Source organism: Ruditapes philippinarum, unplaced genomic scaffold (genome assembly GCF_026571515.1).
Source record: "Ruditapes philippinarum isolate M1 unplaced genomic scaffold, ASM2657151v2 ctg1047_1_1_1_1, whole genome shotgun sequence".
NCBI classification, from domain to species: domain Eukaryota; kingdom Metazoa; phylum Mollusca; class Bivalvia; order Venerida; family Veneridae; genus Ruditapes; species Ruditapes philippinarum.
In genome coordinates, this window is record NW_026859122.1 from 1 (window position 1) to 432,288 (window position 432,288).

General features: G+C 32.3%; 22 protein-coding genes and 1 long non-coding RNA gene across 42 annotated transcripts; 8 read left to right on the plus strand and 15 right to left on the minus strand.

The window, feature by feature from the left end:
- Positions 1-25,363: 25,363 nt before the first annotated feature.
- Positions 25,364-85,320, plus strand: LOC132755317 (neurexin-3a-like). Of its 3 annotated transcripts, XM_060746171.1 has the most exons (19): positions 25,364-25,530; positions 27,279-27,439; positions 33,137-33,163; positions 42,501-42,659; positions 46,596-47,397; positions 47,775-47,992; positions 56,441-56,549; positions 57,145-57,219; positions 57,799-57,991; positions 58,614-59,200; positions 65,950-66,075; positions 66,808-66,989; positions 70,025-70,193; positions 78,363-78,464; positions 78,951-79,047; positions 79,513-79,579; positions 80,455-81,168; positions 82,604-82,782; positions 83,356-85,320. In XM_060746171.1, exons 1-19 carry the CDS (start codon positions 25,395-25,397, stop codon positions 83,771-83,773), a joined length of 4,521 nt encoding a protein of 1,506 aa, XP_060602154.1. In that variant the 5' UTR covers positions 25,364-25,394; the 3' UTR covers positions 83,774-85,320. The 3 variants fall into 3 exon arrangements, with proteins under 3 accessions (XP_060602154.1, XP_060602156.1, XP_060602155.1); XM_060746173.1 differs by lacking the exon at positions 80,455-81,168; XM_060746172.1 differs by lacking the exon at positions 33,137-33,163.
- LOC132755318 (neuronal acetylcholine receptor subunit alpha-9-II-like) lies at positions 60,494-62,359 on the minus strand. Its single transcript, XM_060746174.1, has one exon. The coding sequence runs from the start codon at positions 62,353-62,355 to the stop codon at positions 61,003-61,005; it is 1,353 nt and encodes a 450-aa protein (XP_060602157.1). The 5' UTR covers positions 62,356-62,359; the 3' UTR covers positions 60,494-61,002.
- An 11,149-nt stretch (positions 85,321-96,469) lies between the features above and the next one.
- Positions 96,470-99,682, minus strand: LOC132755320 (uncharacterized). Its single transcript, XM_060746175.1, has 2 exons — positions 99,421-99,682; positions 96,470-98,797 (listed from the first exon to the last, which is right to left on the minus strand). Exon 2 carries the CDS (start codon positions 98,794-98,796, stop codon positions 96,685-96,687), a length of 2,112 nt encoding a protein of 703 aa, XP_060602158.1. The 5' UTR covers position 98,797; positions 99,421-99,682; the 3' UTR covers positions 96,470-96,684.
- A 2,199-nt stretch (positions 99,683-101,881) lies between these two features.
- Positions 101,882-106,174, minus strand: LOC132755340 (troponin C, slow skeletal and cardiac muscles-like). The gene is made up of 6 exons (XM_060746211.1): positions 105,725-106,174; positions 104,606-104,639; positions 104,012-104,155; positions 103,330-103,465; positions 102,285-102,400; positions 101,882-102,054 (listed from the first exon to the last, which is right to left on the minus strand). Exons 1-6 carry the CDS (start codon positions 105,725-105,727, stop codon positions 102,011-102,013), a joined length of 477 nt encoding a protein of 158 aa, XP_060602194.1. The 5' UTR covers positions 105,728-106,174; the 3' UTR covers positions 101,882-102,010.
- A 7,522-nt stretch (positions 106,175-113,696) lies between these two features.
- Positions 113,697-129,612, minus strand: LOC132755321 (DNA replication licensing factor mcm5-like). Its single transcript, XM_060746176.1, has 15 exons — positions 129,394-129,612; positions 128,511-128,637; positions 127,692-127,820; positions 127,284-127,456; positions 123,899-124,054; positions 123,199-123,283; positions 122,733-122,989; positions 121,919-122,099; positions 121,525-121,665; positions 119,668-119,844; positions 118,845-118,960; positions 118,374-118,502; positions 117,854-117,996; positions 116,348-116,475; positions 113,697-115,852 (listed from the first exon to the last, which is right to left on the minus strand). Exons 1-15 carry the CDS (start codon positions 129,549-129,551, stop codon positions 115,751-115,753), a joined length of 2,202 nt encoding a protein of 733 aa, XP_060602159.1. The 5' UTR covers positions 129,552-129,612; the 3' UTR covers positions 113,697-115,750.
- Positions 129,613-129,646: 34 nt separating this feature from the next.
- On the plus strand, positions 129,647-136,160 carry LOC132755322 (uncharacterized). 2 transcript variants are annotated; one of them, XM_060746178.1, is made up of 6 exons: positions 129,647-129,694; positions 131,090-131,328; positions 131,971-132,190; positions 132,745-132,879; positions 134,498-134,589; positions 135,401-136,160. In XM_060746178.1, exons 2-6 carry the CDS (start codon positions 131,095-131,097, stop codon positions 135,947-135,949), a joined length of 1,230 nt encoding a protein of 409 aa, XP_060602161.1. In that variant the 5' UTR covers positions 129,647-129,694; positions 131,090-131,094; the 3' UTR covers positions 135,950-136,160. The 2 variants fall into 2 exon arrangements, with proteins under 2 accessions (XP_060602161.1, XP_060602160.1); XM_060746177.1 differs by having other exon boundaries at positions 129,650-129,757.
- Positions 136,161-139,963: 3,803 nt separating this feature from the next.
- On the plus strand, positions 139,964-142,144 carry LOC132755341 (uncharacterized). Its single transcript, XM_060746212.1, has 3 exons — positions 139,964-140,110; positions 140,768-140,830; positions 141,322-142,144. Exons 2-3 carry the CDS (start codon positions 140,768-140,770, stop codon positions 141,859-141,861), a joined length of 603 nt encoding a protein of 200 aa, XP_060602195.1. The 5' UTR covers positions 139,964-140,110; the 3' UTR covers positions 141,862-142,144.
- Positions 142,145-145,846: 3,702 nt separating this feature from the next.
- On the minus strand, positions 145,847-158,085 carry LOC132755323 (proton-coupled folate transporter-like). The gene is made up of 6 exons (XM_060746180.1): positions 158,036-158,085; positions 153,417-154,359; positions 152,645-152,887; positions 148,018-148,101; positions 147,452-147,608; positions 145,847-146,916 (listed from the first exon to the last, which is right to left on the minus strand). The coding sequence occupies exons 2-6, from the start codon at positions 154,270-154,272 to the stop codon at positions 146,808-146,810; spliced, it is 1,449 nt and encodes a 482-aa protein (XP_060602163.1). The 5' UTR covers positions 154,273-154,359; positions 158,036-158,085; the 3' UTR covers positions 145,847-146,807.
- A 938-nt stretch (positions 158,086-159,023) lies between these two features.
- Positions 159,024-175,717, minus strand: LOC132755325 (tubulin-specific chaperone E-like). The gene is made up of 14 exons (XM_060746182.1): positions 175,594-175,717; positions 172,394-172,510; positions 171,328-171,412; positions 170,384-170,584; positions 169,605-169,793; positions 169,170-169,272; positions 168,627-168,799; positions 168,014-168,140; positions 166,907-167,056; positions 165,103-165,256; positions 164,272-164,337; positions 163,554-163,613; positions 162,608-162,699; positions 159,024-161,081 (listed from the first exon to the last, which is right to left on the minus strand). Coding segments are annotated over exons 1-14 (1,611 nt in total). The 5' UTR covers positions 175,595-175,717; the 3' UTR covers positions 159,024-160,988.
- Positions 175,718-175,778: 61 nt separating this feature from the next.
- On the plus strand, positions 175,779-233,909 carry LOC132755324 (apoptosis-resistant E3 ubiquitin protein ligase 1-like). The gene is made up of 19 exons (XM_060746181.1): positions 175,779-175,950; positions 177,907-178,081; positions 178,822-179,054; positions 189,783-190,012; positions 199,962-200,199; positions 211,020-211,183; positions 212,805-212,973; positions 213,731-213,861; positions 216,698-216,775; positions 217,376-217,517; positions 220,691-220,812; positions 221,502-221,577; positions 224,468-224,580; positions 225,920-226,108; positions 227,311-227,448; positions 228,179-228,367; positions 229,824-229,910; positions 232,016-232,191; positions 233,492-233,909. Exons 1-19 carry the CDS (start codon positions 175,779-175,781, stop codon positions 233,592-233,594), a joined length of 2,925 nt encoding a protein of 974 aa, XP_060602164.1. The 3' UTR covers positions 233,595-233,909.
- Positions 204,134-206,796, minus strand: LOC132755326 (tigger transposable element-derived protein 4-like). Its single transcript, XM_060746183.1, has one exon. It carries the CDS (start codon positions 206,609-206,611, stop codon positions 205,964-205,966), a length of 648 nt encoding a protein of 215 aa, XP_060602166.1. The 5' UTR covers positions 206,612-206,796; the 3' UTR covers positions 204,134-205,963.
- Positions 233,910-243,062: 9,153 nt separating the features above from the next.
- Positions 243,063-269,798, minus strand: LOC132755327 (uncharacterized). 2 transcript variants are annotated; one of them, XM_060746184.1, is made up of 9 exons: positions 269,421-269,798; positions 257,822-257,909; positions 248,800-249,017; positions 246,391-246,518; positions 245,896-246,077; positions 245,425-245,520; positions 245,069-245,220; positions 243,691-244,751; positions 243,063-243,459 (listed from the first exon to the last, which is right to left on the minus strand). In XM_060746184.1, the coding sequence occupies exons 1-9, from the start codon at positions 269,542-269,544 to the stop codon at positions 243,238-243,240; spliced, it is 2,271 nt and encodes a 756-aa protein (XP_060602167.1). In that variant the 5' UTR covers positions 269,545-269,798; the 3' UTR covers positions 243,063-243,237. The 2 variants fall into 2 exon arrangements, with proteins under 2 accessions (XP_060602167.1, XP_060602168.1); XM_060746185.1 differs by lacking the exons at positions 257,822-257,909; positions 269,421-269,798 and adding an exon at positions 253,522-253,949.
- Positions 269,799-272,143: 2,345 nt separating this feature from the next.
- Positions 272,144-289,285, minus strand: LOC132755328 (uncharacterized). 4 transcript variants are annotated; one of them, XM_060746188.1, is made up of 5 exons: positions 289,092-289,278; positions 288,188-288,336; positions 285,725-285,867; positions 274,160-274,293; positions 272,144-272,620 (listed from the first exon to the last, which is right to left on the minus strand). In XM_060746188.1, the coding sequence occupies exons 1-5, from the start codon at positions 289,153-289,155 to the stop codon at positions 272,232-272,234; spliced, it is 879 nt and encodes a 292-aa protein (XP_060602171.1). In that variant the 5' UTR covers positions 289,156-289,278; the 3' UTR covers positions 272,144-272,231. The 4 variants fall into 4 exon arrangements, with proteins under 4 accessions (XP_060602171.1, XP_060602170.1, XP_060602169.1 ...); XM_060746187.1 differs by lacking the exons at positions 285,725-285,867; positions 288,188-288,336 and adding exons at positions 274,660-274,802; positions 275,570-275,718 and having other exon boundaries at positions 289,092-289,274; XM_060746186.1 differs by lacking the exons at positions 285,725-285,867; positions 288,188-288,336; positions 289,092-289,278 and adding exons at positions 274,660-274,802; positions 275,570-275,718; positions 276,948-277,108.
- Positions 279,676-281,339, minus strand: LOC132755342 (uncharacterized). Its single transcript, XR_009629189.1, has 3 exons — positions 280,964-281,339; positions 280,588-280,664; positions 279,676-280,374 (listed from the first exon to the last, which is right to left on the minus strand). It is a non-coding gene; the product is annotated as an uncharacterized LOC132755342 (long non-coding RNA).
- Positions 289,286-290,958: 1,673 nt separating the features above from the next.
- LOC132755330 (neo-calmodulin-like) lies at positions 290,959-295,826 on the minus strand. Its single transcript, XM_060746190.1, has 6 exons — positions 295,699-295,826; positions 295,393-295,420; positions 294,923-295,066; positions 294,595-294,689; positions 293,952-294,099; positions 290,959-292,560 (listed from the first exon to the last, which is right to left on the minus strand). The coding sequence occupies exons 1-6, from the start codon at positions 295,699-295,701 to the stop codon at positions 292,532-292,534; spliced, it is 447 nt and encodes a 148-aa protein (XP_060602173.1). The 5' UTR covers positions 295,702-295,826; the 3' UTR covers positions 290,959-292,531.
- A 4,346-nt stretch (positions 295,827-300,172) lies between these two features.
- On the plus strand, positions 300,173-325,371 carry LOC132755333 (calmodulin-A-like). 3 transcript variants are annotated; one of them, XM_060746199.1, is made up of 7 exons: positions 300,173-300,415; positions 305,059-305,127; positions 305,859-305,895; positions 306,402-306,545; positions 307,479-307,613; positions 323,474-323,581; positions 324,935-325,371. In XM_060746199.1, the coding sequence occupies exons 1-7, from the start codon at positions 300,413-300,415 to the stop codon at positions 324,958-324,960; spliced, it is 522 nt and encodes a 173-aa protein (XP_060602182.1). In that variant the 5' UTR covers positions 300,173-300,412; the 3' UTR covers positions 324,961-325,371. The 3 variants fall into 3 exon arrangements, with proteins under 3 accessions (XP_060602182.1, XP_060602184.1, XP_060602181.1); XM_060746201.1 differs by lacking the exon at positions 324,935-325,371 and adding an exon at positions 323,920-324,443 and having other exon boundaries at positions 300,177-300,415; positions 305,062-305,127; XM_060746198.1 differs by lacking the exon at positions 324,935-325,371 and adding an exon at positions 323,920-324,443 and having other exon boundaries at positions 300,180-300,415.
- Positions 325,372-327,253: 1,882 nt separating this feature from the next.
- Positions 327,254-336,072, minus strand: LOC132755331 (patched domain-containing protein 3-like). 7 transcript variants are annotated; one of them, XM_060746194.1, is made up of 10 exons: positions 336,029-336,072; positions 335,801-335,903; positions 335,028-335,260; positions 334,500-334,723; positions 334,048-334,207; positions 333,475-333,587; positions 330,010-330,188; positions 329,688-329,836; positions 329,221-329,421; positions 327,254-328,999 (listed from the first exon to the last, which is right to left on the minus strand). In XM_060746194.1, the coding sequence occupies exons 3-10, from the start codon at positions 335,215-335,217 to the stop codon at positions 327,621-327,623; spliced, it is 2,595 nt and encodes an 864-aa protein (XP_060602177.1). In that variant the 5' UTR covers positions 335,218-335,260; positions 335,801-335,903; positions 336,029-336,072; the 3' UTR covers positions 327,254-327,620. The 7 variants fall into 7 exon arrangements, with proteins under 7 accessions (XP_060602177.1, XP_060602174.1, XP_060602178.1 ...); XM_060746191.1 differs by having other exon boundaries at positions 335,028-335,268; positions 336,029-336,064; XM_060746195.1 differs by having other exon boundaries at positions 335,028-335,255; positions 336,029-336,046.
- Positions 336,073-341,162: 5,090 nt separating this feature from the next.
- LOC132755334 (phthioceranic/hydroxyphthioceranic acid synthase-like) lies at positions 341,163-354,917 on the minus strand. The gene is made up of 8 exons (XM_060746202.1): positions 354,649-354,917; positions 352,332-352,492; positions 351,974-352,177; positions 351,475-351,656; positions 351,086-351,260; positions 343,134-350,051; positions 342,714-342,887; positions 341,163-342,470 (listed from the first exon to the last, which is right to left on the minus strand). The coding sequence occupies exons 1-8, from the start codon at positions 354,846-354,848 to the stop codon at positions 342,337-342,339; spliced, it is 8,148 nt and encodes a 2,715-aa protein (XP_060602185.1). The 5' UTR covers positions 354,849-354,917; the 3' UTR covers positions 341,163-342,336.
- Positions 354,918-356,562: 1,645 nt separating this feature from the next.
- On the plus strand, positions 356,563-364,370 carry LOC132755335 (patched domain-containing protein 4-like). 4 transcript variants are annotated; one of them, XM_060746204.1, is made up of 4 exons: positions 356,563-357,516; positions 360,222-361,243; positions 361,675-361,875; positions 362,034-364,370. In XM_060746204.1, the coding sequence occupies exons 2-4, from the start codon at positions 360,241-360,243 to the stop codon at positions 363,518-363,520; spliced, it is 2,691 nt and encodes an 896-aa protein (XP_060602187.1). In that variant the 5' UTR covers positions 356,563-357,516; positions 360,222-360,240; the 3' UTR covers positions 363,521-364,370. The 4 variants fall into 4 exon arrangements, with proteins under 4 accessions (XP_060602187.1, XP_060602189.1, XP_060602188.1 ...); XM_060746206.1 differs by lacking the exon at positions 356,563-357,516 and adding an exon at positions 358,698-358,853; XM_060746205.1 differs by lacking the exon at positions 356,563-357,516 and adding an exon at positions 359,501-359,639.
- Positions 364,371-399,004: 34,634 nt separating this feature from the next.
- Positions 399,005-415,534, minus strand: LOC132755336 (sphingolipid delta(4)-desaturase DES1-like). Its single transcript, XM_060746207.1, has 3 exons — positions 415,396-415,534; positions 401,332-402,074; positions 399,005-400,940 (listed from the first exon to the last, which is right to left on the minus strand). Exons 1-3 carry the CDS (start codon positions 415,475-415,477, stop codon positions 400,656-400,658), a joined length of 1,110 nt encoding a protein of 369 aa, XP_060602190.1. The 5' UTR covers positions 415,478-415,534; the 3' UTR covers positions 399,005-400,655.
- Positions 405,965-413,155, minus strand: LOC132755339 (uncharacterized). The gene is made up of 4 exons (XM_060746210.1): positions 412,789-413,155; positions 411,885-412,108; positions 410,849-411,008; positions 405,965-407,635 (listed from the first exon to the last, which is right to left on the minus strand). Exons 1-4 carry the CDS (start codon positions 412,955-412,957, stop codon positions 407,490-407,492), a joined length of 699 nt encoding a protein of 232 aa, XP_060602193.1. The 5' UTR covers positions 412,958-413,155; the 3' UTR covers positions 405,965-407,489.
- A 113-nt stretch (positions 415,535-415,647) lies between the features above and the next one.
- On the plus strand, positions 415,648-427,257 carry LOC132755337 (transcriptional repressor protein YY1-like). 2 transcript variants are annotated; one of them, XM_060746208.1, is made up of 8 exons: positions 415,648-416,113; positions 416,854-417,001; positions 417,389-417,605; positions 418,006-418,178; positions 419,364-419,426; positions 423,421-423,450; positions 424,120-424,197; positions 424,710-427,257. In XM_060746208.1, exons 1-7 carry the CDS (start codon positions 415,681-415,683, stop codon positions 424,157-424,159), a joined length of 1,104 nt encoding a protein of 367 aa, XP_060602191.1. In that variant the 5' UTR covers positions 415,648-415,680; the 3' UTR covers positions 424,160-424,197; positions 424,710-427,257. The 2 variants fall into 2 exon arrangements, with proteins under 2 accessions (XP_060602191.1, XP_060602192.1); XM_060746209.1 differs by lacking the exon at positions 419,364-419,426.
- A 1,570-nt stretch (positions 427,258-428,827) lies between these two features.
- LOC132755343 (D-beta-hydroxybutyrate dehydrogenase, mitochondrial-like) lies at positions 428,828-431,269 on the plus strand. Its single transcript, XM_060746213.1, has 4 exons — positions 428,828-429,405; positions 429,704-429,923; positions 430,465-430,665; positions 431,082-431,269. The coding sequence occupies exons 2-4, from the start codon at positions 429,710-429,712 to the stop codon at positions 431,252-431,254; spliced, it is 588 nt and encodes a 195-aa protein (XP_060602196.1). The 5' UTR covers positions 428,828-429,405; positions 429,704-429,709; the 3' UTR covers positions 431,255-431,269.
- Positions 431,270-432,288: the final 1,019 nt, after the last annotated feature.

Consider the following 432,288-nt stretch of genomic DNA (forward strand, 5'->3'; position numbering starts at 1 on the left):
AAGGTATCTTCACTATAATAGCAACAATGAAATATATTGAGTTTTAGATACAGAATAATGATATATTATTGGTAGATAACTACATTATGTTAATGTTAAAAACCTTAGTCATTTGTTGACAACAGATTATACCTATACGACCAGTGCAGACCAAGGTAAGCAAAGCACATCCCTGTCTGATCTTGGTCTGCTCTGTTAGCTTTTCAGTCAGTACATATCTCAAAATGGTAGAATGTTTTGTCCAGTTTTTTACTGGGACATAAATCATCTCCGGGACACCTCTAGGACAGACACCTTATTTCCGGGACTTTCCCAGACGTTCAGGACGTTATGGCATGTATGGCTTTTCAGTCAGTACATATCTCAAAATGGTAGAATGTTTTGTCCAGATTGAAAGATGAACAAGTGCATTTAAGATATATAGTATGGTAAGGGTTAATTTGCCTTACCCTGAACTAACCGTGATCTGATAGAGATGTTACAAATGTAGAGCTATACAATCATATATATGTACTTAAATGCAAATTTTGATGAGACACAATTTAATTAGGTTTATACTGAAATCCTAGACATTTTTAAATTCAACACAGAGCATTAGATCAGATGAATTTGCATAATTTAATTTTTATACTGTTGGTTTTTTCCTAAAAAGCATGTTTCAAAAATGTTTTTCGGTTTCTGTATATTCACAACAATATTATAGTTTTATTTATGACTAGGAGAAAATGTTAGACTCCCTAGAGTTCATATTAATGTTTAAGTTTGCATCAACCTAGAGTATTCAAAATTTGATATAAAAAAAGAAGATTTATTTATTTATTTTTCACAAGTTTTTAGATAGTATAAGAATATATCCAAAGAAATATGTATACTAGATTAAATTACTTACTGTGAGTGAGGTTTCAGGTTTAATGGTGAGTTTTTGATGTTTTACTAAGCCAGCAAAATTTTCAATGTTGCCTCAGGTCTCTATTTTAACTATTTATTTCTAGAAGTCATTCAAAATCATTACCATGTTACAAAGCATTTAGCTGATTGTTAATGAAATATTTAGATTTGAGTTGTTGTAGGCTGCATCAATTTTAAACAGTGTGTCTTTAGTGATTTTTTGTCTCAAGTTTCAATCAAATTATTAAATATTTTCTCACCCAGTGGCTTTCTTCAGATGGCATTTAGAGGGAGTCACCAGTTTTTGTTAAAATTTGATCAGATAACTGGAAAGATTCTCACAATAAATGTGCAAAAAATGAATCAATTTTCTCATTTTGTTAATTAATCATACTCGATTTGATCTTAAAGTGTAATTTTTAATTCAGAAATGCATTCATAATTTGAGTGATTTATGCCCCTTATCTTGAGAATAAAGTACTTTCGGAAATGCCTGAGCTGAAAGTTAAAATTAAGGAATGAAATATTCTTTCTAAGAAATGTTTGTTTTTTATTGGTCCAGACTTTGTGGCAGGTATGTTCAACTTGAGAGTCCTTTTATTCAAGATAAAAGCTTCAAACAGCCACATGGATCACTGCAAAATATTCTTTTTGATAAGAAACAAAAATCATGTTAGTAACTGAGATTTTATGAATGGAAGCGTGATATACAGGGTGTATACAGATCTAAATTTACTCACTTGGAACATTGCAATGCCCTACTGTGATAACCTTCTATGTCTGTTATAATAACTTTAGGCAAATGGTTTTAATTGTTATATGTTCTTAAAATAAAACACATAAACTGTTGATATGAACATAAAAGCTCAGCATGTGACTTGTTGTGTTAGAATTCAGAGAGCTAGTCTCAGGTGCAGAGACATGGCTTTGTGCAGCAATTTGTAATGTAAGTAAATAAGTAAATTTTACCCTCCAGCCTATTGCACTGATACTCTGCATGTTAAATGTATATATTATCACTGATTTAAAACATTAATATTTAACACCTATATATGATAAAAGGTTCACCTATACTTTTTAGCTCGACTATTCGATAAGAATAAGTAGAGCTATTGCAGTCACCCGAGCGTCGGCGTCGGCGTAACCACTTATGTTAAAGTTTTTGTAATAGTTCAAATATTTTCAAAGTCCATAGACATATGGCTTTGAAACTTTGCACACTTGTTCACCATCATGACCCCAACCTGTAGACAGGAGGAGGTAACTCTATCAAGCATTTTGACAGAATTATGCCCCTTTTTCGACTTAGAATTTACGTTAAAGTTTTTGTAATAGTTCAAATATTTTCAAAGTCCATTGACATATGGCTTTGAAACTTTGCACACTTGTTCACCATCATGACCCCAACCTGGAAACAGGAGGAGGTAACTCTATCAAGCATTTTGACAGAATTATGCCCCTTTTTCGACTTAGAATTTACGTTAAAGTTTTTGTAATAGTTCAAATATTTTCAAAGTCCATTGACATATGGCTTTGAAACTTTGCACACTTGTTCACCATCATGACCCCAACCTGTAAACAGGAGGAGGTAACTCTATCAAGCATTTTGACAGAATTATGCCCCTTTTACGACTTAGAATTTACGTTAAAGTTTTTGTAATAGTTCAAATATTTTCAAAGTCCATTGACATATGGCTTTGAAACTTTGCACACTTGTTCAACATCATGACCCCAACCTGTAAACAGGAGGAGGTAACTCTATCAAGCATTTTGACAGAATTATGCCCCTTTTTCGACTTAGAATTTACGTTAAAGTTTTTGTAATAGTTCAAATATTTTCAAAGTCCATTGACATATGGCTTTGAAACTTTGCACACTTGTTCACCATCATGACCCCAACCTGTAAACAGGAGGAGGTAACTCTATCAAGCATTTTGACAGAATTATGCCCCTTTTTCGACTTAGAATTTATGTTAAAGTTTTTGTAATAGTTCAAATATTTTCAAAGTCCATTGACATATGGCTTTGAAACTTTGCACACTTGTTCACCATCATGACCCCAACCTGTAAACAGGAGGAGGTAACTCTATCAAGCATTTTTTTTACTATCAAGCACTAAGAATAGTCGAGCGTTGCTGTCCTACCGACAGCTCTTGTTAAGTTCTCTAGTTATCTAAGGGAACAAAATGTGCCTTAAGTCGGTATTCAGTAAGTCCAACATTTAAAAAATAAAACAACAACAAAATAGGCTGTCAGTATGAGTTTGATAAAAAATATGGCATGATTAAGTTTCAGCTATTGTTTTTTATTGTGGAACTTGTGATTGTGTATGTGATATATACAAGTACTTTGATCAATTAATTTTTAGCTCGACTTTTTTTTTTTTGAAAAAAAAAGTAGAGGTATTGTTATAGTCAGGTCGGCGTTGCCGTTGCCGTACCCATTGCTGTTGCCGTTGCCGTCCGAAAACTTGTACCTGGATCATAACTTTTTTATTTCTTGGTGTATTGTCTTCATACTTGGCCACAACAACCCTTGGGACAAGACCTTTCAGTAGACCACACTAACCTTGACCTTCATCCATAAATGACCTTGACCTTCAAGGTTAAAAGTCCAATTTTTGCTTGTTCATGCTGTTATTGGCTGTTACTTTGTTATTTTTGAATGGATTGTCTTCAAACTTGAACATAATAATCTTCAAGGATATCCCTTAAAAATAACCAGTCAGACCTTGACATTCACTCATCAATGACCTTGACTTTGAAGGTCAAATTATTGAAATTTTCATTTTTTTGGTTATTATTGCTGTAACTTTGTTATTTTTGAATGGATCGTCTTCAAACTTGAACATAATAATCTTCAAAGATAACTGTTAAAAATATTCCGAAAGACCTTGACCTTCACTCATTAATGACATTGCCTTTGAAGGTCAAATTATTGAAATTTTCATTGTTTTGGCAGTAACTGACTGTAACTTTGCTATTTTTGAAGGGATAAACTTCATATTATAACAGAACATTCTTAAGGACCAGACCTTGTTGTTTATCAAACCCAAATTTGCTTGGGCTCTTTAATGACCTTGACCTTGAAGGTTATATTACTGAATTTTCTCAGATTGTGCATTTATTGGTGTGTGTGTATGTATAGTATATATATATATATATATATATATATATATATATATATATATATATATATACATATATATATATATATATATATATATAAATGTGTGTTTGTATATATATACATATATGCAGGTATATATCTATATAAATATATATATATATGCATATATATATATAATATATATATATATATATATAATATATATATATATATATATATATATATATATATAAATTGCGTCATTTTTTCTATTTTTAGAAATTGCATCATGTTTTTCTATTTTTAGAAATTGCGTCATTTTTTTCTATTTTTAGAAATTGCCTCATTGTTTCTATTTTTAGAAATTGCGTCATTTTTGTTCTATTTTAAGAAATTGCGTCATTGTTTCTATTTTTAGAAATTGCGTCATTTTTCTATTTTTAGAAATTGCGTCATGTTTTTCTATTTTTAGAAATTGCGTCATTGTTGCTATTTTTAGAAATTGCGTCATTGTTGCTATTTTTAGAAATTGCGTCATTTTTTTCTAATTTTAGAAATTGCGTCCTTTTTTTTCTATTTTTAGAAATTGCGTCATTGTTTCATTTTTTAGAAATTGCGTCATTTTTTCTATTTTTAGAAATTGCGTCATTTTTTTCTATTTTTAGAAATTGCGTCATTGTTGCTATTTTTAGAAATTGCGTCATTGTTGTTATTTTTAGAAATTGCATCAATTTTTCTATTTTTAGAAATTGCATCATTGTAGCTATTTTTAGAAATTGCGTCATTTTTTATTTTTAGAAATTATGTCATTTCTTTTTATTTTATAGAAATTGCGACATTTTTTCGATTTTTAGAAATTGCGTCATGTTGCTATTTTAAGAAATTGTGTAACAAAACTAATGTGACAAGACAGACCAACTAAATTTATAAAAAGGAAACGTCAATATATGTTCAAACCTTTCTATGTTTGCGTTTAGAAAAAGTAAAAAGTCGAGCGTTGCCCCCGCCCGGCGGTGGCTCTTGTTTAACCAGACTATCAAATAGAAATGGCAATTATAAAAATATAATTACATATTCATTTATACTTTTACTGGGTTTTTTTTTTGTGATCTTTGTATGATTTGGAGTTACGATATATGACCATTACATATAAAAATGACTGTCACATAACTTAAGGTAAGGCTTGGTTTAAACCGTTACCATGGTAACAGATTTTAGCCATGGGACATAAGTGCTGATCAGCCAGCACTTCCATGGTCAGCACTGTTTACTATTCAGTCAGTAAATATTTTGAAATTTTTTTCTTAAAATGATGAATGGTTTTGTCCAGATTGAAAGATATTCTAAGCATGTTACCCATGTAATTACAGGTTAAAACAAGTTAATTATATCTTATGGTAGACATTATTAAGGATAATATGAGTTTTTTCATACATTTTGGTATTAATATACAATGTATTAAAACTTTTTGACTTAAGTGTATAAAACTGTATATCTCCTGCAAAAATTATTATTTGAATTTTAAAAAAGAAAACTTCCAAAATGCTTGTATGAAATAGATATGGTAGTAAATAGACCTAAAAGCTAATGACACAATTGCACAAAAAACAAGAGTTGCTAACCGGATAAAACCATAGTTAAAATAGCAGAATAATATTTTGTTACAGAACAATATACATGTGTTTAAAACAGGGACTTTTCTTTTTTTTAAACTCTTTAAATTTATAAAACCTTTAAAATTAAGAACAAATATAATTTTTTTTGTTGTTATTTTTTATAAAAATTTTAAAAAGACTTTAAAGCTTTATCCCCTTTTGGGAGATTTTTACAATTTTGGAATGTTTGCCGTTTTTAACCAATTTAAATCTTTATACCAAGGAAAATTTTTTGTTGTAAGGGAATTAACACCAGATGTTTTGTTTAAAGTCACTTTTTTCCAAAACTTTTAAATTCACTATTAAAACCTTCACCCCACGTACTTGAAGTAATTTAATTCAAGTTTGTCTTTTAAAGGGAATAAACTAATTCTGTTTTTAAACTTTTCCGGGGAAAATCTGTTTAAATTTTTAAAAAAAATGAAAGCAAAAAGTTTTGGGTGTTTTTTTGGGAAAGGCATTTAAAATTTTCACTTTTATTTTTAAATGAATTTTTTAAAGATCTTGCATTTACTTTAATTTGCAATTAAATTTCAAATGGTGTAGTTTCAGGCTTTTTTAAATTGTCATTGTCTAGAGGTAAAATAAACAAACTGAAAAACATTAAGAAACCTTTCTGTTTTACTCTTCATTAAGATATAAACCTTTTAATTGTCATGAAGGCCTAAACCTTTTAATTGTCAGTAAGACATAAACCTCTTACTTGTCATTAAGACCTACACTTTTTACTTGTCATTAAGACCTAAACCTTTTACTTGCCATTAAGACATAAACCTTTTACTTGTCATGAGGGCCTAAACCTTTTACTTGTCAATAAGACATAAACCTTTTACTTGTCATTAAGACCTATACTTTTTACTTGTCAATAAGACATAAACCTTTTACTTGTCATTAAGACCTATACTTTTTACTTGTCATTAAGACCTAAACCTTTTACTTGTCATTAAGACACATTATTATCTATAATACCCTCGGAAACAATATGGATTGAAAGTAGTTCTACCACGTGGTTTCAGATGTAACTTGTCATAAAGACCTAAACCATTTCCTTGTCATGAAGACCTAAACTTTTTACTTGTAATTAAGACATAAACCTTTTACTTGTCAATAAGACATAAACCTTTTACTTGTCATTAAGACCTAACTTTTTTACTTGTCATTAAGACCTTAACCTTTTACTTGTAATTAAGAGATAAACCTTTTACTTGTCATTGAGACCTAAATCATTTACTTGTCATTAAGACCTAAATCATTTGCCTGTCATTAAGACCTAAACCATTTGGTTGTCGTTAAAACCTAAACCATTTTACTTGACATGAATACCTAAACCCTTAACTTGTTATTAAGACCTTACCCTTTTTCTTGTCATTAAGACCTTAACCTTTTACTTGTCATAAAGACCAAAACCATTTACTTGCCATTTAGACATAAATAGTTTACTTGTCCTTAAGACCTAAACCTTTTTCTTGTCCTTAAGACCTAAACCTTTTACTTACCATGAAGATATAAACCTTTCACTTTTCATGAAAATCTAAACCTTTTACTTCGTGTCATTAAGACATATCTTTTAGATTTGCCAGTAATGATCATGTTTCTGGTGCACATCACTTTCATCTTACAGCAGATTTACTTTAGTTGTTATTAGGTGATAATTATATCAAAGCATGTATTATATACTTCCCAGTACTCCTGGTTCATTCTTGGTGCAAATTTAGCTGATTCATTTAAATTTATTCACAGCACTCAGGTGTGGTGTGTAAGGTACAGGAAAGGTTGAAATAAGATCTTCCTATTCTCTTATATATAGCTTATATATAGCAACTAGTATCTCTATTATATCAGACCTTTTGACCCTTCCTTTGGAGGCAGAAGCTTCCACCCTTGATGGAATTTAGAAGTGATAAAACCATTCATAAACTTTATTAACCAGAATTATTTATCTTTTTACAGATGATATTTTTGTGAATGAAAGTTTGATAAGCATTTGAGAAGGTTGTTGAGGTAGTTCTGACAACAATTTATTGTTGTTGTGATAAAACATGGTTGTAGGTACTGGTTCACCTACATTTAATCATCATTCTGTTTGTCTGTAAAACATGATTTTGACATTTAAAGAAACCAGTTAAAAGCGCTAACCACCATTGTATTATTAGGTACAAAGATTTTTGACAGGCTATATAACCCTATATTAATGGTTATATTGCAAACAACCATTTATGTAGGTTCATATAACCTGTCAGGAATCTTTATAACAAATTTATGATACAACAAAATTCAATAATTAAGGGAAATAAAGTGCTTATTAAATTGACAGCAGTCTTGTATATAGTTTATATAAATGTCATGATTATCCAGTGAAGAGTGTAATTGGCTATAAGCACTAAAATATAAACATTAAACACCTGAGTTAATAGCACTGGTTAACTTTATATAACCAGATATCAACACTGATGAAAATTATATAACCTTATATCAGCAAATTTATTTACCCCCTTATATAACCCGAATACCAGTCTAATAATATAAATAACCAGATATCAAACTTTTTTACTATTTTATAATCAGAAATCAACACTGGGGGCTATAATATAACCCAAAATAGCCCCAATGGGGGTATTTCATAACCAGAAACAGCATAAAAGAATTTTTAAAATAAACCCAAAAACAGCACTGGGTAAAAAATAATAAACCAAAAACAACACAAAAGATAATTAAAATAACCAGATATTTAAAACTAAAGAATTAAAATAATATAAAAAAGAAAATTAGCACTGTGACTATAAATTTAATGGGTATTTTTCACTTTAAAAGACTAAATTTGATAACCAGATATCAGAACTGGTAACTATAATATAACCAGATATCAGCACAAATGATTATTATTTAACCAGATATCAGCACTGGTAACTATAATATAACCAGAAAACAGCACTTATGATTATTATATAACCATATATCAGCACTGATGACCATTATGTAACAAGATATCAGCACTTATGACTATTATATTACCAGATATCAATACCCGTGACTATAATATAGCCAGATATCAGCACCAATGAGTATTATATAACCAGAAAACAGCACTCATTAATGAACATTATATTTTTGCCTGGTTAAAGGTATTTCATTCCTCTAAGTAGCTAATGTCCATACACTTATTAAGGTGCAATAAATCTTTATTCTTTTGATTGGCTTAAATCTTTTAATTCGGTTAAGAAATAGCTAAATAAACAAAAAGCGAAAACATTTATCCGGCTACGTGTAAAATTGGAAATCAGGATGTTTATTAAAGAAATGTACTTTGATTCAGAAACATAAATATCCTTATATCTTGTTTGTAAGATATTATTTTTTGTGTATGTGAAGACATGCACATCATCACTGTAACATAGAGGTGAAGCTGATGTCTGTTATAATGTTCCTAAATAGACACCATCCTGAATAAACTAGTCTATTGTTTGTGAAACCAGGTTCATAAATATTTTGTCAGATTTTCCTGAGCATGAAAGATAGCAGATAAGCCTTTAGGCTTCTTGAATCCTTGAAAAATACAACAAAATGTCTATGTTTTAAGAACTTCTTGTGAAATGAATTATCAAATGAAGAATTATCAGCACATGTTATAAAGTGTTTAAATACAGTTGTTTATATAGTTAAGTATTTTAAGCACCAACATTACTAGCTTAATAATATATGTTTATTATCAATATATATCCGGCTGAATTGTTTCCTGCAGATTTAAAGTAATTAAACATTATATTATGCAGCTCTCTTTGTTAATTACAGAATTACAGACATTTACACGTGCAACTGTGATATTTGTTACCTAAGTCTCTCGTGCAAAACTAATTATCATCATGAGCAGCATGTGAATGGTCCATATATCACAACTCACTAATTAACACATTACATGCTAGTACTTTTACAAGCATTTGCCCAGCTTCTCATTCTTGTTTTATTGAAATTGTACAAATGATTGAAATGATTAATTGACAAGAAGCTTTAGATGCAGCCTTATGACTCAGCCACCGGAAGAGATTTCCCCTACAGTATGTATAGGTTAGAGTGCATATTGGGTGTTCTTCGTAAATAAGAAAGCTAAAAAGGAGCGGAGCTTGCGAAGCGACTGTAGCTTTCTTATTTACGAAGAACATCCAATATGCACTCTAACCGGCTTAGTGCTCCGCCCATTTTTTTCCGCCCAACACACTGCGTGACGTCACACGAATAGCCTAAATGTGTATAACCATATCTGGAAGAGGTAGCGGTACACATTTACGGGTCACGTGTTTTGCATAGCTTATCTAGGTAAATCAGACAATATCACGGTGCATATCCATATCGGTACCCTCTTTGCGAAATATTGTCAAACGGTACCCTCTTTGAACATACACAGGTCATTCTCTGCTAAAAACCAAAGGGACCTGGCACAGTGTTGGGATAGTGTAAAAAAAGTAATTCTAGAAAAAAAATTATACTTTATATATAATATATAGACTATATATTATATATACAGTATATATTTTTTTTAGAATTACTTTTTTTACACTATCCCAAAAACTATCCTAAAACTTAACTGTTATAAATACTTGTATTGGACTGATTTTAACTCATTCTTTATGTTAATAATATTGGACTGCCATTATTTATGTTAACTCAGTCAGTAAATTGGTCATATTGGACTATTATTAATGATCTTAACTCAGTCGTTATGTTGGTCATATTGGACTGTCATTAATAATCTAAACTCAGTCTTTATGTTGGTCATATTGGACTGTCATTAATAATCTAAACTCAGTCTTTATGTTGGTCATATTGGGCTGTCATCAATAATCTTAACTCAGTTTTTATGTTGGTCATATTAGACTGTCTTTAATAATCTTAACTCAGTCTTTATGTTGGTCATATTAGACTGTCATTAATAATCTTAACTCAGTCTTTATGTTGGTCATATTAGACTGTCTTTAATAATCTTAACTCAGTCTTTATGTTGGTCATATTAGACTGTCTTTAATAATCTTAACTCAGTTTTTATGTTGGTCATATTAGACTGTCTTTAATAATCTTAACTCAGTCTTTATGTTGGTCATATTAGACTGTCTTTAATAATCTTAACTCAGTCTTTATGTTGGTCATATTAGACTGTCTTTAATAATCTTAACTCAGTCTTTATGTTGGTTATATTGGACTGTCATTACTGATTTCAAATCAGACATTATGTTGATTATAATTGGACTGTCATTTATAATCTTAAGTCAGGCTTTATATTGGTCATTTTGGTATGTCATTAATAATCTTAACTTAGTCTTTATGTTGGTCATATTAGACTGTCATTTAATAATGTAACTTAGTCTTTATGTTGATCATATTGGACTGTTATTAATGATGTTAACTCTGGCATTATAGTGGTCATATTGGACTATCATTAATGATCTTAACTCAGTCTTTATGTAGGTCATATTGGACTGACATTAATGACTTTATATTGGATAAATATTATATTGTATGTGGGATATGATATTTTGTGAATTCTAACAGTGTACTTTCATTTCTCAATCTATATTAATATATTTCCCTTTATAATTGTCTTGCTGGCATGAAGAAATTCCCTTGAAGTTAGATTAAAAATTTTCTTTATAGTGAGAAAAAGTAATAATATAGAAATCAAAGGATGCAACCCACTGCAGAAATTACAGATCAAGTGTTGAAATTATATACACAAACATTTAACCTGATTCAGATAAAAATATCATCGCATTTACTATAGTTTTATATCTATACTTTTTATGTTTACTATTTGGCTTTTTGCGACGGACGCGCCCTCAGGCGCGTTCAGAGCTAAGTCATCTACACATGGGATTTCGTCGGCTACAATCGCGCAAAGTGTCCTAAACCGATTAACAGCCCAAGAAATAGTACATGAATTTGATCCTTCAAAACTCCCATACTTTGTCGGGATATCTTAAAATCTCCCATATTTAGCCTTTTCAATTTAAAATTAAGTTATCCAAGTTAAAATATGAACGTATATTTTTGATAAAAACGTTGTAGTCCCGTAGTATTATTGCGCAATATGCAAATTACTGCCGAAACGATTTACCGCTGTCGAAAAAGTAGGACAGCAAATTATACTACAATAAAGATGTAAGCTCTGAGATCCAAGACATTATTAGTAGGAAATAAATATTTCTACATTATACATGTACAAAACATTATTATTAACAAATCAAAAGTTTTTCGTGACTCTAGGATAACTCGCGCATTAATAAAAGAAGAATTATTTTCGTGACTCATACCGCGGGTTTTTTGAAAATGCATGTCAACACTTTACCACCATGTAGTCTTTCGTGGTAAGGAAGTTATATCACTTCTACTTCCGATTCTTGTGGTTTGTTTACATATTTTTCTAGGTCACGATATGAGTTAACCTTCGCTATTCTAAAAATAGATTCTGCTTCACTGTGCTGATTTTTGGACAGGCGATTAGGGAGTTCAATTTATACATGTAATAAACCAGCGGATTTCATGCAATACTTTTAGAAATTCTATACAATTGTAAGAAGCAAACAAGTTGAAAATGGAATTTAGTGTGAAATTGAAAAGGACAACTAAACACTGTAGTGCTTAAGTGACATTTAAATTAAAATGAAAACGATGTGCTCTGGTGTCTACAACTTTACCTTGTAAATAAAACAATCTAAAAAATACACTATTATTAATTGCTGATGATTTTAACCAAATCTTTTTTTAATGAGACATATCCAAGAGAAATAAAAATACAAATGACTTAAATTTTATTGTCTATATGCCCACTATGATATAACACGAAGCAATTCTAAATAGCATTCTCAAATGTATAATGTATTATGCTTGAAGTTTATTTGCATGGTTTTATTTTAGAAATATTTCTTTGACAGTATTTTATTTCTATTTACATATCATTTCTTGGAATAAATCGATAAGGACACTGATTTACAAGTTTGACCAAAGTTTTTAGGCATAAATTTCATTCTGTATAGGTCTATATGACATCACATGTGACAAAATTAAAATTTTACGGATCTTTTTAACATGTATGATTTTTTTCTCAAGTTAAATTTATTAATTTTTTAACACCTGAAACCATTGTCAATGGCGTAGCCAGACCTGTTTTGACCGTGGCAAATTAGGTGCTTGAAAGTAGAAAATCTGAATTATATCAGTTTGGGACACAAAATATATTAATTGCTCTACAAATCTCGAACTTGTATGGAACAAATTTTCTCTGTTATATATATATGTTGTGTTTTGTTTTGTTTTTTCTAAAAAAGAAAGCCTTAATGTCTCTCCGGTTGCATGTCCGTCGCATTCAGTGCTGCAGCACTTTGATTCTTGATGTCTGTGCCAGTGTTTCTGATGTCTGTGATTATATTACCTTCTTTATTCCTTTCTTTATTTCCTATATGTTATGAATGGAATATTTGTTGAATGAAAAGGCTTATCAGTAAAACGCTTCTTGATTACAGACATCATGCACATACCTATAAACAAGTAATATCTCACAGAAAATAAGACAGCTTTTGTTACCCAATCGGAACTTTCCATCGGGATTTGATTCAATTTTTGTTCCATAAATTTTGCCGGCGGTTACAACATCACATAAATACATTTTAGTTTAGAAAATGTTAAAAGGGGGATTATAAATTATGTGCGATATGAATCTTACTCAGGCAGAATTGAATAAGACTAAACGAAATAGAAAGCATGAGTACTGTAATAGATTTTAATTCTATTCTTCAATATTTAAACATATGTCGGTTCTTTATATACAATAGGGAATTATCAGAATGACGTCAAATCATTTAATTGTCAAGAAAAATCTAGTTTGCGTAATGAAAATATACTGAATAAAGGGTTAGAAAATGAAGTTGGTATAAATTTAAAGGAGTGATTTAACATTTTAGCTGACTTTAATTTACCTTGAATGCAAAATTGACTCGCCAGTCCCTTTTTTAATTATATTTTATAAGATAGATTTATTTAAAACTAATTGATTTACTATAATGTTATCCTACATTAAGAAAACGTTTTTTAACTTATTATTGTATGCTTAAATAACTAAGAGAAACATTGATTGTAAGATTTATCTAAATAGCAAGTATAATGGTTCAACTCCGAATACAGAAGATAGATAAAAAACATTTACTGTAGGTGTTAAGAAATTTCCTGACGTAAAATTACTCAACTATCCTAGCAGCCTATTAACCGACTTTGATACAGGTTTAGAAACATTCTAAGACAAATTGCTTCCTGGGAAAAAAGGAAGTTAGGGAGGAGAAAGAGAGAGAGTAAATTGTGAAAATGAGGTCCTCTGAGGTTTGAGTGATTGTTTGAGATACTGTCACATGGTGTCTCCATTATGAAGAGTAATTTGAGCCGCGTCATGACAAAACCAACATAATGCGTTTGCGACCAGCATGGATCCAGACCAGCCTGCGCATCCGCGCAGTCTGATCAGGATCCATGCTGTTCGCTATCAGTTTCTCTACTTGTAATACCCAGGGTAGGTAAGCGAACAGCATGGATTCTGATCAGACTGGGCAGATGCGCAGTCTGGTCTGGATCCATGCTTGTTCGCAAACCCATTATGTTGGTTTTGTCATGGCACGGCTCATTTCAACTGTGAACTATGCACGCCTATGATGATTTTAACTATAAAAAACAGTTTTCCTAATATCTATAGTTTGATAATATTTATATATCTTCAGTTTGATAATATTTATGTAAGAAAGAAACAACAAATCCATTATCATGGGGTGGAAGATTCCTCTAATAAAATCTATCAGTATCTATAATGTGCTTTAATTTCTCCAGCAAAATTCTTATTATTCTGCAGATAAACAGAGTTTTACAAAGAGTTTTTTGTTTAGAAAAAATGTTACATTTTTGTCATTTCTAAATAAAAATTGGGACACATTTGTATAAATTTATAATACACCCACAAACAAGTTTAGGGGTTATTTAGGAGTCAGTCCTTGTTGGTTAAGTCCTTTGGTCAGTTGGACTCCTTGGTTTCCAGATGATAACTAGAGTTTGGAATGAGTTATTAAGATCAAACCTTGTACATAGCAATCTTATGTAGATACTTCAGTTGGTATTGCTTTTGGATCCCCTTAGGTCAAGGTCACTGTTACTAATAATTGAAAAACCATTTCCAGACAATTACTACAGTTATGAATTAGATATTGTAATCAAACTTGGTATATAGCAAGGTTATATGAAGAACCTGATTGGGTGTTTGGACCCCCTGGGGTGAAAATCAAGGTCACTGTTGCTAAAATTAGAAAAATGGTTATCTAGAGTTAGGAATGAGATGTTGTAATCAAACTTGGTATGTAATTTTAGCATTATACCAAATTTTTATTCTAAGACTTCTACATCATTTAATGCAAAACCTCAGTGAGCACCTCCTGTTGTATACTATAGTCTAGGGCCATTAATATATTCTATATTATCCTATGGGCAATTAAGCTTAGCAATACTGCATTTTGTAATTATGTTGTAATTTCATTTGGATAACTGTGATGTTTATTAATAATAGAATTTATATAAACAGCTGCTGTCAAATTATGAAGTTAATTTTCATTTTCCTAAAATAAAATAATTTTGCTGTGATAAAAGTTTGTTATGAAGATTTCTGAAAGGTTATATGGCTGTGGTTTAAATATGTTGCTTTGGTTATATGAACTTGTAACCATATATTCTTTATAGTGCTTAATATGAGATTTTGGCTGATGATGTGTCTCTAGACCACAGTAGCTGTTTTTTTGCAAGATCGTGCAGTGTTCTCTGTTTGCCATTTCCAAGGCAACCTGCCGGAAACCTAAAATCATTCATGTCAGCATACCCATTGGCAACTAATAGTTCCAGTAGGCCTTCTTTTACAAAACTATAAGCTTTTTGTTACTGCACTGAGCAGGGGAAGTTATATTTTATATAGGCTGAGGCTATCACATTTTAATAGAATTGGAATGACATAACATTCTGTGTCTCTGGCTTTTTCAATACATGTACTTTCCATGTAAATTGTTGAACTATAATGTGTTGTCTAGATAATAATGTAGTCTCATTTATTTATTATCCCCCACCGAAAAATTTCGGCGGAGGATATAGAAATAGTCTCCGTCCGTCCGACCTTCCGTCCGTCCGTCCTTCCGTCCGACATTTTTGTCCGGAGCATATCTCTAAAAGTATTTGAGGTATCAACTTGAAACTTCATAGGTGGATAGACCTCATTGAGGAGGAGTGCAGTGCACAAGAATGATAACTCTACCTTGCATGATTTTTGAGTTATTGCCCTTTGTTATTTTTCAAAATTGATTTTTGTCCAGAGCATAACTCCAAAAGCTTATGAGATATTAACATGAAACTTCATAGGTGCATAGATCTCACTCAGGAGGTGTGCAGTGCACAAGAATGATAACTCTACCTTTCATATTTTTTGAGTTATTGCCCTTTGTTATTTTCATACTAATTTTTTCACCTGAGTGGAGCATAACTCAAAAAGTGTTTGAGATATCAACATGAAATGTCATAGGTGGATAGATCTTATTGAGGAGGAATGTTGTGTGCAAGAATGATAACTCTTCCCTATACAATTTTTGAGTTATTGCCCTTTGTTTTTTTTTATGTTATTTGTCCAGAGCTTATCTCAAAAAGTATTTGAGGTATCAACTTGAAACTTCAAAGGTGGATGGATCTCATTGAGGAGGAGTGCAGTGCTTAAGAATGATAACTCTACCCTGCATTATTTTTGAGTTATTGCCCTTTGTTATTTTCAAAATTAATTTTTGTCCAGAGCATAACTCAAAAAGCTTGAGATATCAAAAATGAAACTTCATAGGTGCAAAGATCTCACTCAGGAGGTGTGCACTGCACAAGAATGATAACCTACCTTTTATAATTTTTGAGTTATTGCCCTTTGTTCTTTTTCATACTTAAATTTTTTCAATTCAATTTTTTTCTCAAAAAGTATTTTGAGGTATCAACTTTGAAACTTCATAGGTGGATAGATTTTTTACTAAGGAGGGAATGCAGCACACAAGAATGATAACCTACCCTGCATTATTTTTTCAGTAATTGCCCTTTGTTATTTTCAGCCATCAGTATTCACATAGGTTTCAAATCTGTAATCATTATAGCCATCAGTTTTCATTACCAAAAGACCTCTTAAAATGGAATTATTCCGCTCTACTACATATACATTCTTCCAATGAGCAAACACATTCGGCGGGGGATGGCCATGTTGACATGGCTCTTGTTACACTTTATATACAACAGAGTTTAAAATGTGCCAATCTTGCTATTTGATTAAACGCATAACCTGACAAAAAAATGAATGAATGATGATCAAGATAGGTCATTTTAATGATTGAATTTATGATAATTTCACAATATTTTCCTACATTTACTTTCATCCTAAAGCAATGCAAACTGTTTAACTGTCTATGAGTATCAGAATGATAAAAGACATATTTACATTATGTAATGTGCTGAAAGAAACATAAAGTAAAAGATAGCCAGCCCATCTGTACAGTGCATTTTGATTATTATTAATAATTATTGTAAGAATATGTTTAATACATAATCATCATCTCTAATAAGACATAAAATTGCTGTTGGAAAACTTTCTCAAGTTATTTACATATAATGGAAATACTTGTGTATGTAATTTGTCTATTAGGAATCTTCTGGCATGCTATAATTACATAGCAATTACTTTTTTTGCAGGTTTATGTAATTTCCACATGATATTGTAATTTGAAACATGCACGATTTAGCAACAGAAATTCAGAAATAAGTACAACTATTAGGGGTATAAATTTGTTGTGTTTTCTTTCTGTCTTTATGACCATGTTGCATGCTATTTGTATGAAGTCTGACATAGAAACTTAGGGGTAAGTAACCAGTCCCCAAGGCTTATTGGCAAACAACCCACACTATCATAATCAAAACCTCACTCACAAGTTTGTAACCACACACCTGAAATGAATGCCTTTCATAATTATACCTAATTTGAAAATTTAACTAGTGCCATTCCAAATACACAAAAGCTGTTATGAAATTCTAAGCTGTTATAAACTGTTTTGTTGCTATGTTGAAGGCAAAATTCAAATTTCATGATTATCTCTGATTTGAACAGGGCAGTTCAAAACTAATACACCAATACCCTTAAGCCATTTACTGCTTCCTTTAAATCTAAATTAAGTCTTATAAACTGATTTGTGGTTATGTTGAAGGTGTTTATGGGAAATAAACAGAAACTTTCAAATCAAGGCCTTAATTTTCATTGGACGAAGAAGTCAGTATCAGTACTAACTAACTTTTCCTACTTCCGTGTATTGACTTGAATCACCACACTGATTTTGTTAGTCTTTATATATTGAATTTCAATCTAAAAACAATTTGATTACATCTCCTCACCTTAGTGCAAAAACTCAATAACTGCATATAGATAAAGAAGCAGATATTGAGTTCTTGCATTAAGGTGCATTAAGGTGACGGACTAAAATTTTTTTTTTTTTTTCTGTTCATCCTCTACTACAAACAAAATGTGATAAGAATTTAATAGCTTCTTGTGCAAAACTAGATAAGATAGAAGAGAAGGTGAGAACTACATGTCCAAACACTATATGATGTTACTTACATATTTCATCTGAAATACCAGTTTCAGTATTTAAATCAAGTTCATCTGCAGAACGTTTAAGGATCAAGTTATATTGGTTTATACAGATTTATTTTAGTTTGATTGTGTTGGAAGTTATAAGCTTATACACTTACACACTTTCGAATCCGTTCCTGGAACCAACCAGTACTGAGCAATGAGTGTAAAGTCTTTTGCCCAAGGAAACATAATGACTTGCCCCTGATGGGGTATGAACCCATTCGGCTAGCGATCATTAGATTACTAGTCTGATGCGTTAACCACTCGGTCATGTCAAGTTATATTTAATTGGTCAGTTACAAACAACCCTGTATAGCACGGCATTTAAGATTTGTCTTCTTTTGGAGGGTTTGGTTTACCAATGATATACAGTGTCTATAACACGCCAGTTTTTATCCATGTAGAATTCTAGATTGACTCACAATGTATGTTGATGATGCCTCAGTGTTGCTTATGCTAGAGTTCTGATATGATTTAATGACAATTCACCACGGTAACTGAACTATAAATTTCATATGTTGAATATTTCTTATTGAGCTGTTGCTCAATTGGCATATTAGCCCATTTACCATTATGATAACCTTCGAAGATTCAATTGCATGTTGTATGAAGGAAAGTGGTGAATTAAAATGCATATAATATATCATGACTTATTGTCACCTATGAAAGGTTATTGTAGGTCAGTGCTTGACCTCCTATATTGAGTTCAATGATTGGACTTAATAGATATTAAATAGAAAGGAGAATAGATATTGAATAGAAAGGAGAAGAAAATCAATGTGTTCTTGATGCTAATGATGAGCTGGGGGCAATAAAATAAGCATTTATGGTAGCTGGACACAGAAGTACGTCCATTAGGTGATAAAGTGTGTGATGTTACACCCATATATCATAACGATAGATGGATATGCCAATAGAGAACAATAGCGTGTGAATATTGGCAGGAGAAGGTAAGATTGTGGACTGCTAGAGGGAGATATACCAAATGACTGAGGACATTAGTTGGTTATTGGAGATAGAGGTGAAGATTGGCCTGTCAATAAGAGAAACTACAGTACTGGAGAGTTTAGTTGAGCAAACATTTTAGCTTTAAAATTGAACTATGAGAAAATTATATTTCTATTCAAATTCCATGCACTGGTTATTTTAAACTTTCCTTCTTAAACCCTTAACCTGCTGAATTTCTTAAAGGAATATAATCAGCTTCCATAATACTGGTTGCAAAATGTTTTGGTTCCTGCAGCATAAATATAAAGATGAATCACTGCCACATATCAAAACTGAAAAAAGTATACTTGTAAATCTCCCTCTTTTTGAAGAAAAATCTCCCACTTGATCATCGAAAAAAGTTCACGTGTATGTGGGGGAGCAAATGTCCATGTATCTTTTATATCATATAATATACTGGATTACAATCAACTGTGATTTCTCTAAGATGTATCCATAAGATTTTGTATCTTAATAAATGTTTTATTGTTAAAAGTGAAGTTTTTTCTTGATATCTTTACTAAAGTTTTCATCTAAGCACTAAAATCAGTGGCATTTATTGCTATTTGAACAAGTTTTTCTGTTACTCTTTCAAAATTTGTAATATTTCAGGTCATAGTTCCATCTTAAATATTCAAAAACATTCATAAAAGCATTCCATTTTCTCAAAGTTTTTTTTTGATGAGAAAAAAAGAGAAGAGAATCTGCAAAGTGTATGCATGAAACCTGACAGGTTTACTAGATTTTCAATATAAACAGTGTATTTTATAGCTATTAAGAAGGTATATTACTTGATATGCATCCGTCTGTAATAAACAAACTTATTTATGACATTACTAAAATCATATTCTAGTTATGTGTCAAGAATCATTTCTGTAATCTTTGAAATATGTTTGACCTGCTGAGAAAGGTTGAAGCTACTGCAACATGCGCTCAAATTGCTGTATTTTTCTACATGCTCTATCTTATGTCTTACTTTTACTGTGGCTTATAATTAGGTATGTTTTATATCTTCCAGCAAACAAAAGGCCTAATGCCACCAAGTCATAACCAGACTGATTTATAAGGGTAAAACAATACGCTCACCTCACAATACGATATGTATCATAGCATAGGGCCCATGATACGATACGAATCACGATAAGGATTTACTAAGAAAAATTGTCTGTATTCCATTTGAATTTTTTAACTTCACAGTCACAGATATATTATGCAATGCTTAAAATTAATTTAAAGTGTAGAAGTAACAACAATACTATTATTTTATTTTATTAGTGCCGCTAATGTTATTAACTTGTTCTAATTTAGTAAATATTTTTATATTGAAATTCCTTTAATAATAATTTATGTGAACTGTGGTACTCTCACAAAGTCAAGTTAGGAAAAGACTTGATTACATAAAGGGAAGGAATTTTAGGAAATCAAAATAAACATGGGAGCAGAACGTAAGAATCACAATACAATTGTATGACACTTGACAATATCTTTGTAGCAGAAGTTATTTGTTATAGTGTGTTATATATTTTATTCAAATATTGCCTTCAATATAAACTGAATTTTTTATGCATTTGTTTGAAGCATTGACAGAAAGACAAATGTATATTCTGTCAATAAAGAACATATCCCATGCAATATGGAAATATGTGCAATAAGTTGACGCAATTGTGGCTGATAATTGAAGAGTGATTTATTTATAGCTACTTGAATTCTATATGACTATCAAGTACTTGACAAATGTGAATTTCAAATATGCATTTTATGAGATTTTGTATACAAATTTGCCTGTAAAAATAAGCAGCTTTATATCGTCAATGGTATTTTCTATTTTCTGTTCCTCTGTTAGACAACATTGTTGTTATTTTTAAAAGTTGAAAGTTGAATACCTGCATGTACAGTCAAATGCTTACAGAATTTTCTGATATATATAAGTATTTATTTTGTTATAATAAAGCCTTTTTATAGTGCCATATGTAAAATTACTAGATTAGTCAATGGAATTGAAAATGTCATGACAAGTCTTAGAATGGTTGTCTTGTGTGACAGTTTTTCTCATTCTGAGATTGTCATAATTATGCAAAAATTGAACTGTTTTTACAGCACCTTACAATTATTCTTATTTTGTATAGGCAATGTCATGGAATATATTTTGTAAAAAAAACACGCAAAAAAAACAAAAACAAAAAACTCTTGTTGTCAGTAAATATGCATTTTCTTGAAATATTTGGATCAAACAAAAGTTAAGGTGTTAAAGTTTATATTGCGACATAACAACTGTATATATATATATAAATGGTCCGACGTCAGCTAAATTTGTATGCAGCATTCTATGTAATACCAAACTTTCTGTTGTCTGATGTATTATGACAATGTGCCTTGTTAAACATTTCATTGTGTTTTCATATGAATAATAAAATACTGTTTACTTTTACTTTACTTTTTTTACAATAACAAAAAGAAAGGAGTGTTTGTAATAGCATTAGATAACCTTCTATCATCATGGAGGGCGCCACTTGTTGCCATAGACGATGATATGATTTATATTTTATATTATGGGCAAATAAATGTGGAGATAAATTGCCCAAATATTTTACACCCATCCAGGACCTATTGAATTAGTCTTCGGATGACAAAATTTCTGATGTAAACCAAATGTTATCTGGACAATACAGGATCACGGTGCCATCGCGGTTTGACTGATCAATACACAAGATATTTTGACAAGGGAAGAGATTGGGCAGAATTGTTGCCGTTTTTCATTTACTATATTATTGATCAGGCTGTTCAGTCAAACATTGATTTTTCCTTTTACAATCTTTGATGTCTGAGAAATGATGCAAAATTTGATGTGCTGCTGTGTATAGGGAAAAAAATGATGTTGTATAAGATAGACAGAGAGGCTCGTGATCAAAATAAAACATTTGATTTAAAACTGTCTAGAGTAGAATTGAATTTCTTTATATGGTGCCTAGCTTATTTCATACAATACCATATATTTTTTATTTATTTGTTTACTAGTTTTAAGTTTTCAGAAAATTGGTAATAAGAAACATTATCATGCTCCATGAATGCTTCCCCCCCCCCCCCAAAAAAAAAAAAACAACTTCACAGACCATAATTTATAGACTGCTTCATCGTTCTGTAACAGTTCGGTTGAGCTTTCCTACAGTTTCTCCCAGCAATTGAATTTATTGACTGATATCTTCCATATTTGGTAGATACATATTGGGTAGTCCCCTAACTTCAAGTAGAGTTAAGGGTTACTGGGATAACGGTCAAGATCATGGTCGCTGTTACTAAAAATCGCTCTTCATTTACTGACCAAATCGTCTTTCATACTTAGCAAGCATAAACCTTGAGTAATCCTCTAACTCAATACTATTATCAGAGTAAAGGTCATCAATGCTTAAAATAGATTTTTTATACTTTTGCTCATGCAGCCTTTTACTCAGGCAAACAATTCTTGCCTCAAAAGATATGTCTTGTTTTTTAGATATCATCTGTGTTGTTTTTGTTTTTTTTGGTGAATTTAGCTATGCTTGGGTTAATTACATTAAAGCTGCTAATCAAATGTTATTTTGAAAGAATTAAATTTTAGTAATTTTTTAACTGAAAACGTTTAATTTTCAAAATTTCGCCAAGATTGTAAATATAAGTGTTACATCTCTGCAATAAAATTGCACAATTTTGTATGATATAAGTGTGTATAGCATGCTTCTGCACATTATATGGGAAATTATCTTTTATCAATTTTCGGATCATTAAATTTTATATCATTGAAAACAATTTAATGTGAAAATTGTATTAGTAGCAACTTTGTTTTTGAGGATTATTCTGTAAGATGCGTGAGGAAAACACTCAATATTAACTACGTAAAAAAATTAGAGAGATGATTAATTTGAATATTTTCTCAATGCTATTACTGTAGACAGATAACTCAGCAAATTATTGGCAGAAAAAATATGTTTTATCACGAGAAAATATTCAAAATATTGAGATACATGCAAGATTATCACTAATTCGCCATCGACTGCAAGCTTGGATAGCGTGTGATTTATTCCCACTTTATAATACAAAATGAAATAGGATATGATGAAATCATACAAAACGCGGTTTAATATTAGCAGATATAACAAAGTGGATCCTGATTTCTGAGATAAAAGCCATGTTGTGTTACATCAGTGATGAAAGGATCTTTCAGAGGAGGCAAAAAATGCAACAATATCACAAACATAAGTTTTCAATGATGCTTTTATGACTGATCTACTTTCAGTTTAATCTGTTTGATATACACACTTCTACTGTCAAGTTTTGTTGTGCTATCGTGCTATCGTGCACAATTAATTCATTTTGAATGTATGAGTAATCACGTGGTGGGGTAATGTCAGAGGTTTAGTCTGTGTGTGGTGCCAGTGGGAGAGAAGCTCTATTCTTTACTGGATGGATGAATGGTGAAATGACAAGAATATGGTCCAAACATTACCTTTTTGTTAAATGTTACTTTTTCTTTACCCTACATAGTACATTCAGCTTTGAATCTAGCATAAATGGGATTTTATTATCTCTTACTTGGGCTAAATATCTTAAATGGAATTTGTACATCTATCAATCTTGATCAAACCATTCATCATTTTCAGGAAAAATTTGAAATATAAAATGACTGAATAGTGAAAAGTGCACACTATGATGATATGGCAAAGATGTGCTGGCTCACAGATCTTGTCGTCTGCACTAGCTAGTCTGCACTGGTTGCAGAGGTAGATTGAGATGCCACTAGTTGGCTAAGAATTTTTATGATTCTTAAACTACAGCCATTAGGATTGTAAAAGTCTTGTAAAATTCAAGTTAAAACTGACTCACTCTGGTTACATCAACAAGTCTTTATAGCAACTATTGTTTTAAGTAGCTTTAGATAGGGGACTAATTTCTTGGAACAACACATTTCCTTAATTTGTTTCCAAATTTATGTAGCCGTGTGGGGCAGATAATCAGCTTTAAGAAAATGTCACTGGTAAATTGTTTGTGCTTAGCTGTGAAGTAACCTACAAAAATAGAATATAAAAATTATATAAAACCATTTAAAGAGTTTCATTTCGAAACTTGAAAAAACAATTTAAAAAAAATTGTGACATGTGAAGGCTGTGATAAGTAGGTCGAACTAATGAATATGTCTTGCAGAATGGATAAGCATAATTATGTATACATGTATGTTTGGTATTTTGAAACTGTGTTTCTTATGTTGCCATCCATCTTAAATCATCTGAAGAAATGTACATTGTCATATTTTTTTTAATTTACTTGCTATTTTCATACATTTATGTCATGTACTGTCTTAGTATAATGGAAGGGTAATGCGGAAATGTTAATGTGTTGGTTCTCATACAAATGTATATCCTATATAACCACAATGGTTTTTCTCACTTAATTGGGAAGAGGCCTTAGCCTCTTGATTTTGGAAAAAAAATATTGCTAAAATTGCTAATTTGGGAAGTAAAAAAGCTGGATTAAGTTCAGATTTTTGAGAAAACTGCATGATTTAAAAGAAACTTCTGATTTGAAAGAGACTTTTTATAGGCCTCTGTTATACTGTATAAGGTGAAAAATCACTGAACCAAATCTTAGGACTGTGGAAAAAAACAGTCTCAAATCCGGACCAAGCATTTTGCGAATATGAGATATATTTTTAGAGGGACAGTTGAAGTGAGATATGGCTCACCCAGCACATTACGAAGAGTTTCTAGACTAATGCAAATTTTGATGCCCCCATGAATATATCTATGTGATTATAAGAATAAAAAATGTGAAATTTATCAGAAACAAAGATGCTTTAAATCAGTAAATGATGTATCCATGGAGACAGTTCCGTCAGAAATTAATAGATGTTCGATGCAAATTGTATATACATCTTTTTCTTACAAAAATATTATTTCAGTCTTGTAGACAGCCCAACGACCATGGCTGGCTGATTATTTCAAAGAAAACTGCATAATTTTTGTTTTTATTTGTACAAAATTAAACAATATTTGATATTTCTATTTTTAGAACGTCAGCCTATGGAAGCAATGTTCCAGGGAACACAGTTTTTAACCTATGACCTCACACGACGTGGTGACTCATTCTTCAGTAGTAATGATGAGCTGAGTATGCACTTTAAGACAACAGAGATGAATGGACTCCTCTTCTATACAGGTAACATTCATGTTGGTTACAGGTAACATTCAAGTTGGTTACAGGTAACATTCAAGTTGGTTACAGGTAACATTCAAGTTGGTTACATTAGTAACATTCAAGTTGGTTACAGGTAACATTCAAGTTGGTTACAGGTAACATTCAAGTTGGTTAACAGGTAACATTCAAGTTGGTTACAGGTAAACATTCAAGTTGGTTTACAGGTAACTTTCAAGTTGGTTACAGGTAACGTTCAAGTTGGTTACAGTAACTTTCAAGTTGGTTACAGGTAACATTCAAGTTGGTTACAGGTAACATTCAAGTTTGGTTACACGGTAACTTTCAAGTTGGTTACAGGTAACATTCAAGTTGGTTACAGTAAACGTTCAAGTTTGGTTACAGGTAACATTCAAGTTGGTTACAGGGTAACGTTCAAGTTGGTTACAGGTAACATTCAAGTTGGTTACAGGGTAACGTTCAAGTTGTTACAGGTAAAATTCAAGTTGGTTACAGGTAACTTTCAAGTTGGTTACAGGTAACACTTCAAGTTGGTTACAGGTAAACATTCAAGTTGGTTAACGGTAGCATTTATGTTGGTTACATGTAACATTCAAGTTTGTTACAGGTAACATTCAAGTTGGTTACAGGTAACATTCAAGTTGGTTACAGGTAACATTCAAGTTGGTTACAGAAAACATTCAAGTTTGTTTGCATTTCTGTCACACCAACACTATCCAGCTTTACTAATGGAGGTACAGTCTGGTAGAGCTGAGGTGTCCTTTTGGGATTATTTCAGGTATCATGTTATCCATTAGTCAAATGGAGCATTTTGATCTGGATAATTATCGTTCTTTCAATTTTCAATGAATGTCTATTAAATAAGGGGATGAGATTCGCCTAGATTTATCAAAATCCACCCTTTTTTAAATCAAAATTCACACTTTTTTAGTTAGAGAACCTAGTTATTAAGAATAAAGGCATTTTTAAAGATAAGTTGACATTTTGAGCCATACATTTTTATTTTTTAGTCTCATTGACACAGTAAAGGTCTTAGAGCAACTTTTGGCTTTCAAATGAGTGAGAGATCATTCATTGTTTCTTTTGTTAAATTTTCAAAAAAAGAAACCTTGACAGAACTATTGACCTTCCCTGAGCCATCTGGATGAATTCTTTTTGGAAAGGATTTATTGTCCAGCACTGTAACTATAAGATATTCATAAAGAAGTCGCAATCTCGAAAGCTTGTCATAGGGGACCTGTTTTTATACTGATGTTAATGTTTGACATAGGTAGATCTTACAGAAACATAACCTGTATAAATTTCAGTTCTCTTTCTGACAGAGTTGTCTGTTATAAATTTTACTGCTGAGAGAAACATTTCCTGTAGGAATTATTATTTTATAATTACCTCATTATTTCAAAAGCAATATCAGTATTCATTAATTGGTACTCTTTAAATCGTTAAGATTATTAAAACTGAATTCTATGTAAATTTGAATGCTAATTTAATATCAGAAATATTTTCTATGGTATTTTGTATGGTTTAACAAATGTCCCAATTTTGACAAATATAGCTCATATGTTTTTATTTTACATATTTTAGATGACTGTTTTAACAGAGTGTTTTTTTATTTTGGTTGAAGGGCATGTGGATGGTAGCTTGCATTTACCAGCACTGTCCATGAACAAGCTCAATCAAAGCAAGCCTGCAACATTTTCAATTTTGCTGTTTCGGACATTTTTTAGGGATTCCCTTTTTCACTATTTTAGGTGAAGACAATGATTACATGAAGGTGTCACTGTTGAACGGAGCTATACATGTAGATATAAGCCTGGGGTCTGGACCTTTCAACAAGAGGGTAGACATGGGCGGGTACAAACTAGATGATGGTCAGTGGCACGAGATTGTTGTGTCCAGAAACTCTAGACAGGTAAGGTTGCCATGGAAACTTATTATTTATATATTTGCTGTTGTGACAGTTATATAAGTGATGTATAGAAATTTAAAAAAACTTATGTTTTTCTGTGTTATAAAACAGGTGAACCTTGTATTACAGAATACAATTAATAAAAACTAATATATTATAATAGCTGGAGCAGGTGTCCTCATCAGCATGATATTATTATATAAAGAAAATTAACAAGTAATTGATACTTCAAGCTTACATAACAGGGTATCAGTTTTCCCTCTCATAGTGATGTAGGTTTAGTGCAAATGCTTTCAAAACTAGTGCAGATATCTTATTTTTGACTAAACTCAGCTGTAGGAATGTTGTAGATTACACTTTATTCTGCCCTTGTTCTGACCATACCTTTCCCTGCCTTAGGTTTTTTTTGTCCTCCTGACCTGTTTCTTTTAATACTTTATTTTGTTTCAAACTTAAGTAGCGACTGTCCTTAGTTCCTAGTATTTCAAATGTAGTATTCTGTTGATTGCCTTAACTCTCTGTTGATTATGATAGAATATTAGATAATACTACACTTCACACTCTTAGACCTCTCATAAATCTGCCAAATGCTTCATTTAAATTTGCGTATTAAATTTTCTAAGTCAAACAAATATAAAACAAACAACGAAAAAAAAATCTTAAATAAATAGAGAATATTGAATAAGTGTAGATTAAATACCAATTTACATTGTTTTATTCAGTAAGTTCAATAGAATTAGTATTGAATCTACCTGAATATAATATTCTTTTTATCACATACTGTTTAAAGTAAAAAAGAAACACTTTTTCATTAACGCGCCTATAATGTAAAGCTAACATTTAGCACATCTTTAAGCCTTAATTTAATAATAATATTATATAACACAAATGAAATTACATCAAAATATATGCACTACTGTGCAATACTGTTTTTAGGGAGTCGCAAATGTGATTATTACCTTTACTCAATCCTTATTCCGACTATGCACAGCAGTTTAAGCCTTAACATACTGAAGTTGTGTAATTGATTTGCCCTGCTTTGAATTTAGATCAATCAATTATAATTTCAAGGGATTTCAATGAGAAAATATAAAAATTGAACTACCAACAGTATAGTGAGGTCAAAATGCACTGATGTACTAGAAATCTATACTGATAATAAAGGGCTTAACACTTTCAATACCAGCAGATAGAAGGTTGAATGGCAGAGAACCTTACAAGACAAATTTTCTGTTATGATAAATTTTACAGAGCTTGAATATTGATTTTAACAGAATAAAATAGTTTTAAATATTAACCATATATAAATAAATCTCCTGCAAAACAAAAGAGTTTTCCTACAAAATCAATGAACTTGTGATTCAGATTTCTGGCAGTTCTTCAATTTTTAGAAATCACTATTTTGTTCTTCTTTATGCTGTAATTATGATATAAATGGCAGATATTTTTTCCTCCAAGCAATGTTTCAATCTTTTTCACTAAAAATATAATCTCATATTTGACATAAGATGCTATCATACGATAAATAACAAGTGAGAAAGTACCTCCTAAAGGAAGAGTATTTTCTGCTTTAAGAAGAGTATTCTAACACTGTCTTCATAAACTGCCCTAATAATACCCTCAAATGTCAGCAAAGCAGTATATAAACTGCCAGTTTGCCATTATTCATGGGAAGACTGTGTTTTTTATGAAAATTTAGTATGAGGATATGCATCAGAATGTCTGCTATATTGACTCGGAGGGTGTTAAAGTATCTGTTTTTTATTGCAATAAATACCATTGAATCAATGAGGGGAAATTATTACGAGATTAACATTATAATAAAATAATGAATTACAGATTGAATACAGATTTTTTTTATTTCCCATTATGTAGTAAAATACTCATGGGTGGTCAGTACATAAAATTCAGTTTTGGAATAGTTTTAAGTGAAAACTTTCGGTATGAAATAATATTGATGGCAGATGCCAATTTTCATAGAAGTAACAAGTTTAAATGATTATCAAAGAAATCTGCATACAATTGAATTGATTAAACCATCTTCCCAGTCTTTTCTTATTCCCTTCTTATGTTTTTTCCAGCTGACTTCTCAATATTAAAAGTCCCCAGCTAAAGATAGGCATCGGTTTTTACATCCCAGCTCTGCTTGATTCCTGTTTCCAAATTTTTTTTTTAATTATTCTGACTACAATATTGGATGTGTTTTAAATTTTTAAATTAATTTGGATGCTAATGGTCTTTGCATGACAAATTCAACTTAAAATTGCACAATTTTTTAATGCTGTTATAGAAATGATTTTTGCTGAGTTGGCATTTTATTAGGTTAGCATGAAACAGTTTAAGACAATTTTCAGTTTCTTTTTTCAGTCCTAGAATGCACATTTTTTCCTAGACAAGAATGTAACACATTTATTATAGAGGATAAATTTGATTGTATATGTATTCTCATATATCAAAATGTATGCCAAATTTGATGTGAAACACTGTTTTTGACACAGTATATATATCTATGATATAATATATTTGCTCATGTGATATGCTAAACACTCACGCAGTGCCATAAATTTACTAAGTTTCTCATAATGGTGGCTTTATAGGCCAATATTGTAATATACTTGCATTACTGAGTGATGTTGCAACCATAAAAGTTTTAAAAAATGAACACTATTGTATATTTGTCACCATGACAGTGAAAACAAAGCCATTATATGTTTTTTTACTAAAAACTCATACATCATACTACAAAATTTTATTATATCAAAGTTATATATCCATAAAAGCAAAAAAGAAAAATATATGTCGAGGAAAGTTTAATTGATATGTTTATTTAGAAAATTGGAAATTATAACTACATTGTATTATTAAATTGAACTTAGAAACATGTTGTATGAAGATTAAAGGTCAACACAACCTAGAAATAGTATCATTTTATTCATTTATTGATAATTAAAACCTTTAATCAAAAGTGATTAGCCTTTGCAACTAGTATACAGCCAGTTGCTAGACTTAACCAGTGTCTGACAAGTCTCTATACTATTTGTTGACTTTCCTTTTCATTTTGATATCCTGCAAGTTGTTAATAAGCAGTTCCAAAGATGGAAACTACACCAAAGTCCATTTTGTAAATTCAGCCAGTTAACAGTTAAAAGTTGACATAAGAGCACAGTGTAACAGTCTTTATTTTTCTCATCTAGCACCATTGTCTCCTTTGGTTTATAATGTGATATTTTTTACACAATTCTTTCAAAAGATACAATAACATCTGCCTAAATTTTGTCAATATAATAAGTCTTAAAGAGGCAAAAAATGGGTTACTTAGGTGGCATTGAATACAAAGGCTGGTAAAACACAAGCTTTTAGTCTCCATGAAGGAGATTTCTTGAAGGCAAATGTTTCTTTGTAACCTTAATGCAGATGAAAGTGATGGAAACTTTATGACACTTAAGTGGTATATTTTGTTACTTTTCTGATTGCAACAGTCCAGAATCAATGATGTAAATATAGTAACACAGAATTGCTGTATCTACCACTGTCATAGTTCTGAGATACAGTAGTTTTGTTCTGCCGTGATGACATTATACTCTCCTAAGTGTCATAATGGTTGGACAATGCTGGTTATTAATACAGTTATACAAATAACGGTTTCCTATAATGGTTAAAGTGCATGTATAGAATGAGAACACTCCTGTATTGGAACTGTAAGGAAGTAAAGGCTTTACTCTCATTTTATGGTTCTCAAAGTACATTTTTAGATGAAATTGCTTCACTTGTCTTGACATGTCATTTTATTATGCCCATTGCGATTTGTTATTATGTAATGCTAGCAATTTTGCGTCTGCTGTATATTTTTTTAACCTTTTGAGGGATGTTCATGAAACTTAAGTAAAATGTTTATCAGACTGAAACAGGGTGCAGAACCCAGGATTCATATATACCAACTTCAAGGTCAAGGTTACAGCTAAAGAAGAAAGTTTTAAAAGAATTTTCATGTCTGCTCTTTACCTTTAGCAGTTTTATAGAAATATTGATGAATTTTTGGTCAATTGTTAACTCATTGAGACATTTAAAAAAAAAATGCAGACCCCAAATTACAGACACCCCAGTTTGAAGCTAAGGTTTTACACCCCAGTTTGAAGTTCAAGTTCCATTTTAAGGTCAAAGTTTTGAGCCAACAAATCAGTGTCTGCTGTCTATCTTTTAGTCATTTAGAAGAATGTTCATGATACTGGCCTAAGTCTGTGTTATTGAGATGTCATGCATCATCAACATTTTGGAGACCCATTTCAGGGTCAAGGTTACTAATAAAGGTCAAAGGATTGAGGTGTCATATTTGTGGCTACTGTTTTAATTTTGAAGCAAATGATACTTTGGATGTGGAGAACTCGGGTTTTAGGGGTAAAAGTCACAGCTCAATGTTTAATCTTTTTGTATCAGCTTCATATCTTTTGAACTAGTTGAGGGATATAAATGGTACTTTAGTAATAAGTTCATCTCATTAAGACATCATGAAGAACCCACTCATGAAGAACCCACTCATGAAGAACCCACTCATGAAGAACCCATTTGAAATGGTTGCTTTTCCCTACAACCATCCATCTTCTCATAATTTTCATGACTGTTCTATAAACCAATAGATGTTCATGATACTTTGGTCAAATATTTATCTCACAGTGTTGATGTGCAGAGCTCTAACTTCATATCCACCGCTTGCAGGTCAAGATCACCATTAAAGTTCAAAAATTTGAGCCAGCAATTCTGTTTCAATTGTTTCTTTTGAATTGCTAAAGAGATTATAGTTAAGATGCTTGTTTCACGGGCAGCATGCAGAACTCACATTCAAGGCAAATTGAAGTTGCACAGTTTCAGAGAATTCATGTTTCAGACAAATTGATTGTTTTGGCCTAAAAACCCCAATTGAAATGATTTTTCAGTTTTGTTTTCTCAAACAAAAATCCATTCAGGTATTTATTTGACATCACTTTTTTGTACTTTTGAAAAATTAGTGATAAAGAAGCAAATTCAAAATGAAGACAAAAAATAATGATTTTTTCCCATCTTTCAGTTTGGAAAAAAATATATCTAGCTTTTGGCATGTCTCTTTTTTGCAGAAGTAACTTTATAGATGACAAAAACCTGTATTTATATGCTTTTGACTTTTTAAAAGTAGTTTCTAAGTATACCTAAGTGGCTTTGAGAACTATATTATGTTGAAGTTTAGCCTTATGGCACTGGTACTGTTATATATTGAACAATTAAACACTATGAAGCAAAGATCTAGTTCTGGCAAGTGCTTGCTTTCTAAAGCTTTGCAGATCTTTTCTTCAGTTGTGCAGTGCTGAAATTATTTTGAATATTCTTAACTTTATGGTCTTTTATTTTCACTGAAAACTTCACAATTCCTTTTGCTTATTTTTCTAGTTTACATATATATATACAGTATATTATGCATGAAATTACTATAAAATTATTTTTTTACTGCATTTTTGTACAAAGAAAATACAAGACAAGTTTGCAGTTCAAAAGCTCTCAGTCCCCAAGAATATTCAAACTGATTTCAAGTTTTAGTTTTAGACAATACATTCTAAATTAGGCATTAAGTGAAATATAGTCTGGAATGCCGAATGAAACAAGAGAATGCCACACTAGATGAGAGCATATTTTACAAAGTTTCTGTGTGTTTTTCTATATTTTTCACACTAGCTGACCTACGGCCGTACATTTTGTGATGTAAGTAATAGGTATGATAAGCATGTGGCTTTGATCCCAGGCATGTTTTGCATGTACATGCATGTTCACACAGACAAAAATGCATGATTTTTTTTTATCTTTATATTTTTCACATTTATCATTTTCACATTCTGGTTTGGCTTATATTTTTTAATTTAAAATAAGATAAAAACTTTCTCTTTAGTTATCAGTGGTTTATTAATGGACAGTGGATTATCTCCCTGTAAACATGAAGAGACATCATATGCAGACAACAGTTCTTAATTTAAAATATTTTAGTTCAAATTATGTATGATATTTAGTCAGATTTTCCAGACAAGTAATATAAGATTTTTATTAAAATAAATTTCTATTTTATTAGTTATATATTAGATATTTATATAAATTCTTTATATACATATTTATATCAGATTCTTTATATACAATTTATATCAGATTCTTTATATACATATTTATGTCAGATTCTTTATATTATATATTTATGTCAGATTCTTTATATACATATTTATGTCAGATTCTTTATATACATATTTATGTCAGATTTTTTATTTGCATATTTATGTCAGATTGTTTATATACATATTTATGTCAGATTCTTTATATACATATTGATATCAGATTCTTTATATGCATATTTATGTCAGATTGTTTATATACATATTTATGTCAGATTCTTTATATATATATTTATATCAGATTCTTTATATACATATTTATGTCAGATTCTTTATATACTTATTTATGTCAGATTCTTCATATAAATATATCTGTTTTATTTTTAAATCAATATATCAGTTTCTTTATATCAGTATATCATATATTTTATATTAGTATATCAGATTCTTTATATCAGTACTTTAAATGATATAAAATGTATATCGGATTCTTTGTAACAATAAATCAGATTCTTTATCATTATATAAACTTATCTATTAACGCTTAAAGCAGTCCTATACTTTGGCAACAAAATTTCTGTCAGCTGTCTTTTTAGATAGTTGCGTAAGTTTTAGTTGACTTTGTTTTATTAGTACCTTCTCCTTTCCAACTTCATCTATTCAATGCTTTATTTCTTTTGAATTATAAAAAATTATATCTCAAAAGCAGCTGGCATCTGTTATTTCAAGTGTTTTCTTGTTCTTGTTCATGTTTTGTGTAAAACAAAATTATATACTACATCCCAATCTATTATATAACATCCCAAAATAAGCCTGTTTTCCTTGTCAAAAATCTTCTTTACATTATTCTTAATATTCAATACAGTTTAACTTTTATCAATATTGTAGCTGAAAATTATTCTGTTTCACAGAATAAAGGATTATCTTGGATATTGTTGTGTGCGCTTTTACAATAACCAGCTGATTGTGTAAGATTGTGTGTCTGTTTCCCCCCTAAAGGACATGTCTTAATATCAAAATATCATTTGTTTGTGGGTTTGTATGATTGTATCTTATAATTCAAACTAAAATTGTATGAAACCTTACAAAACAATAGACAGGTGCTTAATATTGGATACAATATTTTTATTTTTATTTAGCTCAACTTTTTTCCCCAAAGAATAGAGAGAGCTATTGTACTCATCCGGGCATTGGTGTTGGGTTGGTATCACAATCATACTAAATTGATTAAGTTTTTTTTGTGCAAGTTGGTACCTCAAAATCTACTGTATATAATGGGTTGAAACTCCACATAGTTATTTTCTCTGATTATCATATTTTATGGGCACAGGTTCCATTACCCTAAGTTATATTTGCCAGAGTTATGCCCCTTTTCATACTGACAAGTACTGAGAGCTGTATTATGGACAGCTCTTGTTTGTTTATCCATAAAAGCAAGCCTTGTCAGAGGTGAATAGATCTGCCTTTTGCCCTTATGATAAACGCAGTTATGGCTCTTGTTTGCCATAAATTGTGTATAGTCATTGTGTATGTTTACTTTATTTCTAGTATTCAATGTTAAGAATCATTGAGACACATAATTATTCTCAATAGATTTACATGAAATTAGTTCCAACACAGTTAACTTAAGACCCTTTTTTTAGAGGATCTTTGTCAATGGACAGAAATATTGTCATACTGTAAACAGTAAAGCTTTATTTTTGGTGTTTCTTTCCTATTATAACAATGTTTCCTATTTTTCAATAAAATAAAGTGTTTATATTAGTTCATGTGACTATTAATAGCTTTTACAATGTAGTTTGTCTGGGTCTAAATGAGATTTTCTAGTTTACTTTACTCTAGCTTATTTCTTTACTCTAGTTAACTTATCTACTGACTTAAAAGTTTCTTTGTTGATTTTGACTATTGCTTATTGCTTTTAGTTTACTTGACTCTTGCTTCTAGTTTACATTATTATTGACTTTTCAATGAAACTCCTAGTTTACCTGACTATTTAATTTAGCATCTTATAAATAAGCACTTGGCAAAACATATAAAATATAGCTTTTAGTATATTTGACTATTAAAATCGAAAAATGCCATTATTTTCCTTGTCTGTGAAGACAGCTTTTAGCTTTAAAAGCTATTAGCCTATAAATAAAAGTTTCTTGTAGACTGAACTATTGAATTAAGCTTTTTGTTTATATGATAAAGTTGATAAAGTTTGGTTAGCTACACTTTTCAAACAACAGAGCTAGTGTCATGACCCACTTCTTGGAATTACCTTTTATATGCCTGTTTAAAAAAACTTGACATATAAAAGGATTGTCTCTGTTTTTGAGGTCATTGATTTGTGGTCACTAGGTCAAGGTCAAAGTGACACATGAAAATACTTGTCCAATTATATAAAAGCATATAACCAGTCCTAGGTTCATTATTTTGTTGTTATTATTTATTTTGTTGTTATTATGTATGATAAGTATTTATATTACACATGACTATTATAAAATGTTTTTATGTAGGTGCATATTATGCCACTGTGACAGCAAATTAAGTGGAGGCATATCAGTAACCTATATGGACACTTTTTTGTGAAAAGTTCATTCTTTTTCCAAGAGTATCTGATTTAATATACTATTCAGTAAATAATATTTGTTTAAGTGATTGTTGAATAAAACCTCTTAGTGGATCTGATGGTTGAATAAAACCTCTTAGTGGATCTGATGGTTGAATAAAACCTCTTAGTGGATCTGATGGTTGAATAAAACCTTTTAGTGGATCTGATGGTTGAATAAAACCTCTTAGTGGATCTGATGGTTGAATAAAACCTCTTAGTGGATCTGATGGTTGAATAAAACCTCTTAGTGGATCTGATAGTTGAATAAAACCTCTAAGTGGATCTGATGGTTGAATAAAACCTCTTAGTGGATCTGATGGTTGAATAAAACCTCTTAGTGGATCTGATGGTTGAATAAAACCTCTTAGTGGATCTGATGGTTGAATAAAACCTCTTAGTGGATCTGATGGTTGGATAAAACCTCTAAGTGGATCTGATGGTTGAATAAAACCTCTTAGTGGATCTGATGGTTGAATAAAACCTCTTAGTGGATCTGATGGTTGAATAAAATCTCTAAGTGGATTTGATGGTTGAATAAAACCTTAGTGGATCTGATGGTTGAATAAAACCTCAAAGTGGATTTGATGTTTGAATAAAAACTCGAAGAATGTCTGATTGCTGAATGAAACTTATTGTTAATAAAGCACATAGTTTAATTGTAGTGAAATTTTATTAAAACTTAAGGACAACCAAAATAATGTTTAAAGATTTTCCATTTTACCTTTATTCAGTGGGTCACTTGTATTCCTAAAGTTGATGAGCAAGGAAAGTAAAGAGATGTCTTCATTACCAATCTGGCTTCTGTTTGTATTTATTGCCTTCTTTGGTAGTCTATCATTTTGTTGTTTTATGTATTTTCTATTTGATGTATTGGGGTAAACAGACCTATAGAGAATAATTGTCTATTGCCAGACTCTTGGTTTTTCTGAACTGGGAATTCAGAGAGAAAAAAATTAATTTGACTACGAAGACACTGGTATTATGTTGATATTTCCATTTTATTGCATATATAATCTTAGATTACCTTTTGGGGTTATTTAGAGGATTACATGTGTATGTAACTATATGGTTCTCAGATATGATTGACTATTAAACAATTAATGTTATATATGGTACAATTTGGCTATCCAGGCATATAATTATCTAAACTCAGTAGCTGAAATAAGCATTCTAGTCACCAAGTAAGCCTTTAATCATAGTTTGGTTTAAACTTTTAGTTAATATTTTGATTTCTAGTTCTTTGGCATTTATTTAACTGCTTTGGCTTTTACTTTGCTGCTTTAAGTCTTTGCCACTAGTATAGAGCCTGAGGCCAACTGCATAGATCCTTCACATCCATGCAGTCTGACCATGCTGTAACATTAGATTTCCCCAAAATTGATAATGAACAGTGCCAAAAATGAAAACTGGACATGTCCATTTAAAATTCATCAGGTTTAAGGAAAATCATTGGAGAACTGCTTACTTTAATAGTGGTTTTGGGAACAGTATTTGTGCTGGACAGTGATGAAGAGTTTTCTCTTTAATTGCACTACATTAAAAGATCAGTGGCATGGCTCCCTGTATGTCATGTAAGCCATAGCCAACACAATTTTCAGCAAAGTTGAAAAATATAAGTCATTTATTTGTTAAACCTGCAATTTCTCAAAATCTCTTGAACATTATGTTGTAATAAAGATATGCCAAAATGTATTTTTGACAATCAAGAGCAAGACAAAATTATTGAAGATGTATGATCCATTACCTCTCCCCTCCACCCCTCCCCCCTCTCACATAGAGGTAATTCAAATTTCACCCTTATAATTTTAAAGAAAAATACCAACAAAAAACATATGCTAGTATCCCCAGTCTTTGTATTGGTTGATGTTTAAATGATGCTAAGTTACATGAAGTTTATAAATTGAAACAATGAATGGTTATATAATGTGCTGTGCCAAAGCTCAAACTTACAATTCCAAGATGTAGAGGCAGACACCTTCATGGTAAGGTAGATACTTCTCTCTAACTACCCATATATTTGGTATATCACTATTATTGCAACAGTTTTGTAGCAATATGTAAATTAAACAGCCAGTCTGTTTTGGCTGGCATTGTTACTGTTGGATTTTTATTGTAAGTTCGGGGGAAATTTTGGAAGTTGGTTTGATCAAAATCAATAATACAATCAGAGTATGAGGCATCGGTTGCAGAATACAGCACACACTCTTCCAACGATTGATGATCCATGGGGGGATATGATATTTAGATAAGACTTTTTGTTCGAGAGCTGATTATAAATTAAATTGTGCATGGAGATATCAGAGAAAAATGTCCCCTGTGATAAGAATCAGGCCACATCAAGTATAAATCTTTTTACATAAACAATGTTATTCTGGTAGGATAATTAATTTAGAATTCTGCTTTGAAGGTTATAAAAAAGAAGCATTTAATTTACAGGAATTTTCAATGCTTTCATGGGTTACATTTTAAGATAGTAACAGGAACCATTTTATGAAAGTATTTTGTCTTTGCAATAAACATCTTGGAAACAGCGTTTTTTATAGAAAATATTGCTTAATGCGGTGAGTTCTTGGAGGCAGACTAATGATTCAAATTAAAAATATAATGGTTAATATCATTTCATGTTAAATGTTGTATGCAGCGCTTAAGCCGGTGCCAAGGGGCATGGACTTGCACCATGAACAGACTAAATCAAACAGTCTCAGCCTGCAACATTTTCAATTTTGTCATTTGTTCGTTCTTTAAGGATTCTTTTTTCTCTCTATTTTATACATATGAAATAATTATTATTTGTATTTTTTTCCCCTCTTTAAACTATTTTGATGTTAATGATAAATCTTGAAGTCACTTTAGTAAATTCATTGATGACTGTGTGGCTTCTGCCTGGACAATATTAAGAGCCAAACTATTGCAATCTTCACTTTATTATGTGTTTTCATGGGGTGTCCGTGGCCAAGTGGTTAAAGTCGTTGACTTCAAACCTCTTATCACTTTAGGTTGAAAAACAAATCTTGTCCTGATATGTCAAAAACCTCAGTAAAGTAATTCTTTATTCTGTTTGTCATAAGTTTTGTTTATGTACAAAACAAATGTTTCCATGAACTAATAAAAGGTAGTGAAATATTTGTCATCAAGTGTCTTCTTCACTAAATATGTTTTTTCTGCTAGCAATTAGTTATTTTAGAGGGTTGTTATGATGGCTTAATGGCTCGTCTACTTGTAGATTTACTCTCTTTTATGCTTCAACACTCGTGTCAATATATCACAATCTATCAGCTCATACTTTACAATTATGGTGGAAAAAGCTTTTAACATCATCATATAATGTCACTGTATAATGTTATTTAAGGAATCATATCTTGACAAAAGTTTTTATGTAGGTGGAAACAGTAGTTTAGTAAGTACAAAGAAATTACAGAAAATAGAAATTGCTGATTCGGCTTTTTACAGGGGAGGAGTGTTTTGTTTACACCAAATTAGATGAATTTTTAAAACAGGAGAGTTGAGTGTTATTGCCTGCGATGGTTTGTTGTTGAAAGTTGTGAGTTACAGAATCGCTCAGATATTCTTAGGTTTATCGATTATTGGTAGATGCCTTTACAAATCTCCTGACTATTTAATGTATTTGATTACGAGTCAGAAATTTGGATGATTTTATCTTCCTTAGCTACATTGCCCTAAAATTGTCACCTTTTGTTGTTGTTGTTGTTGTTTTTTGTTTAAATTGTAGAAATATTGCTCATTGTTAATTTTATCTAATTTCCTGGCTTTCACCATTGTAATAATTCAGACCATACCTCTGAGTCAGACCTTTGTCAAAGACCACCTCTGAATTAAGACCAAACATATAGGAGCCGTGTCATGACAAAACTAACATAGTGGGTTTGCGACCAGCATTGATCCAGACCAGCCTGCACATCCACACAGTCTGATCAGGATCCATGCTGTTCGCTATCAGTTTCTCTACTTGCTATAGGGTTTGTAAGCGAACAGCATGGATCCTGATCAGACTGCGCGGATGTGCAGGCTGGTCTGGATCCATGCTGGTCGCAAACGCACTATGTTGGTTTTGTCATGACGCGGCTCATATAGAGAAGCTTCCATGGGGGCTAGTATTATACTTTCCTTTTCATGAAACAATAAATATTAAGAGACTATAATATAAATCACCATGGCATCATACACCTTTTTCTTTATTTCAGTACATTATTTTTTTATAGACAGGTATATACTATACAATTGAACACCTCTGTTGCTTAGATGACTATTAAAAACAAAACACCTATAGGTTGTATTGATTAAAACCAGTTGATAAAGTACCGCCCAGTGAGCTCAGTTGGACTGTGTATCCAGGGACCCAAGTTTGATTATGACCGGTGCAAGTCACTTTTGTAAATCCTTTCTACTGTCATTTGCTCTGGCATGTACAGAAGTGATATATGTATCAGTTCCTTGGAAACATGAAGGCACTAGTACTGGTAAACTGCTTGACATCCTGCCCAGGAACGATACAGTGTTCTTGTAAATTCAAAGTGGCTTAGTCAGCCTTTGATACAAAAACCACCAGCATCAGTTGTTAAATGTTTACAATGTTTCTATATATAGTGTCTAAGATATGCATTTTATCCCCTAAAGGGAGACTGTTGAGACATTTTTGACAAATTAAAGGTGATTCTTTGATTGGTAGATAAAAGACCTAAATGATTCATAGTGTGACTAAATAAACAGGAGATATTGTAGCTTGTATTAGGTTATGGTGTTGAAATGTGGCACTAATGCTGCTACAATTTGTTCTATGTGACAACCGAATGTATCAAAAGTTCTTGAATTTTCCTAAAATAGTATAAGTTCATAAGTTGCTAACCTATACCAAGTGAGAAATGGCTGATATAGACATAATTTGTAATGACAAATTGTATTTCAGATATTTTGTTTAATTTAGCTTCTGATTTGTTTGCAAACTGTGTATGTTGTTTTCCCTATCTTTTGCTTTTACTTACACTGTTTTTGTTTTCAGATTAAACAAAGGTTATTTAGAATATATAATCTGTAATATAAGGATATATCCTAATTTTCTTGCTACAATGTCAATGGCCATGGGCACTGAGACAAAAAATTCTTGCTATTTATTACAGTTTACTTTGCAATGTTGTGAACATTATTGTGTACTTTTGCTGTATACAATTTTGGTAAAGGTTAATTTTAGGAAACAAGAACTATTTTGTCTTCACTGACAATGTTGTCTTGTTTTTGGCATCTAATTTTCCAGTACATCACATTTAACTAAACCTCGTAATACCTTAACACAACTCTATTGATCAACATATCAGTCCCAATATTCCCCTGGGACTCTGTTTTTCTCCGCTAAGATCTTTCCAAGTGACAAACATGGAGAGGCGATTAGAAAATATTCTGATGGTAAATTATCGGTATGATGCAAATATTTGTGTTCTCCGACAAGCTTGCCTTTAATGAATTACTTTTCCTTAGCCTGGAGAAATTACGAAAGATTAGTTTTCAATCTTAAACACTAAAGATAAAAAATTTGATACTTCTATGAAGAGATTCCATCAGAATGTTGTGTTGTTAATATAATTTTACAGAAAGCTTTGTACTTGAATATAAAGTTTAATGTGAGCGATATGGCAAAGTATTAAAAATGCTTAGATGACAATTTAATGAAGGAGTGACTTCTAGTTATGAATTGTAATAATTTTGTATATTGGTGGCAGTCTTTGTTCCCATTTTAGAAATGTTGGTCCTCAGTTGCTTTGTATGCCAGTATTGTATTCTCAGTCTTGCGGATGTGAATGAGATATTATATGTGAGAAGACAAGAGATGGAAAAAATGAGTGTCAATGGAGATTCTGGTTATCATCAAAACTGAATTGGTTGATACAAATTGAAATGAACTGTAATAAAAGATCAGTCTGTGATATTGGTTGAGGTTAAGTTTAGCTTGATAAGTATTACGTTCATTTGCATGCAGCCTTATAAGGCAAAAATTATCCCTAAGCTTCTCCATTACTAACCCCTGTAATTCATTCCTTTGCCATCACCCCATGCCCTTGACCCTACCCCATTGTTGTAAAATCATTTATTGTGTTTATACGTATGTATAAATAACGTGAGACAATTACTTTACATTGAACACTCGAAGTTCCCAGTACAAAGAATGATTTAGGAGAAATATCTAATGTTTCCTAATGGTACAGACAAATTTCTCTCATTCACTTTTTATCACAGACAATTACTTTGACTTATATATTTGCAAAATTATAGATCTTAGTTGTAAGAGAGGATAAATGGAGAAAGAAATGTATTCTCTTGTTTCTTTTTTTTTCAGATCGACATAAAGGTTGACGGTATATCTCGAGCTAAAGGTTCTACAATGGGCGAGTTTACGAAGTTGTCTTCGAATATTCTGTTTGTGGGAGGTAGCCCAAACCCTCGGGAACTCCTCGGATCAAATGTCAGGTCAAACTTCAGGGGATGTATGAAAAAGGTACTAGTATATGAGCCGCATCATGACAAAACCAACATAATGAGTTTGCAACCAGCATGGTCACACTGGCATCGCGATCGTCAGATCCAGTGTTCGCTATAAGTTCTCTACGTAATAGGGTTGGTCTGGATCATGCGTCGCAAAAACTAGTGGTGTGTGAACGCTCATAGTGATGTGCAAGGTGTAACACTGAGTAACCAGTTAATACAATATTATTTTATTGTACTTGTATTACAGTAACCTTTAGAGTTGTTCTTGACCAATTGAATGATGTCCTATGTAGAAACATATTCATAACTGAAATAGAGCTCAAACCTGTGACCATATGATAGCGTTCACACCTTAGCCACTGGGCAACTGCTGCTCAATTAACAGGTTAACTGTAATTGTTCACCATTTAAAGTTAGTTACAAAGTTACTTACAAGTGGTGCTTTGGAAAAACTTAGTAAACATTTCTCCTCTGTGTTACGACAGGTTCTGTAAAACAGACACACCTTTTATCTTAAGAAATTGCTGTTTTCCAAAAATGGTGCTAAAATTTTCAATTTGTTGGTTGTTGCAATAATTTGCTTTGGATTCAATTTCACCTGATTTCCCAATTAAAAATATTTGCACTTTGACAGACCTTGAGCCTTCCAAACATGGTTTAGTTGAATGCTTTTTTTGTACTAAATGAACTTCATAAATTGTAACAGTGTGTAGGTTTTAATGAGTTTCAGCAAAAAAATCTTAACTTTAAAACTAAGAGAAAACTAATTTTCTAGTTTCCCCAGCTAAGATATCATAAAAACTAAAGTGAAAACCTTCAATTCCATGTGTAATTACAAAATTTGACAGCATAATTGGCAAAAAGAATAGAAATGATGATAGTTTTTTTTCCTCCTCTTCACAATTTGCTTCTAACATGCTCTTTATCAGAATGAACCATTCATTGTATAGTTTTTTGTTTCAAGAACATTTTGATTATGATTTTGTGTTTTTTTTTAAATAACCACTTTCATAAAGCAAGTTTTTTAGTATTTTTGTTAATTTTTTCTTTTTTATTGATGTCAGGTATAATTTTTAACACATGTTTGTGTAATTGCACTTTCATGCAATGTTCCTTATTTAAGTAAAAAAATAGTCTATGAAATGCTGAATACTTGAATTTATCTTCATTCACCAATACAATTTTCAAATTTGTTGGAAGTTTTTTTAGGAGAAAGTGAACTTTTCACTCTATGAATTACATGCCCAAATTCACTAGTCATGTATTGTTTTCTCTTCTCATTTTCATATACAGAGAACATTTCTCCCAAGTAATTCAAATATTGCATAAAGCTGACTGGATGAAGTTTAATAAATATAAGTACAAATTGTCTTGCATGTAAATAAAAAAAAATCTTACATTACTTCCCTTTTATGATGTGATGTTACACCAAGGTTATAATAAATTACAAAGTTGAATCCAAGGAAGTTAACAAAATAATGTTACCTACCTTGTATCCATATAAAAATCTACATGGGACATGTAAGAAAGTTGACTAGGTGTAGATGCAGCTTAAAATTTGATATATTAAGTGACAAAAATAAATTAGTTCCCTTGTTACTAAGGCTATGAAGGTAAAGTTTAATATCTTGTTGTTCAGGTGAGTAAACAGTTTCAAAGAAAAGTTGTTATTCAGTTAACTATTATCTATACAGCTTCAAAACTATGATTATCTCCCTTGTTATTCAGTTAACTATTATATACAGCTTCAAAACCATGATTATCTCCCTTGTTATTCAGTTAACTATTATATACAACTTCAAAACTATGATTATCTCCCTTGTTATTCTGTAAACTATTATATACAGCTTCAAAACTATGATTATCTCCCTTGTTATTCAGATTACTATTATATACGGCTTCATAACTATGATTATCTGCCTTGTTATTCAGTTAACTAATATATCATCTTCAAAACTATGATTATCTCCCTTGTTATTCAGTTAACTATTATATCATCTTCAAAACTATGATTATCTCCTTTGTTATTCAGTTAACTATTATATACAGCTTCAAAACTATGATTATCTCCCTTGTTTTTCAAATAACTTATATACAGCTTCAAAACTATAATTATCTCCTTGTTATTCTGTTAACTATTGTATACAGCTTCAAAACTATGATTATCTCCCTTGTTATTCAGTTAACTATTATATACAGCTTCAAAACTATGTTTATCTCCCTTGTTATTCAGTTAACTATTATATACAGCTTCAAAACTATGATTATCTCCCTTGTTATTCAGTTAACTATTATATACAGCTTCAAAACTATGATGATCTCCCTTGTTATTCAGTTAACTATTTTATACAGCTTCAAAACTATGATTATCTCCCTTGTTATTCAGTTAACTATTATATACAGCTTCAAAACTATGATGATCTCCCTTGTTATTCAGTTAACTATTTTATACAGCTTCAAAACTATGATTATCTCCCTTGTTATTCAGTTCACTATTAATTACAGCTTCAAAACTATGATGATCTCCCTTGTTATTCAGTTAACTATTATACACAGCTTCAAAACTATGATTATCTCCCTTGTTATTCAGTTAACTATTATACACAGCTTCAAAACTATGATTATCTCCCTTGTTATTCAGTTAACTATTAATTACAGCTTCAAAACTATGATTATCTCCCTTGTTATTCAGTTAACTTTTATATACTGAGCTTCAAAAATATGTTTTTCTCCCTTGTTATTCAGTTAACTATTATATGCAGCTTTAAAACTATGATTATCTCCCTTGTTATTCAGTTAACTATTATATACAGCTTCAAAAACTATGATTATCTCCCTTGTTATTCAGTTAACTATTATATACAGCTTTAAAACTATGATTATCTCCCTTGTCATTCAGTTAACTATTATAAACAGCTTCAAAACTATGATTATCTCCCTTGTTATTCAGTTCACTATTAATTACAGCTTCAAAACTATGATGATCTCCCTTGTTATTCAGTTCACTATTATACACAGCTTCAAAACTATGATTATCTCCCTTGTTATTCAGTTAACTATTATACACAGCTTCAAAACTATGATGATCTCCCTTGTTATTCAGTTAACTATTATATACAGCTTCAAAACTATGATTATCTCCCTTGTTATTCAGTTCACTATTAGTTACAGCTTCAAAACTATGATTATCTCCCTTGTTATTCAGTTAACTATTATACACAGCTTCAAAACTATGATGATCTCCCTTGTTATTCAGACAGCCTCAAAACTATGTTTATCTCCCTTGTTATTCAGACAGCTTCAAAACTATTATTATCTCCCTTGCTATTCAGTTAACTATTATATACAGCTTCAAAACTATGATTATCTCCCTTGTTATTCAGTTAACTATTAATTACAGCTTCAAAACTATGATTATCTCCCTTGTTATTCAGTTAACTATTTTATACAGCTTCAAAACTATGATTATCTCCCTTGCTATTCATATAACTATTATATACAGCTTCAAAACTATGATTATCTCCCTTGTTATTCAGTTAACTATTAATTACAGCTTCAAAACTATGATTATCTCCCTTGTTATTCAGTTAACTATTATAAACAGCTTCAAAACTATGATTATCTCCCTTGTTATTCAGTTAACTATTATATACAGCTTTAAAACTATGATTATCTTCCTTTTGTTATTCAGTTAACTATTTTATACAACTTCAAAACTATGATTATCTCACTTGTTATTCATTTAACTATTATATACAGCTTCAAAACTATGATGATCTCCCTTGTTATTCAGTTAACTATTAATTACAGCTTCAAAACTATGATTATCTCCCTTGTTATTCAGTTAACTATTATAAACAGCTTCAAAACTATGATTATCTCCCTTGTTATTCAGTTAACTATTATATGCAGCTTCTAAACTATGATTATCTCACTTGTTATTCAGGTTGAGTACAAAGCTGACAGTGTAAACCTCCAACTCGTTGAGATGGCAAACAAAGACAATAACCTTATCTCAGTGGTAGGAGATGTTGTCTTTGGTAAATGTGAGGAGGTGATTGACTCCCAGCCAGTAACATACACCACTCCAGACTCTTTCATTGCACTGCCACGATGGGATGTGAAAAAGAACAGTGGGACAATATCTTTCCAGTTTCGAACAACTGAACCAAATGGTTTAGTCATGTATAACAGTGGCACATATGGCTCTAGTAATTTTGATTTCTTTGCTTTGGAAATTATTGACAGTTATTTCTATCTGGTCATGGATTTAGGGACAGGAGCAATAAAAGAAAAAGTGTCTTGGACAGCCGTGGATGATGGGGCACCACATAATGTACACTTCAGATACCAGGGAAAAACTGGGTTTATTCGAGTAGATGCCCATGAAACAGATTATTCCACTCCAGGAATGGGGAAACAATTAGATCTGGAAGACATGCTTTTCATTGGTGGATTAAATTTTGAAAGATACAATTCTTACAGATTGCCTAAAGAGTTGTGGTCAGGAATTCTAAAACATGGATTTGTTGGTTGTATACAAGACATGGTGATAAATGATGAGAAGGTAGATTTAATGACCGTTGCTAGGAAACAGTTACAGCGGGACATTAAAAGTGATTGTAAGAAGAGTGATGCCATGTGTTCAAGCCAGCCTTGTCTACATAGTGGCACGTGCACCGAGGGGTGGAACAGATTTGTCTGTGACTGTACTAACACTTCTTATAAAGGCAAAAACTGTAAAAATGGTATTGTATTTTTCTTGCTTTTATTTCTTTACACTTAATTATTTTTCCATTTTGAGGAAATGGATTTTTGCAATTATAATGTAAATATTTTTTGAAGTGAATACAGTTTGTTCTTCATTAAACATATTTGAGTTTTAATCATAATATTTGACCTCAGAATAGTTGTTTTTATAAATTGTTTAATTATTTAATGTTACTTTATATTTTATTAAATTCATTTCATTTTTTTCTACCTTGTATTTTGATGGGGCATGCAGTTTTTTATTTTTCTGAATGATACTTGGAGAAAATGGGCATATGAAGCTTGTAAAGAAATATAAAATTGATATGGTGATACTATGATAAAATTACATGTGTTGTTTGTTTTTCTATTGAAGCTGTTGCTACAATATCATTCAGTGAAGCCCAGTATGTAATGGTGACACTTCCACAAGAGTCGTACACTGAGGCGGAGGATATTTCTCTACGATTCCGAACTGTTAGATCTAGTGGTCTACTACTTGTAACATCTTCTTCAACCTCTGAAGATGCCATAGAGTTGTATCTAGAGAGAGGTGCATGTAAACTTTCCATCAGTCTTGGAAGAGGAACTAAGGTTGGTTATCTGTATACTATAAAAGTTATCTTTTAGGTATGTCGACTGTTTTATGAAGGTCAAATGTGATATGAAGGTCATCTGTTCTATGAAGGTCAACTGTTTTATAAAGGTCAACTGTTCTATGTAGGTCAACTGTTCTATGAAGGTCAACTGTTCTATGAAGGTCAACTGTTCTATGAAGGTCAAATGTTCTATAAAGGTCAACTGTTTTATAAAGGTCAAATGTTCTATAAAGGTCAACTGTTTTATAAAGGCCAACTGTTCTGTGAAGGTCAAATTTTCTATGAAGGTCAAATGTTCTATGAAGGTCAACTGTTCTGTGAAGGTCGACTGTTCTATGAATGTCAAATGTTCTATGAAGGTCAACTGTTATGTGAAGGTCAAATGTTCTATGATGGTCAACTGTTATGTGAAGGTCAAATGTTCTATGAAAGCGAACTGTTCTGTGAAGGTCAACCATTCTGTGAAGGTGAACTACTCTGTGAAGGTTAACTGTTATGTGAAGGTGGACTTATGGAATCTAAAGTAGCTTAATTGTAATATGAATAGGATCTAAGAAAGTTTTCTAGCTGTTTTAGTAAGGTGATCAAAGGTAGGTGAAATGTTAGGACAGCCAAAGTTGGAGGTTAATGCATGAAATATGTTGTATCCTTAACTATACTATATGAAAGATTTCATATTGTTAGAGGAATTGTTACTAAATTTACTGGGTTTTTTATTTCCAAAGTGAATACTTAGATTATATCTGCTATGAATGTTGTTCTGCCTAGAGATCTAAACTTTTATTGATCACGGTGTAAGTAAAGAATGAAAGCTTCTGGTTGAGATATACCCCTGATACTTTACCACATACAGATATTTGGTCTGTATGAAGTATTCCAGGAATAGGCGGGCAGTTTCTATTGTTTATCATAGACATTTATAGTAAATATTTAATGAGCATTGTACTTCAGTAACAAAGAGGAAGTTGGTTTTTTTATTATGCTTAGTGGTTAGATCTAACTCTTTAACTTCTGTTCCATCGAAGACAATTTTCATAATGAACCTAGCCAAAAGGCTGTTAAATTGAGTAATAAATGTGGTGGAAATTTTCATGGTCTCTCTTTAAATGAAGCCATTATCACATTGTTGGCGTAATCACTGTTATTGAAGACGTTAGCCTATCACGCTAGTACAGTCTAACGAACATAGAAAGGTCCATGCAAAAAACAGATCGATTTTTGGAAGTTTCGGTAATTTCGTTTACTTGGGTTCTTATTAAGAAATGCGTTAATGGAATCCATGCCTCAGAGATGTTATATATCAAAATTAATCATTTATCCTTTCCCCCTTTCTCAAGAAATTTCTGTGCTTTTCATCTTCATTGTCATTTCAAGGAGTTGCATTTTCATTTTAGCTGGCAGTAAATCACCGTACCATTTGTCTCCCAAATATTCCTAGAGAGACGGTATATAAGCTGATTAAAAATAATGGCCACATTTACAATGTTTGCTCAGTTCAGCTCTTACAAATTTGCAAAACTTGGCAACATGGAAGAATTGTTTTTGTTTCCCGAGCAAAGTCAATATAATATGAAGAGCAAAAATCATTCGTAAAATCAGAACATGTGAGATTATATCATGGTCTTTGGAGGGAAAGTGGTTTTCTGTTTACTTTGTTTTTTGGTATAATTTAGAGTTTTGGTTACACATAAAATCAAAATGATTTTTTCTAGATACATAATATGTTGACTTTCTAAACATTTTTGTTTAGAACCCATACCAGAGGACCTTGAGTACTTGTGGTTGTGTTTAAGTTGTACAATCATATACGGCTGATCTGATGACCTTAATATGTAAATTTAAGGGGTTTTTATGCTACTCAATAATTTTTTAAAGTTTAATTGTTGTCAGCTTTTAGCATCACTTTTCGAGGTAAAGTGATTGCAATGGTCTTCAACATGACATTATTGTTGTGTAGACATGTTATTTGGTACTTTTAGTTTCTTCTTTTTGGCCATTTTTAACTTAGGTGGTTCCAGTATTCCTACTTGAATACTGTATAATCACCCTTAGGATATGTTGCCTGCTTTTTATACGCCCGTTTGAAAAACGGGACGTATTATGGGAACGCCCCTGGCGGGCGGGCGGTCGGGCGGCGTCCAATTTTGTCCGGAGCATATCTCCTACATGTATGGAGGGATTTTAATGAAACTTCATAGAAATGTTCACCACTATGAGGAGCAGTGTCGCGCACATGAACCAGGTCTCTAGGTCAAAGGTCAAGGTCACACTTAGAGGTCATTGAAAAATGCTTGTCCGGAGCAAAACTTCCACATGTATAGAGGGATTTCAATATTACTTGGCACAAATGTTCACCATTGTGAGGCGGAGTGTCGCATGCAAGATTCAGGTCCTTGCGGCCAAAGTCAAGGTCACACATAGAGGTCAAAGTTCAGATAAAAATATGAAGATGTGTATATGGACCATTTAGTCATCATTTATTGAGGGATTGTAACACAAATGGTCATTATCAAGACTATGGCTGTGATACATATAATTTAGGTCAATATATACAAGGTTAAGGTCACTAAAGATGATGAAATATCCAGATTTTGTAAATAGAATTTAATCAAAGGGCAACAACAAAGTTATTACTTTGTTCATAAATGACTTTCACAATTACTCCCCTTGATCTACTTTCACTTTCAATTCTAAAAATAGAATTTAATCAAAGGGCATAAAATAATCCTCTTTCTTGGACTTGAGTATGTTCTAAAGAATGTAACATTTATTTACACATGTTTCATTCATTGGTCAAGATTCTTAACTGTGATAACTATGGTGTTCTGTAGACTTGGTATTTGTTCATAAAGATCATACAGTAATTACCTTATCAAATGTAAATACTTTCTCATAGAAATTTAATTATATTTTAATTTTCAAGTAAATATCAGTTCAGCTCATTCAAAGATTAAGAATTGTAATGAAATGTATTTCCCTAGAATAAAATCTTAAATCAGAATTTTTTAGTTATTAAATTACAATTACATGTACTTTTTATCTTCCCTACTGATTTGTTTTAAGGTTCATTTAACAACACAGTGCGGCTGTGCCAAGGATAAAAACTTGCTTGCTAGATAACACTTATCCATAATGCCCCCATCTCCATCTAAAGCTTTCGTAAACGGGCGTATTTTGTGACTATGGCACCCTTGTTAAATTTGTCTTTTGACGTCTTATCTGTGATATGCAGGCTTCATAGCCTCAGATCCCCTTTCAAAATTCCATTTTATTTAGTTCCGCCCATTGTTCTCTCGTTTAGGGCAAAAGCATTCTTTTACTTGGGGACCATACGCCGCTTTTCATGGAATGGCACTACTGTGTCACATTGAAGGTTCCATGATAACCGCCGTATGAACACATCTGCAGATGTTTCTAAATTCAAAATTTCACCATTTTCGTGTTAAATGTTGAATTCTGCTTACCCAGCCACAAATACAGTACGTTTTAGGTACAATAGAAGTACCTATAAAGCCCCACAATGTAGTATCAATACGGTATCATTTAAGTACCTGCTTCTAGTGTACTTTATTTATAAGCCGTTGCTAGGGGGCGTGGACGGTAACTTGCACTTTCCAGTACCGTCCATGAACAGGCTAAATCAAACCGAGCCTGCAACATTTTCAATTTTGTTGTGTTGGACTTTCTTTAGGGATTCTGTTTTTTCTCTATTAGATTGTATGAACTTGTACCCATGGATTGGATTTAAGGTTGATTGGATCAAGGTCAAGGTCACAGGGACTGGAAAAATGATTTCATAGTTTTGCAGTTTTTCAGTTATATCAAAACCACATTCAGAAATATCTCTTGGTGTTTTAGATATTTTAGCTTTATGAAGTTTTGTTTAGCAGCCAATAAGGTCAGACTTCAGGCAGGCCTGGTCTGGATCCTACTGAACAATTGTTAAAAGGGTTTACACATGAACATACAGATCAATAAGATCAATGTAACCAATCTAATTTTAGAAAAAAGGAAAAGTTTATTTCATGTTCAAAATTCAAATTAAGATTTCATGAACCAGTTGCTTGACTGTTCTTTGCTATTTCAGACAAATAAATCAAACAAGCATTCAAAACAAGAACATATTTCTTACTGTTTTTATTGCTAAATTTAAATAAAGCACACCAGTACAGCTGCCGACTTATTTCCTCTTGTATCCTATATTTCCCATGGGCAAGATTTGTTTGATTTATATAAACAAAGCAGCTGCAGAAGTTTTTAGAACAAAAAATGGCCAGTAATTGAAACTGGAAGACAACAGTGACCTTAGAGAATAAACCACATGGAACTTACAAAAAAGTCCACAAAGTGGAGAGTGAATTGTTTCCATTTGTTATAATTAGATAGAAGAACTTTTAATTGGTAAAGATAGATTTTAAGAAAAGCCAGGTTTGTAAAAGAGACTGTCTCTACAGGAAGGCCAAACGAAAGGGGAGCAGTGGCTTAGTGGTAACAAGGTGTCTGTCTTTCAAACCCTTGGATCATTGGTTTAAATATCCTTATATTGTACCCATAATATAGGTCTGCAGTATCCATATAGGTTTAAAGAGTTTAGAGGGTAAGAAAATCTACTTAAACTCTAGTTTTTAAGTTTCTGTAAATTAAAGCAACATGGCTCCACATTTATGATGATTTTCATGAAATTTTTTAAAATGTATTAAAAAGAAAAATATTGTCAAGTAAACAAAGAAAGTAATTTACACATTGCAAACAGCACTTAAGATCTACAAAAATCATCAAAAATAGGACTGAATATGCAATAGTGTTCTTTACTGTTAGTAAAACGGTATATATATGGTGATAGATTCCAGGCAATATCAGTCATTATGTGTAAATGTTTATTATTTCTTAAAAATAAATTGTGATTATTTATACTTTTCTTAAAATCTTAGTATATTTTTCTCAAAGTTAATTTTCTTGACATAATTATTCTGGCTCATTTGGAGGCATGCAACTTTAAGGATTAAACATACCGGTACACAGTTTCCTTACTATAAAGTATATAAATATTAAAATACAAAAATAACAATAAACTCCATTTTTAGGTAGCGCTTTGAATGATTAATGTGTGCTTTGAACATTCATTTAACACCACCTTTTCTTGTTGATCTTGTCCATCATTTTTTATAAGTAAATGAACATATATTTTTCTTTAACAGGACAGTGAAAACATTCATCAATAAATTATTGCCAGTTATCTCCTTTGATTTGCAGAAATTATTAAATTCAACCATAGTTTATATTCATAAGACATGTTATCTACAAATTGGTTATTCTTTATTTGAGCAACAGGTTTATCATAGAGCAGGTGCAAACATAGACTGGTTTGATTAAAATGTCTGTGTGATTTTACCAGGAACATTTCATGTTGAAAAAATGCTGAGATTGTATTTTTAAATATATGTTTTTGTCCTGTAAAGGGAGATTATACAGTTGTATGGTGGAAGGCATGTATTTTGCTATAGAAATTACTATAGACAATGATCATTTTGGACTCGGAGTCATGTTAACATTGTTGCCTGGTATCTTTTTACTTTTACTGTTAAGTCAGGAATCATTCTATGTCAACATTTACATATATATCCATACTGTTCTAAATATAGTAGTCTTTCCTACTTCTCTTACAAGTTCAATTAATTACTGCTTATAGTAATAACGAGGCTAGTCATCGTGAAATCCCTTTAACACTTAATGGCTGTAGTAAAACTAGCGTAAGTGATTTTTTACTGTCAAGGCTTAATTTACCGACTATGTGCTCTCATCAGGTTCTCCGCTACTTCTTTAGAGAAAATCGATAGAAGAGATATCGCAATGAATAAATCATTTGCTCGATGTTTGTTAACTTCCATCAAATATAAAGAAAATCTCACCAAATTAGACAAAAAAAGCAGTTCTTGAGGAAAACAATTTTGACTTCGCTCGGTTTTAATCTGTCTGGCATCTTAAGATTTGGTTCAGATAAACAGAATATTTTTTATAACCACTGAAAATAATCATATAATATAGTTTATTGCCTCTTAAATTGCCTCGCAATATTTCCAGAACCTCAAGATTGATTTTTTTCTTAGGTTTATTGTTTGCTTAATAAAACCTAATATAGAAAGTATACAAAATCTTTTTGAGATTAAGCATAGCTAAGACTAGTCTATGACCTTGGAAAAGACTTCAATCTAGGAAAAGACCTACCATGAAATTACTTTAGATTTTTCTTTGCCAAGCTGTCATTAGCGGCTAATTTCATTTTTCTAAAACAATACCAGCAAATTGGAAATCTGTCTATTGAAGAACAGGATGGAGGAATCTTACAACATGATACATTTCTTTGACATAATTTTATTACTTTTGTTTCTTTTATTTTACTAAGCATTTTTCAATGACCTTTACAAAGGTCATTAGACTGTTAAGTAAATTCTGCTGGATAAGCAGTTTACCATATTTAACAAAAGCTCTTCAGTATCAGAGAGGTGGTACATAATGAATGGTGTACTGTAGAAAGTTGGTCCATAGGGAGTAATAAAATTTAAGGTACTTGAAGAATACCTGAGGTGTGACTTTACTATAAAAGATGTATGATCTATTGAGAAGATGGTGATATGACGTTATTATGAGAAGAAGATTAGTACAGCACGCTGCTATGACTTAAACTGTACATGCTGATAATATTTACACGCAGCTTCCACACTTTCGGTTTGTTTTATAAGCTGTTTTTATTTTCTAAGTTGAAAAAAAAAGAAAGAAAAAAACGCAACAAATTTATGAAAATAAGTCAGTACTTGAAACTTAAAGCACATGTATTTATATGATTGATAAAATAAAATCTTTGCACATAAAAAAATAATAGTAAAAATGGAAACTTGAAAGGTCAACATGGTGAAATTAAAAATATTGCAGGATTGATGTGTCACATAGCCTGTTCATGGACTGTGCTGGCTTAAGCTGATTCAACTTTTTAATATGAAAATGTTTCTTTTTGAAAATCAAAGAATCACATGGAAGACACAATGTCAAATATTATGTATGTAGAATTAATCTAGAGTCTATGAATTTGATTAGATATGATAATGTGTATATTCTAACTGCAATACAGGCATTATAAACTGTACAGACTTATTAAGAAAGTTTTGCATCTTCGTCTCCATGGTACCCAGAGTATTTTTTTCATAAATGAGCACTTAGCAATAATTCTGCAATAAAACTATATTATGTGATTCATATATGAGAATTTATGAGAGAATTAAAACTTGTTTGTCTCTTATTATGGGGCGTCCGTGGCCGAGTGGTTAAGGTCGTTGACTTCAAACCACTTGCCCCTCACCGCTGTGGGTTCGAATCCTGACAGGGACTTTGGATTCTTTCATGTGAGGAAGCTATCCAGCTAGCTTACGGAACGTCGGTGGTTCTACTCAGGTGCCCGTTCGTGCCTGAAATAATGCACGGAAGGGCACCTGAGGTCTTCCTCCACCAGTAAAGCTGGAACGTCGCGATATGACCTATACTGTGTCGATGTGACGTAAAACCCAAAAACAAAAAAAAAAAAAAAAAAAGTCTCTTATTATGGTAGTTTTGTAGATGTATATAGATTGTTACTGCCGTTATGTGTATCTATACCATTTTATGATAGAAAGTATTCAGAAATTTTATGACGTCTGACAGGCTGAATAATGGGAATATGCTGCTTGATTTCTTTTCTAGACAAAATTGTAAGCATACAGGTCTTGCTTGACACTTTAGTATTTATCACTATTTCTTCTGAAAAAACATGTTTTGCTAGATTCAATTGTTTTCCCCTCTGACAATAAATTGTTTCTGCCAATATTAACCTATATCTTGTAAACAGTCATGTATATACTATTGTATGAAGGCATTATTAAATCTACTCTCTATTTTAGAAACAGAATATCAAATAAAAGCTTGCCTGTATTGTGGGTTTGTTAAATGGCTTTTATTGGTTTCTAGTAATGTGGGTTTTGTGAGTTTCCATATAAAGCTGGTTCCCTGTAATGTGGGATTCCATACTATTTTTGTTCCCTGTAATGACTATGTGGGATTCCATATTATTTTTGGTCCCTGAAATGTGGGTTTGCATATTATGGAGGTTCCCTGTAATTTTTGTGTAACAAACCAAAAGATCAGTTTGTTTTCTTTTTGATTTTTTTTTGTCTTTTTCATATTTTTTTGTAACTGTATAACACAATAATGTTCTAGTAAATTATATACCGTATTAGGATTCGAATCTGTGCTTTTTTTTTTACCTTTTAATTGAAATACTGAGAAAATTATGTGATTCCTTTATTCTAGATTGTCAATGGTTGTGTAAATCAAGGCAACAGATGGTATAATCTGTACTGAAAAGAAAATTAACTTGATGGTAATAAATATGATGTATTATTTTTGACAATTTCAGACATTATCTGTTGGACATGCATTAAATGATGACCAGTGGCATACAGTATATGTAAAGAGGAGAGGACAAAACATTGAGTTCAAGATTGATAACAGTCGTCCTGTCAAAGGTAATATCATTTATATCCTTGAATCTTTACATTTACTTAGACTCACCTTGATACATAATTAATTGCTTCATGAGGTTATTTTGAAGTGGACAATCTTGTCAAATGTATTTTAATGATATATTTACATGACTTTCTATATTTACATGATGTTCTATATTTACATGATGTTCTATATTTACATGATGTTCTATATTTACATGACTTTCTATATTTACATGATGTTCTATATTTACATGACTGTCTATATTTACATGATGTTCTATATTTACATGATGATATATATTTACATGACTTTCTATATTTACATGACTTTCTATATTTACATGATGTTCTATATTTACGTGATGTTCTATATTTACATGATGTTATATATTTACATGACTTTCTATATTTACATGATGTTCTATATTTACATGACTGTCTATATTTACATGATGTTCTATATTTACATGATGTTATATATTTACATGACTTTCTATATTTACATGATGTTCTATATTTACATGACTGTCTATATTTACATGATGTTCTATCTTTACATGATATTCTATATTTACATGACTGTCTATATTAACATGATGTTTTATATTTACAGATGTTTATCCTTATACTGCAACAACTGTACGAGTTAAGCAGATTGTTCTTGGATCTATGGGACCTTTATTATCGGGTATGCTTTAGTTTTATGTTATGCAAATCAATATTAAGAATGACATGTATATTCTGATGGTATTCATTTAAACTTAAACATATAACATCATAGAAAACAGAAAATATTCACATATAACCTTATACATGTCTTGGGATCATAATTGTTGGTCTCTATCCAAGCCCGATAAAACTCAGACATAAAATTTTACTGCCCTTTGTAAATACAGAAAATTTTTGTTGCAACATGACTGATGTTTGATCCTTTTTTTACCCCATTTATGTAACTCCCTTTTCATGTCCATCGCATCCTGAGTGCTTTCAGCACTTTGATTTACTTTGCCTTAGTTACACTACCTATCACTGAAAAAAGTGGGGGCGCTGTTGGCAGTCCAGACTTGTTTTGTAAATGCAAAAAAATTCAGTTAAGAACTTTTGACAGTTTACATGGCTGTGTGTAAAATGTTGTTTGCTACTTAACCCTCTCCTGTCAGCAAGGCTTTTTTACTTAACAATCAATTATACTTGGCTAGGTAACTTGTCAAAGTTAACTAAATATACTATAAAGTTTAATATATTTTCATTATTTTTATATCTTTAGATTTTACTGTACAATCGAGAACTTCACCACTACATTCGGGAGTGATCAACGGAGCGCAGAATGATGCTCCTATACGACAGCACCAGTGGTTTGTGGGGGCCATGCAGCAGTTTGTTTATAATGGCAATCATTTCTTTGACATGGCTAGGGAGAAGGATGCTGAATATATAGAGAATATAGACTTTACTGCCAGGTATACCAACTTTAAAATCTTATAAATGAAAGTGTTTGGTGAAGAAACATTAAAATGTTAAGTAAGGAAACATTAAAATCATATAAAGTCACTGCTAGAAAAACATACATTGAAATAAAGTCATATGTGTTTCTCTGATGCAAATAAAAGAAAACATTATATGATTATGTCCTTAACTTGTTAAACAAATATTACTATTACTGTATTATTAAGGACTTTGAAAGCTTAGCTGTCAATGCAAGGGAAACAATTATTCAAGATACTGTTTGATAAATAAAAAAAACACCATTTAAGTGGTAGAAGGAACATTTGCAGATGAAAATCATGTTGTATTTGAGATAATATACTATATTTTTACAAATTATTTATATTTATTTTGTTGCTTGTTGTTGTTTTTTTCAATGAAATACAGTAATTTGTCACAATGAATGAAATAGCAGTCCAAGTAATGTAAAGAATATCTTACTTATAAAACCCTTTAGTTCTTACTCTGCTGTAAAGATTTATTATTAATTTCTAAGGTCCAAACCCGTTTAAAGCATCACTTTAGAAATTTACTAATGACTTATATAAGGATTATTCATGTGTACTACATGTATATTATATCTGGTTTGTTTTAAAGGTTTGATGATGGAAGCCTTGAGGTTCACAATGCTGTCACGTTTGAATCTCAAGAAGCCTACGTCACCTTGCCACATCAACTTCTCAAATCAAACAGTCTTCATTTCTCCTTCAACTTCAAGTTTAAAACCAAACAACAGGATGGACTCATCATGTTTTCTGGCCTAGGACCTGACTTTTTAGCTATAGAATTATATCAGGGCTTTTTGAATTATATTTATGATATGGGTGGAGGCACTAAACGTATTTTGGTGAATACACCTGAAGCATTAAATGACAACAAATGGCATGAGGTATCACTGTTCCGTCCAGTGATGGACCAGCAACAGATACGTGTTGACAATAACCCGGCAACTGTTGAAGATATGAAGGGATATTCTGCCCGCCATTTTGATTTAAAGGGACCATTATACATCGGAGGTTTGATAAAGTCTCGATTCTTCTCCCTCTCGGTGAAGATATTATCGCGGAATGGATTTCTTGGATGTATCGCATCTTTTGATGTAAATGGGGAAAATATTGATATCCTGGAAGCGGCTACATCCGTGGAGCAGACGTCATCTCATTCCGTCATCCGAGGATGTTCAGGTATGTTGGACAGATATTTTGTCACCTTAGTGCAGTAATGGGTTAACTCCTTTTTAATTATGTACGAAGTTAACCCATTACTGCACTGAGAAAATGATTTATTCTCCATTTTTAACAGTATTAATATCATTATTACTGTAAATGTTCTATGAAATATTTTGTTTCATTATCATTCTCATGTGAAAAATGCTGTCCTATTTTGCTAGCTTTTTTAGAAAATCAGTGGATCTACTTGGTGACTTAATTGTGCTTGACATAGTGGATAGAGGAGCAAGCTTCTGGGGCTTTACACCAGAAGTAAAGTGTACAAGTTTCCACACTACCTTCAGAAAAGCTTTTCAGTTTTAATGAGTATTCGATCCTAATTTTGCTAAATATCTTTAATTTGCTTGTCCATTTTTCAATCTTGACAAAATCATTCATCATTTTCTGGAAAATTTCAAAATATGTACTGAGTTAAGTGGATAGGGAACAATGAGGACAATGATCAAAATGTGCTGGCTGAGCATGGTCTGCACTGGTCACATGGGTATATTTCATTGTGGCTAGAAGGCTAAGGTTTAAGTTATTTATGGTCTCTTATTGTTGTTAATGAACTTGTTCCATGAGTATATTGAAATATTCCTATCATATGAATGTTTCTGTAGACAAGCTGAGTACAGTGTTCTGGCAGGAATAAAGGCAGGCAATAAATTATGTGTCAAAATTTGAAACTTGAGAAATCAGCCTGGTATTTATCCAGATAGATTAGACTGACTGATATGACAGCTTGTGACAACATCTTGCATACAAATAAGATATACATACTGCTGACTCATACAATTCTATACCTTATAAAATCAGACTTGTGAAGTTGAGCATATTGACAGAAATATAAATGGCCAAAAAAATATAAACTACAGGGTGTTTCATAATATGTGTTCTTATTGTATCAAACTGTATTTTCCACACAGTTGTGTAAAAACAGAAAACCTTGTAGCAGACATAATAACATTTATTTTTGTACATAGAACATGCATAAACAAGTCATGGCAATAAATTGAATAATGTATCAGTCAACTTACAAATGTAAGGACAGATATTATGAAACACCCTGTATAAATGATACTATGAGAGATAAATACTTGATTTGTTGTCTAACTTGATACCATTTTATGATAATAGCCTCTTAGAATATAACATTGTCAAGTTAATCAACCAACTATAAAGTCTGGTCAGACTACACATATCTATGGTGGCAAAGGATTTACCTTTCTTAGCTCCAGCAGGTCAAGAGTTAAGTCAACAAGATCAAATATTCAGTCAAACATAAGAATAATTTTCTCAATTTAATGAAGTATAGTACACTGTTCCACTAAATGAGACACCAAAGAATGTTCCTTCAGTCTTAATTCTTTATTTCTACACATATAAACTAAATTTTTATTATTAACACTCTTCCACAAATAAGATAATTTTTGATCAAGTTAAAAAACTTCACAATCAAAGTCATGTCAAAGTCATGTGTTACATATTAACTGTCTGATTACTTATAACAATAAAGAGAAACTTGCTTATGAATTAAATGCTTAAGAACCACGCTACCTTTTAGTCTGCTGCATGCCATACAATTAAATAGACTTCCAGCTTCCAGTTTTGGAAATATCCATTGTCAATTTTAAAGATAACATCATGAACATTTAGAATTAGGCCATGTAGGCTGGTCTGGATGTATATTTATGCCAAAGGTTAATCACATTTCATTCCTGCAGGGCAAAAGTTAATTAAATTCAAAGCATGGCTGGGCTGTTACTGGGTCTAGTTTAAACTGCAGCGGTTACATTATAAAATATAGACACCGCAGCAAACCATGTGAGAAACAACAATAACATATAAGCATCAAAAATATTTCCCACTTGTGTCCAGGTCATTTTGTCTTCATAACATGGGACATGACCTAAGTTTTCTTCTGGAATAGTGGTAGGAAAATCTGTGTCCTGGGTGTCAGGCAAACTTTCCTGAGTAAAATATGATGTTGAGTACCTCCGAAGTGAAAATTTCTTTTTAGTCATGGGGTTCTGTGGGGTTGCTGACATTGGACTTTTTATTTCATTGTGACTGGTGCCTTGGCTGGAAACCTTTGCATTTCTCTTGTACAGGTAATTAAATGATAGAAATTTAGCTATTTTCTCAATGTGACTTGGAACAGGTTTTTTCCCTTGATTGGTATGTATTTGCAGTGAAATGATTGTACAGAATAAGATAGCTGCACTGTATATAAGCATTATAAACACTTGTAACATGAGGTTAGCTACAGGCAATGAGCCTTTTGGCATGTTGTCTGTCAGTATTCCCATATACACAGTGAAAGCAAGGAACGTTGTAATTGAAAATGAAGCACGCTCCCCAGAATCTGGAGGAAGGAAAAACACCCAGAAATTCAAAACGCCAAGCAAGTGTATCGGAATTTTCATTGTCATTAAACCGTACATATTACGACGTTGTAGATTTATAGTGATGTCATATTCACCCCTTTCAGCAGACGTAATTATTTCAAGAATATTCCATTCATTGTTTGTTGGAATATTGTGTATTACTGACATAGATTTCCCTAGTCTTATTTCATCTACTGTATATCCTGTTGGAACAGTTGTTAGTTTGCATATTTGAAAGTCATCCGGATAGTGTTGAATGTCAACAGGACAAACAGATGTTAGCAAGTCTGTACTTGACAATGTCGCCTTTCCATCATATGAAACAGAAACTTTTGTTGCCGCTTTTCCTGGTTGACTCAATGTATTGAGAGATGTCTTCAAAAACAAGTCAGGGTGCCATACATCTGTTTTTGGTAGAATGATTTTTGTGATATTGCCATAATCTTCAGGTGTCCATTGTAGTCGCTCTTCCAACCATTGCATAGTAAATGTACCTAGAAGTGAGATTTCCCCGGAAACATCATCAAACGATCGAATCATTTCCAAACTGAAGTTCATATTCACTACAACTACTGCAAATTGTTCAAAAACTGGCCTTAGCCTGTTGTCATAGTTTTCCATTAGATCATGAACAAGTTCCATGGTTTGGTTGAGAGTTGACCTTTTACCTCTTGTCAAGGTCATGGACCAGCATACTAACAACACAGTTAAAAGTGAAGGCCTCTTTATTGTGTCATCCATTGTATCTGCTGAAATATCAAAAAATGTGTTGACATCTGCTACTTTATAGGAACAACTTGAAAGCTCAAAGTAAAAATACAATGCTGTACTCTTGATAACCATTTAAACTAATTTACAGTACATTATTTTTGCAGTAATGACTACATGAATTTAGTTTTTAAATAAAATGTTGTTTATACATGTTTGATCTTGACTGTCTAACTTTTACATTTATTATTCTTATTATTAACAAACATAATTTCCTCCTTGAAAATAAATGCAAAATAATATCTTAATTTAATGTTTACATTAAACATAAATTAAGACAATAAGACAAAAATCATTACATAAAAACTCACTTTGTTTAGTTTATGATATCTACAACAGTAAAGATTGATTCCTATAATTATATTGACTGCTGAGTTTGAATAAAGCAATTATACAAATATTGGTCAGATTAAGAGGCCCTGACATTGTAACCTTCGTAAAGGGATATACTATAGATATACAATGTATATGTATAAAGTACTATACATATATAAGCAGAATGAAAACTGTAAAATAAAATTTATTTAAACTTTGCATAATCTTAGAAATGATAACAGAAACATTTAGAAGTGGAAATAATGGGAGTTACTAAGCTTGTTTTAGGGTTATCTGCACTTGAAGTTGAAAATTTTGCTTATATGCCTTTTAATATACATTTGTATATTGAATGGTAGAAAATGATGATAAAAAAGGTGTTATGGGTTTAGCATTGATGAGTATTTCATAACAAAGGCAATACTGTTGAGCATTTTAGTATAGTAGCTTACTATAAGTTTTTTTACATCATTTGTTGAGAACAACAATGTCTTTATTGACTAAAAGTCAAAATTTCACGGTAAATGCAGTATATAATATTGATTTAATGCATAAGTTTGTTCGTTGATTGGCAAGTTACTATTGTGGCACACATAGAAATTTCAGTTTCATTTTTTTGGATATATTGGATTAGGCACAGTCCAACAAATTTGCAAAGTTATAATGTAAAATGAAAGTTTACTTCTTTGAAAATGTACAATTAGATTTTTTTTATGATTGAAAAAAAGGATATTTATACCCCCGCACAACAAAGTTGTAAGGGGGGTATACTGGAATCAGCTTGTCCGTCCGGCCGTCCGGCGTCCTGCCGTCCGTCGGTTTTTTCTTGTCCGCCCAATAACTTAAGATTCCTATGACCCACAGCCTTCATATTTGGCATGGTGGTTACAAATGATTAGTAGATGACGCCTATTGATTTTGAGGTCACCAGGTCAAAGGTCAAGGTCACAGGGGCCTTGACTTCAAAAACCTTGTCCGCCCAATAACTTAAGATTCCTATGACCCACAGCCTTCATATTTGGCATGGTGGTTACTCATGATTAGTAGATGACGCCTATTGATTTTGAGGTCACCAGGTCAAAGGTCAAGGTCACAGGGGCCTTGACTTCAAAAACCTTGTCCGCCCAATAACTTAAGATTCCTATGACCCACTGTCTTCATATTTGGCATGGTGGTTAGTCATGATTAGTAAATGACCCCTATTGATTTTGAGGTCGCCAGGTCAAAGGTCAAGGTCACAGGGGCCTTGACTTATAAAACCTTGTCCGCCCAATAACTGAAGATTCCTATGACGCACTGTCTTTATATTTTGCATGGTGGTTAGTCATGATTAGTAGAAGACCCCTATTGATTTTGAGGTCACCAGGTCTAAGGTCAAGGTCACAGGGGCCTTGACTTCAAAAACCTTGTCCGCCGAATAACTTAAGATTCATATGACCCACTGTCTTCATATTTGGCATGGTGGTTAGTCATGATTAGTAAATGACCCCTATTGATTTTGAGGTCGCCAGGTCAAAGGTCAAGGTCACAGGGGCCTTGACTTATAAAACCTTGTCCGCCCAATAACTGAAGATTCCTATGACGCACTGTCTTTATATTTTGCATGGTGGTTAGTCATGATTAGTAGAAGACCCCTATTGATTTTGAGGTCACCAGGTCTAAGGTCAAGGTCACAGGGGCCTTGACTTCAAAAACCTTGTCCGCCCAATAACTGAAGATTCCTATGACCCACTGTCTTCATATTTGGCATGGTTGTTAGTCATGATTAGTAAATGACCCCTATTGATTTTGAGGTCACTGGGTCAAAGGTCAAGGTCACAGGGACCTTGACAAAAAAAGCTTTTCTTCTTAATTGTTAAAGAATGTCCTGTCCGCAATGTATTGATTTTGACATTTTCACATTTGAAGCATGTAGAATACATAACTTACCAATGCACTGGCATGGTAACCTTAGATTTGGCAGGGAGGTTGTCCTCTAAATGGCCACTGTTGATTCTGACAAAGTGGTATGCGGGGGTATTCACGCCATGATAGTGGCAGTTCTAGTTTATACAAGACTGACAGAAATGATATGACTTTGATATGTTGTTGATAAGGAGGGGATTTATCCCCTCAAAATGTTGGAGGCTGATAAACTTTGTTTCGTAATATCAGTAGTGGTTTCATTATTTAGAATACTACTGTATAACCTCAATACATTAACAGTGGACCCATTAAATTCATATAAATAATTAAACATGTTTATACTGTGATCTGTTGACAACAACAATGACAATTATCAATCAGTAATGTCATCACATTGTTGACAGTAAATTTTTATGTTCCTTTTGTTTCAAGAGATGGGAGAAATTTAACTTCAGAATAAATCAGAATTATGATTGCATCTGGGAGTTATGGTGACAATGATGTCATTGATGAGATAAACATTAATGTGTCTGTAGAAATTCCTCTATTCCCCCATGTGATTATTTACACCTAGTGTAATGATATATATTTCAATATATTTATGTTTAAAGGGAGACATACTTTTATTTACTGGGAGAACTTTATACAAGCATAAATTCACAGAAAATATTATTTTATGACAGTTTGTGTAGTTTTGAAAAAAAGAATTAGTGGGCTTATCCTGCACAAAATAATTAAATGCAGGGCCCATTTCACTAGCAAAACAATTTGTTTAATAACATTGTGTATTGAACCTACTCTCAAATTATATGACAAACATTTGATTTAGTTCAGCATCATAGAGGACTATTTTTACAGCACAATGTCTTTGAGTCTGTGATGTTTTAACCTATTGATCATAAGTCTTCATTCATTCAAATATATAATTTTGCCAAATAAATTACCATTTATTAGACCTCTCCAAAACACAATTGCTTCTTGTACATATATCACATATTGCCTTTCCCTTTTTTCATGAGCACTCTCAAATTAAACCATTCAGACAAAGGGTATTGAAGACTGACCATCATGAAGTAAATTCTGTGTCATGTAGTTTTAGCACTTGGGTTGCTAGTGGCAACTGATACTTCCCATGTGACCAGTATGGACCAATAGCAGCTTCACATTTGCAATTCAGTCAGTATTTATTTTGAAATTTTCTCTAAAAAATATGAATGGCTTTGTCCAAACTGAATAATGGGCAAGTCCATTTAAGATATTTAGCAAGGAAAAGGTTATATACTGTATGATTATAAAATGAAATATACAAACAAAAGCTGACATAACAGTTAAGATATTTTTGTTTAGATTTAGGTACAGAGTTGAGTTGCCAGGCAACATCATGCTATAATGGAGGAAGATGTGAATCTCAATATAACTCGTTCCAGTGTAACTGTGACATGACATCTTTTACAGGACCACACTGTGCTGATGGTATGTTATTCTCAATTCATATCTTACATGATTAACTAAACTAAATCAGAAATGCCCAAATCAATCACATGCATTTATGATGGCTGATTTGGTACGCTTTTGTGCTTCTGGTTGGCGCTAGCAAACAGCGCATTCATCTTGCGTCATGTCCCTAGCAACAAAGGGCCAAATGGCATGTTTACGTCTTGTTGTCCTGTCTCTAGCGCAAAACACCAAAAGCCACGTTGTGGTGCGGCACGTTGTCGTGTGGCGTATTGTCGTGCGGTACGATGTCGGCCTGTCGCTTTGCTTATAAGCCAATCCTTCAATTTGAACCGATCGACAATGTAACATCGTGACAACACGCCTCACGACAACGCACCGTTTTGCCTGCCGTGCTTGAGTCAGGAGGACAAGACGACAGCGCACAACTTGCCGTTTGGTGCTTTGTCGAGTTGTTGCTAGCGCCATTGCAACACACAAAAGCATACCAAATCAGCCAAAAGGTAATATTTCTTGTACTAGTTTCTACCAACATCTCAATTGCTTGGAGAAAACATAATGTTATGTTTCCTACATAGTCTAAACAGATTCAAAGACTGTTCAATTTTAGCCTTTATTTAATAAATCTAAAAATCATTTCAAGTGTTAAAAAATGCATCAACAAACAGTGGCAATTTCTAGCACATGTATTCAAGAAAGTCAAACAAACATGGGTTTACATTTGATGTACTTTTGCTTTTATGTTAACAGAGAGTGTCACTTACCAATTTGGTCTTGGTAAGGGACTGGTTGTGTTCGAGTACCCGGAGGATGCCCGCCCGAGCACCAAGACGGACTACCTGGCACTGGGTATCACTACCATACAAACAAGTCAGGCAAAGATCCTGAGGATAGACAGTGCTGATACTGATGATAATATTGAAGTGGAATTGGTACGTACATCTCATTTTACTTGACAAGAGAGAAATTAGCTGTAGTGAATGTCTTAACCCATTACTTCATATACACGCCTTTTAACGCCTTTTTCACCCCCCCCTTTTTGTTGTCTCAAATGGTGAAAAAATGCCTTGTTTAGGCCCCCAACACTTGTTTTTGTTTGAGAAATGTTGTTAAAAAAAGTGAGCACTTTTTCGGCGCGGCCCCCCAACCAAAAGATACATCAGGGGGTTGCCAGATGTTTGGGGGGTTTGAAGGGGGGCGGAGTCCCCCTCATCGCCAAGAAAATTTTGGACTTGTGAGAGGCTATAAATGACCTCAGATTGATCATAAGGTAACGTGTAACCAACGCTGATAAGCATTTGACTCTATCTCAATCCATTGAGAAGTTGCAGCACTTTGAAATCAATTATGATGGAAAAAATCAACGCAAAATAGTGATTTTTGGCAATTTTGAGATGTCCCCTCGTTGCCATGGTAACAGAAAATTTAAGCCTGAGCATGTTGTTGCAAGGGCAATGGTCCAGTCAACATTTGTGCCAAGTTTGATTAGTGTTGAAGCAGTTTTTATAGTATTATAGCAATTTGAACTTGTAACGGGAGACTTTTCAATGAAAACAGCCATTTTTCACAAAATGATCATAAAGTAATGGGTTAATATACAGGTCATTGTGAACTATACAAGAAAGTAAAAAATGTATACATGTCATAATTGATAGTGCTGAATGACATTCATATTAATTTGTGTTACTTTCATTGAGGAAATAGTTGTTTTCAATTGTTATCCAGCAAAGGTTAAGCAATTGCTTCTACGATACAAATGTAACAGAGCACTCATTTGTCCATCTGGTATTAACCCATTGCTTCATGAGCATTTTGTGAAAAATGGCTGTTTTCATTGAAAAGTCTCCCGTTACAAGTTCAAATTGCTATAATACTATAAAAACTGCTTCAACACTAATCAAACTTGGCACAAATGTTGACTGGACCATTGTTCTTGCAACAACATGCTCAGGCTTAAATTTTCTGTTACCATGGCAACGAGGGGACATCTCAAAATTGCCAAAAATCACTATTTTGCGTTGATTTTTTCCATCAAAATTGATTTCAAAGTGCTGCAACTTCTCAATGGATTGAGATAGAGTCAAATGCTTTTCAGCGTTGGTTACACGTTACCTTATGATCAATCTGGGGTCATTTACAGCCTCTCACAAGTCCAAAATTTTCTTGGCGATGAGGGGGACTCCGCCCCCCTTCAAACCCCCCAAAACAGAAGGGGGCAAATCCCCCTTCTGGCAACCCCCTGATGTATCTTTTGGTTGGGGGGCCGCGCCGAAAAAAAGGTCACTTTTTTTAACAACATTTCTCAAACTAAAACAAGTGTTTGGGGCCTAAATAAGGCATTTTTTCATCATTTGAGACAACAAAAAAGGGGGGGGGTGAAAAAGGCGTTAAAAGGCGTGTATATGAAGTAATGGGTTAAAGTGATGGTGTAAATTTTATTTTGCATGCTTTAAGATATATTATGTAAAAATAATCATGAAGATTCACTTTCTCATTTACAATAAAAGATATGCTTGGTGTTCTTTGAGAAATACAAATTTATTATAATTTGAATATTTGAAGTCATGGCTTATAAATTTGATGCAAGAATAAGTCATCATTCAAATGATTGTGTAACAAAGGAGAATATTATTGGACTATTTGTCTCAAACATAGAAACAAACGTAATGTCATTTTAAAAACATTATGTAATTATTTCTTTATACCTTTTGTATATAAATCACACAATGTATAAAAATGAGTATATTTTTTGTTAAAAGTTAAAGGACAAATCTTAAAGGTACATGTACTCCGCACTAAAGGTTTTTTGACATGATAGTTTTATAGTTTTGTGTTCCATTTATTGTAGGTTTGAACCAATATGTTTGCGTAAATTTTTAGCTCATTCACTCAGTCTGTTTTTCTAGAATGCTTAATGACCTAAAATTAAAACGTTTAAATGCTTTTAATGTAAATCAGACAAAGAATTGCACAAAAGTTTTTTAATTTAATTCTGGATATACACATACATGTTATAATTACCATTTGTGAATCTTTTTGTTATAAGTACCCCACTTGAGTTATAAAGAAGAATTTTATGTTTTGTTGTTGTTTTTTAAGCGTTTGGACCTCAGTTAAGTTCCTTTAAATACTGAAAGGGAGAAATTATGCTTATCAAAGGAGACATAGAAGTTTTTCATTTGATATGATATACAAAATATATTCATACAGACTTACTTATAAGAGGCCATTTACTACTTATGGAAAGTAGAATATATTTGTTTTGGTTCTGAAAATGTCTGACTAAATCAAACGGCCATAATAATGCTAATAATAGTGTAATAAATATCCATTTGCAATAGAAGAATAAATTTCACATAGGGAATAATATATATCTAAACAGTCTGCCAACAAATTGATCAAAATGGCCGCCTTGTAGAGAATCTTGGGATCTTTTGATCTTTGTGATGAATTATGGGAAAATTAGGCTAGATATTGAGGAAACTGCAGAATAAGTCATTGCTCATATTACCCTTGCCTGTCTCCATCTTAAGATAAAAGATATCATGGTTAAATCTGGTATCTACAAAAATCAAAATATTATTCCAAAGATGGCTCAGCTTTGAGCATATGACGTCTACTAAGTCAAGAATCCTTATGTTGATTCATAGAGGTGTTATTCATACATCTGATATTTGACTTCTGGTGCTCCACTTTTTGATGAAAAAAGGAGAAGCTATTGTACAGACTTTAATTGGCATTGTTGTTCGTTTTAGGGTTGGTTACTCTTTTTGTAAAGGTCCATTTCGAATGCATTTCAAAAGGACAGGTAACCTTCATTGTGGCAAGCTGCTTTTATTCCAAAGCAAGAGAAGATTTTTAGTGTGCAGAACCAAATCTCAAATCTGATTTATTGCTGCGCAGTAAAAAATAGCTTGTAAAGGTAAAACAATAAGAGGTTACAAATTCCTTTGGATATATTTTGTAGGTAAATGGCAATATATTTATGGTGTACAATATGGGTCAAGCAAGTATCCCCGTGGTAACATTGCAGCAGAAGGTGAATGACGGGAAGTATCATGTGATTCGTTTCCACCGGTCAGGAACTGACGCCGTCTTGGAAGTTGATTGGGAAAGACAGGACAAAAACCCAGTTGGTTTGTATATTTTTAGTTTATCACTGCTCATTATTTTAACAGCTCACAAAAAGATTTTAAAATGCAGTAATTGGTAGAAAAATACAACACTTTAGAGCACTGTAGAAAACACTCCATTCTATATCTTTATGTCTGCTCACTGCATATTGTCCAGACCATGAATTACCATAGTATAGTTGGACATTATGATATTATGAAATTGATATTATGTATATATCGAAAATGGTATCATGTTTGAATTGATAATGAAATAGTTTACAATGAAATTATTAATATGCAACATGGGTTAGGGCAAAATAATTTTGCTTTGTCAACAATCATTTCATGTTTTTCATTGAACAAGTTCTATGTGACTCAGTGCCTATATGTTGATGCAATATCCCTGTGAAGATTGATCCGATCATTAGTAAAAAACTATATTACTTCAAACGTTTCACATTAAATGCTATACTGGCTTATCATAAAGATTTTGACAGAGTAAGATACATCAGTGTTGTTATGAAACATTGAATTATTGTGTATAGGAGAATTATTGCATATTGTATAATGATCATTAGTGAAGAATTTAATCAGAATTTCATGCCTTTCATCTTGTTTTCATTTGAAAAAAGGGGGAAAAAGATGTATAAGTCTGCAGATATTTTTCCCAATACCATTAATGTTATTCAAGGTGGTGAACTTTTTGCATTATTCATTCTAAATTTAACACTTGGTGGAGAACGGTTTTAGTTATAATCTGCAAATATAATTATGAAATGATGTATTCAATGTTTTCTAATAATTTCTCTTTGATCTTTTCTGCTACCATATACTGAGGAAATGTCAATTAGATAATATATAAAAAAGCACACTGTATATTGAATATAAATTGCAGACAGATTAATAGATTTAGCTACAATAAATTAAGTCGCTAATTTACCAGATAGTCATTTTTGTACCAGATAGTCATTTTTGCTGTCTGTTGAAATTAGCATAATTTGAGCCGAGCCATGACAAAAACAACATTAGTGCTATGGATCCATGGTGGTCGCAAACACACTATGTTGGTATTGTCATGGCGTGGCTCATTTGTACTTATATATTCTTTTGTCAAGAGGTATCTGTAGATTAATAATGTTTCAGATTATTTATAACATAGTTTTATATAACATATTGTAACAGACTTTTATTGTATTAGACTTAGCAGGAAATTGTACGATGATTTTAGATTGTTCATTAGTTAATATATAAATTGTTAATGTAATTGACTATATTCATATGCCAACTCTTGCTTTATAAGGACATGAATTGGTGAGAGAGCTTACATTAAAACTCACCACATGATAGAATTAATCTTTTAATTTTTTTCTATATATTTTTTTTGCAATTCATAATTTACATAATAGAAGAATTAAAGTAAAGGTTAGAAAGAAATTAGTGCTGTAACAAGAATTTTCTGAAATCAACAAACATAATGAAATGAGAGATTAATTTTGTTTAAAGAATCTTCATGCACAAGTGTCCATGATCATTATTTATATATTTTAGGAAGTTTTTAGAGAAAATTTATTGTTGAATCTAATAATATGTTACTAAATATAGAGTTATAGGAAATTGTCCATATATGCAAGACTTAGTGTTTATGTTTGATTTGATAGTGGCTGCTTGTCGATTTATATATTATTTTTGATGAAATTTTATCTAGTTTGTTTTAAAACTTTTAAGTACATGTATATGATTGAAAGGTCTGATATCTTTGTAATTTGAAGTTCACTTTACATGTTTTATTTGAGTTTATTTCTAACTTTTTTAACATCTCCTTATATAAAGAATATTTTCTGGCGGAGCTAAAATTTTATTTAAGCTTATTTTTTCTATATTTCATGAAATGATAGTTATGATTTGACAGGCATAATTATGTATTAGCCATAATATTGTTTATCAGGATAATACAGTTACTTACTATTTTTGAGAGACTTAAAACTGTTTTGCAATAAAATGCTTATGCTATTTTTCTAGATGTCTTTTAAAAGTTTGTCATGAATCTAGTACATTTGACTTGCAGTTTTATGATTAGAATTTTTGAGATGTGAGATTAAATATTTCCAAGGCTCAGATGATTTAAAGTTATAAATGCTTCACAGACATTTTATTGACAACATTAACATGAAACAAAGTGAACAAATTAAGAAGACACCTGGTGATTACAAAATAGTTTTAAATCTTTTATAAATAGAAATGTTATACCTACAAGTGGTTTCATTACCAAACATAAAATAACACTAGATCCATGCTGGCTTTATTTCCTGATCATTACATGATTACTATAGTGATGTAAACAATTGCATTGTAGTTGGTTAAAACTTTCTAAATTGTTACATAATTGGCAAGGTGAAATTAGAATACTTTACATATTGTGTTATTTCAGAATTATTCTTTTTTGGTCAAAACACTGATTGTGCATTTAGCAATTACGACAACTGTATTTTTTTAACTTTGTATGTAAATGAAGGTAATTAGTAATTTTATATAGCTGTATATTTGATTGTTTTTTGTGTTTTAAGGTCTTAACAATTACAATTGTCATCTCTTATTACCATTGCAACACATAATGCCTTATACCAGTATAATTTTCTAAAAACAAGTACTAAAGCTTTCATTTTAAAATGCTATCTTTTTCAAGTTTTTGTTTATCTTTATTGTTAGAACAGGAAAGTCAAGGTCAATTATAATTCTTTTCAGACTGAAATGACCATTTTATACTTAAATTGTGTGTTTGTGTGTCCAAATGTATATTTACCACTGAGCTTTTTAGCATTTAAGCATAAGTGACAAGAAAGCTTGAAGAGTACAAATTGTTAGTCTTGTCACAACAATTTTTGTACACTATTTTGAAAATGAACATTTCTTTAAGTGATAACACTAACAGGTGGATATTCAAAATCATTTCTCTTGTCTTTAAACTGTTTATTGATATTTGTAAAAGCAAACTCATTAAAGAAGATGTGGAGCATATGGACTGTTATTTGGATTTTTAGCTCGACTTTTCTATGAAAAGGGGAGCTATCCTACTCGCCCCGGCGTCGGCGTCGGCGTTGGCGTCACACCTTGGTTAAGTTTTTCGTACCACCCCACTTTATTTCAGAAGTATTACAAGTATGGCTTTGAAACTTACCATACTTGTTCACCATCATAACCTCCATCTACAGACAAGAGTACATAACTCTGTCAAGGTTTTTGACAGAATTATGGCCCTTTTTTGACTTAGAAAGTGTATTGAGCTTGGTTAAGTTTTTTGTACCACCTCACTTTATTTCAAAACCATTGGAGGTATTGCTTTGAAACTGACCATACTTGTTTACCATCACGACCTTCATCAACAGACAAGAGGACATAACTCTGTCAAGGTTTTTGACAGAATTATGCCCCTTTTTGACTTAGAAAATACATTGAATATGGGTAAAATCCACTTATTGCCTTAACCCTTTGAGATATTGCTTTGAAACTTTTAATGCTATTTCACATCATTACCCCCATCTGTACGCAAGAGAAGGTAACTCTGTCAAGGATTTGTTTTAAAAATTAAGGCCTTTTATCGACTTACAATCTTGGTTAAGTTTTTAGTACCAGTCCACTTTTTGACTGAACTGTTTGAGATATTAATTTCACTAAATATCTTAATGCTCATGGCCATTGTTCACTTTAAAAATACAGAGATTCTTGTATTGCCTTTTACTGCAAAAACTTTTTTTATTGGCAAGCAATAAAAAAGTCGAGCGCGCTGTCTTACGGACAGCTCTTGTTCCAGCTTGCATTGGTGTTTATTTTGACCTGTTTATAACACTGGACTGTGACAAAACAACTGTTTTTGACAAGATCTGACCAATTGGATGAATGATGGTGGAAGAGCATTGTAAAACACAATACTAACTGAATGTCCTAATTAGGAGCATTATCATATTACAAATTGACATTGTGTTTCTTTGAAAAATAATTTCATAATTATCACTGATTGTCTTATGTTTTTATAAATTTTAAGAATTCCTAAATTTTTCATGTTTTGTTTGCGTTTTTTGAAGAACCTTTGTAAGCAATATCTGTAATGTAAAGATTTTTCTCTGAATTGCTACATTCTTGTTATGGGTTGATTTTTTTATGATTGCCCACAAGTCCTTTTGTAGAGGACAGACAATTAAGTTTCTTAAACAACTGTTTGAGATACAGACATTGTGACAAAGATAGTAACATTAAGGTAAGGTGTCCAAATTAAGTCACAATGACCAGTCTTTGATGACCAAAGTCTTATAGACCTTATATAGATATTGTCTCTAAATGGAATGTTTATACAAAATGTTTAAGGACAACATCACTTTGGTCAACATGAATGTAAGGACATTATATCAACGTCACAATAACCATGGTCCTGACAAACAAGAAAAGAAGATTACAGTTTTTATGCACAATACCAATGCCCAAATACTGAGTAATACAATATCACTGTACTCAAAGCCAAGGCTACAGTGCAAAAATCACTTAGGTTTATTTCTTGGACAAACCTTTGAAGACCTAAGTTACTTATCTTCATGTAAAGATCAACTATTCAGGCTAAATTTTTATGGTCAAAAGTTTTCACTCTATGGTCAAGGTTGATCTCACTATTTCAAATATGAAGTCAAAACTGAATATTTGAATGTCATACTAACTGTTGAATCATATAGTGCATGTCAGATCTATTAAATCTGTGTCAATACCAAATGCTCTAGTTTAAGGTCACTTTCCTTGATGGCAAAGCTTAGAATGTATACTAAAAGGTCATGGTCACATTTCTAAAAACCAAAGTCACTACCCTCAATGCAGAGGTCAAAAATTAAAGGTCAAAGTGGTCAAGGTTGAAGGTCAAAATCATAGTTTGCAAATATCAGGACAAGTTGCTGTAGTCTATGTCAAAATCTATTTACTGACATTCAAGGCTTATTACCTTGATTCATTGTTATTTTAGTCTTTTTTTCAACTCATGTTGTGAATGTTAAAGTCATTTTTTACATGCTCATAGATGTAAGGATTTTTTTAAGCATTTGCATATTAAGTATATAATAATATACTTATAATATAATTTGTTCTAATTATTATTACCAAGGTCAAGGATGAGATTGAATACATTAAATAATTTGAAAAAACGATTTTTAATTTAAAGTTTGTCAAATCTTTTTTCCTATGATTTTTTCTCCAAAACAAAATTTTTGAATTTAAAGAACCAGTTACCTTCAAGAATGCATTTTCATCTTAAATTTAATTGCCTGTATGAGTTCTCAGACAAAATTATCATACTTTTCCTTTATTAGAAAAATTATCATTGTTCTTTTTAAAATAAAATATACAATTATCATGATTTAATTTTAAAGCTTAAGTGAAAGGGGAATTATATAGAACTTAAATATTTAACTTATAAATAACATATTCGGATTAGGTCCTTTGGTTTCTATTTACTTTTTTACCTTTTTTTTGAAATGTCAATGAATAAAACATCATTTGTTCTTATAAGTGCCATATTCATTTATAATATATTTCTACCAGTGTTTGTTGTTTTTTAATTGAAATTTAAAGATTCAATGTGATAAATCATAAATTGTAGACCAATCTGCTAAAACCATTACCGTGCTAAGTGTCCTAAATGGACTCGTCCATCTTTCAATCTTGACAAAACCTTTGTTTTTAACAAAATTTCAAAATAAGTATTGATTGAGCTAGTAGTGATCAGAGTTTTCTGATCTTTGTCTGCAATGGTCGCAACTGTAGATCCAGATGTCTCCAGCAGACTACAGGCTAAACAAATTAACCAATATAACCTAATGGAACCAAAAGTGTTTAGCTTCTGCTTGTAGAATCTGTACAGTCTTGACTAGGATCTATTTTGTTGGTCAACCAATTTTTGTTATTTTTATAATAAAGTTCCTTAAATCTGAAATGAACTGTTCTAAATTCAAAGATGGACTACTTTATTACACAAATTTAGCAGGTTGAGGGTTAGTGGACTATGAGACTGGTTTACAATTTCATGGTTTATGATCTTTAGGGTTTGAGGCTTAGATTTATTGCTTACCTTTGTATTAAGCAAATTGTAGTTTTTTCATGTATTATTTATATGTAATTTTTAATGCCTGCCAGAAACCTACAAGAAGTTATACCCAGACTTAGATCCCACAGGTAATATGTTACCTGATACATTACTGCCTGATTCGTGATCACAAGTATTAAAATATTCAACAATTCCTGCCATATAGCTATAGTCTGATTCAGTATGACCTTTGACTCAGTGAAAGTTATGTTGCAAATAAAATGTCAAATTTGGGTTTATCTTACTATTATACACTATCTTTCCCCTTCCAACAAAAAAAATAGATACTGTAAATAGATAAAAAATGACTGTATTGTAACCATTTAAAAATGACCGTATACCATTTAAAAAAAATGACTATATACCATTAATGATGAACCAGTTGAGTATTTATGGTAACTGTTAAATTTTTTGTGTCAGTCCATTGGCATGTACATGTTATTTGTTCTAAGATTAACCATACTAAGTATCTAATTCCTACTTTGAGCATAACCCTTTTGTGAAAGGTCATATTGAAAGAAACTGAGCATCAATTTCTTCACATTAAGGTTTTTTGTTTCAAAGTTAACAAGTATCCATAGAAAATGTGCATGTTATTTTTATTATGTTGAGAATTTCACAGTGTTTCATATTTGCTGTGTCATTGAATTTATTAACAAAACTAATATTCACTGCAGTATAATTTTTTAGACAGTATAATAAATCAGTCATTATTATAATGATTTAAAACCCCACTAAGACCATTTCACTTCCGGGAAGCAAAGTTATAAAAGAAGTTTTTTGTTTTTTTCATTTTTAGCTCAACTAGGTGCTAAGTGCCAAGGTGAGCATTTAGGGTCAATAGCTGTCTCTCATACATTGATGGAATGCATTTCTGTTATGAAATGGTAGCTTCATTTGTCTGAATGTTCAATTTGCTTTAAACCAGTGGATCTCAGCTTATTTTGTTTTTAATTGGGCCAATTATAAGTGCTTTATAATTAAAGCTTCTGAGAGGGACAAGTTGGTTATATCTGCTAGGAAATGGTTTAATTTCTGCTTTTATTTCAAAAAAATGTTATAACATGAGCTATCCATAGATCTTAGTTTTTCGACTTAACTGTTTAAATGTAGTCATGGGCTGTAGAGTCAGTGGTACCTTAATGTGGCTGAAATATGCATATCTTGCTGAATCAGATTTAAAGGGGGCACTCTTTGAAAATCAGCTGTAAATATACAAGTGTTATGGCTAATTTAATTCAATAGTTTATATGTTTTCCTTGTTAATATCTTCCATGGTTTAGTCTCTTGATTTTATATTTTCTGAAAATGAAAGTTTTATAGAAATCTTCTTGTTGGAAAGCTATGAGATTTCATGTTGCATGGCCTCAATATACTCTCACATGTTTATCTATAAGTACAAATTGTGCTTATTCCAAAGTTTATAGATTTATTCAAGAGAAATCTTCTTGTAAGTAACTGTATGGCTTAGCATTTGTTTATTTGATTGACATGGTTGACCTATACTAAGTTATCAAGTAATGACCCAGAAATTTCCCCCCTCCTGAGGAATAATATTGGAGACAAAATTGCACCATCCATATGATCACTATGTTTGGTAAAAAAATCTATTTGTAGGGCCCTATTCTCTCAATATCTCAGACATCTAGTATTTAAACCCTTGCATGAACCTGGGGTTTATTCACATTGACTAAAAAGAAGATTTTTCTTTCCTTCCTCATAAAATCTTCATTTAATGACTGATATTCTTCATTTTTGGTATGTAATGTGGAAATGAAGGTCAATGCCACAAAGGCTAATATTGGCTTTTCTGCTTTTCCTCATAGATGTATGCCCAAACATAAGATAATAGTGGTTGCTATCTTCATTCAGGTGAGCAGATACTAAGTTTATCATTGTCCTCTAGTGTATATTTTATATACAAATGGGGAAATTATATTTAAAACATCTTACATTAAAGTCACTGACAGAGCAATTGTACTAAAGTTTATGTTCATTTTTTCAGATTAACTATCATGATATTAGATATTTTTCCCTGTATCACAACTTTAGAAACATTGGTTGTGTATTTGCAGGTCACAAGATGAATGTGTTCAACAGCCAGGCTAGAATCATGATTGGTGGCAGGAAGAACAGCCAAGGTGAAATCACAAATGCATTCCAAGGAACTATTTCTGGTTAGTAATTTTAACTTCTGTTTCCAGCTATGACTTATTACTTTATACACTTTCTATGGCTTTCACTTTCAATAAAGTAAAAACAGTATAATAAACATCATTAAATAACCTTTATTGAGTTAATTTTGTTGATATATTATCAATGTGTAACATGATATAGTTGCCATGGTTATTGACAACAGAAATTAATTTCTGAGGACTGTAACTGAAATATGATTCATTTGTAATACAAGTTTTCTAAGTATTAATTAATTTTCAAGGAATCATATAGGAAAAATCTTAAATGTTTTTATCAGGCAAGTAACAGACACATGAAAAGACCAATACATCATATGTTAAGTTACAAGCTGTACTTTTGAGCATTGTTGTTTTGTATAATTTTTGTAGGTTGATTTATGTATGAATTATAGGAATATTATGAATGTTATATGATTTAATACAACTTCATGCATATGTATTGTACTATAAGGAATATTATGGTTTCAGGTGTTGTATTTAATGGTTTGAGGATTTTGGACTTACTGAAGGAAAGAGACCCAAGAATTTCATCAGAAGGAAATGTCACCCTTGTACATCCTTCATCGTGAGTGAACTGTTTAATGTCATATGTCATTTAGATTTTGTCACATCAATAACAGAGCATCTTGACAAATATGCAACAATTCAATGGATAAATGGTTTAATAAACACTGAAAAAAGGCAGTCAGAAATTTATAAATCCAGACATTCTTATTGGACATATAAGTAGAGCAAAGACTAACATGCATTTGTGAAGATACAAATGTATTTTAAAAGTGTTAACAGGAAATGTATGCCCCTTACTATTATCCCTACATAAAATGTTACAACCATTATAATGTCATATGCCATGGCATATTATTATTTGAACATCCGACATCCCTGTTTTATTGGCTGCTGTCATGTTTATAGAAACACCAACGGGTAAACACATCAATATTTAATTAACTAGTGCTAAACATAATTATTTCTTAAATGTTGTATTTCTTTCTTCTAATAATTGACATAAAAATGTGAATTTATATTTCAGACCAATCCTGCCTCCAGAACCTGTAGAAATAGCAAATCCAGGGGTGCAGTCAACTCAAGGGGTGAAGGTTAGTACATTTGTTCTTGTGGAATTTGTACAATTCATGCAGAATAGATGATAAGATAAAATAATTCTTTAGTGGTGATAGGCAGCAAATAGATGGTTGAAATTGAGTAAATATTTAAACAAACACAAGGTATTTAAGGTAAATACATTTTTCCAGGACTAATATTGTATGTTATGTTTCCATCATTTTTGTCCATCAATGAAATCTATTCTTTAAATATTTATAGCAAAGTTAACAGTGTTGCACCAAAAGTCACACTATAGTTTTAGACCAAAATTAGCGAACTTCATCGTGAGTAAGTGAACTAAAAACATAAAAGAAGCAAAGTTCATGGTGAGTTAGTGTGAAAAGTATGGATGCTCAGATACCAGCAAAAATAAAAATGGTCTTCCATTCTGTAACTGCTGGCCATATTGACTTCAAATTCGCTGTGATGTCAACAAAGTTAAAAATAGAAAAAAAACATATTCTCGTATGGATCATGATCCATTTTTATCTATAGCATCCTTAGATGGCCCTTTATCAAGATGTTTAAAGCTTTCCTCTTTTATGTGTCATCTGAGGTAAAAAATAGAATAAAAACGTTTTGAAATTATATTCAAATGACATATTTATATTATGGATGGATCTTTGCTAATGCCTGTCTGAAGGATCTTAATAATTGATTTTCACCAACTGGGTATTATAAATGTATATATAAGCATTTATTCATTATTTTGTAACATATATTGTGGGGTGTGAAACACAGCTAATATAACCCTCTTGATATATATTCAAAATGTTATACTTAATTTAGCTTTAGATTAAATGTTTCCAGCAGAAGCAAACTTTGAAACTTTAAAAGATATAAACAAAATAATATTTACAAATTATAGAAAGAAATTTTCAAGAGGTCAATAGGGAAAGAGAATTCTGCAAGACGGAAGCAGAAAACGTCAAACAAACGTTCATCTAGATTTTATCTGCGACGTAAAAATATGATAAATCAGCAACAAGAATTTGATGAGGAACTTGCAAGCCATGAAAACATGATTGTGCAACAAAAACGTACCAAAGTCCATGGGGACAATCATAATACAGCTATAAACCATGCCAGAAAACCCCATCACAAGAAAAAATCTATAAACAATAGGCCTAATGGTCCTTTGTATGTAACAAAGACGTCAATTGGTGGAATCAAAAGTAAGAAAGATCATGTGATTGGTGGGGATGTTCATGTTCTACATGAAATAGGAAGTGTAGAAAATGATGACACTGATGTAGAATACTCAGGATATTCTATGATTAATGGTGAATTTTTTCCGACAGATGATGAATCTTTGATGACAAAACCTAAAGCAGATTACTGGAAACACACTGATTTAAATAGATTTATTAAAATGACTTTGTTTTTACCTCCTGTCAATAATGTTTTTGGTAAAGAGCCTAAACAAGAATTAAAAGTTCAAGTTGGAGTGACCAAAACTGAACCATTTGCAAGAGATAGTAGAAAAAGATTCTACCCAAAGGATAGAGGGAAATTTGGAATAGCAAATAGAAAAAGAGGGTTCATTGATAATACAAAACATTCCAATCATAAACATTCCAAAGTAAGTCAAAGTGTGAAATGCATGCCAGCTATGACAGAAGTAGCTATTACAGAGGTTTATACATGTACTCACACTAACTGAGAGAAGAACTAATTGTATAGTTATTGCATGTTATGATTTGAAACAATAAATAAATAGTTAATTTAACAACTACATGTCACAGACTTGAATTAAGAATAAAATGTATTTGTATGAAGAATGGCAGATTAGACTAATGCTCAGATTAGTTTTTGGTATCTAGATATCACTGACTTAGCACAATGTTTTGAATAAAGATTTAACAGCACATATACCTAGAAACCAATAACCAAATCATGAAGGATCAATAGTACTAACAGCTAAGTACCAATAACCAACATTATGAAGAGTTAATAGTATCTGCAGCTAGAAACCAATAACCAATGCATGAATGATTATAGTACTAACAGCTAAGTACTAATAACCAACATTATGAAGAGTTTATAGTAGATGCAGCTAAAAACCAATAACCAATGCATAAAGGATCAATAGTACTAACAGCTTAGTACTAATAACCAACATTATGAAGAGTTAATAGTAGATGCAGCTAAAAACCAATAACCAATGTATGAAGGATCAATAGCACTAACAGCTAAGTACTAATAACCAACATTATGAAGATTTAACAGTACATGCTGCTAGAAACCAATAACCAATGCATGAAAGATTAATAGTAGATGTACTTATTGCAAGGAGCCAATAACCACTAAATGAAGATTAAATAGTATATTTAGCTACAAACCAATAACCAGCAGTTGAAGATTTAAGAGTATTTACAGCTTTATACTATTAACCAATTAATGAAGATTTGTCAGTAGAACTGCATGTACAAACTAACAACAAATTCATTAATTTTCAAAGAATTCATAACAGAGACTATATTGTGGTTCCAGCAGATGTTTGAATGAGCCAACATACTTTTAAGTCTGAAATTAAAGACTGGAAAATCTTCTTGCTTTTCTTTTACTTTGTTGTTAATTGATGGTATTGAAGTTACCTTTAGCTACTGCTGCCAGTACTTTCCTACGAAGATTTTATTTAAACTCTGTAACAACTGATGATGACCAAAAAGATATTTGGCATATATGAAATTTAAGATTAGATTCTAGGAATTTAATGTTAATGGGTATTGGGCAAGAATATCTTTTTCAAAAGCCATATATACCAACTATTCATTACAAAACATAGATATTAGTCCAGGAAATTTTCTTCTGTCATTCAGATGGTATTTCTATTTCATTAATATAGTGATCACTTGTTGAATTTATTATGTTTCATTTTCTGTTACAATATACATTGATCAGAAACCATCAAAATAAATTGTGTACATTGTACATGTATCAATGAATACTAAAGTCAGATATCTAAATATTAAAATTGAGACAATCATCATGATTTTTGTTGTTGTTGTTTTTAGAGTGTAACACCAAAGCAGCAGACGACAGATGATATAATATTTTCCTCCGGCGAGGGTCCTGATTGTTACAGCAGTGACGACGAGGATGAGTGTTTACCGACAAATTCCGGTTCCGATGATGATATCATTAGACCAACGGTTGTCATTACACGGTTATCTACACCTAAACCAGACCCTAGGTAATATTTCTACACTTTATAAAAATATAAGGAAAATATTTATGTCTCGTAAGGGCTGATGGGATCAAGGTCACTGACGCTGTAATAAAATTTTCTACTTACCATCATAAAGCCTTAGTTTATTGCCAGATTACTTAGGTATTTGGTCTGAAGACAACTTAAATAAAGTTTTTATGTTGTTTAGTTATATGTATATGGTATAATTCATTTTGACTTAAAATAGATTTCTTCAACTTTTTCCCTCATGGTATATGTTCGCTGTGTCAGGCTATTTCAGCTAGTGTCCATATCTCAGTGTCATTGATTTCCTTGTTTTAATACACTTTAAGTTAATAAATGAAGCTTCAAGTTATTACTAAACCTTATTTAAATTTATTTTGTATGGAGGACCAAGTGAACAGTAGAAAAACCATGCAAATTGTTCTAATATTAAACTGTAAAACACATTATGTATATCAGTTTTTATTTGATTTTTGTCAAAATGTTGTTAATACTAAATGTATTAATTAAATTACAACATTTTGTCACTTTTTGTTAGAATTTAGAATTCATGTTAACTCTTGTTAATTTAAGGGAGCATGGCAATCATTCATGTAAAGACAAAGACTGTGAACCACTGGGAACAGAACTTATTCCACCATCTGGCAAGAATACGACAGTATATAACCCACCAGGTCACACTGCCAATCCTGATGGAAAAACTACTGATTTAAGTGAGCCAAGAGCGAAAAAGAGCTCAAATGACTCTGGACATTTGAATATATTTTTAATAGTTGGTATTGCTTGTGGGGTGTTAGTAGCTTTAATAATTTTACTTGTAGCTTTGTATAAATTTCGTAGTCGGGATGAAGGCTCGTACAGAGTAGATGAAAGTCAAAATTTTGCCTATTTAGAAGCTAAAAAACAGCAGGCCAATGGTGCTGCTACTAATAATATAGGGAACGGAAAAGCTGGAGGAAAGAAAAAAGATGTAAAAGAGTGGTATGTATGATATGAGGCCATTGATTCATGTGTGGATTAGGGTAAATGTGTGGATTATGGTAATTGAGTGGATTTGTGTAAATGCTTCAAAATTTTGATAAATGCTCGACATTGTTGTAAACATTTATTTTTTGAAAACAGAAAAGCTTAGTGTATTATTGGAAAATGTGTTTCCAAAGATTATCTTTGTAACATTGTTAATTTTGTCTGTAAATACATTACAGGACATGTAATGATGACTTTTTCTCCATTTTCTAGATCTCTTTCTAAATAAATGGTATCTTAACTATATTTTTGTGCTGAAAAAAATATATAGCAGTTTAAGCATTTGCTTGATACCCATGACTGACTTGCCATCTATAACTAGGTGATTAGTGGAATATATCAGAATAAATTACATTTTGGATATGTAACATTATTATGTATGTGTAATGTTTTTCATTATTAATCTTACAACTACAAAATATTTGTTAAACAATTTTTGTTTGAATTACTCTTCTACTTTTTTGTCATTTTAAAGTACTTTTATATGGAGAAATTAACATGAGTAATGTTTGTTATAAAAGGATGACAGAGTCAAACTGCATTAAAAGAAAGCCAAAAGTGCTATACTTACACATTACTTTACAACATTTATTTACAACACCAGTACAGCTAGCATCATTTATATTTTTGTGTACATTAACGGTAAATAACAAGTATAAACGAATATCGAAAAGTGTGTAAGACTTCATTTCGGTAGGTGGAGATAATGAATAGAATGGTCATGCCAAATTTGTTTTAACAAAAAATATAATTTTATATGTTGTGATTAAATCATGCTTTATTTTAGTCCATAGATTAGGCTGTTATTTATTACCTCCCTTGGGTATGATGATGTCACTATGTGAGGTCATGTGATACATGTTTTGTATGTATGTCTGCTTCTTTATTTAAAATGCATAGCATGTTGCTAGGCAACCAGATTTAATCAACTCAATTCTTTAATAATCAAATCATTATCAATGATATTAAAGATAATGTGTCATTCCAAACTTTGTCCATGTTGTTCAGACTATCCTTAGAAAATTGTTGGTTTATATTCAAGTGAAAATTTCAATGAAATATCTTTTGAAGCCTGCAGTGTTTGTTCATGTAGCTATGACTTTATCTGCTCTTTTATACTGTAGAATAAACACTAACTTGCCAACACACTGACACAATTTTACAGCATATACTCACAAACTAACAGTTTTTCAAGGATTGCCTCAATGAAATGTTTTATTATCATTTTGAAAAGGTCTTCCAAAGAACTCAGTTTGGTTGCCATGGCAATATCGCTCATTTTGGACCTTTATATCTACATATATTGCTATATCTGTAGCTTAATTTTACATGTTAGAGATAGTATACAGTCCCAAGTTGTACATGTTTATTTTCTGAAAACAATCATTCCAATACATTGTAATATTGTTTTTTTCTTCTAAATAGTGTATGTGCTTTATGTCTTACATTTCTCATTCATGTACCAAAACGTGAAATGTTTATTATTGAATAACTGGTATTTGTATTTAATTTATTTTTTAGCTCACCTGAGCATGCTCAGGGTGAGCTTTTAGGATCGATGATTGTCCGTCGTCCGTCCGTCCGTCATCCGTTCACATTTAGTTGTTAACACTCTAGCGGTCACATTTTTGCCTCAATCATCATCAAACTTGGTCAGGATGCTTATCTAGTTGATAGCTCGGAAGAGTTCGAACATGGGTCATCTCGGATGAGAAACTAGGTCACAAGAGCTAAAAATAGAAAAACCTTGTTAACACTCTAGAGGTCACATTTTTGCCTCAATCATCATCAAACTTGGTCAGAATGTTTGTCTAGGTGATAGCTCGGATGAGTTCGAACATGGGTCATCTCGGATGAAAAAGTAGGTCACCGGAGCTAAAAATAGAAAAACCTTGTTAACACTCTAGCGGTCACATTTTTGCATCAATCATCATCAAACTTGGTCAGGATGCTTATCTAGTTGATAGCTCGGATGAGTTCGAACATGGGTCAGCTCGGATGAGAAACTAGGTCACAAGAGCTAAAAATAGAAAAACCTTGTGAACACTCTAGAGGTCACATTTTTGTCTCAATCATCATCAAACTTGGTCAGGATGTTTGTCTAGGTAATAGCTTGGATGAGTTCGAACATGGGTCATCTCGGATGAAAAAGTAGGTCACCGGAGCTAAAAATAGAAAAATCTTGTTAAAACTCTAGCAGTCACATTTTTGCATCTATCATCATCAAACTTGGTCAGGATGCTTATCTAGTTAATAGCTCGGATGAGTTCGAACATGGGTCATCTCGGATGAAAAAGTAGGTCACCGGAGCTAAAAATAGAAAAACCTTGTTAGCACTCTAGTGGTCACATTTTTGCATCAATCATCATCAAACTTGATCAAGATGCTTGTCTAGGTGATAGCTTGGATGAGTTCGAACATGGGTCATCTTGGATGAAAAACTAGGTCACAGGAGCTAAAAATAGAAAAACCTTGTTAACACTCTAGTGGTCACAATTTTGACTCAATTGTCATCAAACTTGGTCAGGAAACTTGTCTAGGTCATTGCTGGGAAGAAATTGAACATGGGTCATCTCGGATGAAAAAGTAGGTCACCGGAGCTAAAAATAGAAAAATTTTGTTAACACTCTAGTGGCTACTGTTGTGATCCAAATATTCTGTTAATTGGTCTGAAAGTTTGTTTTGATGATTTCTAAGTCAAGTTCGAACATTGGTCATCTTGGATGAAAAAAAACTAGGTCACACCGCCCAAATATGGAAAAACCTTGTTAACATTCTAGTGGTCACATTTTCGACTCAATTATCATCAAACTTGGTCAGGATGCTTGTATAGGTAATTGCTTGGATGAGTTCGAAATCGCATGTGGAACTAGGTCACCGGAGCTAAAAATAGAAAAATCTTGTTAACACTCTAGTTGCTACTGTTTTGATCCAAGTATCCTTGAAAATTGGTCTAAAAGTTTGTTTTGATGATTTCTAGGTAAAGTTTGAATATGTGTCACCTGGGTAAAAAACTAGGTCGCACTGCTCAAATATGGATAATCCTTGTTAACACTGTAGTGGTCACATTTTTGACTCACCTGTCATGAGACTTGGTCAGAATGCTTGTCTAGGTAATTGTTTGGATGAGTTTGATAAATCAGGTGAGCGATCTAGGGCCATCATGGCCCTCTTGTCTTAAGAAGTACCAAAATAAAAAAAGGTTGATCATACATTACAGAAGAAGTATTTTGAGATGTACATCTATAAATAATTTGTGTTTTTATGTCATTTTATTTCAAAGTGCTTCAATATTTAGCACCAATGTAGCCAGCTTAAAAAGATAAACTTTGTCAAAGAAGAAAACAATAGCTAAGTTCAAGCTTATTCATTTTTTGTTCAAGTTTTTTATAAATTTTCTTTTACCACCATTTGATTATTTTTATTAGTTACATTTCCTTTGTATAATATATAAAAAATAATAACGCTTATTGTCTATAAACATTTCTCTGATTACACAATGTTATATGAATAAGTTATTTTTATATTTTATAGAATGTTTTTGTTTACTTATTTTCAATTTAATGTTCAGTTAAATTCAGTTACTGTTACTTTTAACATGTTTAAGATTGTTTAAGACGTTTACCAAAGGTATCCCATGCTAATTCAAGTTGTTTAACTAATATATCCCACGTTCCTTCCATATATTCTAAGTTCCTTTCGGATGTTTAACAAAGGTATCCAATGTTCCTACAAGATGTTTGACTAATATACCCCATGTTCCTTCAAAATGTTAAACTAATATATCCCTCGTTCTTACAATATATCCTATGTTCCTTCAAGATGTTGAACTAATCTATACCATGTTCATTCAAGATATTAAATAAATACTTGTATATTCCATGTTCTTTCAAGATGTTTAAGTATTATAACATGTTACTTCAAGATGATTAACAAAGATATCCCATGTTTTTTCAAGATCTTGTAAAAATATTTTGTATTTCAAGATGTTTATTTAAGGAGTCTCATCTGATTTCAGAACATTAAATAACACTGTATCATCATGTATACATGATATGTTCAAAAAGCATTTTTTAGCATATTACTTTTGTATAGACTCAAGAACAGAAATGTTACCATTATTGTGCCATAGTAGTTTTCACACTTGTGAATGATTTTCTCATATTTAACTAACAAATTTTCTCTACCATTATTTTACATGTTCAAGTATAGAAATAGAACTAATGATTTCTGAAATTCTTACAAAAAGACATGCTTTTCAGATCCTAAAAATGACTCACAGTTTAGATAAATGAAAAAACAAAACATGTTGACTAATTCAAAACTTGAAAATATCTCATCTATATAATTATGTCATTATATATTTGTATTTTCATTTTTTTGTCCAGTTCCTGCAAAATGTTACAAAATGATTTTATAAAACCTGAATATGTATATATTATGACTAAATGGTATATTTTTTTGTTTTCAAAATAAGTTGTGTTGTTTAATTTATTCTTAAGCATCAGTGTGGTAAAACTGACACAACCATGATATAACAGATACTTCTGTTACTATAATTCTCCATGGATATAGAAAACAGTTATTTAAATTGATTCATTTTTAATATATAGACTGTTTACAAACAGTTTTGAATTCATGTCCATTCCTGAAAATAAAGTGAATTTATAAGATGTTACTCTGGAAATCAATATGGTATGAACGTAACACAAACAACACTGGTAAATTTTCAAGTACATATTCAACCTTTAAATGTTGCAAAAGTCCGCCTTCTGGAAATTATAAAAATCATCAAACCCAAACACTTTAATCATATTTGTAATGCCAAGTGCTTGTTTATTAAGATATATACTGGTATTAATTTAAGTGACTTCATTAAAGAATTGTTGACCCAAAATACATTATTATGCAACATATTTTTTTCTCTTTCTTCAATCAGTTTTTATCAGTCTTATTTTATATCAATAAAAGTCATATTTTTACATTGACTAAAGCAAAAATAAATGAACTAGATAAACCACAATTATTGTTACCTTTATACACCTGGTAATCAGAATTTTATATGCCTAATTTTTGAAAATATCTTTGTTATGAAAAGTAAAAGTTTATTACTATTGAAAACTATTTGTTTAAGATGATTTTTGAAATTGTATTTAAACGTGTATTTTTTACCTCAGAATGACTGGCAAATACCTAAATGTAACTTTCTTGCAGATGTGAATAAAAGTCACTATGAATATTTATGCCAACAAGATGTGTAACTTGTAATGGTTTGGTTTAAACATATTTATTTAAAAATAGCTCGATTGTGAAACAAGTTCTTGCAACTTATATTAATCACTGTCTAGTCCACTTCCTGGAACCAGCCAGGACTGATGTCATTTGAAGAAACATGGTTGTGACACGAGTAGGGCTCAAACCCATGATCTCTGGGTTTGAGAGGCAGACACCTTAACCACTAGGCCACCGCTCCCCCACTTGTAATGGTCATGTAATATCAGAAGAATAAGGTCTTAATCACCAAGCTTTGAATAATATTTTACATTTAACATTTGCAATTGTTCTAATAACTTGAATATAACATTTACTTATTTAGTTGTATTAACTTGAATATGATATTTACTGATTTTGTTGTAATAACTTGAATATAACATTTACTAATTTAATAATAATTACAATGTACTTAAATACATGTATAATATTTTACATTTAACATCTAGTGTTTTCGTTGTAATTACTTCAATATGATATTTTACATTTAAGATCTATTGTTTAGCTGTAACTACTTGAATATAATATTCTATATTTAACATTTACTGATTCAATAGATAAATACTTGAATATAATAATTTAACAGTTACTGATTTATTTGTTATTACTGGCATATTATATTTTACATTTAACATTTACTGACTTAGTTGTAATTACTTGAATGAATATGCCCATGATTGTTTTCAGTTTCATTCACCTATCCTCAACATTAGCAAGTTTGTACATAGATATACAATATTACATGTAATATTTTCATAAATATTTATTTCTGTAAATTGGCAAGTAGTATCTGTTCATTTCGTTTCTATTATTTTGTATTTTAGTGTGATTTTATATACTGTGATGCAGATTTCAATGATGTTAATAAAATTTTTGAACAAAAATGCTCTGTTCTTTTTCCGACCAGCCTGTCTGTGAGTGTATGTGTCAGTAACTTTTTCATGTCGGCTGCTAAGCTGCTAAGAAGTTTCTGAAATATCTTGCCATAAATGATCACCATTATGACATGATATTCAGAGTGCAACAAACAGGTAGTTGCTCAATATCACACTTATATTCAATAATATAAAAAGTCATAATTTTGTGCCTGCTTTAAAAAGTTTTTGATATAACTGTACACAAATGATCACTATCTTGACACGTCATGCAGATCCAACAGCTAGTTTGCCTCTCCCAAGGTCAAGATCACACAGGTCCCCATTTTAAAACCATTTCTTAATTTTTAAATTATTCAAAATAACTTTCATAAATGATCACCTTTATAAGCTAGATATCCAGATTGCTATGTTATATGTCAAGGTCATTCTTACAGGTAAACTTTTTCTCAAAGTTCACAGTTGGTGACTACTCCAAACTAATATGGAGTAATGCTTTATTTAAAATAACTTGGCACAAATGATTACCATAATTACCCGATGTGCGCAGCTTAACCAGAATGCTACTCACAAAAATAAGGTTACTTGTAAGATGTAAATAAAAGTCCATGTTTTATGTCCACTCAATAAATAATGACTTTTTAGATAGGTTGGATGAAATACTTTGCATAAATGATTAAAAACTTGACACGATGTGTCGAGCGCAAAATACAGGTTGCTCCCCGCCCAATGGTTAAGGTCGGAATTCATATCGATTTGGACCAAATGATAAATCATCAAATGAAAAATGTGCTCCGAGGTAAAGATCGGTTTTAATATTAACTTGGATCAAATAATCATCCACATGAAAAGATGTACCCACAAGGTCAAGATCAGATTTTATATCGAGTTGGCAAGATGTGCTCACGATATGCAAATTGTTCAACAAAAACCCCTCATCCAACCTTAAGGCAAAAATCGGGTAAAGGTTATACAGTATGTTAATTACTGCTAAAGCCGATGCCATAAGGCGTGCACGGTAGCTTATGTTGATCACTGCCGCCCATGAACAGACCGAGTCTACTACATTTTCACTTTTGTGTGACCATCAATGGTTCCATTTTATCTATTTCCAGGAAGTGAAACTTTCACTAAAAATAGTAGCTTTGGTTGCCTTACAAAAAATTTCTTTGACAATATAATATATTCATATAATATATTCACATAATCCCGTGACCCACATACATATCTGTAAATATCTTTCAGAAATTAATAATAAGTCGCCTTTATTAATGTCAATCTCTAAAAATACATAACTAACTAATTGTGAAAGAAATAAGCATAATGTCTCTTAAATCCTTGAAAGCATCACCAATAATGCACACAGAAGGCAGTGCTGATATGCAACAAGGCCAATATCTCCCTATGTTCATGTATCGCAAAAACGGTTGTGTAAGCTCTCAATTGATCTAGCTTTGACAATTGCTCGATTAACGCTATCGATTCGTGTATAATAAAGCTAAAATGGTTGGGAAAAGGTCTCCTTTCGCTGACGAAATACAGTCCTATATCAAGAACCGCTGTAGTCTTGGTATACAGGCGAAAAACATATTTAACGGAATATGTCGTGTTCATGGACACAACGAACTTTCTTTTTCATCTGTCATACGGTGGTGTAAGAAATTTCAAAGTGTTGTAGATTCAGTAAAAGATGCACCTCATGCACGCCTTCCCAAAACTGCAACTTTCGCAAAAAAGGTTGAAAAAGTGAAGGATTTGATTGCTACTGATGCAGATTTATAACTAGTTATATAGCTACATGCGTTGGTATCTCTTTAGGAACCGCTCATACATTTAAAAATGAGAAGAATAAGTGCCAGATGGATACCCGTCTCCTTACAAAAGAGCAAAAACTTGCTCGGTTAATAATCTCCAAAGAATTGTTGAAGCAGTTCCCTAAATACAACAATTGATCACCAGCAAATTTCATCACTAGCGATAAGACGTGGGTTCACTTTTATGAGCCCAAGCGAAATATACATTACAAAATATGGGCAACCAAAGGAAGTCAAAGACAATGCATAGCAAAACGCACGATGAGCGTCAAAAAGCTCATGTATGTAATTTTCTTTACCAATCAAGATCCTGCTATTCAAATTGCCGTACCAAAGGGTAAATCTGTAAATGCCAAGTTTTACAAAGGCAAGGTCCTTCATAAATTAATTTTTTTTTCCAGCAACTGGTCTCCGAGGTGTCACGTTGTTGCATAACAATGCTTCGTCACACAAAGCTGTCATTGTATGTGAATATCTGAAACAGGAAAACTCACCCTCCTTATTCACCAGATTTTGCCCCTTGTGACTTTTTTTTCTATTTCCGAAACTCGAAATAACAGCTTGCTGGAAGAAAATATCAAACGCAAAAAAATTCGGTTCGGCTATTTTCAAGTGTCTGAACAGTATACCTCGATAAGATTATGAAAAGGCATTAAAAATTGAATTAAATTAAGGACTAACACTTTGTATATCACATGGTGGTGAAGATTTTGAAGGATTGAGATAATTATTTTGGCACTGTTTGTTAAACACTTCTAAAAATTGACCCAGTTGTATTCATATTTGAACACCACTCGTAAGCAGACAGTCATAGACACATTTCATTTCAGCTTTATTTTTGTGCTTGTGGTAATTTGGTTCTTTCTATTCGGGTATTTTCTTGTTGGGTTGTTCAAGTATTCCTCACTTGAATCATGTTGAATCACCCTTAGGATATGTGGCCTGCTTTTTAGCTTGACTTTTTTGAAAAAAAAGTAGAGGTACATTTATTGTGATAGTCGCGGCGGCGTTGCCGTTGCCGTCCGCAAACTTGTACCTGGATCATAATTTTTTTATTTCTTGATGTATTGTCTTCATACTTGGCCACAACAACCCTTGGGACAAGACCTTTCAGTAGACCACACTAACCTTGACCTTCATCCATAAATGACCTTGACCTTCAAGGTCAAAAGTCCAAATTTTGCTTGTTCTTGCTATTATTGGCTGTAACTTTGTTATTTTTGAATGGATTGTCTTCAAACTTGAACTTAATAGTCTTCAAGGATAACCCTTAAAAATAATCAGACAGACCTTGACCTTCACTCATTAATGACCTTGACTTTGAAGGTCAAATTATTGAAATTTTCATTTTTTTTTGGCTATTATTGGCTGTAACTTTGTTATTATTGAAGGGATCAACTTCATATTATAACAGAACATTCTTTAGGACAAGACCTTGTTGTTTATCAAACCCAAATTGACTTTGGCTCTTTAATGACCTTGACCTTGAAGGTTAAATTACTGAATTTTCTCCACCCACCCACCACCCACCCACCCTCTACCACCCACCAACACCCACCATCCACCCACCCACCCACCAACCAACACGCACCACCACCTCCCACCCCCCACCACCACGCTTTTAGAAAAAGTAAAAAGTCGAGCGTTGCCCCCGCCCGGCGGTGGCTTTTGTTAAATTTGTCTTTTGACGTCCAATCTGTGCAGGCTTCATAACCTCTGATCCCCTTTCAAAATTCCATTTTATTTAGTTCCGCTCATTGTTTTCTCGTTTAGGGCACACGCATTTTTTTTACTTGGGGACCATATGCCGCTTTTCATGGAATGGCACTTACGTGTCACATTGAAGGTTCCATGATAACCGCCATATGTACACATCTGCGGATGTTTCAAATTTCAAAATTGTACCAATTCATGTTAAATATTGAATTTTGCTTGGTGCTAGGGGGCGTGGACGGTAGTTTGTACTTTTTAGAACCTTCCATGAACAGACTCAACCAAACCGAGCCTGCAACATTTTTCGGCGGCGGGTTATATAGAAAATGTTTCCTTCCGTCCGTCCGTCTTTCCGTCCATCCGTCCGACATTTTTGTCAGGAACATCTCGAAAAGTATTTGAGGTATCAACTTGAAACTTCATAGATGGATAGATCATATTGAGGAGGAGTGTAGTGCACAAGAATAATAACTCTACCCTGTTAAAGTTTGCAGGTATTGCCCTTTGTTATTTTTCAAACTTAATTTTTTTTTCCAGAGCATAACTCAAAAAGCCTTTGAGATATCAACATGAAACTTCATGGGTGGATAGATCTCACTCAGGAGGTGTGCAGTGCACAAGAATAATAACTCTACCATTCATAATTTTTGAGTTATTGCCCTTTGTTATTTTTTATACATAATTTTTCACCTGAGTGGAGCATAACTCAAAAAGTCTTTGAGATGTCAACATGAAACTTCATAGGTGGATAGATCTTATTGAGGAGGAATGCTGTGTGCAAGAATGATAACGCTACCCTTTATAATTTTTGAGTTATTGCCCTTTGTTATTGTTTATACTTTTTGTCCGGAGCTTATGTCAGAGATATCAATTTGAAACTTCATAGGTGGAAAGATCTCATTGAGGAGGAGTGTAGTGCACAAAAATGATAACTCTATCCTGTATAATTTTTCAGTTATTGCCCTTTGTTATTTTTTTTAACTTTTTGTCCAGAGCATACCTAAAAAAGCCTTTAAGATATCAACATGAAACTTCATGGGTTGTTAGATCTCATTCAGGAGGTGCGCAGTGCACAAGATTAATAACTCTACCTTGTATAATTTTTGAGTTATTGCCCTTTGTTATTTTTCATACATAATTTTTCACCTGAGTGGAGCATTACTCAAAAAGTCCTTGAGATGTCAACATGAAACTCAATAGGTGGATAGATCTTTTAAGGTGCAAGAATGATAACGCTACCCTTTATAATTTTTTAGTTATTGCCCTTTGTTATTTTTTATACTTTTTTTCCGGAGCTTATGTCAAAAAGTGTTAGAGATATCAATTTGAAACTTCATAGGTGGATAGATCATATTGAGGAGGAGTGCAGTGCACAAGAATAATAACTCTACCCTATAAAAGTTTGCAGTGATTGCCCTGTGTTATTTTTCAAACTTAATTTTTGTCCAGAGTTTAACACTAAAGGCCTTGAGATATCAACATGAAACTTCATGGGTGGATAGATCTCACTCAGGAGGTTACTCTTCTGCGCATCGGTCGAATGTTCCACTATCGCTTACTGTCTGAAGTAGCGTGAGTGCATTCAGTAAGCTGCGAAGGGAGCGTATCAGGAGGTGTACAGTGCACAAGAATGATAACTCTACCATTCATAATTTTTGAGTTATTGCCCTTTGTTATGTTTTATACATAATTTTTCACCTGAGTGGAGGATAACTCAAAAAGTCCTTGAGATGTCAACATGAAACTTCATAGGTGGATAGATCTTATTGAGGAGGAATGCTGTGTGCAAGAATGATAACTCTACCTTTTATAATTTTTGAGTTATTGCCCTTTGTTATTTTTCATATTTTTTGTCCGGAGCTTATGTAAAAAAGTGTTAGAGATATCAATTTGAAACTTCATAGGTGGAAAGATCTCATTGAGGAGGTGTGCAGTGCACAAGAATGATAACTCTACGCTGTATATTTTTTCAGTTTTATGCCCTATGTTATTTTCCACTTAATTTTTGTCCAAAGTATAACTCAAAAGCCTTTGAAATATCAACATGAAACTTCATGGGTGGATAGATCTCACTCAGGAGGTGTGCAATGCAAAGGAATGATAACTCTACCGTTCATAAATTTTTGAGTTATTGCCATTTGTTTGTTGTTTTTTTTTTTCATACTTTTTGTCCGGAGCTTATCTCAAAAAGTGTTAAATGTATCAACTTAATTGATACTTCACAAGTGGCTAGATCTTATTGAGAAGGACTGCCGCCTGCAAGAATGATAACCTACTCGCATTATTTTTCAGTTATTGCCCTTTGTTATTTTCAGCCATCAGTATTCACATTGGTTTCAAATCTATAATCACGTCAGCCATCAGTTTTCATTACTAAAAGCCCTCTTTAAATTGAATTATTCTGCTCTACTACATAAACATTCTTCCAATCAACAAACACATTCGGCGGGGGGTGGCCATGCTAACATGGCTCTTGTCAATTTTGTCGTGTTCGGCTTTCTTTAGAGATTCTTATTTTCTCTATTTCCTTCTTTGTTAGATAACAAGTAAGTCATATTTTGTTAACAAGTATGTCAAAAACATTTTTAATTCATTCTCATTTTAAGAAAAAAATGTTAAAAAAAGGTAAAAAAAATATTTCAAAAAAGGTACCACCAAGTTCGTCCTAAACATCGCAATGAAATATTTTGATTGAGTCTGTACAAAGATGGCTGTGGTAAATGCAAGTCATCGCCCCTCTCGTTCTCTTTTTCTCTCTCCCCTCCCTTACCCCACCCCAAGGATGTACTTTATTATTTAAAAACATGTATGTATTTTAAGATAATCCACGGCAATGATCAGATGGCTGAGTTTGTGAACGCTATTTCCAATAGCGAATAGCACAATCTGTGGTATATTTCCCTAATGTTAGGGAATTCCACCTTAATCAATAAAACAAATCCACCTCTAAATAATGATAATAAAAGAAGAATAAGAACAAAAAGAACGTGCTTTTTTCTTTATAATCCTTTCTGAAAATTCATTATTATTATTATTATATCTATATATAAGTGTGCATTATTGTATTGATACAGAATAGTAGAAATAAACGAAACGCGATATTTTGGAAAAATTCTGTAAGCTTGACTCGTGGTAAATTCTGTTCATGGTCACTTTAAACTTAATTGTTTATATTAATATCAACCCTATAATATTTTTGATCTTCAATTGTATTTACTGACCGATAATTTACAGAGAAGCCTGCAAATGTGTACCCTTGCTGCATTATTTCTAGCTCGTAGGTGTAGAGAACGAATGTAGCAGTTAAATGCAGCCTGAGGTCGGTTTTCTTGTTCCATACATTGTCCTAAAATATTTAAAGCTGTTTCTCTATGTCCAAGATTCTCCTCTTCAGCTATGGCTCTTGAAAGTTTACGTAGTGCCTGTTGTTCCTCTTGAAATTTTCCTAGTTGACGGTAGGTCTTATATTGTAGGAAGTAGAGGTAAATTAGTGAATCTATTATAGACCAGTCCATCCCTCTGCTTTTTGTTGCATGTCTATGTAACATATCATCTTGTGTAGATCTGAACATTTCATATTGTAGTTCATGAGGAACACAGTTGATCTCCGCCTTAATGAACTTGACACAGAATGCTGTAATATGTTTGACACAGTCAACATTTTCCTCATTACATATCCTCGTGAATTCTTTTGTTACTTCTGGTGGAGTTTGATCCCAGCAGCTACAGCAATGTAAGATGGGAACAGAAAAATACTGATTTTCGATATATCTCAGAATGAATTCAGTTTTTACCATATCTCCTGTACAATAGTACACTGAGGCAAGTTTAAGTCTGCTAGATGTAACGTCTGATTCCAAGCCTTTTGATAACCAGTCTAATGCTTCAGATGAGACTTGTTTATTTTTACCAATACAGGATGATGCCAGAACTGTTCCAAATGTTGCCAATAGAAGTGATACCACAATTCTGCACGTGGCTTGTTCTAGTCCATTACTTCTATAACTGTAGCTTAGTAGCTTGTAAAGAATTGTCTTCAACGCTCCAATATTTTCCTCATTTTGTACAATTATAAGAACCCCTTTGTGATTGCTACTCATAGCGTTTGCAAAGTTAATATAATGGATAGTTGAACAATATTCACTAACTTCAAGAGAGGTCTGTAAATTGTACACTCTTCGAGGTACTATATTCAGCTTTTCCTGCAATCTATATCCTAGATCGTCAATGCAAATGTTAAGCAACATGTGTACGTCATTATTTATGACTCTGTTTATCCTTTTCAAGAGTGTGTGTCTTTCCCTAGCTGTAAACTGACCTGCCATCAAATTATTTCCTGGTATAATGAAATGGGGACAATGACCATACTGTACATAATTGTGTAATTTTTGTAAGCAATATGATAAACATACTAACAAATTGTTTTCTTTCCATATACTTGGATGTGTGTTTTCAATGCTATGTAACAGAGTTGTTTTACACATAAAACTTGATAAATGTGTTTCACCTTCGGGATTCAGGTAAGATTTTAGAATCATTTTCATTAAAACGTAGCATCTTATTTGTGTTATATTCAAATTAAACATAAGACATCTCTCTGCCAGTGTAGTAGATATTCTCCATTCTTGTTCAGGATACTTACTGACCTTACTTCCAGTGGCTACAACAAAACATCCGGTGCCAGCTACATATCTTCTTATATCCTGTGTTAACCATCTACTTACACTTACTTTCTCTAACCAGACAGACGCTGATTGGGGCCAAGATTTACAGGGTAAAGACTTCACAAAATCTTCATCAAGCATTCCTGAATGTCCATGTAAAGCAAATGATGGACCGATCTGAAAAGCATCTGGAGAAATAACATTGTTCAATTTGTTTTTCAACAATATTCTTCCATTTCTATCAGTAATATGATCTTCTTTAGGAATCACAATGGCAGGAAAAGGTTCATCAGATTGGAGAAGTTGAAGGAAACAATACCCAGGAGTAGTGTTTTCATCTTGTATCATCAAATAGTTTACTTTGCCGTGTTCCCACTCTGACCAGTCTTGTATAACATTGACGTCATTTTCAAAGAATAGTATATCTAAGTCTGACTGAAGTCCGACAGTAGTTGTTCCTTCACTCTGACTCCCTAGATAATATGTAGTCATATTATCACCAATTGACCAGAGTGTGATATTACTCATAGTCTCTCTCAGCATGTTTACTTGTCGCATTTTCAACACCATTCTTTCATTGACGCCAATATCATTCAAAACTTCTGATAACATCAATGACGAGAGTTCTTTAATGTCAGCTGCCTGATCCATTCTGTAATACAACATAATAGAAAACTCTTTAACCTTTACCATGCTGAATATCTTCTATAGGCTTGTTAGCCTTTCAAACTATGAACCATTTTCAGGGAAATTTTCCAAAATGAGAACTGACGAAATAGCGAAACTATTTTTGTTGTAATATAAATTTATATTCTCTTTAAGTTATAATTATAACTTTCCCGAAGTAATAGGGTTTGTTAAACAGACGAGCTTCAATCCTAATATGGCTGGAAGAACTGCAAACACATGTTGAAATATGTTGGAAACAAGAAAAATTGGGCATGTTGAAAAACAGAAAGATGGCCAGCTTGCTAAGAGATGATCGGTGGTTTTATTCTGGAGCTCGCCCATGTCTGACATAATCCTAGGATAACTACCTCATGTCTTTTACAAACTATAGAGCTTGAAAGCCTCTAAAATAACCGTTACTTATAGTCAATAAAGAAATATATTTGGGTGATAAATTTAAATGATAAATTCAGTTCTTTGGTCACTAGTTAATTAATTAAAACCACAAATCGTATCTAGATATTTGCTGATTTTTTTAAGGATGAATATCTCAAACGTGTATATTTTAAATGTAAACTGTAGCGAGGAAAAATCAACAACACTTACTTCTATTGGATATCGGCTCCGATATTATACCATGGAACTTTACATTTATAAATTCATCCACGGATCTGTATCAAATAGTGGTAGGACCTTATCAATATAAACTGACTTCTTCCTTGTTTTAAATGAAAGCACTGTTGTAGAGTTAATCAACAATCTCCTCACCACTGTAAATACTTTTTTTAAGTTTTATTCCATTAAATATTGTGTACACTTTAAAACAGATTGATAGATAATAGAAATATATAAATTACGCGTGTATTGTGATAAAAATGTTTTGCGTTAATGATCTTATGAAGATGATTATAAATGAAACTGGAAAACACAACACTTAAAATCCCATTTAAACACGGAAAAAAACGTAGAAAAAAAACTTGGAAAAAGACACTTACATGGTAATAATCAAAAGATCTGATCTATCTGATTGCGTAGGTGTCTTAACTACTGTGTATTTCTGTGTACTGCAAGTATTCGTTTCCTTTCTGAAATCCCCCTTTACTCTCCTTTGCTACTTTCGTTATGAGGTCCTTGCGGTGACATGTTTGTCATTCCGGTGGTGGTGCTTGATACTGGATAAAGTTTCGTTCGTTCAGGACGGCCAGATTTTGCCTATCTCTTTCCATCTGTTTTAATCCCGATTGTGGGCGTTTCAAATGGGTGACAGTCCTATATATGTAACACGGGTTTGCTGATTGTATGGCAGTACATTGGCGGAACTACTTTCAGTTTACCTCACCGCATCAACTGATAGAAATTATTATTTAGACTCAGAAATGAACATGCAAGGATAACGTAAACTTCATGAAATTATATTCATATAAGTACATTTGTATTACTTTTCATAACAAGCTTTTATTATACAGTAACACAGTCAAATGATTGCAGTACATGTATATTCATTTATTAAATAAAAATACACTTTTAATTTCTTCAAATGTAAGACCTTCGTATAAAGTTCATAAACATACCGTTGATACATTATCATTTACATGCTTACGAAAATAATGGTCATTATCGAAAACTGTCAGATAAAATAAATGCTTCCTATCGGCAGTAAATGCCTTTTAAGGATTTATCTTTAAACCTGACTGTTGGTGATTGGACGAAAAACATGTTGTAAGCTATATTTGGACCTTTGACGACATATATATTTTCCAAAAGTCGAATTTCAACATTTGAAAGATAGACTTTTCTTGTTTTGAAACATGAATTGTTTGGCTATATCTAACATTCGCGCTATTTTTGCTATGATAGCAAAATCTCTCTTATAAGAGAACAATGAAAACATAGTTTAACTTGGGAATTGCAGAGTCTGTTCATGAGAGAAATGATATATAAAGTGAAATACCTGGTACGCCACCTAGCATCGGCTTGCTTATGTTAAGGAATATTTAGTCTTCCAATCAATAAAGGATCGCAAATGACCAGAAGAATAAGAAGTGAAGTGAGGGGAAACTTAGCTATAAAATGCATTACTTTTACTTCATTTAAATTTGGGAACACAATATATTTGGAGCCATGACAAAAAAGGCTGCAGTGAATAAAATAATCAGATCGTTTTACCTGAATTTATGTAACGAGATATGTTGGGGACACGTATTTTTGGTATTTGATTTGATAAGCGATATGGTATGCATCAGAATTTTCTTTGTTGAGTCAACATTGCTCGATATCTTCTAAGAATCTTACACCGGCTGCCGGTACAGACCGGAATATCTAGCTCGAGGGTAACTGTTTACGGCGGTAACGTGGCTATGCCGCGTTTCCGCAAAACAGTTTCCCCGAGAGCTAGATATTCCCGTCTCTACCAATTGCCGGTGTTTGATTTTTTTTCTTGCATATAACATATCAATTATTTTCAGAACAGAAATTATGGAAACTGATATTCTCATTACGCACTTCTTTCTTATAGTAGCGTATGAACATATAACTTCATTCATAACGGAAAATGACGTCATCCTAAGAACGCGATTCATTCATAAAAGGCGCGCGTCAATGACGTCATTTAAAGCACGCGACTTGTCTTACATGGGGGTGTAAGACAGAGTTTTCTAGCACCGGTGTAAACGGTAGATAATCCTGTCTGAGATGCAAGAAAAGGTTAGCGACGTAGAACCCATCATCATTTTCCGTTATATTTCGAGGAGCTAGCTACTCAAATTGTCAGCAGAAGGTCGATAATTTCACCAGTAAATCTACCAGATGCCATACGACCATTTAGATACAACGACTTTGTGGTCTGTTATTAGATATCTTACAAAGATGTATAAGGCGCGTGCGTGATGGACCCTTCTATTCATAAAAATATTAAAAGACAGCAGTCAATTTTAATTAATGAAAGGAGTTAATTCAGAAGTGTGTAGGTCTTTGTGGAGCAAAATTGTGGGGACACATTTAAAGTAAATAAAAACAACATACGAATTTTAAGATTTTTTAAAATATTGTCAGGTATGTTCTTCTATTCCTTTAAAGACAGACAAAAAGGTGTAATATGAGAACTGTTTCTTTGTAAGATTTTAATATTTATATATGTTAAAAGATTTGCACATGACACAAATGAAAATAATACAATAATAATGTTATGTTGCTTTAATCAGTTCTTCCCTGTTGTCCTTTGTATTAACATGTCGACAAATTCTGAAATAAAAACTCTCTGTTAATCAAAAATAACAACAAATGTAACATAAAAAAAAGATATACAGTTATTTCAATGAAAAAAATGATATTGGTGAGGAAAGGAATTTTTAATAAAGCGCTTACGTTATTATATCCAAATTCTGAACCTTTTTTTATTATAATTCAACAATGAAATCCATGTAGTTAATATTTGACAAGTCTAACATTTAAAAAATAAAATATTCTATTACCTTCAATTTGAAGAACACCATCATTGTTACCGTCTGCCAGAACTAAACAATCATTTACAAATTCATCATCTACCCATTCTCCTTCTGAGTCGTCATAAACAGTTGCCAGCAACTTCCTTTGTAAAAATAAATCCATCATTTTACAGACCGTAACAATTAACTTATCACCAAACATGCTTCACAAAAGCAATCAAACATGTTTATCTGTGAAATAATTTAGCAAAAGTCTTCTCACATGTATATAATATTTCACTACTCTTTGTGTAATACGCGCGAAAGTGTTGCTAAAAATAGCGCTTGGTTTACGTGAATTAAATTATCGGTGACCATTGTACTTATGGTAGAAACTGATTATCGATCGTCGACTGCCTAAATTCGTCCCTGTCCTAGAGTCAACATCCTTATTTTATTTATCAAAAAGTCTAAATAACAAATGTTCATTTAGGCTATCACATTAATCCGAAGCATTACGGAAATAGCCGAGCAATTTTCATTGATTAAAATGATAACAAAATCATTTGAATATATTACCGGTAATGTGCGGAAATGTTAAAGAATTACACAATATTAAAAATCTTCGACCAATCGGGAATTGTTTTTTTCTTCCCTGAGAAGGTCTGAAAATTGATGCGCCTGTCATTAGACAATCTTTACGCAGTGATCTCCCCTTAATTTTTCGTCGTTAGTGTACTTATAAAGGGAAGTAACCGCTTCGAGGAGTTTGTGACGGACTACTTGTGGATTTTGCAAATAAGCATATCAGGGTCTAAAATTTGTATGGTCTGACGACTCAAACAAATAAAAAAAATATTTCATTGCATGATTTTGCAAATTCATAATTTAACGCCATATTGTCAATCATAGTAAAAGTCAGATAGCCTACGCAAAATAGCGTCCAATATCATGATGACTTTACTAAAGTAATATTGCTCTTTGCAACTTGAGCGATGTTTTCCATAACGTGTACCATTTTACTCACTGTTGTTAAAATCATGCTAATGCTAATATTGCTTCTTTATATTATTTCATTAAGTTGACTGCTTACTTCAGCTCATCCTTGTCTATTGTCCCGTCATTATTTGTATCAAACTTGTTGAACGCCCATCGTAACACCACCTCGGGGTCCGAGTTGATCTCACATCGCAATCGTTCAAACTCTTCTAATGTCAGATAATTATCCTCTGAAACATGTTAGTATTACCTCATTTGTAAAAACTTACAAGGTCAAGGACGCCTATATAGAAACATTACAAACAGGGACAGAGCATTTACATCATAATTATGTAGAACTATATGTATAACGTGGCTGCTTTTGGTTCATAAGAAGGTATAAAATCACACTAGACTAACTGGACTTTGATATGGCTGAGGAAATTATTAATAAACAGAAATAACATGAAACCTTCGGCGAATTTCAAGCTTTACTGGTGGAAGATACCCTTCCGTGCATTATTTCAGAGGTACGAGCAGGAACCGAGTAGAGCAAACGACATTCCGTAATGTAGCTGGAAAGCGTCCTCATTTGGAAGAATCATAAGACCCTAACGAGCTATATATGTGATATATAACTACATATATAAGCACCCGAGAATACTTGTATTGTGATGAGACTAATTCAGTATTAAATACTATAATCATAAATTTATATTCTATCTAAAAGAAATTCTAATCACAGTGCAAAGTCAGACGTTTTAGATTTTATTATTCTATAATTATATTAAACTTACCTGTTTTGTCCAAATCGAACCAGAATTTTTCTATGTCAAAAGATGCCGGTTTGATTCCAAGTCTCAGTAAAGCACTTCTTGTCTGTTTCTGAGAGAGCCCTGGACAACCATTTTTCACCTGTGAGTCATACACAGACTTGATTTCTGATAAACAGAGATTAAACTGTCAGTACCATACAAGAGTTCCTTTTGCATAGCAGAGTCATAGTTGCCGGTTTTTTTTTTAAATGAAACAAAGAATAATGTTCTTCAAATTTTTGAAGAAGCCTTTGGAGTGAAACAGCATTGCTATGAATAGGTTACTCGCGATGTAAATATAACTATGTAAAAAATATGGATGATGGTAACATTCACTTTGTGGCATTTATTTTCTGATTCATTTACATATGAATTAACAATAAATTAACAGTGCTATTGTAAACTTTCAGAACAGAAAAGATCATTACAAACATCTTGTGATGATACATTAACGGGATGACACTGTTTAACCATTAGCACTTGATTATAACTTGAATATTATTTCCGCACTATGCCTACACAATTAAAATCACTTCAAAACAAGAATTACCGGTAATTTATTAGAAACACACCTACCTCTCTTTTGTTCCTCAGTAAGCTCCCTCACATCCTTGAAAAAAAAACAGAAAAAATGTTTAACTGCTTAAAATGAAATAATCTCCACAAATCACATAAGCTATTTGTATGGAACGATCTTCGTGTAACATGAACAGTTATTAGGCGGGAAAACATTCTAATTATAGTTCTTAAATACACATATTTACATATAAACGAGTTTTAACTAATTAAATTTAATAATAAATGCCCATAAAGTTATTAATTATAATTAGAAATATTGAAATTATTTCTTTACTGTATAAAAACACATAATTAAGTGCAATATATTTAACATTAGGTCAGATAATATTTACATGATTAGCATTCGGTCAGATTAATAAACATTATTTTCAATATTCAGATTTTTTATTGGCTATAAGCCTAAAACTTAGCCATATTTGGCGGATGTAATAAGCACATAATGAGAAAAGTATGTACATACATTCAATAATTATATAAATGTAATTAATTTACTTTTAGATTATTAGATATACATATCTATAGCTTTTTCATACATGTTCAATGTTAATTTCATTTCAATCCGAGTTCTTTATTTATAATACAAAAAAAAGAGATAAAAGCAATGTAAAAGTAAATAAAAATATAATTACATGAACTGGTGAGTATACAACAGTGTACAAATATATTAAGCGGGAAAAGTTATTTCGACCAATGAATATTCTAACTTAAGATTGAAAATGTGAATATTTGATCTGCTAAACGCGGTCTTGGACACTGATACGGCTAAGTGTTGTTGCGAATTGCAAATAAATAAATAAATAAATGGCGCAAATGATCCACGAATATCATTTATGTATAATAATCAAGTATCCGAATTTAACATGTTTCAACAATGTAGTAAGTTTCTTTTTACAGTATAACAGGTAAAAAATGAAAAATGTGTACATACCCAATGGTTGAGTTATTATAGAATATCTAGTTTTATTTTATCCTTATTCTAAAAAACATGAGCAATGAAACACATACAGAAAAAAGGCTAGAAATAAAACTTCAAAATATGCTAGTTCAAAACATAACCCTTGAAAGTTGAAAAGCAAAAAAAATAAAACAAAAGTAAATACTCATAATTGAACGTACCATTATTCCATAAATAGCGATATGAAAGTTACCCTCTCGCAAAATATCACAGCATATTGATTATACGATTGATTTCCACCTGCTTCTCGACGATTTATTATGTTGCTTTTTGTTTGAACAATTCACCAATAAAAAGGTGGATTAATAACGAATACCCTACAGTAACAAAACTGTCCTACTCAAATATTTGATTAATGGAAAGTCGTTATTTTAATAGGTCAATATAAAAGATTAGAATAAACATGAAATAACAATCAGCCACATATACAATGTTTGTCAACTTTATTTTAGATGATTTGTTATGATCGTGCTACTTTTTTATATTTTAATCTCCAAATAATCCTTTTAACTTTTCTAACTGGATTAAAGATCAAAGTATGATTAAACTAATTATACCACCTTTAATCAGTAGCTTAGTGTAAATAAATGCTTATATCCTATAGTTATTTGCTTTATAACATTACCACGTTTTACTCTCGGCTAAACTAGGAGAACTGTAACTATGTGACGTCGACTCTCTTTTTCCAAAAATTATATTTATTTACTAAAGTCTTAACTGATTTTTGGAACATTTAACAATAGTTTTAACAAAATAAATAAAAACTAGAACTGCCACTGTCATGGCGTGAATACCCCCGCATACCACTTTGTCAGAATCAACAGTGGCCATTTAGAGCTCGAGGACAACCTCCTGCCAATTCTGAGGTTACTAAGCCAGTGCATTTCTATGTTATGTATTCTCCATGCTTCAAATGTGAAAATGTCAAAATCAATACACTGCGGACAGGTAATCTTAAGCATTTCAGCAGACAAGCTTATTATAGTAAAAATCCCTGTGACCTTGACCTTTGACACAGGGATTATCTACTAGTCATAAACAACCTCAATACCAAATATGAAGACTGCTGACCAAAGCATTCTTAATCAATTGAGCGGAAAAGCTTTTTAAGTCAAGGCCCTAGCTGTGACCTTGATCTTAGACCCGGTGACCTCAAAATCAATAGGGGTCATCTACTAATCATGACTAACCTCCATGCCAAATATGAAGACTGTGGGTCAAAGGAAGCTCAAGTTATTGGGCGGACAAGCTTTTTTTAGTCAAGGCCCTTGTGACCTTGACCTTTGACCAAGTGACCTCAAAATCACTAGGAGTCATCTACTAATCATGACTAACCTCCATGCTAAATATGAAGACTGTGGGTCAAAGGAATCTCAAGTTATTGGGCGGACAAGCTTTTTTAAGTCAAAGCCCATGTGACCTTGACCCAGTGATCTCAAAATCAATACGGGTCATCTTCTAATCATGACTAACCTCCGTGCCAAATATGAAGACTGTTGGCGAAAGGAAACTCAAGTTATTGGGCGGACAAGGAAAAACCGACGGACGGCCGGACGGGGAGACGTCCGGACGGACAAGCTGATTCCAGTATACCCCCCGCACAACTTTGTTGTGCGGGGGTATAATGATTATAGAAGATGTTTTAAAGTTTTTACTACATACATATACGGAAAATCAATTACCCCCTAGGGTGGGGCCAATTTTGACCAAGGGCTTTTATTTGAACAAACTTGGAACAGCCACTAGAAGATGTTTCATGCTAATTAAATATCTAAGCTCGAGCTCTTTTTTAAAAAGGAGATTTTGTAAGTTGGCAACCAGAGTTCTGCATGGAATTCAATTCTTTCAACAAATTTCAAAAATGACCATCCAATTAAGGAACATTGCTGTAAATTTCGGATGAAACTGGCTTCGCAGTTTATGAAGAGATGTCATTCAAAGTGAAAGTTTACGGACAACAACGGACAAATTGCGATCACAAAATCTCGCCATGTCACTTTGGGACAGGTGAGCTAAAAATGAATCAAAGCGCAATGCCAATTAAGAGGTGTTGGAGATTTTCAAAGAAGAGCCTATGTCGAGATCATCTACATCAAACTCCTACGCATTTCCCTATAGTTTGGTTTCATTCGCGCTCTTTCCTTTAATGCCGAAACAAACATTTTCCGAATTTCCAAGTTTCATCATCTGTTTTAGTGTCCAAACAAGTATAAGAATAATTGTGTCGTTAAATGATTGTATTAATACCTATCGCAGTCATCATATCATACCATTCACGAATTTTGCTTTTATTTCAGTGTATAACATTTTATTTCATTTCATTGTATAATTCAAAGTAACGACGACCTTTGACTTATGTCACTTAAACATGTAAATAGGAAAGGTCTCATCCAGCATGTCGTTTTAACCTATGAAATTTGAAAGCTGTAAATGACACGATCCTCTTCCGAGCGGTTAAGTTGACATTCAGATTTAATCACCTAAGTAAAAAAATTGGAATGCATGCGATCATCCTGTTAAGGTAAAGTGGTTCTCTGGTAATCGAATTGAAAAGAAATGTTAAATAACAGACCAACTTTTAAAAAACATTCACTATATACCACATCATCGGAAGGGCAGGTATTTCAATGAAATATTTTAATCATGCAGAGCACACAACTAAATAAAAAATGTTCAACATGTAGGGAACATTAACTTGACTATGCTAAAAAAAATTTTACTGGCTTTCGAAATTGCTGAAAGTCAAATTGTTAAAATGAGCGAATTCTTAAATGAAGCAGACAATATTTTAGACCGAAGGACACGGAGGCTGCCGCAACAATGAACATGTTGGCAAACATTAGCGTGTAAGCTATAAAACACAAAGGAGGGACCGCCGAGAGCGACATTCTCAATATGCAACCCCGCCCATAAATATGGAAGACTATGGAACGCCGTGACTGTCTTAAGGATTGAATTTGTCATAAACCGAATTCGCAAACAAATATTTTGACACCAAATAATGTACACAATGTTTGTGAAATATTTTTTTCTGAATACTGCTTATTCGGTGTTTAGGGTGCGAGAGATGATGCACGTTTCTTCATTTCCAAATGCAATCGCTTCTCGACTCTCTGCTAATTTGCTGGGATTTGTTGACACCGTTTATTTTATTGTATTATGCGATTCTATTTGTATTATTTAACCAAAGTAAGATGACCTGGACACGATTATTTCTGATACGATTGTTGTGCCAAAGGGAATTCTTAAATCTATTCGGACAGTCCGACATATTTCGTATTATTCTTCCTTAATACTAGTGTCTCAAGAGTTTAAAAAACATACATTGCTACTTACTTTCTATAGTTACATCAAGTTACGAGGTAGAACTAGCAAGTCTGTATAATTTCCAAAATAAATATGAATAATTAGCGACGAATTCCGAATGACTAAAATCGCAGACTCAGTTTTCAACTTTCATATGTTAACTTTTTAGGGGCTTTCATTTTCATCCAAATTAAGTTTCTTAAGATTAGGCCCGAGTCAATCATATGACCTTGGCTTAAAATATACTACTCATAAGCACTGGGACACCATAAGTTAATTTCTTTATTATCACAAGCATAAAACAGATTTCTTTCCAATTTTTGAAATTCTTATCACAATGTTTTGACATAGTACCCCTGACATGAATCCATTACAACTCTTCTAGGGAGAGAAGAATTATGGAGTGCAGTAGGGATGGTGCAGAAGGGGGCCACCTTCCACCAGGTTGGTGCGGCACTTGGTGTACACCACACCGTCATCACCAGAGCCTGGAATAGATACCGGCTACATGGTACACCCGCCAAGAGGCATTCTGGAGGTCGGCAAAGGGTCACAACACCAGCTCAGGATCGGTTTTTGGTCGTTCAGGCACGTCGTACAAAGTTTTCGACAGCAACTTCTCTTCGTAACGACCTTGCTAATGCTGCGGGGACCTGTGTTTCTACGCAGACGGTACGTAGAAGGCTGCATACGGGTAATTTGCGGTCGAGAAAAACTTGCATACGTATCCCCATTGACGCGTCGACATCACCAGGCCCGTTTGGAATGGACCATGGAACATACACGGTGGACCATGCAACTCTGGAGACACTTTCTGTTCACTGACAAGTCCAGGTTCTGCCTAGACTTAGGCGTGCATAACAAGACGTGGTGAACGGTTTTAGGCTGCAAATATTGCTCAGCATGACCGCTACGGAGGTGGGTCAGATATGGTGTGGGGAGGCATCAGCTGGGGTGGACCAACCAACCTGGTTGTGCTAAATAGACGCACATTGACAGGTCAGCGATACATAGACGACATCTTAGACAACCAGGTTAGGTTGTGTGCTTGAGCAGTTGGCGATCAGTTCATTCTAATGGACGATAATGCTCGTCCCCATAGGGCCAGGACTGCCTAGAGAGGAAGTCTATTGAGCACATTGACTGGCCAGCTCGCTCACCTTACATAGAACATTGTGGAATGAGCTGCAGGTTAGATTTCAGCTCGTCAACTGCAACCCAGAACCATCCAGGGGCTTGGAGCCATGTTGGCCCAAGAATGGGCAGCTATAGCTATACTCGTTAGAACGATCAGAAACATAATAGGGAGTATGAAAAGGCGCTGTTAAGAAAAAACAATAGCTGTCAAGCAAGTTACGAATGACCCCCGAAAAGGTTTCTTAAGCATGCAGGTATTATGATGTGACACATCATACTGATGTGGTAGACATTTATGCCAAGTTATTTTAAAATCCTTCAATGCATGATAATGTAACACTTTGGGAACCAATGTGTACCTTCAAACTCTTCTTATGAGCATAAGTACCTTCAAACTACATTACTGTGACATTGGAAGCAGGAATATGTGTCTTACACAAAACACGTCATCTTGATGTGGACTAGTAGACATTTGTGCCAAGTTATTTTAAAACTCTTCAATGCATGGTCCGGACACGGATGTGTGTACCTATAATGTCTGATTGTGATAACGTGAACGATCAAAATACGAGTGTGACCTTGACCTTTGAAGAAGGAACGTGGTTCTTGAACGCGACACATCGTTGTCATGTGATAGACATTTGTAGTTCGCCATTCCTTTCATTATCTGTTTACATCAATATTGACAAATAGGGGTGTCGATAAAATTCTTATATAAAATAATACTACTTATCGCCTAAATTTTTAATCACCTTATCAGTCACTCATTTTTATGCGTTTAGCATTATAGCGTAGTGATAGAGTGTTCGATCTGTGAGTGTGGAGACCCTGGTTCGAATCCAGGTAAGTTTATTTTTTCTTTTCTTTTTTTTTTTTTTTTTTTTTTTTTTTTTTTTTTTTTTTTTACAAAAGAACTGGATTTTAGCACAATGCTATTTGAGAACATTTACTTATACAGACATTCGAATTCAACAAGTTAAGTATAAGACAACGTGATTAGGGTGATAACTGAGCAATGGAAGACTAATATATACAAATGAGCCAAAATTGTTAAAATGTGGCGAATAGAATTCAGAGTTTCATACGGAATAAAACTGATAATTATTCTATTTAATCTGTTCAATGAGTTAAAAATCAAATTTATCCGATTTTGCTTTATCGTCATAAGTTTAACTTTATATTGTGCAAAACATTATAAAACAGAAAATGAAAAGTTACGTGACACACTATTAAATGTTAACTGGAAAAAAACATATTCAAGAAATGTGCACAATTGCAGATTTGAACTCTAAAAATCATGTTCATAATTAATCTGAAAACTCTAAACACTACCCTACTCGGCTTTACGTGTTTTCCCCACTTTCATTCTTCTATATTGCAATAAAAATGCAAAATTAATAATTGAAGGACTTGAACAACCTATTATATCATAATGGTACGACCGATTAATATAAACGTTATCGTGTTCGACTTATATTTCAAAATCCCTCAATGCTTGACAAAGTTACAGTCTGGACATGATTGTTGTGCAAGTGGGGACGCACGGACGGACATGAGCATCGTCTTGATGTGGTTGACATTTGTGCCAAGTTATTCTTAAATCCTTCGATGCATGACAAAGTTACAGTCCGGACAAAAATGTGTGTACCTATAAACCTCAAGTTATTGTGATAGTGAAACAATGACATTTAAGGCCCGTGACCTCAAAATCAAATCGGCGTCATCCAGTATGTGAAATACACGGCTGTGATAGTTTTTAAGACAAGAGGGCCATGATGGCCCTGAAGACGCTCACCTGTATATAGGCCCCCGGAGCGGGACCAGTTTAAACCCCAGGAGTTTTATTTGAACAAACTTGGTAGACACCCATTAGAAGATGTTTCATGCTAAACATCCAAGGTCTAGCTCGTTGGGTTTTTTAAAAGAAGATTTTTTCAAGTTTTTTCTTTACACATATAGTTAAAAACAATGACATACCTGGCGCAGGGCCAGTTTTGACCCCAGGGCTTTTATTTAAACAATCTTTGTAGACACTTACTATAAATAGTCTCATGCTTAATATCTAAACTCTAGCTATTCGGGTTTTTTCAAAGAAGATTTTTAAGAGTTTGCTATACACATATAAGGAAAATCAATGTCCCCTGGGGCCGGCCAATTTTGACCCCAGGGCTTTTATTTGAACAAACTTTGTAGACACTCACTAGAAGATGCTTCGTGCTCAATATCTAAACTCTAGCTATTTTAGTTTTTTCAAAGAAGATTTTTAAGTTTTTGTTATACACATACAAGGAAAATGAATGACCCCCGGGGCGGATCCAATTTTCACCCCAGGGCTTTTATTTCAACAAACTTGGTAGACACTCACTAGAAGATGTTTCATGCTTAGTATCTAAACTCTAGCTATTTGGTTTTTTTTTCAAAAAAGATTTTTTAAAGTTTTTGCTATACAAATACATGTATAAGGAAAATCAATGACCCCTGGGGCAGGGCCAATTTTGACCCTAGGGCTCTTATTTGAACAAACTTGGTAGGCATCTATTAGAACATGTTTCATGCTATATATCTTAGCTCTTTGGGTTCTTTAAAAGAAGATTTTTTAAGTTTTTACTATATGCATATAGGGAAAATCAATGACCCCTTGGGGCGGGGCCAATTTTGACCCCAGGGCTTTTATTTGAACAAACTTGGTAGACACTCACTATAAGATGTTTCATGCCAAATATCTAAGCTCTAGCTCTTTTAGATGAAGATATTTAAAGTTTTTTCTTTTGGTTGCCATGGCAACAAGAGTTCTGCATGGAATTAAATTCTTTGAACAATTTTCAAAGGTGACCACCAAACGAACATTCCTGTGAAGTTTGGATGAAATTGGCTTAGTGGTTTATGAGGAGATGTCATTTAAAGTAAAAGTTTACGGACGACGGACGGACGAAAAGCGATCACAAAAGCTCACACTGTCACAGGTGAGCTAATAATCAGCGTGAACCATTTGGTCTACCGACGGACAAACAGATTTAAGGTCCCCGTGACCTAAAGACCCAAAAATCGATTGAGGTCTACTAGTTTTAACCATTCAATATGACTTGTGTTATACAAAGACTGCGATAGTTTCCAAGATAATGAGCGGAAACAATTCCGACATTTAAGGCCTCTGATTTTTGACCTAGTGACTGGAGTCATCTACTAGTTATGACCAATCAGTATGTGAAATATGAAGACTGTGAACAGTTTTCAAGATATTGAACGAAAACCATTCTGATATAGGCCCCTATGACCCCAGAATAAATACAACATATGGCTAATCAATGTGTAATATAAAGACTTTGCGATAGTTTTAAAGATGAGCGGAAATCAATCCGATATTTAAGGACACTGTGACCTAAAGACCCCAGAATCAATAGGGGTCATCTACAAGTTATGAGAAATATAAAGACTGTGATAAATAAGGAAACCATTTCGACATTCAAGGCATCTGTGACCTTGACCTTTGAACTAGTTATCCCAAAATCAATAGGGGTCATCTACTAGTTATGACCAATCAGTATGTGAATTTGAAGACAATGTGATAATTAGTTTTTAAGATAATCAGCAGAAATCATGTGGTCTACAGATGGACACCAGACAATCCGACCAACACTGGCAAAACAATAAACCCACCTTTCTTCATGTTATAAAAAAAACAACAACAACTTGATTTTCATATTTATTAGCTTTCATTTTTTTTTTGAATAAATTTATAAATGCATAGGCGGTAGGTAATATGGAAGTAATTTAAATACATTTCAAAAATAAAGACTTGTTCAAAAATTGTAAACTTGAGATTATTTTAGTAAAAATTTTGAACACATGCATAATTGAAACATGATTTTGAACACATTATATACAGTACATCTGAACACAGTTTTTGTACATTGAACACAAGTGTGGTATCAAAAAACCTGATGAACCCTCTTGAATAATAGGCCTGAACATCTATTTACAAAAAATATCTTTATAATGGGCAGTTTATAGCACTTACACAAAAAAAAATCATAAAAATTATGAGATACATTTTTTTTTAATGAACACAAACACTGGTGAAAATGACATTTTAATCCGAACAATATACTGTCGGGTTTAAAATTGTTTATGTCTTTTTCTATTCTTTTTTGAAAGATTCAAGTAGCAATGACAATATATTGACACAGACATAAGCAAAACAACAGAAACCTATACCTAGGTCATAACTTTTGATTTTAAGATGGTATAATTTGGTTTTGTAATTTCTTTTTTTTTTTTTTCAAACAAAGGTAATTAACAAGGAACATCGCAATGCGATGCAACCAGGTTTTCAGCAAAATATTTCACAGAAGCTTTGTCATGAAGGGGCATTTGTTTTTAATTGAACTTTTAGGAGGAATTATGGCTTTTTTAATATTCCTCAAACAAAAATGATTGAGAAATTTTATGTTGTCTATTCGCCTTTTTTTCCCAAATGTTTTAGAAAGGTAAACAGTACTTTATTTTTGCTTAATTTTTACATTTTTGCGTCTCTCGTCATTTTCTTTTGTCAACAATATTGGCGTGTGGTGTTTTGTGCGATATCAAGAAAAGTATGTTCACAATTTAAAAAAAATACTTGAATGATGTCTTGGAAGAAACATGGGAATTTAGTGAGCGCCAGGGCACTTGATGACAAAGCTTCTGTGAAAGTTTGGTCAAAATCCATTGAGAAATGTAGGAGAAGTTGCGCACTGTAGAAATTGTTCACTATATATTCTGTATAAGGAAAAAATATACAAAGGGCCATAATTCGGTCAAATATTATCCAATCACAAAACCCCGACAATATGTGCTTCTAAGAAAGTTTGGTCAAAATCCGTTGAGAAATGTAGGAGGAGTTGAGCACAGAAGAAATTGTTCTCTATATATTCTGTATAAGGAAAAAATATACAAAGGGCCATAATTCAGTCAAATATTATCCAATCACAAAACCCCGACAATATGTGCCAGGCACTTGATAACAAAGCTTCTAAGAAAGTTTGGTCAAAATCCGTTGAGAAATGTAGGAGGAGTTGCGCACAGAAGAAATTGTTCACTATATATTCTATATAGGGAAAAAATAAAAAAGGCCATAATTAGGTCAAATATATACCAATTGCAAAACCCTGGCAATATGTGTCAGGGCACTTGATGACAAAGCTTCTGAGAAAGTTTGGTCAAAATCCGTTGAGAAATGTAGGAGGAGTTGCGCACAGAAGAAATTGTTCACTATATATTTTATATAAGGAAAAAAAACAAAGGGCCATAATTAGGTCAAATATTATCTAATCGCAAAACCCCGACAATATGCGCCAGGGCACTTGATGACAAAGCTTCTGTGAAAGTTTGTTCAAAATCCATTGAGAAATGTAGGAGTTGCGCACAGAAGAAATTGTATACGCCCGCCCGCCGACATACCTCAATCTAATAACCAGTTTTTTCCTTCGGAAAACCTGGTTAATGATCATTCAATTGTTATGAAAGTAGGACAAACAAGTTAAATCATAACAAAATGTCCTATCAAGAAATCCTGAAATCTTAATGTATAAATTTTCTTCTTACACATTAACTATTTCTTCAACAGAATTTTTAAACTGAATAATAGTTTATCTATCATTAAATACAATTATTTCTCGTTGTATTCTATCCTGCAAATTTGACTGTATGACATTGTCAAGGTAACACAAAGTTAGGAAGACCATGTTGCTATCATGTGGGAAGTTTTACTTCATCCTGTAGAGCATTTTTCTCTGCATCCTGTGCTGCAGCTCTCCTCGTCTTAACATGAAATGTATCACTTTCTGTATAGCCCGCTCCGGATATTTCTAAATAGGTAAGAAGTAAGGTTGGTTAATTTTAAAAGCAAACTGTATCTCGGCAGTCAGCTTTCCTTGAATTACTAAATTCTCTGCAAGATACCGACTACTAATCCCAAATAATTACTGAACCAGAAGTACATGACAAATTTCTGTTACTCAATAATTGAGATAAATTATTACAAATTAAATCATTCTGTCAAAATCCATTTTGAGTTAAGGGGCTTTGGACAGTGACTTATATCTCAAAAAGGTTTGCAAGTTTCAACCTATTCCCTTCAGTAGTTAAGGAGAAACAAGTTTACACCCATAAACTTTAACAGGGCGAGTACAATAGCTTTCCCCCGCCTTTTTTTAAATAGAAAAACTAAAAATAACTAAATCAAATACTAAAGCTTCATTTTAGGAATCCTTTATAAATGGATTAATTTCATACATGCTTTACAATGTTCCTTACCCACCTGATGTTTCAGAGACATAAACCTTAAATTATACTGTATTTACCTGTTTGAGGAAATCTTGTAGGATGGCATGTTCAGAGACCTGTGATCCTATCACAAATCTTCTTTTCAACTGTTTCTCAATACGTCCCAACAAATCCTGGTCTTCTTCTGTAGTGAAACCTTCTACACCTAAAAAATAATTTCCACTTATCTCTACAACTTTATAAATTTGAAATACAAAGATTTTAATCAAAATCTAGAAAAAAATATATTCAAGGCCATTATAATTTTTTTTATTGATCTTAAAGGCCTAACTGGACTATAAAAGCCAGCAGATGGCGCTAGGGCAGGTTTCTTATTAATTTTATGCATGCTTCACTTCAGGGACCCTTTTTCAAAGATTTAAGATTAATTACCAAATGCATTAAAACTACACTTGGCATGTTTGTAGGCATAGATATTTTTGATAAAGATTGAAAATATAACTTTGTTAAGTGTATTTCTGGAAAAAAATACTGGCTGTCAAATTTGAAATTTGAATTTCCCTGGGAGGAGCCATGTGATCATTACAGGTCATGAACCTTCAGTAGTAAACAGAAGCACGTGGCAGTGTTTATTTCAGGGAGAGATTTGTAGCAGACAATGTATATTTCAGGGAGGGAGATTTTCAGCAGACGACACATTGGAATGCTGAAAAAAACAATAACTTTTACTGACTTGCTTTATCAAATCCAACAAATTTACAATAATCCATTAATCTATGATTTTTTTTTTAAATTTCAAAGTACTGATTTAACTTGTATTTGAATGGTTTAAACTTCATGAAAACAGTAAAAGTAAATTCCAGGTATATTTCATTTACACTATATTTTGTTGTAAATATCTTGTAGTCAAAAATTACATTTCACAAATGTTAATCAAACTAAATGTTGCATATGCATAAATTTTTTATACATTAACAGTTTAAAAATATTTTAAATTCCTGTCAAGAACATTTTTAGCAGGTTGTTCCTAAAAGAAATGCCCCATGTAAGGCACATCTTTTGGATTTTGATATAAATGTCTGACTTGATGAAAGACACATACAGCATTCCAGTGAAAAAAAGAAAAGAAAAACAACTGACTCTGGACAAGATGACTTGATAATGTCTTTTAAAACATCCATTAAACCTCTCCTGTGTAAAATCAGCTGTTTTTGTTTACATTCTCTCTGCAGGTTAACACTGCATGTTATTTATAGTTCAGGGTCAGACAGTTTTACATCACTGATTAGTCACACCCACAAATACTGTTGCCTCTTTAACAGACAAAATGATTTATTCTCAAAGCTCTTTGACAGGGCTTTTTTTAAACCCTTCACTTAAATTATTTCTGCAAAAGGATAAGTTAACTTTCTCTTAACTGATTTTATGGGAAAATTTAATGAAATTTCCCCGATGGAAAGCGGCCCTTTAACTGTCCATGATATAGAAGGAAAATAAACCTGTATAAAGACACTGTAATCACTCAGACGAATATCTAAATTAAGATTTGTTACAATTCTGAAATAATTGAGATGATGACGTACCTGCAAGGTTACCCGACATGGCAGCATCAAGTGTTGACACCTGGAACAGTCTTAATGCTTCATCTACATCTAGCTCTGTAGCAAATGGTTGCAACTTCATCTTGGCAAGAGATTCACTAATACGTATTATAGCCTCAAGTTGTCTGTGAGTATAAATTTCATAATTATACATTTGATTACAAGTTGGAGGCTCAGCATGAACAGAAATATGAATGAATTAAATAATATGTAATGAGGAATAAAGAATAGAATAAAAGTAAATCTGCAAAAATTGCAGACTCAATTCAATAGTGCCAGCTCATAACAGACAATGGCAACATCTCTCGTGCATGGCACACCTTGCTTAAGCAGTATTCAACCTTTATCTGTTTTACAATCCCAAAGGACTAAAATTCACATGAACAACAAGGTAACTTAGAACAGCTACAGCACAGTATTTATCACTGCTGTTATAAGCTATGTAGTCTAAAGTAATTCAAATATCGGGAAGATTAAAATCAAGGCCAAAGTAACAACATACCTGACTGTGATAGGTATGCTGACTTTCTTGCCGGTTTCTCTTTCATATTCGCCAGCACTGTTCCTCATTAAAACGTAACGATTCTTCAGTTTTTCAGCAGCCTCTGGTGATAAACGAGGGCCACATCTCCTGTAAAATTACAAACATGATGATAGAACTTACTTTTTGTCTTCTGTTGGGTATAATGTTGAAGTCAAAATACATTTGCTAACTTTAACATGTTTCATGTACACGGTTTAGGCACATACCTTTATCAAGCCAAATGGCTATTGAAGAATAAAAACTGAATGCTACAACTAAGTTTCGCACCAGCAAATGTTTATCATAAGACAGAGCACTCTATGAAAAACAGTGTATGGGAAAGATATGCTAATACTTCATCAATCATCATATATTTACTTTTAATATGCTTCAACCATGAAAATACTTTCTAACTAAAGTTATAGGAAAGTTTGAATTATAATAACTTACTTTCTAGCATAATTGATGTATTTCTTCAGTGTCATCAGATCGATCTCACCTTCTGCTGGTTCTTCAGTCATTTGTAGTGCGTTAAGATGTACGTTCATCACATGCTTTGCTAGTCTCTGTAACAAATGGCATGAAATGTTAACATCAACCAATAAAATTTCATAAAACATAATGCCACAATGACATGAATAAGACATAAATTTGTTCGACAAGTTGTGGAAAACTTTTTAACATTTCTGGGACAAGTTCAACACTGACAATGACCCGGATTCTTTTATATCACAAAGCCAGAGATTGGCGAAAAAGCAAACAGCTCATTTTGATGAACCAACTGATTTTTATTGGAAAATTTTAGTGTTAACATTCTTGAAATGCACACCAAATTTATATAATTGTATTTTCTGTTTCAATGAAATGACTTGTGCATTATTATAAATTGGTTATTAAGACATTCAACAGGTTATATGGTCTTGTATAAAACATTTGCATTATAACCTTTGCCTATTTAAGACTTCATCAGCTTACAAATATTTATATGATCACATTGCCTTTCAAATATCTGTAACTGATTGTAGCAAATGTATAGAATTTGCAACCTTTTTCATTAAAAGTTTTTCTCCATATATTCCACTAATTACAAGTTGTATGCAAAATTTAAAAACAAAATTCAATATATTAAAATATCTAAAGTACCTGTTGAAATGCAACTAAAAATTCATACAAGGGTAACGAGATATCATAGTTATACAGAATACAATTTTATGTTCTTAAGACACATTGATCACCAATGTAAATGTGTGTAAAGAAAATGCCGACCACTTACAGTATCCCTAGATTCATCATGCTCATCTTTGACAATAAAGATCATGTCAAATCTTGAGAGAATAGTTGGCATGAAGTCAATGTTCTCCTCTCCTTTTGTATCATCCCATCTCCCGTACACACTGTTAGCTGCAGCTAGTACTGAACATCTCGAGTTTAATGTTGTTGTTATACCAGCCTAGATAAAACAAAATATCATGTAACAGGAGCTGTTCAAGGGCTGTTTTGCAGACTACACCTTCTCAGTGCTGGATAGCACACTTCATTCTGATTAAATACAACAATTAAATGTAGCAGTGATGACCATAAACTTGAAAATGAGCTAGTCTCAAACACCTTCCCATGGTGCATCAATACAATAAATTTCAACTAGACCTATCACTGAAGGTGATTAATACCCCCACCAGCAACTGTGACTTTTTGAAAAATAAGTAGTCTGAAGAAAAATTTGAACACAAACTATCAACTGTGTACAAAGAAATATTTCAATTAATTGTAATCCCAACTGGGGTCTCCAAATAAGCTTGCTTTTCACAAAGTTTGATAACAATATCTCATTCCTAACTCTAGTTATTGTCCAGAAACCATTTTTCTATTTTTAGTAACACTGTAACGGTGACCTTGACCCTAAGGGGTCCAAATGCAATACCAACCCAGGTCTTCATATAAGCTTGCTATACACCAAGTTTGATTACAATATCTCATTCCTAACTCAAGTTATTGTCCAAAAACCATTTTTCTATTTTTAGTATCGGTGACCTTGACCTTGACCCCAAGGAGTCCAAATGCAATACCAAACCCAGGTCTTCATATAAGCTTGTTATAACACCAAGTTTTGATAACAATATCTCATTTCCTTAACTGTACTTATTGTTCGGAAACCATTTTTCTATTTTTAGTAATGGTGACCTTGACCTTGACCCCAGGGGGTCCAAATGCAATACCAACCCAGGTCTTCATATAAGCTTGCTATACACCAAGTTTGATAACAATATCTCATTCCTAACTCTAGTTATTGTCCGGAAAACATTTTTCTATTTTTAGTAACGGTGACCTTGACCTTGACCCCAGGGGGTCCAAATGCAATACCAACCCAGGTCTTCATATAAGCTTGCTATACACCAAGTTTGATAACCCATATCTCATTCCTAACTCTAGTTATTGTCCGGAAACCATTTTTCTATTTTTAGTAACAGTGACCTTGACCCCAGGGGTCCAAATGCAATACCAACCCAGGTCTTCATATAAGCTTGCTATACACCAAGTTTGATAACAATATCTCATTCCTAACTCTAGTTATTGTCCGGAAACCATTTTTCTATTTTTAGTAACGGTGACCTTGACCCCAGAGGGTCCAAATGCAATACCAACCCAGGTCTTCATATAAGCTTGCTATACACCAAGTTTGTTAACAATATCTCATTCCTAACTCTAGTTATTGTCCGGAAACCATTTTTCTATTTTTATTAACAGTGACCTTGACCTTGACCCCAGGGGGTCCAAATGCAATACCAACCGGAGTTGCCACATAAGGTTGCTATATACCAAGTTTGATTACAATACCTCATTCCAAACTCTAGTTATCGTCCGGAAACCATGATGTGGACCTACCGACGGACCGACCGACAAGCTGACTCCTATATACCCCCCCTAAACTTTGTTTGTGGGGGTATAATGAAATAGCTTTGTTAGTACTGAAGATAATGACCAAAAGTAAACCAGTTAACCATAGACAACACATGGGTTATGACATCGAATTATTTTTCCAACAGTATGCAATTAGTTCTAGTCAAGAACATACATCAATTAATGTCATGAACTTTAATGATGAAATTTGTTTCCCCCATTCCTCGTTTACCTTAGCTATAGAAATAGTTTGCTGTTCCATTGCTTCGTGAATTGCCACACGATCATCCTCTCTCATCTTGTCAAACTCGTCAATACAGACCACTCCCCCATCAGCCAACACCATAGCTCCGCCTTCCATCACAAAATTTCTCTGCAATCATTCAAATATTGCACTTGATACTAAAGTTCACATAATAATAGTGAAAATAGAAGCAACATACCATTATGCAAATTACTGTTCAGTTTTCTAGGAATTAGAAGTAAAATGTATCAATTCAAGATTTTCACCTCTGTTATAAGTTTGTACAATACCCTCTAACAATCAAACGATAAGGTATCATCATTACTTTGATTTTATTTTTCACAAATTTATTAATAAGAAATATGTAATATTCTAAAATTACCGTTTGAGGATCTCTGGACACTGATGCTGTGAGACCAGCAGCACTGCTACCTTTACCAGATGTATATACTGCAATAGGTGAACATCTCTCTACAAACTTTAGTAGCTGTGATTTAGCTGTACCTGGATCACCTAACATGAGCAGGTTCACATCCCCTCTTCTTGTAAGTCCATCGGGCATTCTTAAATAGTTGAATACATGAATGTTAATATAAAGTAGTGTTCACGTTATTCCCTACAAGCCACTTGAACGATTACATAATCTAGTATCTAACTGTATACATCCACCTTCTTAAATGCACCTGGACCATCTGAATTTTCAGAATTATCAAGTATAACAATATGTTAAAGAATTCTCCTCTTTTTTTCGGTAGGTTTTCTAGTTGCACCAACACAGTACAGGCCAAATTGGTACTTTCCAGCTTTATTGGGACTAAGAGGTGCCCCTCCATGCCTTATTTCAGGCACGAAAGGTATCCAAGTAAAACCACCAATATTCCATAAGGTCACTGGATATCTTTCCTTACATGAAAGAACCCAAGTCGCTGGCAAGATTCAAATCCACAGCCGTAAGGAGAAAGTGGTTTGAAGTAGATGACTGTAATGACACAGTCACACAGAGAAAACAGGAGTTGGCTAAAGAAATAGAACATACATTAAGTTTTCTCTGTAAATCTACAAGTCAAAACCATTAAGTCCAGCTAAACAAAGGTTAACCAGACTAAATTTTTTATGACAAGCTTTCAAGCAGTTTATCCAAGTCTGAACGTAATAAACTAGATAATATTGAATAATTAAACATATTTCAACTATACCTTTTCCTTGAGCCTCCAAACAGAAGGCATGCTATTGCCTTTTTAATGTCCAGACTTCCATAAATTGATGGAGCAATACTTTTTGCAATTGTTTCAAAAATGTTTGGGCTCTTTGCAAGTCTCCTGAATTCTTCTTCTTCTGCAGGGGTTATAGTTGTCCCTGTGGTCCGACCCTGACCCTCAGTGTCAACCTGTACCCCACAAACTCTGAAGTATGGAGCCCTTATGCCAACATTTACTTTGTCCCTAGAACCTTGCTAGTATAATAAACAAAACAATCTAAAAATACCAATTTGTGCAAAAATATCCAAAAAACTTCAGACAAGGTATCACAGTACACTTAAGAAATCAAATAAATTTTGATAACTTTTTTTATTATGCAACAAACAAATTTCAAGCAAAAAAACATTTACTTAACATTAAAATCAAACAAAATCTGTAAAAAGATATGAACATATTTACTAACCTTTGTTGGTTTTCCAGTCTTTTTGATAGAGAAAATACCCATCACAGTGACCCTATTTCCTGGCACTACTTTGTCACATATATACCTGAAATGAACACAAAACACTATAACATATGTACATCACTTTTTGGTAGGTGGATCACACCTGCTGAAAGGCCTTGTGATATGCATCTATTAGTTTGAAGCTCAGAAATGTTCTCGATTTAAACATTTATAAATATTGTCAACTTTCAAATACAGTAAAACTAATTCAAAAGGCTGAGAATGGGGAAATACTTACAGATGCTGTGCGGTTTTTTTCATTTTGTTTTACAGATCACCAACAGAATTTAGGTCATATGGCGCCTAACCAGAAAGATGATTTTTGCTAACCTCGGGTGTTGCAAACTTAAAGCAACCAGTTATTCCAAACCATTTAGTCACGTCTATCAATTATGCAGGGTTAAACAATTGCTGCAATTCTGAAGTCGTAACCCTTAAAGGCAACCCTTCAGCCACAAGGGATCCATGTTCCGTGGACTAAAATTCTTCATTATATGGATGTTAATATCTACCAATGACAGTTTACTTTATCACACTGATTACATTGCCACAGTTTCTTATAAGTAAATGTATATCTACAGTTAAATATAGTTTAAATCATTTGGTTAGTATGTGGTAAAAGAGCAAAGGTTATGAATATGAATAGAAGTTGTCTAACCTATCACAGTAAAGTTGCATGTGTCTTGGCATCTCTCCATTGGGGACAGATTCTGGTGTTTCTTGCAGTTTCAACACTTGGAAATCCACACATTTACATTTGTCAGGAACAATAAAGAATGGGTCTACTGGACATTTCGGTCTTCCTGCTTGATCTCTATATAAATCAAATCAACAAATATTGACATAACTGAAACCTAAACTTGCATATAAATAACTTGTCACCTCCTTTATAACATTGGGCATGAAATTTGTTAAAATATCAAAAAGAATAAATATAGAATATATATTAATTTGAAGACTGTAAAATTACACATCATTTCCAAATACAAGAGGGCCATGATGGCCCTGAAGTCGCTCACCTGTATTTAGGCCCCCAGAGCGGGCCAGTTTAAACCCCAGGGCTTTTATTTGAACAAACTTGATAGACACCCATTAGAAGATGTTTCATGCTCAACATCTAAGGTTGAGTTTTTTAAAACTAGAAATGTGTCATCATGCCACGGATGCCCCCGCATGCAGCCAAAATTTCAGATGGTGCATTAATTATTTTTTTCATTTTAAGTTCAAAGCCCTTAAAACTTTTCAATGTTAACACAAACCATTTTCATACAACGTTCAAGGCACTGAAATTATTCAGTCTTAACCTTTTATAAATAGCATATTGCATATTTGTAGCCAAAATAATGGCTAAAAGTACGAGTGCTGAAACTGAAAGTTCAAAATTTTTCCAACATTCAGGAAAGATAAGTTTGTCTAAAATCATTGAACCACGACCAAATTCAAACTTAAACTGCTTATTCCTAAGATGTATCTATATTATTTTCAAAGTGAAAGGGACATAACTCTGCCAAAAAATCATCAAACCATGACCAAATTCCAACTTGACCTGCCCATTCCTTTGACATATCCATATGTCAAATTTAAGTTGAATACTGTGTAACACTGTTGGGTAGATAATGAACAGAAACTGTAAATTTCATATTATTTTCAAAGTGAAAGGGGCATTACTCTGCCAAAAATCATTGAACCATGACCAAATTCGAACTTGGCCTGGGTATTCCTGAAAAAAATTTCAAAGTAAAAGGGGCATAACTCTGCCAAAAATCATCGAACCATGACTTTTATTTGAACAAACTTTGTAGACACTCACTAGAAGATGTTTCATGCTTAGTATCTAAACTCTAGCTATTTGGGTTTTTTCAAAGAAGATTTTTTTTTAAAGTTTTTGCAATACACATATAAGGAAAATCAATGACCCCAGGGGCAGGGCCAATTTTGACCCCAGGGCTCTTATTTCAGGGTTGCCAGCACTTTGGTGAAATAAAATTCCCTGACTTTTCACTGACCAATTCATGTTTTTCACTGACCAAAATCGTCAAACACATAAACAGCCTCCTGACCTCCCCTATAGCCGTTCAATCCTCCCATTATATTTTTGCATGTAAACTTGTATTTATTTTCCAAAATATAAAACATTTACATCAAAGTTATGATTCAAACATTGTGTTCTACTATTCTTAACTATTTTCTATTTCAAACACAGTGTGACATGTTTTGTCAATGAAACATATGACATGAAAATCAAAAGAATCATAATATTAAGCATCTGTATTAGAAATTCAGATAAGTCACTCGGCCTTCCTAGTAGTAACTCATAAAACACCAAGACTATTAAGAGTAATACTTGAATGACAAAACTTAAAATTCAAACATCTCTAAAACTATAAGAACAAATAAACATTTAACACAGTTAACTTGTATAAGGCATCATTGCATAAACACTGATTGTGAAAACAAGAACATAGGGCTCATTTGGCATATCATGAAATAATCACTATAAAATTAAAGGACTTTTGAATGAGTGAAGTAAGTTTAGTGGTAAGAAAAGGTTAGTGTGAAAAAAACATAGCATTGCATAATTTAACCAGTTTCATCATGTTTGCAAGACATACATGTATCCTCTGGTACAATTTCTTAGTGTCAAAGCAAAAAGCAAAGAAGGGCTTTTAATTACTAACAAAATCAAGTCAGTATTACATGTTATACCAAACTACTATATTGGCATATAACCTGCTTTGCTTTTTGCTTTGACACTAAGAAATTGTACAAGAGGATATGTCTTGCAAACATGATGGAAACTGGTTAAATTATGCAACAAAAATTACATATTTAGTCAGCTCTGGAGCAAGGGTTGAAAAGCCTTTCAGTCTTTAGGCTGAATGATGTTCTAAAGGTAAATAATGGGTATTATAATCACTAAGTTAACATATAATGCTTCTTAATATAACATTTTTACTGTTATTTGAATTTAATGCTTAACTGTGAGAGTGATAAAGTCAAATATTAAATGCTTAAAGACTGCCATAGCCAAGAAAGACCTTTAATGCGTATATTTTTTTCGACCTTTGAAATAATTTTTCCCTGACTTTTCAGGATTTTCATTTTTCACTGACCAAATTTCAAAATTCCCTGACAATTCCCTGACCTTGAAAAAATACCCAATTTCCCTGACTTTTCAAGTCCGCTGGCAACCCTGTATTTGAACCAATTTGGTAGACACCCAATAAAACATCTTTCATGCTAAATATCTTAGCTCTAGCTCTTTGGGTTCTTTAAAAGGAGATTTTATAAGTTTTTACTATATGCATATAGGGAAAATCAATGACCCCTGGGGCCTGCCAATTTTGACCCCAGAGCTTTTATTTGAACAAACTTGGTAGACACCCATTAGAAGATGTTTCATGCTAAATATCTTAGCTCTAGCTCTTTGGTTTCTTTAAAAGAAGATTTAAGTTTTTACTATATGCATATATGGAAAATCAATGACCCCCGGGGCGGGGCCAATTTTGACCCCAGGGCTTTTATTTGAACAAACTTGATAGACACTCACTAGAAGATGTTTCATGCCAAATATCTAAGCTCTACCTCTTTGGGTTTTTTAAAAGAAGAAAGTTTTTTCTATCGGTTGCCATGGCAACCAGAGTTCTGCATGGAATTAAATTCTTTGAACAATTTTTAAAGGTGACCACCAAAGGAACATTCCTGCGAAGTTTGGTTGCAATTGGCCATGTGGTTTAGGAGGAGATGTTGTTTGAAAAGTTTGACGCCATTTTTTGAAGGACGCACGACAGACGCAGAGTGATGACAAAAGCTCACTGACACCCTTGAGCACTTTGTGCTCAGGTGAGCTAATAAAACAATTCATCTATCAAAATTAATTTCTCAACATGCATTTTAAATGTAAAATTTTCTCATTAGGTGTTGACTCAATAATACCATCAAATTACCATTGTTTCAAAAGAACAAGCAAACAAGCACTTCTGATCTTAGAAATAAGCTAAGTTTTGCACTTATAATATTTTAACATCAAAGAAGGAACATACGTGTTACATTTCCTGGGCAGACTGTACCCCTCAAGACCCGGCTTGACAGCGATGTTGTTTACAACATTACGACAACTACGGCACTGGATAGACAGATATGTTGCCTTCGATCTGATGGCAGATGCAGCAATGACTATCCCAGGAATTTTAACCAGCTTTGCCATTTGCTCCGACTGAAAATAAGAAGCTAAATCTACAAACATTCTAATGATATCATACTTGATCCATATATCAAATTATGTCTATTATGTATCATATAGTACCTATTAACTGTTTCAAATCTGAAAACAAAATTAATTAATTTCTTTAAAAACAAATCAGTATAACTTACTATCTTAAGTCCATCTAATTATCACCATAATATAGACAATAATTTATGTATTCCTACATAGATCTGATTGCACTAACCTTGAGTGCTCGTATATTACAGGCATTTTCTTTTGAAGTAAGCATTATTTGTATATCCTGAACATCCTCGTCTCCTTCTGGGCGGGGCTTCGTTATTTCATCTGCAATTTCCTTGGCTGCATCTTCAAACTAGACAAATAAAAGAACATTTTAATGTTGGGTTTAACGTGGCACCAACACAGTAGTGGTTGTATGGTTAATTTTTTGCTATGAAGAGGCCTTGAGTAGAAACACTGCCATTTTGTAAGCTTCCTGTCATAAAAGAATTCAGTGCCTCTGGTTAGGGGTAAGTGGTTTGAAGTCAAAGACATTTACCACTCGGCAATGGACGTTCCTCACATGCAATAATTGTCATACCTTTATAAATAAGTATCAAGAAACTAAACAGGAATGATCTTGACAGCTTGGTCATAATATTGATTCTTAAATATCATCATTTCAATGATTTAAATGTTGAAATAAACACATAATAGGAGGCGACAAATTCATTTCTAAACATACAAGTCAATTCATCTTCCAGCAATTTTTTTCTTTCAATTTTTGTCCTTCATTGTTTGAATTTTTTTATAAAAGCAAGATATGTTGTGTTAAGAGCAATTACTATCAATGCCCAATTATTTATAAATGAACATAGCGATGAAAAAAAATACTGCTTCCAGGAGAATGCCCCTTTTATTACAAAATTTTATGTATTAGAACGTATTGCCACAATAATTAAAATTTTATGTCGATATATATATTTCATCTGATTTCTGTGACAGTCCCGGACATTATGGCATGTATGTAAAAGGTTAATGTGTAATGAAAGCAAAATTATACCAGAGGTAGATGCTCTGTGGGTAGTTTATACAACTTTTCAGCAAGAGTTTCATCAAAGCTGGCTACATCCTCGACATCTACTTCTAGAAAATACTCTCCAAGATTATAATGGCGTTTTAGTTCATCTCTGAAATACAATTAAGTATATATTTTGTATGTTTTTTGTTTGTTTTGGGTTTCACGTCACATCAACACAGTATCGGTCATATCGCGGCATTTCATCTTTACTGGTGGAGGAAGACCTCAGATGCCCTTCCTTGCATTATTTCAGGCATGAACGGGCACCTGAGTAGAACCACCGACATTATGTGAGCTAGCTGGATAGCTTCCTCACATGAAAGAATCCAAAGTCCCTGTCGGGATTCGAACCCACAGCGGTGAGGGGCAAGTGGTTTGAAGTCAACGACCTTAACCACTCGGCCTATTTCGTATGTAAATAGGGATAACATACTTATATTCTTAATTTATAATTAAATTTTGCCAGATCAGTGATCAGTAACCGGAGAGGTTTGGGTTGAAGAGGCGAAATGTAGCTGGCCAGACTTTTTGTCTATATCTCTTTCTTTTGACCTATCCAATTTCTTCTAACTTTCTTGACCTAGCACCACCCGTCGCGTTAAAATCAAGTGTGATTTCGCCGACGTACGATGTAGTTTGTAAAAAATCACGGCGGGTAGTCGGTCACAAAGGGTATTCGATCAAAAAACTTTTTTGCCCTGAAATGCCTATGCCTTACATAGAAATTATACTAGGAAATTGCGGCCAAACCAGACCATTTAAGTGACATGTACTTTATAAAAGTAACTTATGAACAGATGAATTGTGTCTATCATGCTCATTTTCTTTTCTTTCTTTCAAATCAGTATGCCAAAAATTATGTCACCTGTAACGATATGAGAAGTTTCCTTCATGAAATTGTCGTATGAAGTCTTTAAATCTTTTCTTTACTTGTGTCCTGTTTATTTGATCTTCATTATTTTGGTCTTCTGAACCAAAGTTATCGCTGAAAAATATTCCTGGGTCATCAAAGCCAGTGTCCATCTTTCTTTTTTGTTTGTTTGTTCACGTGGTGTACTAACGGCGGGAAATCTTTCGCGGGAAGGAAATCGCTATGTGCTCTTCACGATGAAGGTAACCGGTGTTTATAAACAAAAGTTGCTAAGTCGATATTGACATATTGACAGGTTAAAATTTTATCATCCTTTCGTTGTATTTGCTGCATTTAATAAGAAAGCACGATTTTACTTGTAAATATCTCTATTTTATATATTGTTCTTAAAAAATTGGGTCTGGTTTCCAAGCTAATATTTTAACAAAAAGTGTTTTATCAAAAATTCGTGTTTTCGACCCAAAATGTTTCGACCCAAAGAAATTAACCTAAACTTAACGATCGTAACTCTTTAAATAGGAGGGGAGGGTGAGGGCTACACCATCAACTTTCTTTTAAATAAAGCCTCTGTGGTTAGTGAAAATGCTCACAAATCCTGAACCTTAGGTTTTTTATGTTTGGACACAAGTTCCCGGTATCGGTCCAATACCGAATTGTAACTTCGTAAATTACTGTTATATACTATTCTTAAAATACCAGTACTGGATTTGATACTTTTGTTTTTTTGTAAAAAAAAATAGAAATAGTCTATATGTCGAAAAATTAGAAGATTTTCAAATAAAAGCAATCCAAGAACACGTAAAACAATCTATGTACTCTTATTATCATGCGGCCAGTATGGCCTTCTTGGCAAAGTTGGAGTTTGCGGTGCGGGCGATATGTTATATAAGTATTTTGCTGCTCATGTTCAAGACAATGTGACTTTCCAAGGGACCTTTAAAAAAAGGTCACATATGACAGGGCGTCTCTTAATTAATACAGTCGCAAAGAAAATCAAAATTTTAGAACAATCTATATTAAACCATACACCGATAAACACTTTCCCCAACTAGCAGACGACAGGCTATTCTTTTCAGTAGGTTTTCGAGGAAAGATAACCGGTTGCGTATCTCAATATATAAATCGTATGTAAAATGGGCTGACATATGGTAGGTTTAACAGTTAATTTAAATACTTTGGTGTCAAAAGATATGTAAAATTATATACTGTGACAAAGCTTAGATCCCAAGCTTTCCATTGATGTAATAATTTTTAAAATCGGACATTTAATCACAACAAACAAGCGGTTTAAAAATGGCTTAATTTGTATTGTCTTAGCGTATGAGATACCAATTTTACTCGAAGATAAGGGAAACAACTCGTATTTTTTCACTCGATATACCTCGGTTATTTACCTAGTTCATATGAAAAGTGTTTATGGGTGTATTGCGACTTAACATACATAACTGTGTGAAGGAATAATATGTAACCAATTGCAATTACACATAGGTACTCTTTATGTATTTGATGTAAATATAATAAGAATGCCTTTAAAACAAATATAATTATTATATTCATATATAGGTTTTTATAAGAAATTTATTGGGGGAAAAATTAGCACTTCCATTTTACTTTGACACATTGTGAAAATCAACTGATAAAGTTTGACTCATAGAAATTCTACTGTATTTAGATATGTTATTTTTTAAAGGAGCCATGGAGGGTGAAACAGCCATAGAAAGATCAATAAGAGAGTTTGTATATACAAAGATACAAGAACAGGTATTCCTAGATGTTTCCAAGAGCAACACAATCACAGTGAAGCATCGGTCAAAGCATGGATCAACTGCTTTAGCTATGTTTTGGTTGCGGGTATTAAGACATAAGAATAATTATCCGATGCCGAAATTTCCATACAAGCAATTGTATGATAAGCATGGCAATGATAAGGTAAAACTTTCTTTGAAACTTTTAAGCCTTTATTTAAATTAGCTCTTTTGAATACAAAGTGTCCATCCACTTAGCTTAATATGGAAAGCATTGGATTAGTAATACAGGGGGTCGCTTGCTCAATTACAATTGCTCATAGCTGTTTTGTTTTAACTGTCATGATTCATGTGGAATTAGTACTCAGTCACTTTTGACAGTCAACTTATGACAAAGAGATATGTTAAAATTGGCGTAAAACCCAGAGAAATTTGTTAACTTAGTTACTTAATATCATCCCAAGGCAGATATGAACAAGATATTTTCTGGATATTTCCCAGAGCATATCTCCTATATGCATATCTATAATGCCCACATCTCTGTCAAAACCTTTTGTGACGGGCGTATCTTGCCAAAGTGTTGCCCTTGTTATGTTGTTTAGTAATATTAATACAAAAAAGTGATCGCGATCGCCAGTTTTGGGTTTACCAGTTGTTGTCAAGTAGTCCTGATACATGATGTTTTATACACTTATAATTAATGCCTACATGTTAAATTCATTTCTTTATTTGTTCTTCTTTCAGTCAGTTTCAGCCCTAATATGTACATGTATTGTCGTTTGTACTGTAACTATTATAAGTTAATGTTAAATGATTATATTTGCAGGTAATATTGAAAGTTGACAGTGTTACCCTTACAACATTTATGAGCACAGGTACTTTGATGATTCAAGGACATTTTGTTCTGGAATGGTTTATAAACACATTTCCTAGTATACTGTCAGCATATGATGCTCCAATCAAAGATCCACAGCGTCTGAGTACATGTTATTCCCAGTATACTGAAAGTTGGAAACAGTTGATGGACGATGATACACTGAAGAAAGGTATGCTGATTACAATTTTGATTACATTATAATTTGATATAATGCTGTCAGAAATATAACTTTTGTTTTAGTACCAGTTTATATATAATATGTAAGAAAGTGAAACTGTGTTCAAGTCCAGAGGTATCAGCAGCTGAGTAATTTATAACAGAGAGGAAGCTGTCCAGCTATGGACTACATATGTCTACTGGAATATAATTGTACCTTCCTGATCAAGTCCCATAACTCAAGCAGGGTTTTTGTCAAATTATTTCCCTTTTTGAGCTTTTTGAATTTCTGGTTAAGGGTCTGCAGGGAAGTTCTACATGATACTACTTAAGCTATTTAATAGAAATTTAACAAATGTTTCAGGATCATAACTGAAGGACACAGACCAAGATCTTTTATAAATAGCATGGCCTTTTCTGTCTTTTCTCTGAATTATCCCCCTTCCTTGGCTCATAAATAGTGAAATATAGGTAAAATGTTAAGTAAAGATATCTTTTAAAGAGCAGAAAGTTAAAAGGTTCCAAAAATTACCAGAATAAAGAATGGTGAGTTGATTTTTTTTAAAGCATCAGAAGAAAAAGAAGTACGAGAGAGAGAAGATAATGCTATTAAAGTCGCTGATGATTTAGATACAGTTCTGGATACAGTTAACACAGAGGTGGCAAAGTTTGATATTGAAAATACTACAGTTACAGAGACAGGTATATTTAATACAATGTTTTATTGCAATCTTACGTATTGTAAATTCTTTTTAGTAAAATGTGTTAAAAGAAAGATTTTATTTTAAAATGGTTGTTTGAATATAAGCGAACTTTAGCTACAATGTATATTTTCCAAATTGTATGTACTTCAATATATTTGAAATTATTTGGAATTAGAAATATGTTCTTACAATAATAAGTTCAAGGTCATGTTTAAGGCAAACCTTGAGCTTAATTTAAAGTGTATAAAGCTAGTTCTCATGAAATATTATTTTAAAATTAATCATTAGTAAAATTATATTGTTCAGTAATCTTATGTTCCATTCTTGAAAGAGTTGTAACATAGAATGTCTCTGTAATTTAACATACATTTTATTGAAGTAAAACAGAATAAAATGTGGCAGAACAAAATATTTTTCTGCTATTTTAAAACGGGTTTTATCCATTTAGCAATGATTTTGCAATTTAAAGTGACATTATGCCTATCCAATGGTATATAGTGAGTGAACAGGTGAATATCAAAATAAGTTTTCATTTTGCCATAAATACTTTTAATTAACTTCCCATAAACAATAAATTATGCACTTACATAAGTAAAATTACTGTAAAATTAGAATTTACCTATAACGCTCAGTTTATAAAAAGAGTGGGGCAGTCTTTTTATATTTTAGGCAGATTTATAATTTTATCCTGAACGTTTTCCAATATCAACTGTTGGTCAAACACCATTTTAACAGTCAATCTTTTGAAATATAAAGTCAATTCAGCTAAATTTGACTAGGAAAATATGAGCATAATGTCACTTTAAGATTAGAAAAAATAAGGCAATTTACTACCATATCTATTTCATACAAACATCTTGGAAGTACTTTTTTTTAAATTGAAAGTTTTGCAGCAAATATAAAGCTTTAGACACTTTAAATCTGCATGCTTCCAGGAAATAGAATTTCTGGCAATTTTATTTTTCCAGAATTTAAGTATTATTCAAAATGATTTTTTTATTACATATTGGAAAACGCTATACTATTTATAAGTTCTAACTACATGTACATGTATATAGATAAAATAACATTTTCTGCTGGTTTAAATTACTACTTATGTTTTATTTATTTCCTGGTTCATTGGGTGCTGTACTTTTCATTTTCTTTCTACTCTGTAATACCTTAAATTCTTTTTGAGCCTCAGACACTGATTTAACTTGTCCTTTAACATCTATGGCATCAGGGTTACCATAATAAAAACTTGTTTAAATGTATCCCTTTTGCTGGCAATAAACACAAAAATGTTGTCAATATATATAGTTATTGTAATTCTATGGTAACAGGAAAGGAAGGAAGGTGGTACCAAACAGTGTTACACTTTTACACAGAACTTTTGTATAAATGTAGATAAAAGAAAACCAGTTTGATTAGTTTTATATTTTAGACTGATTGTCAGATGATTTAATACAATTCCTGGGACACAGTCAAAAGTCTTTCCAAAACTTTTGTCCCATCTGAAAAATTCATTTTAGGATTTTCGTCTGTGAATGCTATTTTCATTTACTATGCTTACTTTGTCAACTAGTGAACATACAGAATGTATAAGAATATTGTTGTAAATTTACTTGTTGCTATAGAAACATCTACATTGAGGGAGAGGTTGAAGATAGCAGAAGATTCCATGGCCGACCAGTTGGCAACTGAGCTTAAACTTATCTCTCTAGATGTAGTATGTAGTCCTTCTTTTTTGTTGTGTAAATTTATGTGGCTTTTTTTATCTTAAAAATGAATATTATATAGTATGTTTAATGTAACTGTAGATGTATGTTCGAAACTTTGTTTTAACATAGTTCTTTAACTGTAAGCTACAGTATAATATTGTCACCAAATGACTGAAGCATTTTAGAGGGTACATCAAACAACAAGAACTATAAGTCTGACTCACCTTCCTTTTACCAATGATGTTGACATTATTATTTTACAGTATTATTCTAACATAACATCCATGTTGTTTCTGTTTATTGAAGAAGCATACAGCACCAATTTAGTTCTTTCCCTTTCTTTAAAACTATTCACACTAACACAGAGCACTTTTTGAAGTTCTTTCCCTTTCTTTAAAATTATTCATACAAGTTTTTTTGTTTTGAAATAATTAATGTGCTTAGGGTGTGTATCATTGTTACATTGCTTAGAAAAAGAGAATATATGCTTGTGCACAAAAACTTTCATTGAGTGAATGATACTTTTACATTGTATCTTGCAATAATCTACCCTTTCTTGAAGTTGGAGAGTAATAATAATAATAAAGCCTTTATTTAAAGAGGCAACATAGTAAGGCACTTTTGATGTCAAGTTAATTGATGCTCAAAATAGGTTTCTGTATTGCATGATACAGTTCTGCTTGTAGCAGCGCTATTGAAATAGTCTTATAACAAAGTTAAAGTCTTTAAACAGTCTTTTTATTTCATTACCTTTTTTTCTAAACCAAAGATTTATGATATTATATAACATTTCTCTAATAAGACAGTTTATATTTACAGTGGTCAGGAGATACATTAACGGCACAGCTTGATAATCTACGCACCGGCAGTGTACGGGATGGTTCTACATTTATCTACACACTCTGGAAATCTGTACTACACCACTGGTTCAGTGATCCTGACCGTAAAGTTTACATTGTTACGCCATTTCTCGATTCCTCCCGACTTGTTGACGTCTGCAACATCATCCTTGAGCATCGTCTTGAGGCTAACCTTGACGCGTTTTATGTGCGTCAGAAATGTGACCATAATAGGGATATATTTGAAGTGAAGCAAAATGCATTAGAAAAGTATGACGTCAAGGACCAGGTTTTTATAGAATACAAAATATTCAACAATATTATATATCCACTGAAAAGGTTTCATGCAAAATTTATTGCTTGTATAAAAGGAAACGAAGCAGAAGTGCTGATCACGAGTGCCAACTTTCATGGCGACCATTTTGAATATAGCAACATGGACAGTGTACAGTTTCAGACGATGTCAGACGTAGAATTTATCTCAAGGTTTCTGGCACCAATCAATGCTTCAGTATTAGAAAAGAAATAAGGGAACACTGACATATCTAAATACATATGACTCTGCTAGATTATGTAACTTAACATGCATCATAGATTTAGATATGATTGTAGGGAATTATATGTTGGAAGTTTGAGTTACCGATAATATTATTGAATTGTTTTAGTATATAGGTATGAGGTAGATGCTATAATAACAGTACTTTTTAGGCATTTGAACTATACTGAAAAATATTCCATTCTAATAAATCTGTATTATCTATGAAACACTGTTGAGACATTCAAATTTTAAAAAAATATATATACCGGTATATATTTGGAGATGCAGTGAAAGGAAAGATGATATGCAAAATGGAGACATTTTTCAGAGTGATCAGGAAACTAATTTTTATGTCTGTGTTTTTATTAATTTTTCTTTGTTAACTAGTTGTGATTTGGTTTTGCAACTTATAAGATCAGATAAGAAAGAAGGGACAGATTGCTTTGATTGTTTATATATTGTTGTAAGTTTAGCTTTTTAAGTTAGTGCATTTTAGAATAGATTCTTGCCTGTGATATATCACTTTACCATAAATGTTATTTTTTAGATTTTCTTTATATACACATTGTTTACTTTTTTAACATGGTTTTATGCTAGTTTTATATGTACATGTTAGAGGAGATTTTTATGTGTACACTTTGAATGAAGTACAATATCATTATTAATTTTGTTTATCTATGTTACATTGTCATTAACATGTGATCTATTTAAGTATTTTTTAATTGACTGTGATACGAAATGAAAAGAGTTAAGATTTTATGTTAATGAATGCAAAGGAAATTTTTGTAAAGATTTTGGTTGACTATTTTGAAAGGAATTTTTCATAACCACATTGTATTGTTGATATACATGTATGGGTTATCCTTGTTTCATATGATAATTTTTTATTGTCTGTTGACCCCTTTCTATCTACAGCAATTAAACTGCTTTATTAAAAAAGTTCATAAGTATGTATTATATATACAAAAGCTAGAATTCCATTTTATATATAAAATCATTGTACTCCTACAAAGTTTGAAAGAAATGGTATTTTTTTTCCAAGATAAGGGTATATTTTGCATTTATTCTCGATGTGCCTGTATTGGCAGCATTGAAAATTTTGTCACTCATTTTACAGTATTAACACTCTTTATTTAGCTTTCTAGTTTTAACATATTTTATTGCATTAAATACATGTTTACAAACATATTATACAAATAATGAGTATATATCAAAATACAAATGGGTTGGGCAACAAGTTCTTACAACATTAGATTTAGCCCTTCTTTTTGCTTTTGTGATATTAATATGTTTGTTGGTCATCATTATCTTCAGTTGATTTATACAACGTCTTGTCCTGTCGACAATATGGATTATGATCAAACTTGCATGAATAATCCCCAAGGTGGCCCTCTACAAATGATAAAATGGTTCAAGTCTGATTCACAAGTAGAAATAAGACTATAAAACTGAAATTAAAAAAAAAAACGTCACAAAAACTACAAGTACAATGCCCAGAGTTTAGATATTTGGCTCATAGAATTTTATAATACCCTGAGGACCTCTACAACAGATATATGGACCATGCCCCTGGGATCAAAATATCGACTTGTTTTATTAGTTTACATAGACTCGTAAACATGTTTTAAAAGACCTCACCTCTGAAACTACAGTGCTCAGAGCATTGATACTTGGCATGAAGCATCGATTTGTGGCATGAAACATCGATTTGTTGTTGTATAAAAAGTTTTTTTTACAAGTATTGATAATGCCACTGTCAAAACTACTTTATTTTTACCTGTTTGGAAACACATTTTAATGTTAGGGAAACTAAATGTCTAGAGATTAGATATTTGGTATGTAGCATTTTGTCAAGGGAAATTAAAAAAGTCACGCTGTTGGGGTCAAAAATAACGCACCAAATGTGATCTGTTTGTTTCTTTCTGCAGTGCAGATTTTTTAACAATGCATGTTAGTTGAGCGATGTAAAGCCATCATGGCATTCTTTTTAGTGAAATTTTGTAATGTGTTTTTTATTATAGGGTTAACGCACGTTTTTCCGTGTTATAACGTCTGCAGAGTCCCGAGGAACGGTTGGTGCCCGAGCCCGGTAGGGCGAGGGCTCCAACAGTTCCGAGGGACTCTGCAGACTTTATAACACGAAATAAACGTGCGTTGACGCTATTATAGCATAAAATTTTCAAACAGATTCGTGATGTATAGTTTATACAAAACACAATTACATTAAAGTCTTGTGCTTGGACGGTATTTATCCAATTCTATGTTTTACGTATGCGTTTCATTTTTCCGGACCAACAACTTGGAAAATTCTCGGAACCGAACGAAATTTTGAATTTTAAATGATTTAACAAAGCTTGGCCTTTGGAGATTTATTATCTCAAGAAAAAAACGTTACATTACTCTACCCTCTACCCAAGACAAAACATGACCCTCAGAAATTCTTAGAATGATTTCAGATTGACGGTAGAAAAAAGATCAGTGACATCAGAATCGGTTTTTTTTTTAAACAAACAAGTTTATAAAAAAATCAGGCACTAAGCATTATTCTCTCAAAGAAATATAAAGAGCATTTATCAACATTAACATAAATAAAAAACATTTTCTCATATTAATTTTGTGTTATCTAGTTGTGTAAGTTAATCGGAGTGTTAAACTGAATGACAGGTAGATTAGAACTACTGTATTTGTTTACATTGACAACTGTCCGTTTCTTAGAAAGGGCGACAACCAAGATTAGCACCGATGTCTATACGCCGTTTTTCCGGCATAGTTACTTAAATATGCGACTGAGGCCCTCGAATTAAATAAATTTCAATATAACAAGAGCGCATGACTCTTCGGCAAACAGGCCAAATCGTCATTTTTTGTTTGTTTGTTTACTGGGCCCTGTATGTATTGCGCATAGGTGAAACCGGGCTATAACAAGAGCGCGTGACTATGTTAACACATGGTTTTGGTCCCGTTATAACATGGGCAAAAGAGGGAAAAATAGCCGATTTTATGCTATAATATTGTTTATTCTATTGTTCATACACTAGTTGTTGATTGATATACATGTATTGGAAAGTAGTAAAAGATTTTAAAACACTTTTATGAATTATGTTATTTGTTATTGATGACACAATCATACACAGGTAGTTTACAGTATCTGATATGGTGTATACACCTACCTTGTACATTAATCACATAGGGAATTTGTTGTGTGTGTAGAAAATAATTCATCGTCCTGAGACTAATCAGTTGTATACCAGTGAAGGTCATCATGCAAACCAAACTGTTTCACACACCATTATATAGCACTACCCAAGGCCTATATCTTGCACAGATTTTTACAAAATTATGGTCGTATGTGAACTAAAATATTGTTGCCCTGGGACCTGAAATGATCTCTTGTCCCCGAGTCGTCAGCAAAATTTGTTGGGACGGCACTCTGGAATTACAGAAAATAAATTTATTTTTTAATTTGAGACGTTTCAGAAGAAATTGGTTGTGTAAACTGAAACAAATACGTTCTTTAAAGGTTGAAACACTTTGACTTGTAGTTTAACTGTAAATAACTGCCATGCACTTATATTTTCTAGGCAACGATCTCAACTTGTTTTTGTAAAATAATTATATATTTAGTAAGAATAGATATGAAAAATGTCTTACAGAAAAAAGTCGAAATCAGGCCACCATTCGTACTTAAAAAAACAAAAAAAACAACAACAAAAAACACACTTGTCGGAAGTGTTTCACTTTGCGCCGGTCTTCCAACATCATATAAGTTGTTAGCGACATACATTAAGCATAGAAAAGCTAGACAGTTGATATCATTTAATTCGCGACACACATCGTATAATATTTAGTGACATATGTTGAAAATACTTATTTACCATTAAAAATTATTTGCGTAGGCAAGTATCATAATTTAGCTTTATCTTACACAAAATAAGGATGGTTACCACTTATAAAGCTCATAAAATAAATTCATGTACAAGATCGATATTGATTTTCAATTTCAATACAAATATTTGCCCAGGATATAGGTCATTTGATAAGTGGACAGTCAAGTACAACATATTATAATACCTATCATTATAAAATTGTCAAGTTTCACGACGTATCAAAACGGAATTTACTTTTTCTGCCTGACAACAATATTATTAAAAGGTACCCTTTTATACTTAATTGTGGAAATACTTATTTTAATTAAAAAAATCATTTAATGAAAATAACCTCATATTCTTATACAATTAAACGAAAATTTCTCGAGTGTTTTAGAACCACGGAATCCGAGGAATACAAATTAATTATCTATATGGCTTTATGTGGATTGATATACATTGGGCAAATTTTTCGGTAGGAAATTTCAAATGTTGATAAAAGCATTCAAAAAAGTTGCATTTGGATATCACCATAAAATATTTCTTGAACAAAATGTAGATCGAGATTTAAGTGATTTAGTATGAACATCTATCTATTATAATAATAATAATAACAATAATAACAATAATAATAATAATAAATAATAATGATGATGATAATGATGATGATAATAATAATGTGTTTTAGAGCAATTTATTATCTGCTATATAAAGATATGCTATAGCCCTACAACATCTTTTTAAAACTACTAAATACAATAAAAAATAATAACTAACTGTATTACAAACCTTCCATCATGGACAATTTCACTTTAACTAAGGCAATACCAGTCGTTAAAATTTAATATAAAAAGGAAAATCAATAATTTTTGAGATTAAGATATATAAACAACAAGTATAAAACTGCAAACTATTCAAATATGTATAAACTGGTGCCTTTTAGATGGCAGAGAGTGGCAGTGAAGGATTTGAAACCCTGGATGGTATAGGTGGAGATATAGACGTTGTGAGTATTTCAAAGTACATTTTGATTGCGAGAGTGTAACAGTTGACTCCAGAGTTAGAATTTAAACTAACTTGGTAGAGGTTGACTTTCATGTCAAATATCTTAGCTATAGCCTTTATTGGTTAAGCGATGGTATTTAAAATTTTTACAATATACATATTAGGAAAACCGATAATCCATAGGAGAAGGGTCAATTTACCCCAGTCCTATAATTTGAATAAACTTTGTAATGGTCCAATAGACAATGTTTCATGTCCAATACGTAAGCTTTGGCAGTTATAGTTCATAAAATATTAGCCAAAAAAGGAGTTTTATTCAAACAATGGTAAAATCAATATATTTATACATTGAGAGCATCGCAACTGCTTTTTGATTGGATATCTTTAAAGTTAAATAATATATGTATACTCGTATTTCATGTCATAAGCACATAAGTTATCATATACTAGTCTATATACATCCCAGTACGATAAATTAACCTTTATTTTCAGTGGGATAAACGTACATTAAAAGAAAAGCTTGGAGACGTTTCTGATGGTGGGGTGTTTCGTGGAAAAGATTTTATCTACCCGCTCTGGAAGACGTTGCTTAATAAATGGTTGGCGTACAAAACCTCAAAAGTATACCTTGTAACACCCTTTCTTGACGAGCAACGCATGCAAGAGGTCTGCAGGATAGCTTTGTTGAATGAAGCAGACGATAGAATCGCAAGCTTTTATGTGAGAGAAAAGTGCAATTTCAGTAAATCAATCTCAGATCTACAAGAAACTGTTACAGGTGAAATAAAGTCAGACGACAAAAGCAAAAAGATGCAGACGCGACTTGAGTCCATATACGAAAAGATTGTGGACCCCGGGAAAACTTTCCATGCCAAGTTTATGTGTTGTGTCCGTGGAAGCAAAGCCGAAGTTTTCATAACGAGCGCAAATTTTCATGGTTCTCACTTCGATTGTAATAATTTGGATACCGTTCAGTATATTACAACTACAAAAAAGAATTTCGAAGAAAGATTTTTACAGCCCTTGACATGATTTTTTTCTACTCCACCTCCAAGTCATTCTCTTGGCAACACTTTCAGCATAAATCAATCGGTTAGCGTGCGCCCGAGCAAAATAAACGTCAGTTCCAGTTTAAAGCCGAATATTAGTAAAAAAAGTTTTAAGTTTTTTCCCATTCTACTGTTTTAAGACGGTATCACATTTCTCTTGTTGGTATCGGTTGTCGGTTTGTTTTATCGCATTTATAAGTTTGGCAGACGGTAGAGGTTAGTAATCCCATCGTTCGTCTGCAACTTATCAGTTTCTTTACAATCATAATTATCTACACACATTTTATCTTTTGCGTTTTTCCCCTATTTATATCCCAAATTTTACTTTTTATATCTTATGTTTTATTTTTACTTTTTATCTTACATTTTATTTTTACTTTTCTATCACAGCTTTTTACAACTGATGACAGCAAATCTATATAAACTAATATATTGTTTTTATCTATTTAAGTGTATTTTTGTATACTGTTTACAAATTGTATTAAATTATATATACATACAGGTTTATGTTTTATCGTTTAATATTTGGAAAAAAAATGTGGGAAAGGATTTTCTTCTGTAACATTGTTAAAGGGCTGTAACGATTGATCTGATATTCACGATTCCAGCTTTGGCGTTTCAGATATTTGATAGTCCCAAGTTCACTCAATCGTGATATTCACATCTATATCAACAAGAGGACCATGGATCGCTCACCTGAGATACGTTGCTAGAAAATGGTCCAAATGTTAATCAGTAATGACGTCATTTTTTACCATGCTGCATAATTTTTAACAAGCTTATGGATGCCTGCTAAGCTCTTGACATTGTTATTTCACAGAAGACTTTATTTCTTTATTAAATGTGATTTACTATATAAGTCTATATAAACTCAATGAACTCCGGGACAGGAACCAGTTTTGACTCCATGGGCATGATTTAAATAACTTTTGTAGAGAACCACAAGGTAATACATGGGCATTGTAATTTCTGAAAAGAAGATTTTTAAAGATTTTATTTTATATCCTGCAAACTACTTAAGCATCAGACTGGAACCATTTATAGAACTTGGAGAAAACCACCTAAAAATCGTTCATGTAAAGTTTGGTCAAAATCCATCAAGCGGTTTAAAAACAAATTGTGGACAACGATGAAAGACAGATACACTGCCATTGCAAAACCTGACTTTGTGCGTAAGTGAGGTTATAAATCTAATAACTCTTCAATATCCGTAAACATGTAAATATCAACCCACAAAAACGTCCTTTTTATAGTTCAAATTTGTCTTATTTTCAAATCAACACATATAATTAACTATCACATACATATCTAAATGTATTTGCAAATTGGCTGACACACTCTACATGTCCAGAAATGAAAACACCACTGATTTATATGAATTGTTCAGATATTTATGAACATAAACTGGAATGTTTACATACTTGACATAGATAATAACACAAATCAAAGTGTGATGCATGTGTTTCATTTAATAACATTTGATCATGTAAATTTACTTCTTTCTTGAACAATTCTGAACACTTATATGAATTTAAACATTAAGTTTACAAATAAAGTACTAATTATGTAAAAAATAACACTAACTCACACCTTCGAACCTTGTTTACAGGGGTCTGTATATTTGTCTATCATTATGGAGGACAAAAACTAAAAGTACTTAACATATATTGCTCGTTTTGAGATGGGTTTTAAGTTACTCTGAAACTGTAAATTTCTAGCTATTCTGGTGGGTCAAGTTATCCTCTGAGCATTTTTTTCAGGCACAAAGAGCCCATACATGAAAAATATCTGAAGTCCCTGATGTGATTCAAACAAATGGCAGTGAAGGGAAAAATTTCTTAGCAAAGTTTTCACTAAAATACCTTAGTTATGCCGCCCAAAACATTGTACATAAACATCTGAAACAATAATATATTAACAATTTGTTGAGGCGCTACATAAGGAATGTATAGAGGATAATTGTTTGTTTCGGTATTCTTTTGTGACATAGGCTTATTGAGATTTCTTTAATTTGTTATAAAACTGTCCATAGACTATATAACAATCATACCCTACAAGCTACACAAGCCTTGATTTATATGCATCTTAATATTTCTAAAAAGCTTAAACTTTAATCAATTTCATTTTGATTGTATAACTGGTACCTTAATGAATTATTACCAATCATATAATCGAACATTACAAAATAATGTACCCTTATAATTTGAGTGAGTAATATCTGCTTAACTGAAATAATTTGACAAAGTTATGATTGAGAATATTTAACCTGTGCCTTGTGATAATTGTGTATTGGACATGTCTGGAATTAAATTCAGGACAGTCCATTGTGAGTACAAGGAAGTTTAATATCAATATAACAATACTGTGTAGTCAACATTACTTTCAAGTAACACAAAAAACAACAAAAAAACGCCATAAACTGGTAATAACTTTCACAGAAAACATTGCCTAATAAGAAAGCAAAAATATAAGCATGTACTGTATTTAAAAAGGTGACATCATAAAAAGCTTTTTTTCAGAAGATCTGGCAGATTATAAAAATATTTGACAAAAAAATACATTAATTCATTGTACAACAAATAAATCATTACAAAAGAATCAATAATATAATCAATCATTAAAAAGAAGAAATTAAGCAGCAAGTATAAACATAACAAACTTCATCATTAACTTTGGTTTAACATAATTACATAAATAAATATATACGGGGTGGGCTAATGTGTATCAACAAGTGTGTATGAAGCTGTCCGACATATTTTTTCTAAATTGCTTGTACATTAGTGCTTGCTTGTACGTTAGTACTTGTTTGTACATTAGTACTTGTTTGTGCATTAGTATTTGTTTGCACATAGTGACATTAGTACTGGCTTGTATATTAGTACTTGCTTGCACATTAGTGCTTTCTTGTACATAAGTACTTCCTTGTACATTAGTACTTGCTTGTACATAAGTACTTGTTTGAGCATTAGTACTTGTTTTCATATTAGTATCTGCTTGAACATCAGTATCTAAATAATTGTGAAATGCTGATATGATACCCGAATATAGTCCAGAATGATTTCTTAAAGATCCTGTATGTTTTGTGATTGATATTGTTACTGTGTTTGTATACCACACTTGCAGAAAATATATATGTACATAATTATGCAAATAAAACAATTTTCAAACATAAAAGAATTTGGAAAATGTGTACAGCAAATATTTGTGCACATTATATTTAATCAATAATTTATATGCATTCATTTCTTATGGGAAAGTTTGACTTAGAATTTATAAAAAATAAATTTCTAATTAGCTTCCTTTATTTACATGAAATATTAAATTCGGTAATATCTTTATAAATAATGCTTATTGGAACTTACAATATAGAACAAATCTTAATTTGAGCATCATATTTATGAAATAAAACCATGAAAAAAATGTGTTACAGGATCTTTAAGTCTTAAAATTAATCAAATGATGAGAGTTTTTGGAGTTCATCACACTCGGTAAATCTCTCAGTATTTTAAAGTACTAATTCACACCAGAAAGATTATTTTTCTTTATTTTCTTCTGCAAGTAACATTGACATACTTCAAAGCTGCTAATGTTTATTGTGATAATAAAAAAACAACAGCTAATTTGTAAAAACCTCAAGTGTACAAACAATAGTTTTACAAATTTAATCCTGTATAAGGCACTTGCTATCCACGGAAATGAACATGAGATGTCCTATCACGTAGATATACATGTTGCTCTTATTCTATGAGTAAAGAAGGAATCATATGGTGATAAAAATACTTAATAGTATGTCATTTCACATAAATGTATGCCAATATGCACTTGGATTGTGAATATAGATACTTTTCTTCATCTATTCCTATATTTTTCTTCAGTTTGATTTTTTTAAAAAAGATTTTCACTGACCTTTTGGTGTGCAGTTTAAATCTTTAAAGCAGCATACCAACAGATTCATGTTTCATAAAACAAAATCAAAAATGTATTTTAAAGTAAAATAATGTGAAGTGAACAAAGAATAATTTATACATTGTAAACAGCACTTAAATCAACATAAATTACCAAAAAGAGGTCAAAATAAGCAAAAATAGCTCTTAATGAGTTAGTAACACAGCAGAAATATGGTTACAAAAAATGCAAAATCATTCCCTAATCACACATAACATGTAAATTATTACTTGAATCTAAGATCTGTTTACTTTTCATGAAATCTTAGTACATTTTTTCTCAAGTTTAATTTTCTTACCATATTAAATTTAGGCTGAATTTTGAGGCATACAGCTTTAATAAATAAATTGCTTATTTAGAGGCTAATGCCAGCCTATAGAGATCAACATTTTTGAGATGATAAATCAACCCTTTACCTGCTGACTTTGTGTAATGAATTTGTCTTGATTTAAAGCAGCACGCCTTCAGATTCACACTAATTTTCATGAAAATTTTGAAAATGTATACGAATGTATAATATTGTGAAGTAACCAAAAGGAAGCAATTTACACACTATCAATGACACTTTCAAACCATGTAAATTACTAAAAAAAGGTCAAAATATGCATAAAATGCCCTTACTGTGTAAGTAACGCAGTAGAAATGTGGTTGTAAATACTGAAAAATCAGTCACTGATCGCACATAACATGTAAAATATTACTTGAATCTTGAAACTTTTTACTTTTCTTAACATCTTAGTACATTTTTCTCAAGTTCGATTTTATTGAAATATTTTGTCTCATCTGGAGGCATGTAGCTTTAAATTTAGAACACTCTGTTTGAAGTTTAAGAAATTTCAATATCAAATTTCAAAAACTGAGCTGCCAACAGTATAGAGCCTGGTCAGACTACACAGATGTGATGTGTAAGTTGGCCTGGCTCTATACTGGTGGCAAAGCCTTATCGCAGGTTAACAATTTGCAATCAACAAATGCTGTAAGTATCTAGGATTGAACTTCATTGTCTGTACCTACAGGAACATCTTGAACTGTCTCATTCTGTAACGTATCATAGTTACCAGCTGTATTCTTGGATACTTTTATGTGTAAAATGCTGAAAATTAAATAATAATTAAATAATTTCTGTAATTGATTATAATAATATCAACTTTTTTTAAAAATTTTGTAATTCTTGAATTCAACTATTCCTGAATGGCTTCCATACCTCCATCCTTGTCTATGACCGAAGCTGGCTTTGATATGTGGAATGGGAGGTAACATCTGAGGCTTAAAGACATAAAAAGAAAATGTCCTTTACCAACATTGCACGTCCCACCAAACCTTTAAGTCATATGGTAACTTTCCAGCTTTACTGGTGGAGGAAGACCTCAGATGCCCCTAAGTGCATTATTTCAGGTACGAATGTACACCTGAGTAAAATCCCCAACATTCCATAATCTAGCTGGATAGCTTCCTCACATGAAAAAAATCCAAAGACCCAGACAGATTCGAACCCACAGCACAGAAGGGCAAGTAGTTTGTGGTAAATAAACTGAACCACTTAACCACGGACATCCATAGCATTATGTAAAAAAAAAAGATGATAAAATAATAAAATTTTATCTCCCCTAGTCTGGTAGACTACTCACCATGCTATAAATATACATATACCAGAAAGGACAGCTGCCATCAGAAAACAAAATCCTGGGTAGAAGTCTATGGTAGCAGTATACACTGTGTTAAACAAACTGGTTGCTGCCAGAGTTGACACACTCTCAAACATACCAATCAAACTGAACAACTTTGCTGAAATATGAGAAAATATAATAGAGCCACGTCACGACAAAACCAACATAATGGGTTTGCGACCAGCATGGATTCAGACCAGCCTGCAGATCCCCGCAGTCTGATCAGGATCCATGCTGTTCGCTTACCAACTCTATTACAAGTATAGAAAGTGATAGCGAACAGCATGGATCCTGATCAGACTGCGCGGATGCGCAGGCTGGTCTGGATCCATGCTGGTCGCAAACCCATTATGTTGGTTTTGTCATGACGCGGCTCATATAATATATTAAACTGCAAAACTTTGAAAATTACCACATGAAATTAAAAATATTATAACAAGTTGTCATGCCATTATCTATCCATTGGTTTAAATTTTAGTTTAATTTGAACATTTTCATTTCAGCTGATTTAAGGTTTGGGAATTTACCTTGCTCATTGCTGGAGACCATTCCTGAAGTCATAGATCTGATTCCAGCAGAACTAAATCCTTGCAGAACACCAGATGTGGCACCTTTATATAAATGTACAATATATTAGATACAAATGTATGGCATATTGAATTGATGTGATACAATGACTTACTATTATATACATTTTTGTTTGACAGTGTGTATTTATTCAAACTATGATGAATATATAAAAGTGCTGGTACTGATACTGTATTACTTCCTAAAAAAAGTCTTTCTCATAGATGCGCTTAAATGATAAGCTGTAAAAACCTGACATTTTCTTACCATTAAAAACAAAAGCAGAGCACTTCACTTTTCTCAGTGCTGTGCAGCTAATTGCAAACTTACTTAATAAAGAGATAATTTGAATAAAATGTCATTTTAACCTTGACCTTTGGTTCTTTGACCCTAAACAGGGTACAGCTGAAAAAAACTCATCATGGTGCATCTACACACTAAGTTTATAGTTCTGTGGTCAATACCAGTTTTATGTTTCATTTTAACAGGTCAACTGACCTTGACCTGACAATAGTTGTGACAGGTACATATACATACAAAGTTTAAAGTTCCAATGTCAATGCACTTTAATTTAATGGCCAGTTTTATTTTTTCTTATTACACATTCCAGTGACCTTGACCTTTGACCTAACAAGAGCTGTCACAGGAGACAGCCAAGCTCGACTAATAAAATACTGGACGCAGTAAGGAGGACAAAACTATGAAAGAAAAATCAATTATGTATAATTATGTATTAAGTTATAGTAAAAAAATAACATTTGTTAAAATAAATTTCAAGATCAAGGGAAATAATTCTAGAAATAGTCACGCTAGAGTTATGAACCTTGTCACACAACATGTATGTAATGATAAGAAGTATATATTTGAAGTTTGAAGTAGATACCTTAAAAAGTAACAAAGTTATAATATTTCTTAAAGAAAATCCTAAGTTCAAAGAGAGATAAATCTGTAAATATTACTTCAAGAGTTATGAACATTGTCACATAAAATACAATTGATTATAAGGAATAAGTATTGGAAGTTTGAGGTAGATACCTTTAAAACTAAAAAAGTTATAGTAAAAAATAACATTTTTCTAGTAAAAAAATCTAAGTTGATGGGGAGATAATTCTTGCAATATTGGTGCTAGAGTTATGAACCTTGTCACATAAGATGGGGATGATGATAAGGTACATTTATTTGAAGTATGAAGTTGATCCCTTTAGAAATAAATAAGTTACAGTAAAAAATAGTACTTTTTAAGGAAAATTCTAAGTTCAAGGGGAGATAAATCTGAAAATATTGGTGCTAGAGTTATGAACCTTGTCACATAAGATGGGGATGATGATAAGGTACATATATTTGAAGTATGAGGTTGATCCCTTCAGAAATAAAGAAGTAACAGTAAAAAATAGTATTTTTTAAGGAAAATTCTAAGTTCAAGGGGAGATAAATCTGAAAAGATTGGTGCTAGAGTTATGAACCTTGTCACATAAGATGTGGTTGATGATAAGGAACATATATTTGAAGTTTGAAGTTGATACCTTACGAAATGACAAAGTTATAGTGAAAAATATTTTACTGCACCAAAACTTTAATCTGGACGCGGACGCCGGGGCGAGTAGGACAGCTCTCCATATACTTCGTATAGTCTAGCTAAAAATGGGTGTGGCAGGCACAACTCATCAAGATGCATCCATATACAAAGTTTTAATGTTATCAATTCACATGTTTCCAAGTTAAGACTATTTAACCAAAAAGGTTTTGTTCAGAGGAGCACTATACTAGCAAATTACTGGAATTACTAGTATACTTTAAGCAAACAGTTGAGAATCCAAATAAATGCTAGATATTTGGTTTCTCTGTTGGCATCAGTAAAAGTCCATTAGTGTAATCTATGTATAAAATCAAGATCTACAGTTGTGTACCCATGTTTTTTTTTCTGCTGCACAAAAATGTATTTATTTCAAATACATCAAGTGTGTACATGTGTATCTTTTAAAAATCTTTTAGCTAAAATGAAGGACAATACACACTAAACTGTACTTTATTTTGGTGATTGAAATAAAATATACCATAATGATTGCTTTTGTGTGCAATACATGTATATATCAATATGCCATAATATGATTTTCAATTAGATAGTGAAAAAAAAAATCAGTGAAATACAAGTCATATCACACTGTTTGAATTTGAATGAGATATTAATTGTTGGTACATGTATATAATATAATTATATAATACATAATAGTATAAAGATATAGCGAACAAGAATACATAAAAGACAAACATTTTCAAGATATCATGGATTAAGTCATTTAGTGTAATATAGTGCACATTCACTGGATACAAACAAATGCTCTTCTGAAAAGATATTCTGTTTACATTGTAAAACAGCTCAAATGTAATTAAGAGTCATAGATAAGATCAGAAAAAGGAAAAGCGTTTTGGTCTTCAGGTTTCTTATAATAAAAAATAGTACTAGAACTCTGCAAGTCGGATGTGTCGCCTTGTGAACAATATAGTTTAGGAGAAATGGCCAGGACAAAAATGAAATATGAAAATTAACAAAGGGCAATAACTCAAAAAATAAGAAGTGCAGAGCAGCAGTTTCTGTGCACTGCTCTTCTTATCAATAAAATCCATCATCCTATGAAGTTTCAAGTCTATAGCTTTTATAATTTATGAGAAATGGCCTGGACAAAAATAAAGTACGAAAATTTATAAGTTTGAAGTCAATCCGACTTATAATGACTGACTTATGCTCCAGAAAGCTTAAGGGGATGCCGACACCGACACAGACAAACGTAACCCCTACATATCGCCTTTTTCAAGGCGACACAATAAACATGATAACTATATATATGTACATTAATTACTTACTGAACTGAATATCTTAAACAAACATGTCTGTCTTTATTCCAGACAAACTATTCAGCATTTTTAGGGAAAATTTCAAAATATCTAATGACTGAATAGCAAACAGTGCAGACCATGATCAGACTGCATGGATGTACCAGCTGATCTTGGTCTGCACTGTAGTCACATGATATATTCACTTGCAGCAAGCAGGCTTATAAGCTGTATTAACTCTTAAAAATATTTTTTCTTTAAATCATTGCTGTTATAATAGTCATCACACAGTTTTTAATATAATCATAAAATTGTCCAAAGCAATGTACATGCCCATCTTATAATAAAAAAAAAAAATGAAGAAGTCAGCTTTAAGATAGCTTTTTATCTTTATATTTTGATTTAGCTTATAATGTCATGGTTGAAAAGTAGATTACATTTGTAATTGAAAATAAAATCAGTAGACAAAAACTTTTATAATCAGTAATGTTGTACCAGAATAAATTCTGTGTTACTGACTAAACATCATAAATGTTAGTTTTGTTGTCATGGTTAACTGATGGAGGAAGATCTCCAGTATAATTCTGAGCATTATTTTAGGCATGAAAGGCACCGGAGTAGAATCCTGGATGTTCCTCATAAGATTAAGAAAGAATCTTAAGTCCCTGTTGGGATTTGAGCCCACAGTAGTGAAGGGTAAGTGGTTTGAAGTGACCTTAACCACTAAGCCACAAAGGCCCCCCTCCCCTTTAACAACGTCTCAAGGTTTTTTTTATGGAATTATTATAGGAATATATCTGCTAACACCATCTTTCGATGGCACCCTATCTCAAACCTCCTCTAATATCAAGATAGATCCAGGTTTCTTTCTATTAGAACAGATAGAGAGTGCCACACAGAAAAAGCTATTTATGTCTTTAATTCTTTCAAAATTCTTGTCCTTACAATGTATTAGACATACCAGTATAGATTATGTATAGATAAATGAAAACACACTATTAAAAGAGAAATACATTGTAAGTCTAACTCAATATTTTATGTTTTTTACCTTGTTCAGATATTTTATACTGCAAAATATAAAGTTATAAAATATACAATATACATTGTTAGATCAAATGAAACAAAAGTGTATTATCTGTGACTGGTATCTTACTGTGATATAAAACATTTGTATCTTTTTTTTGGTTTTATGCCATACCAACACAGTCAAAGTAAGTCATAATGTAAGACAAATTTTACTTGTGGAGATATACCTTAAATGCGTGTGCATTATTTCAGCCTAGAACAGGCACATGAGTATAATCATAAACCTTACATTAAATAGCTGAAAATCTGCGTCACATAAGACAATACATAATTCCTGACATGATTCATATAACAGTGTAGCAATACCACGTCCACTCCTATACAAATAACTACCAAGGTTATACAAATTGTTTGATTAAACAGCTTATATACTGAAGGAGATACAATATTCTGCTGCAAGCTTATAATTTCCCCCGTAGACTGGTGCATATACCAAAGAAAATATACCAAAGAAATTGGTACAGAAATAAGATACTAATGGCTATTTTCTTTTTTTCAAATTGAGCATAAGTTGTCTTGGAAATGATGCCAAAAATGGCATCAAGGTCACATTGTATTGCTACACTGTATGCTACACTGTGGGGCCTGTGATTCAAGTCAATGGTAACCAATTAACCAGAAACCACAGTTATTGTGTTTTGTTGAAATATTTAATCAAAGAAAACAAACCTATAAAAAGCACAACTGTTGATCTTCCCAATCCGAGAACAATGAGGCTAGCTGTCTTTGAAACAAGTCCTACTACTAGTATCATAGTATCTCTTACTCCAAATTTCCTCTTCAGAAGTGGAAGGAATGTTAGTACCGCTATACCTCGTAGGAATGATTCTAAACCGTCGTACAGTCCTAGAGTTGTCTGTGACCAGTTAAAAGGTCGGTTACGAGTATAAATCAGTAAAATGTCAATCTCACCTACATGAGAGAAGGGTATAAAAATTGATGTGATAAAAATGTGTAATGTAGCTCCATGATGCCTGCAAAATCATAAAACAAACTGTATAAACAAGAATACACTAAAGGTCATGGACCTTTCAAGAATCTTCCATTTGTCTGCGTATTTCATAGTGCATTAGCAGTTAGAGCAAAAGTGTAAAACAACACACACACAAAAAAACATTTTTAGCACATGTGTTCTTGAATTACAAATCCCCAAATTCTTTAATATTTTTCAAATTATTATCTGGTTAAGCATTATTAAGTCCTTTAAATAATGGATATTATATAAACTTAGTAATGTAGAGAAATGATTCTTTAACACTGCATTTATGTTAAAGTTTTATATACCTACTGATACTACATTGTACATGATAATAACTTTTATTAAATAATTAAGTTAATGTTTAATGTTTAAGTATATAATTTAACATGTAATAATAGAGAAAACCCGCCAAAATAATTTGTTATTTTAAATTTAAAATATATTGTTTAATGTTATACATACCTATTGACACCAACATCAGGATAAATATGATAAAAATTGCTAATGCCAGGTTTAAAAAGTTCTCGTTCCTGCGGCTCTGATACACGCACATGAATGCATCTTTTATGGTATCAAGAAACAATGATCTGCAACTACTTTTTCTGTCACTGTTAGCATCCAGAGTCTGTTCAGAGGGAATGCTGTCTACCCAAACAATTGTATATATTAAAGCAAGCATCATTAATCCTGCTAGAAAACTAAACACAAATACATAACTTGTCTTATCGAGGATCACACCTGATATTGCTGTGCCAACAGTTGCTGACAGGAATATCATACCTTCTAGTATTCCTATCTTTATGGTACGGTAAGACGGAGATGACACATAGGCGATGTAACTATACATTGACATTAATGCTGCTATAAAACCTCCAAGAAGTCCATTTAGAAACTGTCCAAATAGTAAATACACAAGAGGTGCATCCATATAAACGGAATTTATCATGTTACTAACTGAAACTAAAAATGAACCTACTAAGGGGCAGATAACTGGTATTTTTCTATTAACTGTGTCTCCCCAGGGACCTAGGAACAATACTACACTAAACAGTGAGGGCAATCCCATAGCAAGGTTATTATATAACAGCCATGTTGATGTTTCCTTCTGTACAACATCCTCTTCTTCTTTATATGTTATATTGCCTAGTTGTGAACATATTGTTGAATTGTAATGTTCTTTACAAACTTTGTCATATACTAGAGCCTGGAATGTCAAGTTAGATAAGAATACTGTAAACATGTACAGAAACATCACTGGTTCGACTGTAATTGACTTCATGTCAAACTTGTGTGACCGTATCTTAATAATGTAAGCCATGGTTGAGAAATGGTTCTTTTTTTTTTTACTTGTGGTTAAACGTTTCAAATTCTTCAACTTTTTAACTTCTCTCAGAATCTCTGGGACCTGGAAAAAAAGTTAACATACAATAATACTGAAGGCTTGGCAAGAGTTTTAACTCATATGACATGAAGAAGGAGTTATAGCTGTTTGGCATCAAGCCCTTGATACATCTTATTACAGCTAAGATCATGGCCTATCTGCTGCATACTTACTTTCAGGTCAACAGTTCTTTCTTTTTTCATGATCTTGTATTATTAATGAACATATAGTGTAAAATGGATGAAACAAATACCCTGGCTTGCCTTTTATTTGAGAATTATTATGTTGTTTACAAATGATTACAGACTGTCCTAATAATAACTATACATAAACTTTTGTTGAGGACCACAAGGTTATGCTTAAAACAAAATATCTAATTTCTGGGCCATGTTGGTTTTTTCCTCAAAAAAAAAATAATTTTTTTCCTTTACTAGTCTATGTAACAAATGTGATCCCAAGTCTGGCAATTTTTATCCAAGGGGCATGATTGAAATAAACTTGTGTTGTCCAGAATTAAATGCTTTTAAGTTTAGTCTAAATCTGAAGGAATTGGGGATAACAGTACACAATAGACAATAAGCATTATTAAGCTCTGTTAATTGTAAAATGTTTGAAATTTTCTTATTTTCAATGTTAGAAGTCCCTTCAATTTGTATAAATTTGTAAGATGTTAACAAGTAAGATTGGTAAGAATTTGCCATTGACTGAAACATACATGTATTTCTATTTCAAGCACTTAATCTGGCCCTAAAAGTTACCAACCAAATTGTTCTGAAAAAATCTAATAGAGGACCAACAAATGATATGGCAAGTCTGGTGATGATGCATTTATTAGCTCAGAAATTAATTCTAATTTTAGCTCTAGGTTCTCATTCAAGTGTTCAACCATCTTATTAGCAAACTTAAAAGATCATTTAAAGATGCTCACACTTAAACATGGGATGAATAATCCTATTACAAAGTAGATGGTTATTAAAGATATTTCTAGCTTTAGTTGTAATTTGAATAAACTTGACAGAGGACCATATAACAAGTTGCCTCACACATTTAGTCTCAAAATCACTTACCCTACCTTCATTCAACTTTAATCACAATGATATTAAAATATTCTCAGGGCCAAAAAACTCTTCTTTGTAGAGGCCGAATATAGGCTGCTTCCCTAACCAAACTAGCCTCTTTTTTCCCTAGTTTGGGCCTCAAAATTCCCCAGTCTTTTGAAATTTCCCAAAGAATTTAGAACAAAATTAAATGATGGTGTCTTTTTACTGCCTTATTAGTATTTCCCAGTGCTTTTTGCTTTTCTATTTCGAAGAACTTGTTAAAAGTTTTAGTTAAATTTGAGACCCCTTTTCCCAAAGTATGCCAAAATCATGCATATTTTCCACTCAAGAAAAAGGCTGAGGCCCCTTCCCCAAAAGTGGTGTTTTTGCCCTGATTCTAAATCTCATGCATTGAAAAAATGGTAATTATTCATGTTTTCATTTGGTAATCATCTCATAAACTTTTTTATTCTGATCACAATTTTCATCTTCTGCTGTAGCATATAAAACAGGAAAACTCTCTTCAAATCTGTTCTTATTTAATTTTATCTATAATTTTGTTTACATAATGCTACTGTTTAGATTTTATAATAAGAAACATTAGCAACCACATTCAACTTAACACAGTCACAGTTTGGGGGTCAGATTCTGCCCCCCCCCCCCCACATGTGATATGCCCCTGTAAACACTCTATCAAAACTTTTTTATTATTTAAGGTTATTCCACTTTGTCAGCCATGTTTGTTTTCACTTAGTCTGTCCAACGTGAAAGTAGGCCAAAATTCATATAATAACAAAGCTCACAATGTAAAATGATGAGCCATTTGCATGTACACGTCCAGTTCTATGTATAAAGGACTATTTTTAACAAAAATAAAAATGATAACAATAAGAAAATTTACCTTGAATGTGCTAAATTTCTGAAGACCAAGTATAATCTGTTGTAAAGTTTTATGCACATATCATGAATGGCAAAATCCAGTTTAAAGTCAGTTTTACTGTGCAGACAATTGCTATTTTTTGCAGAAAACACAAAAAACTTGCAAAAACTTAAATCTTAGGAAAGTAGTTTATCTGACCTTGAAAAAACATGGCCTACATGCCATGTGAAAAAAAGGAGTACCATGAAAATAAACATTATTTACCTATTTCTTGTGTACATGACAAACAGACACACTTCACTGTTACACAATATAAAGGTTAGATTTTAAAGTCTGATTATGTTTTCATTTTAATTGTACTTCATAAGGCTAAAAATGCACAGGTGCTTGAAACAAACTTTTTAAAGTTTTAAATGGGCTATATACTATAATAAGATATATATTTTTATATACATATATAGACCGGTTATGTAAAATATTTGATTATGTGACTAGCGCCTGTGTATAAATGGTGATTGTCTTCTTGCACTACTTTTTTACAAAAAATAATGGAGGCCATGTGCTTAGAAGGACATGAGATACTGATTTATTTGGAATTAAGTTTTAAAAGATTTCTGTATTTGCTGCAAAAAATAGCTTTTGTTGGCACTAAAGCAGACTTTAAAATGGATTATGCCATTCATGAAATGTATATAAAACTTTGCAACATAATGTTCTTGGTCTTCAGAAATATAGCACATTCAAGGTAAATATTCTTATTGATATCATTTTTATTTTGGTTGTTAATTGTCCTTAAAACATAAACCTGGAAGCATACATGCAAATGACTCATCATTTTACATCGTGAGCTTTGTTATTATATGAATTTTGGCCTACTTTCACTTTTGACAGACTTTGTGAAAACAAACATGGCTGACAAAGTGGAATCACCTTAAACACTAATGGGACATTTATTGGGACTTGATGGTATATGATATTTTTTCATATATGTAAAAATTGTTTGAAAACCAGTTTTATCGTTGTAATAGTAGTCCCATTCGTGTTTAAATATTAAAATAGTTTTGAAACAGTGTTTACAGGGGCATATCACGTTGGGGGCAGAATCTGACCCCCAAGAGTCTGTCCTGTAACTAAGGCTCCCACGTTTACAATTTTTTGTAAACGTTTACACGATTGCTAAGAACCGAAACGATACCGTTTAAACGGTGATACCTCTATGTACTATACACATCATGTATTTAAGTCGACAAATGGTGTCTTTCCTTCTATTTTTTACACATGTACAAATAAAGAATGTTCAGGGCTCATCACGATTGAGTCAGCACACATTTTTTGCATTGTAACCCCATTTTTTACCAAAAATGTATTTTGTCACGAGCAATTGCTGTGTGGAGGGTACTTTGGAATAAACCACTAGAATTGATAAAATCCATGATTACAGGCAATGATTAAGAAATTTTGTAAGACAATGTGGTCATTTCGATTAAACGGTAAACAATATCGTAAACGTTTATGAATGAAAATCGAAACGAACCCGTTTAAACGTGTAATCGTAGGGGCCTTACCTGTAACCATCTAGCCTGGCACATTGGTTTGGCCAATTTAACTGGGTAAACGCTTACTAATGAACAATAACCAACTTAGTATTTGAAAGAATTTTTTTTTATTTTTTTAATTATTTCATTATGACAACTCTTACAAATGGTTCAGTTCTGTTTTTCAAATAATATTAATTTAATTTACTTCTTATATTCGGTGGATGGCCTAATAAATTACCTACTTGATTTCTTTTTCTGTTCAAAGTCTCGGGACATTAGATAGGGATAGAACCTGTCTAAAGCCGTTACATAATGGCTGACACTAAACTCCGTATAAACGGATTTTTATTACAACTGCTATAAATTATAAACTTTCCAATAGCAGCTATGATCGAGATCGCTGATCCTCTAGATTAAATACTGGCTAATCATATGTATTAGACATATCTTTCCTGATCAGATAACTGTGTGTACATTATCAGCATAGGACATATAGCCCACTGTGATCTGGGACACCCCAGTCAGAGTATACACCCTAGCTACCCCCAAGTCCCAATTACAACCAAATAAAAAAATATGAATAAAAGTCAGTTTGCGCAATAAGTATTCATAACAACAATATTAGACAATTTTCAATATACCCCTATTGTATAATTAATTGTCATATCTATATCAAATACTTATCATATTCCATTAGCCTATTTTTTATTTTCCAGGTATTTTTCCTTATATATTCCTTATTGTACTTATAGTAACAAAGTTCTGTCAAAATATCAAAAAATGTAAAATAAAGAGGCCATGATAAATTGTTGTGAAAACAATACTGTTTCTTTTGGACACTTACAGCTCAGACTTGGCTAGTGCCTTGTCTAGGTTTGACAGCTTTGTACTTGTTCAACAGAATTCAGTATTGTACTTAACAATGTATTACAACCTCATATTTATCAAACAGATAATAAAGCATGTACATGACTAAGTATATTTTTACAACTTGATTAGCTTCTTTGTAGTGCATATTACATCTAACAAATTCAAGTCCTTCACAAGACATCTATTGAATACAGTTTGTATAACACCATTCTTCTTGTCCATTTGATTCAGCATATCAGGTTAAAACTAGTACCAAGACCTCCAACAGACACTTAGGTAGCTGCCCACACATTACTAAAACTGCCGCCAAACCCAGACATTTAACATACAGACAATTCTTTAAACACAATGAACACATAATGATTTATTTTTATTTTATTGGTATATCTGCAACAAAATGTAGCCAAATTATTCAAATAGCTAGTCGTTGAACAGTAATGTAAAGTAATAAAAAGCTCTCTTTCAGTCAACATGTGCTAAAAATGTATGAAAACGGGGTTATTTAATCACAAAAGCATTATACTACAAGTAAGTATATACATTTGTACATATAAATATAATAGTATCACAACTACTAAGTCTAGTGTCTAGAAACAGTCATGTCCATTTTGTATCATTTTTGCAAGTGGTATCATTGGCCAAGAACTATAACTATGTGTATAAAGCAGGAAGCAGATTTGAGAGCATTTTTACTCTTTTATAGTGTCAGGAACAGTTATAAAATACCTATGCTATCATTATATAGACATGCTAGTCTGCATGTCTGTGCATTCTGACCAATTTTTAATACTGTCATACTGTATCTTATGCATTGTAAATCTATTTAGGAGAAGGTCTTTATAAACTCAGCTGTCGGACCCAATCCTTCTACAATAATTCATGCCTGTATTGTGTAAATTAATAATTGGTATTATTTGTATATTATATACTGTGAAACTTTTTTAAATAAACTATGTTTAAACTAAATTTTGAATATTGAAATTAAGGTGCAAATTTTCAGCAGGAAAACAATAGCACAATTACAGTATGGTAAATAAACTCACAAGTTACTTACAATCATGATAGCTCAATTACAAGAAATTACTTAAACTTATTTTAAATTTTTTATGTATATAGAGCTATATATTTGATTAAACAAATATTATTTTTATTTTAATTACTTCCAATATACCTGTGTGAAAGAAAAATGTTTATATATTTGAAATTCCTTAACAGCGAATGATGCATGCATAAAGTCATTACTAAATCCTACCTAAAATAATAATAATAAGCATAATACTTTATTCCAGAACATTTTATTCTGTGTACATATAATATTCATGTGTTTAAAATTACAGAGATAGTCTATGCTACAACTCTTTGGAGAATCAGACATTACGTTATGTAAACAATACACTTCTCCTTTAATAAATATATACAAAATGTTCATAACATATAGCTTAAAGGGACTCCACTGAGGTTTTTTGACATGATGGGACTGAAAATATTTTTTCCAGATAATTGAACCATTTGATGTAGGTTAAGACCACTAATCTTTGTGCAAAATTTCAGATCATTCGCGCACACGGTTTTTCCAGAATAATTATTCAAATTGTAAAAAAATGACCTAAACTGATAAGCGTTTGAACACTTTTCACTCAAATTAGGCTAAGAAAAGCATAGAAATACGATTTTCAATTTATTTCAAAGTATATTTCTTAACTATCTTTGTTTAAAGTGCCCCAGCTCATTTATGTAAGAAATTCAAGTGTTATGTTTTTAGACTTTTAAACCTCAGTGGAGTCCCTTTAAAGCTTCACAACAACAGATGCGTAAAGAAACTTTTTAAAAAAAAAGTGAAGAAAAATAACATGGGATTGTTTAAAAAATGTATCAATATATTTTATGCAAGACATGGTAGAATACAAGTAAACTATCATTAAAGTGATAATTCTACCCCGCTATGTGTGGAATATGGGATCATTTTGCTTATTCTGACATGTTACCAGTAGCTTCTTTTGGAAGTTGATGCCTTTTGTTTTGTTAATTTTGCTTTACTTTTTTTATTTCTCAATATTGTTCATTAGCTAACACAATATTAGAATCTGCATGAAAATTAACACAAATCTGAATGCATGCTGCTTTAACCTTTACCAAATTATATTTATGCTACAGATTTGTCTAGTTTTGAGTTTGGAATTGTCTTCTGTTAATTTATTCACAATACTAAAAATAAGGAAGCTTTATAAAAAGTCTAGTGTGACTATCTGACAGAATCAGTGGCAAAGCCTGTCATATCAATTAGCTGTTAATTGGCTCATATGAGTCAAGTTTTGAATTATGCTGCTAAAATTTCACTTGTATAACATCCCCTGGTTCTATAGAATAATATGAGAGATCTCTCTGATCATTGTCCATTTCTATTTCTTCATTTTTCATCTGAAATATACATACAAAAATAATCAAACATAAATCATTTAATTATTATTATGTTATGGACAGTTGAGTTCAAACTAAAGTTCCGACCTTTGTGCACATGGTGTGTGCAGTTTTAGTGCACAAGACCAAATGGCAGTTCAGGGTGACACTTCATTTGTTTGATGGATCATTGCAAAACAACTGACCAGCGTAAAGTCATATATTAATTAACACATCATGTTTCTATTTCTTCTCCAAAACATTGTAAACATTGTTGTCAATTATATTACCTAATCTGACTAATGTCAACAAATGTAAAAAAATTATTGTTAAAAATAACTTAATTTGTAGATGATGCTTTAAAGTTATGAAATATAACTCTTGAAAGAAAGTTATTATATTCAAAGATATTGCAATATTTACCCTGCTACTAAGATATACTGGTAAAGATATTGCAATATTTACCCTGTTACTAAGATATACCGGTAAAGATATTGCAATATTTACCCTGTTACTAAGATATACTGGTAAAGATATTGCAATATTTACCCTGTTACTAAGATATACCGGTAAAGATATTGCAATATTTACCCTGTTACTAAGATATACCGGTAAAGATATTGCAATATTTACCCTGTTACTAAGATATACCGGTAAAGATATTGCAATATTTACCCTGTTACTAAGATATACTGGTAAAGATATTGCAATATTTACCCTTCTACTAAGATATACTGGTAAAGATATTGCAATATTTACCCTGTTACTAAGATATACCGGTAAAGATATTGCAATATTTACCCTGTTACTAAGATATACTGGTAAAGATATTTCAATATTTACCCTTCTTCTAAAATATACTGGTAAAATATTGTGATATTTACCCTTCTTCTAAGATATACTGGTAAAGATATTGCAATATTTACCCTGTTACTAAGATATACTGGTAAAGATATTGCAATATTTACCCTTCTACTAAGATATACTGGTAAAGATATTGCAATATTTACCCTGTTACTAAGATATACCGGTAAAGATATTGCATATTTACCCTGTTACTAAGATATACTGGTAAAGATATTGCAATATTTACCCTGTTACTAAGATATACCGGTAAAGATATTTGCAATATTTACCCTGTTACTAAGATACACCAGTAAAGATATTGCAATATTTACCCTTCTACTAAGATATACTGGTAAAGATATTGCAATATTTACCCTGTTACTAAGATATACCGGTAAAGATATTGCAATATTTACCCTGTTACTAAGATATACTGGTAAAGATATTGCAATATTTACCCTTCTACTAAGATAAACTGGTAAAGATATTGCAATATTTACCCTGTTACTAAGATATACCGGTAAAGATATTGCAATATTTATCCTGTTACTAAGATATACTGTAAAGATATTGCAATATTTACCCTGTTACTAAGATATACTGGTAAAGCTATTGCAATATTTACCCTGTTTCTAAGATATACTGGTAAATATATTGCAATATTTACCCTTCTACTAAGATATACTAGTAAAGATATTTACCTTTTTGCTTAAATAAGAAAGATTAATTGTATCTCTATCCAATTTAAACAGCCTAGTCACCAGTGCCTTCAGTCTGGATATGTTTATTGTACCTAGAATAAAAATGTCATTGACAAGTTGATCATATGAAATAGCAAGTACATGAGCATGAAACCAATTACAGTTACACTCTGACACTAATGATAGCTATAAATTAGTATTATACAGTGTAACCTTTGCAGAGTGGCCCTCTGTAGAGCAATAACCTCTCTACAACAATAAAATCAAATTGTTCCCGAACTAAGATGTGGCATTTAATTAATAAAACCTTTCTAGGGCAACATCTTTCAGCAACCAAAATGTTTGCTCCCCAAACGGTGTTGCTTTGTAGAATATCGTACTATAGCCTAAATATAGTGATTCTTTCACACTTCATTTCCCAAATATAAGTTTAGTTTAAAACATACTATTTTTAGCATGATTTGTGATGAAAACTTGAAGTTTATTTGAACAACTTTAGAGTCTATCTTCTGGAACTAATATTAGTGTGTCATACAAGGAAATTTGGTCGTGAACCCAGCTTGAACATTTGATCCCTAGGTTGTGAAGCAGACACCTTTACCACCCCTACCACACAATTTTTGGTACCTGAGAAACCTACAAGGGCCCTACAAGCCACCAAAGATATAAACTTGATGAAAATATAATTCTTAAAATGATGAACCACAAATAGTTTACTAAAGCAAAAAAAAAAAAATTCTGATAAAGAATAAATAATCATTTTTTATTGCTTCTTGGTGAACAAATTCACAGTGAATGTAAATGTTCAACATCAATTTAGTCAGTTGATTATGTAAAATGTCAAATAACTGTGCATGAAAATCATCAATATTAAAAAAAATGTTTGACATAAGATGATACCACACTCTCTAGGCATTTGTTTTAAAATGTGAACAAATTTACATACCAGGCAATTTTTTCTCCATCATTTCTACATCAGGCATGGATGGAACCTCAAATTTCACAGCTTAAGACTAGAGTTAAAGAATATTTTCTATAAAATTCTTCATAGAATTAAAATAGCTGGCAAATGAAGTACATGTACATGTATATTTTATTGTCAGAATTATATATGTTTTTTATACAGATTTATAATGACTACAAATCATTCATTTATCAAGAACTTTACAGCCCAGACTTTCTTTAAGCAATTATATTATCTAAAGTAAAATAAGTTAACTTAAATTATGGCATGTAAATTCTATATAATTTCTTTACATGTAGTGTGTGGCAATAATGTCAAGGTCATAGCAATATTGTCAAGGTCATATGACAACTTTCCAACTTGTTAATGATAAGACCAAAAATAAAATATTTCATTTTTAGTGGGCACTTTAGTAATAACAACCATCTCTTTTTAGCTAGATTGATAGCTTCTTTACAAGAAAATACATACAAACATCTCAAACAGAATTTAAAAAGGTGAGAAAAGCAGTAATTTAAAAGTTAGTGAATCAATCACTCAACAATGGAGCACTTTGGAGTAACTTGCTTTATGGTTAAGAAAGGAAATTAAAATCCTCAACAAATGGATACAGACAGACGGACAATGCAATACCATAATACATGCGGAAAAATCTTCAGGACATGTAAAAAGTAAGTTGAATTTCTCAACAAAAGGATACTGATTAGACCACTTTTAAGTGTTGTTGGTTTCTTTTCCATCTCAGAGTCCTCAGGTGCTCCCCATTCTGTAAACATATCACATTATATCTATGATTGTCATATTACTCTGTTACACAAAATTTAGTCTACGAACAATCTCCAAATACTTAATAAAATGTATATTATTATTTCTAATTTATCATAACTCAATTTTGCATACTTTATCATAACTATAAGTTCATCAATTTTCTTACATTTTTTGTCATTTCCTTTTGTTTGTTTGTTGGATTGATTGGGTTTTACGTCACAACAACACAGTATAGGTCATATGGCGACATTCCAGCTTTACTGGTGGATGAACACCTCAGGTGCCCTCCCGTGCATTATTTCAGGCACGAACGGGCACCCAAGTAGAACCACAGACCTTCCTAAAGCTAGCTGGATAGCTTCTCACAGGAAAGAATCCAAAGTCCCTGTCAGGATTGGAACCCACAGTGGTGAGGGGCAAGTGATTTGAAGTCAACGACCTTAACCACTCGACAATGGACACCCCTTTTCCATTTGTAATGAATTAATATTTATTATCTATTATTTATTTATCTATAATTTTTATATTACTCTATGCTGCAAAAGATTTAGGCAATGAACAATCAATTCACAAAATATTATGATTTCTAATTTATTATAACTCATTTTTCCGTAATAAGTCCTTCATGTTTTGTGTGTTTATTGTCATATATAATTTCATGCAAGATATGCTTGTGTCTTTAATTCTACTGAAAGTTGCTTTTTTATCAATGATATATAAATTCTCATAAAAGATTGTTCAACTTAGAATAAAATATGCCCACTTTTCAGAATTTCTTGGAAGCGTGGATGGTTTTTAAGGAATTCTTCTGATGGTTTACTCTTGTTTACATCCTGACTGCCTCCTGATTTCACCCAATCCGGACCAAATCGCTTCAAGTAATCAATTTCTGCATCTCTTCTTTCCTCAGGTGTTACCTAAATGCAATCCAAAGCAAATAAAGGATATTAAACTCTGAAACAAAGACAAAGCAAACAAGAGCTGTCAGTAAGACAGTATGCTCAACTATTCTAAATGCTTGATAATAAAACAAGAGTATGGATGATGTAAGAATTAACAAAAAGGTAGATTTTTATTTAAAAAAAAAAAAAAACATGACATAGTTATAAGTCAATGATATTGACCAAAGAAATTTGTAAATTCATAAAGGGCTATATTTTGCCAGAATTATCGATCTTTGAAAGTGACCTTCAATTATCATTTCAATACCTCAATTGTATGAGAAGTTACAAATATCTTTAGTGGTTGTTGTTATATGATGTTGTACAAAAAAACATACATAACTTTTTTATATTTTTATTAAACAAAGTGCTACAGAGACGCCAATGCCAATGAGCAGAATAGCCCCACTATTCATTGAATAGTGGGGCTTAAATTGGTATGATGTACATTGTAATTTATATACAGCAGCTCAAAAAACTCATCAGAAATATTCAACCTCTAAAATGTTGGAAGATAATTTAACCCAAAGTTGGCACTATAATGTTCATACTTCAATCTATTCATCTACACATTGGAATCAAGTTAATGGGCCATCTAACAGTAATCAAATAGAATAACAGATTTTATTCCATTTCATAGAATGAGGTGCCATGACCCATTATTTCTCCTGCAATCACCTACAATATATGACTGCAGATAGGTTGATAAACCTTTGTATGAAAATAGATGGCAATAAAGGCATGTGCATTTAAATCTTTCCCTAAAGTCCTTGTCAATTTGTTATAATAGGTGGCACCTGGATAACTCAAAACATACACAAGCAATGGTGATGGCTCATAATATGTTACTAAGTGCAATATGAAAACTATCTGGGTTTTTTGTGACAAAAAGATGGGTTCAAACCCCGTCAGGGGCAAGTCCTTGTTTCCTTGAGCAAGAAACTTTACCCTCATTGCTCAGTACTGGTTGGTTCCAGGAACAGATTCGAAAGTGTGTCTATAAGCTTATAGCTTCCTACACAATCGAACTAAAATAATTTCTGTATTAACCAAAAATATGGGTGCTTTGGCCACAAGGGACTGGAAAATAATTACACTTTAGTCTGATGAGATGCATTCATTGTTTCATGAAACATTGTTTTTAACTTTTATAAGTCACAGAGGTCTTAATGATACAAAATTAGCAGACTGCAATTAAGGTCACATATAAAATACTAAACAGCAAATTTTAAATAAATGTGACTAATTCTTTGAGAGAAGACCTCTGTTGATATTGTATAAAGGACAACTTATGAGATACAAATTTCATAGATTACCACTAAACTTAACTGTGGATTTAGAGAACACTACATACAGGGCCACATCTCACATATAGTTGTTTCAGACATAACATTTAGAGTGCAATATGCTTTGTGACTGTCACTGCAGACAGAAAATCCCTACAAAATAAAACAGCATAAAAAAATCAGAAAATTTTCAGTGTTCACTTTCATCATGGAAGGCTTAGACTAATGCTATGATTATCAGATACCATACAACAAAAGATTGAATTCCCTGAAAGTGTTGTAAAATTCTAAGAAAAGTTATCCCTATACTATTAATAACATGAATAAACAAGATGATTACCTTAGTTCTGTTAACAACTTTGACATCTTTTAATTTAGCTATGAGCAGCTGTCTAACAGTCTGAGGTTTACTAGAATCCATTATAGGGTTCAGTTTCAACCGCAACTCCTCTAAGTGAGCTAGTTTGTTCAATTCATTAATACTGTCCCACTGAAAAAATACAAAGAGAAATATGTATATTAACAATGGTAAAACATGATTTATTACAATAAATGATCTACATGGTTTCAAAAAAACTTACAGCTCAGAACTAAGATAATTCTAAAAGCCGCATGATCTACCTTCTTCAAAAATCTTTTGTCACATGACCATGACAGGTGCTGGCATTCTTAATTCCTGCAAGATCAATACAACTTGTTCTACAACAGAAACATTCTAATTATTCATTATTTTATAAAGCTGCTTGCATATAAACACAAGTTGTTAAAACCTCAGATAACTGCATCAGGGAATCAATTTTTTATCTTTATGCTTATGGGTGTTATTTGAATTAAAATTTGTGCCAAAATTTTATTTAAATGTACATGTATGTTCTTGTCATTAACATCATTGTTCGTAAAAGAACAAATAAGGACAGATTCCTTTTCTATATTTTAATAATTCTTTCAAAATAATAGAGAAATACTCTAAACTTATAATATCCTGAAAGCAAATGAATAAAAAACAAAAATATTTTGTTAAATCTAAAAAAAACAAAAACAAAAAAAGCCTGTCAATTAAAGTGTATAAAGCTACATCTCTCTTGCCTGCAAATTTACCAGTATTTTCTGTTTGATCTATGAAAGAAATATATAAGAATATTTCCTCGATGGCTAAATGGTTAAAAAAACTACTTAAAAGAGCTTCATAATATTTTGTTCTCGAACATTGTTTTATGTTTATTCACAGTTTTCATGTGTGCTGAATAACAGAAACATGCTATCTTGCAAATCTTTCTAGGATCAATAATTAGATTATGGAAACAACAAATTCATTTTATAAAAAATATTTCATTGGATATAGTTTTATACCCTTTACTTAATGTATCCAACCAATTTTTTAAGACAAATTATTATCATATAGTCCCTTTAAATGTAGAAAACATGGGATAAAGGATAACATGCTTACCTCACTTATACTGTTCTGATTGAGGGTCAAAGTGTTAAGCTCCTTGAACAAGTCTGTAGTTGTAGTATCGTTGCTAGGGAACTGTATAGTTTGTATACCATTGTCACTTCCTATTAATGTCTTTAACCTGAAAGGTCAAATTTAGTACAAGGTATATCCAGATTTCAATTTTATGCTTGCATGGATAAGCCACAGTTAAACATTAATCTTATTTGTTTTTTGTTGTTTTTTTGTTGTTTTTTGTTGGGTTTCAAGTTACAGCAACACAGCAAAGGTGTTTCTTTCAACTAAACTAGTGCAGAAGACCCCAACTTTAAATGCTATATAATGCATCAGCAGGTACCTGAATAGAACCGCTAACATTCAGCCTATGAAGTCATATACAGGCAAGGAGATTTCCAAATAATGCCCGGATTCTATGTTATCTTAACAAACTCAAGGTCTTAGGCCTTGTACTTAAAATATGTATTTGTACTTACTGTGACTAGAAAAAATCACTGTTGCATTAATATATGTACATGTATATACAAGTACAACAAAACTAATTAATACAATGTAGTAAGTTCTAATGATTTAAAAATGTTGGCTTAATAAACAAAACAGTTGTCCTTACCTAGGTAAGTGTCCAAGTTTTAAAAACTCTGACCAGTCAGAAATTTTATTGGATTCTAAATTAACAAGTGTTGTATTTTGTATTTTTCCTTCCACACTGGAGAGTTTCTCTATTTTGTTAAAACAGGCATGTATTTGTTCTAGATTTGGAAACATCTCACAACATTGTAATATCTGAAAATAAAAAATTAAAATCTCGGTCACACAATTTAAGAGGGCAATGCTACACTCTCATAACAAAATGAATGTAATTTAATAGTGACAACAGTAAATCTAGTTATGCTTGTTGTCCACCACTTATGTTGCCAATAACATGTATAACTACAGGGTTGCACAGGTGTAGAATCCAGAAAAAAACTCACTAGGAAACTTTCTACAAGGAACTTAATACGGAACCCCCTGCACATAAGTAACTGAGGGAATGTGAAAGTGATGCTTAACTCATCAGACCAAACAAACAAATTCTTATGATGCCATCTTGAGAAGACTTGAGTATAAATTATGAAATTATTCTTAGTTAAGAAATAAATGTGTACAAATGTACCTGCTCCCATGTATATCCTGTTCTGTTAAGGAACAGCACTTTAATGTGTGAAAAACTGGACAGCAATGCCTTCCGATCACCTGGTATCTCTAAATTGTTCTCACTACAAAATATAACACTAAAATTTAATATAACTTTATTGACATGATTATTTTTTTACATGCGACTGATCTTTGCAAATGTTACACTATATACAGTGCATGAAACATGACCATACAAACTATGATAAAATCTTTGAGCATATTACAACACTTTTTGAAAATCACATCCAGATGAAATAGCCAAATAGGTACTCTTGCCATAATGAACTGGGGAAACAACTTGTAAAAGTACCAAGGTACCAAAATGTGCCAAGGTCATGAGGCACTGATCTTTTTTTATTATATAAAATCAAGAACTACAACCATTAAATATGTTTAATCTATATAAGCATACCTAACATTTAATGAGTTCAGTTTTTTCAGCTGTCTTGTAATTGAAGCAACTTGTTCCCAGGAAGGTAATAGATTCTGTGACAGGTCCAAGATTTCTATGCTGGGAACCAGTACAGAAAGATCATGTGACTCTAATGTTCCATAAACAGTCATCCCTCGTATTGCTACTTCCTTTAATGCATCTAGTTTACTGAAGAAACATAATCACATTTACATAAGATTTTGAAATCTTGCAAAACTGAAACAAAAATGTCTAATAAAATACAGAAAATAAGAATCCCTAAAGAAAGCCCAACACGTCAAAATTGAAAATGTTGCAGGCTCCGTTTTATTGAGCCTGTTCATTGATGGTACTGTCAAGTGCAAACTACCGTCCATGCCCCCTAGCACTGGCTTAAGTAGAATTCTAAGTTTACAAATGAACTACATGCACATGTAACAAAGTAAAGTAACTTTTGCTTAAAACATTAAAAGTAGCTCTTTCTTTCAAATATCAAATATAAATGTTGCCTTTTTGTCAGAAATTTAAAAGTGAGTTCTTTACTGAGACACTGTACCATATACTGGAAAGCAATTACAATACAATTGTTCCATTATTTATGAATGTAAAGACCTACTTTTTCACAAAAATGACTTGACGCATCTAAGGATGATACATAGTGCAAGGGGCATTGTTTCCTCATAAGAGGAAAAGTGAGACAAAGCAAATCACTTCTTATTTCTTTCATAAATGAGTCAAATGGGTGAGTACCAGCACATAATGCAGCCATGCTAAATTACCTCTGTAAATCATTCACTTTTCTAGCTCCAACCATTTCCACCACAGTTTGTTTATTTTGTTCATCAACAACAAACAATTCCTCTGTAATCACACCAGCATTTTCATCTTCAATTTTGCCATACCTGTCTTTGACAGCATTCATAAATGGAACACCAAAAGTTGCTTTCTTCTCACGAATAAATGATCCCGACTTTGGATGCCTGTTCAAAATAGATTATAACAATGTACATGTATATGTTACACAGCATAATACAAGATGAACACTCCCTGGTAATTATTATTTCCTTCATTATTTAGCCTTAAATTCCTTCCATACTTTGTTATTTTTTAAAATTTAATTTTTTCATATATAAGCTTTTTACAATATCCCCCCCTACTTTGTAATTTTAAAATACATTTTTATTTTCAAATCTTCCCCCCCCTTTTCTTTTTTTTTTACCCTTTTTAAAATCCCTTTCTTTTCACTACTTTCAATTTCGCAGACATTAAATTCTGATCTGACCAATATTGCCTAAATAAATTTAATTTAATTTTATGTTTCAATACAAATCTATATTACTTTTGACTCATGTGCACCAATTTGTACTTAATCTTTATGTAAAATTAGTAAAACAAACAGATCCAAGATAAAAGACTCTTTAAATCAACGTGTTGGTATAAATAACAATATGAAACCGGTTAGAGAAAGGAGAATAATTATTGGTCTTGCTAAATGGTGGTCTTTCAAAATAGTTAATTTTATAGTATATGCAGTTCACTTTGGAAATCATGGTTATCTTTTTATGTGGTCATTTCCTGTAAACAGTGTATACACAGGTTTGCCAGTATTTTTCTTTTTTGTTGAAAACTAAACAAACCATATCATCTAAAGTTAAATATAAGTAGCTACAAATACTCATAATTTCAGTGAAAGAACATTCTAGTTGTTGATAAAGCAACTTACTTGGTTTTAAAGTATGTTTTCCCTTCATGTGTACCATTATGCTTCCCCCTGTCTGAGTCATCCCATTCTACACCAAGCCATATACCTGATATAGTATATCATTAAAGAATATATTATATAAATATTTAGCTGTAATTGATGGAATAGCTGTTGATACTATGATAAGAATCTACAAATCAAACTATCATAATTGAAAGAGTAATATTTGAATTATTCATAAAAAAGTATAAAGTGCATTTAACAAATCATCCTTAAACATTACTGAAACAGCACAAAAATGTTTTGTTATTTCCATTGTTTGTACTAAATTGATGTGCCTTAAAAATCTTTAGAGGATCAATTGGTTAGTTGTAGGAAATTTCTTCCATATTCAAGTACTAATTTATTTAAAGTAACATTTAATTTTTTAATCTTCCAAAATTTGGTCCCTGTTACCTAAAACTGATTTTAGAAGACTGGCTTTTAATTCTAAACTATCCATACAGCAACTAACTGATACTTTAGAGCAGAAAATTAAATTGATACATGTACATAGGAACATACATAAGTAGAAAATTAAATTGATACATGTACATAGGACATACATAAGTAGAAAATTAAATTGATACATGTGCATAGGACATACATAAGTAGAAAATTAAATTGATACATGTGCATAGGACATACATAAGTAGAAAATTAAATTGATACATGTGCATAGGACATACATAAGTAGAAAATTAAATTGATACATGTGCATAGGACATACATAAGTAGAAAATTAAATTGATACATGTGCATAGGACATACATAAGTAGAAAATTAAATTGATACATGTGCATAGGACATAACATAAGTAGAAAATTAAATTGATACATGTGCATAGGACATACATAAGTAGAAAATTAAATTGATACATGTGCATAGGACATACATAAGTAGAAAATTAAATTGATACATGTACATAGGACATACATAAGTAGAAAATTAAATTGATACATGTGCATAGGACATACATAAGTAGAAAATTAAATTGATACATGTGCATAGGACATACATAAGTAGAACTTATCAATTAGTAAATTACCTTTTGTAGGAGGGACCGGTCCTATGTATTTAAGAACAGCCTTGTACCCTTCACATTCAAGGCGTGATCCTAGTTCAACTTTGCTGCCATCCTCCCTATATATCACATTATCACCCACTGTAAGAAAATATTACCAACATTTTACTTTCTACACCCAAAAGTAATACTGTGAACTCATCATCATATCAAGCTTCATGTGTGCATCTTTAACAAAAGCCAGTATGTGCATCTAATATAATATATTTGCCTGTATTGGAAAACATGCACCTTTGCAGGGCCTTTTAAAGCTATTTTAGGAAAACATTCAAAAGACCTACTGGCTTAAATATGGAAAAATTGTGCTGTATTTTGGGAAAAGATGTTGAATTGTTTAAGGAATGGAGCCTTACATGTATCTAAGCTGCTGGTGATACTGTGACAATGTCCTGCTTTGGCAGGAGAAACCAAATCCTTTAAAAATTCTATGAAAGCAAATGGAATGAATATATAAAATAAAATTCTTTTAAAATGACATTTTCCTGAGTCCAATTTTCCTTTATTGTCCTTAATCATTTGCTTACTTACAATGTGACAACATGATTCTAATGACCCTTTTTTCTTTCTAAAATTTATGTCAATGAGATCATGATGAAAACATTTGAGAAACACACAATTATAGACCATTCTATAATCTATGTAATTTTTTTTTATTTTGTAATAAATGATGTTACAGTATAAATAATCAAAGCTAGGAAAATAACTAGACTCATTAATATGTACAAATATACTTTATCACATCTAAAATTATTAATAAATTCTCCAGCTGTGGTTTTAAAAGACTAACACCTTTTTATTGACTGGTAAATTATTTATAGTGGTACAGGCCTAGATTGCAAGCCATATGTTAGTCACTTACGACTACCCTATAGGCACTGTTTAGGCTAGCCGTACAGCACTTAAAATAAATAACCTAAAACAATAATAAAAATATGAAAACTTGTGTTTCTAAAAGAAGAATTTATTGAATATCATGAAAACTTTATCAATTACAGAAAACTTTATCTGAATTACAGTAGGTATATTAATTTTTAGCATTTGATGATCAAAAGTATTTTCTTCTGAAATAACGGACTTTAATAATTAAAGTCCATGTGAAAATACAAAGAGAAATAAACTGAAACATTAAACATTAAATCATTTCTATGGACAATGTAGATGTAATACATTTAAAATATAAATTTCATCTCGTACACTTTAGTGGGCATTGAAAATTTCAAGCTGGTTGTTTGCGCACCATTTAAAGATGCAGCGCACCTGTTTTTCATGATTGCATAATCTTGGATGCTATCGTCACTTTGTGTCAATCATGGACTTGAATTGACATTAAAGTCTGTGGGTCAATTTCGAGTGATAGTTAGATTATGGCAAAGTATTTTTAATAATTATGAAATGAAAATAACTCTGGACTTTTCATTGGTTTACAAAAACTATTAAATTAAAGGTGCATGAATTTATTTCTGATAGATCTATCCGATATCTTGTCATAATATAAATGGCCGAACATCATCCGTTAAATTTACTTAGAAAAAATATACACAGCAGGGTTTTTTTCCAGTATTTTGGGAACATGACCCATACCCTTGAGATTGGGAATTTTAGCGGCATTATTTGCAACAATATCCAACTTTTGCACCACTATAATACAACAATTCATACTTCAACTCGTATTTGTTGGAACTAAATAACCTTTGATCAGGGACAGGGACAACTGTATCTGACTTAAACTTGTCGCTAGAACTTTACAAACGCCGTGAAGGAACATCATTGTGTCACCGTTGAAGGCAATTTCTCACTAGTACTTGCAGTTTCATTCGCCGTTACCGTTTTCATAGTACAACTCTTTTCCAAGAGAGTCGCTTGCTTAAATATTAAATCAATTTTTCTGTCTTTACCAGTGTTTTTTTTAAGTTTTTTTAACGTTTGAGACATTTTGATTTACTTTCACTTTCGAAGGTCGTCAGTATCGTTAGACGCTCGATAAACTTTTTATGAGAAATCAAGCGTCTACTTAACACGTGGGTTGTTTAGACGCCGGCTATTTGCTTAATTTTACGTTCCCCAAAGATCGATTTTTTAAATTTTTTTTTTTAAGTTTTCGATTGGGAATTTGTGTATCAAAATTGGGAAAAAAAACATACTATTTTCAATTGGGAATATGACCTAATAACGGCTATAAAATCGGCCAAAAAAACACCCTGCACAGTGTTGCATCTAGGCCGCGCGATTGCGCGATTTGCCCATTTTTCATGCAGATCGCACATTCTAATAAAGTCAATGCGCGCCAAGTCGCGCATCTGACGATCGTTTCAACTTAATTCAATTTACAATGTATCTACATCGTATCTTGAAGGCTATAAGAGAGACCCATCTTGAATGCTTCAGTCATGTTTGTTTTCACTCGTGGTTATGACTAAAGTGCGTACTAAATCACGTGTAACAGTCTGAAGTGGGTCATCTCGCATGTGTTTTGTAGTATTTGTCAATACTTTATTTTTTCTACTTTTGTTTTTGAGCGGACGATAGCTGTCAAAAATGCCTGAACGTAAAATAAATGTCCCCCACATTTTTTTTCAAATCCCCCACATTTTTCAGTTGAGTGGGGGACAATCCCCCATAATTTTGAAATTCTAGATGCAACACTGTATATATGTTCATTTTTTGTGAAAATGTATTAAATTAAGACATGAAAGTTACCGTCTCTATCTTTGTATTTATTTATTATTGATAAAAATGCTGTACCACAAGCCTTAACAGTGCGTATAGGCTGGACATACATGACTCACATAGGCTGGACATACATGACTCACAATCACATTCTACTAGATATTTTGGATGGAAAAGTCCTGGTACTAGCTGTTAGACAAACAAACATGAAACTGTTTGTCTGTTCTTAAGTTGTTTGGGGCTGAGAAGTAAAATTCAAAATAAAGTCACTCATTATATATAAAATAATTATTGATCAAATACAAAAATGTATGAAAAAAGAAATAATTGGTCGCGAAAAGTAATGACATTTATTACTGCCGACAGCAAGATCTAATTAAACTTTAAATATTTTTTCTAATGTAAGAAAATACTTTGTCGTATTCATAAATGACCGAAAATGCTGTAAAATTAAGAATATATAGCTACTAATACTTATTAACAAAATAAACATTTACTTTTTATTCCAGATCCCTAGACGTTTTTTTCTACATAGAAAGTTCAGTTCAATATTGGCAAAACCACTCCAGTAACACTGATCATTGTTTACCTTGGAAACTTCCGGTTTAAAAGTGTATGTTTCAGCCAATCTAATTTTGAAACAATGATAACATAAATTGTATTTATCTGAAGCATTCAAGTTATGGAAAATGACTTTAAGCAGAGTGTCATTATTGGCACAATTGTCATGGGGATATTTGTTTCAATTTACATGATACAAATTGAGAGAAAGGCTGCTGTTGCTGATAGAAAATACACAGAATGGATTGGGAGTAATCAGTTGTCAGAATTTGCCCATTTATTTTTTGAAGAAGGTAATGGTTTTTCATATTTAATCCACACAAAGTGTAAATTGACACAGGGTCATCTGTATCACATCTACTTTCTATTCACTACATGTATCCTGGTTGTACTATAATCTACCAGGAATGTAAGCCTTATAAAGGCCCACCATCATATAATACAGAACAAATCTAGTATGAAATAGGTATATACTATAGAAGCTACCATTTTTTGATAAAATTAACAATTATCCAAAAGAAATTTTAACTATACAACAAAAATATAGTTCTGTATAGTGGCAGCCATCTTTGTTTTTAAGTACTTAATACCAGGAATTTAACTTTTAAGCAATTAATAAAAAGTTAAAAACGTATGTGAATGGTCCATTACTGCTAATTATACTAAAGTTCTATTCAATATTTATCAGTTATCACACAGTAAAAGGGTAACAATTTGATAAGCATTTGCACACACATTCAAAATATCATGTTGGGTCTAAATCATTAGCAATACTACTGGTTTTTATACGTAAAACACATTTATGTGAATAGGGTTATTAAAACTTTGAACTTTCTTTAAAAAATGCTAAATTTTGTATGAAATTAATGTGAAAAACACTTGCATACAAAAGATTTTTTTTATGTAAATATTATTTGTAATATCTGGACATTCCCGGTACAAAGTACCTCCCGGTATAAAGTACCTAATGAGGATATGTCGGAAGAGACATATGACATGTGACAACTATAATGAGCAGGATTTAGGGGCTCTAAACTGGATTTTCTTTATTGACTTAAATCAACACCTGTTTGGCACATTGGGTATAAAGAACCCATATAACCCTCAAAATATCAAGCATGTGTCTTTATGATCTTATTCATGATCAATAGGGACCTTCATGTATTATTTTACACAATCCTCCTCCCCTGGCAAGTAACCCCCCCCCCCCCCACCCCCCAAAAAAACAAAAAAACAACAACAACAAAAAAATCCCAAAAGCATACTCATTCATAAAGCCTGTGTCTTATATGATAAAGATTTTTTTTTTCTCTAGATTTCAGTTTGCATATATTTAGAACAACAATTGAGTGTCTTCAGCCTCAGGCATTGAATAAATTTAAAAACACAGAAGGTAAAAGTGCATATTTAGGCACCAACATCGAAATTTCCATCTGCAAATCACCTAATCCATTTATAAACAATGTTAAATGAAACAGCAGATTCAACGCAAGCTTCACGTAACTGTTCATGGATTTCCTTTCCCGTTTTCCCACTCAAAAACTCTATCTTTATATACACACACTGTTCATCTAGGCTTACCATGGCCATGAGGCTTAAGCGACATTCAAATGACCTCATATATATGTGAATCAATTTCGAAATGAAAGGCAAAATTATCATTATCAGAACTGAATGACCCTGGTATTTATATATAATCATAAAATAAATTAATCACTATTTATAGATCAATCAGCGGTCAGTTGGACATCAACATAAGACAGTGATTTTTTTGGGTTGATTTTGACCTCAAAATAAGGCATCCTCACAATGCCAAAAAACATAAAAAATTCACAAAAATGTGTAAAAAAGTCACAATTGGCATTTAAAATTGCTTTTCAGTACCAAACAAAATAATGAACTGACAAATGACAATCTTGAGAATTTGATTGATATATTTGAGGGAATAAAAAGAAGAAAGCTTAAACTATGAACATAATTATTAAATGTATGAATAAAGTGACTGCAGATGATGATTTATTGTTTATTTTTTCACAATTTGACAAATTATCGCGTTAAAATTCACAATTTTTGGGGTAGGGGTTGTTGCAAAAAAAGTAAAAAAAACACAGAAATAAAGACAGAAGTTGCTTATCCCATTATATTATGTCCCAGATTTCAATGACAGCTTAGTAATACAAGTATGTCTTACAGTTTAAGGTTATATGAAAATATGGTTATAATTTATCATTGTTATTCATTTATTACAGATGTAAGTTACTTAGATGCGCTGGTTCATTTTGACATAGATCAAGCCAAATCATTCCAAAAGTTATCCAGCTATGGAAAAGCTAGAATTAAAGATGCTCTTGACAAACTGAAACAAGAAACAGTCCTGAAGACTTGGCTCAGAACAAAGGGACTTGCAGAAGACTACATTGATAGGTAAGTACTTTCTACATAAATTATTCATTTGAGAAAAAAAAGAATTTGTTTTCTCCTTTTCCCTTCAAAATATTCTGCTTGGTAGGCTGCTCACATTAGATGATTAGAATATTGAAATTTGAAGTCATTTTGGAGAGTGCTGTACAGTTTTATATAGCCTGAAGTTTTCATGCAAAATGTACAGATTCTGCCATGAAGTTTAACGGTAAAGAATTTTTTTTTCAAATAGTAAAAGCAAGAATGGCTTAACTGTTAGTTATTTTCACTATCTAGAAATAGTTATTTATGCTGTATGTTTGTTATTGGTCTTTAGAAGAGTAAAACTCAAATTAGTATTCAGCAGTTAGAAAAATTTCAGTTATTTTTCTTTTACTGAAAAATAAATCTCACCTGGTGGCTGGTAGACTGATGTGTGATAATTAAATCAATTTCCTTTATCAGATTTTTAATCCCTGCAATATTGTAGGTTCCAAAGGACTGTCTTTCTTGCTGAAAATTGGTAATTGCAAATTAATTAAACTATTTTAGTGCAAAAATTGTATAGATATATCACAGTTACGCTGCTTTGTATTTAAAGCAGTGCATTATCAACTTAGGTGATAACATTATCATAATATTAAAATTGAGTTGTTAATAATGTACAATGTAGAGTATGATAAGACAGAGACTGTATGTAAAATTTATTTTGATATTAGTACTTGAAAGACCAATATTTATGATTTTTATATATATTTAAACAGGTTACGAGTTATTGGTGTAGAGAATATATGGCGGCTAAGTATACTATCTGACAGTCAACTACAGGCTCTAACTGCACATGATGGTACAATTGAAGACTTCCGTGATTTTAAAAGAGGAGTTGCAGCTCTAAAAAACTCTAAACTACGAGATGTTCAGAGAGAAATGCTGATCCACCATCAGGCTGACATAGTTACACCTGGTTCATACTCTCTGCTAACATTTCTCTTGATGGGTAAGTTAATGTATCTTAAAGCATGAGTAACAAACTTTGTTACCTCCCTTTGTTCAACACAACTTGTGATATTCTGTGCTATCCACATGTTTCTCTGAATCTGTTATTTGGTGTTGTGACTGTCAGCATCAGCAGTTTTTATTTGACTAGTTAGAGAATAGGAAGAGCTATTGTACTGTCTCCAGTATAGGACCCTGTGTCCGCTTTACTGTTACACTTTAAGTTGTTGCCTACAAGTTGGTATCTCCAAAACTACTGAAAGGAATGAAACTTAACGCATTTGTTCTTTGTTATTACCTAATAAGATGGGCACAGGTTCAATACAGTTTTCATTTACTGAGTCAAGCCCCTTTTCTTACTGTCAAGCATTGAGAACAGTTGAGCCTGCTGTCTGACGGAATTAGTAACAAAGTCTAATAATAACTTCAATGTCTTCAAATAACTTACAAAATACTGATTTTGTTCATTTATGATTTATAATGAATAGATTAACTGACTTTTCATATAAGAGAAATTTAATTTACATTCTTAAATCACATTAAAGATCCTAAATGGCTAAATAGGTAAAAGTTGTTTATTTCGAATCTTGCCAGGGATTTGGATGCTTTTATTTTAGGAAGTTATTCAGTTAAAACACATATAATAATTATATGATAATCATAATATGTAAGGTGCTAATGGAGGGGCACCAGCATTCTCCCTTTTATCACTTATGTTGGAAAGTTGCCATATGATTGTCTCAGTGTAATGATGTGACTTAGAACCTGGCCAAAAATTGGGTGGATATAGATTAAGCTATGCTGTAAATTTAAATATTAATGTAATTAATATACATGTATGTATTAAATTTTTGCTTTAGGAGAAACAAGATATGGGATTGTTCCTTTCCACACTATTGTCACTAATCACTAATTTTGCAAATTATAAAGTTTTCAACATTGTTTGATAGAGCCCTTTAGTGTTGGGGGATGGGTCATGATATTTTTGAATTATCATGTTTAGTATTACTCCATGCATTATAGGAGAACATGCTGCAAGGCTGTGGTGTGTGTATCAATAAAATATGACATTTAATATAATCTATTATTGATGCTATATTCAACTTGTTTTATCAATTGGTCATCACCATCTGGTGAGAATGCCTAATACATTTAATGAAATGTTTCACAGCTAATATTTGTCTTGTTACATGTAGGATTGTTGTATATTTATGATGAACATATATCATGGAGAATTATACTATACAATTGATACGTTTCATATAAAGTGATGGTTATAGACAAAATTCAAGAACATGAAAAGATAACTAAAACTGCATTTACTGATTTTACTGAAGTCTGAAATGTTAATGTTAATACACTAAATATTATTATTGTATTTTGATCGTGTTATAATATAATCTTACACATGCACTACCCACTTCCCACTGGAGTCTTAAGATAATGGACAATATGCGCTTGTTTAGACTAAAATTGTTGCTAATTTCAGCAAGTTTCAAAATGAATTAAATATCTGACAGCATGGAGTCTGCCTAATCATGCATGATTGCAGACTCACATTTACTTAGGACACAGCTCAGGCAACTTGTTGTTTTTGTTAGCTGTCCAAAAGTTAGTTATACCAAACTGTTGATTTTGTTTCTAATTACAACTAGGTTTACACAACACAGGTTAGTATGGAACTAGAGCTATATAAATCATTCATAATATTTGATTTGAATTTTCTGTGAACCTTAAAACAGCTTGCATGTTATAAAATGATTTGCCTAAAGTCTTATTTTTCATTTCAATTGTAGAAATATTATGAAATATTCTAATTTATAGTTTTTTAGTGTTATTTTACATTGGGAAATAACAATTATTGTATCTCTGAATCACAGATAGTGTTTAATTGGTTTAATTAAGACTACTCCAGATAATATTTATGGAAGCCTTTTCATTTATAGAGACACAGATCCCATGTAGACACTTTAACCGGGTATTTTTTTCTAATCATAATTATGCGTTATTATGTTTGAAATCATTTATAAAGTAATGGTTTCAGGTATGTTTCATTTTGTTTTAAAACCCTTGTAGACTCTTTAGGTATTTTGTTTCAGTGTTTTAGTTGTGTTTTCTGGGGGAGTTTTTTGTTGGTGTGTAATACTAGTACTATAGAATGATTATATTAGTTTAACGCTAGAAAAAGGTGCAAGAATAGAATACTCCTAGTGTTCTTGATTATATTTTGATATACCAGTTTTTGACAAAGAATTGGATGGTATCACCTTGCAGATCAGCTTTTCACATTCTTTATTATAATAAATGTATATTACTCACCACCACTCTAAACTGTAGTTTACTGTAGTTTACCAGGTGATAATACAATGGCTTTGTTGTTCAAAAAATTAAAGTTGTAAAGTACATGAGTATTTATATAAAAAAATACTGTCTGCACTGCTCTTTGTGAAGTAAATTGCATAATATCCATAATATCCATAAATCTTGGTAATACATAACTGATTGTTGCAATTTATATTATCAAAGCATAGAAAGAAATTTGATGCAGTGGACATATATTTCATTTTACATTTCAAAGTTGAAAGAAGTAATTATGTTGTTGTATTGAATTACAAGATGCTAGGGATGGAAAACTGCCATGTTTAGGAGAGACGGATGGAATCCAAACAAAAGTGACAGGAGTTTGATTGAATTTGCTAGGAGTTTCTACTGATCAATGGATTTTAACTTAAAGGAAGTCAGAAGAACTCTCAGAATTTAAAGTTTGTAATGAAAGTGTAAATTACTTTTTTGACCAATTTATCACTTCGTCATTATGCTTTCAAAGATATGGCTTGAAAATAAAAAGAAGAAAAATGTTTTTGTCTGTCTGGTGACCTGTATTGTTTAGAGAGATTTAGCTATAATAATTATGTCAGTCTTAAAATATTGAAATAAACAGGTCACGAATTTTCACTATAGATTCCTAGCCTCAAGGTTATTAATTAAACTTATTTCTCAGTTCAGTCTTAAATCTCAGGATTTTCATTGGTCAGTGTACATTCAAAGCTGAGTTTTGACCAATCAAAAACTGGATGTCTGAGTTTGAGCTAAGAAAAAAAATTCTTTAAAATCTTGGACCAAGGCCTCAAATTTAACACAAGTTAAGCAAATAAGCAAGTGCCTGTAGAAATTTAAACCCTATACAAAATGTAGTTAAAATGTGCCATTTCAAGTATCGTCACTTATTTTTTCCTACAAATTTTTTTTTGAATCTGCATGTGATATATAAAAGTACTTCCAATGATTTATTTTACTTATATTGATTACTGCATTGTATTTTTAAAAGTACATAGTATAAATTTTTAATATATAGAAAAAATTTGTCTTATCAATGTTTAATTGAATGACCAAATTTTTTGAACTAGCAAATATTTGCGAGTGCAATAAAAAATTAGATTCTAACACTGCAGAGTCTGTACATGATTGCCAGTTCAGCTCTCATTGCTGCAGAAACCTTATTTACAATGTTTATGAATACTTACTTACAAGTGTTACAATATTTTGCTTTTACTAAAAACTCCTGAAAGTATTTTAGATTTCACAAATTTGTTAAAATAATAAGATGTTTGTAGGTTAACAGAAACACACATATGTGATGTTTTTAGTTTATACAAATTTATTTAAGTTTGATTGTGCTTGAAGCTGTAAGCTTATAGAAACACTCTCGAATCCGTTCCTGGAACCAACCAGTACTAAGCAATGAATGTAAAGTTTCTTGCTCAAGGAAACACTGGCTTGCCCCTGACAGGGTTTGAACCAATGCGGATTGTGATCATTAGATTACTAGTCCGACGGGTTTAGCACTCGGTCCGCCGCCATTCGTGTGATGTTTTGTTTCCATAGCTTCAAATATCTAAATGTCTAAGTGAATATGACTTAATTGGTTGACAACACTCTACACTAGGTTGAATGAGCTCTTCTCACAAAACATGAACACCAGTAATGATTTTATAAATCATCTCATAATTAACTGACGATCAACAAATGCTGGTGTCATTGGAATAAACTTGTTAATAATGTGAAAATGATGACAATATTTATGGCTTTTGTTATTTTAAAATCTATTGATATCTTAATTTATTTGGTCAATATTTCCTTTGTATATTGTACTGGTCAATGAATCTTTTAAATTCATCTAATAAAGTCTATATGTATGAATCCTTTTATTATGATACATGTATCTATTACTACAACAAAGATGCACTTTATGTCTTCATGTATGGAAGATTTGGGGTCTGTATAATAGTGTCAGATGAATCTGCTCCTCTGGACTCTAGTATATTGCTGTTCCATTGATTCGATAACCCTTGAATTAACAATAGACTTAAACAGGACACATCTAGGCCACACATAAAAGATTTTTATTTGCCACTTAGTGACTTTATACCTGTTATCTTTGGGGTAGGTTGATACAGTTATGAAAAAAAAAATGTTTTCAGTCACAAAAAGAAAATTCAATATGTGTGATATATTTTTCTTCAAAATGAAAAAAAATAACAACAAAAAAAAAACCCCCAAAAAGAAACAATGCAACAAAGCAAAAAAAAACAAAAAACAGAAACATTTCTTTTTCTTAAACCCACCAAAAAAAAAAAAAAAAAAAAAAAGGACCTGTGAATATACATTATGTATATACATGTATAAAACATGTATAATGAAAAGTTTTGTATAATTGTTGTGTCAAAGAACATTGCTCTATAAGATATCGGGCAAGTTGTTATGATCACATTTCTTGTTGTTAAGTGTCAATTATTTACAAAATGTCAGTGACCGTATATCTTAATATATAGGCCTCATGGTGACAAATATCAGGACAAACTTCTCACCAATGTCCACAGAAAATCTCCTGTTTTTACGCTCTGCTGTAACATAAATGAGGGCCAGTTATCAGTTGATAATAACAAATGAGGACCGTTCTGTCAAACAGAGCTCACTCAACTTCCGCAATTTGCCCCGAAAACCTTGTGTCGCTGAATAAAGAGATAATCAATAAAAACTTGCTAGCTGGCCTTTCTTTACAGAATATTCATTTGCCTTAGATATTTGTACGAGGGTTAGGGGAGATATTTTTATACTGATGTCACAATGTCTTGTTTCATGCATAAAAATGAAATAATTCTTGCTCTCTGTAAGCCAGGAGAGATATATCTGACGTTATAGTGAAAATTGTCATCAACAAAGGATTGTCCTAGTTCTGTTTATTTCTAGTGCAATTAAGTAAATATGAATTATTAACAAAGATAATGGAACTGTTTAAGGTAAGGGGAATATTTATTTTGTTATTTCATTTATTTGAGTTTTTAAGCACTAGATTTGTGTATGATCTCAAAACTAAACTAAGAAATATTTTATGTTGAATACCAACTAATTTGAACATTCTGTTTATCACATCGGCAATGTTGTCATTGCGTAAAGACAGGATTTTTTTATGTGTACATTTTAAAACATACTATCCTCTAAATCAGTGCCAAAACTTCAAATACATTGATGTACATTGCAAGTCTAAAATCTTAACATTTACATAAAAATCCCTGAAATATATTTTTGGATGCATTTTAAATTTAAAATTCTGAATATTAATTTAAATATCAACTGAAAACAAATTATTTTAAATACAATGTTACAAATATCATTCTGCAAAAATTAATGATAATTGATAACTAATAATGGTAATTGATGAATGATGATAAGTAATGATATATGATGGCGAATGATGATAATTATGATGATAATAATTGATAATTTGTTTTATTAAGAATAATGGTAAATGTTGATATGTGATGATTTAGTTTTATAATGATAATTGATAATAATTGATAATTATAGTACATTATTATCCTGATGAAGACCATTAGTGTTTGACCAAAACAGGTTGAAGTTATGTGTAAGCTTAAACCTAATCAGGTGTTCTTGATGTGCTGTTTTACATCCTTTCCTTGTTCACTTAATTATAATACATGTGTATAATTATGATGGTGAATGATGATAATTATGATGATAATAAATGATAATTTAAATAATGATAAATGTTGATAATGTTATGATATATAATGTCTTATGAGAACTGATAATTATAATACATGTATATGAAGATGATGATAAATTATTGCAGATGAAAAATATGATTGAAACCTGGCAAAGTATCACAGAAAAATAACTAAAATTCATAGTAGTTCCTACATTATCATGAACAAATTCTTTACCCAACATGTTATCAAACTTGCTATTTTAAATTGCTATTTGTATGCAATAAAACAGAATTGTGATTTGATATATGAGAAAATATCTGAAATATTTTGTTATAACATAAGTTTTTTTATTTGTTTGTTAATTTGGTGGGATAAACTAATATGACAATTGTACTTAATTGACTTTTTTCTTTGTAAAGTAATGGTGATAGAAATCATATCCAACTATTTTATCCCCTTTACCTGGTGAATTAAACAGATTTGCCTTGCTTTGAATTTGAAATAATTCAGTCAAAGTTTTAAGGATTTAAAAATTTTCAATATCAAAATACTAAAATAAAGCAACCTAAAGAATATGGCCAGGTCAAACTTGTGTAGTCTGACCTGGCTCTATTGCTGTGGCAATATGACTTACATCACTTTCAGTTCAAGGAAGTTATGTGCCTCATATGTACATGTAGTAGTATGCACCTGTCATATAGTTTTTGGTAGATTTTGGTCTCATTAATTTTGTCACAGCCAAAGTTTTCACATTCTATTTAAACAATTTGTATGTTCTAAAATTTGAATTAATTATTTTTTTTGTGAATTTCAGTTTATTTACTTTTTGTAAGATATATATTAGATATCTATTTGATGCTAAAATAACAGAAGTTTCATTGTATTGATGTTAAATAATGTAATCTTTTGTGTAAAAGCATTCTAATTACAGACTTCTTTGTTCTACATGAAAGACAGCCAGTGATGAAGTAATTAGTTTTCTGGAGACAATATTTGAACAGATTGTATGAATACAGAAACAGAGAAACTTCACATGTTTTAATAGTACCCTGTGACTCCCCTTTAGATCGCCCTGTTCTCTAGAATGATGATTTAGATAATGACACTAATGTTTCATTAGCCAGTCATTTCCCAAAAGTCTTTATACAAAACTTTGAAGCATTATGTTATAAATGTTGATGCTAATTTTTCCCTTGCCACACTAAATATTTTAAACAGATTTGTCCAATTCTTTCAGTCTGGACAAAACCATTCATTATTTCTTTTAGGAAAAATTTCAAAATAGATGTAAGTACTAACTGAAGAAAAACAAAGTTGATTGCAATATGTTGTGTTCTTGGTCTGCACTGGTTGCATGGGTACATTTCTGCCATCAGATACTAACATATGGTTATTATCTTGTGATTTGTTCATATCATTCCTTTGTTGAAATTTTAAACTTAAACCTACCAAATTTGAATAATGGATTTACCCTGCTTTAGATTTGGAGCAGCTCATTCAAAGTTTAAGGAATTTCAAGATTCAAAAAATGAAGTACCAACAGTATAGTGCCTTGACTTACAGACTTCACAGAAGCTAATGCAGGCTGGCCATGCTCTATACTGGTGGCACTTTTAAGATAAGCAGTTTTGCTTCCAGCTGGTCTTTTGATTAATTGACTTAAAATGGGGAAATTATTGATGAAATGTATGGACATAATGTATATAGTAAATTGTTGACTAAATATATTTGGTGAAATTATTGACGTAATGTATTATGGGGAAATTATTTACTTAATGTATAATTATATACTATTAGATAAATTGTTGGCTAAATGTTATGTTTGGAAATTAATGTCTTTATGTATATACATTTAGGGAAATTGTTGACTAAATGTATGTGGGGAAATTGTTGGCTACATGTATGTTGGGAAATTGTTGACTAAATGTATGTGGGGAAATTGTTGACTAAATGTATGTGGGGAAATTGTTGACTTAATGTTTATGGTGGGAAATTGTTAACTTAACATATACCAGGAAAATTGTTGACTTATTGTATTGAATTGTATGTGGGGAAATTGTTGACTTATGTATGTGGGGAAATTATTGTCTTATGTATGTGGGGAAAATTAATGACTAAATGTGCCAGTTAAGCTTGAACGTTCATGGTGACTGTTTCCAAACAACAAAAATAAAGGTCAATATCATTATGTTTGGTAAATTCATGAATATTAGCATCAATTGTGAAACATGACTAAAGAGATGTCATAAAATTTATATAATTGTACACCAAAGACAGTGAAGTGCCTGAAGTTACATACAAAGTTATTAGTGGCCATGGATTTCCTATAATGTCATTAATCATTATATTATATTGTATAGGATATGATTGGCTAGAGAGATAGTATAGCTGTAATCATGTATTGTTGCTCTCCTCTACAGGAGATAAGACATTATAGTGTGGCCACCAATACAATTAGCTTCTATTGAAGGCCATTTAGACACTAATCAATGTAATTTGTCTCAATTCTTCCTCTTCTAATGACACTATATTAGATTAATTAGGTCTTTTTTTCGAGTAAGAATATGAAGTGTTTCAGTTAATTTAAAAAATCTGAAAGAGAGATGTTACAGTAGGGAAGTAAAAGCTTCATTTTAAAATGACATTTATTTGTCTCCAGCGAAACAAAGAGAGTACTTCTTACACTTTAAACTACGGCTATGTGACTGAAAGCTAGAATTTATAATAGGCATTGCTGCTGATTTTTGACTTCAATCAGGTTATTGACACACTAAATTTTGTAAGAATCAAAATATTATAATTAGACTCACTTTCTTTGACCATCACTAAAAGAAAAATCTGTGAACTTTTTTTTAAATGTTTGTTGATGATTCAAACTTGCAACTATGCAGTTTTGTTGTACTTGTAACCACTAGAACATCAGGCCATATTTATGGAATAAAGTACTGAGAAATATACTTTTATTCAAACTTAAAGCATAAGTCATAATAAAATATGATTACTAACAAAAAACCTTCTGAAAATCAATCAGTCTCCGGTTAAATTATTGTCAAACAATATAAAATTTTGACAGGATATATAAATGGACCAGCACAAAACATAGCAGCCAGGGCTATATTGATAACAACAGTTTATAATCTCATTACGGTACCTTTTATTTGATGGAAAAAGATAATCAATCTATAAACAGCAGCCATGTATATGTATTTGTAAATGTTACAAATATCCAATTAAAACATGAAATATTGTAATATATTGTTTGCTTATGGGATAAATGGGAAAATATTATTGGCCTAATGAGATCCGTCTGACACTAGGGGTTATTTATGATACAGCAAATTCTTTTTATTTACCGTTTAAAACTAAGAAAATAAGGAAAATAAACAATGAGGAAACATTAATCTTTTTCAATTACTGTTGGTTGGCTTTGTGATAAATGACTAGGGATATTTGTTTATTTTTCCTATAGTTGTTTAAGCTTTAAGGAAGAAATTATCTCTAGTTCTCCCAGAGCTGTCAAAGTTTCTTAAAACAAGGAAAAGGAAGTAAACATCATTATATATTTGCAATACACAGTGGAATTTTCTTAATATTTCCATGAAATAGAGCAATCCATTTCAATCTTTACTTTCAAAACCCATTAGATTATTCACATAGTCAAACAATCCCTCAAAGGTTTAAGTAGACATTCATGCAATGTAATATGCCTCTGCATAAAAATTTAACAGCATTCAGAAAATAATATTCAGACTTTTTATGCAGAAAAACCTCCGTCAATAAAGTAACTAAACACTTTAAAACAGAAAACAAAAAGATGTGCAAGTAATAGATATACCATTGCTGCGTTGACGATTTTTGGGTTTGCGTAAATTATACCATAATCACGTGACCTTTCTTATGCCTTAACCTCACGAGACGAAGTCGGGTGAGGTTGCATAAGAAAGGTCACGTGATTATGGTATAATTTACGCAAACCCAGAAATCGTCAACGCACCAATGGTGTATCTGTTTTAACCTATAGCTCCGCCCAGAAACACTTACTCCTTCGATCTTCAAAACTGAAAATTATACCATAGTCTGGGTATGGTATAATTTACGGTTATTGGAAATTATACTTGGAAGAATTTTACATAAGAAGCGCTGAAGAGCTATAGGTTAAAAAGATAATAAAGAACCTAGAATCAAATTAAATATAACATAATAACATGATTGATTTTTGTTGAAAAGCATTTCAAATACAAAATGTGTAGATATTCTAGAAAAAAAACAGAGTGAGCAATAATGTGAAATTTTGCACAAATACCTACATTTTATATCAAATGGTAAATTAATCTCCAAAAATATTTCCAGACCATCTTGACAAAAAAACCTAAGTGGAGTTCCTGAAATATTGCTTCAGTTTTGAACATGCATTTCCTGTAAAATTTCAACTTATTATGAGGACAAATGTTATGAAATATTTCATTACAAGGGAAAAAAAGAACATCCAAAAGGCTTTAAGAAGTAGGATGAAATTAATGCCTTTCTTGTTGTTTATTAGCTTAAAAAATAATCAATACATCTATTTTTATGTACTAAATGTTTGTACATGTACATTACAGCTATATTTTACAGTACATGCTGTTGTAGAAAACTCATTTCAGGTATTGAACAGAGAAAACAAAGTGATATAAAAAAAGAGTAATTGTTGTTTATTTATTTATTTATTTATTTTACAGTTTTGACAACACTGCTGCTGATAGGTGTGACGTTTTGTATTATGTTGATTTTGCGTGCACAGCAAATTGGCTCCATGTTTAATTTTGGCTCCATGTTTAATCTATCAACTTTATCCAAGAAGTCTTTGTACTTCCTGTCTGGACAGTATGATGTTGCCCAGCACACAAAGGTCACATGGAACTGGGAGGAGCCGCAAACTGTCGGCAAGATGATGACCTTTAGTATTAGGGTAAGTGTGAAATATGATTCAGATCTGTGGTCAGCTTTGTTGACATAAAAAACAAGCCCCCCACTGCTGGAGGTTCCGATCTTGCCAGTGTCTTTAGATTCTTTCATGTAAGGAAGCTATCCAGCGAGCTTATGGAATGTCAGTGGTTCTACTCAGCTGCCCATTTGTGCCTGAAATAATGCATGACAGGACATCTTAACATTAATTTTGCTATGTAAAATCAAACAAAAAAAATTGTATTGGTGAAGGAAGATTTTTAGTTGGATCTTACTCACACAAAAAGTTCCTGATTGATTTAAATCTAGAAAGCAAGTAATTCAATTATTCATATTACAGGATTAGTTTTGTATTGTGGGCTTAAGTGTAATTTTTAGCTTACTTATATGTTTTTTCTTTCCCTAAGAAACATATTGTGGTATGATACTGTCCATCTGGTTGTCTGTAGACAATTGGTTTCTACAGGATAAATTTTGAAGAATTTCATTGATTGTGTTTATAAATGGCATATGACCATGTTTATCAAGAAACAGGTCAAGTTTAATTTTCAGTGCAATCAATCAATTATTAACAAAGTTATGTTTCTTAAATTAGAAAACAGGTAAGTTCAATTATCTTCTATCTGCTGAAATGCTGTTACCTCAAAAAAAAAAATAGGCTGTATACTTCTTTTAAATTGCCATTGTGCCCGATGTTGTTAGCAAGATTTAGGGTTTTTATGGCCCAGTGACCCAGTGTGGAGATATAGAATTGCCGTTGTCCATCTCAGTCCTGGTGTCATGCTGTCTACCAATAGGATGACAAATAAAAGAAATGTTGCTGACCTAGATAAAAATTACATACAAATAGAATTGTGATCTGTCAATTGTTGGCATTTGTTATGTGCAACATATGTCACACTTCATTGTATGTGTCATTAAGAACGCTTTCTATGTGTGTTTGCAGCAGACATGTTTTATGGTCAAAACAGTTATATGATTGACTATGTGTCTCTACTACAATAAATATATATGTTCCTATTCCTCTTTATGTATACTTCTTTTATCTCTATGGTATTATAAACAGCACCAGCAGGAATTGTTACATCTGACATTACAAAATTAATGATGAATGGTTATAATTCAATGATGAATGGTTATCATTCATTGTCAATATATTGTTAAAGTCCCTTATAGAAATATTTGACAATCTTAAAGGGACTCAGTCCACTGAGGTTGTGTGACATGATGGGTCTGAAAATAATTTTTTGATATTAATGTTCCATTTGATGTAGGTCTAGACCACTGGCTTGTGTGCAACATTCCAGAATAATTATTTTAATTTTGAAAAATGACCCAAAATTAATTATCTTTTGTATGTCTTCCTGTTTAAAGTGTCCCAACTGATCTATGTAAAAAATTAAAATCTTTTGTTTGAAGACTTTTGAACCTTATTGGAGTTCCTTTAAAATGTCTTTAATCCTCTTTTTTTACCTATCATCTTATAAACATAAGCCCAGTATATAATATATACAGTGTGTCATTCTTCTTTCCTTACTCATTATGTCTTTTTACCACAAAGCAAGTAAAACATTGTGAAGCAATTAACACACTGCAAACAGACTTAAACAGCACTTACAATTCACCTAAATCACTAAAAGGATGTCAAAATATGAAAATATATTCCTTATTGCATTAGTCACACAGTAGAAAAATGGTGTTAAATACTGCAAAATCAGTCATTTGTCACAAAAGACATGTAAATTACTGCTTGAATCTTAAGTTTTGCTCCTTTATACATTTGCATCCCAGACATTTTCCCACTCATTTTCTATATAAAAAAAACAAAAACAAAAAAAACCTAGGATATTTATATTAACTTGAGCTTGAGGAGGGGGCGGGGGGAGTCAAATGTGGACCATTCAATTGAACATAATTTATATAAGATTTATATTGATTCAGGGAGGCAAGAATGATAGTTATGGTCATATCATGAAAATCTTAATGATCGCAAAATAATCATGTCATTGACATGACCAAAGCTTTAAAATCTCATACAAATGTAGATACCGGTATGTCAATATGCCCGTTGTCATTCCGAGTTAACAATTTGAAGTATTTCTCAGTGTCAGTTTTTCATTATTTTGATGAATGAAAATTCAATCTGTGAAAAATTTAGGCATGAAAGCTTAGTGTTTGAAAAAATTATGCTAGAAACATTGATTTGTGAAAGAAGAATGTTCCTAATTCTGACTTCATGTATAAATCGGTATCCGGACAATTCCCCTCCGGGACGATTCCCCTCCCAGTAAATTTGAATGTTTTTTCACAACCCGGACATTTCCCCTCCCGTTATTTTTTTACGGCGGACAATTCCCCTCCCGTTCTTTTATCAACCCGGACAATTCCCCTCCCGTTCTTTTAACAACCCGGACAATTCCCCTCCCGCTGTTGTCAGAGCGGACAATTTCCCTCCCGTGGCTGTTGAATATATATATTATATAATATTGTTTATTTGAAAGGTATATACATTTTTGCAGCGACAAAACAATAAAAGAACAATTGATAAGAACAAAAAAGCAATTAAGCTGTAGATTCTTGCAAAGAATATATTATGCACATGTTATAGTAAATTGAACTGTCATCATCGTCATTATGATTAGAAAATCATATTCACCATATTGAATCAGTACATGAAGTCCTTACACAAAATATCAGCGATCATTTTGATTTTATATATGATTGAACACATTTGTAGGAATATTCTCCTTCATTTTTAATTGGTTTAACTTTTGCAATCAATGACACTTTTAATTAAGGGCGGCAATGATTAAAGATTTTTTATTGACAGTTTGTTTATCTTGTTTATCAATGATTAAAGGCGGTATAATGTCACTTTTGTGAAATAATGATTGTTAAAAGTTCCGATCTTTAACAGTTTATTGTTAAGAGTAAAAACTGTCATCTTTAATAAGAATGGTTATAGATTTTTTTATACGCAATGTGAAAAAACGGGAGGGGAATTGTCCGCTCTGCTAAAAAAATGGGAGGGGAATTGTCCGCTCTGCTAAATTAACGGGAGGGGAAAAGTCCGCCCTATTAAAATAACGGGAGGGGAAATGTCCGGGTTGTGAAAATAATATGGAAGGGGAATCGTCCGGGAGGGGGATTGTCCGGGATTCGTATAAATCTTATCTTGGAAATTTCATTGTTCTATACAAAGTTTTTTCTTATTTGATCTTAGAGAACAAATCAAAGGAAATGTAATTATTTCATTTCTCTAAGATGTTTGTACTTTGTTGTTATTCTAATATATTGCCAACTGATTCAGACTAATCCAAGCTTTTTTCGACATTGATTCCTTGTATGGCCTCTTTTATAATCATTATCAGGAGAAGCTTGTTTTCATGGGAAAATATAACAAAAATATGCAAATAAGTCAATGATATTTTGCCCTAGAATGACAACCAGTGTGAGGAATGAATGATTAATCTTGTCTGTAGCAATAATTTTGGCTTCTTTGTAAGGCTATTATGTGTCAAACTTCTGCAGGGTTTTAGTGTATGACTGTTAATAGCTGGAGAATGTGTGTCTTAACTTGTAAAACTCCTCTGTCAGATTTAGTGTCCACAAATGTTTGTAGTAACAGACTCTATAATAATGTTTTAAGCCTTGGATAGAATAGGAGTGTTTATTGAGAAAAGAACTGTTTGGTCTCCATCTTTTAGAGGATAAGCTTTTTGACTTTGTACCACTGTCCCCTGTTGCAGTTACATGCTGGGTTCCCTTATTAAATTATTATGCCCCCATTTCGAAGAAAAGGGGGTATATTGCTTTGCACTTGTCGGTCCGTCGGTCCGTTGGTCCGTCGGTCCGTAGACCAAATGGTTTCCGAGTGATAACTAAAGAACCCTTAGGCCTAGGAACTTCAAAACCAGTAGATGACCCCTATTGATTTTGGGGTCAAGGGGTCAAAGGTCAAGGTCACATTGACCTTGTAAGCAAAAACGGTTTCCGATCAATAACTAAAGAACCTTAAGGCCTAGGAACTTCAAACTTGGTATGGTGATTGGTCATGATCAGTAGATGACCCCTATTGATTTTGGGGTCAAGGGGTCAAAGGTCAAGGTCACATTGACCTTGTAAGCAAAAACGGTTTCCGATCAATAACTAAAGAACCTTAAGGCCTAGGAACTTCAAACTTGGTATGGTGATTGGTCATGATCAGCAGTTGACCCCTATTGATTTTGGGGTTAAGGGGTCAAAGGTCAAGGTCACATTGACCTTGTAGGTAAAAACGATTTCCGATCAATAACGAAAGAACCCTTAGGCGTAGGAACTTCAAACTTTGTATGGTGATTGGTCATGACGAGCAGATGACCCCTATTGATTTTTGGGTTAAGTGGTCAAAGGTCAAGGTCATATTGACTTTGTAGGTAAAAACGGTTTCCAATCAATAACGAAAGAACCCTTAGGCCTAAGGACTTCAAACTTGGTATGGTGATTGGTCATGGTCAGTAGATGACCCCTATTGATTTTGGGGTCAAGGGGTCAAAGGTCAAGGTCACATTGACCTTTTAGGTAAAAAACGGTTTCCAATCAATAACTAAAGAACCCTTAGGCCTAGGAACTTCAAACTTGGTATGGTGATTTGTCATGACCAGTAGATGACCCTATTGATATTGGGGTTAAGGGGTCAAAGGGCAAGGTCACATTGATCTTGTAGGTAAAAATTCTTTCAAATCAATAACTTAAGAACCCTTTGGCCTAGGAACTTCAAACATGGTATGGTGATTGGTCATGACCAGCAGATAACCTATTGATTTTGGGGTCAAGGGGTCAAAGGTCAAGGTCACATTGACCTTGTATGTTAAAACGGTTTCCGATCAATAAACTAAAAACACTTAGGCCTAGGAACTTCAAACTTTGTATGATGATTGGTCGTGACCAGCAGATGACCCCTATTGAGTTTTGGGTCAAGGGGTCAAAGGTTAAGGTCATGACCAGTAGATACTTGATAACCCTTATTAATTGTTTGATCACCTGGTCAGCAGTCATGCATAATAACCTTATCACATGACTAATTGGCTGCTGATAGGGGGCATACATGTTTTACAAACATATCTTGTTTTATATGATGTTGCATATTCCAGTCTAGCTAGCTGACTGGTTAGTATTTTCCCATAAATTAAGTATGTGACCCGACACCTGCCAGTTATAGTACACAGAAATGCTCTCTGTTGCCCAGTTATGCTGGAATAATAATATCTGTCATATGTTGTGGTTCCGATCTCGGAATATCTGTCCCGAGGGGACCCCACTCATTGTTTCCTTCTAATATGACGTCATTTTAACACAGTTCATTCATAAAATGCGTTAAAATGACGTTGTTGTATGGCACACGACTCATCTGGCACTAAACTTATGCCAGTCTGCTATGCAAAAAAAATCTCTACATGACTTGAACAATCTTGTTTTGTCATGTATGGGAAACATTCTTGCACTGTTTTTTGATTCACTTGGGTTAATATCTGAGGTCACTTTGCTACAAAATTAAAAGTGAAAGGACGAATTTTTAAACAAAATGCATGCCGATATATGATGTGCTTCCATATCCAATTATTCTAGCCTAATCTTACCATCTAATACTCCTAACAAACCTTTCAATGTTGCACTTCATAATTCCCCAGGATTTCTTCATTGGATTTCAATAAAAGATATTGAAAGCGCATGAAATGTAGCAAGATAATTGGTGGTTGTGGTTAATTATATTGGCTGTAAAATGTTACCCTAAAAGCTTCCTATTAAAGCTACACTGTAGAATGCAAATATTCGTGACAGTGTATGGTGATGTACGAGCCACTAGAGACTATTTTGTCTGAGCTATCTCCCTCCATGGTGAGGCCTAGAGAGAGAAAAATTATTCTATAACATTAAATCAATCTATACTGAAGTGTTTAGTTTGTACATGGACAACAGTCCTTAACCCAACGTAATTTGTTTATTTTGTTTGAAGTTCCAGTTTATGTTGTTTCCTTCCTTTTTGTTTTGGTTTGGCTGCTTTTAAGTTCTGTTTTAGTTGACAATAATAATGACAAGATATATAGTAAACTTTACCTCTACCCTGCAGGAACTGACAGTAATTAAACTTAGAAAATATTAAAAATTGCATCCTTAACAATACTTCTTTTACCATTTACCTTTAATTGACATTTTGTGATGTTTGTGAAACTAAGCATGTTTGGCTAACTTGCAATAATATGCTTATAAATTGTATTAGTGAATACTACTTGATTTTTTAGCTCGACTATTCGATAAGAATAGGTAGAGCTATTGTAGTCACCGAGCGTTGGCGTCTGCGTCGGCGTAACCACTTATGTTAAAGTTTTTGTAATACCTCAAATATTTTCAAAGTCAATTGACAAATGGCTTTGAAACTTTGCACACTTGTTCACCATCATGACCTAAACCTATAGACAGGAGGAGGTAACTGTATCGAGCATTTTGACAGAATTATGCCCCTTTTTTGACTTAGAATTTACATTAAAGTTTTTGTAATACCTCAAATATTTTCAAAGTCCATTGACATATGGCTTTGAAACTTTGCACACTTGTTCACCATTATGACCCCAACCTGTAGACAGGAGGAGATAACTGTATCAAGCATTTTGACAGAATTATGCCCCTTTTTCGACTTAGAATTTACATTAAAGTTTTTGTAATACCTCAAATATTTTCAAAGTCCATTGACATATGGCTTTGAAACTTTGCACACTTGTTCACCATCATGACCCCAACCTGTAGACAGGAGGAGGTAACTGTATCAAACATTTTGACAGAATTATGCCCCTTTTTCTACTTAGAATTTACATTAAAGTTTTTGTAATACCTCTAATATTTTCAAAGCCCATTGTCATATGGCTTTGAAACTTTGAACACTTGTTAAACATCATGACCCCAACCTGTAGACAGGAGGAGATAACTGTATCAAGCATTTTGACAGAATTATGCCCCTTTTTTCGACTTAGAACTTACATTTAAGATTGCATGCCACCTCAGATATTTTCATATTCTTTTGACATCTGGCTTTGAAACAAGTTGAAATTTTATACTCTTCTTTGAGAGCATAATAGGACTCTCTTCAAGGCCTATAACTGTAACATGGATTTAAAGAAAAATTTTGCTCTTTTGTTAACTTAGAAAATTTTACATTATCAAGGCTTTTTTTTACTATCAAGCTCTAAGAATAGTCAAGCGTTGCTGTCCTACCGACAGCTCTTGTTTATAATTTTAATAAACTTTACCGAATTCTAAATGTTAGTTTATACAAATATATGTTTGTTTGATTATGTTCTAAGAACTGTAAAGCTTATGGAAACACAGAATCTGTTCCTGTCACAAAACAACTTGCCTCTGATAAGTGGCCCATAATTCTTGTTTGATGCGTTAACCTCTCAGCCATTCTAAATGTTGAAATGTCAGTTTGTCAGATTGTCTTTTATTCCCTAGAATAATCTTTTAGTTGATAATGTTTTACTAAATGATAAATGAAAATATGGTGTAAAAAATTTGGAAATTAATTTTTTCTATTTTTAAACACTTGCACAAAATTTGTTAAGAGAAGCCTAATTTGTTGACTTTATAAGTTCTGATCAAATAGCTCAGGTTCAATAAATCCAGTGAGTTGAAAGGTACTATTTCAAGTGGTTATAAACTGGCAGCAAGTTATTTCCTGTCTGGCTCTCTTAAATATAGACTGGCACATTTTATTTCCTGTCTGTTAAGATTGACTGGTTCTCACAGACTTTTCTCATCCTGATTATACCACTAAAACTGCTTTTTTGTCACTCTTGAACTTTTTGTGAACTTTAAATTTACTGTCATACACTCTGAAGTATCTGTTTAGAAATAAAGGTTAGGGTTAATCAGGTGACCTAGTGGTTTAGGTGTTTGTCTCGAGGCACAAACAAAATTTTACTGTTATAGTTGTGATTAGCTATGTATATTTATAATTATATTCAGTGTACAGAAAAATCACACAAAAATTCGGTAACCCACAGCCAGGACTTGAACAAAGTGTCTCTGGATTGTCGCTCCAGTACAGTGACTGTTGCATTTTCCTTGTGCTAATTGACCATATATATTTAAGTTAGTTTTAACTTTATTGTGACATCATCACTTTCATTACTATAGCAGCAAGCTATTTATAGCTACTTTAACCACTTACGGCTGAATCAGTGAAAAATGTGACTCTGTTGCATCTTTGTGGAATTTGATGTTGTTTTTTTTTTTTCAATTTTCTTAAAATTGATATTAATTATGTATAATTTGTATCATAGTTTGGGGACCTTTCTGTTGAAAATGTGTCAGAGTTAAATTGAATACATATACATGCACAGTGCGTTAACTGGAGTGCACTGGTATTAGTTACCCGCACTCCAAAGCATGCCCATTGATTGGCTCATTTTTTCTGGGGTTTTCTTATTGTGATGGCAGAAAAATTTAAGATAGCTCGATAGAAATATTATATTCAGATGCTCGTTCATTGGTTACTTTTTTCCTGGGATTTCATATTGTGATAACAGGGAACGTGTTTTTATTTTTGCCCATGATACAAAAGAAAAAGAACATCAGACCTTCTGGTAATCTGATTTATACTCAGGGGCTTAATGCCCCCTCATATAAATCAGATAGCCTTGTATTTCGATGCTCTTTCTATTTCTTACATATATTTATATAATAATTAATTTATGTAATGATTGTCCACATAAGCTTATAAAAGGTGTGATTTTCATGTCAAATTATTGAGATTCTTTAACAATAACAAAATTTGCTCTATAGCAATATAGTAGCAATTAGAGCAAGTACTGTGGGTCACTTTGAACACCAAATTTGCAAGTTGGCTTTCTTAGATTTCAGTATTTATTTTTCAACAATAGTTTAGTTACAATTTCTCTTTTACCATTTTCTTAACTTCTCATTTGAATTAATAATGTCAAAGAAGTACATGACTGAAATACTGCAACAAACTGACACTTAGTTAGAAAATCAAACGCAGACATCTGATTATTACGAACAAAGTTACAACATTATATTTTTGTGATGTATGGTAGATACTGTGAATGATGAATATAAAAATAATATTTTGTCCATATGTTAATAATGATGATGTATGAGGGCCAGACATAACTGACTGATGGACAGTGAAAGTTCTTGCCAAGCCTCTGTCACAATAAAACCATGCAGACCTTCCCTATGATCTGCATGGTGACAGACAGCTTGCATGTTTTATTACTTATACAAATATTTAGATATTTTCATATTTTCCAATCAATAATATTTCATGTTTGCAGTTACTGATGATGCAGGCAAAAATTTGATTTAATCCATGAAAATCTTGAAATATTGCCAGTGTTTTTTGTAACAGTTTTCATGCTTGTTTCTTTGCTTGTAATCTACAATATTCAGATAAATTCGCATTTCGGAAAGCAGAGCTCTCTTTGTTGAAAATATGAGAGGATTTTGATAAAGAAAATCTTGTACTGGAATTAATTTACAATTCAGGAAATATTTAATTAAATTCAGGAAAAAATCTTTCTTTTTTAAATTTAACTATTACAGAAAAATTGCATTGATTTTATTTTGTTGCAAGAATTTTTTTTACAAATTTAAATTTTCTTTTTTTTATTTCTTTTATTACAAAATCAAGGTGATATTTTACTGGGATTATAATACTTTCTTATAAATTTTTTTTTATTGGGAAGATGAAATAATGTTTGTAAAGTCTGGTTTTTATGTACCTTTGAAGTAAGGATGGTTAGCAAGATTATACTGGAAATGTTCAGAATTTGTTTATTTTAAAGAGAAGATAGACCCTTAATAGTGAAAATATTGCATCATTTTACATATAATCATCAGGAACAACATTTTTACATTGAACAAAATTGATTTATATTTTATAATTTTTATTTCAGTTCTTTCACAAGAATGGCAAGCCTTACCCTGTTTCTAACAAGGACAATATTACTGTGGAGATAAGTCATGGAGGGTCGGAGGTTACCAAGGCAATGACCTTGGGAGGGTCAAAGGTTGATGAGGTGAATTTAGCGCAAGTGTCTTTTACAGTACATAAATCAGGAGACTATACAGTGTGTGTAATGTTCTCAAGTAGGCATATCAAGGGAAGCCCTTTCACAAAGAAGTTTGAAGCAGGTAAATAAACTTATTTAAAATTACAATTTTCAATTTCTGTTGTAAATATGTGAAAATGATTTTGGGAACCATTATGCATTCAGACATGATATTGATCACAATTATGATATGTTATTAGATTTTTTTCTTCTTCCTCATTTCTTGTATCCCAATAAAAAGGCTGTACATACAGGATAAAAATTGACATGAAAGTTGTGACCTACATTGATTTATAATTCAGTACATAACAAAATCAGATTGAACTAGCTGTGACATTTTTCTAAAGCTTATTCAAGAATAATTATGTGACAACATGCATAGGGCTAAATACCCCTTTTTATCAAGCTAAGAATGAAAATAAAGGCAGATAGATTTTTATTAAGCACAAAATGAGATATGAAAATAACTTGAAAGTTTATAGAGGGCCTCCTTTGCCAACTTGTTAAAGTAACAGACTTCAAATCTTTCATGTGAGGGATCTGTTCTGTTACTATTTGGTAGGTTGCTAATAATGCTCTTATGGGCAAAAATTTGAAAAGTCATCATATAACATTGACAGTGTTCAGTGTGACTTAAACCCTGGTGAACCCTCTTCAATTTGATTTTTTTGTTACTATTCAATGAAATATGACCATTTTGTATTTGAATTCAATGACTTATAGTAGAGAAATATGAGAAATTATGTTTGTGTATACCATAATGCAACTTTGTGTCTGAAAATAAATTGAATTTGTCTGCTGTTTTATCAGCAGATGTGTGGATAATAGGCAATATATATATTTTAAAACAAAGCTGATAACATGTTTATAGAAGTGTCTGTTGTAAAATATCTGGAGAATTATGAATAACATTTTGAAGTGATAGTGTAAAGACTTGTGCCACCAGCCAGGTCAGTCTTCATGTCTGTGTAGTTTGAGCAGACCTTATCTTATTGACTGCTAGATTTGAATACCTAGTATTTTGATCTTAACATCTCTGAAATTACCAATGGATGGACAATTTTAAATTGGAAGCAAGACAAATCTATTTGTAAAATTCAGGAGGGAAAGGGTTTCAGAAAAGCAGTCAATACTTTAAAGAAGCCTGGAAAATTCTTGAGACTGGTCAATAAATTTGATGTGAATTGAAACATTACAAATATTCATGACTAAAAATTTACATTATTAAGTGCAAGCAAAAGGTTTCTACGATTGTTTGAGACTGGAGTTATTTTGTATTGACAACTTGGATAATTTTTAAATATCATTTAAATGGTGTGGAAATTCTGTTTGTTAAATGGCTTTTTATTTTCAAGAAGCCTAAACATAAAAGTATTGTAAAGTTTTTATTTATGTATATACAGTTTACAGTTTACAAGTCTTGTGCTTTGGTGACAATTTCTAAAATATTGAAAATTTCATTTGCGGAAGTTAAAATTCGAAAAATTAATTTATTTTTTTCACGATACAGATAACTGAAATTAAGATTTGTAGTTGAGATTCAATTTCTATAATGATTCTTTTTTTAATCAATATATATATACAGAACTTTAAAATGAGAGACGTGCATGCGAATTTGGTATTTCTGGGAAACAACAACAACAGCTCATTTTGCAATACAGATGGAACATTTAAAACAACAGATTGTTATCTTCAAACAGACTTTTATTCTAATGTTTCTTTGTTATTCTTCAATTAAATTAATTAAATTGATTGCCAAGTAAAATAAAGCATTTAGCTTGGAAATCAGTCCCCATTAAGAATCTTGGAAGCTTGTGTATTGTATTGAAGAATCAATTACAGATGCAATTTCTTCAAATGCTGTGCAGCTCTTCTATAAACAATTTAAAAAGTAAGTGAATTGGTTCCAAAGTGTCTGATACAGGAATATATAAACATAACAATATTTGAGCCGCGTCATGACAAAACCAACATAATGGGTTTGCGACCAGCATGGATCCAGACCAGCCTGCGCATCCAACTTTATTACAAGTAGAGAAACTGATAGCGAACAGCATGGATCCTGATCAGACTGGTTGCAAACGCACTATGTTGGTTTTGTCTTAAAGCGGCTCATTTGTTAAAATGTGTTGTACAGTAATTGCACCAACTATTGTGTATATAGGAATAATATTGAGCAGTATTTAGGGAGAAGTCTCTTGATGGTTTTGGAATAATATGTTTATCATTGTAGAGTACATAGCACTCTTTGACTACAAAATTCCAGAATATTGAACTTTCTGAATTGTGATGCCGAATCTATATATTCTATTCACAAGGACATGTTTCTTGACCTTTTTGGCCTTCGTGTGTTTAAGTCTATGTTGATTTTTTTATTATTTACAGGAACATGCTTTTAGATTTATGTAAATTTGTTTATGATTATTGTATAGACATTTCAAGCTTGATTTTTTCAAACAAAAAATTAGAGCTTTTTATGCTTGGAGACAACAACCCTTTTGAAAAGACCCTTCAAGTAGACTAGAATGAACTTTTCTTTGTCTCTTAAATGACCTGGACCTTCAATGTCAAATGTTTCAATTTTGCTTGATTTTTGCTAAAATTGGTGATACAGTGAAAGTTGTGAAAACAGGACGGCTTTCGGACCGAGGGTTTTGTCCGGTTTTCTCAGCGGTCTGGTTTTCACAATGTTCTCTTCAGGATCATATGTACCATACAATGACTTACATTTAATGCATGTATATTTGCATTTTCATGATTATATATATGTTTATTGCAAAATAAAAACAATGATGAAATATAAAATAACATGTTTATTTATTTTGTCACATTATTGCGTCTTAATTTGAAATATTGAGTTTAAAATGTCCAGCAGTTACCTGATATCGAAAAAGTCTGATTATATCCGCATTTGTTTACTTCTGGGTAATGGATAATGATGTAACGAATACAGATTAAAACGAGCACGTTTAAAATACATGTAATTTGATTATTTACCCAAGAAATATGTTTATTTACAAAATGAAAGATAGTTACGAGGGTTGTCCAAAAAATTCGTGCACTGCAGTTATTGTCGTGAGAGTTATTGATAGAAAAACATTAATTATATATCACTTGAAGGGGAGATATATCTCAATTAAGAAAACAAAAGAAAAAAATGTGTAACCGACATGTCGTGAAAACGAATCGTCATACAGTTACCTTGGTAACGTAATACCGGCGCACGACAAAAAATTGGGTTAGTTCATTACTTTGATGCATCACGGTATTCTTTAAACACTACATAATTATTAACTTTAAAATTCAGGAAAAATTGTGTGTACGTATTCCAAACGTCACTAGAAAATATGACGTCTTTTGCCCTATTGTAACAGTCGTAAACAATCATTTGTGTGTGGTCGTCAATACTGTAATTACGTGAAAATGTAAGTCGCTAAACATCTGGAAATACGGACGATCAATAAATTGGTGCAAATATTGGTAAAACCAACAGATACCTACAAAGAACTTTAAAGGGCAAGCGGGACAAGTTCAGTGTCACGAAGGCTGGTTTTTAAATGACACAAATGCTCTGTAGAAGAGAGAGAGAGAGACGCTAGACGATGACAACCGGTCAGGCCGACGTCCGTCCGTAATGCCGGCGCATGTGACGAGGGTTGTCTAATATATTCCTGCACTGGTGGAATATGTTACATGTACGTTGCATAAAAACAATAAAAACTACATCAATCATTCCTCTATTGACAGTAAAACAAATTATAACATAAAAAGCAAATACCACTTTACAAGCAACAAACAATAAATACAATTACAGTGATGAACTAACCCAATTTTTTGTCGCGCGCCGGTATTTCGTTACTAAGGTAACTCAATGACCATTCTTTTACACGACACGCCGGTTACTCGGCTTTTTCTTTTGTTTTCTTATTTGAAACAGATTTCCCCTTCAAGTGATATATAATTTATTTGTTTTTATTAATAACTCTCACGACAATAACTGCAGTGCACGAATTATTTGGACAACCCTCGTATTCTTTTGTTTTCATTTCGTTGATGTAAAACAGTTTAAGATGCTTGCCGGTGTTTTGGATGACAAGTCACATAGAATGTCCTTTTCAAGCTTAGATTGCGCATTAGAAACGTCATTTAGGATCGAACTGTTTTTGCACATTCCAAAAAGAACAAGTTCATTTAACATTTTTAAAGCCTCTCTGTTTGTCAGATTTAAAGATGGCGTTTCAAGAGAATCATCATCGTCTGTGTCACTATTGTTTACAGGGTCTGGATTTATAGAACAAACTGGGCTGAGAAATGTCTCCTTTCAATCGGGTCCATCATAAATCTCTTCAATAAGCTGCTAGAATAATTTTGGATAAAAGTTTTGATTCCCCATCAAATGAACTATTTAAAGAGCTTAATTGGATGTCCTTTGATCAAAGAATTATGTACAAAAAAAGCTATTCTCATGTATAAATCTATAAATGAGCCATCTTTTCCTAATTATATGAAAAATAAATTCCAAATGATAAATGACAAACACAACTTCAACTTAAGATCTGTTCAAAATGAGAAACTAGTCATACCAAAACCAACAACTGAGTACTTTAGGAAATCATTTGACTATTCTGGTCCTAAAATATGGAATGACATCCAAATTTATATTCGAAATTCAGATACTTTGAAGAAATTTCAAGCCACATATATTAAGTGTCAATTTTCTAATTAAATGAGTGTACATTTTGTTGTAATGATAATGCCACACAAGAATAGAATGTATAATGTTTTGTTTTTACAATATTGTTCTAATCTTACTTGTAGAATAATGTATTTTTCATGCCCAGGTTATGAAAAAGTGGTTTCTTGATGATTGTTTGTTTGTTTGTTTTTGTTTTGTTTTTTGTTTTTTTTTTTTTTCTATTTGTGTATATATGTTATTTAAAATATGTAATTTTTATATTGTTATGTATATGCTATGTATATGCTGAGGCCCGCATGGAAGATCGGGAAACCGAATGTGTTAGCCTCATTAAATAAAGTCGTTACTTACTTACTACTTACTTACTTACTTCAGTTGGAAGAGTATTTTCCACTTTAGATACACTTCTAAAATTGCAGTTTGGAAATGCATCAATAAGTTGTTGAATTGGGATGTCATCATATGGGTCAATTCTGTGTCTAAGTCAGACTCTGTCAGTGTCTTGGTAGTAATAGCATCACGCACAAAGCCCGATTTCTTAAAACAACTCCGTATAGTGTCAACAGCTGTTTCTTGCCAAGATTTGTAAATCCAAGAACATTGACTGATTTTGCAAGTTGTGATGCACTTAGTACAGGGTCCATTTTACACAGTATGTGTCTTAGTAGATACTTCCGGTATGTGCTTTAAAGGCTCTGATAATTCCCATATCTAATGGTTGCAAATTTGAAGTGCAATTTGGAGGAATGAACTTTAGAGTGATGTTGCTAAGTGTGACATCATTGCAGTAAGAAGTAGCATTATCCATGAACAATAAAATATTTCTATTTTTACGACGCATTATCCTGTTCAAGTTTTGTAACCCGTCTTTAAAAAGAGCTGAAGTCATCCAACTTTTCTTGTTTGATTCCCATTGTACAGGTAACTGGGTTTTATCAATGTTTTTAAAACACCTTGTATTTGCACTGTAAATAATAATAATAATAAAAATAATAATAAATATAAAGAAAATTACACCATCGACAATAATTATTATTATACTAACAAATTTGGAAACATATATAATTATTATAATACTAATAACAAATAATTATAATTATATTAACTAATAATATAGTATTTCTTAGAAAACCCTCTGGCAAATAGGTGATCAATAAAACAAAAACCCTCTGGCAGCGAAAGGGTTAATACACAATGTCTTATCTGGCAATATTTTAAAAAACAGCCCCGTTTCATCACAATTAAAAATGTCATTGTCATTGTACGTAGACAGCATATCTGGCAAGCGCAACTTATATTCAGTCGCTACTTCCGGATCTACATCGGCACTTTCACCACAAACTTTTAACCATTGAATGTTGTGGCGATTTCTAAAACTGTTGAGCCAACCATCACTAGCCTTGAAGTCCTCAATTCCAAGGCGCTCGGCAATAGAAGCTGCTTTTTCACAAATTAGCGGACCTGATACAGGGATGTTCTTTCCCCTAGCTTGCTTAAACCATTCAAACGTTTTCTCATTTACATCCGTATATTTGCACTTATAGTTAATCCTTTGCTTCTTTGAACTGCAATTTTGTTCGAATCCTTCTAAATAACTTTGTTTGTGTTTAATAATGTCACCAACTGCAGATTTTCCGATGCCATATTTGTCAGACAATGATTTTAATGTAGGTTTTGGCAAAGTTTTGCCGTCTTTTATTAATCTAACTTTGTCACTTATAGACAGTTCTCGTCGAATTCTTTTTGGCGATGGAATATGGCATGTCGCCGATAAATGTCTTTTCCGTGGCGTTGACATTTTGGAAATGAATATACAAAAGCAACACAGTATAAAAGTTCTCTATTTTTAGCTCGACTATTCGCAGAATAATCCAGCTAATGCAGTCACCCATTTGTCGGCGTCGGCGTCCCTGTGGTTAAGTTTTTGCATGTAAGCTGGTATCTCCATAACTACTGAAGGGAATGGATTGAAACTTCACACACTTGTTCTCTGTGATTATCTAAGATGATTGGCACAAGTCCCATAACTCTGATTTGCTTTTTTACATAATTATGCCCCTTTTTCGACTTAGAAATTCTTGGTTAAGTTTTTGCGTGTAAGCTGGTATCTCCATAACTGCTGAAGGGAATGGATTGAAACTTCACACATTTGTTCCCTGTGATTATCTAAGATGATTGGCACAAGTCCCATAACTCTGATTTGCTTTTTTGCATAATTATGCCCCTTTTTTGACTTAGAAATTCTAGGTAAATTTGTGCTTGTTAGATTATTCTAAGGTATCTCCGTCACTACTGAACGGTTTGTACCTTTTCGGACAATTTTATGTATTCATATAGGTAAGCGTTATTATACTCAATGAAACACCCTTGTAACAATTTTTTGAATAGTCGAGCATTACTGTCCTCCGACAGTTCTTGTTTATTATACCCCCGCACAACAAAGTTGTAAGGGGGGTATACTGGAATCAGCTTGTCCGTCCGGCCGGCTGTCCGTCCGAGCAGACGAGAGCTACATTATGAGGTTTAGGTTTATGTACAGGCACTCTGTATGGGGTTCATTCCGTAGAGACATGTATTATGTGGTTAAAAATGCTCTTATGGGGTTAAAAAATTTGCTCTTGTGGGGTTAAGAGATCAAAGGAATAACCCCACAAACACGTCTGCTAAGTAAGTCCGTCCGGCTGTCCGTCGGTTTTTTCTTGTCCGCCCAATAACTTAAGATTCCTTTGACCCACAGTCTTCATATTTGGCATGGAGGTTAGTCATGATTAGTAGATGACCCCTATTGATTTTGAGGTCACCGGGTCAAAGGTCAAGGTCACAGGGGACTTGACTTCAAAAAGCTTGGCCGCCGAATAACTAAAGATTCCTTTGACCCACAGTCTTCATATTTGGCATGGAGGTTAGTCATGATTAGTAGATGACCCCTATTGATTTTGAGGTCACTGGGTCAAAGGTCAAGGTCACAGGGGCCTTGACTAAAAAAGTTTGTCCGCCCATTAACTTAAGATTCCTTAAATTGACCCACAGTCTTCATATTAGGCATGGAGGTTGATCATGACCATAAGGTGACCCCTATTGATTTTGAGGTCACTGGGTCAAAGGTCACAGGGACCTTGACAAAAAAATAAGTTTTTCCCCTCAATTGCTTAAGAATGCCTGTCCGCAGTGTATTAATTTTGACATTTTCACATTTGAAGCATGTAGAATACATAACTTAGCAATGCACTGGCTTAGTAACGGAAGTTGTCCTTGAGCTCTAAATGGCCACTGTTGATTCTGACAAAGTGGTATGCGGGGGTATTCACGCCATGATAGTGGAAGTTCTAGTTCAAATTATAGCCCTGGGGTCAAAATCGGCCCCGCCCCAGGGGTCATTGATTTTCACTATATGTACATATAGTAAAAACTTAAAATACCTTCTTGTAAAGACCAAAAAGGCCTAGAGCTTAGATATTTTGCATAAGGCATTGTCTGGTAGACCTCTACCCACATTGTTCAAATTATAAAAAAAAATTGTCTGAATGTACAAGGCATAGAGCTTTGATGTTTGCTTTATTATATCATCTATAGGTCCTCTACCAAAGTTGTTCAAATTTTTCCCCTGGTGTCAAAATTGGCCCTGCCCAGGGGCAGTGATTCTCATTATATACACATTATGAGTAAAGACAGAAAATAAAACAAATGTTTTCTGAATGGGAGAAAGCTACAGCTTAGATATTTGACTTGAAATGTTATTTGGTGGACCTGTATCAAGATTTTTTTAATTAAACCCTTGGGTCAAAATTTTGTCTTGCCCAAGGGGACAGTGACCTACTTTCTTGTCCTTTGATGTACAGCAATGAAATTTTGACCATGTGCACAGTTTTAGTTGTAAAATTGAACTTTGATATCAGGTGACCTAGATTTTGATGATGTGACCTACTTTCTTGTCCTTTGATGTACAGCTTTGAAATTTGAACCATGTGCACAGATTAAGATGTAAAGTGAACTTTGATATCAGCTGACCTAGATTTTGACAAAGTGTCTTACTGTGTTGTGCTTTGATGTAGTCATGAAATTTAGACTGTGTGAAATATGACCTTCACCACCAAATTCACTAGACTCAAGTGCATTGATATATTCATACTCTGATCTTTTATTGGATTAACAACAGATTTAACCACTAATCTGACAATAAGAATTAGATAGGTCAGGGATCTATGCATTATGACAATCTTCAATTGTATAGAAACAAAAAAAATCTGTTCTGTAGTGTTGTATTAATGCGGTGGCATAGCATTTTTCTCAAATGCAATCTTGTTAAATAATGTATTCTAGGAGCATTCTTTACTACACATTCTTCCTCTAATGTTATTGACTTAAATTAAGAAATAAAAAAAGTCAAGCTTTGGCCTTGCTAGGTAGTGACTTTTTAGCTCACCTGTCACAAAGTGACAGGGTGAGCTTTTGTGATCGCTTTTCGTCCGGCGTCCGTCCGTAAACTTTTACTTTAAATTACATCTCCTCATAAACCACTAAGCCAATTTCATCCAAACTTCACAGGAATGTTCCTTTGGTGGTCACCTTTAAAAATTGTTCAAAGAATTTAATTCCATGCAGAACTCTGGTTGCCATGGCAACTGAAAGAAAAAACTTCTAAAAATATCTTCTCTTAAAAAACCCCAAAAGCTAGAGCTTAGATATTTGGCATGAAACATCTTCAAATGAGTGTCTACCAAGTTTGTTCAAATAAAAGCCCTGGGGTCAAAATTGGCCCTGCCCCAGGGGGTCTTTGATTTTTCCTATATGCATATAGTAAAAACTTAAAATATCTTCTTTTAAAGAACCCAAAGAGCTACAGCTAAGATATTTAGCATGAAACATCTTAAAGTGAGTGTCTACCAAGTTTGTTCAAATAAAAGCCCTGGGGTCAAAATTGGCCCCGCCCCAGGAGGTCTTTGATTTTCCCTATATGCATATAGTAAAAACTTAAAATATCTTCTTTTAAAGAACCCAAAGAGCTAGAGCTAAGATATTTAGCATGAAACATCTTCTAATGAGTGTCTACCAAGTTTGTTCAAATAAAAGCCCTGGGGTCAAAATTGGCCCCGCCCCAGGGGGTCATTGATTTTCCCTATATGCATATAGTAAAAACTTAAAAAATCTTCTTTGAAAACACCCAAATAGCTAAAGTTTAGATATTAAGCATGAAGCATCTTCTAGTGAGTGTCTACCAAGTTTGTTCAAATAAAAGCCCTTGTGTCAAAATTGGCCCCACCCCAGGGGGTCATTGATTTTCCCTATATGCATATAGTAAATACTTAAAAAATCTTCTTTTAAAGAACTCAAAGAGCTAGAGCTAAGATATTTGGCATGAAACATGTTCGAATTGGTGTGTACCAAGTTTGTTCAAATAAAAGCCCTGGGGTCAAAATTGGCCCCGCCCCGGGGGTCATTGATTTTCCTTATATGTATAAAGCAAAAACTTAAAAAATCTTCTTTGAAAAAACCCAAATAGCTGGAGTTTAGATATTAAGCATGAAACATCTTCTAGTTAGTGTCTACAAAGTTTGTTCAAATAAAAGCCCTGGAGTCAAAATTGGCCCAGCCCCGGGTGTTATTGATTTTCGTTATATTTTTATACAAAAAACTTAAAAATCTTCTTTGAAAAAACCTAAATAGCTAGAGTTTAGATATTAAGCATGAAACATTTTCTGGTAATTGTCTACAAAGTTTGTTCAAATAAAAGCCCTGGGGTCAAAATTGGCCCCGCCCCAGGGGTGTCATTGGTTTTAACTATATGTGTATAGTAAAAACTTAAAAAATCTTCTTTAAAAAAAACCAATGAGCTAGAGCTTAGATGTTTAGCATGAAATATCTTATTATGGGTGTCTACCAAGTTTGTTCAAATAAAAGCCCTTGGGTTAAAATTGGCCCTGCCAAAGGGGGGGGGGGGGGGGCGGAAGGAGGGGGTAGATTGTTGTTTTTCATTATATGTGTGTAGTAAAAACTTAACATCATGAAACATCTTCTAATGGGTGTCTTCCAAGTTTGTTCAAATAAAAGCCCTGGGGTTTAAACTGGCCCCGCTCCTGGTGCCTTTATACAGGTGAGAGACCTCAGGGCCATCATGGCCCTCTTGTTTATTTATTTGTTTGTTCATGTACATTTATGATACATTTTTACTATCATTATATAAAGGTATGTGTATATATCATTAACAGGTCCAATAGATGCTACAAAGACAGGTTTTATGAATTACACATCAACTGTTGTCTGTACACAAGACAATGCCTATCCTCTTACTATAGAAGCCAGGGATTCTTTCGGAAATCTAGCCTCATATAAACCTGATCAAAACAACTATTTCAAGATCAAAGTCACTGAGGTTGGTTGTCTTTTTCATTTTCTTGATTTTAACCCTTTCCCCCATGAGCATATTGTGAAAAATGGCCATTTTCACTGAAAAGCCTCCTCTTACAAGTTCAAACTGCTATGAAACTATGACAAATGCTTCAATACTAATCAAACTTGGCACAAATGTTGACTGGACCATTGCCTTTGTAACGACATGCTCAGTTTTAAATTTCCTGTTACCATGGCAACAAGGGGACATCTCAAAATTGCCAAAAATCACTATTTTGCCTCGATTTTTTCCATCAAAATTTATTTCAAAGTGCTGCAACTTCTCAAGGGATTGAGATAGAGTCAAAGGCTTTTCAGCGTTGGTTACACGTTACCTTATGATCGGCCTGGGGTCATTTTAAGCCTCTCACAAGTCCAAAATTTTCTTGGCGATGAGGGGGACACCGCCCCCCCCCCCCCTTCAAACCCCCCAAACAGAAGGGGGCACATCCCCCTTCTGGCAACCCCCTGATGTATCTTTTGGATGGGGGGCGGTGCCGAAAAAGAGCTCACTTTTTTTAGCAACATTTCTCAAACTAAAACATGTGTTTGGGGCCCAAATAGGACATTTTTTCACTATTTCAGGCCTAAAAAAAGGGGGGGGGGGGTTGAAAGTGCGTTGTTTCGCGTATATATGAGGTAAAGGGTTAATTAGTTATTGTTGATGATGGATTTTTTTTCTGATACATGATTATCTTGAAAATTACCAGCCGTTGGAATATGTTGCGTTGCCAGGAAATTTTATTTTTGCTCTTAAAGTATATTTTTTTGCAAAATGACCTTTTCTTAAGCTATCAATGCCATCTGCTGCAGAATTATTGTTAATAATTTTGATGTTCAGTTAGTAACTAGTTACTGACCTTTAACAGAAGCTAGGCTTGTTTTATGATGCAGCAATACATATTTTAGGCATACTGAGCCTGTAATATCACCAGATTATATGTCAAATTTATCACTCTCTGATCAACATTTAGACAAGGTTTCATATGAATATTATAGTACCAGAAGCTAGACACTCAGACTACAGGTTAAATACCACTAAATGTCAACTGCAGCGATTTCTGTAGATATCTCATGTCATTTGCATTCATTTCTTCCCTAGAACATTGCCATCAAAGCATCATAGTTCCATTTAACCTATACCTTACTGAATTTGTGTAATGGATTTGCCCTGCTTTCAATTTTGATCAGTCCATTTAAAATTAAGGGGATTTCTTTTTTGTTGATACAACAATTGTGTTACCTCCAGTAAAGAGTTAGGTGTGCTTTACACGGGTGGTAACGGCCAAACACAGTGTCAGCAATGAATAAGACATGAAAAGTGTGAGTTTCAAAATTAATTTAAGACTAAAAACTTACTGAATTTAAAATCTTTGTGTTTTCTTTATCTGATTTTGTAGGACATGTACTGTCTTCATGTCATATACATTGGTTATTATCTTGAAGGTTTCTTCTGGTCTCTACATTTATTTCTAGGTTTACACTGACAAAATACAAGCTCATTTGACTATTTTCCTTTTATCTTTAGCCTTTTTTCTTATTCTAAAGAATAGAGTATTGTTATATTATTGTTATATTTGTTTTTTGCTATGTTTGTTTTTCAGTGTGGCACTAGAGTAAAGCATGTACCAACAACACAGATATTTTACAATGCTCGACAAAAGCAGCTGTCCATGCAGATCAAGATGGAAAAAGTGGGTTGTTACCAGGCAACCGTATCCTATGGTGATATTAACTTAAAGAATGGAGATTTTAATATACTAGTTCTTAGCAGTAAGTCTCCTTTTCTTAATATCTATATATATGAACATTATTCAACATCAACATCTATTATACATGTGTATCAACATCTATTATACATGTGTATCTTATATCAATCTTTTCCCTTGGTGGGGGAAGGGGTTGTGATTGGTACACAGTTAAAGCTACAAGACTGTAACATAGATATAATTCTTTACCTTAAGTACAATGAATTAACATTATGACAATACTAGCATATTATAACATACAAACCGGTACCATTGGCCTAGTGGTTAAGGCATCCGCTTAGGATCAGGAGGTCGAAGGTTCGAGCCCCACGGGGAGCGTTAATTCAAGGATGAATGTTTCTCATGGGACTTGTTCCGAAATGGCCGCTTCGTGAGCCGCGAGGTAGTTAAAATGAATGGTAACCGATTTCTATCTGCCTGGCGCCTGGCATAGTGGTAGGAGTTGGGAGGTACATGGTATGCAGCAAAAGGTGTCTCATAAGTCAGAAATGGCTGGCCCTTTCAGTAGGGAGACACTATAATAAACAAGACCTTTACCTTTATTTTTACAATATAAAACTCTATAGCTAAGTAGTTCATGAAAACTATGTATTTCTTGTAAAAATACTTCTAGGGCACTACTGTGAAATAAGTGGTACATGTATATCCAATCACTTAATCAAAATTCAAATTCTTGACAGTTCTGTTACAGTGCTTTTATCCTAGTGAAAAAGCTGACAGTTTGTGAGAAATAAGATGTCAAGTTATATAAATGATTTCAGGCGATGATTTGAGCTATGTGGAGAAGAATATAAACAAGTCACATAATATCTGGTACGAGGCCAGGCTTATAGAGTGTAATAATGAGAAACTCTCTAAACCAAAGAAAGTTTTTATCTATATAACTCCAAAGGTACGTATTTGTATATATACGACATGTATAAATATGATGCTTAAGGATTTTACAGGAATTAAGTTCAAATTAATGTAAAATTATTTGTATTACGTGATATGATTAGGCCAGAAAATGTTGAAATAAAGCAAAGTCATAACATTTAATCCATGAAGGAAGTTCAACAAGTTAAGGGGCCATTACTTATGCAGAATCTTAGAACATTGGTTACATTTACAGCAGATTCCAAAACTTGACAGAAATTTGGAAAACAATAAAGAACACCATGCTAAATATGATAAATTGAACTTGTCCATTTTTCAAGGACAAAACCATTCATCATTTACAGGAAACTTTTCAAATAATTCTGTATTGACTGCATAGCAAACAGTGCAGACCATGATTTGAGGGCAGAACTGTACTAGCTGGTCTTGGTCTGCACTGGTTGCTAGGGTATAATAAGTTGATGCTTAAGCAGGCTTAGAGATAATGTAGAATTAGATATTTGTTTAGCGATCATCTTGTAATGTTTTATCATTATCGATTATTTCATGTTCACATGTTAGAATTTTTTTTCTATCTCAGCATTTTCATGTTTTGTTGTCTTTTAATTTGAAAGATTCCAGATAATTTCTTTTTCTTGGATTATAAAAAAATTAATGTATTGAAAATGTCAGGTTTTACAGGGAGAATTGAATTTGTAATTTAAATAAATAGAATATTTCAGTCAACAACAAAAACCCTTTGAGATTCTAATACAAAACATGCATGCTATAATATAAGGTGCAGCAAGTTCATTTTAAAGTTCATATTTGATTTTGATCACAAGAAGAATTATTGCTAGATATTTTATGAATAAAGATATTTAGTATGAGTTTATAATTATGAATAGTCTCTATGCTTCAATCTTTGACCGAGTGTTAACTTCAGTTTTTGAAAGAGCAGATCATCTTAAAAATAATTCAGCAAAGTAATGTCCCTTTTTAACTAAGACTTCTGTACTGGTTAACCTTTTTGTAATTTAAATAAATAGAATATTTCAGGGTCAATTTTCTCAAAACCTATCTGTTAGTTATTCAATTTAAACTTGATTGATTTGTTCACTTTCAAAAAATAACACAATTTTTAAAGGGCAACTATTTCAAAATTTCATTTTAAAAAGTTATGCCTCTTTCATACTTAAAATACTTTGCTTATGTCTGTCTCTCCAAAACTGTTCAAGATACATCGTGTTCACTTTAAACATGGAGTATTTGTTTGATATAAATGTGAAAGGCATTTCTTAGAGGCATAATATCTTGAAACTCATTTTTGCTCTGTTATTTATACCCCCGCACAACAAAGTTGTAAGGGGGGTATACTGGAATCAGCTTGTCCGTCCGGCTGTCCGTCCGTCCGGCCGTCCGTCCGTCGGTTTTTTCTTGTCCGCCCAATAACTTAAGATTCCTTTGACCCACAGTCTTCATATTTGGCATGGAGGTTAGTCATGATTAGTAGATGACCCCTATTGATTTTGAGGTCACTAGGTCAAAGGTCAAGGTCACAGGGGCCTTGACTTCAAAAAGCTTGTCCGCCCAATAACTTAAGATTCCTTTGACCTACAGTCGTCATATTTGGCATGGAGGTTAGTCATGATTAGTAGATGACCCCTATTGATTTTGAGGTCACTAGGTCAAAGGTCAAGGTCACAGGGGCCTTGACTTCAAAAAGCTTGTCCGCCCTATAACTTCAGATTCCTTTGACCTACAGTCTTCATATTTGGCATGGAGGTTAGTCATGATTAGTAGATGACCCCTATTGACTTTGAGGTCACCAGGTCAAAGGTCAAGGTCACAAGGGCCTTGACTTCAAAAAGCTTGTCTGCCCAATAACTTAAGATTCCTTTGACCCACAGTCTTCATATTTGGCATGGAGGTTAGTCATGATTAATAGATGACCCCTAGCGACTTTGAGGTCACCAGGTCAAAGGTCAAGGTCACAGGGGCCTTGACTTCAAAAAGCTTGTCCGCCCTATAACTTAAGATTCCTTTGACCCACAGTCTTCATATTTGGTATGGAGGTTAGTCATGATTAGTAGATGACGCCTATTGATTTTGAGGTCACCAGGTCAAAGGTCAAGGTCACAGGGACTTTGACTTCAAAAAGTTTGTCTGCCAAATAACTTTAGATTCCTTTGACCCACAGTCTTCATATTTGGCATGGATGTTGATCATGATTAGTAGATGACCCCTTTTGATTTTGAGGTCACTGGATCAAAGGTCAAGGTCATAGGGACTTTGACTTCAAAAAGTTTGTCCACTCATTAACTTAAGATTCCTTTGACCCACAGTCTTCATATTTGGCATGGATGTTGATCATGACTATAAGGTGACCCCTATTGATTTTGAGGTCACTGGGTCAAAGGTCAAGGTCACAGGGACCTTGACAAAAAAAAGCTTTTCTTCTCAATTGCTAAAGAATGTCCTGTCCGCAATGTATTGATTTTGACATTTTCACATTTGAAGCATGTAGAATACATAACTTAGCAATGCACTGGCTTAGTAACCTGAGATTTAGCAGGGAGGTTGTCCTTGAGCTCTAAATGGCCACTGTTGATTCTGACAAAGTGGTATGCGGGGGTATTCACGCCATGATAGTGGCAGTTCTAGTTTCATTTTTTTTTTTTTTATATTGGCTTTTTTGTCAAAAAACATTCAAAGGTATCTTCTTTTTGTTTCCCTTATTATTTTGCCTTTTACAGATGGCCAACAAATAAATTTATTTTTTAACTTAAATGACTTAGGCTTGCAACAGAGTTCAACATAATTTGGATGGTATTTAAAAACTTCATGGAAATGTTTTATGTTGATATTTTCAGCAACTGAAGTTAAAAGAATATTTTCTAAAGATCATAGGGAAGAAATTGTTTACATTCAGAGTGTGTCCTTCAACAAAGGTCAGTAATAATATACATATTTACATTGTTTTTTATGTGCTTGTTTCTTTATTTATAAGATAGATATCAGTCTTGAGTGCATTCTTGTAAAATAGTTTGAATGTGCAGGAATATTATCATGAAGGCTTATAGGCCTGAGTGATTAATTACAAAGCATTTGAACTATAAACTGTCCATTATTATTCTATAATGGAAGAAAAAATATCTATCTCCATTCTAACATGCTAAAAAAAAAGAAAATTGATAAAAATATGTTGAACTACATTGAGCGCAGAAGTGATTTTCCCTTGATGTCATATGGCGTGTAAGCATTTGTTTTCATGCTATGCATATATTGTGCAATAATGCACTGGATCATCCTATTTGTTTGATACGGAAACAGTTTGAAGCATGTTAGAATGTATATTATATGTGCACATTTTCATTGTCTCAAAATTACTATTTTTTTTATGGAGAACATATTGAATAAATTTTATGAAATCTGATGTATTAAAACATACTTCAAATGTATTTTTCTTTTAAAAAAGGAATACTTGCTATAAATTAGATTATGCTTATTAATAGAAGATGTTTTTAATGTTTGTATATATTACATTTCAGTTTGCATTTAGTGGTTTCAGTAACCAGTTAAACAGTCATATATTCACTATAGATGACGGGGCTCAGGCTCCGGTAGTACTAGCTGCTAAAGATAGAAGTGTCATAGCAGCTACATTTACCAAATTTTTACTCCGAAATATAGGTAATTATACATTACAAAATATGTAGTGATGTCATATAATATTAATGTTTGGAAATCTAAGTGAATTCAAGGTGCAAAATGTTAATTGGATATTAAAGGCACATTATGCCTCAGAAAATCCATATTTTTTAATTCTTTAGAAAAGTGAAGCATGTGTAAAATAATATTTTGATAATGATTAAAAGAGCATGTTAGATGTTAAATAAGTGAAAAGATAGCTCTGAACATGCAGTAATGTGTTGAAAAGGTATCAAAATGTAAACAAAGTAGTATTTTGACTTCCATACAAAATATTAATTCACTGTAATTATACCAATTGCCAACTTTACAAAATCAGCATAAGATGAATTATGTATATGGCAAAAGGTTATTTTAAGGGGAACTGTAAAACGATAACTAAAATGAAATAAAAATGTTTTGAAAAATGAAATAAAACTGATAGAATTTCTGAAGCATAATTGGCCTTAAAAGTTAAAATGCTGTTGCTTTGTGGTTTAGTGCAAACATATTTATCTTGTCTTAAGGACGTTTTTGGTAGTTTTCATCTAGACATATAGGCAAAATTAAAACTGTTAAATAGAATTTCTTTAAACTTGGCATGTTGTTAGAATATGATAATAGAAACATTTTAAATGGAAAAAGAATTGGGGTCACAGTTCTCATTTTCAAGTTATCTACCCTTGAAATGGACTTTTTCGTTAAATTCAAGGGCAGATTTTTTAAAATGAAGGGAAACAATACACTTTTTTTCTTATTTTCATGAAGCTTACCTTCGTTTTAGTCGATAGGCAAAATTTCAAGAACGAATTTAGAGTGGATAGTTTTTATTTTCACTTCTTCTTTTAACCTGTGCATTTTTTATTAAAAAAGAGCGGATTTTTTAAGAATTGAAAGTACCTTTATTTTATTGAAAAGAAAAACAACAATATAAGGAATTGCATGTTATTATGTATTGTCCTCAACAATAAAAAGAAAAAAATAATCCAGAAGTAAAAACAAAGATTTCATTTAAGTATGTATAAGTTATCTTGACATGACCTCAAATAAGTAGAAAATTCTGATTCAGGGACAGATAACTCAAAAACGAGAACGGTACCCCTAAATTTTTTTTCGCTTAAAATGTTTCTGTTATCATATTCTAACAACATGCCAAGTTTAAAGAAACTCTATTGAACAGTTTTAATTTTGCCTATATTTATTACTAGTATCCTTTAAAGGAACTTGGTCACAAGAGTATTTAGGACAAACAATTTTACTTAGATTTATCTCTCGTTTCTGCACTCTTGAATTGAATTCTCATTCTCATATGATCACAACATTTATCTAAAGTTTTTTAACCATAATTTTCTCCAAACATTACAAACAAGCATTGATTTCATTTAACCATTTTCTTTGATCAGTTGAGAAATCAGAGGCCACTGACATCATGTTAAATCCCCCAGAAAATACATTGTTTTCCAAGCCTCATTAATTCTTCACACATCAAACATTTTGTGTCTTACCACACAACAGGGAGACAGTTCTCTTAACAAATGTTATTGTATTGTATAGAACTTTGTATAGAATTTTGTCTTCAGAGAGTCTGATACAAACTTTGATACACAATATGTAAGAACATTAGCCTAGATGAGAATATGATAGGGTTATTATAAGAGTACAGTGTATCTTGATATAGGACACATATTTAAGTTCAGTGGATTTTGATTATATAGGATTTCATAAAATACAAATATATGCCAAATATAATCCATTCTTGTTAAAGTCACAGAATTAGAAAAATCTATTGTAATAATGATTCTTTTATCATAATTTACCTCAACATATTGAAACTATAATTATATTCAACTGTAGCAAGATGCCTTACATCAGCAAAGTCACTCAAGATCACATTCATATACATGTACAATACTGATATCATTGTGTCAGGTGCTATAATTATATACACATATGATACATTCAATAAATATAGCAAAATATGTACAGGTACAAAGAGGCGTCTATGGCCAAATGGTTTAGGTCATTGACTTCAAACCACTTGTCTTACTGTTGACTCATATCTGGACATGGACTTTCTTTCATATGAGGAATCTTAACATCTAGCTAGCTTATAGAACGTTGGTGCCTGTTTTTGCCTGAAATAATGCACAGAAAGGCACCTGAAGTCTTCCTCCGCCAGTAAAGCTGGAAAGTCGCCAAATGACCTATACTGTGTTGTTGCGATGTAAAGCCCAAACATTCAATGAAGATGTTATAAGTGACATATAACTGCTGAATATCTGATACATGCCTGTTGAGCTTATTATCCCCCGCCGATAGATCGGGGGATATTGCTTTGGCGTTGTCCGTCCGTCCATCCGAATTTCGTTTCCTGACTAGTTCTCTGCAACTACTGGCTGGAATTCAACGAAACTATGGGAATCATCAATATCAAGATGTGCATATCATCAGCTTGTTCCGGTCAGACCCTTTAACTCAGAGTTATGGCCCTTGATTAGTTATGCAGTATGCATATAGAACATAATATTTTCGTTTCCACACTACTTCTCTCCAACTACAGGCTGGAATTCAATGAAACTTTATGGAACCTTAAATACCAAGAGGAGATGCGTAAATCATCGCCTTGTTCCGGTCAGACACTTTAACTTAGAGTTATGGCCCTTGATTATTTATGCAGTATGCAACCAGAGCAATAATCGTTTCCGTGCTACTTCTCTGTAACTACTGGCTTGAATTCAACAAAACTTTATGGGAACCTTCAATGTGCATATAGCCGCCTTGTTCCGGTCAGACACTTTAACTCAGAGTTTTGGCCCTTGATTAGTTATGAAGTATGCATATAGAGCAATATTGCTTTTTCTTTGCAACTGCTGTATTGATTTCAACAAAATTTTATGGCAACCATGGATACACAAAGGCAATTTACATTTCATTGGCATGTCCAGATATTACTATCTAACACAGAGTTATTGCTCTGTTATTGCCCTGAATATTTATCAAGTACAAAGAATATTACTGTTTATGCCATGATAAATATATAAATAAAGCCTAATGTCTTCAGTTGTTGTGTTAGTAATAACCAGTACTCGGCGGGGGATATAAATTCAACGAATTTGCTTGTCTTGTTATTGTAATGTTACAAAGTGATTCAAATTTCATTATTTAAATATTACCAGGTGGTTCTGAGACATTTCAAGACAAACAGACATTTTTCTATCACGAGGTTCGAACATTACATCAGCGAAGAAGTTACAGTACCACTACATTGAAAATTGATAGAGGCAAATTATTGCAAAGTGTGAGTATTTTTAAAAATCTTTCAGAATTTCATTTTTACATCAGTTTACTAGAGATGTTAAAAGAGATATGTACTCTCAAACAAATGTTATCACATACAATAAAGATAAAATATTTCATTTGTATGGTTTCCTTCCTTTGTTTTCACACAGATACAGATGCAAAAAGACAGCATTTTTGCCTTTAATACCTCTTATAACATGATTGTATTTTTGCTATTAAAATAGCTTGAATCAATAGATTCTGGTTTCTTACTTTGATACACCAATCAGTTTGCATCACTAAATACACTATAAATCCATGTGTACTTAGTTTTGAAATAAATATTAAATCAGCAGCAAATTTATGGTTTGTATGTAAACCTTGGACATTTTTTATCTAACCTGCATGAGTGTTTTTAATATGGGTTTAACACATAAAGTCTCTAGATCATAAGTTAAGTACAGTAATTAACATACATAGTTTTTCTTTTGACAACTTTACCCTTAACTGGCTATATTTGTGTAATGGATTAGCCCTGCTTGCAATTTGGAACAATCCATTCAAAGTTTAAGGGATTCAAATACAGAAATTGAGCTACCAACACTATCTATAGAACCTGGTCATAGTAATGGCCAAGACTAATCAGTTTCTGTTTTAGAATGTACAATGTTAAATATGAAACAATTTTTTATCACTTTTTTATTTCAGTCCTATAAAGCAACAAAAAATTTTGATGTTTCGGATTGGTGTAAAAACTTTGAGATTAATTTTGTTGGAGAAGAAGGTAAGTAGGTTTTATTCAATGAAATTTGTATAAAGTGGGACTATTTGGCCTAGAATGACAGCACTTTAGCTATTGCACTATAGATCCATTCAATAATATACATGTAACTGATCTTTCTGGAAGAAACTTTGCAGCATAAGAATGTCTCTTATTTCATCCTTGTGTATTTTCCTGTTTTAGATATTATAGATATTTTACAAACATCCATGAAGCCATAATGGTTAATGTTAGTAAAATCTGATATTAAATTTGATTATATCTTATATTGGAACTTTACCTTGCTAATTGTATGTAATTGACATACTCTGCTTGGAATAGATCATTGTTGATTTTACCTAATTTTAATATAAATATGCTAATATTAAGCGGTCAGAATTATGCATTCAATACCTTAGAACCCTTGTCCGACTGCATGGATTTATAAACTGGCTTGATTCCATACTTACGGGGAAATCAATGGCTGAGTGATTAAGGTAGTTGACTTTAAACCACTTGCCCCACACCGCCAGGGATGTTTAATTCTTTCATGTGAGGAAGCTATCCAGCTAGCTTATAGAACATTGGTGGCTGTACTCAAATGCCCATGTGTGCCTTAAATAATGCACAGAGGGGTATCTTAGGTTTTCCTCCAGCAGTAAAGCTGGAAAGTCTCCATACCACCTTTACTATGTTGGTACCACATAAAACCCAACCTAAAGAAAAAGAAACAAAATGATTCTATACTGGTTATGTTGGCCAGTATGTGTATAATCTAATATAATATTTGTTAAGGTCGAGGGAGTTCAGGAGAAGGAAAGTCTATAGATATGATTATTTTGGTTCTAAGATAATGGTTTTATATTATAACAGTGATAGATGGGGGATATTGTATCATTTTGGTCTGATGTAGAAAATACTTGTACTCATGCAATATATAGATGTATAAAGGTTACTGACAGACAGGATTATTTATATAATGTTATACTTATCATAGACTAGGATGTATAAATACAGGATAAATTAGATCAAATTAATGTACTATTATTTAGGACCTGGGACCTTTGGGCTTATTCTTTAGGACCTGGGGCCTTTGGGGCCTTGTCGGTTTTGAAAGCTTTTTACATATATATATATAAATGAGGATTAATACTGTATTGAAGATAAAAAGTTTCATTTTGCCAGGGTCTTTCAAATTTGAAAGACCCTGATTTTGCACAAAATTATCAGAATTTTTAACACCTAATTCATTGAAATTATTGGAATATGTGTACTTTATTTTGTAAATATTCAGCTTTGAGAAAACTTGTGTTTTTATTTTTTACTTAAATCTTGAAAAAATCATGTTGGTTTTTTCTCATACATCCCTGATAAGATCATTATTATAGTTCAAATTGTCTATAAAAAAAACTGTCTTGTAATGATTAGATGTGTTATATATACAGGGTACAAGACAAAAAGTTTTAATTCATCTGAGCGTGAGACACATCTTGTGATATTTTGCACATTCTGGAAAAATCTCTCAGTGCCAATCCCCCGCCATCTGCTATAGCAGACGTCATCTGTCCTATGTCATGATTTTGTCAGGCTTCGTAATTTGTCCGGATATAAGATAAATATGATAAACTGTTTGTCTGGAAAAAATGAATATGAATGTTTCATTGTTGTTTTTGGTGGATTCATACTTTTTGTATCATAGCCGAGATTACATTTATTTAATTATTAAAAAGTAATAATGTATCTTTAAATATTATGGATTTAAAAGATTGAGGAGTATTTTGATTTGTAAAAAGAAATGAAAAATTCTCATGCATGTAACACAAGTTATTAATTTGATCATATTTACTTGCTTAGATGTTATTTGATTAAAATAAACTTAGGGTAAAAAAATTTTATGACAAAAACAAGGTATGCATTTCAGATAAATAACTAAGTAAGGGAGCAAACTGTTATTTAAAATACCAATTTGTTCAAGAATTTGCAAATAAATCTGTCATGTTCATAATTAATCTTGTCAGATTCAATTTGAGCATAAATTTGGATGCCTTCACTTTACTTTAGTTTATACATGCAGTTAGTAAGTAAATTAAATGAATGACTGACTTACTTGACATAATGTTATTTTAATACACATATCTCAATCTTATTTTGTCTAAATAAATAATTGTCTCTCTGCTTTATTAGGACATTTTTCGTTTTTCATGAAAATATGGAATATATTTTCACGAAACATGATAAAATGCCACATATTTTCACAAGCCAGGACAGCAAGTGAAAATATGCAGCATTTTATCATGTTGAGTTAAAATATATACCATATTTCATGAAAAACGAAAAAAATAATCCTTTTATTTAATTTCATTATCAAAGAAAAATGGTTACGAATCCCCTTGCTTGTTACGCAACTGCAATTGTACAGCGCACAGAAATATATTGATTCTGTATTTGCACGCGCTGTTTGGCGTTACATGGTGACGTCATGTAAACAACTCTATAAACGTCTGTACAGCTTTAATGGCTGAATTAAAGATATTGGTGTTCGAATTTATTTTCTCAGACCATTTTCTTTCATTCTAGATAGTTTTCAAAACAAATTTCAACAAAAGTTGTTTTTTATTAATCAGATTTTTTAAACAAAATGGCGAAAGAAATTCCTTAAAATAAATATGAGTTTCGACTCCGTTCACTTTTATATTTATATTTCATATTTATTTTTTACAAACATGAAATATATTTGACTGATATAGCACCAAATTTCATGGGTAAAATTAAATAATCTCATATTTTAAGGTACATAATACTAGGAAGTTTCAATCAAGTGTGTTGTATCATATTGTAAGGCATATAAACTCTACCAGTTTGCTTATAGTCTTAGATATAGGGTAGAGGTTGTTCATATGATGATATTTTTTAGGTTTAGATTGGGGTGGATTGAGGAGAGAATGGTTCGAGTCTGTATGTACACAGCTGTTTGATCCAAGCATATCAGGACTGTATAGGAGATTCTCTGATGATAGTCAAGGTTTGGTGAGTAGGAATATTTACTTCTGTATTATAAAGGCTACATTATTATGACATAGATGGATTTAAATTTTAAATGATAAGTACATTTTACATGAAAGGAAATGAAGGCAAATGGAGCTGTAGATATTATTATTTATATGTTAGCCATCCATAATGCCTAGGGTTTGAGTGCATTGATATAGTTTCAGCAATTTTGGTCTAGTCAATAGCTATGGCTTCTGGCAATAAATTGTTTAATTCATATCTGTTGGACACTCCTATTGGTTACTTATTGTTTAGTATGTGTGATGTCTGTATTGACCACACTTATAAATTGTTGTTTTTATCAAAACAATGTTATAATATTGTTCAATTATAAATAATCTTTGTCAGCTTATTGACACTGTGTTTAGTATGTAGAAAAACAGGGTTATTTTTAATGACCAAGTTTCTATATCTTACGTGAATTTATTCTAACAAATCTGTTGAATGGCGACAAAACTGAGTGGTTAAGGCGTCAGACTTGTAATCTAAGGATTGCTGACCGCATGGGTTCAACCCTGTCAGGGGCAAATTTGTATCCTTGAGCATGAAACTTTACATTCATTGCTTAGTACGGGTTGGTTCCAGGAACGTTTTCGACAGTGTTTCAATAAGCTTACAGCTTCCAACACAATCAAACTAAAATAAATTTGTATAAACTAAATCTGTTATTAACTAATAATGTATAATGGATAGAGTGTCAAAATATAAATTATCTGGTATTTGAGATAAGAATATTAAAATATTTAACCCTAAATCTGCTGAAATTTCTTAATTGGACTTGTCCATCTTCCCTATTTTGATACTGTTCCATTATCAATTATGGGGATATGAAGATGAAAATTTGAAGCTGGTTAGCCAACAGAATAGAGCCTGGTCAGGTTACCAGTTTATGCAGGCTGGCCTGGCTCTATACTGGTGGTAAAGGCTAATCACTTCCAGTTCCAGCAGGTAAATGCTTATGTAATTTCTAGACCAATGTAATATCAATATATACTTTTTTTAATGATAATTTTCTATTTCGAGAACATGAACATATATTTTACCATAATACATATCCACTCCTATCCATAGCGTGCAGACAGAAAGAAGGAAATAGCCTTGTTTGTAAATAATCAGTAATAAGCATAGGCAGAGGCAAAATCGTGATCATACAATGTAATGTTCTGTTTAATGTATTATATAGATTTTTTTCTCGGTTTAATTAAGCTGTCTAGACCATTTGGTGAATTGATAAGTGTTTATTGTTCCATCAGGCAATATATGGCTTCATAGTAACAATAAACTGTAATATCTTCACTCATGTCTTCTTTATTTCCAGGTTCATCCAAATAGCACCAAGACGGATGATGATCTCAAGATGTACGAATTTGCTGGTAAAATTGTCGGGAAATGTTTGTACGAGTCTGCACGGGGATCCACGTATAGGCAGTCGTACAGACAACTTGTTAAAGCAAGATTCTCACGGTCCTTCCTTGCTCAACTTATTGGTCTCAGAGTACATTATAGAGTATGTACAGTTATATGTTCACATAGGTTATAAATGACAACTGTATGTACAGTTATATGTTCACATATGTATGTTATAAATGACAGCTGTATGTACAGTTATATGTTCACATATGTTATAAATGACAGCTATATGTACAGTTATATGTTCACATACATGTATGTTATAAATGACAGCTGTATGTATAGTTATATGTTCACATACATGTATGTTATAAATGACAGCTGTATGTATAGTTATATGTTCACATGTGTTATCTGTATGTACAGTTATATGTTCACATAGGTTATAAATGACAGCTGTATGTATAGTTATATGTTCACATGTGTTATAAATGACAGCTGTATGTATAGTTATATGTTCACATACATGTATGTTATAAATGACAGCTGTATGTTCAGTTATATATTCACATGTGTTATAAATGACAGCTGTATGTACAGTTATATGTTCACATAGGTTATAAATGACAGCTGTATGTACAGTTATATGTTCACATAGGTTATAAATGACAGCTATATGTACAGTTATATGTTCACATAGGTTATAAATGACAGCTGTATGTACAGTTATATGTTCACATAGGTTATAAATGACAGCTGTATGTACAGTTATATGTTCACATAGGTTATAAATGACAGCTATATGTACAGTTATATGTTCACATAGGTTATAAATGACAGCTGTATGTACAGTTATATGTTCACATAGGTTATAAATTGCAGCTGTATGTACAGTTATATGTTCACATAGGTTATAAATGACAGCTATATGTACAGTTATATGTTCACATAGGTTATAAATGACAGCTGTATGTACAGTTATATTCTCACATAGGTTATAAATGAGAGCTATATGTACAGTTATATGTTCACATAGGTTATAAATGACAGCTATATGTACAGTTATATGTTCACATAGGTTATAAATGGCAGCTGTATGTACAGTTATAATTATGTTCACATCGGTTATAAATGAGAGCTGTATGTACAGTTATATGTTCACATATGTTATAAATGACAGCGTATGTAAAGTTTTATGTTCACATAGGTTATAAATGGCAGCTGTATGTACAGTTATATGTTCACATATGTTGTAGATTACAGCTAATTGTACATAATACATTTTGTTATTCTTGTTTAAATTCATTTAAAATTTGGTATTATACTTACATTTGTTCTTGTTTATTACGTATATTACAGTATTTTGAGACAGATGACCCTGAGTTATACAAAACTAAAATCAAATATATAGAGGAGAATGATATAGAGGGTATGGAATTAACTTTCTCAGAGGAAGAATACAGTGTTGGTGTAAATGGTGGACATGGTATTGTCAAGGTAAGATATGATAATTGAGGTGAATCACAATACTGCTATGTGCATACATATGCCCGTATCAGTAACTTGAAGGCATACAGTTATACTGTTATCTGTCTGTATTTGTTACAGACAACTACAACCTTAGTGTTACATTCATCATTCTGTTAGCCAGAATCGTCATACTCCATACAACACACTTCTTGACATAATTTTCATTTTGATTTCTTGAATAGGTTATCTATGATTAAATCTTGGAAGTGTTTGATTATGGAGCATCAGAGGTCAGTATGTAGGTCACAAGTTCAAACTGATGGAAAATTTTATGAGACTCTACTAAATAAAGTTGAAATATTTGTTGTTTGGCATATATCCAAAGTAAATCTTGATATGTTTTGTCATAGATATATACATATACTCTCAACTTTATTAAGTCTGAGACAAAAGGTTGTTATTGTCTCATGTGAGCAATGAATAAAAGGGCTAAAAGGGTCATTGTGGTTCTATCTGTTTATAATGTCTGCTGATACATATGAAGTAAAATCATTGTAAGTCTAAAACAGTCACCCCTAATTGGCTGATAGCAAATTGGTATATCCATAATTGGCTATGGAGCAAATTGGTATACATGTATTAATTACACTTAATATTTCACTCCTGTATTATCAGGACATGAACATTTTTTTTTTGTGACCTTTAATATAAAATTAATGTGAAGTTGAAAGAGAGTTTTATTTAACTATTGATACAGGTTATAGATTTGGTACAGAATGGCTCAAAGATTCCAGTGACAAATGATAACAAGTTACAATATTTAGATCATCTAGCCCAGTATAGACTAGCCAACACAGTACGGGACCAAATTGATAGTTTCCTAAAAGGACTCAATGAGTTAATACCGGATAATCTACTCAGTATATTTGATGAGAATGAGTTAGAGGTAGGTGCTTTTTCTCTTTCAAATACTATGTAGCAAGAAGTTTCAATTTCCCTATAAAACAGTGTCAAAGTTGTCTTTTTACAATCACACTTAATATTTCTTGTGCAAGTTGGTATCTTGAAAACCATTGAAAATAATTGATTGAAAATTCACACACTTGTTCCCTTTGATTAATTAACATGATGGGCACAGGTCCCATAACTAGTTGTATATTTACAGAGTTATGTCCCTTTTCTTACTGTCAAGCATTGAGAACCTTCCAACAACTCTTTTTTAAATAATAATGATAATGATAATAATAATTATGATAATGAAGACTTTATTTAAAGAGGCAACATAGTTAGGCAAGCCCAATCTTCCCTATGAGCCTCTATGTATAAATAACATTGTATATAAAAAAAATTGATCTGAATTTAAGTACAGTAAAAACCCGCTTTACGACCACCCCGTTTTCGAGACCAACCCGCAAATACGAACGATTTTTTAAAGACCCGATTTTTTTATTCTTTATTTTAATGGTCGCTAACCCCGATTTTGAGACCACCCCGTTATTCCGTAATACGACCAGTAAATTCAGTCCCATTTCGTAATTTTGTACATTTGGAAACCCATAAATACGACCGCAGGCACTTTCTCACCTTAATATTGACAGGCATGTATATTGCTGAAATCTTTTTGACACGTGATGTAAACAACAGTTGTCCTAGTTTTACGACATTTAACGACATCCAATTTACGGCAAAGGTCAAGGTTACTTTGTATCCAACCCGTAAATGTTCAATAATATTGTCGATAATTTCTTAATTTCACACCTTTAATGTCATAACTGGAGGATTAAAACAACAAAATATTGAACAGAAAACTTTCAATAAGTTTTTTAGAGGTGTTGCTGCTATCATTATCTCTTTCGTTCCATAATTTTAAACAAACATAAACATGATACGATTAGGTTTTTGAAGTTGTTATCGGCAATGAAAACTGTGAAAATAATTAAAGGTTAATTGTTCGGTGTGCTTTGTAGTAAAATGGTGATTTAATTGAGTAAGTCATGTCATTCTTTTAACAAGAATGTAAAAATATATTTGTGTTTAAAGACATTCATAATACATTTTTTACCTCTAAAGAAGTTAAAAAAAATTATTATGTTAAAATGTAAAAGAAAATAAATGAAAATAAAAAAATAATAGTGTAGTGTATGCTTTATATCTTCTCATTTGAAATAGGTTAGCCCAGAATTAAACATGTGTACAGTACATGGTATCCCTTAATATATTGCCTGGTTTTCTGTTTGACCAAACTCATTAATGAGACCAACCCGCTATTAAGACCAGATTTGTAAAGTCCCTTCATTGGTCTCATTAGCGAGTTTTTACTGTATTCTAATAAATAATTACATGCATATAATATTTTTTGTTAGAATATGATTATATTATAGTATATAACATTCTTGTTTTAGTTGTTGATGTGTGGTATGAGAAAGTACAGTGTTGCAGATCTGAAAAATAACCACATTGTTACAGGGTCTTCACATGCATTCCGTAGAGTAAGTTATTTAATATCCAATTTTAACATTTTTAAAGTTTTAATTTGCAAACTTTGGTGTTTTAGTTCCTTGTTTTCTGCTTCAGATTCTGTCTATTATACCCCCACCACACAAAGTGCTTGGGGAGTTGGGTATATGGCTATAAAGGAATAAAAACAGTAGAATTTCCTTTACACTGAAATGAATGTCTTTGATATGCATTAACTTCATGAATTTTTGAGAATATTATATAAACACATGAAAGATTAAGTGTTACATGCTGAACTTTTTCTGATGTTTTAAGTAGTGTTATTTGGTATATCTTTATGTTAATTTCTTCATTTTTTTGTGCCCCCACTTTAGTGGCGGGCATTTAGATTTAGCCTTGTCCATCCGTCCGTCTGTCCGTCCGTCCGTCTGTCCTTCCGTCCGTCCGTTCACTTTTGTGTCGCACGTAACTCAAAAAGTATTTGACCTAGAGTCATGAAACTTTACAGGAATGTTGATCAGCATGTGTAGTTGTGCACCTGGGTATTTTCGTCTGGATATTTTTAGTATTTTCAGAGTTATTGCCCTTGACTTAGTTAAATTTTGCAATTTTCAACTTGTGTCGCATGTAACTCAAAAAGTATTTGACCTAGAGTCATGAAACTTTACAGGAGTGTTGATCAGCATGTGTAGTTGTGCACCTGGGTATTTTCATCTGGATATTTTAAGTATTTTCAGAGTTATTGCCCTTGACTTAGTAAAATTTTGCAATTTTCAACTTGTGTCGCATGTAACTCAAAAAGTATTTGACCTAGAGTCATTAAACTTTACAGGAATGTTGATCAGCATGTATAGTTGTGCACCTGGGTATTTTCGTCTGGATATATTTAGTATTTTCAGAGTTATTGCCCTTGACTTAGTAAAATTTTGCAATTTTCAACTTGTGTCGCACGTAACTCAAAAAGTATTTGACCTAGAGTCATGAAACTTTACAGGAATGTTGATCAGCATGTGTAGTTGTGCACCTGGGTATTTTCGTCTGGATTTATTAAGTATTTTTAGAGTTATTGCCCTTCACTTAGAAAATTTTTGCAGTTTTCAACTTGTGTCGCAAGTTTCTCAAAAAGGATTTGACATAGTCATTTAACCTTATAGGCAGGTTGCTCAGCATATTTTAGATTTGCACCTGGGGTTTTGCTTGTGGATTTATCCAGTATTTGTAGAGTAATTTCCCTTGACTTAGTAAAAAGATTGACAGAACAGTGGCGCGGTGGGGGCACCCGTGTCCTATGGACACATTTCTAGTTCCTTTTAATAAATGTACAAACAGAATGTGCAGTATAGTGAATTTACTTTATATTATAAGAATACAAGAGAATATCTTACATTTATATAACCTTTGACCTTAGTTCATGTTTATCTTATTCTGGTTATATATTCCTATATATCCTATTAATCAAAATAACATACAGATTCAATTCATCATCATGTGTTTTCATGCAAAAAGAGATATAATCTCCATGTTTCTGACTGTATTCTCTCATGAAGTATAAAATTATAGATATTCCAAACCCATGTTTACATTAGAGTTCTGTCAAATGCAGACTGTATCAAATTTGTAATTCATGTTGCTTTATTTTTCTCAGTATTAGAAACAATAATGTTATATTCCATGATTTTTGTTATTGTTTTGACAAACTGTATGGTGTATTTATTATATATTCTCTCATTTCTGTAATTTTGGTAGATTTATAGCTCAATTTGAAAATGTAGAAATATTAAATTTGAAAATTGTGTCTTCATTGATTATGGTCATGAAGTCAAGTTGTCATCAATGTTAGGAGAAATATATAGAAATATAAGGCTTACACAAGTGGCACAGGTCTTTAGAATATATAATCAGGTTTTGGTATGATTTGTACAAACCCTTGTTGTGCATGATTTTTGTTTTGTTTTTAATCAACTAATGTTCTTAGATATTTGTTATCTTGTAAAAACAAAGTCAAGTAGCGTTTTGATTTTATGTTTATTAAATGTGATGAAACAGTTATTTTATAATGGCTTAAGAAAAAACATGATGGGAATCAAATATTGTTTTATGATATAATTTATACATATATCAAACACTTGTATTACAGGTTCTGGACTGGTTCTGGACAATTATCAGTAGTTTTAGTGATGAACAGATGGCCAGACTGTTACAGTTTACAACTGGTTGTTCACAGTTACCACCAGGGGGCTTTGCTGAGCTGGTTCCCAAATTTCAGTTGTCTCCTGGCTACACATATAATACTCTACCTACAGCTCATACATGGTAATATCAATAATTTTTGACATATTTTACCTAACTATAAGGCTTCTTTACAACACGTTACCATACAAATGTATTTCAGTGTTATATACATGTACATTATGTATTTATCCACTTCAGCCATCTCATGCAAATCTTATTTATGATTATTCTTAATAATACAGAATATTTCCTGGATACTCATCTGAAAATCCAAATTTGACTTATTGTGCAGGGCATTGTTATATAATGTGATATTTATTATTATTGTCTTAATAATGTGGATATTGATGTAAAAATTGTGGGATTAATGCATTTTTATGCCCCCACAATGTGGGAGCATATAGCGTTGCACTTGTCCGTCCGTCCATCCGTCAGTCCGTCCGCACTCACAGGAGAGTAATTATGTGGCTAGAGGGACAATAGGTAACTGTTCTTTCTCTTTGATGTCATTCATTCCGTAATGCTTTTATGTGGCTATTTTCTTTTGTGTGGCTAAAAAGAACAATAGAGAGAACAATAGAGTAGCCACATAATTACTCTCCTGTTAGAACTTCCGTCCGTCAGTCCGTCCGTCCGTACGTCCCGAAATCTTGTGAACGCAACTCCTCTTAAACCGGATGGCAGATTTTGCTTTAACTTACAGGGATGAACAACTTTAATGTGTAGATGGTAGTAAAGGAAGGAATTTTCGCTGGGACCAAATTTAACAGAATTATGGCCCTTTGTTGATTTTTTCACTAGATACTATGTAGAAATTTTGTGAACGCAACTCCTCTTAAACCGGATGGCAGATTTTGCTTAAACTTCCAGGGATTAACAACCTTAATGTGTAGATGGTAGTAAAGGAAGGAATTTTTGCTGCGACCAAATTTAACAGAATTGTGGCCCTTTGTTGATTTTTAGTTTTCAACTTGTGGCACATGTAGTCCAAAAAATATTTGACCTAGAGTCATAAGATTGAATGACAGAACAGTGGCATGTGGGGGCATCCGTGTCCTATGGACACATTTCTAGTTATATTTTTCATGTAAACTAGATATATGTACACATGCTTTGTATTAACTTTACAATTCTACTGTTTTGTTCAGATTTACTCCGAGTCGCTCATTTAAGTGTATATTTTTGCTGAACTTGTGTATTTCAAAACAATAACAGTTTATTGTTATTAAAATTATATTTTATGTGCATTGATGAATCTTAAATCTCAATACATGTAATGAATGGTACAGTTTAAATCTTGAAAAAAATACCCTGCTAAAACGCTGATGATAAATGATAATGTGATAACCTTGTTATTATATAGATATGTATTTTATTTCAGCTTCAACAATTTGTGTTTACCTGACTATGACAGTATAGAACAGTTTCACAGATCTCTGCTCATAGCTCTAAATGAAGGCAACACTGGTTTTGGACTGGTTTAATCTATCATCATACTAGTGAAGGAAATATTATTTAATTATCATTCTCTTTATGAAGGAAATAATGTATCCAGTCTGGTTAAAGATCCATACTGTTAGTGAAGGAAACAAAGCATTTTGACTTGTTTTAGAACATAATATAAGTGAAGGAATTATAGCATTTATACTTGTTTAAAATATGAATGAAGGAAATATAGTTTAAGATTTGTTTAATATACTATAAGTGTGGAAACATAGCATTTAAACTAGTTTAAGAACCAAAATGTTAGTGAAGGAAACACCAGGTTTTATCTTGTTTTTCTATCATGATTTCAACAGCATAAAGGACTGGCTAAGTATAGGAAAAAGTATGCTTTTTATAAATAAAACTAAGGAAACATTGTTTCTACTTTGTTAAAACACTGCGTTCTATATGAAAGAAACACCTTTTCCTCTATGAAGGAAACACTATACTGTTCATGGAGGCAACACTGTACTCTCATGAAGAAAACACTGTATTCATCATGAAGGAAACTCTTTACTCTTCATGAAGGAAACACTACTCTTTGTGAAGAAAACAAAAAGCTGTTCATGAAGGAAACACTATAGTAAACTTTTCATGAAGGAAATACTGTACCATTCATGAAGGAAACACTGTATCTATAGTGGTTAACCATTATGCTTTAGTGATATAGCAACAATTGTTTTAATTTTGTTAAAAGCTTGATATCAATAACATGAACATTTCTCTTGGACTTGTTATATCTCATATTCTGATTGAAGGAAGCCAGGTGTGCTCTTCACGAAGGAAACACTGATTTAAGGTTGATGTAATTTATGGGTAAAATAAACTTCTGAGAAGTTAAGTTGTAAGCCAAGTTTAGGTTATCATACTGTAAAGGAATGGTTATGAGCCAAATTAGAATATAGTTTTGAAAAACAAGGAATACTTATTATGCTTTATAGCCTGAATTAGTAAAGTTGATAGTAGATAACATTTATACGAATCTTAATAAAATCCTTCCAAAAACTGTCATACACCATTTAAAATGTTAAGTTATTTTCAAATGAGTACAAGTTAACCTATATGATGTATTATACAAATATGGACTTTTTAGCTGTTGAATATGATGTGATATGTACTGAAAAAATTAATATTGACCGAGGCGATAGCCGAGGTCAATATTAATTTTTCAGTACATATCACATCATATTCAACAGCTAAAAAGTACATATCTGTTTTATTATATAATTTATAAATAGCTTTTATATGGCTTATCACATCTGCCATTGCATACGACGGAAATCATTATTTTTCAGCTTGTCTACTGTTTCCATAATTTGGCCCTTTCCATTGGCATGCTTATCCCTATTGTTCTTAAAAATGAAAAACGGTAACTAATATAGACTAATTTTACTCTTATGTACACCCAACTCAACGTTTTTTCAGAATTATAACAACGAATTCGGCGTGACGTCACGTCAAAGTCTCTTTTAGGGATTTCCAGGAAATCTATTTTTAGAAGAAAAACCGGTGAATATACTCTGAAAATCTATTTTTAGGAAAAAAAACAGTGAATATACTCTGATATTGACCTGTTATTTTTTACAAAAAGTTGCTTGTTAGCCAATCAGGGAAAGGCATTTCAAAGCTATTTATAGATTATATAATAATAAATTATGTTTGACAAAAATCTTATTATTCAATATAACATATTTAAACAGAGAAAAATAAAATGCTTTTTTATGTCATTGAATTGTAGAATGTTTGCTGTCGATTGCTGATGTAAAATCTTTGTCTCAAGCAGAAATGTATAATTTTTTAATGCTGGTTATTAGTCCCCTACCGGTTTACCGGAGGGGACTTTAGGTTTACCCTCCGTCCGTCTGTCCGTCTGTCCGTCTGTCTGTCATGAATACATGTATATGCGTTTTTAACCGTTTCATTGTTGTCTATGATAACCATAACACAGGTCAGGGTCTTTCTATTTGAAAGACCCTGCACAGGTATACAGACAAAAATTCAAGTTTTGTTTTCATAATTATGGCAGTTTCTTATCAACAAAAGGAAACAAATAGGACAAAATAGAAAATAAGAATTCTACCAAGTCTCTTTATTATTGGAGACTAACCACATAAAGGACATGAACCACATAGTTTATGGTGAAATAGACTCATAAATTAAAGATTTCAGTAGCCACTTATTTGTCAAAATGTGAGTACAACTTGAAGGAGCCACATATAATTTTAGCCACATAAGTGTTTACAGCCACTCAATTATTTAGCCACCCATTTACCCTCTCGTTGGTACGTCCGTCAGTCCGTCCGTCCACAAAACTGGATCCCGCGATAACGCAAAAAGTACTGAAAATATTTTAATGAAACTTGATATATGGATAGATGGCAGTATGGAGATTATGCACGTCTTTTTCTTTTCTTCCTATGTTGAAAATTCTGGTTGCTATGGCAACAAATAGACTGAAAATATGGCAAATTTTACACATAAACTGGATCCAGTGATAACGCAAAAAGTACTGGAAATATTTTTATGAAACTTGACATATGGGTAGATGGCAGTCTTGAAATTATGCACGTCTTTTTCTTTTCTTCCTATGTTGAAAATTCTGGTTGCTATGGCAACAAATAGGCTGAAAATATGGCAAATTTTACACATAAACTGGATCCAGTGATAAAGCAAAAAGTACTGGAAATATTTTTATGAAACTTGACATATGGGTAGATGGCAGTCTTGGAATTATGCACGTCTTTTTCTTTTCTTCCTATGTTGAAAATTCTGGTTGCTATGGCAACACATAGACTGAAAATATGGCAAATTTTACACATAAACTGAATCTAGTGATAACTCAAAAAGTACTGGAAATATTTTTATGAAACTTGACATATGGGTAGATAGCAGTGTTGAGATTATGCATGTCTTATCTGTTCTTCCTATTTTGAAAAAATATCAGTTGCCTTGGCAACAAATAGGCTTAAAACATGGCAAATATAACAATGTTTGTGATTAGTCAAAAAGAGCTGAATTTTTTTATGAAATTGCATCTTTAATTCAAGAGTTATCTTCTCTTTAAGAATTCTGCTTTTAAAATGTTATATTTTGGTAACAGGGATGTTTCAAATATTAACTTTAGAGTGTCCTTCAGTCCGTCTGTCTGTCTGTTCATAAAAACTGTTTCCTGTGATCACTTTTAAAGAACTTTTCCAAAAAGTTTACTTAAAATAGAGAAAAATTGAAACATAAGTGAATGGCCAATGGCCCTTCAGAATGTTGATAGGGTTCTAACCGGTAGGGGACTTATGGATTGCTTGCAATACTATGATAATTGCTTGTTGAAATATGTTTTAAAAGCTGCCAAATAAAGCATGATGATGATTTGATAAATTGATTTTTTAAGTTTAATTTTTTTAATATTATTTTATATGTAAGATTATCATTTGATTATAACTTGAAATCAAAATAAACAAAGCTGTGATGACAATTGATTATCAGATTTTTAGTGTTTAAAGAAAAGACAATTCATGTCACCATTATATAGATATATGTCATCTAAACCATTAGTAATCATATCATCATATCACGTTATCATTGTGTAATTGATTTAGTGCACCTGTTGGTATATCAATACAGTACGAGTTGATAGTAAAAAAAAAAACAAATGTTTGTAAATACTTTGCAAATTTTAAATGCTGCTTAGTAGTTAAGTGTAATAGCTTAGCCTCTACAGTACTGCCTGTGATTATATTATATATGATACTTCCATGTAATACCATGGTATTCAAGGTTTACTTGCTTCAAATTCTATTTGGACCGTTTTTTACAAAATAATTCAAACTATTAAGCTTTTAGCATCACCTGCATAAATGAGATCAATAGTTATTTTATGTATCACAGAATAAAAGTGAAAAGCTTTTTGAGCAATGCTATTACATAAGCAAGCTTCATGTAAGACAAAAAATACAAAATAATCTGCATTTTCCATAATAATTCTCTGTAAGCCAACAGGAAAAATGACATTCCTAAGCTACAAAGTTTAGGGCCTATCCACTTTAGGGCCTTTCCACCTGCAAATCTGTTCAGTCATAACAAAATCTTAGTGCTTTTCGGTATTATGACCATATGTCCCCATGTCACACTAGAACTATCAAGTCCAGGAAGCAGATTTGAGTATGGTCCTCACCACTATCAAGCTAAATTAAATATGTTTATAACCATACTAAACTTACAACTAGGAACATAATCATTGTTCAGATATAAAAGTGTGTATGTCTGTCTGTCTGTAATATTGTTATGATTCTAAAATAGACTAATCAGGTATACTGTGTACAAATTATGTGAACTGTAAATCTATTTCTATACCTCAGATATATGTAAATTTCTGTTTTCTGTATTATATTCTGTATATTTTTCTAAGGACCATTTTATTTATACAAGTTATATTCTTTTCTTTTGTGATGTTTTGTTTTCTGAAAAAAATAAGATGTATAATGTTATTATTAATTGACTAGAAACACTTTTAACATTAAAATAATTCAAATGTGTTCAGTTTATCTTTTTCTAGTATGCTTAGTTGTCAGAAATTAAAGGGACTTCACTTAGGGTTTGGACAGGTTGGGACTGGATACATTTCTATTACTATTTGATGTAGTTTTCTACCAATAACTTGTGTGCAAATTTCTGATCATTTCCCCACTCTGTTTTTACAGAATAATCATTTTCCATGTGCACAATGACCTAAAAACAAAAAGCGTTTAAACTCAAATTGGGCAAAAAATCATTTTAAATATTGATTTTTCAACTTAATTCTGAGTAAATTTCTTTTATTATGTAATCATTTTTCTGTTTTGAGTGCAACAGAAGTGTTATGTAATATTTTCAAATTTTATGTTCTTTGGCTTCTGTTCCTCAGTGGAGTTCCTTTAATAAATCGATATGTACATGTGTGTCAATAACTACAGGTGAATTTTAATCACTAAAAATATTGTTTATTTTTGTTGTTGCAATCCTTTATCCTATACTTTGTCCCCATTTTAAATTTTAATTTTGCAATTGAATATTGAAATTATTTGTATTACAAATTATTCTGGCAATTTGTTTTTGTTACATATTTTACATTTTGTATTTATTTGTATGATTATTTATGTTTTTTATCGATAGTTTTGATATTGAGCAAATATTTTTACATATATAAATTGTAAATATGAAAATGTCAAATCTTTGGAAGTAAGTGTTTCCAAGTAAAGCTTCTTTTAAAGAGTATATGAAGGAAAAAATGCAATATATGTACATTTTTGTATATACAAATCTCATGAGTTAGTTATAAATATGATTGAACCCTTCCTTAAAAGTGCAAACTGATCAATAAAAACCAGTATAAAAGTAAATAGTTAAAATAGGAAAGCTAGATAATTTTCCTCATAAACAGTTAAAATGAGAGAATAAAATGCTAATCTTTGGAAACAAGGTTTCAGTATTTGGTCTTTTATATTATTTATAATTAGAATAAGAATTATATTTAATACATGTGAGATAGTCCGTCAACAACTGAGAGCAGGGATCAAGAGTCATATTTGTTCTTATATTTACAAGTTAAAATTGTAGCAGGTTAAGTAAAAGTTGTCTCCTCATTCAGCTGGACAAATGGCTCTGAATTTTTTTTAATCGTTTGAGGGTTAATTAATATCTTAAATTGGTGAAAATATCTTAATAAAAGTTGACACACAGGTACATTAGTCTTTTCTGTGTTACATGTACTACATTTGTGAATCAATGTGATGATATCACATACTTAATTATGATATCATTTTGTAAAACAATAATGGCAAATGGTATGTACATATAGTGGGAAACCAGTTTGTAAAGGAATGTCTTGTTTAAAGAAATGGCTAGATCAACAAGGATCTAATTCTGTTGGTATTACCTATGTTTTTAAGGATAGTGATTAGAGAAGAGTTAATCCTTATCTTTTTATTTAAATGCAAGTAAGATATGATTTTTCTTATATCTGTATTTTGTTTGGCGCCATATACATGTAGCATTTATCTAAAGGGATGAATATATGTAATTAAATACAGTCTAACTTTGTGTTTAATTTAGCTAGCTTTAGATATTTGGTTGTATTTGGATACCTGCTGTTGCCTTAAAAATGCTTTGTAAGGCACCTTGCGGCTTCCTCCACCAGTAGACTTGTAAACTTGCTGTGTTGTTGTGAGTTCTTTATGAATTCTGGGGATATTGGGATGGAAATATGACATTGGTCAGCCAACTTTTAGAGCCAGGTAAGTTAAAGAGTAAGCCTTGTCCTGGTTCTTTACTTGCAGCAAAGGCTTATCTGGGTCAAGCAGGGTAGCCATAAGAGTTAATATTGTTGCATCACAGTTGAATTATTTTATCAGCTTATATATTTAAATGCAATCACTTAGATGCACTAGTATTTTGTTTTAACTCATATGATTTAAAACATGCTGCTAAAGAGCTTTATAAAATTAACTTTGGATGTCTTGTCATGATATGTCCAGAATTACTGTATAAAAGTAACAGGGCCTGTTTCTATAGAACTAAGTGATTTATTGCAAACCCTCTTTGCACTTGGAAATTAAGCGTTATAGAGTTTTATAGTTTAAAATGTTAGGTGTAAACCTCTAATATGTCTTATTTAGCAAAGCTCTATATTGTCATCTTATTATCCCCCGCCGATGGAATCGGGAGGAGGATATTGTTTTGGCGTTGTCCGTCCGTCCGTCCGAATTTCATTTCCGGACTAGTTCTCTGCAACTACTGTTGGGAATCATCAATATCAAGAGGAGATGCGCATATTGTCGGCTTGTTCCGGTCAGACACTTTAACTCAGAGTTATGGCCCTTGATTAATTATGCAGTATGCATGTAGAGTAAAAATCGTTTCTGTGCTACTTCTCTGCAACTACTGGCTAGAATTCAACGAAACTTTATGGGAATCATCAATATCAAGAGGAGATGTGCATATCGTCGCCTTGTTCCGGTCAGACACTTTAACTCAGAGTAATGGGCCTTGATTAGTTAAGCAGTATGCATAAAGAGTAAAAATTGTTTCCGCGCTACTTCTCTGCAACTACCTGCTGGAATTCAACGAAACTTTATGGGAACTTTCAATACCAAGAGGAGATGCGCATATCATCACCTTGTTTCCGTCAGACACTTAATCTCATAGTTATGGCCCTTGATTAGTTATGCCGTATGCATACATCTCATTGGCATTTCCAGATATTACTATTTAACACAGAGTTATGGCTCTGTTATTGCCCTGAATATTTATCCAGTACAAAGAATATTACTGTTTATGCCATGATGAATATATAAATAAAGCCTCATGTCTTCAGTTGTTGTGTTAGTAATAACCAGTACTCGGCGGGGGATATAAATTCAACGAATTTGCTTGTTAAATATGAAACTTTATTGCTTGACTTCTCAAACTAGCAAACATTAATCAGTATCAACATATGATATTAGAACAGCAATGTAGAAGGTTCAACAAACATGTCAACCTTAAATTTGTGTTTTTGAATTTGTCTAAGTGGTCTTCAGCATTGGTCATAAAGAAAGAATTATAAGTTCATGTAATGTAAAGTTATGAACAGTAAAGGCCCATGAACGTTTATTGTGTTATATTGTTTCATTTTGTATTTCATTCTTTTTATATAATTTTATACATTTTAATTTATGCTTATAACATTACAGAATCAAAGCATAATTAAGGCATGCTTATATAAGAACAAATCTTATGTTTACCTATTATTTTATTTATGTGTATATTACACACACAAAAAATGTCAAAGAAGAAGTCATTTTCAAAATCTTCTGATGTAGAATTGTTTTTCAGTGAATATTTTTCATTTCTGTTTTTAGCTTATCTAAGCACAAAGTGTTTATAGGTAAACATTTATGACAGTATAATATCAGTCATTCACAATATCTAAAAACATCTCCTTCTTAACCACTTGGGATATTTGTCTGAACTTCAAAGTAATGACCCTTAGGTGACCCTTTACAAAAGTAATTGTTAACGTTCACAAGGCCTTGAAATTTGGCATTTTGCATGTAGCGCTAATCTTTTATCAAAGTTACTTATCTTTTGAGTTTTTATCTTAAAAGAGTGGAAATACCAAAATACTGACTTATCTTAATATTTCTTTCAAAATTTTATAACTTAAGTTGTATTCTTAATTGTATTCTTAGTTGGAACACCTTTTATATTATTATTATTATTTAGAGTTTTAAGCACATGCAAACTAGAAATGGCAATAGACTCTCCTTTTGATCAATGCAATTAAAATATTTGAAATATATGTTTGGTTGAAATATCCTATTGTTCATTGGTTACTATAAGAGTGATTATGTGCTTGATAAGAATTTATCTATGTATATGAACACGTGATCAATGTGTACTATGTGATATGTGGAAATGGTTGTCATAAATGACATGTATGTTGCTGACCGGTAAATGTGCACCATTTTAATGTATGTATATATCATCATAAATATATCAATGACTAATCAATAAAATGTGAAAAATAATCAGTGTTTGTCATTATTATTTTAATTACCTTTTAGATTGTGTTGAAGGAACAGAAGCAAGAACTTCAAGATTTATTTTAAAAAAAATGAAACCCTGTTAGTATGATGCCATCACCATTCTCTATTATTATCCATTATTTCTTTAAGCAAGGTCTTCTTTACCTCTAAAGAAAAACAATCTAATATGACCCAAGGACTTACCTCTGCATAATAAATATCATAATTTTTATAGCATCAACGATCGAATCGCAATCATGGTCAAATTGTTCCTTATGTATTCCTTTCTGAAATTTTATTACTTTATTCACCAGTATTGTGGGTAAAGCCATTCACTATTTTGCATTTCGAAACTCTCAAGGGATTCTCACATTTGAAGAAGATACCGAATTTGCAAGAGGTCAATAGTTCTACCTTGTCCCCCAATCCAAGGCATGTATTTAATTATAATGCATGTGTACACTTGTAAAGGTCGTAGACTTTAAATCACTTCTGTGGCGGGACTTTGGATTATTTCGTGTGAGGAAGATATTAAGCTAGCTTACGTAATGTCGGCGTGAACTTATGCCTGCAATAATGCTTTACTAACGACATATCTATTCATTTTATACAGATGGCATCCGAGTACGCAGATACAAGGTGAGATATGTTAGATGTTCCTTGGTGAAATACATATTATTCATTATTTGTCCAACGATTATAAATTATCTTCTCACTTTGGGGATCAGAGTTGGACGTTAGTAAAGGTAAACCAATCAGATGGTTAGTATTTTGTACACTCAATAGTCCTGTAATTGTCTTGTAAACGACATTCGACTTACCCCAATTTAAGACTTACCCTAAGATACTTTATCAAGTATATGAAGATATGGTACATTAACAATCTTAGATATTAATAGTTTATATCATAAAAAATAACACTTTAAATTTGAAAATTTTCTATTTGATAAATGTATATTCCATATGTATATCACAGTATGAGTACAACATAATAAAAAGTTTTGTAAAACTATTGCCGCATTTACAACAATGAATAGGTAACTAAGAGTGAAAATAACAACATATAGATAAGCAGTCATTTATAGTGTTTGATATCACATCATTACCAGGCAGATTTTGGTCGATTGGAGGCGAAACCTAGAGATGATTTTGATCGTATAGCTAAAGCTGACGCTGACGTAGTGTATCGATTTTGGTCACGTGTTATAATGTAACGCCGCACGTGCTGGTGAACATCTTTTGATAATCTGATGTTCTTTGGATACGAGCATGGCTTCCGGTTCACAAAAACTGTACCACCTGACATTGGAACATTATCCGAGTCCTGCAGACGACAAATTATAAAACAGAATTACAAAGACTTTCAAAGCCAGGGGTTTAACATATATATAGAGCTAACTGTCCACCAATCTATATTTCTGAATAGTATAATACTTCAAATTCCTACATCTTTAAAACAGTTTAAAATGCGTCACACTTGGTTTGTCTATCATCTGTTTGAACAACAATCATACAAGAAATTTCATTTGGAAAGACATTGTTCAAAGTGACTTACCTTTACATGATAACATTTCATCTCGTCTATTCGGACGTGATCGTTAACTCGTTTGTGCCTAACTTCGTCACAAAATACTTTCATTCGATCTTCTAGATTCTTTAGATTACTAGCACTTGTTTCGTAATCAAAATAGTCCTCATCATGTAAATCATACATGTCGTCTGGTCTATAATTTAATTGTGCGCGCTCCGTTTCTTCTCGAAGCTCGTTCTTTGCCGCAACGGAACAGATAACCTTCGATCTTGCTATATCTTTTCCACGTTGTATAGTATCTATTTGTTTGAACACGTGATCATATTCTTGCGTCACCATGATTGATTTTTCTTTTACAATTGTTTCCCCAAGTTCATCCGTAGTTTCACATTCGGTAAGATGAAACACGTTGCTTTGTTCAGCTGGACTTGTATGCGGTCTCTCGCTTCCATCTTCAAACTGAGAGTGAGATTCGATACCTAATGCGGTTTTCGGTCGTAAATGTCGTGTTTTCGAAGGCTTAGCTTGTTCTAACCAGCTTTGTTCTGGGTGTAAAAGTTCTGTTTCCGCTGCACTATTTTGTAGCTGTTTCCTCGACCGCGGAATTCTAGTCTTCCTCCGCCGAAGAATAAGTGCCTGCTCCTCTTTCTTTTTCTCAGATTTCTCAATCTGTTTATTGCGCTTTTCTGACATCAAACGATTGTGAAAAGAGTCCGGTAATATTGGATCTATCAATGGCCCTCTGTCTTTCAAGTATAATTTTATCATTTGAGACAAGACGACATTTCTGTCATTATCATTTTTTACTTTCTGTGTCTGCTGCTCTTTCATCTTTGGTTTAAGCTCTTCTTGTAGTTTATCGCATACTTTACGAAACAGAGGCACGTTCCCGCCATTTGAAGTGGCTATTCTACTATTCAGTTTCCGAAACACGCCCTCTTTTAGCTTAAGAATTGTATGTAAGTTTTTCTTTAATATAAGTCGTTCATAGGTTTTTGTATCTAGTATGAACACTGTGGTATTCATTGCAGTGCACGTGACAGTGCACGAGGATGTAGGCATCTCCATAGCCATCTCAAGATCACCTACAATAAATATCTAAATCATGTAGACTTTACGATTAAGTAATATTTCTTTCTTATATAATCATTAGAAAAATTGCATTTGTCTTGACAAACTACCATATTGTCTTTCAAAATCATTCTATTTGCAAATACCTAGATCTATACGTTTTTCATTTAAACGATCTGATAAAATAAATTAAAGAAAGCCTTCTATAAATCAAATTAAATCAACTCCACTTTTAAATTGATGGTAGGATACTACGTCATGGCGCACCTGCAAAATGCTCCCAATCGGACTGTTTTTATTTTAAAGGCATATAGGAAATTATTTTGTATACCTTGTATTTCGTTGCCCTCCACGCAACAAAGCTCGAGAGATTTGGACATAAAGCGTTTCTCAGCGGCAGCATACCCTTCCTTCCGCCTTACCCGTATTTGATGTTGAGTCAGTCCATTGGGCAACTTCTGTGATACGTTCTCTTTATTTTGTCTAAAAAAGTGAAAAAGTGCTGATTCATGAAATATTTACATTTACAAAAATCTCATATTTGGTGAACTTCGTCGGTACCATACGCCAAGTTATATATCTCTTTTGAACAAAGTTTCTTTTATTATCTTTAGTGCGAAATACTCATAAATGAAAATTTCTGCATTTTATGACAGGAGAAGAGACAAGTAAATAAATTGTTATTACCTGCCGAATTCTTGTTCCATAACAGACATTTGTGTCATAAGCTGTGGATATTGCGACTTGTGTCTGGAAGGTTCGGTTGTAACTTTTGCTTGACCACTACAAAATATATAACTATATCTTGACCACTACACAATTTAACACTAACCACCTTAACTTTATTATTTAAATCGTTATTAAATTACATTGATACTTTAACAATTAGTTTGTTTAAAAAAGAATAAATTCAATGAAGAAAAAATGAAAATATAATAATTTCTATATAATAAAGTTTATGTATCGAGTGGATTTGGTGGAATAAAAAAAATGTTATGATATATTCCGGTATCTGTGTGTTTAAAAATCATTAAAAAGCTTCAGTTTTTTATTTGTAAGCTTAGACTTAAAAAAAGAAACTTCCCTTTTTATTTTCAAAAGAATGTAATATTTCTGTTGGATTTTATTCCGAGGCGTTTTTAAATGAGACTGACGTACCTGACAATAAAGAAGAGACCCCCAGCAGGATCTCCCTGTCGCATTATTTGTGTACCGTACGGATATACTTCCTTTCTTATGCTCATCTCGAGCAAATGTTTAAATTTCGGCGTCCAGTCTCCGAACAGACGACAATTATCAATGAATGATTTCTTCTCTTCATATTCTTTCTCTTGTTGCGCCTGGAATATAATCATTAGTGTAATAGCGCTATTTGAGGAAGATATAACGTTATTTGATATTATTTTATATATTCAAAAAAAAATAGGTAAATTACTAAAAATATTTAATAATTTTTTTATAATAAAAGGAAAAAAAGACTACTTCGCTATATCAAATCCATTTATTAGAATCACTTAAATAAGTAAGGCAAATGGTTCGATATGCAACTCTGTGGTATGCGAGTAAAATTATAATTTCAGTAATTGCATATTGAAATATTGTATTTTTTTTAATTTATTTTTTCGAGTAATTTAAGTAGTTCATAGACTTGACCTTCATTGACCTGTTGAAAAGGTCACGGTGAATAAGCATCAAATCCGTTTCTTCGTCTGCTATAACAGTGGCGTTCCTCACGGAATCTTCACTAATTAACGCTATTTCACCAAAACTCTTTCCAGCGTCTGCAAATAATACGTTAATTAATATTTTATTTTACCGGAAAAATAACTTAAATAATCACGCTCTTCTTAAATCCTAATACAAAATAGCGATCTCTCATACCACATATCGATGAAATTGAAATTAAATTGATATTACTTTTCTCTCAATCTTGTATTTAATGAAAAAAATAACCCTACCAAATGAAGAAGTCAATGAACATTAACGAGTATTCCAGCAATATCTATAGGGTGTAAGTTAAAGTTAAACATTCATCAATTTTCATAATTAAAATCCGATGATAGCGAATCTAGACTCTATCAGTGATCAAACAGAATGTTAAATTTATGGACATTATGAACTGGGTCAATGGATTTTCCAAATTAATTAGCTATATAGAATGCATTGATGTCCCTTAATGTATAAAACGCGGCTAGCTTGTGGCGTAAAGCATTGAAAATTTTACAATGGTTAATTGTAGGGATATTGAACGGTAAGGTAAATTAATGTTCAAACGATTCTGAAAATGTTAAAGAATCGATTTAGCCGTAAAAGCACCGTATATGTATGATGTCATGAAACGTGCGGGACTTAAATTTATATAGATCCATAGCATGATCTATAGGGAAATCCTAGTTATTGACGTACAAAATGTAGTTTTTTTTAAGAAAACAAAAAGACAATGGCACTTAGCAAACAATAATATTGCTGCGTTTAAGAGAAAACATCATTGTGTTAATGTTTGTCCTACAAACCATCATGGTCTGGGGATACAATTTATTTTGTAACATTTTGTAGCTAATCATCAGTTTGTTCGTATCATGCAGCTTACAAACATAGATCTGTATTGTGCGTGCAGTATTGTTATAAGAATGCTACGTAAGCTTTAATTGCGAAAGTTAAGTGGCGGCATAGTCGAATTGTTAACAGTTCGACTAGTAGTCCAAGGATCGATTTCTGCGCGGTTTCAAACCAAGTCAGGGGCGAGCTGTTATTTTCCTATATACTCATTGCTCAGTACTGATCTGGCTCGAATGAAGAACGTATTCAAGTGTATGTCTACAAGCTAACAGCTTCCTACATAATCGAATTAAAATAAATCATATATGAACCAAATTGTGAAAGATTTAAAGCTGCTTGCTTCCTGATTAATATAAACATTTATAAGGCAAATTTTAAATATATAAGCTATATAATTATTTATTATATACTTATAAATGAAATATTGAGAAATATTGATGAAATAAAATGCGTATTTTCATTTTCCGTATTTTCACTGTAAAAATTTATTTTTCACTGCAGTGAAACATATTTTCCGTATTTTCACTGGTGTCTCGCTGGACTACTTTCTTTTAAATTCTGCCAGTACACAAAATTTAAGGGAAAGTCTTTCAAATTTTATCGCAAAAAAAGAGAAAAATGTATATAATAAACAGAAAATTCAAGTTTTTCTATAAATACATGATTTATTCTCATCTTGTGGCATGAAAATAACCATATTTCACTCGTGGCTACCGCCACTCATGAAATATTTATTTTCATACCACTCGATGAAAATAAATCATTTATTTATAGAAAAAACTTGAATATCCTCTATGTATTCAGGATTTTATATATAATTTTCCACATTCTATGTAACTTTTGGCAAGCTTTCTGCAGAAAATAATCATCTCTATTTTAGAGATCATTAGTCTTAATCTTTTACTCAAGGCTATAAAACGGACCAAATGAGTTTTTCTCTTTCTTACTTTTTTGACAAGATGGGATATATTACCGGGTATACAAGAAATTATTCCTTTTGAGATTTGTTTACTCTTTGATGTAGATCGGGACCAAAAACTTGTATCATTCACTCACGCTTTTTTTATTTATTTTTACAGAAAAATAAACTGTAAACAATGACTCAAAAACTAAAAAACTTAAAGCTTTTAAGTGTTAAACGTTTTTTTTTGAAGAACATCAGTTGATCTATTCAAATTTTATGTTTTAGGCCTATGAACACCAATGGAGTTCCTTTAACTACAAAAATCAAATTTTATGTTTTAGCCTTATGGCACACCAGTGGAGTTCATTTACCTAAAACCATGAAATTTTATGAGTGGAGACATGCTACTTTAGGAACGATGAAAATCAAACGTATTTGAAAGATCACAAACATTCAAAAATGGCGCGCGGACGAACTGCTACACAAGATATTTATATTTATTTCAAAAGCTTTATATTAAATACGCTGAATGAACTCTGAAAGAATAAAAAAATATACACAGAACGTCTCTGGATCGAATTTAACAAATTTATGCTTACCGAAGTGGATAATAAATTTCCCGTATTTCGACCTATCAAGTGATTTCTTTTTCTTCACTTCTTGATGACTCTCGTGAGAATCTTCAGACATGACGTCATCACCTTCAGTGACCGTCTTGCTAGCAATATCATCGTCAGTCTTTACTAAGTCGCCGTCGTCGTCGGACTTTCTTGTATCAATAAATACTGATGTTCTTCCCGACAGCATTATGTAAAAACTGAAAAAGTAGTTAAATTCCAAATTAATTAATATACAAATGTAGCTTTTCTTGAAGTTCCCTATCACAAGTGTTTAGTGCGTTGATTGGTTAGTACCTCCATACCTCCGACCCCATCTATACCCACCTCTTCAATACAATATAAACTGCATATATGTACGTATATACATGTATATACTAAATATATGTATCGTTTTGTTGTTGCTGTTTTGTTTGTTTTTCTGTTGTTGTGTGCTTTTTTCAAGTAAAGGAAATTTAATTGAATCACAATTCTTATTAAATGAAATATCTGATTTGATTTTAACATATTTTATTGATAAAAATAAGACATAAACATACATGTAATCAGTTACAATCAATGAAAATGACATATTTGGCAAAAGGGTTGACCCACAAGTTCTCTCAACATTAGCAACGGGTCTTCCCTAATTCCATAAATTACAATACAAAATGTAACATATTTTACAAGAATGACTATCAGTTAGATAGAAGTAACAAAACTCACACATATATAGTACTTGGCTTAAAAAATGTTTTAGGTAAAAAAAACCAATAAAAATGAAATATCTAAAACATCATATTTTACTGTTTGAGAGAGGTACATGTGGGAGGGGTTGAGAGATGGGGAGGTGGGTTGTGACCATTCAACGCGCCAAACATCTGTGCTTCCCATGTATTCTTGTCAATGTAGTTCATTCGGTCAATGATGGTCAAGATAAAATATTTGCTGTAAAGCAGTTATCAGAATATGTAAATCTTGTTAAAATATACAAAATCATCAAGTAAAGATTGTACTTCAATAAATATTCAAAGTAACGTATGATAAACGGAGCACTTAACGCACCACTATAAGTATACACCAACGGTGCTTCACGGCGAATTCCAGCGCTTCTATTGTGCGCTGAATCTTAGAAAAATCGAGTTAGGCATTTCTCTGTTCAGATGATTTAGATCATTTCTATAAAAAAAATTGCAAAATGCAAAACTATCATAACGTGTGTATTTTATTTTCTCAATTCATAAGAGAGTAAAGTGCAAAATTCTAATACCCGTTTCGCTGAAAACAGCAGTTCACCGAATTGAATTGAATTGCTAAAAACAGCGTGTATCTTAACTTATATTTATAAATCGAAGTCATTTTACCTTTGAAGTTTTTATCGAAACTTTACTTGTATTAAGTTATTAACTACAGACTGTTTCTAGTAAAGGATCAATGTTAAAGAGTAAATACAGCAATATCTATTCATTAATTTGTGTCCGGTGCTGCAGGTGTGCACGTCTCTACATGGTGCTGCAGGTGTGCGCCTTATCTTAAGTATTTTTTGTACGTAAGTGTTATCATTTTTAAGCATTAGAAAAACAATTGACAAAAAATCATCTTATGTCATCGCCATTTTACATATTAAAGCAAAGAACTCTATCAAATTGTAGGGGATGAAAGGTCAAGATGACTGCCAGTCAGGAACAAAAAATATTTTAATTATTATTCTTTAAAGCAAGGATTTATTTAAAGAGTACACGAGTTGTGCTAATTTCTTACATGCTTTTCTATTGTCTTTAATGTTGATATTAGTGTTCTATTCTAATAAGTCCATTCAGGTCTTCTTTTAGATTTAATTTTTGAACTCGTTGCGTTTGATATCGTAATATTTTTAGTTCGATTGTATTGGAAGCTATAAGCTTAGTGAAACACTCTCGAATCCGTTCCTGGAACCAACCAGTACTAAGCAATGAATGTAAAGTTTCTTGTTCAAGGTAACAACGGCTCGCCCCTGACAGGGTTTGAACCCAGGCGGTCAGCAATTCTTAGATTAGGCCGACGCGTTAAGCACTCGGCCTCGCCGCCACTCACTTTTTTGCCTTGCCAACGAATGTTGTGTCTTCTAACCATTTCGCGTTTTCATATACATGCACAATGTAAATTCAAATTACTGTTGTTACACATCAGCTCTGGTGTTTTGATATCTCCGGATATTTAATCATATAATTCTACCGATATTTGACAATAAAGCTGATTTTATATAGCGATTAATAGAGATAGAAAAAATCAAATTCTTATTAAACTTTGAATGCTGGACTACAATCACTTGAACCTTCTATTGACTTTCATTGTAAAGTTATAATATGCGGATTTACTTTCCTTTCTTTATTTGATCAAGGTTGACAAATGACAATGACTTAATGCTTTAATAAAAAAGGCAATAAAACGAGCATAACAATGCCAGATGGCCAAACAAGATCATATTTATATTGAATCTAATGAAAACAAACTGACAGAACGGAAAAAAAGTTTCCATTCGATGACATTTTGGGTTAAGTTTATATCAATACTATTAATAAACTTTCAATATTATATTGCACTTCAAAAGTATAAAAACTTGTGTAAAAAACTGATTGAGTGAGTGTCAAATCTGCTATTGATATCCAACTCAGTTTTAATATTCTTATAACAAACTGTTTTAATTTTTTAATAAAGTAGAACCGTGACATTCTCTATAACCGTGTCTAAAAACTATTAAATAAAGTTTTATATATTTAAACTAAAAAATGAAATATAATGTTATATGATATATGAGTTATATCACTAACTGTATATCTGATGTTTTTTTTATTTCTTCGTTTTACATAAATTACAAATAATAAAAGGTACTAAATAACAGGAAAATGTGATTATAATCATTATACTTATAGTGTATTTTCATGTTTATTTTCATATATTTTATCACGCTATGACACTCGTTCTCACGTTGGAATTATTTATATGACATATATATTCTCTGAATTTAATTAAAAATTGACCGACTAACATTAAACGAAATTGCCAAAACATAAGAAAAAGGGGGTCATTAATAACATATGTCTACAAAAATTATTGTTGATGTCGGTTTGAGCTTTACAAGCTCCATATATATAATTTCTAATATATATTAGATATTTTGTCCAAGTTGTAACACACTTGACGTTGATGATGAATACCATTCATTCTTTATGTTTATGTAGGCCATTTTACGCTTCGATATTTCCATAGAAACGGAAATAATAGCATTTCGCGCATGAGCATTCTTCGTAGGGCAAAAAAGCAATAACGACAGAAAAGATTTGATCAGTATTCAACAACTTAATTAACAATTAACAATATTCTAAATTATTAACTACAAAAAAAGAATGTATTATTTTTGATAAGTTACCTACGCAATGGTGAATTTAAGTAATTAACATGAACATGTTTACATTTACGCATTAAATCAGTCTTCCATATTTGAAAGACACTAAATGATATCTAGATTAAGCATAGTCTTTAACAAGACGATATGCGTATAGGTGTGAAAATAATTCTATTCGGGTCGGTTCTATTTTAATATTCATGAAGATGACGCCAGTTTTTTAAATTATTTTATATTAGCTACTGCACAAATTCACAACTTAGTAACTGATAAAATAAATCCTTTTTATCGACGAACTTTGTTTGTTTTGAAATTAAAAATATCTAAAATATCTAAATATTGCATTAAAGTTTTAATACAACTTTGAGGATTGGTCTAAACCTTATTCTAAGAGTAATAAATAAATGTTTGAAAATTTAATTAAAAATGTGATATCTATACTTTTGTTTAAGTAGCCAAATGATTATTCTGAGCTAGACAGCATAAAGCATTTTAGCACTTGAAATGTTTAAATATTAATACCTGCATTTTTCGTTTACAGTGTTTGAATATATACAAATATTTATCACAACGTATACATGCACTAAATACACCGATATTAAGTAGAGGGTGTGGTGAAGTATGGTGTCTAATGAAGGCATTTTTCTCTAGTTTTTAATTAATTTGTGAAAAAGAAATAAAGTGTTAAAACCTGTAAAAATGATATTGAAGAAAGACTGATTTATTCTTACACTAAACTTTCTTTACTGTGGAGAAGTAGAGAATGTCTTGCAAAGAACATTGTAACATTGATAAATATTAAAACCAACTGGTGATTAGCCGATTATTACATGAATGATCATCCATTTAGTTTTAGAAATTTCATTGAAGAAAAAGTAATTGGAAAATGCCAGCATATAAAAGGATATACATGTATATAAAAGCAACGAGCGCCATTTCCGCTAGCATTCGAAAGGTTTTGTTTTATATTTGATATGTCTTTGTAAGTTCTCAGGTTTAACTCTTAATTTTTTTAATTGTATTTTCTGTATTGTATTGTATTGTATTGTGTTGTTGTGTTGTGTTGTGTTGTGTTGCGTTATGTTGTGTTGTGTTGTCTTATCGTATCGTATCGTATCGTATCGTATCGTATCGTATTGTATCGTATATTGTATTGTATTGTAATATTCTAGCAGTAAACACCTCGTATGCTATCATATCTATGTTCTTTATTCACAAGACATTATCAACTTATTAACCCGGTTTCTCTAACAACGTTTTTGAATAACAAACAAAAATCAACAATTCATGCCTTACTTGTTATGAAAATAAATACAAGATGAAAAAATTGTGTATCTCACCTGAAGGAGAAATTTCCAAAGATCTATAAGCGTTACACGTTAATACGCTGCTAAGATATCCGTAAGCAGTGAAAATTTACTGATAGTAACTAATCAAAACACGTTAACATCCTTAAATGGCAACCATATGTTTTATCATTTTACAACACAAAAAGACCGCCACAGCATTTTGATTAAACAGCTACACTAAACCACACACAAGGTGTAATCTAAATTCCTTTAATTGATATAAAATGATGGTCCGAATGAACAGTAAATATATCTTTCAATCGGTTTAACTATTGTTGTTTCGCCACTTAAATGATAAATGGAAATGGCGCGTGCTATTGTGAAATTATATAAATAAAATACTTTTGAAAAACATCCCCTTTTAAACAGCTTTAACTCTTTAACAAAAACCATTCAACTGTTGGAGAATTGTTACAAGGGTTATCGGTAATTTCTTTTCCCTATACGCAAAATTTAATGGTTTAAATATACAAGGCCATGCCCGAATTAGACACGATCATTTTTTCATAAACCACACTGTATGAAAATGATAATGAAGAGTACATGCGTCGAATTCTGAGGGTAAGCAACGAAGGAATTGTTTTTAAGCAGATCATTAAAGAAAACACGGACATGTGCATCCCCCCCCCCCCCCCAAAAAAAAAAAAAAAAAAAGAAAAAAGTTTTTTTCTTCCATAGCAAAATAAGAAACCTTTTGCAGTTTTACCAGAAAAAAAACACCACACTGCAACATGTTCGAGCCCCGTTTTAGGATCATTCGCCTCAGAATAATAAGTGTATCATACAAAAATGAATGGGATAATGGGATTTTCTAATATTTCTATCCATTTGCAATTATTTGCCCTCAATTCATTTTTAACTATGTATTTAACAAACAATACATTAATTTTTAGTTATATAAACAGCGGGGATCGGAATATAAAATCCTTATTTAAACATACCATTACAAAACAAATAGAAATAGACACATCCTTGCGGATTAAAGAGATATTTTATCCTTTACGCGTTTTAATTTCGATCATACATAAGTATTGATCGGACACATGGCTATTTAGTCCGTATGTAAGAAGAATTATTAATCATGGCACGCACGTGATATATTATATCCAGATTAATGCATCCGTAACCTACCCAAACACCTCGCCGATGGCCCATTGTCATTCTTATAAGTGTGACATAAACAGCCAAAAGTTGCGATTTCTTTGCAACTTCTTCGCAATTTCTTCGCAACCCCTCAAATAGAGGGTCAAGGCTATATAGGGAATCAATGTAATGTTTTAATACACGACAACGATGCTTTCGTTCAGAGGTTTTTTTAATTTTTAACAATAGTACAATTGTCGACTGTAAGGCAAAAAATAAAGAACAAATAGAATATGTCCTCATGAAATACATGTTCAAGGGGTTAAAACGTAATGACGGACTTTGACATTCTGTCGTGAATGCTGCATCCCTCCAGATGAGCCTTAACATTTCAAGAAAAGCAACCTTAAGAATAAGATTTTATGAAAAGTAAGAAAAACAAAACAACAACAACAAAAATTCATGAAATAATTTTCATGTTATATGCAATTAATGACTGATTTTGCAGTATTTATCACCATATTTCTACAACGTGACTAACGCAGTGAGGGCTTTTTTGTGCATATTTTGACTTATTTTCTATTTGGTAATTCTTGTAGATTTTAAATGCCGTTTGCTTTGTATAAATTACTTGTTCATTTGACAATATTTTATTTACTATATAATACAATATAAAATGTTCATGAACATTATAGTATGGATCTCGAGACATGCTGCTTTTAATTAATCACTTATTAGATATTATTTATGATATATTATTTCAGAAAAATGAACGGAAGTTACAAACAGTACAAGAACAAAAAAATAATATTAAAATAGTAACAATATCAAGATACCTTACAAGGGAAAGCACTTCTGGCTAGAATATGATAAATGTCAGGTATATTTACTTCCCTTCAATACAGGAATATTATGTATATTGGTTTAGTAATAATTTTCCTTTTTCGAGATTTTCTAGGGAATTTTACTACATGTATAATTTATAGTTAACAAATGTTTGTAAACCAACTTTGAAGATATTATCTAAAATGATGCTTTTTTACTAGAAAATTGACAACATACTGTTGCTCGCTTTGATAGAGCAAAGATTTTTTTAAGTTTAAAAATTTCGCATTTACCCTCTGAACATCTGCGCACTCTTTCTTGTGATTTTTGCTGTATGTTTTCATAGGCTATCATGCGCAGTGTTAATATGACATATATAAATTTATTATACATGTGTAGCTACATATGATAGTATTATATCAAACTGATCACTACGATATTATTACACCTCATACCTCATGTTTTTATATTTTGCCTTTTTTATTCCTTGGTTCTATATATTTTTTTTTCATATACTGATTTATTTAAAGATATTATTCTTTTTTTTACGAAGAACTTTCTGTCGTATCATTTTGTTGACTTATCCTGTCAAAATGGCCTAGTGGTTGAGAGTATGTATCACTGTTCCATCATAATATGCAATCAGCTTTTGTTACTACTATACATGTACATAAAAATAGTAGACTGACCAATTTAGTGCAAAATCTGTTACTAAAAAGTCGAAGAGATAAAAAAAAGATTTCACATGTAGTTACGTTGAATAGTCTAATAATATTCATTTCGAAACAATAAATGATATTAGTACACGCCCCACAGTAATAAAATAATTTGAATGCTATGGTCCTTAAAGATACATGAGTGGCATTTTCCCAAAATGAAATGAAATCATTCATACATTTGCATAATGAATACTTGACCAAAACAACCCTTTGAACAAGACCTTCAGGTAGACAAGACTAAACTTGACCTTAATTCATAAATGACCTTGACCTTTCAATGTTTAATGTCTAAATTTTGCTTAATTTTTGCTATAAGGGGCTATAACCTTTTTTAAAAATGGATTGTCTTTAAACTTGAACACAACAATCTTTTATGATAGCTCTTAAAGTAATCAGACAGATCTTGACCTTCACTCATAAATGACCTTGACCTTGAAGGTCAAATTGTTGACATTTTCTTTTTTTTTGCTGTAAATTGCTATAACTTTTTTATTTATGAATGGATTGACACATCATGTATATCAAACTCAAAATGACCTTGGCAAATTATGACCTTGACCTTGAAGGTTAAGTAATTGAATTTTCACTGATTTTTGCTATAATTTACTGTAACTTGGTAATTAATCCATTGATCATCTATCTATCTCTGGATACTGCCAACCCCTCTTACGAGTGTTAAAGGCAGGTATACATTGTATACATTTAAGAAACAGCTTTAAGATACAAGGGAATCCGGGAACCAGTCCCTAGCTCTTATTGAATAGACCCCTTGGTTCTTTTACATGCCCAGTGTATAGCACTGATACATGCGAGGATTACCTGGATTTCTTACCAGTACACCTCTATGTAGGTGGGAAACACTGAAAGTGTCTCTGAAAAATCCCAAGGGTGTAACCCAGGATCGAACCCGGGACCTCAGGAGTGATAGACAGTGGTTTAACCAACTGAGCTATCGCGCCACCACATATTCATATTCATATTTGGACGAAACAACTTTTTGGTCGAGACATTCTTAAAGGTTGAACTGACCTTGACCTGAGCTTTAAATGACATTGACAATCAAGGCCAAATTATTGAATTTCGGTCATAGATTCTCATAATTTTGTTATTAACGTCGGATTTGATTTATACTTGGGCACAATAACATTTTCTACCAAACAAACATATTAAATAAGTCAGATGTGACATTGACCTATAAATGAGCCGCGTCACGACAAAACCACCGTAATGGGTTTGCGTAACTTTGCGACCAGCATGGATCCAGACCAGCCTGTGCATCCGTGCAGTATGATCAGGATCCATGCTGTTCGCTTACAAACTCTATAACAAGTAGAGGAACCGATAGCGAACAGCATGAATCCTGATCAGACTGCGCGGATGCGCAGGCTGGTCTTGATCTATGCTGGTCGCAAACCAATTATGTTGGTTTTGTCGTGACACGGCTCAAATGACCTTAACCTAGATTTTCCTTTCTCCGAAACATATTGTACCACAGAGTCTGAATTGCTTGATTCAGAAAATATCTTAAAGAACAAGATCAGAGCATTGTGACTTAGATCAATATCTACGTGCATAATAATTAGATCTATTTTATTAAAATTGTGTGTCAACAATAAAGACATAGGTTTGCTGAATGTAAAGGACTTGAAGGAATATAAACATACCAGTCTCCACGATCACCTTGTACAACTATGACATCATCTTTCACAGCACGTCTGTAATTACAGTTCTTTATAACATCTTCAAGTACATCTGAAACATATAAACATACTTATTGTCAATAAACTTAGTGTCAGTTAGACAGTTACAAACATGAGTAGTGCACTTGATGTGTTCACTCACTAGCAGACTCAGTGTAGCAATACCACGTGACATTGACGTCATTTTCGACATCATTTCCAAGACAAATATTTGTCCTGGAAATGATGTCGAAAATGACGTCAATGTCATTATATGTTGCTCGATTCGGAAAAGAAAATAGCCGTAAATATTTTATTTCTGTACCAATTTCTTTAGGATATGCACTAGTCTACGGGGAAAAATATAAGCTTTCCACAGAATATTGGATCTTCGTCAGTTTATAAGCCGTTTTATCAAACACTTTGCATAACCTTGGAAGTTGCTTGTATTAGAGCGGGCTTCAGTTGCAAGCTATTTCGTTTTCTGGCGTTATTTGGTCTACGCCAGGATTAAAAAGTCAGGTTTACATCAACCGGGAGTACAGACAGCAAAATCCTACCTTAATATGTTTATATGTTTATTACTTATGGCGTAAATCTTGCCTTTTTCTTCCGTTCTCTTTCTATAATTATGTTAACCATGAAAAACATTTTATTTACTATACGATTTAAATCTACATAAACACAAATGAATATTAAATGATTTTTACTCGCTGCGCTATAAGTGATTTTAAAAGTCGTAAAATTGTTGTCTGTATTTGTAAAGAAATTGATTTGCTCTTTAATAATTGTTCTTTCACGGTAATGATTATGAAAAATCTTTGAGTGTCATGTAGCAATACTAAACGTGGAATATTCAAATTAGAGAGAAAACAGAAACCCTAAATATCGCCCAAAACGGCAAAATTGAAAATGTTGCAGGCTCGGTTTGACTTAGCTAGCCTGTCCAATGAACGTGCACATTCAGGAAAAGGGTTACGCCTCAACGCGGCAATTTTAATCTTTTGTACGTATTTATTAATATATAATATATATACTTGGTAAAGAACCTGTAGCAATGTTTTAGTATGATAGATTCAGCTTTAAAACACAATGGCACTCGTTGATAAAAAAATACTTTTACATCCTGTTTTCATATCCACGGTAACCTTTTTTCGTGAACTGGATATATAATATAATAACTTCGTTCACTTTAGAACACTAAACACTATTTATTTTATTATTGCATTTATAAATTTCTGTTGATAAACTGCATATCCGACAAATTTAGTTAATTATATCAGTCAACCCAGCTTTATCAGAGAGCTCACCAATACAAATTGTAAAGAGAGGAAGGGAACGGAATATTTATGCTTTGAAAACATTTAAATCGAGTAGAATTTTTAACAATAATGTCTCACTTTCAACTGAATAAAAACGATAGCGCTATTTGGGACTATTTCTTATCGATGTGGTCATTGGCTGTAAATGCATGGATAACTGCACGCGGCATGACCTGCAGATGTCCTCAACAGGATTTTTGTAGCATTTTAAGATTTAAAAAAGGACCACATATTAAAATCTAAAACATGATAAACATAATGCATATGCCAAATAAGTGAATTATCTGATATGTAAATAAAGAAGTAAGTCATTTGACAGTTGAAGGATAAAAATGATTATACTCTTCAAATGTAATCGTAATTTTACTTAGCTTATGTTAGCTATCAATTATTCAATGGACGCATCAGTGTCATATGGACCCCAGTCATAGATCTTGCCGGTGTTGCTAATATTACAGATGTTAATGTAAATATTTATATAATTATTGATAATTATTGTTATTTCCGTCTTTTTGAATGTTTTGTTTCAAGAAATTTGACTGTGATCGGTGGCTGTTGGTTTGTAAAATCATTTATCTGTTTACTATTTTCTACTTTGTTTGCTCCACATGGCGTCCATTCTCCTTCTTTATTGGCTATTTTGGGCCTTTTTGATAAATATGGAATCATAAGTAATGCAACTAAGTAACAATACTATCAGGTTTACACGGCAAAGTCCCAAGTTATATGTAATGATATTTAAAATTGTTCTACACAAAGAACAAAATCTGACTGATGATGAAAGTGCTTATAGTTTAATAAGCATAAAATGTCAACGTCATGTTAATGCGCGTGACAATTAGATATATGATTTTAATACCGATACATGTGCATAGTACTTCAAATTGTGATTTCGTTTATCAAACTCTATAGAAATTTATAATACAGCAATTCCAGAAAAATATTTACCTTTTAAAAGGCTCTATTTTGAGGACAGAAGAACCTATTCGTCTCATTCACGAGTGTCACTGTTAAACTTTGTCAGTTACTCTTTACAAAAAATAGACCAAAAATACCTTAAGCTTTACAACACTCGCGTTAAAGTGTAACCCTTTCCGTGGCATACAAAAGGTTTTTTTTATATTTTAACTCTTTCTCTCACTGAGAGCACATATATTTCTTATCAATTTCGCCAGTGTGAAATAGAATAAAGCACATTTTACTACATAGGATAAGATGAGCATTGAGCAATACTTTAAACATCTTCAAAACGAAACCAAAATATAATTTTTGACAGGACTAAATCTACGTACGTGATTTGACATGCACTATTGCGATACAAGTAAGTGTTATTGCTTTAAGGAGCAATTAGTTTTTTCACAATCTCTCTGTGAAAGATCAACAATGAAAAACTAAATTGTAGAAAGAGAACGGTAGGCATGATGCTTCGTATTTGCAACGGATTCAAAAATCTGCTTTAAACTGTAGTCCTTTTTTTCGACTTGGAACTGGTGCAATAATTGACAATTGAAGAAAAATGTGAGATTTATGTCATTCATAATAAAAATATGAACATATTTAGGTTTTGCCTTCCGTACTCCCGGTTGACGTAAACCTGACTTTTTAATAATGGCGTAGACCAGATAACGCCAGAAAACGAAATAGCTTGCAACTGAAGCCCGCTCTAAAACAAGCAACTTCCAATGTTATGCAAAGTGTTTGATAAAACGGCTTATAAACTGACGAAGATCCAATATTCTGTGGAAAGCTTATATTTTCCCCCGTAGATTGGTGCATATCCCAAAGAAATTGGTACAGAAATAAAATATTTTCGGCTTTTTTCTTTTCCGAATCGAGCAATATTTGTCTTAGATGATGCCGAAAATGACGTCAATGTCACGTGGTATTGCTACACTGAGACTGGAAATCATATAACACGGGGGAGAATCACGTTACCCAAACAAACAAGATGGCGGATGCAGCCAAAAAGGAGGTTTTTCCCTTTTTTCGCTGAAAGTCGTGATGTTCTGATGTCAAAGTACATATAACAACCTTCTCCACAATTTTCCTGACACACAGGATTTTATTTCATGATTTTTTCACCCCGTACTTCATCTGAAATGCGCGTCACCAGATTCGAAGCGGGAGAATTTTCCACCGGTTTGATCGTGGTAACGTACGGCTTTTTCTCTCAAATTCACTGTTTCGTTTACATATATGTATATTAACTGAAACCACTGACTTTAAAAAGTTGTAATATGTCGTCATCTAAGCATTCATGCCCATTCTGGCTAGAATAACCGCTGAAAATATTAATATCGGGGCATTTTCTGGAAATGATAACGTATGGCGCACAAAATATCAATGATAACGTACGGCGCATTTTTTTCTGATTAATTGATTTTCTTTATAATAGAAAAGTTATGTTTACAAGACATAAGAGGATGTGTAGAACCAAATTAAGAAACTGAAATAAATAATATTAGTGTCCAGCTTTATTTGTCATCCAATGAAAGCGTTGTATTTCTTAAATTTTTTTTTTGTAAATTTTCATAGAAGAACAAAAGTCGATGATATATCATAGTCCGTTCATACCAGCCTTTTATTCATAGAACCGCGTTTGTGCAAATGGACAGGTATATTGACGAAATAAAGTTAATATTAATGAAGCCAAATAAAGCTTGACACTAAGTATGTTTGTATTCATCTGTAGCTGTTCTACGGAAATAAGAATATTCTCCCCGTCGAAGTTTCTAATTTCTGTAGAACAACACGGGTGGACACTTAATATACTTCGTAAAAACTAGTTTAAGAGTTTAATATTTTTTAAAACCGTTCTTTCATAAAGATAATGACGTCATCTAAGCGCATGAGCGGTCTGGTATTAAAGGTTTCAGACGAGGTTTCCGGCATGGATAAAAACATCGAAATCCAAATACGATTTGAAACTTTATAATTAACACTAGAAATTAGCAAATTCCAATGTCACTCTTTTATTGCTGACACATGCTATACTTTTTTTAAAGAAATTATTGTTTTTGTTGGGGTGTTTGTGTGTTTGTGAGAAAAAAAACCCGCCAAAAACGGCAAATTCTTGCATGCAATTGTAATGATCAAATTATGACCTTCTATGAATTCCGCAATAGATGCGAAGGGACCTTCATTTTTTAGGATATGTGTATAAACATACGGTAATTGCGTTTATGTGTTAAAAATCGATTAATGTACAACAATTTTGCATTAATGGTTCATGTAATGTATGTTTTTTGTATGTATGTACATGTATATGTGTGTATGTATATGTATATACAAGAGACCTATAAGTTACTGGTTTAAAGATCAATTTTGAAAATGTTCATTATGTAACTCCTTAAGAAAATTTCGGCTGGTATTTACTTTATCAATCCAAATTGACCTTCTCCAAGCCTTTTCATGATTTTTGATATTATGTTTATATGAACTGTTCGTTATTGTGCATGTTTTATGTCCTCAACGGCTTTAAAGCCTATTGGAATGAAATAAAATGTCTACTGTCTTCAATTATAATAAAACCTGTAAGGCTACGTATGTCGCGTAAATATATCTGACGTCATAGTGGCACAACGTCACGCTAAATGGTAGCGTTTCAATATTAACCGTCCGTCAAATAAACAGAAAATTTCTTATTTACTAAATTCATTTAAGTTTTTCGCATAACATTATTTTCTAACTCATTCAATAAATTCATAATAGAACCTATACTCATTCATTTTTCTCTGTTATGTATTTTTCTTTCAATGAGCGACCAGATTGAATAAACACAGGCTCATCTCATCCGGGTGTAAGCTAGTCACAATCAATTTTCGTTTTGTAAATGTTTGACGGGTTCAAATATTAAGATTTCCTAATCAGAAATTTGTTAGGAATGATTTTAGACTTTTTCTTTGGAAAAGAAAATATATCAAGCCGTCCGTACCTTTTTAACATTTTTCCTCTGCTGAATGCGTATCTTCTTTCTGATAAGAGGATAAGACCATAATAATTATTATCGCACAACACCGGCGAAATTTAATGTGAAGACAACACTACACAAATGTTTCCTGAAAGTGGAGGCTTTTCTTTCCATTCTGCATTTTATACAAAATATTCTCAAACTATACACGTGTGTTTTAATTGGTATATTAACAACGGATATCTATTATGCCACCAGCTAGAAAGATATTTATATCCGATGGTACAGCATTGTTCAATTTATTATTTCTGACCTGACCAACATTTTTTTCAGATATCTATCATTTCCTACATAAAAATAATTCATTATCAGCTGATTGGACAAATGGAAATCCACCAAGTAGTAAAATGCGCCGTACGTTATCATTGATATTTTGTGCGCCATACGTTATCATTTCCGGAAAATGCCCCGATATTAATATTTACAGCAGTAAATCTAGCCAGAATGGGCATGATTGCTTACTTGACAACATATTACTTCTTTTTAAAGTCAGTTTATAACCCAGAGGGAGAATCGAACTCCAGACCTCCCACGCCAAAATGAGGCTTTATCACAACGTTTTAAAAACAAGCTAGCTATAGCTCATACTATAGTGTAATGTCACCTTGATAAACAAGTCCGTTTTCCAGCCTGAAATCTTGGAAGCTCGGGCTTCTGTGTTCAACGTTATAATTAAGGTTCCTTAATTAAGACATCAAGTATTTAACAAATAATATATCCCAAAATGATTTTAATGAATAAAATATTTTGTTTTATCAAGGAATTTTTTGGGGGGTTTTGGGGGGCCCTTTTTAATTTTTTTACTTTAGGGAAAACAATAAAAAATCATTTTTTTTTTAAATTTTTTCCCTTGAAAAATGTTAAATTTAAAAAAAGGTTTTTTTAAAATTTTTTACATTTTTAAAAATTTTTTTGGAAGACCCTTTTATTGTTTTCCCCTTTTGGCCCGTTCATTCCATTTTTTTCAAAATTTTTTAAAAATTTGGGTTATGCGGGGGAAATTTCGGTTAAAAAAAAATTCTCTTTATCAAGGGGAATTTTTTTTTTAATTAAATTGAAGAACTTTTTTCCCCCCCCCCTTTTTTTTTTTCCTTTGGGCCATGGCGCCACCCTTTTTGACTCGTCATTTTGAATTTAAATGATTTTTTTTCATTAAAGCTCTTTGAACTATTTTGTGTGTTGAGACGAAGTTAAGGTAGGCAAATGTTACATGTACTTGATAATGTGGGTCAACATTTAACTTTATGGTAGAGAAATCACTCAATATGACTTGTGTCTCCTCTACAAAGAAAATACTCGAGTTGATATTTTTTAAAAGTTATAGCAACGTCATTTTGGGGTATTTCGTATCGAAATTGCATCCCAAAAAAATGAGAAAAATATTTTACGTGGCATAGCATTCTTCAAATTTTTGAGAACATGCATGTTCTTTCAAATCGGATACTTTTAGAAACTGTGTTTAATTTTACAGCGCTAGAATCGAGATCACCAAAATTTGAAAGAGCCACTGTTTTGTAGGGGTGTGTAAAATTAGGAATACGAAAGTAAATCTTGATTTTTTTATATACAATTTTTTTTAAACACATTGCCCATGCGTGCTTAAGGGGTGAGATAGTTCACATTAGGCGGGCTTCAAAAATGCAATATTTATTGGTGGCAGCGGTACGAACCGCGCGTAAATCATAACGGCAAATTATTCCTCATTTATATGTCATTATATATGTTTACAATGTCATGTTGCATATGGTTGTTTATAAATATTATTTACATGCAATAACGAAGTCATATCATAATATTTCGTTTATATTTTAAGACAATGAAATTCATTTTAAAAGGAAAGGGTTATGTGCGTTTAAAAAATAGAAATTACTTCCCTTTATTAATTGTTCATTTTTTTTTTCAAAGGAATAATAGTATCATTACTCAGTACAGCATACTGTACTGCATTGTAATACAGGAATTGTAAACAAAAATGTGTTTTTATGTAGATCTATCGCGTCAGTAAATATGTCATCTATCAGTGAATATCACATCATATTCAAGACACTCAAAATTGATAGTAGAATAAAAGGGAGGTAATAAAAATATATATTTATACTCTCCGTATCTAGCAAACATAAAATTAAAAAGAAATAGCAATGCAAACAAATAACTTGAATAAAAGTGCACATATTTTTATGTAAATTTGGTATTTTTAAGTAAAGAGATAACTCATTTTGTTCACATTATACTGCAATTTATAAACAATTTTGAACATAGTAGAATTAACGAAGTGATATCCTCACTTCTGACACCAATTTAAATAATTTGTTAAACCCGCACAATGTGAAATTATGCTCACCTCTAGTGCATGCAAGGGTGATTACTCAACAAGATTTGTGTATTCTTGAAAACTGACTGTAATTAATTGATTAAAAGTTAGATTCTCTCTCTCTCTCTCTCTCTCTCTAAGACATGCATCATTATCAATGGCTGGATGGCAGGCATGTTTTTGGTCAGTGCATATGGAAAGTTCGACTTTTTTACGGGGTTTTAATTAATGGAAACTCATCTTTATAATAAAATTTGATATTGCACTGATAAAACCCAAGATGGGATTCTTTTGGTTAACTGACTTATACATTGTTATAGGGGTGTTATAAAGAAATGATTTTAATTAAATGACCAATGTTGTTCTTTGTAAGTTCTGCAATTAATCTGTAACGACATTTTTTGGCAATTTCTACCGATGATAAATTCACACGGATTTTGTTGAAACATAAAATAATATACAGTACAGGTACTCGTATTTAGAAATTCGTGTCCTTTTGACATACGCTTTCGTCATTGAACATTTTACAATAGCAACTGCAGCAAACTCGCAACCAATCACAACTTACTCGTTGCTGAGCGAGTCACGATTTCTGCAAGATAATTTAGTAATAAATGTACTTTTCATTTCTCGTCCTCAATCGGTAAAAAGATCGTAGTAAAGGCAATCAAAATTGACTGTACTGTAACTGCATGCGGATGGCTAGATAAAGGATCGATGCGGGTTGGAAACAATTATAACGAATATGGAAGTATTTTATTTAAAAAATACTGAATACTTGTACATATTTTGGGAAATTTTTTGTTCCTCGCAACGAACTACATATTTTTTGTTGTTGTTGAACATATACAAGAGGCTGAAACGATGTCGAGAGAAAACGATAATTCGCCTAAAACACATATCATGTTAATACAAAAAAAATTGCTTAGAGGAAACGTATAGACTTTATTGTTTACACTCCAGCATTATCTTTAATTATACTATATTATACTATATTTACTATTTAAAAGTGCACATCAGTCCAAATATTATGTCAGTCCAGTAGTTGATTCAGCAAAGTTATAATTTTATGCCATGACCTCTACATAACTTTTCGTTTCGATATCATTTGGTTTAGATAATGCTAATGAAAACATAATAGTGATATTGATCCGATATTAATATCATGCCTATAAAATAAACATTCATAATGCTATTTCTGTTTTTCAAAATCAGTTTATAAGTGATTTGTTTGAATAGACGCCCGTCCGTGCCACAGACACTTGGGGTTTGGAGCTCAAAACGCCTTTAAAATCCAAATAAAATGCATATTTGTCAATCCCAGCACATGTACTGATCATATATATCAAAAAACTTAATATAAGCCGTTTTGAAAAAAAATCATATTTCAACATCTAGTATTATTATAGTTGTTGAAATATGATTTTTTTTCAAAACGGCATATATTAAGATTTTTTGATATATATGATCAGTACATGTGCTGGGATTGACAAATATGCATTTTATTTGGATTTTAAAGGCGTTTTGAGCTCCAAACCCCAAGTATCTGTGGTCCGTGCCATGTTTGCCCAGGTCAACTTATCGTGTTCACTAATTCTGATAAAGAAGATCTAGACGTAGGTGGTAGGGAAAAAGAACACGTTTTGTAACATATTTTGAAGTATAAACCATCTCTTAGGATTTTTTTCTTCTTTTTTTTGTATTTTAAACACTATAAATTAATTTACAATATTTGCATGTACTCGCTTCATATATATACAAAGTTTTGAATATTTGAGATATATATCACTGCGTGATAACTTAAACGATGTGACAGTTGGTAGATAAAATAATAAAAATTGGTGACCTAGGATGTTTGAATACTTTGAAGTTTATAAATATTGACAGTACATAAACAGCATTATTACATAAATCTGCTGAAAAATCACCAAAACAATACATTTATACAGTATGTTTCTTTGAGACTGTTTAAAAATAAAAAATGTCAGAAATATTTCTTACTCCAAAATACTATTTATGATAGTTTACGCCTTTAAAATCACTACGATTAGAAGGTAAAAGTCTGTTTTGTCTAGTTTTATATGTCTAACGAACTGTTTCAGTTAATTTATTACAAGAAAAGCTGATTACAAAAAGTATGACAGAGCAAAGGTTGAACTCATCAGCATTCATTGGTCAATACATAGTCTAGAACGTGAGGTATATATTCTATAAATGTGTGTTGTGTGTATGTTTGTACATTGAGGAGATAAGGCAACATTTATACGAAATAATGACTTTCTCAGTGTTACTTTGCTGAATTTGTGTAAAGAAATTGCACTTCTTTGGATTTTGCCAGTAAAATAATTAAATTAAACAACTAACAATATATATAGTGTTGTCAGATTACATATATATGCAGGCTAACCTGACTCTATACTGGTGGGAAACCTGACTCTATACTGGTGGGAAACCTGACTCTATACTGGTGGGAAACCTGACTCTATACTGGTGGCTAACCTGACCTATTACTGGTGGAAACCTGGGACTCTATTACTGGTGGGTAACCTGGACTCTATACTGGTGGTTTAACCTGACTCTTTATTACTGGTGGGAAAACCTGACTCTATACTTGGGAAACCTGACTCTATACTGGTGGGTAACCTGACTCTTATTACTGGTGGGAAAACCTGACTCTTTATACTGGGGAAACCTGACTCATATTACTGGTGGGAAACCTGACTCTATACTGGTGGGAAACCTGACTCGTATACTGGTGGGAAACCTGACTTCTATAACTGGGTACACCACTCATACTTGGTGGGAAAAACCTGACTCTATACTGTGGTGGGTAACCTGACTCTATACTGGTGGAAACCCTGATCTTATACCTGGTGGGGAACCTTACTTATACTGCGTGGGGAAACCTGAAAACTCTATACTGGTGGGAAACCTGACTCTATACTGGTGGGAAACCTGCTCTATACTGGTGGGTAACCTGACTCTATACTGGTGCGGTAACCTGACTCTATACTGGTGGGATAACCTGACTCTATACTGGTGGCGTAACCTGACTCTATACTGGTGGGAAACCTGACTCTATACTGGTGGTAACCTGACTTTCTATACTGGTGGGAACCTGACTCTATACTGCGTGGCTAACCTGACTCTTACTGGTGGGTAACCTGACTCTTATATTATGGTGCGCGAAACCTGACTCATATACTGGATGGGTAACCTGCGACTCTATACTGGTGCTAACCTACTCTATACATGGTGGGAACCTGACTCCCTATACTGGTTGGGTAACCTGACTCTATACTGGTGGGAAACCTGACTCTATACTGGTGGGTAACCTGACTCTATACTGGTGGGAAACCTGACTCTATACTGGTGGGTAACCTGACTCTATACTGGTGGGAAACCTGACTCTATACTGGTGGGAAATACCTATCACGTCCGGCTCCAGCAGGTTTAAAGGTTAAAGATAAAGGTGGTTGTAGATTATTTAAGTTGATCACTTCCTTAAAACAGACGACCATGGAGTATTGTATATCAAATACCAAAGAGAACCTTATGTTTCAATTTTTTTGCTTTGAAGATTAATTACTGCATGTAAAGTTAGTGGTGCTGGTCTGGTATGGCCTGGCTCTGGTGTAGGGTGGTCTTTGGTGAAGCTTGATATGGCTATGCTGTGGCGGATGCTCGAATGACACAATATCATTTCCATGCTGAATTTACTTTTGACCCAAGATAAGTAAGCCTGATGTTAACATATTACTGATCGTATTTAAGAATTGTAAATGTAGATACATAAATATGTTAAAAAAGGTGGGACTCTGATAAAATATGAGTTTAGTCGAGTTGATTGGATTGGAAAGACTTTGGTGAAAGATAAAACTCTAATGACTCGACCTGAAGGCAATGTTGTGTCTAACTGACTGATATTAGTGCGTATTACTTTGCGCAATTTATTGATATGTAGAGAGAAAATGTAGTTACCATCATTGCATTTACTCAGAAGGTCACTCTTCTTTCGTAACCATGATAATACGGATCGTACTTCACTCCCTCGCCTTTCATCCGGGCATTTGGAAATAACACTGATCATTCTCTGCTGCATCATTGTAAAAGTTGTCAGTATTCACTTACGCACGTGTTTTTATCAAATTTTCCAACAAAAAATTTCTTCCTAAACACACGATAATCGTATTCATAAAATTCCCTATATGTGACTAAATATTTCTGTGTTCATGAGATGAACATATGACTCAAAAACTTACATAATTCACATAAAACATCCTCAAACACAAAATTATGTATTTCAATAGTATATTCAACTTCAGCACGAAAATATAATTATAATTAATATATCCCAACCCGAACACACTTGAATTTACAAATTATTTTTCAAAATAAATGTCTTTTATTAAAAACCTAGCTTTCCCATGATTATAAATCTATACAATTTCACGAATAAATCATCTTATCAATCCCGGTCCAAATATTCACCCTCCAAATTTAAATTTACTTAACGTATTAATCCTGACTTCCTCAGATAATGAAATAAAACCAGAAAATTTACTTTAATCCACGATAATGTCATTATTCTATCTGCTGGAAAGTAAAAACGAGCTCTTTTCCTGTTTTAGAAAAATTCTTATTATCGTCCCAAGTTCAGCGCAGTGTTTGTTTTGCTAGATTAAATGCATCACTTTTTAATATTTGCCTTTTTAAAAAAAAACCCTTAAAATTACTTCAAAGCTTGGGAAAAACTACCCTTGCTTTAAAATTTTTCCCCTGGGTTAAGCACTAATCACAAAGTTATCAAAATTTTGATAAAATTTATTCATTTTTGGGTTTTTAAGTTTTTTTAAAAGCCGATAGCATTTTATACCGGGAAAAACAAATCATCGTTCTGAATATAATAATAATTAGTCGTTTTCATCAAAAACCTTGGCAAAATTTAACTTTTAAATAAAAAAGTTAAAAATGTTCATGAAAAATTTTGCAAAAATTTACCCCGGGTGGGAAACGTTTAAAACAAACGGCATTAGAAATTTTAATTGGACGAAAAAAAGTTTTTTTTTTATGTTTAGTATACCCCGGATAAATTCGAGAAAATCAAATATTATTAATTTTTGCATTATGAATTATTGTAAAAAATGAAAAAGGTAACCGACAGAATCACTCGTTATAGTTAGGGCCCCGATTAAATAATAATTAATTAAAAATTTGTATTACATGCTATCTTAATTTAAGGCAATTTTAAATTTTATCTCATTGATCAATAGTTCATTATGTAATATGCATAGTATCTTTTATGACGTATGTTTTGCTCAAGTTATATAAATATATTTCGGTACACGTTTTTCTTTCTTTCTTGTAATCAATGTCAAGGTTGCCGATTCTGTACAGATGTGAGAATAGGTCCGGTGTAATGTACATGTACACCTTAACGCATGAAATATCCCCGAAGCTACCGTATGCCCAAATACCTAAAAACTTTGTACAATAAACATGGTAAATTTCTTTTTTTGTATTATTTTAAATTAATATGTTCTTTACTATTATGATTTTGCAAGATGGAAGTTCTGGATTAATTTTCGATATATTTTAAATTTATTACACTAATGTGACGTGATAATTGTTTTATTTATCTATTTGCATGGCAATGTTTTGTATAAAATGTCTCTTCTCTTCTGTTAAATCAGCGAGTCTCAAACCACCCAAAAGTCCGGCAAAGTTCAGTTTGTATTTCTTTGTAGCGACGTGCCATTCAGTTATTGGATGGTTGTACTAGGGGTAGTGAACGAGTCCGGTTTCTAAAATAAACCTAGGAATTTATCTCATAGTCATAACACTGCCATGGCGACTTTGAATTCGGCGTTATACAGATCTTTCATAAGGGCCTCTCACCCTCTTAAGATGTACTTAACAGCTACCGGAATAATACAGTCTCTCTGAAAGGTAATTAAACACTTTATTTACCCACCTTCAATTCTTTATATTTCTTCTACTTTTACTTACTTTCTCAAATTCTAAAGTGACATTGATTACTAAATAAACATAGAGGGGGACAAAGCTCGGTAAATAATGGAGCGCGAACGCTATTGATGATCTATAAAGTCAGGTAACTGTGACCATCCTTATATACACCTTCTTAATTAGTACATTAAATAATAATTACATTGTTAACATTTTATTTTTGTATAATTATACGTTATACGTACAATGAATACATTTAATCGACAGTATTTCACAATAGAGACACTGTTTGGTATCGTAATTTCAGTCGATACATAATGTACTTTTTATATTGAATGTAACGTTTTAGTTTTGGTAAGGAAGCGATGTAACAAAATCGTTTTTCAATTTTACTGAAAGATCGATTGTATTTCAGTGAAAGTGTTTTGTTGTTTGTAAATAAGAAACGTATACAAAGTAAAAAAGTAGAGAAAGTAAAGAAAGCAGAGAAGTATTGTGTCATAACACAACATGCATTTATGGCTGTGATTATGTGTTTTTTTTCGTCTCAATGGATATTAATTTATAAGTGAAAAGTCTGTACTGTCGAATTGATGATCATATAAAGGTCTGATCATTTTTCAAACTGCAGATGTAACACTGCGGTGAAATATTGACATACATTCTTTATTTATAAATAGAAATTCATATTTAATAATGACCTTTAAATTGCATTGTGTAACATTCGAAAACAAGTATCATGCATAACTGTGTTTTATTCAATAACTCCAGTATTCTCATAAAATATTAGTTTATTTAACAGTTGATGTTTCGTCAATAATAGACTTATACAACAGTTGTACTTGTATCAGATGCCTTGTTATCTGTAGGTGATTTCGTTGACGTTGGAGATGCTTCATCAGAAGACATGATTTCCAGGATTGTTGGAGTTTGTTCATTTGTAGTTTGATTTGTAGTCGCCGAAGTAACGTTTGATGTATCATCACCGATAGGAGATATCGTAGGGAGTGGACCAATTGTAGATTCGGTAAAGGTATTAGATTCTGCAGTGACTATATTATCGGAAGGTATTTCGGCACTTGTAGTAGCAGATGACTGTGTGGTTGAATTTTCCACGATCTCTATTGTAGGCCCGGGAGGATGTGTTGTTTCTGCAGGCCCCAAAGTCGTACTTCCGTTGGCATTCTCTTGCTGCTCCAGTAATTGTAGTAAAACTGTAAAACAATCAGACATATTGTTAAAGACGACGGATACTTCACGAACCTGCACGTTTGTCAATGTATTCCAATTAAAAACTATAGGAATATTTAAGTTATATTTTTAGCATCACTGATTTTGCTTTTGACCTCAACCGACGTCAGTCAAAACCAGTATGTTCCTACCAAATATTATATGAACTATATCAGTCAATGAATGAATGCTGTATAAACAAAAGTGTAAAAAATCTATATCTTTAGCATCGATGAACTTGACTTTTACGCAAAATAACCCCAAAATCCACCCAAAGAGAACTTTCTACCAAACACGACAACTGGAATTTTACATACATGTATTATCATTGGTAAAAGCTAAACTTAACTTAAAACTTAACTTAAAAATACATACATATTTTCTACAAATAATGGATTTATCTGCCATCTTATCACGACGAATGGTGGCAGTGTTTCTGCATTTAATATTGCTGACATACAAAGCCTCTATCGGAGCACGTTCTACTTATATTTATACATTTGCACAATGGCACTACATCAGTCATAATGAGCTTTTTTCAGTTACATAGTCACTATAAAAGTTATATATCGACTTTTCTATAATTACTGGTAGACAACAGTCCGTGTAGTGTATCATATGAGTCAGCAAACTCATCACAGTGATTACCTCCCTTGGCAGAACTTCAAAGACGTCACATGATGATGAAAGTCACATGACGTAACGTCGAAATTCAAATGTAAATATCGACCGTTACATAGAAAATCTAACGTCATTTTTCTATTTCTGTTTTATTTTTAACTTTTAGTGCCTACGTTCGATATAGTTTATCAAAAAAATATCAAAAGTATACAAAATACCGAAAAATAAATTCAAAAGCTAAAAAATATAAAATATCAAAATATTGTCTCGGTAGAAAATATTCTCATAATTTTTAAAATTATTTCTAAATATTCATATTATTTATTTATTTATTCATAAACATTGTTAAATAAATGAGAAAAGAAAACTTATCTGATAGATGAAAGCAGTAGATCTAGATAAAACAATTTTTGAAACAAATATAGTATATCAGAAATTCTGATATATCGGGACCTTGGTGGCAGTCTGACAGAGATCTACGCCAAAGAATTAAGGGGAGATCACTGTGTGGAGATTGATGAGCCAGTAGCAAGCGCATGCGACCTTTCAAATATCAGCTTTACCGCTTGAAAGGCACATTATGCCTCAAAATGATTTTTTCCATCTTTAAAAAGACAAACTTTACTTTATAACGTGTAGATAATGGTTTTAGAGTATGATAGATTTTACTTATCACCTGAGGAAAATAGCACTGATTGTGAAATTGTCACAAAAAGTATCAAAATGTAAACAAAGAGATATTTTAGCTTCCATGTAAAATACTCAAACACTTTAGCTGTACTACTGTACCAAGAAGTTAACGAAGCAAACGATAAATCAGGTAATTACTTTTTTTTTTTGAAAAGTAAAAAAATGCATTTCTGAGGCATAATGGGCCTTTAAGGAATTGGTTTAGGACTTACCTGTTGTGTTAAGAACCCACTGGAAAGTTAGATCATTTGAATAAACGGAAGTTTGTGATATATGTCTCATTTTCGTGACTATCGTCGAACCATTTAGTATTTCCTTCAAATCCGTTGGTACAGGAATGTTATTCCTGAAGATAACAACACATTTTCACATATAAAGGTCAGTTGTCCCTTGCAATGTCAATAATATCCACGAACCTGCACGTTTATCAATGTATTCCAATGCAAAGTATACTCAGTATGGGAATATTTTAAGTTATGCTTTTAGCATCACCGATCTTGTCAAAATGTCTTGACCTGAATCAAAGCCAGTCAAAATAACTGGTTACAAAATGGTAGTTGAAAATGTACAGATTCTATATACATCCAAATTAATTCTACTCAATGATATAGAAATTCATATTTCATGAACTACTTTTTGATTCAGATTAAATTTGACCTATAGATGAAAACGACAAAAGGAAGACATAGATAACCTGTATTTTTTACCGTACCCTAAAAGAAAATTTGAGACAATAACAGCTAACACATCATTGGTTGGTATGTCATGACATTGAACGCTGAAGGGACCAGCAAAGTTCCCAAGCATCAGGATACCAAATCTTCTAGTCAGGAACAGGATAGTTAAATGCTTTCCCTGTAAATATAAAACACTTCGTTAATTGAAATATAGCCTAGCAGATAATTTTAACCTTATATATATAAAGCTCGTATAATCCATGCCAAGTATTCATTTTTCTCGAATGTGAACACGTGTACAATTAATTCGTCATGTTTTCAATAATTATCAATGAATTTACATGTAATTATATTGATTTTAACATTTCACCAGATTATACGTTATTGACAAAAATGGCCAGTTCGTGTAAACATACTAATCTCGTTTGTTAAAACCTATGTCCAACAGTATATTCTTGCATATGATGTAAATAGTTTTATACTTAAATTTCTATTTGCAAAATATCAAAACTATTTTTTTGAGGTTTTGAACAATTGCGATGGAAATGATACATCAATTCGTTTCGTCAACAAATAAATTGTAATCGAGTACATGTTCTATAGCATTTTTCTTTCTTTAGAGGTTGAAACTGATGGTCTACACAAAGTTCGTTGATATCAAATTACATGTAAATAATTGAGCCGCTCCATGACAAAACCAACGTAATACGTTTGCAACCAGCATGGATTCAGACCAGCATGCGCATTCGCACAGTCTGATCAGGATCCATGCTCTTCGCTTACAAACCCTATAACAAGTAGGCTGCGGATGCGCAGGCTGGTCTGCCATGCTGGTCGCAAACGAAAACGCATTGCCTTCGTTTTGTCATGGCGCGGCTCATATTTGTCTAGCGAAGGCATGAGGTAGGAAGGAGTATTTATTACATTTTCTAAATAAGGACTTACTACAGTGCAGTTTCTCAAAAGAACGTGTGAATAATCTTCGGTAAAGTCTCCACGGCAATCAGCGTTGTCATTTCCCTTTCTCAGGTCAAAAGTTTTAAACTTCGTCTTGTCGGGGTTTGTTATGTCTATTGACCCATGGAAATCGCACTCTGTGAATAAAAACACATTTGAAATTATATACATGTGTATCTGACATATTAATGGACATTCGACAAAGTTGGCAAACCCGCTTCATTACGATTTTACAGAACAAAGCATTTTAATTTTATTAAATAAAATTTTTATTTTCATCTTTTTGGAAACATGTATAATTATCAGGACATCAAAAATAAAAATCTTTTGAGAAATTAAAATTAAATATCTTTTGAAACATGCTGGGCCCTTTATCTGAGAAATGAGCTAATATGACACACAACATTTATCACGTGTCATATAAGGTCATACACCCAATTTTCACGCATAGGGCATTTACAAAGTGGACCTGAAGTGATAGTCTGGGTACCTTGGCCTGGTTGCTGAAAATAACGAAGCAATGGTTTGGTTGCTTTAGGCGCCGAGCCAATTTCCTGTTGTTTTAAGTATAGAGCCAAATGGTCTGGTTGCTTTGGGCGACAAACCAATTATTACTTTACACGACGACAAATACATACAAAGGGATCCGGCACAAAACATATAGAAACAAATATTTTATATAGTCTCTATATAAAATATTTGTCCCAATATCTTTTGTCAAATTGCTTGTGTAAGTTAATTAGACTATATATGAACACACCCATGTGTGTCAGACCCCTTTGGATGCATCCGCTTTGTCAGCCATGTTTGTTTTCACTTAGTCTGTCCAACGTGAAAGTAGGCCAAAATTCATATAATTACAAAGCTCACATTGTTATATGATAAGCCATTTGCATGTACACTTCCAGTTCTATGTATAAAGGACTATTTTTAACAAAAAATGATAACAATAAGAAAATTTACCTTGAATGTGCTAAATTTCAAAAGACCAAGTACAATCTGTTGTAAAGTTTTATGCACATTTCATGAATGGCAAAATCCAGTTTAAAGTCAGTTTTAGTGCAGACAAATGCTTTCTTTTGCAGAAAACACAAAAAAACTTGCAAAACTATAATCGTAGGAAAGTTGTTTATCTGACCTTGAAAAAAATGGCCTCCATGCCATGTGTCAGAAAAGTAGTACCATGAAAATAAACATTATTTACCTATTGCTTGTTTACATGACATACACTTTGGCCTACTTTCACTTTGGACATGTTGGAAACAAACATGGCCACCGTAAGAAACATACGACAGATAGATACGACAAATACATATGACACATGTAAACATTATAAATTAGAAATATAAATGGTATATGTACATACCGTAGTCTAGCTGCATAGTTCCATGTATCATCACAACAAATATTACAAGAATATTTATGTTCATTTTGTTCACTTAAGGTTTACACCGTCGTTAAAATATTTACGTATTTTTGTTCTCGGCTTCGATGCTACCTATTCGACTTCGAGTCTCTTTGTTAAAACTTTAGCAAGCAAAAAACGTTTGCACGAAATTCACGGGTATAACGGTTTTGATATTAATAATATAAAGCAAGAGCGGGAAACTTGTTCAACTACAATCTGTCACGTCTGCAAACATTTTTATTGGGACTATACGTCTTAATATCATGCGATATAACAAAAAAGCAGTTTAAATTTTAATACATTGTATGTTTTAACTTTTTCCAGTTATAATAGAATATGATAAAGTAATAAAACCTTAGAAATCACATTTTCCAGACTGTGAGCTCATTATTTTAACTAAAAGTTCTGAATGATAAAATTTGGGTACTTTTATATAAGAAATATTCACTTGTATTTCAGGAAATTTTAAGAATGAATACAAAGTAAATGACAGTAAATACAAAAAATGCTATCATTATAGCTTAACCTTTTTACCCCTTGAGCATATGCGATAAATGGCCGTTTTCATTGAAAACCATCCTGTAACTAGTTTAAACTGCTATGACACTATGTGAAATGCTTCAATACTGATGAAACTTGGTACAAATGTTGACTAGACCATAGCCTCTGTAACAGCATGCTCAATGGTAAATTTCCTGTTACCATGGCAACGGGGGACGTCTCAAAATTGCAAAAAAAATCATTATTTTGCATTGTTTTTTTTTCCATCAAAACTGATTTCAAAGTGTTGCAACTTGAGAAATAGAGTAAAAGGCTTTTCAGCGCATGTAACTAGTTACCCTAAGATCGACCCGGGGCCATGTTTAGCCTTTCACATGTTTAAAATTTTCTTGGCGATTAGGGGGACTACCACTCCCTTCAACCCCCCCCCCCCTCAAACAGAAGGGGGCACATCCCCCTTCTGGCTACCCCCTGATGTAACATTTGGTTGAGGGTGGCGCCGAAAAAATGGTTACTTTTTGAACAACATTTATCAAACGAAAACGTGTTTGGGACCTTAATAGGGTAATTTTTCACTGTTTGAGGCCTCAAAAAGGGAGGCAAAAAACCTTCAAAACACGCTTATATGAGGGAAAAGGTTAAATTTGAACTGTTTTGTTTATTTAACTTTTGAAGTTATCTTACAACTCTTCTTTATCAATTAATGATTTGATGTTAACATTTCTCTCCCTTTAACAAAGTCCCCTATAATATAAAAAAAATAAACTGCTGTTACAAAGACAGTCTTAAAAGGCGGCAATATTTCAGATGGTCACAATTTTATGTTGCTATTTTTGTTTTGTCTTAAAACCTTTCCGGACTTAAATCGGCCTTTTATAAACACAAAGTTTTTTTCAATGAGCCATTTTCTAGGTAATTGCCAATATACTCATGTAATTTCGGTCTCGATATACACCTAGCTAATGAGCGCAAGCGTACGAAAAATTACAAAAAAATGTTTGATTAAATATACAGATTTACTGTGTCTTCGATATATAAGTGGTGTTATATAATTAACGGAACATCCTCCGCAATAAATACAATTTATTTCGAGATAAGTAAGTCGAAATTTCGAGTTAGTAACTCGAAATTTCGAGTTAAAAAAAATAACACCTGGCACTAATGCTCTTCCGTAGAAAATAGCCGTAAATATTTTATTTCTTTACCTATTCTTTGGGATATGTACCAGTCTACGGGGGAAAATATAAGCTTTCCATATCGGATCTTCTTCTGTTTATAAGCCGTTTTATCAAACATTTAACTTGGAAGTTGCTTTATTAGAGCGGGCATCAGCTGCAAGCTATTTCGTTTTCTGGCGTAATTTAGTCTACGCCATAATAAATAGGTCAGGTTTACATCAACCGGGAGTGCGGAGGGCAAAACTCTACCTAAATATGTTCGTATTTTTATTATGAATGACATAAATCTTACATTTTTGTGAATTGTCAATTCTGGCACCAGTTCCAAGTCGAAAAATAAAACTTCAGTTTAAAACAGAATTTAGAATCCGTTACAAATGTGAAAAACATGCTTACCGTTCTCTTTCTACAATTTTGTTTTTTATTGTTGATCTTTCACAGAGAGATTGTGAAAAAAACTGATTGTTCCTTAATGCAATAACACTTACTTGTATCGCAAAAGCGCGCGTCAAATCACATAGATTTAGTCCTGTCGAAAAACAACATTTTAATTTCGTTTTGAAGATGTTTAAAGTATGCTCATCTTATCCTTTGTAGTAAAATGTGTTTTATTCTGTTTCACAATGGCGACATTGCCCAGCAAACACAAGACGTCATACTGACGTCAGATTTAAGTCAGATTCTGACGTCGGATGACGGTCGGAAAAACGGTTGGATTTGAAAGTTTTTTTGACGTAATAATCTGACGTCAGGTAGACGTCAGAATCTAACCATTATTTAACCTTTTTCTGACCAAAATCTGACCATTATCTTACCATTTTCCGACCTCAATCTGACCATTTTCCGACCTCAATCTGACCATTTTCCGACCTAAATCTAACCAGTTTCTAACCATTTTCCGACCTCAATCTGACCATTTTCCGACCTAAATATTAACCCTTTTCTGCCCTAAATCTGATTATTTTCTGACCTTCATCTTATCATTCTCCTAATCTTTTTTGTTTCACCACGTCATAAATATTTTCTGGCTAATCCTGATTTGATCGAATTTAATGTAACTCATTCTATTAAGTAACTTTCCCTCAAATGAAATGTATAACAGAAAACTAAAAGCAAAAATATGTTTCATGCTTTTTTAATTTAAAATAAAAGTTGCAATTTTAAGCTGATACATACAATTTTAGTAAATTCTGCAAGGTTAAATAATTTTCATAAATTAAACAAAATAAAACATAAAATAAGTTAATTACAAAACAAAAAGTATTACAAAAACAATGACATAAATGAAACTAAGAAAACATGTACAAATATTAAAGAACAAAACAATGTATGCACATTTCTATCAAAGTTTGCCTTATCAAATAAAATAATGAAAATATTATAATTTTAAGAAAAGTTAAAAGATTCTGATAATAATGTTTCAAGCAATTTATGACAGATTTTCAGTACTTTAACTATATTTCTACAGCATTTCTAAAACATTTAGTGCCATTTTGCATATTTTGACCTCCTTTGATAATTGTCAGTAATGTATAAATTGCTGCCTTTTAGTTACTTCACAAAGTTATACTTTTAGATATCCATGAGAATTAGCACGAATTTTGAGGTGTGATGCTTTAAGATATGACCTTCTTTCAGCACCCCTCATCTGTCCGGAGGATATGTAGCGTTTGTAGCGCCCAATAGCGTGTGTGACATCATTTTCACTGAAAAAAAAAGAAATTTTTGAAACATGTAAAAATAACAAGCAAAAATGTTTTCATGGTTATCTTAACTTAATGAACAATTTTGCCAACTTTTTATAAGAGAGCTTTAACAAAAATTAAAAGTAAACATAAATACTGAACATTTAAAAAGCCGCTTTTAAACTCCAGTATAGTATGGATTAAAGTATGTAATAGAATTTACAAAAATCTTACTTTCATATGTTTCTTTTTACATATTCACGTGTTTCCGTCCCTCCGACCTTTGAGAGCATGTCCAACACTTTAACTACCTGAAAAGAAAATTATATTCTAACTTATGTATATATTCTACGTTTGAAATAGAACAGTTACGCAAGTCTTAAATATTTCACAGTTTTGAATTAAAAATTTAATGCCGAAATGTCTGGAACCAAAACGTATTGGGTTATTTGTCAATTTGAAAAAGATTTGTTATTAGACATTATCGCGAATTTGTGTGACATTTTACTTCAGCTGTTCAAATAATGATAATTAAATTTAAGAGTGCTTGCAATCATGCAATTATTTATCAAATACAAAGTAGAAATAAATCTAAATAAATTGAACTGACCTTTTTGTTCAAGAAAATCTATAATATTCACTAATCAATGCATCCCGATTCCTGACCGACAGCCAAAACGTAACGCCTACGAATTTGAATTTCCATCCACGTGACTTTAGATTCGAATTATAGGTTAATTATGTTTTCTTTCCCTTTTCTGTCACTATGATTAAATGTTAAAGCACTATTAAAAACTCGTAATTTTGATACATATAATGTACCACAAATGATAATATTACAACGTTAAATGATTGGAACTTGTAAACAGATCTGTGGCTATAAATAGATTTCATAACAATAACACATGTAACTTGCCTATATACAGCGCCACCTATATGTTTTATTAGGTTGCAGCGCCGCGATCTTGGTCTGTATTTATATAAGAACACGTCATTCGTAATCCAAATAACATATGAAAAAAAATTTAAATGATTACAACAGCGAATAAGGATTATTTTTTTTTCCTACCGTCAGGACATCGACCAGAACCTGACGTTAGTACGACGTCAAAAAGAAACGTCTATTAGACATCGGTATTTTAACGTCAGATTTACGTCGTATTTTGGTCGCCGACGTCGTGACCAAAATCTAACATTAATCCGACGTTATTTTAACGTCATGTGTTTGCTGGGTGGTAAGAAATATGTGTGCTCTCAGTGAGAGAAAGAGTTAAAATAAAAAAAAAACAATTATGTATGCTACGGAAAGGCTTTTTCTTTAACGCGAGTGTTGTAAAGCTTAAGGTATTTTTTTCAGTCTATTTTTTGTCAAACACTGATACTCGTTAATGTGACAAATAGGTTCTTCTGTCCTCAAAAGAGAAACTTTTAAAAGGTATATATTTTTTTTCTGGAATTGCCGTATTATAAATTTCTATAAACTTTGATAAACGAAATCACAATTTGAAGTACTATGCACATGTATCGGTATTAAAATCATATATCTAATTGTCACGCGCATTAACATGACGTTGACATTTTATGCTTATTAAACTATAAGCACTTTCATCATCAGTCAGATTTTGTTCTTTGTGTGGAACGATTTTAAATATCATTACATATAACTTGGGACTTTGCCGTGTAAACCTGATAGTATTGTTACTTAGTCAAGTAACTGTGACTATCCTTATATACACCTTCTTAATTAGTACATTTATTAATAATTACAATGTTAACATTTTATTTTTGTGTACAATTTAATCGACAATATTTCACAATAGAGACACTTTTTGGTATCGTAATTTCAGTCGATACATAATGTACTTTTTATTATGAATGTAACGTTTTTATTTTGGTAAGGAAGCGAAGTAACAAGACGGTTTTCAATTTTACTGAAAGATTGATTTTATTTCAGTGAAAGTGTTTTGTTGTTTGTAGATAAGAAACGTATACAAAATAAAAAGTAGAGAAAGTAAAGAAAACAGAGAAGTATTTTGTCATAACATACCTTGCATTTAAAGCTTTAATTATGTGTTTTTCGTCGCTATGGATATAGATCATGAGCCGCATCACGACAAAACCAATATAATGGCTTTGCGACCACGCATCCGTGCAGTCTGATCAGGAGCCATGCTGTTAGCTTACCAACTTACTTACTATTACAAGCAGAGAAACTGATAGCGAACATCATGGATCCTTATAAGACTGCGCGGATGCGCAGGCTGGTCTGGATCCATGCTGGTCGCAAAAGCACTATGTTTGTTTTGTCGTGACGCGGCTCATATTTATATATGATCATATAAAGATTTGGTCATTTTTCAACCTGCAGATGTAACAGTGCGTGAAATATTGACATATATTTTTTATTTATAAATAATATTTCATACTTAATAATGACCTATAAATTGCAGTGTGTAACATTCGATAACAAGTATCATGTATAACTTTGTTTTATTCAATAACTCCAATATTCTCATTAAATATTAGATTATTTAACAGTTGATGATTCGTCAATAAAAGAAAGTTATACGACAGTTGTACTTGTATCAGATGCCTTGTTATCTGTAGGTGATTTCGTTGACGTTGAAACAATTGGAGATGCTTCGTCAGAAGACATTATTTCAAGGATTGTTGGAGTTTGTTCATTTGTAGTTGAATTTGTAGTCGCCGAAGTAACGTTTGATGTATCATCACCGGTAGGAGATATCGCACTTCCGTCTCCATTATCTTGCTGCTCAAGCAATTGTACTAAAACTGTAAAACAACCAGTCATAAAGTTTAAGGCGAGTTAAAATCACTGATTTTGCTTTTGATCTCATCCCAAATCAGTCAAAACCGGTATGTTCCTACCAAATATTATATGAACTATATTGGTCAATAAAGCAAAAGTGTAAAAATCTATCTTATGCATCATCATGACTTTTATGCAAAATAACCCCAAACTCCACCCAAAGAGAACTTTCTACCAAACATGACAACTGGAATTCTTCATAAATGTTTGTCATTGGTAATAGCTATATACCCTAATGGGCACTATAAGGAACTAAAAAAATGACATCATAGTCAGATATATACCTTTAAGTACACGTGTGTGCAAAATTTAAACAAAGTTTACTGTACGGAAATCAAGTTATGGCCACTTATCTGAACTCAAGCTAGGATGTTTTGAGAAATGAGGAACCTTTAAATAATCTGCAATAACATTCTCATAAAAAATGTTTTCCCATTAATTTTTGGTAAAAACAAAAAGTATCATTCAGCTAACAATCCACATTAGCAAAATTATGGTTTTTACTTAAAATTTATGAAATCTGTATAAAATGATACACTTCCCCAACCATTTTTTACCACGACGTGTCTGACCATTTTCCTACTTAGGAAGCCTAATTTAAAAATCTTTAAAATTTACCCGAATGAGTGCCTGTTTTCAAAGTTTTCCTAAATTTTTAAAGAAGTATATTAGTTGATCTTGTAAAATATGAAATACTTTTACCGTCTAGTTTTGACTTTATTACACTTTGAAAATATCAGGTACCATATTTATAACAAGAATTAGCATAATTTAGCCAATAAATACCTATATGAATTAAACAATCAAAATTTAACACTTTTTTCATTCCAAATGGGACATGAGAGATACATAAATAACGTTAAAAGAAAAAAGAAAGAAAAAATATTGACCCTTTTGGGGATTGAACCCACGGCCCTCATTTTCAATTTCTAGCCTATTTGAATACTCTTCAAAGCGGAGGTAATGCATTAGGATGGTAATACTTAATACATATTTTCAACCAATAATGGAATTTTCTGCCATCTTATCATGCCGACAGATGGCAGTGTATCTGCATTTAACATTGCTTACATGCATAGTCTCTGTCGGAGACATTCTATTTATATTTACATGTATATATATTTGCACAATTTCACATTTGACAATTTTTATATAAACATTGAGTAACACACTAACGCCGAGGTAAAAAGATGGGCACGGAGTTTTCAATTTCTTTTTGATCTCATACATTTTTTTGTAATGCTATAGTTTATCAATGTTCATTTACTTTATTGAAGTATGAAAAACAAATTATATTTTTCAACCATTTTTTTTAAAATAATCACAGTTTATTAAATGATTTAAGGCGTATATACATGAAGCCATCATCATTATTTTCTTTGACAGTACACATTTCTTTCATACACCGTACACTTTCTTTAAAAAAGAATTAAAAACGAACTTGATTGTTTTTCTTCTGATATATATACTTTAACAATATGTATAATGAACATACCTATTACATAAAAGACCCATTCAAATAAAAATAAACACCCCTCTAACATATAGAATAAGAATGAATATATCAGTCATAAGGAATTTTTGTCAGTTGCGTTGTCACTAATAACGTCTGAGCCAGTAGAGCCAATGACCTTTGAAATATCACCTTTACTGTCTGTAAGGCACATTATATCTCAGAAAAAAAATTTATTTTCCCTTCTTTAAAAAGACAAACTTTATAACGTGTAGAAAATAAAATGGTTTAAGAGCATGTTAGATACTTATCACCTAAGAAAAATACCGCGGACTGTGAAATTATTTATCCAAAAAAGTATATTATGTAAACAAAGAGATATTTTAGCTTCCATACAAAATACTCACACACTATAGCTGTACTACTTGCCATGAAGCTAACGAAGCAAACGATAAATCAGGTAATTGCCTTTTTGGAAAAGTAATTGGTTTTGGACTTACCTGTTGTGTTAAGAACCCACTGGAAAGTTAAATCATTTGAATAAACGGAAGTTTGTGATATATGTCTCATTTTCGTGACTATCGTCGAACCATTTAGTATTTGAATGTTATCCCTGAAGAAAGCAATATAATAGATCACAAGTTGATGATACACCAACACATGTTTGCATAAAAAGGTCAATAATTATTTCCCTTGCAAAGTTAATTATATCTTAACTGATATATTTAATACAAAATGGTAGTTGAAAGTGTACAAACAAAATTTAAATGCATCTGTATTTACTATACTCGAAGATACAGAAATCATATAATGATTCAAGATCACAGGGGGTCCACACAGTGTTTGGATGGTATATACTGCTTGATAGTGACCTTAAAATGAGTTTTTAGTCATAACCTTATAATATGTATATAAGTCTATATTTATATACATATTATAAGGTTATGACTAAAATCTCATTTTAAAGTCACTATCAAGCAGTATATACCATCCAAACACTGTGTGGGCCCCCTGTGATTTAGATTAAATTTGACTTATAGATGACAACGACAAAAGGTACACCTATATAAACTGCATTTTTACCGTACCCTGTAAGATAATTTGAGACAATAACAGCTAACACATCATTGGTTGGTATGTCATGACATTGAACGGTGAAGGGACCAGCAAAATTCCCAAGCATTAGGATACCAACTCTTCTAGTCAGGAAGAGGATAGTTAAATGCTTTCCCTGTAAATATAAAAACAACACTGCATTTAATTGAAATATTATACCTCATATGCATACGGTCTTCTATATTCAATGTGACGTCACCCGGTCCATAAACCGCATACAGACCGGGGGCGGTCCATAATTCTTACAAGTAAAATGGTTTCCTGCGGGGATCATTTTTAATGATATAAAGATATTTCATTTAACTATTTTCAACATTGTTTGGGGGATAAATAAACGTTTGTATCAGGAATATAGTTGACAATAATCGATCAATATAGAAGAAGGTCTTTGGAAACAGGTGACCGTTGATGACCGGAGAAGGTTGAACATAAAACAATTATTTCTTTTTAAGAAAATGATTAAATAGGCCTACCATTTTATGAATATTTCCGAGCAAAAAGAAATAAATAAAGTAAACACATAAGTTTACGCAGAAAATATCTCTATTTATTATGGCAGATGCCACAACGAATATTTTAATTTTGTAGATTTTCAGTATAAACAATTTATTGTTTTTAACATTTTGAGATACATATTAAAGAAACATTGATAATTTTCAAACTCATCATTCAAGTTTTTTCACCTTAAACGGTAACATAATTATAGAAAATTAAAAATATCACGTAATAGTTTTTTTGTTTTTAATTCTTATTCCCTAGGTAAATCCGTAACATACCGGCAAACGGTATTTAGCCAGGTGTTGGAAAAGGTCATTTAACCAATCATGTACGGTTTACAGATCACATGCTCCTCCATGTACCGAAAACAGGTTACGTGCTCCTCCATGCCTCAAACGTTAAACGCGTACCAATACCCTGCGGTCTCCAGACCGCAGGGAATGAAGACCTTTTAAACGTAGCTTTCACGACGTGCGAATTTCACGACGACACAAACAGACGATAACTGTCAAAATGGCTAGGCGATTTGTCTCTTTATCATAGACATAAATGTATTACATGTTGATCAAAAGTCATGATTTTTGTTTAATTTTTAAAATTTTATACTGTTTGTGAAATTCTTAAAGTTCGGGTTTTTTTTTTTGCCGAGTAACATTAAATTAATATTGAATTTGATTAACAAAAATAGAATTACAACTCCTAGATCATCGGTAATCGGTAATCGGAATATTATTTAAAAGAAGAGCATGATTTTTGCTGCATTGCTTGAAAATAATAAAACAAAATCCGTCTAGGGTTTGAGATTTTTCACACACTGAACAAGTAAAATTATTATTTGGATGCAAATAATAGTAAAAATGACAGCACAAAACAAGGGGATGAAAGGATTTATATTCTGTATAAGATAACAAATAAAACATGGCCTTTCGGGCAAAATGCAACTTTACGGACTAGTTGGTCATACTTCGGAAGGTATATGGCCCTTAGCTGCGCGTCGGGCCATATACCTTCCTCAGTCTGACCAACCAGTCCGTAAACTTGCATATTGCCCGAAAGGCCATGTTTTATTTCTTAAATATAGCCTAGCAGATAATCTTAAGCATAATCCAAGTCTGTATTCATTTTTCCTCGAATGTGAACACGTGTAAATTAATCCGTCATGTTTTCAATAATTATCAATGAATTAACATGTAATTATATTCACAAGATTATACGTTATTGACAAAAATGGTCAGTTCGTGTAACATACTAATCTCGTTTGTTAAAACCTGTGTCCAACAGTATATTCTTGCATATGATGTAAATAGTTTTATACTTCAATTTCTATTTGCAAAATATCAAAACTATTTTTGGGGTTTTGAACAATCGTGATGGAAATGATACATCAATTTGTTTCGTCAACAAATAAATTGTAATCGAGTACATGTTTTATAGCATTTTATTTTTTCTTTAGAGGTTGAAACTGATGGTCTACACAAAGTTCGTTGATATCAAACTACATGTAAATAATTGAGCCGCGTCATGACAAAACCCACGTAATGCGTTTGCGACCAGCATGGATCCAGACCAGCCTGCGCATCCGCACACTCTGATAGGATTCTTGCTGTTCGCTTACAATCCCTAAAACAAGTAGTGAAACTGATAGCGAACATCATGGATTCTGATCAGACTGCGCGGATGCGCAGGCTGGTCTGGATCCACGCTGGTCGCAAACCCATTATGTTGGTTTTGTCGTGACAAGGCTCATTTAAATGTTTATCAAATAAAACTTGGATATTTCCCAGGAGTATTGTGCGGATGCGCAGGCTGGTCTGGATCCATGCTGGTCGCAAACGCAAACGCATCACGTTCGTTTTGTCATTGCGCGGCTCATATTTGTCTGGTGAAGGCAGGAGGCAGGTGGGAGTATCTATTACATTTTCTAAATAAGGACTTACTACAGTGCAGTTTCTCAAAAGAACGTGTGAATAATCTTCGGTAAAGTCTCCACGGCAATCGGCGTTGTCATCTCCCTTTCTTAGGTCAAAAGTTTTAAATTTCGTCTTGTCGGGGTTTGTTATGTCTATTGACCCATGGAAATCGCACTCTGTGAATAAAAAAAAAACATATTTGCAATTGTATACATGTATATCTGAAATATTAATGGACATTCGACAAAGTTGGCAAACTCGTTTCATCACGTTTTTACAGAACAAAGCATCTTTATTATTTTTTTATCTTTTTGGAAACGTCATGTATATCAGGACAATAAAAAGCTTTAGAGAAAATAAAATTAAACAATTTTTGAGACATACCAGGTCTTTAATACTGTTTAATCTGAGAAATGAGCTAATATGACACACAACATTTATTATGTGTAATATAAGGTCATACACCCAATTTTCACGCTAAGACACATTTACAAAGTAGACCTGAAGTGATCTGGTGATAGTCTGGTTACCTTGGCCTGGTTGCTGAAAATAAAGAGACAATGGTTTGGTTGATTTAGGCGACGAGGCAATGGTTTGGTTGCTTTAGGCGACGAGTCAATGATTTGGTTGCTTTAGGCGACGAGCCAATAGTCTGGTTGCTTTAAAAGCGACAAGCAAATAGTTTGGTTGCTTTAGGCAACGAGCCAATGGCCTGTTGTTTTAAGTGAAGAGCCAAATGGTCTGGTTGCTTTGGGCGACAAACCAATTGTTTGGTTGATTAAAGCGGCTAACCAATGTCTGGTTACTTTAGACGACGACAACATACATACACAAAGATACATACATAATATACATCCGACAGATAAATACGACAGATACATATGAGAGATAAACATTATGAATTAGAAATATAAATGGTACATGTACATACCATAGTCTAGCTGCATAGATCTATGTATCATCACAGCAAACATTACAAGAATATTTATGTTCATTTTGTTCACTTTAGGTTTACACAGTCGTTAAAATATTTACGTAGTTTTTTCTTCGGCTTCGAGTCTATTTGTTAAAATTCTCCCAAGCGAAAATACGTTTACACGAAATTCACGGGTATAACGGTTTTGTATATTAATACTAACAATATAAAGCAAGAGCGGGAAACTTAGTCACGTCTGTAAAAATCTTTCGATATCATGCGATATAAAAAAAAGCATTTTTTAAATTTCAATAACATTTCAAAAGGTCCCGCATGATTGAACTTTTTCCTGTTTATAAATAATTAAGTCTGATAAAGAAAGTAATAAAACCCTTAGAAAATCGCATTTTCCCGACACACAATTAGCCCATTATCTTAAATGAAAACAAATGTTATTTTATAAAATTGGTGTACTTTAATATAAGAAATATTCCAGATATTTTTTCACTTATATTTCAGGAAAATTAAGAAATGAATACAAAGTAAAAGACAGTGAATGCCAAAAGAAATGCTCTTTCGTTACGAGTAAAATTAGAACTATTTGTAACTTTGTTCAACATTTGAAGTAATTTAACAACTCTTCTAAATCAATAAGTGATTCGATGTTAACATTTCTCTCCCTTTAACTAAGTCTTTTATAAAAAATGAAACATCCTATTCAACGGTATGTTCCGAAAATAATGCAATTTTACTTAAAAATTGAAATATCTAAATCATTCGTAGATATCTAGGCTACAATTATGGCGTTCAAATACATCTCCTTTGCATAATCTTTATAAAACCTCACAGTTATAAAGTCTACGCTCCGACATTGTCAAAATTCTCACCAAAGACCAGGAATAACGCACACAAAACCAATTTTGCAGGTTGTAATTCTTGGCAATAAAAGATGCTTTAGCGTTTATTGTAGTCGGATATGATTTTCATGTTTTGACCATGGCTATCAAATTTAACCCTTTTCATCACCTTTAGAAATGCGAGAAATTTTCCTTTAGAAGAAAAATAAAAAATAAGTATATATATATGTGAATTTCTTGACCTTTTGCAGTTTTTTGTCATTGTCCAGTTGAAGGTTTCAACGCTCAACATAAATTGTGTTATTACCAATGTGTTTCATCAAAATCAGGTGAACTAACGATAAACTTACGCCGGTCAGGTCCGAACTGCTGTTACACAGACAGTCCTGATCACAAAATTGCTCTATGATTAAGTAATTCCCCACTTTAGGTACACTTCTTGTCATTACTTTGAGATAATAATGGTGTCAAATCAGGGTTTTTAAGGGTTTTCACAGTCTATATAAATATAGGTCATACCATGAAATACAATATTGCATTTGAAACATAAAAATAACTTCATATAGTGTCCTGCTCTGCTCTACAAGTCAACAACATTAAAATACTATAAGACATCGTTGGACAACCATGGCGGAGTACTTGGCTGTCGTTTGGTAAAACATTTACATCACAAATAAACGTAAAACAACAATAACCATTATGAAATGAAATCTTTTTATTATTGTTTAAAATGACTAATGCATGATGAATATAATAAAGATGTGTGATGAAAATAATGTAGGCTAGCTATTGATACCATATAACTTGTATACGAATCAACTACTACAGTCACTAAATAACTACTGGTCTATGTGTAAATTATATTGGTCTATATCTACATAAAATTGGTCTAAATCAATGTAATATTGGTCTAAATCAATGTAATATTGGTCTAAATCAATGTAATATTGGTCTAAATTAACGTAAAACGTAATATTGGTCTAAATCAGTGTCATGTTAGTCTAAATCAACATAATATTGGTTTATATCAATGAAAAATTGGTCTAAATCAATATGATATTGGTCTAAATCAATATAATGTAGGTCTATATCAATGTCATGTCGGTCTATATCAATGTCATGTCGGTCTAAATCAATGTAATATTGGTCTAAATCAATTTAATATTGGTCTAAATCAATGTCATGTCGGTCTATATCAATGTAATATTGGTCTAAATCAATTTAATATTGGTCTAAATCAATGTCATGTCGGTGTATATCAATGTAATATTGGTCTAAATCAGTATGATATTGGCCTGCATCAATGAAGTATTGGTCTAAATCAATGTAAATTAGTATTGGTCTACATCAATGCAATATTGGTCTAAATCAATGTTATATTGGTCTATGTAAATATGCAATGAGTCTTCATCTACATAATTTTAAGTGAACTTCATCAACATAATATTGCTCAATGTAAACATAATATTGGTAAACATAAATAAAGATGAGGTATATATCATCAAAATATTGGTTTAAGACATCTTGTTATTACTACATTAACATAATTTATATCTGTTACAACAGTTGGATAATGGTACACTGGTCTATAATAAAAGATATATCTTAATGATACTAGGCTTGTCCTTCAAGAATGTTTTTACAAAATGAAACATAATGTAGAAGAGGAACACTGTTCTTTATGAATATTCTAGAACCATTTCTTGCAGAAGACGAAAACTGGACTGAATCTCTTCTTTTAGCCCGACAGATCCTGATTATGATGATGTATACAGTGATTGCTTTCGATAAATCACTGTATCTATACTGATGTATACAGTGATTGCTTTTGATAAATCACTGTATCTATAATGACGTATACAGTGAATGCTTTTGATAAATCACTGTATCTATAATGACGTATACAGTGATTGCTTTTGATAAATCACTGTATCTATAATGACGTATACAGTGATTGCTTTGATAAATCACTGTATCTATGATAATGTATACAGTGATAACTTTCGATAAATCACTGTATATCTATAATAATGTATACAGTGATTACTTTCGATAAATCACTGTATCTATAATGACGTATGCAGTGATTGCTTTTGATAAATCACTGTTTCTATAATGACGTATACAGTGATTGCTTTTGATAAATCACTATATCTATAATAATGTATACAGTGATTACTTTCGATATATCACTATATTTATAATGACGTATACAGTGATTACTTTCGGTAAGTCACTGTTTCTATGATGAAGTATACAGTGATTACTTTCGATAAATCACTGTATCTATGATGATGTATACAGTGATTGATTTCAGTAAATCACTTTATTTTTAATAATGTATTCACTGGTTCATTTCGATGAATAACTGTATGATTTGTTACTTTGAAGAATCACTGTATCTATGGTAATGTATGCAGATATCACTTTCGATGAATCACTGTATCTATGGTAATGTATGCAGATATCACTTTCGATGAATCACTGTATCTATGGTAATGTATGCAGATATCACTTTCGATGAATCACTGTATCTTTGATGATTTATTCCGGTTTGTTTGAATTGTCACAAATGTTAGTTGTGTATGATACTTTCGTTTACTTTTCAGCCAACATCTTTACAAACTCTGAAAAATGAAAGTTGCTCAATGATTTTAATTATATAAATTCTAGATACATGTACAAAACATAAATTAGAGGCTCCCAGTGACCCTAAACCGCTCACCTTGATCAAATGTTAGGCTTTTTTTCAATTAAGAAAAAAGTTATAAGATCGCATTAGGTTTGGGTTTTATGCATGTCCGCTAGGATATGATACATGCCAAATATTTTGTGCCCAGGGACTTCAGTCCTTTCACTTTTGTAGAATACTACAAGGTGATAGTACATGCTATATATCCTAATTGTGCTCATTGTAGTTTTCTATATGAAGTTTTCTATAAGAGAATTTAAATGTGACCCCGTGGCAGACCATTTTCGACTCCAGGGTCATGATTTACATATAACGTTTGTAGAAGCCCACTAAACAATGCTTATGCAATGCAAATATTAAAACCCATTGAAGATTTCAACAAATGATTTAAATGTGTTTTACTATAACAGTCTACATATATAAACTAAATGACTTGTAAGGTATATGACTGATTTTGAACCTAAGGTTTTGACTTATTTAACAATTGTAGAAAACCACAATGTGTCACTACAACCTAAATTTCTATGCGCAGGGCATTGTAGCTTTTGGGGAAAAAATAAAAGTGATTTTACTACATACTTATATTTAAACTAAGTGACCCAAGAGTTGGAGATTTTGACCGGTGTACATAATAGAGAAAAACAATCACCGAAGAAAGCCCAACACGGCAAAATTGAAATGTTTGATTGAGTCTGTTCATGGACATTAGTGGTATTCGCAATCACCGTCCACGACCCCTAACACCGTAAGATTATGAATTTTGAAACATCCGCAGATGTGCTTATACGGTTGTTATGATGGAACCTTCAATGTGTCAAGACGATGGTACGAGCCATATATCCATGCTCTAAGCATTATAGTTTCACACAAGATTACATAAATGAATTTTCCTAAATGTCTTTATAAAAAGTATGCCAATTTAAACCTTAGGAACATGATTTTATTATTTTTATTACGGGCCAAATTGTGATGTAACATGTCGAAATTGTTGTTTTATCACTAAGGTGCCACCTTGTTGGTTTCTTAACCGATTTGGCTTGAATTGAATAAGTAACTGTTTATTGTTAATTTCAGATTAAAAAACAAAAGCAAAACAGAAATGCCAAAACTAAGATGTCTACGCGCAGTACAGTTTTTAAGGAATCTTCAAATATTTCTCCTGAGATTTTTTTTTTCTTCAAAATTTTACTCTCAATTTAAAGCAACACATGAGCGTTAATTATTATATTTCTTTGAAATGCAAAGGTCCTTTGCCCATACGCAGATAATAAATAATTGAGAATCATTCAGCAACGGATGAACAAAAAGGGGTAAGTTTTAATTTACCTTCATATTCAATATGACCATCTCCGTCAAGATCAGCGTCCTCTATCATTTCGTCAACCTCGTCATCTGACATCTTATCTCCCTTTGTTGTCATTATATGACGGAGGTCGGACGACAGAATATAGCCGAGATTATCTGGGTCAAATACCTGTATGGTTCAGAACAAGTCGATATATTTGTAGATAATACTATGACGCTGATATTTACTTTTTTAATTATAAAACAAGCATGTGAAAAAAATCAATACTTTGAATGAAATATCAAGTTTTGCTTACAGAAGAATAATAGTCATTTAAAAGTCAATCACAAGTTATGTTGTCAATCTCTTTGTAGGCATTGGAATTAAAACTATAGTAGGATACTGATTATTCTGTTCAAATCACAAACATATAAAGCTACTCAGAGACTTTATCCCTTGAACCCTTGAACAATTTACAGCATTAATTGTCTTTGTTGCAAATAAAAATTCTGCGCTCACCGTGTTTTTTTTTGTCATGAAAATAAATTTCAATTTTAAACGAACAAAAATCATTTATGCTACTTTCTGACACGTCAGGTCCATTTTTGTACAAAGAAATGAAAGTTTGAATATTTTGAAAATATGTATTTTTATTTCAACGGTAAAACATTAATATAGAATTACCTTGAAAGCTTCTCTTATGTCATTTTCAGTTGCCTCTTCTGTGAATTTCTTTGACATCAATGTTACAAACTCCTCAAACTCAATGAGTCCATTTCCTAGAACGAATTCAAAAAAAACAATGTTGAATACAGATGGTTTTATGTTCTTTGAAATGACCAATTATTCTTATTAGTCTTGTAAATTTTGATATGAAGTATTAAAAGAAAACCCAAATGTATAACACATCTCGAGTGCACAGTGATGGTGATAAAAGTGACACAGTAAGTGTTTTGAATAAATCAATGAGCATTTGTATAATAAGATAAAGTCACGTGACATGTTAACTTACCATCTACGTCCACTTCTTTTATGATCTGTTCTAAGTCATGTTCTGTCGGGTTCTGCCCTAATGAACGAAGAACCGTCCCAAGTTCTTGTGTTGAAATCGTCCCATCATCGTCTTTGTCGAAAATCCGAAATGCTTGGCGCAATTCTAGAAGAAAAAAATATCATTTTTGAAAAGATATAAGAAAAGAAAAAAGAAAACCGCCAATACCCCACTAAGCTGAGACAATGACCCCAAATTGAAAGGGCTAAGAATACTACAAAAGTCGATTTTCAATTCATTTCAGTATTTTAAATAATCGTTGCATATATTTCTGTTTCATGTGCTCTAACTGCATGATCTATGTACTTTTGTATAAAACTTAATAAAACTTTACGTTTATATTTCTTTTCTTAGAAACACTTTGTATGTGGAAATATAATTATTTAACATAAAATATTTTTGTCAGTAGTGAAAAGAAAATCTAAAATTACCTTCCAACTGATCTGGTGTTAAATCTTCCTGTAAAATAAAACAGAAAATGTATACACTTATATACACTTTAATAAACTTTAATTCTTGGGTGAGTAATTGAACAGAAGGTCATCTTAAGGTGCATAATTTCTCCCTAGTCACTAGATGTACATGACAAATTTCCGTTCATTGCGAATGCGCAGAATGATCAGTTAGACTTACACTCTCGATAAAAATTATCAATTTTTCATATCTAATTTTATGAAAATAAATACATAGCTTATTTACTTTCTCTAGTGTTATAAATATAATAAAAATATTCTCACCATTTTGGGAAATACATGTGAAACGTTTATTCCACTTGCCGATTAATTCACAGGAGTTGGCTGAAACTATCAATATATCTGTGATCAATTCCGAAACTTGATATTCGCGGGTTGGTTTTATACTGTATATAATATTGGTGTATCATAAAATATCAATAACGCAGTAGTCCGTCAATTAAACAATACTCTTTATATTTATATACAGACGAACTAACGTTTCTTTTATCAGGAACGTTTAGCTATTGATCTAATAGGAATTTGTTAGAGTATCTTGATTTGAAACTTGCATTTGTATCGAATGGACTTCACGAGGCACGGGAGCACTTAGTGATGTTTCCATGAGAGTCAAATACAAATCCGTATACTTTTACAATGAATATTTTATTATGTAATCACTTGAAATAAACTATATATTCAACATGCCGTTACGTCATCAATGTCATTCCGGATCACATTGTATAAAATGCGTATTTTTAATGTGTCAGATTATATTTGAGCATGTGATACATGCATATAGCAAACTATTTTCAAGTATATTACAAATTAAGCTGTCTTTTACATAAAAAGTAGAGTCAATGAGGCAAACGACATATGCGACTTGCGATAAATTCGGTCATCTTGGATAATACTGATCTGAATATAATATAATAATATATACAATTTCATATAATCAGTTATATCTATTTTAAATCTTATATATTATTGTTCGTTAAAACAAAGTGCTAGGATTCTTTGAAAGGTTTTATCTTCATTCTTCCCGCTCTGGAATCAAATGCAAACAAACAATAGACATCCACCACCAAAAACACCTCCTCGCAGAATTAGTTTCTCATCTGGCAACCAAGGCATTTGGCACTGCATATTTGATCAAATTCGAATCGGGACAATTTGTGACGACAGATCGATTGTTTGCCGCTGAAAGGTGAGGAAATATATTAAACATATCAAATATCTAAACACTAACCAAGGTGTTCTAATATAGTTATATATTGACCTATTTCATTTGCTGTAATAATTTTGTTTGTATTGGTTAAATTGTTAGTTAAACCTGAAATTAAAAGACATCTGTCTATGTACAATTAAAAGTCTTCTAAATGTTTAGAAGAAGACAGTCAGTCTTTTCTTTTTGACATACAAAATGCACGACTAGCAAATTCTATATCTTTATTTTATTACCATCCGTGTCCGTTAGTTCATGTAACACATGTTTCTAAAACAAACAGCTCTCACAGAATGACCCAACAAAGGAGATTTAAATGATCCGCGTCATGGCAAAACCAACAGAATGGGTTTGCGACCAGCATGGATCCAGACCAGCCTGCGCATCCGCGCAGTCTGATCAGAATCCATGCTGTTCGCTATCAGTTTCTCTACTTGTATTAGAGTTGGTAAGCGAACAGCATGGATCCTGAGCGGATGCTCAGGCTGGTCTGGCTTCATGCTGGTCGCAAACCCATTTAGTTGGTTTTGTCGTGACACAGCTCATTTAAATGTTTATCAAATAAAACTTGGATATTCCCCAGGAGTAACGTGCGAATATATTCTCACATGTGCCAGTTACTTATTGTTTTAAGAACACACAAATTGATTAATGTTTTCAATTATCTAAAATGATCTTAGTCAAATGTACCTGTACTGACGGAACAGTGGACGGTTAAATAATACAACCCAGACAATAAATCAGACGACACTTGCGACCCTTGTAATGTAAGCGTTAATTGAAGTTAATGGCACGTTTGTTATTTACATAGAATTTAATAAAATACAGATTTCTAGTTTGATAAGAATGCTCAAGGACGATATAAAAGAAAAGATTGTAAACGACAGAAAACCAATATTGAACGTTAATTATTGTTCGACAGTGTTACCTCCCTTATTGATTGATAATCTGCTGTAAATACTACTATATATCTAGTGATCTAAAACATTGTAAACATTTAGTATAAGGATCTAAATTTTGGGCGTTTCAGAAGCATGGTAGATATTTTCTAAACTATATAAATTTAGTATAAATCTATTCTGAAACTAAATTTAAAAACAACGGTATTTTATTCACTACTAGTAAAACAGCGGTTTGGAGCGGATCTGTTGTCCTGGACACGCTGATCCCTTGCTCCATCAATAACAATATTAATGCAGTAAGATATTTAAAACCGAGATCGCATGTACCGATACTTGATATAATCAAGTAAAAGAATTAAAGTTGCCTCTGTACTCAACAGACGGTAGGATTTAGTTGTACAACACTAATTAGAGATAAGATGTACAATTTTCAAAGCAATACAACACTTGCATTCAGATCGCAATTCTGCATTGTAAGAATCATCTCAGGTTTTCCTGAAAAAAAAAGTTCCCTCCCAATTGATCCCTTACATACTTTACTCACTATTTTTTTTTCTCTATGAGTAATGATTGAAACACCTCCATTTTTTTTGAATTGTTAAATTATTTTTATTAATGTGCAGCCTGACCGAGACTTAAACCTGGGACCCTCGGAATACCGTACTGCGGTTCTACTGACTTAGCTATCCGGTCGCCTACAAACTACCTTCCCTGATAAGAGAACAGTTCAATACCGTGACATAATCATTTTCGGAACAATTTGGGATTCGAACATACCACAACTTTGGGTCTCCTGAAGAGTTTTTCAATATCATTTTACCCTATCTTTCTACTATGTTTACCTTTTAGCCCTAATTGTTCTGGATTTTTATTCATTACACCCATTATCAGGAGATAATTTGGTAATCTGTTACTTGTCATTGTGGGAGGTCTGTAGAAATCTGTACGACAAGATTTTCAAAATAGAACATGTCCTATCCCTTACATTTAGACTTAAAGTTTACGAATTCAAAAAATAGTAGCCTTCACACATTAAGATTTGCTTGAACATCTTAGTTTTAATTGGTGTTGTACTTCAAAATCCTACCGTCTGTTGAGGCCTTAACGGATGCAACTGCTGTATCTATGCACTGTGTCAAAAATATAACAAACTAACTCTCAAAAGACGTAGCAGATATGGGCAACCGAAATATAATAGTGAATAAACCAAAAGAAAAATAAGAAAAACAAACCACACTTGGTTGACAACAATGTAACAGTAAGCTAGACCTAAAAATTTACTTATGTACTTACAGAAAATAAAGATTTTTAACGGTCAATTAAATTCTAAAGATATTTTAAGGGGAGGTCAACATCACACGTACACTAAGCTCATGTGTAAATAAACTTTCAATTAGATAAGCTGCGAATAAAATAAAAAAAATGAAAGGCAAAGGAATATAATAAGGATAAAGCCTTATAAATAAATGAGAGGTATTATAACCTGATTTACTGAGTGACGCTTAACAATATCTTGAAAAAATAAAAACGATAACGGTTGATAAAAAAATATTCCACTTTACTTACCCGACAACTGTGAAGATTCCAATTGCTTTTTTTCTTCAAAGTATTGAGTTCAAAATATAAATAAATATAAAAAATAAAGCTAACTGGCAATATAAAGAGTTTATTTCAGATAAGTGTTTGCAAAATGTGGTAACGATAACAAGGAGTCAAAAATAGGAGAGAGAAAAAATCGCTATCGAGAATTCGAACCTGCACATTTGTAAATTTGTGAACGTTGTAGTTTATACTAAGAAATCTGACACATTTAAGTATATTTTTATCATTTTCATCTTCTATACTATACATACTATTTATGTTTATCTCTGAAATGTTTTATGTCAATATTGTTAAACAATAACCTTATATCATGACATCAACAATACTTCATCGTCTTTTTTTGCGAAAATGACTTCACTTTGTCTTATTAGACATTCATAATAAAAATATCTTTATCTAAAGATGTTACACATAAAGATAAAGTATCGTACCAAAAAAAGACTTGATTTTAACGTATATGGGAGCACTTTGATATTTACTGGTAACGCATTTTTATTTTTCTATGACTAATTTAATAGTTTGTTTATTGCCCTTTATGGATAACCGTCTTTAAAACATAACATTCATAAGAAATCAAGATTCCAATTATAGACCCACCTCTTATATTACTAATTTGGCAATAACAATACAATAAAATTGCAGATGAAAAAAAGTACAGTTAATTAAAGTTTTGACAAGTATAAAATCGATCCATTTACCCCAATACAAAGATGTACTGGCCTTTCGCGTGATTATTTCAACAAATTTACAATATTTTTTAAATGATCTATTGACAGCAGACGACACAGAGTATATCAAATTAACAGAAAATAAAGAGACATTCTTTCATAAGTAAAATAATGATATTTGTTTTAATTAGTATCCTAATAAATTGACATTCCGGGATCAAATATTAAAAAAGACGTACCGTATTTTTTCTACTTTAAAACCATAATCTGTTGTGCCCAAAATCATGTTTGCGTAAAGGTTAAGATATTTATTTAATAGTTTCAAGTTAAATCTATAAACATACAAATAACGGTAGAAGTAGGTGTATTCCGTAACATTGAAAATATGGGCTTCTTTTGTCATTATACCCGTACATTGAGATCACCGTTGTGAACTGATAGATATTATTGCGTTTAAGTTAACATTTAATTCTATTCATCTGTTACAAATCATGCTATAACCAATTACAAAGAATGATAATGTCATAAAAATATATAACATTGATTTCTTAATGTAAATATTTTGTTAGGAAAAGGATTTTTATCTTATAGAGGACGTAAAAATGGTGAGTTTTTTTTAAAAGAATTAAACAGTTTTACATTCCCGTTGGTTTTCTAAATCATCGAATGAACGTTTTGTTTCACTCGTGTAAGAATAGAGCCGTCATAAATAAATTATTGGTTCTATTAATTTCTAAAATCTAGTCATTGTATAATGAGGTATTGTAGGTTACAAATACAGTCTCTTAGCTTCACATATCGTTATTTGTGTTTTACATATCGTTATTTGTGTTTCACATATCGTTATTTGTTTCACATATCGTTATTTGTTTCACATATCGTTATTTGTGTTTCACATATCGTTATTTGTGTTTTACATATCGTTATTTGTTTTACATATCGTTATTTGTGTTTTACATATCGTTATTTGTTTTACATATCGTTATTTGTTTTTTACATATCGTTATTTGTTTTACATATCGTGATTTGTTTTACATATCGTTCTCTGTTTTCACGTATGGTTCTCTGGTTTACACATAGTACTTTCATGTGATGAAGTTCCATTTGTTTTATGAATATACGAACACTTTGTTATCTTGCTAAATGGATGAAGGTTTTACACACGAATATTATTTTTATATATGTTACTTTTATTACACTGTTGGATTTAATGTTGTCAACATAATTTTTTTTTGGCCAAAAAACTTTTCGTTATGTGAAAAAAACAAAACAAAAACATCTTAAAGCAGTCACTGCTTGCTAAATATCAACCCGGTTTTATCAACATATTTTGAAACGTCCTATCTGCAAATTTTAAAAAGGGAATCATCTTGCATGGCTGTTACAGTGTTGTTACATTGCTGTTACAGGGTTGTTACATTGTACTGAATTAAGCTCCTATTTGTATCATCACCATATTCTACTATAATTGGCATATTTGCTATTCATAAGATTTGTCAATGATTTTTTTTATTGTCTGTGGGGCATAAAAACACAAAACATTCGGATATTGCTGTATCATTTTAAAATTCAATTAGTTATTACCATCAGTAATAATTGTTATAATTGTTCAATATCGCTTTTTTAAGATATAATCAATCACTTCAATATTGTAAGCTCTATTACATTAGTAATTCTGTTAGCTAACTATTTACAAAAAGGAAATAAACTGAATTGTAAGAACAATGGCAGATACCGGTAAATTCAATATATTGTGACTTTTACGAAATTCCCTTAATTGCAGCATTGTTTGATTTTCAATGACATTTGAATTATTGATAACTCTCTTCCATTTAGATGTTGGCTGCACACAACATATTAATATCACCTTTTGTTCATTCTCATTCGGGAAACTTTTAGTCTTTTAGCTGAAAAATTTTTTTAGTTGTAGCTGAATGATTAGTAACATTTTTAACGATCAATTGTAAACCCCGTGCCAATTTAGAAATATAAGCGCTTCGAAAATGCAAAGAATATGTTTCTATTTATATCAGTGCTGACAATACTAAGCTTTTTTTACACTATAAAACAATGTATAGTGAAACTATCAATACTTTGTTTGTTAACTTCGTGAATTTATTCCGATGATTGATTGAATGATTTTTATTTCAAAGTGATTGTTCAGCAGCACTTCCTTTTCATCCGCGACTATATCTATAAAATATTCTTTTGTGTCATTCTTTTTCTTTTCAATAACGTTTTTGACAACAAAAAGGCTTAGCGCTTGTCGTGTAAATCTGTACGTTATTGATGTATTTATTTAGATAATATCCTTAAAATAGTAAACTGAAATATCTACTTGAACAGTAAAATGTTATTTTAGTCAGATACAACAGTAAATGATCAATTAATCTACAAAGTTAATCTGACTTTATACGATATTTACGCCACGATTAGATATATACGAGCGTACTGAAAGTCTGAAAATGGAAGAACTTTTGAGAGCGTTGGAATGAAAACATTAAGCTTAAGTTCGACGGAGGCAACGAATAGTGGTAACCAGTATATTAAATCTACTGGAATCAATGGTCCCGGAGTAACCAATACAAGGAACAGAACTTGTATTAGGTCATGTCATAATAAGTAAGGAGGAAAATTTGTATTGTCATAGATTGATTTGTCGATTAATCTCTCACTAATTTTACCTTTTCACTTTAATTTTAAAGAACAAAAGACGACTTTTGTAAATTAAAAATTGTTACGTTATTACGAAGGCGTCTAGCCGAAATGTTTGCAATAAATTATTACAACACAACATTTCTATGAACGTGTGGCATGTTTTTTTTATATTTAAATATATAAAAAAATCCTGCTTTCTGTATATTCTTATAACTCCCTCTGTAACTTTTTATGTTTTTTTTTTAATCGCATATAAATAAATCTCCTGTATTTGCCTTGTTCTATGAATGCTGATTGTTTGACAAATGATCTTTGGGTGAATTTGGAATTCATTCGTTGCTGAACGCTGTATTATTTGCCATAATACTGTCGAACAATTCCGCCAGTTCAATTCAACTCTGTTCATTTCAAGGTTTTGCAAGGGCTTTCATTTGTATCGTTAATCAGTTTTCCTTATTTCTTGACAAGAGTCTTGTATGTGAAACAGGAGAGGTTTTACCACCCATGTTATCTTTAAATATAGATATGTCTATATATGAGCCGCGTCACGACAAAACCAACATAGTGGGTTTGCGACCAGCATGGATCCAGACCTGCCTGTGCATCCGCACAGTCTGATAAGGATCCATGCTGTTCGCTCTCAGTTTCTCTACTTGTTATAGGGTTTGTATGCGAATAGCATGGATCCAGATCAGAGTGCGCGGATGCGCAGGCTGATCTGGATCCATGCTGGTCGCAAACGCATTACGTTGGTTTTGTCGTGACGCGGCTCATATGATTTTGTTACATATGTCTTAAAGCTAAATGCTATTTTAAATGGTTTAGTATTCGATAGACTGGAAGTAAGTTATGTTATGAGCAATGCTATTATCTGGGTTGTTTGCCAATTTACAATATTGTATTTTTTGTGACAGCTCTTTTAGTCTATATAATTATTTCTATTCATTTACATTTATTTCCCTGTCGGCAAATATCCTTATTTTAACTTTTATAAACAGTTATAAAAAAGGATACAGAATATGACATTTACTTGCAAAAAGCTCTTATATTTCCATACATACAAGTGCTCTTAATGCTTTTAAATGAAGCAGGCCTTTCACTATGTCTATAAATCGTAGATGGGATTGTTTGCCTCTTTTTTTTTTTTTCAATTGATCATTTATAACTGATTATGTGCTACAATACTTATTCAGAACGTTTCAATTAATCTAGGCCATTTACATATACATTATAAAAAAATTAATGAATGCATCGAAATGAACAGATTTATAATGTTTGTAAATAAGATATAGTTGAATATTTATATTACATTGAAAACCATTTTTTATTACAACTGTATATTCAGAAATGGCATCTAGATAATTGTTAGATTGTCATGCATCATGCCGATTTGTTGAATTAAACAAGACTGAACTGTTCAAACTGTACCATTGGATATGGTCAGCGCAAAATCTTCGAACGCTTTTAAATACTAAGAGGATATTTTTTCGTTTGCGTGAAATATGGAATATATTTTCACGAAACATGATAAAATGCCACATATTTTCACGAGCCGGTACGGCGAGTGAAAATATGTGGCATTTTATCATGTTGAGTTAAAATATATAGAGGATATTTGTTTAGTTCAGTGTAAGATCGGAATATATTTCACCGAGTGGGCACCAAAAGGTATATTTCACGAGTGGCGCAGCCACGAGTGAAATATGAACTTTTGGTGTTCACAAGGTGAAATATATTTCGATCTTACACTAAACTAAACAAATTTTCTTTTTATTACATGCAAAGAAACGTTTTAAAAAGACATTAAACCTAATACTGAATGAAAAGCGCGCCAAATAATAACAGAACGTGACGTCATTTACGACGTCACGTCATTAAGTTGGTACCCAGTACTGTGCACGCTGGTATTTCACTGAAACAACGTAAGGGGCTTAAATTCAAAACAGTGAAATTATCAAAGTGGTAATTTCACTGTTTCAAACAGTGAAATTACCAGTTTTATATCACTGATATATTTCTATAAACCACCGAAGAGCATGTAATAAATACCATATTTCACGAAAAACAAAAAAATAACCTTTTTATTTAATTTCATTATCAAAGAAAATGCTAACGAATCCCCTTGCTTGCTACCAACTGCAATTGTACAGAGCGCAGTAATTTATGCGTAAGCACGCGCTGTTTGGCGCTACATTGTGACGTCATGTAAACAACTCTTTAAACGTCTGTACAGCGTTAATTACTAAATTAAAGATATTGGTGTTCGGATTAATTTTCTTAGTTAGACCATTTTCTATCATGCTAGATAGTTTTCAAAACAATATTCAAGAAAAAGTTGTTTTGTATTCATCAGATTTTTCAAACAAAACGGCGAAAAAAGTCCCTGAAAATAAATATGAGTTTTGTCTCCACCCACTTTCATATTTATATTTCATATTTATTTTTAAAAAATATGAAATATATTTGACTGATATAGCACCATATTTCATGGGTAAAATTAAATAATTTTGTATATTACATGTATAATCATGCTAAAATCATCGTCAAATTATAATAAAATGAAATTAGAATTTTGTCCGTCCATTTACAGAGCAGCAGGCGAAATTCAAAATATCCAGCTACGATTAAACCAGAAGATCAAGTTGGAAGAAATGACAGAGTGAGTATATACGTTGACTTTATTCCAACTGATACGCTGCTGGTATTTTAGTTTCACTACAATGTATTTTTTTCTTCATATTTTCAAAATTGTTAAAAGAATTAACAGATAGTACATTAACTTTTATCTGTAGATTTCTTATGATCAGACATTCATTTTTATGAAACAAACAAAAGATGCGGTTAAAATATTTTCAATTCAGTTCTCATTGCATTTACTCAGAGTATGTTAGGTATACATCATCCATCTTTGGATCAATGACCGAAAGTTTGATAAATGAATTGTTGAAATCAGCTTTTAATCAATCAATCAATCAATCAATCAATCAATCAATCAATCAATTAATCAATCAATCAATCAATCAATCACATTTTTTAAGAACTTTATAACAATAACCCACATTTAGATTTGATCTACATGCCAAGATGGATTACTCTCGAATCAATCAGATATCTTTTAAGATATGATATCATTTAATTATTGTACAAAAGATATATACAAGACACAGGTCATGTTTGAATTGATTATCTATAGTGGACAATATAAACTGAATCCTTTAAAATAATATTGTAGTCCCTATTGAATATTTTCTACAAATTAAAAATGAAATGGACAGTTAATTTTATTGACATAATTATATATATTTACATTTTTTCTCTGTTGTAATGTATAAGACGGGTGTATATATGGTGTATATATAAGACATGGATACATTTGCTAATATTCTACAGGTTGAACCCGAGCAACTTACCGAAGAACAAATAGCAGGTAGGTTGTGTTTTTTTTAAAATGGAATTTTATAAAAATGAAATTTAGCTTGGGAACTTTAAAAAATAAAGTTTTTTTCCAATTTTTCATAAACATTTTTCTCAAAAAAAAATTTGCTAATAGTGATAATTTAAAAACGAGACAAAATATTTCAGGTTTTTTCCAAATTTGTGATGATTGAAGTTTTATTTAACTTTTCAAAAATTTTTTTTGAAAAAACAAGTTTAAAAAGGGTAAAAAAAAAATTCGCCATTATCTTAAACAACCTATACTACATTTTTAAATATGAAATTTTTTTTTAAATTTCCCTGAAACTTTACAAATAAACAGGCGTTGAAAGGGATAATTAAGACTTTTAGCAGAAAAAAAGGTTTATAAGGTCCCAAAAACCCTTTTCCCCGGGAAATTACCATTTTACCCATATTTTCCCCAAAACCTTATTTTAAAATAAAAATTAAAATTTTTAAAAAATTTATTTTATTATATGCATAATGTTATGTCTGCAGAGTTAAAGGAAGCTTTTGGTTTGTTTGACAAGGATGGAGATGGGGATATATCAACGAAGGAACTTGGTACAGTAATGAGATCACTGGGACAGAACCCGTCTGATGAAGAGCTAGAAGACATGGTTCGAGAAGTAGACGTTGATGGTAAGTGATATTACATAAACCCGCACTAAGCGAAATAACTTAAATAGACTTGTCCATCTTTCAATCTAGACAAAACCATTCATCGTTTTAGCTAAAATTTAAAATATGACTCTCTGAAACAACGAAAAGTGCAAATTATGATCATGACCAGGCAGCAAGCTTGTACCGACTGATCTTGGAATGTAATGGTAGCCAGATGCTGCAAACAGTTTAGTGTTAAAATAGACTAAACTGATTTATAAATATTTTAAAGTGATTCCAATGTTCGTACAATGTAATTGGTACTTGTTCTAGAACAGGTTTTCCGTTTCATTTAGTTCCGCCCATTGTTTTCTCATTAAGGACACACGCATTTTTTACTTGGAAACCATACGCTGTATTTTCATGATTAAACACAAATGTGTCACATTGAAGGTTCCATGATGATCGCCGTAAACATATCTGCAGATGTTTCTAAATTCAAAATTTCACCATTTTCATGTTTAATTGTTGAATTCTTCCTTAATCGGTGCTAGTGGGGGTGGACGATATATTACAGTTTCTAATACCGTTCATGAACAGGCTCAAAATCAAATAGAGCCTATAACGTTTTTAAAGTTTGCTGTTTTGAGCTTTTTTAAAGGATTTTTTTCCTATTGTATAAACACTGGAATGTTGTAACAAAATCAGCCCGGTACTTCTTTGAACTATATTTTGAAGAATAACTTTGCAATACAATAATGTAAAAAGAAAGCTTGAAAACCGTCCAACGTGGCCGAATGGTAAATGTTACAGGCTCGGTTTCATTTGACATGTTCATAAACGGCAATTGCTAATACATGCCACCGGTCACGCCTTTTAGCATCGTTTAAGCAGATAGTAACTATTAAAGAATATGAATTAAACAGTATAAACATTGCCATCTTCTCAGTTGAAATTATCGTTTTATTTCAGGAAATGGAACTATAGACTTTGATGAATTTTTACAAATGATGTCAAGAAAAATGAAAGAAACTGATACAGAGGAAGAAATTAAAGAAGCATTTAAAATATTTGATAAAGATGGAAACGGTTTAATTTCTCCAGCAGGTACGTACAAAATCACTTCTTTTCGTGCATAAACATCTGAAGAACCACGCGAGCTTAGTTAAAGTCCGACTGTTTTAATAAGTCAGAAGGATTCTGCAGATTTAAATGCACGAAAAAAGTGCATTAGCGGTACGCCTAAACTGGTAAAAAATAAGGCTTAAAATATTAAAGATGACAATATTTACGTAATAAACACAATCAACAATCAAGGGTTTTATATTTATTTTCTATTTCATGTTATCAAGCGTTTTTTTCTGAGAACGGCCGGCGCGATACATGACAGTACGGTGGTGACAGTACGACAATACGATGTTAACAATACGGCAGTACGATGGAGAAACACGACATACGCATAATTAAATAAAGACATGAAAGAAAACATTGACTCATCGTTGGTCTAACATACACGTTAATCGTACTGTTGTAAGAGTTGCGACCGTCGTAGTGTCGTATTGTCACCTTCGTGACTTCATGCCGAGCATGAGAAAACATTTCACTCAACATGCCTTCGAAACTTATACCGCCGTTTTATAAAAAAATCTTTACTCTATCAAGGAAATCAAAAGTTAACAGAATCAAAATCTATCTACACCAATAAATTGTTTTATGATAAAAATGTACACCTGTGTCTTCATAATTTGTATATCAACAGATAGGCTTAATTTTGAAATTTTGTATTTGACTTATTTGTAAAATATAGTATTTTCTTAAAAAGACCTAACTTCAATTTCAAACTACTTTCATCAATACAAGAATGTACGTGTATGTTAGGTCATTGTTAGAATGATACTATATGACACGGTCAACGTTAATTATGCGCATGCCTAGGTGACAATACGACGGTGACAGTGCGGCAGTACGATGTTGACAATGCGACAGTATGACGGATTGTCAGCATCATGCTGTCGTGCTTCGCCACAGTACTGTCGTATTATCACCATCGTACTGCCGCACTGTCACCATCGTCATTTTTCGAGCTTTTCGTTCTCAAGAAAACACTGTATTATATAAACATTTACGTACGTTTTTATCAATGCAAAATCATAAATATAACAAAGCTTATTGTAGACTAAGGAAAAGCCATGTTGAAACAAACAAAAAATATTTATAATAAAAAACAATAGAAAATATATATTCTTGCTTTTCATATAGAAAATGACATGTACTTTTAACAATTTATTCATAGACTAAAAGTAAAAAGTACAGATTAAGCCAATATGATCATATTATGCAGATAATTTAGTTATCAATAGCTTTTAGGGGCATCCAATTGTATATGACTGCTAACAATCGGCACATTTTAAGTACAGCACGCCGAAACGAAAACAACGTTTGAAATGATAAAATCAGTTGTGCCGTTTGTAGCAGGAGAGGGCTACTTCCGAGGCGACAGGTTGCAAAATTATCACAACCTGGCTTCGCAAGTTCCTCTCCCTTTTTCTTGCTACTGATTTATAGAGCCTAAAGCTTGGACTCACTTAGTCCCTTTACCCCGAATATTTGCTGCAAGAAATGACACAAACACCAAGTTTCCAGTTCTGATTTTTAATACAAAATTAAATACTTATACGACAATGTTCTTTATTTAAACATATAAACTTTAATTTATCAAAGTATAGACATTATATTCTATAACAACTACCAAATTTAATATAAAGAACTTTCAATGCAGAGTAATGGAAAATAGATATAGTGTATTTTTACTTTAATGAAGAAATACTAAATAATTTACTTTTATAATACCTAATAAATCTAGGTATAGACATTAAATTCTATAAAAACTACCAAATTTAATATAAAGAACTTTCAATGCAGAGTAATGGAAAATAGATATAGTGTATTTTTACTTTAATGAAGAAATACTAAATAATTTACTTTTATAATACCTAATAAATCTAGATAGGGGAAGGGGCGGTAGCTTGGCTTTGTAACCTTTGCTACCAATGATGCCAAAAAAATCTGACCTAATATACCAAAGTAATTATTATTTCTAATCAACCAATATATCAACATATTATTTTGAACATTTAGCTTCATAGATATAAATTAAGAATAACTACCAAAAACAAAATTATTAAAGTTTTATACCTGAGACCTTCTTTATCTTGACAATTTTAATAGTTAATAATTTACTTGATATGTTGTGTACAAACTATTTTATAAAATGTAACAAATTACAATTTCATGTACCAAAAAGAAAAGGGAAATAACAATTTATAACCTAATTCAGTAAATGTCAAACATCAGAACATTTATTTACAAAGGGAAACAACCTGCCCTACTACACACCTCCCTCCTTGTAAAAAAAATGATACACTTGTCATTTTTTAATAATATAGAACATTACATAAATCTGTTATCCTGAATTGTTCAACACATAAATTCTTCCTCGAATTCTCTTATGTTTACCTTAGAAGTTAAAATTTTAGTATCAACACCCTGGTATGTCTTTCACTTTTCATGTTGACACTCTTTTACATGTTGTATTGCAAATGATTTATTCCAATCAATATTGGCTGAGGATGCACGATCCGGAAGATAAATACCTTTTGGATCAATATAAACACTATTTTGTGACAGATGAATCTCCACAGACGAATTTCCTTTGTGAACAGTGTTAACATGTCTTGTAGCATTTCTACGATTTGGAAACTGCGCATCTATGTTTTCTTTGCTCCATTTTATGGTATGTTATAAAGTGTCTGGCATAATCTTCCCAACGCTTGAAGTATGTATCAACATAGCAATCTCTAACTTCACAACACATACCCAGTGGAGGAAAGAAGTCATTGATTTTTTCGTCATTTCCGACCCTTAGTTCAATAACATCTTGCTGGAGAAATTCTGCCATGCTGTAAATAACAATCAAAGATACATAACATAAAGTTGACCAACAGTTATGCCAAAAAGGCTTTCTATGATTGGGGCCATATATGATAGAAGAATATTTTTACTCGATTAACTTCTTTTTTTTTAACATGTTCTGATCAAATTTCTTTTTATATTCCAAACAGAACAACATAAAAATGAAAAACAAATCAGAATTTGAACAGATTATATTTAATCACGTAGGCCTATATCAGGTAATTTCCTGTATTAATAGACTGACTTATTATCATAATTTATACCTTAAATATTTGATAACAAATCTGCTAAATCAGAATTTGACCTAACTTCGAATCGAATAAAATAAAACAAAAAAAAAATCAACACACATGAATTGTAACAACAACAACAATTGAAACAAACTTTATGCGATGCTTAGAACAATATTGTTGATCGATTAGAGAACACTTTGAGGCCCTTCTGATCAAGCATTTTATTCATAAAATCACATAATTAAATAAAAGTTCCTTCAAATTGAAATTTATCAAGATTAACTTATATCTCAATATTTTAGGAAAACAAACAAAACTCGATATGTCATACCACTGATCTCAACTTTGAGCAATACTAGATTTATAAGATTACAGTGAATATATTTTCTTAGGCTTAATAACACGTCCAGTCCTTGTTATAACAGGACTTTTTTCTAGTGGTTCGACTATATTACTTTCGTCTAGGAATTCGAAAGCAGTAGCTTCCGCCGAATTAACCTCATAATCTGGGTCAAACTCCCAACCTTCAGGCGTTTTATCCCCACAATAGGGTTTCAAATGATCAATGTGTACAAATAATAGCTTGGCATTAGGAACTTTCTGGATGCCATACACTAGATTTGATTTCCTTAAAATAACTTTGAATGGTCCAGTCCATCCAAGTCCTAACTTAGTGTTAGCGGTGGGAGGATACCAGCGCCATACAAAATCTCCCTCTTGATATTCCCTTATTTTCAATTTTGAGTCATATGTTTTCTTTTGTCGTTTATCGGACCCTAGCAAATTTTGAGCTGCTTCTTCATAAGCAGTATTCGAGGCATTTTTCAACAATTCTACATATTGAATTGTGCATTGAAAATTTTTAGTATCTGGAGTTGGACCAAACATAATATCAATAGGCATGTTTATCTCTTAGCCGAACATAAGAAGATTTGGCGAATATTTTGTTGACGCATGTCCAGAGGAGCGGTACCCGATGAGTAAGTAAGGGAGATAATCGTCCCAATCATTCTGATTTTCATGGCAAAAGGTTGAAAGCATGCGTTTTAACGTACGATTAAATCTTTCTATAAGTCCATCACTTTGCGGGTGATAATGACAAGTTTTAGTCTTATTTATCCCTAATAACCTACAAACTTCAGTAAAGAGATTTGAAGTAAATTGTCTCCCTTGATCGGTGTGAATTTGTTCTGGGCAACCAAAAAGACATATTACTTCTGTAACTAAAGTATCAGCAAATGTCAAAGCAGTTATGTCAGATAAACTAAAGGCTTCTTTCCATTTAGTGAAATAATCACCTACGACCATAGTATATTCTTTTCCATTATCAGTGACAGGGAATGGCCCAGCATGATCTATACAAATTACTTGAAATCTACGTGTGTATGTAATTTGTTGTAAGGGAGAACGACCGATACCAGGTCCTGGTTTACTTTTTGCGCAAAGATCACAAGTTCCGCACCAGCTTCGTATGGAATCCGACATATTTGGCCAATAAAAACGTCTCCTAATTATTTCTAGTGTCCTATCACGACCAAAATGCCCCGATATACAGTTTTCATGCAAATCTTGAAAAATGCGGCGTCTTAATTCTTCAGGGGTGAAGTGTATACTGTCATGCTGAAGATACTCTTTGTATAAGATACCATCAATTACTCTTAACAGATCCCAATGCATAAATAACACGCGGGTATTTGAATCATATGCAGAAATTTCTTCTTTGCTAGGACATTCTAAAGTTTTGTCTTCTTTCATGCAAAGTACCATACGCATTTGCATTTCTCTAAGCTCTGTCTTTGAATATTTTTTTATCCAGTTAGAAAATGGACAATCGTTTACGTTTGTTTCTTCCGAATGAGCAGAGTTTGTGCCAGACCGCGAAATAATGTTTACAGACTTAAGGTCTGAATTTGTCTCAAGCCTCGTGCCTGAGACCGGCGCGTCTGCTCCCGAGGTTGTTGACTGTTTTTTATCCCCAAAATCTTGAGTCTGGCTTGAATCTTTGACTACATCAAGCTTATTACCGCAGTCAACGCATTGTCCATGCTTACATTTACGCCTAACAGACCGAGACAGAGCATCAGCATGTTTCATTTGAGTGCCTTTCCTATGAGAAATTGAGAAATCAAAAGTGAAAAGTATGCTTAGCCACCTGCTAAGCATTCCGTCAGCATCTTTGAATTTTTTTTTTAACCAAACAAGACTTTGGGGGCGTGGACGGTAACTTGCACTTTCCAGTACCGTCCATGAACAGGCTCAATCAAACCGAGCCTGCAACATTTTCAATTTTGCCGTGTTGGGCTTTCTTTAGGGATTCTGTATTTATCTATTCTATTGCATGATCAGTTCGTATTTCAAAATGTCTACCCATTAAATAGTGTAATAAATGACGGACCGAATGAAGAACTGCAAGAAGTTCTCTCATTGTTGTACAATAGTTCATTTCTGAATTTGAGAGAGTTTTGCTTGTATAAGCCCTGACAACTTCGCGGCCGTTTTGCTCCTGAGAGAGTATTCCTGCAATTCCATAAGCAGAAGCATCAGTTTCAAGTACAAACTTGCCATGTCTAGTGGGATATGCTAATATAGGAGCTTTTGTAAGTTTGCCTTTTAATGTTTGAAAAGCAGTCTCACAAATTTCATCCCAATGAAACCGCGTTTTCATCTTTGTTAACTGAACTAATGGAAATGCAGTTTCGGCGCACTGGTTAATGTAAGGTCTGTAATAATTAACTATCCCTAAGAAACTCTTAACACCCATTTTTGTGCTAGGACGCTCCAAGTTTGTGATTGCTTCAATTTTGCGATCATCACAACTTATGCCTTTCTCAGATACTACATGTCCAAGAAAATTACATTGTTTCTGAAAAAATCACATTTTGAAGCCTTTAACTTGACGTTAGCATGGCGCATTCTATCAAATACTTCGCGCAAATTTAACAAAGTAGTTTGAAAATCTGGGCCATATATGATCACATCATCTAAATAACAGAGGCATTTATGCCATTGGAGGCCATAAAGTATTTTTTCTACCAACCGTTCAAAGGTTGCTCCTGCATTACACAAACCGAAAGGTAAAACATTGAATTCCATCAAACCGCGTGTAGGGGTTGAAAATGCAGTTTTACAACGGTCACTTTGATTCATTGGCACTTGCCAGTAACCACTTGCCATATCTATTGTGTTAAAATACCTAGACCCAGCAAGAGTATCAAATATCAGGTTAATGTTAGGAAGCGGGTATGAATCTTTAATGGTAACCGAATTCAAACACCTAAAGTCTATAGCAAATCGATAAGTGTTATCAGGTTTTCGAACCAAACAAATTGGTGAAGACCAGGCACTCTGACTAGGTCTTATTATGCCGTCATCCAACATCTTATCAACTTCCGTTTCAATGACCTCTCTTTGATGCAAAGAATATTTCCGTTGAGGAACCTTAATTGGCTTTGCTTGCCCTGTATCTATGGTGTGTTCAGCCAAATGGGTACGGCCTATTTTGCCGTCAGGACCTACAAAGATATCCTGATACTCAATTAACAATTCCTTAAATTCTTGTTTCTCAGTTTCAGACAAATCAGGTGAAATGTTTTCAAACAAAACTTTCAAATGGTCAGGTATTTCATCTGTATGCCTTATTGAAGGGGAATACTGATCACAGGTCTCAACTTTATGCAATGTACCAATAACTTGACCTTGCTTAAGTTTAATGGGCTTATCAGTAAGATTCATTATTGAGCAAATAGGTATCCCCGAGTCAGACACTAGAGACCTAGCCATCAAAACACCTTTCTTAAGATTAGCAACAGGCTCTATCAAATGTACATTGTCATACAAAGGGTTGTCTACCTTGCCCGAAACAATAATTTCTGAAGACTCTGGAATTAAGCAAGTTTCCCCAAGTGTAACTTTTCCCATACTAGAAGAATCTTACCTAAACAATTGCACAATGCCTGCCTTAGTTTGCCACTGAAGATTTTTCCAAGAAAGATTTCGGCCTTGAGTCATTATAAAATTGAGTCAAAAAGGTTAAGTTTCATGCCATTAGCCGCAGAAAGTGTTTGATAGCCGCAGAAAGTGTTTGATCACTAGGGACTAGTTTAGGTTTAAGTTCACCCAAATTGTCATAGAACTGCTTTGAAAGTAAGCTTACAGGCGAACCCGTGTCGAATTACATGCGAGCTTTTATCTCGGAATGTATATATAAACAAGCACTTGAGATTTTCAAAGACCTATTTTCTTCAGATATATTTTCAATAGAATTTTGTCTTCCTAAACATCATTATTTTGTTCATTTGGGGAAAATGAGACCTTATTTTCTGGTTCTTTCGTAACATTTTCACTGGTGTTACTGTCACTAACTGTGGAAACATAGTTCTGTTCATTGGAAAATTGACTTGTCATAGCAGAACTGTCCCTATTAAGGTCAAATGAAACTGACTTATTTGGCCTTGGATAATCTAGTTCGGTCGCGCTATTGCCCTCTAACGCGACCTTTGAAAGTTTAAAGGACACCTTGTGGCAATATGGCCAATTTCTTTACACTTATGGCAAATTATCTGTGAATTTTGGCCTCTGTTACCATCATTTGTCCTATAGTTATAATTGATAGGCCTATATCTACTGTCTCTATTGGAATAAACATTATTCCTTGTGTCATAATTATTTTGCGGCGAATATTTAATTCGATCACGATCGGTATCACTGTCATAGCCATCAGCTTGACTCGGGCGTCTTACACGATCAGGTGAACCTACAACAGATTCATATGTAGTGGCTAACTGAACAAGCATGTCTAAAGTCGGACATTTCATTTTTCTCATTTCTAACTTAAGAAAGTTCTTGAAATCACGATTTCCTATCCCATCAATAAACCTGTCACACAATTCTTCTTGATAAAGTGGACCATTTTGTCCGGAGAAAAACCCCCTAAATTTAAAAGCATTGCATATGGGTTCACCTTGAAGGCGGTCTTTTTAAATTTACTTTTGTAAGTAATTGTGAGATCTGTATCAGGGAATTGTTCTGTAAACATACGCTTTAGCTCAGAATAGGAACTGGAAATTTCATAAGGTATGTAATCAAGAAATCTTGCCGCGTCACCAGTCATACTAAGTTTAAACCATAAAGCACATGTTTCAAGATTCCATCTATTATATTGAGCAATCTCTTCAAACATTCGAATAAAAGTCGACCATGTTTCTCGTCCAGAAAATGTGGGTGGCCTAATCTCACTAGCTGCACTATCATTCATTATATGCATAGTATCAGCTTGAGACTGAAGTCCCCCGGAATCTGGCCCTAAATCATTCCTATTTGTAAACCTTGTGATCTATGTGACATCGACGCGTTTCCTATATGCATGCTAGGTTGACGCAAATCTCTAGTATTGCCAAAACCTGACATTGGTTGCACACCAGAATTGAGATCAGGGTACATATCAGAGTTATCTGTATGAATATTAAACCTTTGATGCGGCATACCTTGCCTCGAAAGATTTGAATTCATTATTGAATGAGGGGTGTTATACCCAACATTAAATGTGGACTGTAAGGGAGCTCGAGTTCCAGCACTAACAGTAGCATTATGAAAACTAGGGACCATAATAATTGGTGAAGAATATACTGAAGAACTAACAGTAGGAGTACTGTATCTTTGCCAAGTATTCATTTTTAAAATACTTCAAAATAATATATGTAGTAAATGAAACTGGAATTCAAAGTATTAACTTTATATTGGCCTACTTAATATTAATGATTTCCTACAGCAAACTCCAAAATAAAGAGAACAAAGCGATATAATGTCCAAAGCAGGGCCCACCCAGGGACGCCAAAAATGTAACAGGAGAGGGCTACTTCCGAGGCGACAGGTTGCAAAATTATCACAACCTGGCTTCGCAAGTTCCTCTCCTTTTTTCTTGCTACTGATTTATAGAGCCTAAAGCTTGGACTCACTTCGTCCCTTTACCTCGAATATTTGCTGCAAGAAATGACAAAAACACCAAGTTTCCAGTTCTGATTTTTAATACAAAATTAAATACTTATACGACAATGTACTTTATTTAAACATATAAACTTTAATTTATCAAAGTATAGTCATTAAATTCTATAACAACTACCAAATTTAATATAAAGAACTTTCAATGCAGAGTTATGGAAAATAGATATAGTGTATTTTTACTTTAATGAAGAAATACTAAATAATTTACTTTTATAATACCTAATAAATCTAGGTATAGACATTAAATTCTATAACAACTACCAAATTTAATATAAAGAACTTTCAATGCAGAGTAATGGAAAATAGATATAGTGTATTTTTACTTTAAAGAAGAAAAACTAAATAATTTACTTTTATAATACCTAATAAATCTAGATAGGGGAAGGGGCGGTAGCTTGGCTTTGTAACCTTTGCTACCAATGATGCCAAAAAAATCTGACCTAATATACCAAAGTAATTATTATTTCTAATCAACCAATATATCAACATATTATTTTGAACATTTAGCTTCATAAATATAAATTAAGAATAACTACCAAAAACAAAATTATTAAAGTTTTATACCTGAGACCTTCTTTATCTTGACAATTTTAATAGCTAATAATTTAATTGATATGTTGTGTACAAACTATTTTAAAAAATGTAGCAAATTACAATTTCATGTACCAAAAAGAAAAGGAAAATAACAATTTATAACCTAATTCAGTATTTGTCAAAAATCAGAACATTTATTTACAAAGGGAAACAACCTGCCCTACTACACGTTTATGCTTTAAGGCCGTTTCTTATGCCCCCGGGCATATAGTAATTGAACCGTCCGTCTGTCCGCCTGTCCGTACGAGGTTAACCTAGAACGGCAAGTTGGAATTTTCTTAAGTTCTACCTGTACCAATGGCTTCTAAGTTTACACACTTACTAATCATTACAAAGTACATGATCTGGGCAAGTTTCATAACTCTGGCTTTCATATTTACCAAGTTATTGCCCTTTTCAGCACTTAGAAAATGAATAATGGTTAACCTAAAACGGCAAGTTGGAAATATCTTAAGTGCTATCTTTACTAATGGCTTTATAATTTTCACACTTACTTATCAATACAAAGCACATGATATTGCCAAGTTATATAACTGTGTCATCCCATATTTCCCAGTTATTTCCCTTTTTTTCACTTGAAAAAAAGGGCCTTGTCTGGTTAACCTATTTCGGCAAGTTGGATTTATCTTAAATTTCTCCCAATTGCTTTATTTCTTTACTGATATCTTTCATATTTAGTAGGTGGATACCTTGATGGTCCTCCAATTTTTTTTGGAGTAAGTGGTCTCTAGGGTCAAAGTCAAGGTCACTGGTTTAAAAAAATAAATATAAACCTTTTTGCTCATACAGCCTTTATTTTTTAGTTGATGTCTTAGTTTAATACAAACACCTCCTTCTTTGGGTGTAGTATGGGGTCATTTTGGGTCAAGGTCAATGTTACCAATGTCAAGGTCACCAATGTTAAAAATAGATTTTTACATTTTTACAGGTGTATTGACCTTATTTTATAGACAGATATTATTTATAATTGATAGAAACATAAACTTTGATGGAGTTAGTGGTCAGTTGGGTCAAGGTCACCAGTGCTAAAATAGATTTTTACACATTTGCTCATACAGCCTTTATTAAGAGACAGATATATTTTATATTTGCTAGGAAGATAACTTGCATTGTATTCATCCTTTTGATTGGGGTAGGGATCAGTGGGTCAAGGTCACTTGTGCTAAAAATAGATTTTTACACTTTTGCCCATACAGCTTTTATTTATTGACAGTTGAATTTCATATTTGGTAGGAAGATAACTTGCATGGTATTCTTCCTTTGGATGGAGTAAGGGTCAGTTGGGTCAAGGTCACTTGTGCTAAAAATAGATTTTTACACTTTGCCCAAACAGCCTTTATTTATTGACAGATGTATTTCATATTTGGTAGGAAGATAACTTACATGGTATTCTTCTTTTGGATAGAGTTAGGGGTCAGTTTGGTCAAGGTCACCAGTGCTCAAAATAGATTTTTACACTTTTGCCCATACAGCCTTTATTTAATGACATATGTATTTCATATTTGGTAGGAAGATAACTTGCATGAAGTTAAATATTTTTCAACTTCACAAAATAGATAAATATAGAATCCCTAAAGAAAGCCCAACACGGCAAAATTGAAAATGTTGCAGGCTCGGTTTGATTGAGCCTGTTCATGGACGGTACTGGAAAGTGCAAGTTACCGTCCACGCCCCCTAGCACCGGCTTAAGCAGAATTCAACATTTAAACATGAAATAGTATAATTTTGAATTTAGAAACATCCGCAGATGTGTTCATACGGCGGTTATCATGGAACCTTCAATGTGACACTTCCGTGTCATTCCATGAAAAGCGGCGTATGGTCTTCAAGTAATAAAAAGCGTGTGCCCTAAACAAGAAAACAATGGGCGGAACTAAATAAAATGGAATTTTGAAAGGGGATCAGAGGTTATGAAGCCTGCGTATCACAGATAAGACGTCAAAAGACAAATTTAAAAAGCAGGCAACATATCCTAAGGGTGATTCAACATTATTCAAGTAGGAATATTGGAACCACCCAACTAGAAAATGCCGAAAAGTTGAAACTAAAAATACCACAAGCACAACAATAATGTCGTGCTGAACGATCTTCAAGGATCGAAAATATAACATCATTGATTAAATGTACGGGGAGACTTTTTACAACCGCCACACGGCACAAATAACACGGATGTGATCATAAAATAGATAAATATAGAATCCCTAAAGAAAGCCCAACACGGCAAAATTGAAAATGTTGCAGGCTCGGTTTGATTGAGCCTGTTCATGGACGGTACTGGAAAGTGCAAGTTACCGTCCACGCCCCCTAGCACCGGCTTAAGCAGAATTCAACATTTAAACATGAAATAGTATAATTTTGAATTTAGAAACATCCGCAGATGTGTTCATACGGCGGTTATCATGGAACCTTCAATGTGACACTTCCGTGTCATTCCATGAAAAGCGGCGTATGGTCTTCAAGTAATAAAAAGCGTGTGCCCTAAACAAGAAAACAATGGGCGGAACTAAATAAAATGGAATTTTGAAAGGGGATCAGAGGTTATGAAGCCTGCGTATCACAGATAAGACGTCAAAAGACAAATTTAAAAAGCAGGCAACATATCCTAAGGGTGATTCAACATTATTCAAGTAGGAATATTGGAACCACCCAACTAGAAAATGCCGAAAAGTTGAAACTAAAAAAATACCACAAGCACAACAATAATGTCGTGCTGAACGATCTTCAAGGATCGAAAAATATAACATCATTGATTAAATGTACGGGGAGACTTTTTACAGCCGCCACACGGCACAAATAACACGGATGTGATCATAAAATAGATAAATATAGAATCTCTAAAGAAAGCCCAACACGGCAAAATTGAAAATGTTGCAGGCTCGGTTTGATTGAGCCTGTTCATGGACGGTACTGGAAAGTGCAAGTTACCGTCCCACGCCCCTAGCACCGGCTTAAGCAGAATTCAACATTTAAACATGAAATAGTATAATTTTGAATTTAGAAACATCCACAGATGTGTTCATACGGCGGTTATCATGGAACCTTCAATGTGACACTTCCGTGTCATTCCATGAAAAACGGCGTATGGGGAACAAGTAATAGAAAGTGTGTGCCCTAAACAAGAAAACAATGGGCGAACTAAATAAAATGGAATTTTGAAAGGGGATCAGAGGTTATGAAGCCTGCGTATCACAGATAAGACGTCAAAAGACAAATTTAAAAAGCAGGCAACATATCCTAAGGGTGATTCAACATTATTCAAGTAGGAATATTGGAACCACCCAACTAGAAAATGCCGAAAAGTTGAAACTAAAAATACCACAAGCACAACAATAATGTCGTGCTGAACGATCTTCAAGGATCGAAAATATAACATCATTGATTAAATGTACGGGGAGACTTTTTACAGCCGCCACACGGCACAAATGACACGGATGTGATCATAAAATAGATAAATATAGAATCTCTAAAGAAAGCCCAACACGGCAAAATTGAAAATGTTGCAGGCTCGGTTTGATTGAGCCTGTTCATGGACGGTACTGGAAAGTGCAAGTTACCGTCCACGCCCCCTAGCACCGGCTTAAGCAGAATTCAACATTTAAACATGAAATAGTATAATTTTGAATTTAGAAACATCCGCAGATGTGTTCATACGGCGGTTATCATGGAACCTTCAATGTGACACTTCCGTGTCATTCCATGAAAAGCGGCGTATGGTCCCCAAGTAATAAAAAGCGTGTGCCCTAAACAAGAAAACAATGGGCGGAACTAAATAAAATGGAATTTTGAAAGGGGATCAGAGGTTATGAAGCCTGCGTATCACAGATAAGACGTCAAAAGACAAATTTAAAAAGCAGGCAACATATCCTAAGGGTGATTCAACATTATTCAAGTAGGAATATTGGAACCACCCAACTAGAAAATGCCGAAAAGTTGAAACTAAAAATACCACAAGCACAACAATAATGTCGTGCTGAACGATCTTCAAGGATCGAAAATATAACATCATTGATTAAATGTACGGGGAGACTTTTTACAGCCGCCACACGGCACAAATGACACGGATGTGATCATAAAATAGATAAATATAGAATCCCTAAAGAAAGCCCAACACGGCAAAATTGAAAATGTTGCAGGCTCGGTTTGATTGAGCCTGTTCATGGACGGTACTGGAAAGTGCAAGTTACCGTCCACGCCCCCTAGCACCGGCTTAAGCAGAATTCAACATTTAAACATGAAATAGTATAATTTTGAATTTAGAAACATCCGCAGATGTGTTCATACGGCGGTTATCATGGAACCTTCAATGTGACACTTCCGTGTCATTCCATGAAAAGCGGCGTATGGTCCCCAAGTAATAAAAAGCGTGTGCCCTAAACGAGAAAACAATGGGCGGAACTAAATAAAATGGAATTTTGAAAGGGAATCAGAGGTTATGAAGCCTGCGTATCACAGATAAGTCAGAGCAATGACTTGGCAACTTATATTTTTCACAATTACAAAATGCCATGACTTTGTCAAGTTATAAAACTTGTGTTTACAATTTTTTGGCGATTTTTCTGTCCATAACTGAGTGAATGGGTAAACATTTTTTGAAGTATTGCTACTGACAAGAATCTTACCCGGGGGCATTTGTGTTTAACAAACACGTTCTTGTTTATCTTTTATATCAATTACTTGTTTATCGCCATTATAATAGTCTTTCTTTAAAAAATTATGGCTAATTCAACTCAAATGACTACGACAAAATAAACAACTTGTCACTAGATTTTCTATCTATTTCACAATGAAAATACTATTAAGATAATACTCATATGATAATATATGCTTTAAAAATAAGGTTTTATATAGAAAATGATAAATTCTCTTATATTCTATAGATCGATCGATGGTACGAACAAGCTCAATAAAACCGAGCCTGCAACATTTTCATTTTTGCCGTGTTGGGCTTTCTTACGGGAATCTGCTTTTCTCTATTTCATAAGTTCTGCCATTCGGTTCAAATTTTCTTACTGCTACACTTTATAAACTGTTTTCTTTCTATTTCAAACTTTTGAAGCATTCTCCCTCTACATTTAATAATCTCCCTGTCCAGTTTAGAAAAGCTGAAAAATAATCCTCTTTTGGAATCTGTCGCAGACACTGATAAATTTCGCTGCCAAGAGAATTCCCGAACGTATATGTTTTACCAGAAAACACTTAAGCCTTGGTCACAGGGAATAAAGTCAGGAGAATAAGGCGTACGGTTTACAACTTTAACATTTGCAGACGCCAGGAGGAGAAGAAATTGTCATGTATGAGATGGATTCCTGACCGTCCTTTGCTTGGACACTTAATATAAAACGCCTTCACTTTTTAGTTTTGAATTCCTGTAGAACTTCCAGTGACTGTATTACCAGATGGACGAGGTGCTTGAACGACTGGTCAACTGGAAATAAGGAAAATTGCATCCAACCTTTTCTTTACCTAATGGTCTTTTCGGCAATACACGGCCGTTTTGATCTTTACGCAAGCACTGTATATGCCAGTACAATAAGTTATCTCATTTACTGACAATCTTGCATCATGCTCTACTATAACCTTAACAGCAGCAATGTTTGCCTTGGTAACGGAGGTTGTAGGCCTCCCTGAACGGTAGTCCTCCTTGACTGACAATTTCCCAGTTTTATATTGTATTCTTTAAAGGAACCTAATGTCCATATATGCCACTATTTATTATATATCTGCGTTATAACTATATCAAGCCTACATTTACATATAATATAGCTTCGAACTTCATTTTTGTTGTCCATTGTACAATATTGTCTGTAAACTGGTCAGTATATCATTGCATGTATTTCGAATGATAATATCTCGGTTATTTTACACTCAAATGGCATGAAATAAACTGTTATAGTTAGCTATTGAATGAAGCGTTTTAAAAAAAGTTTGGGGTAAACTACGGAAACCTTTTGGTGACATAACTTAATGAATGACCCTCGTAAAAGCCTTTGTGTAGCCAACTGATTATGTCTCCTTTATTCTATACTTCATCTTGAATGAACGAATGCTAATATACTAGGTGCTAGAATAATAATGGCGTTGCAAAAATCATTGACAGTAAGCAATCTTAATCTTCAGCTGTTTTACTTGCCTCTTCAAATACGTTGCTATTGAATCTTTCGTTAACAGAGTTGCGGAGTGTAATGTGCAATCTTGGTGAGAAGCTAACCGACGAGGAGGTTGAGGAAATGATAAAAGAAGCCGACCACGACGGTGACGGGATGATAAATTATGAAGGTATGCTGTGAATCATGTTCATTATTTTGATAATCATATCTTCATGTAAAATTTGTTCTTGAACATGTTTTTTTATGTTAGCATTTCATTTGTAGTGTTTTTATATAAATGTTGGTGAAAGTTTTATTTAACACTAATATATCATTCATAACATTTGTCAGGTAAATACGTCCAATAGTTATTTCTCTATATTGTGATACGGAAAACTTTTAGCTGGCCTTATAGGACCGAACTAATACGTTGGAAATAGACACTACACACATTTTACATAGTAGGGGCATTGAATTGGAGTGCAGGATTGGATGTAGCAATTCTTTTACTTATTGATTTAATTTCAGAATTTGTGAAAATGATGACTAAATGACGTGGAGGAAACAAATAAAATTGAGACATTCTGCAAATTAACGTTCAATGGGTGTCAGGTTTTAAAAAAACAACACGCGCAACTGCAACTTTTATAAACTGAAACTCTGGTCAGACGACCACAACATTACTTGCCCAGAAAACTTATTTATTGTTGTTGTTGTTTTCTCGATATTGTTTTTGTACAATTTGTATGCATTCATTTTTTTTAAAAAAGGCATAAAAATCAAAATTTATTCAAATCATCAGACATCCTTCTTTTATAATAAAATGGCCGCTTTGCTTTACTGGAGTAAAGTTTCCAGATTTTGGGAAAAAATATGGACTTCTGTTAAATTGATAGCGAAATATGTTACAAACCTTTAGGTAACCTTCAGTGTTTTGTATTAACTTATTTCATTGTTTTCGTTTTTCATTACGTAGTGAATAATATTTTATCGTGCCATGTGATACATAATCATTAATAAAATAAGATAAAATAAAAGCACATGTTGGTGAAGGTGTTAGATGTCTTCTATGTCCTGGTATAACACAAGAGAACATGCTAAAACTAGGTAATCATGCAAAAGAATTGACATATTTGTATGGGACCGGGCAAGAGGTCAATTTTGTATTACGAGTATATTGATGTAAAATGATAATGCAGACCTTATGTGACGTGGTAGAATGGTAATCCTTCTGAAGGTAAGGTAAGACTTTTGTCTGATTTTTGTTTTAAAAATATCTGTTGTTACCCTTGTCTTTTTATAATAAAATTGTGATAATAAATAAACATTAGCTAAATATATTAGATATGAGAACAAAGATCAACGAGAAAAGTCGCCATTCAAGTCGTGCTTGATATAAAAGATGTATTTTCAGTTGCTCCATTCAGCCAGTCATTATTTTTGCTAAACATAACTTATATTTAGTGTCAATTTTGTCAAAGTACTAATACTCTTGATATCTTTAACTTCATGCATTTATAAACCTTTTTTTGCTTTATTTCAGAATTCACAAAAATCATGACAGAATAAAATGGATCAACAATACAGCAGCATATGTTTGACACCATATCTTCTCTTTTACATACTTCATGAGGCAAGAATGATTTTTAAAAGGATAAAACTTTATTTATCTCAGTATAGTTTTTGAGATTGAACGCTTTTCTAAAAGTTTCTTAGCCATGACGGACAGTATCAACTAAATACTATTATATGGTCATTTATTCAAAATAAATATTAAGTTCCAAATATAAACATGTGTATAATAAAAAGCTCACTTTAGTTGTACAGAAATACTTTTCTATTTGTTATAGTTTTCTATCTGTCTTTGTCGATATGGAAAAGTTTAATTCATTTTGCAATTCAAATAAAAATTGATTTATTATAAATTAAACACGTACATGCAAAAGGTTTCTGTGAAATACAATGATATATTTGTTTCGAGCCATTTTTTATTATATTATAATTAAAAAATGTTCATAAAAATTAGATATTTATTGTTTATTTGTAAATATAATATTCAAATGTAAACATACTTTGATATTTCAATCTTTGCTTTTCCCATAAAAATTACCGACACCAAGTAGAAGTGTTTGTTAACAAGTCAATAATAGTAACTATCGTATTTAAAAACAAAACAGGACCTGAAATATTTTGTCTCAAAGGTCTTGACCATTAACTTGTGTGCACAATTTCAAACCATTAGCTCATTCCATTGTCCACAATTATCATTTTATAGTGCAAAAAAAATTGAAAAGCTTAAATGTATTTCTCATTATCTTTTGTATATACTGCAGTATATTTCTGGTTAAAGTTAACTTTCAAAGCAAGAATTTTAAAAGTGTGGAAGACTGTAATCTATCGAGACATACTAGAAATGTGCCGTCACGCCACGGATGCTCCCGCTTGCAGCCAAAATTTCAGATGATATGCATGTAATAATATTTAGTCCCAAATTTGTTTGCACAATCTATTTTTTTTTCATAATAAGTTCAAAGCCCTTCAACTTTTCAAAGTTCAAGGCCATGAAAGTATTCAGTTTTAACCTTTTGCGAATTGCATATTGCAAATTTGTAGCCGAGATAATGTAAGAGTGCGGAGATTGAATATTTCTAAAAAAATTTCCAACGTTCAAGAGAGATAACTTTGTTTAAAATAACCGAACCATGACCAAATTAAAACTTGGCCTACTTATTCCTAAGATGTATCTATATGTATGTCAAATTTGAGTTGAAAGTGTATAACTGCTTGGGAGATAATGAACGGAACAAAAAAAAATCCTTTTTTCGAAATTCAAGAGGGATAACTCTGTCAGAAATCATCAAACCATGACCAAATTCGAACTTGACCAGAGTATTCCAATGACATATCCATATATATCAAATTTGATATGAATATGTACAACTGTTGGGGAGATAATGAATGGAAATTGAAAATTTCTCCCTTTTTCAAACTTAAAGGGGCATATCTCAGCCAAAATTCATTGAACCATGACCAAATTCGAACTTGACCTGCACATTTTCATGGCATATCCATCTGTCAAATTCGAGTTGAATGTGTAATACCGTTGGGGAGATAATGAACGAAACTGAAAATTTCTTATTTTTTTCAAAGTGGAAGGGGCATAACTCTGCCAAAAAATCATTGAACAGACCAAATTTGAACTAGACCTGCGCATTCCTTTGACGTATCCATATATCAAATCTGATTTGAACGTGTACTACCGTCGGAGAGATAATGAAAGAAAACTGAAAATTTCATTAAGGGGCATAACTCTGCTAAAATTCATGCCCATGTAAACTGCATTTTCCTATGATGTATCCATATGTCAAATTTGAAATGAATGTGTGCAACCATTACCAAGATAATGAACGGAAACTGATGTCGACGGAAGGACGGATGGACGAAAAGGACGGACTTACGGAACACTATATGCACCAGCCATTTTTTGGCGCGGGCATAATAATATCTGACATTCAGTTTGGTTCTTGATTTAAATATTTCTTCAGAAAAAGTCGCAATATTTTAGGCCTTCCTAGCACCGTCTTCGTACACAGAAATCAATCTCAGATTTGAAGTACTAGTACTGTAGCTGTAGTGTGCTTTATATCCGCACGCTGGTACGTGACTTTAAAATAAATGACAATTCAACTTGAACTGAAGTAAAATAAATGTATAAACATTAAGTTGGTAAAAACGGATATACTGTTTGTTTTTAACTCAAGTTTCCTTCTCATATTACGTTGAAGTAAAGATGATGATTACCTCCTAGTATTTTTCCCGTTCATATTTGGTCAAAAGTCAGTAATGTATCGTAAACAAAGCATAAGATTAAAACATTTATTGAATAAAAAACAACAACAACATATCAAATCATAAATAACATGAAAACAACACATAACAAATGATATAAAACACAATTTTTTGTTATTTCACCATGTAAAATATAAAACGCAAATTATGCTATGATCAAAATAAAGATACATTTTAAAGAGAGTTTGTGTTAGTTAAAGCTGATGCTCTTCAATCATTTCACATCGTTGATTGTATTTTGTTAAAAGAGTCAGCTGATCGTCAATACGAATATTCATTTATTAAACAAAGCAAGTTTCTGTTTGAAAAGCAATACAATACATTTATTTTGAGTTAATGTATTTTGTTAAACTTTTAATAATAACACGTTTATCAACTTTTTATGATCTTTTGTCTCGCAGATTTGACATACTTTTTTCATTCTCTGCTACTGTATGTCTTAAAGGACCAATCCACGACAAAATAACAGGAAGTAGTAAAAGCGCATGCGTTATTCCGAAGAGCAAAACAAACGCCATTACAATTCCAAAAGTTCGAAATATATACGATTTTGCCCAAAACAATACGACGATTCCTAGCAGAGAAGATATTGCCCCGTGAAATATAGGAGCACCGGTTTTATCAATAGCACTTTTCACTCTTTCCCCGCGTTCCGTAGCCGTAGAAATCATATAACCATGACATATATGAGCTGTGAAATCTATGGAGAACCCTACAGACATTATCAAGTGTATCATTGTTATAGCACTAAGGGTAACATCAATGAAGAATAGATATCCGAAAACACCTACCATAATCATAGTAACAGCAACTGTAACAAACAAAATAAGGACGGGATGAGGCATAAATATGCAGGTAATTACAAAAACAGCAGCCAAGGCTATTCCTACAGACTGTAAACTCTGTCCTAAAATAGCAACATACTGTTCAAATGCTACAAAATACGGTGAAAATGAAAAACAGTTTATAGCAGCAGAATCTGCGATGTCACGTGACTCAAGCATCATCTTGCCTTCATCCTGGCTATCTTCAAGTTTAGCTGTAAGAACGTAAACACGTGAAGCAGTTATACTTTGATTTTGAGAATCAAACACGACATCATTCAAAAATCGGGAATACATAGGATTCTGTAAAAAGTCATACACACCGACAATAAAACTCTGTTCAGTTACATTAGAGTAAAAGTGTGAGTTTTTAAAAGACTTGAGCCAGTTAATTTCAAACGCACCGTCAAAATATTTGTTTGATTGTGCATCACTTATCAGTTTATTAACTAGAGCTTGTGTATTGTCGTGTGAATATTTATACGATCCTTGAATAACAAACGATACAGGTGACTGGCGAGGAAAATATTCTTCATTCCATTGTGAGTATTTATAGAAATAAGAATCTTCATTAACCAAATTTGTTAACAGTAACCCTTGCTTCAAATAAATGCATCCATAAATACCAGCTGCAAGATACCCAAGGAATAGTAAAATGATTATAATCTTAAATGGTGTTTTTAAGACAATTTTTGGAATTATCCAGCGTGGAAATCTATCAATGAATCCCTCAGCTTCATGCCTTCCTGTCGGTTGAGAACCACCACAGCATAGGATAGTCTTCGCTGACGCCCCACGACGTCGTAGTTCTTCTTTTGTATCTATCTTTCGACAAGTCATAAAATGCCGATTATCGTTGATCCTGCGTTCATTTATTGCAATACAAGATGCAAAGAATGTTAGATTGTTGAGATAACAAAAGACAACAGCTACACCTGCAATCCAATTGTACAGTAATTAAAAACAGGAAATGTCCAAGATGTTTATAAACAAGTTACATCTTGCATCTCGAGATATTGCTTTTATAAAAAAAACTAACTCGAACTTTTTTCACAATTACGATTGATTAAGGAAAGAAGAAAGTATACAATACATTGTAATTACCAAACGTTTAAACAAACCAAGTTAATATGCATGATAAAGCAAGCACACTTACTTGTATAGATACAGAAGTTTCTGACAGAAATAAATGTAGAACCAATACCAGCCGCGAATGCTATGACATCAGTCAGTGATGTAATTGAGATTCCGACTCCAGCAATACGTAATGTTTCAGCCATTCTTTCTTCCACTGAAATTTTACTCTGAGCCTCTGACAGTCCAGAGAGAAGTATGAACATGTCATCTATTCCAATACCTTAAAAAACAAAACTTAGACAATTTCACAGTACTGTCCGGGATTCAGGAGATTTTAATGAACAACGAAAGAACTGTTTTTCCAAAATCTATACTTATCTTTTTTTGAAACAAGCATAACATGATTCTATTACTTTTTTTTGCAAATAAAATAGAAGAGTAGGTTAAATTATTAGAATAATAATCGATCTATTTCAAAATAATATATAACAACCATGTCCCTTCATAAAATTTTTATATTTATCTGATAAAACTGCAATATTATACCAATTATAAGGAATGGTAAAACTCCAACTATGCTGACAAATTCAACTCCTACAGCTGCACACAGTCCAAAACCAGCAACGATAGCAAACCCTGCTGCAAATATGCCTGCAAAACCTAGCCACATTCTTTGTCCAACCTGGTCTGTGAATCTGTAAATTTGAAAACACTTATAAAATAATTATTGTCAATACTGATAATATAAATTATTTATTACTCCTCTGGTATTATCGTTTGGGTACTTTGTATACATGCATGGGGATTGTATAGAACGTTCTGTACATTTAAAAGTAAAACAATTATAATAATTCAAAACATATTTTACCTTCCCGATATTGTAGACACACATGCATACGTAATCATCAAAGTGAATGTGATGGAGAATAATGTTATATCTCCAGAAACATTTTTATCCAGTTCCTCATCACGTGACTTGAAATGACCATATGCAATGTCTAGTTTGTTTGATGAGTACTTTTCCATATAGGAATTGAAATTTTTTACCTGAAATATTACATTGATCTTATTCACTTTACATTTTAGTTATGTCTGAATTCAAAAATAAGGGAGCAGATATTATTATATTAAATAGCGTACACATTCCCGGAGGGTGGTAAAAGAAACCACATTTTCCAGTACATAACAAACTTAACTTTTGAAACATTTCAGGTAGCTTCAAAGCAATCTAAGAAAAAATGATGTTGTATATTTTACCTGATGTAATTAATCTAAACAGTCCATTATCAAAATGAAAGATCACACTTAAGTTTGATGTTTGAAATTTTTTTATACAATAATTATGTTTTGATACAAAACGACAAAAACAATTTTGTAATAGAATTATATTGTGGATCTGTAATTCTTTAACATACAGTCGGCAATAATCTAACAATCAGCATATAAGCGATTTAAATATAATGTGAAACAAGGTGGCGAAACCATTTTAGTTCTAAACAACATACACAGCGGACAATAATAAAACATTCCGTGCGCTTGTTACTTTTTAATACTTCATGGTTTTCCTTCAACTAAAGTGCCTAAACCCTCCAATTTGAAACCACATTCATTGGCTGCTAACTACTTTGTTTGAAGTCTTCCTAATTTTCTACAATATTTTTCACAACTGGTTCAGTCGATGGAAATTTAAACAAAGAGCACGGATTAATCGACTAAATCAGTTGGAAAAGTATTACGGAAACCGAGAGGAGCTTCGCAGAAAGTCAGTGTTTGCCAAGGAAAACGTTTTCTATGTTATACGTTTTATATGTAGAAAATCTATTAAGTATCTATTCAAAGATATTGACGAATTAGTTTAAACATATTTTATTCATCAATTTTTACAAGCATGTAACATTTTTACATCACAATATATATGGATTGGAAAACAAGCATAACACTTATATTAATTCCTTTCCATGATGGAGTTTCGTCTTTGTTATTTCACTTTATATGATCAGTGCATGTTTTTAAGTTCAAAATTGATCTAAATTTATAATTTTTCGGAAGGTTTTACTTGATTTTTTGTTTATTCATTTTCCCTTTTAATAAAAAAAAGAGAGAAGAAAATAAAAATAATAATAACAATAAAAAAAAAAGTTGTGTCACACAGTTTGTCATGGAAATACGATGTTTAAAACGCTGAGTCGGGAATTATGAATCGAAACGCTTTGATGCTTCAATGAAGCTCTGGACAAGTGTGAACAGATTCTGATTTATGTCCATACTTAGGCGATCATTGCCGAAAAGAAGATTATTAAGGGTTGGGGCACAGGGTAGGTCGTCAAAGAATTGCTGACGTATGATATGGTACTTAGGACAACTGAGCAGAAAGTGGGAAACAGTTTCTATGGCACCACATGTACACAAAGGAGACGAGATTAAGTTTCTCCTATGTAATTCGAAATTAAGAGAGCTGCATCCGAGTCTGAGACGTGTATGGTTTACTTGGTTTTTCCTGCTGCCAAAATTATACAGGTGTTTTTTCTTATTAGACGACATATTTCTGTAGTTGAGTTTGTGTTTGAAAGCACTTACTGTGGATGCATTTCTAATATTTCCAGGTAAAGAATTCCACTGGCGAATAGTATACGGAAGAAAAGAAGTAGCATATGATTGGGAGTTGCAGTGTATTAATGGGATATCGGTGTTAGAGCGAAGAGTGTAGGGTTGATTAAAATGTTCTGGTATCAGACCAGAGAGATAATCAGGAGCGAGACCATTTTTCATTATTAAGTAATTTAGCTCTTTGATGAAGTTTCCTACGTTTTCTTATTTGTTTTTTGACATCATTATTTATCCAAGGTACGTCATTTGGCCGGATAGTTACTATTCTGTTTGGGATGCTTTCAGATGCTGCGTTAAGAATGTTTTGGGCGATACAATCTGCAATATTATCTGTGTTTTGATCGTTGTCAATGAATGACCAGTCAATTGAACTAAGTTTTTCGTTATATTTTTGATACTCACCTTTATCGTAGATCCAAATTTTACGACGAAAACAGTTTTGTTGTGGTTTGGTAAAATTAAGTACTGACACTATTGGACAGTGAAACCTAACTAGGTCAGAGAGAAATGGGTCAGCAACAAAAGACGTGAGAACATGATGAGATTTTTAAGTGAATTAGAACTTTCTGTGTAATGCGTAGGAGAGTTTATTAGTTGTTCGCAATTTAAAGAATGTATAAGTCTTGTCATTTTGTTTGAAGGGTTGGCAAGTACGTTAATATTAAAGTCACCAGCTACTAAGATATTATCAACGTGTTGATTAAGTGCCTGATCAAGCAAGTATTCCATTTTTAACCATTGTGTATTATTTGAATTCGGAGGTCGATATATACCCCCAACAATTAATTTACGTTGACATATATGTATTTCAGTCCAGAGTGCTTCTACACCTTGCACTTGCAGATCTTTCCTTTCAATAGCGTGTAAAGAATCACGGACATAAATAGCTACACCACCGCCTATACGATCGATTCTGTCACAACGGAAGGGTTTACTAAAGTTAGGAATGTAAAGGTCTGTGTCTGTAACATTGTTAGACAGCCACGTTTCTGTGAAAATAAGGATGTCATAAGGTTGGGCCTCTACAGCTAAAATATCAATCTTTGGCTTCAGGCTTTGGATATTCAAATGCATGATGCTCAGACCTCGGTTAAGGAGAGAAGCATAAGATTCAATAGATGAATTTGAAGAGTTGAGTGTGTCAGCGATTACAGGAGGACCAGGATTAAGCTCTATATCGCCGGATTTGTTAATAAGAATCATAACTAAATATAAAGCTGTAATTAAAATGCAAGGGTTAATCGATATGGAAATGTCCAGAGGTATTAAGAAACGGCAACGGTATATGTAATAAGAGAGTGTCATTTTCGTTTCAATAAATAGGTAAGGGAGACGATTGGTTGCATTGTACAAAAAGCGTTCGATATCATGTCCGGAACATCAGCAATGAATCTCATTTCCATAGACAGACAAGTGTTTGACAAAAAAGAAAAGAAAACAATTAGAATGGTAATCAACATTGTAAATGATGATGGGAAATTAAGTAGAACATTGTGCGATGAGAACATTTTTGTAATATTTTACTGACAATATACGGTTGCTATGGAATTATTTACATAAGTCATGTGTTTGTTATCTATATATGGGTGTTGAAGGACTTGATAACGATTATCTCCATTATATTATATTGACGAATTGTCTACCAGATTTTCCGCCGTGCACTTTGTCCAATGGTCAGGTGGGTTGGCCACCCTGAAATTATTATTGATAAAGACCGTCTCATTACCCATTCAGTTGCCATGTCTTCATAAGTTGACCCATCAGTTCGAATCATAAAACTTATTTTGATGAACTTCACCCCAGTAAGGTGCCTTCCGGTAGTATCTAGAGTTACTTTATCTTTGACGAAAGAAAAAAGATACAAGGTCATTGTAGCAATAATGCCCTAACCCTTTACCTGCTGGAATTAAAAGTAATTAACCATTGTCACCAGCATAGAGTCAGACAGATCAGCCAGTACTTCTGACCAAGCTCTATACTGTTGCTGATGGTAGTTCATGTATTTTGATATCAAATCTCCCTAAATTGAAATGAACTAGTCATAATTGAAAGCTCGGCAAATCCATTAAATACATCCAGCAGGTTAATGGTTAACAAAATATGACAACTCTTTTTTACTTTCAATATTCTAAAATGCCTTACAATAATATCGCTTATTTAAAGTTTTTGTCAAAAGGCATTTGATATTTTATAATTAGATTTAACGCATTAAACATGATATTGACGCTTATAGTCGCTATTATAAAATTGCAATCAAAACATATACTGTATACATATGGACTATAAAATTAGAAAGTACCTGCTATATAAGATGCATAACTGACTGCACCCAGTTTGGGACTGGTAAAAATTGGGTATGTGACGTTTATCTTGTCAACAGCAGCAAGAAATTCAGGACTCCAAAACAAGTCACCCTCAACGGCACAGTTATTGTTAACATTAGCACAAAAATCTGAAAACTTCAAACAGTATGAACAATTTCTTTTAAATATGTTTTATCAATTCTAATTTACACTGCATATGCATAGAAATAAGTCTATAATGTTTAAAATTTAGGCATAAGTGTGTGTTTAAGACATGTAAGATTACTGATCAATTGTTTTGATAAGAAAGTGTGTAGACACTTGTACCAATTTTAGCATATCATTCAAAAGCATTTTTGTCTTTAGATAATTAAATATTTTGGATAATAAATTAGAATCTTAATGTTTTATAACTGATAAGATGAAAGAGAATCTCGGTAAATGATACCTTTATATTGGCGCCATTATATAACGCTGTTATATTGAGAACATGTTCAGCGATAGTTTTGACCTCTTCTAGCTCTGCCCTCTTTAACAGATTTCCAGACTTTGACATCACAATGATTCGTGCCCATTTTGCCTCCTCAGTTAGTTGTAGAGAATTGAAATGTGATCCACTTAGATCTGGAAACAATTCCTCTACCCTGTCTTTGTCTTTTCTAGCTTGGCTGCCTTCAAAGTATTTAATAACATAAAAAATGTTACAATATAAGTAAGAATGGAAAATGAAACATTTCAAAATGCAGTGTGTTAACTTACTAAATATTTTTTTACAAAATTTATATCTTTATTAGTATCAGAGTAAAATGCTAAACCAAAACTTTAATAGAATATACACATCATTGACTGCGGCTTATAATCTTTTACCAAACATATATAAAGAAAGACAAACATTATCAAATATTGGATGGAAGTTCTTGATTAGAATCTACTACATTGTTGAAAATAAGAATTGTTAAGAAGGTAAATTACAAACCTATAGGATAATAAACGTTGCCTGTGTCGATGTCAGATGTAAGATTGATCATTCCGACACCAAGGCCAGCATTTACTATCACGGAAATTATAAGGATTTTCCAGGCATGACGGGCAACAAAACGGCCGTAACTTGAAAACACACCTCCTATTTTGTCTTCCACATACTCGTAAATTTGGGCAAACTTCATTGCTTTATCCTAACACAACAAGGTATTACACACTGGTGCTAATCTAAAAAACTGATCCAATTCAAATATATATTCATATATTAACGGTTCTATTTAAAACTTTACTAAAAAAACTTAAATAAAATATCACAGTAGCAATTACAATATAATATAAATCTATTTATAAAAACAGCTTTTTATATTTTATGAGATACACATCATTTTAGTTACTTATTTAGTGGAAATGGTTGTTTTTTTTAAAGAGCCAACCAGTTCATGGTAAAATTAACTATACAATCACAAAATATACTCACACGGAAATGAACGTGTATTTGGTGACTGGGAAATTTATCCACTACTTAAAGCAAACTGTAGGTTTGAATGTCCTGATTATTATGAAAGTTTAATTATCATATTTGCCAATATTTAACATTTACGTTAACGCTCTGTTTGTATAACACGTACTATTTTGACGTCACGTCTAAATATTTGAATATGCACGGTTGTGCCTTTTCGTTTCTATGGAAGCGGAAAACCACATGGGTACAAATTAAAATTAAAATATTACATTAATTTCTGACAGGTAACAAGCTATTCTACTCACATATTATCTGTCCTCTCACAACCGTAATGCTTTATTAATTATCCTTATTATTATTTCCCAACTTCACGATGGTTTAAATCTTCCAATTCAAAGACAGCTGGAACTAAAGCAAAACATATTTTAAAAAATATTAGCAAAAAACATAGTTCTTTTTAAAGAATTAAGTTTGATCATGTTTAAACTTATTTAAATATAAAGCTGAATAATTAGATAAAATCACTCGCGTACTTGGTACAAACTTCCTGTTTTCGATTGTGTTTTTGAAAAATCTATGGTGGATAAAGCCCATACGAAAGTATCAAAAAGTACAAAATGATGTGTATAAGGACTTAATGAACTCCATTATCAGCTTGGATATTTTTTTATTAGATAGCCATTCATGTTAAGTGCAGTCTTATCAATTGCATGCACATTCATACACCGTTATCAAGTGTTATGTTATGGTTCTGCAAGGCAACCTTGGCGGTCTGTTATAGGAGTGTATTTATGGTCGTTATAAATTACGTTGATTTCCGAGAAACCACGCCATTTTTAAGTTTCTTATCTGCGGTAATATCTGAATAATTGATTTGCACGTTTATCGCAACGGGTGGCGTGATTCAGATCCATGGAACAAGAGGGGGTTTCTTTATCTGTCTATTTTTAAATCATAGATGACAAGAAATGTTTAATTATCACATATTTATGATACTAGGCAATTCATGTACTGCACAATGCAGTAAAATGTACTAGACGACTAAAAAAATCACTAAATAAAAAATACATGAAAAAAATAATAATAAAGATACAATGCATACCATCATGTGTTGTAGCGAGAAGTTGCATGTATATTCTAATATAAAGCTAAAGTTTCTTTTTTAAATCATATGCATGCATTTGGACCATTCTAACTATTGACGTTTTTTACTGGACCTTAGTAATAAAAAGCATGTCATCAATAGCTTGAAACCATTTTCAAACGTCCAAATGCTTCGCCGTTTTTACATGAAACCCAAATAAGACATTGTTATCTTTGTGTCTTACTGAAGTAAAACTGAATTACTGAAAATTCTTAACAATGACAAGTGATTCATAGTTTGTAATTGAGTGTCTGTTTTTGAATACATTGTACTGATATTTGTAGAAGATACCTACACCATATGATCAGAGCGACGTTCACAGACGCAACCAAGACCAAAACCAGTCATGTTGGATCACTAGGAAGGATTGTTTTCATTTCACTTTACTCAGAAATATTCATGACTGGTCATAAGATTTCATGGTTCTATGTTTTCTAAAAAGTACATGTAATTAGGTTTTGACGTACTTTTTAAATAACGACTTATCAAAATTCTTATCATGCGATTTAACAGTTTAAGTATATCGAACGAAAATGTCGGAGTTTCTCTAGAGAAAATGTTCTGGGCCCCTTACGGCCTCGATCATTTTCTTTACGGTAATACCTTCGATGTTGCCCTAGGCCATAATTTTTCCACATAACAGTCTCATCGCTATACCATAACAATTATTACTTGAAAATTAATGAATATAATCATCCTTTTTACGGTAACACAAAATAAATATTGAAAAGGACATAATGAACACATCAATGTAAAAATAAGATAGATGTATTAAGTCATTCTCATAAACCTTTAACGTTTGTGATAATTATTAGCTTATTAGCCCGTACAATACATGTATACTTATATACTACACGAAGATTCTTTTGCAATATTGTACCACCAAAAACAACTGCACTTGATATTTTCTTTTGATGTCAAGTGATTAAGTTCGAGGAAAAATTAAACAATTTAAAGTCTTTGTCAATATTAAGAGGATATTTTTTCGTCTGAGTGAAATATGGAATATATTTTCACGAAACATGGTAAAATACCACATATTTTCACGAGCCGGGACGGCGAGTGAAAATATGTGGCATTTTATCATGCTCAGTGAAAATATATACTATATTTCACGAAAAACGAAAAAATATCCTTTTTATTTAATTTCATTATCAAAGAAAATTGTTACGAATCCCCTTGCTTGCTACGCAACTGCAATTGTACAACGTGCAGTGATATAGATGCGCCTTGTTTTGCACACGATGTTTGGCGCTACATTGTGACGTCACGCAAACGTCTGTACAGCGTTAATGACTGAATTAAAGATATTGGTGATCGGATTTATTTTCTTAGTTGGACCATTTTCTATCATTCTAGATAGTTTTCAAAACAAAGTTCAACAAAAAATTGTTTTTTATTTATCAGATTTTTAAAACAAAATGGCGAAAGTAGTCCCTAAAATATAATGAAATTTGACTCCGCCCACTTTCATGTTTATATTTCATATTTATTAAAAAAAAAGAAATTTATTTTACTGATATAGCACCATATTTTATGGGTAAAATTAAATAAAGTAGTATATATTGTCTTTCTCCCCCTCCTCCCCGAATTTTTGGCGACTTCAAAAGCCTATGTAATTTATAAACAATGACGTGACACCAATCCTCTTCAAACCTTGGTTTATGTTTTATAAAAGTATGGCCATATATTTCCATTAAATTTATATCAATGTTATTCTCATTTTATACGATAATTATACCATTATTCGGATCACAAGAAATGAAGTAGTTTAATGTTTAAAGATTTCAGTTGAATTAAGATGGTTGTTTGGGTTAAACAACAATCTTGAGAACTAAAATAGGAAAAAGCTATGCAAATGTTTCCTCTGTATTGTTAAATTAAAGCTTTGTATTTCAAGCATCAACGGCTACATTGTTATATGTCAAGGTTATAGTAATTAAAACTGTTTTATCGCAAATTCATAAAAATATTTATGACAGAAATCAGCAAAATATTACTTTATGAAATGCTTTTTCCCTCTCTTGTGTCTTTTCCCTTTAGTTTTAAATACTTTTAAATGCAAACATTAAAAAAAAGGAATCAATACCAGCCATGTAATTTATGTTTTTCTTGCCACTGGGAATTTGTGATACTTAACTGTTAATATAAGTATAATAAATTTTTCCTATATGAAAAAAAACTGTACTGTTATATATCAATACAGTCTTCAAATCCTCATTGAAAGTGTTCTGAATATAGTGAGTTAATAAGAATAAAGAAAAACTCCCAAACCATGCGATAACATCTCTTAATAATAACTTATAATAAGCTATTACCGATTTCAAACTTGTAAACCCGGCAATTTAAAATAACCCGCGGTGGTGGTGGTGGTAGTAGTTTACCTTACCCTCTGAATCATGGCCGTACGGCTAAATACACTCGTACAATATGTTTGTCGAGCTTGATGCTCTTTCATCACAAGGTTTAGACAAGTTTACTTTGTTGTAAATTTCCATGTATTCTTGAGACAATGCAAAACATTGAGTTTATGTACACATTATTTGAGATTATAAGTGTTGTTATCTTAGCTTGACTGTCCGTATTTAGATTATTTTACCCACAAAATAATGTATAATTCATGAATCATCAATCGAATTATCAGTTCTGTTCAAGTGCTATATTTAAACATGAATTTATTATAGGAAGCGCCTATCTTTATATCTTTTTAATTTTTTTTACAGTATTAAATGTGACATATTAATAACGCACAAATGAAATCCAGTGTGAAAATTTAGATAAAGCTTGACTGAAGAACGCTGTTGATTTCAATTTCTCTTATACGGACAAGATTCTTGCTTTTTGCATGTTAGTGACGTCATATCCGTAAAAATATTAAAATAAGCGTGGAGAATAAATGGTGACCAAATTGTTACTGGAAAAATAAATTAAAATCCACTTCAACTAGCAAGTTTTATGCCGCTATGAGCTAAATTTCTGTAATTAAAACGTTACAAGAAAATTACTTGTAGTTTATCTCGTAAACGACAATCCCATAAAAGTTATATCATTGGACTCAAATTTAGATCAAATCTCAATATATTCGATCTTTTTTATATCCTTTGACCGACGTTAAAGTCAGGTAATGGTCTTCTTAATTTACTTTTAAATGACATTACCGAGAAACTTTTGTACGTTATGGAGAACATTTTCTTATCATCTTTTGTCTGAACGTTTGTTATTATAAAACTCTATCACTGTCTTTCATACAGAAGGTCAATAGGTTAAACGACATTTTTGCAAAGGACTTTACGTCAAGTATACACTACAAATTATAAGTGAATTGCCTTTAAGGTTTTCCTTCTCAACATAGGGCGTTGTATTCGGCAACATATTACCAGAGTTTTTGAGGGGCAATCATATGTATTCATCACCAGCTTTGTGTTTTAATGTGTTGCTTCCGTTTTAGTGATCAATTTGATTAGCCATTAAGAGACGCAAATGATGTTTTAGAATTGTTTGCATACTGCCTGCAGGTTTCCAACAAGCGCTCATCAAAGCGGTGTGTGTCCTGGAAACATAGGTATATGGCTTACAAGAACACATTTAAAACAAAGGCTGTGCGCATTGAATTGTCCTTTGATCCATTTGTACATATTACAAAATGCATCAAATATTTGTTTTTGAATGTTTATCAGGCCTGATGCACTGTTTTTTTTTAATTTTAACGAAACGTTTCCGTGTTTAATACTGTTTGTTTTTTACCTTTGAAATAACTTAGTCATTAGAAAGCAACGTATATCGTAAACTATTGAACACATCATTAAATTGCAGTGAAAAGTACTGAAACCCATTTGTAACAAAACGTTATGGAGAAGCCTAAATGGTACAATACAAAAAAAACACAACCTTTTTTCTTAGTTTTATTGATATATAACCCACAAATAAAATCATAGTTGCAATCAACTTTTCAAGACATGTTGCATCATAGTAATAAATTCATGCAATAATCAAGTTTAGTATCATAATAATTATCAAACTAATTAACAAACAATTCCATTTATTTCTATGTTTTCACACAAAACAATACATTTTACTTTCCGAACATGAGCACAACAATCTTTTATGTAGCGAAGGTACTCAAATTCAGAAATGTTTAAACTATATATTAAGTAATTAGAAAATGTATTAAATTGACATCCATGATATCCACCGCTATATGATACAAACCGCTTAGTATTATACATCAATAGTGAGAAGGAAACTGGTGTCTATCTATAACGATACAAACCCAAAACTGAACAAAACAGTGTCAAGCAAACTAGCTTTCAGATATAATGACATTAAAATAAAATTATGGCATTTTAATGTTATTTGCTAATTGTGAGATACATATGAATATATAAATTAGATATACTTCGAAACCATGGATCATAAACTCTATATCATTTTGTTAGACAAGATTTGATGATTTTTTTTTAATTTTTGCGTTATTAATTGTGTTTGTTGTATAACAAGAGGGGTAACTATGCTGTATTTTTGTATTTTAAAACAAATTGCTCTTGACGGAAGTTTGAAATAATGTGCACAGTTTTTTACTATTTTATACAAGCCAAATTTCATTATAATCTAATCAACCAGTTGTAACTATGGCTAAAACTTGAAAATTTTCTTTAAAACTCGGCGAACCGCCTTTTTATCCGTGTATACGTTACAGTTTATTTAAAAAATAAACCAAGAGATCCAAAACAGATGGACCGACTGAAAACGTCATTCAAGTATCCTACTCAAATTTAATCGGCGGGAGATAAAAGAAATAATGGAATATTTTATAGATACACAGCTAGTTGGCTGTTTCCTCGTTTGTATCGAATTTTTCCCAATATATTTAACATGAATATGACTTTCTCCCTTTTTCCTTTTATATTGAATTCCATGCAGAAAATGCAAATAAATCATTTATCTCCAAGTTATTGATTAAATGATAGCAATGATTCTTTAGAGACATGTATTCAGTGCATTTTGAAATATAAAAAAATAACAGGATATAATGTAACAAAAAGTACAAAATGTTATTTGTAAATAAACAAAAGGAGAAATATAAATACCGAAATGATTAAATGTCATGATATCTGATTATATTTGATAACATAAAAACGTATTTCATTTCAAATGATGAATTGAATCCTATGTAGCTCGGTTTGCATTTTCAAAACATTAAATGAAAATCTTAATTTAATTTAAAGGCACATTATGCCTCAGAAATGAATAATTTTTTTACCTCTTTACAAAGGGTAAAAATGAATTCTATATTGCTTAAATAATGGTTTTAGAACATATTTAATGTTTGTTGCGTTAAGAAAGTAGCGCCAAATGTAAAATATGTTGTCATAAAAATAGCAAAATGTAAACAAAGTAGTATTTTGACTTCCATTCAAAATACTAAAACACTATAACTACACTAAAACAAAAAAAAAATGTGGTTCATGTTATTGGTCAAAAAGTAATATTTTGGAAACTTTAAAAGTAACAACAATAAAAAGCTTTTGAGAAACAAAATTAAAAGCAATTGTGGGGCATAATGGGGCTTTAAGCATTTATCAAAGAAATACAGCAAAAAGGCTAAACGGTAAGTTAAGCACATCGTCATGCTACCCTGGATTCAGTACAAATACATGTATACTACACACTTTGGTTATAAAGTTACAATTATCAAATCTATTGTTGGTAAGATCGTTTCACTTCCTTGTCAACCTGTTTGAAGGTAGTAAGCCAACGCATTGCTTTCTCTAATGACGGATCCTTGAAAATAAACTCACGTGAATGAGTTTTCACAACAATAAGGAATATCCCTGAAAATATTCATAAACATTATTTTACCTGGTAACATAGCTTTTAACAAATATTTATGAAGTATATACAATAAGCACTTGTTATTCTACGTAAAAGATGTTGCAGCCAAATTGTCCTGAATTCTAGAAATATAAGATGTGAATGATTTTGAGCTAGTGCGTACTTGTAAGCTTAAGTCTGCAACCGACCTTAATATTTTCAAAAGCTTGTATATTCGTAAAGATTTCAACCAAACATGATACCATTTAATTTCTTGACTTCTACTTCTGATATATCGCGACCTTCCAATCGTCTTTCTTTTTTACCTCTACCCCAAGTCAAAAGCATTTTGCTGTTTCTTTTACTTGAAATTTGAGTCATAAGCTTAAGCTGCACCGGATGTTCCCAACCTTGTGTTGTTTGTTTCGAAAAGTTTTCTGCCAAAACAAATATTAAATAATCATTTTTCACAAAATACATGTACATATAATTAAACATTCGCATGCATAGCTCTTATTTTTATTAATTGTATAAACAATTATTAGAGAAAAAATATAATATTACACAGGTATAACAAACACTTGAAATAAAACGCATGCTGAAGGAAACATGTAAATCTAATTTAAGAACCCAAAATCTTATATATGAACTTTATCCAATAGAATAATATAGATCAATATTACCTGTTAGTACAACAGTTTGCCTATCATCTTGAATTTCTTTATCTAATTGATCCATGTGATGATTATGTTTGTTTTCTTCGTGATGTTTTCTATTTGGAGTACCAACATCACATTGTATTACATTACTCGATTCTGTCGTAGTTTCTGTCAGTATTTCCTTCACATCTTTACTTGGGTTTTGAATGAATCGGTCTATCATGAATTGCAACTGGCAAAGTAAATTATTTGCGTCCCTCTCTGCAACAGCCTTTCCGTTATATCCAAACTGTAGAATGATGAAGCGTTGTTTTGTATCATATTCGACATGTAAAGTTGTTTCATATACATGTCGTTTATAAAATACATTTCCGATTTTTATCTCAACACCTTCATGTTTGAAATGATTATTAACTGCTGTCATGTTCTCCATTATAACTCTGTGACGACCTATATGCTGTTTGAGTTCTTCAGATTGCATTTCGTCCTCTATTAGCTTATAGGGGTAAGCGCCGTGTTGTGTCATCTGATTCAATTCATCGGAAGTTTGCTTTAAAAAGTTTGATACAGTTCCCATTTTTCTTAGTACTCCTATCACAGGAATAGCATTTGAACAACTTTGTAAAGTCGACTGGAGTTGTGACACATAACTTCTCATATCAGCAAAGGTCAGTAAGGGTATCACATCATACCCTGTTTTCTCATGAAGAAGCGCTAAATACACACACATGATGAAATGGTACATTGAAATGCCCTTTAAATTGAGGAACTGCATGACTTTATCAACAAGAACAAGAGGAACTCTTTTTGCGATGTCTACCCAATTTCTTTCATCTAACTGATCATTTATATTTTCAGAAAAGGTAAACGGGTGTATATCCTCTTGAAATTTAGATTTCCAGTACGTTCTAAGTTCATGCATTTGTGGCAAAAGCACACTTCTGATTGCCTCTGCAGGGTCCATATCAATTTTCTTCAATGGTAGTTCTTCCTTCTTTAAATGACATGTCAGTATTTCCCCAATCTCTCGGAAAATATTTGTGATTCCAGACAGATCTCCTAAGATAGCATGAACATACACACGAATCCTTGTTTTCTTTTCCATGAAACCAATCATTACTTTCATTGGCAAATCTTTTGTTATATCAATCTTTACTTTATCTCTTTCATCTCTTGAATGTGTTTCACAAATACTACTGAAATCAACCTCCTCTATATCAATAGTGTGGTCCTTGACTACTTCACAATTATAAGAGCCATCATTTGTTATCGAAAATATGCGTCTCAAATCAGGATTGATCTTTATAAGGTGATTGAAAACAACTTTTATGTCACTCTTCTGCAGCTTCAAACCAAAGATTTCAAAGTCAACTTGTCGCATGATGTTTTTACTAAATGGATCCCTGACAAAATCGTCAAGTAACGATTTCTGCATAAAAGTGATATCTCCTTTTAGATATTGTTTTCCTTTCAAATTTTCTTTCTCCGTTTCTAAACTAGAAGATCCTTTTTTATTTTTAATGTTTTCTAAAATGTAGGTTGAAAGAAACTCTATTGTTGTTGACTCATCAAAAAGTGTTCCGATTGGGATTCGAACATTTGTTAATTCAAACATTGCATTTGTAAAACTTATAGCTGCCATTGAATCAATGCCAAGAGACACTATGCGTGTGTTTTCAGTAAGTGTATTTTCATCAAGAACAAAACTCTCCGCGATTTTCATCTTCACTTTTTCTTGAAGGACATTCTTTTGAGTCAACATATCCAGTTTTGCTAATTCTACCATATCTAAGGTCTTATTATTATCTTTTTTTGTTTGCTTAGATATTGGTACTGTTTCTAAAATAGCCTCAATTTTTCTTGGATTTGATTGAAGTGAAGGTATTTCTTTGATTTTGTTCCAGTCAAACTTTCCAAACACGATCTGAACTCGGTTCATCATCACTGCCTGCATGAAACATTCCAGTATTTCATCTTTCCTTAAATAGTGAAATCCTTGGCTTTTCAAATATCTCTCTAATGCCTCGTTTTCAGTTGCCATTCCAAGCGATAATGTGCTCCAATTTATACTTTGTCCACACAATCCAAGACTCCGGCGATAGTAAGCAAATGCGTCTTGGAAAGAATTCCCTGCTCCGTAATTACATTGACCTTGATTGCCAAAGATAGACACTATAGACGAATGCATGACAAAGAAATCAAGTTGCATGTTGAGAGTGGCTAAATGAAGATTCCAAGTTCCTAAAACTTTCGGTAACAGTACTTCATCTACCTCATTGTCGGTCATATTTCGTAAAAAGGTATCACGAGTAACGCCCCCTCCATGGAAGATTCCTCTGACTACTACATCACTGCCTATAACACCTTTGAGCTTTTTAAAAGCATTATTTACCTGACATAAATTAGTTATATCAACTTGAAGGTGTATAACTTGGCATTCATATCTCTTCTTAATTTTCTCTATTTCGTTTGTTTTATTTTTTGATGGTAAACTTCTTGAAAATGCAACAATATGCTTTACTCCAAGGTGTGCCAGAAACGTTAGAATCTCCCAGCCCAATCCTGTTAGCCCTCCGATAAGGATGTAACAGCCATTTCTCCTAAAAACATTTTTCTGAGACACCATTAAAGGTACTCTTGTCACTATCTCTTCATCATGGAGAAAAATCACATCATATGGGAGGGTCAAAACATCTGTCCTTTGATTCTTTCTGTGTGTCATTGCCCGATTGTCACATAACGGAAAATGATTACTTTCAATCGATTTTAAACTCTGATAAACGTTTGGTACTGTCTTTGTTATCTCTGCTACTGTAAACATGTCTTCTGTTTTCAAGATTGTTACCACAATCTTTTCAGCTTTCATTACAATGTATGACCTTTGGGCCTTCGTAATGTATTCCTCAATACTAACAATTTCTTGTAAATCCGGAAATAATGCCTCACATAACGCAAATAATGAATTTGTGATTTTTGTCAGGACAAATAATATACGAATGTTTTTGGCTTTGTCTGGTGGCATTTCACGTACTGTGGACTGTTTTACAATCTGACATGTTACAGACAATCGTGCTGCAAAATGAGCAATTATGTTGAAACAATATTCTATTTTGTCATCGACAATGAAACACACATTGGAAGACAGTTTCTTCGCGTGAACAACGTTCCACAATATCACTCCTACAGTGAGCATCCCTGGTACATATATCGGTAGAGTTGTTAAGTCAAATGCGCATATTCGTGGAACAGAAAGAATTGTTGAAGCAGAAACAGGATAGCAAAATACAATTTTTGTTTTCTCTTTCTCACTGCAAGTATCGTCATGTACATTATACCCTATACCTTCTAAGCCTATGACTGTATATCCCTCTTCGTTAGGCCATATTGGATCATTGTCATTCGTCATATGTACAAGCGGTAATACTGACGGGCTATGTAGACATAAAGATTCAACCAGGAGTTTGCATGCAGGTTTTACATTATTTGTTTCAATCGCCTGTGGTTTTACATCAAAAAATTGATCTCTGACTGATGTTGCCGACAATGATTTTAGTATGTTGTTCTCTGATATATCTCTTTGAACCTCTCTCCTTACAGGAATGCTGCGATCGCTTACTTCCAATAGTTCAATAAAATGAAACTTTCCATTTTCTATCAGGAACTCGTTGTACCCAGTTATGTTCTTTTTCACAAGTGTTTCCAAGATAATCATATTCTCTTTCGTAGGCGATATATCGATAAGATTGAAGTTTTCGTATGCACCTTCGTTGATTGCTGAACGAACCATACCCCATAATTCGGAGCCGCAGACATTAATGTTTCCTTTTTTGTCAGTGTGTCCCATTACATTTTCCGTAACGACAAAGACAGGGATATTTTCATTGTTTTCTTTAAGGGTTTGAATGATCAGTCGTAAAAGTGTAAAAGATTTTTTCACAGAATCATATATGACCTGGCCATCATTTTCCATTTGCTTGATATGAAAAAAAGGCGCATACACAATTGACCGCAAATGTGAAAGGCGCTTGAAAGCGTCATCTTTTATAATGGTATCTACATCAATATATTTGATTTGTTGGTCCGTTTCAGTTACGAAATTTCGGAATCGTTTTGAGCAGATAATAACGCTTTTTCTTTCATTACTGACATCATCAAAATTTACAGTTCCATCAAGTAACTCTGTTTCACGCCATTCTGTACAATACGTTTTTTGTAACTGCATATCTGTAGTATCTGATACCGATTTCGTATAGAAATCATGAATCTCAGCTATTATTTCACCGTTTGTTGTCAGGAGTAATGAGTTGTAATGGTTTCTTGTTGGAGTAGACTTTACTAAAAGAGAGTATCCATACATACATCTCTCTGGAGGTTTATTTATTGTGAAAGAGCCAACGCCCTTTGGCAAAGTAGGATTCTGAGAGCCGGTTGAACTCAAAATTCCGAACGCTTGCAACAAACCGTCTATTACGGATGGATGCAAATGGGTTACTTTTCTTTGTTTCATTACGGAATCAGGTAGCGAAAATTCAACAATACATTCATTTGATGAGGCCCATGATTGTTGAATAACACTGAGAGACTCTCCATATCGAAAGTGTAATTTATTCAAACATTCATAGCTTTCGTCTTTCGTTCTATGTTCTTGACATCTGTCTTTAATAGTCTGTATATTCAGAAGTTGCATGGTTGAATCTTTCCGTGGCGATATCTCTCCCTGTGCTAAAAGTTTTCCATCTTTTTTCACAAAAAAAGTATATTCATCTGATTTTTTATCGGTGACATCGACATCAATCACACATTCATTTTCGTTTTTTGGCATACATGTGTTCATGAACTCAACTGAAACGCTTATTTCAAAGGCTGTAAGTGAAGACTTCTGAAATCCTATCTCTAATGCTGCCTCAACATAAGTAGCCCCAGGAACAAGAACTGAATTAAAAAGGAAATGGTCGTATACAAATGGAGTATTTTCTTTGTCTAAATGAATTGTAAAATTTGGTGTACCGTCTATATTACGTCTCGTAAATAAATGTACGGCAGAGCACTGATTCACATTTCCGTTCAAAAGGCGTCGCTTACCATTTGGAATATGGAGCATTTTAGTTTTCTGGAAAATGTACCGTGGAACAGGAACAATTCTGCCGTCCATTGGTATAATATTGTCCCATGATATATGCACTCCAAACTCAAAGAGGCTGCTTAAGGATGTAAGTAGACTCTCATTCTCTTTATTGATTTTCATAGACGGAATACTTTTCCCTTTCAAATGATCCCCCATGATATTTGCTAAATGCGCTTGTAAAACTGGTCTGGGGCCAATTTCTACGAACACATTTAGTGCGTTTGTGTCAGCTGATCGAATAATTGCGTCCTTGAATAATACTGGTTTTCTAATATTTTCGGCCCAGTATTTACCTGTTTGGAAGTCGTTCTTTTTGTATAGCTCACCAGTAACTGTTGAAATTTGGTCTATGGAAGGAGTCTGTATATTTTCTAAAGCAAGTTTGTTTGCAATGGCTTCAATGCATGGATCCATGTGATGGCTATGATAAGCACATTGGACAGATAATACCCTTATCATTATGTCTGTATTTTCCGTCACAATCATCTCTTCTAGAATATTTTTTAGCTGAGTAACCGCATCTTCGTCACCTGAAACAGTACAAGACACTGGGCTATTGAAAACTGCTATCGTCACACGATCTTGTAACGATTTGCAAAGAGATTCAATTCTGCTGACTTCAATATTTCCAACCACCATCATTTTACCTCCAGTCATGTTCGCTAGTATTTTAGATCGATGGAATATGACTTGAACAGCATCCTTTAGACACAACGCACCTGAAGCATATGATGCTGCTACTTCTCCAACCGACTGACCAATCACCGTCTCTGGAACTATACCCATGCTCTTCCATTGTTCCGTTAATGCTACCTGAGTACAGAATATTGCAATGTGATTCAGGAACGGATCACTATAATCGGTGTCATCTCTAAATTTGTCAGCAATACTCCATCCCGTCAAAGGCTGCAAAAGTTTGTCAATATTGGAAACTGCTTTTCTGAAAACCTCCTGAGTGCTCATCATCTCTCGGCACATTCCTTTCCAAGTTGTCCCGACTCCGCAATAAATGAAAGCTATCCTTGTCTTTCGAGTGCTCTCTATCTTATCAATGAGTAAAAGTTTCTGTCTGAGCTGTTGCTTAATGCTATCATCAGTTATCCCGAAAACAAGAGACCGATAAGGAAAGTGGTCACGATGGTAAACCGATGTATAGGAAATATCTTGAATCATGTAATTGCCTGATGCTATATCTTTGACTAGCGCTTCAATGTTATCCTTCAGTGCTGCTTTACTCACTCCAGAAAGACAAATGATATTGTATAGGCTGTTAGCAGTTTCGTTTTCTAATTTCTGTATGGAAGACATCATTTCCTTGCTATGGATAACAACTGCATGTGTATTGGAACCTCCAAAGCCAAAACAATTAACACAACAAATCATCTCTCCTGCATCATTTTGTATCCAATTTGAAGTTGCTACAGATACCTCAAGTCCATACCTTTCTAACTCTATCTTTTTATTGATGTTTGATTTATCTTTTTTGACGTGTAGGCTTGGAACAATTTTTTCATGTTTCATCATCAAGAGTACTTTAATCAAACCAGCGACACCAGCGGCTGATTCCAGGTGACCAATGTTAGATTTAACAGATCCAATCAAAACTTTTTTGGTCTTTTCATGATTAACTATTGCTATATGGGTGTTTGCGTCTCTGTTAATTTCAGATGTAATGTGTGAATTTTTCAACCTTAAATTTGCTTGGGAATGGTCCAATGTAATGTTCTCTTTATCCGGAGGTATTTTCGATCTAAATTTATCAAGAAATCTGCCAATTGCATTTATCTCTGTAGGGTCTCCTATTGCCGTTCCTGTTCCTGTAAAAATATTTGTCTCAGTGTTCTGCCAAGTATTCAACGATCAACAAATCATACACTCATTAAATCTATTTTAAATAACTATGGATCTATTTTGATCCATACATCATGATTGGAATAAATCTTGCAGTTGTCTTATCAAAATGCTACATACGAAATATGAAAGTTGTAGGCTTGCATTTATAAAGAAAACGATTCTGAAAAGAGGCAAAGTGAGGCCAAGTTTTAAACGGTCATGGTTTTTATAAAATTGGCAATGGTCCACTAAACAAAGTAACACAAAATATTTACGCTCTTAAGATTCGGGTTATAGAGAAAAGGTATTTAAGTACTTTTCCTTCTTTCTTTTATGTAACTTCAAGTGGCAGATCAAAAATATTGCTTTAATGTTTCCTTTGGAAGCAACGAAAACAACAGTATTATTATGGAAACTGTCGACTCGTTTTGATTGAGTCTGTTCATGACAGATAAAGTAAAAGTGCAAGATTTCTCACGCCCCTAGCACCGGCTTAAGCGTTAAGTCTTACAGACTAGGTGTTTTTGAAATGTTTTTCTATTTGACACTGTTATCAGGTAACCACAGGGCAGGCCAAATATTTAGCCCAGGGTTAGAAATTAAATAAATCTTGTTTTCTATGGGCCGTGTAAGGTATGGTTTCTCTAATTTCTATTTCTTGTTCTGTGACTCATCAATGGAATTTACCGTAATCATTTGAACAACTTAAGCACTTCATGCAAGTGGTATCCAAGGCAAGTTTTAACAAATTTTGCGAAGTGTTTGCAGAGGAGATGCCATTTGAATTGTAGACAACTCTCAGACAACTGTGCATCATTTTGTTAAAACAAAATCGTGTTAAAAGCAAGTTGCCAAAATATTCAACCAAGTGATAGATAACTCATAATTTTTATATTGTCACAATAAACTTGAATTTGTCAATGCTTAAGGAATGCAATTTTTAACACAAGTCTGTATGATGAAAAAAGTAACACTACACTTTATAATGCTCAAATGGCAATAATATTTAAAAAGTTACCATGTGCCTCTATGTACTGAAGACATGTCGGGTCGATATTATACTGACTGTAAATTTTTCTCATCAATGCCTCTTGCTGTTGACCGGAAGGGGCTGTTATAGGTTGGGCTACATGACCGTCTTGATTGCTACCCGTCTTTATAATTCCCCAAATATTGTTCTTGTCCCGTAATGCCTAATTTACATATAATTTTATTTAATAAAAGTGTTTAAACAAAGAGTTAAGAGTTGTTGATAAATGAATTTGAATTAAACGTTAAATAAAGAAACCATATAAATATGTACACCACGGTCTATGCAATAAACTTTTCATTTGCAAATGTAGCATATTCTCATCGAGTATATAAAAGTTTATATAAAGATTTAAGTTATATCCGCTATAAACTTACTTTTGAATAAGACTTGAGGATAACAATTCCGCAACCCTCACCTCGACCATAACCATCTGCTGTATCACAAAAACTCTGACATTGACCAGTTGGAGACAACATTCTAGCTTTACAGAGCGTGATAAACTGATCTGGTGTTATGATACTGCTAACCCCTCCACACACTGCCATCTCACAGTCACCTTTAATACAAAAAATACAGATAACAAGGACACAATTTACAGTGTAATTTATCAACGGCCAAGTAACTTTCTATTTGCGTAAACAGGTGCTGTCCTATATTAAAACTTCAATGGAAATTATATTTAAAATCTGTCTGTTACTTGCACCGTTTAAAAAGAAATAATGACACACTCAACTAAGTTCATATTACAAAAAAATAGACATCCTTTTAGTATTGGTTTACATATAGTTTATGCTTTTAAAGTGTACCTTTGTGTTTAGTAGCAGAAGTTAAAGATATATGACTTAACAATATCATTTTTATAAGGTATTATACCAGATCTTATAGCTTGACATCCTATATGTATCGCTAACATTGACGAGGAACAAGCTGTATCAACAACCATACAAGGACCTCGCAAATCATACACGTATGAAACACGTGCTGAGATAATTGTTGCACTCATTCCTGTTGCAGAATAATTCGTATCTTCCTCATGATCAAAACTTGATAAACGTTTATAATCGTCATTCATAACACCTGAAAATGAAATACGTTCGTATAAATACAAAAATTTAGAATCTTAGTTTGACATGCATTTAAATCAAACAACAGAATTTCTTACTTCAGTCTTTTTTCATCCAAGATTTTAAGAATTCAAGAGTTTTAACAATGCATTTCTTTGTTAATTTACCTATATAAACACCAGTCTCAGTGCCTTTAATGTGTGTTCTTGTTAATCCTGCATCTTCTAAAGCCATATGTGTGCATTCAAGAACTTGTCTTTGTTGAGGATCAATATGCATTGCCTCACTATCACTGATTCCAAATAGTTTATTATCCCACTCATCGTGTCTAAAACAACAAGAATTTGCATAATGGAAATTTTACATTAAACACACAAAGTAGTAGTATTTCAAAAGTTTGAAGTAAGGATCTAGACTTTCAGTGCAAAATCATATGGTTTCCTCCCTTTTTTTCACTTTTATTTAAGAATTTGATACCAAGAGAGCGATGAACATGGCTTAAAGTGCTATTAATCGTTTTAGAATATTTTTTTTGTTACGCGATCATTAATTTCCGCCATTATTATAATGACGTTATTAATACCCCTATACGAACTGTGATCATATGCATGTCATTTATGTATGTTTTTTAAAAAAATCTTATAATTACATCAAAATGTAAGCTCTATGTATTGTGAATATAGCAAGGTTTTGTTGTATCGAATTTCGGTACTTTATTTTATTATAAATCGTTGTAACTTGATTCACATCCTACACGATTGACATCCATTTAACGAAACGCCGACAAATAAAAAAGCTCCACGCCTCCAGATGAGCATAAATATTTCAAGAAAAAGAAAATTGAGAAAAATGTACTTATATTTTAAGAAAGGTAAAAACATTCAAGATTCATGTTTTAGTTTACATGTTATTTCGATTTAAGACCGATTTTGCAGTATTTTATCACCACATTTCTACTGCGTTACTAACGCAGTAAGGGCTGTTTTTGCATATTTTGACCTCTTTTTGGTTATTTGCATGGATTTTAAGTGCCGAGTGAAATATGTGAATAATTTTATTTGTTCACCTCACAATATTTTACTTTCAAATACATTTTCAAAATTTTCGTGAAAATTAACATGAATTTGGAGGCGTGCTGCTTTAATAATTCAAATGAAGTACATGTATACCGTTATATAAAAAGAATGTCGGAAAATCTATAAATAATTCAAGGTCGATTTCTGAACTTAAACACGGGACCAAATTGTCATGTTTTGATTTTGGTATCAAAATATTATATTGATTGTATGATTAGTGTGTATTTCATAAATGATGTATTTTGTGTGTAAAGCCTAAATAAACAGCAATCAATCGATTAATCAATCAATCAATCATGTAATTAATATTTAATTAATTAAATTTCAATAAAACACTAATAGACTTCAGTGAAATTACATGTACATTATTTCCTAATTGAAATACAAATGTAGTTGATACAGAATTTAATTTATTTGATTGTGAAAGGAGCTACAAGCTTATAGGGTCACTTTAGGTTCCGTTCCTGGATTCAACTAGTACTAAGCAATAAGTGCAAAGTTGATTTCTCAAGAAAACAACGGCTTGCACCTGGCGGGTTCGAACCCATGTGGCCAGAAATCCTTTGATTCCTGTCCAACGCGTTCATTACACATTTATACTAAGATATATTAACAAGCACATATATATTAAAGCAAATGTGAAAATGCCCATAATGCCCCAGAAAACATTTTTATTTCTCAAAATATTTTATTTTTGGTATCTTGTTAAAATTAAAAATAAAAATCATTTGCAGTATAGATGAACTTTCTTTTGCTTCTTTTGATATGTGGCTAATTGTAATTATTAAAGTGGATTGAATTCAAAATACTACTTTGTTAACATTTTGCTATCTTCACGACGTAATTCTGCATGTTCAGCGCTACTTTCTTCAGTTGTTAACTATCTAACATTCTCTTAATCCATGATTTAAATATTATTAAACATATGTTTGACATTTCTGAAAACTAACAAAAATGGATTTCTGGGGCATAATGTGCCAAAGGGTCATAACTATCGTATTAATTTAGTATTTGATGACATGCTGAGTTTCATTATAATTCAACCAACCATTTGTAAAATATGGATAAAATGGTTATTTTCTTATTCGGTAACATAGGGACATACAAAGTTGGGTGGATATATTTTCAGTTTATATAACTATTCTTGTCAAGTTTTTAGAAAAAATAGACAAACCGATTTTAAGATATGGATTTGGTCCGGCGGACGGACGACAAGGTCATCTCAATAGCCCCCCTTATTACATTGGGATAAAAAGAAATTGAAATCAGTTTAGGTTGGTTTCTGCAAACTTATGAAAATAGTGGTCAATTATTAGTAAGTGTCCTTACCGATGATCAGTCTTCTGCATGGTGAGTAAAGTATCAATTCATACCATTCAAATAAATGATAAAATAAAAATATGCTTACCCATTAATAAAACCAGCTTTGTTAACATACGACTTTCCCGGCTCATCTTTGTTATTGCTGTAGAAAGCCTCATTGTCCCATCTTTCTTTTGGTATGTCTGTTATGTGATTCTCTCCATTTACCAAAACTCTCCAATATTCTTCGGCGTTGTCTGCACCAGGAAATCGACAACCTAGTCCTATAACCGCTATGTCCTCCATAACCTGTATTGTAGATATTACCAGTTTACAGTGCTGTAAAATCCAAACTATTTCACAAGTAGGAGATATGTCTCTCTATATATAACACTATACCATCGTACTAATTATAATTATATTTACATTTGTTGGATAGAAATAATTATCTCCATTAAAAGGAAGGAAAATGGTTCAACAAGACTAGCAAGAAATGAACAAAAAAATACTATAATAATATTTTCATTGTCCTCAATGACTGTACAGAAAGTTAAAACATTAGGTTAAACAAATTTATTTATTATTTTTCTTATTGAGGATTTCATGTTAAACAAGTATATTTAAAATAAAATTAACAAAGTTAGTAGGCATAAAACCGTTTCGTGCAATAAATGAGTATGCTTAAAACCTTTTTTCAAATACAATGTTAACAATTTTATCTAAAAAAATCTTGAAACTGAAACCATGCCGTCTTAGAGATAATAAAATAAAGCCCATGGGTACATCTCATACAGCATTCAACCCATGAAGTGTTTCGGAAACATATGTCCGAAAATCGGGACACTTCCTGTACAGGTAATGTTGCACCCATTACACCAGACGCTCCTGTGAAATACCAGGAAAGGATTGATAACAATCGTTTTTTCAATTGAATTTGGGTGCACGTCGTCAACCTGTCTAACCAAAGCATACAAAGTCTAGTAGATAACAATCTGTATGATATGCGATTAATGTAATTTTTCGATGCGAGTCTTGGGACTTTCCAACAATACTTGACTAATTTTCAAAGTTCAAGCATTTGATTTATTTTGTTTGCATTTGTATATACAAGACTGCAGTTGGAAGATTCTTGATATACATAAAGTGCGTACACAACTAGATTAGATTTAAAGCAGGTTAACTTGTTATATACGACTAACATGGCTCAATCATGAAAAAGTTACATACCACTAAATGTTTGATAATGTTCCCTTCTTAATGCTATAAGAATTTATCTTAAAATGATTTTTAAGATATAAATACCAGTTTAGACATGTTTGATTTCAACAATATTGATATAATAAAAATTAAACATTCTGTATGCCAGCCTTATGTCGCCTGGTCTCTCAAAAGGAAATTTGCAAGTAGTGTCACACAAACTGTTTGTCCTTGACTTAAATACATTGTCATTTTGTATTTTTATATGAAAATATTGAGAAAATAAATCAAGAATAAGTGTCTTAATTGGAAATTGTATTATAAATTATTTTGAATTTAAAACCTATTACTGGGAATGGGGAGAGCAACTTCCTAGTTGCCGGTGTCAAGGGATTGGATTAGATGGGTAAATACCAGGAAGTGACAAAACAAAATTAATAAATTATTTTGTATTTTTATATAACAATATTGAGAAAATAAATCAAGAATAAGAGTCTTAATTGGAAATTGTATTATAAATTATTTTGAATTTAAAACCTATTACTGGGAATGGGGAGAGCAACTTCCTAGTTGCCGGTGCCAAGGGATTGGATTAGACGGGTAAATACCAGGAAGTGACAAACAAAATTAATCATGAGCATATATTTAATGTAATTGATACCTTCTTAAATATGTGCAGAGGTGCGCAAATATTTTGTCAGATAAAACCAAAGTGGTTGCATGGCGAAATGACGTGGAGAAGGTGACGTGGATACCTCTTCTTGCATAAGAGGATAAAAATGCATGTATAAATGTGTTCGATAAAAACCATTTGTACACATCAGTTATATAATTTTAGACAAATTTAGCGATAAGCAACAATTCATGACAGGTCAACATTACTTGTAGTGACTGGTACAAACAAGAGCCGGTTGAACCGAGTGAAGTTCCCCGACTAGGTTTTGGACACAGAAAAGTATATCCTTTCAGAGTTATGTCCCAGAGAAAGTTCAGAGTGTGATAATTCCAATCTTAGGCAAGGCAGAGTTACTGTTCTTTGCACTGCTCTTCTACTCAATTAGATCTATCTACTGATATGCGCGCGGCACGTCGTCTTAATATGGTAATCATTTCTGTGAAATAGTTGTAAAATCCGACTATAAATAAAGAAGTTATGGACCGGACACGATTTTGCTGCAAGGTCATGATGTAACCTTGACCTTCAAGGTAGCGACGCAAATGTTGCGCGCGACACGTCGTCTCAATATGGTGATCATTTCTGTGAAATAGTTGTAAAATCCGACTTCAAATAACAAAGTAATGAGCCGGACACGATTTTTCTGCAACGTCATGCTGTGGCCTTGACCTTCAATGTAGCGACCCAAATTTTGCGCTCGACACGTCGTCTCAATATGGTGATCATTTATGTGAAATAGTTGTAAAATCTGACTTCAAATAACGAAGTTATGGGCCGGACACGAATTAGGGACGTACGGACGGACTGACGGAAGGACGGTCAACCCGGCGACTACTAGAATATGCTCCCCCGAGCATAAAAATATGAAAAACAAGATCATCAAGGAAGGGTGGCGTTCAATGAACGCAACCCCCGCACGACCCAGTACGGCCTCGTAAATCACACATGTACAAATACAAAACAAAAACGAGAATAAAGATCAACAAGGCAAAGGCGCAGCCCCCGACACACCAAGAGCAAGGCAGCCAGAAGGCACCAAACCAAAATCGGGACTGGACATGATGGCGGCGAAAGGAAGAGGGACACGTTATGTTTGAAATGGTAAAAATTAAAACGGGCACATATGGGAATAAAAGGGACAAGGACTATAAGGGTGAAAAAGGGGAAAGAAAATGGGGGAATGGGGTAAGAAGGGGATGAGAAAATACTTACCGTTAACGACAATTTAATAAGGTAGACATGACAAAACATGCAAATATTCAAAATAAGACTATTTCAAAAAAGTACAAAATTTTATCAAAAGTGTTTCTTTGGCCAAACATATACTTTTATTTTTTGTTTTCGTGAAAAACTGATGAAAGTTTCTATTTCATCGTTTCTTTGGCCAGACTTATACTTTTATGTTTAAGTTTCGTAAAAAACTAATTAAAGTTTATATTTCAATATTGTTATCTCCTTTTTGTGCGTCATTTGTTGTGAAAACGAACGATGTGTAATGGAAAAAGATGCGTTTATGTGGCAGTTATCATGGAAATTTTATATGAAATTCCATGTCATTCTTTTAATAATTATGGATAGTCCCGAAATAAAAAAGAATGTATGTGTCCTAAAAAAGAAAAGACTTCTTTATTATAGCTCAGATAATGGTCGTTTAACTGATGGCCTTGCCTTTTTATATTAAATTAATTGTTCTAAACATATCAGAATGTTAATTTTTGACGTTATCCCAAATCCATATATACAGTAAAAAAAGACTGCATTCATACGAATTGATTATTATTTTATAAGGATTTAGATATCAATGTTTAAATGTCAATGTTTCCCTTTACATATCATCTTATTTTGCATGATTCACTGATGATAAATCTTTGCTTTTATGTCTTGAACTACCTTAGGATTAAAACCAACAAAAACTATCTCGGTAGGCAAGGCGACGAGACAGCAAACACCAAAATAGTTTCGGTTATTTTATTTTGTTTGTTTGGGATTTTTGGGGGATTATTTTCTTTGGTTACTTTATGGTGATTATGAAATGAAACCTTGCTCAAACATTTATAAATATTTTCCAGACGTCATACCTAAATAGGGCCGACATCAAATATTAATACCGGTAATAATCAATACATAATTATATTTTACTTTCATATGAAATAATTTAACTAGCAGATGAAATGTTTGTCGTTTGTGTGACATTGGAACAGCTTTGTCTCAAACTAAAAACTCTTAGATAAAATGTTTTCTAAAGCTGCTTTGGTACATGTTATAGTATTGTAGATCTTTCATTTTAATGTATTTTGTGAGGGCTACAGGTACAAATAGCGTTGTCAATGTAAGCTTCGGGTTTAACTTCCAAACAAACATCACATTGGTCTAAGGAGGCAGAGGTTGTGTGGACCTGACTTCCTGACCATGGAATGCTCCTTAAAAAGTAAAGAGTGGTACGTAAATTGTGCACGAGACAACCATAGTATTACAATGTATAAAATAATATATATGCTATCGGATTTGTGATAGACTAAGTGCATTAAAACTGCACGCCTCCAGATGAGCAAACATATTTCGATAACATCAAACCTGAGAAAAATGTACTAAAATTCTAGGAAAGGTATAAAGATTCAAAATTATAGTAAAAATTTACATGTTATGTGCGATTAATGACCGAACGAATGTTTCAGTATTTACAACTATATTTCTATTACTAACGCAGTAGGGCTTTCTTTGCATATTTTGACCTCTTTATAGTAATTAACATAGTTTGTAAGTGCCATTGATAATGTGTAAATTGCATTCTTTGGTAACTTTACAATATTATACTGTTAAATACATGTTCAAATTCTAATAAAAATTAGCATGAATCTGGAGGCGTGTTGCTTTAAACAACGTAGGTCGTCGATATGCTGTTTTACGTGATAAATCATTGGAATTTCCAGGAAAAAAAACTGTTCAGTAAATCCTGACATATTTAGGTACATTGCAATAATGTCAAGCAAGTCGTTATTCAAGCCTATGTAATCATGTCTATCTACGCTTGTTTTCTTTTTTAATATGGTACATCTTAAACTTAAATAAATTTTTACCCGACTATTTAAATAACGAAACTGTCAGTAATGTCACAGAAAATCTCAACTGTGGACTTTTTCACCATAAACCTTTCTACTTGTAAAGAGTGTTTGTTGACTTGAAAAATAGCCTGTTGATTTTTTTAAATAAAAGAAAGATTTCAGGTGAGACTTTCAGTTTGATATATTATTCCTCGACATGATTCAGTTCAGATTACTATATTTCAAAATCGGCTTCTTAAGTCATCTTGATTTGATTTATTGTATAAAGGTTGTGTTAACATGTACCTCTAGTTGTATTATGCATCCAAAAATACCGTATCTGAACGATAGGAAAAAAACCATGTTTCTTGTAATTCACAGGAGTGTTATCTTAAAAAATAAACAGCCTACGTCATATTTATAAAGAAAGCGAGGTAATTTGATAACATAAATATTTTAATGAAGGATTATCTATTGTCGGTGTTTGTAAACTTCTGAAAACCAGAGAAACTAATTGAAAATATTTGTTTGGTATGTACTTTGAATTACTTCTTTTCTGAAAAAAAATGAGATACATTAATTACAATATTTTTTATTTAATTCGTGAATTTATCACTTCAATATACAGTCAGCATTTCAAAAGAAACGACACTTTGACGATATATAACTTTCGTGAGCTTGTTTTCATGGTACAAAGCTATAACAGTGTATCATATTAAAAGTACATTAACTTAATTATTGAATGTAAGTTGCTTTTAATTTCAGAAGTATTGAGACATTAACCATGGCTTATACAGAAAAGATAAAGTCGTTGTTCGGGTCATTTGCACTCTTCATTGCATCACATCCATGGAAGTTCTGTCTTATAGGGTTTCTTATTAACGGTTTCTTAGGGCTTGGCATGTTAAATCTACCACGTAAACATCTGCTAAACAATAACATCGAGGATGTTTATATGCCACGGGATACAGAAACAGAAAAGATGGCACAAGAGATTTTGAAAAAATTTCCAGAGCACAGTAAAGATGCATTTTATCATCACCAGTCTATCCAGCAGCCGCTCTTTGCGGAACTCGTCATTTGGGAACAAAACAAAGAAAGTATAATAAATGAATCATTTCATGAGATATTAAGCTCTTTGATTGAAGAAATAAAAAACTTATCTTTTACAAGCGTCGACGGAAATGACTCAAATTTTTATGATATATGTACCCGGAGAAACGATAAATGCGTTGTTAGTGGAGAAACTATCATTGATAATCTAAAGGATAGTAAAGACGGAACAATTCCCGTGAAATCGCTGATGCCTAAAAATACAACAATTTTAGAAAATCCACTTTTTCAACTAGCTGATTACCAAGTGGCAAACGACACTCTTGTCACGGCAACCTACCTTAGAATCCGTTATAATCTCTGTCATGATACGCCGAAACAAGCCGAAAATGCAGGTAAATGGATGGATCGCTTTGTGAGCCAAATGAAAGAATCTACCGAAAAATTGCATTCAAAAAATCTGATTTTTGCATTTTCCAATTCGAAGTCATTTCTGGAAGAAATAGGAAATGACACTTTTACCGATATACCTTATTTCTCATTCGTGTTCACCGTATATTTAATTTACATTGGTTTCACTATGTCTGGTGGTAACATTCTGGCAAAAAGAGCACACATCGGTAGAATGGGAGTCATCGTGACGCCGACAAGTGTTTTGGGAGCATGGGGAATACTTATGGCCTGCAAGGTGGAGTTTACAAATGTTTTAGGAATCACTCCAGTTCTAATTGTTTGTAAGTATAAATGTTTTAGTGAAATTTATTCTATGTCAGTAATATTATTATGTGTCTTTCATGTGAATGTGCGTCTTTCAAATTTTTGTATAAGTACAAGTTGGTGATTAAGGTCAAGCTTAAGTATCTCTTTTCATGGTTCCCTTTTTGCAACTGTACAATACTAAGTTATTCATTTACTTGTTTATTCTGAATGGTTCTAAGATAGAGCGAAAATAAAATTCTTATGAACTGATGATAAAGATATGTTGGCATTGTATTCTTGTTATTTTCGCCCAATCTTAGAAACATTCAAAATAAACAATTTGATTAACAACAATTGTATATATATGGAAGAGCTGCTAATAATTGTGAAATTACACCGAAAACACCAAGTACTTCTTGCATTATATATAATGAATATTGAACAATGGTATGTAATATATTTGCAGGTCACCAGATCATCAATACTATGATCACTCTATCACATCTAGCAGATGCAAATGACATTTCAGATGGAAAGAAACGTGTTGCTTATGCTGTGAGAATGTCCTCAATTCCCATCACTGTTACAATGATGTGTTATATGATTCCATTTGCTACAGCAATAGTGTCAAAATATTACGCCGTGGAATTGGTGGGCATTTATATGGGTATGTTTAGAGTATCATTTTTATTGTTTGTTTGTTTTTGTATTGTCTAAGAAAGTTCCAAAAATAATTTTTATTATAAAGATTTTCTATTTCTATTATGTGATGAGCTTTAACTAATAACGGTCTGTATTTAAATTCTGTCTCAATTTTTATTTCAGTGACTACCATATTGTTTAATTACGTGAACCACTTTGTATTTTACACGGCATGCCTTGCTATACACGAGCAACGAATCGACGCCGGGCGTCATTGCTGTATTTGCATTAAGTTGAGAACAAGAGAAGAGCTAGAAGGGCGTAACTGTTGCATTATATGCTGCTGTAGCGGAAGCCGACCAAACTCAAGAACTGACACCGAAAGCTCCATAGAAAAATTGACACGAATAATCATGTTACGTGTTTTGTTAACTACTCCTGTAAAGATTATAGCTTTTGTGTCTTTACTTGTATTAGTTGGGTCAACACTATTTGGACTTGTAAATGTTAATATAGATGTATTCCAGAAAAATGAAGTTCTGCCGACTTCGTACTTTTATAACTGGAATGAAGTTGTAGATGAACAATTTAAATATCGGCCAATCATTCAGTTTGTTACATACCATCCTAGTGGGTATTTGAACGATTCCTCGTCTGTTTTAGAGTTAAAACAAAAGCTGGTTGATAAGCAACAGAACTTATTGTCATGGTCCGACGTTTACAGAGACAAAAATTACCCAAATGCTTCATCAGAATCAGACCTTTACAAATCAATAAAGAACGATTTTTTTAAAAAAGAAGCAGCATTTGTAAATGATATATATTTTGATGAATCACGCTCAGTTATAACCGCATCTAGATTTTATATACAGTCAAAAGATATTGTTTCGAGTAAAGAACTCATTTCACTCAAACATGATTTATTGTGTATTGCTGAGAAATTTGATGACATCTTAAAAGACAAATATCAAAACTTTAATAAAAAATTTCTACCTATCAGTTCTGACACAGACATCGGCTTTATTCAAGTGCATTCCCCCGACTTCTTTCAAATTGATGACTTTCTTAGACCTCTCTGGGAAATTCTGATATTTACTGGTACCCAACTTGGGATTCTTTTCCTACTTTTTCTTCTTCTTAAACCAAGTATCCGATTTCTTCTTCTACTGCTGATAACTTATATCTTAATGACAATGTCTATTTTTGGTATATCTAACTTCGTTGGAGTTTATCTGACTCAGGTCTCGCTGATTATGTATCTCGTGGCAGGATGCTTCTGTGTCGATATCATAGTACACATATTTTATGCTTTTTCTCAAGCGCCATGCGATAATAAAGCAGGATGCCTTAACACGGTTCTCAGTAGTAGCATCCAATCGGTATTCCATGCAGTTTTTGGATTATTTCTAGGTATATTGGTACTTTTTGTAGTGCATTCGTATGTTTTCGTCACTGTGTTCCGAATATCAATTCTAACTTACAGTATTTGTATTTTGTTTACCATTCTGTGGATTCCAAGTGTATTTTCCATAGTTGGACCCGTTGATTCAACATCCCAGCCTGAAACAATTAGCATTTACAGAGTCGAAAACGTGTTGGATAAACGACAATCACGTAGCGCTGGCGGTATGGAAAATCCATCATTTGAGCATAATTCAAAACATGAATAGATTTAGATAAATGAGTATCTTATTAGGAATCTCCGTTTAGAGATAATGTAATGAAATGATAGGGATAAATTACATACTTGTTGAATTTGTGTATGTGTGTGTGGGTTTTTTTTATTAATGTTTAAACAGAAAATTCATGCATCTCAATTTCAAAAGTTACACGTGTTTCTTTCTCATATATTTTTGTTTCATTTTTGTATTGCATGCAAAAAACATTGCGAAAAACACTTAAAAGCGAAATATACTTAAATTTCAAGTACAGTGACGAAAACAACATACAGGTACTTGTAAAGTGAAACTAAATAACAGTTTAATGGATAGAATATATCATATGTAATTTTCATGAAAATGCATTTACCAAACCTTGAACGTGTAAAAGCCAACCTTTTCCTGACAGACGCAATAACGAATATCTCAGAACGGTTTGTTTAGCTAAATGCATGGTGCATTTTTGTGTGTAGACTTGGTCATTGAAGTTGTATGAATGATCATTTGTGCTAGTGACACTATACTTATTGAAAAAAGTAATTCATGGAGGACTTTACAGACTTTAAATATCTTATCATTGTATTTTTTGTTATTTGCAAATCAAATAAAGAAAAACAAAATCCCTAAAGAAAGCTCAACACGATTAAACTGAAAATGTTGCAGGCTCGGTTTGATTGAGCCTGTTCATGGACGGTTGTGCTTATTGCAAGCTACCGTCCACATCCCCTAGCACCGGCTTATGCAGAATTCAAAATTTAACATACAATGTATATCGTATGATGCTTTTTTTTATTATTCACTGATGTTAGAAATGATTTGTACATGTATCTGTAAATGTTTGATAAATAAAGTTTGTATACTATGTCGCTTTCATACATGTTTAAATGTGTCTTAATAATACAGTCAGAGGGTTAAACACAGTCAGAGGGTTACAGAATTTTAAAGTTTCTGCAACACAATTGGGGATAATAGAATTGCGCTAAGATAAAAAAAATACGTCAATGGATTTTAATTACATCTTTCTGAATAACTATATTAGCTTGAGGGCCCATCAAGAGATTTATTCCGTAGCACTAGAACGAGGGATTCTTTTTTTTTTTAATTTATTTTCTTTTCACATTTTGTTTGAAATTTAAACCCAAACGGTTTTCGCTATTTTAAAAGTTTGATAAATAATAAGATCAATTAGTACTTCGATAAAGCCAGATTGGCCACGTCAGTGTGAAATGTATTGGTTCTATTTGTTGACACAATGTTTATTTCATATCAATATTCAACATGTACATGTATTTTAAAAATGCATCGGTCACACTCGCTTTTCGTGATCGTCTTTTGGGCTGAGTTGCGCGATTAAATCAACATTAATTACATGTACGTGAAATTTCGTCTGGAAATTGCACGGTTTCTATCTTTATCTGGGTTATTTATAACGTCTTATCAGGAATCGTAGGCGCGGCCGTCTGAAAGATGACGCAATTTGATTCTAGTGCAAAATTTGATTACTTATTATATTTGTATACCTGTATATTTTGGTAATAAAAAAACAACAAATCAAGCATTTTAAATCAAGTGTAAATAATATAGGTATTGTCGTATATACAATCAAGAAGCATAATTGGTGAGGTCATCGAACCTCTCCAAAGTGTTGAGAATGATTGCTGGCGGCATCCATTTTTGCGTATCAAATTGAAGCTAATGCACCGCACTTTAAGCCTAAAATCATTAGAATCAGTCTACAAAAATTGTTATGCATAATACGACATGACTTAAACGGAAAAAAAACATCGAAGTGAACAAATCGGTAAAAAGAAAAATCGGAAAATATCATTCTTCGGGAATATGTACCAGTTGAACAACTCACTGTGATAACTAGTTTATATACCTTTACTCCCTTAGCCTGCTGGCAACAACACGCTCTACCCGTGCAACCTATCCGTAATAAGTTTTAAAACCCTTTGATTTTTTTTTGGAATACTCTTAATCCCAATCATGCTGACATTACAACCATACTCCCCCCGGAACCCAGAAACTTTGGTTTCCCGGAGGCTGCCCGCCGAGTCATTGAAGCAACTCCGGCAGAACTGTACAAAAAAGTTTTAAGTACATAGCAAGGGAAGTAACTGTAACTATTTAAAGCTCAGACCTACAAAATATGTTGTCTCCCCTGCACCATGTATGTGTAAACATTAAAATATTCGGTATATTTTCCTCTTGAAATTTATAGAACGATATAGGCATGTGGCTTTGAAGGTTTTGAATTTTTTTGATGTTGTTTTGTCACTAGTACTCTTTGTTGTTTAAAAATAGAAATGAGCAAAATATCTGGAAGTTAATTAAGCAATTGATAGATCTCTATGTATTTGTAGCTATTCAGATCGAGGTTCAAAAATGAAAATCAAGAAACGTTAAATAAATTCCGCGAAACAAATTTTAAGATATGATATAATGAGTAGTTTAGAAAATGTCAATATTTTTACTGACTTTCGGATTCTTGATTAGTGTATATTTTCGTGAGTCGTATACCCTTGATAAAGGCTGATCAACAGGGTTATTGCTAGATTTTAGAGGCTTAATGTCTTTTTGAAATTATGACACAGCCTTAATGTGTATAAACATTTATCCATTTAACTTACGTACGGTACTGAACTATTATTACTTTGTAATTAAAGGTCTTATGCCAGATGTATACAAAATACTTGGTAATACAATTCAATGAATAAGTTTCCTAATAATCTTTATTGGAAGAAAACAATCAAGTCAAACATCAGGAAAAAGTTTCAGTCTGAGCGGAAACTCGTTGCCACCATTACAATACTTTATGAGCCCATTTTTTTTAATGTCCGCTGATAACAAAATATCTGTTGCCTTTAAGCATGTATACTATTCAAAGACAAGGTTAGAGCTGATGTATGGATTAAACAGAACAACACATATAAAAAGAATAACAAACAATGATCAGATATTTATGATAAATTATCTGATAGGTTGATTTCAAATAAGAGACAAATAAAGTGTAATAAGAGGTTCTGGCAAACTGCCGCATTCGTCGGTACGTATCGACGGACAGCGGCAGTATGCTATGGGAAAAATATATGGCATATTGCCGCATACATCCATCAGCACTAAGCCATACTGGAAAAAAACATACTGCCGCATATAGCATACTGCGTCGCGACATAACATAACTTTATAACAGATCCGTATGAGCATTGGAACTGGGAATAGGTGGACTACTAATTGGCAAATAATTTGGTATTGATTCCTGAATGTTACCAGTGTTAAACTTTACGAAATCTGTAAGTCAGTCAAAAGTACGGAAGAGCATTAGTGCCAGGTGTATGTTTTTTATTAACTCGAAATTTCGAGTTACTTACTCGAAATTTCGACTTACTTATCTCGAAATTTCGAGTTACTAACTCGAAATTTCGAGTTACTAACTCGAAATTTCGAGTTAGTTATCCCGAAATTTCGAGTTACTAACTCGAAATTTCGACTTACTAACTCGAAATTTCGACTTACTAACCCGAAATTTCGACTTAGTAACTCGAAATTTCGACATACTCACTCGAAATTGAGTTACTTATCTCGAAATTTCGACTTAGTAACTCGAAATTTCGACTTACATTGCACGACTTTCATTGGTTGCCGGTGAAATTCAAGATACTTTCTTTCGTGTGTAGCTGTTGCACATTGATAGAGCACCTTTAACATTTATTTAACAAAACAATTTAATAGGGTCAAATTGTCCACACATACAGAAGATATGTTTCGCTCTTTGTGGAGGAGGGGGGTGTAAAATCACACTTTCCACATTTCCGTGTTAACCGGATGTTTCTTTTTCTTAAGCACACATACAACCATCATGTGGAGAAACAACAAGTCCAAAACCCACCCTATTGTAAACTGTGCAATATCATGTGTTAAATAAGTTTTAAATGGCGTGTATACGCCAGTTAGTCTGTCACGTTTCTTTATACTAATAATGTTTTTGTAACATTATTCATTATTTACTAATACTTTGATTCATATTGTGTTGATAAAAGTTGATAAAAGTGGAACTTGTTGTTATATATATGTTTGGAATAATATAAAAGCATCCGATTTTACAAGAAATATAGTCAGTCCAACAATTTTGATAAGGCCTCAGCACGCCCTATTTTGGCCACGCCGCGATACTTTTCTCAGATGTCCCACACGTGAAGTAAAGGATCGTTTTATTCACAGGGATGAGAAGAATATGATTATTGAAAAGATATGTTCGAACAGATGGGATACAATACAACGTGTGAAGAACGCCTGAACGTACAAATTAAAGAAAGCCTTGTGTTTTAGGTCGGTTGTGTACATGCCATTACTAAGTTTAATTTTAATTTTAATAGTTTTTGTCCAGGCCCCCGATTATCCATCTCCATCGTTCAACGGTACTCCCTACTATATCTTATATCATCTAACTAATAACTTTGGCCATTCTTGTAATGTTAATAAGTCGAAATTTCGAGTTACTAAGTCGAAATTTCGAGTTACTAAGTCGAAATTTCGAGATAGTTAGTCGAAATTTCGGGTTAGTAAGTCGAAATTTCGAGATAAGTAACTCGAAATTTCGAGTTACTAAGTCGAAATTTCGAGTTAGTAAGTCGAAATTTCGAGATAAGTAAGTCGAAATTCGAGTTAGTAACTCGAAATTTCAAGTTAATAAAAAACATACACCTGACACTAATGCTCTTCCGTACAAAAGTCAGATGGACGTGTTTAAATATTGCCGAATAAGGGAGATAAACATAACCAAATTCATTCTTCAAAATAAATAGTTATTACTGCCCTCGCAACGGAGCACTATTTAAGTATTTTCTAATACGGACTATTAATACCGTATTTTGTTTATATAATTATATTTTTTCTTTATTTGATATTAAAACTTATAGAATATAAATAGCATAATTTCTAGTCAAAACGTATAACTAATATTAACATTGACACACCGTGTTAACGTTGCTGTATGTTAAAATTGTTATTTATTACAATAGCTTAACGAACGGTTAAAATAAAGTATTATAAATTACAATAACGGATAAACTGTGCCATGTATTTCTATGAATAACGCTTAGATTTTTGGACATGATTATATCATTTGGAGAAACGATTCTTCTATATCTTACGTACTTTACGAATTAACATTGTGACATTGCAATCAATAGTTATATAAACATATGCATGAGAAAATTGAAATATAGCAAACAAAAATGTAAATAAAAAGTCTATAAGTGTCCGCGCCCCTGCGAAAATTTGGTAGTGAACAAAAACTTAGTTTAACCTTTTACCCCATGAGCATATTGTGAAAAATGGCCGTTTTCATTGAAAAACCTCCTGTTACAAGTTCCAACTGCTATAAAACTATGAAAAATGCTTCAATACTGATGAAACTTGGCACATATGTTGACTGAACCATAACCTCTGTAACAACATGCTCAGTCTTAAATTTCCTGTTACCATGGCTCAAAAATTGCGAAAAATCACTATTTTGCATTGTTCTTTTTTCCCATCAAAACTGATTTCAAAGTGCTGCAACTTCTCAGTGAAAAAGGCTTTTAAGCGTTGGTTACACGTCACCTTAAGATCGACCTGAGGCCTTTTTAAAAAAGGTTTGACTATTGAATTACTACTCTACATTGTATAGAAAATCTATAAGCGTCCGCCGCCCCTGCGAAAATTTGGTAGTGAGCAAAAACTTTGTTTAAATGAAAGAACATCTGATTATTTCCACGGGTTTGACTATTGAATTACTACTCTACATTGTATAAAAATACATTGGATATTTGCTCAATAAACTCAATGTTGAGACCCGTAGACTCTCGTTATACATTTCTAAAACATAAATTTTCATATGTAAACATAATTTGTTTGAATCTAGTCATCATGTCAGCAGTTTCTATTACTAAGCAAATTACAAACCTAGCTAAACCTATCCAGCTATCAATATTAATAGGCAAGCTGAGTTTCTTTAATTCAATTGCAAGATCGCAGGTTCTATTATTACAGTATGAATCGTAATTTTAGTAATACGATATTTAATATTGAAAGTATGTTTCCTTGTGTCAACATAGAATCATAACTGAGAGGTGGGGTTTATAAATTGACACGAGTGGCTTCTCAAATATTAAAAAAGGAAGTAATGAAATTGTCTTAATATGAATAGCAGTGTCAAACCATAATTACTTATGACAACAAGTCTAAACCTAACTTATATGCAACTACAGTTATTGTATTTGTTTATTTGATTCAAGCAAACATCAAACAAAAATGTCAATCTTGTTAATAAACTAATATATCAATGTATTGTTCTTTGTTTTGCTTATATGTAAATCTTAATGTAAACATGATCTTGCGTATTTCTGATAACTTAATTACCTAACTTCGTACGATCTGTAAATATTTCTACAGCAATTGGTTCCCTTTACCTCACCAATGTATTAATAAACTTTTAAACCATTGAATTAACAACTTAATATTTGTGCTAAATCCGGAACACCTCAGCGATTAAACGTATCATGAAAATATCATAAAAGATTGTAAAGGATTTCAATAATCTTAAACAAACAATTCAAAAAGATTACATTTTGCCTATTAAATTGGTCATTTGGAAGCGGTTTATTGTTACAATTATAACAATTTTCGAGTACCTCTATAGTTTGCATGAAGATCTGGCGACAACTTGAGACATAAAAGTAATGGATTATACATGTAAATCATCAGTTTTTGTAAATGTTTGATACCAATTCGTTTTGAAATGGTTTTATTATGCGAAGGCCTTATATTTGTAAACTTCATATTTCTTTTTCTTTCCTCTTCATATTTGAATCTCAAAGGAAGTAAATCAAGAGAAAAACAACAATTAACCTTATTAACCTTTTAACCCATGTGCATATTGCGAAAAATGGCCGTTTTCATTCAAAGGCCTCCTGTAACAAGTTCAAACTGCTATGAGACTATAAAAAATGCTTCAATGCTGATGAAACTTGGCACAAATGTTGACTAGACCATATCCTCTGTAACAGCATGCTTAATCGTAAATTTTCTGTTACCATGGCAACGGGGGACGTCTCAAAATCGCCAAAAATAACTATTTTGCATTGTTTCTTTCCATAAGAATTGATTTCAAAGTGTTGCAACTTCTCAATGAATTGAGATAGAGTGAAAGGCTTTTCAGAGTCGGTTATTAGTTACCCTAAGATTGACCTAAGGCCATTTTTAGCCTGTCAGATGTCCAAAATTTTCTTGGCGACTAGTCACTTTTTTAAACAACATTTCTAAAACGAAAAACAGTGTTTGGCATTTTTTTTACTGTTTGAGGGCTCAAAAAAGAGAGAGGGGGGAGGGGGAAACGTCGAAACACGCTTATATAAGGGAAAAAATAAACAAAAAATGACAAAAACCGTGGAATTTCCCAAAAACTAGTTTGTCCAAGTTAACGCGTGCCCTAACACCTAATTTTGGTGAAAAATTGATGTTTTTTGACATTTTTTATTTTTTTAATTAAAGGCACATTATGCCCCCGAAATGCATTTTTCCTTCTTTAGAAATGGCACAAAATGAGTTTAATATCGTTTATATAACTGTCCAAGAGCATGTTAAACGTTTATTACTTAGAAAACTAACACTGGAATTGAATGTGAAATTATAAGTCATATAAAAAGCAAATTGTAAACAAAGTAGCATTTTGACTTCCATACGAAATACAAAATCACAAAAACTGTACTAATTGACAAAAAGTAAAAGAAGCAAAAGACGGTTAACGTAATTGACTAGACGTGAGAAACGTTTAACAATTCGTCATTCAACAAGGTCTTGTATGACTATGAACATTTGTTCACTTAAATTCTATGAAAAAGTTAATTACTGAACCTCTTAAGAAAATTATACTTCATATATAATGTGTGTTACTATTGTTGATACAAATGTACTATAAATACCAAATTATGTAAAAAGTAAATTAACCGGTTCAATTCAAACGTTTAAACTTGACGTATAGATTACACAGATTACTAATACTGAATGTAGGTTATAATACATGTACAAGTTGTATAATAACGAACGTTTGTTAACCTTAATTGTGAAGAGTTGTTCGTAATATCTTATGGTACAGATGTTTAGAAAACATTTTTTAAATAGTAATATAAAATTTCACACCGTGCCAAAATAGATAAATTTGAAAATGCAGCAGTGAACTTCTTTATAAAATCATGTCTTTAAACTGGCACATATAAGATCTTAACCAGTAACGGACTGCGTATTTAACCTTTATTGGATAAAAGTATAAAATGACATAATCTGGACTCATCTACTGGACGGTCTATTAATTTAAAGACCATTCTTGTTGAAGAACGTGCTACATTATGCATTAGTTACGTCTCTTACCCTAATCTAGTTCCTCGATTTATCATCCAATCAAACTATACCCCTCCTCTACATAAGACATGGCATAAATAATTATTTGGTCTATAATAGCAACCTTTTTATAATACAAAAATATAATTTCGTATATATCATTTTGAATCAGACAGCTTGGAACTTAGAATCCCTCATTTATATATGTAAACGGTTAAATTTAGAATACATTCTAAGATGTGCTCTAAAGTCATAAGTTATCACATCATCTTTGTGTACAATACAAAATAAGTTAAGCCGCCATAAATTGATCATTTTAATTTATCAAAGTTAACTTTTCCGGTACTAAAATAAAAAGGTTTGCATTAATTTGATACCTGCCTGTAATAGAATTCGAGATGTTCTTAATGTGGCACGGATATTGGTTATACTTGTAGCTGCATCGCACTATCACGATTTCTTTCTAAACATTTGATTTTTAAAGAAAAAAAGTTTATGTTTACGGCTCCTGCCTGAATTTTTTAACTTATTTTCTTTTTTAACAATTGCCACGATAGAATCACACGCACTTGTGGAATATTCCTTTGCATTTTATACATGTTTACTAAAGAACGTAATCAATATAAAATTATTTAAACTAATATTTGATTTATTGAATTTGAAAAATGTGCTTTCATAACGCAATAAGAAATACAACTTTATATATATATATAAGAAATCAGGCTGTAAGAATTTGCAAACCTGCTAATACGTTACCCATACTGAACATCGTGTTACCAGGGATGTTGCACTTTTCATTATCCCTCATGTACAGACTCAATCAAACCGAGTCTGCAATTTTCATGTAATTTTGTTGTAGTTAATGCTTCCGAGGGATCACTGTGTTTCCAAAATTTATTAACAGGGATGACTTCATCTGGACACTTGATCTAGATTTTTATACTTTATAACAGCAGGTGCAATCTGACTAAAGTTCAGATCTACTTATTTCTTTTATTTAGATCTGATGATGACCATATATGTTTCGCTGTCTTTATAATTCAGATTTCCGGAGAAGGCTATTTTTAGCCATGCAATCAAACCGGTATTCACAAAGGAATTAGAAAGAAGTAAGTTAGTAAATTGTTCATTTTTGTTAGAAAAAAATGTTTGAAGTAATTTTTAATAAATCAATTTTAAAAAATAGAGTAAATTTTTAATGGGCAAGTTACCTGTCGGCTATATGGACAACTCCATGTTTGTTCTAGAAATCGTAAAAATTACCTACTCAATATTAGATTTTCCACAGTTAAAATTAGAAACCCCATCGCTTTCAAAATTATACAAACTCGCCGATGATTGGCTGTGTGAAATGTCACCAGGAATGATTTCGTATTGGGCCACGGTCAGATCTAAAAGCGGAGAGTTATTTAGAGCTGATTAGCAGGTGTAAAGTGCTGAGTGGCAGCTGTAAAAAGTTGCCCCGTACTTAATTTCAGGGTTGTTATATTTTTCTGGTCCTTTTGGATTTTTGATTCCGGCACTTTTAAGTGTTGAAAATTGAGTACCGCCGAAGCCGGTGACAGGGAGCGTGAGTGATGCTTCACTTTTTTATTATCCAACATGCACAGACTCAATGAAACCAAGTGTGCAATTTTTATGTGATTTTATTGTTGTTAATGTTTCCGAGGGATTACACTTTATCAAGATTTGTTCCTAGTAACAATTTCATGTATGTAGTAAACAAACAAAATATGGGTACACACCTGTTCAAATATAAATGCAAATAGACCAATATATCGCTTTTAACCACGATTTGCAGCAGGAACTATGTACATGTATCGCATCGATGTTTGTGTAAGCTCTCAGTTGATACAATACATGTGTATATGAGTTCAGTCTAGCTTTGACAATTGCTCGAACTCGTACTAAAGCTAAAATGGTTGGGGAAAAGTCATTGACCAAATACGGTCCTATATCAAGAACCGATGTATTCTTGATATAAAGGTGAAAGACACATTTAATGAAATATGTCATGTTTATGGGAACAATTAACTTTTTTATCTATCACACGGTGACGTAAGAAATTTAAAAGTGGTGTGGATTCAGTAAAAGATGCACCTCATGCACGCCGTCTGAAAACTGCAACTTCGCCAAAAATAGTTGTAAAAGTAAAGGATTTGATTGCTAATGATGCAAGATTTACAACTAGGTATATAGCTAAATGCGTTTGTATCTCTGTAGAGCAGCTCACAAAATTCAGAGACGTGATTAAAAATTTTAAAAAGTGCAAGATGGATACCCATCTCCTTACAAAAGAGCAAAAACTTACTCTCCAAACAATTGTTGAAACAGTTCCCTAAATACAACAATCGATCTTTCGCAAATATCATCACTGGCGATGAGACGTGGGTTCACTTTTATGAGCCCAAGCGAAAGATACATAACAAAATATGGGCAACCAAAGGAAGTCAAAGACCTTGAATAGCAAAACGCACCATGAACGTCAAAATGGTCATGTATGTAGTTTTCTTTACCAATCAAGGTCCTGCTATTCAAATTGCCGTACCTAAAGGTAAATGAGTAAATGCCAAGTTTTACAAAGGCAAGGTCCTTCATAAATTAAAGAAATATTTCAAAAACCGTCGACCGTCAACTGGTCTCCGTGGTGTCAGGTTGTTGTATGACAATGCTTCGTCACACAAAACGGCTATTGTTTGAGAATATCCGAAACAGGAAAAGGTTGTCGAACTTCCTCGCCCTCCTTATTCGCCAGATCTTGCCCCCTTGTGACTTTATCCTATTTCTGAAGCTCAAAAAACACCTTGCTGCGAAAAAATGTCGGTTCGGCTATTTTCCAGTGTCTGAACAGTATACCTCAAAAGGATTATGAAAACGCATTTAGAAATTTGATTAAAAGACTAAAACTTTGTATCTCGCATCGTGGTGATTGTGATAATTATTTTGGCATTGTTTGTTATGCACTTCTGAAAATTGACCCAGTTGCATTCATATTTGAACACCCCTCGTAATCAGTCGGTTTAGTTGCTGATGCATATATCGTTGATTAACCATCAATAAAGTACACGAAAGCGACGGATAACTACGGAAGATGTACGCAACTGCGAACGACATCGCATGCCTTTCCTGATTGAGCATACTGACACAGTTGGTTCGTCGTTTACCTGAACCACAGAATTCACGAAAATTAATCCCCCACGAAAAATGATGATTTCACAGTATATCATTTTATATTCTGACTTGCTTACAATTTTATCCAACAATTTTATTTAATTCAGTTCGACTACTATAGCCGACGATAATTAATTCGATACAGGACTTCAATTAAAGACAACCAACTACATACATTTATCTTAAATTTCCATTGCAAATATCTTTAATGTCTTTGTAAGTCTGTGCAATTGAAACCCGATTAAAAACTCTTAAGATTTATGTGAGGCATAAAGTACTTAGTGCACACGTTTTCTAATTTATATTGTATAGAAACCAAGAGACTTAAACTTAAAAGTGAAAAGAAACTTTTAAGCACCCAAACAAGTTTTTAAGATTGCCTGACAAAATAAGTGATAGAACTAATACACTAATTTTATTACCCCGAACACCAACCTCTTCTCCTGTGCACCAATATTTACTTAATGTTCAATGTTGACTATAGGTGTCAAATAAGATAATCTCAGGACTACTGATCTCCATTCGGTGTATAAACACAATACCAGTAAGCTTATCAGATTCATCACAGTAAGTATCTTCCTAATACAGTTTGACAAAGTTAAACACCTATATATTATATAAGATGTTCTTAATGCCTATTCTGACAACACTTGAGACCGATCACTTTTGAAAAGGTTAAGTTTGTTTAGATAAAACAACATATCAAGTTTGTTGAAAAATCATGTTTAGATAATACTCCTGTTATTAGAAAGATTTGACTTTCGAATATTTTATTGCACATTCTAACATACAAATTACACAACGTGATACTGTAATATTTTTCTGTATTTTCATAAATTTACCTGGCCATTTCTAAACTATTTAAGAAACCTGAAATGGTATGAGTCATCCTATTTTAAATATACTTTTTTCAATTCGAATCATATGTTAATAAGGTATGCCTAATAAGTGTTTATTTGTTGAAGATTGTTGAAAAAAATCCATAAACGTGTATATTTGAATGCAAAATTAGCTATAAAGCATTCTCTATTCTTTGAATTATATAACGTTTGCTAAAAACTGTCAAATGATATCCCGAAAGTAAAATCATGTTTTCATTTCATTGACTTTAATCATAATGAAAAAAATGCCATAAACGTGAGTTATTAGATCTCAAGTTTCCATTTTATATCATATTTTCATACTATAACCATTGTCTCTTTGCTCTAAGATTTTCTTTAGGTTTCACGAAAATCATTATATGTACATACGTGACAAAATAAAATCTATAGATCAATAAGACTTTTTTATCGTTTGAAACTTGATATTTTAGCCGTTACTGAATGCATTCATAGGCCGTGCGTTCATTCAGTATAAAACAGACGACAATGCGTACTGAATATCCTTCCGAAAATATCGAACAATTAAATTGATAAAACGTCTTTTCAGCTAAATTTGATATTTATTTATATTTATTTATTTGAATTCAACAGGTTTCAAGATGTATCATTGATAAGAGGATCTATACAAACATCTTGAATAACATTTTAATATGTCAAGTTTGAAGAGCCAAGATTTTTATAGAATATGATTATATATCTTCTATTACTACAATGTGTTATTGGAAATCTTAACATGTTTAATATTCAGATTTACGACCCCCCCCCCACACACACACACTCTCAATGTCTCATGCCCTGTCATGTAGGACAATAGTTAAAGAAAAGGCAAACGATAAGATATATAAAATATATTTGATTTTAATGTTTCGCTTAAGATAAAGGGGGAATGTTAAGAAATAACAAAAGATTGAAACGACCTGTCAACCTTTACCTGATAACACATGCATGTTCCCTGCCTCATTCATGTGTCTATTACTGCAGAATTTCTTTTATCACATACATGTTTTTGTCAAGTGCCATGTGACTGCTTTTAAACAATTGCACAGTACTTCACTTTAGTGTTGTTATAGTTTTGGGTACTTTGGGATCATTGATTCCAGCACCTTAAAGTGTTGAAAATTAAATACCACTCAAGCCGGTGCTACGGAGCGTGAGGGATGTGGCGCGTTTTCATTATCCATCATCTAGCCGCGGTCTAACCGAGACTGCAATTTTCATGTTATTGTGTTGTTGTAAATGCTTGCTAGGGATCACTTTTTTCCAGATTTTTATCAAATCAAATTCAAGCTTGGAAAATATCAATTTAACGAACACTTACATGTTTATCTGTCAAGAAATATGCAGAAATATATAGCACACATGCAGTATGTGGTGAAAGGAGTTTGCAGGAGTTAACAAGAACAAATCTGCCAATTTTGCGCGCATGCTCTGTACATGATGCATTTTAGCTTGGTCCTGATCTTCTTAATATTTATACAAGATTTATTACAAGATATTGAAAAGGCTGCTCATTTGACAATTATTTAATGCCGATAATCACTAATATGGAAACAGGAAGAAAATAGTTTAAGGTCGGTGATTCCATAAGCTATATTTGCTTTGGCAAATGATTATACTAGACAAACAATTTTGCTCTTGAGTGTTAGAGTACCTAATCAATTAAAAGTATTTAATTTTAATACATTTCTTAAAATGTCACGTATTACTACTCATGTCAATATCATCATCTATCTTGGTGAAATTGGATTTGCTTGAACTCTATTAAACTTAGGAATTGAACTTTCAGAATGTAACTATTGCAGCTTAATTACACCTCACATAATTTGATTTATAACGACATATCATTTTCAACAGATACTTTTTACCCTCCTATTCTTTTTTTTCTCTTGTTATTGTGAATCAGATGGCTCGGAATTTTACCATGATTTCTGTTTCTTGCATAGCAGACTGGCGTTTCCGTGAGTTTTACCCATGCCGGAAATTTCATCTGGCATGGGGGTGCCAGATGTGTCGCGTGCCAAACAACAACGTCATTTTAGCGCACTTTATGAATGAACCGCGTTAAAATGACGTCGTTTTAGAAGGGAAATATGTGCTTAGGATGACGTCATTTCGCTGTTGTTATTTAAGTTGTAAGTTCATACGCTATTGTAATAAAATAGTTATGGATGAAATGACTTTAATTTCCATGAACATATATCATATTGAGGTAAACCATTTTGAATATGAAATAATATGGCAGAATATGCAAGAAAAAATATCTTTCATATGTTTGCGGTTCGGATCGAGTTTGCAAATTAACACAAAATGTTGATGGATTTTACATTTTTTAGCAGTGGTTATTAATGATCGGGCCTCTTTGTCAAATTGTCAATTGTCTATAATGTAGTCTCTAAAAAGTGTGATGGCAATAACAAGCCTATTCATGTTTATGTTACAATTGATTGAAGTAAATCGTGAAATGTTCTTCTACCAATTTCAAACTAAATATTTACTGGGTACCACATTGCAGAATCAATTAACATTCAATCGATATTTGCAGAAATATTGACCAACTGAGCTTAATTGTGTGAAGGATTAAATTGATACTGATTGGTAAACTGATAAACTGACTAGAAATATGTCCATAGGACACATGTGCTCCCTAACTTAACTGTCAACTGACGTACAGCAGGACAATATAACAGAGGGACAAACAAAAGAAAATTCTACACGACACCCTTACCCCTAATTGGTTGGGGCCTAAAAGCAACATCCCATTTTTCAAATGTTGACATACTGATTTCTCCCAACCGTAGATGCACATTACTACACTTGCTGACCAACAGTCCTATAAACTCTCATGACATAAAGTGAAATACTTTTTGAGCTTCGCATCACACAATTTGAAAACTGCAAATTTAAACTAAGTCAAGAGAAAGAACTTTTACAAAACTGAATTAATCCACATGCAAAACTAAAGGTGAACAGCTTCACATACTGATGAACATTCCTGTAAAGTTTGTTGATTCTTACACAAGCACTTTTAGAGGTACACATGACACAACATTTTGAAACATTTTTGTCAAGCCTCAGGTGCACAACTACGAATACTGACCAATATTTCTGTAAAGTTTCATCACTCTAGGTCAAACATTTGTTGGGCCACTTGCGACACAAGTTAAGTATTGCAAACTTTTACTAAGTCAAGGTCAATAACTCTAACAAAATTGAATGAGTCCACATGCACAATTTCACATCCTGATCAATATTTCTGTAAAGTTTCATGACTAGATCAGATACTTTTTCAGCTACGCACGACACAAGTTGAAAATTGCAAAAAAATACTAGATCAAGGGCAATAACTCTAATAAAACTAAACTTATGCACATGCCAAACTCAAGGTGTAAACTTCAGAGCCTGACCTACTTTTCTGTAAAGTTTCATGATTCTAGATCAATAATTCTGAGCTTTTGGCATGACACAAGTTGTAAATTCCAATTTTTTACTAAATCAAGGGTAATAACTCTTACAAAACTGAATAAATTCACAAGCAACCCCCAGGCGTACAACTACACATGCTGACCGCAATACCTGTGAAGTTTCATGACTTTAGGTCAAATAGTTTTTGAGCTATGCACGACACATATTGAAAATTGCCAATTTTTACTTAGTCAAGGACAATGACTCTGACAAAATTGAATAAATCCTCATGCGAAACTCCAGGTGCACAACTTTACATGCTGATCAACGGTCCTGTAAATTTTGTTGAATTTACATCAAGCACTTTTATAGGTACATGCGACATAAACAGGAGAGCGCACGCACGAACGAACGAAAGGCGGACGAACAAGGGAAAATCTAATCCCCCCCCCCCAAAAAAAAAAAAAAAAAAATTGGACACAACAACTGGTTAGTTTAAACATAGTTTATTTCGAACAAATTCACAATATATATACAGACAATAATGTACACACTACAAACATGATATGTTGAAAAAGGATTGGGTCCGAAAGCTGAGCTTATAAAGGCCTTCTCCTTATAGATTTACAATGCATAAAATACGGTATGACAGTATATGTGACTTGCTTGAAATATATCTGATTTTACATTGTTTTTAAGAAGTTAAAGTCTAAATTGTTTCTAACATTTAGTTAAAATGTAAAGCAAAAATATATACAAAAAAAGGAATGAGAATACAAGACTGCATCATTTTGTTATATAAAATTAAAGAGAAATAACGTTAATTAAGATAGAAAGAAATGAAATAAGAAACTTTCAGCAAAATAGAAAAGTAGAAGAAATAAATGAAATGTGGATCATTTGCATGTTTGCATCATCACTAATGTTTGGGTCTCCATTTAATAACTTTTGGAGAGTTGCTGAACAAATAGTAGATATAGTGTTAAGAAAAGAGGCCCTGCTGTCAGCATAGCGTTGACATTCAAAGAAAAAGTGGTAATTACTTTCCACTATGCCACACTGACAAAGAGGAGATGGAGAAATATTTTTCTTAAATAGATGCTGATTTAGAGAACTACATTCAGTACGAAGTCGAGCATGATAGATCTGCCATTTTCTATCGCCTTCATAGAAATAAATCGGACAACTAGAGCTGCTTCGTCTCAAATGGGATTTGAAAGCAAACAGTGAACGTAAATTTTGTACTTCAGTTGGAAGGACGTTCCATTTATTCAGAGCAGTTGGAAGAAAAGCATTTTGATAAAGAGTTGTTCGTGTTCGAATAGTCTGAATATTTGTAGCATCGCGTAGATGGTACCTACAGTAGGTGGAAGTAAAGAACACAAGTAATCATTTTATAAAGTAAGATAAGCATATGATTATTTCTTCGAGATTCTAAGGATTTCCAAGGAACTTCACTATGGAGTTTATCTAATGATACAAGTCTTGTAGCACCGCACACAATACGAGACGCTTCAGTTTGAATTTTGTCAAGCTCAAGTTTCTCATATTGTGTGCAGTTTAGATAGACAACATCGGCGTATTCCAAAATCGGTCGGATGAAAGTTAAATATATCACTTCAAGAGATCTACGGTCAAGCTGAAACTTCAATTTCCTCATAATTTGTATCCTCTTCCAGGCTCGTTCGGTAATATAGTTAATGTGACAATGCCACGAGCAATCGTCTGAAAGGTGGAGGCCAAGATGTTTGTGACTGTTTACGGTTGTTATTTGTTGGTTATGCATAGGAAGTGAAGGTGAAAGGGTTTATTTCTTTTACGAGAGATAACCATAGATTCAGGCTTCGATGGATTGAAAGTAACCAGCCATTGTTCAGCCCAAGCTGATATCTTGTCTATATCAGATTGAAGTGTTTCAGCAGTAGAAGCAGGGTAGTCAACAATAATTTGTAAACTGGTATCGTCAGCAAAAAGATTAATTTTAGAGCCTATATCTTCCAAGATGTCATTGATGAAAACAAGAAATAGTAGCGGCCCAAGGATGGAGCCTTGGGATACTCCAGCCTTTACTATCGACCACTCTGATTGGAGCCCAGGTAGGATAATCGCCTGGCGGCTGTTAGTAAGATAGTCAGAAAAACAGTTAAGTAGACAACCGTCTACTCCAACAGCTTTCAGCTTAAAGAGAAGACCTTTGTGCCAGACTTTATCAAACGCTTTACTTATATCAAAGAACACAGCTCTAACTTCTAATCCGTCATCTAAAGCTTTACAGAATGTGTTGTACAAGTACGTTAACTGGTTGCAACACACTGCAATGAAAATGACACACATTAATGAGTCCAATAATAAGCTCGTTTAAAGTAGCTTTACTTGTGAGCCCACCTGTGTCGCCTTACATGTGTTATTCAGTTTATGTTAGAGACAATATTTTAGAAAGATAATGAAACATTGCAATGGCTAAACTTATGAATCATTAAGATTGTACGACAGAATGTCAATTTTAATGCAATGTAAGATTATAAATATTAAATAATCATGTCTAAGACAATCGCCATTTATAAATTAAGCTTTACTTTTGTTACTCTGCGAGAATAATTACCTACATACTTATCAGAGTACAAATCACTGGGCTAAGGGCTGTCGAATCATGTTCATCATTTTACATTTAATAAGTAAATTTGAAAATGTGTATGTGGACATAATTTTTCTGTTTAAAGTGTTGTTTCAAACCAATGTCGGATAAAAAGAAAGGTCAATCTTGTTAATAAGTAATTATTCTCTGCTTTGTTAATGTGTAAATCTTAATGTAAATATAATCTTGCTTATTTCTGATCGTTTAATTACCTAATCCCTTACGAAATGTAAATATTTCTAAAGCAAAAGGTAAATGAATTTACACCCTTTTTATCTAACCTTTACATGTAACCATTGACAAAAAGAACAGAAAATTCCGTTATTATAAAAAAAAGTCTTAATAGCGGGGTGTTCTTAATTCCGAGATGGTTTTAAGTAGGGATTCTACTGTATATCAACACAAGCAAGAATGAACTTTTTAATCATTTTATTAACAACTTGTAATAATAACTACTATTTGTGTTAAATTAGAAACAACTCGATGAGTATACGTTTCATAAAATATATAAAATATTATAACTAATATCAAATAAAGGATTTTAATAATCTTTCAATCTTAAACAAATTGTTGGAAAGGTTTATTTTGCCCAATTAATTGGATCTTTGAAGCGGTCTATCGTTACAATTATAATAACCATTCTCAAGTACCTCTATAGTATACCTGAAAATCACGTGACAACTTGAAACATAAAAGTTATGAATTATACATGTAAATCATCAGTTTTTATAAATGTTTGATACCGTTTCATTTTGAAATGGTTTTATTATGCGAAGGACTTATATTTGTACACTAGTCTTGTTATTTTTTTGTACTTTCTCTCAGGTACAGATAATAAGTGTTATCTCAAGCGGATCCCGATATTGTTGGCTCTATTCCCGGGCAGGCCAACTAGATATACTAAAGTTCTTTTCGGCGAGACTTTAAATAGAGGTCCCGTGCACTAAAGAACCAGGAGAAGGTTCTGGAATTTGGGACATCTTTCTGTATCTGTACCTTGCACTATCCTCCAAATCTAAAATTACCAATTCTCTTCTAATCGCACATATGGGAAGTCGTTAGAGAGAAATAAAGTCAAATGCACACACAAAGTAAGTTGGAGACTGATATTTTCTAATTCTGTTTAATACCTAGAATAGTGTTGGTATTGTATTTTTTTGAATTAATATCACATTAAAACTAGCCCAGACTTCGGGATAACAAGAAAATGCATTTGAAAGCGGACTGATTTTTTTTTAAGACCACGTTTCACAATTCGTCATTCAACAAGGTCTTGTATGACTATGGACATTTGTTCACTTAAATTCTATGAAAAAGTTAATTACTGAAACTCTTAAGAAAATTATACTTCATATATAATGTGTGTTACTATTGTTGATACTATAAATACTTAATTATGTAAAATGGAAAGTGACCGTTTAAACTTGACGTATAGATTACACTGATTATTAATACTGAATGTAGGTTATAATACATGTACAAGTTGTATAATAACTTAAATTCAGAAGAGTTGATATCTACTGTACCGATGTTTAGAAACATTTTTTAATTGTAATTTAAAATTTCACACCGTGCCAAAATAAATAGATATGAAAAGGCAGCAGTGAACTTCATTGTAATGCCATGATTTTGAAATGGCACATTTAAGATCTCAACCGTAACTCTTATAAAGTTACGGACTGTCTATTTATCATAAGGTAGCATGTTTTATTTGATATAAGTAGAAAATGACATTATCTGGACTCATCTGATAGTTTGACAGGACGTATGTTCGCATGTAAGAAGAGTATGGTCTACCAATCTGAAGGCCATATGTTAAAGAACATGATCCATTATGCATTTGTTACGGTTTAAGGTCTCTAGTTGCTAGAACAGATTTGTCACCCCCCATCAAAGTATGCCCCTCCTCTACAAATTATCAATTTTTATAAATTAAGACAAATAGACCTTTCATAATAGTATTTAACTTTAATATTTGAGTATAATTGCAAGGAAGGTACATATATATCTTTGAGACGTTATCTGAATACTGGTATAAACTTTTTAATATTAACTGATTTAGGAAATATCAAACTTCGGAAAATCATATATGGATTTTGTTGACAAGTGTGATTTTCCGATATTACATAAATTTACATGGCAGATAATAAAATGTTCTAGGACAAACTGTTAGTATTCATCTTATAAATGTTCATACTAAATCACTTACACCTTTATGAAAAATATTTTTCAAGCACTATTTTATATGACTTACTTTTTATATTTTATCTCTAGTTTAAATACTTATGGAAAATGAACTTATTGTAGACCACGCCACTTTAAATACACACGATTTCTTTTAACATCTAGTAAAATAGGTTGCCGTATTATTTCTTACACTTTACAGAGTAAAATAACTAATTGCACTAAAAAAAACATTATTCTTAATAGATTGAATTGTATTTGCTTGTTAAATTTTACTGCAACAGATTATGGTCTTATGCAATGAATTAGATATATTAAGACAATTCATGACTAAGATAGCCATAGTGACGGGGTTACTGTCATTCTACTAGGCTAAAATAACTACTTATGATTTATGGTAAATAATGATTTCTACGTTATTTTGTTGAAGTTTCATACGATAGAACCGTCTGTTTGGTGCTATTTCTTGATATACATAATAAGATCCAACTTCAACATTTCACTGATAAAAAACAGCGATATAAAAACTTTTATTTGACTGATAATCAATATATACAAACTGAAAGTAGATAAAAACATGGCTTTGAATCTGATTCTGATTAGTGGGTACATATTGGTTAATATAGAAAAGCAAATTTCTTTTATCCAAATGTTTTTGTGAAAGTTTATCTATTATGAAAATAAACTTAGCGCCCATATGTCATAAAAGTGTCCCAATATCAAGACAAAATTATATATCATAGACGGCAGCTACCGTTCACGCTCTCCTGTACAGACTTAAGCATTATTAAATCATTTATCAGCGCTTCCGTTATTGGACGTTTGGGAGTCATTTTACTCTTTGATTTTAATTTTTGACTTCCAAAACGTAATGCTTTTCCTTCTTTACCTATATAATGTGACTTCCAATGTCTGAGCTTTTGCAGTCTCTGACTTCCAAATTTTGAAACTTAATAGAAGCTTTGATTTAAAAATGTAAACGGTAAATTTAGAATTCAGTAAATTCTCAGATAGGCTCTAAAGTCTTAAATTGTCACGTCATCTTTAATAAGTTAAGCGAAGAAGAAAGTAAACCGCCATAAAATGATCATTTTAATTTATCAAAGTTAACATTTCCGGTACTAGGTTATAAAATGATAAATTATCAGATTTGCATTAATTTGATACTAGTCAAGTCTGCCTTTTATTAAGATGTTCTAAATGTGGCTCGAATATAGCTTATACTTGTACTTGTTGTATTTAATTTTTCTCACAGAGTATTTTTAAGATTTACCCGCACATCAATTAAACGATCGCATTATTACGTTTTTTTTAACATTTAAATTTTAAAGATGTTAACGGCCCCTGCTTGCATTTTTTAATAATTGCCACGATAGTATCACACAAGCAAAATGAAATTATTTAAACTAATGTTTGATTTACTGAATTTAGAATGTGAGCCTTCATATCGTTTTAAGAAATGTAATTCTATGTAAGAAATTAGGCTGTAAAAATTTGCAAAACTGCTAATACTTAATTACAAAATGTATACTGAAATACAAAAAATTTATATTAAATGGTATCGCGATTTTAGCAGGTAGAGATGATTGTGTTCCCATGGCTTTTCAGGGATTGCTTCTATCTTTCTGTTTAGTTTTTGATGCATATTTATGTTTATCGTTGATTGAACATCCATAATATAAGAAAGCCTCGGGTTATTACGACCGATGTATACAACTGGGAACGACGTTGCATGCATTTATGGTTGAGCATACTTTACATTATTTTGGGCACCACGAATATTAATTCCACACGAATAATAATGATTTCACAGTATATCAATTTATATTCTGACGAGTATCAAATTAATTCGATACAGAGCTTTAATTAAATACAACCAAATACATTTATCTTGAATTTCCAGTGCAAAAACATTTATATCTTTAATGTCTTTGCAAGTGTGTGCACTTAAAATCAGATTAAATTTTTTTGTGAGGCTTATAAGTACTTAGTTTATTAATTTATGAAGTGCTAGATTAAATGCACACCTTTACTATCTTACATGGTACAGAATCCCCGAGAGCTGTTACTTTAAAAGCGAAAAGGACATTTTAAGCACCCAAACAAGTCATTGTGTGAAAAAAATAAGTGATATGGCTAATAAATGGAATATTTGACACCGAACATCAACCTCTTCTCCAGTGATCTCCATTTGATGTGTAAATACAATACCAGTAATCCTGTCACTTTATTGCAATAAGTATTTTCCTAATACAGTTTGACAAAGTTAAACAGCTATATCTTATTTAAGATTGTCTTTAATGCACTTGACCGATCACATTTGAAAAGGTTGTTTAGATAAAAGGAGATAACAAGTTTGTTGAAAAATGATGTTTAAATAATACTCCAGTTATATAGAAGATTTGGCTTTACAGTATCTTTATTGCAAATTCAAACATACAAATTATACATCATGTTACACAAAGCACTCTGTTGTTGTTGACAACAACAACAGTATAGATTCTATCTTATGTATGTAAAAAAATTTCATTACACTGAGAAAAAAATACAATATAACCAAAAAAAAGAGAGAAATATTTACGAACTAACAAGAGTGGAATGTTAATTTGTATTTTTATATACTTACCAGCCATTTCTGTTATTTTATTAAACCTGAAATGATAGGAGTCAATGATAGGAGTCACACTATTTTGAAGGTTTTTTTTTCAATTTGAATCATAATTATGTTCATGTACATTTGTATTAAATTTGTAATTTTTTGAGGATTGTTCAAAAAAATACTTATACCATAAATTTTAATATAAGATACAACTCATACAGTATTTTTAAATTAATAGCGTTAACTTTGCTAAAAATGTCTTATAATATCCCGAAAGTCAAATCATGTTTTTATTTGATTGACTTTAATCATAATAAAAAGATTGCCATAAATGTGAGGCGTAAATTCTCAGGTATATTAGTTTTGCCTTATGTTCATACTATCACCATTGTCTCTTTGCTCTGAGAGTTTTCTATAGGTTTCACGAAAAGAAGCGATTATAATTAATTGAAAACTATATTTACAAAAATATGGCAGAACAAATATATAGATCCATAAGATCTTTTTGATCGTTTGAAACATGCAACCGGATATTTTAGCCGGTACTGAATTCATTCATAGGCCGTGCGTTCATTCAGTATAAAGCAGACGACAATGCATACTGAATGTCCGACCGAAATATCGAACAATTAAATTGATAAAACGTCCTTTCAGCTAAATTTGATATTTATTCATTTAAATTCAACAGGTTTCAAGATGTATCCTTGATAGGGGGTTCTATACGAACATCTTGAATAACATTTTAATATGTCAAGTTTGAAGAGCCAAGATTTTTATAAAATATGATCAACTATATAATTTATCATATTCTACTGATACTCTTTATCGTGATATTATTTCTTTCTATTCTTTGTTATTGTGTATATATCACGTTGTTGTTGTTTTTGTGTTTTTTTTTCCGCAAATATGTTTTTGATGAAAGAGAAAGAGGAATATGGCCCCTATATTTCTGACAAACCTTCCTGTATCTTGGAACTATAAAGAATTGGAAGACATACCATAATAATCTAATGAATTAAAGTATGGTTTGTATCGAAAATTATAATTAAACGTCAAAGACTCCACATAAAAGAAATACTATTATAATAGTCTGTGTTATGTAAACAAAATTAAGCTCCTCAATCGCTACATGTTTCATGTGTTGTCAGAATATGCACTGAAGATATTTTTATATAATATATAACTACTTAACTTTGTTAAACTGTATCAGGAAAACACTTATCGCGATAAAACTGATAAGCTAGCTGATATTGTATTTTTACATCGAATGGAGTTAATCTTCTGAAAACGGCGTTATTAATCAGTAAGAATGAGATCACATTCTCAAGAACCTGTTTAGATATTTAAAGATCTATATCGGCAGTATCGTCTGATAAAATGCTGATGAAAGGCTGAAACAAAGCTGTGTAAAACAATGGCGAAATTTTCTTCTAAAATTTCAACCTTATAGAATCTGAAAGATATATTTAGTAAATTTCAATTTAACAGAAGAACTGTGCCAATTAGCAAGTGGATTATTTCGAAATATTGACTAACTTAGTTTATGTGATTGATTAAATTGACATTGAAGATAAAACTGCCGAATGCAACACACTGCAAAGAAAATGACACAATGAGTTGAAACAAAACAGATTTAACGTAATATTTGTTTAAAAGCTTTTTAAACAATTTAGATTTGCTGCACATTTGTGTATTGTTAAATTTCCTTAAAGGCAACATAGTACCTAGATAAAGATATATTGAATTGTTTGGACACTCATAAGTTAGGTTTACATGAACCTATGAATCGATTACATGATGCGATATGAAATAAATTACCTGTTTCAACCTACTGTAAACAAAATGTTAAGATTAAAGAGATTATATGTTGTATTTGGACATGTCTTGGGCAGTCTACATTTATCAATAAAGATTGATGTAACGGGTAAAACTTAATATTGGTACGTTTGTGTCTCCGCGTGACTATACCGACATACTTATGAAAGGACAAATCACTGGGCTAAAGGGTTCTCGGGACCGTCATCTTTTTTTGACATTTTATCATGTTAATATGTAAATTTGAAAATGTTTGTGGTGGATTTGATTCTTCTTTCTGTCTGAATTTCGTACTTAACATTTAAGATCCAGTGTAAACAGGATATTTAAGCTACCTAGATACCTTGGCGTGTACAGCACATTGCTTCATATGTTGGTTATATTATACAGGGTGCATCTGTCATTTCGGCAAATTTGATCTAATTTACGGTACACATGGACCTCGCAGCTTATTTCAAATTATTTCCTCCCGCTAGGAACAAAACTCTAGCACCCAACATCCGGAACTCACCAAATCAAAAATTTTAACTTTCTTTTACCAGTAAGAAAAGAAGTCTTTGAAGAAGAAATCAACGTTTTGGACTTTCTTTAGGGATTCATATCTTTTCTATTTTATCCTACATGCTAGGTTACGCATGCAAACAGCTGTCTAAAACAGACGGTTTTCGATAAAACACAAAAAATGAAGAAATAAATGAAAGCCCAATTTGGAATTGTAGAGATATTGAGGCACAAATTAAGGACTCTCCTTTCTCATGTCCATCTTAAAACGGAGGTCTACTTTGCTAAACAGCATCACACTAATCAATGAAAGTATTACGCTACATGTTTCATGTGTTGTCAGAATATGCACTGAAGATATTTTTATATAATATATAACTACTTAACTTTGTTAAACTGTATCAGGAAAACACTTATCGCGATAAAACTGATACGCTAGCTGATACTGTATTTTTACATCGAATGGAGATAATCTTCTGAAAACGGCGTTATTAATCAGTAAGAATGAGATCACATTCTCAAAAAGCTGTTTAGATATTTAAAGACACGACAGATTGTTAACTGAACGGCAGTATCGTCTGATAAAATGCTGATGAAATGTTAAACTAAGCGGGCTGAAACAAAACTTAGTAAAACAATGGTTAAATGTTCAACCTTATAGAATCTGAAAGATAAATTTAGTAAATTTTCAATTTAACAGAAGAACTGTACCAATTAGCAAATGGATTGTTTCGAAGTATTGACTAACTTAGTTTATGTGATGGATTAAATTGACATTGAAGATAAAACTGCCGAATGCAACACACTGCAAAGAAAATGACACAAGTTGAAATAAAATAGATTTAACGTAATATTTGTTTAAAAGTTTTTTAAACAATTTAGATTTGCTCCACATTTGTGTATTGTTAAATTTCCTTAAAGGCAACATAGTATATAGATAAAGATATATTGAATTGTTTGGACACTCATAAGTTAGGTTTACATGAACCTATGCATCGATTACATGATGCGATATGAAATAAATTGCCTGTTTCAACCTACTGTAAACAAAATGTTAAGATTAAAGAGATTATATGTTGTATTTGGACATGTCTTGGGCAGTCTACATTTATCAATAAAGATTGATGTAACGGGTAAAACTTAATATTGGTACGTTTGTGTCTCCGCGTGACTATACCGACATACTTATGAAAGGACAAATCACTGGGCTAAAGGCTTCTCGGGACCGTCATCTTTTTTTGACATTTTATCATGTTAATATGTAAATTTGAAATTGTTTGTGGTGGATTTGATTCTTCTTTCTGTCTAAATTTCGTACTTAACATTTAAGATCCAGTGTAAATAGGATATTTAAGCTACCTGGATACCTTGGCGTGTGCAGCACATTGCTTCATATGTTGGTTATATTGTTGCAGGGTGCATCTGTGATTTCGGCAAATTTGATCTAATTTACGTGCACATGGACCTCGCAGCTTATTTATTTCCTCCCGCTAGGAACAAAACTCTAGCACCCAACATCCGGAACTCACCAAATCAAAAGTTCTAACTTTCTTTTACCAGTAAGAAAAGAAGTCTTTGAAGAAGAAGTCAACGTTTTTGGGCTTTTTTAGGGATTTATAGTTTCTCAATTTTATCCTACATGCTAGGTAACGCATGCAAACAGCTGTCTAAAACAGACGGTTTTCGATAAAACACAAAAAATGAAGAAATAAATGAAAGCCCAATTTGGAATTGTAGAGATATTGAGGCACAAATTAAGGACTCTCCTTTCTCATGTCCATCTTAAAACGCGGAGGTCTACTTTGCTAAACAGCATCAGACTAATCAATGAAAGTATTATTCTCTTTGGCACAAATACGACCATCTTCAATCTACAAAGATCAATTCTACGATTAATTATTTCCTGGATAAGAATAACCAAACTTCAATCGTCTTCTGCTAGTAAGACCCTCCTTGACTCCCCTCTTTACCTTTATACTTTGTATGTCTAAAATACATTTCTTTTTCTACTTCTAAATATACCAGGAAATTATCAACATCGCATCAGCAAAAACATCGTTTTTCGTTTGTCACTTCTCACATTTTTAATATAAGCTATATAAACTACCAAGCTTTATCCTCAATTTTGTACGCTTTACCAAAACAAATATTGTACTATGTATAACATTCCTATATCCGTTTCATTTTAAATTGTTTAAAATATACAATATATACAATATGTGTGTAAATTAATTAGAAAAATAAATATTGTTAAAACCAAAACCGTTGCACCCAATATATCTCTGTGCCAAGTTCAAAACAAACAAAAAACTTTGTTAAACATTTTTTTTTTGGCTTTTCACTAAAATGACTTTGGAATTTCATAAAAATACAGTTGTATTCGTTTAAGATATGTAGTTGTTTCTAACGCGCACGAATCATTTGTTTATCCAGAACATGACCTATCCGCAGCAATCATTTTCCACTGATGCATTAGTAAAGTTGCGAAGCGTAACACGAAGAAAAGTGTAGCTTTGCAAGACTTTTTGACAGTGGTTCTGTTTTACCACTATAGGAAATGGTTCTTCAAAAGAGAACTGAAATGTAACAATATGTGTCTTGCCTTCTAATTGAAAGTATTTATATTTAATGTATTGTATATACACTATTAGATTTGACAATGTTTTGTTGTTGTTGTTGGTGGTGGTGTTGTTGTGTCTGTAAATTCAACCGCACATTTTAATGGAATCTTGAACATCAAATCGTGTATTTTGTTTATTATCTGTGTATAAAACTGTTGCATTGTAATGTCATTTATATTTAAGTTATAGAAATCTGGAGCAAGAGAGATTCCTCGAGAAGAAGTAAAAAGTTAAAACTGCAGACCCGGTTTGATTGAGTCTGTTCATCAGAGAAAATGAAAAGTGCAACACATCCCACCGACTTAGGTTGTAAACTTGTTATCCATCCTCAACAGTATAAGTATTGGATCGATGATCCCGAATGACCAGAAAAGTATTACAACACTGAAATTAAGTCCGGGGCAAGATTAACAGCTACGTACACACAGCACTCGACAATAACTGTAATGAGCATAAAAATCTGTAAAAAGGCAGACCTCTTGACAGCAAAACAACACTAGTAAAAAGATGAAAATTGCGGACACCTCTGTGGCACGCTAGCACCGATTTTACTGGTTTTCATCCCAAAGGACCAGAACAATATAACTACACTCAGATGAAATACTGGGATTTTCTTTTTACAAACATCACTTAACCTTTTTGACATCATCAGGGGGTTAACTGTATGCTTATTACATTTTTATTGAGAAGTATTTCATGTAATTATTATATACGGATCTAGTGTCCTTTGTCCGTGCTTTCATTTAGTATATATACAGCTGTTGACAATGAATATTGATTCCCTATCCAGAAATATTGAATCAATAAAAAAGTGTTTCATTTAAATCTAAATATCTATCAATTAAAATCTAACAAGTTAGAAAACGAATGTTTGACAAGAGGATTTAAACAAACAGCTTGAATAGCAATTTATGTCGCGTTTGAAGAGCAAATATTTTTTATAAAACATGATAATATAATCTTGATTTGACATTCAGATATAGCTCCCCAAGGATTTGCTGGCTAATTTTTTTTTTATTTTTATTTCTTTTATTATTTTATTTAATCTATTATTTTATTTTATTAATATTTTATTTTTTTTGACTGGTCGCATGAGCACTGTGCCGTCATCAGGTTGAGGATTATATGGAATAAACGCTAGTATTATTATAGTTACATTGTATACACATGTTTTTTTTTTATAGAGATAGCAAAATAGTTTAACAGGATTCGGTTTATTCCCATTTGTATATTTTCAAATGATAGCACGTGTAAACCTCCTGTTTCATGCAGCATTCATTTGCATATAACTAATTGATCTATGAACTGTTGAAAATTGACTCATGGTTCATTTTTCAAGGGTGTCAAAATTGAAAGTTATACCGGCTTTCAAATATCTGTATTATAATATCGAAGTACAATCCGGAAAATTGTTAATGATATTTTCTATTTTCTGTAATAGGCAGTTTTGTTCAGCTAGCCAGATGTGGTGTGAGGAGGATTTGACTGAAAATATCAAATTTTGCACAGATAAACGATTAAAATAGTATTTAAGCTTGCACAAAATTAACAGACTAAAAACACAAAAAGAAATGTCAATAACATTGACAAGATTATAATGCTTGTTTATACTCGATAATGTAGAAGCAGGAAGAAAATAGTTCCGTTTTTCTTAGTTCGGTGACTCCATAAACTATATTTGCTCTGGGAAATGATTATACTAGACAAACAAATATAGGAGTACCTCATAAATACAGAGTATTTACATTCAATCCATCATAAATGTCATTTAACCCTGCTCCCCTCAAAGCTCTAAAATTACAGAAAATTCTCTTCAGAGGAGACGAATATTTCGAGTGTTACTTACAGTTGTAACTCCATAAAGGGGAAAACTATTGTGAAGCATTTCTTTGGATAGAAATAACATTTTTTTGTTGTAAGAGTCTGCTGCTCTTACCAGGTCCGCTCTGCAGAACTTTTACTGTATATGATATTTTGATCGTTTTGATTCCCATTCCTGCTGCTTAAACATTATATCTTTATTCTTACAAGTTGTTCATCTTTGATTACATTACATTTTATCGGTATCAGCCGGCTCGAAATATTATATACCCTTACGTATTTAACATGCCGTCCTGTATTGCGGCATCGTCGGATACCCACGGCCGGACCACTAACATTGTGTATCAATCCGGGGCATCCGGCGAAGGTTTCGCGATATAATGCAAATATTGTTTGCTTATTTGGTTGATTTTTACCACTATTTTAATATAGCAAGTTATATCTCGCCGGATGGTCCACAAAACCGGCCTTCCTGGTTAACTTTACCAGTAATTACAATGTTCTCTTTCAGCGGGCAATTACTTAGCCCACCTTATTTCAAAGTCAGCCGTGAGACACATATGACTATACATTCATTGTTCGAGATCAATAATTTTATTGCCAAGCAAAAATTTGACCTCGTCCGAGAATCGAACCAGCGACACTGGTGCTCTTCATACTGAGCTTATAGGGCTCACATTAGTCATTCCTTATTGTTTCCATTAAAAAAAGTATTTTTTGCATCGAATATTACATTCAAAAGTTGAATCTTCTAAAATACATTGTAAAAGAAATACCGGTATACTAAAACATGTTTTTTTTTTCAATAACCTTGATATCTTGTTTTATCGAAACAAAGTTAAGCTCCTTACAACGCGACTTTCTCAAGTGTTGTCAGAAGACAGTTTTACATAATATATAACTGCCTAACTTTTGTCAAGCTGTATAAGGAAAACACTTTTGGCGATAAAACTGATAGCCCAACTGATATTGTATTTATAGTTAATACATCAAATGGAGTTATTACAACTGAAGGGATCTCGTTTTCATGACACCAACATTAAACGTTTGAGAAAAAAGAATGGGTAGTATACAGAGTACTTTGTATCTTAGACCCGTCATTGAAGATTCCATCATAGCACCCGCATTCTTAAGAACCCGTTAAGATGCCTAAATGCTTTTTCTAAAGTTTTAAACATGATATTGCTTCTTCGTACATATATCGAAATGATGTATGCGAACGTCTGGTTAAATAAAAAAGAAGTATTTGTGTGTTTAAACGAGGACCTCATAAATCTTAAATTTTTAATCTGATTTGAAGTGCAGAGACTTGCAAGGACATTAAAATATATTTGCAATGCAAATTAAAGATTTCATAAACGGTAGTTGTATTAAATAAAATAAAATCCCGTATCAAAGTGATAGTACGATGTACATGAAAGTGCAGATTTCCACGAGCTTTAGCAGTTACATACCTGGTTTAAAATGCATGTACATATTGTTTTTCAGCTTCGTAAAAGCAAATATTTCAATCTTAATAAAATCAATATTATTTGGAAAATTATGTACTTAACCTTGTTCTTTAATATAAATTGATCACGACATAGCATGTTTCCATCCAGTGTAGACATGAGTATTTCTTTATTGTTTAAATCTACCTTATCCCCTCGTGTGAGATCCTTTTGAACATTTCTATCCCAAAGTCAGCTCTTTTCCCTTGGTAGGTTGTTGAGAAGGCACAGGGCATCGGCAGATGATTGAAGGTCCACCGGAACGTGTAAGACGTCAAGTTTATATGACATGCTTTCTACAGCTCGGGTAACTTTAAAGTTAGCTGCTGGTGTCACGACTAAAAGCAGAAGGGAGTACCCTAAAATGTGGCAGGGACGACAAAGAAAGTGTGCCAGGGTGCGTCCTTAGCACATAGAATGACGGCTTGAAAGGCAGATCGTTTGATTACCGACAAAAACCCTATAGGGCTACCACCTTTTCAAATTATCAAGTTACTGTACATTTATGTACTCATTGACCGCCGAACAATACTCGGAGGCAAATTATCACTACTTTGTGCTTTAAATTTATACTCTAATGACATGACAGGTGACATGTCCAGGGTCCGTACTCGACATCGAAATATGCTTTTTTTGCCTTAACGGGTGCAGGGCGGACGCTTATTAAATATAGATTGAATACATACTGTTCCAAATTACTAAAATAATACGGCGGTTAAAGGGGATTATTAACTCGGAAAATCTACAAAATGTTATAATATCATAATAAAATTGATGTACAGATTTATTCTACATGTAATAACATTATAACAACATGTGTTGATTACTTTAACTTCGAAATTGGGCTTCAGTTGTAAAAATCACGTGTGTGGTATTATTGCTGATACAGCAACCTTACATAATCCATGGTCTGATTCTTTACGAATGTAGGACAAAGTTCGTAATGTGATATATTTAGGCAAAGCTATCGACTATATTGAAAGCGTTTCTTTTAAAATTATGCGCATAACCGTCTGCTGTCAATAGCTTCAAAAGTATTATAATCACGTTCCGAACAAAATGATAAAGATGAAATTGCGTACAATTTTTGGTCGACCCTTACAACATTCATTCTATATATTAAAAGCTAACTACATGTACCGTCGTGTTCATTTAGGCAGAACGCTCACACAGCGAACAAGTCAAATTACTGTACTATTATATAAATTTATTACTTTAAGGAACAAATCTTTAACGGATAAATCCTTGATAAAACAAAAAAGGAGAAGTTTTCGGAAAGATAAAAATGATCGTTTTTCGTCAAAATTGGCGTTTTTATGTATTTTGGGAGACAAAATTATGAACAATTTTAGAGATGTTATTTGCGCTATTCCAATTTCTACATTTGGTCATAGTATCTCCATATCAAATCTAAAATTTAAAATGAAATTAATCTTTTAAAAGAAACAGAACAGCAGTTAATGCAGCTGTAAATGCCATTTTTTTGCTGAAATTCACCAATCAGACCTTAAGGTGGGCGATGGCCTTGTGGCTCTCAACCCATCGATCATGGGTTCTACACAGAATCGGGTCACAACCATGTTTCTTCATATGACACTAGTACTTGTTGCTTCAAGAAAGCGGACTCGAAATTGATTGATATAAGTTGTAAGATCTTGTTTCGCAATCGAGCTTAAATAAATATGTTTAAACCAAACTAACTCAAAAATGTATATAATGATGTGTTCACACGTACTCCCATTGCTGTTAAAAGGTGAAACAAAGTCATGAATGAAATACATGTATTGTTAAGCCATCGGCCAAATGAAAAGTATGTATAAATCACTACAGGTAAAGCTTCGATATCTTTAATTCAAATTTAGTAAGAAAAAAACATGAAACAATTTAACCAACAAGGGCAAACAAATGAACAAAACGAGTATTAAGCATGATCACGTGGTTATTCTGCTATCATAACTTACCCTTTCTAATTAAAATCTAAACATGTACCTTATATTTAGTGTGACATTGTACATATGTTATCTCACAAACTCACTAATTGTCCAACATATTCGTGTATCATATTCTAAATATGTTAACATTCAAAAACCTAAACAAGGTTTTACTTATTAACATGCTGATGTTTCAATTTAATGTCTTAAACATATTGTCTTACCAATTCGTGTACCACTCTAAAAATTGTATATCTTTACTTATACATGCATATAAAATGAATTTCAAAACTGAACAACTAGAAAGAAACCGATGATTTGGCAAATATTTTACAATGGTAAGCACTTAAAAACGCCTAATATTACTAAGCACTAAACTAAATAATTTAAGCACAACCGATATTTCCAGCGTTTTATTTGAAATATGTTCCTATTGAAAACTGACTGTTAAAAGAATAAATTATGTCATGAAATGATTTTATCCAGATGTTTTTTATGTATTGCTTGCAACATGTATCAGATGTAATAAATATAAAACAAAGTTTCAACAATGAATACGGTTGTTTTTCCTCAACATGACACACCTACTTAACAATTGTCAAACCAGCAATAAATACACTGACTCAAGATCTTAAGAAATCTCCCTAATAACCTTTCTTCTCTTTCTTGTCAATGTAACAGGCAGAAGCGTCATTTTTTGCAATAAGATCTATTCAGTACACTACTTTCCTAAATAAATCACATTCTCACAGAAAGTGACGTCATTTTTCATGCAATATATACTCATGAATAATCAGTATAATTGTTCATACTGTTGTTATGAGAGAAAAGAGGGAGATTACTTTTGTGTACATCTTGATAATGCTAGTTGCGATCAATGGAAGACTTTTTGCAGTAACCGGAACTACCTGTCGTCTGACAAGACTTTACATTATCGTCTGCTCGACAGTCAAAGTATCGGCTGCTGTAAGTTTTCTGACATTAACATTCACAAAAAATCAATCACAAACGGTGAAAATGTTTATCACTAATGTAACAACTTAGTCAAATGAAATTATAAAATTGAAACACTTTACCAGTATCCATAACAAATTAGCATAAAAAATACATTACATTTCTCTTTAAAGTTTCAACAAAATTGATCTTTCTAGACATCTAAAACAAATAAATGTATGTTCTGTGAATCAAACAAAAAAGAATATTAAATCGGGACTCAAAGAAGATCTTGATCAATTCTTTTAGACTTACTACGTTTATAAAAACCTGAGTACAAACAAATTTTAAAAATAAGAAGATAAAAGACATTTTTTATTGAAAATCAAAACAACAGAAAACAATTTAATATATAAATCAATATTCAAAATCGATAAACAACAAAAAATGTGTTTTTTTTTTATAATTGATCGATTAGAAAAAAAACTCAATTGATCTGCTGATAGCAAGAAAATTACATACAAAAAAAGCATATATTATATGTACATGTATATACGGTACAAAACCTACTTTCAGGTGAACTCCACCTTACTTTAATAGGTTAACTCTACCTAACGTTAATAGGATGTTTTACCATTATGAAAGCGCTGATCTTTACTTTATGAAACGTCTATACCTTATAGATAACTATTTATCCCACTTGTAAAGCAAAAACTCACCGATTAAGTATAAACATTTTTGATGTTTTTCTTTGATTAAAGCAACGGTCCACTAGATTACACTTCTTTTATTATCAATTTTAATCTATTATTTCTAATCCACAAACATATTGTTCTACTTAATTTAACAAATTTCATTAAAATAATGTGTTATTTAAAATAATGAACAAAAATCAAGCAATACTAGATCAATACTAGTATATTATATGAGCAAATCAAGAACCACATTACATAAATCTTTCAAGTTGGTCTGGTTTCAACATGTATAACAATAAAACATAATTGAGCCGCGTGACAACAAAACAATCATAATGGGTTTGCGACCAGCATTGATCCATACCAGCCTGCGCGTCCGCGCAGTCTGATCAGTATCCATGCTGTTCGCTATCAGTTTCTCTACTTGTTGGTAAGCGATCAGCATTGGTTCTGATCAGACTGCGCAGATGCACAGGCTGGTCTGGATCCATGCTGGTCGCAACGCATTATGTTGGTTCTGTTGTGACGCGGCTCATATAATCATATTGTCACATAAAACGTCAATCAATATTTAGACATCTTTTCTCCTTAGAAAAAAATTAAACTCATCAATTCAAACAAATACAGATCTAAATATCATTATACATACATATACTTATAAAAATAAAAACAAACGTGTTCTTGAAATCTGGTGCCTTACAAAGCAAATCCAAACAGCAAACATGTGTATTGCGATCAGTCATTTATACATTTAGCCTGCTGGTAGCCACAGATTCTACCCTTCCAACCAGTTGGACCCGTGCAGACCAGTGGGACCCGTTCAGACCGTGATCTCGGTCAGAACTGATCACTATTTATCCAGTAATTATTTTGAGATTTTCCCTAACAACAATGAATGGTTGATTAAAAGACAAACAAGTACATTTACGTTATTTAACTGGGGTAAAGGTTAAGGTACAAAATATGATTAAAAACATTTGGTTTCTTAATGCGAGTAAATAAATTTATATGACTGATTATATAATAAGATATAATTATTTAACATAGTTTGGTTTATTTATTGCTCACTTGGTTGTACAGTTGAGATAAAGTTGTTACTTAAAACATAAACTCATATGATAACATTACACTTAATTGGTTCATTTTAATGTACAATGTACGTTGTATGCATATCATTTTGAAATATAGGAAGAGTACAGGGTGGTCTTACGCAATAAAATTATGTATATACTTCAGCTATTATCAATTACTATAGACAGTACTAAATATGTTGTAAAAGTCTTGAAAGTTTACTGTAAAGCAGGTTTTTCACTTAATCACCTATGATAAAAGTATTATTAACTGCTTATTAATATGCTTTATCATACGACATATACAGAAATGTACATTACGATCCAATACTTTTTGCTGTATGGAGCAAACTACTTTGCAACAATATAAAAAATCTATAATTATTTACTGTTAAAATGTACTAAAGAAAAGTAAAACAAAAAATAAAATCTAAAATAGAACAAAAATTTAAGATGATTTTATTAAGTAAAACTATTTTACTAATTCAATAAAAAAAGTTAAAATTATAAAACTGAGCACCTCCACTTGACTTTATCCAAGGTGTATAGGTTTAATAGGTTTAATTAAATAAAATGAAATACTTTAATCTGGGCAAGAACTTTCAAAACGATAACAAAAACTGAAACAAATATTCTCTACAAAACTTTTTTAAAAATCAATTACATTCTCACTAAAGAAACATGATTGGAACATGTATATACACACCATTCGACCTAAAACAAATGACAACATCAATGTAAAACATTGTATATACATGTATAAACTCTATAATATAACGACAGTCACTTTTAGTGGTTTCACATCATTATTTAGAGTTAGCACCATCTAATTCAATAACGTACATTTAGCACTTCAATCACAGTGCAAACTGAAAGTAAGAGAAACCCTATACACTTTCAGTTATAAATGAACTATGAATCTGGTTATCCTTTCCATATTATGTCATGTCAAAGTTACGCATTTATGCTTCTTTGTGGCTTTGTCGCATTTATGCTTCTTTGTGGCTTTGTCGCATTTATGCTTCTTTGGCTTTGCCGTTAACATGTACACCATTGCCAACATGTACACCATTGTTTCCATGTACACCATTCGTCATCTTCATATTTTCGTATATATCTACTCCGTACTTTCCAGCATCATCCGGGGTATCTTCACCTATAGATGGGTTAACGGGGATTGGTTGTCTTTTCACTCGAGCGTATGGACCAATCGCAGGGTCTGTTATAAAGTCCCAAATGACCTTCACCCATGATGTATGGCACGGCAAATTGTCGTAATATTCCGGAGCAATCTTACGAACCTGTAGAAATATATCATTATTGGTTTGTTATTTAGTAGCGGCAGTACCACTTTCATCAAAATATAATAATTAAAATAACTACAAATCCATAGTAACAAATTTTCATTGAATACATGAAAAACGTTTACAAAACTGATAAATTTGAAAACAACAAAATACCGATTGTGTGATGTTCAAGCATTTCTGCCTGCTATCACAATGGAACTTAAAACTGAATTATGTTCCATAAAGAAATAATAAGAAAGAACATTATTTAAATAACAAAAAGAATGGAATGTACCAATTCTCGGATATATACTCAGTACAGAGTTTTGCCACTATGGCTGATGAATGGTATGAAAACAAAAACGCATATTCAATAACTTGAATGGCCAAATAATTATGTACTTACTAAGGGCAGTCTTGATCCAGGAATACTTGGGAAGTCATGGTGCTCGTTGTGATAACCCACATTAAATGTGAGATAGTTCAAAGGCCCATAATACGAGTATGTCTCATACCCCTTCTCAAACATGTAATGCTCTGAGATGAAATGTCCTGCCATTGGGTGAAGCCCGGTGGCTAAAAACGTGCCAGATATTAAATAGACTAGAGATTTATAGCTCATAAAGTAAACTATAGCTACGTCTACAGCTATCTGTAAGATTATATTTAATATTTCCATCGGTTGTACCGCTTTCGGGCGCACAAAGAACGGTCGAATACTATAGAAAAAAGGCTGCAAGACAACCCAAATTAACTTTGTAAACGCATTTGTAAAAAGTTGCGCTTCTAATTTAGTTGGTATGTCGACATCTTTCTCGTCATCGCCTTGGTATCTATGGTGCTCCAAATGGTACTTCCTGAATGAAATAGACACAGGAACTCCAATTGGTATATTCGCAAAAAATCCTAAAAGTCTGTTGGCAAGAGGTTTTGTGTGACCAAATGCTGAATTGTGAGCGATTTCGTGAATAGCTAGAGACATTGAGTGGTTAACTGTGCCACCAATACAATATGCCAATACGAGAATGGTAACCCAGCTGGCATCTTGTACCATATAGGCCATAAACAGTTGAAGCAACACTGCACCGAATACAGCAAACTTCAATAGTGGATCATGACCCATTAACTTTTTCATCTCCGGATATTTACCTGAAATAATGAAGAAATAAACTATATTTGAATACACATAAATATTGGATATTTAGAGACCTACAAGAAATATTTCTGTTATTTCAATTTATATCAAGATGGGTTTATTTGTGTACACACCGAACTTAAAAGTTCTGTCATAACAAATATATTGTACTGTAAAGACACGATGACATGAAACAATTATATATACATATATTATTATAATACCAATTTGTAAAGACGCTTCTATTACCATTTTATAAGACCCGAACATAGAGCGAATCCGCTAGCTACCGAATCCGCCATCTTCCGCGTACGTGCTGGACGCTCAACAACACCAAATTAATTATAAATATTGTATTTTATAGGATCAGTTCAGCGTAGTTTGCCTTAGTTATACCTGGTACATAAATTTTCCCGGCGGATATTACATACTTGCTCAGACCGATTGCAGCGTAATTTGATATGAGTTAAGCCAACAATAAAAATCGGATTTTTTTCTGCCAAGCTAATTGGAAATCGATTTTTTTTATAAATACCTTACAAAGCAGTTTTCATCTTTATCTTTCACCAATTGTGCAGACACGTATCTTGTTAACTTTTATCGTATTACAGAGATAGCAAATACAATTTACACGATTGAACCTTAAGTATATGATAGATCTATCTTTAATGAGGCAATAAATATATACAAATGTTAACAAGGACCAAGACCGATTTTTCAATGGACTATGCCGGATCTTCAGAATATGACAGACAGATACGAGAACATGTAAATAGCATGTGGTTTCAAATAAACGACAAGCAATAGTGTACTACGAGTGTACTCGTAAATATCTTCCTGTTTTACATCGTTTTACGGAAGAATAATGTATCAAATATCCGGCTTCGTTACCGTGACGAAACGTGACGAGCGCGTCCTATGGTTTATATTCACAAATTTATTCATCAATGACAGTATCAATTTCAGCTTTTGTAATTTCATTTGATATATCCGATACCAGCATGTCGACAAGGATATGTCAATATTACCGTGAAGACAGGCAGTTTACATAGAAAAACCTCGGTTTGTCGGAACGAGAATTGCTCGTTCACTGAACTAATACATTAAATTACAGCTTGAAATGTCGGTAAAAACGAGCAGCGTAGAAAGAATTTCAGTGTGATATAGAAGTATATATAACGGTCGGTTATTTGATACCTTTCAAATACTTTTTTGATATAGATATTCATAGCCTATTGTTATTATTGAAGCACAGAGCTGACATTTGTTCTAAAGAACAGAAAATGTTAATTGACCTATTCCAAAACACAAGTATAGTACCCTTAAAACAGATTGTAATCTTGCAGCTCAAATAACAATTTACAGAAGCGCTCCACACTCGTACGATTGTCCTAGGCCATACAACCGCGGAAACAACGAGATATTACTTTTTCAGATTAGTAGTGCATGGGATTATTTTAAAATTCTACACCTCTCTTTACTCTGATATAGAACTGTACAGAACAGTAATTATTAATATCTATTAAGTTTATTTATTTCTGTTACCTGGCTAATTCACTTGTGTCATTTAAATAAATCTTAATTCATGTTTTAGTTTACATTATTATTATTTTGTTGTTAGGAATCTTATTTATGTTAATTTAAAACTTAATACCTTCGTTGCTAAGGAGATTTGAACAATATCAACTTAACCTTTTACCTGGTGAATTTTAAATGCCCTGCTCCCATTTGTCTGTATTGTCCATTTTGAATATTTACAATTATTTAGCGAACAGCATAGCACCCGGTCAGACTACGCGGGTGTGCAGGCTAGTCTTGGTTCTGTATTGGCGCCAAAGGTTAATAACTTCGGTTCAAGCAGTTTTTAAGGTTTAGATTAATGAGGATATATGTTACTTTCATTATTAATTGATACAGTGCATATTGTAGAGAAAAGCTATTGATTTTCAAAATACCCGCGATGTCAGGATTTTAAATTATGTTGCATGACGTAAAACGGTTAACATTTACCACAATGGTGCCAACGTGTATATATAATTAATCACATTCGTTAAAGGCTGAAATGCAAACCATTATGTTGTGTTACGTCATGATCCGATATGAATAATATCAAATGGAATAAAAGGTGTAATGAATTAAGCAAACATTTCGAGAGTTGTTAACTCGGGCCAAAGATCAGTAAAGATGTTTTTTCATTTTAACATTTGGCCTACTAAATTTTGCGTTGTGTACAGCTCTTATATTTTATTCTTGTATAAATATACATAAGCAGCTAATTTCTTCGGTTTCATTCACTACAATATCCCAGCAAACATTTTATATCGGTCCAATATCGGCCCAATATCAGTTGTTATGTCGGCCCGATATCGATTTCTTATATCGGACAGATGTCGGATGTGCAACCCGGCTACAAGTCGGGCCGATATCGGCTGTATATCGTTAGATCGATTTGAAGCCGGTGTCTTACCGACATAAATTAACCTTTAATCTTTCTTCTAATAAAACATTTTACTTTGATTTTTTTCATTCCAATTAAAAAAAAACACAATTGAGCTTAAATATAAGCTTTTTATTTTCATTTGGCAAATATACATGTATATCATAGAATCAATATTTTTTTAACAAATGTATGTTAATTGTGTACAGCAGTTAACATCACAGTTAAAAGAGAATTTAACAAAGATTGGAAACAAGAGCTGTCGGTAGGACAGCAACGCTCGACTATTCTAGTGCTTGATAGTAAAAAATAATGCTTGATAGAGTTACCTACTCCTGTTTACAGGTTGGTGTCATGATGGTGAACAAGTATGCAAAGTTTCAAAGCCATATGTCAATGGACTTTGAAAATATTTGAGGTATTACAAAAAAATTTAACGTAAATTCTAAGTCGAAAAAGGGGCATAATTCTGTCAAAATGCTTGATAGAGTTACCTCCTCCTGTCTACAGGTTGGTGTCATGATCGTGAACAAGTGTGCAAAGTTTCAAAGCCATATGTCAATGGACTTTGAAAATATTTGAACTATTACAAAAACTTTAATGTAAATTCTAAGTCGAAAAAAGGGCATAATTCTGTCAAAATGTTTGATACTGTTACCTCCTCCTGTCTACAGGTGGGGGTCATGATGGTGAACAAGTGTGCAAAGTTTCAAAGCCATATGTCAATGGACTTTGAAAATATTTGAGGTATTACAAAAACTTTAACATAAATTCTAAGTTGAAAAAGGGGCATAATTCTGTCAAAATGCTTGATAGAGTTACCTCCTCCTGTCTACAGGTTGGGGTCATGATGGTGAACAAGTGTGCAAAGTTTCAAAGCCATATGTCAATGGACTTTGAAAATATTTGAACTATTACAAAAACTTTAACATAAGTGGTTACGCCGACGCTCGGGTGACTACAATAGCTCTACTTATTCTTATCGAATAGTCGAGCTAAAAATATAGTTGTATTTTTAAAGGACAATGGTACTGTAAACTAGTATTTGTTGCTTTATCAAAATTAAATTGTTTATCGCAGACTGCAAATAAAACCCAATAACATAACAGCAAACAATCCATTTTTCATCGTTTTGTTATAAATATTTGAGAAGTATGTGAGAAAAAGTGCACAACACCCCCCCCCCAAAACAATATTAGTCTTCAATCTATGTTATTTAATGTTGTAATAGTTTTTTTTAGTGTTTAAGGAAGTCTAATTGTATCATTAATCTATTAAATAGACATTTAAGTCCATTTCATAAATGAAATCAAAAATTTCCTTTAAAAATCACAGACAATATACTGGTAATAGAATAACACTTATATTAATTTTGTTAATATATAATTATTGAAAGTAAATAAGAAAATGAATTGTCATGGTTACTGAATCTTTATAATGAAGACATAAATCTAAGAAATCAAAATTTTAAAGAATATAATAGATTCACTCTTGAGAAAGTTCCCCACTGATGACAGTATATCATTTTATCATACTATAACTAATATTTTGATTCCCACATTAAATAATATTTTTTTGACTTTTACATTAGATTGCATTAATTGGTAAACAACTCCTTATGGCCATCTTCAATTGTTATTTCTGTTGATAAATAATATATATATTGTACAAACATCACTGTTAATTCTTTTCTCATGCTTCCATTTCTAAACAAATATACATCTTCACTTTAAATAAAAACATACCTGACTAAAAAAAGATATAAAAGACTAGTAATAATTCAATTTAGTTCTGCTTCCTTGGTAAAACATTATAAACAAACAAATTAAAAATGCCAATAATAAAACTTAATATGTTCAAAAGCTATGATTTCAATTCCATTTAAAAACTGAGAATGAATCTACAACATTGCATTTGTATGGGTGTTTTTTTTCTTTATACTTCAGCTATTATGCAATAATAGAAAAAAAAATATCAGCAATTATGCAGAATTATTAAAGAAAATAAATGTAAGAATAAAACAATGTAAAAAACAATGCAAAAAATAAAGACTAGACTTGACTATACATTTGGCAAGGCATGGTAATAAAATGGATTTATAATATTTTTTACAAAGCATAAAACAAAAAAACAACCTATAATAACGAATCAAAAACAATAATTGAATTATAGTTTCACAAATCGCAGGATTTAGTATTATAATTGTAAAAATTATTTGATTATCATGAAGCTATGACCATAATCTCAATATTTGATATGTGCGATTGAAATACTGAAATTCTCTGAATGAGTAAAAACAATAACAATATGTACATCTTATGTAAATCTAACACTCCTTGAGATTTTGTTTCTATAACAAAGAAGGATTTTAACGGCATAAACTTCCCATAAGCACTGATTATGGACTACACAAATATGCCGCTGTTTTTTGTTCTCCCTCAATAAAATAGTTTTCAAATTCTTTTTACGGCAAAAATAATAACGCACTTTTTCTGATGTTTTCAGTTCACTTTTTTTCTTCTTTTCATATGATGCTAAAGTAACATCTCACATTCACCGACCCAACAGATTGATATAAGTTTTATAAGACAAATTGACGCGAACTCGTAAGCACCATAAAAACGTCATTCCAAGAATGCAGCTTGTTCATACAAGTGCCAGAATGGCGTCACTTTTAAACGGAATATATGGTCAGGGGCTGAAGAATCATTAATCCAGAAACGATGTAAACACAATATATATAATCCTGCCTGACACACAAGCTTAAACTGATTTTAAATAGCCGATGAACAACACAGAAACTGATATTGTTTCTTAAATATATCTCAATAATGTTTAGTTTAACTATATCACTATTTAGGTATGATTTATTCTTCTTAGGCTATATGTTCTTGAACTATTAGGCTAGAATGATACAAGTCCTTTACATTACTTCCAATTTAAAAGAGCCATCTTTTTTCTTTCAATATCGCTATAAATATATTAAAAAGTTCTATTCAGTGGGTGTTTCTTGGACACCTTCATTGGTTTTTTGTCTTCTTTTATGGTCCCCGTCTCTGTCACATGCACTTCGAAACCATTCTCTACAATCTAATTCGACTTCAGCTGCTGTACATTTTTTACATTTCATGACTGCTTCTGTAAGTATAATTAAAAAAGAAAATAAGATCTACCTACTTATTTGTTCTGGCAGAACTTTATAGACACATGTAGTGGTAGACTATATATACTCCTTAAATTTTTGTGATATACTTAATTAAAATATTAACTTCTCCATACATTCAAGTGTTCTAAACTGAATATTATGCTTTTATCAATTAACACATCAAGTAAAGGTATACATCATAAAAATTATTAACTTTATCCAAAATTTATATATAGAGAATACCATGCTAGTGTCTGATATTATAAAATTTATCAGGCAAGGCTAAGAAAAAAAAGAAGGGCGAGGCTGTGCCGAGCTCTCCTTTTTTTTTCGTGCCGAGCCTGATAAATTTTATAATATTAGACACTTGTTTGGTATTCTATTTATCATGTTTTCAATTTCAATTGTTGTTTGAATTTTTTTATTTTAATTGAAGCAAAACCCTATCCAGAACCTCTCGTGTTCAGACGGCGCGCAATAATATGTGAAATGCCAAATCAAAAAGAAATAGTCCCGAATGTTTTAGTTAATTGTAAGTGACGCGTTCATATTCAAAATTTCTATTTGATTCAAAGTTTATCAGTTAAATATTTCCAACCCAGTAGCAGGAAAATATATTCCATTCTTTTTATTTCATTTCGCAAATTTTGCATATTTTTGATGAGGTGTCTGATAAAGCTTGGGGTGACTGATAAAGCTAGGTTTATCAGGCATGCACTTTATCAACAGAAATCAATGTAATGACATGATAAAATATTCTAACACATCCCGCATTTTCCTCTATTAAACACAGAAGGACCTGAAGTGAGTTATTTATAGGGTTGGATATCGTTCTTCACGAAACGGTCCGATACCGATACCGGTACTGACGAAACGATACGGGTATCTTATCGATACTGATACTGATACTTTTACAATACCAAACCCGTTGCTGCAAGTATAAGAACTGAAGAGATATAACATGTAGTAATAGAAAATAAATATGTTACATTACTGGTCTTTCTGAAATTTCATGCTGTAAAGTATACTTTTCTTTTGTTGTTTTGTGTTTACTCTTTTTTACAACATTTACACATGTTAATTGTAAAATACTTTTACTTTTTCATCAAAAGAACATGACATAATTTAAACACAGCAAAATATCTTATGAAGGACAGCAGTCTGCAGCTGAGAAGTCTAGAAATTATTGTTTTAATCTTGATATCTCTACATCTGAAAAAATTTAAGACAGTCGGTTATCTATTATTTTCTTACAGCAATTATTATTACTGTGTAGAAATTTTATTCTGATGCTGATATTCTTTTTAAATCACATTATTGTCTACTGTAATAAATGAAATCACTGGATTGGTTGGATTACTTTGCAATTTGGAATTACATGTAAGACAGTAAGAAATTTTTTAGATGTTTTTTCAAAGTCACTTATGTTTCCAGTCTGTTCTACTACAACAGCACAAACATATTTTCCACCAGTAATTAACTTAGAAATTTTGAAAAACATGTATATGCACAGTCAGCACAGACTGTTTGTTTACATTTTCATGTTAACCTAATATTTGTCCTTGTAGAAGTCATAAAGCAAATACCTATGCTTTACAAATAATAAGGATTTGGTATTTATTAATATTGAATTTACCCTTCAATTTTATACATCTTTTATTTTTCAATAGCATGCACCGTGAACATCTTGCTACAGAAAAAAAGTATTGTCCTTACCAAATTGCTTAATTCCATTGCTCAAATACGCAAAAATACTAGCCAACATTTGCAAAAAATCCTACAAAACACTATATGAAATATGTCTCAGTTGTTTAAAGTATCACAGATCTGAATGTGTAATACACACAAGTTGACCTTTGACAGGTGCATAATAGGCCATTCAAAAGAATATGCCTCCCTTTGATGTTGTTACTCTATCACCATCACAGAGCCGCCGACATTCACACTTTTTGATTGAAGTTCTGTCAGCATTCTTTTGTTAAGAAAATGTATACATGTTTAATAATACTTCAGTGTTACACCAAAAACAAAAGGAGGCATATTTTGTTGGAATATTTCGGCCTCATTTATGTTAAAATCGTAATTCACGTGTGGATTTGTACATGTGGTAATGGATGAAAAGAACCTGGAAACATTAAATATGTATTCATTATGAGTGTTTAGAGACTTAAACTGAAAAAAGGATTTAATTATTTTTTAAAAGCATTGTTTGAATAAACATTTGTCATATGTTGGATTTACATTGTCATTTCGGCAAAAGCTGTGTGCGATGTGTTTGGAAGGACTGTGTGCGATGTGCCGCTGATTACTCAAGTATTTGATTTGTCGTTGTTTCTTCGACATTTAAAACTTACAAACTTTTAGCAAAATCAGTTCAAATAATTATATTTTCCTGCCGAGTACAAAAATATTATTATCTTGAACATAAACTTGAACAATACTTTTACAAAAATATCGCCGCGTCACAAACTTCAAGTTTGCCGCGAAAGCCGTACTCGCCGCATGATAATAGTAATTCATAGTTTGTTTTACGTGTTTGTAGGCTGTTTTTATTTAAAAATCTTCTTATTGACTATTAGATTATTTTTTTTTTACAAAATTACAAAAGTATCAAATCCAGTATCGGTATTTTACGAAACGGTATATACCGGTAATTTACGAAGTTACTATTCGGTATAGGACCGATACCGGGAACCGGTGTCCAACCCTAGTTATTTATATTATGCAATAAAATCACTGTATTTAAACATGTGACGAAACCATTTACAGATATGTGACATTAGCATTTAAAAATGTGAGGCGCTGAAAATGAGTATGGAAACAAATCAGACGCAGTGTACCTTAATACTAGGTACGGCAGTATTTATCTGTTGTTGTTAGAATCGAAATAATATATCCAAAAAAGTGATTTCACTGCATTATAAAATCACTATGATATTCGAATACAATCATTATATCAATCAGGCTACTCCCTCCTGATATAATTCCTCGCATTTGAACTCCAAACATTTAATTAAGCAATAAAATCACAGTTTGGGATATATTATTTTTTATGAAATATCCTTTTCTATGCAGAGGTGAGAACATAGTGATATATTTTCTTCTTTTTAATCAAATATCTAAGTCAAATATGCAGGTTTCTTACTGTTTGTAACAATTATGTGTTTGGTTATCCATAAAATTTTAAATGAAAATAAAATAATTACTTTGCACTGCCTTGGCCAGCTTCAGTTTCCCAAACGCTCTCTTCCCTTTCTTGCCAAACCAGTTGAACTGAAGTGCCAACTGATTTGACATGCAGTGTTTCATGACTCTTTTTGACATATCGCTTCTTGTGATACCTCCTTGCAGTGTCAGGTATGTGACCTGAAATATATGATTTTTGTTCTAAACACATTTCTAACGTTTCAAAAACCATTTGACACATAATTCACAGGAGTGTAATAAGGCCATTTATTTCATGCTTTTCCAGTGTTTCACTGTAATAGATAATATTTTGATAAACCACTACTGAAATTTATAATATATCATTTTCACTGTAGCCGGACTATATCTGAATGCAGATGAAAAGAATATAACTAAATGGAATAACAGGCCCAATAAAATGCCGTCATACGTAAATGTTCTTTCTTTAAGAAAAGAAAGTCGATGTCATCATTTATCATGTTAAAGTGTAACAAAATTGGAGGATTTAACAGGATTATATTTCAAAATTGATGATATGACATCATGATGTTATGACTTCATAAAGGAGAATGCGCGACGTCAGGCAGCAAATCAGTACAAAATATTTAATATCACGAAAAAAGCATGAAATAAAAAGAAAATTTATTTGTTTTACATATAAGATTGAAATATATTTCAATCGTGAACACCAGGTATTTCATTTTCATTCGTTGCAATGCAAGTCATGAAATTAATATTGCATCTGGTGTTCGCTCAGTGAAATATTTTTCAATCTTACATGCAAAACAAACAGATATTCTCTATTTAAGAAATACTATATTACACTAGTTATAATATAATGTCTACATATTACACTAGAGTAATAATATAATGTCTTTTGTGTTACAAACAAAAGCACACTAATGACAGGCCAAAAACTTTTAAGAACAGTATGACGGACAGAAAACTAGTGTGCAAAATTTTAGTGACGTAAAAAAAGTTTAGCAAAAACACTAATAAATTCATTTCATGCAAAGATAAAATTAACATCTTTCTAACTAATGAAAATAAATTTACCAAGCCATTGAAACAACCAGGTTCTTGTAAACCTGTCTCAACCAACTCCAGTTCTTCAATGCTTGTAACTGGTAAATGAATATCATCAGGCAATTCAGTTGGTCCACCACCATCTTGACTTTCCAACTTTGACAAGACGCCAAATACCTGATGAACAGTGTCCAATATTTGTGTCTGTTGTCGAGACATTTTTTCTAATAGGGTAAAAATGCGGATATCTCGTGCTAAAATACAAAAATATTATTTAATGAGAAACATAACTTTCAATATAATTACTGAAGTAAAAAAAACAAAAAGAATATTCTTTTTAATTAAATCATCCTGCAGTGTCCAGACCAAGTGAACATCCTTAAATGAAGAGACATGGACAAACTGCTATTAATTTAAAAGTTTGATTTCTAAACAAGAACATCAAAAGAAATGCCATGATCTTTTTAAACCCTAACCGACAATATTTAACCAAATAAAAACATTATACACAGAATGAACAAATAATTTCATTTAATACTGACATCTTACGTCTCCCAAGTTCTTCAAGTGGAAGGAAATAACACAATACAACCATTCAGACATTAAAAAAGCACATCTTTTATCAATTAAAGACCAATTATTGTTTAAAATCATTTAAGAGTATACCTATAAATCAATTAATGGCAAAGTCTTGCTTAAACTTAAGAACAAATTATTTCTTATTTATGTCAACAAGTTGCTAAGGTCCTATAGGTTTAAAAGAAATTATTACCAAACCAATTTAACGTGATCGCGAAATTGTATGACTATAAAATCAAAGCCATCTTGTCCATATATTTTGTATTTATTTTTCAAAATTTCGATAGCACTCAACCAGTATATCAATTATGCTAATGATATTTTATCAAAAAGGTATTAGAAAATGCTAAATTACCCAGCGATTGTAAATATTCGAACTTTTGTCCCTTGTTGAGTTTTCCGCCAAATGTAAGCGTGCCCGGATGTACGGTGCGTAGGTAACTATTTACCATTGTGCAAATTACGATAAATATCCGTTCAATGGTTAAACGCGTTAAAATTCGGAAATTTTTTCCCGGTTTCATGGTCCTGTATGCTTAAAAACGTTACCATGATAAAACTTAAATCACGTCAAACGAATATAAATCGGACCAATGTCGGACCTATATCAGTGAATTATGTCAATATCGGATAGACATCGGTCCGATATATGGTAGCCGACACAGATATTCCATCATATAGCCGATATCGGCCCGATATAGGTATGTTTGCTGGGATTGAATGTCAATTCTTCAGCCTTTATAGCGTTGTCTGTAAAATCGAAAATCAATCTCATATAAACGTCTACCCAATGTTATACAAATAGGTACTTCTCGCTGTATAATATCTACGCATACTTACTACATTTATATGCATTGATCATAAAATGGGAAGCTGGTTTGTTCAAATAACTAATAGGCGTGTCACACGACAGTTGTTCGTGTAACATCGTACGATTACTGCCGCTTTGTCGAGGTTTGAAATATGTAACGTTGATGATTAAATTTATCGCATTATATATTGTAATACTTTAACCTTTCAAGATAATCCATGTATGTATACATAATAATCTGCCACCAATGATTCATGACTTTACAAAGTCTTAATGTTTTATAAGTATAGTTACATAAAAATGTTCGAACTACCGGTTTAAATCAGGAGTCTTATCTAACTGATAATACAAGTACATTGTAACCAAAAATCAGATTAAACATTATTGTTTCTAACGAACATTCAAACACGTTAAATGTTATTGCACTGTGAATAGCAATTTATTTAAAATGAAAACTTTAAAACGCATGCCTTGTCACATGTACGTGGATTCAGTCTCAGAGGAAAGAAATGCCATCAATATATATTCAATTATCTTAAATTCTGAAAAATAACAAAAGCCCCAAACACGAAGTATTTACTCACGCATAAGACTAATTTATTTAAGGTTTAAAGTCACTTTAATGTTTCATATCAGATTGAATATTATTTTGTAAAAACCATCGTTACTTTTACATTCATTCACCTAAAAATCTTGTTTTATGCTAGCCTGGTTAACTTGTGATATTGTAATCCGATGTGGTACGATATTTTAGCTATAAATATATTATTTTTAAGTAGCATGATAGCTTAAGAATCATATACTGTATTGGCAGGTTTTATTAATAATTGATAGATAACGTACATCTTAATCAATGCTAAAAATTGTTCGTTCTTAAAGGTCCAAAGTTGACAGGCGTACATATGTTATTGTAATGAGGCAACAATGCCATGAATGTCTACTGACTGGTTCCAATGTAAAACAGCGGGAAATCTTTTTTAATTTCTAGTTTGACGTACGAAATGAAAGGTGATATCTGTTTAAGAATATTTACTATCTTGGTTATAACACTCTTAATTGTCTATTATCATAGGGAGGTACGTAATGGAATGACATTATCAAGTACTCCAACATGCCATGCCCCTTGATTAATGATACAATTAAACTTTTAAGTAAATAGTTCATTGCAAAGCAACCATAGATAACTGTCGGTTGCATACATGTATATCTTATTTACTGCTTATTAGCTCAGTACTGAGCACTAGTTAATACAATAATTCGTTATAATCATCTATGACTTTGATAAAATATAACTCATGTAGAAATTTTAATTTTTTGTGTACGTTTAACATGCACATTTCATTAGCAAATTTACATGCTTTGTGTTCATAATGTAATGTCGTTATTCATCTACAGTACATATAACTACTTTATCAGGTTTTGTTTTGTTTCTTTTTGTTGTATGAACTTTTGTCGTATACACACCACAATGATCACATATGGCTTGCCTGATTGTGGTTAAGCAGACATTGTAAACTGGTAACCCAGTATTGTATAAATAGTATGTTAGCGAGATGATGCGGAAGACAAGATAGTGCATCTCGCCGATTAAAGCATAGATAACATATGTGTATATATAGCCTGTCACAATCAACAGTAAGTTTATCAATTAAATTACAAAACTAGGTCAGATAATAAGATATGATTATTTTATTATGATATTAATCATTATATGATATGTATTCATATACATGCTAAATTGTAGATCGAAATCTAAAACATCATTAGCTTGCATCTTTTAACATGTATTTGAAAGAACCATAGAGCAACACAATTTAGAAAAAGAAGTGTAACCCAGCATTCATTACATAAAAGAGACTAAATAGGCCTTACTGTATTATAAATAAAACTTGATCAACTACTGTTACAACTTACAGGACATTACAAAATGAAGTAGATCTAAAAATAAATAATATATAAAATAAGAACAGTTTTACAGAGCTTTCAACAACATGAACAAATATCGATCTAGATCTAGTCGACCTTCGTCGAGATCTATGCCATATTTATGTAAGCATCCCCAGCTAAGCCTCTGTAATAAATGAAGATGCTCTTATACTCATATGCATGCATCAGGCATCCTCATACAATAAATCATTAAATGCAACTTACGTAGCATCTCCTTTCTACGAGTTGCATGCGGTTCTTGTGTGTACGACCATTCAAAATCAGTCCTTGATACGGTAGCTCCCATTTTCGTATTATTCACAATATCACCTTATTACAAAAATTATGAAACACCCGGCGTTTACAACTCCATGTGTCAAACTGTCTAGATAGAGTAGTGTGTGTAGTCTTTCGATATGACGTCACGATTTGAATATTCATGATCACGTGACCTTAAAGTAGCAATTCGACCCTACGGCGAACTCTACGGTCGCCATTATTGAAACAAAGATGGCGTCGATCATTGGGTCGGAAGTGGAAATTCAAGAAGTTGAGATAGAAACGGTTCCTGTAGAATTACCAATAGAAACCGTTGAAACTTCTGATAACACTATTGAAGTACAACCTATGATAGCACTACAACCTCTTCCTGAGGCTGGACATGAAGAAATAGTGTTACAAACGCGTGAAGAAGTGGTAGGAGACCTCGTGGGGGACGGAATTGCTGTCCCAGCCCCAGATATTGAGCTTGTAACTGAAGATGTCACGACATCAAGGAAGGGAAAGGGTGGTAAAAGGAAAGGAACTAAATCAAAGTTCATATCTAACACAGGATTAAACGAACTCAGCCTGGATATGCCTACGTCAAACAAAAAATGGGAACAGAAACAAGTTCAAATCAAAACTTTGGAAGGAGAATTTTCAGTGACAATGTGGGCTTCAGGTAATGATTTAGCAATCTTGATGTTCTGTAGTAATTTCATCCATTTTTTACCTATTGAAAATGATTTGATAAGCGATTACAGTTGGGAATGAGACCGGTATTTGGTCATTTTTTGGTATCGCTGTAGAAAGGTCACAAAGGATGAATGACGTCAGTCACTAAGCAGGTCACGACCATATATGATCATATTATCATTCTATATTATATTTTTGCATGATCACAGTCAAAAAGCGAAGTTTGCAGTGTGTTTTCATGTTTGTTTTGATTTTGCGTCCGCCATCATGAAATTCGTGGGCGCCGCCATTTCTTAAAACATGGCGGAGATTTTTGGAATGGCGGACAGGCGCCATTTGCATGTATTTGTTGTCTATATGTTCTAAAATTACGCTTATGTTAGTATCAATTAGTAGTTCTCTTTTATGTTAAGTGGAAGAGCAGATATTTTTCATTTGTTTGGTAACAATTAAAGTTTTGCATAATGTAACATTGGCCACCAGTTTCATTTGAAAATTTTTATAAATCAGAAAATATTGCATACTTTGTTCAAAGATGGCGGACGTTATTCTAATAGCGCAGCTTTGGTCACGTGACGATTTGCTTAAAATAGAATCATTGTTGAAAATGAAAGTAGAGTTAATTGAAAATAGGTTATTGAAAATGTTTATGTTTAAATAATATTTAACTGGTAACAGAACTAAAATTTTTGTTAATAATGTAGAAAATATTTAATCTTTTTATAGGAGATGACAAAGTTAAACTTGAAGAAGACTCCAGTGTGTCAGAATCTGATGCAGATTTTACAGAATACATGACAGGCAGAAAATTGCCTCCAGGTGGCATTCCAGGATTAGATTTGAGTGATCCAAAACAACTTGCAGAATTTGCGAGGTATACATAATAAAATTTCTCATTTTCAGAAATATGTGTTAGAATTAATTACTTAAAGTGTGTACTTGTATGTTTTTGTTACATTAACATTGTATAGATTATGATATTTAAGTATGTCTTTATCATTTAAATACAACTTTTTAGGTTGTATTACTTTTCCAACTCAGCTAATAATCTGATAAGACTATGCCATATGAACACAAATAACCTATTGAAATTTAGCTCATAAAGCAACATAAGTGTTATTCTAAACCAATTGGCAGTGTACATTTACTTTTTTTTGTTAGTATTAATGAATAGACAAATCATAACAGAATTCCATTGAAGACATATCTTTCTTAATCATTTTAATGTAAGGGGTGTTTTTTTTAACTTTCAATATTGCAGCATCAAGCAAAAGAAGCCTTCAGATGATGTTCCAAGGACAGTACCCTGTCCGCACAAAGGATGTAACAAGATGTTCAGAGACAACTCTGCTATGCGTAAACACTTACATACACATGGTCCACGGGTACATGTTTGTGCAGAATGTGGAAAAGCATTTGTTGAAAGCTCTAAACTGAAGAGACATCAACTTGTACACACAGGAGAAAAACCTTTCCAGGTTTGTTTTATTTAGAATCAAAGGGAATAAATACGTTTTTTTTCCTCTCCTTTTATGATTTTACAGGTCTGTTTAGACTTCTGAAGATACTGCACTACAGTCCTAATAAATATTGTACATTCCTAATTTATTAACTATGTAGTTATGTCCTTTTGATGTGAGGATAAAGTCACACTTGGTGGATATGGATCAGGTAAACTGATTAAAATGTTAAAAGAGGGCACAGTAAAACAAGTCAGACAATGCATGATAACAAGCTTTGAGCTTTTGGTAGTCTTAAAAAATGTTACAATGTTTTTGAAAGAACTATATAATGGGTATTTTTTCATTGTCTAATGAAAGATTTATTCATGAGTTCTTTGTTTGCTGACCTATTGCAGTGTATTATTACTTATTTCAGTGTACTTTTGAAGGATGTGGTAAAAGATTTTCGTTAGACTTCAACTTGAGAACACATGTCAGGATCCATACAGGAGACCGGCCGTACGTTTGTCCGTTTGATGGTTGCAATAAGAAATTTGCACAGTCAACCAATCTAAAATCACACATACTCACACATGCAAAAGCTACAAGGTAAATTGATTAATTTACTAGACTACTGAAATTTTACTTTTTTCCTGTTAACATCATGCAATAATTCAGTATTTAATTTGGACGTAACTGTGTTATTCTGCATGGACAGAACACAAACTCTATAACCCTCCTTGGAAATACTTTGAAATTGGACTCTTAGCATTTTTACCTACAAATATTTTTTTACAACCCATGTGAAGTTATTAATGAAATCATCATTTCTGTATCTTTTTGTATATACTCCATTCCAATTTAATTTAACTAAATATTTATACAGAATTGAGGTTTTCTTTACGTCAAGTTTGGAGGCATGTGCCTAATTAATGACCGCTCTGTGTATACAAAGCTATTTTTTGAATGTTATTTACACCTGGTAATGGGCATTTCTCACCTTTTTCTGTAGCATGTTTTGGGAATTTCATTGTGTTATAATTATGTTTGTTACTGAGACGGTTTATACCATATATAAGACACATAAGTTCTATACTGTCAATATTATTACAGAACTTTGATGGCGCATGTAGATCAATAGATTGTCTTCATGTCTAAAAGAAATAATACTGGAAGTTATGATGAAAAGGCCATAAAAACAAGGTCAAATATGTGCTGTGATATCAAATTCCCTTTTACTTGCAATGGACAGTTCCAAATCCAAAGCAGGGAAACGTCTTTACATAAATATATTTTATGATTCCTTCATTGTCAAATAAAGAGTTAATAAAGAAAGTTTTTTATGAGGGCTGCTGGGCATGCTTATAAAATACAAGATATATGATGACCTAACCAGCGAGGTCATTTATGTTTCTTGTTCAGAAACAGTGAGTTACATTTGGTCTTGACTTTTGAAAGGGAGATATAATATTTTTGTTTTTGATTCCCAGGAAACTTATCTGTTATAGTTTGAAAATCAATAAGATAAAGATTTTTAATTTTCATAACTTGTATGTTCTTTTCAGTTTTGAATAAGACAAAAAATTAATATACCGTCCATGAAAGTAATAAAATTAAAGAAAATTTGGGATTCATTTGCGACTAAAGCTCTTATAACAATATATATGCTCTGCTGTAAAGCTCTTTTTGTGTAACAAGGGTATATTTAATCACCTGTAAATTAGCATTGATTTATTTCTGTAGTCAGTTAAAAGTGATTTAATGGAGGCATTTTGGTGTATATTCTGCTTTCAGTCAGCTTGGTGCCTCATATGCCACCTCCTCCCCAGAGCTTGAACAGGCACATCTAGTTATAGGGTAGGTTCATTTTGAACAACATGATCATTATATTTCTCATGTTTTTTTTGTTGAGAGTTTTGCCAAGTTTTTCTTATGTAGTAATTCTTGGTATTAAACAACCTTTCAAATTTTTCCTTGTTCATTGGCAACTTTTTTTTGAGATAATAGATATTGTTTCCTTAAAAAAAATGGAATATTCAACGCCATTAATGTTATACTGTAAGACTGAAGTCTTTTTTGGCTTTTGCTTGCTTGCAGTGCTTTGGCTATATAATCCAGTTTGTACGATAAAATATCAATTGATCTACATGGGCACAATATATAACAGTAGCACTTTTTATACGCCCGTTTGAAAAACGGGACGTATTATGGGAACGACCCTGGCGGGCGGCGTGCAATTTTGTCCGGAGCATATCTCCTACATGTATGGAGGGATTTTAATGAAACTTCATATAAATGTTCACCACTATGAGGAGCAGTGTCGCGCACATGAACCAGGTCTCTAGGTCAAAGGTCAAGGTCACACTTAGAGCTCATTGAAAAATGCTTGTCCGGCGCAAAACTTCCACATGTATAGAGGGATTTCAATATTACTTGGCACAAATGTTCACCATTGTGAGGCGGAGTGTCGCGTGCAAGATTCAGGTCCTTGCGGCCAAGGTCAAGGTCACACATAGAGGTCAAAGTTCAGATAAAAATATGAAGATGTGTATATGGACCATTTAGTCATCATTTATTGAGGGATTGTAACACAAATGGTCATTATCAAGACTATGGCTGTGATACATATAATTTTGGTCAATATATACAAGGTCAATGTCACTAAAGATGATGAAATATCCAGATTTTGTAAATAGAATTTAATCAAAGGGCGACAACAAAGTTATTACTTTGTTCATAAATGACTTACACAATTACTCCCCTTGATCTACTTTCACTTTCAATTCTAAAAATAGAATTTAATCAAAGGGCATGAAATAATACTCTTTCTTGGACTTGAGTATGTTCTAAAGAATGTAACATTTATTTACACATGTTTCATTCATTGGTCAAGATTCTTAACTGTGATCACTATTGTGTTCTGTAGACTTGGTATTTGTTCATAAAGATCATACAGTAATTACCTTATCAAATGTAAATACTTTCTCATAGAAATTTAATTATATTTTAATTTTCAAGTAAATATCAGTTCAGCTCATTCAAAGATTAAGAATTGTAATGAAATGTATTTCCCTAGAATAAAATCTTAAATCAGAATTTTTTAGTTATTAAATTACAATTACATGTACTTTTTATACGCCCATTTAAAAAAAGATAAAAATATGAAGATGTGTATAGGGACGATTTAATCATCATTTATTGAGGGATTGTAACACAAATGGTCATTATAATGACTACGGCTGTGACACATGTACTTTAGGTCAATATATGCAAGGTCAAGGTCACTAAAGATGGTGAAATATCCAGATTTTGTCTGGAGCATATCTCCTACATGTATGGAAGAATTTTTATAATACTTTATGGAAATGTTCACCACCATGATATGTATTGCTCCATGCATGATCCAGGTCTCCAGGTCAAAGGTCAAGGTCACACTTAGAGCTCATTGAAAAACGCTTGTCCGGAGCAAAACTTCTACATTCATAGGGGGTTTTCAATATAACTTGGCACAAATGTTCACCATTGTGAGGCTGAGTGTCGCATGCAAAATTCAGATCCCTGCGACCAAAGTCAAGGTTACACATAGAGGTCAAAGTTCAGATAAAAATTTGAAGATGGTTATAGGGACCATTTAGTCATCATTTATTGATGGACTGTAGCACAAATGGTAACTATCATGACTACAGGTGTTACACATTTAATTTAGGTTAATATTTGCAAGGTCAAGGTCACTGGAGATGATTAAATATCCAGATGTTGTCCGGAGCATATTTTCTACATGCATGGAGGAATTTTAATGTTACTTTTATAGAATTGTTCACCACCATGAGACGTAGTGCCCTGCACATAAACCAAGTCTCTAGGTCAAAGGTGTAGGTCACAGTTAGAGCTCATAGAAAAACACTTGTCTGGAGCAAAACTTCTACATGCATAGAGGGATTTCAATATAATTTGGCACAAATGTTCATCATTGTGAGGCTGAGTGCCGTGCATAAAATTCAGGTCCCTGCCACCAAGGTCAAGGTCACACATTCTGTGCATATCTTCCCTACTGATTTGTTTTAAGGTTCATTTAACAACACAGTGCCAAGAATAAAAACTTGCTTGCTAGATAACACTTATCCATAATGCCCCCATCTCCATCTAAAGCTTTTTCGTAAACGGGCGTATTTTGTGACTATGGCACCCTTGTTTCTCATGTATAGAAAAAAATGTGCAAGACAGTTTGTACTATTTTACTTTTCAATGAATGACAAACCTTCGGAAGCCTTGGTAAAATATTGTTTAAGAATTTGGTCATTTATCCTTGGTAAGAACTTTGCTGATGATGTACAAATATTGTTGTATTATATGATAAAACATCTTTCTGGGGTAAAAGATTCACATCAGCTGCAGTGTTTTTATATAATTATATTACATGTTATTTATAAATGGAGCATTGTGTATATTTTACTTGAAATAAAAATTTTGGGAGGTTATTATCATAGTTTTATAGCATGGTATCAGGTAGTTGTCAGTCTGCCAGTTAGCTCAATAGGGAGAGCATTGGTTTAATCTTTGGGCCAGGCATAAGTTCTCTGTGACATTTGATCCTTATTTGCCATTTGTCTCTCACAGTTTCTTTAGAAATTATTAGGGATAAGTAGTCTGTCACTTGCAGTGAAATTGGTAATTACTGGTAAGTTATCCAGGCAATCTGGTTAGGTGGATTAACTGTCAAGATATGATAAAAAAACATGCAAAAAATCAGCATTAAAACAACAACAGGTAGACAAACAAGCAAACAACAGTTGTAATCGTATGTAACCCTTGTTGTTTCACATACGTTATATAGCTAATAACATATGTTCATACACAAAGTCACTGTTACAACTTTTAAAATGTTTTTATAACAAATTATGAACCTGTAGATTCTTAATTAAGATGATAATAATTTGTAAATTTGCATCTCATTCTGCTATATATTACATATGTATACATGTAGATGATATAGAATTCAAGATTGTCCATTGAAAATCAACATGACATACTCATAGTATAATACCTTAAAACATATTTACTGGAATAAATCATATATATTGATCTCTGTTTTACATCCCTAGTGTAATTTTGTGCTGTTCTTGTTACAATTGTGATATTTTGATATTGTTAACTTACATTAACAAAATTGCTGCAATAAATTAATAATTAAGTGCTGTTTTGCATTTTGCTATTTTAATTGTTTAAAATGTGTATTATTAATGTATTTGTAAATGTCATCATCATTATTAACAAGATGTGTTAAATAATTGAGAAATGTTCAGATATTTCATATTAGGTGACTAAATAACAAACAATGATGTTAATATGCATGTAGTTCCAAAATACAGTACATACACATTATTATTTAATAACCCTTAAATAATGGCCCTGAACAAGTGATAATTGTAGTGAGTTAATGATCAAATTTTAAAGTACATGTATTCTCTGTGGTCAGATACCATAACTAAAGGAGTTTGTCTGTATATCCTTTCCTGTTTTACATGTTTGTTTAAATTGTTATAACATGAAATTAATCTATATATAAGCTGATATAAGTATTTTCATAATTGGACTATATCAGCTGTATCTCTGGTTTAACAGGTTTAACATGCTGTATGAAGCTATTACTTATATAACAATTGTCTGTTTTAACATACAAATGGCTCTGCTTTATTGACAACCTTCTGCAGTAACATTATTAGCTATATTTTATCATATCTGGCTGTATTAGCTAATAATTTTAGCATATTTATTTGTTACTACTTACTATAAATAACTGAATGCATATGATTTATTTAATATATTAATGCACAATTTATTTATTTTACAGAAATCAGCCAAGTTACCAGATACCTAGTCAGTAAGTACATAATTTATCTTATAATTCAGTGCAGTTAAAGGGATGCAACTCTAAAAGTGAATAGTCAAACAGTTATTATATTGTTAACAAATGCATTATTTTACCAACCTAAAAATGTCTCAAATTTAAGTTGGATTATCATAACAAAAATAGATGTTTAAGTTTTGTGTTATTTTTATACAGCAATTAACTTTAGTGTGTGTCTCGTAGTCATATAAAGATTATTTAGTTAACAACTAAAACAAGACTTCAAATATGATCTTCTAAAAACAAATTTAATTTAAACCAAACTTTATTGTTTTAATGTTGGTGATTTGTTCAAAGAATTAAATTTCTTTGGAAAAATTTGGTTCTCATGGCAACCTAATGCATAATATAAAAAAAACTGCAAAAATCTAACACAAAGTCTGATGGACACTAAACACTTAAGCATGACAGGTGTGATGTTTTGCATGAATCATAACTTAAGAGACCTTGAATTATAGCCTCTTGGGTCAAGTTGGCCTCACCCAAGGGGCACATGGTTTAATAGGCATACATAAGGAAAACTTGTTGCAGCATTGTATTTCACAAATGCAGTCGTCAAATCTAAACATGAAAGTATTTAAAAAAAATATGTTATTCTTGTGATGTCAGCATGTTAAAAGCATGATTTTGTTATGATTACAGGGAGACAATGCTTATAGGGTACACATATGAGGAGCAGTGACTAGGAGAAGCTGTTGAAAGAGCTGAAGAAATTGAGTAGTGAGTCATTTCTATATACTAATTGAAATTTTTTTTTTTACGTAACTGACCAAAAGTAAAGTCTTTAAGTTCAACAAATTTAACAACTTTGTCTCCGGACAGTCATTGCTTATCAGTCTCTTAACTCTGCCTATGCTTTCAAAATGTTAGCACTATTGAATTATACTGCCCTCTCATGTACATGTGTATACCTGCTCAGTTTTAAAAGTGAAGCAATATAATAGATTAAATTTCTAGCACAGCAATGTTGTTAAAGGAATCAAATAGGGATCTTGCAAAAATTAGATTTAACAGTTTATATTGATAACTTTAGAAAAGTTTTTTTTTCATGGGGGAGGAGAAATTATAATAATTGGTTAAGGAAATTAATTGAAATTTAAATATGATCTGTTCATCTGTACTAGATCGAAAGCATTGCAGTAAATTTTTGTTTTTATTTTGTCCTAATAAAATAGTTGTTGTTCAGTTTTGAAATAATAGTTTAATGATATTGTTTAATATTGGCATTCCAGTGAGCAAAGTTTCCTGCCATCATCATCATAAAGATCATGTGACCAGCAGGTCACATCATGGACAGTAACTTAATGCTGTGAAACAGAAAGTGATCATCACAGTCACTGTGTTCTCATGACCACCATATCCTGTTGCCAGTCCTGCTACATATGTATGACAAATCATGATCATGTGACCGCAGCATTATGTGAGCTAAATGACTGAACTGATCACAGGATCTCGTGATGTACACCTTCCAGAATCTGCACAGTAAGCTGGGAAAGCCTTTATCAGAGTGGGAGATGCTTCACTTCAAAGAAAATGGGGCTTTTTGATTTGATCGATAATATATAGTATTTACATTACGGTATTGCAAGAAAGGTGTTTATTTATTCCGACTTACAACAGTCACAATTAAGAGATGATTTTTCCCTTAAACTTTTGTCCCACATCTTTATACATTAGAGCTTAAGTGACAAAGTTTGAATTTATAATGATATACTAACTTGTCTAGCTCATGGCCTGATGATGGTGTTTTTGAGCCATTTTTTTTTTACATTCTTGAATAAGTGCTCTGTTATACTTTAAAATAAAAAGTAAATTTTCACATTGGCTAAAATTATTTTGAAGTTTTTTACCATGGTAACATTCAAACAACATGAGTTCAAAATTTTAGGTTTAATCAAATTTTGGGTCATTCAAATTGGGGAGTTATTATAAATATTGTTTGTTCTTATTGATCAAGCAAGTACCTGTCTCAAGAGATGTGTATGTATTACTTTACAAGCTGGTTACCTGCAAATCATGGGTTGTTTTTCTTAGAATGTTTATCACTGCTAGTGTTGGTCAGTTTTCTTACGAGATCAAGAATTTATTTGAAAATTGAGCATTCAAACTGGCCACACATTGATTGAATTTAGATTAATATATTTAAATGTAAGTTTTCAACACTTACAGGAGGGAATAAAATCAATGCAAGAATTTTTATTTAACTCAATAAGAATTTAGGTAAGCTAAAATTAAAGAATTTGATACTTCTATTATTTAAACAATGTTTTGCTGAAATTACTAAGAAAAGTTGATAGATTATATATAAAGAAGGCAAAGCCTGATATTATCACATTATCTGTATTTGTTGTGTTCACTATTTATGGTAATTCTTAGCTTATACTTTTTCTAAGCAGATATGGATTTTTAATTACCGATCTTGTTTTAATTTTATTTATAACTTAAAGTGCATTTACAAACTTACAATATGAGAATTATGCTTTAATGTTGATATATTTTGTAGAACATCAATCTAATCTGTTAAATACATGTTTATGTTATTGTGAAAAGACGTTTTGGTGTGAATGAATCATTGTTGAAATTTAGCAGAAGAATTATGACATTTTTCTAGAGGTCTTGTGAAGGGTTATATCTTGCTTAAAGCAAAAATCTTGTGTTGTTTTGCATGTTGATAAAAAGTAGTGAATAGTTTCAAAGTAAATATATTACAAAAAATTATTTTGATATTTTCTGATGATGTAATAGGGGTTTCTATAGCAGTAGCTTGAGCTGAAACTTGTGTTTTGTCTTGAGTGGATTTTACTGGCGTTAATTCTCACGAGGCGTAGTAGCGCTCAGAGTAATATGTTCTACTAGTAAATTCCATGTGAGCTAAATGTTACAGATCAAAGTACTCTTATAATAACCCTTTTATCATATACCTTCTAGGTTAATGCAGCTGGTCATATTGGAGCATATGATACATGCATTAAATATAGATAAATATATACAGATATACATGTATAACAATAATGGTATCCGGACAATTCCCCTCCCAGACGATTCCCCTCCCAGTAAATTTGAATGTTTTTTTTCACAACCCGGACATTTCCCCTCATGTTATTTTTACGGCGGACAATTCCCCTCCCGTCAATTTTACAGGGCGGACAATTCCCCTCCCGTTATTTTAGCAGAGCGGACAATTCCCCTCCCGCTGTTGTCAGAGCGGCAATTTCCCTCCCGTGGCGGTTGAACATTATATGTTATAATATTGTTTATTTGAAATGTCTTTTGGGCTTGTGAATATTCCAATCTGGTAGTCTGACCAGCCTAGTGGATTCAAATCCGAATTTTTTACACTGTATAATGTGAATGAATAGAGTCTCTATCTACTGATTAACTTTATCAATATGCACAAATCAGTTGTTTACAGAAATTAAAAAAAGCTGATCCCTAGAAATTGCATATTCCTAAATGTATGCATATGAAATAATATTTTAATTCAAATTGTGATGATTTTAATCTGGGACATGATGACATTATATATATTTGTGTTGCACATTTAATGTATATGTTTTGTCTATAGAAATTTGTCATAATTACTCTGGTATGAGTTAAGTGTTAATAATGCAAGTCAGATTCACTTTCAATATTTGAAAGTAGGCCAATTGTTGTTGTTGTTGTATAAATCTGTACCATACTGTACTATAAATGGCATGATATGTTCATGTACAAATTGTACAAAATTGTAATATAAGATCATGATTTATTTTTCACAATTAAAAATATCAGAAATGCTAATTCAGTGTCTTATTGTATGGTATATATCCTTTGGGACAAGTTTTTCTGCTGGTAAATTTGGTTGTTAAATGAACTCCACCAATGCCAATAGACTAAAATTTAAAATTTTAATATCTTATATAGATAAACTGGGGCAATTTAAACAGAAAGATTTGCAAAAAATGATTACGAAATTCACTCCGAAATTAAATTGAAAATAATGTTTTTGTGCTTTTTGTAGACCACTTTGTGATCTAGACCTACATCAAATGGAACATTAATCTTGAAAAATGATTTTCAATCCAGTCATGTCAAAAAACCTCAGTGGGTCCCTTTAACATGTTTAAGCCAATATGGTAACTATTCGGTGTTGTGCCATGTGGTGCATATCACAGTGGCGTTTCAGTGTATGTGCCCGTCAGAATTTTTCTGGACAAAAAATTCTTAAATATCATCCTAGACGAGTGTGTGCAAAAGAATCTGAATTTTAACTATCAATATCGTACTTTGGGTTTGCTGCTTAGTCAAAAAATTAAATACTTCTAGATTATTTATTCTTCGTTTGTTTCCTGGTCATTTTACATGCACATTATTCGAACTGTATAGGAACGAACATATAGTATGCTTATGAGTCAACTCGTGAATCTTTTCAACCTCAACCAGAAGTGTAACGTACATAAAGTACAATTTTAGCACAAAAGTCAGATGAACAATTATACCAATTTTTGCTTGTCTGATCTGTTGCTTTATCATCGACTATATGTAAAATAAGCGTTTTCCTTTTGTCATACGTACTTGCATATCTGGCACAGTTGTTAACCTCCACGAGGAGGAGGAGGGTACGTGCAAAACAAGCCTTAAAATATGTATAGGAAGACTTATCTCCGGTTGCATGTTCAGTTCCTGTAAAGAATGATCATCACTGTTTATATGAAAACAAAACTATAGCTGTAATTGTTATATATGAAATTATTATAATAGAAAGGACGCCGTTTAATGAATGCATTAAATTTCCATAATACATATACCCTTACCGGATTTAAAGTTTCTTATTTCATGATCATGATTTATTAATACTCTCTTTAATCTTATCCTCTTTAAGTGAAGTTGAAGATTTCAAGTGTATTTATTACCCCAATAAGTATTTAATGGTCATGAGATATATGATAGTGTCAGTCAACCTGTATAATGTGTAGATATATGCAGTATCATCGGCCGCGGTCCATTGTCCTTATCTTTTTTGTTAGTATATGTAACAACGTATTAAATTCATGACAAATACATCCGCCAATCTATTAATTTCCTGATCATGTACTCGACTTTTCTTTTTTCTTAAGATCTAATATCTTTAAAAAAAAAAGAAATAAGAAGAAAAGAAACATCCATTGTTGTATTAAATTCCCTTAAGCTTTTTAAATCAAATGTGAATCATGCATTTTTATGATAAAACTTCCATTTTATAAGTTCCGTGGTAAATGCTGAGCATCATTTATAAAATAGCAGCATATTCATGAAATCTCAGAACATGAGTTTTCATAACATATCACTCTTGAATTATTTATGATAAGAAATAAACGGTGTATTATTACACCAGGGTGAGATTTTCTTATTGATTTACGGTGTAGGAAAGTGCTTAACGTGAGAATATCGGCTGTAATATCCTGCGTCTTCTGCTAGTAGTAGGCCTACATACATCATATTTGACTCTTGTTTATTTGTACGTTCGCATACCGCGCATGTTTAATGTAAATTCTTTTTCATTAATCTCGCAAACCCATCTGCACTCGTATATACGCCGTGTTCTGTTGACATACAAGCCTCGGGGTTTTACGGTGGTGTATATTTCAAATCGTTTTATAGACCAGAAACCGCCACGGGGCTTATGTTAGATTTACCACCATTGGATGACACTTAAATGTGTTAAAGAGTTTGTCTGCTGAAATGTGTGACAGTGTGTAATCTTAAATAATCTTTTGTTCGTGTTTTGTTATATAGATGGTTACATAATAGCCGCCTCAATATAAATATATATGTAGCTGATATTTCAGCTATTTTGACAGGAGAGTCATTAAGGCGTGATTCCGGTTATATCCGATTGCTATCATCTGGAGACAATTTTAATTTATACAGTGTTTAATATATGACTGTAGCGTCAGGACATATTTTAAGGTAATATTTTACTATATTATTTTTGCAAGTATTAGTGAATATTATTAATTTGAAAAACTATCTATTGTTCTTTTTAGTCTTCTGTGAATTGTAAAATGTTAATCTTTAGAACATATTTTATTAAATATATTAATGTAGTGACTATTTTTTTTCACATTTCTTATTTCTCCATATAGTGAATATTTTGAAATGGTGTTTTGCTGGATAGTTTAACAAAGTTATAACTTCAGTCTTAAGATGGAATCGCGTGTTGTTTAACATATGTACTTTATCACGAAATACTGTTTTTGATTTTCAGACGACAATGTCGCTAGGAGACCTTTTACCGCTGCAATTCTACGAGGTTGCCTTTTTAGGCGCCTTTCTGTTTGTACCAGTTGTTGCCTTTCGCGGAGATTTAGAAAACTACTTTTTCGGTGTGCTGGTACTGTACATGTTACTGAGGGTTATAAAGAATCGAAAGAAATCCAAACTTTCAAGTGATGGGAAGGCTGTCTTTATTTCAGGATGTGACTCGGGTATGTTATATTTATATAAATATTATGTCAATATTTTACGCTCAGTTGTCTTACATGTTGTTTATTTTGAACTTGAAGTAAAAATAACTTATTTATAAGGTTGAATGAAGTTGACCTTTTTCAACTCTTTCGTCTACGTACACATTGAAAAACGCGGGAAGTAGTATAATCGTCCAAAAATGAGGATATTACGATTGTTTACGACTTTTAAAAAAAAAATTGTGTGTGCGCGTGCGCGTGCGTGCGTGCGTGTGTGTGTGTGTGTTATTCGAGATACAAACCTTTCCACTTCTCCAGTGCTTCTGTAAGATTGTCAGTCAACATTATTTATTTCACTGTCTCATTACATGTAGCATTGTGTCCACATGGGCTTATTAACCTAATGGAAATAATAAAATAAACAAAAATCATGTGCATTAATTAAGGTGTTTAGAGAGCATTTAATTCTAAAGTTAAAATTTGTTACTGTCTCAGATTCTGGTTTAATACCAGTTTATAAAGAAAACAATTTGATGCGTAGATTGCTCTGATTTATTTTCAGGATTCGGATACATGGCAGCAGAGAAGTTCGACAAAGAGGGGTATTCTGTGTTTGCCGGATGTTTTAACGAAAATGGTGAAGGTGCTAGTAATTTAAAGAAAAACTGTTCGGATAAACTCAAGCTTGTTGCTTTGGATGTAACTGACGATAAAAGCGTGGCTTCAGCAGGAAAGTTCGTCAGAAATAATCTAGGAGATTTACGTGAGTTATATATCACATTACTGCGATAATGTTCGTGCAATGTTTTAATGCACGATACATATACCTAGCCTTTGTTGTTGTTGTTGTTGTTGTATTGTTGCTGTTATTTCATTAGCAGGCAATTCGTACGACAAGCTGGACTGAGATCGCTGACCGTAGTTTTTTTAATGAAATGTATTTTTTTCCGTTGAACAAATGTCTGCCTAGTGTATATTTTGTGCTTTTTTTTCGTAATGAGTTGACTAATTTTAATTGTTTTGTTAATTTTTGTACTCGACCACGGATCTTAATTAATAATAATTCGTGACTCAACTAACTGTGATTTAAGATTATCTCTACTTTTTTTAATGAATCATCTTATTATCATAATTAGATGACATATTGACGTGTTGTTTCCATTTTCTATTTTACTCCAGAATTATGGGGCGTTATTAACAATGCTGGCGTGTATGGACATGGTGATGTTGAATTATGCCCAATTGAAACATTCAAGTCTGTAGTAGACGTAAACTTCTTTGGCAATGTTCGAGTTACACAGGAGTTCCTACCTCTAGTAAGGAATTCAAAAGGTAAAATACCATATTGCTGATTGTCAAAATGTGTTCTGTCGAAAAACATACTTTACTCGCATAATCTGTTGTCAATAATTAATATATAGCCTGTGCATACTAGTGTACAAGTTGTATGTATGAATCTTGTTATCTTTCTTTCAAACACCGTAAAAGCTTTATATATTATATTATTATAAAATATATTATATATATATATTATATATTATATATATATATATATATATATATATATATATTATATATATATATATAAAGCTTTTTTATATTATATATAGTGGTTTAATGTTATTTATTAGCAATGAGAATTTTTTTATCACTAATGTCCCGTAATACATAAAATTAAATTGGATCAGTTTTTTGAAATTTTCGTCGAAACTAAAAACATGAATTAAACTTATGGTAGCAGATGTTCATATCCTCACCGCCATAAAAGGCGCGGCGAGGCAAGAACGAATGCCATAAAAAATTTGGCTTTTTTTTCCTTCTGTTTCTACTGCCAATCTTATCCACAAATGATAAGTTGAAAAAAATTGGTTTGGCTTGTTGCTATTTGACTGGCCAGAAACGAAAACAAGACAAAATTTGTTGCGGGACTTTTTTTTATTGCTTTCCTACAATTAGTGAACAATAATTTCCCCCTGAGACAAAATTTTGAACTTTGTTCCCATCTCTTCGTAGTGAAATTCCTCCCGTGAGGATCAGACGAAAAAAAAGAAACCTTTTAGCAAAAATGGGACCCCGCGAGACAAGACGAAAACAAGAACATTTGTTTCATTGGCGCCTTTTGAAGTTTTCGTTGGCGACAATACTCCGTGAGAGAAAATGAAAACATGACATTTACATTTAGTTTGTTGCCGTTTCTTCGCTAGTGACATTTCTCCTCGAGACAAGGTGAAAACTTGTTGGTTTTTTTTCGCCTCTTTACTAGACTAGTGGCAATACTCCGTGAGACAAAATTTTGTTTGTTGCCGTATCTTTGCCATGGTTACAATACTCCGCGGGATAAGGATTTGATTTGGTTTGTTACCGCCTTTTCGCTAGAGACAATTTT

What these genes read in the sequence shown, in the direction of transcription:
- LOC132755343 (XM_060746213.1), top strand. Translation starts at nt 429,710, where the DNA reads ATGTCGCTAGGAGACCTTTTACCGCTGCAATTCTACGAGGTTGCCTTT. An exon ending in TATTTCAGGATGTGACTCGG is followed by an intron (nt 429,924 to 430,464) that starts GTATGTTATATT and finishes ATTTATTTTCAG; the next exon opens with GATTCGGATACATGGCAGCA. An exon ending in AAATAATCTAGGAGATTTAC is followed by an intron (nt 430,666 to 431,081) that starts GTGAGTTATATA and finishes ATTTTACTCCAG; the next exon opens with AATTATGGGGCGTTATTAAC.
- LOC132755330 (XM_060746190.1), bottom strand. An exon ending in ACATAAGAGAAGCTTTCAAG is followed by an intron (nt 294,100 to 294,594) that starts GTAATTCTATAT and finishes TGAACCATACAG; the next exon opens with GTATTTGACCCAGATAATCT. An exon ending in TGGTCATATTGAATATGAAG is followed by an intron (nt 292,561 to 293,951) that starts GTAAATTAAAAC and finishes TTCATTTTTCAG; the next exon opens with AGTTTGTAAAGATGTTGGCT.
- LOC132755336 (XM_060746207.1), bottom strand. Translation starts at nt 415,477, where the DNA reads ATGGGAGCTACCGTATCAAGGACTGATTTTGAATGGTCGTACACACAA. An exon ending in TCGTAGAAAGGAGATGCTAC is followed by an intron (nt 402,075 to 415,395) that starts GTAAGTTGCATT and finishes TCATTATTTCAG; the next exon opens with GTAAATATCCGGAGATGAAA. An exon ending in CTGGATCAAGACTGCCCTTA is followed by an intron (nt 400,941 to 401,331) that starts GTAAGTACATAA and finishes ATATTTCTACAG; the next exon opens with GTTCGTAAGATTGCTCCGGA.
- LOC132755333 (XM_060746199.1), top strand. An exon ending in AAGTTGGAAGAAATGACAGA is followed by an intron (nt 305,128 to 305,858) that starts GTGAGTATATAC and finishes AATATTCTACAG; the next exon opens with GTTGAACCCGAGCAACTTAC. An exon ending in TCGAGAAGTAGACGTTGATG is followed by an intron (nt 306,546 to 307,478) that starts GTAAGTGATATT and finishes GTTTTATTTCAG; the next exon opens with GAAATGGAACTATAGACTTT.
- LOC132755320 (XM_060746175.1), bottom strand. Translation starts at nt 98,796, where the DNA reads ATGGATCAGGCAGCTGACATTAAAGAACTCTCGTCATTGATGTTATCA.
- LOC132755324 (XM_060746181.1), top strand. Translation starts at nt 175,779, where the DNA reads ATGGAAAATGACTTTAAGCAGAGTGTCATTATTGGCACAATTGTCATG. An exon ending in CCATTTATTTTTTGAAGAAG is followed by an intron (nt 175,951 to 177,906) that starts GTAATGGTTTTT and finishes CATTTATTACAG; the next exon opens with ATGTAAGTTACTTAGATGCG. An exon ending in GAGGCAAATTATTGCAAAGT is followed by an intron (nt 220,813 to 221,501) that starts GTGAGTATTTTT and finishes TTTTTATTTCAG; the next exon opens with TCCTATAAAGCAACAAAAAA.
- LOC132755326 (XM_060746183.1), bottom strand. Translation starts at nt 206,611, where the DNA reads ATGTCAACGCCACGGAAAAGACATTTATCGGCGACATGCCATATTCCA.
- LOC132755339 (XM_060746210.1), bottom strand. Translation starts at nt 412,957, where the DNA reads ATGAAACCGGGAAAAAATTTCCGAATTTTAACGCGTTTAACCATTGAA. An exon ending in CTGGTTGTTTCAATGGCTTG is followed by an intron (nt 411,009 to 411,884) that starts GTAAATTTATTT and finishes CATATATTTCAG; the next exon opens with GTCACATACCTGACACTGCA. An exon ending in GCTGGCCAAGGCAGTGCAAA is followed by an intron (nt 407,636 to 410,848) that starts GTAATTATTTTA and finishes TTATACTTACAG; the next exon opens with AAGCAGTCATGAAATGTAAA.
- LOC132755328 (XM_060746188.1), bottom strand. Translation starts at nt 289,155, where the DNA reads ATGAACATAAATATTCTTGTAATGTTTGCTGTGATGATACATAGATCT. An exon ending in GTCTCAAATTATCTTACAGG is followed by an intron (nt 274,294 to 285,724) that starts GTACGGTAAAAA and finishes TGTTATCTTCAG; the next exon opens with GAATAACATTCCTGTACCAA. An exon ending in GTGGGTTCTTAACACAACAG is followed by an intron (nt 272,621 to 274,159) that starts GTAAGTCCTAAA and finishes ATTGTTTTACAG; the next exon opens with TTTTACTACAATTACTGGAG.
- LOC132755340 (XM_060746211.1), bottom strand. An exon ending in ATAGACAAGGATGAGCTGAA is followed by an intron (nt 102,401 to 103,329) that starts GTAAGCAGTCAA and finishes ATTTTTACAAAG; the next exon opens with GAAGTTGCTGGCAACTGTTT. An exon ending in TGGTGTTCTTCAAATTGAAG is followed by an intron (nt 102,055 to 102,284) that starts GTAATAGAATAT and finishes TTTTTATTTCAG; the next exon opens with AATTTGTCGACATGTTAATA.
- LOC132755323 (XM_060746180.1), bottom strand. Translation starts at nt 154,272, where the DNA reads ATGGCTTACATTATTAAGATACGGTCACACAAGTTTGACATGAAGTCA. An exon ending in CCTGATGTTGGTGTCAATAG is followed by an intron (nt 152,888 to 153,416) that starts GTATGTATAACA and finishes TCTCTCATGTAG; the next exon opens with GTGAGATTGACATTTTACTG. An exon ending in ATATGTATATTTATAGCATG is followed by an intron (nt 146,917 to 147,451) that starts GTGAGTAGTCTA and finishes TTTAATTTTCAG; the next exon opens with CATTTTACACATAAAAGTAT.
- LOC132755337 (XM_060746208.1), top strand. Translation starts at nt 415,681, where the DNA reads ATGGCGTCGATCATTGGGTCGGAAGTGGAAATTCAAGAAGTTGAGATA. An exon ending in CAACTTGCAGAATTTGCGAG is followed by an intron (nt 417,002 to 417,388) that starts GTATACATAATA and finishes TCAATATTGCAG; the next exon opens with CATCAAGCAAAAGAAGCCTT. An exon ending in ACACATGCAAAAGCTACAAG is followed by an intron (nt 418,179 to 419,363) that starts GTAAATTGATTA and finishes TTCTGCTTTCAG; the next exon opens with TCAGCTTGGTGCCTCATATG.
- LOC132755334 (XM_060746202.1), bottom strand. Translation starts at nt 354,848, where the DNA reads ATGGAGGACATAGCGGTTATAGGACTAGGTTGTCGATTTCCTGGTGCA. An exon ending in AAAGCTGGTTTTATTAATGG is followed by an intron (nt 352,493 to 354,648) that starts GTAAGCATATTT and finishes TTGTTGTTTTAG; the next exon opens with ACACGATGAGTGGGATAATA. An exon ending in TGAGACTGGTGTTTATATAG is followed by an intron (nt 352,178 to 352,331) that starts GTAAATTAACAA and finishes TTTCATTTTCAG; the next exon opens with GTGTTATGAATGACGATTAT.
- LOC132755327 (XM_060746184.1), bottom strand. Translation starts at nt 269,544, where the DNA reads ATGATGCAGCAGAGAATGATCAGTGTTATTTCCAAATGCCCGGATGAA. An exon ending in CAAGGTGATCGTGGAGACTG is followed by an intron (nt 249,018 to 257,821) that starts GTATGTTTATAT and finishes CTACTTTTTCAG; the next exon opens with TTTTTACATAATGCTGTCGG. An exon ending in TTTTCAACAGGTCAATGAAG is followed by an intron (nt 246,078 to 246,390) that starts GTCAAGTCTATG and finishes ATTATATTCCAG; the next exon opens with GCGCAACAAGAGAAAGAATA.
- LOC132755331 (XM_060746194.1), bottom strand. Translation starts at nt 335,217, where the DNA reads ATGAAGTTTGCCCAAATTTACGAGTATGTGGAAGACAAAATAGGAGGT. An exon ending in AAGACATGGCAACTGAATGG is followed by an intron (nt 330,189 to 333,474) that starts GTAATGAGACGG and finishes GTAATATTTCAG; the next exon opens with GTAAAAAATTTCAATTCCTA. An exon ending in GTGTCTACAATATCGGGAAG is followed by an intron (nt 329,837 to 330,009) that starts GTAAAATATGTT and finishes TCAAATTTACAG; the next exon opens with ATTCACAGACCAGGTTGGAC.
- LOC132755318 (XM_060746174.1), bottom strand. Translation starts at nt 62,355, where the DNA reads ATGGATGACACAATAAAGAGGCCTTCACTTTTAACTGTGTTGTTAGTA.
- LOC132755322 (XM_060746178.1), top strand. Translation starts at nt 131,095, where the DNA reads ATGGAGGGTGAAACAGCCATAGAAAGATCAATAAGAGAGTTTGTATAT. An exon ending in TACTACAGTTACAGAGACAG is followed by an intron (nt 132,880 to 134,497) that starts GTATATTTAATA and finishes TTGTTGCTATAG; the next exon opens with AAACATCTACATTGAGGGAG. An exon ending in AACTTATCTCTCTAGATGTA is followed by an intron (nt 134,590 to 135,400) that starts GTATGTAGTCCT and finishes TTATATTTACAG; the next exon opens with TGGTCAGGAGATACATTAAC.
- LOC132755335 (XM_060746204.1), top strand. Translation starts at nt 360,241, where the DNA reads ATGGCTTATACAGAAAAGATAAAGTCGTTGTTCGGGTCATTTGCACTC. An exon ending in CACTCCAGTTCTAATTGTTT is followed by an intron (nt 361,244 to 361,674) that starts GTAAGTATAAAT and finishes ATATATTTGCAG; the next exon opens with GTCACCAGATCATCAATACT. An exon ending in ATTGGTGGGCATTTATATGG is followed by an intron (nt 361,876 to 362,033) that starts GTATGTTTAGAG and finishes TTTTTATTTCAG; the next exon opens with TGACTACCATATTGTTTAAT.
- LOC132755325 (XM_060746182.1), bottom strand. An exon ending in CTGAACTCATTAAATGTTAG is followed by an intron (nt 169,273 to 169,604) that starts GTATGCTTATAT and finishes TATATTTTGTAG; the next exon opens with TGAGAACAATTTAGAGATAC. An exon ending in CTTCCAAGAAATTCTGAAAA is followed by an intron (nt 164,338 to 165,102) that starts GTGGGCATATTT and finishes ATATGTTTACAG; the next exon opens with AATGGGGAGCACCTGAGGAC.
- LOC132755321 (XM_060746176.1), bottom strand. Translation starts at nt 129,551, where the DNA reads ATGGACACTGGCTTTGATGACCCAGGAATATTTTTCAGCGATAACTTT. An exon ending in CTGCCCAGGAAATGTAACAC is followed by an intron (nt 124,055 to 127,283) that starts GTATGTTCCTTC and finishes TGATTTATATAG; the next exon opens with AGATCAAGCAGGAAGACCGA. An exon ending in ATGCAACTTTACTGTGATAG is followed by an intron (nt 123,284 to 123,898) that starts GTTAGACAACTT and finishes TGTTCATTTCAG; the next exon opens with GTATATATGTGACAAAGTAG.
- LOC132755341 (XM_060746212.1), top strand. Translation starts at nt 140,768, where the DNA reads ATGGCAGAGAGTGGCAGTGAAGGATTTGAAACCCTGGATGGTATAGGT. An exon ending in TAGGTGGAGATATAGACGTT is followed by an intron (nt 140,831 to 141,321) that starts GTGAGTATTTCA and finishes CTTTATTTTCAG; the next exon opens with TGGGATAAACGTACATTAAA.
- LOC132755317 (XM_060746171.1), top strand. Translation starts at nt 25,395, where the DNA reads ATGGAAGCAATGTTCCAGGGAACACAGTTTTTAACCTATGACCTCACA. An exon ending in ACAGGACAAAAACCCAGTTG is followed by an intron (nt 70,194 to 78,362) that starts GTTTGTATATTT and finishes GTGTATTTGCAG; the next exon opens with GTCACAAGATGAATGTGTTC. An exon ending in ACCCTTGTACATCCTTCATC is followed by an intron (nt 79,048 to 79,512) that starts GTGAGTGAACTG and finishes TTTATATTTCAG; the next exon opens with ACCAATCCTGCCTCCAGAAC.